The sequence below is a fragment of the Rhinatrema bivittatum genome, chromosome 2 (assembly GCF_901001135.1).
Source record: "Rhinatrema bivittatum chromosome 2, aRhiBiv1.1, whole genome shotgun sequence".
Lineage (NCBI taxonomy): Eukaryota > Metazoa > Chordata > Amphibia > Gymnophiona > Rhinatrematidae > Rhinatrema > Rhinatrema bivittatum.
Window position 1 is genome coordinate 103534241 of NC_042616.1, and position 576716 is coordinate 104110956.

Sequence of the window (576716 nt, forward strand, 5' to 3'; positions counted from 1 at the left end):
AAGGCCCTGGAAGTGAAGCTGGAAATTGAATGTGCGCATCGCCTGGGCCTCAGGAAAGACACCGATAGGAACCCGAGACTGGTGATCGCCCGTTTCCTGAATTGGGCGCAAAGGTCGGCTGTGCTCACTGCTTACAGGAAAAGCAGAGACCTAAGGTACCATGAACAAAAAATTGTGATCTTTCAAGATTTCTCAGCAGTGGTTGTAGCTAAGAGGCAGCTCTTCTCACCTACGTGTAACGATCTGTATAATAAAAACATATGCTTCACTCTCCAGTTCCCAGCCATTTTGAAGATCTGGAAAGATGGCAGGGTGCATTCGTTTGATACACCAGATAAAGTGGCTGGTTGGCTTGAAAACTCCACTGGACTTAAATGATCCCCATAAGAGGTCAGCTGGACATGGTTTACATATGTTGGAGGGATCTCTAATATTGCCAGTTAAGACAGCGACCCTCATCATGACGATGGTCACTCTTGAGTTATGGAGGCACCCCGCGTGCCTACAGAGGGTGCAGACAGATGTTATGTTATACTTATGAGTGTTTGCTTATTTAAGTATAAGTTTCATTTAAAGCAATGTTGTGGTGCTGTTATCAGGGACGTGGGTTAGCACCCAAGCATGGCACTTTTTATGCCTCCAAACCTTGCACCTAGGTAGGTGTGTCACACCGTTACTTACCTTGACAAGGAAGCCGCAATTCCAGACAGGCCTAGAGAATCTGGTATAAATTCTGGAAACCAGAGGTATAGTCTACTCAGGTATTTTCAGTATCTCCAACAAGTATTTCCTCCACATATCCTTGGGAGTTATCAGAGGATCTTTGGGAAAATTTATGAACCTAAGGTTCTTATTTTTACTCTGATTCTCAAGCTGCTCTATCTTGTTGGATAGTAACTGATTTTCTTTTATAACACTGAAAAATATTAGAAACAGCCTTGATTTCTTTCTTCAAGGAAGAACAAGTTTCCTTGTTTTCCTTAACAACATACTCCACTTTTTTCAATCTGGAGTCCATACTTTTAATCATACCCGTAACCGGTTTTAACTGTTGAAATACATTTTCATTATGAGTTTGAATCGCTTCCCATATGGATTCTAGTGAAATTACTTCAGGCCTCACCAGGTCTTTTCTGGTCAGAACAGACAGCTCACCATCTTCCCCCATTAACTGTGGCAAAACCACGCTGTTGATAGCTTCCCTGGGTTCGGCAGGAGCTCTTCGGGACTCCAACATAGCACCTATAGGGCTCAAGTCCTCCAAGTCCATGTTGCTCTTCACTGCCTTTTCACCCTCTGATAATTCATGAGGGTAGTTTGGGTAGTGGACCTCTGCCGGGTTATCCGGGGTCCTTCGATCCTCTGGGTACAGAGATGTTAGTGAATCCTGTAAGGCAGCAGGTACTACTTTCTCCTGCTCACCAGATGGCGAGCTGACTCCTAAGGCTGAAACTTCCTGGACAACATGAGCGTCCATCGGACCTCCGACTTGTAAGGTACGAGAAGCGGTCAAAAACTCACGCTCCCGTGCCCTGTTTCCTCCCAGGGCACGGGAGGAAATGATAACAGGAAATTAGGATACAACGGAGCCCTGCTCGCCAGCGTCTTCACAGAGCCACCATCTTGGACCAAGATTTAGACCTTTCTTATGGACAGATTTTTAAAAATATCTTTAAGTTCCATGCACAAGAGTCACTCTTGGTCTACCTCCAGGATCCCATTGTAGCTGACAAAACTGGATCCACTAACACAGTCCTGTGTTATCAGGACCCTCAGGCGTCACGTCAATTTTCTTTCAAAAATTTGTCATGCTCCACAAGATTAGAAGAATTAAACAGCAGCAACTGGAGCTTGTTTACAATTAAGTTAGCAAGCTCGAGCAATGAGCCTGGAAGTGTGTTTCCCATCCCAATAATCACGATCCTCTTCGTGCTGCATTAACATTTTCCAAGCCTGTGCTTGATTTTCATTTACTTTATTATCCTGCACTGTTTTAGAGAATGATATAAACCTCTTCCTACCACACCTCTACCCCGACTTCTACCGCCATCCTATATGTAATTTCTATAGTCCCTACTGCTGCTACAACCTTTTTCTTACTCCTTTTGGTAAGCCATAATACATCTGAATCTGATGTACCTTTTCTCTCACTTCTATCATCGTAACTGGCCACACAGTCTCTTAAGGCAGAAAAGCTGTAAGCCACTTCATCTAAATTCTCAGCAGGAATGTCTCCTCCACCAATCTTAACTAGACGAGTATTTCCTGTCATAATTTTCAAAAGACCCCACTTGGTGATAAAATTATTTTTGTCTTCCTCTGATCCCTGAACTAGAGTTGCTGCTTTAACTTTAAGTTCTTTCTGACCCAATGAATGTCCCAATTGTATTATTAATTGTAATGTGTGCCCAAGGGTTGCAACCACTCTATTATATCCTGTATAGAATCATCTGCACATACCAACATCAAACATACTTCCTTGATATCCAAATTTTCCCTAAAAAGAATTCCCATAAATTTAACTAACCAATTTGACCTTGTGCGTCAGGTCAGGATGCGTCATCTGGATCCCAGCTCCAGATAACACCATTCCATTTGTCTGAAAAATCAAAATCACATTTGCCATCCTCATAAGAAATTGCAGCAATATGAGCTTTCTGCATATGAAGTACCAGAGTCAATTTCTTAAGACGAGATTCATAATGTTCATGATCTACAGGGTTACGACTCTGCTCTAAAGATAACTTCTTTACAAGTCCCTGTAATACAGAATTTTTTCCTGTTCCACTGACTTCTAAATTTAAAATCTGAGCTTGTGCTTCTCTATACACTATTTTTAAATGCTCCACTTGTGTTTGAGAAGAATGTGCAAGTAATTTCCAGTTTTCCTGTTTATTTCTTGTCTCCTGTGCTAAAGATGTCACCTGCTGCTTTAATGTTGCATTTTCTTTAAATAATTTGCTAGCAGTTGTCCATAATAACTACAAACAGCTAGAAATCTGTTTCTGGCCATTAGTAACTGGATGTCCCGAGGTAATCAGCTGGGGTACATTCCAAGGCTTGGTTCTCAGACTGAACTTTTAACGGTAGTTCTGCTCTGCAGGACTCACCGTCCCAACCAGGTCTTCCTGTTTCAGGCACGGCGGCTAGCTGTATGGCCTCATAAATAGTCTTGCTTTTATCGTGCCAGCTGTAGCAGTCCCTTGTGGGCTCAGATCCAAGGAATAGCAGTCCTCAAACAACACCAGCATTAGTAAAGAACTGTTTTACTGGTTATACCTTCCTGTCCTTACTTTATGAGGAACCGGGTCTTCTCTTGCGTTTATACCCTGAGTCCATTCCTCCTCCGGTGTAGAGGCCAGAGTCCCTCAGGGACAACTCCCAAGACTGCCAAGTGGCAGCTTTCTCTCCCATCCTGCTTGGGTCACATTCCGCTTTCCCACTCATACCTACAACAAAAACTAAATTATAAGTTTGATCAGTTCGTAGGGAGAAACAAACAAAATAAGCTTTGCTCTAGCACTTTCACAAGCCTGCTAGGCAGTAGCACAACACGCCCCCTTCTCTCTACTGTTGTGCTGCAGGCAACAGCCTTGCCAGTTCTCCACACAAACAAGCAAGCAACAGAATAATCAAAGTAGCCTCACTTACTCTACTTCCATTTCTGTTTTGGTTTTAGCCTCTTGGTAACTCACCTCCACGTCTTCTCCACCCATCATAAAGTTGACTTCTGATTTAAACTCCTCGGCTTCCTCCTGCATCTCCTCCTCCCTCGTCATGGGTTCAGGTGTGTGTGTTCTCTCCCTCAGGGTCATACCTCCTGGAAATGTAGTCTCCCCCTGGTCTCTCTGTAGCCTTTGCTGCATGGATTTGCCCTGGCTCTCTCTGGGGAAATCCAGTCCAGGTTTTCCTCCCTGGGTAAATAGTGGGCCTTATCACACCGAATATAGATTGCAATATCCTTCAAAACTTTGTTTCCAAATCAAAGACAGAATTTATATCCTCAGTACAGGAATCAGTCCAAGGAAATGGACCAGAATTCTGTATTAACTGATGCAGGAGGAAAGGGTTATCAACTCCTGGTTATAAACTCTTCACTTTTCTGTTCCTATTTCTTGCTGTTCTTACGCTTAAACATGGTTAGTTAACAACAGCAATATTAACTCAAATAGACCAGACTAATATACAACCTATCAGAGAAAACTTTAATACTCTGCTCATTTATTCATATCTCCCTGAAAACTTTTAATGTAGAGGAATTAATTTATAATAATTCAGAGAATCAATGTAATATGTCATTTTATTGATGTTTTAAAATTGCTTGCTATATTCTCTTTGGATGCTAGATGGCACTCATCTCATGTCAAACATATTACATAGTCTAGTGATGGCGAACTTCAGTCCCCGAATGCCACAAACAGGCCAGGTTTTCAGGATATCCACAATGAATATGCATGATAGATTTGCAAAGAGTGGAGGTAGTGCATGCAAATCTCTCATGCATATTCATTGTAAATATCCTGAAAACCTGGACTGTTTGTGGCACTCGAGGATTGAAGTTCACTATCCCTGCATTAGTCAAATACTTTGCAATAAATGAAAATCATTGCAATTATGAAAATCAGGTTTTCTTTTCTCTACAATATTTAATTAATATTCCTTTTAAGAATAAACTTCAAATAATATTTATATAGTGCCTTATAATATTATCTCAGGATCTTTAAGGGAAATAAAGAATAATGTAGAGTATAATTCCCAGATCTATATGTACTCAATCCTGCATCGATACTTACAATATGAGCTCTCCTAGCTGGTCAGGCTGTATAGTGGGGAGATCTGTTCTAGAAACAGCAATGGAATGCAGAATTCTTCTGGGCTTCTTCTGTGTCTCCAACCTGATGCTATATTTGCTCTCTCTTTTATAGGCTCTCAAAAGCTTACAAATGCAATCAAGAACAAGTGTCTCTTTCTGATTAGATATATGTTGCAGTCCTTTCCTTATAAAAGAACTTCACTCACACAGGGCATAAAGGAACTCAAAAACCAACAGGATTACAGTGGGCTCTGATAGAATTAGACCTGTGATGCAGACACACGCTGTATCAAGTGACACAAGTACAAAATGCCTTCTCTGTATTAGATAATGAAGAAGCTCTTGCGAAAGAGATTGAATTAGGGGCGAAGGCTCCGAGAGAGGGTTGTCTGAATACTCGGAAGACGAGTCTGTGGAGTCATCACCCCAAGGCTCGTAAGGACCCGCCCTCCTCACGGGCCAGGATGCCGAGGGAGAGGGCCATCGACCATGGGCTCCGAGGGGCGCCGATGGATCTCCCGGTATCAATGGGGTCATCGACCGTGGCAATCTGAAAGGGCCCAGCAAGCAGTTCGGGGAACTGTGGGTGAGGGTGCCCTGTCCAGGTGGCCTCATCCTCCTCTGAGAACTTGGGGATCAGGATCACTCCGGTGGAGGGCATCAGTGGCTGGCAGGGCATTGAAGGCCCCTCAGGCACCAGCTGCATCGGTAGGGCGCCAAGAAGGATGTCCAGACACTCCAGCAAGGGTGCCAACATCAATGGCGGAGGCTCATCACTGGTATGGGGGCTGGTGGCACTAGTATCTCAACACCTTACAGTGCTTTGAGCACCACTGACTGCACCCATATGTGAGGACTACATCCAGCTGTCCTGGGATAATAAATATTTCTTGGACTCTGACCTGGCTGATAAATGGTTGCAGGGCATTTATGAAAACTCATGGTACTGAGACCAGCCTGAAAGGTTAGGTCCTGTATTGGGAAAGAGTTGCATTAAATCAAGAAATGGAGGTGAGATCACGTGATGCGCTGAGGGGAAAGGATGTAAATTCCCCTCGCAGGTCCCGCTCTGTGTATCCAGCCCCATCTAACTTGGACCAGTGTTGCCAACCTCGCTTATTTCCCGTGAGATTGGGCTTTTTTTTTCTAGTCATTCGCGGTTTTATTTCAATTCACGGGTTGCTTGTAAATGGGCGTTTTTTCCTGCCAATCACGTTTTTTTGGGCTTGGTGGGCGGAACTTGTGCTCTGATGTTGCAGTGATTGGATGCTGCTGCTGCCGGTGAGGCCTGTCCATATCAGGCGCACCCTAACCTAGTGCAGCAGTAAGCTAACCGGAGCTGCATTCACAGGAGTAGGTGGACAGATCCAGCATGGCATTGCAACAAGCATTGTGGGTGACCAAGAAGCTTCTGTGCAGCTGTGATTCTGTGCAGCTGAAGACCTTAATCATGAAATCGCTCCATGGTGAGACCGCACCTTGAATATTGTGTACAATTCTGGTCGCCGCATCTCAAAAAAGATATAATTGCAATGGAGAAGGTACAGAGAAGGGCTACCAAAATGATAAAGGGAATGGAACAGCTCCCCTATGAGGAAAGACTAAAGAGGTTAGGACTTTTCAGCTTGGAGAAGAGACGGCTGAGGGGGGATACGATAGAGGTGTTTAAAATCATGAGAGGTCTAGAACGGGTAGATGTGAATCGGTTTTTTACTCTTTTGGATAATAGAAAGACTAGGGGGCACTCCATGAAGTTAGAATGTGGCACATTTAAAACTAATCGGAGAAAGTTCTTTTTAACTCAACTCACAATTAAACTCTGGAATTTGTTGCCAGAGGATGTGGTTAGTGCAGTTGTTATAGCTGTGTTTAAAAAAGGATTGGATAAGTTCTTGGATGAGAAGTCCATTACCTGCTATTAAGTTGACTTATATAATAACCACCGCTATTACTAGCAACGGTAACATGGAATAGACTTAGTTTTTCGGTACTTGCCAGGTTCTTATGACCTGGATTGGCCACTGTTGGAAACAGGATGCTGGGCTTGATGGACCCTTGGTATGACCAAGTATGGCATGTTCTTATGTTCTTATATGTAGTACTCAGCTGACTACAACCACGTATCAGGAGAGGAATGAGTATTTTGAGAGGGGGGAATGAGTGTGGAGGGATTGAAGACGTGTTTGTAGGGAGTGGGGAAGGGGAAATGTTGAGATTACTACCTGATAATCTCCTTTTCCTTAGTGTAGACAGATGGACTCAGAACAAATGGGATAGTATCCGCGTGCTAGCAGTTGGAGACGGATCTGACGTCAGCACGGGGGTGTATATATCCCCACAGGAAGCGTAGCTATTCATTAATCTTCCTTGCAAAAGCGGTTATAGATGTGTGTACTGACGCTCAGTGAAAAAAGTGAAACAGGATTCCCCTGACCAATTGATAGTAGCTGGAGACCGCCAGCATTCCCAACCGGAAGGCGTGGACACCTGGTAGAGTGTACGCTCTTATGGAAACAGATGACATGGCTTACCTTGAATCGGTGATACCCATGTACGCAGGCAGCTGGGCGGGATGCTGAGTCCATCTGTCTACACTAAGGAAAAGGAGATTATCAGGTAGTAATCTCAACATTTCCTGGCGTGTAGCCAGATGGACTCAGAACAAATGGGATTTACAAAAGCTTTACTCCCAGCCTGGGCGGGAGGCTGCCTGAGGCCCATGTAGTACCGCCCTCGCAAATGCTGAGTCCTCCCTGGCCTGGACATACAGACGGTAGAACCTGGAGAAGGTATGGAGGGAGGACCAGGTCGCCGCCTTACAGATGTCCGCAGGCGATAGCATCCTGGATTCTGCCCAAGATGCTGCTTGTGCTCTGGTAGAATGAGCCTTGACCTGTAGGGGCGGAGACTTCCCAGCCTCTAAGTACGCTGCTCTGACAACTTCTTTAATCCAGCGGGCGATGGTGGGCCGCGAGGCCGCTTCACCTTGCTTCTTCCCGCTGTGCAGGACGAACAGATGGTCCGTGTTTCGTAGGTCTTGTGTAAGTTCCAAATATCTGGGCAGCAATCTGCCAATGTCGAGATGGCGTAATAAACGCCCTTCTTCAGATTTCTTCAGACCCGCCGTGGTAGGCAAGGATATGGTTTGATTAAGATGAAACTGTGAAACCACCTTAGGTAGAAAGGAGGGAACCGTACGAAGATGGATAGCCTCCGAAGTGATTCTGAGAAAGGGATCACGGCAGGACAATGCTTGTAGCTCTGAGATGCGGCGGGCTGAACATACAGCCAGCAAGAACACCATCTTCAAGGTTAGAGAACGAAGAGACAGGCCCCGAAGGGGCCTGAAGGTGGATCCTGCGAGGAAATCCAAAATAAGGTTGAGGTTCCACAAAGGCACAGGCCACTTCAGTGGCGGACGAATATGCTTGACGCCTTGCAGGAAGCGAGAAACATCTGGGTGCTTGGCGATGGTCTTGCCCTCCCTCCTGGGACCATAGCAAGACAGCGCAGCCACCTGCACCTTGATGGAGCTGAGGGACAGACCCTTCTGAAGTCCTTCCTGCAGGAAATCCAACACAATAGGGATTGTGGGTGCATGTGGATTGGTTCCGTGAGTGCCGCACCATGCTTCAAATATTCTCCAGATCCGGATGTATGTGAGGGATGTGGAAAACTTGCGAGCTCGGATGAGGGTATCAATCACGGGCTCCGAGTAACCCCTCTTCTTCAATCTAGCCCTCTCAAGGGCCATACCGTAAGAGAGAATTGAGCCGGATCCTCGTGAAGAATGGGACCTTGACATAGGTGGTCCCGGAGAGGAGGCAGGAGAGGAGGCAGGGGAAGAGGCTCCCCTGCCAGCAGTCTTCTCATGTCTGTCATGTCATGTCATAAATCTATCTACAAAACATCACACCTTGACCTCAGGATACCTTTGCAACTACACTCATCCTCCCGTCCACTGAGATCTGCACATAAAGGTTCGCTAAAAATACCTCCATTCAAAATATCTTCCAACAAAAGAGCCTTCTCCACAGCAGGTCCTAACCAATGGAACTCTCTCCCCGCAGACCTTAGGCTCGAACAATGCCCCATCACATTCAAAAAAAGACTCAAAACCTGGCTTTTCACACAAGCCTACACCTGAAATGATCTTTTATATCACTTTTCCTTCCTGGTTAATGATCTCATTATCCCACATTGCTTAATAATCCTTGAATTAATCTGAATTTCCCTCCTGCCAATCTTCAACCACTTGTTACATGATTAACCTAATTTGTAGAAATTCTGCTAGTTAAAATTGTATATATTGTATATTGTATAAGTTATTATTTATTCAATTCAATGTTGTCCAAGTTCCATAGTTTCCCTGTTCTCTGTAAGACATTCGTGTTAAGTCATTTCTAAGTTCCATGTAAACCGAAGTGATTGGTAACATTGTTACCAGAACGTCGGTAGAGAAAAAAATGTTAAATAAATAAATAAATAAATGTCCGCGTACCAGGGTCTTCTTGGCCAGTCTGGCGCCACTAGAAGAACTAGGCCCCGGTGTCTCTGAATCTTGCGGATGACAGCGCCCAGCAGAGGCCACGGAGGAAAGGCGTACAGTAGTCCCTGGAGGCCATGGCTGAACCAGGGCATCGATTCCGTGTGAGAACGGGTTGCGCTTGCGGCTGAAGTATCTGGGTACTTGAGCGTTGGACTTGTCCGCCAGTAAATCCATGTCCTGAATCCCCCAATGATCCACAATCATCTGGAAGGCCGTGGGGGAGAGCTGCCACTCTCCCGGATTTAGGCTTTCTCTGCTGAGGAAGTCTGCTGCGGTATTGTCCTTCCCGGCAATGTGGACGGCGGAGATGTCCTGAAGATTCACCTCTGCCCAAGTCATCAGAGGGGCGATCTCCAGAGATACCTGTCGGCTTCTGGTTCCGACCCTGACGGTTGATGTATGCCACCGTGATGGCGTTGTCGGACATCACTCTGACTGCCCTGTTCTTCAGTCTGTGAGCAAAGCGAAGGCATGCCAATCGGACTGCCCGGGCCTCTAGACGGTTGATGTTCCACACTGACTCTTCTTTGTTCCACCACCCTTGTGCGGTGAGTTCTTCGCAGTGCGCTCCCCAGCCGCTCAGGCTGGCATCTGTGGTGAGCAAGATCCACGTGGGTGAGGACATCTTCGACCCCCTTGCTCATGTGGTTGGACTGCAACCACCACCGCAACTGGGTCCGCACTCTGGCTGGTAGAGGTAGGTGCGTGGAGTAGTTCCGTAGACGGGGACTCCAGCGAGAGAGCAGGGCAAGTTGTAGAGGTCTCATATGGGCCCTCGCCCAAGGTACCACTTCCAGGGTGGATGCCATGAGACCAAGAACCTGCAGATAATCCCAGGCTGTGGGCAGACTGGCTCCCATCAGATACTGGATACGCTGCTGAAGTTTCAACTTTCTCTTGGTTGTGAGACTGACCGTGTCTGCCCGGGTGTCGAACTGTACTCCCAGGTATTCCAGTGACTGGGAAGGCTGTAGGCAGCTCTTGCTGAGGTTGATTACCCAGCCCAAGCTTTCCAGAAGGGCTATCACTCTGTCGGTTGTCCGAAGGCTCTCCTCTCGTGATTTCGCCCTGATCAGCCAGTCATCTAGGTAGGGATGGACCAGTATTCCTTCCCGCCTGAGTGCCGCCGCTACCACTACTACCACCTTGGTGAATGTCCGTGGTGATGTTGCCAATCCGAAGGGCAGAGCCCGAAACTGGAAGTGGCGGCCTAGAACCTTGAAGCGTAGGTAGCGCTGATGATCCGGATGGATCGGGACATGCAGGTATGCCTCTGACAGGTCTAATGCCGTGAGGAATTCTCCTGGCTGTACTGCGGCCTTGACGGAGCGTAGAGTTTCCATGCGAAACCTCGGTACCCATAAGTATTGATTGACTGACTTGAGGTCCAGGACAGGCCGAAAGGTACCCCCTTTCTTGGGTACCATGAAATAAATGGAATAATGTCCAGAATTCACCTCCCAGGCAAGTACTGGGATGATGGCTTTCAAGGACAGGAGCCTCGCCAGGGTAGCTTCCAATGCTGCCTTCTTGTGTATGGGACATGCAGATTCCACAAACTTGTCCGGAGGGAGATGATGAAAGTCCAGATAATATCCCTCCCGGATAACGGCGAGGACCCACTGGTCCGATGTAATCTCGACCCATTTGGGGTAGAAGAGGGTTAACCTGCCCCCTATGGCTCCGTCCCCCAGATGAATCGGCGGATTCTCATTGGGAGGTGCGGCCAGGACCCGAGCCCGGGCCCGCTCCCCTCTTGCGCTGCTTGGTCCGAAAGGACTGATTCCTGGCCGGAGGACGTGGTGCCTGGTAGCGACCCCTGTAAGGAACAAAACGCTGGGAACTCCTGCCCCTGGAGGGCCTTGGAAAGGCGCGCTGGCCCCTTCTGAACCAATCTTCCGGCAATCTGGGCACTGGAGAGGCACCCCATGCACTGGCCAGTTTATCAAGGTCGCTGCCAAATAGAAAAGAGCCCTTAAAGGGCAATCTGGTGAGGCGTGTCTTAGAAGGCGCATCAGCTGACCATTTCCGGATCCAGAGCTGCCTCCTGGCAGCTACGGAGGATGAAATCCCTTTAGCTGTTGTCCGGACCAGGTCAGATGCCGCATCTGTAAAGAACGAAAGAGCGGATTCCATGTCCGCCGCTGGAGCGTTGTTTCTAACCTGTGACAAACAGGCACACGTCACCACCGTGCAGCAGGTGGCGATCCGCAAAGATAAAGCTGCCACCTCAAAGGCCTGTCTCAGAATGGCGTCCAGTCGCCGGTCATGAGGCTCCCTGAGGGCCGTCCCCCCTTCAACTGGAATGTTAGTGCGCTTGACCACAGCGCTAATCAAGACGTCCACCTGAGGGCACGCCAGCAGATCCTGGATAGCCGGTGCCAATGGGTACAAGCTCTTCAGGGCCCGACTCCCTTTGAAGGCAGCTGCTGGTGCCGCCCATTCTAAATCGATCAGTTGTTGTGCCGCTTGTAAGAATGGAAAATGGCGGGCTGTAGGACGAAGACCTTCCAGCAGAGGGTATCGAAGCGCTAGGACCTGTAATATCCAATTCCGCCAAGCACTGAGACACCAGGTTGGAGAGATCCTCTTTAGGGAAGAACCGCCTCATGGTTCTATATGGCTCAGTCCCTGGGGAAGGTCCCCCTTGTCCGGGAGTTCGGACTCGTCCTGTGAGACCTCCTTGGTCTGACTGATCCGGACTGTCCAGCGGCGGGAAGTCCTGCTCGCGATAAGGGCGTGAGGGTCCAGGAACCGGATCCGCGGGAGCCGCCACCGCAGCAGCAGTTGCCGCAGCCGCCGCAGCCACCGCAGGAACAGCAGGAACCGCAGGGCCTGGACGAGAAGCCGTTTGCATCTGTACGAAGGCATGAATCCCTTTAAAGAGATCCACCCAGGAAATGGAAGCAGCCTCTAATCGCTGGGGTACAAGCTCCCCCGGGATTCCTGATAGGTCGAGACTGCCCCCTACCTCCGTGGTAGCCCCTGGGGAACTGTCCACAAATCATGGCTGAGACCGGTCCTGGCCTGAGGGCCGCACGGCCTCCTGACATTGGGCACATAGAGAGTCTGGCCCATCACTGTGCGTGGCCCTAAGGTGGCATGCAGAGCAGAGGCCAAGGGCTGCTATGCCGGAAGCAGGCGGCGCCGTCGCTGAAGACTCTGCAGTGTTCTGATCCATTGAACAATATGCGCTGAATGCGACAGGCGCTCAATAAAAGGATGCGGCAGCAACCGGCGCTTAATACAACAGGCGCCCAACAATAATTTTATTTATTTATTTATTAAAGGCTTTTATATACCGACTTTCTTGATACAAATCAAATCAACTCGGTTTACAATGAACTAAGCATAAAAATATAATTAACCAATCAACAAGAGATACGGAGCATACAGTTACATTATAACAAGGATGCCTTAACTTGGAGCAAGAAATAAAGAAGGGGTGAACAGAAGAGTAAATAAATAAAATAAATACTATATACAGAAGAGGGGGCAAGGAGCCAACCTCTTTAATAGATACCATGCAAGAGAAATATGGAAAATTTGTTTACATAGGTGAGTGGTGGACAATTCTAGATCAGGCAGTGGGGTTTGTAGTGGGGAAGGCTTGGCTGAACAGCCATGTCTTTAGTTTCTTTTTAAAAGTTGTTAGACAGGTCTCCAGTCTAGCAAGAGGCGCTTAATGCAACAGGCGCTCAATAATAATATGCGGTAGCAAGAGGCACGTAATACAACAGGCGCTCAATAATTTTTTAATTTATTTTATTTATTTTATTTAGGAACTTTTAATATACCGATGTTCGTGAAGCACATCACACCGGTTTACAAATAACTCGGAAAGGAGGAATTACAATGAACGAGGAGAGGGGAAGAGGGGCAGATAAAAGAAAAAGGGGAAGAGGGGGCGGGAAAATAGGAGAGAGGTAGAAAAGATAGGGCAGAAGACGAGAAAAGAAAGGCAACCATGGTAACTTACAAAATATTATATACAAAGGTAATATATACAAAGGTATTATATACAAAGGTAAATTGAAAAACTTATAATAATAATAATAACTTTACATCACATCAGTTTAAAGACATCTTAGTGCAGGCAGAGGGGGGGTGGTGGAGGGGGAGAATACTAGGGATAGAGGCAGAAGGACTAAGTTTGATTGGCTTCAGGGTAGGCCTGTCTAAAGAGCCATGTCTTGATTCCTTTTTTGAAGGCGTGCAGGGATGGTTCAAGACGTAGGTGGGTGGGGAGTGAATTCCAGAGGTTAGGTCCCGCAATAGTGAAGGCTCTTTCTCTGATCGTGGTAAGGCGAGCAGTTTTGAGGGGAGGAGTATGTAGGGTGCCTGCAAGTACTGATCTCACAGGGCGCTCAGAGACATGGAAGTGTGGCATAGTCTTAAGCCACGCGGAGTTGTTTTTGTGAAGCGCATTGTGGAGGATGGTAAGGGTTTTATATTGGCAGCGGAAAGGGATGGGTAGCCAATGCAGATCCTTTAGTATAGGGGTGATATGTTCTCTTTTACGAGTATTAGTGATGATTCGTGCCATAGTATTCTGAAGGGTTTGTAGGGGTTTGATGGTAGAGAATGGGAGGCCTATGTGAGCAGTGAGTTACCGTAGTCTAATTTCGAAAGGATGGTTTATATAACATGCGGCAGCAATAGGCGCTTAATACAACAGGCGCTCAATAATAATATGCGGCAGCAATAGGCGCTTAATACAGCAGGCGCACAGCAACAATGTGTGGCAGCAATAGGTGCTGAATACAACCGGCGCTCAATGTGTGCACAGCAATAGGCGGCCAAGAAACCAGCTCAATGGTATGCAATAGGCACTCAGCAATAAGCGGTCAGCAAAATACGCTCAATTGGCATTCAATAGGCTTTCAGCAATAAGCGGTTAGCCATATACTCTCAAATTGCATTCAATAGGCTCTCAGCAATATGCGGCTAGCGATATATGCTCAGTGGCATTCAATAGGCACTCAGCACTTCACCGAAACAAAGCCATATACGCCCAAGGAGGAAGAAAGCCGCGCCTATTATGGGCGCGGAGTACCTGAGCAAGGCCCCACAATGGCATTCTCCACAGTGTGCCACGCCGCCGATCCTCTGCGCTTCGGAGACCCGTAGGAAGAGATGTACTCCTTACCAGCTTCGGCGCTTCCCGGCTGGAACACAGGCGGTCTCCGGCTGCGGGGGAAGGGACCACCTCACCGCCGCAATTGAGGATATGCACCCGCTACCTCGTCCATGCCGGGACCGAGGGCCTCGTATGCCTCACCCGAACCTCGCCCGGGGGCTGCGTCACTGCCGCGCTTCGGCAGGACCAAGGACTTCCACCGCCGGGGGAGCACGGCAATCACCCCGGGAGCTCAACTGGGGGAGGAACCCTTGGGTATCTACCGCAGGAGCGCGGGGCTCTAAAGTCGAATAGACAGGAAAAACAAAGTAGAATCTAGAATGATAAGAAAAGAGAAAAATTAAAGTAGTCTTGGAAAGCACGCTCAACTAGCGTGTAGGCACTCCAAACTGCTTTGGAGACAGAAATTACTGAATAGCTACGCTTCCTGTGGGGATATATACACCCCCGTGCTGACGTCAGATCCGTCTCCAACTGCTAGCACGTGGATACTATCCCATTTGTTCTGAGTCCATCTGGCTACACGCCAGGAAATGAGTGTTTAGGGGCCAGAGATGTGCTTGGAGGGGGTGGGGAGGGGGGGGAATCAGTGTGTGGGGGGTCAGGGATGTGCTCGGACGGGGTGGGGAATCAGTGTGAGGGGGGTCAGGGATGTGTTCGGAGAGGTGGGGGGGAATCAGTGTGTGGGGGGCCAAGGATTTGCTCAGAGGGCGTAGGGAGGCCAGGGATGTGCTCGGAGAGGGTGAGGAGGGGGGAATCTGTGTGGGAGGCCAGGAATGTGCTCGGAGAGGGTAAGCTGTGTTTGTGTGGGGGGGGGGGGGGGGGCCAGGGATGTGCTCAGAAGGGGTGGAGAATCAGAGTGTGGGGGGCCAGGGATGTCCTTGGAGAGGGTGGGGAGGGGGGAATCAATGTGTGGGGCTGGTGTTTTTTTTAATTTCATCTAATTTTTTTTTCTCATTTCTTCTTCCTGCAGCAGATCACCTTTGTAAGAAAGGCTGTCCATACCTACTGTTTCCATCATTGGCTGCTACGCTGCTAAATGGATTTGATCTACTATAGCTAAAGTAAGGAACTAAAAGATACTATTAAGCGTGGGAAGAGGAATGTGAACTAAAAGCATGAATTCAATCTGTTGTCAGCAATGAGAGTAAGGCTATGTGCAAATTTTTTAAGTGTGACATTTGTGCACATCATGCAGACCTTCTGCAACATGCTAAAACAGAGAAACATGTAAAAAGTTAAGCTCCTTTGTCATCTATGCGACTCAGACATTGGTGTTTCAATTTCACGTGTTTTGGCCTTTTTTGGACTTGTTTTTTTGGAAAAAAATGCTTGTTCTTTCATGAAAACCTGGCAACCCTGACTTGGACATTCATTTCTTTGGCCAGTATTGGGTGCCTCAGCGAACGTGAGGGTAATATTCTGTTTACTTTTGGGGTGAGCATGGCAGTGCGGCAAGCTAAGAAAGACAGGGAGCGCGACCGGGCCCATCCAACAGAGCCAGCGTTGGAAGAAGATGACAGCCTCCTGGAAGTGGCATTGGCGCCGGCAGCGCATGAAATTAAAATGGCCGCGGTGGACGCACTTACCTCCGAGTTGCAGAAGATATCTGCACAACTGTTTGAGCTTGTCGGGACCTTGGCTGGGTACGAGAAGCGTGTCGGGGAGGTAGAACAGCGTGTGTCAGATGTGCATGATGGCCTTGCAATGGCCCGCGCTGAAATTGATCAGCTGAAAGCAGCAATGCAAAAACAAGAGTGGCTTGAGGATATAGAAAATCGCTCCCGCCGGTCAAACCTGCGATTCCTTGGTTTTCCGGAGGACCTGGGGGAGTGGGACCTTGCCAAATTCCTTGAGGCTTGGCTGACCAGGGGAGCTAGATCTTTCATTAAGGCATGGCTCCCTCCGCGTGGAGCAGGCACACCGGCTGGGGCCCAGCAGAGCACAGGCTGAAAAACCCAGAGTGGTTATAGCCAAAGTACTTAACTTTTCCCACAACGCTGAAATTCTTCGCGCTGTCCGTTCAGGGAAATAGTCTACAACAAAAATTTTTTTGTTTTTCAGGATTTCTTCGCCGGACTGGCAGCCCAGCGGCGCGCTCTCACACCCTTCTGTGGCAAGCTTTTCAACTAGGGAATGCGGGCTGTCTTAGTGTACCCAGCTAAGGCGAGGGTACAGACCCCCCGGGGGCGTGCACTGGTTTACGGACTCTGAAAGTTTGCAGCACTTTGTGTTGGAACAGGAAAACAACTTATCTTGCACGGATGAATCATCTAGGGCATCGCCATAGAGGGCTGGGAGGTTTTTTTTTATATCCTAACCTCTGTGTGTCTATTTGTGGGTGCCTTTGTTTGGATGCAGTTAGCTGTGTGGGAGCCCAATCTACAGCTGAACTGAAGGCCTGACAGCAGACTCTAGCCATCTTTAGATCACCCAGCTAGGCAAGGCAAAGTATTTCTTTTGGTGCTTTGATAAATTCATTTTTCTTGCAAATGTCTGCTAAAAATAGTCAATATATGTTCTATGATCCACCATAATTGCATTTCTTTCTAGATTCCAGTAAGCCAGATTCCTTACAGGACGACGGTGCTACTTCTGGCAGGAGGTAGTAAAGGGTCAGTTGGTAGAGCCGATTAGTTATTTTTATCTAAATTCAAATTCACAGTCTGTTAAATCACCCATGAGTATTTTTATTCAGTCAGACTCAAGTGGGGGAACGAGTCGTATGTGCTGGAAAGTGGAATATTACATAGTATTACATTGGCAACAAATGTACATCCATGTTATTAATGGAATGTACAACAGTTACAGTCTCCATACATAACTATTTATTTATTTAGCACTTTTATATACCGACTTTCCAATAACAGAGTTACTGATCAATTCGGTTTACATTCTAAACAGAAACATTGACAAGTTAATGTCTTACAATGAACAGGTATCAGGATCTTGGATACATATATATGGGGTTAATAACATAACGTAAATGCTACGAAGCCAAATGTAGGCTAAAGAAATAGGTGATAGGTATAAGCCAAATGTAGGCTAAAGAAATAGATGATAGGTATAAGGTTGGGTATTTGATTTTTAGTCTGCCAAGGATTCACAGATGACCTGAGAGTTCTTTGTGGGGTAATAGAGAGTGCTAGAGATGATTTGAATAGTTCTCTAGGGGGTTACCAAAGAAGGGATCCTTGGCAGGGAAAGTTCCGCAGACTGATGATTATGAGAAAGCTTGGTTGAATAACCAGGTCTTAAGTCTTTTTTTAAATGTAGTGGGGCATTGCACTGATCTGAGGTCTGACGGGAGAGCGTTCCAGAGTTTGGGACCGGCTGTAGAGAAGGCTCTTTTGCTTAATGCTGACTTTATCTGTGGAATCTGAAGGTTGTTTCTGTAGGCTTGTCTCACTGGTCTGGTAGAGGTGTGGAGTGTGAGAGGGATTTTGAGCTCGAGTGGGGCAATGTTATGTAGTGCCTTGTGGATTGATGAGAGCACTTTGAAGAGTATTCTGAATTTGACGGGAAGCCAGTGTAGGCTTTTTAAAATGGGTGAGATGTGTTCTCTTTTGTTAGTCTTGGTTAGGATCCTTGCTGAAGCATTTTGCAACATCTGAAGAGGTTTTATGGCGTTTGCAGGGAGGCCCAGTAGGAGTGAATTGCAGTAATCTATTTTAGTAAGAATGATTGCCTGTAGAACTAATCGGAAATCTTGAAAATGGAGGAGAGGTCTCAGTCTTTTTAAGACTTGTAATTTGAAGAATCCATCCTTTACGATGTTCTTGATGAAAGATCTGTAGTTCATTTGGTTATCTAGTATAACTCCTAGATTTCTGACTTGAGGTGACAAAATTAATGGAGAAGACAGGTTTTTATATATTTATATTTACTACTATAGTGCTAAATTTTGGCCATTTTGCCACCCCTCTTGCAAAGCCATACCCCCATCCCTCTCCCTCCCCCTGAGTGCGCCCTCATTATGCAGAAACCTTACCTAACCCACTAGCCACATTCTACTTACTCCACATGGATAGGATGCACGCTGACTGTAATCCTGCTGCAGGCCCCTCCAGGCCCTCCCGCATCTGGCACAAGTTGCGCTGCTGGCCAAGGATGGGGAAGACAAGGGCCTCAGCATTATCCACCATCATGAAAGTCAGACAGACGATGTCCCTGATGGTGAAATTTGGCTGCCGGGCAGGTGCTGGCATGGAAATTCTGCCCTCACATTAAGTGCATGTGTTTACATATATGCATGTATTGTACCAGGATCGTGCCGATTTCTGCAAACGTGCATGTGCACAAACCTTACAAGGGCTTCTGTAAAAATACATGTAAGTGGGCGCATTTTAAAGTTAACCGCATATAAGTCTACACTGGCTTAGGGAGAAAAAGAACAGAAAGCTGAGGGTGAACAGATGGCAGCTAGGTGCTAGGTAGAGGTCTAAGTTCTAGTAATCAATTTTACTGTAACCACTTTGTGCTGTTGAGAAAAGATAATCAAGTCTAAAATAAATAAAAATAATCTAAATTACAATGTTCCTCAGGGCAATATGCAACAATTAACATGACTCATCATGTGAGACTCCATGCAAATACTACTTTCAGAAATTCACAACTATAAATAACCATTCTATTTGACCACTGGAGAAAGTAAGTGAAGAAGAAGAAAAAAAAAAAAAAAAAGTATGATCCCCAGAAAAAAAACCCTGCTAATGCTATTCACTTACAGCTTGATTTTCAAAGCAACTTACTCATGTAAAATCCTGTTTTGTGTGTGTAAGTGGCACTTTGAAAATGAATTAGGGGATTGTGCATGTAAAGATACATGTAAAATAATCGTATCCATACTAGTAAGAGGCATTGTGGGGTTGAGGGGAGCTAGTTGGGATAGTGAAACATTTGCACACACACACACACACACACTTTCAATTTTCAAAAGTATGTGCACAAATATACATACTTGGGAGCAGGCATAACTTTCTGTATGTATATATATATATATATATATATATATAGCAAAAAATTCCCCCAGGGGAAAAGAAGTACTGATACACTAAATGAATATGTAATATTGAAAGAATTAAAAAAATATTCTTGACAGCTATTACATAAAATGAATGAGCATTGTTGTGATGCAAAAACAAACATATACAATGGACATCGATTACATGAACAACCCTGACTAAACTAACTAAAGAATATGCTGAATTGAGTATAAGATGCAAACATATCACTTGCACAAAAACAATTGCACATAACATGCATCCTTTAAAGATAAGATACTAAAGTATCTTGGTAGAAGAAAAGAAGGGCTAGCTGCCATTGCGGCTCCTTATACTGGATTTCTGCACCTATGGTTAACTATTTTAGTTCCAGCTGTGCAGGTTATACTTGAAACTCTGTGAAAGGTATATTTGATACACTGGCCAACATACAGTGTTCTCTCTTCTTGTTACTTGGAGGCATCCATTTCAAATTTTAGCCTCGGGTGCAGGATTCCGGTATAATCAGCCGCAACGGCAGTTAGCCCTTCTTTTCTTGGGCAGCTTAACCAGCTCTTTCAGCCTGATTAGGGTTTAATTTGACCCCACTGTATTACACCAGTGTTTTCCGAAGTTCATCTTTGGAACACCATTGGGTCTTCCGGTTTATTCTCCTGGTAATTGGTTAGTTAGTGAGTACTGTCTGTGGGGTTATCCACCTTTCACAGACAGTATCTACTTAGCAGTCTGTATTCTCCTGATACTGCCTTGACCTTAAATTATCCTGATTCATACAATGTGATTATCCTTCTTCGAGGATTCCCCCAGAGGAAGCCAGTCTCGGTGAAACATGGCTTTATTGAGGATTCAACTACTATACCCTGGAAGTTTGATGATTATTATTGAAAGGAGACTTACGTGCTTTAACTTGATAACGGTGAGCACATCGAGTTTATTGGGGAGAAATTTTGTCTATACATTTCAATTGTATCAATTTTGTGATATTTCTTTGTACCATATTGATTTGTCTCACTTGTACCAAGCCTGTGATCCTTTTGTATCTTATTCTCAATTCAGCATATTTTTTTAGTCAGGGAGTGTGTGTTTTTGCATCACAACAAAGCTCATTCATTTTATGTAATAGCTGTCAAAGAATATTTTTTAATTCTTGCAATACTACATATTAATTTGGTACATCAGAGCTTATTTTCGAAGAGGATTTTATGTACATAAATCTACTTTGAAATTTTGGAATAAAGTCTGCAGGACTTTAGCCATAAACAGGCTGGGATGAAATTACCTTCAGGGTAGTTTTATAACTGTGCTTCATAGGGTAAAGTCTATACATATCTTGTATATGCCGACTTTATCCCAAAGTTTCAAAGTTGGCTTCCGCACATAACTCTGCTTTGAAAATCTGTGTATGTCCTAGTACACACACAAATTCATTTGCACAAAGTTACACTTTCCCTATTGAGGGCATATCTTGAGTGGGTATACTTAAGTGCATACTTTTTAAAACAGAAAATATGCATGTAATTTTGAACTCTGTTCCCCCTCCCCCCCTGAATGCCCTCCAATTGGGTTATGCACATACTTTAATGCACACAGAGCACTGGACATTTTTTTATAATAGCTATTTTTAAGCATAAAACTGTTTTATGCATATAAATGGCTTTGGAAACCAGGCCACAACTGAGCAGCTCTAAACCTCTCTCATGCAAATGAAAAAGAAAATTATTCTTTACCTGCTAATTTTCCTGTAGTACCAAGAATCAGTCCAGACGGTGGGTTATGTCCCCCGTCCAGCAGATGGAGTCAGACAAGAACTTCTGAGGGAGGTGCGACATAAGCCCACATCCCTGGTCTCATTCCTCAGTAACTAGACTAACAAAGCCATAGAGAGAGAGAAGAGACGGAGGGATCAATACTACTTAATTCCGAACCAACTAGAACCAACTAGTGCCCCAACTGCAACTTGCGAACAGAACTGTAAGAAAATATCTCCCCAGAGAAATAGGGAGTCCAGAAAGTGAATCAGAGATAAAAGTCTAGCAGTGGATCCCCTGATAAATCCCAATAATATAGAGGGAGCGCATCTGGACTGATCCTTGGTACTACAGGAACGAAAATTAGCAGGTAAGGAATAATTTTCTTTTCCCTGTACGTACCAGGATCAGTCCAGACTGTGGGATGTACCAAAGCTTCCCTACTGAGGGTGAGCCGTAAATAGCCCTGCTCGAATGACCCTGTCACCAAAGGATCCAAAGGTCAGTGACCGGACATCTAAACGATAGTGTTGAGCAAATGTATGGAGTGACTTCCAAGTGGCCGCTCTGCAGATTTCCTGTGAAGAGACCGAAAGGCTCTCCGCCCAAGACGTGGCTTGAGATCGAAGCGAGTGAGCCTTGACCCCCATCGGTGGTTTCTTCCCTGCGCCAATATATGCTGCCGCAACCGCTTCCTTCAGCCAGCGGGCGATTGCCAGCTTAGAAGCCCTACATCCTTTCTTAGGTCTTGACCAAAGGACGAACAGATGGTCCGAGAGACGGAACTCATTGGTGACCGCCAATAACACATCAGACAGCGCTCAACATCAAGCTTGCGGAGGTCTCGAGAGTCAGCCGATGAAAAGGAAGGCAATTCCACCATCTGATTAAGGTGAAAAGTCAAAACCACCTTGGGTAGAAACGAAGGTACCGTGCGCAAAGTGACTCCCGAGTCAGTGAATCTTAGGTACGGTTCCCTGCAGGATAAGGCCTGCAGCTTGGAAATACGTCGCACCGAACTAATGGCTACCAGAAAGATTGTCTTGAGGGAGAGGTCCTTGAGGGTAGCGGTATGTAGAGGCTCGAAAGGAGGACTGCAGTGAATACGGAGCACCAGGTTGAAGCTCCAAGAGGGACAAGGAGTCTGTAGCGGTGGCTTCAAATGCTTCACCCCCTTAAGGAACTGGACAACAACCGGATGAGAAGAGAGCAGAATCTCCCTCCCCACGGCGAAGCAAGGCTCCCAAGGCAGCAACTTGGACTTGCAGAGAGTTGTAAGCTAAACCCTTTTCCAAGCCTGCCTGTAAGAATGAGAGGATCTGGGCGACCGAGGCGTGAGCCACCTGCATGGTATGCGTCGTGCACCATGCTTCGAAAACCTTCCACACCCGGACATAGGTGACTGAAGTGGACGTCTTGCACGCTCGAAGCAAGGTCGAGATCACGGCCTCCGGATAACCACGGCGTCTCAACTTGCGCCTCTCAAAAGCCAAGCCGCAAGAAAAGTGAGGTAATATAACAAGTGAGGTAATCAAATTTGCAGATGATACAAAATTGTTCAGAGTAGTTAAATCACAAGCAGATTGTGATAAATTGCAGGAAGACCTTGTGAGGCTGGAAAATTGGGCATCAAAATGGCAGATGAAATTTAATGTGGACAAGTGCAAGGTGATGCATACATGGAAAAATAACCCATGCTATAGTTACACAATGTTAGGTTCCATATAAGGTGCTACTATCCAAGAAAGAGATTTAGGCGTCATAGTGGATAACACATTGAAATCGGTTCAGTGTGCTGCGGCAGTCAAAAAAGCAAACAGAATGTTGCGAATTATTAGAAAGGGAATGGTGAATAAAACGGAAAATGTCATAATGCCTCTGTATCGCTCCATGGTGAGACCGCACCTTGAATACTGTGTACAATTCTAGTCTCCGCATCTCAAAAAAGATATAATTGCAATGGAGAAGGTACAGAGAAGGGCGACCAAAATGATAAAGGGAATGGGACAGCTCCCCTATGAGGAAAGACTAAAGAGGTTAGGACTTTTCAGCTTGGAGAAGAGATGGGTGAGGGGAGATACGATAGAGGTGTTTAAAATCATGAGAGATCTAGAACGGGTAGATGTGAATTGTTTTTTTACTCTTTCGGATAATAGAAAGACTAGGGGGCACTCCATGAAGTAAGCATGTGGCACATTTAAAACTAATCGGAGAAAGTTCTTTTTCACTCAATGTACAATTAAACTCTGGAATTTGTTGCCAGGAGATGTGGTTAGTGCAGTTAGTATAGCTGTGTTTAAAAAAGGATTGGAGAAGTTCTTGGAGAAGTTCATTACCTGCTATTAATTAAGTTGACTTAGATAATAACCACTGCTATTACTAGAAATGGTTACATGGAATAGACTTAGTTTTTGGGTACTTGCCAGGTTCTTATGGCCTGGATTGGCCACTGTTGGAAACAGGATGCTGGGCTTGATGGACCCTTGGTCTGACCCAGTATGGCATGTTCTTCTTATGTTCTTAAGACAGAAGCGAGCTGCCTTGTTGAAAAATATTGGTCCTTGCCGGAGGAGGTGTGGGAGATGACCGAGGCGTATGGGTCCGTCCTCCGCCAGGTTGAGTATGTCTGCGAACCATGACCATCGAGGCCACTCCAGCGCCATCAGAATTATGGTGCCCTGGTGGCCCTCTATTCTTCGAAGCACCTTGCCCACAAGGGGCCACGGAGGAAACACAGAGGAGAAGCTGCCGGGGCCATGGCAGTACCAGTGCATCGACCCCCTCTGCGCCGCGCTCTCTTCTGCTGCTGAAGAAGGGAGGGGCCTTCGCTTTGTGGGCTGTGACCATGAGATCCATATGAGTCATCCCCCAATGCTGTACTATCAGGTGCACTGCGTCCTCCGAGAGCTCCCATTCTCTGGGGTCGAGATGTTGCCAGCTTAGGAAATCCACCTGAACGTTGTCCACCCCTGCAATGTGTGAGGCCACTAATTGGAGTAGAAGGAGTTCTGCCCATTGCATCAGTTTGTCCGCTTCCCGTGAGACATGACGGCTTCGCGTGCCTCCTTGACGATTTATGTACGCCACGGTGGTTGCGTTGTCCGAGAGTATCCTGACCATCCGATGGTGAACTAGGGGAAGGAAGTCCTTCAATGCTAATCGGACCGCTCTGTTCTCCAGACGGTTGATCGGCCATCGCACTTGAGCTTTCGTCCACAGTCCCTGCAGGGACCTCGATTGACATACCGCTCCCCAGCCCGAGAGGCTGGCGGCGTGGTGACTACTATGCAGTCCGGAACGTCCAGGGATACTCCCTGGGCCAAGTGGCGGGGGTCCAGCCACCAGAGGAAGCTTTCTTCGGCGGTCCGTGGGATTGGGAGTATTGCCTGAAAGTCCCGCAACACCGGCTTCCAGCGGGAAAGTAGAGCCCTCTGCAGACGACGCATGTGCGCAACAGCCCAGGGTACCAGATTGATAGTGCATGCCATGGATCCCAGGACCTGTAGATAATCCCAAGCTGTGGGTCAAGAGAGCGCAGAGAAATGTATCTGGACTCGCAATGCTTGAGCCTGCTCCGGCCTTAGAAACAAGTTGCCTTCCTTCGTGTCGAACCTTGCTCCCAGGAAGTCCAACGACTGCGATGGAATGAGATTGCTCTTGGCATAGTTGATGATCCACCCGAGGGATTGGAGTAGTTGTACCACTCTGTCAACCACCCGATAACCCTGGCTCAAGGATTTCGCTCGGATGAGCTAGATGTCTAGGTAGGGGTGTACTAGAATTCCCTCCCAATGAAGGGCAGCCGCCACCACCACCATGACTTTTTTAAAAACGCATGGGGCCGTTGCCAACCAAAGGGGAGGGCCTGGAATTGAAAATGTTGCCCTAATATCTTGAAACAGAGGAATCGATGTGCCTTGTAGATTGGAATGTGTAGAGACGCCTCTGTGAGGTCCAAAGAGGCCAGAAACTCTCCTCGGTGGGCTGCTGCCAGTACCAAGCGGAGGGTCTCCATCCTGAAACATGGCACCTTGAGGGATTTGTTTACAGACTTGAGATCCAGGATGGGGTGGAAGGTGCCCTCCTTTTTGGGCACCACGAAATAGATGGAATAGTGGCCCGGGCCCACTTCTGAGGTGGGCACTGGCACGATTGCCCCAGCGTGAAGAGCTGGTTCAAAGTTTGTCGAACAACGATCTGCTTGTGAAGAGGTCCACAGGGAGAGAAGAGAAACCTGTCTTTTGGGGACCGTACAAGATGGGCTGGCATCATTGGGGGGCTTTGAGGATGCGCCATGGCCCAGTCCTTCCTTGTTAGGCCTGCGCCCTCGAAAGGGCCGGTTCCAAGAATACGAATGGGAGGACGGAGTCCGGGGGGTCTGTTGCCTCATATTACGAAACCGGCGTTGCATGCAAAACAGACTTCTGGAGGAACTAAAGGATCTTGTGGAACACGGCCGTTCTTCCAGGAGTCTATGCACTGCATGCTCTCCGAGTGACTTGATGATCTGATCCAGATCTTCCCCAAAAAGGAGCTTTCCCTTGAAAGGGAGCGATCCCAGACGAGTCTTTGAGGAGGAATCTGCCGACCAGTTCCGGAGCCAAAGTAGATGACGGGCCGAGACTGCGGCCACCATCGCCCGGGCGAGGACCCGTAGTAGATCATATAAGGCGTCCGCTCCGTAGGCAATCACGGCCTCCAATCTGTCCGCCTGGTGAGCCTCCTCTCAGATCCTGAGAAGTGAGAAGCTGTTGTACCCAGCGAAGACCTGCCCTTTGTGCCAGCAAGCTGCAGATGGCCGCCCGCACCCCCAGCGCTGACACTTCAAATACTTTCTTGAGGTACACCTCTAACTTCCTGTCTTGGAGGTCCCTCAGCGCCGGGCCCCCCGTGACCGGGATGGTGGTACGTTTGGTGACCGCAGACACCGCGGAACTTTAAGCAGATCAAGAAACTCCTCCGGGAGAGGATATAGCTTTTCCATTGCTCTGCTAACCTTTAGCAGAGAGAGCGGTTTTAAGTGGTGTACCGCAAGGATCGGTGTTGGGACCAGTCCTGTTCAATATCTTTGTGAGCGACATTGCGGACGGGATAGAAGGTAAGGTTTGTCTTTTTGCAGATGACACTAAGATCTGCAACAAGGTGAACACGCCGGAAGGAGTGGAGAGAATGAGACGGGATTTAAGGAAACTGGAAGAGTGGTTGAAGATATGGCAGCTGAGATTCAATGCCAAGAAGTGCAAAGTCATGCAAAGTCATGCATATGGGGAGTGGAAATCCGAATGAACTGTATTCGATATTGGGGGGGGGGGGGGGGGGGGGGGGGGGGGGGGAAGGCTGATGTGCACGGAGCAGGAGAGAGACCTTGGGGTGATAGTGTCTAATGATATGAAGTCTGCGAAACAATGCGACAAGGCGATAGCAAAAGCCAGAAGAATGCTGGGCTGCATAGAGAGGAATATCGAGTAAGAAAAGGGAAGTGATTATCCTTGGTGAGGCCTGGAGACCGTATCTACAAAGAGACAAAGACAAGATGGAAGCGGTACAGAGAAGGGCGACCAGGAAGGTGGAGGGTCTTCATCGGATGACATACGAGGAGAGATTGAAGAATCTAAATATGTACTCCCTGGAGGAAAGGAGGAGCAGGGGTGATATGATTCAGACTTTCAGATACTTGAAAAACTTTAATGACCTAAAGACAACGACAAACCTTTTCCATCAGAAAAAAATCAGCAGAACCAGAGGTCACGAGCTGAGGCTCCAGGGAGGAACTAAGAACCAATGTCAGGAAGTATTTCTTCACGGAAAGGGTGGTGGATGCCTGGAATGCCCTTCTGGAGGAAATGGTGAAGTCTAAAACAGTGAAGGACTTCAGAGGGGCATGGGATAAACACTGCGGATCCATCAAGTCTAGAGGGGCGTGAATAAAGAGGAGGCAGCAAAACTGCACGGAGCGGCAGTAGCCACAGAGGCATTCACAGAGCGGGATGCCAGTGGTTTGTGTTCCACCTTCACGGAGCGGAAGGATGGAGGGCTGCCATCTCCAAAAAAAAAAAACCAAACACAAAAAAAACCCAGGGGTGGGTAAGAGTATGGGGCAGTGGTGTGGCCTGCTTGTTGCAGAGTTGCTACCCCTAATTGAGCTGGATGTTCACTTGGATGCAGATACAGCGCTGCTCTCTACATTGGTGGTGGAGTGGAGGGGAATTAGGGCTGGAGGGTACTGGAAGCCAATAGTAACAGGTGGGAGAGAGAAAAAGGAAAAAAAAAAAAAAGGATAAAGTGCGTAGCTTGCTGGGCAGACTGGATGGGCCATTTGGTCTTCTTCTGCCATCATTTCTATGTTTAGGGTGGCTTCGGGCGAATCCCATTCCCTAGAAAGCAACTGTAGGAACGTGGAATGGATAGGAAAAGCCCTGGCCGATGGCTGGAGTCCCACCAGCACAGGGTCGGGCCCTGGTGGCTCTGGGTGGGGGGGGGGCATCAATATCCAGCTCCTGCAGGATATGCGGGATCAGGTTGTCCAGCTCATCCCGTTGAAAAATGCGGAGGACCCAATGGTCGTCCCCTTCCATCTGGGCCACCAATAAAGGGTCATCCCCGGCCGGATCTGGGACCGGTCCCCCCTGTGCCAGAGGGTACCCTCTGGGTGGTCCAGGGGGATCCCGGGATGAACACGTCGTCCCCCCTGCCAGATGGCTGCTATCCTGGGGAGGAGCCCCCCCTCCCGGGAGAGTATCTGCTTGTGCCAGCTTGGGAGGTGGGAGTCCCGGGATAAGATCCAGGGGCTGTGACATCCTCTACAGAAATGCATTATGCATCAGGATAACAAATTCCGGGGAGAAGGCTGGGGGGGGGGGGGGGGGGGGGGGGGAGCGGGGAAAGCAAGAGTGGTGCCTCCCCCGACTGAGACCGTGGCTCCGACGCATGTACTGGGGCCAAAACAGGTGGCAGTGCCGGAAACGGGGTCTCTGCGTCTTCGTCCAAGGTCCCGGCGTCATTCATTTCCTGGAGCAAAATGGCTGCCGTTCCCACGCGCAGTGGGAATGGGGCCTGCCGCTGCCGATCATCGCGGTCCTGACCACGAGCTCCGGAGGCGTCCCCCTGCTGTGAGCTGCCCTCCACGCCAGGGAAGCAGCTCATACAAAGTCCCTCCCATGAGAACCGGCCCCTGAGCCAGCCACACGCGGCGCAGGCCAACGCTCTCGGCATGCCGCATCGGAGGGGGAGGGGTGATGAAGCGCGGGAAGTGGAGCTCTTCGGGGCTGTAAAGTATGGCCCAAGCCAAGGACCGCCCCGAAACACCCCACCGCCCTGGGAAACTCCAAAAGCCACCGAGGAATGGGACCTCCCAGCGGACGGCGGCCCCGAGAAATGTACGTCGCAGGGCTGTGGGTCGGTAAGCGGCTGAGGGGGGGGGGGGGGGAGAAGAGGTTAGAACTTCGAACTTGTACCCCCGCCAATCTGGCGCAATCAGAAGACAAACCTGGGAAGAAAAGTTAACATTCACTTACCCACCAACAGCACTAGAAAACTAGACAGTCAGGAGGTAGAAAAACAGAAAGCCCAGGCCTGTCAGCAAGTGCCCTGGGGAGAGCCAGCAGCAGAGACTCTCCCAATTCACAAAAGCATCTTTTTTTTTTTTTTTTTTAAACTTGAGAACTTGATCCCTCAAATGAAAAAGAATAGAAGCCTAGCTGAGCAAAAAGAACACACTAAGCCCATGTACTGGGGAACTTATGTTCCCCTGTTCCTATCTGCTGGAGTCAGAAAGATACTGAGGAATGAGACCAGGGATGTGGGCTTATTTTTATTTATTTATTTGCTTTTATATACCGACATTCGTTGGAGTACATCACATCGGTTCACATTAAAACAGTTGGAATAGTATGGCAGGGGAGTCGTACTACTTTTACATTGTAACATTAACCTTAATGGGGAACATTTAAACGTATATAGTATTAAACCTTGGTGGGTGAACATTAAACAAATATAACGATAAATGTTAAGGGCTGGTTATTGATATTTCAGTTTTAGAACTGGGCTAGGGTGCCTCATTAACCAATGCAGTATATACAATATGTACAATAGGGTATCATAGATACAATATATACAGAATGGCATGTACCAGATTTAACTGGAAGTTTAAGGTGTCTTAATAATGATGCATGGGGATATTTGGGGGGGGGAGGAGGAGGGTCAGGGAGTATGACGTGGAGCAAGTAGGGAGCAGAGGGGTTGGGGGGGGGGGGAATTAGTTTGTGTGTTGGTAGGCTTTATGGAATAGCCATGTTTTCAATTGCTTTTGAACGATTGGGTGGAGGGTTCCAGTCTGAGTTGGGAGGGTAGCTTGTTCCAGAGGGTGGGGCCAGCTACTGAGAAGGTACCTTGTCTGGTGGAGGAAAGGTGCGCTAGTTTTGTGTGGGGGATGGCAAGCAGGCCAGTGTTTTGGGATTGCAGGTTTTTCTGGCAGTTGTGCGGTTGGGGAGGGTCTTTGGACCAATTGATTTTTCAGTTGTTGATGAGTTTTGTGCAGTAGGGTGAGGATTTTGTATTATGACCTGTGTGTTATAGGGAGCCAGTGGAGTTCTTTTAGAATAGGGGTGATGTGCGATGAACGGTTGGTATTAGAGAGATCTGGCTGCTGCGTTTTGCAGCAGCTGGAGAAGTTTAGTGGTTGAGGCAGGAAGTCCGAGAAGGAGGGAATTACAGTAGTCCAACTTGGAGAGTATGAGGGATTGTAGTACTGTGCGGTAATCATGGTGGAATAGTAGTGGTTTGAGTTTTTTGAGGACTTGGAGCTTATAAAAGCCCTCTGATTGTTAGGTTGATGTGTTTTTTCATGTTGAGTTCTGAGTCGAGGGTGATGCCAAGATCTCTAACCTCATAGGTGAGAAGGGGGTTTGGTTGACTGGGGGTGATGTCTTTGCTGGTTTTTGTTGAGGGTTTGTTTGAGATGTGTAGGATTTCTGTTTTTTTGTGGTAGAGGGTGAGCGATAACTGCGTGAGGAGGTTCTTTATTTGGATGGAGAGGGAATCCCAAAGTGCGATGGTGTTTGGTATGCTTTCTTTGATGGGGAGAAGAATCTGGGCGTCATCTGCGTATTGTAAAATGAGAGTTCCAGGATGGAGAGGAATTTACAGAGGGGGAGCATATATATATTGAATAGGGTGGATGAGAGGGATGATCCTTGGGGACTCCGTGGGGGAGTGGGAATTGGTCTGATTCGCAGTTGTTGAGCCGAACTTTGTAGGATCTGTTTGATAGGTAGGATTGAAACCATTTGAGGGTGTTTTCGCTTAGGCCAGTCTCCATCAGTCATGTAATTAGTATGTCATGGTTTATGGTATCAAATGCGGCAGAGATGTCCAGTAGGATGAGAAGGTAAGAATGACCAGCGTCGATGCCTCTTAGGGCTGTGTCTGTGAGCAATAAGAGGAGAGTCTCAGTGCTGAGGGATTTTCTGAAGCCATGTTGGTTGGGTTTCAGGATGTTTTGGTTTTCTAAGTCTTCAGAGAGTTGGAGATTTACATGCTTCTCAATGATCTTGGATATGAATGAGAGATTTGAGATGGGTCTATAGTTGGAGAGATCAGTGGGGTTGAGATGTGGTTTTTTGAGGATGGGTTTGATTATGGCACATTTCAGGGCTTCTGGGAAGGTGCCTTGTTCAAGTGAGGTATTTATTATATCTGCGATGGATTTGGCGATAATATCAGGAATGAGTTTGAGTCTTGACTGGGATGGGGTGTGAGGCTGGGTTAATTTTCTGAATGATTTTCTTTACTTCAGTTGAGGCGATAAGCTCGAAGTTGGACCAGGTGGGCGATGTTTCGTTGGGTGGGGTCTGTGTTTCTTCTTTTGTGTGGAAGTTGGGAGTTATAAGTTTGCTGATTTTATCTGAGAAAAAACGAGCAAGTTCTTCGCAGGTCTTTGCGTTGCTGTCTGAGGTTGGTGCAAGGTGGTTGGGTTGCGTCAGTTTGGCGACGATGTCAAAAAGGGCTCTGGGGTTGTGTTGGTGTTGATGAATTTTCCTTCCGTAGAATTCTGGCTTGGCTTTGTCGGTGTCAGTTCTGTAGATGTGGAGGAGTGTTCTGTATATGTAGCACCTCCCTCAGAAGTTCTTGACTGACTCCATCTGCTGGACAGGGGACATAACCCACCATCTGGACTGATCCTGGTACATACAGGGAAATGTTATTACCCCTCTACATGCTGCTTATTAGGAAGCATCATCAAAGCCACAGCAAAGCCTGCATCATTCAGGCCTGAGGATTGCCCTTCTGCAGCTAAAATGGTAAAGGTGACCAACTGGTCTACTGTTTGAGAGAAAAATGGATTACCCCCAGCCACTTTAAATTCTGAATCCTGATGAATGATGGAAAAAGCAGAGTTGCTTACTTGTAACAGGTGTTCTCCCAGGACAGCAGGATGTTAGCCCTGACAGATGCGTGACATCACCAGATGGAGCCCGGCAAGGAAAAATGGTACACTAGGCATTCCCAGCATGCCACTACCCCTGCAGCCACGCGGGGCCCCCCCTTCAGTCTTGTATCAAAGTGAAAAAAGATGAGTGAAAAATAAAATAAACCGCAGACAAACCTAACTCCGTGGGGTGGCAGGTGGGTTTCCTGAGGACTAACATCCTGGTAGAACACCTGTTACAGGTAAGCAACTCTGTTTTCTCCCAGGTCAAGCAGGATGGTAGTCCTCACAGATGGGTGAATACCAAGCTGCAGGTTGCCCCCGGAACGTATAGGGCCAAAAGACACCAATAACGTGCAACAGGCACAAAAGGGGTGCTGTTGGCAATGACAGGAGGCAACATGAATCTCACATTGGGCCCTAGGCAGGGAGAGTTGGGTTCTCACACTTGGAACAGGTTACGAAGGACAGACTGGCCGAAGGTGCTGTCCTGTCGACCATCCTTGTCCAGACAGAAGTGGGCTGCGAATGTGTGGCGAGAACTCCATGTCACGACCTTGCAGATCTCAGCAATACGGACCGCACGGAACTGGGCCACCGATGTTGCCATGGCTCTCACTGAGTGCGCCTTTACTCGGCCTCCGAGTGGAAGGCCTGATTGCTCATAGCAGTCCGCCAACCAACTGGACAGGGTCTGCTTGCCCACCGCAACCCCAAATCTATTTTTGTCAAAGGAGACAAAGAGTTGTGTGGATTACCTGTGGGTTGCAGTGCCTCCAGGTAAAATGTGAGAGCACGTTTTCAGTCCAAGGTGTGCAGAGCCCGCTGACTTTGGTGGGAGTGTGGCCTCAGAAAGAAGGTGGGTAGCACAATAGACTGATTCAGATGGAAGTCAGTTACCACCTTAGGCAGGAACTTAGGGTGAGTGCGTAACACCACCCTGTTGTGGAAGAACCTGGTATAAGGCAGATAGGTCACCAGGGTCGGTACCTCACTGACCCTGCGGGTGGAAGTAATCACCACCAGGAAGATAACCTTCCAGGTGATGTGTTTTAAGCTTGCAGGAGCGCATAGACTCAAACGGAGACTGCATGAGCCACGCTAACACCACAACAGGAGGACGCAGTGAGGGCTTCAAATGGTAGCAAGCCTCGCATGAAGCGCCCTACTAATGGCTGCACCAAGATTGGAGTGTCACCCACCCCTCGGTGGTAGGCGCTGATGGCACTCAGATGAACTCAGATTGAAGTAATCTGCAATCCTGACAGAGAAGCCATAGATAGTCCAGGAGCCATGGTGTGGGACAGGTGAAAGGGTCAAGACCTTGCTCCGCATACCAGACAGAGAACCTCCTTCATTTCAATAGGTAGGACTTCTGTGTGGAAGGCTTCCAATAAGCTACCAGGACCTGCGACACGTTCTCCAAAAGGTTGAGGGACTGCAAAACTAGCCTTTCAGCATCCAGGCAGTGACAAAAGGTTCGGGTGGCGCAGCCTGCCACGATCCTGCGTGATGTCGGCCAGGTGCCCAGATGTATGGGCTCCTGGACCGACAAATAGCGCAGGATCAGGAACCAGACCTGTCGTGGCCTGCTGGAGCTTCACGAGGGTCTTGACTATGAGCAGAAGCGGAGGATATGAGTACAGGAGACCTGCGCTTCACGATTGGGTGAAGGCATCCAAGACTGGTGCTCTATCCTCCCTGCACAGGGAGTAGAAGCGACTCACCTTGTGGTTCTGAGGGGAGGCGAAGAGATCCATATCCAGTAGACCCCCACCTGCGGAAGATCTCGACTGCCATGGAGAGATTGAGGGAACACTCAAAGTGGATGGAAAGTCCGACTCAGGCGGTTCGCCATCACATTCTCCTTCCCTACCAGGTATACTGCTCGTAGAAGCATGTCCCTGGACAGGGCCCAGGCCCAGATCTGCACGACCTCCTGGCAGAGCAGATAGGAGCCTGTGCCCCTCTGCTTGTTGACATACCACATGGCCACTTGACCGTCCGTTTGTATCAGGACAACCTTGTGGGACAGGCGGTCCTGAAAAGCATACAGGGCATACCTCATCACCCGTAGCTCTAAGAAATTTATTTGGCACCTCGCCTCGGGCACTGTCTACACATCCTGATTGTGTGGAGGCCTTCCACACAAGCATCCCAGCCTATGTTGGAGGCATCAGTGGTAAGGATCACCTGAGCAGGAGGGGCCTGAAAGGGAGGGCCCCTCCCCATGTTGTCTTCTTGCTCCCACCTCACGAGGGAGTCTTTGAGTGGCCTGGTTATCCGAACCAGCATGGAGAGCTCCTCAGAGGACTGATGCCACTGGGAGCGCAAAGTCCACTGTGCCACCCTCATGGCGGTGGGGGTGACGTACACTGATGCCATGTGGCTCAGCAGCCACAAAAGCAGGCGAGCAGAGGCCATTTGCCGGTGGCGAATAGACCAAGATAGCCCCACCAGCGTCATCGCATGATTGCTGGGGAGGAATGCCCTGGCCACCATGGTGTCCAGGTACACCCCAATAAAGTTGAGCTGCTGGGACGGTGACAACTGGGATTTTGGATAATTGATGAGAAAACCCAGTGAGTGGAGCACCTAGACTGTCAAGTGTAGGGCCGGAAGGACTCCCTCCCTCAAGGTACTCCTGACGAGCCAGTCTTCCAAGTATGGGAACACATGCATCTCCTTTCAGCGCAGATGTACTCCCACCACTGCCAGGGGTGAGGAGATGAGGCAGAAGGGCAGAACCCTGTAATGGAAGTGCTGCTGGCACACCAAGATGCACAGGAATTTCCGATGAGGCAGAAATATAGCGATGTGCACGTAGGAGTCCTTCAAATTGACAGCAGAACCAACTCACCTGATAAAGAAGGGGAATCAAGGTGCCTAATGAGACCATTTTGAACCGCTCTTGCCTCAGGAACATGTTTAAGGCTCAGAGGTCGAAGTTGGGCCAGAGGCCACCTGTTCTCTTTGGAATGAGAAAGTACCTGGAGTAGAACCCCCCCCCCCCCCTACTGGGCCCGGGGAACTGGATCTACGGTCTTGGCCTGTATCAGGGCCGAGAGTTCCAACTCGAGGGACGTTGCCTGTTTCATGAGACCCCCACCCTGGTGAGGGAAGGGAGTCTGGTGGATCGCTGAGAAAATTCAGGCGGTAGCCCCGTTTCACAATGGCTAACACCAGGCAGTCGGTTGTGATGGGAGCCCAGCAATCTGCAAAGACATAGCCAGCCCCCAACCAGTGGCTCAGGATCTCTGGACACAGGAATCAGGCTGCTGCTCTCTCTGCATCAGTCAAAACCCCGCCGCAAGGCCGGGTTGAGGCGCAGGCTGGACCCGAGGCACCCGCTACTTGAGTTTTCGGCCCTTAGGGTAGCCCGAGATGCCCTAGCCTGAGGGGCCGGATGATAGTATCTCCGCTGCCTATAGAAAGGCTTCCTTGAGTCCTGATGCAGCCCCCAATGGATAGCCGAAGAAGGGTCCAAGGTGCTGGCAGATAGCTGTTGCAGGGTTTCGTGGTGGTCCTTTAGTTGGGTCACTGTTTCCCAGCCTGGTCTCCTAACAGGTTTTCACCTGTGAAAGGTAGGTCAGCCAGTTTCTCCTGGACTTCGGGGCGGAGGTCTTAAGCCACACCCAGCGCCTAGCACTAATACTGGCCACCAACACCCTTGCCGCCATCTCAAAGACATCAGAGGCCACCTAGAAGCCCTTTTGCCCTATGGATTCCAACCCTTCTGGAGCTGATGTGGGAGACCTTCAACAAGCTCCTGGATCTGCTTCCAGAGGTTGCGGTTCTACTGATTCATGTACAATTGATACGCTGATATATGGGCAATAAGCATTGCCCCCTGGAAGACTCTGCGGCCAGGGCATCTAGGGCTCTATGGTCTTTTCCCAGAAGGGAGCAGAAGAGTGAGTGCAGGATTGCTTAACCTTTTTGAGAGCAGACTCCACTACGACAGACTGGTGCAGGAGCTGGCTCTTTTGGAATCCTGGGGCTTGCTGAATTAATAAATGACATCCGCCTTCCGGGTGACCGGGGTGATGGAGCCTGGGTGCTCCCATAGCTGGTGGAGGAGCTCAGGGGGACCTCATGCCCTGGGACCAACCACCACCTCCTTCGGAACATCAAGGAATTGAAGGATTTCCAACATTTTATGTTGGGAATCCTCTTCAGTAAGCAACTGAAAAGATATAGCCTCCACCATCGCCCGAACAAAGCTGGCAAAGGAGAAATCCTCCAGGGGCAAACGGCGCTTCTCATTCGGAGGTGAAGGCTTGGACGGGAGGTCACCCGAGGCCTCCCAAGAAAACTCAAAGGAATCATCGCCCCAAGTGTTATAAGGAGCCTCCTCCTCACTAGCGACCCCACGGGGTTGTAGAGGGAGGCTAATCCCTGGGCCTCGCGGCACCAGTGGTCTGTCGGGAAGCCTCAGTGCTGGAGACCACACATGCATCGAACCTCGGCGGACCCGGTGGCTTGGAGCATCCGAAAGCCCGAGAATGGGCTCAAGGAGAAACGGCACTGCCCTCGGTGGCAAGTGCGGAGCTGCATCCTCCTCCTCCGAGGATCCCGGAATTGGGATGGCATCGGAGGAGGGAACTGGTGGCAGATGGGGCCCCAAAGGACCACTGGGCACCAGCTGTGTCTGCAGGACTCCAAGCAGGATATCCAGTCGCTCCAGCAGGGGCACCAGCATCAAGGATGCTGGTTCTGGCATCAGCATGGGCACCGGTGGTTGCTCAAAGCCCCAGAGGGCACGGAGCACCACCTGCTGCACCACTCGGTCCTCCTGAAATTCTGGCATAGTGAGCACCAATGAGGGAGAAGGAGAACGGGGTGTAACCAGAGCCTCCACGGGGGTCCACAGAGGCTCAGTACCCAGCACCGGAATTGGTGGGGAACGCCCTGGGCTCCTGGGTCTGGAGGAGGACAGGCCTCCTCGTTGTGAGGCCACTTTGGAAGGGGTTCGGCAGAAGCCGGTGTCCCTCCAGTATCGGTGCTGGCACCGTGCGGTGACAACCATCGGTGCCCGTGTCTCCCTCTGTGCTCGGCCAAGGTAGACGACCCTGAGGACTTGGACTGATGCGATATGGGCAAGGGGCGATCCCCTGCACCCTTTTCTTCGTGGTGGGACATTGAAGGCGATGGCCCGGGTTCACCACCATCCCAATAACTGGAGTCAATGGAGCTGACTGTAAAGGACAGAACAGGTGCTCCATCTTATCCAGACGGAAGCGCCAGCCTTGAGTGTCATCTGGACACAACTGGGGCACCGATTAAATCGTGGGAAGGCCCCAGGCAGAGGACGCAAACGTCATGCAGGTCCATAATGGACATAGTCCATGGACATTGGGGGCACTTCCGGAAACTGATCATCATCGAAAAAAGCCAGCAGGCGGTCGGTGGCCACCAAAGGGAAGACACTTAGGAACTGACTGCAACAATGTGAAAAAATGATTTACCAATATCTGAGGAACCGACTCATGGAGGGGGAACCCCGGAGCAGGGAAGAACTGGTGAAAAATAACACTTTCTTCCTTTTAAGAAAGAAACTGAAGAGCTCCAAAGCCCTCAAGACAACCGCACCGTGGAAAAAAGGAGACTGAAGGGGTACCCCACGTGGCTGCGGGGATAGTGGCATGCTGGACATGCTCAATGTGCCAAAGTTTCTAGAAATTTTGACAAAAGTTTTCCATGCCGGGCTCCATCTGATGATGTCTCCCATCTGTGAGGACTACCATCCTGCTTGTCCTGGGAGAAAAATAAAATCCAATGACGTAATTCCAGGGTACAAAAATATTGTATTTTTAAAAAATTGTAACACTTTACATAAATGACAAACTATCAAAAACAGTTTAAAAAACATCAATTAAATCAGTCTATATCCAAGGAAGGAGAAATTATAGCTGTTTAAGATAACAACCTTAAACTTCAAGCTTCCTTTATACATTGTTGTGCATTATACATATTTAAGTACCTCAAAAAGGGCACTTTCAAGCAACAAAAAAGGTTTTCTTCTTTTGAGTACATCATATATATATATATACAAAATAAATGAACATTTTCAAATCTTCACATCCAAACATTATTGACTTTTTGTTGTCCATTCTTACATTGAAGATTTAGAAAAGAAATACCGTATCAATTTGAATTTTACATGCATTATTTCACTAAAGCAGAAGTAAATGTTTTAAGAAAATAAATTTTGTCTAAATCACATGTACATTATGAATCTCTTGAATGTTCCAGCTTTATATCCACCAGTTCCAAGTCGGTAAAGAACGTTGTTTGGTCATGGTCCCAGAAGGCCATCCAGAATCTTAGCAGATGACTCATAAAGAGCTCTGAAATCCAAGACAAATAATTTAGCACAAAAGTACTCTTTTCCCATAATTCAGTAGTAATCTAAGAGCCAAATAATCTCTAACCTAATGCAAGCATTAGTACTGTTTAATCTATGCAATTTTAATAAAAAATGTAATTGTATAAAAACCCAAATAACCACAGGTAGATCCCATAGATACATTTATTTTTCTAGATCACTCACTAATGTGGAATAAGTCTGCTGATCATTAACCTGCATGAAATAAAAATGACACAAGGCAGGTGATGAAGTAAACTCTGTCCTGAAAGTTCGTACCTCAATAAACTGGTTAGTCTATAAGGTGTCCCTTGCCTTGCGTCATTTTTGCTACACCAGATTAACATGGCTGTCCCTCTGAACTGCTTGAAATTGTTTCTTTTTCCACTGGATTATCAGAATTCATTCTGTTTTTATTTCCAATATTAATCACAACAGATTAAAGGCTGTAGAATAAAGTACTGATACGATCTGTTCTTTTAGGTAGAAATGAAAGATGAGTGATATTTGGTCATTTTAACACTGGATTCAATTCTGTTTTCAGATACAATGTACATTCATTCAAATGGCACTATCTTGCAACCATAGGAAAAAAAAAGGTTTAAAAATCTGGAGAAATTATTCCCCTCAAGTTTGGGTGGAGAAATTTGTTTCCTTCTGTAAACTATTTATAACGTTGGCATTTATATAAAGAAAGCATACATTCATGTGGTGCATTCCCACTTTAATATCTTATACTTTTGCTATAAATAAATAGTACAATGGGACTTGAATTTTTGATATATGACAATACATATTTTTTTGCCTGGAGGTTTTATGAGTGAAGACAGTAGTACCTTCAATCATCCCCCAACAATATACAGTCATAGTGCTTATGAAATACATACAATTAAAAGAAACTTGTCATAAATCTATTTTTGGAGTTAACTGACAGTCAATGTGGTCAGTATCTGCCAATCATATTGCACCACTTGATTTCAAAATATTATCTTTATTACTGAATTTTAATGATCTAACCCTGTAAAGGCAGCCACACCAAGGAAGAACAGAAACTTCATATCATTCATATGTATATAATATGCTTTGGGAACAGGTAAACAATAAAAAAGCTTCAGGTCAGCCCCATGGCAAGGCTGTGGTATTGTCACACAGATCTTCAATTACATAAGGAGGAGATTTTTTTTTTTAAACCTCAAAACAGTCTGGAGAGGGCAGGAGGGAAAATTAAGACTTACCTGATAATTTTCTTTCCTTTACTTCTGCTACACCAGTCAAGAACCTGTGGGTTTAGTCCCCTCATCCAACAAATGGAGGCAGAGTTTTTTTTTTTTTTTATTTTTTTTATAACAGCACCTGTATGTATGTCATGCATGGAAGCAGATACAGCCAGTGTACTACTGTCAAAGCTAAATTGAAATTATAGCAACTAGCAGATGCAAAATGTAATAACTGAAATTTAAAATTTTGACCTAACAAAAAACACAAAAATGTAATGGAGAAATTACCTGATAATTTCATTTTCCTTAGTGTAGACGGATGGACTCAGGACCAATGGGTATAGTGTACTCCTGATAGCAGTTGGAGACGGATCAGATTTCAATCTGACGTCAGCTCTAGCACATATACCTCTGCAGGAAGTGCAGCTCTTCAGCATTTTCCTCGAAAAGCATTGTGGATATATGTATGACTGAATAATTTGAATAACTTGATTAACTTTATAACTTGGATAACATGATTAACTTTATAACTTTGTTAACTTAATTAATTTGAATCTGTTGAATTGGTTATAGCTGGAGACCACCAGTGCCCTCAACAAAGAAACATCGACACCCAGTAGGATGGGTTTCCTAGCTGAAGGAAAGCATGGCTTACCCGTGAATCACTCGCTCTCGGGGATATTACCAGAGAATTCCATGAGTAACGGCAGCCGTGGGTGGGATGCTGAGTCCATCTGTCTACACTAAGGAAAACGAAATTATCAGGTAAGTAATTTCTCCATTTCCTAGCGTGTAGCAAATGGACTCAGGACCAATGGGATGTATAAAAACTATTCCCGAATAGGGTGGGAGGCTGCCCGTGAACCACTTAGTACTACCCTTGCAAATGCTGTGTCCTCCCGAGCCAGAACATCCAGGCGGTAAAACCTGGAGAAGGTGTGCATGGAGGACCATGTCACCGCCCTGCAGATCTCGGCGGGTGTCAGCATCTTGGTTTCCGCCCAGGACCCTGCCTGGGCTCTAGAAGAATGGGCCTTGACTTGTAAAGGCGGTGGCTTGCCTGCTTCTACGTAGGCCGCCTTGATGACATCTTTGATCCAGCGGGCTATGGTTGCTAGCGAGGCTGCTTCCCCTTGCTTTTTCCCGCTGTGAAGGACGAATAGAAAGGTCTGTTTTTCGAACGGATTCCGACCTTTCCAGGTATCAGACTAGGAGTCTGCCGATGTTGAGATGGCGTAGACTTCGAGCCTCTTCCGAATTCTTATGCTCATCTGGCGATGGTAGCGAGATGGTTTGGTTGAGATGGAAGTGAGACACCATTTTGGGGAGGAATGACGGAACTGTGCGTAACTGGATGGTTCCCAGGGTGAGTCTGAGGAACGGCTCCCGGCAGAACAGTGCTTGTAGCTAGGATATACGACGGGCCGAACAGACTGCCAGCAGGAAGGCTGACTTCAATGTTAAGAGTTGGAGAGACAGGCCGCGGAGAGGTCTGAAGGAGGTTCCTGCTAAGAAATCTAGGACCAGGTTGAGGTTCCAGTCACCGGCCACTTTAGGGGTGGTCGGATTTGCTTGACTCCTTTCAGAAAGTGGGAGACATCAGGGTGAGAGGCTATGCTGCCGCTCTCGCTCTTGGTTCTGTAGTATGACAATGCGGCCACCTGTACCTTGATGGAGTTGAGAGACAATCCCTTCTGTAGGCCGTTCTGCAGGAATTCCAAAATCGCAGGAATTTTGACTGAGCGTGGTATGATGTCGCGGTCCTCGCACCAGGCTTCGAATACTCTCCAAATCCTTATGTATGTTAGGAATGTGGAGAACTTGCGCGCTCAGAGTAGGGTGTCAATTACTGCCCCAGAGTATCTGCTCTTCCTCAGGCGAGTCCTCTCAATGGCCAGACCGTAAGAGAGAATCAAGCTGGATCCTCGTGGAGGATCGGTCCCTGTTGGAGCAGGTCTCTTTGTGGAGGAAGCAGAAGGGGTCTCCCTGTTAGAAGTTTTCGCATGTCTGCGTACCATGGTCTTCTTGGCCAGTCTGGGGCCACTAGAAGTACTGGTCCCCTGTGGCGTTCTATGTTGTGGATGATTGCGCCCAATAGGGGCCACGGCAGGAAGGCGTATAACAGAGTCTCCTGTGGCCAGGTCTGTACCAGGGTATCGATTCCCTGGGACTGGGGTTCCCGCCTACGACTGAAGAAACTGAGCACTTGGGCGTTGGACCAGTTTGCCAAGAGGTCTATGGTTGGTGTTCCAACGGTTTACTATAATTTGGAATGCTGTGGTTGACAGCCTTCATTCTCCTGGGTCTAGACTTTCTCTGCTGAGGTAATCCGCAGCGACGTTGTCTTTCCCGGCGAGGTGGACGGCCGAGGTCTCTTGAAGATTCGCTTCCGCCCATGACATTAGGAGGTCTATTTCCAGAGACACCTGTTGGCTTCTGGTTCCTCCCTGATGGTTGATGTAGGCCACTGTTGTGGCGTTGTCCGACATTACTCTGATCGCTTTGTCTTGGAGTCTGTGACCGAATCGTAGGCAGGCTAGTCTGACTGCCCGGGCTTCTAGGCGATTGATGTCCCATCCCGACTCTTCTTCGTTCCATTGCCCTTGGGCGGTTAGCTCCTGGCAGTGTGCTCCCCGTCCTCATAGGCTGGCATCCGTGGTCAGCAGGATCCAGTTTGGTGAGGATAGTCTCGTTCTCTGGCTCAGATGGCCTTCTTGTAGCCCGAACTCTGTTCGAGAGCTGAAGATGTACGGTGTAGTTCTGGGACAGTGTATTCCATCGTGAAAGTAGTGAGCGTTGTAGGGATCTCATGTGAGCTCATGCCCATGGCACTACTTCCAGTGTGGATGCCATGAGGCAGAGGACTTGGAGGTAGTCCCATGCTGTGGGGCGAAGTTCGCTCAACAGGGTTCGTAACTGGGTCATCAGTTTTGATCTCCTTGTCGGTGTCAGGATGACCTTGTCTTGTTTGGTGTCGAACCGGACTCCCAAGTATTCTAGAGACTGGGAGGGCTGCAGGCAGCTCTTGTTTGTGTTGACCACCACCCGAGGCTCTCCAGTCGAGTTTTGACTCTATTGGTTGCCTGGTGGCTTTCCTCTGGGGATTTTGGCCTGATCAGCCAATCGTCTAGATAAGGGTGCACGCGGATTCCTTCCTTTCTCAGAGTTGCTACCACCACCACTATGATCTTGGTGAACATCCAGGGAGTAGTGGCTAACCTGAATGGTAGTGCCCGGAACTGGTAGTGATGGTCCGGAATAGAGAAGCGTAGAAAACGCTGATGCTCTTGATGGATCGGAATGTGTAGGTAGGCTTCCGACAGATCCAGGGATGTAAGGAACTCTCCCGGTTGTATCGCCCTTAATACCGAGCGTAGGGTTTCCATGCGAAAGAGAGGAATCTTCAGCTGATGGTTGACAGCCTTAAGGTCCTGGATGGGTCTGAACATTCCTTCTTTCTTGGGGACGATAAAATAGATGGAATAATGTCCAGTATTTATTTGTGGAGGCACCAGTGTTATAGACCCTAAGGCTAGCAATCTGGTCAGTGTAGCTTCCACTGCCATCCTCTTGGAAGGGTCGTGGCAAGGGATTCCACAAACTTGTCGGGAGGGAGGTGGTGGAAATCCAGGTAATATCCCTCTCGAATGATGGATAGAACCCACTTGTCCGAAGTTATCTCAACCTATCTTTGGTAGAATAGGGCAAGTCTGCCCCCTATGGCTTCTTCCTTTGGACAGGTCAGCTAATTTTCATTGTGGGGTGCGGCTGGAGCCTGGGCCCAAGTGGCTCCCCTTTTGCTGTGCTTGTTCCGAAAGGACTGGCTTCAGCCTGTGGGGCAGGCCACTTGATATGTGCTTCTGTAAGGGTTGAAGCGCTGTGATCCTCTGCCCCTGGAGGTTCGTGGGAAGGATCGCTGGTTTCACTTATTCCTGTCCTCCAGTAGACGTGGCAGTGGGGACATGCCCCATTTGTTGCCCAGTTTCTCTAGTTTGCTCCCGAACAGGAGTGTTCCCTTGAAGGGCATCCTTGTGAGACTCATTTTGGAGGATGCGTCGGCCAACCAGCTTCGGAGCCAGAGTTGTCTTCTGGCTGCCACGGCTGATGACACTCCTCTAGCTGCGGTGCGCACCAGATCTGAAGCGGCATCCATGAGGAATGATACTGCTGGTTCCAGGGCTTCCACAGGAGTGTTGTTCCTGGTCTTTGATAAGCAGGCGCGTGTCACCACGGCACAGCAGGCCGCGATCTGTAGAGACATAGCGGAGATGTCAAAAGACTGTTTGAGGATGGATTCCAGACGTCTGTCTTGAGCAGCCTTGAGTGCTGCTCCTCCCTCAACTGGGATAGTAGTGCGCTTCGAGACCGCGCAGACCATGGCATCCACTTTCAGACATACCAGGAGATCTTTGGCAGCTGGGTCCAGAGGGTACATGGCTGAACGTATTCTCCGGGGCATCCCATGTCAATTAGCTTGTAATAGTGGGAAATGACGGGAGGTCTGACGGAGTCCCTCTAGTAGGGGATTCGTCTTAGGTTCCCCCGAGGCACTTGTGCCCTGGATAGCGAGCTCTTTCAAGCTGTGTGTGACCAGGTCTGGAAGCTTGTCCTTGGTGAAGAAGCACCTCATGGTTCGGTGGGGCACTGTCCCCGGGAGTTCCCCTTCCTCCAGGGGTTCTGAATCCTCATACGAGTTGTCCGTGTCCCCGAAGGTGGGGCTTCTGGGTGGTGGGATCACTTCCCTGGGCAAAGAGGGTCCCAGGACATTGAGGTCCTCTGGTGGATCATGTGGCTGTATTATAGGAGGCCCCAGTTGCATGTGGACGAAGGTATGCAGACCCATGAAGAATTCCACCCAGGTGATAGATGCTGGGTCTAGACTAAGGGGCGCCATGTCCCTGGGGAACCCCGTTTGAGGGGGGGGGGGTTCCATTGTGCAATGCTAGGTCCGGCGTATTGTTCAAAAGGCTGGAACCCAGTACTGGCTGGGGAAGGCCATGAGTTGGATCCCCTAGGGCCTCTTCGCACTGTATACACAGGGCCGTGGCCTCCTCATGCTGTGCAGCTCTAATGTGGCATGCTGGGCAAAGGCCCTGAGCCTTGAGTTTCTTTTCCGGTGGTGCCTCGGGAATTCTCAACTAGGGGAGGGACCCAATGGGTGTCGCCGAAGGAGAGCGAGGCTCGTCTGTAGAGGTAAGATTTCTTATTTTGGTTTTCTTTGGTAAAATTACTCTAACGCTGTGCAAGTGTGCAGAGTCCCTAACTTCTATGGAGACTGAAAATACTGAAGAGCTGCACTTTCTGCAGGGGTATATGTACTAGGGCTGACGTCAGATTGAAATCTGATCCTCTCCAACTGCTATCAGGAGTACACTATACCCATTGGTCCTGAGTCCATCTGCTACACGCTAGGAAATATCTATATTTTGAGATATATCATCAACTTACACTATGAGGAGCACTTTAACTAAGAAATCTAGTCTTACAAATCCTTGGAGTAATGAAAATTCTTCTCAAACCATTTCCTTTTATTAATCTTTTTCTTTTCTTTTTATAATTTATAAAATTTAGTCAATCAGATCTCACTCTCATAGAGACAGTCGATTTGCACATCCCAGGGTGGGCTTCTTGACTGGTGTAGCAGAACTAAAGGAAAGGAAATTATCAGGTAAGTCTTAATTTCTCCTTCCTTGTCCTTCTGCTCCACCAGTCAAGAACCTGTGGGATGTATCAAAGCCTCATTACATCGGATGGGTGGATTGCAAACTCACTCTTAAGACAGCTGTCCCAAAATTAGCATCTTATCTCACAAGAACACCCAACTTTTAATGCTTGGCAAATGGTCCTTGAGTTGTCCAAGTTGCCTCTTTATCCATATCAACTGGATTTAGTGCAGGTTTTTCCACTCATGATGAAGACTATGCTCTTGTCGAATGGGTCTTGATGCTTTCTGGCAACTGCAGCCCTGTAGAAAATATGCAGACACGATGGCTTTCTTAATCCATCTTGAGATGTTCGCCTTTGAGAAGGTCTCCCCCTTATGTGTGCCACTTAACATTATCTATCAATTAAGAAATTCACTTGTCATCTTTAAATATTCTCTTACACCTTTCCTGATATCTAAGAATTTTAAAGACTGTAGGCCCCTGCAATCCTTCTCATCAAAAGATGCGTTTTAATGTTTTTATTGTTTTATGTCTGTAATACAGTACTCAGCATCTATCTTGTTATGGAGATTGCAGAATATAAAACATGACATATATATCTATATAAATAAAAATGTAAATGTCAGTTTGTTCAAAATCTTAAATCTCCGAAAGTTCTTCACCGATTGCTTTGAAATTTTGACACAACGCTGCATTCGAATATGCGCATGTTTTTATATACCTATATTATATAGATGTCACACCTGTGACAGGTAAAAACATGTTTTGGAAAAACAGCACCATCTGTTGGACGTTAAAGCAACACACGCTATCTACAATATAAATGGGCTCTGACTGACGGACCGCAAATGCGCAGTAGAGAGCGGCTATACCGTGCATGTGCGGACCATAGAACTCTGTGCTACGTGCTGGGTGTCACAGAGGGGAGGAGGAAAGGGCAGACAAGTCGCTGCTCCGAGAAACGGCTCAGCCCGTTCCTCCGCCGCTGGGGAAGGGAGTAGGGACTGCCGGACAGTTACAACACAGGAGGAGGAAACGGTAGAAGAGTCACCGAGCCAGTCCGTCCACCGCCGGGGAAGGGGGGGGGGGGGGGGGGGGGGGGGGGGGGGGGGAGTTGGGACGGCCGGAGCAGAGAAATGCAGTAGAAAGCAGCTGTGAAGAGATCACAAGCAACTGCAGCCTGCAGCAGCCAAAGCACAAAGAGCTGAACAGAGAACAGCTTGCCCTCCTCCCCCGCAGATAAGGAGAAGCCAAGTAAATATCCCGCAACTGCGGGGGGGGGGGGGGGGGGGGAGGTGGAAGGCAGTGCTGTTAAGCCGCCCATGGGTCTCAGCCACCATGGGAAGAGTTTACATGGGCATCGCTCCACCCCCACACCCAGCAAAGCACCGTCACGAAAGTGAAAGCCAGAGCCCTGCTCCCTCCTCCCTCTCAAGCCCCCGATCGGATTTCTTAAAGGCACAGGTCTCCCAGAAAGAGCAAAGTAAGCTAGGCAAAGTGTCCCAAATCTCTTGCAGTGCCTGCCGCCTGCCCTTTGCGAGGGGGGGACGGGACAGAGTGTTTTCCTCACTCTCCCAGACACAACAGGCGTGGGAACTTTGCAAGCTCTTGCGAGTGCAGAGCAAAGACAGGTGGAGAGGGAACAAAAATATCGCCTGTTTTAACTATGTGAGAGAGAAGTGTGTTAATGTGCGCTGAAGGCAAGTGTGAGTTCCAGAGAGAGAGGGAGACTACATGAGGGATTGTGTATGTGTGTGTGAGGGATTGGGCGTGCATGTGTGAGGTACAGAGGGAGAGTGTATGTGCAAGAGAGAGAGAGAGGAAGCCTATGTAGGGGGCGATATGAGAGAGTCTCTACCCCCCCCCCCAGCTCTCCACTTATAGGTTAGAGTGGAAGGGGTTGAGTGTAATGGGAGAGCAAAGGAGTTGGGGCCTGTAAGGATAGAGTGAAGGGAGTCTGAGCCTGACCCTCCACCACCGGGGAAGGGAGTTGGGATGGCAGGACCATTACGCCTCGCGAGATCCCCCTCGGCCACCGCTGCAGCTCCTACCACCGCCGCCGCCTCTGGCCCTTCATGGTGCTGGGGGGGAGGGGGGAGCAGAGCAAAGACGTAGGAGGAGAGGGGACAAAAATCTCGCCCGTTTTAACGGGCTTAACGGCTTGTACTAAATATTTTACTATTCCATTTCAATGTTTCCGATTGCATTGTTAAATTGAATTTTCATAGATTTCGCCTTATTTTCATTTTTAATTATTTTGTGTGACATTGCGTTGGAATTGAGCTGTGTCGTTTACCATACCGTTCATTTACTAAGTATAGTTTTTTTTTTTTTCTTTTTTCATTCTTTTTCATTTCTAGAATTATGCGGTTTACATCTAGACACGGATTGCTTCTCACATGGACAATTATATGTTGCGTGTTCTAGAGTCGGTAAACCAATCTCTATCTCTGCACAGACAATGGAACAACAAAAAATATTGGGGTAGATTTTCAAAAAACGCGAATAGGCGTACTTTTGCTGGCGCATCAGGCACAAGCAAAAGTACGCTGGATTTTAGTAGATACGCGCGGAGCCGCGCGTATCCACTAAAATCCTGGATCGGCGCGCGCAAGGCTATGAATTCTGTATAGCCGCCGCGCGCCGAGCCGCGCTGCCTACCCCCGTTCCCTCCAAGGCCGCTCCGAAATCGGAGCGGCCTTGGAGGGAATCCTCTAACGCCCTCCCCTCATCTTCCCCTCCCTTCCTCTATCTAACCCACCCGCCCGGCCCTGTCTACACCCCCCCCTTACCTTTGCCGGGGGATTTACGCCTCCCGGAGGGAGACATAAATCCCCGCGCGCCAGCGGGCCTCCTGCGCGCCGGGCCGCGACCTGGGGGCGGGTACGGAGGGCGCGGCCACGCCCCCGGACCGCCCCGGGCCGTAGCCATGCCCCCGTACCCGCCCCCCAAAACGCTGCCGACACGCCCCCGAAACGCCGCGACGACCGGGCCCGCCCCCGACACGCCCCCCTCGGAGAACTCCGGGACTTACGCGAGTCCCGGGGCTCTGCGCGCACCGGTAGGCCTATGTAAAATAGGCTCACCGGCGCGCAGGGCCCTGCTCGCCTAAATCCGCCCGGTTTTGGGCGGATTTAGGCGAGCAGGGCTCTGAAAATCCGCCCCATTGTATACCCACAAGCATTTTGAAATTAAACTATTAGAAACGTGCGCTCTCTCTTTTCTTTCTTTTTCATTTAACCAGACTGAGCCACAGCAATGCGTGGCCGGGTACAGCTAATTATATATATATATATATATATATATATATATATATATAATATATAATTATAATATTATATGCTGATTTAAACAGAACACTGAAATTACCTTATGTAATAGGTCTCAGCATTACAGAATTCTTATTAAACCTTAAAAAGGGAGCCTTGCACGTCAAAGATTGCCACCTCCAAAATGCATCTTGCTGAAATAATTAACAATAAAAATGCAGTTTTCTATGTCAAGTTCTTCCAAGTTGCTTATTCTAATGGCTCATCAGAAGGGCTTGTTAATGCACTTACTACCAAATTTGAATTCCATAACAGTATCAGAGACCACAAAGTAAGATTAAGTCGTTTAACTCCTTGTCAAAAAGCGTGACACATCCTTATGAGACAATATAGATGTCCCATTAAGCTTTCCTCTTAATGCAAAAAAAATCACTGCAACTTGTACCTTTAAAGAACTCAAGGTCAAGACCTGTAAGAATATCAGAATATCTGTTATTTGTAACACTATAGCAAACAGTTAATCTGTCTACATTATATTACAAAAACCTGCCATATCCCCACATTAATTCTCTGTGGATAAAACTGAACCTTGTTCTAATAACCGGTGGTTTGTATCCCTTCTTAGCTATTCTCACCCGCTCAATAGCCATGCCATAAGTGAGAACGAAGATGGTTTCCCATTATTACTGATCCCTGGTGAAGGAGACCCCCTATGCCTTGAAAACGCAATCGTTAATCCACAAATCAGACTGCTTAGATCAGCATACCATGGTCTTCACGGCCATTCAGATGCCACTAGGACCTCATACAGCTACTCCTTCCTGAGCTTCCTTATTACATGGTCTATTAACGGCCAAGGTGGGAAGAAAACAAAGCAACATTTCTCTTGGTCACTCCTGTATCAGTGCATTGTCTTTTCCTTGGCTGAAGAACCTTCTTGCCTTTGGGTTCTTGTGGGTTGCTGTTAGAACCATCTATGGTTCACTCCATTTTTATATTTTCTGCTTGCATGCCAAATTTATTTATTTATTTTATTTATTTAAGGTTTTTTTATACCGGCATTCATGAAAAAATTCACATCATGTCGATTTACATAAAAAACAGGGGTGCGATGAATACAACAACAAACATAAACGTGATGAAGAGATGCAGTTACAATTAACAAGGGCTGTTGAACTGGGGTGGAGGAATTAAAGAGAGATAGAAGAGGTTAATTATATACAAATATACAATATGTACATACAAATGGCCTTGCCTTTGTATTTTGGCTCAAAAAATATATTTGTCCATTCTCTTGACCTGCAATGTGTAATGCTGAAAGCTATACCAGATTTTTCTCCTACCATACAAATAGTAGCTCCATTTACTTTGAAACTCTTTAGCTCTGGGTGCCCTTTTGTTTATTTATGTATGTTACTGAAGTTTTAAAGCTGCATAGTATACTTACTGCTCCTCAACTAATCATTGAGTGAAAATGGAATAATGATAGCTTTATGACCTTTGACTCTGATTTTTGTACCCTATACTCTATCACTGCTCAACCTTGAGCAAAACGATTCTGGCAAAAGGCACCCCAATCTTTTAAAACGGGCATCTGTTGTCTAGAAACTCTAGTGATATTCCCCTCTGTAACATTCAGGGAGTTTGTACACCAACAAAAACCTTACATTTATTTTTAGGTGATTTTTCTTTTTTAAGTATGCATGCAAATACCTCTTTGGCAACTCCCTCTTTGCCTGTTGGAAGTTTGGCTGCCGCGGCGTCATCTTGCCGTTCCCCTCCGGCGTCCCTGGACCGGCTGGACGCTGCACGCCATGTTTCCCAGCAGCCCAAGGGCGCGCGCGCAGCGCGGCCCCGACTCAAGTACCTGCAGTGGCGCGAACCTCAGGGGCGTCCCCCTGAGGTGACGTCATCCTTACCGGATATTTAAGGTCTCAGAAATCGCTAACGAATTGAGTTAGCAAGGGTTTTCCTCCAGGTATTGGCAGATGGGATTCGCTCTCTGCATACCTTGCTACTCTGCCTCTGCGGACTTACCAGGGGTACCCGCTCATCGGGGGCCTCGCTTTCCAGATTGCAGTCTGGAATCGGTACTTGCTCCTCGAGGGCCCTCGTTCCCGGACTTGCTACTGAATATCACTTCTGCCAGGAAGCCATTGCTGCCTACAACACCAGTGAGTTACCATCGCTCTCTCAGAGCCTTCCCTGGAACCAGGTACTCACTCCGAGGGCCTACTTCATTCCAGCTCCTGGGCTGCTTCTAAGAGACTATTGTGTGAGTGTTACCATCAAGGTTCTGTTCCTGAACTCTGCATACTCTGCCTACTCACTATATTCAGTTTCTCTACAGCTCAGTTATTCAGGATCGCTGTTCCAGTATTTGAGGGACTACAGCCCAGTCGGGCACTTCCAGCTCACTACTACCACCTCTGGTGGTTCCATATACTGTTTAATAAAAGAACTAGTGTGTGTCTGTCACCATACTCTGAGCCTGACCAGTGGTCCTCTCGGGATCTTCCCCCGGGGGCATGGTCATCTCCCACCAGCCCAAGGATCCACCCACAACTACCACGAACATTAACAGGATCCCAGCACTTGCAGATGATGCCACACAGTGGGTGTTTGTCTGAGAAGAAGCGCCTGTATGTGGCTCTGCAACCTGGCTACCCGGTCAGATGCCAGAAAGACTCTGCCTTGCAAGGTATCGAAACGGGCTCCCAAATAGGTCAAGCACTTGGGTGGGTTCCAGGTGACTCTTCTGAAGATTGATGACTCATCAGAGCGATCTCAAGGTGAACACCACCATGCAAACCGATCTTTCGCAGTCCTCCCTGGTCTTGGCACGAATCAGCCAGTCGTCCAGGTATAGATGAACCAGGATCCCCTGCTTGCGAAGGAAGGCTGCTACCACCACCATGACTTTGGTGAAAGTTCGAGGAGCCGTTGCCAGACCAAATGGAAGGGCCTGAAACTGGAAGTGTTGTCTCAAGACTTTGAAGCGTAGAAACCTCTGATGACATAGCCGTATCGGAATATGCAGATAAGCCTCCATAAGATCCAGGGACGCAAGGAACTTCCCCGTCCGAACAGCAGCCAGTACCGTCCGCAGTGTTTCCATGCGAAAACGAGAGATTCGGAGACAACGGTTCACCTTCTGTAGGTCTAGGATGGGACGAAACGTGCCCTCCTTTTTGGGAACCACAAAGTAAACAGAGTAACAGCCCTGACCCTCTTCTGTCTCCGGAACCGGGACAATGGCCTGTAGCTGGATCAGGCGCTGCAGGGTCTCCTGTACCGCTTCCTGCTTGCGGCCACGCGGGACTACACGAACACCTCCTGCATGGGACGTGAAAACTCTAGAGCGTAGCCTTCTCCAGGACCCAACGGTCTGAGGTGATCCTTGCCCATTCCGTGTAAAAACTGGACAATCTGCTCCCGACAGCTTCGACGACGGAATGGGGACTTGTGGCTTCATTGGGAGGGTGTACTACCTCCTGACCCGAGGTGTCCAGAATCCCGGCCGGGACGACGATCCCCTCTAAAGGACTGTTGCCAACCTGAGGACTGCTTAGACGTGGAAGGCGAGGAATACCTGTCGGAATGAAATCGGCGTGAATCCCGAAAACGTGGCCATGAAGGAAACACCTTTCTGGTGGGCCTTTCATCTTCCGGCAACTTATGCCCCTTAGATTCTCCGAGTAGCTTTACCAACTGCTCCATTTCCTCACTGAACAGGAGCTTACCCTTAAATGGGAGGTTACACAGCTAAGATTTTGAAGACAAATCCGCTGACCAATTGTGCAGCCACAGCAGTCGGCGTGCAGCCACTACAGAAACCATGCTGCGCGCTGAAGTTCGCACTAGGTTGTAAAGCGCATCTGCTACATATGCAATGCCCGCCTCCAAACGAGTGCCCTCCAAGGCGGCACCACTGCCAGCTCCTGTAGTGGTGTTAGAGGCCTGAACCCAGCACAAACATGCCCTCTGCATGAGGCTGGCGCAGATCGTGGCCCGAAGACTCAATGCAGCCACTTCAAAGACTCATTTCAACTGGATTTCCAGCTTACGGTCCTGCATATCTTTTAAAGCGGCAGCACCCGCTACTGGAATAGTGGTCTTCTTTGTCACAGCCGAAACCGCCGCATCCACCTTCGGAATTTTCAGAAGATCCAAGACATCTGTTAAGAGGATAGAGCTTGGCCATAGCTCTGCCAACCTTGAGCCCCGCGTCCAGTGCGTCCCACTCGCGGGTCACCAGCTTGCGAACCTTTTTAGGCAGTGGAAAGGACGAAGTGGGCCCCCGTATTCCGTCAAGATCCGGATTAACCCCCAACACTGTCTGATTCCTCCTGAGAGATCTTAAGCCCCAGAACGTCCAACACCTGGGGAATAAGGGGTCGAGGTTCCTCCCACTTAAAAAGGCAGACACGCTGGGATCATCCCCTTCTGTGAGTGGCAAATCATCATCATCTGCAGCATCTTGATCAAGGTCCCCAAGATAAGGAACCAAATCCGGAACCTGAGCCGAACCCGGAACTCCGGAGGGTGGGGGAGGGGTCTGTGGCCCCTGGGGACCATCACTTCCCCCGCGGGCCTGATGTTCCTCGAGTCGACCCTTCTTGAACGGCAGTTCGGAAAGACCCACTGACTGAATGTGCCTCCTGAAGCCCACCTGCTTTCTGGCCAGGAAAGCCTGGTGCATTAACAAGACAAACTCCAGCGAAAACCCCTCCGGGTCTCCATCTGCCGGAATGGGATCCTGAGGAGCCGGTTCACCCAGTCACCCAACGCTGTCCTCCGCCACAAGGGCTAAGACTGGAGGGGATCCCTCCTCCCTTGAGCCTTGGCATGAAGACCTCCTGTCCCAGGAGAAGGGCTCAGGGCCTAATGAACTCTCCATCCCTAGGAAGAATAAGGGAGGGAAAAAACAAAACTAAATTCTGCTTTCGCGCCCACACGCCTGACAGAGCGCGGAGAGAAAGCGAGGGCTCCTTGAAAAAAACCGCACAGCTACACAGCCCAGGAGCTGAGGGGAGGAACGGAAAAAATAGAAAAAAAATAGAAAAAATGCCGACAGGCCCGTTGCAATGGGTTGCGCTGCAGAGCGCGGTGAGCCGTGCCACAAACTGGCTGGCAAAGAAAACACTTACCCCGTCCTTTCAGAGCAACCCGGAGCCCTGGGAGTAGAGGGAAAGGGGGCCGAAAGGCTGCCAAACACCCCGGAGTGCCTGCAAGGCTGGCTGTCCCAACCTGACTCCTTACCTCAGCTCGAAACCACAGAGAAAGTCTTACTTAGTTTTACTTTATTTATTTATTTATTTTTAACTTTACTGAGTCCTGTAGAGCAGAGAGGGTCGAAGGAGCAGCTTTGGGGGAGCAGCCAGGGAGGTGAGTAACCAGGAGAGTTGGGATAAGGGTATTAAAAGTTTACACAATATAATGATTTTGAGTAACAGTATATCATTTCCTAAGAATTTCTCCAGAATATGATATTACTCCAATGAAAGGACTTCATGTACAAGTGGTCGGATGTGTTTCATTTCAAGACCTATTGTAATTTGGAGGGTTGACCATATGCTATTTGTTTCCCCTGTTATTACTATTGATATTGTTCATGTTATCACTCAGTACTGTGGGGTTTAAACGTATTTTCTGTCGTTGTTGATCAGGAGAAATGTATTGCAAGCTAAATGTATTAACCTGATATGTTAATATCACTTAATTCCTAATAAAAAGATATAAAACAAAAAAACAAAACATTTTTGTTTTGAAATGTAAATATTCTCTTTTTTAATTTCCTCCCCCTTTCTGGTCCTAGTTATTATTCCCTGTTTTTTGTAACTTTCTCACGTCCTAATTATTGTTTTAATATTTTTTAAGTTTCACACTATATTTAATGTTGAATTGGGAAATGTTTATCACTATGTTACTCCCTGCCTCCACACACATGTTAATTGTAAACCGGGTTGATGTGATTCTTATCATGAAACTCGGTATAATAAAAATAATAAATAAATAAATAAAATTTGTTATAGATTTTCTGGCACCCTTTGTAAACTGTAATACGGTTTTAACCTATCCTCAGGAAATCTCTATGGTTTTGATTCATCTTGACTCAAGACTAGGCTTTCACACATCTCACCAAATTCTCTCTCTTTGCAAGGCATTTGCAGAGATGTAATTTGAAGTAAAAACCAGCAGCCTAACGCATGTCTTAGAAGTCTTCTAGCTGTTAATGCACTAGTGATCTTTAAGAACTAATTCATTACCTTGACAAAATACTAGGCAGCTGTGGAATCAAGTAGTGGAGACCATCAAAAAGCTGCAGATTTCTGCTTAATAGACCTCTTTTCACCCTACTAGTGCAGATGCCATCCGCACAGATAGTTGATGGAAAGAAAAAAAGAAAGTGAAGCATAATTCCTTATGTGCAGTGTCTCCTTTCACAAGGATAGATGATTTCCTGCTCAGTGGTGAGAATCTGGCAGCAACCTGTGTCTTTGACACAGATGTTACTTTACCTGTAGGCAAGGTCCATTCTGAGAGTAGTTTAATCTTTAGTTCTGCATAGAGTGGAATGGCTATGGATGCCTTCTGGGTCCCTCTCAGAACTGAATGTCAGTTGGCAGAATTTTTCATACCTAAATTTCAACTTAGTGAAACAGATAGATTATTGAAATCTCCTATTTCTCAGAACTAATTTTTTTTTTTTTTTTTTAAGACTGAAAGGCTTTGTTTAGGAATCGCATGAATCTGGGGGAGAAAACCCCACAACAGCAGGACTGCTGGCAATAGTCACTTTGTCCCAGCACTTGGAGAGTTAAACAGCAGAGTGCTTGTTGTTAATCATATGCAGCTGTGCAGAGCTTGTAACTGCTTAAAAGCACTCAAGATGGCAGCATTCCAAATACAATGCTGTTAGCTGCTCTCTCTGGGACTATCTATACTCTGAGTTTAAAATATACTTGTGCACTAGGTTCAGGCCAGTAGGCCCTCAGTTTGTAAGCTTGCTTTGTTTGACTTACTCTGTAGATCACAAGCTGAACATTATGTGCTGTCAGACACTGCTGCCTTTTAATGGTCACAGACATATGTACGGGCACATGGCAATCCTCAGAAAATATCTCCTAGCCTTAGAAAATCATTCCCAATACAAACTGAAAGTATCTTTTCCCTTTCTTTTTTTATTTTATTTTTTTAAATCATAGCCTGTATGACTTACCATACCTTAGCCAGCTGAAAGCTCTGGTTCTTTTTCTGCCTTTAAAAAGGTTAAAGGCAGTTTAAATAACAACAGAGATTGTTACCGTCTCTTGTCAACTGTCTTATTGCTCAACCTATTACCATATTCAAGGGATGGGAGCTGGGATGGAAGCCCTTAAGTTAGTAGGCTCGCTTTCAGTCTTGACAAGGTGGTGAGCTTTCAAATTGTCAACGGCACTCTTCGCTGCAAGGCTTATCAATTGCAAGAGCTTGGTCTTCACAAGCATTTCAGCTCTGAGGGTAAGCAGATGACGCCCTTTTTTGAAAAGGGCCTACTCAAACTCCCAGAGAAAACAAACCTCATCAGATGAGTAGCGAGCTGCTCTGCTGTCCTGACTTGCATCACTGCAGAGAACAATCCTCAGGAGCTTGGACCATTAAGATAAATTTGACTCAAAACAAGTTTAAGGACTATATCACAACCATGAAATAAGAACATAAAAATTCTCTCAAGTTACAAAACCGGGTCAAGGCTTGTCCACAACCATCCATCCAATAGCTGGAGGCAGAGAACACTGGCTGTATCTGATTCCATGCATAACATACATACAGGTGATGTCATCAAAAAAGAAGAAAAACTCCAATTGCTGGAAGAGGGAACTAAACCCTCAGGTTCTTAACTGGTGGAGAAGGACAAGGAATTAACAGTAATATGATAAGAGGGAAGCATCATTAGATAATTCCCAATGCACAATGAAATTCACAGAATTGATACATTCTTGGAATTTCAGATTTTGAATTGTTCAATATATGCTCAGCTCATTTCCCATACCATTTCACAGTAGTTCTTAGTGTTTTTTTAAATCTGATTTTTATATTCCACTTTTCGGCACTTCAAAGCAGATTAGATTCAGGTACTGTAGGTAAGTGAAGACTAGAGCCAGTAATGTGGCTCTGGTTTAAAAAGTTTGTCCACCCTGTGTTAACTGATCTGTGTACTGGGAGGGAGCAGGAACTGGAAATTAGCTAGAGGTAGGTAGGGAGCTATATCAGCAAAGACAACAGAACAATGAAAAGGCAATGAAGAGAAGATAGAGAGAGAAAGCAAGAAGAATTAACTAATTTAACAATGATCTACCTGTTAGGGAAGACCTATTAGGGAATCCTAATTTAAAGTAGATTGAAATACTTTTATATATGGAAACATAGTATCATAGCAAATGATGGCAGATAAAGACCAAAAAGGCCCATCTAGTTTGCCCAGCAGCGATTTTATGCTCATCTACCCAAAGTAGATCATATTCCCACATGGAACCCAACCCACAATCCCATTGTGTCCACTTTAGAGTTACAGTTGCTGCCTTCCAGGAAGCACTATCCAGCCATATCACTGTTGTCTTGGATTTCAACTGTTGTTCAGTGGCAGTTGCCCAGTTCTTCATTACAATTCACTTGCCACTAGGGATCATCTGTTTTTACCCAATTAAAAATTTTTTTTTTTAAAGTCTGTCACTGTGCTAGTCATTACCCCCTCTTCTAGGAGGACATTCCAGGCATCCATCATCCTCCCTGTGAAAACATAATACCTGACATTGTTCCTGAATTTACCCCCCTGGAGCTTCAGATTGTGATTCCTAGTTCTACAACATCTTTTCCATTGAAAAATGTTGTTTCCTGTGCATTAATATCTTTTAGGTATTTATATATCTGTCATATCAACCTTGTCGCACCTCTCTTCTAGGGTATACATATAAAAGTTCCTTCATTCTCATAGGACTTTTGGTACAAAACCTCAACCTTTTTAGTTGCCCTACTCTAGACCATCTGTAGCGTCTCTATTTTCTTTCTGAAATACGGCCTCCAGAACTGAAGACAATACTCCATATGAGGCCTCACCAATGATTGGCTTCATAGACAAATAGGTTATATGGCTGCTCTCCCTTTCACTATGCAGAATGTGGCAACAGAGTGGTTATCTGACTGAATCTCCCCAAAGCAAACACACCCATTTCCAGGGGAAGCTCAGGATTAAATTTGCAGACTGAGAAGGTTCTGCTGCTTAGTTTCTAAAAGTTTGTGGCATAAAACGTTGCAGTGCAAAAAGCTACAAATTTAAAAAACAATGTCAATTTTATTTTACATTATATAATAGTCTTCTAACCCTGCTTGATCCTGTGTAACTTTTTTCCTGTGGGCAGAGAAAAGGGATTGCAGATATCAATGCAGGACAGGAGGAAAGTTGACAGAGGAGACCATGCTGAGGATGGATTAGGGAGGAGGTGGTGATAAGATAGCACCAGGTATGAAAGAAGAGAAAGGGAAGTAGATTCTGGCATAGGGGAAGAAGGTGATGAAAAGAGAGGAAGGTAGGTTCTGAGATCTGGAGGGTAGAATGGAGAGAGAAGGAAATTCCCTTATCCTTCTCTTTCTTCCTCCCCCTATCTCTGACTCTCTCTCTCTCCCCTCAACTCCTCAAACCATGTACTTTCTTACCCATCCCTGGCATTGATCCCTTTTCACCACATGCCCCTTCAGCCGATCCCCTTCTTTTATCTCCTTCCCAGCACATCTTCATTCTTTCAACACTCATATTTAAACATCTGACTATTAGTCTTTATAATCAGATGTTTAAATACAATCCTGTCTCTTTCCTATCCCCACCAGTTCCAATCACCCTTCCCTCTTTTCCTCCTATGATGCCCATCCCTCCTTCAAGGCCATCAGGAAAAGGAAAGTAGAACAGATTCAAACTGTGTCCTCTTGCTCTTCTGCCTGAAGCTGCTGTCATATTTTGAACTATGGAGACACTGTAATGCCATGCAATTCACAGGGCCTTTCAGGTACTTAAGTTATTGTATCCTCTTCTATCAGACTTCTATAAACTAATCATATGTTGCAATCCATTAAAGGCCAAAAAGATTCTCACCTTCACATAATCCAAGATTTAAAAACAAAGGCAAAACAAATAACAAAAAAAACTATGCAATATAGTTTTGCATGTTTTCTCCAGTCCCCTTCTTGCATACCTTTCAAAGCAGTCACTATCTTCCATAGTAATTTCACCAAAGTTCTTCAACTTTCTGTTAATAGCTGAAGCAATATCCTTGACACAGGAAACCTTGTGTTTTCCTGATAGAAAAATCAATTTATCATTATACTGGAAAGTAAAATATTAACATTTTGCATCTTTATAATATTTACTTCAAGCTTATCCAGTATGTTTTTTTTAACAACTAATAGGAAGACTACAGAAACCATATTTGCATTTTACAGAGTATTTGTGCATTATGCTATCATAGCCTAATTTTGCTGAAAATATCCACAAAAATGTACAGGTATCTCACACTGCAATCAAAAGAAAAAGAAAAAACAAAACGAAAAATATTTCCGCCTGCTCCACAGAAAACCACAAAACTAACCTTTATTGACTACAGCAATAATATGCAGGCTTGCTGAAAGGCTAACGATGCCTTCAATATCTTCAGAAACTATGGAATCCATGAGTTCATGGAAAAAAGACCTGAAATATAATTTGAAAATATATATTAAACAAACTGCATTGGGAACACTAAGCTTTAAAAGTTGACATTGGACTTCTTATAAAGAGAAAATATTGTTCAGCTAAAACTTATAAATATGCAGGACTCTAGTAGAAACACAGGTATTGTCAGGTGGTCTAGAATATTAAGAGATTGCATAATAAACATTTCATGAATAGATAAGGCAGAGTTGCTTACCTGTAACAGGTATTCTCCAAGGACAGCAGGATGTTGGTCCTCACACATGGGTGACATCATCAGATGGAGCCCAGCATGGAAAACTTTGACAGACACACTGAGCATGCCCAGCATGCCCCTATCCACGCAACCACATGGGGGCCCTCTTCAGTCTTATATCCTAGAATTCACGAAAAATAAAACAAACCTAAAGAAACCCAACTCCGCGGGCTGGCGGGCAGGTTTCATGAGGATTAACATCCTGCTGTCCTTGGAGAACACTTGATACAAGTAAGCAACTCTGCTTTCTCCAAGGACAAGCAGGATGGTGGTCTTCACACATGGCTGCTCCCAAACATAAGATGCGCAGCATTTAACAGGTGCAGAAATGCACAACAACTAGCATTGCTATAATACTGGGAGAAAGCCTGCACCCGAACCAGGGCTCAAGGTAGGAAGAGTTGGGTTTTATGGCTGAAAAAGATTACGGAGTACCAACTGACCAAAATGACTATCATGTCGCCCTTCTTTATCCAAACAGTAATGGGAGGCAAAGGTGGAGAGAACTCCAGGATGCCGCCCTGCAAATCTCGTGTACGGGTAACCGCAGGCAAGTGAGCTACCGAAGCAGACATGGCTTGAACTGAATGAGCTTTGACATGGCTCTCAAGTTGTAGTCCTGCTTCAGTATAGCAGAAAGAAATACAGTCTGCTAGCCAGTTGGATAAGATGTGACCTTGAAGGTTCTGGGAGGCCTGGCACCACTGAACATGCAATGTTCATTGCACTCTGTGCATGTGCAGTTGAGCAAAGGGCGTGACGTAGACCTTTGCTGCCATATGCCCCAAAAGATGCAGGATCTGGTGCACTGAGACATGATGGCAGCGAGAGATTATCCCCGCCAGGGAAACGGTTCAGCGCTCATTCCTGGGGCAAGAAAGCCTCTCTGTATCAAACCTGGCCCCAATGAAGTCCAACTGCAGCGAAGGAAGAAGTTTGGATTTCAGGTAGTGCAATGCTCCCTGTCTGGAGTCGATAAGCCAATTGTCGAGGTAGGGGAGGACATGTACTTGTTGTCTCCTGAGGTAAGCCCTCACCACCGCCAGGCATTTTGTAAAGATGTGGGGTGCCGATGTGAGACCGAAAGGCAGCACCCAATACTGTTAGTGCTCCCCGACTACCAGAAAGCGGCAGTACTTTTGATCACCGGGAGAAATGGGAATATGGGCATATGCATCTTTGATCCCCCTCCTCAGGACTGGAGAATGGCTCTGCTCCTTCGATCTCAGAGTTCCCAACAAGACCATTTTGAATTTTTCTCTGACAAGAAAGTGGTTCAACGCCCTTAGATCTGGCAAAGGCCACCGGTTTTCTTGGGAATCAGGAAATACCTGGAATAGAATCTGTCGTCCTGCTGTCTTGGCGGCACTGGTTTGACCACTCGAGCCATTAAGAGGGCAGAGAGCTCTAGCCAAAGTATTTGCTGGTTCTCTGTAGATCTCCTCCAGGGGCATGGAGGATATCATGGAGGAGACCATTGGAAACACAATCTGTATCCCTACCGAACGATGGATAGGACCCATTGGTCCGAGGTGACAAACTCACCAGTCGACAAAAAGCTACAGGTGCCGCCACCCCCCCCCCCCCCCTCACTGGAGGGTCGGTACCCTGAGGTAGGGATTGCTGGCTCAAACTCCCTCACCTCCAGTCAAAACCCTGTGACAGGGTTCTGTTGTGGGGCGGGGGGGGGGGGGGGGGTACTTAAAAGGTACGTGGTTGTCTTGCACTTGCCCTGGCTGGTGCCCGTTGTTGTCTCACTCTGGACGCCGGCAGATAATACTTCTATGGCAGATAAAACAGGAGTCTTGTGTACTGCTAGGGTGGCTTTTTGCCTGAGGACTGAGGGTTTGAGGAGCTGGCCAATAACAGCTGCACTACTGCCTCTTTGATTTTGTCTCCAAAGAGATTCTCCCCAGTACAGCGTAGGTCTGCCAGACGATCCTGTACTTCAGGTTGGAGGTTGGATGTGCGAAGCCAGGCTATATACCGAGCCCCAATACCAGCCGCCGCAACTCTTGTTGCTGTTTCAAACACATTGTACAAAGAGCGGATTTCGTATTTGTCACATTCAAGGCCCTGTTGAATTACCTCCTGGAAATTATCCTGAAACTGTTGTGGGAGGTATTCCATCATATCCTGGACTTGTTTCCAAAGGCTTCTGGAGCATTGGCTCACATAGAGCTGATAGCAGGCGATTTCGGCTGCCAGCAGGAGCCCTGGAAGACCCTCCTTCCTAGAGCATCCGGGGCTCTGGGCTCACAGAAGGAGCCAAAGCATGAGTATGCAACCTCTTTGCTTTTTTTTTTTTTTTAAGGCAAAAATCCTGGCCACAAGGTTACCCCATATCCTTGTGGGCCAGGATATAGGATATCCTGGCCCACAAGGATATCCCATATCCTGTGTTCACCAATACATTCAGACCAATGTATTGGTCTGAATGTACTGTGTTCACCACAATGTGGTGTTCACCAATACATTCAGACCAATCTGGTTTTATCAAGAATCGACTTATTGCCAATAACACACACCTCTTTTTTTCATATTCAAGAGCAAGCCCTCTTAGCTAACATCCCAATAGTGGTTCTCTCCTTAGATGCGGAAAAAGCCTTCAACTGGGTGGAGTGGATTTTTTATTTGATACGCTTCGCTGGTTCAGCTTTGGCCCTAATTTTTTGTCATGGATACAATTTTTATATCAATCCCTGTCGGCTTTTTTATATATTAATAATTGTGCCACCAACTCCTTCCTTTTGTATAGAGGTACACGACAAGACTGCCTCCTTTCCCCTTTGATGTTTAACCTGGCTTTGGAACTGCTACTGCTAGCTATAAGGCAAGAGTAATATCGAAAGAGTTCTCATTGGGGAAAAAAAATCTTACAAACTATCCACTTATGCAGATGATGATCTCCTCTTTCTGGCGAACCCACAGTCTTCGCTTTCTAATTTACTTGCCTTAATATCTACATATTCTGTTATTTTGGATTACAAAATTAACTGGCATAAAACTGAGATGCTCCCCCTAAACACTTTGGGAGCTCTGACAGATTTTTCCATGTATCCCATACAAAAAGTGACCCAAGGCCTTAAATATTTAGGTATACGTTTCTATACTGATATTCTAATCATGATTACTCAATGTGAGTCGTCACTATTGCAGATGCTGGTACTTGTACCTCGTGTGAATTATGTGCTCTCTATGATCCCCATTTTTTTCTCCAGTGATTTTTACCATCAAGAAGAAAGAATTCTATCACGATTCCTCTGGCACAATAAGGTGCCCCATATTGCATTATCCAAATTAAAAACATAAGAAGAATGGTGGAGTCAATTTCCCAGATTTATGTTACAACAAGGTTATCATTTATTTGCACATTGGTTTACCCCTCCAGATTGTCCCCTTTCGTTGTCCATTGAAAAGCTACTCCTTTTCTCACCCAAAAGTTTCCCAGGGATGTCATTTATTCCTCTCCATTCTTATTCCATTTTACGGTCCTTACACCAAGCTTTTTTGGAATTTGAACAATGTTGCCCCTCCAAAGCCTCCCAATAGAGCCTCTCCCGATTTGCCCTCCTGTGGCATAATCCTTTAATCTTAGTGGGAGGCATTCGCTTAATTGGTGGGTTTGGCAGCGTAATGGGATTTGGTTCCTTTCGTCTGTAACACAGAGGTGTAACACAGAGGTCCCCACATTACAGGAGAAATTTTCTTTGCCTGCATCTCAGTTTTATGCCTGGTACAACTTCGAAGTGCATTGCATGCTGCTTCTTTACCTCTTATGGCTACTGATGAATCACCCTTTCTGTCCACAATTTATCAGGACTATGGCTCTCGGCCATTTTGCCTCTAGATTCTATACATTTCTGAAATCTTCTTCCTTTTCGCAGCCCTTGAGGGTTGCCTGAGCTTACCAATTTGTCAGGACGTGTGAATTGGGAATGTTTTTGGAATGTTTCTGTTCACATATCACTATTTTCCAGCTTGACCCAAACCTCTTTTTTTGTGTCACAGAGCAGTGTGGACCCCCTGGAAACTTTACCGTGCTGGTCTACTCAACTCACATGCTTGTTGGTTCTGCTCTTCTATTAATGCTACTTTGTCACACGTTATTTTTTTGTCCCAATGTGCTCACTTTTTGGCAACATATTTGGGTAACGATTTCGGCAATATTAGGACTTTCCCACCCTATAACCTATGGTATTGTTGTACTGCGTGGAACAACTCCGTCTCTTGGCCTCCCTCCCCCACACCGTAAGCTACTTGATTTTTTTTTTTTTACTAACATTTTTGATGGAACTTTATGTGTTTGTATAGTAAATATGAAAAGGTGATGGCGGTTAAGCATAATAGACTGTCTACATGGGCGCAGGTGTGAAAGCCCCTTGAGACATATATTGAATCATTGTAACATTCATTTATGTTTACTGATGGCAGTCAGTTTCTTCCTCTCTCCCCCTCTTTTTTTTCTTTCTTCTATCTTTTTCTTAAATGCCATTATTTCTGCATCTTGATAATGTGTATATACATTTAAGTGACAATCTTTAATAAAAGATTTAAACAGTAGCGTCTATTGAACTGCAAACTAACCTCCATTGAGCCTTGTACACCACTTCTTAAAAAAAAAAAAAAAGCAGACAAATGATGTTGCAAACCGCACGGATTCTGACATGCTCATCTAAGGTCAATTTTACAAGGAGTAAAAAGAAATGCAATCTATACTAGCTAAGTAGAAATAGAATACCATGTTGATGAGTGACTAAAGGCGCAAAAGGCTCTTTATAAGAGAGGAGTGGCCAACTGGCGTCTCACAAGACACATGCCGCTCCTGATGCTGAAAATGCAGCTCTTTCCATAACCCCAGTATTGATAGATGAAGCTGCAGTGGAGTGATTAGGCTGTTGGGCAGAAGGAAGAAGGGGTGGTGTCACTGAATATGTGGGCCAATGGGAGGAGGAGTAGGTGTGTCAGAAGCCTATGCAACCGAAGTGAAGCAGATAGTGCAGCATGAACTCTGCCTCCCCACTGGTGTGGTAGGATGGCAATTATCTTGATTCTGAGCAGCTCCACTCATGGCCATTGGATATCTGCCTCTTCTCCTGTCACCATCACAAACTCTCCCTCTCCCGCCATCAGCTTCCTGGTTTACACTTTACAGCTCAACAAACCTCACAAGCCATCACAGCTCCCCTACCCCAAACAACCTCCTCCCAAAACCAAAAACAGAGGCTGCAGCCATGAAAGCCGCTTCTGACTCTAGGTCCCTTAAAGGGGCAGCATCCTGTACTCTGGCCACTAATGTAAAAAAAAATAAATATAAATAAATATATATATATATATATATATATATACATATATATATACATATATATACACACACACACACACACACACACACACACACACACACACACACACACACTTTTTAACCCTGGTTACACAGTTAATACAGTGGCCTCTAGCAAGCTGAGGACAAGGGATGGCAGATTCAAATTGACAGGGGGTGACAGCTGAAGATAACTTCACTGGATTGCTGGGCTTGGGCCAGCATAGACTGGCCAGTTAAGGTAGTGGGAGATGAGGGTAGGGATTGAGAAAGAGAGAGAGAGACAGAAAGGTGGGGTTCAGAGATACAATTTCAGCAAGGATGACTGGATTCTCCCCCTCTCCCCAACTGGTGGGGATAGGGAGGTAAGCATCAGGAGAACAAAAAATTTGTCTCAGGCTTGGGCTGTGGTCGCTGCTGAGCCTTAGGCTGTTGTTTTCCTTCTGCTGACCTCTAGAGGGGCGCTGCTGAGGATGAGAGGACAGGGCCCATTGCTTTTGGAAAGAGCAGAAGGGCCTCCTCTGATGAAACTGCCATTTATACAAGAAGCACTAAAGCCTGGACATAGTGGGATGGTCTCTCGTTACTGCAGATAGCAACTGCAGAGTAGACTCATGCTTCTTGATCAACCCCACAGTCTCTCCCCTGTGCAAAGGGCACCCGCTAGGCAATCATGAACATCTTCTCTGAGCCTGCTCACCTGGAGCTTAAGCTTTTTGGATGCATTAGTGAGGGTACTACAACTTGATAAGTTGGTGAGCTGCAATCCTTGCACTGAGCATCAATCGATCTTCTTCCTGGAAGAATCCAAATCCCACTTGGTCTTTCAAAGGAGGCATACTATAATACTCTCTACAGAATCTTGCATGTTTCTTGCCCAATTTCACTACTGTAAAGTGCAAAAACTGTACTATTCCAAATATTGAAGAAGCTTAGACTGTGTACTTTAAGTGAATCTTGCACGCCACTGGTAGGCTAGATATGGTGGTCTGCCATATCCTCATCTGGAGGTCCTTTAAAAGACTGTAGACAGAGATAGAAGGGGTTCTGTGAAGGCTGGATAAATTGCAACACTCTGTCCTAGGGTCCTCTTCCTTCCTAAGGTCAATGGATAATGTATTCGACATCTACTCCAGGAAGGCACTAAGGTCCTCAGGAGGCAAGGTATGCCTCAGTAAGGCCAGGGAGGGGTCAGAAAGCATTCTCACTGACCCTTTGTCTGACCACTGCAGTTCACTCATTCATGACTTGGACAAAGAGGAAGGTGATTTGAGGAAGGTATCTGATGGCCTGATGGAGAAAGATTTGCCTAAACTATGACCAAACTAATTCTACCCCTTACACCTCCAAATTCCTGGGGGAGATGATGTCCTGAGGGAGGGGAACTAACCAGATCAAGTGGAATTACTCTAGATGAGCACCAAGGGATGCTTGGACATCTTTAAGACTCCCCTGAACATCACTGTGTAGTAAAAATTCCTTCATCTTGGACAAGAAGGGTTCTATTCTCCCTCTCCGATCCTCAGGAAGTAAGAAGGTAAAAAAAACCTCACCATTTCAAACAGTTGGGCTGACATCTGCTGCAGGGTCCTCTGCACTGGAGTAGGCGGGGAAGTCTCCTTTGACACCCAGATGGGTTCATCCTCACTGGGCATGGCCGTAGATGGTGGTACCAAAAAGGAGCTCGGTGGAGTGAGCATTTGTGCATGGGACACAGTTGGTACCAATGACCACCGCACCAGTTGTACTCCACTGGTTGATTGCACCATCAGCACCTGTACAAATTCCCTCTATGCCAAGGCTCTTCTTTCCAATGGCTGCTTACTTTTCAGCACCAAGGAAACTGACTGTGCCTTGGCTAGCACTGGTAATTTTCGCACTGATGTACCTAAAGAACCCCTGGGCTATACCCAAACTGGAACATCTTTAAGACAAACTGCCTGATACCATAGAGGCTCTCTGCTTTAGAAAACATGATACCACCTGCACCAATGAGCTCACTGAAGAGAAGGACAATGCCCATCATAGCATCAAGTCTGGGCCTGCTCCTGTGGAGCCTTGTGCTGTGTAAGCATTGTTCACGGCACCTCCTCCTACGTCTTAGGCTTCCATGCCAAGCTCAAGTATTCATCTGTTGCAGATACAGAAGCCAGCACCAACAGGAGGAGCCTTCTCAGCAGATTTATGGGAAGAGGGAGAGGCCAACTCCCAACACAATTTCCAGTGCTTCGTATGGTACCAAGTCTCCGAAGAGGCTTTACTCCAGGAGGCAGAGTGGCTATACTATCCACCTTCATGCCAAGTTTTCAAGGCCTAAACCAATGCCATCTTCCATAGATTTCCATCTTGCAGGGACTTCCTGCTGCAACTAGGACGATTAGAAACATCATGATCCGGGCCCATGCAGTGGCAGCAGATGGCATGGCCATCGGATTTTATAACATGCGTGCATGTTATAAAATCAGCGCGCACACATGGACACATGCACATTTGAAAATTTACCCCATATTTTGCAGCTGCGAAGTACATGGGGCCTTTGTACAAGGAATAACTGCAGGATTATAAACCCTCTCTAAATATAAAAACACTGAGCAGCAATTGTTAAAAATACACGTATAATAAACTAAAATTGTAAGTATTCCTAATTTTTTTAAAAGCAGACAGATTCAAATTTCCTGCTGTAAGGTCTGGTGTACTAAAGAGTTTTCCCCAATGCGTGTCTATAGGAAAAATGCTTAATACATAGGGCTCCATAAACAGACTAATTACAGAACAACCCACAATAAATGAACAAAAATACTTTGACAATAGCCTGTAAAAGTATTCTCTTTATTGCATGCTTTTTCATATCTTGCCATGGTAAAGATTCCACAATGATCATAAGACATTTACACAGCTATAATGTGAAAACTCAAGAAGAGACTTACTTAACTACATTCGCTGACTTAACTATTATGGTCATTAAACATTTTGAAAGTGGTGGCAGATGCGACAAACTCTCTGGTGGGGCAAGGTCTTCGATATTTGAAGTCTAAAATAAAAGGACAACATTAAATTAAAAAAAAAATAGATGCAGCAGCTCACAAGAAATATCCACAGACATTAGAAATATGCTATTATTGCTGTTATTCCATCAAAAGAATAGTGAAGTTGCTTTTCCTGTATCAGGTGTTCTCTGGGGACAGAAGTACAAACAGCCACACAGATGGGCTATCATTCGATGACACTGAGTTAGTCCTATTCTCTCCTAGCCCAGACATTTTTTTTGTGTGTTCCTCCTGGGCATATGTGGGAATTCCCGCTTTAGTGTTGCCACATGACACTCCATCCTCTAGCATTCTTCAATTTCCTGAGAAAGAGTGTGGGATTGTATGGCTGTTTATTCTACAATCCACAGACAAAGCAAAGTTACTTACCTTTAACAGTTGTTCTCTGTGGACAGCAGAACAAAACAGCCACATAGGTGGGACTCCCCAGGTAAGAGATGCATGATTGACTTTCCTTTTTTTTTTTTTTTTTTTTTTAAATGCAGACTATTGCTATATGGTAGGAAGTTGGTCATTTACTTCAGAACAGTACTGAGCACACATTGACCAAATGTGCTAGCTGCGTAAATCTCTTGGTCTAAACAATGTTGAGTAAAAGTACAACTTGATACCCATATTACTGCCTTGCAAATGTACAGCACAGAAATGGAATTCAAATGAGCTAATGTTATGGCGGTTCCTTTCAGCTGATGAGTCTTTATGTGCTGTAAAGTTTGAGAATTAGCCCTTAGATACACAGCAAGAAAGCCATCTTGAATTAGTTTGTTTAAATACTGGTTTGTCTTTTTTTTTTACTTCAGTGGTGACCAGTCATAGTAGGCACTCCCGGCTAATAAATCTTCAATTGCTCTAAAGATAATCATCAGTCACTTAATCAGAGCTGCTTTGCTTGTGATTAGTACAACATTTTTTTTTGTTTTTCCATGCAATTAAAATAGATAACTTATCTGTTCTTATGGAGATGTGCTGGAGGCAGCAGCTATTAAGAGGTAGTTTTTAAAAATAAATCTACCTCTTAAAATACTCACGTCCATGCGCGCACATGGATGTGAGTATTTTATAACATGCGCGCGTGGCTGCACGCATGTTATAAAATACGAGCAGCGCAATCACATGCGCGGCAGATTTTATAATCCGGAAGTGTATGTGCAGGCGGCGCACGCAAAGGGGGGAGAAATAATACAACTTCCACATGGTGATGCATTCCGCCCATATCCAGTTCCCTTCCAGTCTGCTCCAATTAACCTAACCTTCCCTACCCTTCCCCACCCTCTTGAAACAAACCTTTTTTGTTTTTTGGTCCTTGTTTCTAAACCTACTTCAGCTTCCGAGTCTTTGGGACAGAACTCAATAGCGCTGTTCTGCCCCGTCCACCCCTTTGAAGAGGCCTGGCTCGGGTACGTAATGGGAGTTACGCGCATGGCTGTAACCCCCAGATTTTACACACGTGAAGGATTAAAAATCAGGCCGAAAATGTCCTAAAATAACCCTGATGGATCCTTGTCTGAACATGGGAGTCGACATGCATTTCCCATCCTTAAGAACATAAGAAATGCCATACTGGGTGAGTCCACGGGTCCATCAAGCCCAGTATCCTGTTTCCAACAGTGGCCAATCCAAGTCACAAGTACCTGGCAAGTACCCAAAAAACAAATCTCAAGCTACTATTGCTTATTAATTAATAGCAGTTTATGGATTTTTCCCCTAGGAACTTATCCAAACCTTTTTTAAACCCAGTTATACCAACTGCTGTAACCACATCATCTGGTAATGAATGCCAGAGCTTAACTATGTGCTGAGTGAAAAAGAATTTTCTTCGATGCGTTTTAAATGAGCTACTTGCTAACTTCATGGAGTGCCCCCTAGTCCTATTATCTGAGAGAGTAAATAACCAATATACATTAACTTTTTCAAGTCCTTTCATAATTTTGTAGACCTCTATCATATCCCCCTCAGTCATCTCTTCTCCAAACTAAACAGCCCTAACTTCTTTAGCCTTACCTCATAGGGCAGCTGTTCCATGCCACTTATTTTGGTCACCCTTCCCTGAACTTTCTCCAATGCAACTATATCTTTTTTGAGATGCAGCAACCAGAATCGCACGCAGTATTCAAGATGCAGTGTCACCATGGAGAGATACAAAGGTATGACGACATCCATTGTTTTATTTGCCATTCCCTTTTTAATAATTCCTAACATTCTGTTTGCTTTTTTGATCGTCACAGCACATTGAACCGATGATTTCAATGTTAATATTTTTTGGACATGTAAATGATGTATGTTCTCTCCTTGCATCAGATTTTTTGTTTTTGTCCATTACCTGATTGAGTGTAAGAAGTCTTCATTGTTGGTATTTTGTAGTTCAGAGGCTGGACATGTTGATTCTGGTGATTCTCTAGGTGCCACTGTGCCTGCCTCATTTTCAGCCGTGCTAGTGGTGTAATGTATACTGTTGAAGCCATATGCCTTGATACTTTCATGTATTTTTGAGCTGTAATCCATCTGCTTTTTGAATAAAGATCATATTTTGGTTGCCCATATAGGGTAGTTCGGCCTTCCTTTTGATCATGTCCAGCTTCGCTCCTATGAATTCTGGTTGCTGATTTGCAATCAGTTTGTATTTCCCAAAATTTACTAGAAAAACAAGGTTATGCATGATGTTCATGATATATATATATATATATATATATATAATTTTTTTTAATTGAGTTTTTGTAAGATGTACTTGATATTAGCCAGTTGTCTAGGGATGGAAAATCTAGAAGAATTTGTTTCCTTAGATGAGCAGCTACTACTGCTAGACATTTGGTAAAAAGTCTCAGAGCTGCCGCTAGACCAAAGGTCAACATTTTGAATTGGTAATACTGATCCTGGAGAGTGATCTTTAATATTTTTCTGTGCTTCTTGTTGATTTTGATATGACCATAAATGTCTGAGATCTAATGAGGTCAACCAATCTTGCTGTTGAAGTAGTGGGAGGACTATACTTAATGATATTATATGAAACTTTCTTCAGAAAGCTATTTAAATCTCTGACATCTAAAATTGATCTTAGATCACCTGTTCTCCTTGGAATTAGAAAATATTTGGAATAAAATCCCTTTCCCTTTTGAGCTCTTGGCACTGGTTATACTGCCTTAGACTTCAAGAGGGATTTTAGCTGTTGGATTAGAACCTTTAGTTCTAGAATGGAGAGATTTTGGTGAGGGGGTGTTTTTGAGATGGTAATTATTTGAAGTTTAGATAATATCCTTATTGAATGATCTTCAAAACCCATTTGTTGGTAGTGATTAGATCACATTGTTTCTTGAAGTATTTGAGTCTTTCCCCCACTTGTATTTTTGGAAATGGGTTTTGATTTGGATTTGGTTGTGGGTCAGAAACCAGACGATAGCCTCTGCTGAGGCTGTTGAACCTGACTTTGTTGCTATCAGCTACAAGCTCTTTGTATGAGCTGAGTTTTTTGCACCTGCTGTTGCGGTTGTGGGAGCTGTTGAAGTAGTATAGGGCATTGTCTGTAGTATGGCTAGAGAATATATCTTCTGTGTGAGAAATAGTAAGGTCTTCTGTAATCCAGACAATATCTTCTGTTGAAGGAACCATCTATTTGAGTTGAAACAGTGGCTGGAGAGCAGTATTCTGATTTTTTTTAAATGGATTCAGTTTCATTAATCTTTTCCTGAACAAGCAGTAACCATCATATGGGGCTGTCCGCTAACTTGTCATGGATTCCTTCTTTAACTGCTGAAACACAGAGCCATGCTAGTCTCCTTTGACAACGGCTGCTGATACTCTAGACCAGTGCTTCTCAGTACTCATACACATCCAATCAGTCAGGTTTTCAGGATATCCACAATGAATATGCATGAGAAAGATCTGCATACAATGGATGCAGTACATGCAAATCTTGGCTAAGTGTGTCTTGAGGACTGGGTTGAGGACCACTGCTCTAGATGAAGTATGAAAAGAATCACGTCATATGCTTTGCACAATCTTCTTGTTTGCCATGGTGTTGTTAAATTGTTTGAGTACTTGTTCTGGCCATTTGCTTGTGAGTTCTTTAAGCATCTGTAGGTCATTGAAAAGATACTGGATCATTTGCAATTGGTGTGCTTCAATCCTAGCATGCAATGTTGCATCTTGGAAAACTCTTTTTTCTATATTGCCCAATACTCATGAGTCCTTACCAGAAGGAATATTCAAATAAGTCTTCAGCTTTTAAAAAAAATTGCAGTGTTGACTAGACTACTATTCATGAGGTAACTGGACTTTAATATGACCTGGCCATTTTTGTAGACTGTTTAATGTCCACTTTTTTTTGCCACCAGTGTTATGGAATAAGGAGTCTTCCAAATTTGAGTCTGTACCTCTGTAAGTGAATAGTGCATAGAAATAGCCTTATATTGTTTAAGTGGCTGTATGCACTGGAAAAATCCTGGTAACTATGATAATGCCTTTCGCTTCTTCCCATAGGTTGAAGGAAGGCTTCTGACCTTTTCAATGAAAGCCAGATAGGAGTTATCTTCTGATCCTATGAATGCTATATTGGGTTCTGGAGATGGTTCATATGGAGTGTCTGGTGAATGGTTTGACATATAGTCTAAAGAATCATACGAGTTTTGTGAATCCTTAGAATTTGAAGGAATGTATATTGGTGAACCTGGTTTTATTCTCCTTTCTGAAGATTCTTCTTTGCTTGTTTCAAATGGTCTATCTTCAGTATCTACAAGTTTCAGTATCTGAAAGTTTGAATTTTAATTGTCCTCTCAAATGATACAAGATAGACTACTGGAATTTTAGTTCTTTATTAGATACTGCTTAGCAAAATCTGTATATAGTTTTTGAACAAAGATATACCATTCTGGTAATGCTGGCAAGATAAACTTGGTTCCTTTCTGCTGATGGAAGGAGCTTCTCAGGCTACAAAATGGGAGGAGACAATTGACCATTTGTAGAAGCAGATTTCCCTGATGGTTTGGATGTTTTGAGCTTTCTTTCCTTAGTGCACTGATGTCCAGGAACCATTTTTCTCTTCAGCGCTGATATTCTTGCAGCCTCCATTTTCAGCACCCGTGTTGGTTTTGTGCTGACTTCTGGCATTGAAGATCCTGCACCAGATGTCAGTTCTGACAATCCTGTGCCAGATGTTAGCATCAAGTAAGACCCTTTGCCGAACACTGGCACCAAAGTTGGTACCTTTTGTGTGTACAACGCCATTGATTCTTCCATCATCATGATGTGCTTCAGTGCTGTCAATTTTTCTGCTTTTTCTTTATGTGCTGCTGATCTGCCTCTTGATCTTTTTTGCAAACAATGTGTCTTTCAATGGGGACTGAGACCTCATTTTATGACCATTTTAGAGCTTGTAAACTCGTACTTCAACTTCAAGTCTCTGTGCACTAACACACACAGAGACATTCTATCACAGGAGTCGCAATTGGCACTATCATGATTGGGACCTAAACATCAGAGGCATAAGCTGTGCTGGTCAGCTGAAGCCATCTTCTGCTACTACTTGTGGGATTTAAAAGAGCTTTTCTCCTTTTTATCTGACGAAGATCTGGACAAAGCCATGTCTGTTGTTCTCCTTTCCTTTGAAGAATTTTTTCAAAGTAGTTTTCTAAATTTAAGTAATTCCTTGTGAGAAAAATGCAACTGATGCCAAGGATAGAATTTACGACTGTTCGTGAAACAGACAAAAATAGACTGTGTTGCTGGATTGAGAACTCCCACACATGCCCAGAAGGAACACAAAAACTTTCTGGTCTAGAAGAGACTAGGACTAACTCAGCACCATCCAATGACATCAACTATCTGCGTGGTTTGTTTTGCTTGTCCATGGAGAAAGCAGAATTGCCTACCTTTAACAGGTATTCTTTGAGGATAGCAGGATGTCAGTCCTCACACAGGATGACATCATTGGTTGGAGCCTGGCACATAAAATTTACAATATGTCAAATTTTCTAGAACTTTGACTGAGTCTCATTGAGCATGCATTATACGAATCATCCTCAGGGGTGGGGGGGGGGGTGCTTCAGTCTAACAGAATTTAGGGATAAAATAAAATAAGGAGAAGAAACCCACGTAGTGGAAAACCCAACTCCATGGGCTTGCAAGTGGGCCATCGACGCTGCTATGACTGACAGAGTGAGCCTTGACATGGCCCCAAGATGCGGTTCCACATGGGCATAACAGATTATGCAGCTAGCCAATAAGAAAGTGTGTTTGATAACTGCGATGCCCAACTTATTCGTATCAAAAGAAATAAAAAGTTGAGTGTACTGTCTATGGGTTTCTGTCTGCTTCAGATAGAAGGCTAAGACTCTTTTGCAGTCCAAACGGTGTAGGGCTTGTTTCCCTGGGGCCTGTGAAAGAATGTTGGCAGGATGATAGACTAGTTAAGATGGAAGTCAGACATCATCCTAGGCAGGAATGTAGGGTACGTATGCAAGACCACCCTATCATGGAAAAACAGTGTAAGTTGGATAAATCAATAAGGCCTGGAGCTCACTGACCCTGCATGCCGAAGTGACTGCCACCAAAAATATGACCTTCCAGGTCAGGTTCTTAAGGTCACTGGAACACAGCATAAGAACATAAGAAATTGCCATGCTGGGTCAAACCAAGGGTCCATCAAGCCCAGCATCCTGTTTCCAACAGAGGCAAAACCAGGCCACAAGAACCTGGCAATTACTCAAACACTAAGACTATCCCATGCTACTGATGCAACTGTAGAAAATTTACACCAGAACACTTAAAATTCTAAACTTGCTGGATTCATTCTAAGACGCCAATACCTGTCTAACTTTTCACAACCCCTTCCCTCCGAACTGCGTCCCCAGCAGAAGCAGCCCAGGGCGTACTTCCACCAAGGGCACCGCCGGACAGGATTTTATCTTTCCCGCCTTCGAGTTCCTCAGTCACCTTACTGCCCACTCAGCTTTTGAGCCGGGTTGCTCCCTGTAGCGACATCCCGGCTCCCTAGTTCCTCAGGTCCGCTGTCCTATGCTATCACTCACACTCCACAGGTGAACTGGAAACCCTGGCTCCGGGGCGGCCCCTGGCAGGTTGGACGTGCAGCGCTACTCCAGCTCCCGCGCCGACACAGGGCAGCAGTGAAGCCCCAAAACGGAGCCCACACAGCCACCTGCTGCTAGAGCCCTATACACGTGCGACGAAACCACGGCCGGGCACCAGAAAGCACGCAGGGCTGGAAGCCTCAAGGACCCTACTCTGACGTGGCCTGCCTGGCCGCACAAGCTCCCTCCCTCCTTCTCATCTCTCACCTGGTCGATGTTTTCGTCGCTCCCGCTGTCCTCTGTGTCAGAGTCAATAACAACGCGGCCTTTACCGCTTTTTCACCATGTTGCCCGGCCACCTCCCGCACGAAGAGAAGCCCGGGCCCTGAGCGGCACAAACTGCCCCTGAGCGGTTTAAAGGGAGCTTTCATCAGCTCAGCAATCACCACTTTGAGGTCCCAAGACACAGCAAGAGACCTTCAGGGAGGCTTCAACTGAAGCAGGCTCCGTATGAAACATACCACTATAGGTTGTACAGAGATGGGTGTACCATCTACAACACAGTGTTATGCACCAATTGCACTTAAATAGACTCTAATGGAGTCTTCAAGCCAGCCTCTGGTAGGTGTAGAAGATAATCAAGCAGTTTTTGTGGGGAGCAGGAAAATGGATCTACACTTCAGTGCACAGGACTTTCTAGTGGAAAGCTTTCTGGAAGCCACCAAGACCCACGACATCTTCTGAGAGATCGAGTTGTTGCAATATTAATCTCTCAACATCCAGGATGTGAGCGACAAGGCCTGGAGGTTGGGAACTCGCAACCTGCCTCGATCCGGTGTGATGAGATCTGAAGAAGTCCCAGGTCTGACTGGTTTCCTGATGGTTATCTCCAAGACTTGGGGTAGTTGATGACAAACCCTAGCGTTTCCAACTCCCAGATCGTCAAGCGCATGTCCCTGTCTGCCCCCGCCTGAGAGATGCTCTTCACTAGCCAATCATCCAGATACGGGAAAATGTGAACTCCCAGTCTTCGAAGATGCACCACCACCACAGCCAGATTTTTCATAAAGATACGTGGGGCTGACGCGAGCCCAAACGGCAGCATGTGATACTGGAAGTGCTGTTTTCCCCACCATGAATCAGAGATACCTTCTGGTGACTTGGGAAGAGCTCAATGTGTGTACATGCATCTTTTACATTCGGGGAGCATAGCCAGTCCCCTTTTTGTAAGAAGGTGATCAAGGTGCCCAGGGAAAACATTGAACTTTTCTTTTTTGATGAATTTGTTCAAGACCCTTTGGTCTAAGATGGGACAGAGTCCTCATGTTTTCTTTGGTATCAGAAATACCGGGAGTAAAACCCCCACCCTCTTTGCCCTGGTGGAATGGATTCAACCGCTCTGGCTGTTAAGAGGGGGGAGAGCTTTGTTAAAAGTACCTCCTGATGTGCTACCAGGTCCCAAAAAGGGCTTGGGGGGCAATCTGGCAGGGCATCCAATATGTTCAATTGGTACCCTTGGCGGACGATAGACAGAACCCACTAGCCTGAGGTTATACTGGGCCACTAGTTCGCGAAGAACTACAGCCTTCTCCCAATTGGCAGCTCCATCGCAGTGGGTACGGGCGATGGAGCTGCCAATTGGATCCAGTCAAAACCCTGTTCCTGGAGTTGACTGAGGCATCGGGTGGGGCTTTGGAGCTCTTTACTGCCTGGGACGGTCATGTGAGCCCTAGTATTGACGACAGGAGAGAGAAGGCAGAAGGAGGACTTCTTCGTCCTTGACCTTGCCTACTCCTGGATGAGGACGGGCTTGGAGTGCTGGTGGAGAGCTGCTGAAGGATTGCATCGAGATCCCGGATTTTGGCCACCACGTCCTTTACCTCATCTCCAAAGAGATTCTCTCCAGTGCATGATACGTCAGCAAGTCTCTCCTACACCTCTGGTCTAAGATCTGAGGCCTGCAACCATGCAAATCAACAAGTACCAATTCCCACTGCAGAGACCCTCAATGCAGTTTCATAAACATTGTAGGTTGAGCGGACCTCGTGTTTTCTGCACTCCAGGATCTTATGCACCAGTGACAGGAGCGTGTCTTGTTGCTGCTGGGGAAGTTGCTCAGCAACATCCTGTACCTGCTTCCAGATGTCCTGCATATACTGACTCATATAGAGCTGGTAGGCAGCTATGCGGGCAATAAGCATAACTCCCTGGAACACTTCTTCCCAAGAGCATCCATTGCTCTGTGATCCTTCCCCGGGGACACTGAGGAATGGGTCTGAGAACACTTGGCCTTCCTGAGACCGGATTAGACTATCACCAATTGATGGGGCTGATGATGCTTGTCGAATTCAAGAGCTTCTGGATGAGATAAACCACATGCACATTCCAGTTCAGAGGCACTGCGAGGGGGTGTTCCATCATCTTCAACAGTAACTCCATAAGGATTGCATGTACTGGGACTGCCATGATCTCCTTGGTAGTCTCCACAAATTGGAGGATATCTAGCCTTTTCTGCCTAGTACCCTCTTCAGTCATTAACTGAAAGGGGATGGCTTCTGCCATCAATTGGACAAACCTTGCGAAGGAAAGGTCCTCCAGCAAGGACATCCTTCGCTTCTCTGCAGAAGATGGATCTGAAGGGAGACCATTAGAAGCATCATCAGAGATCCCTGATGAGTCATCCCCCAGGCACCTTCATCCCGTGTCATCTACCAGGGATGGGGCCTTGGGCACTCAGCCTTTGTTCAGTGATGTAGGCAGCAATGGGGTATGGGGGGAGCTTCTGAGGAGCTAGCAATGATGACTAGATCGACAGGAGCTGGTGGTGGTGCCCCACAGGGCATCAATGCCATCCTGGGAACAGACACTGACTGGATCAGTAACACACCGAAGAGTGCATGCAGGGATTCCAACAGCAGCTCGAGAAGCAACTGTGCCGGCATGACACCAATGACACACATTGCTTCTCGAAGGCCAGCTGCACACACCTCTCCAGTTCCTCCTCGAACATCACCAATACTAACACAGGTTGGGATGGAGGAGGTGTAACCAGATCCTCTTCAGAATGAGGAGGATCAGTGGCTGGCATCAAGACAGATGGAGTCTGTGGCGCACTCCTGGCATCTAGGAAGGACATGGCTCTCCTTGCCACAGAGTCGCTTCAGGGGCATCAAAACAGAAGCTAGTTCATCCCCATGCCTGGAACCATGCATCAGTGGGGACAGATGCCGATGCTTCTTTGGCTTCCCTTGATGCTCAGCACGGTCCTTCCCCGTGCCAAAGTACCAGACATTCTGTACCTGGAGGAGCCCGATGATAGCTGGTCTCCAGGGTCCCTTTCAGTCAGCGACCTCAAGTGAACTGACGGCCTGCTGATGTCAATGGCTCAGTGTCCATGGGTGCAGCTCTAAGGTCCCTCAGTGTCAATGCCTTTGATGCAGATAGATCAGTCTTCTCATGCTTGAAGAGGCACTCCATCTTGTCAAGCCAAATCTTGCATCCTTTCGGAGTTATCCTGGCACACTTGCTGCAACCTGGTTGTTGTGCGATACCCCAAGACAGAGAACACACCTATCATGGGGGTCTGTGATACACATGGCCCTCGTGCACAAGGGCATTGCTTTATTTATGCATTTATTTATTTAGATTTCGCTTTTCACACTTTTTTCCAGCGCTTCAAAGTGGATTACATTCAGGTACTGTAGATATTTCCCTATCCCCAGAGGGCTTACAATCTAAGTTTGTACCTGAGGCAATGGAGGGTAATGTGACTTGCCCAAGGTCACAAGGAGCAACAACAGGACGCATGCTTAAATCTCGAAGTAGACATGTCATCATGAAGGGACGCAAGATAGAAATAGATGGCGGTGGCTGTCAGGCACCGAACGTACTGCTGCCCTGGAGGTATCGACTATGAAAATAAACTTATCGAGAGATGTTGAAAACTATCTAGGAAGCTAAAAGGAGAAGCAGGGGGATCCTGTGTCAACTGTACAAGGCAGAGAAGTTGAATAATTGCAAAAAAAGATGTTTTCAAAAAACAGGCCAAAGTAGGCAAAAAAGTCAGAAAAGGTAAGGCTCTCACCCTACTGAAGGGAACCCTGTGTGAACATGTGGTATAATGCATGCTGAGCATGCTCAGTAAGGCTCAGTCAAAGTTCTAGAAACTTTGACATACGTTTTCTGTGATGTCACCTATGGGCGAGGACTGCTATCCTGCTTGTCCTCAGAGAATTCATGAAATGAAACACAAGATTAGATGGCAAAACTTTCTTGAAAGAAATAAGATGTTTTATCAGACTTTTATTTACTTGTTATTTTTATTATAAAATAGCATGAAGGTACCATTGTCAAATATGAGTTACAAAGTTTTTCTGATATCTTTTCTTTCATAGTGGAATAAGGCTGACCCACCATGACTCTTCAGCCAATGTATTCCTAACACATAGAGATGTTTCAAATTGACAATAAAATGTGCACAAATCCATATGATATGCACACAGCAATATTCCTGAGGATGAAATATAGGGAAAAAAAGATAAATGTTCACAATACTTCAACCAGCCAAATTATGCCCAAAAAGCCAAAACTGTATTGATTTGAAAAAGTGAAAAATTCAGATAACACAGTGTTTAATATTAGATTCTAATGGTGACTGCCCTTGGCATCAGATATCACTAAATAAATGATCTTATCACATTAGACATCTTTTCTTTTGGCTTCAGATATCATTCGGCACAAGCAATTATCTCAAACCACCACCCACTATTATCATTTATAGTATCAGGCACAGACCCCAGTTTCCTGCAACCACTAAAGCTTAAATTCTGCAAAACGTTGCAAATGCTGTATCCTCTCGAGCCTGAACATCCAAGCAGTAAAACCTGGAGAAGGGTGTGGATGGAGGACCATGTCGCCCCCCAACAGATCTCGGCAGGTGACAGCATCTTGGTTTGCGCCCAGAACACTGCCTGGGCTCTAGTGGAATGGGCCTTGACTTGTAAAGGCGGTGGCTTGCTGCTTCTATGTAGGCCGCCTACGCAGAATCGTGGCTGACAGAGCAGAGGGGAGCATCAGCTGTCAACCATTTTGAACTGCAGGCAGTGCAGCGTTTCACTTCCTCACTCATGGTAAGTTGTCTTAGCCTTTCCTTCTTTAAATATCTCTAGAGTGTTTCCTCCTAGAGAATATATTTGCTCTCAGCAAACAATTTACCATATCAATAGGGAAAAAAACTGCTTAAATGGCTCAAACATTTCTCTACCTTAAAAGAAGGAAACCTGGCCAGTCAGAAATTTGAAGCTCAATGAGCTAAGCTGTCATACCAGCTCTAAAAATGGTCTTAAAATAATAAAAAAAACCACCCTCTAACTTCCTTCCAAATATATATCTTCAAAGGGGTGCCTTCACAACAGTTTCATCTACCTGCTGGAAACAGAGAACACTAATCATATCGGTTCTCTTAGGAACATATATGGGAGTGATGTCATTTAAAGCATTTTAGAACTCTGTTTCCAGTAGCTGGATGAGAGGATAAAACCCATCCAATACAAATTTAAAGTCAGGCACAAGTGATACATGTAAAAGTACACATGAATCAAAAAAGAAAACATACCTTCAATAATGAGTGGCTCATTTCAACCACGACTGCAGCCAGCATTGTAGAAAGCACTCCGCGGTGAAGGTCTGTGTACACCGGACTCCAACACTGCACTGTGTGTACAAACTCTCCAAGTGGCAACTGGATAGAATGCAGTAACTAACAAAAACCAAAGGATTGCTTTACTGTAGTATATTTTTTTAATTCCAGTTTATTTGTGAAATTCAAAGCATTAGATTCTCTGGATTAGATACACAGAACATGATGCAGATAAAGACCATAGTACTGACCTAGCCTGCCCATTTTCCCTTCCTGCTACAATACTGCAGAGTCTATCCAACCTCCAGGTTTGTCTTCACTTTGAAGTAAGTGAACATCTTCTGCGTTTATTCATGCTTTCCTGAATTTTAATACAGTTTTTGCCCTTGCCATCTTGCCTAGGAGACTGTTCCATATATCTAACACCTGTTCTATGAAGAAATATTTCTTTATCTAGCTTCTCAGTCTACCCTGCTGGAGCTTCATATTATGACCCCTTATGCTAAAACTTTTTTTCACTGAAAACAATGCTTGTTCTTACAGAGGGTTTTGAAAATTCACTTGCCCACAGTAAGTGGATTTTGACAGCTACCAAGCAGCGTTGGACTACTATGCCAGGCCCAGGAGGCAGAGAGCAGAAGGCAGAATCTTTAGCCCCTGAAAGGAGGGATCAATTGTTCCAGACCATGTAGGGCCTGGGAGGCAGGAGCAATTTTATAGGGCCTTCAGATGGGGCTAGAGCCACAGAACCATGGGGCTTTCCACTAGCAGCTGCTACAAGAGCAACAGGACCACAAAACCAGCTAGTGAGAGCAGGACCATGGGGAGAAGAGAGGTGAGAAAACTGCATGGGATGGGAATTTTCAAATTCCTGTTCTTATGCATTATATATACTTTGAAGATATAGGAAAATTGACTCTTTCCTGCTCATTTTCATTCCTGTCGTACCTCAGATCAGTCTAGAGTCCTGTGTTTTGCCTCTGTGCTAGCAGATGGAGACAGAGAAAGTTTCAATGACACAATACATAACCCAGTGTGCCAACTCCTAACTACATAGAGTACATATTGCAACACTTAATCAAACAAAGAACAATTACTCCACCCCATTACATCACCATCTCTCTCACAACCACCGGAACTATCACAGCCAACAACACCCAACCAAACTCTTGCCAGCTCTCATATCATCACACCTTCTCCCACCAGCGCCTGATCATAAGGGCCCCATATCCTTCACTTCAAGCATTCTTCCCCACAACTCCTGCACCCTGAATTCGTCCAACCTCTCCAACACCCCAGCATTCGACCAGGCACTCCAGCATTCGACCAGGCACTCCTGCACCCAGCATTCGTCCAGACACTCCAGCATTCAACCAGGCACCCCAGCATTCGACCAGGCACCCCAGCATCCAGCATTCGACCAGGCACTCCAGCATTCAACCAGGCACTCCAGCATTCAACCAGGTACTCCTGCACCCAGCATTCGTCCAGACACTCCAGCACTCGACCAGGCACCCCAGCACCCAGCATTCGACCAGGCACCCCAGCACCCAGCATTCGACCAGGCACCCCTGCACCCAGCATTCGTCCAGACACTCCAGCATTCGACCAGGCACCCCAGCATTCGACCAGGCACCCCAGCATCCAGCATTCGACCAGGCACTCCAGCATTCGACCAGGCACCCCAGCATTCGACCAGGCACCCCAGCATTCGACCAGGTACTCCTGCACCCAGCATTCGACCAGGCACCCCAGCGTCTAGGCACTCCAGCATCCAGCATGAGACCAGCCACTCCAGCATCCAGCATTTTAGAAGGCTGAGCCCTCCCTTCGGGCCTAACTCCATGGTTGCTTGATGTGACCTCAGTGTAAGACCCATACCGAGAAGTCCTCCCGCTTCAGGACACCACTAGCCTAGAACTCCCCCCTGTCTACTGGATACTTCCTACGGGCTACACACCCACCCCTTTTCCCATCATGCACCCCCTAACCATCCCCATCATCCACAACCAAAGGTGGAGAGCACCTAAGCTCCCCACCACACCACTCCACCACAACCGCCAACAGAGACTCAGGCCCATCATGCTGACACCCATCACCCAATGCCTTGGCCTGGCTCTGTTTTCAATCACGCTGTTTAATGCGCAATCCATATCCAAGAAAACACACATACTCAATGACTTCCTATCCGACTCTAAACCAGACAACTGTGCCATCACAGAAACCTGGTTAAAACCAACTGACACAACCCTAATCAACCAGCTTCCTATCCAGACCTACGACATACTGTCCATACCCAGACGCAAAAAAAGAGGAGGAGGCCTCCTCTTAGCAACAAAAAAATCGCTAGGTCTGACATTGCAGACATCCAATACTATAGCAAATATGGAATTCGCTTTATTCAACTCTAAACATCTGACTATCGCGCTAATCTACGCTCCACCCGGTCTTTTGGAATCCGACCCTTCCCCAATCATAGAACCAACAGCAAAACACTTAAATTCAGGAAAACCGGCCATCTTGATGGGAGACTTCAACCTCCACGTGGATGTCCAACCTCATTCCTCCAACTGCAAAACTCTTCTCTCCTCCCTCAACCATATGGGTTTCAGACAAATTGTGACAGAACCCACCCACAAAGCTGGTCATACTTTAGACCTGATCTTTATAAACGAAGGTCTTTCATCCCACTCCACCCCAACCTGCCTTGCGGTTCCTTGGACGGACCACCTAGTCATTTCCTCAACGTTAAAGATCCTTGAGCCTCTTCCCCAAACAACTCAAACAATCACCATCTCAGTCAGGAAACAGTGCTCAGGAGATCACCTAAGCAAACACCTAGCCAAAGAACTAATGAATCTGGACCTCACTGACGCCAATTCAGCAACCTCATCATGGAGCAACATCACCAACAAGGTTGCAGATCAAGTGTGTCCCATGACAACAAAGTCTATCAACCCGGACAAAGACAACAGGAAACCTTGGTTCACCACAGAGCTGAAGACTCGTAAACACGAGCTTAGAAGCAAGGAAAACCAATGGCGTAAAAGCCCATCTACAACAACCCTCCTCAACTACAAATCATGCCTCAACACCTACAGAAACGAAATCAACAAAACAAAAAGAGAATTCTTCTCCAAAAAGATACACCACTTCTCATTTGACTCAAGAGCCCTCTTCTCCTATGTCTCAGCCCTCACTAAACCTCCTGGACCAAACATCCCAGATGAACAAGCTCTTAAAAAAGCCAGTGAACTTGCCGACTTTTTCGACAACAAAATCACCGCACTCATAGCCCCCCTCAAAGGGCCTACGCCGCACACAAGCCATGCAAGCAACCACAGCCCGCAATCAGCTACAGCAACCGCCCGTCAAACCAACACATACACAGCAGCGCTTGAAATTCTTGAACCCACGTCCACCCTAGAAATAGCGAACATCCTTAGGAAGATAAAACCGTCCTCTCACCCCTTAGACCATATACCATCAAACCTGCTGAGTTCAATCCCTGACATCATTGCCAAGCCAGTTGCAGATATCATTAACTGCTCCCTTGCCCAAGGCCAAGTTCCGGACCAACTCAAGTTAGCATTGCTCAAACCTCTCCTCAAAAAATCCAACCTTCCCACCACAGACCCGGCTAACTACAGACCTATAGCTAACCTCCCCATGCTAGCTAAAATCATGGAGAAAATTGTCAACAGACAACTTTCTGAATTCCTTGACGACAACAATATCCTCACCACTAACCAATATGGATTCCGGAAGAAAAAGAGCACCGAATCCTTATTATCCACACTAACGGACACCATTATCTTCAATCTCGAAAAAGGCCAACCTTGTCTCCTCGCGCTTCTGGATCTTTCCTCAGCGTTCGACACCGTGAACCACTCTAGCCTACTACAACGTCTTACAGACATCGGCATCACAGGAACAGCTTTCAATTGGTTTAAGTCCTTCCTAGAGAACAGAACATACAAAGTTAAGATAAACAACAAGGAATCTCACCCCATCCAAGCCAAGATGGGAGTACCACAAGGATCATCACTCTCCCCCACCCTCTTCAACATTTACCTTCTCCCACTCTGTCATCTACTTACTAACCTCAAGCTCACCCATTTCTTATACGCGGATGATATACAAATTCTCATCCCTATCACGGAGACCATACACAAAACCATGGACTACTGGAAAAAATGTCTCTCATCCATCAACGATCTTCTAACCAGCCTCAACCTGGTTCTAAACACCAACAAAACGGAAATACTCATAATAGCACCGGATCAACCTGCCCCGCCAACATCCAGCAACTCTCCAGACACCTCAGGATATGCCACCGCACCTCAAGTCAGAGATCTGGGAGTACTACTAGACAACAGACTCAGCCTCAATAAATTCATAAATAACACTACAAAAGAATGCTTCTTTAAATTACAAGTGCTAAAGAAACTAAAGCCTCTTCTACTCTATAGGGATTTCCGCACAGTACTCCAAGCCATCATTCTCCCTAAACTAGATTACTGCAATTCACTCCTGCAGGGCCTTCCAGCATACACCACCAAACCACTCCAGATGGTACTGAATGCCACTGCAAGGATACTTACAAACGCCAAAAAAAGGGACCATATCACCCCGATCCTCCAGCATCTCCATTGGCTGCCCATCAAATATAGGATTCAGTTCAAAACCTGCATGATGATTCATAAGGCCCTACATCACATCTCTCCACTCAACTTAACCTTCCAGCTTCAACTACACTCCTCTAAAAAACCAACCAGAAGGGCATACCAGAACAGAATGATCACCCAACCTGCAAAATCTACCCTGAGGAAACGTGCTCTATCTACAGCGGGCCCGTCTCTCTGGAACTCCCTACCACCGGACCTCCGCATTGAGCCGTGCCATACTACTTTTAAAGTGAAACTCAAGACTTGGCTCTTCCGTCAAGCTTTCCCAGAGAGCTAAAAGCAAGAAGAACAACCATCCTTGCCTTACAGCAATAATCTAATGTTTATATTACTTCAGTTATATGTTTCCAAGTTGTGTTCTAAGTTGATCTTAGTTGTTTTTCCCAATAGATTGTACTTTATTATATATTATCCGTTTATTAATTCGATATGTTCCATGTAAACCGCCTCCCCGGCGATAGTTATTTCTGTTAAATGTGAACCGGAGTGATATGTATTGTATACAGGAACTTCCGGTATATAAAAACCAAAAATAAATAAATAAATAAATAAACTGCAGTCCCTCGGTATTGGCCTGTACCCAAGCCAAGATGACAACAATCGTAAACTTCTAAGCAAACTCCCTCCGCTCCAACAAGCTGGAAGAAGGTGAAGATGCCCAAAAAGACAATGGAAAACTCATTTCCCCAAATTTAACATGTGATCAGCACTGAAAACCTCCACTATATGTAAAGCAACAGTACGAGCCGCGGATTCTCCCTCTCCCCAGTAAATGGGCGGGTCTTTGGAGTGATCTGTGATACTACAGGAATGAAAGTTAGCAGGTAAGAACCAATATTCCTTTCCCTGTACGTATCCAGATCAGTCCAGACTTGTGGGATGTACTTAAGCTCCCCTTAAGTCGGGTGGGACCTGGAGAGTTCCGCTCGTAGAATATTCTCACCGAAGTACATGAACGCCAGAGCCCCGGCATCCAAACGGTAATACCTAGCAAAAGTGTGCAACGACTTCCCAGTGGCCGCCCAGCAAATTTCATGCGGAGACACCTATTGTGACTCCGCCTAGGTGGTCGCCTGAGAATGCATTGAGTGTGCCCCTAAAACCCCCGGCAGCAGGCACCCTTTAGAAATATAAGTCAACTCAATTGCTTCCTTCATCCACTGCACAATTATTGCTTGTGTGTCTTTGGACCCCTCCACAGTACAAAGAGATGATCCAATTTACAAAGGTGATGTGATCTACTGAAATCATAAGTGATCTTTAGATACCTTAATAATGCATGCCTCCCCCATCTAAGAGCCTAAGCTCCCCTGCATGAGGTGGAGAGGAATCCAAATCCAGAAAAGCTGGAAGCTCCACTGTCTAAGATGAGATGCCAAGACCACAAAGGCACCATGAATAAAGATACCCCTGAATCTGATATCTATAGGCAGGGATCTCAGCCCAACAGTGCCTGGAATTCCAAAATTCTCCTGGCTGAACAAATAGCCACCAAGAAAACCACTTTAAGAATCAAGTCCTTAACTGTAGCTCTCTTTAGAGGTTCAAACCAAGTTCTTTTTATTGGTTCAAATTGAGCCTCACACAATCCTTTAAGCATTAGATTCAGATTCCAAGATGGACAAATGTGCCACACTTGAGGATGTAAGTTCTTGGCTCTGCGAAGGAATCATAACATCTGGAAGTGCAGACAGAGGATACTCTTGCACCTTACCCTGAAGACAACCCAATATTGCTACCTAGACTCTCAGAGTAAAAGGTCACTCCTTGACCAGAACCTTTCTGTAGAAAAGCCAAAATATGCAGCACCATAATCTGAACAGGTTTGGCTGCATTCTGACAACAGCAGACCAGGATATGAAGGTCCTCCAAATTCGCACATATGCCAAGGATGTAAAAGGTCGCCTACCTTGCCTATCCTCTCCATCTCAGTTGTCTCCTCTCAAAAACAAAGCAGCGAGACAGAAGTGAGCCACTTGACTCGAATATATTGGGCCCTGGTGGAAAATAATCGACCAATGTCCGAACCTCAGGGGCCCGTCTATGGCCATGTTGATTAGAACTGGGAAGCATGGCAATGTGGCCACTCTGGAACTATCAGGATCATGTTGCCCAGATGTTTCTCTTTCCGCCATAATCCCTTGTCCACCAGTAGCCATGGAGGGAAGACAAAGAAGAATCCCTTGAGTCCATGGCAGCACCAGAACTGTGTTCTGTTCAGTAGCTGTAAAACCACAATGCCTTGGTGTTCTCTTTGGTTGGGATACCCCTATCTTCCACGAATGAGACATATCGCTGCCTCCGACAGACTCAGTGCTAGCATTGAGAAGAGAGGAGCACCTTGCTGGTGGCGGAAAGGAATCAGTAAGGTTTGGTTGGGAAATTTTTTTTTTTTTTTAAGTATTGGGGAGAAGTAAAATATTGGGGTATATTATTTAGTGTGTTTGTGCTTTCAATAGTCAGTAAGGCAGCTAATAAACAGAAGTTAGTGTGTTTGTATTACTAGCAACAGTAACATGGAATAGACTTAGTTTTTGGGTACTTGCCAGGTTCTTATGGCCTGGATTGGCCACTGTTGGAAACAGGATGCTGGGCTTGATGGACCCTTGGTCTGACCCAGTATGGCATGTTCTTACATGATAGAGGTGTTTAAAATCATGAGAGGTCTAGAACAGGTAAATGTGAATCGGTTATTTACTCTTTCGGATTATAGAAGGACTAGGGGGCACTCCATGAAGTTAGCATGTGACATTTAAAACTAATCAGAGAAAGTTCTTTTTCACTCAACTCACAATTAAACTCTGGAGTTTGTTACCAGGGGATGTGGTTAGTACAGTTAGTGTAGCTGGGTTTAAAAAAGGATTGGATAAGTTCTTGGAGGAGAAGTCCATTACCTGCTATTATGTTGTCTTTGAAAATAGCCACTGCTATTACTAGCAACAGTAGCATGGGATTGACTTAGTTTTTGGGTACTTGCCAGGTTCTTATGGCCTGGATTGGCCACGGACACAGGATGCTGGGCTTGATGGACGCTTGGTCTGACCCAGTATGGCATGTTATGTTCTTATGATAAAATCTGCCTGAACGCTGTTCATGCCAACGATGTGAGATCTTACCAGCCACTTCAAGTGCTGCTTTGCCTAGAGAATCAATTCATGGGCCTCTCTAGCCACTACCTAAAAGAAAATTATTCCTTTCATGCTAATTTTCATTCCTGTAGTACCACGGATCAGTCCAGACAGTGGGTTATGTCCCCCTTCCAGAAAGTAGAGTCAGAGCAAAACTCAAAGGCTGGCCTCTTATAAGCTGGAGCGTCCTCTCTGTCCCTTCAGTATTAAGAATATCAAAACAAGAGAAAATGTTTGGATGGATCAAGGAATCTGTATAAAATACTCAACTTATGAACCGCAACAAATTTTGGAACGGGACGGAGGATAAGGCCTAAAGGGGCTTTGTTGATATTGCGGCCTTCTATAAGAGGGGTAGTATCCCCTGTAATATGAGAAGGGAGTTGGAGTGGTCAGAGATTGAACTGCAAGTTTTTGTTCTTTTAATTGAGCAACTGTGTATCTGAAGTGATCTCCGAACAAATTATCAGGTAGACATGGAAGATTGGCCAGTTTTTCTTGTACATCTTCTCGTATGGCACTTGATCTAAGCCATGCCATTCGTCTTGCAGCAATAGCGTTAGCTGTAGACTTTGACGAAGTCTCAAAGCCTTCATACACTGTGTGTATGAGGTGGCGCAGTCCCGCCTCCAATTTATGGAATTCCTCCGGCAGCTGTTTATCAGGCGCTGTGTCTTGGAGCTTTGGCTTTAGAGTTTGCAGACATTCAAACAGATACTGTATAATAGCAAACTGATGCTGCAGTATTTTGGCATTTAGCATGCCTGCCTGAAAGGACTTTTTCCCAAAATTGCCCAGATATTTGTTGTCATGACCTGGAGGTGTATTAGAATGAAGTCGTGATTTGTGCGCTTTCTGCATTGCGGATTCCACCACCACTGAAGCATGCGGTAGTTGTAGATGAGAATAGTAGGATGATTTGCGCATTCTGTATTTTAGCTCAGATTTCCTGGAGGTAGTCGGTCCTGTGAGAGGTGTTCCCAGGCTCTCTTCATGAGGGTATCAAGTACCTCATGGGAAAGTAAAGCTACTGACTCCGATGGTGTTTCAAAAACTTTTAGGTCATCCACCCTAGGGTCCGGTAGCTTCCTTGTTTCTATGTTAAGGGTTTCCCCCACTTTTTCTAGGAACTTTGAGTACGTTAAGTCCTCAGGTGGTGAAATAGACTCTGGCTGGTCCTCTGGCAGGTCAGATGGGTATCCCGTAGAACCAGGAGAGGATGTTATTGGTGAGGTATCTGGAGGTGGTGGAGACGGAGGAGTTGGTTCAGTACCCGGAGCAGGGCTATCTGAGGGCGACTGAGGTCTCTCAAATTGTGGAAGGCCAGCAGGTTGTTCTGAATCTGCCATGGAAGATAAACAATTTTGCCAAAATCATAGAAATTTAGGACATTGCTTGAGACGCTAGCACCTGTTGCGTAGGTCTAGCTGGAGATGTGTCCACAGGGGCTGGTAGAGGCTGTTCAGCCGGACCATGTGTATCTTCTAAAGACCTGTGAGGTCTTTTCGGCAATGATCCTTCTTGTTCTGAATGAAGAGAAGGTGAAGAGGGGCATGGTGGAGAATATCCTGTGTCATCATCCACTATCAGCAGTGGAGAAGGTTCCCTTCTTTTATGTCCTGGGACATGTTTCTTGGGTGGTTTTGGAGCCTTATGAGTCGATGGAGTCTAGTCTGTATGCTTTTTGTGATGAGTTGGCAGCAAAATGCGTCGAAGTACAATGGCTATGCTTCCAGCCCAAAACCTGGCTTGCTTTAGCTGAGCTGGGTGCATTGATGCGCCGGTGTTGATGCTTCGATGTGCTGGAGTGTTGAGGCTGCGCTGATGCACGCACTTGATGCGGTCAATGCACTTGGTAGCTTCGACGTCCTGGGAGCGTCGCCGGCTCCAGATGATAACTTTTTTGCCGGCGCAATCGACACAGTATGGCCCAGCGATGCTGCTCGCGGCCGCGCCAACTCCTTCGGCGGACACTGCGGCCCCAGGGAGGATTTTGACAACTCCTCGGAGGGAGCATAAGCTCCTATCGTCTGTTTTCTTAATTCTTCTATTTTTGCTCTCCTTTGACGTTGTGCTCTGGGGGACATCTGTCTGCAGCCAGCACAAGTACTTTGGTCATGCTGGGGCCCCAGACATATGTAACATGAAACATGTCTATCCGTGACAGACATGATTTTACCACAGTCACAGAATCTGAAGCCTGGATGAGGCATTTTGAAGAGAATTTGATCAAATTCTTTGAGAAGTAGTTAAGCCTAACTACTGAGAAGGGATTAGACTTTCAGAAAATCTTTTTACAAATCAAACTGTTCTCTAAGAAAAAAGGAGACTGAGAGCTCCGCATGCTGTGGAAAAAAAACGGACTGAGGAGACTCTGCAGAGGGGAGGGGGAGATGCCAAGCAGGCACACAGTGCAGCAAGACTTAGAATACTTTGAGAGCTCCGTCACCTATAGGACGTCCCAGACAGCATGGCTAATTCAGCTGCTTATCTACATGAAAAAAAGGAGATGAAGAATATGAAAGATAAAGAGGTCATGAATATAGGCAAGTTTGTTGGAAATAGAGTGGGCATTCCACAAGAGCACAGAAAAGGGAGAGAGAGAAGGGGAATAGTAATAAGATTGGAGGGGGTAACTGTTTGATATACACTGATGGGGTGAAAGTTGCCTTGGAGGGCCACTATTGGAATTGATAATAGCAAGAGCAGGCGAATATGAAGGAAAGAGGTAGAGGTGTGACAACAGTGAGACGGATGAGATGCTGTCAGAGAGAGTGGGGATGGCTGGATGGAAACAGTGGACAGAGCAGATGACAGACTGGCAGGTGAGATAACAAATGCAGAAAATGGAAAAGATGAATTTGGTATTAGTAGTGGTTTACAGCAGGAAATTAGATTGGGGAGGATTAGCATCAGGAAGAGAAAATGTAGTGGAGCCACAAGAAATAAAGAGAGGCCTGCATCCTCGCTAGTATCTGGCCGGCTGCTTGTAGAATGTGGAGCAAAAGCAGCTCAGGCCAGAGGTAGGTTGTAATGACTTCAGGAGTTGACCACCAAGGCAGCTGGGAGAAGTATGTAGATGGCTATAACCTTCCTAGAGGGTTTTATGATTTAAACTATTTTTTTTAAGTTACCATCTGTTCACCCCGTCAGTTCATTTTTGATATAAGCAACTGCAGCTGAAGAGAAAACAGCAGGCAGCTCAGGAAAGACAAGTGGACTGTGAAAAAGCAGAGTCGCTTACCTGTAACAGGTGTTCTCACAGGACAGCAGGATATTAGTCCTCACACATGGGTGACATCATTAGGATGGAGCCCAATCACGGAACACTTTTGTCAAAGTTTCTATAACTTTGACTGGCACCTACTGGGCATGCCCAGCATGGCATCAACCCTACATCCAGCAGGGGTCCCCCTTCAGTCTCGTGTATAGCAAAAAGTACGTGCGAAAAATAAAATAAATCTCAAGTGAACCCAACTCCGCGGGGTGGCGGGCAGGTTTCGTGAGGACTAACATCCTGCTGTCCTGTGAGAACACCTGTTACAGGTAAGCAACTCTGCTTTCTCACAGCACAAGCAGGATGGTAGTTCTCACACATGGGTGAGTAGCGAGCTGAGGATGCCCGAGCAATGCACCAAGTGCACTAAAGACGTGCAACAGGCACAACAACAGGGGTGAATTTGGGTAGGAGAGCATCCTGAAAACCCTGAACGGGTCGCTGGTAGGATGTTGGGTAGTTAAGCTAAGAATAGTTGCGTAGAACAGAATGGCCAAAAATGGAATCTTGCCTGCCAGCCTTATCTAAGCAATAATGGGCTGCGAAGGTATGGAGAGAGCTCCAGGTCATAGCTTTACAAATATCAATAAGTGGCACCGAACGAAGGTGTGCCACTGAGGTTACCACGGCCCTAACAGAGTGTGCTTTCACACGGTTTTGTAGCAGAATGCCTGCTTGCTGGTAGCAAAAGGAGATACAGTCCGCCAACCAGGAGGAAAGGGTCTGTTTTCCCATTGGATTTCCCAATTTGATGTTATTGCAAGAAACAAACAATTGAGTGGACTTCCTGTGGGCTGACGTGAGCTCTAGATAAAAGGCTAGGGCACGTTTGCAGTCCAGGGAATGAAGAGCCTGTTCTCCTGGGTTTGAAAGGGGCCTCAGAAAGAAAGTAGGTAAGATGATGGATTGATTAAGATGAAATTCTGACACTACCTTTGGTAAAAACTTAGGGTGTGTACGGAGGACCACTCTGTCATGCAGAATTTTGGTGTAAGGCGGGTAGCAGACTAATGCCTGTAACTCACTAACTCTGCGAGCGGATGTGATAGTGAGAAGAAAAATCACTTTCCAAGTGAGATAGCGGAGATTGCAAGAGTGGAGAGACTCAAACGGAGGTTTCATGAACCGTCCTAAGACCACGTTAAGGTCCCAAGCAGGGGCCGGAGGGCGCAATGGAGGTTTCAGGTGGAACAAACCTCTCTTGAAGCATGTGACTAAAGGGTTGTGTCGAAATAGAGATATCTCCCATGCCGTGGAAAGCGGCTACTGCACTGACATGCACCCTTATAGAGGACTTTTTCAGGCCTGACTCGGACAGGTGCCAGAGATAGTCCAGAAACTTTGTGGTGGAACAAGTGAAGGGGTCTATGGACATGGACGTGCACCAGACTGTAAACCTTTTCCACTTAGAATGATAAGACCGCTTCGTGGAAGGCTTTCGTGAAGCTACCAGGACTCAGGATACAGACTGAAAGCTTAAGGGGTTGAAGTATTAACCTTTCAACATCCAGGCTGTCAACGACAGGGCCTGGAGATTGGGATGGCGTAGGCACCCGTTGTTCTGAGTTATCAGAAGCTGATCCTTCCCTCGAAGGATGCGCCGGCGAACTGATAGGTCCCGGAGGATTGGGAACCAGACTTGGCGTGGCAGGTGAGAGGCTATTAGAATCATTAAACTCTTGTCCCTTTGTAACTTCACGAGAGTCTTCGATATGAGTGGAAGTAGAGGGTACGCGTAGAGGAGACCACTGGACCATGAGAGGACAAAGGCTTCCCTCGGCTGTGAGTGGCGACTGCGAGTGAGCGAGCAGAAGCTTTCTACTTTGCGGTTGTGAATGGACGCAAATAGATCTATTTGTGGATAACCCCAAAGTTGGAAGATTGTGTCCACTACCATGGGGTTGAGATACCATTTGTGCGGATGAAAGGTCCGGCTCAACCTGTCCTCCAGAACATTGTCCACGCCCGCCAAGTAGGTTGCTCTGAGGTACATGGAGTGGGAAAGAGCCCACGCCCATATCTGTGCAGCTTCCTGACACAGAAGGTAGGAGCCCGTTCCTTCTTGCTTGTTAATGTACCACATCGCTACCTGGTTGTTTGAATCAGGATGGTTTTGTTTGAGAGGCAATCCTGAAAGACTGAGGGCATATCGGATCGCTCAAAGTTCCAGGAAATTTATCTGATGTCTGGCTTCCTCTGGAGACCAGGGACCCTGAGCCTGTAGGTCGTCGACATGAGCACCCCAACCTAGATTGGAGGCGTCCGTTGTTATGGTAAGCCTGAGTCCAGTGGGACTTCAGAGTCCACTGCATGACTCTTATGGCAAGGCGTGTCATTGGAGTGACATGCACAGAGGATGCCATGTGACTCAATAAAATGAGGAAATGACGAGCTGTCGAGGAATGTCAACTCTGGAGACATTGTGCGAGGGATATGAGAGTACGAGCTCGATCCTGAGGGAGGAATGCTTTTGCCTGCATGGTGTTCAGGTCGGCTCCTATGAAGGATAGGGTTTGAGACAGAACTAAGCTGGACTTGGGGTAGTTGATCAGAAACCAGAGAAACAGCAATGTATGGATAGTTAGACGTAAGGAGGCTAGTGCATCCCTTTGAGTTGGAGCCCTTATCAGCCAATCGTCGAGATAAGGGTAGACATGGATGCCTTGACATCTCAGGTAGGCCGCGACCACTACGAGGCACTTGGTAAAGACTCGAGGTGTGGATGCTAGGCCATACGGCAGTACCCGGTACTGAAAGTGCCGGGGCCGACCAGGAATCGAAGGAATTTGTGGTGAGACGGAGTGATCGAGATGTGTGTATACGCGTCCTGAAGATCTAGAGAGCAAAGCCAATCTCCTCTTTGTAGAAGAGGAAGAATAGAGCCCAAGGTTACCATCCAGAACTTTTCCTTCTGCAGATATTTGTTTAAGGCACGCAGGTCCAGTACTGGAAGAATGACCCCCTGACTTTTTTGGGATGAGGAAATACCTGAATAGAACCCCTTCTGGGAGAGGGGCACTGGTACTACTGCCCGGGATTTCAGGAGGGTTGAAACTTCCTCCTCCAGAAGAGAGGCATGGTCAGATGATCCCCACGTCGGCCGAGGTGGGGAGTCTGCTGGTACAGACAGGAAGTTGAGATGGTAACCTTGGGTCAGAACAGCAAGTACCCACTGATCTGAAGTGATCGTGTGTCATATGTTGGTGAAGTGGCACAACCAACCGCCGACGGGTACGGACGGTAGAGGAGGTTGGCTTATGCTCTCCAGCGAGGAGTCAAAATCCAGCAGCTGGGCCCGGTGGAGGGGCTGGCTGAGTCTTCTGAGGCCGGGATTGTTTGGCCTGACCTTTCTGGTAAGGTCTGGAGGGGCGACAGAGTAGCAGGAGGATAATATTCCGTGGCTTGAAGGATGGCCGCTTAAGAGTCTCTTCAGAATGTCCTTTTAGAAGTGGATGGGAAATCAGATGGCACGAACGAAAGCTGGCGTAACATCTCGTGGTGGTCTTTGAGCTGTGCTACAGTCTCCTGGATTTTGTCCCCGAAGAGATTGTCTCCAGTGCAGGGCAGGTCAGCCAATCGCCTTGTACCTCTGGTCTTAAGTCAGAGGACTTCAGCCAGGCCCACCTTTGTGCACTAATTCCCGCTGCGGACACCCTAGAGGCAGTGTCAAAGATATCATGGGCAGCGCAGACCTCGTGCTTGCCAGCATCTAGACCTTTCTAAGCCAAGGCATTCAGATGATCCTGAAGCTGGCCGGGTCATGTATAACTGGTAGGAAGCAATACGAGAAATAAGTATTGATCCATAGAAAACACAACGGCCAAATGCATCGAGGGACCTCTGTTCTTTCCCTAGAGGAATGGAAGAATGAGGTTTAAAACATCATGCTTTTTTCTGGTCTGACTCCAGAACCACAGAATGGCGATCCAGCTCTGGTTTTTGGAAACCAGGGGTTGTCTGTACCAGGTAGGTGGCATCTGTTTTAAGATTTACCGGTGGTACAGAGCCTGGATGCTCCCAATTTCTCTTCAGCAAGTCCAAGAGAACTTCATGAACAGGTATGGACATGATCTCCTTGGGTGCATCTACGAATTCGAGCACTTCCAGCATTTTATGTCTGGAGTCCTCTTCTGTCTGAAGTTGGGATGGTATGGCTTCAGACATTTCCTTTATAAAATTAATAAAGGACAGGTTCTATGGAGGAGAACATCTTCTCTCCTCAGGTGGAGACTGCTCTGAAGGTAGATCATCAGTATCCTAGGAAGAATCACTGGTCCAAGGATTGTAAGGTTGATCACCGGCTCAGATAGGATCTCCAGAGGGGAGTAATGGTGCTATTCCTGAAGAATCAGGCCTAGGAACAGATGGCATCGGAGGTGGCACTAACAGCATCGATGGTGACATCGATTGAGGATGATGCAATATTGATGGCAGAATAGGCAAGATCCCAGACAGTACGGGGATAGGTTCCGGCATCAGTGTTTCCTCGTCTTCCGATGACAAAGGTATCTGCGTGGAAGGCGGTGGACAAACCGGTATCTGTTCCATCGGTGGAAGGGCATCGATCAGCACATCCAGTCTGCCAAGTAGTGGCGCGAGCACCGTGGGTATCGGATCGGTGACTGGGGCTGGCATTGGTGTCGGCGCCGATGGAGGTTGGAAGCCCTGCAGTGCCTTCCGTTGGCCTCTTGGATCATCCGATCCAATTCCTCATGGAAGCCTGGGGCATGCAACCCCAGCTCCGGAGTAGGAAGCAATACTGGCGTAGCCGGAGGGTCCACCGGTGAAAGTGGAGTCGCGGCTCCCGGCACCAATGAAGGTGGGGGAACGCCTCGGTGACCCAGTCGCAGAGGAAAATGGGGCCTTCTCTGCACGGGATTTCTTTGTTGGTGGCTCTGTCGGCGCCGATGCAGAGGGCTTGCCTAGATCAGCGGTTTGAGCCTTCCGATGACGGTGTCGATGCTTTTCACGATATTTTCTTTGGTCCTTCTCCGGAGCCGATGAGGAAGAAGTCATCACCTTCGGAGCAGTAGATGCCGGTTGGGCAGAACCGGTGTCCAGCTGCTGGCGAGAGGTCGATGGCACCGGCTCAGACGATGTCGAAGCGGTCGATGGAATCTGAGGCTTTGCCTAAAAAAGAAATGGAGAAATTACTTACCTGATAATTTCGTTTTCCTTAGTGTAGACAGATGGACTCAGGACCAATGGGTATAGTGTACTCCTGATAGCAGTTGGAGACGGATCAGATTTCAATCTGACTTCAGCCCTAGTACATATACCCCTGCAGGAAATACAGCTCTTCAGTATTCTCCTCGAAAAGCATTGTGGATATATGTATGACTGAATAATTTGAATAACTTGATTAAACTTTATAACTTGGATAACTTGGATAACTTGATTAATTTGAACTGGTTGAATTGGCTACAGCTGGAGACCATCCGTGCCCTCAACCGAGAAACGTCGAAACCCAGTAGGGTGGGTGTACTAAATGAAAGAAAGTAGGGCTTACCCGTGAATCACTCGCTCATGGGGATGTCACCCGAGAATTCCATGAGTAACGGCAGCCGTGGGTGGGATGCTGAGTCCATCTGTCTACACTAAGGAAAACGAAATTATCAGGTAAGTAATTTCTCCATTTCCTAGCGTTTAGCAGATGGACTCAGGACCAATGGGATGTATAAAAGCTACTCCCAAACAAGGTGGGAGGCTGACCGTGACCCACTTAGTACTGCCCTTACAAATGCTGTGTCCTCCCGAGCCAGAACATCCAGGCTGTAAAACCTGGAGAAGGTGTGGATGGAGGACCATGTCGCCGCCCTGCAGATCTCGGCGGGTGACAGCATCTTGGTTTCCGCCCAGGACACTACCTGAGCTCTAGTCGAATGGGCCTTGACTTGTAAAGGTGGTGGTTTGCCTGCTTCTACGTAGGCTGCCTTGTTGACTTCTTTGATCCAGAGGGCTATGGTTGCTCGCGAGGCCGCTTCCCCTTGCTTCTTCCCGCTGTGAAGGACGAATAGATGGTCCATCTTTCATACGGGTTCTGACCTTTCCAGGTATCGGACTAGGAGTCTGCCGATGTTGAGATGGCGTAGACTTCAAGCCTCTTCTGAATTCTTATGCTCATCTGGCGATGGTAGTGAGATGGAAGTGAGACACCATTTTGGGGAGGAACAACAGAACTGAGCATAACTGGATGGTTCCCGGGGTGAGTCTGAGGAACGGCTCCCAGCAGGACAGTGCTTGTAGCTCGGATATACGACGGACTGAACAGACTGCCAGCAGGAAGGTCGTCTTCAATGTTAATAGTCGGAGAGACAGGCCGCGGAGAGGTCTGAAGGAGGTTCCTGCTAGGAAATCTAGGACCAGGTTGAGGTTCCAAAGAGTCACCGGCCACTTTAGGGGTGGTCGGATGTGCTTGACTCCTTTTAGGAAGCGGGAGACATCCGGGTGAGAGGCTATGCTGCCGCTCTCGGTTCCGTAGCATGACAATGGGCCACCTGTACCTTGATGGAGTTGAGGGACAATCCCTTCTGTAGGCCGATCTGTAGGAATTCCCAAATCGCAGGAATTTTGACTGAACATGGTATGATGTCATGGTCCTCGCACCAGGTTTCGAACACTCTCCAAATCCTTATGTATGTTAGGGATGTGGAGAACTTGCGTGCTTGGAGTAGGGTGTCAATTACTGCCCCCGAGTATCCTCTCCTCCTTAGGCGAGTCCTCTCAATGGCCAGACCATAAGAGAATCGAGCTGGATCCTCGTGGAGGATCGGTCCCTGTTGGAGCAGGTCTGTGTGTGGAGGTAGCGGCAGGGGGTTCCCTGCCAGCAGTCTTCGCATGTCTGCGTACCACGGTCTTCTTCGCCAGTCCAGGGCCACTAGAAGTACTGGTCTCCTGTGGTGGTCTATCTTGTGGATGATCGCGCCCAATAGGGACCATGGCAGGAAGACGTATAACAGTCTCCTATGGCCAGGTCTGTACCTGGATATAGATTCCCTGGGACTGAGGTTCCCGTCTGCGGCTGAAGAAACTGGGTACCTGGGCGTTGGACCGGTTTGCCAGGAGGTGCATGGTTGGTGTTCCCCAACGGTTTACTATCAATTGGAATGCTGTGGTTGAAAGCATCCATTCTCCTGGATCTAGACTTTCTCTGCTGAGGTAGTCCACCGCGACATTGTCTTTCCCGGAAATGTGAACGGCCGAGATCTCTTGAAGATTCACTTCCGCCCATGGCATTTATTTCTAGAGACACCTGTTGGCTTCTGGTTCCTCCCTGCCGGTTGATGTAGGCCACTGTTGTGGCACTGTCTGACATTACTGTGACCACTTTGCCTCGGAGTCTGTGACCGAACCTTAGGCAGGCTAGTCTGACTGCCCAGGCTTCTAGGCGATTGATATTCCATCCAGACTCTTCTTTGTTCCACTGCCCTTGGGCGGTTAGCTCCTGGCAGTGTGCTCCCCCATCCTTGTAGGCTGGCATCTGTGGTGAGTAGGATCCAGGTTGGGGAGGATAGTCTCGTTCCCTGGCTCAGATGGCCTTCTTGTAGCCACCATCGTAGTTGGGCTCGAACTCTGTCCGGGAGCTGAAGCCATACGGTGTAATTCTGGGACAGTGGATTCCATTGTGATAGTAGTGAGCGTTGTAGGGGTCTCATGTGAGCTCGTGCCCATGGGACTACTTCCAGTGTGGATGCCATGAGGCCGAGAACTTGTAGGTAATCCCATGCTGTGAGGAGAAGTTCGCTCAACAGGGTCATCAGTTTTGATCTTCTTATCGGTGTCAGGATGACCTTGTCTTGTTTGGTGTCGAACCGGACTCCCAAGTATTCTAGAGATTGGGAAGGCTGCAGGCAGCTCTTTTTTGTGTTGCCCACCCACCCAAGGCTCTCCAGTACAGTTTTGACTCTGTTGGTTGCCTGGTGGCTTTCCTCTGGGGATTTCGCTCTGATCAGGCAATCGTCTAGATAAGGGTGCACGCAGATTCCTTCCTCAGTGTTGCTGCCACCACCACTATGATCTTGGTGAACATCCGGGGTGCAGTGGCTAACCCGAAAGGTAATGCCCGAAACTGGTAGTGACGGCCCAGGATCGAGAAGCGTAGAAAACGCAGATGCCCTTGATGGATCGGAATGTGTAGGTAGGCTTCCAACAGATCCAGGGAGGTATCGCCCTTAGTACGAGCATAGGGTTTCCATGCAGAAGCGAGGAATCTTCAGGTGACGGTTGACCGCCTTGAGGTCCAGGATAGGTCTGAACGTTCCTTCCTTCTTGGGAACGATAAAATAGATGAAATAATGGCCAGCATTTATTTGTTGTGGAGACACCAGTGTTATAGCCGCTAAGGCAAGTAATCTGGTCAGTGTAGCTTCCACTACCATTCTCATGGAAGGGTCGTGGCAGGGAGATTCCACAAACTTGTCCGGAGGGAGGTGGTGGAAATCCAAGTAATATCCCTCTTGGATAGGACCCACTTGTCCGAAGTTATCTCGACCCATCTTTGGTAGAATAGAGCCAGTATGCCCCCTATGGCTTCTTCCTTTGGATGAGTCAGCTGATTTTCATTGTGGGGTGTGGTTGGGGCCTGGGCCCGAGCTGGCTTCCCTTTTATTGTGCTTGTTCCGAAAGGACTGGCTCCAGCCTGTGGGGCGGGCCACTTGATATGAGCTTCTATATGGGTTGAGGCACTGTGATCCTCTGCCCCTGGAGGTCTGGGGGAAGGATCGCTGGTTTCTCTTATTCCTGTCCTCTGGTAGCCGCGGCAGTGGGGACTCGCCCATTTGTTGGCTAGTTTCTCTAGTTCGCTTCCGAACAGGAGTGTTCCCTTGAAAGGCATCCCTGTGAGTCTCGTTTTGGAAGATGCATTGGCTGACTAGTTTCGGAGCCAGATTTGTCTTCTGGCTGCCATGCTAGATGAGACTCCTCTAGCTGCTGTGCGTACCAGATCCGAAGCGGCATCCATGAGGAATGATACAGCTGGTTCCAGGGCTTCCCCAGGAGTGTTGTTCCTGGTCTGTGCTAAGCAGGCGCGTGTCACCACGGCCCAGCAGGCCGCGATCTGTAAAGACAGAGCGGAGATGTCAAAGGACTGTTTGAGGATAGATTCCAGACAACTGTCTTGAGCATCCTTGAGTGCTGCTCTTCCCTCCACCGGGATAGTAGTGCGCTTCGAGATTGGATGCCATGGTCTGCGCACTTTCGGACATGCCAGGAGACCTTTGGCGGCTGGGTCCAGAGGGTACATGGCTGCCAGAGCCCAGCCCCCTTTGAACGTGGTTTCTGGGGCATCCCATTCCAGGTCAATTAGTTGCTGGACGGCTTGTAATGGTGGGAAATGGCGAGAGGTCTGACAGAGTCCCTCCAAAAGTGGGTTCGTCTTAGGTTCCCCCAAGACACGTGCCTGGGATGGCAAGCTCTTAAGCTGTGTGTGACCGGGTCTGGAAGCTCGTCCTTGGTGAAGAAGTGTCTTATGGTTCGATGGGGTTCTGTCCCCGGAGAGAGTTTCCCTTCCTCCAGGGGTTCTGACTCCTCATCTGAGATGTCTGTGTCCCCGAAGGTGGGGCTTCTGGGCAGTGGGATCACTTCCCTGGGCATAGAGGGTCCTGGCATGTTGAGGTCCTCTGGTGGAGCCTGAGGTCGTATTAACGGAGCCCCCGGTTGCATGTGGACGAAGGTATGCAGACCTTTGAAGAATTCCACCCAGGAGATAGATGCTGGGTCTAGACTAGGGGGTGCCATGTCCCTGGGGGAGCCCCGTTTGAGGGGGTGTGTGTACCGCTGTGTAATGCTAGGTCCAGCGTACTGCTCGAGAGGCTGGGGTCCGGTACCGCCTGGGGAGGGCCATGAATTGGAGCTCCTAGGGCCTCTTCGCACTGTATACCCAGGGCCGTGGCGTTTTCATGCTGTGCAGCTCTAATATGGCATGGGGCAAAGGCCCTGAGCTTTGAGTCAATTTTCCAGTGGTGCCATGGCTTGTGCGCCTACCATACAGTTGTGCGCTCCGGTTTGCAAAGTTGCGCGCTTAGGTTTGGTGTGCGCGTGCCAGAAGATGTGCGCAGTGTTGTGCGCACAGGTCGAAATTATGTGCCAGGCACAGTACGCGCATGGCTAAGCGCGTCGCTTGTGCGCCCGGTACTTGTGTGTGCGACGTTGTGCGCACAAGGTATTTGTGCGCACAAATCAAAACGGCGGACAGGGCAGCGAACAGAGCCAAAATGGTGACGGCGACCACGCGGACAATATGGCGACCACCTCGGAGGGTCTCCATGTGGAAGGGCCCTCGGATCTGACCAGGGTCTAGCCCTGCTAGGGCCAATCAATCCGATGGCACTGGTCCGGGCTGGCGACCTGTGCATCTCCTCGAGCTTCGGAAACCGGAGACTTTTAAATAGATTTCTACCTTACCTTGTCTCGGCGCTTCCTGGTTTTGTTCCGGGCAGTCTCCGGCTGCGGGGGGAGAGGGAAAATACCTTCACCGCCGCGCTCGAGGTTGCACCCTCTGCCTCTCAGCCTCACCCAATGTCAGGAGCTAGGTCCCCACTGAGTGTCGGCTGCCGGACCGAGGCTTACCTCAGAGGGATCGCGGAAATCACCTCGGGAATTCTCAACTGGGGGAGGGTCCCAACACGTGTCACCGCAAGAGAACGGGGCTCGCTGTAGAGGTAAGATTTTCTTCTGTAAAATTACTCTAACGTTGTGCTAGCGTGCATAGAGTCCCTAACTGCTATGGAGACGGAAAATACTGAAGAGCTGCACCTTCCTGCAAGGGTATATGTACTAGGGCTGACAGTCAGATTGAAATCTGATCCGTCTCCAACTGCTATCAGGAGTATACTATACCCATTGGTCCTGAGTCCATCTGCTACACGCTAGGAAACTTCATTTTCTCTGAGCAGGCCTTACGGCCCTTCGGTGTCATTTGGGCACATTTGGTGCAAGTTAGGATGTCATGGTCGAACCCCAAACATAACACACAAAACCTATGCGGGTCTTTGATGGACATTGTCAGAGGATAGTCTGAGCACCGACGAAAACCAGACTCCATGGCTTCGACAAAAATTTAGCTGTGGTGCGGTCGATGGCCAGTAGGCCCTGAAGGGAAAACTCAACGGGAATTGACTGCAAACGAGGGTAAAGCCTTCCCTTTCAACTGCGGAGTACGGAATCGATAGGGGGACCCTGATGGGGTAGAATTTTTTGAAAATTTGGAAAAAGTTCCGTGAGGAAAATTCCGGTCACAAATCTCTAGAGATCTCCTTAACCTGCGTGTTCTGCAGAAAAAAAAAAGAGACTGAAGGGGTCCCCTGCTGGATGCAGGGTTGGTGCCATGCTGGGCATGCCCAGCAGGTGCCAGTCAAAGTTATAGAAACTTTGACAAAAGTGTTCCGTGATTGGGCTCCATACTAATGATGTCACCCATTTGTGAGGACTACCATCCTGCTTGTCCTGTGAGAATATATAAATATATTACCTTTGGACAAATCGCATTTTCACGTGTGTTAATGCTTTTTCGCAATAAGTGCCATAACAGATGGCGGGATGCAAATTTTTAAAAGGGGAGGGATTGGGACAGAGTCAGGGGCGGGATTTCCGAAAAAGTGGGCTGGCTTCACACTTTGCGAAGCCATAACGGACAATAGTGCAGTTTTAACACCAAAAATAACTACACCTTTTTCAATTGTGTTAAGCTGTGTGATATTGTGCGTTATGCCCATAATACAATTCGTGATGGTGTTTCGCAAATGCCGTTTTGGCATTTTTAGGCTGGGGGAGGGACAGAGATATGAGAGAGAGACAGACAGACACACACACACACACACACACTCTGGAGTGGCATCATAGTAAGCAGCTATTTATACTACAATAGGAGGTCCACCTAGTAACTCGAGGTGAGGTTTAGGTAGTAATGTAGGGGTTAGGGGCCACCTTTGACATGCAGAGTGAATTGTACGAACAGAACAGTACACTCTTGTGAAGATTTGATGTCCTTCAGAGTGAGGAAACTCACACAAAGATGAGATTTGTACAATGTTCTCTCAACCTAGCTTATTCAGGTAGAGAGCCCATCAAACTAAGGTGAGAGAACATTGCACAAATCTCATCTTTGTGTGAGTTTCCTCACTCCGAAGGACATCAAATCTTCACAAGAGTGTACTGTTCTGTTCGTACATCTTACTCTGCATGTAAAAGTGGCCCCTGACCTCTACACTACTACGTAAACCTCTCCTTGAGTTACTAGGTGGGCCTTCTATAGAGATATAAATAGCTTACTACTACAAGGGCCTTGTAGATTCTCTCTCTCAACCCCCTCCCCCACCAAGTGGTGAAATGAGCACTTTGAGCTAAGAAAATACAATTATCGCAATGTGTGAAAAGTTAATGCACTTTGCGGTAATACCTATTCGAAGTGCTGATGTAGCACACATGTCGATAATTAGGAATTAACATAAAACACACCCCTTTTTCTACTGCATGCGATATTTAAAGCAATTTCATAAATCCAGCTCTTAGATTGTAAACCCTCAGGGGACAAAGTAAAACTTACTGTATCTGAATGCAACTTGCTTTGAGCTACCAGTAAAAATAGAGCTAAATCTAAAATAAATAGGTTAGCAAATATCTTTCTTCAAAGTATTTTATTAATTTAATTTCAAGCATTTATATGCTACCTTCACCAAAAAAATAATCCTTCAAAGCAGACTACAAATCAAAATACTGCCAACAGAAAAGAACCAACAGTGAAATACAATATACGTAATTATTACTAAAGTACAATTAAACTAAATCCTATCATTGTTATTTTAGATTTAGTTTAAACAGTCTTCAGCTTTTCCCATTATATTCCTATAAAAGTATTCTGAAGCAGAATAAAAATGTTCACTTTAAAGATTGAGGGTATAGTCTAAATTCTCTCTTGCATGGTACATGTACAGCAACAAGCATCAGAAAAACTTCAAAAATGGATTGTAGCATCACTGTGGGTAAAGTAATGTTTACTGATCTATAATTATTTTTCCTAATTCAGCATTATAACCTTGCAGCAGAAGAAACAAATACCTGCAGGGCTTGTTCCCGATCTTTTCTTAACCTGCGTGCCACGTTTTCTAAAATTTTCTGGAACACCTTCTGGACAACAGCAAAATTTGTTGCACTCTCTGCATTTGCACTATGAATGCTCTGAGCCAAATAAATCTCCGTTATCTCTTTCAGAATGGAAAGGAGCATTGGTATAGAAAACCATCCTCTCTCTAGAAAAATCCATAAAATACAGAGACAAAATTAGATTTATCCATATTATTTCCAATGCACCTATATTTATAAAAATGCAATAAAAGTTAATGCAAGTTCAAAATTAAAATAAGCAGATTGTAAAAAACTATTAATCCAAATAATTTCAAAAGTAACTATTTATAATTATTTACTGAGTGCACTGTTCTGTTTAATCTGTTAATATTTTAATTTAATTGAATTCTATTGCTCATAGCCTGCCTTACCAGGCCTATGCTCAAAGCAGATATTCATAGTAACATAGTAAATGACAATAGAAAGACCAAGTGGTCCATCTAATCTGCCCAGCAACATAAGAGTAATAACTACCGCTCCAAGCAGGTTACCATAAAATACTGCTACATGCAGGTTACCATTTTTCTTCATTTATATCCTTTAGGCATTAGGGATCCTCTGTGTTTATCCCACACACTTTTTGGCATTGACACAGCATAATAAACACACATCATGTCCACAAACATAAAACAAACCATAACCACAAATGCAAAATCATCAGAAAAAAATCTTAACACACAATAATACTGCATATAGACCTGGCAAGGGCAATGCTCATAACGGTTTACCCATGTTAATAGCGGTATACCCAGGTAAATTGGCTTATCTGAAACTGCCATTCTTTACTCAGTTAAAATTACATGTGGACTCCCATAGCATGCATACTTTTAGCCAACTTAAGAGGCATTCCTGTGGGCATTCAGTTCAGGGAGGAAAGCAGATTATGTGCAGTGTCTTGTAAAAGTCTTCACACCCTTATATAATTTTCACATTCTGTAGTGTAAAAAATACAAGTCATAATGCATTAAAGTATACGTTTGTTTCTCTGATGTAAACATACTCTACACTTATCATGAAAGAACAATTATAGTAATAGTCCAAACATAATTAACTTTGCACTGTGGAATGGTGTGGTGTTTGCCCATTTTTTTGGCAGAAGGGCTCAAGCTCTTTGAAGTTATCTGTGGATCATCTGTGGACTTCAGTCTTCATGTTTTGCCATATATTTTCTATTGGATTCAGGCCTGGGTTTTGACAGGACCACTCAAGGACATTCACTTTCTTCTTGCTGAGCCACTCCATTGTTGCCTTTACTTTATGCTAAGGATCATTATCCTGCAAAAAGATGAATCTTCTCCCCACTCCCAGGTCTGTGGTAGACTGGAACAGGTTTTCCTCCAGAATCTGGCTATACTTTGCACCATCCATTTTTCCATCAATCTTCACAGGCTTCCCTGTCCCCACTTCTGCGAAGTATCCCTACAACATAATGCTGCCTCCACCAGGCTTTACTGTAGGAATGGTGTTAGCAGGACCATGTGCTATATTTGTTTTATGCCACACATATCACTTATTTATTTTATTTATTTAAAAGTTTTTATATACCGGGACACGTGAAGCACATCACCTCGGTTTACAGATAACAAAAACTTAGCAATCGCTTTACAGATCAACAGATTAACTGAAAAAACAGACAACAATGCAACCAATTATAACATCAACTCTTATGAATACAGTCTAGTATATCTAAGGGAGTAAACAGGTCTGATGCAATAGCAATTCACTTAGTTATGATTCTTGATGAATGTACGTTCAATTCCATAGAGAATGAATTAGGATAAGGAAGGGGCGTGGTGGGAAGGGGGAGACCAAGAGGTAATGGAGGGGATAGGAGTGTATAGGAATTGAACCCAGACAGTTAGTTGTAAGCTTTTCTGAATAACCATGTTTTTAAGTTTTGTTTAAATTTTTTGTGGAATGCTTCTTGGCGTAGGTCAGAGGGCATGCTGTTCCAAATAGTTGATCCTGCTATGATGAACGAACGTGCTTTTGTAGATGCAAGTTTGGTCGTTTTCGGTGAGGGGATCGGTAGTCTGGCTAGATGCTGTGGTCTAGTTGGTCGGAAAGAATCTTTAAAGTGTAGATGTTCCAGGAACCAATTCATATTGTTGTTGTGGATGGCTTTATGTATTAGCGTGATAGCTTTGTATATAATCCTGGATGTAACAGGAAGCCAATGTAGAGCTTGAAGTGCAGGCGTAATGTGTTCGTGGCGGCGTGTGTCAGTAATGATGTGGGCTGCAGCATTTTGCAACATTTGCAATGGTTGTAGCGTTGTTTTAGGTAGGCCTAATAGCAGAGTGTTGCAGTAGTCAATCTTTGATAGTATGGTTGCCTGAAGAACTGTGCGGAAGTCATATGGGTGTAAGAGCGGCTTGATACGTTTTAGGTTGTGGAGCTTGAAAAATCCGTTTTTGACCGTGTCCAGTATGAATTTTTTGAATGTGAGATTGCTGTCAATGATTATTCCCAGGCTGCGTACTTGTTGTGCTATGGGTGGGCTGGTTTGTGTCAGAACCATTTTGCTCATGGTGGTGTTTTTTGAGGGTGAGATGATGAGTAATTCTGTTTTGTTGGTGTTGATAGCCAAGTAATTGTCCGTGAGTGTTTTTTTAATTTCTGATAGCGCTGTATTCCAGGTGATCAGGGCATTATTGAGCGAACTAGTGATGGGAATGATGATCTCTACATCATCTGCGTAAATGAAGTGTTGAAGGCCTAGTTTTGAGAGCAGCTGGCAGAGTGGTGTGAGATAAATATTGAACAGGGTTGATGAAAGCGAGGATCCTTGGGGTACCCCTTGTGCAAGATTTCTTGGCTTGGATTCACATAAACCACTTTTAACACTGTAGGTCCTGTTACTCAAGTATGATTGGAACCATAGTAGCACCGTGCCGGAGATTCCAATTTCTGTGAGGCGAGTAATGAGTGTGTTGTGATTTACCGTATCGAATGCGGCTGATATGTCTAGGAGGGCAAGGATGTATGAGTGACCGGAGTCAAGGGCTTTCAGAAGCAGCTCTGATAGTGATATCAGAAGTGTCTCTGTGCTGTGGAGCTTTCTGAATCCATATTGCGAAGGGAAAAGAACTTGATGCTCATCTAGATATTCAGCGAGTTGTTTATTAATGATTCTTTCCATAATTTTTGCAATGAAGGGAAGGTTTGAGACTGGACGATAGTTTGCTGGGTCAGATGGATCCAAGTTTGATTTTTTAATTGTAGGTGTGATTATTGCATGTTTAAGTTGAGAGGGTACATTTCCTGTTGTAATGGATTTGTTGATAATTCTTGCAATGGGTTTAGCTATTGTGGATCGAATGGAGAGTAGAGTTTTTGTGGGCATTTTATCAGTGGGGTGAAGCGCTGGCCTCATTTTCTTTAGTATTGTTTCTACTTCAATGCTCGTTATCTCAAAGTTGGTAAGTTTTATTTCAAGATTTTTTTGAGAGACTGGATTCAAAGGGTTGGTATGTGTAGATGCCACAGTGAGTTGGAGACTGTTTTTGTGGGTGTTATAATTAGAAATTGAGTTAGTCGCCGCTGGCATGGCCGCTATTAAGGATGATGTAGAGTTAGGCATGGAAGGAACTAATGCAGTTGAGTTAGGCACGGTAGGAGTCTTGAATCGTGTTAAGATGGTTTGAATTTTGTTGTTGAAGTAAGCGGCTATTTCCTCGCATTTTGATTCATCATTGTTGTTTGAGCTTGTGTGGGCTGGAGTAGTCACGAGGCTTTTGACATATTGGAATAGTGTGCGTGGGTTGAATTGGTATTGTTGAATTCTTTCTGCATAGAAGTCCTTTTTTGTTCTGTCTGTGGTTTGCCTGTATTTGTGTAGTAGGGATTTGAATTTTTGTAAAGTTGTCGGGTTAGCACTTAGCACTGAGACCAAAAAGTTCAACTTTGGTCTCCTCAGACCACAAAATCTTCTCCCACATCATGCAGTGCTCTCTAAGTGTTTCTTTGCAAACATAATGCGGAACATAACATGACTTTTCTTCAGTAGTGACTTCCTTCTTTCTATTCTCCCACACAGGCCATGTTTTGTGATGTAATCTTGAACAGTCAACATTTTTTCCCAGACTCAGCCAGAGACTTCTGTAGTTCTTTTCAATTAATTTTAGGACTCACAGTGACCTTATGCAGCTGTTTCCTTAACCCACAGCAAGGACTGTCTGATCACAGTAGTGTCTTGTTGTGCCAGACTTTTTTCACATTACAATGATGGACCTGACCATGCTACAGGCAATATTAAAACATTTACATTTTCTTATAGCCTTCCCTCAGTATGTATCTTTGAATAACATTATCCTGAATCATCTTTTGGCAGTTCCTTGTTGAGTATGTTTGGTCGTTTGCTTCAAACTAATTTCATACAACAGAAAATGTTTGATTCTTCATGCAGGAGTATTCAAATCAACTCACTACTATGACTGGACACAGGTGGAATCAATTTAACTTATGGGCCTTAAGGCAATTTATTTGAACCAGAGCTAACTTACATTTGTTAGGACAAAGAGTGTGACTTATGCAATCAAGTCTTTTAGGTTTTATATTCTTTCAGAATATTTATATCATTGTTCTTTCATGACGATAGTGTAGAATATGCTGTGTAGAGCAGTGAAAAACTCCAGATGGTATACACCCCCGAGTTCTGAAAGAACTCAAAAATGAAATTTCAGATCTATTAGTAAAAATTTATAACCTATCATTAAAATCATCCATTGTACCTGAAGACTGGAGGTTGACTAATGTAACCCCAATATTTAAAAAGGGCTCCAGGGGCGATCCAGGAAACTGCAGACCAGTTAGCTGACTTCAGTGCCAGGAAAAATAGTGGAAAGTGTTCTAAAGATCAAAATTACAGAACATATAAAAAGACATGGTTTTAATGGAACAAAGTCAGCATGGCTTTACCCAAGGCAAGTTTTGCCTCACAAATCTGCTTCTTTAAAGGGGTTAAAAAACATGCAGATAAAGGTGAACCGGTAGATGTAGTGTATTTGGATTTTCATAAGGCATTGACAAAATTCCTCATGAGAGGCTTCGAGGAAAAGTAAAAAGTCATGGGATAGGTGGCGATGTCCTTTCGTGGATTACAAACTGGTTAAAAGACAGGAAACAGTAGGATTAAATGCACTATTTTCTCAGTGGAGGGGGGTGGGCAGTGGAGTGCCTCAGGGATCTGTACTGGGACCAATGTTTTTCAATATATTTATAAATGATCTGGAAAGGAATACGACGAGAGAGGTAATCAAATTTGCAGATGATACAAAATTAAGAGTAGTTAAGAACATGCCATACTGGGTCAGACCAAGGCTCCATCAAGCCCAGCATCCTGTTTCCAACAGTGGCCAGTCCAGGCCATAAGAACCTGGCAAGTACCCAAAAACTAAGTCTATCCATGTTACTGTTGCTAGTAATAGCAGTGGCTATTTTCTAAGTCAACTTAATAGCAGGTAATGGACTTCTCCAAGAACTTATCCAATCCTTTTTTAAACACAGCTACACTAAATGCACTAACCACATCCTCTGGCAACAAATTCCAGAGTTTAATTGTGCATTGAGTGAAAAAGATTAGTTTTAAATGTGCCACATGCTAACTTCATGGAGTGCCCCCTAGTCTTTCAATTATCCGAAACAGTAAATAACCGATTCACATTTACAAGTTCTAGACCTCTCATGATTTTAAAACCCCTCTATCATATTTCTATCAGCCATCTCTTCTCCAAGCTGAAAAGTCCTAACCTCTTTATTCTTTCCTCATAGGAGAGCTGTTCCATTCCCTTTATCATTTTGGTCGGTAATTTTGATTCCTGAGATGGTGAGTTCTCAATAAATCCACCATATTAAAATGGGGACTTTTTAGTTATCCCTTCTAGGGGCAGCATGTCCCCATGCTGTTTCCGGTTTTCTGTTCGGTTTACTAAGGGAAGGACCCTTGACCTCTAAGGATGAGGCTTGGAATTTTGATTACCGGCGCAGACTCGCTCCCTGAGTGGCTGGTGCTGGGCAAAGGGGGCTTGCCGAAGCGCAGCAAGCCCCCTTTTCCAAGCACCGGCCAATCGAGCGGCGCACCATCACTCCGACGCCACCGCATCACTCCCCCCCTCACCGGACGCTGTTGATTTAGTATCCCAAAGTTCTGATCATAAGTCAGTTTAACATTTGCTAAAATTATATAGAAAATTATTTTTTCCCTTAAAAATATGTATAAAAAAGGGGGTGTCTTATACGCCACTGCGTCCTATACGCCGGCAAATACGGTACTTAGTTTTTGGGAACTTGCCAGGTTCTTATGGCCTGGATTGGCCACTGTTGGAAACAGGATGCTGGGCTTGATGGACCCTTGGTCTGACCCAGGATGGCATGTTCTTATATTCCTACTTTAATGCATTCTGATATGTATTTTTAGAGAGCAGAATAAGAAAAATATACAAGGTTGTGAAGAGTTTTACAAGGCACTGTACATTCCATTTTCCAATCTAAAGAATGCATGCTATTTTATTTCTCCTTGGCTGCCTGCATGTGAAAAATATACACATATTTAAAGAGAAACAATCTAGGTAGATTCATGTTGAAAACTGGCTATAAGGTATGTGATATGCCAAATTGAATGTCGGTATAGAAAAACAAATAAATAAATAGGGTATGTGCGGTAATAGTGTGCACAGAACTATACAACGAGGCAGCTGCCAAAATGCTTAAGTTTCTATGAGACTGCATAGGGGGAGCTGAATCTCTCTCAGATCTTTTGTTTAGGTTGAATCACAACCTACTTAACAAGAGTTAACCGCTTTACTATACTAAGTGCTACAAAAAGATTTTAGATTTCTAATGAACTTTTAAATCAGCCTTTCAGGCAGGTTCCATGTCTCTTCTTTTTCAGAGCTGCAGGGCTCAGACATGTCCCAGGTACAATGTGCTGAAGCACAAGAGAGCTTGGACACTAATGCAAAGGTAACTCAATGGCAATTGAGAAACTGAAAGTACAGCTTTCATACAGTCTGTAACAGGAGGTACAGCTTTATGTGTAGATTTTTTTTTTTGTATTTAAAGCTTTTATTGTGAAGTTTGCAAAATATAAAAACAACATTCAAACAGAAAAAAAACCAACATTTTTTAAGTGTGCAATCTATTCATCCCACCCCCCTCCCACCACCAATCAGGCTTTGGTCATGCAAAGCTTGACATGATCAAAATCAAACATCTTTATCTATGCATGGAACGCACGGTAACAAAGCATTATGAGAAAGCTAAAACAGCATTGTTGAGGATATGGACAGAGTACAAAGAGTGAAATAGTCATGCAGGTCGGCTGGTGTCATGGTCACAACAGAAGAGAACAGTTCAAAGAGTCCTAAAGTCCTGGTATATGACATGACACTAAGAAGAAACAAGAATATCAAAGGGACTTAGTGTATCACAGATTAAAGGGTACCAGAAATTTGATACCAAGAATTAAAAGGAGCCCAAAGGGCCCGGTAAGTGGGCAGACATTTTTGGCAAAGGGCTGTGGTGTTCCAATGCTTGTAGGTTGCGTAAACGTCGTATGATTATTTCTATTGATGGTAGTTGATGGCTCCTCCAGTTGCATGCTAGTGCTATCCGGGCTACTATGTATACTTGCTGGCAGAATCATTGAGAGTGTGTGGGTATACCCTCTATAGGTTTCCCCAGGAGTGTGTTGGTCGGATCAACAGGGACATCCCGTCCCAGGATGTGGGAAAGCCAGTCCGCCACCTTTTTCCAATAGGGGGTGATTATTGGGCAGCTCCACCATATGTGTAATTAAGTACCCACTTGTCTACACTGTCGCCAGCAAACATTCGACGAATTGGCATACATTTTATGCACTAGTGCAGGAACATAGTGCCACCGATAAAGAATTTTTAAGCAGTGTTCTTGTAAGTGAGCTGAAAGAGAGCTTTACAGTCCAGCATAAATATATCATCCCACTCTTGTGGTTGCCATGTGATATTCAACTCACTTTCCCAGGTAATCAAGCACTGGAGCATGGTTGATTGTGGTCCCTGGAGAAGTTGATATAGCTTGGAGACCGCCCCTTTTACAACTCGAGTATGTGCACAGTATGTCTCAAACATGGTTTTGTTAGTAGCTAAGTGAGAGGAAGATAGTGTTGCCCTGAGGAAATGAGCCAATTGAGCGTACTCTATATTATTTATTGTAATTTCTTGTTCTTTAATCCCCAGTTACTTGATCCAAGTTTATCCTCCTGTTCGATGTAATTGCACTCTGTCGTGCCTGTTTAATGTTATAATGTAAACCAAATTGATATGTAACATTTGCTACATGAATTTCGGTATATAAAAAAGTTAAATAAATAAATAAATACATACTCTAAAAAAGGAAGAGAGGTTGCATGATACTGCTCGGATAGGGTTGCCAGGGGTAGGACAGACCTCTGGTGTATCAACATACCCATAGTTGTAATACCCAGATTCTTCCAAGCTGAGAAAGCGTTCTTGGAAAGGCCCACTGGGAAGTGGAGATTGTGAAATAGGGCGGATGTATTTCCCACTAGTTTCATCTTCCACCGCGACCACACCCGGAGGGTGGTATGAAGTGTGTGTGTGTGGGGGGGGGGGGCGGTATATTAAAGTATAGGTCTCCAAGTGTTCCGAGGTTGCCAGAAGATTGCTGCGAGTGGCATATCTCCTAGAATCTGCTGTTTGATAAGCTGCCAGGGGGTTGGATGTGTCCTCCAGTTATGGATGTGAAGAATTGCCTTTAGTTGAGCAGCGGCATAGTACCATTCAAAGTTAGGGACACATCCTCCCACTTTCTCTGGGACAATAGAGAACAGCTCACGCTATCCTGGTCAGTCTCTTTTTCCAGATAAACGTGAAGACTTTCCTCTATGTCGTCTTCAAAATACTGGAGGAAAGATGTATAGGGAGAGTAATGAATAAGTATAATAAGTGAGGAAGGATGTTCATCTTAATTATGGCGATGCGCCCTAGCCAAGAATGGGAGTCCCTGTACCAGTGAAGTAGGTCATCGATAGCCTTGGTAATGGTATATAATTCAGATGATACAGCTGGTCCACCTCGGCATTGAGAGAAACTCCTAAATACTTCAAGGGTTTATTCGTCCACCGAAATGGTAGCTGAGGTTGCAGTAGGTGTGCGTCTGTTGCAGAGACTTTAAGCTTAAGGATTTCTGATTTCTCAAGGTTCACTTTGAAACCAGAGACAGAGCTGAAGCGCTGGATAGCCACCATCACTGCAGAGAGGGAAGTTTGGGGCTAAGTGTAAAGAGTACATCATCAGCAAAGGGTCATTTTGTATTGTAGCTCACCCAGGTGGACCCCCTGAATATTTGCGTCCTTCCTAATGGTAGATGTAAACGGTTCAAGAAAAAGAGCGAAGAGCAAGGGGGAAAGTGGGCATCCCTGATGGGTGCCCCGTGCTATTGTGAAGCTAGCTCCATATCCTCCGTTAACCTTTACTTGGGCGGAGGGTTGATGGTACAATTGCTGCAACCACTGCAAAATATATTCCCCGAACCCCATTTTGGCTAGGGTTCATAACAGGAATGGCCAATGCACCATGTCAAATGCCTTCTCCGCGTCGACAGCTAGACGCACGCTCAGGATGGCTTCCTTTCAAATCCACCATATATAAGATCTATGGTGCGGCATACGTTATCCTAGGCAGATCAACCAGGTATGAACCCCACTTGATCATGATGCAACAATCCCGGGAGTAGTGTGTTGAGGCGGTCCGCCAAAATATGCGCCAATAACTTGAGATCAAGATTAATTAAGGAGATGGGGCGATATGACCCGCATAAGGTAGGGTCTTTTCCAGGTTTAGTGATGACTGAAATACCTGCTGTGTTGGAGTGAGGCCCCAGCATCCCACCCCCTCTCAGAGCATTAAATGCTTCTACTAACCAGGGTGCTAAAGTAGTGGAGAAAGTCTTATAATATTTACTAGATAAGCCATCTAGTTCAGGTGCTTTGCCAGACTTGAGGGTTTTGTTTGTTGTACTTCCAGCAAAGTGATGGGGCTATCCAGCAGCTGTTGTGGGGGAGAGGGTGGTGGGGGTCAGTGAGGGAAGTGATGTAGAGTTTAGGTATTGATCAATATCTGTTAATGAGATATCAGTGCGGGCGCTATACAAGGCGGCATAGAATTGGGTGAAACATTGAGTAATGTCCTCAGTGCTAGTTACCAGAACTCCCTGATCGTTTTTAATCTTGGCTATGCTGTTACGGAGCAGCGTGCGTTTGAGACGCCTTGTTTCCTCCCTCGAAGTAGATTTGTTTAGTGATGTTCATGGCGTTGGCTAATTGGTCATTGTCTAGAGCTTGGAGAGACTGGCGAGCTATTGATAGCTGCTTAAATACAGAGGGCGTTGAATATAACATAAGCTGTCAAGTTAAGGTTTTGATATTTTGTAAAAGCTGAGACCTTTTTTGCCCTCTGCTCTTTTTACAATAGGAGGCTCTGAAAATGAGCTCTTCCTGCACAAATGCCTTAGAGCATTCCCAAATCATCGTGGGGGTAGATTCTGATGGATTCTGGTTTTGAAAATAATCCAACAGTAAGCGTTCGACCGATTTGACGTATATGTCATCCTCCAGCAGGCTCTCGTTTAGCCACCAATATTGAGTACCTCTGGACATATCAGGAATATTTAAGTCCAGTCATATTGGGGCGTGGTCGGACCAAGTTATTGGTTCTATCTCCACTCTCTTGATGTTATTTTGTATACTTTTATCTACCAGGAGATAGTCGATACGAGTGTAGATAGAGTGAGGATGTGAGTAGAAGGTATATTGGCGAGAGTGTGGGTACCGTTGGCACCAGACATCGATAATACTCCAGTTATCCATAAGATGAATAAGTGACCATCGGGCTACACCCATGTTTGGTGTCCCTAAACGAGAGGAGTCAATACTGGGTTTAAGCATCCAGTTAAAATCACCACCAACGATCAAGTGATGATCTGCTTGCTGAGCTAAACGGTCCTCCAGTTGTTGCAGGAAGGGCACCTATGCAGTATTGGGAGCATAGACATTGACTAAGGTAAAGACCACGGTCCCTATCCGAATAGTGAGTATCAGAATGCGACCCTCCGGGTCCGCATATTTATGTAGCATTTCATGTACTACGGTAGATGAAATTAGGATAGCCACTTCCATGTATTTAGCCCACACAGAGCCAGAAGTAAAGTATTGCGATGGGTAATTAGAGTGCTTAAGCAATTTTTCATACCTTGTTTTCAGGTGAGTCTCTTGCAACATAGCTATGTCTATGTGGAGATTGTTTAATTCTTGATAGAGAAGTTGGCGGTTTCTATATGTTTGTAGTCCTTTTACATTCAAAGATAAGAATTTAACCATTTTTCAGTAGATACATCTCAGAAATGTAATAGAGAAAAGCAGTCCCATAATCCTAAAAAAAAATGCTATATAATATACAGTATGAATAAAGAATATACATACCCTTTTATGTTGGTTTTTCCCCAGAATAAACCAATAGTCTGCCCAACCTTTCCGGCAGATCATCCCCATAGGGACATAGGCAAGCGTGAAGAGCCGATATGCAGTCACAACGTGGCCCCCCCATGAACCCCCCATCCCAGTTTCTCATATGTAACAGGATATAACAGACTAACATTAATTGTGAATTTCCATAAGAAAGAAAAAATATCAAGAGGAATTCAGGACTAAGTATAAGTGGAGAAAACATCTCTGCCTGTCCAGTAATTCCAGTGAACAGCAACTTTCAAGGTAATCAGCAAAAATGTTACCCAAGGTATAATAATGAGTTGCAGGAGATTTCCTCCCGGAAAAGTTATTCAACCCTGGTCGTTTAAGGACGATCCGCGCTCCTCAGATTGGTAATGCAGGCTTAGTCAACCATTGGCCACTTTTTGCCAGTGAGGGAAATTGTCTCTCTATGGCAGGGCTGCGTTTTTTTTTTATCGGTGGAATAAAGGTGACCGGCAGGCCCGCAGACTTAAAGGCCTCTGCTGCCTCTGAGAATCTTTAGATAGGTGGTACCTTGCACGGAAAAGGAAAAGCCAAAAGGAAAGGTCCACCGATAACGGACCTGGGCCTCCCGGTAATGCCCATGTAGCTTCCCAGAGCTCAAAATGCTTCAAGGTGATTGGTGCCAGGTCCTGGTAGATTGTGATGGTGTGGCCTTCCCACGTCCGCGTGGAGTGCTGCCTAGAGGCTTCGTATTTTTGCGTTTTCTGAGGAAAGTCTCGAAGGCAGAGAATTATGTCGCAGGCTTTATTATCCGCCTGGGGGCCCAGTGCCGTGTGAACTCGCTCAATAGTAATTATAGGGGGGGTTCTTTCGATGCAGTAGTCGGCTGTTCAGAGGAGGCTCCAGCGAGGAAAAAAAACTAATTTGCCTGGCAACCTCGGCGGGGTCTTTATATGAATCAGTCTCAGGAATGCCTCTTATTCTTAAATAATTCCTCCGAGAGCAGTTTTCGATATCCTCCAGTTTTTCAAGGATTGCCTGGTTTTTGTTCTGTAGTAATTGACATTGTGTGTTACATGACGCCATGTTGGCTGCTTGGCCCTCAGCACGCTGATCCAGTTCGTCCACTCTGTTTCCTAAGGTTGCCATTTCTTCCTTTAGGTCGGCCATGGATGCAAGTAGCTCACTTTTGTGTTGACGAAGGTCGGCGCAGAGTTCCATGAACCAGCCTTGGATCTCGTCTCGGCTGGGGATGTCTTGAATATTTAGAGTCGGTCCCAGCTCCGAGGACTCATCACCACCGCATGCGTCATCAGGTACTCCCGCAGCCCGTACCTCATCTGCCTGTGACTGCTCCGGCAGCTGCTTCTGAAAGCCTTAATGTTTTAAGTCCGCTGTTTTTTTCTTGGTTGCCATAGTAAACAGTTCACAATACAGTTGCTGGAGAAATATTAGTCCTGTTTTTCAATTGTGAATTAGGACGGGATAGAGAGGGCTCGAGGTTGGGAGCTCGAAGCTCACATGTCCATCCACAACGCGCGCTCAACAGCGCCCCCTATGTTTAGATATTTTAATAATTTTTGTTATAGGTTACAGAGAGGATGAAAAAATAAAGATTTATGTAGCAAACTGGTATCAAACACTGTGAGCAGTCCATATGCTTAAAGGCAAAGACACCAAAGATTCAATCTTAAGACACCTGAATAGTGGTGAAGTGTCTGCCTTTAAGCAGTTTGCTACATATATCTTTAATTTTTGATCCTTATATCTGTAATGTGCCTGTGACATTGTTGGTTCAAGAGGTACCTTTCTTGCAGAGTAAGGGTTACTAAAAATCAAGGAAGCAATAGTCTTTGCATTTTTATAAACAGAGGATAATGATCACTTTTTGTAATTAAAATTAGAATTTTAATCAAAGAAATTTCATTCTACAGATATGGCAACACTTCTTCAATAAGATACATAAAGTTATTTAATACCTGTGTTTGTTATTGCAAATGTAAGGTCTAGAAGTAGAGTCTGAAAACTCGAATCTCCAAGGCCGACCATTAGAACATCCTTACACACCATTAGATATGCCTGGAGAAGAAAACCAAACACACACGTGATGCATTTAATCATGGCTTCAGTAGTTTAAAAAAAAAAATAAGGTGAAATTACTACTTATCTGATATTTTATTTTCCTCTAAGACAGGCAAGCCAGTCCACAAAAGTGGGTTATGCACTCCTACCAGCAGATGGAGTTCAACTGACTCGCTAATGTCACACTCATGTAACCTTGCACTGACATCAGCCTGCCAGTATACTTGCAAAAGCCAACTGTGGACAACTAATTAACACTAAAACAGTAAGTCCAGGAGCTGAAGGAGGGAGAGGGGAGGATCGCTGGAGCTCTACAGGCGGCGGTAATAACACAATTAAGAACTGTGACCAGCTGGGCTTATTGCATGACATCACTGCCTGAGCCGGGGCTTCAAAACCCCACGAGAAGCGGCGCATAGACGCCGCTGGCACACGTGGCTTAGACCGGCTTTGATTGCTTGAAGAATTTTGTTTGGGTATATGGGGCGTAAAAGGAAGGCTAAGGCCTATACCTCATCTCCAGTTACTCCTAGGCTTGGGCCGATGGATGCCCATCTGAATAGACAATACGCCGAGATAGGACTGTAATAGAGACTCTTTTGAAGTCTCCTTAAGTCCTGGCACAGGATCCATGCCTTCACAACCCCCAGGAGCAGCAACCGTGGATAAACCCACAGGAAGTGAGACTGCCAATGTAAGTAGCGAGGAAGTACTACCCAAAGAGATAGATTCTAAATCTCTACAATCTTTGTCTTCCCTCCAACAGGAAGTTGATAATGGTATTCTATCTCCATTTCAAGTAAGCATCCAGGCAGCAGCCGTGGATGCATCCAAAGTAACTTTGGGGGATTTGTGGAGGATGTTATTAAAACTTGATTCTAATGTTACTCAAATGAACTCTTCCCTTTCAATGATGGCTAATAGTAATAAAGTGACGATTACTGAACAAGGAAAAAAAATTGATAGATATAGAAACAAAGGTGAATAATTTAACAACTAATGTTCAAATATACAGAGTGTTGAAACAATGTGAATCTCTGATAATGTGATCTTGCACAATGAAATAGAGAATTTAGAAAACTTGATGCGAATTAAGAACTTGCGTTTTGTTAATTTTCCTTATACAAGGTTATTGTCTTCTTCGAGATGTTTATAAAATACCTCAAGGAAAATTTGGCTTATAAAGAGGATGAGATCCCCTCTATTTCTAAAATCTATTATTTTCCTATAAAATTAGTTGACAACCCTAGGGGACTAGATGATTTACAGTCCCCAGGAGTATCAACATTTTTGGAGGACACTTTAGACATAATAAATAAAAGGACAACCTTGTTTGTCTCTTTTGGATTAGAAAAGGATAAAGAGTTCATATTTGACAAATCCTTAAAAAATCGTGATATGTTATTTTGTGGACAAAAAGTATATGCTTTCCCAGATGTATCTAAGGCTACGCAAGGTCGTAGAAAACAGTTTCTTATGTTGAAGGCCAAAGCGTTGGAATTAGGGGCAACTTTTTATTTAAAGTTTCCCTGCCAATGTTTTGTCAATTATCAAGAGAAAAAGTTTATCTTTACTTTACCTACACATATGGAGAATTTTTTTGAGGGATAAAGAATTAGAAAAGATGAATCAGGTTCAAATAACGGAAGTGGGTTAGAAATTTGAAATAGAATCCTCTTCATTCTCAGCATATTTGCTTTCTTTTTGAGTAATTATTGTCTAGAATGGCTCCCTTTATGGGATAAAATGTGCTAATTTAAAATAATTATGTATGTAAGCTTATTATGAATGTATTATGCTTATGCACAATTTTATTTACTTTAAGTTTGAAAAAATATTTATCACTTGATGTGTGACTGAGAATTAATAAAGTATAAATCATTTAAAAAAAACAAAAAAAACCAGTAAGTCCAAACTTAAAAACACTACCTTCCCCAACCATTCACTTTTTTTTTTCTTCCAGTGAGCAAAGCACTGGACTCAGATAAGAAGGAAATGCAGCAGCCATAATAAACAAAGATACACTTTTCCAGGTCCCTCGATGACCTGAATTTCTGCATCTGCCTTTGAATTCTGTCACCAATATCCCTGAGAAGGACAAACAGAAACACAGTACAGTTCAGTAATGTACAGGCAGCCCAGGGCGGGATTGTGGGCTAGCCTGCTTGTCCTAGATGAAAGGAAATTATCAAATAAGTAGTAATTTCACATTCCTCTTCATCCAGGCACCCCAGTCCACACAAGTGGATGTAGCAAAGCTACTTCCTCGTAGAGTGGAAGGATGCCTGCGCTCCCTTCAACACCATTTCAGCAAAAGACACATCTTCCCGAACCCTAACATCATACAATAATGCTTGGAGAAGGTATATAATGAAGACCACGTCGCTGCTCAGCAAATCTCCGGAGATAGCAACACTCTGTCCAAAATACTGCTTGTGCTGTCATCTAACAAGGCATAATTAGCCTAGGTAATGCCATATCCACATCCACCTAAGCCGCTGTGATCACATTCTTAATCCAATGTGCCACTGTGGTATGAGAAGTCGTTTCTCCCTTCTTCACTATTTCATGAAGTACAAAGAGTCGATCTCTTCTCTGCAGAGTCTCAGTAACCTTAAGATAATGCAACATGTCTCCACACATCCAAGGGATGCCACATCCAAAATTCATCACATCCACCACACCAACCGACAACAGCAAAAATATGAACTGATTGAAAAGAAAGTCAGATACCAACTTGGACATGAAGAAAAGTACAGTCCTAACCTGCATTCTGGTGTAAGCACCAGAAAAGGGAAGCTACCAAAGAGGAAGACATATAGGGCCTGCCAAAAAGGTCTGGTCCCAAAGTGTACAGGTATCCGCACTGGCGGTCAAATATGTTCCACACCCTTAAAAAATCTATACATTTCCAGATGTGATGAAAAAAAGGTCTCCCTTGAACATGACCCCCTATACCAGGCCAAAGCTGCCACTTGTACCTTCAGTGTACTTAATGCAAGCTCATTATTCAAACCTTTCTACCAAAATAAAAGAAATCACCGCTGTGATTGGAATAAACTGCCGGTCAGGAGATCCATTCACAAAGATCCTCCAGACATGCATGTACGCCAAGGATGTAGAAAATCTTTATTTTTTCCTCTTGCAACATAGCACTCACTACTGTCATGTAATGACCCTGCTTCAACAGTCTAGATCTCTCAGGGGTCACCCGTACGTCAAAACCAATTTGGACTTTCATGGAGAACCAGCCCTCATCACAGAAAATCCCTGCGCAACAGTAGCCGCCACAGGCTGTCGGCGACCAGGCGCTGAAGATCCACATATCAAGGCACCTTGACCAGTCTGGGGCCACCAGAAAAGCTAAGCCCAGGTGATGGTCTGTTGCTGGTAGTAATCTGCCAATCAGAGGCCACGGAGAAAACACAGAGCATTTGGTCCTGTGGCCCACTTTGACCAAGAACAAAGTTTGAGTGCCTAAGTTTAATAGTTAAAGTAAGATACCTTCACTTTTTTCCATCAGATTCAAAAAAAGGACCGATCAGATGGGAAAGAATGAGATAAAATGCCTCATTTGCCAGTCCCATTCCACCTGGATCAAGAACATTATGGAAGTGACAATCCACCAGAACATTGTTGAGTCTCGCTATATGACATGCCGGACTACCCACAGCAGGAACACATCCACTTCCAGAGAAACAGATTGATTTGTGGCTCCCCCTTGACGAGGCGTTGTCTGATATGACCCTCTCAGGTCTCCTATTCAACTGGTCTGCAAACATCAGCAATACTAACTGAAACTCAAGCCTCAAATTGATTGATAGACCACTGCCCCTGCAACACCAGTTCCTGGCAATAAGATCCTCAACCTTGAAAACGTGCACCTGTGGTGCCCACTCTTTAATCAGGAATCTTCAGATCTGTTCCCACGCTGAGATGTTCCCTCTATATCCACTAGAGTAACCCCTTCACCTTTGATGGGTACATCAGCTGTATCTTATATTGCTGAGATTGGGGGCTTCACCATGACACCAAAATCCTCTGAAGCAGTCGTATGCAAATTCTAGCCCATGTAACTAACTCCAAGGTAGCCGCCATAAAACCTAGTGTCTGCAAGTAAGCCACACAGTTGGCCAATCTGCAAATCACAGGACTCATGCCTGTGCACAATGTTTTCTGATATGCTGCTCCAGAAGGAATACCTTGTCCTGAAATGTGATGAACTGGGCGCTTAAGTAGTCTAGCATCTGAGAAGGCTGTAAGATGCTCTTGACCAGAATGACAACCTATCAAGTTGCTAGCAACTGAACCACTTTGCGAGACCCAGTGTGGCTCCCCGCTGCTGACTTAGCTCTAATTAATCAGCCATCCAGATAAGGATGAACTAGGATGCCCTCCTTGCAAAATGCAACTGCTAACACCGCCATTCCCTTGGATAAAAAGATCCTGTTGCTGTAGCCAAGCCAAATGTTAAAGGCCTGAAATTGGTAACGGTGGTCAAGTACTGCGCAGCATAGAAATTGCTGAGGCTCCTTCTGAATGGCGATGAGAAGATATACTTCCAGCAGATCCAGGGAAGTGAGAAACGCTCCCTTTTTTACTGCCATGATCACCAAATGCAAGGTTTCCATTCTGAAGTGGGTAACTTGCAGAAACCCAGTGACCCATTTGAGATCCAGACTGAGGCGGAAGGACCCTTTCCTTTGTTTTTTTGGTTGGGGGGGGGGGGGGGGGGGGGAATCACAAAATAAATGGCAAATCTACTCATACCTTCCTGTTACATGCAGAAACCAGAAAGGTGTCAGTAATTGATCAGATAAATTCCTGATCACAGAGTCCTCTCAAAGCTTCATTGGGAAGAACGAGAAGTCCCGCATCTAGAGTTCCCATCCTTTTCTTGGAAAGAAAGGACTGGGAATTTACCGAGTGTGAGAACTCTGACTCCCCAACACTCCATTCAAGCACAACACCAAGAGTCACGAAAAACAACCCCTAGAAAAAGAATCATGAAACTGGCTTCTTGTCTTCCAGCAAACAAGGGAGCATGGAAACAATTCCCCACTCCTGGATCCAAGGGATAAATGCCGGCTAGGGATAGCCCTCATTAGGAATTATATCCTGGATAACAGCACTCGAGGGGAAAGAGGAGAGAAATTATCTACTAGGTTTTCCCTCGGGGAAACTGTAAAACCAGCACCTGTGGAATCAGAACACCAGACTTTCCATTCTGTCCATTAAGGCCAGCCTCCTGACAGATTTGTCCTCCTGGGCCATACCAAAACTTCGTCAAGGCTAGTTGCCTCACTCCCATAGTAACCTGTGTCAGAAGCACCTGATTGGGTTCCTTGCTGAAAATGTGGGGAGCCTGCATGTCTCTATGGACCTGATAGATCACAGAGTCTTCACACAAGCATTTTATTGCCCAAACATGACATCTCGGATGAAGTGATCCCCCTGCTAACCAGAAGGAAGTGGAAGGGGTAAATCCTCTATTCTATGGTAGAGGCCTGATACAGAGATACCAACATTAATGAACGAGTCCTTTAGCCCAAGGCAAAAGCTCAGAATTGTCTTGTATCTGTCTTCCCTCTTCTTTCCCCCCCCCAAGAAGATTTTACCCCTTCTAAGAGGGAGAGGAAAACACCCTATTTGAGTACCAGGAATAAAGCTGGTTCCCCCAAAAGCAAAGTCATTATCGCTGTGGGAACACGGACATTACCTGGGAACTTGTCTCGAAGACTAAATACTAGTATAGCTAGAAATACACTAGCTCTCCATAGACGGGAATCAATGGAGAGGAACTCTATCCTGGACCATCCCCACTTCCAGCTCTCCCCTCTTATCCATGCAGTCTTCAAAATGGCTGCCACTGTTCCTGCAGTTAACATACCATCTGCGGGAGAATACCTCAGGCGGCCACCATCTCTGAACACCTAAATGCCACTCTCATGGGGCACGGCCTACCCTTCTAGAGGCGGTGACTCAAAATGGCTGACCATCCTCTCCTGGCTCTGGCTGCCTGGATCACCAAATTCAAACCCTTCCCTTCAGGATTTCACCATTGCCAGCGCTGCATCTCGACTCTGCTACAAGCCAGAATTGGAGGGAGCCTGAGAATAGGACCAACTCAGCACCAAAGCATTGTGGTCACAAAGTGGCTACCACCTGCACCTCAGAGCACACATCTTCTACAGGAACTAACAAGGCGGTCAAATGCATTTACCTGCACAGTCATTCTGCCCCTCGGCCATAAAGAGAAAAAACCCCTTCCTTTCCACAGTATGGAGCCTCCCTGCCGAAGCTGATATTCGTGCCAGCACCTCTTGCAACATTCATGCTGTCAGCCCCATATAAATTAAGAACCATCCTTCTCCCCATGAGGCTGTCTTGCCATCCCACTGTCCCAAAGACACGCCCTTTTGCGGTTGGAGCCCTGGGAAACAGAACCACTGCCACATGAAGCTCTGGCCACTCTCATAGCATGTGCTATATATATAAGGAAGAAAACAGAGGCATTAAATTACTCACGGACCAGGGATCAGAGCCTGCTTTACACTTCAAGAGCCACCTTTCATTCTTGTGGAATTCACTCGACTGAGGGAGAAGGGCCCAAACCTTCACTGAAGGAGCCTGAGCAGAGGCCAATAATCTGATGGGTCATGCTCAACTGTGAAAGGGAAAATCATCCTTTCACTGCAGGAGCCACCTCCAGGCCTCTCATCCTGATAATCCGGCCTAGCACAAAATGCATGTCCACCATCTGCTGGAAACAGAGAATACTGGCAGGCTGTCAGTGCAGGGCTATAGGAGTGTGAAATCTTCATCTCCATCTGTTGTTAAGCGTATATAACCCATTTGTATGGACTGACCTGCCTGGATAAAGACAAATACAATTTTTACATAATACTTTATTATTTAAATATAAGGTTAAGTAAAAACCATTCAAAATCTACTACAGTACAAGAGAAACTAAATAGATCAACTCTGATAAAATCCTTCCGCTATTGCTTCCAAGTTAGTATGAGCAAAGTAAAAATATGATAATAAGTCTATTTTTGAATCTACCATTTTCCTTCTCCCACTCCCCTCCTTTTACTGTACAATTAACGTTGGTATATGTTTGGGGTTTTTTTTTCTCTTTGAGATTGTATCTGTCTATATAGTGCTTACTGTAATTCATTGTAGAATAACTTAAATGCTAAAAAACAGTACACAAAAATATGTACTCGCCTGTGGAAAATAAGGAATGGAAAAAAGATTTTAATGTTTTATTTTAGAAAACAGATAAAACACAGTTGCTTACCTGTAACAGGTGTTCTCCTAGGACAGCAGGATGTTAGTTCTCACATGTGAGTGACATCATCAGATGGAGCCCGGAACAGAAAATGTTTGTCAAAGTTTCTAGAAGCTTCGACTTGCACAGTGAGCATGCCCAGCATGCCACATCTGCACGTCCACGTGAGGTCCCCTTCAGTCCCATAACAGAGAAAAATCAGAGCAAAAAAAAAGAAAACAACAAACTGGAAGAACCACCCATATTCGCGGTGAGGTGGGCAGGATTCCTGAGGACTACCATCCTGCCGTCCTAAGAAAACACGTTACAGATAAGCACCTGCGGTTTCTCCTAGGACAAGCAGGATGGTAGACCTCTCATATGGGTGAATACCAAGCTCCAGGCTGTCTCCTTTAACAGATGTGACCAACTGGTGCTGAACAAAGTGCCAACGGGCACAACAACTGCGGCTCTGTTAGTCAGTAGGGGACTACCTGGCTTCAACCAGGGGTACACTAAGCAGGAAGAGTTGGGGTCAGGTCTGTAAACGATTACGCAGGACAGACTGACCAAATACACTGTCCTGTCGCCCCTCTTTGTCTAAGCAATAGTGAGCCGCAAACATGTGAAAAGAACTCCATGTTGCAGCACGGCAAATTTCGATAACGAGGATTGCACAGATTGAGCTTTGATGTGGCCTGCCAATTGAAGGCTCGCTTATGCATAGCAGAAGGCGATACAATCTGCCACCAGTTGGATAAAGTCTGTATACCCACTGCCATTCCCAGCCTATTGGTGTTGAAAGACACAAAGAGCTGAGTGGACTGTCTGTGTGATCTAAATAGAAAGCCAAGGTCCTCTTGAGGCAAATTATGAAGAGCCTGTTCCCCTGGGTGGAAATAGGGCCTGGGTAGGTGGGTAAAAAGATGGACTGACCGATGTGAAAATCAGTCACCACCATAGGGAGGAACTTCGGGTGCATACGCAAGACCACACGATCATGAAAAAACCTCGTGTATGGCGGATACATAACCAAGGCCTGAAACTCACTGACACCATGAGCCGAAGTAACCACCACTAGGAACATTACTTTCCAGGTGAGGAACTTCGAATAGCAGGAACGCAAACACTCAAAGGGAGGACACATGAGCCGCGCAGGATAATGTTGAGGTCCCAGGATGCAACAGGAGGCAGTCCCCTCATAAACGAACCTACTAAAGGCTGCACAGATTATGGGTGTGCCAGCAACACCTCAGTGGTACGCACTAACAGCGCTAAGATGGACCCTGACTGAGCTGGTATGAAGCCCGACTCGGAAAGGTGCCACAAGTAGTCCAACAGCTTGGGAAGGGGGGATGTGAATGGATCCAAGTCATGCCCCGCACATCAGGTGGAGAATCTTCTCCATTTCAAACTATGACTTTCTGGTGGAAGGCTTTCTAGAAGCCACCAGCACCTCGGAGACACTGTCCGGAAGGTCCAGGGGCTGGAGAATTAGGTGCTCAACATCCATGCCGTCAGGGCCAATACCCTGAGGTTCAGATGGTGCAGGGTTCCAAGTTATCAGATCAGGTGCAGTCCCCAGCCGAAAGGGGTCCCTGGTCGACAATTCATAAAGAAGAGGGAGCCAGACCTGTCTGGGCCAATAAGGTGCAACGAGAATCTTGGTCCCTCTGTCCTGCTGAAGCTTCAGAAGGGTCTTCAAGAGGAGCGGGAGAGGAGGGTATGTATATAGAAGACCTCTTCCCCAGTGGAGGGAGAAGGTGTCACAGGCCAGATGTCTTCCCCACGGCGAGAGGGAGCAGAAATTGCCCACCTTGTGATTGTACCGAGAGGCAAAGATGTCGACATTCGGGGTACCCCACATGTGAAAAAGTCTGGCTACTACTTCCAGATTCAGGGATCATTCGTGTAGCTGAAAGGAGCGGTTCAGCTGGTCCGCCAGCATGTTCAAAGTCCCAGGTAGGTACTTCGTTCATAGCGACATCCCCTGAGAGAGGGCCCAGGGCCACACCTGTACCACCTCATGACAGAGGAGAAACAAACCTGTGCCTCCCTGTTTGTTGACATACCACATTGCAACCTGGTTGTCTGTCCTGATCAGGACGTCTTTGTGGGACAACCTGTCCCTGAACGCCCAGAGGGCGTAGCGGATTGCTCAAAGCTCCAAAAAATATATTTGGCAGTGGGTTTCATGAGTGGTCCAGAGACCCTGTGTGTGGAGACCATCCGCATGGGCTCCCCAGCCCTGAGGAGTGGCATCGGTGGTGAGGACCACTTGAGGCAGGGCAGCCTGGAAGGGAATTCCCCGCTCCAGGTTGCAGAGGTTTTCCCACTAGGATAGGGATGCCCTCCGAGACTCCGTGACAGAGAGAATTCTCGAGGTCCTGGGAGGCCTGTCGTTATTTCGTCCACAAGTCCATTGTGCCCTGAGAGAGGCTGCCACGTAGCTCAACAAATGGAGCAGAAGGCGGGCAGTCACATGCTGGCTGCTGCGCACAAAGGCTGCCAATGGGGCTAGGACAAGAGCCCGATCACGAGGCCAAAATGCTTTTGCTTGCACTGTATCCAGCCTGGCTCCTATAAAGTCCAGATGAGGAGATGGGCAAAGATGAGACTTTGGATAGTTTAATATGAACCCCCAAGGATTGCAGAATCTGTACTGTCAGGGCTAGGGCACTCAGCGCCCCTGTGCAGGAATCGCTCTTGATCAACCAGTCTAGATATGGGAAGACATGGACCGCACGACGTCTGAGGTATGCAGCCAGACATTTGGTGAAGATGCGAGGGGCCGAGGCTAACCCAAAAGGCAGTACTTTGTACTGGTAGTGAGCCTTCCCCACCACAAAGCGAAGGTATTTTCTGTGGCCAGGGAAGAAGGCTATGTGAGCATAAGCCTCTGGATCGAGGGAGCAGAGCCAATCTCCTCTTTAGAGAAGGGGTATCAGCGTGCCCAGAGAGACCATCTTCAATTTTTCTCTTAAGAGAAATTTGTTCAATGCCCTGAGGTTGAGAATGGGACACAAGCCTCCGTTCCTCTTTGGAATTAGGAAATACCTCGAATAGAACCCTTGGCCCTGCTGAGGGCGAGGAATCGGCTTACCGATTTTTAACTCAAAAATATCTATTAGCAATACTGGAAAAATCTGCTTTGATTTTCGACCACCATTTAATATTGAAGAAACTCAATTAAATTTAGAAAGGCAACTTCCAGATATTGACACCCCGAATACGTTAATGGCAACACAGTCTTGGTTTACAATTGTGACGAAAATAGCAAACGACATAAACCCAGTAAAAACTAAATACATCAAAACTAATAAAAAAAAAAAAAAATCTAACCCCTGGTACAACAACAATATTAAAGAAACTAGACAAAAACTGAAGAAAAAGAACATGGAGAAAGAACAAATGTATTATAACTAACTAATTACAGCATTTATCTTGCATATTACAAAAACTTGATAAATAAAACAAAAAAGGAATATTACAGTAACAAGATTAAAAAATTCTCAGGAAATCCAAAACCACTATTCGACTTAGTAAATAAACTGAATCTACACATAACTTGGAAAGTAATGAAAAACTTAGTCAGGATTTGGCATTTTTTCTTTAAAAATAAAATTGATACACTAATTACAACTTTGGACAAAACCCCCATGCAAGACATTAACATGAACATAAAAGAAATCCCAATTTGGTCAGAGTTTAAAGAAATATCAATTTGTGAAGCAACAAAGCTTATTTAGAAATTGAATCCGGCCCAACACCCTTCTGATGCTATCCCGGTAGCAACGTTAAAACAAATTGCGCAAGCAACTGCACCAACAATTACCATTATAAATATGTCCTTGAATGAAGACTTTTTGCCAACAGAATTAAAACAGGCAATAGTTAAAACTATATTAAAAAAGAAAAATTTAGATAGCAATGTCTTGAGTAACTATAGACCAATTTCAAACCCACCTTTTATAGCCAAATTAATTGAAAAAGTTGTGTTTCAAAAGCTAAACACACACTTAGATCATAATGACATACTATACCCTGCACAGTATGGGTTCAGAAAGATTTTTAGCACAGAAACACTTCTTTCATTACAAGATACTGTTCTGAGAGGATTTGATACTGGTAATAAATATCTATTGCTGCTTGAACTCTCAGCAGCATTCAAAACCGTTAAATATATATAAAAACTCTAAATATAATATCCTCACACACAGACTTATAGAAATTGGTTTAAGTGGTAGGACCCTACAATGGTTAACTTCATTCTTAAGTAACAGAACATATCAAGTCAATATTAATAATGTATCATCTGATACTATTAATCTCAATACTGGAGTCCCACAGGGCTCAGCGTTATTAGCGACACTGTTTAACATATATATGATTCCTCTTTGCCACCTTCTCTCAGGACTAGGCCTAACTTATTATCTCTACCCAGACGACATTCAGATTGTAATACCTATCACACATACTCTTGAAAAAACATTTCAACTGACAGTAATGTATCTTAATATCATAAAACAACTTTTAAACACAAATGAAACTCAGTATTAATATTGATAAAACAGAAATTATTTTGCTGGAAAGGAAAACATCTACAAACATTACCAAGCATCATTTTCAATACGAAAATATTCAAATTAATCTGGGAACAAAAATTAGAGATCTTGGCATCATTTAGATCCAGAATTAAACTTTTAAAAACATATCGCGATTAAAATGAAAGAAGGCTACTATAAACTCTTAATGCTGAGAAGATTAAAACCATTATTAAACCTAATAGAATTCAGAACCATGTTACAGGCTCTTATCTTCACATCCACCGATTACTACAATGCACTACTTCTTGGATTACCCTATTCGACAATTTGTCCACTACAAATTTTGCAAAATTCTGCTGCAAGGATGTTAACTGGTTCACATAAACAAGAGCACATTACCCCAATATTAAAGAATTTACACTGGCTACCTATAGAACAACGAGTCCAATATAAAACCTTAAGTATTTTGCACAAAGCGATTCATGGAGAAAAAGTTGAATGGTTGAATGCATATATATGGCTCCACACACCACAAAGAAATTTAAGATCATCGAATAAAGGTCTATCCATCCCTTCATTGTCCTCAGCAAAACTGACCTCCGTAAGAGACATAGCTCTATCATTAGCAGGGCCCAAAATTTGGAATAAACTCCCAACAGAACTAAGGCTAGAAACCAACATGACAGTTTAAAAAGATGCTTAAAACATGGCTTTTTAAACAGGCATTCAAAGACGGCGAAGGCTGAGTATAACTAATTTACATCAGTTTCCACTGGAACCCCACAAATATGAGTTGTCCTACAAATCCGATTTTATGTTTATGTGATTTTATTTTGTTTTTTCATGTTTTATAATTATAAGATTGTAATGATTTAAGTTTTAACATTTTTATGTCTAATTTTAATGTTATTTTATTTGAATGTAGCACGATATTAGTTAGTTGTGTTTACTGTAAACCGATATGATGGCTTGCTCCAAATACCAGTATAAAAAAAAAATAAAATAAAATAAATACCGCTCCTGCTGAGAGAAGGACAGAGTTCTGTCCGAAGTATGACCTGCTGTGTGACGAACCCCACGATGGACATTGGGGAAGTCTCTGGGAGCCGTCTGAAGTTGTGTCGGTACCCCTGATGGACTATGATAAGGACCCATCAGTCCGAAGTGATGTCCTCCCAGTGATGGGCGAAGCAGATGAGCCTGGCTCCTACTGGAGGATCCGATGGCAGGCATATACTCGGTTGACTCATGCTGCCTTGCCACCAATCAAAATCTCGTAGTCAGGGCTTTCTGTGGGGCTCTGGTTGAAGCTTGGGTGCTCGCTGATGAGAGAAGCCCCTGGAGCTAGTGTGCAGCGTGCAAGCTCAAGAGACTGGAGGATAATATTTCATCTGCCTGTAAAAGGACTTCTTGGAACTTGACCTGGAAGATTTCCTGGCAGACGGGGCGTCTGAAGCGCTAGCGGAGAGCTGTTAGAGGGTTTTGTGGTGGTCCTTCAATTGCGTCACCGCATCCCGGACCTTCTCCCAAAAGAGGTGGTCACCTGTGCAGGAGAGGTCAGCCAGCTTCTCCTGCACCTCCGGACAGAGGTCAGAAGCCCTGAGCCAGGCCATACTATGGGCGTCAATGCCCATGGCGGCTACTCGGGCCGCAGTCTCAAACACATCGTAGGTGGACCTCACCTTATGTTTTCCAGCCTCTAAACCTTGCAGGACAATAGCCAAGAGCGACTCCTGCTGCTGCTGCAGCAGGCTCCCTGTGAGATCCTGGACTCGTTTCAACAGGTTCCGGTTGTACTGGGTCATATACAACTAGTAGGTGGTAATATGGGTGATGAGCATAGTACCCTGAAAGACCTTTCTGCCCAGAGCATCGAGCTCCCTATGTTCTCGTCCAGGAGGGGCAGAGGCAGGGGTATAGGTGGCACCTGGCTTTTTTTTTTAAGGGCGGATTCCACTACCACAGACTGGTGGGGGAGGTGCCGCCTCTCGAATCCCATGGCCTGCTGTACCAAATAGATGGCATCTGCCTTCCTATTGAGGGGAGATATGGAGATCGGGTGCTCCCACATCCGAAGGAGAAGGTCCTAAAAGATATCATGGATGGGAACTGCCACAATTTCCTTAGGAGCGTCGACAAACTGGAGCACTTCCAGCATCTTATGCCAGCAATCCTCATCTGTAAGTAGTTAGAAGGGAATAATCTCGGCCATGGCCCTGACGAATCCCCCAAAAGAGATCCTCTGGGGGAGACTGATGCCTTTCCTCTGATGGGGAAGGCTGAGAGGGGGTTGTCTGAGTATTCGGATGAAGACTCTGAGGAGTCATTCCCCCAAGGGACATATGGGCCCTTCCTCCTCGCTAAGGCCATCGCGGCACATTCCAGCCCTGGGTTCTGATGGCTTCGAAGGCACTGAGGGAATCGATGGTTCCCCTGGCATCAATGGGACCGAAGGCCGTGGGAGGCCGGAGGGTCCAAATAAAGGCTCGGGGGAACTGAGGCCTCAGGAACGCGGCACCGACAGAGTCCTCCTCCTCCTCGGATCCAATGATAGGGATCGCTCTGCAGGGGGGTATTGGTAGCCGCCGGGTAACCAAAGGTCCCTTGGGCACCAATTGCATCGGTAGGGCGCCTAACAGGATTGTCCAGACGCTCGAACAGAGGTGCAACAATAGATAGCGGAGGCACCAGCATGGGAACCGGTGGTGCGGGCAGTTCGATGCTCCGTAGAGCTCTGCAGTGCTACTCGTACTGAACGTCTGATGAGGCGAGGACTGAAGGAGGGGGACGAGGCCAAGGAGGCACTGACCGTGAAGGGGGATTTGACGGTGGAATGGGGACAAATTCAATTTTCAAGCACAAAATGCAAAAATGAAGCAGAGCTCCACAAACCACGAGGCAACTGCACTGCGGAAAAAGAGACTGAAGGGGGACCTCGCATGGACAATGGCATGCTGGGCATACTTAGTGTGCAAGTCAAAGCTTCTAGAAACTTTGACAAAAGTTTTCTGTGCCAGGCTCCATCTGATGATGTCACCCACATATGAGGACTACCATCCTGCTTGTCCTAGGAGAAAATATACATTCTCCCCTGAAAGTCTCATGGTTTCTGGCAGTTGGTTTGAACTTTGCAGCATGGGGTATTCTCTATCATATTTGCAATAGAGGATTATAATCCAGACACTACAAGACTTTAAAAAAAGATATACTTTTGGTGTACTTTTTTCTAAGAAAAAAAATGTTTATTCATCCCTAGATTCTTATTTATTTAGAAATCCATATGCAAAAGCGAATGGCCTACCTGGCTATATTTAGCCAGATAAGATTGTGGCATGGGAGGAGCAGAGCTAGCTGCTTAATTTAACCAGCTAACTGATATTCATAGTTAGCTAGTTGCCTTCTGCAGCTAACTCTGTTGGGCCATAGGGCTGTTCTAAAGTTAGCCAGTTATGGCTAATTAGCACAGCCGCATAGAGGCTGAATATGGATATATTATTTGAATTTTAGCCTGCTTAATTTGTATCAACCACCTAAGCGGGGGTAAAACAATTAAATGCAGTCTACAACAATAAAACATTTTTAAATAAAATATAAAAATAAATATTTAAAAATTGACTTCTCAAGTAAATGATTTAGTTTTGCTGTGCAGCAGCTAATAAACTAGATTGAATAGAAAAGTCTCAACTATCCCATCAAACTGCAACTAATCCTGTATTTAACATCTTGTGGTACGTTTTTCACAATGTGGACCAATACAATAGAAAGCTCAATCACAAGTGCATTTTATGAACTTCCTGTAATGATAGAATAGACAAGGAACCTGCTTGAGCAGAATGGAAAGATCTTACTGGGATTATAAAGTTGAAGACTAGCACAAAGACAGGCTGTTTCTTCATTATGCAAAAATTTTAAAAACAATTTAAAAATGAATACAAACTTGATAGGAAGCAAGTGTCACCGTTTTAAAATGGGAGGGCACATATTTCCTATATGCTGTACCAGTAATAATGCTTGCAGCAGCTTGTTGCATAGCAATAAACAATGAATATACCTGTTTGGAATCTCAGACTACTGCAGTAGCCCAGGCAAGATAAAACAAAACTCTGGACCAACACAATGGTCTGGTCCCCATTCAAAAAAGATCTAGCTTGCTTGACCAAACACTAATACATCAAAGACATGCTTAAACTGTGGGACCATAATAAAATCAACTATCTAAAATAACCCCAAGGTCCCCTAACCTGATCTCTGACTGAGATCTGAATGTCTTTCCCAACAACCAAGTCAAGTTGTGTGATTTCCAACAGCTAATCAACAAAGCTTTGCATTTTGAGGCATTTAATTGTAATTTGTTTTCAGACAGCCAATGATGAAACAATGACATACATTATACTACTTGCCTTAGAATCTCTGTACGATCATAACTTAATGGAAAATACAATTGTAAATCATCTTCATAGAATAAATGAACTCCTAAAGCCCATAACAATTCACTTAGTGGAAATAAATACTAATTAAAGTAAAAAGGTGAAATAAGAGCCCTGAGGAGCCCTATAAAATTCAGCACAAGAATAGTCACCCATGAGCACCCACTGAATCCTATCAGTTAAAATAAAAAATTCATACCCTCTTCTTTTTGTCTTTCACAGGAAAATCAGACCATACCTCCCTTATGCTTTTTGAAAATGAACTCTGGAATCTGTATTCTATGATGTATGGCATATTATACTTTTACAGTACTCTAAAATATTCATATTTTCAAGAGATTCCTTGACATATTAGCATATAAAAGCACTGGTTCAAATGCCCTTTTCAGGATACGATAAAGTATTTACATACAATTACAAAATTCTTTATTTAATAGTACAAACAATAATATCTAGAAATACTGTATCACTGTCAGAAAAACAGACAGGTTCATACCAAGATAATTTTTAAATCTTAATGTTTTAAATCAGCGGTTCTCAACCTGTGGGTTGCGACCCCGGCGGGGGTCGAACGACCAAAACACCGGGGTCACCTAAAGCCATCGGAAAATACATATTTCTGATGGCTTTAGCCGCTGAGAAGTCGCGCTACCGTCTGCAGCAGCGCTATTCAGCTGGAACGCACGCCGTTATGGATGCGCGTTCCAAACTGAATGCCTGCGCGCATGCACAGACGTGATTGCATCATCCGTCCGGGGCCTAAGGGGCGGGGGAAGCAGGGGGAACACTCCACAGTCCATAGCAGCGCATTACATATATATTGCCTTTTTTATTTATTTTTTATTTGTTTAAAAGTTGAAACTAGTTAGTTGGTTCGCTCATTCTTATTAGATCAAGTTCTGATTTGTTCCATGTAAACTGCCACACGGCAGTAGTTATTACCGTTTAACTGTGAACCGGAGTGATATGTATTGTATACAGGAACTCCCGGTATATAAAATCCATAAATAAATAAATAAATAAATAAATAAATAAATTACATGTGTCCGGCGCTTGCTGACGTCATCAGTGGGCGGACGCAGCAAGCGCCGGAGGACAGAAGCCTAGGAGGCGGAGAGGCAAGAGGCAGAGAGCCTGCGAGACAGCCTGCTGGTGTAAAAAAGGTTAATAATGTAAAAACAGTACACACACCATACACACAATACTGTGTAAGTGTAAGGTGCTTTGTGTGTAATCATTACACAGTACACAAAGCAGCTTACACTTACACAAAGCACCATACATTTAAAAATGTGAACTACATCGGTCTTATACTATGAGACCACTATAAGATGTAGTTCACACTGTTCCCCAATGTATAATTATGTTTGATTTGTAGCAATGAGAATACATAATGCATATCAGGTATTTATATTCCGAATCATAACTGTAGCAAAATTACAGTTTTGAAGTAGCCACCAAAATTATTTTTTGGTTTGGGGTCACCGCAACAAGAGGAACTGTATTGCGGGGTCACGGCATTAGAAAGGTTGAGAACCACTGTTTTAAATGAAGATGTTACCTCAGTTACTAGCTGTGAAACTTCAAACTGCTCCTCTGAAAATGCTTCTTCATTTCCATTGGTCTGGAGAAATGGGAGAAACTGATTTTCTAACCATGTGCCAGTATCCTCCAAAACTGACAGGTAAACCCTTCCTTCTGAGCAAAACTGATTAAAAAACAATAAAGATTTAAACATTAAAGCAAGATAATTACTGAACTGTAACAGTCAATTGCCATGGATTTATACTGTAAGCTGTTGTGTGCTACTCCAAAGAGATTCTCAAACTTATGATTCTGGAGCCCAGACCTCCACTTTTAACTAATGGCAACCATTCACCACAAGAATCAGTTTTTGGGGACTGTTTTGGCACTGTCATGAAGAGTTCTCTCACACTTTGCTGTTCCATTTTAGTTATAAGAAAATTATTACTTACCTGCTAATTTTCGTTCCTGTAGTACCATGGATCAGTCCAGACAGTGGGTTATGTCCCCAATCCAGCAGATGGAGTCAGCACAAGCTTTGAGGGGGCGTATCCATATATACTACTACCCCCTCTGCAGGAGTTCAGTATCGAGTATATCAAAGCCAGAGTAGAAACCCCCGAAGGATCAAGTTTGTGGAAACAGATAATGAAAACAATTGTAACCGCAACAAGTAACTGCAAACATCCTACCAACTTGTAGGGAGCTGTGAAAAACAGCGAAAAGAAACGACTGTGAAGACACAGAACACTGCAAGCAAGAAGTAGCGCAGAGCTGAGCAGGATCAAGAACCCAAACGCGGTGGGCGTCTGGACTGATCCATGGTACTATAGGAACGAAAATTAGCAGGTAAGTAATAATTTTCTTTTCCCTGTACGTACCTGGATCAGTCCAGACAGTGGGATGTACCCAAGCTTCCCTAAATCGGGTGGGGTCCTGCGAGGCCTGCTCGGAGAACCTGCTCGCCAAAGTGTCCAGAGACTGAAGAGGCGAGGTGCCGCCTGAGAACGTGTAGAATGCGCTACGATTCCGGGTGGGGGAGTCCGACCCGCCCCAATGTAGGAAGCAGCAATGCCGGCCTTCAGCCATCTGGCAATGGTAGTCTTCGAGGCCTGAGACCCCTTCTTAGGACCGGCCCAGAGTACGAAGAGATGGTCAGAGGTCCGGAACTCATTTGTAGCCTCCAGATAGAGGCGCAGAGTGCGCTTGACATTCAAGAGACGGAGAGACTTCGGCTCTGAGGAAGAGAAGGATGGCAACTCCACCGTCTGGTTCACATGGAATGCAGAAACCACCTTCGGAAGGAAGGAGGGAACGGTGCGAAGCGAAACTCCAGAGTCGGAGAAACGGAGATAGGGCTCTCTATACGACAGAGCCTGCAGCTCCGAGATGCGTCGAGCGGAACAGATGGTCACAAGAAATACAGTCTTGAGAGTGAGATCCTTTATCGTTGCGCTGCGCAGCGGCTGAAACGGTGGTCCCGACAGGGAGCGAAGCACAAGGTTAAGACTCCAGGAGGGACAAGGGTTCCGTAACGGAGGACGCATATGCTTGACACCCTTGAGAAAACGAGCAATGTCAGGATACTGTAGAAGAGAGCCCCCATCGCTCAACAGCGAACCAAGGGCGGCCACCTGAACCCGTAGTGAATTATAGGTGAGCCCTTTTTCCACCCCCGCCTGTAGAAACTGAAGGATCTGAGGTACAGAAGCCTTAGCGGGTCTCGTGGCCTGGCTGGTACACCACAGCTCGAACACCTTCCAGACTCGAACATAGGCCGCCGATGTCGATGTCTTTCGTGCCCGCAATAGCGTGGATACTACCGCCTCCGGGTAGCCCCGACGCCGGAGGCGGCGCCTCTCAAAAGCCAGGCCGCAAGACAGAAGAGTTCTGCCTGCTCGAAAAATACCGGGCCCTGATGTAGGAGCTGGGGGAGGTGCCCCAGCCTGATTGGCCCGTCGATCACCAGCTGTAGCAGGTCCGCAAACCTGGGTCGCCTGGGCCATTCTGGGGCGATGAAAACCACGGTCCCCTGATGGCTTTCTATTCTGCGGAGCATCCTGCCCACCAGGGGCCATGGTGGAAAAGCGTAGAGCAGAAGATGTGGCGGTCACGGGAGGACCAGGGCATCCACTCCCTCCGCGCTGCGCTCTCTCCGGCGACTGAAGAAGCGTGGAGCCTTGGCGTTGAGAGCGGACGCCATCAGATCCAAGTGGAGGGCCCCCCACCGATGGACGAGAAGTTGCATCGCTTTGTCGGAGAGAGACCACTCTCCGGGGTCCAGCAGTTGACAACTGAGGAAGTCCGCCTGGACGTTGTCCACACCGGCGATGTGCGAGGCCGCTAGCCGGACGAGATGACGCTCCGCCCATTGCATCAGCAGCGCCGCCTCGAGCGCGGGCTGCGCGTGCCTCCTTGTCGGTTGATGTAGGCCACGGTGGTAGCGTTGTCCGATAGGATTCTGACTTCCCGGTTCCGAAGAAGCGGGAGGAAATGTCGCAGAGCTAGCCGGACCGCTCTGGTTTCCAGACGGTTGATTGACCACTTCGCCTCCACCGTGGACCACGTCCCCTGCGTGGCGCTTCGATCGCAGACTGCACCCCAGCCTGCTAGACTGGCATCGGTGGTCACCACCACCCAATTTGGCAGATCGAAGGACACGCCACGGGCCAGGTTCGGCGGATCCAACCACCAGCCCAGACTGTCCCTGGCATTCTGCGGGAGTGGGAGAATCATCTGGTAGTCCTGCGATACTGGTTTCCAACGGGAGAGGAGCGCCCACTGTAAGGTCCTGAGGTGCGCGAAAGCCCAAGGTACAAGGTCGATGGTGGACCCCATCACTCCCAGGAGTTGCAGGTAGTCCCAGGAGGTGGGCTCTGGTAACGCAGAGAACCGTCGTGTGTGATACCGCAAGGATTGAGCTTTGTTCTGGCGCAGAAAAACTTTGCCCAGTAGGGTGTCGAAGGTCGCCCCCCAAAAAAACCCAAGCGTTGCGAGGGCATGAGGGAGCTCTTGGAGAAGTTCACTACCCATCCCAGGGAATGTAGAAACCGTACTACTCGAGTCACCGCTGAGCGTCCATGATCGAATGACTTCGCCCGGAGGAGCCAATCGTCCAGATAAGGATGAACCAGGATGCCCTCCTTCCGGAGAGCTGCCGCCACGACTACCATGATCTTGGTGAAGGTGCGCGGCGCCGTCGCCAATCCGAACGGGAGAGCCGTGAACTGAAAATGCTGGTCCAGAATTTTGAAACGAAGGAAACGGTGGTGGTCCGGGCGGATGGGAATGTGCAGGTAGGCCTCTGTTAAGTCCAGGGAGGCGAGGAACTCCCCCCGATGCACCACCGCAATCACTGACCGGAGCGTTTCCATGCGGAACCGAACGACTCGAAGGGATTTGTTGACTTCCTTGAGGTCTAGGATAGGCCGGAAGGAACCGTCCTTCTTTGGTACGACGAAATAGATGGAATAGTGGCCCGAGCCCACCTCTCCGAAGGGCACAAGCGCAATACCGCCTATCTCCCGGAGTCTGTCCAGAGTCAGCTGCACTGCTCCTCTCTTGAGGTCCAAGCCACAGGGGGAAAAGATGAACCTTCCCTGCGGGGGGCGGACAAATTCCAATGCGTAGCCGTGTTTTATGGTATCCAGGACCCACTGGTCCGAGGTGATCCGTGCCCACTCCGCGTAGAAATACGTTAGTCGGTCCCCAATCTTGGGGACAGGGGAGTGGGCGAGACTGGCATCATTGTGAAGACTTGGTATAGGGGTTCCCGGTTCCAGGAGTAGTGCGTGCGGGCAGATGCCCGCGAAAGGAGCGTGACCAGGGCTGAGACCTGGGGGCGGATGACCGGGAGCCCGCCTGTCTGTATCCCCTGTAGCGCCGTTGCGCTCTGGCTCTGGTCTGAGAAGAAGAAAATGCTCTGGATGGTCGAAACCTATCCTCCGGCAGCCGATGAACAGCGTTCTCCCCCAGGGACTTGATGATCTGGTCCAAATCCTCCCCGAAGAGGAACTTGCCCCTGAAGGGAAGAGAGCCCAGACTCGACTTAGAGGACGTATCAGCCGCCGAATTGCGTAGCCACAGTAGTCGTCGTGCTGCCACTACCGAAACCATGGATCTTGCGAGGACCCGAAAAATGTCGTACGAGGCGTCCGCCCCATACGTCACTGCGGCTTCTAGCCGATCTGCCTGGGCAGCCTCATTGGACGGCAGGTTCTGAGACGTGAGGAGTTGTTGCACCCAAAGGAGACTAGCCCGCTGGGCAAGCGAACTGCACATCACCGCCCGCATACCCAGAGCGGAGACCTCGAAAACCCGCTTAAGGAAAACTTCCAACTTACGATCCTGTGTGTCCGCAACGCCGCACCTCCCGTCACTGGGATAGTCGTCCTCTTCGTGACCGCCGACACTGCGGAGTCCACCTTTGGGACCTTGATGAGGTCCAGAAAATCTTCGGGGAGCGGGTACGGCTTTTCCATAGCCCGGCTGCTCTTCAGGGAGGCCTCCGGGGTGTCCCATTCCCTGGTGAGAAGTTGTAAAAACGAGTCATGAATGGGAAAAGCCCGAGCCCTCAGCCGGAGTGCCGCCAGGACAGGATCTCCCTTCCTTGAAGAAGTGACGACAGCGGGAGCTACTGGGGCAGGTGGGTCTGGTGGCGGGTCCAAATCTAATTCTTGGATGATCTGCGGGATGAGGTCGTCCAGCTCTTCCCTCTGGAAGAGGCGTAGGGTACGCGGATCATCCCCCTCCTGCGTGCCGTCCCCTTGTCCCCCGTCCGAGAGGTCAAGTCCATGTCCCGCTGGGTCTGGCACCGCCCCCACTGCCGCGGGCGTGGATCGGACCCGGGTAGGAAGGCGGGAGGCCCCCACTCCCGGAGGGTCGGGGGGGGCCGGCGTCGAGGGTGACATCCGAGGGATCTTAGGAGGGAGGGGTCCCACAGGTGCTTCCAGCCCCTGCAGATAAGCGGTATGCATGAGCAGGATAAACTCCGGAGAGAACCCCGGCCTGCTCGGGTGCGCTTCGGGGGCGGCGTGGTTCCTGCTCCCTGGCTCTGGGTGCTTGGTTCCTACACCAAAATCGGGGGAACACCCCCGCTGGTAGAGTCCTCCAGGGATCCGTTCCCCCTCGTGGCCTGCGCCTCAGGGCGCTAAGAATGTAAAATGGCCGCCGTTCCCGCCAAAAATGGCGGAGTGGCCGGCCCGCGCCGCCCGGGCAAAAAAGAGAAATCAGTCAGGGACTGTAAGGTACCTTCCCCCCGGGGAGGCATCGTGCACAGATGCCCTCCCGGGAAATCCGGGACCCCGGGTCTCCGCAGGCCGCACAGCGGGACGGCCGCGGCATCGGGATCGCTGTAGGAGAAAAGAAAAAGCCACGGGGGGGCCACGCGCACAAAAGCGCCGCTGCGGGGGGGCCTGGTCGGCCCGCACTGCCCGCTGTCCGAAAATAGAGGAGGGTGCCGCGGGGGGGGCCTTCCCGGCCACACGACCCGCCCCAGACATCTTTCCCTAAATGGCTCAGCAGCCCATGAGGAGCTGTAAAATGGCCGCGGGTGAGGGAGTAAAGAGCGAAGAGGCCGGCTCCACCGGCTTTCGCGGGCACCGGGGGCTGAGCTGTGAAGGAAAAAACTACAAAGGAAAAAAACAAACTTACCCCTGGCTGCAACGAGAAATAAACAGCAAGGCCGCAGAGAAGAGACAAGGAAGATAAGCCACTCCCCAGAAGTTGAAAGAACTCTGCCTTTTTTTTTTTTTTAAACTTAATACAAACTTGATACAAACTTGATCCACAGAAAAAGACAACAACAAGCCATAATCAAGCTAGAAAGTGAAGAAAAAGGAAAAGGAGGGGAAGCCTGATTCCCCTACTCGCATCTGCTGGAGTCAGAAGATACTGAACTCCTGCAGAGGGGGTAGTAGTATATATGGATACGCCCCCTCAAAGCTTGTGCTGACTCCATCTGCTGGATTGGGGACATAACCCACTGTCTGGACTGATCCAGGTACGTACAGGGAACACTAAATTTATTGACAGTAATTTTCAAAGACTTATGTGGGGATTGGGTTCATAAAGTTGCATTTACTTGCAGTAAATGTGAACAGGCGAAAATGGGGTGGTTTAGGGGCGTACTGAGGGAGGGGTCAGAAGTATGCATATAAGTAGCTGTTTTAAGCAGTATCGGGTAAATTTTCAGAACCTGGCGTGCGCAAATACTGGGAGAGACGCGCTTGGCTGGGCCGTGCACAGAGCATTTTTTTTTTAAATGGTCCAGCCACGCTTGTGTCTCCCGGTAAGCAAGGAAGTGCTGGGCTCTTTGAAAGGGGCCAGCAAGGGGCGAGGTCTAGACAGCAGCCATTAGGCCCTGTCCCAGGGAAGCGCACGACAGCAGCCGACTGGCACACGGAACTTACTTCACCAGCGAAAATGAAGTAAGTTTTAAAACAAAAACAATTCTAATAGTTTACAGGGAGGTTAAGGGTCGGGGAGGAGAAGGGAAAAGGGAGTAAGAGTAGATAGGGGGATAGGAAACTGGGAATGGCCCGATCATGTCATGCATTTTGTTTTTTTTAAACCACCCGCCCACATATGTGCACAGGCATCGTATTTGATAACATGTGCGCCACGACACACAAATTATAAAATCAGTGCATCTTTTAAAATCTGCCCCTATATGCACATAGATGCGCATAGATGTGAATCGGTTATTTACTCTTTCAGAGAGTAGAAAGACTAGGGGGCACTCCATGAAGTTAGCATGGGGCACATTTAAAACTAATCGGAGAAAGTTCTTTTTTACTCAACGCACAATTAAACTCTGGAATTTGTTGCCAGAGAATGTGGTTCGTGCAGTTAGTATAGCTGTGTTTAATAAAGGATTGGATAAGTTCTTGGAGGAGAAGTCCATTACCTGCTATTAAGTTCACTTAGAGAATAGCCACTGCCATTAGCAATGGTTACATGGAATAGACTTAGTTTTTGGGTACTTGCCAGGTTCTTATGGCCTGGTTTGGCCACTGTTGGAAACAGGATGCTGGGCTTGATGGACCCTTGGTCTGACCCAGTATGGCATTTTCTTATGTTCTTATGTTCTTACCAAACTTGTCCAAATACTTTTACGTCTTCTAATTGATTAATGTAACTGAAATTTGACTTGTCTTATCTGCAGTTTTTAGATGAGATGTCTGTGTGAACTGGTGGGAGAGCTCAGGGTGAAGTGTCGGGGGTCTGGGTGAACTCAAGAAAGTATTGACAAATTGGCAATTCCAAGCATGCATGCAAGAAATTATTTTCAAAAGCAGAGTATATGCATTCTTTTAAAAATATGCCTGCTCACACAATTAATTCAGGGATATTATATGTGAATTGTTACAATTATTATGCATGTGAAGTATAAGCATGTATTTTTATTTATTTTTTTTTTTTTAAAATGGTTAGAGAAATTTGTGTATTCCTGCATTACAAATATATGCATGTACTTTTAAGGCAGAAATATATTTTATTTTATAAACTGTGAGGATCCTACACCACACAGTTTATAAAATACTAGCATAAATCTCTGCACGCCCATTTATACACAGATGGTATACTATGGGCTAGTTTTGAAAGTTATGCTGATTAAACGTTTGTAATCTTATTTTTTTTTCCTTTTCTTCTGGGATGAAGATTCTTACCTCTTAGTCTACTAACAATCCTGATTTAAGCTGGCTCTGTTTCAGCAACACCATAATTTAGGTACTCTTCTGTGGAAGTTGCTTTTCTAAGGACCTGTTTAGTAATCTTCACTGGAACCGTAACTTTTAAATTGGTGCGGGAGCGCACTAATGCATGCATTGGTTGGCCCATGCCCAGGGACACAGCTATTTTATAACATATACGCCTATATGCGGGCATTGTTATGAAATAGCTTGACCGTGCACAAACATGTGCGCAATTTTAAATGGATGTGTGCCTATGCTGCATCTACTGCGAAAGTGGGGGGATTTTAAAAGACACGTGCGCCAAAGCCATTGCCAGATTTCCCGGTTCGCCAGGTAAGGAATAGGACTTCCAAACCCTCCTAGTTTAATATCCTCCGTTCTCCCGTGACAACTCCAAACTTTAAAAACCCACTGATCTGTCTATTTATCTTTATTTTATAACTTGCCTGTCATCCATAGCAGAAGTAAAGTTACGCAGCAGGGGACCCAGCACGCACCTATGTGTGTAAGTATTTATGCACTAATATCAAGGTAAAGTCCAGGAATATCCATGTTCTGCCCAGACCACACCCCATTACTTTTCATTTGTGTGTGTAGCGGCAAGTATGCACATATCCCGGCGGCTTTCAAAATCCGCTTGGCATGCGCCGGCCCAAATTGTGCACATATCTCCTGGTTTTGGCGAGCAATAGGCATTTAAAATTCACCTTTAAGTTGATACTTAAGGCAATCCTATTCTCATGCATGGGAATATAGAAGCGTCGAAAGTACAATTACATACATGTAATTGTTTATGAAATGTAGCATTATCATGGATTCACAAAACCTATCCACCTTCCCTTTTCCCAATTATAAAGAATCAGGGCCCAGCACTTGCACACCTGCTTTATACCTGAAAATACAAAAGCAAAAATCCAATTTGCCCTCAATGAATCACCCAGATGGAAGAGAAAAGGCAAAATGCTCAATTCCCTCCATCTAGGTCACGTAAGATTATAAAACTGAAGGCAGCTTAGGAGAAAACAGCTACCCACCTGCAAAAGGAAACTGCCCTTCTATATAAAAAAAAAAAAAAGCCAGTTCATGAGAAAGCAGAGTTGCTTACCTGTAACAGGTGTTCTCTAAGGATAGCAGGATGTTAGTCCTCACACATGGGTGACATCAGATGGAGCCCGGCACAGAAAACGTTTGTCAGAATTTCTAGAAACTTTGACACTGAGCATGCCCAGAATGCCACTATCCACGCAGGGTCCCTCTTCAGTCTTATAACAAAGAATTCATGAAAAATAAAATAAACCAAAAGAAACCCATCTCTGCAGGGTGGTGGGTGGGTTTCGTGAAGACTAACATCCTGCTGACTTTGGAGAACACCTGTTACAGGTAAGCAACTCTGCTTTCTCCAAGGACAAGCAGGATGGTAGTCCTCACACATGGGTGAACATGTAGCTACAGGCTGCTCCCAACATATGTAGCATTTAACAGGTGCAAAAGTGACAAACAGAGCTGCTGGAACATGGGAAGCAAGCCTGAACCCACAGAAAGGGTCCAAGGTAGTAAAACTTGGGTTTTCATGGCCGAAATAGATGATGGAGACCTGACTGACAAAATGACTGTCACGTACGTCCATCCTTGTCCAGACAATATTGAGAGGCGAACATGTGGAGTGAACTCCAAGTCGCCACTCTGCAGATCTTGTTTATGGGTACCACATGCAAGAGAGCCACCGAAACTGACATGGCTCTAACTGAATAAGCCTTTAAGTGGCTCTCAAGCTGTAGTCCTGCTTGTGCATAGCAGAAAGAAATACAGTCGGCTAGCCAACAGGATAAGATCTGTTTGGACACTGCGACTCCCAACCTGTTCCTGTCAAAGGAGACAGAGTTGAGTGGATTGGTGGTGAGCTGCTGTTCGTTCCAGGTAAAAAGTCAGGGCTCTTTTGCAATCCAGAGTGTGCAGAGCACACCACCCTGGTGAGAGTGCGGTCTTGGGAAAAAAAGGTGGGCAGGACAATGGATTGATTAAGATGGAATTCCAAGATAACCTTTGGAAGGAACTTCGGATGTGTACGCAAAATCACCTTATGACAAAATCTGTATAAGGGGGATATGACAACAAAGCCTGAAGCTCACTGACCCTGCACGCTGAGGTGACCGCCACCAAGAAGATGACCTTCCAGGATAGGTACTTCAGATTGCAAGATCTCATGGGCTCAAACAGTGTCCTCATGAGATGGGCCAAGACCACACTGAGGTTCCAGGAGACCGCTAGGGGTTGTGTCGGAGGCTTAAGCTGCAATAAGCCCCGCATGAAACACCCTACAAGTGGATGGGTGGAAATGGAGGACCCATCTATCCACTGATGATATGCCCCAATGGCACTGAGATGGACCCTTACCAAAGTGGTCTTCAAGCCAGCCTCGGAGAGGTGCAATAGGCAGTCCAAAAGATTTGGTATGGAACATGAATACGGGTTCAAACCATATCAAGAACCTCTTCCATTTGAGATTGAAAGACCTCCTCGAACAAGGTTTCCTGGACTCTAACAGAACCTAAAACACGCCGACTTAATGAGTCTGCCAGGATGTTGTCCGTCCCTGGGAGATACATGGCTTGGAGAAAGATGCCTCTTGTGAGGACCCAGGACCACATCTGCAATGCCTCTCTAGGCAGAGAAGGTATGATCCCATCCCCCCTTGCTTGTTCAAATACCACATCGCCACTTGATTGTCTGAACTAGCACTACTTTGTTGGTTAAGTGCTCCCGGAATGCCCATAGGGCATAACGGACCATTCGCAGCTCCAGGAAGTTTATCTGAAAATGCTACTCCTGCATGGACCAATGGCCTTGGGTACTGAGGTCTACAATGTGGGCTCCCCCAACCCGTGTGAGACACATCTGTGTGAGGACAATCTGGGGCTGAGGTATCCAGAAATGAATCCCAGTCTCCAAGTTGGGAGATCGCTGAAGTGGAGTGGTGATTATGCAAGCCTGAAGAGCCTGGGTGGCTTGGAGCCACTGTGTGCGCAACGTCCACTGCGCCCTGCGCATGTGTAGCCGCACAAATGGTGCGAGATGAACCGTTGCTGCCATGAGCCCCAAAAAGGCACAGAAACTGTTGCGCAAAAATAGGGCAGGAGGAAATTACCCTTGCCAGGGAAGCGAGGGTTATTGCCCGGTCCCAGGGCAGGAAGGCCTTCCTCTGGACAGTATCAAACTTGGCCCCGATGAAGTCCAACTGTAGGGACGGCTGGAGATGAGATTTTTGGTAATTGATTAGAAATCCCAGGTCCTCCAGAACACGTATGGTGGCATATAGGGAACGCAGCGCTCCCTGTCTTGAGTCACTCTTGATGAGCCAATCATCGAGGTAGGGGAAGACGTGTACCCCTTGCCTTCTGAGGTAAGTCCCCACAACCGCCAGGCATTTTGTGAAGACATGAGGCACCAACCCCAGTCTGAAAGGCAGCACCTGATACTGATAGTGCTCCCCTTCTACCATGAATCGAAGATTCCTCCGATCTGCGGGAGAAATGGGAATATGGGCATGTGTGTCTGAGATCAAGGGAGCAGAGCCAGTCCCCAGCTCTGAGGAGAGGGATCAGAGTTCCCAACGAGACCATCTCGATTTTTTCTCTGACAAGAAAACAGTTTAATGCCCTCAGATCTAGAATGGGGCGAAGTCCTCCTGTTTTCTGGGGAATCAGGAAATACCTGGAATAGAACCTGTCACTCTGCTGGCCTGGCGGTATTGGTTCAACTGCTCAAGCAATTAAGAGAGCTCTACTCAAAGTAGTTGCTGGTTCTCTGAACATCTCCACCGAGGACATGGAGGAGAATGAGGAGTCTGTTGGAAAAGCAACCTGTACCCCTGCTGCATGATGGAGAGGACCCATTGGTCTGAGGTGACTGAAATCCACTGGTTGGCAAAGAGCTGTGTCCAGGGATAGGGTGTGCTGGCTCAAACCCCCTCGGCAAGGTTCTGAGGTGGAGCAGGGGCCGTTCAAGAGGCATGTGGCTGCTGTGCCCTTGGTCTAGCTGGTGCCCGCTGGGGTCTTGTTCGGGACACTGGTGGATAATACTTTTGTGGCCGGTAGAAAGGATGCCTTGTGAATTGCCTGGGAAGCTTCTTACCTGAGGGCTGGGTGTCCGAGGTGCTGGCTGACAACTGCTGAAGGGTTTTGTGATAATCCTTCAGCTGTGGTATTGCTTCCTTAATCTTGTCCCTGAAGAGGTTATCCTCTGTACAGGAGAGGCCCGCCAGATGATCCTGAACTTCGGGACAGAGGTTGGAAACATGAAGCCAAGCCATGCAATGAGCCCCAATGCCAGCCACCGCAGCCCTCACTGCAGTTTCAAACACATCATACGTGCAGCGGACTCCGTGTTTGTCACACTCCAGGCCCTGTTGAACTACCTTCTAGAAATCGTCCTGAAACTATTGCAGAAGGTGTTCCACCAAATTTTGGATCTGTTTCCAGAGGTTCCTGGAGTATTGGCCCATAATAAAGCTAGTAGCAGGCAATCCTGGCTGCCAACATTGAGCCCTGGAATATCTGCCATCCAAGAGCATCTAGAGCCCTGTGCTCATGACCCGGGAGAGCCGAAGCACGAGTCCGGAGCCTCTCTGCCTTCTTCAAGGCCAATTCCACCACTACCGACTGGTGTGGGAGTTGTTGGCATTGAAACCCATCATGGTGGGCTGGACGAGATAGACAGCGTCAATCTTCCGGTTCACTGGTGGGATGGATATGGGATGTTTCCAGAGCCAGACAAAAAGCTCCTTAAAAATGTTGTGTACTGCCACAGTCACCATTTCTTTGGGAGTATCATAAATTGCAGGATCTCTAAAGATTTTATGCCTAGAATCTTAATCTAAAAAAAGCTAGAAAGGCACTAACTCCACCATGGCTTTTACAAATCCAGCAAACATCAGATCCTCTGCTGGGGACTTATGCCTCTCCTCTGGTGGAGAGGGTTGGGAAGGCAAGTCCTCAGATTCATCTGTGGAGGAAACTGATGCCTCTTTCTCCCAGGGATCGTAGGAGGCATCCTGCTCACTTTGGAAACCCGGAGACACTTGAGGTGGAGCCCCCACTGGAGTCTGAAGCCGAGACCCCGAAGTCCTTGGAAACATCGATGGGACCAAAGTAGGCACCGGTAGAATCCGGGGGCGCGTCGGCATCGATAGATCCATAGGCGTCAGGAGCGCTGGGGGAAATAGAGTGCACCAGCCCCAAAGGCCCCAGGAGGGCTAGCATTGGTCAAGGCATTGTGTGCAGCCTGGGCGCCGCCAACCCCGATGGACCTTCCTCGTCAGAGTAATCACTCTCCGGAATTGGAACCAGTGGAGACAGCAGCAATGCACCCTTTGATGGAGAAGGAACTCAAGGCATTGGGGCTGGCTGCATCGATAAGACACCGAGCAGCAGGTCCAACCACTCAAACAGAGGCGCAATCACTAATGGAGTTGGCTCCTGCAGCGATCCCAGTGGAACTGGAGGCTCGATGCCCTGCCGACCGCTGGCCGCACACGCCTCTCTAAATCTTCCTCAAAGGCTGCCGAGGACAGGACAGCTTGAGAAGGAAGAGACAGCAGAATCGGATTGCCCTCGGAAACATGGGGGGGGAGGTACTGAATCCTTCACTGGTAATGGTGGGGATCCGCGAGGTTCCTCGGGTTGTCCAGAAGGTACATCATCCTCCAGACAGGACCACTTAGGAGGAAGCACTGACGACGCTGGTGCCTTACTGTGGTCAGACGTCTTCGAGGATGAAGACCGATGCTGGTGCTTCTTGGATATTTCTCGTGCTCACCCCAGTCCTTACCCAGAGATGAGGGAGATGGGAGAGGAACCAGATTTGGACCATGAGGATATGGACCTCGCTTGGTCCCCCACTCCTACTTCTGGACTGGGAATTAGTAGCGAAGGAGACACTGAGGGGCGTTGTCGCTGAGACTACCTTATGTGGAGTCGAAGTCCCAGCGGCCGATGTCAATGGTTCTGATTTCTTAGCGCCGAACAGCTTCTCCATTTTGTCCAGGCGTGCTCAATACATGGGGGTCATTTAGGCACAAAGATCACAGCCACGGACATCATGCAATGCTCCCAGGCACAGGACACAGGCCTCATGGGGGTATATGATGGACATGATCCGGGGGCCCTGGGGACAACGGCTGAAGCTGGATGACGCCATGGAAAAAAGAACCCGGTGCACGATCAATGCCCAGCAGCCACCGGGACACAACACCATCGATAATAGACTGCAAACTACCAAGGAAATTTACCAATACTGAGGAAGACCGACCTAAAAAACATGTGGAGGGACCTGTAGGGGCTCATGAAAGAAGAGAAAAAGAAAAGTTGTTTTCCGCAGCAAAGAAGCGTGAGCTCCACAGGCACAAGGCTTCAGCTTTGCAGAAAAAGAGACTGAAGAGGGATCCCTCATGGAAGCGTGGATAGTGGCATGCTGGGCATGCTCAGTGTGTCAGTCAAAGTTTCTAGAAACTTTGACAAAAAAGTTTTCCATGCCGGGCTCCAGCTGATGATGTCACCCATGTGTAAGGACTATCAGCCTGCTTGTCCTAGGAGAAAACTATTTCCTTAAGTAATATGCCAGTAAAGACTACAGAACAACTCTAGGGAAAGGCAACATCTCTTACAGGAAAATGCCTAGACCACAGCACTGCTTAAACAGAACAGACTTAGATAAGCATATCAAGATGTAAGAATTATCATCCTGGAAGAAAAAGAAAAACAGTTTAAAAAAATGGAAGGGAGCAGGGAATAAAATCAAACTCCAAGGAAAAGGAGGAATCTGATTCTTGTCTTTGATATTACTATAATTCAGAATGCTGAGGGAACCTCAGTCAATGAAACAAGTCAGGGGATAGAGGGAAAGTGCTAGAACTGATTTACTGGACTTGAGAAAAGACAATATATACTTTTTTCTTTTAAGTTATCTTTACTTATCTGGAGATTCAAACCAAACACAGGAAGTATAGTAATATAAAATGCAAATATATATATCAAAATAAATACAAATATGTATACCAAATATAGACTCTGTATACTCTTGTGATATAATTAAGTCTACAAGTACCAGTCTGTGATGTGTTTCTTCAAGTGTTTATTACTTCATAAATATTTAAAGTATAGTATAAAAATTATAATCAGTAATTTTAAAGAAAGCCAAAAGTTGTATTTAAACTTCAAAAGAACCAATAATATATAGCAAAACTCATGCTATAATACCATATAACAGATATAAATAATGCTCAAGTCAGGATTCAGATGGGATCATTTCAGTTTTTTTGAGGCCAATATTCCGCTGAATATAAATGCTTAAAGTTATCCGGCTACATGTAACAGATAACTTTTAAACCTAACCGGCTATGTCTGAATATAGCCGATGAGGTTCTAAAGTTATCCGGTCTCATGTGGCCAGATAACATGTTACTTAACTGGATATCTTTAAAGATATCTGACAAAAATTGGAAACTATTAAAGACAGCAGGCCATACCCTCCCCTTGGGCTATTCCCCACAAAATATCTTTAAAGGCTCTGTTGGGCCATGCCTCTCTCACACCCTCACTCCTAAAAATATTAACAAGACCCTCCCCTGTCCCAGTATATCATCAATTTTCAAATCTAGCAGCCCCCTCCCTTCCTTCCCACCCACCCACAAGGGTATACTATTATTTCACAGCTCCCCACCCCTTCCCCAACCCTCCTGATACCATAAATTACATTGCTAGGAGCAAGGGACCCTTCGCCCTGCTCACGGCGCCACTCTGAAACAGACAGCACTGATAGCGTAAACTTATGTTAAGCTTAGGTTTCCAGAGAAATCTGTTTTAGAGCAGCAGAGGCCCTGGGTCCCTAACTCCTGGCAATCTAATTTAAGGTATCGGAAGGGGAGGTGTCTTAATATTTTTAGGCGTGAGGGGGTAAGGAGGGCACAGCCCAACAGGGCCTTTAAAGATATTTTCTGGGGATAGGGCCTGAGGAAGGGGGATGGCCTGCTATCTTTATATAATAGTTTTCAATTTTTGACAGTTCTACTTATCTGGATATCTTTAAAGAGATCTGGTTAAGTAGCACGTTATCTGGCCACACGAGCCTGGATAACTTTAGACTTGCTTCTGAGCAGGTCTAAATTATCTGGCTAACCTAGCTAGATATACCCGATATTTGGCTATGTTAGCCAGGTAATTCCCCGGAAAGCCCCTGAAACGTCCTTTCTTTTATCAGGCTAAATTCTAGCCAGGTAACTAGATATGGGCTAAATATAGCTAGGTAAGCCATTTAGACAGCTAACTATTACATTATCTGTCTAAATGGTTTTTGAATATGGACCTCAGTTTTCCCCTGATTTCTTATTCACTAGAATAAAGGTCTGGTAGCAAAGCTTATTCATGGGAAGAATAAGGTTGTTTAGTTAAAATTTCTTAAAACAAGTAGCTTCTACTTTTCAAGTTTACTACCTTTTGTTGAAAATGAATACTTAGCCGGCAGTAAAGACTGAAAGCTCTAAGCGCGGTTGCTTTATCAATGTTGTAAGGTCTTGAATCTGTTGCTTTCATAAATGATCCCAGTGCCATCTGTAAATTAAAATCATTAAATAAATGTAAATATTTTGATAAAAAGAGAAGCTTTTTTCAAAACCCCAGGTCACATTTCAAAAGCTGTTTTTGGTTTTCAATCTGATTTTACTGAATAAATGTTACCAGATTCTGTCCTAGTTTTAAAATTACCAGGCTGATATTACTCTGTAGGATTAGTTTTACATTTACAAAATAAACCAAAAATGATACACAACTTAATTAACTCACTATAAATCAAATGAAATGGAAACATTTTACTCCCCCTCTTTTTAATATGCTTTATGCTAGTGGTATACATAGTGCCGGATTTTAAAAAGGTTACAAGCATAAATCCAGAGGATTTACGTGCGTAACGGTCTTGCGCGCGCTGGGCCTATTTTAAAAAGGCCCGGCGATGCGCGTGTAAGTCCCGGGGCTTTAATAAAGGGGCGGTCCGGGGGCAGGGACAGAGGCCTGCAACACAGCGGCCATTGCTGCTGTGTCAAAGGATCGCGTGCCGGCAACTTGCTGGCGCGCGCAAAACATAAAATAAAAATTTTGGAGGGGGTTAGAGTAGGTCTGGGGGGGGGTTAGAGTAGGAGGGGGTTAGAGTAGGTCTAGGGGGAGGAAAGATTAGGGGAAGGGGTGGGAAGGTCAGGTTAGTGGGAAGTGAATGGGGGAAGGCAGCGTGCACATTTTATAAAATCGGGTATACATGGGGGGCGCTGTTCACAAGACGGGATGGCTGTCTGTGCTTGAGGCTCCTGCCTCGCTTTCCCCCCGACCAACATTGAAGAACACTAATCTTACCATAGCATCGGAGCGAGCAAACACTGCTGTAAAAATAAAGACAAAAGGAGCACTGTGAGCCGCGAGACAGATGAGCTACAGGCGACTGAAGTCGCCCCCTTTGATTCCCCTCTTGACCGCCATTGTCGCCACGAACAAAAAAAAAAAAAAACTAAACAAATAAGACATTATCAGTGTAATAAATGTTCTGTCTGTGATAAGTCTTTTAGCGGTCAGACTTTACCGCTCTTTAAAGGGGGCACATTTAAATTAAAAGCATATGCTGATTGCTCAGCAATAGGTATTATCTATGGCATTTGGTGTCCCTGTCCGCTCCTTTATATTAGAAAAACAAAACAAATATACATCCTCTTTTCTTCATTCCCCCTGCCATTGAAGCAGAGAGCCTCGCAGGATATGCATTGAAAGTGAAGTATCAGGCTTTTTAGGTTTGGGGTAGTAACCGCTGCAACAAGCAAGCTACTCCACGCTTATTCGAGAATGCAAATCCTTTTTCCCACATTTCCTCTTGCCTTTGAAGCATAGAGCAATGTTGGAGTCGCATTAACCGTGTGTATGTTTATTGAATAAGAGTATTAACCACCAGGTAGTAGCCGTCATTCCCGCAAGCCACCCCCCATGCCTCTTCTCTTCATTCACATCCTCTAGAACAGTGGTTCTCAACCTTTTTCCCATCGTGACACACCGGTCAGGCCACGCTCACGTGTGACACACTGCTCATTAAAATTCACGGTGGAAATAAAAAGTAAAGGTCCAGTAATTATTTTTATTGTTTAAAATGACACAAGGAAAAGATACATATTCTGTCTGAACAGAAATTGCATAAATAGTAAACATCCCACACCAAAACAGCACCAATTTCCAGCACTAAACAGTAACCACCTTACCTAAGAAAAGGCAAAACTGAAATATTACACCAGGCTTTAAGACACCAATACATCTCCTATTAGGAAAACGGACCAAGTCCGGCTGCTATAGAGCCCTACACAGAAACTACATGCCAGCAGAAAACCTCACCTGAGTCACATGTGCTGACCCTCACCTAACAAACAATAAAGAGACCAAAACGCATAACTAGAAGCATGCAGAAAAAACTGAATTGGAAACTGCAACAAGCCAGAGTCTCTGTATGCAGTGTAATAAAGGAAAAAAGAAACATCACCCATCCTTATAAAACAAATCAAGACATATAAAATCAGTAACAGTAAAACCATACTAACAAAAAGAACAGATTATTTCGGAACAGCTGATGAGTGGAATATCCAATAATTAAAAACTCATAAAAAATTTCTAGATTCCAATAAAATATTTCATAGCAGACACAAAGACCCAGTAATGAAAAATAAGGATACAAAAATGTTTTTGCTCTGCATACCTGGAAACGTTTGATATCCAGGTGTCCTGAGATTGTTTTGAATTAGCAGGAGGAGGGGTGGTTTGCTTGGAACTTTCTCCTCTCTCTCAGTCACATACCAGCGCTCTCTCTCACACTGGCTCTCAATTACACATCTATACACACATGCTCTCAGTCACTCACATATACACATGCTTTTTCTCACTTATATAGGCTCTTAATTACACATTTACACACATGCTGTCTATCTTTTCACACTTACACACAGGCTTTCAATCACACACATACATGCGGTCTTTTTCTCTCACACAGACTCTCATTCACATGCTTACAAACATGCTCTCTCTCTCATTTACACACAGGCTCTCAAACACATACTCACGTGCTCCCTCACCTAAACCAGCTCTCTATCCCACACAGACACACATGCTCTCTCCCTTAATTATACACACAGGCTCTTAATCATACATACACATGATCTCAATCATACACACATACTCTTTCACATAAACAGGTTTTCAATCACAAACTTACATATACAGGTTCCCAATCGTAAACTTACATTCATGCTCTCTCTCACAAGCAGGCTCTCAATCACAGACATACTCTCTTTCACATATACAGGCTCTCAATCACACACACATACATGCTATCTCACTCACACACACAGGATCTCAAACACACATGCTTGCTTGCTCATTCTCTCCCTCCCCGGAACTAGCGGCAGCAGCAGCCTCCTCCCAACCCTAACCTCCATTTTCAGCCCTCGTGGAGGAGGCGTCCCATCGGCCGTGGGGGTTGAGGCTCTTCTTCATTTTCCTCCGAGCCGCGCAGCACATTCTTCAGACCGCGCCTCTCTTCTGTTCTTCGGTCCGATTCTGACCACACTAGCATGGTCTCTTCTTACCACGCACCACCCGCTGCTCACCACTTCCTCTTCCGGGCCGCGGTGGGAAGAAGAGACCATGCCGATGCCACTGACTCCAGCTGTCCTGCCGCGTTCCGCCCAGGCTGTCAGCATTTTAAGCCCGGGCGGAAGAGGATCGGGGAGCAGCTGGGCCAGCGGGGGACCAGGAAGTGTGGTGACACACCTGCGTGTTCTTGGCAACCCACCGGTATGTCGTGACACACTGGTTGAGAACCACTGCTCTAGACTTTATGGATCCTTCACAGTTTTGATCTTCACCACTTCCTTCACCACGTTCCTGGCATCCACCACTCTTTCCTTGAAGAAATACTTCCTGAAATTGGTTCTGTGTCTTCCTCCCTGGAGTTTTAAATCGTGACCCCTGGTTCTGATGATTTTTTTCCAACGGAAAAGGTTTGTCGTTGACTTTGGATCATTAAAACCTTTCAAGTATCTGAAAATCTGTATCATATCACCCCTGCTCCTCCTCTCCTCCAGGGTATACATATTTAGATTTTTCAATCTCTCCTCATAAGCCATTTGATGAAGACCTTCCACCTTTTTGGTTGCCTTTATCTGGACCGCTTCCATCCTCTCTGTCCCTTCGGAGATACGGTCTCCAGTACTCCAGGTGAGGCTTCACCAAGGACCTGTACAAGGGGATAACCCACTTTCCTTTTCTTACTCGATATTCCTCTCTATGCAGCCCAGCATTCTTCTGGCTTTAGCTATCGCCTTGTCACATTGTTTCGCCGTCTTCAGATCATTAGACACTATCACCCCAAGGTCTCTCTCCTGCTCCGTGCACATCAGCCCTTCACCCCCCATCGAATACATTTCTTTCGGATTTCCACACCCCATATATGCATGACTCTGCACTTCTTGGCATTGAATCTCAGTCGCCATATCTTCGACCAGTCTTCTAGCTTCCTTAAATCCTGTCATTCTCTCCACTCCTTCCGGCGTAATGGATAGCTTTAACACAAAGAATCCATAAAACCATAGAGTGTGTTGATTATGAAGCCCTAGCACTTTAATAGGGTTCATTTAAAATAAGCCTGAAGTGCTATATGATGGTCACCTTATAATTTAACAATAAGGTTTGGTTATGCCCTTACAGTAATAGCAAGATTTCAATATTCTGGACATTTGTGAGTTTGCTAAGCATAATTGCCCTATCTTCCCCCCCAATTGTCAAACTCTGAGGGAGATCATTCCCCCTCTCCACATATTTTCAAATGTCCTATGTGGACCTGATCTTCAAAGATTTGGGAACCCAATATACTGTTAGTTTAGTCCTTCCTAAATATAAGATTAAACTATATCTTCCAGGGTCCAGTAGAAATTTATTTTTTATGTCTGTATGTCATCTTTTATTACCAGGGGGTCCATATTCTCTCGTAGTGAGTGAAAATGTAGAAGGGTGTATTCTGTTCTATTCATGGAGGGTTTTCTTTGGAATTCTTGTCCAGCTCTGTATGGATTTGTGTGATCTTAGCAGTAAAAATTCTGCTAATTCCAGTATGTTTCAGTTGCCAGGAAAGGAGGTGGCAAGGGCAGTGAATCCCAAGAGCTTATCTACTGGCCAGAAAAGTTCCCTTGACAAGTTTTTCGCCTGGTCAATTGTTTATGGAAGCCAGCAAGGCCTATTTCTTATAATGGCCTCACAGTCATTTGCATTCATTTCTATCAGACTGTGATGTTAACGTCTGCCATTTATATTCTAGTCTTCTGTCATTTTGCTTTAACCTTCATCCTACCAACATATTTTACATCACAATCTTACCAACTGGGGTCCAAATGGACCCCCATGCAGTTTTGTTGATTGATCTTGAAAATCATTGTGATTGAACATGCCTTTTTATTTATTTCAATATGGAAAACCGGATTCAGTGTCACTATGTTCCGATTGCTCTGACATGTGATCAACCTCATCAAAGTTGTCTATATCTTCAGAGTCATTGTTACTCTCGAAAATTGCTTTCAGAACATCTACAGTAGAATACTGAACATATTTCTGCCTAGAAGACAGTCTTGTAGACATTTTTACTGACTGAAAATGCAAAAAAAATCATCCAAAATGCAAAGAATCAGTAGTTATACATTTTTAAACTTGCTTAATTGAAAGTCACAAATTCTGGGGTCTTTTTGGACACCAAATAATAAATAGCTGCTGTAGGAAGAATAAAGTAGAATAGTTTGGAATAACATTTGAGTCAAACTTACTGCAGGCTAAGTGACAAATTCCTAAAATGGCGGTTTATAGCAGAAGCTCATTAGTGCGTGGGGTCCAAATGGACTCCATTTGGTAGAATGAAGGTTAATATCAACTCCATATGGTACATGAATGTTACAAAGTCCCTTATCATGTGAGCGACATAAAAGCATAGCCACCAAGCAAATATGCTACATGCTATACCACAACATCCAGTTGATGTCTCGCCTGACATTTGCATTTGATTTAGGAAAGGATAGCAATTCTCTTATAAGCACATAACATCTCTTAATTATAATGTGAGATTTCAAAGGGGAAAATCTAGCAAAATTGCCAGCCACCCTGGGAGAATCGCTCAAAAATCTGATTCAGTCATTAGATTGATACCATCACCTCATATCCTCCTCCTAACAGGGTACCTTTCACTCTTACTACTGCTATTACATTTTTCTTGCTCTAAACTTATTTTTTAGTTAACTCCGTAGGTGCTAAATTTACAGTATAAATATAACCTGTCTTACATTCAAGCATGAACTACATTTCTGCCTTTTTCACATCCTATGAATGATGCAAGTTCTCAGCCTGCAGTCAGTTATACAGAGACCTGAAGAACCAACTAGATACAAACATCAAAGCAATATTTAAATCCATACAAACCTTTGCTAATTTATTCATTAGTTCCATGACAAAAGGGGCATGTGCCTTTACTATAACAATTTACTCAAATTCAACACTTCTGTACAGAATATTATTACCTTCACTGTTCCAAGTGCTTTTAAAAGCTGGTTCAACCTTCTCTGTGGAACAGACAGCAAGCAATCGCGATTCATGGTGTGGGTCAGTATGTACTCTGTATACTGGATTGCTAATTCTGGATTTGCTTCCCTTGTGTCTAGGATATGCACTTGACGCATGGACTTTTTTTTAATCTAGAAAACAAAAAGTCAACTACACTCTGAAACAAGTGAAAATATACTATGGTTTACAGTACACTTAGGGCCAGATGTACTATTAATTTTTCCCCAAACACAAAGGAAAAAATCCTTTAGTACATCTAGCCCTTATAGTATAAATAATTTCTAAACTGTTCTATAAAGCTGTGAAACATATAACAGAAGATATAGTCTATTAACCCTGCATTACGGTCATATAACATCTGACCAGCTCTTAAATCTTTCTTGCAATACAGTAGGAAAAATGCATTCAAAAGGTGCAATAGGCATTCCCATTGGGTTTGATAAGGCAGGATATACAGTAAGCCCAAAGACAGAAACAGAAAAAAAGTTACTCATAGGGCCTTATTCAAAAAAGCACATTTAAGTAGCACATTTAAGACTAATCGGAGAAAATTATTTTTCACTCAACGTACAATAAAGCTCTGGAATTTGTTGCCAGAGGTTATGGTTAGTGCAGTTAGTGTAGCTGGGTTCAAAAAAGGTTTGGATAAGTTCTTGGAGAAGTCCATTAACTGCTATTAATCAAGTTTACTTAGGGAATAGCCACTGCTATTAATTGCATCAGTAGCATGGGATCTTCTTTGCTAATGCCAAACTCAAGATTTCATCCATGTCATACCTTTTTTTGCGGCAGCCCTTCAGTAAGCCAGTCTGTTATCAGCTCCAGTATATGTCCCACTTGTCCCCAGCGACACAAGCAGTCTATCAATGTAGAGTATTTGTTTTCATAATCGCTTTTCCCAAGATTCCTCAACTTAGAGAGCACACCACAGCTGAAAACAAGAAGTTCCACTCAAATCAGATTTGGTTCTTTATTTTATGGAAACCAAATTACTTTTCTTCAATTGTATTTTGCAGTAATTAAACAAATAGGATAGCATATGATCTGTCTTTGATGTTCATTGTGTATTTTGCAGTTTTAATTCCCATTTGAAGATTAAAATGAAAATTTGGGCTTTAGAGATCAGCCTATGGACAAAAAGCTAAGAAAGAAGCTAGAATAGCAGAAAGTAGAGAAGCAGTAGGCAGAGGTGCAAAGTAAATGAGAAGAAAGCAAAAAAGTGTACGGACAGGCAGAAGACAAAACTGAAACAGCTCAGCAGAATGAAAAGAATCATTCAGGAGAAGAAAATGAAAAATTGCTTAGAAGAGCATGAAAGAAAGTTCAAGAAGGACAATGAAGAGTCAGAAAACAGAAGAGAGGCTGCTTGCAAAGGTGGGGCAGGAGTCAAGTGGAAGAAATCTAAAGGAAAATGAGTTCTTACCTGTTAATTTTCGTTCCTGGAGTACCACGGATCAGTCCAGACCGTGAGTTGAGCCTCCTTTCCAGCAGGTGGAGACAGACTAAAACTGAAAAGGGTATCCTATATGAGGACAGAGCCTATCCTGTAACCCCCTTCAGTATATATCAGCCACAAAGGAGTGCAAAGAAATGAATGAAGGTCCAATTTCAATCTTCATCAAAGGAATTTATTTAAATGTTCAAAATCGCCACTCCAACTTTCAAAAACATGCACAATGTTACTCGTTCAGGGTCCCCCGACACGGACCCCGTGTTTCGCCCGTAGGCTGCGTCGGGAGGGACAATCTGGGATTGCAATGAAAGCTAAAAGGGGAAAGGGAACAATAGTACATAAATGTGTAAGTAAGGACCAAAATAAGGGTACAAAGTGTATCTATTGGTGCCGGGACACATACCTTCAATACGGCTGTGGAATTCAAACAGCTCAAACAGCGAGGAGGGCGGGCGGCCCGACTAAACACAGCGTTTAAAAGGAAAAATTTTTTTGGCGCGGTTTGAACCGCCAATCAGAACACGAAATAGCTTGACCAATCACAACGCGTGATAACTTGATAGCTGTTGCCAATCAAAATAGAACGCCACTACATTAACCCAAGAGAACAGAGATGGAATAAAATTGTTAAACAAAAAATAAAAAGCAAACTACAACACAAATTATAAAAAGCAAATTATACAAAATAATAATATTAAATTACAAAAAATATTGCCATTCAATCTCATTATTTAAACCTGCAGGATGCAGGCTGTTCAATGTGAAAATCCACTTCTGTTCTCTTCGGGTGAGCATTTCAGAGAAGTTTCCGCCCCGACTTGGTGGATGAAGCATATCGATCACAAGAAATCTTAGATCGTTCTCAGTATGTCCAGCTGTTTGCCAATGGGGAACTACGGGGGCGGTCTCACGACCAGTGCGTATATTAGATCGATGTTCGATGATGCGTGTACGTATCTGTCTTGTGGTTTTTCCTACATACAGTTTCGGACAGGGACAAAAAATCACATAAATTACACCTCGTGACTGGCAAGTTGTAGAAAATCTTAAAGGAAATTTTCTGTGTGTGGAGGGATGTTCAAAAGTAGTAGCGGAAACGGTAAAGGGGCATACTGAACATTGGCCACAGGCTTGATGACCAAGGTGGTTGCCTGAGTCATGGGTGGAAACGGGTTGAAAATGAGAATGAACAAGCATATTCCTCAAATTTTTTCCGCGGCAAAAAGAAAAACGTAAAGGATGGTTGAAAATCTCATGTAAAGAAAGCATAGACCAATGACGCTTAAGAATAGAGGTGATAGTGTACACATGAGTAGAAAAAGGCAAAATACAATTGATGCACAAATCTTCCGTTGGGGATTGTGAAAGAAAAAGCAGATCACGGTTAACATATAATGCTCTCTTAAAGGCTTTCCGGAGAACCCGGTGAGGGTACCCCCTCTCCTCAAACCGGAGCATCTGCTTAGCTTGTGTAATGAAATCATTTTTTGATGAGCAGAGGCGTCGAAGCCGGAGTAGCTGCCCGGCTGGGATGTTCATTTTTAAGGGGGTGGGATGATGGCTGTCAAAACGTAACAATGTATTACGGTCAGTGCTTTTACGATAGATAGATGTGCTGAATGCACCTTCCTTAAATTGTATTTGTAAATCAAGAAAAGAAATGGTCGTAGAGTTAATACAATGGTTAAATTTTAAATGGGGATTGCTTTGATTCAGCCAGTCCAAAAAGTAATAGAATTGCATGTCTGTACCTGTCCAAATCAGGAAGATGTCATCTATGTAACGGTACCATGCTTTAATGAATTGAAAATGTGAAGAGGTATAAACAAATTCTTCCTCAAACCTACTGACATATAGACATGCCAGACTGGGGGCCATAGTGGCCCCCATGGCTGTCCCTTTAACCTGCTGATATAAAATGTCCTGGAATTGAAAAAAATTTTTTGTAAGAGCCAAGCGTGCTATAGAAATCAAAAATTGGGTGGAGATGCGGTGTGGAGGGCGAGAGTTCAAAATATCTTCCACTAATAGCAATGCCTCATTCTGGGGAATATTGGAATATAAAGACACTATATCCAAGCTTACCAAATAACATGTGTCTGAAAATGGAGGTAAATTCTCAATGATCGTGATAAAATGATTAGAGTCGCGGACATAGGAACGGCTCTGGGAAACTTGGGGTTTCAAAAAGATGTCTATAAATTGTGATAAAGGTTCCAAAATAGATCCTATGCCCGCGACTATGGGCCGTCCTGGAGGGTTCACAAGGGACTTATGGATTTTTGGAAGAATATAAAAAGTGGGGGTAATGGGATAATCTGTTTGCAAAAAATGGGCTTCACGAGAAGTAAGCTGATGTGAATCTAAAGCGTCCTGGACAATATTTTTGATCGAATCTCTTAATTCCTGAGTGGGATCAACAGTTAGTGGGATGTAAAAATTGGTGTCAGATAACTGACGAAGAATTTCATCCTTGTAATCGATAGTATTCAACACCACTATTCCCCCACCCTTATCAGCTGGTTTCACAATAATATTGGGGTCCAAGGACAGAGATGTAATTGCTAGTTTTTCATTTTTGGACATATTGAAATGCCTCACCTTCGGTTTGAGTGGCAATTTTTGAATATCATTCTGTACCAATTTTTCAAATGTAGTTAATACAGGGTCAATTGGTCCCGGAGGAAGCCACCTCGACTTTCTTTTCAGAATTGACATATCACCTGCTGATGGGGAATTAGCAAAAAATTGTTTAATGCGTAACATACGAAAAAATCGGAACAGAAAGACTTGTAAATCAAATGCATTAAATGGAATAGTAGGAACAAACGACAATCCTTTCTCCAAAACAGATAGTTCATGTTGAGATAATACATGACTTGATAAATTAAACACTGATACTGGAGATGATGATGTTACAGCCAGGGGTCCGGAATTGGTTGTTGCCGTGTGTTGCGGGTGATACGAGAGTTCTGAGAGGTTTGTGCTCGACCCCGGTATCTGGGGTTCCGGGATGGTTTCCCGGATGGCTGGGGATCTAAAAAGGCCTGTGCAATTGTTGAAACTGGCTGAGGTTGTAGCTGTTGCTGCAAGGGTTGAGAGAAAAAAGATGAAGCTGCAGATTGATGTGGCAGCATGGCTGGAGGAAACATAGAGGCTACATCTTCTCGATGTGATGGAACAGCTGCATCGTCGCCCGAAGAGTCGTCGGAAGATGAATTTGCAAACGTCACTTTTCTCCGTGGTGTGTTGGTCCATGAGTAGACGTATCCCTTCGAATAATCAGTTTCGTCGCGTTGAAACTTTTTGAATTTTGCTACTTTCAGTTCGTTTCTAAATTTTTCCAAATTCTTGTTGAACTCAGTTAGCTGGTGCTCAAAAGCGTCTACTGGTGTTGAGTTCTTTATACTGTCAAGTTGCTCGTTCAGTTCTTCGCGTAAGGATATTAACAAAGGTTTAGTAGTCTCAATAATGAGTACCATCAGGTCGAACGAGCACTTATTCAAAATCTGTGTCCATCGCGTTAAGAAATCTTTATTTTCAGTGTGGAGTCGCGGTGCTTTTTGAACTCGCAGTCCTCTTGGAATGCGTTTGACTCTACAGTATTCAACAAGTGTCAGGCCGTGCAACTCGGCACGGGTTAACCGCTTCTGTAGATTTATTACGTCGGTCCAGGAGACACTGGGAGCCGGTGCGGCAACTTCCGAGAAAAACGGAGTGTCAGTCAGAACGGCCTGAAAGGCCTCTTCGGAATAGCTGAATGTATGGTCGTCAGCTGAAGTACCCATTCATACGAGCCCCAGCTATCAAGTTATCACGCGTTGTGATTGGTCAAGCTATTTCGTGTTCTGATTGGCGGTTCAAACCGCGCCAAAAAAATTTTTCCTTTTAAACGCTGTGTTTAGTCGGGCCGCCCGCCCTCCTCGCTGTTTGAGCTGTTTGAATTCCACAGCCGTATTGAAGGTATGTGTCCCGGCACCAATAGATACACTTTGTACCCTTATTTTGGTCCTTACTTACACATTTATGTACTATTGTTCCCTTTCCCCTTTTAGCTTTCATTGCAATCCCAGATTGTCCCTCCCGACGCAGCCTACGGGCGAAACACGGGGTCCGTGTCGGGGGACCCTGAACGAGTAACATTGTGCATGTTTTTGAAAGTTGGAGTGGCGATTTTGAACATTTAAATAAATTCCTTTGATGAAGATTGAAATTGGACCTTCATTCATTTCTTTGCACTCCTTTGTGGCTGATATATTGATTGTGGAGTGCAACCAGCTCCTTCTCCTATATTTGGATACCCCCTTCAGTATAACCATTGTCAAAGCAGAAAACAACAAAAACAGAACAGGATCAAGCAAGTAACCAGAAAGCTCAATGGAGCAACTGTAGCACAATGTACGAAACATGGTATGACTAACTGCTCGTGCATAGACTTGGTACTTGAACCACCAAGGTTTCCGGCGTAATTGCTCAGTATTCTTGCAAGTAATGAAGTATCAAAATCTGCGATTCTGCAATAACAAGCTTCGAGAGGACAGAAAAGAAAGACAAACAGGGAAGGGCGTCTGGACTGATCCGTGGTACTACAGGAACGAAAATTAACAGGTAAGAACTAATTTTCCTTTCCCTGTACGTACCCGGATCAGTCCAGACTGTGGGATGTACCAAAGCTTCCCTAAATCGGGTGGGACCAAGACAGTCCTGCTCAAAGCCCTTGCCGCCCAAAAGAGCCAAAAACCAGAGCCTGCACATCCAGACGGTAGTGTCGAGCAAACGTATGAAGGGACATCCAAGTGGCAGCCCTGCAAATTTCTTGCAGGGAGACCGATTGACTCTCCGCCCAGGAAGTAGCTTGAGAACGTAGCGAATGAATCTTTAGGCCCTCCAGAACCACCCGACCTTGGCAAAGATAGGCCAAGGAAAGGGCCTCCTTCAACCACCGTGCAATAGTGGTCTTAGAAGCCAGTTTTCCCCGATTGGGACCACTCCAGAGGACAAAAAGATGGTCCGAGACCCGAAAGTCATTGGTGACCTGGAGATACCCGAGTAGACCTCGTTTGACATCCAATTTATGAAGATTGCCACCGGCGGTATCCGCAATCTCCTCTGGAGAGAACGCTGGGAGCTCTACCGACTGATTGACATGGAAGGTAGAGACAACCTTCGGCAAGAAAGAAGGCACAGTCTTGAGGCATACCCCGAAATCGGAGAAGCGCAAAAAAAGTTCCCAACAGGACAATGCTTGAATCTCGGAAACTCGCCAAGCAGAGGAGATAGAAACAAGAAAAAACTGCCTTGAGTGTGAGATCCTTTGCCGTAGCCCGACAGAGAGGTTTGAACGGGGTAGCACAGAGGGTCCGGAAAACCAGGTTAAGACTCCACGATGGGCAAGTATTGCTAGCGGGCGGACGAAGGTGTTTGACTCCCTTCAGGAACCGAACCACATCCGGGTGGCCCGCTAGGGGATGACCCTCGACCCGTCCCAGGAGAGAGCCGAGAGCGGAAACTTGCATGGGCAGAGAACTGAAGGGAAGACCCTTGGAAAGACCCTTTTGCAGAAAAGAAAGAACCGAGATCAGCGCGGAGCGTGCTGAGACACCGGACTCCTCACAAATAGTCTCAAAGACCTTCCAAACGCGCACATAAGCTAGAGAAGTCGATTGCTTCCGGGCTCGCAGCAAGGTGGAGATAACCTCCTCCCTATAGCCCTTATGCCTCAGGCGTCTCCGTTCAAAAGCCAGGCCGCTAGACAAAAGCGATCGGCCTGGTCGAAAAATACGGACCCCTGCCGAAGTAGACAAAGAAAATGGCCTAGCCGAAGAGGTCCATCCGTTGCCAGGTTGACAAGATCCGCAAACCATGGTCTGCGAGGCCATTCAGATGCTACCAGAACCATGGGCCCTCGGTGGAGTTCTATTCTCCTGAGAACTTTTCCCATCAGGGGTCACGGCGGGGAACACGTACAGAAGGAAGTCCGTGGGCCAGGGGAGAGCCAAAGCATCCATGTCCTCCGAGCCGTGCTCCCTCCAGCGGCTGAAGAACCGATTTGCCTTGGCATTGCGCAAGGTTGCCATGAGGTCCAGGTGGGGGGACCCAACCTGTCGACGATCAGATCCATGGCTTCTTCTGAGAGTTCCCACTCTCCCGGATCGAGTGCTTGAATACTGAGAAAGTCGGCCTGAACATTCTCCTTGCTCGCGATGTGGGAGGCTGCCAGGCACTCCAGATGTCGTTCCACCCAGACAAAGAGCCGGCTTGAGAATCCATAATCTGGATGCCTGTAGGGAATAGCAATATCCAATTGGACAATGTTCGCTTGGTGCTGGAGTCATTTTTTGTTACTTTTTGCTGAGGATGTATATAGCGGATAGGCTGTATGAATTCAGAGTTTTCACCCAGACACAAACTAATTTGAAGGCCACAGGACAACCTCTGAGTGAACTCCTGTTTACTATCCTGCACTGTGAAATGTTTATTTAGTTATACACAGTCTATGATGAGAACACTAGCAATTAACTTATATTAAAGCCTGAGAGAAAGAATGAAGGCCTCACAACTGTCTCTGAAATCTGAAAAAAACTCAGAGGGAGGGAACTCAGCTTTGTAGTGTATAAGGAGAGAGAGCAAGAAAGAGGGGAGAGAGCGAACCCTGGACATGATGGCACAGCTGATCCTTTGGAAATGTAAGCTTTTTATGTCTATATATCAATTGTTATTATCTACCATTACTTCTTCTATACGATCTGATTTTATTTGTTTTATCCTCCTATTGCTCAAATAAACTTACTTTCTTACCTGGAACTCTGACATTCTGAATCCAAGTTTGTGTGTGGCTCTCTGTGAAGAGGATAAGCTCCTGGGTTCAACCCCCAGGTATAATCCCAGTAATTGTGTGTGTTTATATGAGATTAGCCCCCCCCAGGTCAGGACACAATATGCACGGTCTGAACCCATAACACTTGGCCACTGCTACGCTTAGTTGGTTAGGATTAAAAGAGACAAAGAGCTGTGAAACCTGATGATGTGGCAAAGACTTCCTTTTGTAATAAGCTAATGTTATCTTACAGTCCAGGTGTGGAGGGCTTTTTCACCTTCATGTGCATGTGGCCTCAGGAAGAACGTAGGAAGTATGATGTCTTATTTAATATAGAAAGCTGAAACTACTTTCGGTAGGAACTTTGTGGGTGTTGGGGACACTATTGTAGAAGAATTGCATGTAAGGTGAGTAATGAATTAGAGCTTGAAGTTCACTGACTATTCTGACTGATGTTACTGCTACTAGAAAGGTATGTCCCATGTTAGGAATTTGAGAAAAGCAGATTCCAATGGTTTAAACAGTGGTTTCATGAGTTAGGAGCATATTTAAATCCCATGGAATAGATGGTTTTGTGACTGGAGGTTTTACCTGCCATAAGACTTTCATGAACTTGGCACTAATGGATGAGTGGAGATAGACTTACTTTTGATTCGAGTACTTTTGATCCGATGTACTCTCACTGATGAAGTGCTGAGTCCCAAGGCAGACAAAACAACCTTTGGGTTTGCATGAGAATGGATACAAGGAATTTTACTGACAGCATGCGGAAAAACTTTTCTATTTAAAATCACAGGGTTTCCTAATTGATGGTTTTCTTGCAGATATTACTCCTGGGGAAATTCTGTGCAAAAAATTTAAAATTCTGAACACAAAAACTTAAAATTCTGCATACTTTATATTGGTCAAAATAACACAATATACATGACAGTTTAAGTAATTACATTTTAAATTAATTCAGAAAAAAGTTACTTCTTAAAAATGCAGAATTTTAAATATTTTCAGCAGAATTTCAGTAGAAACTATAGATTAAATAGCTTGCTGGCTATTGATTACTATAAGAGATCATTTCATGTGGTTTAAAGACTCTGCTGAGGTGATCTGGTAAAGTGTTGGAGTTTTCCAGAAGGTAGGTCACTTGCAACATGGCATGTTTGGTTACCCCATTCCCATATCTCCTAGGCAGAATCCATGACCCAGTCCTCCTTGTTGGTTTACATAGAAAATGGCGACCTGGTTGTCAGTCTGAATAAAGATGGTCTTTCCCTTGAGAACTAGTATTTCATATCTGACTGCTCTCAATTCTAAGAGATTGATTTGGAATTCTCTTTCTTGGAATGACCAAGTCACATGAGTCTGGAAAGGGCTGGTGAGGGCTCCCCACCCTTTTGTGGAGGCATCTGTTACCAATGTTACTTGGTATGAGGGGAACCATAATGGAGACCTGCCTTTTGAAGGATGAGAAGGTCTAGCTAACATCCTCTTCCATTTCTATTAAAAAAAACAAACCCTTTTGTAGTCAGAGGCTCAGCAAGCTGGTCCCATTGAGATCAAAGACCCCACTATAAATGTTGTACATGCAAGCAAGTTACAGGAACCGCACAGATCGCAGCTGCCATGTGGTCGAGAACAACCATTAATGTCTCTTGCAATTGAATGATGAGCATGCATCAGTCTGAATATTAGTGGCTTGAGAGTAATCACTTAGTCTAAGGAAAGGCATGCTCTGTCCTGAAGAACTTGATTCTCTGAGTGAGAATTAGAGTTGAGTTCTTGAAATTCATTAGTAATCTTAGGTACTGCAGAAGCTGTATCGATGTTTACAACAAGGCTAGCACAGCTTCCTGGGAATTTGCTGTTACCAGCAGGTTTTCCAGGTAAGGAAACACTTGCATGTCCTGTTGCTTCTACAACTAGGCACTTTGTGAAGATCCTCTGTGCTGATGATAGGCCAAAGAAGAGCACTTTGTATTGGAAGTGGGAAGAATCCACTAATGTAAACCGGTGTGATATCTCAATTGAGATCGAATGTCGGTATATAAAAACAATAAATAATAATAATAATAATAATAATAATAAAAAGCACAGGTAACACTAGTTGGAGGGATGGTTAGGAATATGAGCATATGCATCCTTTAAATCAAGAATGCACATCTATTATAGAAACATAGAAATGACGGCAGAAGAAGACCAAACGGCCCATCCAGTCTGCCCAGCAAGCCATGCACTCTTTTTTTTTTCTCATACTTGTTACACCTGGCTTTTAGTACCCCTTAGTTCCATTTCCCCTCCACCCCACCACCAATGTAGAGAGCAGTGCCGGAACCGCATCCAAGTGAATATCTAGCTTAATTAGGGGTAGTAACCGCAGCAATAAGCAGGCTACACCCATGCCTTTGTCCACTCAGACTATGTAATTCAGACCTTGTTGGTTGTTTTCCATATACAGATCCTCTTTTCCACATTCCCCCTGCCATTGAAGCAGAGAGCTATGCGTTGAAAGTGAAGTATTAGACTTTCTCCCCTGCCACTGAAGCAGAGAGCTATGCTGGATATGTATTGAAAGTAAAGTATCGGCTTATTTGGTTTTGGGGAAGTAACTGCCGTAACAAGCAAGCTACACCTCGCTTTTTTGTGAATGCAAATCCTTTTTTTTTCTTCCACATTTCCTCTTGCTGTTGAAGCCTAGAGCAATGATGGAGTCTCATTAACCGTGTGTATGTACATTGAACAAGGGTATTATCTCCAGGTAATAGCCCTCATTCTCGCGAGCCACATTAACAATCAACAAATATTGAACAAGCCTAATAATTGGCAATACCTATAGCCTATGTCCTCACCGGTAATTTTACATACTCTTACCCACCCCTCTGCTTTTTTTTTTTTTTGATATGGCAGCCCTCCATCCTTCCGCTCCATGAAGGTGGTATACCATTGGCATCCCGCTCCGTGAATGCCACTCCAGCCTTCCGCTCTGTGAAGGTGGAACACCGACCACTGGCTTCCCGCTCCGTGAATGTCTCTGTGGCTACTGCCGTTCCGTGCAGTGTTCTGCCGCCTCCTCCCACCCCTGGCCTTGCGGGCCCCGGTTATTGATCCCTGCGTCCGCTACTTTTTGTGGCTGTGACAACTCCCCTCCCCCCACAACAAGTCCTTTAATTTGGGCTTCAAGGGCTGCTGCTTCTCCCTTTTATTGCAACAGGTCTAAGGCGATCTCTAGCTCAGCCTTTCTGCGCACTTCGGCGGCGGCTGTGGCAGCAGCGGCTTCCTGTTGTTCTTCTATTCTGAGCCCTTCTATCTTGAGGGCTGCTGCTTGTTCGGCATACTGTATGCGAGCCACCCCCTCTTCATTCACGTCCTCTAGACTTGATGGATCCACAGTGTTTATCCCACACCCTTCTTTAGGAGTGGCTTTTCCCTCCAGGCATCATTGGGTTGAGTGAGCCAGATCCGGATTGAAGTCTGAACGGTGAGGGAATATGGGAAGCCAAGAAAAGCTTAAGCAGTATCCAAACTCCACAATTCTAAAAATTTAGAGGTTTTTCGTGACCTTGCGCCACTCCTCTGGCAGCATCCCCATCTCTACTCCCATCCTCTTCCTAGCTTGTTCCTCTTTCTCCCCACCCCCCAACCTTGCCGAAAATCTCCTTTTCCCCTCGCTTCTCCACACTGCAACATCATTCATCCTTACTGGTGATGGTTCCAGGCTTTTCCTTTATCCTTCAGCAGCATGCTTATTGAGACTCCCACAATCTGCAGGTCTGCATTTCTGCTTTTGTGCAGGGATAGGAAGCTTGCCATGAAGTGCTCCTGGTGGACAGAGCTTGCTTCAAATGCATTTGTAGCACCAGATAGCAGGTACTTTGGTTGCCTGGGGGGTGAGGAGGAAACATGGCATGGGCAGCACAGGAGGGCGAGCGCTTTCATTGGTGGGGATGGGACTTGAAACACAGCAAGCACTTTGGCCAACACTGGCTTCCAGCTGTGTCTGGAGGCCTTGAAGCATATATGCAGCCCTGGAACAGCTTTTTAAATCAGCCTAAAATTAGAGTGAATATCAGTTTATATAGATTGTCACCTTTTGAAAAATTTGGGAATTTATGGGTAAAAATAGGTTTAAACTGAAAACCAAGGATTCTAACTATGGTATACTGGGGAGTACAAAATTATGCATAAAATTCAACAGAATAATTCAAAAGTAAATAAATCCAGCAATTCTTTGGTGTATTTTAGTGACACTGGCATTTTATATTCTAGTGAAAGAAAAATACATTTTTTCTAAATGTCTATTAAATCACAAATCTGAGGGAAACCCCATTCTATTTTTTGGTGTGTGTATGCTTAAGATGCTTAATGAATCCATTTATACAATTTTCCACTTTTTCATAACCAGTTAAAACCCTTATTTTCATTTATACTATGCACATCTTTGTGCAGTTTGAAGCTATATTTTTCTGTCCCTGTAAATATAAAATACTTCTTTACAAATACATTCAACACGTCTATGTTGATCTGTGACATGCAATCTTTAGTGCTGCAAGAGATTTAAGTGTTTATAGAAGAACTGCTGTAGTAGTGGCATAAACACACCAAATGGTTATTAATCTGACTGCAAGATTCATGCAAATTTCTTTTTGGCTTTATACCCACTAGCTTTTAACTGTCAAAACACAGAAATAAAACACTAAATATTGAAAATGGTACCTGGGCAGACCCAAAGACTCCGCAGCAATGCTAAGCAGGCATACCAGGGTTTGATTTCCAACAGCTTCCGTTACTTGGGCTAGCAGAGGTTTAGGGATACTATGACAACAGAATTTATAGCTCCCGGGATGGGAGTGAACTCAGCCATTATGTAATATCTACTCTGGTTATGAGCACACATGTGCAGAGGTTCCAGGGATAAGAAAAGAGGACTTGCTATGATGGCTGGGCAAGATGGGTGCACAAAATGAGTTGAAAGCCTCTAGTTTTCTGCACAGATAGACTCAAGGCACTGTAGTCTATGCAAGATCTGACAAAACAGAAGGAAAATTTCAGGCCAAAAAATAAAGAAAAGAATACCTGAATGTAGGAACAGCAGATGCTGGCATGAACGATGCCAGGATTATTAATGGAACAATGCAGCGATCATCCTACAATAAAAGAAAAAGTACAAAATGTTTCTTCTCACTTTGACAGAGTTAACCAACTAAGAGTCGAAGAAAAAATGTTAGTTTTGAGAAATAAATTATAATACACATTTGATGTTGTGAAACAAGCAAGCAAGCAAGCTAAAAAACAGAATTTTATATTAGCTCAGTAGTCTTGCAGTCCAGAGAAAGAAGAGAAAGGTACTACAGGTTTCTCTTCTGGAGTTCTTGAAATTGAAAAATAAAGTGATAAAACTGAGGAATACTTCATGAAAACAATCAAGCAACTATCAATACTATATATTTCTTAAGAATTTCCATTTAAATGAGAAATTTTTCAAAAAAAAAAACAAAAACATTAAGAAATGTATTAGGATTTCTTTTTCAAGCAATGCAAATAGTTTAATTCTGAATTGCCTCATTTTTTTCCAGTGGAGCGCACTGTTAGCCCGGGTTTGGCCACGCGTTTGACGCACTAGCTTTATCCCTTATACAGTAAGGGGCAATAGCGCGTCAAAAACACACGGCCAACCCCCCCCCGAAACTAATAGCGCCTGCAAAATGCAAATGCATGTTGATGGCCCTATTAGTTATTCCCGTGCGATCCAGAAAGCAAAATGTGCAGCGAAGCCGCACATTTTACTTTCAAAAATTAACGCCTGCCCAAAGGCTGGCATTAATTTCTGCCGGCGCTGGCATTAATTTCTGCCGGCGCCAGGGAAGTGTACAGAAAAGCAGAAAAAACTGCTTTTCTGTACACTCTCCGACTTAATATCATAGTGATATTAAGTCGGAGGCCCCAAAAGTAAAAAAAAAAAAAAAAAAGTTAAAATTTAAAAAAAAAAAAATTTAAAATCTGCCCACGGGTCGGAAGAAAGACGCTCATTTATGTCGCATCCGTTTTTCGAACCCGTAGCTGTCAGCGGGTTCGAGAACAGATGCTGGAAAAATTGAGCGTCGGCTGTCAAACCCGCTGACAGCCGCCGCTCCTGTCAAAAAGGAGGCGCTAGTGTTCCTAGCGCCTCCTTTTACTGTGGGCCCTAATATGTATAGGCCACCCCCTCCTGAATCACGCGCCCAGGAGAGTGGCCTGTGCGCAAGCTGGGAAAGCGGCCGCTCACCGGCTCTCCCGCATGTTTTTCCGTATCAGCCTGTTAGAAGTTAAAATCCTACTCTTTGCTAATTGTTCAGGAAGAACATAACAACCTGTCTATCTGAATTTGAGCAATTTTGTCAGTCACTTGATTTCTGAAAGCCTTAAGTGTTCATTCAGTACTGCCTTTACATGTAAAGATTATTCCTGAATTAACCAGAGGACTCCCCAAGTGTGAAGCTGCTTTAAATTGGCTCCCCAGCCAAGGTTGGATACATCAGTAATTTGAAGCATTTAGAGAGATAATTTGGAAGAGTAATTCCATTGTCAGATTGGAATGGGTAAGCCACCAAGACAGGGAACCCTGAAAACATTGTGTAGTTTAATCAATTACACCGACTCTGCCTCATATAGCGGTGTCAAATAAAACGGGAATTTCCAGTAGAACAGCTTAAGGCAGGACAAAGGTCAGCGAAGCATATAAGCAAAATAAGTTTAAATTGCATATAACCAGCTATAACTAGAACTGGTTTACCCCCTTTCGGATCATTATATTGCATCAGTAAGGCTTTATAAGGTATTTATTAATATGCATTCATCTAATAATCAGAAGAAAGAGTATAGAACAGAGACACTATTGGTTAATTTTCAGCATGAAACTTTATAAGGAAAATGAGGAGAAATGCTGTTTCTCATAAAAGAACTATTTCCTTATTCTATTAGAATCTCCAGCTCATTTTTTCTGTGTGGTCCTCAATGTGCATAGAAACATAGAAAGTGATGGCAGAAAAGCACCCTGCGGCTCATCCAGTTTGCCCAACAAGCTCACAGTTATCAATTTCCCATACCTATCAGTTACTCAGACCACCAAGGTCAGGGCTTCCTGTTGGTTACTGTTTGAAACCATTTTCCCTCCCACCCAGCTGTTGATTCAGAGAGCAATGTGCAATGTTGGAGTTGCATCAGAAGTGTAGTATCAGGCTTTTGGCTAAGGTAGTAAACGCTGTATCAAGCAAGTTACCACCACCAAGCAATTTACCCCCATGCTCATGTGTTTTCCCAGACCGTATAGTTCAATGTCTTTGTTGGTTGCTGTCTGAATCCAATTCCTCCTTTCTCCCTGCCATTGAAGTAGCATGAGCAATGATGGCATTGCATCACATTTTGAAGTCTATTTGCCAAGGCTAGTATCCACCACACCAGCAAAATAGCCCCATGCCTTACTTCATTCCCCTACCCCTTGCCTTTAGGGATCCACAGTGTTTATCCCATGCCCTTTTGAGATCTTGAACCATTTTTGTCTTCACCACCTCCTCTGGCAGGGCATTCCAGGCATCCACCTCCCTCTCCCTGAAGAAATATTTCCTGACATTGCTTCTGAGTCGTCCTCCCCGGAGTTTCATTTAATGACCCCTAGTTCTATTGGTTTCATCATTAAAACTTTTCAGGTATCTGAAGGTCTGTATCAAATCTCCTCCGCTCCTCCTCTCCTCCAGGGTATACATATTTAAGTCTTTCCACCTCTCCTCATAAGTCATTTGATGAAGACCTCTCGCCATTTTGGTCGCCCTTCTCTGGACCGCCTCCAACCTGTCTCTGTCTCTTTCAAGATACGGTCTCCAGAACTGAACACAGTACTGCAGGTGAGGCCTCATCAAGGACCTGTAGAAGGGGATTATCACTTCCATTTTTTTTTACACTAGATATTCCTAACTCTATGCAGTCCAGCGTCACGTTCGATCACGTGTGAGTATGGTAGTCCTGAATAAGAGCAACGGAATGGAGTGCTGTAAAAAGTAGGTAATTTTTAGGTTATCGCTAATAGCGATGCTTATTTATATGCCTTTTCCTTTCTTATATATAGAGTCTTCTTTAAAGTTGAGTATGTGAGGCGAGTTCTCTGACCCTGTGGTGCAGCGCAGCAGGCGAGCACTTCTGTTTTCAGCCTTTCAGTTTTTTGGCGTGTCAGGGAAAGAAGTTCACTTCACTGGTTATAAATGAATTAAGTAAGTTTATTTGTATTCTGAAATGTTTTAGGCAGGACACTCAGTGGTGGTGTGTTAGTTATATCTCAATTTTGACAGTTGTAATGCGTCTGCCTTTTCATTATATCTGTTTACAGACGCGGGCCATTGAAAATACTTGTGTGCTCTTTTGACCGGTGTGTATTTAAAACAAGTTCTCTGTTTATGCTACAAAAGTAGCAGATTAAAATGTGAGATATTTTGTATCCATATGAGGTAGGTTTCTATGTCTCATCTTTTGTTATAAGGATTGATACTATTTGGTTTCAATCGTGTAACTTGAAATTGTAACTTTAACATTTTAGTGAATGGACATGGAAGTTCAAACAGCTTTGATAACATTCAGTCTTTGAGGAAGCCTTCCTGTAAGGCGAAATGGACATGGAAGTTGAACAGCTTTGATAATATCTAGTCCCTGAGGAAGCCTTTTTATAAGGTGAAACGAAGATATTTATTGATTTATTTATCTTTATATACCAATATTCGATCGAGATATCACATCGGGTTACATATAACTGAGTGAATAGGGCATGTTCTGCCTTATTTTACATTGTAACGAGGTAACTTGTCTAAGATCTATGGAGATGAGTATGAATGGTAACATTTATAGTATATAAAGGTAATAGCATTTGAAATAATTATAATATATTAGTTATAAATAGGATATGACATTGTAAAGAGGTAATTTGTAGATTATAACATTTTTACATTGTAACGAGGTAACATTACATTTTACATATTATATTGTAACGTGGTAACTTGTATTGGGGCTGGAGAGAAACATTTCTGTTATGATAGCATTGCTTGGGAGGGAGGAGTGGCTGGGGACTTAGGTAGAAGTTTCTGGAGGCTAGCTGTGGAGGCTTCTGAGGGTAGGAAAGGGGGCAGGGGTGGAGGGGGAAGAAAATGAAAGGGAGACTCAGAGGCACTAATTTGGGAACGCTTTTCGAGGGGAACACTATAGTTAAAACCTTTTCGGGATCTTCAGCCAGTAGAAGTGCTATTCAATGCAATCAAAGAAGATGGCAAGGACTATGAAGTTGATATTAGCATCCATCTGGGAAACAACGACCTTGCTAGAAACAGCATCCAAGTAGTACAGAGAGACTTCCAGTCTCTGGCAAAGCAGATTAGTCACATGACAAAGACTATTGCCTATTCAGAAGTCTTACCTGTTCATGGAAAGGGAAACGAGAAGCTAAGCAATATACATAAATTCAATACATGGCTCAAGACTTGGTGCAAAGAACAAAGTTTTGGATATATTGGAGGCTGGGGTAATTTATGGAATAGAAAAGGTATCTATGTCAAAGATGGCTTCCATCTGTCTATCACACAACAGAGAGATAACACATTCACAATGTGTATAACATTTATTAAGCAAGATAATACACTTACCTATATAGACACTCTAAAAACTAAGCTAACACACACATACAACCATTCATGCCCTTATTTTTTTTTTAAAAAACAACAAATTGCACTTGAATTAGCAATGTACATAAAATACAATACTTGACAAATCATTTATTTCCAAAATTAAATTGCAAATTCCCAATACTAAAAAGTGGGTCCAGATCGTAAATTTCTTCACATAGATCTATCCATTTTCTGATAAATTCAGAAAATGGATCCTAAGTCCGGGTGTTTAACTGCTTCTCTACATGGGTCCGTTTAACTACCTCTCAACATGGGTCCCCTCAGCATAAGTCACCTTAGCGCCTCCTTCCTAGTGCGACCCCCTAATTTACATATTGCATGGCGCCCCCCCTTGTGGGTGCCATGCGTGCGTTAAAGCGGGCGCTGAATAGTCAGCGCCCGCTTTCCGCGAAAATTATTGCATCGGTCCCCTTGTTAGTTTCTGATATTTTCTTTTTTGCAGCTAATTCAGCTTTAAGGTGAGCCAATTCCTCTTTCATGGAAGAGAATTCTGAACAAATGGGGCAAACCCTAAGTTTCCAGATAGTTTGCCTCAAAATAAAGGCTCAACAATTTTGATCAATTAATTTGATGAAGAACCTAAGGAATTGCTAAATTATCTTGTTTCTAATTCTTTATCTAGGTGGACTATATTAAAAGAACAAGCCTAGGGGTGGGTGGGTAGTAGGGTAGCGTGGGAGGGAAATTAAACAGTGGACACTTTGGTTTCAAATTACTTTCAAAAGCACCCCCCAATTTGAGTAGAACCAGTATTCTGAGTTCCTCAATTCAATAACAGACTTGGAAATTAGAATAACTATCTTATCTGCTGCTGAGCTCTTGTAAAATGCCTCTGGTCAGTCTTGCATCCTGGACAACATGTGCTTAGGAATCCTGTCACCAAACAGGTAGCTGTAGTTCACCCCTCCCCCAATTTATTTTATTTCTATACTTTGTCTTTTTCTTTTCTTACTTTGGTAAAATTTTAACTAAGTTAGTATAGTTAATTTTAAATAATTAGATAAGTTTATTAGAGGTAGGGTTTATAAGAAACAATTGTAATTTCTCTTTTTCTCCTTTTTCTTTTCATTCTTTCTCCTATTATTATTTTTTATTTTATTTAATTAATTTATTTTAATTTAATTTACTATCTTATCTTTTTGTTTAAATTTTTTGTAAACTGTTTTGGTGAGCATTCTCGCTTTTAAAAGACGGTATAGAAATGTTTTTAAATAAATAAAATAAAATAGATGCTACCAGTTTTTCAGGACACCCCAGTGAATCATAGATTATAAAAAATTAAAGCAAATGTCTATTCACCCGGCCAGCAAACACTAAATTCAAACAGTAATCCATAGAAAGGACAGCAAGGAAAGAACAGTATCTAAATAAAGCAAAATTGCTTACCTTGTAATAGGTGTTATCCCAGGACAGCAGGATGTAGTCCTCACATATGGGTGACATCAGTAATGGAGCCCTATACGGAAAAATTTCTATCAAAGTTTCTATGAAACTTTTGACTGGCACCAGAGTGCCTACTGAGTATGCCCAGCATGCCATGATATTCCCTGCCACAGGGGTCTCCCTTCAGTCTGTTTTGTAGCAATTAGCGTTAGCCAAAAATAAAATAATAAAACGTATTGGACCCAACTCCGCGGGGAGGCGGTTGGGTTTCGTGAGGACTACATCCTATTGTCCTGGGATGACACCTATTACAAGGTAAGCAATTTTGCTTTATCCCAGGACAAGCAGGATGCTAGTCCTCACATATGGGTGATTAGCAAGCTAGAGGCTGAGTCATTTTAAGGTGAAGCAACAGTGAAGTATCGTTGTTGAAATGAATCAGCCGAAATCACAGCAGGTTGGATGTAGAAGGAGTTGGGGTTATACTGGAAACAAGTTCTTTAAGACAGATTGTCCATAGGCTGAATCTTGTCTTCCTTCTTTGTCCAAACAATAGTGAGCTGCAAAGGTGTGAAGAGAACTCCATGTTGCTGCTTTACAAATGTCCACAATAGGTACAGAGCGAAGGTGTGCTACTGAGGTTGACATCGCTCTGACTGAATGTTCCTTTACACGCCCTTGGAGAGTAAGGCCTGCTTTCTCATAACAAAACTGTATGCAGTCTGCTAGCCAGTTTGACCAAGTATGTTTACCCACTGCTTTACCAGGCTTGTTTGGATCATAAGATACAAATAGTTGACTAGATTTCCTTTGGACTGTGGTGCAGTTTAAATAGAAGGACAGCGCACGTTTTCAGTCCAAAGTATGTAAGGTTCTTTCTCCTTGATGAGAGTGAGGCCTTGGAAAAAATGTTGGTAAAACTTTTGGAAGGAATTTTGAATGAGTACGGAGGACCACTCTGTCATGTAGGAACTTTGTAAAAGGTTCATATGTGACAAGAGCTTGTAGTTCACTGACTATTCTAGCTGATGTAATGGCTATGAGGAATACAGTTTTCCATTTAAGATATTTAAGGTCGCAGTTATCTATGGGTTCGAATGGAGAACGCATGAGCCTGGCTAATACTACGTTCAGGTCCCAATGTATGCTTGGGGAATGAACTGGAGGTTTTAGGTGAGTTAAACCTTTCATGAATTTACTAACGAGAGGATGTGTAGAGATAGGTGCATCTCCCAGCTTGTTGTGGTAAGCAGAGATAGCACTTAGATGTACTCTTACAGAAGATGTGCCACCGCTACTGCCAGACACTTTGTGAACACTCGAGGTGCTGAGGCTAGGCCGAATGGTAGCACTCGGTATTGAAAATGTTGACCTTTGACCAGGAATCGCAAGTACTGGCGATGTGGAGGAAAGATAGGAATGTGAGCGTATGCGTCTTGAAGATCCAGAGAGCAGAGCCAATCTCCTCTTTGAAGAAGAGGTAGCACGGTGCCTAACTATACCATCCTGAATTTTTCTTTTTTGAGAAATTTGTTGAGATTTCTGAGATCGAGGATGGGACGAAGGCCTCCGGTTTTCTTTGGAATGAGGAAATAGCGGGAGTAGAATCCTCTGCCCTGCTGAGGGCCGGGGACTGGTTCTATGGCCCTGGCTCTCAGAAGGGTGGATAATTCTGCTTAAGAACATAAGAACATAAGAAATTGCCATGCTGGGTCAGACCAAGGGTCCATCAAGCCCAGCATCCTGTTTCCAACAGAGGCCAAAACCAGGCCACAAGAACCTGGCAATTACCCAAACACTAAGAAGATCCCATGCTACTGATGCAATTAATAGCAGTGGCTATTCCCTAAGTAAAATTGATTAATAGCCATTAATGGACTTCTCCTCCAAGAACTTATCCAAACCTTTTTTGAACCCAGCTACACTAACTGCACTAACCACATCTTCTGGCAACAAATTCCAGAGCTTTATTGTGCGTTGAGTGCTTGTAGAATTTTGGAATGTTGATTCACTGTCCAAGATGAGAGTGGTGGATTTTCTTTTGGTACAGTGAGAAAATCTAATCGGTAACCGTGAGCTGTTGTGGAAAGAACCCATTGGTCTGTGGTTATGGAGGTCCAGGTGTGATGGAAATAGGTTACCCGACCTCCTACGGGTAGGTGTGGAAGTGGGTTGGTGGGGTGGCTGCTGCTCTCTGATTTCTTTCAAAAACCTGATGTTGAGGCAGTTTGAGGAGGTGGTTGGCCTTTGCCTAGCTTGTGGACGTTGAGCTGGGCGAGGTGGTCTTGTCCGGTTTGATGGGGGGATAGTATCAGTGCTGGCGGTAGTAAGGGCGCCTTATATCTCTTCTAGGAGGTCTTCTGACCGGGGGTTGAGTCTCCTGAGGCAGTAAAGAGAGTTGCGTAAGCGTCTCGGTATGATCCTTAATAGTCGCGACTGCTTCTTTGACTTTGTCACCAAAGAGGTTATCCCCCAAACAGGGAAGGTCTGCTAGCCTTTCCTGTACTTCAGGCCGGAGATCAGATGCCCTAAGCCAGGCCCATCTACGTGCTGTTATACCAGAAGCGGAGAGTCATGCTGCAGTTTCAAAACTGTCGTAGGTGGCTCTTACTTCATGTTTGCCTGCTTCTAGGCCTTTATGCACTAGTTGATGGAATGGTTCCTGATATTGATCAGGAAGGGTAAGTACCAGATCCTGAACTTGCTTCCAAAGATTTCTTTGGTATTGGTTCATAAAAAGTTGGTACGATGCAATACGAGAAAGCAACATAGAACCTTGAAAGACCTTGCGGCCTAAGTTGTCCATGAATCTGTTGTCTTTCCCCGGTGGTGTAGAGGCATGAGACTTTAATCTTTTGGCCTTCTTCTGGGCCGATTCTACGACCACTGACTGGTGAGTTAACTGGGCTTTTTGAAATCCAGGAATTGGGTGGACTAAATAAGTGGCATCCAACCTCTTATTGACCGCTGCCAGTGAAACTGGGTGTTCCCATATTCTGTACAGGAGTTCTTGTAAAACTTCATGTACCGGCACAGCCAAAATCTCTTTGGGAGGGTCTACAAACTGTAGGACCTCCAGTGTCTTTTGCCTGGTGTCCACTTCTGCATGTACCTGGAAGGGGATGGTGTCTGCCATGTCCTTCACAAAATTTGAGAAAGATAAATCTTCAGGTGGAGACTTCCTACGGTCCTCAGGAGGAGATGGTTCAGACAGTATGTCTTCTTCTGAGGAGTACTCCGTCTCTTTGTCTGTGCCCGTGTCTTTTGGTGACCTTGTTATAACTGGCACCTTCGGTGGCAGTGTGGGCATCGATGGAAGTAATAGAGAACGAGGCTGATGAGGCCTGGGAACTCCTGAAGGTCCTGGAATCGGTTCTTCTTGGATGTCTCTGGGTTTGTTTGAGATAGCATTGAGTAGGGCATCCAGTTTAGACATCAACGGTTGAAGAACCGTGAAATTCGCATGTGGCACCGATGGAGTCACCGGTGGTACCGGTGAAGGCATCGGGCGAGGCATCGCAGGCATCGGATGCGGAATCGATGGCTGTAGCAGCGTCGATGGCGATGGATCAGAAGGCATCGGAGCTGGTGTCGGAGACATCGGTGTCGATGGCTGGCATGGTACCGCATCGAGGAGCGCTTGTTGCACCGCTTGACGGATATACACGTCAAGTTCCGCCCGCATAGCTGATGGAATCAGAGCAGCTATGGGGGGAGGCGGCGATGGCGATACCTCCTCAGAGCCCTGAGGAGGTATGGTGCCCGGCACAGATATCGGTGGGGATCTTGGAACCTCCGGACTCGTCCGAGCTTTCTTAGCGGAGGATGCCGCATCCTTCGATGGCTCAGCAGGCACTGGTTCGATGGCGTGCTGTCGTTGATGCTTCTCATGTTTTTCGCTGCCGGAGGTGGACGCCTTCGACGATGGCAAGGGGGAGGGAGTAGAAGCGTCTCCTGCCTCACCTGGACGTCGTCGTTTCAGCACAACTTGCCTTATCGATCCTGCCGGCGATGACTGGGTAGACGTCGATGCCGATGGAAGCAATTGAATCTTGAAGAGATGCTCCATCTTCTCCATCCGGAGCCGACGTCCCTTCGATGTCATTTCGGCACATAAAGGACAAGACTTCACATCGTGTTTTTCGCAGAGGCAAAGAACACATTCTTGGTGCGGGTCCGTAATGGACATGTTTCTCGCACAATTCGGGCATTTTTTAAAACCAGAGGCCATTTTTGCCGGACAGCCGTCGACGGCAATGTGAGGAACCGACGAAAACTCGGGGAAAAACTGAAACCGCGATGGAACGGAAGGGAGACCCTTGCGGTGGAAGTTTTTTCCGAACTTTTGAAAAGTTTTGTAGATGGTGAAAATCACCTCAGGACTCCAGATTAACCGCGAGGCTAATGGCTCCGCGGAAAAAAGAAGACTGGAGGGAGACCCCTGTGGCAGGGAATATCATGGCATGCTCAGTAGGCACTCTGGTGCCAGTCAAAAGTTTCATAGAAACTTTGATAGAAGTTTTTCCGTATAGGGCTCCATTACTGATGTCACACATATGTGAGGACTAGCATCCTGCTTGTCCTGGGATAAAAGCTTATTTATATATATTAATAAAGAAAGAGGAACTTCTTTGGGTGTTGGCTGCCATTTTTTCAGTCTAATGCAGGAGTTATAAAAGAAGAATGAAAGGATGGATCGGTAAAAATGGACTTTTATTGGAACTTGCCCGACTCTGGCCGAGTTTCGCTCTGCCGAGCTGCCTCAGGGGCTTGTTGAGCCAGAAACTTGGCTCTATATACTTGTGCTGATTTCCTAGGATGAAGGAATATGAGTGAACACACCGAATCCGGGCTTGTCACTTGTAATTCATCAATCACTTGTGTGAACAGTATTGAAGCAATTCTTTGTTGAACTTGCACCGGTCACATACTGCTCTGACAAACACTGCCTGGCAGTGTTTGTCAGAGCAGTATGTGACCGGTGCAAGTTCAACAAAGAATTGCTTCAATACTGTTCACACAAGTGATTGATGAATTACAAGTGACAAGCCCGGATTCGGTGTGTTCACTCATATTCCTTCATCCTAGGAAATCAGCACAAGTATATAGAGCCAAGTTTCTGGCTCAACAAGCCCCTGAGGCAGCTCGGCAGAGCGAAACTCGGCCAGAGTCTGGCAAGTTCCAATAAAAGTCCATTTTTACCGATCCATCCTTTCATTCTTCTGTTGTTCGTCACATTGGATCGGTTACCGGTTTGCTTCCTTGGAGTTATAAAAGAACCACAGAAATCTCAAAAATAGATTTTCCACAGAGGCATGTTAAAGGAGTCAAATGCATCATAGAGGCCATCAAGCCCAACATTTTCAACATGGACCAAACTGATGACCATTGACCCCACATTATCTGTCCCAGCAGCGAAATCCAATTGAGGTGATGGTTTTCTAGTCCTTTGCTCTAATCACTACATAATTCTGTGGTCCTTTGTGCAAATCTTTACCTTAAATACTTTCAAGTACTCAGGAAGCACTGAAGCAAACTTGCTTATGGTGTAGATTTTGGCTTCCTCATTCTGATCCAGAGCTTTGCGAATGCTTCTCCAGAGAATTACTATAATCTCCAATAAACCTGCCATACAGCCCGAATCATTTGTTGATAATACATGATTCAGCACCTGAAATGAAAAAACTGTATGTTAACTAAATATGAGATTCAGCATTACAGTAAGCAAATTCATGTGCATTACATTAAAATAAACCCATCACCATTTACTGTATGTGCGCTGCATCTTCTATTTTTGTGTTTATCTCTACTTATTTTCAAAGCAATAGAACAACATTTTAAACACCTGAAAACATACAGAAAATGATTTAATTAGCACAAGTTTGGCCACTTGCCAAGGCTTCAAATCTTATTTTAAAGAAATACTCCCATAAATAACCTCAAACATTACTAAGGACCAAGAGCTGCAAACTTGGGGCTTTGTAACTGTAGGGCTCTTAGACCTCTCTTTAACTAAATAAAGATGGCAGAACACCACACATCACACTTTTGCTAAACTTTGGTTTAGCCTTAGATTCTGGAAACAGAGCAGGAGGGAAATCGTATCTACTGGTGGGGCTAAGAAATTTCAGTTATGGGACAATGACTTCTCTTATTGGGAGTTTGAGAATAAGCAAAGGAGGCTCTATCCAGATGCATAAATGGAGAAATTACTTACCTGATAGTTTTGTTTTCCTTAGTGTAGACAGATGGACTTAGGACCAGTAGGTTATGCTTCCCTGCAGTGACCCCCAGCCTGCCAGTATTCTCTTCAAAAGCAACTGGAGACAGACTAGCAAAAACTTGATTAAAAACAGGCAACCATAACTGTACTCAATCAACAAGAAACACTGAACTCAAGTAAGAACATAGGTACCCCAATCTAGGGACTGGATGAACACTTACCAGTAATCCCTTGGGACCCGAAGCCCCACAGGTGGACTACTGACACAATCATTCAGCAGCCAAGGGCAGGAAGCTGAGTCCATCTGTCCACACTAAGGAAAACGAAATTATAGGTAAGTAATTTCTCCATTTCCTAGCGTGTAGACAGATGGACGCAGGACCAGTGGGATGTACCAAAGCTACACCTGAACAGGGTGGGAGGCTGCCCACGGTCCAGTCAACGCCACATGTACAAAGGCTGCATCCTCCCAGGTCTGCACATCCAGACAATAAAATCTGGAAAAAGTGTGTAAAAAGGACCATTTTCCATTTCCATTTATTAAAACTTATTAAACGCCTAACACAAAAAGGTCTAGGCGATTTACAACATACATACATAATATCATTAAAATAAATGACAAACATATCGACAGAGACAACAGACTAACCTCTACCCATGACACTGTCTGAGCCCTAGTGGAATGAGCTCTAACCTGAGTAGGCAACAGTTTTCCAGCATCCACATACGCGGTCATGATCACCTCCTTAATCAAGCGAGCTACTGTTGCCCACGAAGCTGGTTCGCCCTGCTTCTTTCCACCATGGAGAACAAACAGGTGATCCGTCATCCGGAAAGGTTCAGAACCACCAGATACCTCATGACAAGACTCTTCATATCCAAGGGACACATGAGGTGTTACTCCTCTGCATCCCTGACCTTATCCAAGGACAGAAAAAAAATGGACTGATTCAAATGAAACTCAGAGACCATCTTAAGACAAGAAGATGGAACAGTATGCAGCTGTAACGCCCCTGCAGTCACCTAAAGGAACGGCTCCCGGCAAGACAAGGCCTGCAGTTCAGAAATTCGATGTACAGAGCATATAGCCACCAGGAACACGGTCTTCAAGGTCAATAACTGCAAGGAAAGGCTACGCCATGGTTGGAATGTAGGGCCCGCCAAAAAATCCAGCACCAATTTAAGACTCTACAAGGGAACCTGTAACCTCAAGGGAGGCCGAAGATGCTTTCACTCCCTTCAAAAAATGGGCCATATCAAGATGAGATAAGGAAACACCATTCACCGGGTCTCTGAAACAGGCAAGAGCCGCAATCTGTACCTTCAAAGAATTAAGGGACAATCCTTTATTCAATCCATCCTGCAAAAAATCCAAAATGAGCAGGATCTTATCTGAATGAAAAAGAATGGTGTGCCCCTCGCACCAGGCCTCAAAAAAACTCTCCAAACCTGCACATTGTCTAAGGAAGTGGAGAACTTCTGAACGCAGAGTAAGGGGGCAATCACCACAGAAGAATATCCACGCTTCAACAGGTGAGGCCTCTCAAGGGCCAAACCATAAGACAGAACCAAGTCAGATCCCTGTGAGAACCAGTCTCTGCAGCAACAGATCCATTTGCGGCAGAAGATGAAGGGGGCGGGTGGGTGGGGGGGGGTGTCTCCACCAGAAGTCTTCACAGATCTGCTTACCATGGATGCCTGGGTCAGTCCGGTGCCACCAGGAGTAATAGCCCCCTGTGGCCTTCAATCTTGCTAATTATGTTGCCCAGCAAGGACCACGAAGGAAAGGCATAAAGCAACTCGTCTTTTGGCCATCCTTGTACAAGAGCATCTATGCCCAAGGAACACTGATCTCTGTTAAGGTTACTGTTAATATTAAATTTGTGGACTCTTGTTTTGACTTAGGATCTTATATAGTCAATAGGTGGATCTAAACTAACAGTCTCTCAGTATGACAGACCTTGGAGCTGAGAAGTCCAATTCCACAGTGAAGATATTCAAAACATTTACTCAAAAACAAGGCAAATCCAGAAATATTCAAACAAGAACTCCAGGAACAGAGAAAAAATACTTGGCTACTAATTCATTATATAACATTCAAAGCAAGGCAACATACTAGATAAAAATGCTAAGACAAAGCTGAAGAGATGCGTTCACGGTTGCTGGTGGTTGCCAAGGCAACCTGAACGCTTCTCTACTGTACAGTTATACAGGAAATTTGCGACATACCTCTGCAGTTGAGATTGGAATCAGCTCGAGCCTCAACTGCTTCCACGAGGCCCCTCACATGCCGCCAAGAACGAGACCCCCACATCCCTGCACGAATCTCCTCATCGCTCCTGCACAGTGTCAGCACTACACACCCGTGCATGCTGTAATGCGTGATGACCTCTCAACCTAACACGCGCACGTGCAACCTGATGTCAGGCATGCATGAGCGCGCACTCACGACGAAAATGCCCAAACATCGCACGGGCCCAACCAAGTCCCACCGGAACCCCCCAGCTGACTCGCAAGCCAGCAAAACCGGCGAGATCACTGCACCCGTGACAACCCCACATAAGTTAATTTTATAACATCTTCCCTGCGACTGAAGAAGCGAGGAACCTTTGCATTGCGAGAAGTCACCAACAGGTCTAGGAACAAAAGGCCCCAGTGATCCACTATTAGCTGAAATGCCTCGGCTGACACCACACAATCTCCTGGGTCCAGACTCTCCCTGCTGAGAAACTCTGCTCTTAATTTGTCTTCTCCTGCAATGTGAGAGGCCGAGATCATCTGTAGATGTCCTTCCACTCATTCCATAAGGTGGTCAATTTCCTGCGACACTTGCTGGCTTTTGGTTCCTTCCTAGCGATTGATGAAGGCCACTGTCATCGCTTCGTCCAACATCACGCAGACCGCTTGACTTGCAGCCTGTGGCGGAACTTCAAGCATGCCAACCAGACCACCTGGGTTTCCAGGCGATTGATGTTCCAGAGAGATTTTTTGGCATTCCAACATCCTTGGACCATCAGCTTCTGAGCTCCCCAAACCCTGGAGACTCGCATCTGTCATGAGTACCAACCAGTTCGGAGAGGACAAAAATTCCCTCTCTCAGATAAGCCTCCTGCAACCACCACTGGAGGTGAGAGTAGATTTCCATTGGCAAGTGGAGCCAAACCGAATAGTCCTGAGACTGCGGGTTCCAACAAGACAGCAGTGAGCGCTGAAGAAGACACATATGCACACTCGCCCACGGCACCACCTCCAGGGTTGCCCCCAAACAAAGCACCTGCAGATAGCACCACACTGTCGGGCGTATAGTGTTCACCAACTGAAGCACCTAGGACATCAATTTCTGAATCTGAACGTCCAGCAGGAAAACATTGTCCTGCCTTGTGTCGATCCGAACACCCAGATACTCCAGTGACTGAGATGGCTGAAGACTGCTCTTGGCCAGGAGCACCACCCAACCAAGCTCCTGCAACAAGGAGATAACCTTGGTTACCAAGCAGCTCTCTTCCTGAGACTTGGCTCGAAACAGCCAGTCGTCCAAGTATGGGTGCACCAGGATCCCATCTCTTCTCAATGCCGCAGAAACCACCACCATACCCTTGGAAAATATTCTGGGGGCGGTGGCTAGACCAAAAGTCAGCACCCGAAACTGATAATGGTGCCCCCAACACCGCAAAACACAGAAAACACTGATGTTCCAAAACGGATGGGTATATGAAGGTAGGCCTTGGAAAGATCTAAGGAGGTAAAAATTCCATGCGAAAATGAGTCACACTCAAATGACGGTCGACACTTATGAGATCCAGGATGGGACAAAAGGAACTCTCCTTCTTGGGCACAACAAAATAAAGGAAACATCACCTCACACTTTGAGACGTAGGCACAGGAACCACAGCCCTCAGCCTGAGGAGCCTTAGAAGCATAGACTCCACTGCCTGCTTCTTCTGCAGGGAGTGGCAAGGAGACCACATGAACAAGTCCTGAGGAATACTGCAAAATTCCAGTGCATATCCCTCTCGTGTCACCTCCAGGACCCACTGAACCAATGTGATCTTGACCCACCTCTGATAAGAGAGAGAGATGCCCTCCTATCTCTTGTTCCTGAAGATGGGTGGGCAAACTTTAATTGGGAAGCTTGGGACGATCCGCCACCCAAGCCCGATCCTCTTGGGCTGTCTAGGACAAAAGGACTGAGACCTACTGAAAGGCCGAGTCCTCTGAAAGGTTGGCCCTCTGTAGGGACGAAACTGCTTGGAACCCCGGAGATAACCCCTCACAGCAAAGGAGTGCTGCAATTGCTTCTTAAGCCTCTGGCAACCGGGGAACTGGAGATTTATTGCACTTACTTGCCAGCTTCTCCAACTTGCTCCCAAGCAGCAAGCCTTTAAAAGGCATTTTCATAAGAGTAGCTTTGGAGGCATGTCAACTGACCAATTTCGTAACCGTAGTTGACACTTGGCCGCTATCACTGAAATCACTCCTCTGGCCGAGATATGAATAAATCATAGCCCGCAGCAGGTTCCATAACTGCTCTGGAATTCACCCCAGAATCATCAACTTCCTGAGAGAGAAGCAAACAAGAACATGCCACAAGAGCACAACAGGAATCTATCTGTAAAGACATCATTGCTTCAAAGGCTTCTTTAAGGATAGACTCAGTCTATCATGCACATCCTTCAAGGCCGCTCCTCCATCCGCAGGGATAGTCATCCACTTAGAGACAGCACAGACCAGCGCATCCAATTTGGGAAGACAAACACTCTCTCACAGCTGGATCCAGGAAGTACAGGCCTTCTAATGTCCAACTCTCTTTGAATTTTGCCTCCAGGGCATCCCATTCAAGATCAATCAATTCCTGAATGGTGTCCATAACAGGGAAAAAACAAGAGGCTTTACACAAGGAAACCAAAATAGGATTCCTTCTTCGGCTCAGACATGGAATCTGTACCTGGGACACCCAGCATCTTCAAGGTCTGGGAAATCAGGGCCGACAGTTCATCACTATGAAAGAACAGGTACGGTTCAGTCCCTAAGGAATTTCCCCATCTTCCAGGAATCAGGATCTGCCTCATCCATACCATCCAGGTTCCTGTCAGGAATACCCGCAGCGAACCAAGGCATGCCCCGGCACTGAACCATAGGACTGGAAGATGTAGGGGCCGCCGGCAGAGGGTCCGATCTGACAGGATTCGACAAAGCGGAGGACTGTGCCTGAAGAAAGGCTTATAAACCCTGAAAAAACTCCACCTTAGAAACACAGCCGAATCCAGGCCAAACCCAGAAGAAACTGGAGCGAGGCCCACTGAACTGCCATCTCCTGCGGAGGAGTCCGTCAAGGGAGTACCAAGGTCTGGCGTACCTTCAGACAAATCCATAATCAGACCATCATCAGGATGGAAGGATCCAGGCTTAGTAAAATCAAAGGAAGACAACTTTCCCTGAGCGTCCAAACAGCACTGACAGATGTTAGAAGACAGGTCAGGCAGAGAAGCCCGAATATGACAGGCAACACAGGGAGAAAGGCGCTTAGGTTTCTTGTTCACCGGCGCCACAAGTGGCAGTGAATGTGTGTCCAAACGGCTCATGCTGAAAACTTTATGCACACAGAAATTAGGCACCTCAAAAATAAGCACTGCAAAAACACACACACAACTTGAGCACCAAAGCTTAAATGTATTACCACGCTAAAAACCTGTGCATGCAAAAGGCGAGTCTAAAACTGAGCCCACAACACATGCCTGAGCAAACACACTGCACACATAGATGTCTGTAGAGGGCAGTAAAGCAAGCACAGAAGTGTGCGAAAACGCCACTGTTGCCTACCACACAGTGAGCAAGCAAAAGCATCACTGCAGAGCCTAGACAACCGGGGCCACTTAACCCACCAAGCTGCCTACTTTCCCTAACCCCAACAGGAGCGGGAATGAACGTCAGAACGAGCATGGAGAACGGAGGAAGTCCTAAAAACCCCTCTGTCTTTTTCTGAAGGTAAAAATAACTTTTTTTTTTTTTTTTTTTAAATCTTATCTGAGCTCAGCTCTTACTAGCTGAGTACAGAGACAATCTCTGGCTGCGAGGGGAGAGGGCATCTGCCATCACCGTCGCACTCATCCTGCACCCGCTGCCTTTAAGCTGTATAATCAGCTAAGTCCATGCCGGGCAACCCAGCTACCAGACCAAGGCGCACATCTGAGGGATCACAGAAATCACCTCAGGAATTCTCAACTGGGGGAGGGACCATCTGATTTCACCGCAGGAGAGCAGGGCTTTTCGTTCTCAATTTAAAATTCTCCTTCCAAATCTGAAACAAGCCCCATAGGGAGATGCACATCCACCATTTGCTGGAGACAGAGAATACTGGCAAGCTGAGGTCAGTGCAGGAGTATCAATACTGTGTCGTCAGCTTGCTCTGCTCCATCTGCTGGTAGGGGAGCATAACCCACTAATCCTATCTGTCTACATGCTAGTAAATGTAAATTAAAAATTCTGCTGTTAGCAATAGATGAGGTGGTCTGAAAAAAATAATGGAATAACTTTTTGAATTTGTGTGAACTTGTATCCGCTGGAAGGCATTATAGACTAAATAGTTCTGAAATGATTATATTGATTTCTAATCAATACAATGTCACATAATATGGGTGTAGCAAATATACAAGTTATCATCAAGTATGGAAAAACTTATGAGGCCACATGTAAATCTGTAATCTATCTATTCCAATACATAACATGTAAGAGAAGAAATCTCTCTCTCTCTCTGCATCTGCTATATCATCTTTTGATTTACTATTTGCTGTAACTGACATGGTTCTGGACAGTAAATACCATGCCAGTTATTTTGAGAAAAGAGATCCCTTATGAAAGAGCCACACAGACAAAAGTAGCCTAATGGTTACAGCAGCATGCTGAGAACAAGGGAAGCCAGGATTCAAATCCTACCTTGGGTAAGTCACTTCACCCTCCAAAGCCTCAGGTACAAACTTAGATGGCAAGTACATTAATGCCATGAAAAATACCTACTGTGCCCAAATATAACTCGCCCAGAGCTATCAATGAAAAGTTGCATGTTAAATCTAAGTTAATAAATAAAAATTTCTTTATAGTTACCTACTGATCATTTGTGCATTTTCCATAAACATTCAAAATTCAATCACTTTCTTACAAACGCCTACATTGGCTCACTTCATGAATAAAAAGAGGCCTAGGTCAGGAAGTGCTCTATTCTTTACAGATTATACTGGGGCATTGGATATCAAACGGGGAGGGAAGTTTGCAAAGGATGTGAATATGAAGCAGTAGGTGTGGGGAAGGTTGAAGTGTGAAACCTTAAAGTGTGAAGTGATGCTCAAAATTTCAAACGTATGCCAATTCAACCATTTTTTCTATGTGCTACTATGTGGCCAGTACATGCACATGTACTTTTCTATATACAGGACAAGACATCCAAGATGACTATTATATTGATGTTTAAATGATACAATTTTATTAGAGGGTACTGTCCTATATAGCCAGAGAATAATGTAATATGCTACATACACTTGTATTCTCTTTTTCATTCTCTTCATTTTCTGATTCTTGATCCTTCCCAGCAACTGACCTTTGGATGCAGGCATTTAAACAACGTCGGATAGTCAGCATCAACTTGGCTGTAAATATACACAAAGATTTATTTAAAGTATATTTAGCTAACCTCACAAATACATGCCCATGAGTGAAATGAAACCAGCAGCTGGCAATGCTAAAATGCTTTTTAAAGGGGAACTAGGAAGCAGAGGAAGATGAGGAAGATGGACAGAAAGCAAATTTGATTATCTGTAAACAGGGTTCTCCATATAAAGTAGGATGAATTAGCCATTACGTGTGAGTAACATCACCCGATAGCAAAGACATGGCTCCAGCTCTCGGAGTTCAGTAAAGACTTTACTGAAATTGCATGGCAGTACCTGCACATGCTGCCTTAGTCTGTTCCAGAGCTTAAGCTTTAGCAAGGTAGTCAACTCTCGAGAGAAGCAGGCAGATATTAAGTGTGGCTAGTTGATCCTGTTATTTATGGAGAACACTGTTTTCAGGTAAGCAAATTTGCTTTCTGCATCAATATGCATGTATGAATTAGTCATAACATATGGGGAGTCCCAAAATGAGAGTTGCAGTGTGAATCAACTACCAAAACAAGCAATTTGATCCAATCGGCAAAGAGTGGACTACTAGGTGAAAAGGCTGCAAAATACCTGCAATACCTGAATGCAATCCACTTTGAATTATCATGAAAGTCAGAATAGAAAATGTAAAAACAAAGCTGCTTGTCTAATGTTACTGTCCCTTCAAGACATGTTGCTGAGACAGTAGTGGGATGTGAAGGTGTGAACTGATGTCCAAGTAGCAACTTTGTAAATATCTTCAACAGAAGTTGCCCTTAGATCAGTGGTTCTCAACCTTTCTAATGCCGTGACCCCGCAATACAGTTCCTCATGTTGCGGTGACCCCTCGCCCCGCCCTCGCCCCGTGAGGGTGGGGTGAGGGCGGGGCTTTGGTCATATGGGGGCGGGGTTATGGATGGGGTTGGATTTTAGTGCACACTTATCATTTAATTATGACATTATAATGTGAATGTAACTCAACTCACCATAGGTTCTCACATGCATGGCACACTGACCCATGATCGTCACGGGGCTAGATGTAAAAGTACAGTTTGTATCCACAGGAACCCCCCTGACCCACAATAATGGATGTAAAGCAGAATTATGACATTCCCCATACAACTCACCCTACAAAAAAGATATTCTGGTTCTAGTGACATCTCAGTAACAGCAACTCAAACTCCTTCTATTTCCAGGCTCAATAGCCCTACTTATGAAAAGACAGCAGTTTACCACCAATGCATGTCCTCTGAGAAAACACAACAAATAAGACCGATACAAACGCTTACATGCTAGCAAAATATCTCATCTCGGTAACAGACACAGAACCGACCTAACATACTCCCAGGATCTGTAGTAATGCACATAAACTAATCCGCACACAGTTACACCTGTATTATGGAATACACTCAAACAGGAGCAACCCTATCTATGAAAAGGCAACACTACAAATATTAAATCAGGTCCTAAAAACCAATACACCTCTTATTAGGAAAACAGAACTAGCAAGCAGCTATAGATCCCCACACAGAAATAATTGTAAAACTATACTATACTAATAAGCAGAATAAATGTTTCAAAACAGCTATGAACATCCAACAATTAAAAACGCATAAAAACTATTAAACATTCTCCAAACACCAATAAAATATTTCAAAAAAGCAGACATCACACAATTAAAATGGCAGTCAAGAAAAATAAACTTAAAAAGCCACCTTTACTTACCCCCTCCAGCAGCTCTCCTACTCCCCTTCCCTGCAGGCCGTGGCACTCACCAGAAGCAGCAGTAGAAGCTAAGCTCTATACTTATGGTCCTCTTCCTTAGTGCCCATGTCTCTCACACACACACACCATACCAGTCATGCCCCCATGACCAGTTTCTGTCTCTCACACACCAATCATCTCCCAAACAGTCTTTGGCACACACACACCAGTCACCTTCCTGAACAGTTTCTCTCATGCCATACACACACACACACACAGGCTTCCCACTCCCGTGTTCTACTTACATATACGGGCTTCTCACTCTCATAATCACTTTCTCACACACACACACACACCAGTCACCTTCCTGAACAGTTTCTCTCATGCCATACACACACACACACACAGGCTTCCCACTCCCGTGTTCTACTTACATATATGGGCTTCTCACTCTCATAATCACTTTCTCTGTCTCGCTCTCTCTCTCTCTCTCTCTCTCACACACACACACTCACTCACTCACCAGTCTCTCACTCCCATGCTTGTTCTCTCCACATGCACAGGCTTCTCATTCCCATAATCACTTTCTCTCTGTTACACACACACCAGTCTCTCTCATTTCCATGCTCACTCTCCACGTGCACAGGCTTCTCATTCCCGGAATCACATTCTCTCACATTCACACACACACACCAGTCTTTTTCTCTCACACACACCATCACCTTACCAAGCAGTCTCTCTCTCTCATGCATGCACACTCACCCTGGTTTCTCACTCCCATGCTTTCTTTCACCCCCACAACACCAGGCTTCTTACGCCCATGCTTTCTCACATACCCAGACTTCTCCTTTCCATGCTTTTTCTCTCTCTCACACACACACATCAGTCACCTCCCTGACTGTCTCACACTCTCACACACACATCAGTCACCTCCCTGACTAATGTCTCACACTCTCACACACACATCAGTCATCTCCCTGAGCAATCACTTTCATTGTCTCTCACATACACACACACACATCAGCTCTCTGACCAGTCAATCACACACAGGCTGGCTGGCTGCTTCTCTCTCTTTCTCTCACTCACTTCCTCTTCCCCCCCGAGCACAAATGGGAGCTGCAGCAGCCTCGCTGGCCAAGAAAGAAGAATCCCATCGGCCGCGGGAGGCTCGTGCTGCTCTCTCCTTTCTCCATTACCGGCTGCTTCAACTGCTCGGGGGCCGATGCTGCAGCCGCCGCTGCTACTTTTTCGCGCGGCTCTCTCTCCTTCCCGCGCACCACGATTCACTTCCTGTTCCGGGTCACGGGAGGGGGCAGGCGCAGGAAGAAGAAAAGGCCCAGCCGCGGGTGCAGAGCTTCTTCTAGCGCCGCTGCCGTTCCCGCTGGGCTTGAACGTGCTGACAGCCCGGCGGCAACGGCAGCGGGAGAGACCGGGAGCGCGCGACCCCTGCGTTTTGGGCGTTCGACCCCCGCCGGGGTCGCGACCCATAGGTTGAGAACCGCTGCCTTAGATAAACAATGAAGTTGCCAAGGCTTTCATTTGATGAGCCTTGACAATCTGTATTCTGCAAGGCAGCTACTGCTTAACAGCATGCGATATAGTCCACTAGCCAATTTGAGCTCTTTTAGCAACTGCCTGTCCCAATCTATTAGGATCAAAAGATACAAATATCTGAGAAGTTTGATGAGGTTGACTCCTAAAGAAATAGAGCTCTCTTGAAGTCCAAGGAGTGAAGAGGCCTTGCTCCTCTGTGTACATATAATCTCAAAAAGAAGGTAACGTTGCTTACCTGTGACAGGTGTTATCCATGAACTGTAGAACAAATCAGCTACACAAATGGGTAATGTTATGCAATGGAGTCAACATTGCAAAAAAAGTCTTTCATAGCTCAGAAAGACCGAGAAGTCTTTCTGGACATATGCAGAAGTTCCTACACCGCTGCCTGTGTGTGAACCACCACAGTCATTTCACAAACTGAGCTTCAGCTTATGTGGCTGATTTTTTCTACTATCCACAGAAAACACCTTTTACAGGTAAGCAACTTTGCTTTCTCCATAGACAAGCAGGAACAATCAACCACATAACTGGGGATTCTCAAGCTAAGAGTTGTGTAAAAAGAATTTAATTTAGTAGAGGTGGAGCAACCTGGTAAAAAAAGGACAGAGAAAAGTTGAAACCCTTATTAAAATTAGTTCTTTAGAACTGCTTGGCCAAAGCTACTATCATTATGGGAATCCTGATCCAAACTGTAATGATTAGTAAAAGTATGTATAAATGTTCACTTATGGCAGGCTTATATATAGCTCTGAGAATATCCTGCATGTAAGCCTGCCATAAGTGGGCTATAGAAGTCACAGCGGCTTTTTCTTCATGAGCATTAACCTTTTGCAGAAGTTAGGCTCTTGCTTTAATGAAGCAAAACAAAATACATTGAGACAGCAAGAGTGAGAGCATCTATTTCTTGACTGGACTACCCCGTTTATTTACATCATATGAGAGAAATAACTCGTAAGACTTTCTAAAAACCTTTGTCCTGTCCAGGTAGAATATCATAACTTTTCTGCAGTCTAAAGTGTAAAGACATTGTTCAGCATATGTAGAATAAGGTTTAGGAAAGAAAATTGGCAGATTAATAATTTAGTTTAAATGGACTTGAGAGACTGCCTTTATGTAAGAATTTTGGGCAAGTCCTCAAAGCAATTTTAATTTGAAAAATTAATGTTGAGAGAGAAATACACTAGTAGAGTAAGTGAACTTTAACCTCTGTGTGCTGATGTGATGACTATGAAAAACAGAAGCTTCCAAGCGAGAAATTTAATATCCATAGTCACTAAGGACTCAAATAGCGGTTTCATTAGCTGGGAAAGAACCACATTAAGTCTCATTGAGATAAAGGGATCTTGATTATACAAACCTTTGAAAAACTTGCATACTATGGGATGATATATAGGAAGCCCCTCTGAATGCTGATGGTATGCAGCAATTGTAGTCAAATGAATTCTGATGGAGTTTGATTTCAAACCAGAGTTTGAAAGATGTAGGAGATACTAATGCGGAAGTTGAGCAAGTTAAAGGATCCTTATTGGCAAAGGTAGACCAATCAAAGAATCATTTCAATTTGAAATTATGAGCGAGTGGCAAGTTTTTTCTAATGAAAACGGCATGTCCATTACTATTTTGCTCTCAATATGCAGACTGTGAGAGCTACAGATCGAAATTTTGGGTGAAAGACAGCCTTCAAACTTTGGAGCTTCAGGAAGACTGATAAATAGACAGATGAAGCCTCCACCAATCTTAGAAGCCAAGGAAACTATCTGTCAAAGTCAGACAGGAGCTATGAGAATAATTTTACCAATATCCTTTTGTATCTTGAGTAGTCTTTGAGATGTGGGGAATTGGAGGAAAAATATACACTAGAGTTTTGTTCCAATGAATCAAGAATGTGTCTGGTGCAAAAGTGTTAGATGCTGGTCTCTTGGAACAATAAAGAGGCAATTTGTGGTTCCAGGGAGATGCAAAGAGGTCTATGAGCAGAATTTCCCAAAGCTGAACCAGGGGTTGTAGCGTCCATTCATGAAGCTGCAGGTATCAACAGAGTCTGCTAAAACATTGTCCTTTCCTGTAGGATAAATAGCAGAAAAAATAATATTCAACGAGACTGACCAATTCCATATCCTGACAGCTTCTTTGCAGTGTCTCACTGAACTTGGTCCCCCCTTGTTTATGTAAAACATTGCCACTTCATTGTACGTTTGAATCTGAATTGACCAATTCTTTATCAAGTTCTCAAACACTAGGAGAGCATTGTAGATTGTTCGTAATAATAGAAAACAGATGTGGAGATAGGGAATCTATTCAAGAGATCAGAGAACAAATGTTGTGTAGATGAGTTTCCCACTTATGAGGAGAAGCATCTATTGGGACATACAGAAACAGAAGGATGAAATGACTGGTCGCAACGAAGAATGGATAGTTGTATCACCATTGTAGGGAGAAAACCAGACTGCTGGAGATCGGAATTCTTCTGGACAATGTTGATTCCTAGAAATTTTGAGGTGCCATTGCACTTACCTGTTTAAATGCACTAGTGGTGTGGTATGAATGGCAGTTGCCATATGACTTAGCATTCACAAGAAGGATCTTGCTGTTAATGACAGACAACTTGAAACTATTTGCACTAGTTTTATTGATTTGTGCATTCTTTGAAGTAGGAGAAACGTTTTTGCTTCATCGGTATTTAATTGTACTATGAACTGTAGGTGATAAGTAGGGTTGGGCTGTGATTTCTCCCAATTCACCAAGAATCCTAGCTAGTGTAATGCCTTAAGAACTAAAATCATGTCCCTCTTCAATTGTGCTCAAGATGTGATAGATACTAGCCAATCATGTAAATAAGGAAAAATCAAGACATTGTTTCTTCTGAGATGAGCAGCAACAACTACTAAACATTTTGTGAAAACCCTGGGCACTTCCACTAGACCAAATGATAGAATTCGGTATTGATAATGATGATGTCCCAGAGCAAATAAAATATATTTCCTGGGAGATTTGTGAATAGGAATATGGAGACAAGCATCCTTGAGATCTAGGGTTATTAACCAAGAATAAGGCAGAAGGGAGGCTAGAGCAGGGAGCCCAGACGAGCTCGATGCCGAAGCACAGAGGGAAATGCTAGGCAGGGTTATAAAGGAAGTCTGGAATATAGAGTAGACAAGGAGGGCGGACTGGGCCAGCCAGGAGAGCATGCTCGTGGGGGACCTCTGGTGGTGAGGCAGCTGCGTAGCAGCCATAGTCAATACACTACCCCCCTCTTTAAGGCCTCCTCTTCCTCCTGGTTCCCAACTCTGCAGGGGACACTGCGTGATGGCAAATCCAAACTCCTCCTGAGATGGTGTGACAAATACAACCCCTTCCTGGGATGGCAGAACAGTCCTAAACCCTTTCAGGGGCAACGCGGCAGTCCCAGACTCCTCCTGGGGCGGCGCGGCAGGCTCAAATGGCAGGGTAACAAAGTCTGTTGTGGTGTGAAAGGAGGATAAAGATTGAACTGCTGAGGACTTGGTACCTAGAGACAGACTCTTGAGCTCCAGATTATGGTTCCGTGGTTTTGAGGTGTGGACTTGTAGCTTAGTGAAAGCACAAGCAGCTCTGCATCATCTTGGAACATAGGTCGTTAATCATGACCGACCTGCAGCTGTGGGAAGCAAAGCTCTGCTAGGGTTAATTAGTTCTCTTGATTTTAGAGAATCCTGTCTGAGGCCCTAGCATAGAAATCACAGGAGTCATCTTGACAAGGTGAGTTCTAAGGTTTTCTGGGAGATAGCTTGTTTTTTTGTGAGAGGTTTTCTAAAATGATGTGCTGGAATTCTCTATCCACAAACTGCCAAAAGTAATAACCTTATTAGTTGGGCCACAAGCAAAACGCACAAGAAAGAACTGGCTGTTCTTTCTTGTGAAACAGCTGGTCCGATAGCTGTGCAACGGGGGCAAAGTTTGCCTGGTGGTAATAGGTTTAGGATACATGAGCATTTCCACCATCCTGGTCTAGGAGTATAACAATTTAAACATTCCTGGTAGACAAACATTCTTTTTGTGACAGTAGCTGCATGCCCAGTGTTCCTGATCTGCGAGCTGACAGGCTAGACAGTTCTGGTAAGTTAGAAAATTCAGGGTTTGACAAGAAGTACAGGTAAAAAACCGTGGGGACTCACCGGATGGATACAAGGTCCTTTCTCTCTCTCTCTGGAGGTGGTTGGCTTCGGTATGCTGTTATGAATGGGCACTGGTTAGGTGTAGTGAACTCCACCTGCAGGAGTGACTTATGGTGGAGAAAAGCAGGAGTTGCTGTAGAGCCTTTGATATTGGCTGGTGCAGGCAGGAATGTGTGGATATCGTCTGGAACTTTGTGAAACAGTGCTATCCAGAGGATTCCTGTGGTGGTGGGAGCTGGCTGGAGAGTGTCTTATACAGGCTGGAGGAATCTAATACAAGGTGCGTGGAGGTAAGGGTGAGCTTGGTACACAGGAACAGCATGGAGGTATGTGTGAAAGTGAATGCAGGTAAAGGTGATCAGAATACCGGAACTGGGTGCTGGTAAGGATGGACACAGGATAGCGTGCAGGTAAGGGTGATACTATGAGTGACAGGACTAATGGAACCCGGGGAAACAAGACTGACAATGACTAGGACAGACTAACCAAACATTACTAACACTGAACATAAAACACACAAGCCCGAAGGCAGCAAGGCAGAAGCCCGAAGGCAACAGAGCAAGGCAGGAGCCCGAAGGCAACAGAGCATGGCAGAAGGGAGGCTAGAGCAGGGAGCCCAGACGAGCTCGATGCTGAAGCACCGAGGGAAATGCTAGGCAGGGTTATAAAGGAAGTCTGGAATATAGAGTAGACAAGGAGGGCGGACTGGGCCAGCCAGGAGAGCATGCTCGTGGGGGACCTCTGGTGGTGAGGCGGCTGCATAGCAGCCATAGTCGTAACACTCAATGATCTTCTGTGTTACAGGGAGGCTTCCTCTCCCAATTCACTAGAAATTAACATCTGTGTGATAGTACCAGATGTTGATGGCCCTCTGTCAGATGCTCTTAGAGTCTCCAGCAGAAGCTGAATCTCAGTCTGTAAGGACAACAGTGTTGTTGATGCTGGTGCACCAATGCCTACTGTCATTGAGTTCAATGCCTCTTGGATTCTTCTGTCCAAGTCCTCCTGAAAAACTGATGCTAATACTGCAGGGATAGCAGGAGAGGTCACATCTTTCTGGATCAGTTAAGGAAAGTCAGAGGCAGCATCTAGATCCTTATAGTCTGGTGTGATTCTTGAGAGTGATGCAAGATGAGCTATCCTCTCTACAGGAATGCTAAGGGGGGGCAGGACTTATGGCAGCAGCCAGAATTTACCCACTCTCAACATAGATAAAGACCAATGCCAATGATTCTTAGCTTTTGCTCAATTCATTTCATCTGAACTCCTTGATGTTGGAACCAAAGAACTAGAACTCTTCTTCAGGTGGGAGGAGCTAGATGATGGCCTATCTCCTTTGCTCCTATGAATGCTCAGTGCTTGCTTGATATCTATGTTCTACTGGCAATTGGTGCTCCCAGGTCCATCAATGCTGATAGGCCAGACATAACTCTCCCAAAAAGATTTTCAGCAGCTCCCAGTAAATTGGCATCCTCTAGGGTTCATCTTTCCACCTACAGAACACTATCATGTTCTGCCGTAAGGAAAAACACACATCTATCATGGGGCTCCATGACAGTCATGATGGGTTCGAACCAGCAGCACTTATTAAAGCATTTGGTCTTTTTTACCTTCTGGGACATCAGCTTAGAAAAAAAATAGTGAGGAAAAATCAAAGTGCATGATTTTGCCAAAATCCCCAACTGATACCACGACAGTACATGAGGACAGATGAAAAATTAATAAAGAACTTGAAAACTGGGAAAACCTACCTAGTGAAACTAAGAGGGGTCCTACATGGAAAATACTGAAAATTCTAACAAATTTAAATCAATCTCTTAGAGAGAACTGCAACCGTAGTGTTCTGTGGAAAAACAAGAAGTGAGAGGGGCTCCGTGAGAGAAGTCATGCCACATACGTACAATCTAGCATGTCAAAAGCTTATAGAAGCTTTTGTAGAATCTTCCCACATTGGTCTCCAAAAGATATCACCCACATGTGAGAACTTTGCATCTGTTTCTCTTCAGAAAAAAGCTGGAATCTTTCCAGGATAGAGTTAGATAACTTATCCAGCTAACGCCAATATTTAGAGTTATACAAATAACTTATCCGGCTAGGTCTGGTCGTGATGAAAACAGTTCTAAAGTTAGTCAAATAAATGTATCCTCCTAACTATAACTTTATCTGGCTATATTCAGCGAACAGCCTAATTGTCTGTGTTCTGCTGAATACCTGTGACACTTTATCCAGCTAATTTTAGCTTTAAAAAAAACCTGCTTGCCACATTGCAGAATACTGACCTCATTGTCTTCTACATAGATAGTCTGACCTCCACCTCCAGTAATTTTCTGGGGAGGAAACTACTGTACTTAGAAGTTTAGAGCAGAGGAAAGTTTATAATGGCAGGGTCAAAAGACTCAACATCTACATAGTATGCCAATGGAAAACCTTAGCTTCAAGTATATGATGTTTTATATCATCTTAAATTTTTCTATTTATAACTGATATTTGCATATTTTCCTTTTCTAGTCCAGTGTACAAAGAGTCTATGTAAGAAACATTTTCCAAAGCAACTGTTCACATGAATTTACAAAAGCAAATATTAAAAGTATAGCTGCTTACAAACTATTTTATTTACACAAATTTATATTCCGCACATTCCTACAACTGATTCAAAGTGGATTTCAAATTAACATTCATAAAATACAAGTTACAAACTATACATTAAACAAAGTAAAGATTTAAGGGGGGTGGTTGGGGGATTCTCATGTTATGTTTCAGTTGTTGTACCAGTTTTTATAGTTGACTGTGCAGAGCACACCAGTGTCAGCTATGCTGTTATTTTGGTTGAAAATGAAAATGTAATAAAGAGTTTGAAACAAAGTAAAAATTTAAGATCAAACAAAAGCTTCATTAAAATAATATGTTTTCACCTTTTTCCTGAACACCTTAATGTCTGCCTTCCCACACAAATTCAGAGGTTACCCATTCCATGGTACTGGCCCCATGTAACAAAAGACTCTAGCGCATGTAGTCTCCATCCTATAATTGCATAGTGAAGGCACAACCAATAAATGGGTACCTGCAGAATGCAATGTGCGAATTGGGTGATATAATTGTAATGAATTATATAATGCACAATGGCGCTTTCCATAGAATTTGGGAATGATAACCAACAATTTCAATTGAGAGCGCTGTTGTACAAAGCAGCCAATACAACATTTGTAAAGCAAGAGAAATATGCTTGAAACATCTCATTCCATAAATAAGCCTAGCAGCCACATTTTGAATTAATTGCAGCACTCTCAGGTAGGACTGTGAATGGCCCACCAACAGAGTATTGCAAAAATCAAATTGGCTAAATAGCATTGACTGCAATACTGATCTAAAAAGCTCAAATGATAAATTTTTGAATGAACAAAGTAACTTCAGCTTGTAAAAGGTGGTCTTCACTACATAATGCAAGTGAGGGTTAGGCAAAGTCTATAGTACAAAGCTACATTGATGATGCCTAGTATGATGGTCACTTTTCATGAACAATAACATTGTCGTATAATCAGCGTCACAGAAAGTTTGAGATTTTGGATTGAGGTTGGTATCACTGTAAGATATTGTTTCACCTACCTATCCACTTTAAAGTTTGTTGGCACTCTAGTTGTACTATAGTCCTCATACATACCGGTGTTGTGCCTGATGACACCTAGTTAGGTGTCTCTTGGTCCCCTTTTTGTGTTGGAGAGCAGCCAGTAGCTAGGGATTCATCATGTGTGATGACTACCGTCCTGTTTGTCCTCAAAGCAGAGTTACTTATTTATTTATTTAAGGTTTTTATATACCGGCAATCATGAGCACATATCTTGCTGGTTTACATGAAACGGGAGTGCATTAAATACATCAACTAGAACTGTGGTGATCGAAGGAGCAGTTACAAATAACAAGGGTAGCAGAACTTGGATAAGAAGGAAGAGATAGGAAAGAATAAACCTCTAACAGGTGTTCTCAGAGGACAGCAGGATGTTAGTCCTCACAAAACCTGCCCTCCACACTGCAGAGTTTGGTTTCTCTTATTTTTTATTGTAATTTTATGTTATGAGACTGAAGAGGGACCCTGCATGGACACGAGCTATAGGATACTCTGAGCAGTGTGCCTAGTCAAAGTACTAGAAACTTTGACATACATTTTCTTTATAAGGCTCCATCTGATGATGTTACCCATGTAACCTGCTGTCTTTGGAGAACACCTGTTATAGGTAAGCAACTCTGTTTTACAGGTTTATCACTAGCAGAATGACTTTTCTGGGGGTGTCTAAATGGCCTTTTGATACTGAAAGCGTTTGTTTCTCTTAAATCGGTATTCAAGTAATATCGGGAAATTTGTACTTCACATTTGGTGGCAACCATTTTTTCACCTTTTTACCCCCTGGGGAATATTACATATGACAGAGCGGAAATTGCTGGTTTTATTAAAAATTCATCCATTATTGATGGCAGACAAAGGTGTGGAAATTTCTATGCCACTGGTAGAGAGTTTCCTAGTAAATGTTATTTTTACCTTTGGTGGGTAATTTTGAATTTTCACCTGGGATGCAATATAGGATTTTTCATAAATGGCAAGAACCAGGACTCACTAGACATCTCTTTTGCTCAACTTCAGATTCTGTGTATTCTTTTGAACAGCTATGGGAAATTTTCCCTCCCTCTAATAAACATTTTTATGCACATCTGCAAACTAGACATTATGTGCTGGAACTACAACTGCAAGATCCTCTTAGGGCTGATTCGTAAGCAAATTTAATTCTAGTAATTGGTGCTAGATGTAATAAGTTAGCCTTTTGGTATAAATCAAAGTTTGAAAAATCTTAATACTGATATTTTACAAAAATTAGCATCTAAGTAGTCTCAAGATCTGGGCAAAAAACAGTGTCTGAAAAGTTGGTAGTGTTATTTAAGCAACTAGGGATGCTACATCTAGAGGTTAGATATCAAGAAATGAAGTTCAAAATTGCACACAGAAGTTACTATAACTAGGATGTTTAAAACTGGCCTGAAGGATTCCACAGATTGTATAAAATGTCATATTACAAATGGGACCTTTATTCAGTTTTTTTGCTTTGTTTTAGATTATATAACTATTGGGATGCTGAGTTGGAGACTAATTTCTATAAAGCAGAGTTGCTTACCTATAACAGGTGTTCTCCTAGACAGCAGGATGCTAGTCCTCCCACATGGGTGACATCATAAGATACAGCCCGGCACAGAAAACTTGTCAAAGTTTCCAGAACTTTGACTAGGCACACTGAGCATGCCCAGCATGCCACTATCTATGCATCCACACGGAGCCCCCCTTCGGTCTCATAACACAGAATTACGAAAAAATAAAATAAGCATAGTAGAAACCCAACTCCGCGGGGTGGCTGATGGGTTTCCTGAGGACTAACATCCTGCTGTCCTAGGAGAACACCTGTTACAGGTAAGCAACTCTTTCTCCTAGGACAAGCAGGATGGTAGTCCTCACACATGGGTGAACAACAAGCTGTAGGCTGCTCCCAAATTGATATAAACCCACAGCCACTGAACCTAGTGCTAATGGGCGCAACAACTGCAGTGGTGTGGAAAACCTAGGTAGAAGCCTGCCCCAAAAGAAGTGGGATTTAAGTAAGAAGAACTGGGTTGACTCTTATTGAAAGAGGTTCCACAGGACAGCTTGACCAAAGTTGCTGTCACTACAGCTATCTCTAACCAAATAGTAATGGGCCATGAACGAGTGGAGGGAACTCCATGTCGCAGCCTTGCAAATGTTGGTTAAAGGAACCACATGCAGATGGCCTACCGAAGCCACCATGGCACGGATGAAATGAGCCTTGATGTGGTCTTGTGAAGGCCCGCCTGTACACAGCAGAAGAAAATACAATCCGCCAGCCAGTTGGATAAATTGTGCTTGGTCACTGCAACTCCCAATCTATTCTTATTGAAGGAGACAAAGAGTTGCATGGACTGTTTGTGGCCTGCTGTTCTCTCTCTAGATAGAAAGCCAAGGCTCTTTTGCTGTTCAGGCTATGTAGAGCCCGCTCACTGTGAAGAGAATGCAGCCTGGGAAAAAAAGGTAGGCAGGACAATTGTCTGGTTGAGATGAAAATCAGTCACTACCCTGGGCAGGAACTTAAGGTGGGTGCGAAGCACCACCCTGTCATGGAAAAACTGTATAAGATGGATATGTTACCAACACCTGAAGCTTACTAACTCTGCATGCCAAAGTAATTGCAATCAGGAAAATAACCTTCCATGTCAGGTACTTCAACTCACAGGAATACAGTGGCTTGAAGGATCTCTCATGAAACAAACCAGAACCACGTTAAGATCCCAGGACACCACAGGAGGCTGCGGGGGGGGGGGGGGGGGGGGGGGTATCAGCTGAAGCAAACCCGAATGAACCGGCTCACCACAGGATGCATGGAAATCAGCAAATTAGCCACCTCGTGGTGGTAGGCCCCAATAGCACTGAGGTGCACCCTGACCAAGTTGGTTTTCAAGACCAGCATCAGAAAGGGATAGCAAGTAGTCCAACAACTTGGGAGTAGGACAAGTGAATGGATCCAAGCCATGTCTCTCACACCAAATGGAGAACCTCCTCCACTTTAAAGTGTATGACTTCCTGGTGGATGGCTTTCGAGAAGCTACCAGGACCCAAGCCATGTCCTCTGAGAGGTCAAGGGACCTTAGGACTAACCTGTCAACATCCAGGCCATTGGAGACAGGGCCCAGAGGTTGGGATGGTGCAAGCCTGCCTTGATCCTGTGTGATCAGTTCGGGAGACGTCCCCAGACTTAGTTCCCTGATGGTTCCCAATCCCTGAAGGATTGGGAACCAAGCCTGTCTTGGCCACCAGGGGGCCACGAGAATCATGGTTCCCCCCCATCCTGCAGGAGCTTCAGGAGAGTTTTCAACACCAGCGGAAGCAGAGGATATGCATACAGAAGGCCCTTGCCCCAATGGCAAGCATAGGCATTTGAGGGCTGGTCTCTTGGTTCCCCAGTAAAAGGAGCAGAAGTTGCCCACTTTGATGTTGCAGGGGAGGCGAAGCGATCTATGTCCAGTTTCCCCCAGAGGCGGAAAAGGTGAGCTGCCACCAGCTAGTCCAGGGACCACTCGTGGGGGTGGAGCGCTTGGCTCAGGCAATCCACCACCACATTCTCCAACCCTGCTAAGTACACTGCCCAAAGCAGAATTCCCTGGGACTGGGACCAGGACCAAATTTGGACATCTTTCTGGCAGAGGAGGAGTGATCCGGTGATGTACAATATCGCTACCTGGTTGTCAATCTGGACTAGGATTGGACAGGCGATCCCGGAGCGCCCACAGCGCATATGTGAACGCCCGAAGTTCCACAAAGTTGATCTGGTACAAAGCCTCCTGCCCGAGCAGCAACCTTGTGTGCGGAGGCCTTCCACATGTGCCCCCCAGCCCAGGGTGGAAGCATCTGCAGTGAGCATAACCTGGCACAGAGGAGGCTAAAAGGGAATCTCCTACTCCAGGTTGAGGAGAATTTCCCACCAGGACAGGGAAACCTGGAGGGAAGGTCCTGGAAGGCCTGGCACCACTGTAACCATGGAGTCCACTGGGCTCTCCACATGTGCAAGCAGGCCAAGGGGGTAGCACAGAGGCAGCCATGTGCCCCAACAACCAAAGCATAAGGCAGGCCGGCACCAGTTGGCTGCAGCGGACCCACCTCCACAGAGATACTAGAGCAAGCGCTCATTCATGAGGAAGGGAAGCCCGGCCTTGGGTCGTATCCAGGCGGGGCCCGATGAAGTCCAACTGGGTCGACGTAACAAGGTGGGACTTTGGATAGTTGATAATAAACCAGAGGGATTCCGGCAGCCATATGGTCAAGTTGAGGGAATGAAGAGCCCCTTCACGTGTGGCCGCCTTGACCAGCCAGTAGTCCAAGTAGGGGGAAAATGTGTACCCCTAGACGACGAAGGTGTGTCCCAACAACTGTCAGCACTTGATGAAGACACACAGGACTGAAGCCAGGCCGAATGGCAATACCTTGTACTGGAAGTAACTGTTGCCCACCAGAAACCATAGGTACCTCCTGCGACTGTGGAAGATTCCTATGTGGGCATAGGTGTCCTTTAGGTCAAGGGAGAAAGCCAGTCCCTTCTTTGTGGGAGGGGAATCAGGGTGCCCAGTGAGACCATCTGGAACTTCTCTCTTCATAGATATTTGTTCGGCCCTCAGGTTTAAGATGGTGCATAACCTCCTGTTTTCTATGGAATCAGGAAATATTTGTAGTAGAAACCCCGTCCTTGTTAATCTTAATGAACGGGTTCTACCGGTCCCGCCATTAACAGGGTGGAGAGCTCTGTCCAAAGAACCTCCTGATGTGGGGTCTGGCCACTCCAACCAGCAGATGGAGACAGCGACAACTGATTTGCTGATGTCACCAACATATAGTCTTGCTGCTATATCAACCTGCCAGTATCTCTAGAAAAACAAACTGTGAACAACGGATTATACCTTACACAAGACTCTTTAACAGTCAATGACTCGATACCTTCACTTAACCTGGGAAGCACTGAGACCAGGTAAAATAATTACCACTGAATACATAGGGTAGTTCTCACCACTCCTTCAACCGATCCATAACAAGGGTCCTTGAAAGGAAGGATGAATTGAAATCAAACCATAAGTAGGCAGCCCAGGATGGGTTGTGGATTGGCCTGCCTTCCATAGAGGAAAGGAAATCAGGTAAGAAGTAATTTCTCCTTCCTCTGCACTCAGGCAGGCCAATCCACACCAGAGAGATGTATTTATTTATTTATTTGAAGCTTTTATATACCGAGGTTTAGCGCATGCCTTCACCCCAGTTTACATTGAAACGAAACAATGATACATAGAACAAGTAGTGAAACAAAAGTATATGCATATAACAGGTCATGGAGCAGGTTGTAACAGGAAATAACTAAAATAGTTTAAGCCAAAAAACGAAAATGAATATAGAAACGAAAAACGAGGAAGGTATATACAAACTCATGCTCCAAATACAAGAAAGTATGAGTGGGAAATGAAGGAAAGAAGGGGGGAATGGGTGGGAGGTAGGGGTCGGGGGGATAGAGGGGGAGGCAGTGGGAGGAGGAAGGGGTAAATATCTGCGGAAAAGAGAAGAGGGGAGAAGGAGGTGTAGGCTTAAGGCATCACAATTGTGATTTGCTTAAATCATCATTGAAAGTCTGGCTGAAGATCCAGGTTTTCAGTTCTTTTTTGAATGATTTATTATCGATGATATTGGTGAGGTAGCCTGGTAGGGCATTCCAGAGTTTTGGCCCAGCTATGGAGAGAGCTCTATTTCTGGTGATCGTAAGCTTTGCCATGGGATATGTGGGTATTTCGAGAAGTCGTTTGTCAGAAGTTCTGGTGTTCCGTTGAGGTTTGTGGGGGTGGAACATTTTACTGACTGCGGAGTTATCTGTATTGTGTACTGCGTCGTGGATGATCGTCAGGGTTTTGTATTCTATTCTCTGAATGATTGGTAGCCAGTGTAGACTTTTTAATACTGGGGTGATGTGATCCGATTTTTTATTTCCGGTCAGTACTCTAGCAGCGGCATTTTGCAGTAACTGTAGTGGTTTTATGGTGGATTTGGGAAGACCTAGTAACATTGAGTTGCAATAGTCTAGGCCGCTGAAGATCAGGGATTGTAGTACTGTTCGGAATTCCTGATGGTGGAGGAGCGGTTTTAGGTGTTTTAGTACATGAAGTTTATAGAAACCTTCCTTGGTTTTGGTTGCTATGTTTGTTTTTAGGTTAAGATCTTTGTCGATCCATACGCCGAGGTCCTTTGTTAAGCTTTTTAGAGGTATGGAGATGTTGTTGATTAGAAGAGAGTTGAGGGAGGTGGTTTGGTCTGAGACGTTTCTTCCAATGAGGATACATTCAGTTTTATTCATGTTTAGGCATAATTTTAACTTGTTGAGCATGTTACTAATTGTGGTTAGGTGTTTGGCAGCAGTGCGGAGAGCGTCTTCTATTGAGTTGGTGATAGGGATGATGAACTGAATGTCATCGGCGTACAGAAAGAAAGTTATTCCAAGACTGGAGATGAGGTGGCAGAGAGGGATTAGGTAGATGTTAAAGAGGGTGGCCGAAAGGGCAGATGTACCAGCTACTCCCGAAATAGGTGGGAGGTTGCCCGCGCTCCCATTAACACTGCCCTCGTGAAGGCTGCAGCCTCTTGCATTTTAACATCCAAGCAGTAACGCTTGGAGAAAATTTGTAAGAAGGAGCAGCATGTTGCTGTCCGATAATTCTCGGCATGAGATCACAGTTGACTCTTTACCACCTAGACCACATGACTTGCCTAGGCAATGGTACCTCTGCACCTACCTATAATTCCATGGGCCATTGCAAACCACGACACACTTCTCCATCTCTCTCCATCATGAAGACCAAGCAGTCGAGCAGTCTTGTCTGTAGTAGGCGACCCTCAGGTACTCCAACAATGTTTCATATCTATAGCACATAACTGCCTATTCCTAATCCATTCTGCCCCTGACCAGCACCAGCAGAGAAATAATTCAAATGCCACTTCTGGAAAACAGTCCTAGTCTGCACTGCCCGCCAAATATATAGCAACCAGAAAAATCCCCATCAAGGTAAAACCATTCAGCCGCCGAAAGATGGAGCCTGCCCAAAAATCTCAACACCAGGCCAAAAGCCTAAGGTGGCATCAGCAGCACCAAGATGGATGTAGATGTTGAACTCTCTTCAGAGGAAGAGAAACATCTGTAGGAGAGAACAAGGTCTGCCATCAATACAACCTCCATAACATGCCAATACTGCAAACAGCAGTTGCCTGGAATTTTAGGGCCAAACATAAGAAATTGCCATGCTGGGTCAGACCAAGGGTCCATCAAACCCAGCATCCTATTTCCAACAGAGACAAACCAGGCCACAAGAACCTGGCAATTACCCAAACTAAGAAGATCCCATGCTACTGATGCAATTATAGCAGTGGTTATTCCCTAACTAAACTTGATTAATAGCCGTTAATGGACTTCTCCTCCAAGAACTTATCCAAATCTATTTTGAACCCAGCTAACACTAACTGCACTAACCACATCCTCTGGCAACAAATTCCAGAGCATTATTGTGCGTTGAGTGAAAAAAATTTCTCCGATTAGTCTTAAATGTGTTACTTGCTAACTTCATGGAATGCCCCCTTGTCCTTCTATTATTCGAAAGTGTAAATAACTAATTCACATCTACTCGTTCAAGACCTTTCATGATCTTAAAGACCTCTATCATATCCCCCCTCAGCTGTCTCTTCTCCAAGCTGAAAAGCCTTAACCTCTTCAGCCTTTCCTCATAGGGGAACCGTTCCATCCCCTTTATCATTTTGGTTACCCTTCTCTGTACCGTCTCCATCGCAAATATACCTTTTTTGAGATGCGGTAACCAGAATTGTACACAGTATTCAAGGTGTGGTCTCACCATGGAGCGATATAGAGGCATTATGACATTTTCTGTTTTATTAACCATTCCCTTCCTAATAGTTCCTAACATTCTGATTGTTTTTTTGACTGCTGCAGCACACTGAGCTGACAATTTTAAAATATTATCCACTATGATGCCTAGATCTTTTTCCTGGGTGGTAGCTCCTAATATGGAACCTAACATCGTGTAACTACAGCAAGGGTTATTTTTCCCTATATGCAACACCTTGCACTTGTCCACATTAAATTTAATCTGCCATTTGGATGCCCAATCTTCCAGTCTTGCAAGGTCCTCCTGTAATGTATCACAATCCGCTTGTGATTTAACTACTCTGAATAATTTTGTATCGTCCGCAAATTTGATAACCTCACTCATATTCCTTTCCAGATCATTTATATATATATATTGAAAAGCACCGGTCCAAGTACAAATCCTTGAGGCACTCCACTGTTTACTCTTTTCCACTGAGAAAATTGTTCATTTAATCCTACTCTGTTTCCTGTCTTTTAACCAGTTTGTAATCCACGAAAGGACATAGCCTCCTATCCCATGGCTTTTTAGTTTTCTTAGAAGCCTCTCATGAGGGACTTTGTCAAATGCCTTTTGAAAATCCAAATACACTACATCTATCGGTTCACCTTTATCCACATATTTATTAACCCCTTCAAAACAATGAAGCAGATTTGTTAGGCAAAACTTTCCTTGGGTAAATCCATGTTGACTGTGTTCCATTAAACCATGTCTTTCTATATATGCTCTACTATTTTGATCTTGAGAACAGTTTCCACTATTTTTCCCGGCACTGAAGTCAGGCTCACTGGTCTATAGTTACCCGAATCGCCCCTGGAGCCTTTTTTAAATATTGGTGTTACATTGGCCACCCTCCAGTCTTCAGGTACAATGGATGATTTTAATGATAGGTTACAAATTAATTCTAATAGATCAGAAATTTCATTTTTTAGTTCCTTCAGTACCCTAGGATGCATTCCATCCAGTCCAGGTGATTTGCTACTCTTTAGTTTGTCAATCAGGATCTGTGGAGGCTCAGTTCCTGGCACCAATATCAGTGGGGAACACCTCGGAGTCCCGGGTCCTGAGGGAACACCTCGGAGTCCCGGGTCCAGAGGAGGATGGGGGTCCTCTCCCCAGGCCCTCTTCGCAGGTGGCTCGGTGGAATTCGTTGCAGCTGCGGTGTCAGCACCGAGTGGAAAAGCACGTTTGTGCCGGTGGCGGTGTTTCCCACGGTGCTCGGTCCGGTGCTTCTCCGGCACCGAGGACGATGATGCAGATGTCTTAGAATGGGTGGATGTCTGTGACGGACAGTCACCCGCTCCATGGTCTTCCTGGTGGAGCGACTTCGAGGTAGATGGGCCTCCTCGGCTCTACGCACTCTGTACCGGTGTCAATGGAGCAGAGTGTTTTGAGGCAAACAAATGCTCCATTTTTTCCAGTCGAGTGCGCCAGCCTTTGGGGGTCATTTGTGCGCAACCGGGGCAGCGACTGACGTCATGGGAAGGCCCGAGGCATAAAACATATACATTGCGTCCGTTATGGACATAGCCCTTGGACACTCGGGGCACTTTCTAAACCCGGCGCCATGTTGAAAAAAGTGGCGCACAGTCGGTGGCCGGACACAGAGATGTATGCCACCGGGAACAGACCGCAAAACGTGGGAAAAACACTTACCGAGCGTCAGAGGAGACGGAGCACGATGGGGGACCCTGGTGAGGGTGAAATAACGAAGATGGACTTCAAATATTTCCATGAGGAAAAAAGTGTGAGAAACTCTCACAGAGCTCCTAAACCACGAGGCAAATGCTGCGCGGAAAAAAAAAAAAAAAAAAGAGACCAAAGGAGGACCCCATGTGGCCATAAGGTTAGTGGCATGCTCAGTGTGTCAAAGTTCTAGAAACTTTGACAAAAGTATTCCATGACAGGGCTCCATCTAATGATGTCACCCATCTGTGAGGACTACCATCCTGCTTGTCCTGGGAGCAAGATGTGTTTCACTTTGTACCATTAGAGGTTACATCTGCTTCTGTTCACTTAGATTCATTGAAACATACAATTTGACCAGAGGTTCCTAACTTTTGCACACAACTGTGTATGAGGCATAGGCAATATTTCATGACACAGACAAGGTCAGCAGGTAGTATTAAGTTAAATTAGCTCCCTAAAAATGCATATAACTAGAATTCTCAAATGTAACTTACAATTTCTCATCTAGCACACTTTACCTATGTTGGTAGGGGCAGTATGCTCGTATGCATACAGGAAAAACTTTCTTGCTGCTATTGGATTCATCTGGATTAATGTAACACAGCGCTCACACCATACTTCTTCTGGTTGATTAACAGGAAAGAAAGAATTAAACAGAAGGTTCACTATACGCCTGGTCACAGGCCGTGAATCAATTTCAAGCCGAGTCAAAAGATGCTCCATGGGACAAATTTTCCAGAACTATGAAATGAAGGAGAAAAAAAAAAAAAAAGAGAAGAGTAACTACTTTAGCTCTAAATATATTTATATTATAACTTATTACATTTGCATTGTCTACATCAGGGGTCCCCAAACTTTTCAAGCAAAGACCCACAAGACATTTCAAATCACCAAGAGGACCAGTGTTGAGAGAATCCCCTTGGAGTCTGCTTAGTTGGGGAGGGAAGAGAATCTCTCAAACCCTTTGATAATTTGATTTGAAATGGGTAGAGGCAGGGGGAGAAGGCAGAGTTCCTGGGGCTGTGGCAGATAGTACCAAGAATATTTCTATATTTGGTAGAAGCTGGCAACCCGTCTCAGCCCAGCAACTCTGCCTTCCCCTTTCTCTGCACCCTGAATGGGTGTATGGTACTTTCTCTTTCTTTTCCCCACTCTTATACGCACCCCTTTCATCCCCTTCATGCTTTCATCTCTCATTCATTATCCTCCCCTCTTTTCCTGTGTCTCTCAACCCCTCCACTCACTCCCCTGATCCTCTCAACCCCTCCCCCTCCTTTGCTCAGGTTCTCTTGATCTTCCCCTGGTCTTCTTTAGCTGGCGGGGCCTGGTCTCCCCACCAGTGGCTCCATTTATTGCCACCTGTCTCACCATCTCCTGTTGATCGAGGCCTGAGAGAACCCTGCCAGCCTGCCAGATGTGGCTGCAGGAAAGAAATGCATGATGGGCTGGAAGAAGGAGCTCCATGGGCTAGGTTCAGCCTGTGGCCCATATCATTGCAAAAAAGTAAATGAAGACAACCTGATTTTAACAACTTGAAAAATAAAAGATTTACTATAGAACTAGCAGCATGAACATAGAATAATTTATTACCAGTAAAGTTGAAACAACACAAATCAGCTGTAGGCAAAGAAAATTCTAGCATGGATTCTTTTATATTTTTCAAATTTTTAAGTAATTTACGAAACCATGTTATTGATTAATACAGAACTCGAGTTTCATGAGCATATGGTACATTCTTAAAGTAGGGCAATCCAAGCTGTGCCCCATGATCAAGTAAAACAAAAAAAAAATGGTTTTGGCAAATTTGGAAAACCGGAATATAAAAAGAAATGACTTACATGTAATGTTTTTGTTTGAGGACAGCATTTCAGTGGAGGACGTGTCACATCACTCTCTTGTACATCACAACATACAGAGCTTTTTGTAAAACGTTTTGTGCATGCACAGTAGATGGACTAAGCAACCACTTGTTTTAGCTCAATTGACATCAGCTCCTTGTATAGTCAAGGTAAAGGAAAAACAGATCCAAGTGTGGAGGTGGGAGGACTGCATCTATCCATTAAGATGTTAACCTCAGCGAATATCTATCTTTCTCGGAGCATTTCTTGAAAAAAAGCATAAATTCACTGGACTCCTTGAAACAGCTTGAATGTTGTTACATATTTAATGTATGAATTATGTGTGTAACGCTTGTCAATCCACAATATACCTTGTTTATTTGCATCTTTTGTGGACTTCTTATGGCCTCTATGCCTCCAAATGTCTTCGGAAGAAGTACTCTGTGCACTTCCACCTGAAGCCCCATTATTCTCTGAATCTTCTAATTCTACTGTTGAGACCTTGTGGGCACAACCATTATTTTACAAAAATGATCTACCTGAGCAGAATCGAATGCTGCAACCTTAATAGAATATTGTTGCATCAGGAGGATTCTTCGAGGGCTCTGAATTTTGAAAGAACTGTGGCTACATGCAGATAAAACCCAATCGGTACAAAAATGGAATCAGATTTTAAATAAATGTTCCTTCAATCTAATGATTCTAATTGTGAAGACCACCAAACAAGTAGCATCTTCTTTTCAAGATCAGATCACTCTTGACATTGACACTAAATGTAACAAACTTTAACCTGATTTATTCGCCACCCAATTAGCTGAATTTAAACAAAACCTGGACAAGTTCCGAGCCAATTTGAAACTGAGAAAATACAAGAAATTTCAGCAGGACACAGTAAATTATTCAAATGATTTCATATAACTATAGACCAACTCATGCCCTGCCAACAAGAGTCACATTTGATTACTCATCCTCTAATGCTCAATAGGCAAAGAACCATGCACACCTTCTTCATCTTCCTCCTTACTTCATCCTCAATTCCTTTTTTAGACTTCAATCAAATGGACTTGATTTGCTCACAGGGGGCCAAGAGTCGCTCACATCAATAGATTCCAGAAGGCCATCCACGAGAAAGGAGTCCGCCGCATACATAGAGAACCATCCGATCTCATCAACAACGGCACCCCACCAACTCATGGGAATAATTTCAAAACTTAACTGTCTAATGTTCAATTTGTTTAATCATCCTCTAACCCAGTGGTTCTCAACAGGTGTGTCGGAACACACTGGTGTGTCGCAAGGCAGGCTGTCTTCTTAGTAGTCCAGGTGGGAGTTGGTTGACGTCTCTTACATTGGGGCCTGATGGGAGGCTACTCTCACTTCCTTCTCTTCTTTCACCCAGATCAGAGCGAGACATTGCCAGGTCCTGCTCTTCTGGACCCCGATGAAACACAAACTTTATCTTCCCCTGCTGATTCTGGGAGTGATGTTGCTGCTGATCTCTTCACCCTGTGAAGGTTGGAGATGCTGGGAAGATGAAGATGGAACAGAGAGGGCGTGTGGGGGCTGCTGAGCAGGAAGTGGTGGGAAACAGGGGGGTTGGGGTGGTTGGGCAGGGAGGGATAAGGAGTCAAGCAAGGGAGCACAGAGAAGAGGATGTGGGGTAGGGGGTTGGGAATGCTAGGCAGGGATGTAAACGTGAGCTGATGATTGAAAGGGAGTAATTGGGAGTAGTGAAGGATGATGGAGACATGCAGGGAGAGTGACAAGGGTGCAAGAGGCATAATATGTCAGTTTGGGGAATGTGCATTTCTTCTATCTTTATACTCAGTGTAGGAAGAAATGTATTACTGTTTCTAGTTCTCCAGTTTTGCACTGCATGCAGAATGTCTTTTTAAGGTTTCCATTCCAGGTCTTGCCTGTATGCATGAGTGAGGTAAGGTATTTTACTACTATGTAAGGATTTGTATCAGTCTTATTTGTGTTTTCTCATTCTCAGCAGGACATGCTCTGGTGCTGCACTGCTGCCTTTTCATAGGTAGGGATATTGCTGTCTGAGTTCTAAGTATTGCTGTGGTATGGCAGGTTTGCTACCCATGTGCTGAATGGGATTTTTTTCAGGTTTTGTATCTTACAATGTGCCAGAATCAGAATATATATGTTTTATATGGCGAGCTGTATGGGGAAATCTCCTCTGCATCCAATATTTGGGGCCTGAGGGGGGGGTGGGGGGTTTCCTGTGGATGCGGAGTATATGTTTACATTTAGCCCCATGATGGTTCAGTGTTCAGTGTGCCAAGCATGTAATCATTATGTGTCAGGTGTGTCCCAACAGAAAAAAGGCTGAGAACCACTGCTGTAACCAGTAAAGAAGTTCAAGTTTTACAAAGTGGCCTCTCCTATGTGCCCTCAGTGATTTATGATCCTTTTAATATACGGGTAAATTTACATAGGTTTTTCAGGCTTTTAAAGATTATGTTTTTTTTCTGCGCATGCTTCCACTCTTGATACATCAGTCTTTACTCAGCAGACTCATTAGAGACCCCCAGATCCCATGGATGATAGCATTTGAACATTTGATCTTTCATGACCTAGTGCAATTTGAGGCTACCCCAAACTGGTTTTTTTTCTAATTTGACAGTACTAGTATGGTCTACTCTTACAGCTTTATCTTTAGACAATGTCATGCGGGCCGATACAGCAAGGAGCGGTAGGAAGAGCTGTGTTAGTGCCGGGCGCATCCGCGTTTGCCGCACGCACAGTCCGGCTCACCTACCGCTCGATACTGTATTAAAATCGAATGCAAATTCAAGCCGCGTCCAACGCGCGTCCATGAAGCGCAATCCATTTTACTGTATAGGCGCTTTATACAGCGCCTGTACAGTATCCTGGGTGCGCTGGTACCTGTCATTTCAAATGTCATTTCAAATGACATTTGAAATGACAGGCACCAGGAAGTGGATCCCAACTTTAACCAAAGAAAACCTAAAAACCTAAAATCCACTCCTCCCGAAGCGACTCGACATGTAAAATATGTGAATAAGTGTAACCAACTTACTTTTTGTTTCTTTTTCAGCCCTTTCAGCCTTCTCTGCCGTCCTCCGGAGGGGGCAGCCGGCGGCGAAAGTGGCTTCCAGCGGCCCCCGCCAGCGAAGACGGACAAACGCATGCCCGTAGTGCACGGGCGTTCAAGCCAGTGAAAGCACATGGACGGGCGTGCGTGACGTATGCCATGACGTCATGCACGCGCGTTCATGTGCTTTCATTGGCTCGAGCGCCCGCCAATTTGGGCACTCTAGCCAGCGAAGCGCATGACGTCATGGCGCACGTTTAGCAGGCTAAACGCTCTAGCCAGCGAAGCGCATGAAGTCACGGCCGCGCGTTTAGCAGGTTAAAACGCGCGGCTAAACTGCTGGTTAAAAAGGCGATAGTAGGGGTGCACGTTACTGAATGGGGGGGAATAGCTAATCCGATTCTTTACATCTCATATACATGCCGCGGGCGGAAAGGGGTACCTATTGATTTAAAGAAGCGGTAAGGATGGGGTAAAAGGGATAGTGAATCGCGGGTTGGGCTAACGCGGCCAAATTGTGAGTAGAAAGCGGGTTAGAAGCAGGGTAACCGCGGCCGCACTAGATAAAGGGGGAAGCATAGTGGTGCAAAACAGAACAGACTATGTTGCTGAAAATCTCCTGTTTTCAATGACACACCCTGTTTTGACTTCAAACAGAGGCAGGAACTTACGTGATGTTCTCATTTCATCAGAATTACATCCCCCTTGAATATATCCTTCAATTTCCCAAAATGGGCATTTCCCTTGTGGGACCTGCTCCGCCTGCCCCCATTCTCTGACCATCTGCTTTTACACACCCATATACAGATAGAAAGCAGAGTTGCTTACCTGCAACAGGTGTTATCCCAGGACAGCAGGATGTAGAGCTCACATATGGGTGACATCACTGGATAGAGCCCTATCACGGGAAACTTTCTGTCAAAGTTTCTAGAAATGTTTGACTGGCACACTGAGCATGCCCAGCATGCCATGATCCCTGAAGCCACGGGGGTCTCCCTTCAGTCTCGTTTGAAGAAATAAGTGCGAGCGAAAAAAATAAAATAAAAATGGTAGCGGACCCAACTCCATGGGGTGGCGGGTGGGTTTCGTGAAGACTACATCCTGCAGTCCTGGGATAACACCTGTTACAGGTAAGAAACTCTACTTTATCCCAGGACAAGCAGGATGGTAGTCCTCACATATGGGTGATTAGCAAGATAGAGGTTGACTCATATTTTAACAGGTCAAATCAACTTTTTGGTATTGGTGGCAGCTGAAGGTTTTTAAGGGCTTCGATGACCACCTGCTTGACGAATGTAGTCATCTCTTCCCTAGATACTGGGGTAGTATCCTCAGTCACAGGGGAAGGCACAATAGGCGCTACTGGCTTATCCATATTAGAATATGGTGGCACCGATCCCGGTGGGGAGCGCCTCGGTTCCTCGGGTACAGAGGGGCATGGAGACTCATTACCCGGGCCCGCTTCGCTATCAGATCGATGGCCATCGATGCCGATGCGGTACTGGTTCCCTCTGGTATGGTGTCCATCCAATGTTGATGACGCTTTTTCTCTCGATGCTTGGTTCTTTCTTTAGTTGGACCTGAAGAAGCCACCAATGCCGCAGAAGGAGTTGGTGATGGACGGTCATCAGATCTCTTTTTCCCCTCGATGAACTTTTTCGAAGGAAGAGGGCGATAACATTGGTGAGGATTGAGTTGACGTCGATGGAGGAAAGGCGTACAGAAGACCTGTCGCCCACAGAATGAGGAAGGCATCTTGAGCGATCCTGAATTGGCTTGGCCTTATCGAGCAGAATTTGGGAACTTGAGCATTGATCATCATTGCAAAGAGATCTATTGAAGGTGTCCCCCACTGCATGAATATGTCTTGGGCTATTTCTGTATTGAGTACCCATTCGTGAGGATGAAAGATGCGGCTTAGCTTGTCCACTCTTGTGTTTGCAACTGCCAATAGGTAAGTTGCCTGGAGATGTATGCAATTTCAGTGAGCATGTTCGAAGATTGTTACGGTCTCCTTGCAAAGGGACCACGAACCGGACCCTCCTTGTTTGTTGATGTAAAACATTGCGACTTGGTTGTCCGTGTAGATCATGACCCTGCGTCCTTTCAGGTGGTCTTGGAACACTCGTAATGCATTGCGAATCGCTCTGAGTTCCAATAAATTTATTTGCAGGTTCTGTTCCGAGATTGTCCATAAACCAAGTGTTTCGTAAATCTCGAGGTGTGCATCCTAGCCCTTGCGAGACATCTGTGGTTAAGACTGCATTGTGAGAAGGGGAACTGAACAATGTTCCCTTGGATAGGGTGGAGTCTAGGAGCCACCATGTTATGTCTTCTCATTTCGGCGGTCAATGATAACTTCTGTGTCAATGGTTGCGAGTGCTGTTTCCATTGTCGTTTCAAGCCCCATTGCAGGCGTCTCATATGTAGCCTGGTGTTGGGAACCATGAAATTTGCCGCTGCCATGTGGCCGAGGACTACTAAAACCTGTCTCGCTGAAGGCCTCCGAGTATGGTTCAAGGTAGGTAGGTATGCCCTGTTGCATGTAGTGTCCAGGCAGGCTCCTATGAACTGTAACTGTTGTGTTGATTGTAGGTGTGATTTCTGAAAATTGATCACCAATCCTAATTCTTGCAAGCATTGTGTCACTCGATGGAGCTGCTCCAGTAAGATGTTTGGAGTTGGGGCGATTATGAGCCAATCGTCCAGATATGGGAAAATGGTTATACCTTGTTGTCTGAGATGAGCCACCACCACTACCATGCATTTGGTGAACACCCTGGGTGCAGCCGATAGTCCGAAGGGGAGAACTTTGTACTGGTAGTGTTGATGCCTGTAGCGAAAGCATAGGTAACACCACGAGGATGGATGGATTGGAATGTGTGTGTAAGCATCCTTCAGGTCGATGGAACACATCCAATCGTTGGTTTGAATCAGAGGAAGGATTGATTTCAACGATACCATTTTGAATTTCTCTTTGGTGAGAAATTTGTTCAATTCCCTTAGGTCTAGGATGGGGCGAAGGCCCCCCGACTTCTTAGGTATGAGGAAGTATGGGGAATAAAATCCTACTGATTGGGTCCCTGGGTAAATTTGTTGAATTGCTTGTTGTTTGCGAAGCAAAGCAATTTCCTCCCCCAGTTGTGGTTGGAAGTTGTGAATCTTGAAAGTAGAAAGATGAGGTAATATGGGTTGTGTGACAAATTGGAGTTGGTAGCCGTGACGTACTATCTCCAAAACCCATTGATCGGATGTTATTCTCTCCCAGGCTGTCAGGCAGGAATGAATCCTGCCGGGTTGTGCTTGATGTTGTGGTGGTGGTGGCTGGGTAACTAAAAAGATGAAGTCGCTTTCACTGCAGTAGCCGGTTGTTGTGCCTGCTGTCTCTGATTGCGTGGTTTACCTCTACGTTGGTTTGAGGTATTCTGTTGTGGAGCAGGACGCTGGTACACAGGGTAAGTCTGTGTATGAAAGGACTGGTAAGATCTTTCATACAAACAGCTTTCATACAAACAGATCTTTCATACAAACAGCTATCAGATTATCTTGAGGAGCATAACATTCTCTCCCCCACGCAACACTGATTTCGTAAAACACGCAGTACTGAAACCCTGCTCATATCACTAGCAGACACTATACTATTAAACTTGGAAAAAGGACAAACATATCTTCTCGCTCTCCTCGATCTGTCCGCAGCCTTTGACACCGTGAACCATAACATCCTTCTGGAACAACTAACTAACATAGGCGTCAAAGGCCCTGCCCATGATTGGTTCAGATCCTTCCTATCCAATAGATACTACAAAGTCAGGATCAACAATAAAGAATCTCCCCCTATTCGCTCTAACCAAGGTGTCCCTCAAGGATCTTCCCTTTCTCCAACACTCTTCAACATATACCTTATACCACTCTGCCACCTATTCACAAGACTAAAACTTTCCCACTACCTCTACGCGGACGATGTCCAAATCCTCATCCCGATCAAAAACTCTCTTCAAAAAACATTAAACCACTGGACCACCTACCTCCAAGAAATTAACCAACTACTTGCCACACTCAACCTGGTCCTAAATAGTGACAAAACCGAGATTCTTATCATCTCAAAGGAAATCCTCAACAAACCCCCAACATCACCATCCCCAGCTCATTCGGTCAACTCAACGATCAAATCATCTCCTTTCGTCAGAGATCTAGGCGTGATCCTAGATAATCAGTTTAACCTAAAGAACTTCGTGAACACCACAGCGAAAGATTGTTTCTTCAAATTACAAGTTCTCAGAAATTTGAAACCTCTTCTTCACCTCCAAGATTTTAGACTGGTATTGCAATCCATCATCCTCTCAAAACTGGACTATTGCAACTCCCTCCTGCTCGAACTCCCAGCTAACACCATAAAACCTCTTCAAATGGTTCACAACTCAGCCGCCAGGATCCTCACCAACACCAAAAAAAGAGATCATATCACCCCCGTTCTTCAGCACCTCTGGCTTCCCGTCAAGTTCAGGATCCTCTTCAAAGTCCTCATGATTATCCATAAAGCTAAACATAACCTCACATCTATCGACACCACCATTCAATTCACACCTCATCCAGACCCATTAGAAGCGCCTATAAAGACACCCTGTTTGCCCCACAAGCAAAATCAGCCCTAAGAAAGAGGGCCCTCTCGACAGCAGGACACCATCAATGGAACACATTGCCACCAGACCTCAGGCAAGAACAGTGTCCATCTTCCTTCAAAAAAAAGACTTAAAACATGGCTATTCAGCCTAGCCTTCCCGGACTCCTAATGCTATTCTTCCCATAATCCAGATTCCAGCCTTTATAGTCTCTTATTTCTTGCAACCTCCGACTGTTTATTCCCCCTCTCTTTCCACCGTAATTGGCTCACACTTTGTTTCCCACCCACCTTTCCAAAGTTTTCCACCGATACATATTTACGAGAAGTTAATTGATACGATAGGATATGTTCTGCTTACTATATATTAAGTTAAATTTCTTTTCATATTTTTATACCTTTTGTTATTTGTTATATGTTATTTGTTATATGTAATGCTCCTAAGTGAATTTTGTTGTTATCATGTAAACCGGTGTGATCTGTATTCGTACAGGTACTTCGGTATAGAAAAATTATAAATAAATAAATAAATAAATCTGTAGGGTCTCCTGGCATAGGATTGTCTACGAGTAGATCCGATATAACGACGTGAGATCAAATAGTTAGGATGTGATGTTAATGATTGTACTGCTAGAGCTTCTTCCTTCAGTTTACCCACTGTGTCCTGAAATCGTTCTCTGAACAGGTTATCTCCTGTACATGGGAAGTTCGTTAGTTTCTCGTGCAAATCTTCACGTATGGAACTTGATCATAACCATGCTAGTCTGCGGGCTGCAATGGCTGTTGCTGATGCCCTAGACGATGTTTCATATGCTTCATAGATTGACCTCAAAAGGTGACGAGAACAATCTTCCATGTCATGAAGAGGAAAGGTATCTGATCCGCAGTCGAGGACAGCATATCTTTTATAGCTTGTATGCACTCATACAGGTATTGTACCATGTAGAATTGATGGTGCATAATTCGGGCAATCAACATTGAGTTATGGTAAATTTTCCTGCCAAACTCATTCAAATATTTGTTGTCTTTGCCTGGCAGGTATGAGGAATTGACTGTTTTCTTAAATCTTTGCATCGCTGACTCTACTACAATTGAAGCATGAGGTAATTGTGGTACAGAGTACGGTGATGTTTTCCTCATACGGAATTTTATGTCCGTTTTCCTGGAAACTGCTGCGATTGCGTAAGGTGTTTCCCAGGATTTCTGTAAGACTGAATGCAGGAGCTCTTGTGGTGGAAGAGATGTTGGTTCCCCTGGAGTCTCAAAACTTTTTAGGAGACCAAGGGTTTCTGACCTAGGGTCTGTCTCTTTTTGGATCTCTAAATGCAGTATTGTACCCAATTTTTCTAGAAATTTTGGGTATGTAAGGTCTTCTGGAGGGGAATACGGCTCCTGGGGTTGTTCCTGCGGATCAGATGGGAATCCCATAGATGATGATGGGGATGTATACGGTGAAGGACAATCAAATGATGTATTCTGTTTTTAACTTGGTGAAGCTGGTCGGTTTGCTATGGGAGATGTCGGAGGCTCCACCGACTGTTCTCTATTAGTCTGTGTCTTATGTTCCGGAGAACTGTCAGCAGCAATATTAGTCATTTTGAATGATGACTGAAGAGTTTCATAAAAACCTGCCAAGGATTGGGACAATTGATAGAATGCCTCTTTTGTACGAGGGGGCATTATTGTACAATCATCTGGTTCTTGTGACTCACATGCTTTAGGGTGCATTGGTGTGTTCTGAGGTAAAGTAAAGTAGTGTATACTTTATGGTCCTTCTGTTTTGTGTCGCATATGATGTCCCTCGAATCCTCTGAAGCTATAGAAGCGGTAGAGGAAGCAACTTGTATTACCTCTCTGCGAGAGAAGGTATTTGAAGTTGGTATATGAGATGATTTAGAAGTCGAAAGGTTTACTTCCCATGTTGCACTCCTCTTTGCCGACTTTTTGTGGTGGGAGTGTCGTGAGTGCTTATGATAATAGTGTGACGACGAGTCTGTATGAGTTCTCCGTGAAGACTGTGATCATTTTCTACGTTTTATTGTAAACTCTGTCGAATCATCTCTCGAGTAAAGGGAAGTACCCGAATGAGGTGAGGGTATTGAAGAAGAGGCTGAAGAAGACCTGTGTGAGGGCCACATCTTTGTTTCAACTCATTTTGTAATATATAAGATGGGTGCTCATGTATGTTATGCGCGGATTTGGATTTATACGCGGATCTAGACTTGTGTGCATATCTTTCCATTTCCATATGCGCAATAGTGATCGGCGCCGATGTCCCCGGCGCCATGCACATAGAGATGGTTGGCGCCGGGGCCTAGACAGGAAGAGCTGGGTTTAAACCTGGAACAGGTTGCGAAGGATAGATTAGCCGAAAGTAGTGTCCTGTCGACCATCCTTGTCCAAGCAGTAGTGGGCAGCAAACGTGTAGGGAGCTGCATGTCTCTGCTCGGCAAATGCTGACGACGGAAACCACCCATAGGTGGGCTACTGTTGTCACCATAGCCCTCCCAGATTGGGTTTTGATTAAGCCTCCAAGCTGAAGGGCCGCTTGTGCACAGCAGAAGGAGATGCAGTCCGCTAGCCAGGTAGACAGAGTCTGTTTGCCCACCACAACTCCGAGCCTATTGTTGTCGAAAGAAACAAGGAGTTGAGTGGATTGCCTGTAACCTGCTGTGCATTCCAAATAGAAGGCCAAAGCCCTCTTGCAATCCAAGGTATAAGAACATAAGAAAATGCCATAATGGGTCAGACCAAGGGTCCATCAAGCCCAGCATCCTGTTTCCAACAGTGGCCAATCCAGGCCATAAGAATCTGGCAAGTACCCAAAAACTAAGTCTATTCCATGTTACCATTGCTAATGGCAGTGGCTATTCTCTAAGTGAATTTAATAGCAGGTAATGGACTTCTCCTCCAAGAACTTATCCAATCCTTTCTTAAACACAGCTATACTAACTGCACTAACCACATCCTCTGGCAACAAATTCCAGAGTTTAATTGTGCGTTGAGTAAAAAAGAACTTTCTCCGATTAGTTTTTAGTTTAAATTTGTTTATTAACAGCAAACCCATGATATAAACAAAGACAACAATACAGCATATAATACTGTGACAATCCTCATGCATCTATCATACGGCTATAACTAGTGGAGTTCTAATTCGATATCATTGATGGTATCGTCCATATATCTATTTGAGCACTGTAAAGTCTGCCTTCTCCACTTATGACTTGTTAAGCAACAAAATCCGGAAACTTCATGTGCCAGCTCTACATCTGAATGGTATACATCAATAATCTGAATAGTAGGGTACTAACATAGAACTATACAACGCGTAATAATCATGCATCTCGAAGGTTTCTCATCCTGGACAACTCCCAGAACACTAGAAAGAACATACATGTGGAATAAAATGTTAACAATTGGCTATGGAACGTAGGCCGTATATGGTTATGCTATTATATGATTTTCTTTTTTGTTTACTAGCCCTCCGACTAGTCTGATAGTGTTTATCCAACCCCCCCCCCCCTTTTTTTTTTCCCGCCCTCGTACATTGTAACATGAATACTATTAATAAAGTTCCTAATCCCCCTTCTTACCCTCCCCCCCCCAAAAAAAAAAAAAAAGAAAACTTTGACACAAACAAACCGCCATACATATCAAGAAGTTTGGAGATCACATAGTCACAGAACTGTACACTTTACAGAAAGAAAAGGCTTCATTAACTGGCATGGTTAGGTATTCAACATTTTCAAAAACATTTTGACAACATGCTATGAAAAACAACCGTAGTATGCCCCTATCAAATACTCCCCTCAGTCCTGGGCCGGCAACCTACGTAAGTGCCGAAACCTTATGTATGGACTTCCTCCTTCAGTGAAGGAAGAAATGCAACAGCTTCCTTAGGTAATGAAGTCACATAGTCTTGCCATACACTAAGAGTTCTGTCTCGGTGTTTAGCAGATTTCTGACGTGCAGATAAGTATTCGTAATGTAACGTCTGTTGTATTTTTTGTTTCCACACCGTCTTGTACTGTGGAACTGGAGTTATCCACTGGTTCAGTAATGTATCCAACGCTGTAAGTATCAGTTTATGCAAATATAGAAGTTGGGATTTACTTAAGTGTCCATCTAGATATGACACAAGACCAAAGAGCCAGATCCTCGGATCCAGTGGTATTGTAAATCCCCAAAGCTTATGTAACAGGTTTTGTAGATGCTTCCAGAAGTCCTGCACTATTTCACATGCCCAGAAGTTATGATAATAGTCCGGTGTTTTAGCTCCGCATCTAGAGCATTCACGGTGAGGCGTTAGGCCCATATGAAATGCTACCAGTTGAGAGTAATATGCCTGATGATAAAATTTGTATTGTTTGTCTCTTAAAATCACGTTCTCACATATGCTAGGTATACGTTGAAAACAACCTTTAATATCGTCCATATTAATAGGTGTCGGCAATACTGTATTCCACTTTTGTAAGACATTGGTAAATACTGGCGTTAAAAGCAGTTGCAGTAGAGCTAAATAATACTGTGAACATGTGTAGCGTTTTCCCAGAGGACCTTTAAGAAATGTAAGAAGATGGTGAGATTGCGTAAAGCTTGCGTTGTTCTGTAGCCGACCATGGATAAAGTGCCGCAATTGCAAGTAGCCATAAAAGTCCGTATGAGGAATCTGGAAAAGCTGTTGGAGTTCCTGGAAGCTATGAACATATGCTGTTCCTGCCTCAAAATGTAACAATTGAAAAATATTGGTTAGGCCTAATCTTGCCCACCTAGTGAACAAAAAATTAATCATTCCCGGGGGAAATACAGGGTTACCCGTTATAGGTTGACAGACTGTACTCTCTGGACATACTTGGTGAAGTTTACAGATAAGATTCCACATTGAGCGAAGAGGGCGAAGAAGAATGCTGTTAGCGCAGTAGGGTGGGAGTGATTTAGAGGTGCCTTGCAATACCGCCCCCGGTGAAAAAGGATGCAACCAGTGCTGAATAAAGTCCATAGGCGAGCATAGATCAGTGACCAGAATCCAGTCTCTGAGATGCCGAAGTAAACTGGCATAATTATATAGTTTCAAATTAGGGCAATTTAAACCCCCAGCACTTTTTGGCCGCATCAAAACTTTCAGAGGGATCCTTGCCCGTTTGCCAGACCATAAATATCTGTTAAATGCTCTGTCAATCTCTGCAACATCTCGTGCTCTGAGCCAGATGGGTAACATACTAAATAAATAAAGCCATTTTGAAATTTCCATCATCTTCAGAAGTAATATTTTCCCCGATAAGGAAAGTGGCAAAGTATGCCAGGTTTGTAGTTTCTGTACCAGTTTCTTCTTTAGAGGTGTTACATTTAGAGAGTACACATCCTTCGGATTTGCTGGTATATATATGCCTAGGTATTTGAGCGCCCTAGAGACCCATTTTAAAGGAAATTGACCTGGCCAAGATGATTGTAAAGTTCCACAAACATCCAATGCTTCGGACTTGTCTACGTTAATCTTGAGCCCTGCAAAGCGACCAAAAGCTCGTTGAACAGTTAGTACATGTGGGAGAGCTTGAATTGGATTTGTTAAATAAACGAGCATGTCATCCGCAAAAGCGGCTATTACAAAACTGTCTTCACCTATCTGCTGTCCTTTCAATTCACGTGCTTGAGCCAATTTGCGGAGCAGGGGATCCAGAGAGAGAATGTACAGGATTGGAGACAAGGGACAGCCCTGTCTAACTCCTCGTTGGATAGGGACCTCAGTAGACAAGGAGTCATTTGCCACAATGTAGGATCTTGGATGGCTATAGAGAATGGAAATAGCTTTGATCATCAGCTCCGGGAATCCAAATCGCTTCATTACAGAAAACATATAGTCCCAAGATACACGATCAAACGCTTTCTCCGAGTCGAAGCCCACAGCCATCGCCTGCTGCTGTAAGCGGTGAGATGTTTCCAAGGCTGTTATCAGTCGAAAAACATGGGCTCCGGCATTTCTGCCTCCCACAAAGCCAGCTTGAAATGGAGAAATCAACGACGGTAGTACTGCTCCCATTCGGATGGCTAATATTCTTGCATACATCTTCAAGTCTGTATTCAGCAATGAAATTGGTCGATACGACGCTGCCTGTTGAATATCTTTTCCCGGTTTGGGCAATACTGTAATGTATGCGTCGTTAAAGGTAGGTGGAAAGCCAACTCCCAGCCATGCATTATTAAAGAATACAGCTAGTTTATCAACCAAATCATCACCCAGAATCTTGTAATACTCCACTGGGAATCCATCCGGGCCTGGTGACTTATTACATTTGCCTGTTTTTATCGCCCCGGCAATTTCCCCCACCGAGATAGGTCGTGCCAACATTTCTTTTTGGGGATCAGTAATTCGTGGTAGGCTAATATCTGAGAAGAAAGCCTGCTCGTCCTGTTGGTCTCCTTCTCTGTCCTCCTTATAGAGGGATTCATAGAATTGTCGAAGCGTTTCAAGAATAGCCTCTGTGTTGGTTACATAAGCACCAGTATTAGTTTTCAAACCAGTAATGTATGATTTTCTCCGTTTGATAGCCACCAGTCTGGACAACAGTTTACTCGATTTGTTGCCATATCTATAAAAATAATGGTCTGAAGCCTGGAGAGCTTTCTGTGCTCGCAGATGCAACTGCGCATTAAGCGAGTGGACACAAGCCCAGTATGCAGTTTTATTGGCGGTAGAAGGACAGTTTGCTAGTTGTTGTTTTGCCTGCTGCAATTGAGTTTCCAGCATTAATATAGTATTATTAAGTTGCTTACTTTTCTTAATAGTATAGGCAATTATTTCTCCCCTCATGACAACTTTTCCAGTTTCCCAGAATAAAGAAGGGTCATTCAGGTGTTGTTGGTTATTCTCTTGAAATTCTGCCCATTTAGAGCGTAAATACGTATGGAATTCCACATCTTTCATCAAGTGACCTGGGAGCCGCCACGTTTTTTTCCCAGATTGCACCGAAGAACCCCACAAATCTATCCATATTGGCGCGTGGTCCGCCACGACTATGGCTCCTATTTCCGCCGTTGCCACTTGAGAGAATAAACGATCCGGTAAGAGTATATAGTCTATACGGGAGAGGGTACCGTGAGCTCGAGAAACATGCGTATATTCTCTCGTGGTTGGATTCAATATTCGCCAAGGGTCAACAAGGCCCAGATGCTTACTCAGGTGTACCACTCCTGAGGTGGTAGGGGAACGGAATCCCTGAGGTATGTGAGATTTATCCAAGTGTACATCAATCATACTGTTCATATCCCCAGCCACTAGCAGGTCTCCCTGGATGTTAGCGAGTATTAAGGAGATCAATTGAGAGTAAAATAGTCCGTCAGGTACATTTGGGGCATAAATGTTGCACAGAGTTATTTGTTTGCCCGCCAAAGTGCCTTGTATGAGAATAAATCGTCCATTCGGGTCCTTAACCTCTTTCGTTACTAATAAAGGAGTGTTTTTATTAACTAAGATGGCCACCCCACCCTTCCTGCCCGCTGCCTGAGAGTAGTAGCAATCCGAAACCCATTCTCTACGCAACTTTGCACTCTCCACCTCCGATAGGTGTGTTTCCTGTAGGCATACGATGTTAGCTTTTAAGCGCTGTAAGTGTTGGAAAATTTTTTTACGTTTTATTGGGGTTCCTAAGCCATCAACGTTCCATGAAATTAGCCTGTATTTACCCATGCTCCAACCATTTTAGTTCCATGTCGACTGAAGCTTCCTGAGTTACAAAATAGAGCGCTGCTGGCCCCCAGCCTAGCCTGCAGCCCCCCCCTTTCGCAATTCTCCCAATAACATATAAATCAAACTTCTTGATATAGTCCATGTTCATATAGTGTCTTCCCTTCCCAGTCCCCCCAGCCCCGTATCCCATCCCCTTCCCTTTCCCAAATAGTAAACCTATTCCCTAGGTGCGTCACACAGACAAAGATCCCTCCGTCTGCTGCGCTAGAGATCACGTTTTAGAGTGTTCCCACTCCCCAGCCAACTTGAAATCCTATAAGGCAATATACATTTGAAACTCATAGTCCACCTCCTCCTTACTAATTTAAAGAGATGTTACGGCAGCTTGATAATAATGGCACTGAACTGAAGCGCCATCTACAAAAAAAAAGTACAGCTGCTAGACAAATTTCATGCCTTGTCGCCTCGAGCCTCCAAGTATTTTTGCGCTGCTTCTGGGGTCTCAAAGGTGTACCCTTTACCGCCATCCCAAATTTTCAGGGTTGCCGGGAATTGGACTGCAAACTTAATTTGCTTATCCACCAGTTTAGCACAAACCGGCGAAAAAGCCCTACGCTGTTGTGAGACCCTCGCCGAGAAATCTTGGGTAATTCTTATCTTAGTACCCTGATAAAGAATTTCTTTAGTCTTTCTCGATGCTACCCACAGTTTTTGACGATGCGCATAATTCAAAATTTTTGCGATGGCTATGCGAGGTCTCGGATCCGTCTCTTTCCTCACTCCTACTCTATGGGCTCGTTCTATGATAACCTGATTTTTCAGTTCCGGCGCCCCCACTGCTTCTGGCAACCATTCTTCCAAAAAGGTTTCCAGCCCCGATCGATCCACGGTTTCAGGGAGACCAAGGAAACGTAAATTTGATCTCCTTGCCCTGTTTTCTAAGTCCTCAAGTTTATTTTGGACATCTTTCAACATCTTTTCTTGTGTATCGACTTTCCCGGTGTAAGCCGTCACATCATCTTCTAACAGCGATACGCGCCCCTCCACGTGGTCGAGCCGAGGGCCTAAGTCCGTGATCGCTTCTCTCACCTCATTCAGCTTCTCAGAAATACTGGCTAATTTTTCATCTAACGCCGTCGCTATGATTTCTTTGATAGCCGCTGCTGTAATTGTGCCCGTAGAAGGAGAGTCGCCGTCATTTGCTGCCGTCGCCGCCATTTAGGTTCCGGCACGGACTTAGCTTTCTCTTTGTCTTTTTCGGGTGGTTTTTTGAGGCCATTATCCCCGGTGAGCGATTCATATAAGTAACTATCGACATGTGCTGGAGTTAGAAAAGCTGCCGGGATCTGCCTGAGCCCTCAGAAATTAATTCCGCCGTTGTTTGTTGGCTGTGGAGCCGGGAGCCGAAGCAAAGCACGTCCGCCTCAGCTCATCCCCCCACGTGATCTCACTCCGATTAGTTTTAAATGTGCCCCATGCTAACTTCATGGAGTTCCCCCTAGTCTTTCTACTATCCGAAAGAGTAAATAACTGATTCACATCTACCCGTTCTAGATCTCTCATGATTTTAAACATCTCTATCATATCCCCCCCTCAGTCGTCTCTTCTCCAAGCTGAAAAGTCCTAACCTCTTTAGCCTTTCCTTATAGGGGAGCTGTTCCATTCCCCTTATCATTTTGGTAGCCCTTCTCTGTACTTTCTCCATCGCAATTATATCTTTTTTGAGATGCGGCGACCAGAATTGCACTCAGTATTCAAGATGCGGTCTTCACCATGGAGCCATACAGAGACATTATGACATTTTCTGTTTTTATTCACCATTCCCTGTCTAATAATTCCCAACATTCTGTTTGCTTTTTTGACTGCCGCAGCACACTGAACCGACGATTTCAATGTGTTATCCACTATGACACCTAGATCTCTTTCTTGGGTTGTAGCAACTAATATGGAACCCAACATTGTGTAATTATAGCATGGGTTATTTTTCCCTATATGCATCACCTTGCACTTATCCACATTAAATTTCATGTGCCATTTGGATGCCCAATTTTCCAGTCTCACAAGGTCTTCCTGCAATTTATCACAATCTGCTTGTGATTTAACTAATCTGAACAATTTTGTGTCATCTGCAAATTTGATTATCTCACTTGTCGTATTTCTTTCCAGATCATTTATAAATATATTGAAAAGTAAGGGTCCCAATACAGATCCCTGAGGCACTCCACTGTCCACTCCCTTCCACTGAGAAAATTGCCCATTTAATCCTACTCTCTGTTTCCTGTCTTTTAGCCAGTTTGCAATCCATGAAAGGACATCGTCACTTATCCCATGACTTTTTACTTTTCCTAGAAGCCTCTCATGAGGAACTTTGTCAAACGCCTTCTGAAAATCCAAGTATACTATATCTACTGGTTCACCTTTATCCACATGTTTAGTAACTCCTTCAAAAAAGTGAAGCAGATTTGTGAGGCAAGACTTGCCCTGGGTAAAGCCATGCTGACTTTGTTCCATTAAACCATGTCTTTCTATATGTTCTGTGATTTTGATGTTTAGAACACTTTCCACTATTTTTCCTGGCACTAAAGTCAGGCTAACCGGTCTGTAGTTTCCCGGATCGCCCCTGGAGCCCTTTTTAAATATTGGGGTTACATTTGCTATCCTCCAGTCTTCAGGTACAATGGATGATTTTAATGATAGGTTACAGATTTTTACTAATAGGTCTGAAATTTCATTTTTTTAGTTCCTTCAGAACTCTGGGGTGTATACCATCCGGTCCAGGTGATTTACTACTCTTCAGTTTGTCAATTAGGCCTACCACATCTTCTAGGTTCACCGTGATTTGATACAGTCCATCTGAATCATTACCCATAAAAACCTTCTCCATTACGGGTACCTCCCAACATCCTCTTCAGTAAACACAAAGCAAAGAAATCATTAATCTTTCCGCGAAGGCTTATCTTCTCTAAGTGCCCCTTTAACCCCTCGATCATCTAACGGTTCCGACTTCCCTCACAGGCTTTCTGCTTCGGATATATTTTATAAAGTTTTTACTGTGAGTTTTTGCCTCTACAAGCCAACTTCTTTTCAAATTCTCTCTTAGCCTGTCTTATCAATGTCTTACATTTACTTGCCAGCGTTTATGCTTTATCCTATTTCTTCTGTTGGATCCTTCTTCCAATTTTTGAATGAAGATCTTTTGGCTAAAATAGCTTCTTTCACCTCCATACACTTGCACCCCGATACAGTACGCTCCATCGGAGCGCACTGTACTATATCGGCCTGCAAGTGAGGAACGTCAGGCCGCAGGAGCTAAGTGCTCAAAGGGAGGACACATGAACCGGGCCATGACAATATTGAGATCCCTGGACACAACAGAAAGCCAGAGGGGGCTTTAACTGAAGCAGACCCCTCATAAAGTGACTTACTATGGGTTGTACTGATATAGGTATACCAGCAATACCGCGATAGAATGCACTAACCACACTTAGATGAACCCTGCCTGAAGTGTTTTTAAGCCCAGACTCAAAGGTGCCACAAGTAGTCCAAGAACCTAGGGAGGGGGGTGTAGAAGATGTAAGCTTTTTCTTCTTTGGCATGGCAAACCACAATCTGAATCTGCTTGCATCAATACTTGCTTATCTGCATTGAAACAGACACTGAGCCTGTTTGTGTCTGCATTCCTCAAGCTTTTGCCTTGTACATACAGACCTTGCTCTTAGCACAAAAAATAGAATGCTTTCTCTCACAAAGATAGTACATGAGTTAATCATAATAATCCGTAGTAGCTATGTCTCGAGATTATTGTTGTTATCAAGGATGTGATTGTATACACAAATAATATGTAACGCAGGACAATAAAAGGGCCTGCCTGAAGTGACTTCGGGATGGCTTCCTGGCTTCATTAGAATCCATGTCTGACGTCTCTTGCTTCCCGTGCATCTCGCATTACAACAGGGGGGCATGTGAATAGATCTAAGCCATGCTCCTCACACCAGGCAGAGAACCTTTTCCATTTCAACCTATAAGATTTCCTGGTGGAAAGCTTGTCTGGAAACCAGCCAGCACCTGGGAAACATTTTCCAAGAGGTCCAGGGGCTGAAGGACTAGGCACTAACACATCCAAGCTGTCAATGTCAACACCAGGACGGTCAGATGGGAGCGGGCACCCTGATTCTGTGTTTATCAGATCAGGCGTGGTCCCCAATTTGATGGGATCCCTGATTGACAGTCCCAAAGGAGAAGGAACCAGGCTTGCCTGATCAGTAGGGCGCTACGAGGATCGTGGTCCCTCGGTCCTGCTAATAAAGCTTCAGCAGAGTCTCAGGAGGAGCGGAAAAGGAGGGGGGGGTCGCTATACAGGAGACCCCTGCCCCAATGAAGAGTGAAGGGCGTCAGAGGTTGGGCGGCCATCCCATGCGAAAAGGGAGCAAAAATTGCACACCTTGTAATTGTACGGGAGCGAAGAGGGTCCATATCCAGGGGTCCCCCAAAGGTGGAAAATCTGGGCCACCACATCCGGGTTCAGAGACCACTCATGCAGCTGAAAAGAGTGGCTTAGTGCGGTCCATGCCAGCATGTTCAGCATCCCAAGTAGGCTATCACGCTCGAGGAGTCATTCCATGCGACAGAAGCCCAGGACCAGATCTGTTACCACCTCTTAAAAGAGGAGGAATGACCCTGTGCCCCTTGCTTGTTGATATAATCACATTGTGAACCTGATTGTCCATCTGAATCAGGATTGCTTTGTGGTACAACCAGTCTCGGAATGCCTAGAGGGTTATAACGAATCACATGAAGCTCTAAGAAGTTTATTTGGCAGAGAGCTTCCCTGAGACTGTCCAGTGGCCTTGAATGTGGAGGCCATCCACATGGGCTCCCCAACCCTGAGGAGAGGCATCGGTGGCAAGGACCACTTGAGGCGGAGGTAGCCTGGAAAGGAATCCCCCACTGTAGATTGGAGAGAGATTTTCCCACCAGGACAAAGAGATCCTCAGAGTTTGTGTGATGGAGATACGAGCCTCAAGGTCCTGAGATGCTTGCTGACCAATTGCAATCGCAATGTCCATTGCGCAGGCAAAGGCGGACTAATGGGGTAACATGGACTGAGGCAGCCATGTGGCCCAACAAGCGAGAAGGCGGCAGGCACTTACATCCTGACTGCTTGCACAAGGTCCCGATTGTGGGGCAAGAACGCTTTCGCCTAGCCATGTCCAGCCTGGCTCCTATGAAGTCATGCTGGGGAGACTGGCAGAGACTGGGATTAGAAGTTGATGACAAAACCCCAGAGATTGCAGCACCTGCATCAGAGCCAAAGCTTCCAGTGCCCTGCCAGGAGTCACTTTTCACCAACTAGTCATCCAGGTATGGGAAGAATGCACCGCACGGCGCCTGAAATGTGCTAGCACCACGGCCAAGCACTTGGTTGAAGACGCGAGGGACTGAGGCCAAAACCAAAAGGCAGCACCCTGTATGCTAGTGAGCCTTGCCTACCACAAAGCGAAGATACTTTCTGTGTTTTGGGGAAGATGGCAATGTTGGCATTAGGTGTCCTTGAGATCAAGGGAGGGAAAGCCAGTCTACTCTTTTGAGGAGGGGGGATCAGACGTGCCCAGAGAAACCATCCTGAAATTTTCTCTTCTGAGGAATTTGTCAACGCCCTGAGGTGTTGAGAATGGAGCACAAGCCCCCAGACCTCTTTGGTATGAGGTTAGTAGATACCACCTGGTGAACCATGGTAAGGACCCAATTGGTCCGACGTGATGGTCGATAAGTGGTTAGCGAAGTAAAGAAGTCTGCTTCCCACTGGAGGATCTAGTTGTCAGGGGATGAACTCGATGACCCCATGCTCCCTCACCAACAGTCAAAGCCCGTAGCTAGGTCCTGCTTGGGTCTAGGTGCTCGCTGTTGACTGAAGCAGGCCCTGGAGCTAGCAATGGGCGTACAAGTCCAAAAGGCTGGGGGTAATATTTCCGCTGCCGATAAAAGGAATTCCTGGGAGTTTGGTCTGGAAGATTTCCCAGCAGAGGATGGAGGATGTGAAGCCACTAGCAGAGAGTTGAAAGACTTTCATGGTGATCCTTCAACTGGTTACCGCATCTTGGACCTTGCCCCCAACAGGTTTTTACCTGTACAAGGGAGGTCAGCCAACTTCTCTTGCACCTCTAGGCAGAGGTCGGAACACGAGCCAGGCCATCCTAGAGGCCACCCTGGCTGCTGTTTCAAAAACATTGTAGATGGATCGCACTTCATGTTTTCCCGGCCTCGAGACCTTGCTGTACAATGGTGGTGACCGATTCCTGGTGCAGTTTGTGGCGGCCATTCTGCTAGATCCTGGACCCTTGTTTCCACAGGTTTCAGTTTATACTGAGACTATACAACTGGTAGGAAGCGATATGGGCGAATGAGCGGCATAGAGTCCTGAAAAATCTTCCTCCTCAAAGCATCCAGCTCCCAGTGTTCCGGCCTCAGAGGATAGAGGCATGGGTTGCAGGGAGCGCTTGGCTTTTTTGAGCGCGGACTCCACAACCATAGACTGGGAGGGAGATGATACCTCTTCAAAACCTAAGGCCTGTTGCACTAGGTAGGTAGCATCCCCCTTCCTAGTCACTGGAGAAATGGATATTCAGGTGCTCCAACATCTGAAGGAGAAGATCCTTAAAGATGTTCATGAATGGGAACAGCCACTGTCTCCTTAGCAGCATCATCAAATTGGAGGACCTCCAACATTTTATGTTGTGCATCCTCCTCCGTGAGAAGCTGGAAGGGAATAGCAACAGCCATGACCCTAACAAATCCTGAAAAGGAGAGGTCCTCCAGAGAAGACAAGACGCCTTTCCTCTGGTGGCCAAGGCTACCAACAGGGGGTCATCAGAGATCTCAGAAGACGACTGAGGAATCATCCCTCCCATGAATCATAAAGGCCTTTTTCCTCGCTGAGGCCATTGTGGGACCTGCCGGGGTGAGGCCTTTGAAATCCCTGGTCCTTGGCTCCTAGGGTCTCGAAGGCCCCAGCAGCAACGGGGGTACCAGAGGCCGTGGGAGGCTGGAGGGTCCGGGCAAGGGTTTGGAGAACAGAGGCTGTCGGGACCACAGTGCCGGACCATCTTCCTCCTGAGAGGACCTAATGATAGGAATTGCTCCCGGGGGGAGGGATCTGTGGCTGCTGAGGACACGAGGGTCCCCTCGGGCATCGGCTTGCGTTAGGAACGTGCTAAGTAGCACATCCAAATGCTAGAGCAGGAGCACCAAGATAGACGGCAACAGGATCCAAGCAACCGGTATGGGGGCGGCTCCATGCTCCAAAGAGCTTGGAGCACCGCACTCTGTACCCTGTGGTCCAACTCCTCCTGAAAGATCCGATGAGAAATGGGACAGAGAGGGATGATGAGGCATCACTGGTGCTTCCTCAGGTCTCCGAGAGGGCACAGTTCCCAGCACAGATATTGGGAGCGGAACACCTGGGACTCCCGGATCTATCAGAGGATGGGGTCTCCGGTGCCACAGGTTGCTTCGGTGGCGGTATGGCAGCCACCAGTATTGCCACAGAACTGGAGGCCGTAGCGCCGACGGCAACCGGAGTCTACGCTTGCGGGATCTCCCATGGTGCTCGGCCCCGGTCTTTCCCCAGTGCACAAGGCGGCGGAGGATCCAGACATCGGGAAAGTGGTGAGACCTGGAGGAAGGTCACCGTCCTCCTCGGCCTTTAGATAGATACCGCCAGGGTTGGGGAGTGTATCAAGCGGTCCCTCGACCCCCGGGCATCAAGGACTCCGACATGGGCGTGGATGGAGCAGATTTTTTGGAACCAAAAAGTTTCTCCATTTTGTGGAGCCGAGCACGACAGCACTCGGAGGTCATCTGATCACACAGCTGACACCCTTGAACGTCATGTGATGCCCCCAGGCAGGGAATGCAAACCTTATATGGATCCATGATGGACATGGTCCGAGGGCACTGGGGGCACCAATGGAAGCCAGACACCATGAAAAATAGCTGGCATACGGTCAATGACCGGCGGGCACCAGAGGAGTGGAACACCCTGGGAATCAACCGCAAAGAAGGGAGGAAAATTTTTACCTAGCGCGCCAAGGAGAAACACAGACTGGCGAAGAGGAAACCAATGATGGAACGGGAAAAAATTGCTAAGTTAGAGAATGAAAAAAAAGTTGAAGCAGAGTTCCAAAAACCGTACAGCAATTACACCGCGGAAAAAGAAAGCCTGAAGGGGGACCTCGCATGGACGCATAGATAGCGGCATGCTGAGCATGCTCAGTGTGCCAGTCAAAGCTTCTAGAAACTTTGACAGAGTTTTCCGTGCCAGGCTCCATCTGATGATGTCCACCCATCTGAAAGGACTACCATCCTGCTTGTCCTAGGAGAACTATCCTTAACTTTTCTTAATTTCAAGAGAATTGTGTCTCTCAGGTCCAGGAGGATTTTGAACACCATGATCACTTTGGAAGCAAGAAAGAATGAAAGTAAATCTGCATAGGTATAATCACAGTTGTTTCTCTCCCCAGCCTCTCCTCTTCTGATGCAACTCCTCTCTTCTCTATCCTGCCAATGGAGCTCCTGTCCAGTCTATCATTTGGAAAGGTGATCTACAAATCTACCTATCCACCCCTTGATTTAGGTTCTCACTGCTACCTCAAAGTTATTCAAACTAGACCTAGTAAGATGCAATTCATACTCCTGACTTTTGCCCATTAACGGAGTAGGACTCTTCCAATTTATACTGTGGAACATACTGGGCAAAATCTGCATGTCATTCTACAACTGATGCGCATTGTACGTCATATAAACCTAAAACATGCAATGAGCACAGAATTTTGATAAACTCCCAAGAAAATACAATCTCAAACTCCTCGCAGACACATAAGTCTTTATACTCTCCCGTCTAGAAGACTGGATCAGCTCAGATACTGGTGGTAAAATCCTAGTGCTGTCTATTCCCACTGACTAGGGGTTTACCACTTGAAGTTCACTGCCAACTTTCTTCAACTCCTTCCTTGAGTTTTCAGGGCATTTGCTTCAACTCAGCTGGTATTTCTTTCAACTTGTAGGCATATTCTTGTGCAAAGAGCTTAAGATGTTGAGGACCTCTTCAGCAAGACCTGGTCACCAGCACCATGATCAGCTCCACGGACCCTGTATCAAGTCTTAGAGGCCAGTTTCGAAGAGCTGGACAAACTCCCAGCAAGGAAGACTTCAAAACCCAAACTTTTCTGGGTGCATCTTAGCTCAGATCTCACAGCCAGAGTCATTATGTTCTTGGTTCCAGACATTTGTAGCAAACTTTGTGATGAACAGTAATAGATATATTTTTGTTGCACTTGGGACAGAACTTGAAGCTACTGGCCTGCTTCTCAGACATGGGAAAAAGTCAACATGAAATCAAATTATGAAATTTTCCAGGAGTGAATAAAGTTGACCCAAAGAAGAAAGACTTTAGGCCAAGGAGCCTGCCAGCGTGGTAGTGCTGAGAAGGCAAAAAAGTTAAGGGGAAACTTTGAGGTAGATTTTGCCAAGTCAAAAAGAAGAATTCTTCAGAACAAAAAATCTGTCAGGCAGCAGGAAAATCATGTCTGTTATGCATGATGTACAACGAGGAACAGACGTGAGCCACTGGGTTGCTAAAATGCACGAACTGCCACATCTGAACAGAGAAGCTTCATGTCTAATCAGCTTCAATGCATGGTCACTCACGTGTCTTCAAAGAAGGAGTAGAACTTTGACTGATAAAATGGGATTCAGTAGTGTCATCAAGGAAGGAATGAACAAATTTTAATAAAGAAAGAAAAAGAAATAGATGGGGTACAATGGTGTCTCCATTGGGTGAGACGGAAGGGATGGCAGTCTCATCAGAAGGTGGATGAGACAAGGAAAGTGCAGGGCTCAATGAAGTGTGCAAAGCATAGGGGCATAAACTAGAGGCACTGGAGATTATAGGGCCCAGTATGAGTGGCAAATAAGGAAAGGGGATAGTGAGGACAAGAAATGGCACACAGATCACCTCCCAAACTCTACTACCAGCTTCCTATGTCCATCTGCTGCTGGCTCTGCCAGCATGCATGGAAGTGTACATGTTCAGTGCTAAGTGACAGGCAGCTTGTAATAAAGATTAAAGGCCATGGCTTCTGAACTCTAAAAATGGCCCTGAGACACAATTCAGCAACTTCTGACTTCCCTTTTGAATGGTTGATTTTTCATATAATGCTAGTAAAGCATTTATCTTAGATTTTCAGAGGGGTGATCCATAAGGTTCAATATTGTCCTTTAAAAGTAAGCCTGGTAACTTTTCTCCTTCAGTTCTTAACCATTCTCTTATCAGAGACCATATGCACTATATAGACTCGCTTGTGGCTATTCTTCTTCAGTAACTTACAGCAGCTAAAAGAATCACCCTAAAGTCACTTTGCTACCTTATCTATATAAATACAAATGTAAACGTTCGTTGTTCAAAATCTTAAATCTCCGAAAGTTCTTCACCGATTGCTTTGAAATTTTGACACAACATTGCATTCGAATACGCACGTGTTTTTATATACCTATATTATATAGATGTCACACCTGTGACAGGTAAAAACATGCTTTTTTGGAAAAACAGTGCCATCTGTTGGACGTAAAAGCAACACACACTATCTACAATATAAATAGGCTCTGACCGACGGACCACAAATGCACAGTAGAGAGCAGCTCTACCGCGCATATGCGGACCATACAGCTCTGTGCTACGTGCTGGGTGTCACAGAGAGGAGGAGGAAAGGGCAGGTGAGTCGCCGCTCCGAGAAACGGGCTCAGCCCGTTCCTCCGCCGCTGGGGAAGGGGGGAGGGAGTAGGAATTGCCGGACAATTACACAAAGGAGGAGGAAAGGGTAGAAGAGTCGCTGAGCCAGTCCATCCACCGCCGGGGAAGCGGGGGAGGGAGTTGGGATGGCCGGAGCAGAGCAAATGCAATAAAAAGCAGCTGTGAAGAGATCACAAGCAGCTGCAGCAGTCAAAGTGCAAAGAGCTGAACAGAGAACAGCTCACCCTCCTCCCCCGCCCCCTGAGTCCCGCAGATAAGGAGAAGCCAAGTAAATATTCCAACAACTGTGGGGGGAGGGGGAAGGCAGTGCTGTCAAGCCGCCCATGGGTCTCAGCCACCACGGGAAGAGTTTACATGGGCATCGCTCCACCCCCACTCCCAGCAAACCACTGTCATGAAAGTGAAAGCCAGAGCCCTGCTCCCTCCTCCCTCTTAAGCCCCCGATCGCATTTCTTAAAGGCACAGGTCTCCCAGAAAGAGCAAAGTAAGCTAGGCAATGTGTCCCAAATCTGTTGCAGTGCCTGCCGCCTGTCCTTTGCGAAGGGGGGGGAGATGGAGTGTTTTCCTCACTCTCCCAGACACAACAGGCATGAGAACTTTGCAAGCTCTTGCGAGTGCAGAGCAAAGACTTTGGTGGAGAGGGGACAAAAATATCGCCTGTTTTAACTGTGTGAGAGAGGTGTGTTAATGTGCGCTGAAGACGAGTGTGAGTGCCAGAGAGAGCGTGAAACTATGTGAGGGATTGTGTATGTGTGTGAGAGGGATTGGGCATGCGTATATGAGGGACAGAGGGAGAGTGTATGTGCAAGAGAGAGAGAGAGCGAGAGGGAGGAAGTCTATGTAGGGGGCTGTATGAGAGAGAGAGTCTCTACCCCCCACCCCCCACTTATAGGTTAGAGTGGAAGGGGTTGAGTGTAGAGGGGAATGGGAGAGCAAATTTGTTGGGGCCTGTAAGGATAGAGTGAAATGGGTCTGAGCGTGTCCCTCCGCCACCGGGGAAGGGGGGAGGGAGTTGGGATGGCAGGACCATTACGCCTTGCGAGATCCCCCTCAGCCACCGCTGCCACCTCTGGCCCTTCATGGTGCTGGGGGGGGGGGGGGGGGGGGGGGGAGTGGAGCAAAGACGTAGGAGGAGAGGGGACAAAAATCTCACCCGTTTTAACGGGCTTAACGGCTTGTACTAAATATTTTACGACTCCATTTCAATGTTTCCGATTGCATTGTTAAATTGAATTTTCATAGATTTCGATTTATTTTCATTTTGATTTAATTATTTCGTGTGACATTATGTTGGAATTGAGCTGTGTCGTTTACCATACCATTCATTTACTGAGTATAGTTTATTTTTTTTCTTTTTTCATTTCTAGAATTATGCGGTTTACATCTAGACATGGATTGCTTCTCACATGGACAATTTTATGTTATGTGTTCTAGAGTCGGCAAACCAGATAATCTCTATATCTGCACAGACAATGGAACAACAAAAAATATTGTATACCCACAAGCACTGTGAAATTAAACATATTAGAAACGTGCGCTCTCTCTTTTCCATTTAACCAGACTGATCCACAGCAACGCGTGGCCGGGTACAGCTAGTATACATATATGGAGCAGAAGACTGTACAAGGCAAAGTCACTGCATATATCTTAGCAGCACTATAAAAATGGTAAATAAATTTATATTAGACAAAGAGGTCTCCGAGATCGAAATTTTAGCCACCATTAAAGCTTTAAAATTAGGGAAATCAACGGGATTGGACGGGTATACGGGGCGCTTTTATAAGGTTTTTGCGCAACAGCTGGCGCCCATCTTGGCCAATTATTATAAGGGGTTGCGGCATGAGGGGGTTCTTTCCTCGGCAGCCAACACTGCGGGGATTACGGTGTTAATTAAGCCTGGGCGCGATCCCACACTTTGTAGTTCCTACCGCCCAATTTCTTTAATTAATTTGGACCTCAAAATATTGGCCAAAATCCTGGCCATTAGACTGAACGGGTTTATTGCAGAATTGATTCATCCCAATCAGGCGGGATTTATCCCAGGGAGGCAAGCAAGTGACAATATCCAAAAGATCATGGATGTTATATGGTGGGCGAAAAAGAAGGGCCATGCGGCACTGGCGTTATCTATTGACGCAGAGAAAGCTTTTGATAGGGTCCACTGGCCCTATCTTTTTTCTGTCTTGCGGAAAATGAACTTTGGGGAACCTTTTCTGCGGTGGATAGAGCAATTTTATACGCAGCCCAGTGCCCGTATTAAAGTTAATGGCGGCTATACGGATTCTTTCCCGGTAAGGAGAGGGACGCGAAAGGGTTGTCCGTTGTCCCCCCTCTTATTCGCCATCTTTCTTGAACCACTGGCTATTAAGATACGGGGTGCCGCTAATATTAAAGGGGTTGATGTGGGTCAGCTTTCGACCAAAATGTCTCTTTATGCTGACGATATTCTGTTTACTGTTACTGATCCGGTGTCGTCACTACCTCCTCTGATTGCTGAGATGGAATCCTTTGGACGGGTATCCGGTTTTCGGATGAATTGGGACAAATCCGAGATTCTGAATATTAATGTTGAGCCTTCATTAGCGACTAAGCTCCGCAGACAGTACAAATTCAAGTGGGCACAACAAAAAATAAAATACTTGGGCATATACCTAAGTGTAGATACGAATATGTTTCAATTAAATTATGAAGCCTTATGGGCTCGAATATCTCTAGATCTGGAGGAGTGGAACAGATATCGGATTTCATGGTTGGGGCGCATTGCGGCAGTCAAGATGATGGCGCTACCTCGGCTGCTGTATTTATTCCAATCTCTGCCTATTCCAGTGCCGAAACAGGCTCTCCTTAAATGGCAAAATCGGATCTTGAAATATATATGGGGAGGTAGGAGACCGAGGGTTGCCAGGTCAACCATATATCGGTTTCGGGGACAAGGAGGATTGGGAGTTCCACATTTGGAACGATATTATTTAGCGGCTAAGTTTAAACTGATTGTAGATTGGCATAGAACACGAGAAATAAAACCTTGGATACAATTTAGTCAGCAACTCTTAGCTGACATTCCCCCTTACTAGCTTTATATGGCAGCCCTCCTCATCATGGCAGCTCTGTCCGGGAGAGGTGTTACCGCCATCCATGAGACTTCTTTTGCAGGTTTGGGCAGCCAATCGACACTTACTAGTGGGTACCACGGCTTATCACCAGAGAACTTACTTATATGCGAATTGTAAGTTTCCGGCCGGATTTACCAATCCCGCCTTTAGGGAGTGGAGACAGAAGGGAATAGTTACTTGGAGTTCCTTATGGGGTGGAAGGGCTCTCTTACCTTTCTCAGAGCTACAGACTAAATTTGGCTTATCCCGGGAAGCTATTTATTTATTTATTTATTTCACATTTTTCTATACCGAGCTTCATGGTTGAATACCATATCAGATCGGTTTACATCGAACGAGGGATAGAAACTTGTAACCAAAAAACAGAACAATAAGTTATAATCAGAAAGAGAGCAAGAAAGTTACATTGAACAAGGACTATAAACTTGGAGGCTTTACAGCTTGGAAGTAAATAGAGTAAAAAAAAGGCCCGAGCAGGGCCGTAACTTAAAACACAAAAGTCATAATGAAAGCTATCTTTCCATACCTACAATTGCGTCACTTTGCGCTAACTCACATGCTACCGGCTGTGTTTCTCCAAGGTAAAACAGCTTTTGAAGAACTAGGTGACAAGCGGATCAAGCTCCGCACTTGCTGTCTCAGATTTATTCCTTATTGGGTACTCAATCGTTCAATAAAACAAAACAAATGCTGGCTTGGGAAACTGATCTCCAATGCTCGCTTACGCAAAAGGAATGGGAGGGGATTTTTGGAAGATTAGGTAAGGGGTTGATAGCGGCCTCCATGAGGGAAAATGCTGTTAAGTTATTGTATCGATGGCACTATTGCCCGGTGCAATTACATAAGATGAAATGTTTAGCTTCTGATCTATGCTGGAGAGGATGCCATCAGCATGGTGACTACTTGCACATGTGGTGGACTTGTCCGAGGATTGTCGATTATTGGCGAGCAGTGAAGAAATGGCTCGGACAGCTTTTCTCGGTGCCGATACGACTTACTCCGGGCCAAGTGCTCCTGGGGCAGGAGGTGTTGACATTGGGTGGCCATGACAATCGCTTGCTCTCCTTCATTTTGACTGCAGCTAGATTACATCTTGCACAATTATGGAGGGCAGAGCACCTTCCCACACTTCGGGGGGTACAAGATAAATTAAAAAATATATATACCTTAGCCGAAATTACGGCGTTGCTACACAAAACATATGGGATATTCCTACAAACCTGGCGTAAATATAGGCAGTGGCAAATAGCTACCTAGCATATCATAGTACAGGTGGGTCTATGGGCATCTGTTCAACAGAGAAATTTATGGGCCTCGGCGACAGAATAGTGTTGGGGTAAGGGGGATTTCAAATGGGGGGGGGGAGGGGGGGACTGGATCAGTAATGAGACGTATAGATGTATAGCTGATGTTATAAGTTTTATTGATTGTTTACTTACACATACACATTACAAACGTTTGATTTGTATGTATGATTACATCTACTGTTGTCATTTCAAAGACCTGTTTTGTGTCGATATCATATGTACAATAAAAATTTAAATAAAAAAATAAAAAAATAAAAATGGTAAATAGCAAGTCATGAGCTGGTGAATAACCCTTCTTAACATTTGTAACTTTTGAATTAGGAATAATCTCTGTAGCTGTATAATGAGCAATATGTAGGTTAAGGAGCCTTTTTTCCTCCAGCAAATAGAACAGTGCTATATATTTGGTGCTTCTTTACTGAGCAAGAACTAAACAAGTTAATTCATTCATTCAATTACCTTTCTTGGTGCAGCTAATCAATTTTAGTTGAAGTAATTAACTAAATTTGTCATAGTTCTAAAATTGAAATTTCTAAAAGCTAAATGAAAAGAGTTGCAGCCCTACTTCACCATTCAAAACAAAATCCTGTGGTGTTTCTTACAACTAGACTGTACAACAGAATATGGAGATTTTCAGAGCCTTTCAAATATTTATATTCCTCTCCAACGATGAGGTGTGCACCTTTTAACATAGCATAAACAACTCAAAATTTTGGCACGTCTAATCAAAGGCAAGAGCTGGATGTACAGAAACAAAAGTTGTCCAAATGAAACGTGAGAAAAACACTTTCCAAAGAATAATTAGAAATCTTACATAAAAAGTTCTGTCATGTTAGGGCAATTCTTAGTACTGTAAAGATGTTAAAAAGGCTGGTCCAAGAAAAATGCTGTTATGGAGCCTCATTATGCATAAAGATAATGACTACTAACTGCATTTACAAATGATAGCACTGAAATGAAATTAACGGCCGGATTTTAAAAGGCCTTGCACACGCTGCACGAATTTTCAAAGAGGCTCGGCCACGAGCGTAAACCCTGGTACACGCACAAGTGCTGGGCCTCTTCAAAGGGGCAGGCCAGGACAATGCCACTGAATGCTGTCCCGAAGACTCGCGCACTGGCAGCCAGCCGGAGCGCGCAACTTACTTCAGCTCAGGTCCTGAAGTAAGTAGTAAAACAAAAAAAACAAACAAACAAAAAAAAGATATATAGGTAGGGTTTAGAGGGTGGGGAGGAGAGGGCAAGAGAGAGGGAGTTTATAAAATCGGTGCATCCATGTATGCGCACCGGGAACATGTGCACATGGACACACTCGTGTTATAAAATCTACCCTTAACTGAATATTGTCAGTTCACTACTACTACATAAAATTATACACACTCAAAAACATGACAGGGGTCTGCATGAGGAAACAAATAACTGCCCATTTACTTTTGCAACTGGTATTTTCCCTGGAACATTATGCAATCACAACTGGATTATCTACTAGAACTCCTAAAATTATCAAAGTAAATCTTTGTTAAACAATAGGATTGGTTGAGAACACAGTTTCGCAAATTAAAATTGCAACAAGATTGCTACTTGCAGCTTCCATTTTCTTCATCATGAAGCCGATGTATATCATTCAGACTAAATTGCCTTGCTCAATTTACATCTACAACAACTTCCTAGCAAGCTCTATTTATCCTACCTTAGCAGCTCGGACAGCTTTTAGTTTCAGCAGCATATCGACAAAAGCCACACGCACTTTCTCTGAATTGTCATGGAGACTGCATTTTACCAATGGCAGGAGCTGTTCCAGTAATGGGTGGCTTAGTCTGTTGTCTAAAAGTATGGGTAGACACTACAAAAGAAAAACAACAAAAGAAAAAAAAAAAGATGCATGCATGAAACATATTGCTTTGAAGAAAAAAAAAAGTACATTTCATGTGCCTGATTTTAGAGATTTTTTTTCAAAAGTCAAAAATCAGTGTAAAAAAATAGCCTTGATAAATCAAGCTCAATAGGTTGGAATTACTATACAAAAACAGATTTAACATAATTAATGCATGAAGAAAAGTCTTCTGCACAATCTTATATCTTTGGCATGCTAATCTTTAAAGTGGAATACAATCTTTAAAAGAATCCTTTTATCACACTGTAATAAACCAGTTATTTTCCTTAAATAAATTCTTATTTATCTTGTATATTTGACATTTTTATTTTAAAAAAACAACAAAAAAGAAAGCAAATGTTGCTTACCTGATGTAACAGGTGTTCTCACAGGACAGCAGGATGTTAGTCCTCACATATGGATGACACCACAGGATGGAGCCCAATCACGGAACACTTTTGTCAAAGTTTTTAGAACTTTGACTGGCCCCTACTGGGCATGCCCAGCAAGGCACCAACCCTGCGGCCAGCAGGGGTTCCCCTTCAGCCTTGTTTAAAAAGCTACAGGAAGTGCCGAAAAATAAAATAAACGTAACGAACCCAACACCGCGGGGTGGCGGGTGGGTTTCATGAGGACTAACAACCTGCTGTCCTGTGAGAACACCTGTTACAGGTAAGCAACATTTGCTTTCTCACAGGACAAGCAGGATGGTAGTCCTCACATTTGGGTGAGTACCAAGCTGAGGATGTCCGAGTATGCACCAAATGTACCCAAAGACGTGCAACAGGCACAACAACTGGGGTAGAAATTGGTAGAGGGCATCCTGAACCCTAACGGGCAGGCGGAAGGGTGTTGGTACGTCAAGTTGTGAATAGGTTATGCAGGATAGATTGGCTGAAGATGGAATCTTGTCTTCCGGCCTTGTCCAAGCAATAGTGGGCTGTAAAGGTATGGAGAGAACTCCAGGTGGCAGCCCTACAAATGTCAGGAAGTGGCACCGATAGTAGGTGTGCTACTGAAGATGCCATGGCTCTCACAGAGTGTGCTTTAACACGGTCTTGAAGTGGAATGCCTGCTTGCTGATAAATTTGTATATCAGAACTGGATAGGATTATAGAAGCCTTACTTCAACTACAGCTTCAACTAGGCTAGACTTCTTTCTTTTTTAAATTGAGCTTTCTTCATAGCAAAGCAGTGGCTAAATACAGGCAAAAGTAATTGCTGCTCTCACAGAGTACACTGTGATGGAGGCTAAAGGAATCTCAAAGAAAAACCTCTTCTGTGATAGACTTGCAGTAAAAGCAAGTTTTCTTACTGCAAATGGTGTTTTCTGTAGATAGCAGGAAACATGAGCCATGACACGTGGTAGTGCACCCCCCCCCCTGGCAGCACTGGACAGAAACCGTCTCTCCAAGTTATTAGAGCTTTTGCTCCTCTGAACATGTGCAGGGGGTCCCACAAACAGTCATCAGTGTAGCTCCTCAGTTCATTCCAAAGTAGTATGAAGAAGAGAGAGCCTGCTGTCCAGAGAGGACCACAGGCATCTCATATCTAATTCATCCTGCTCTACGGAAAACACCATTTACAGTAAGCAAACTTACTTTCTTCTGTCAATAAGCAAGGCTGAATTAGCCATGATTTGTGGGGAGTCCTATAGCAGAAGGTTGCTCATAGAATTCATTCCCTCACCTTTTCCTTTTTTTTTTGCAAACCGGACCTCACCATGAATTCAGACTATTTGACCTGAGTGTGCCATAGCACGGCATATCCCCACTGCACCATCTTGAGCAGTTAGGGAGTCCAGACAGTAGTGGGCAATTAAGCTTTGCACAGACGACCAGGTGGCAGCCTTGCAAATATCTTCAATAGGCATCCCTCTATGCACTATGGATGCAGCAGTCACTTGTACTTAATACGCCCTAACTGGGCTGGTGAGGTCTAAGGCAGTCGCTGGCATAGCATTGCTAAATGCAAACAGTTATTCAATTCGACAGAGTCCTTTTTAAAAAGGCCAAGCCAAGTCTGTTAGGATCATAGGAAATGAACAGCTGAGATGTCTTTCTGTACACGTTTGCGTACAGCGCTTGTAGTATGCCAAGGCTCATTTGCAATCAAGCGTATACCGAAGTTTCTCATCCTTATGCGAATAAGGCTTAGGGTAGAAGGTAGAAAGAGTGATGGGCTGATTCAAGTGATAAGTGGATATCACCTTTGGCAGAAACTTTGGATGGATTCGCAATACAATCTTACTGTGGTAGAACAGAAGGTATGACAGAAGGTGAACCAGTGCTTGAAGTTCACTTACTCGACATGCTGAAGTCACTGCCATGAGAAATAGCACTTTCCATGTCACGTGTTTAAGAGAGGCCGATTCCAGGGACTCGAATGGGGACGTGATAAGAGCTGCAAGCACAACATTAATGTCCCAGGGCACTGGAGACTTCATGACCGGACAATCTTACCAGTCTCTTCGCAAACTTTGATATCAAAGGGTGAATAGAGATGGGATGACTATCATCCCACAATGGTGCTCAGATAGAACTCTAACCAAAGTCGCCAGACCAGATTGAGATTGGTGAAGCAAGTAGTCTAGCAATACCATTGGTTCAGAGGTAAAGGAATCCACCCTTCATGAAAAACACCATCGTGCGCAACAGTCCCAATATGAAGGAGTAACTACGTCGAGATAAAAGCTTAAGTGCTGAGAGAAGCACCTCTTTAACTGGTTTCAAAAGGACAAAATGACTCAGGACTGCACACTCAATCTCCATGCTGTTAGACAAAGATTACAGCACTGGGTGTAGGAGATGTACCTCCTTCTGTGTCAAGAGAGTGGGGCTGTTTCCGAGTGTGATAAGAGGTTTGACAGAGAAAACCACGGCTGTTTAGGCCAGTATCATCTGGGCTTGATCTCGGATGATTTTTTGAATGGTGCAGGCAATAAGTGGAGCGGTGGAAAAGCACACATGATGCCGTCTCCCCAAGGCAGCAGGAAGGCATCAAGGGCTTGTCTCCGAAGACTGAATATCACTGAACAGAACCAATCCAGTTTCCTGTTGGTGTCTGTATTTATTTATTTATGTAGCCAATAGGTCTATCCAAGGTGTTTCCCTACAGTGGAAGAAATGGTCAATCACAGTCGATCTAGTAACCACTCATGTGGGCAGAATATTCTGAGTCTGTCCGCTTCCGTATTGCGTATCCCTGGGACATACATCGCTTGTAGAAAAACTTGATGTATCATTGCCTAGTGCCAGATGTGTAGGGTCTCTTGGCGCTCTAAGATCCTATGCCTCCTTGTTTGTTTACTTAAAACATTGATTGCCATTTTCACTGAGCACATGACTGAGCACATGACTGAAGGCCCTGAGGGGGTGGTGAATGGCTCGAAGTTCCAGTAGGTTTATTTGGAGCTCTCTCTCTGGTACCAACTAGAAATCCTGTATCTTTAAGGGTCCAGTGTGAGCTACCCACCCTGTCGTGGAGGCCTCAGTGGTCAGGATAATTTGATGAAGGATGTGGTGCAGGGGAGTACCCGACTCGTAGTGGCTTAGCTGGAGCCACCAATGAAACTCCTGAGCCATTTCTACAGGCACTTATTTTGGTGTGGAGGGGTTGGAGACAATGGTTCCATTGTATTCTTGGTCCCCGTAATAGTAGTCACATGTGCAAGCGGGTGAATAGTACTATGTGAATGGCTGCGGAGAGGTGTCCCTACAATCTTAGAACCAGCCAGGCTGTAGTGCAGCAAGTGTTTAGCAGAGAGGCAGCCAATCTCCAAAGACTGACCACTCTGGCCGGAGGTAGGAAAGCTCTGGTTAAAGAGGTGTCTATGAGGGCTCCTATGAATTGAAGCCTCTGTGCTGGAACCAGGACCGACCTCTCAAAGTTGACTAGGAATCCTAGTGACTGAAAGAGACCAAAAGTAGAAGAAATGTGATTGCGGAGGGCCTCCTGAGACAGGGCCACTATAAGCTAATCGTCCAGATAGGGAAACACCTGGATCCCCTGACGTCTGAGGTGTGCTGCCACCATTGCTAAACACGTCGTGAAGACTCTTACAGCAGACAAGAGGCCAAATGGCATCACTTTCTATTGGTAATGATTGTCTTCCATCTTGAAGCAGAGGAAGTGCCAATAAGATGGGTAGATGGGAATACAAGCATAATGTCTTTCAGATCCAAGGAGCATATTCAATTGCAGTGTTGAAGAAAAGGGAAGATGGTTCCCAGGGAAAGCATTCTGAATTTCTCCTGCCAGATATGTTTGTTGAGGTTGTGAAGATCCAAAATGGGGCATAGCCCCCCTTCTTATTTATTTGTTTTTATATACAGACATTCAAAAAATCTCATCGTTTACAGATCATAGTAAAAAATAAATACGAAAAATAAAATAACAATAAAATTAAATTAAAAGAAAACAATAAAATGCCTAATACTGATATGTCATCGATTATACCCTATATCATATCATTAAATAAAATGTTAAAATACAATAAAATACATAAAAATTAAATAAAACAACAAATTAACAGAATTGTATAATCAAGGTTACTGATAAGGCATATTATTGGATAGTTAAGTGAAAGCTTGTTGGAATAGCTATGTCTTGATACCCGTTTTGAATATTTTGGCATTGGGTTCTAGTCTGAGTTCCTGTGGCAGCGAGCTCCATAATGTTGGACCTGCAATTAATAGGGCTCTTGATCTGACAGAGTTGAGATGTGCTGACTTTGGTGATGGGATGGGCAATGTTCCTTTGCTGGCTAATCTTGTAGCTCTTTGGGGTGTATGGAAATGCAGTGCTGCTTGGGGATGAGGAAGTACTGTGAACAGAATCCCATGGGGACTTGCAATATTGGAACCTCCTGGATTGCAACTTGTTGCAGGAGTTTCTGAACATAGAGACCCAGGAGAGGTGTCTGGCTTGGGTCAGCTGGAGGGATAACATGGTGTGTAGCTGGCAGGGTCAAGTTGAAAACTAGACATTAGCTTTGCTCTACTATGCTCATCACCTATTGGTCGCTTGTGACTTGCTTTCACGCTGGAAGGAAGAAGTAGATCTTCACTCCTACTTGAGACGTTAGAGCTGTTGGCAGAAAGGTCAAAAACTGGGCACTGGATTTGTAGGCTGTTGCTGTTGTGGCTGCCTTTGCTGTCGGCGTTCCCTAGGACGCATGAGGAGTTGGACCTTGTGAAGTTTGCCTGGTCTGTGGTAAACGAGGAAGTCAATATTGCTGATATAGCCTGTATGGCTTTCTGGAGTAATAAGGCCTCTTGTAGGAGAGGTATGACCATCTGGCTGCAGTCTGAGAATCTCCAGAGGTTGAGAGGGATTTGACAGCAACATTTTGTTCTTTAATTTGGGATACTGTCTCGCTGAGTTTCTCCCCAAAGAGGAAATCCTTTAAGTAGAGAAGATTGGCCAGCATTTCATGATCATCATCGTGGATGGTGCTGGCTCGCAGCCAGGCTGTGCGTCAAACACCAATGGAGGCCGCTGACGCGTGTAAAGAAGTGTTGAAGACCTTATATAAGGAAAGCAGCAAGTGCTGTATGGCTTCCTCTAGGTCAAGCAAGAGTGTGGGAGTTATCGGTTCACCTGATTCCTCTGATGAAGGGCTTGAGGTTCTGGATGTATTTGTATATTTACTTGACCATGTAGAATTGGTATTGAGTTACCCAGGTCATGTAAGCATGGATCCCTGGAAAACTTTCTTGCCACATTGGTCTAGCAATCAGTTATCCTTCCCCAGAGGTGTGTTGGAGTGAAGCCAGGCCTTTTTTGCTCACTTTATAACAAACTTGACAACCACCGAATTGTGTGGAAGCTAGATGATCCCATACCCAGGGGTTTTCTTCATGCAGAATTTAAGATTGATCTTCCGGACCACTATGGGCCCTGAGAAGGGCTTCTCCCTCATCTTTAACAGCACTGTGGCAAGCACCTTATGTGTGGGCAGCGCCATTGGCTTTGAAGAAATATCCAAGAATTTCAGGATACCCAGTACCTCCAATCTTGGGTCTGGATCCTTCTGAACTCTACCTTCAATGCAGTTCCCATCTTCTCCAAAGCGGGAGCAGGTGAGATCCTCTGATGGAGAAGTGTGATCAGGCGGATCCAGGGCTGGGTCCGAAGGGATGACTGTGGAGCTGCTCGGGGACTCCCCAGGTGAAAATGGAACAGATCAAGCAGGCTAAGGTGATCTTTGTGGGCTTCATAGAGAGAGAAAGTGAGGCAAGGTAAGATTTTGGCCCCCGGGTGGCAAGAAGAAGATCCGAGCACTGGGCGGGTGACCTCGGATGAGCTCCAGGCTTGACCCGTTCTGGAGAAGCTGGCATAATTGGACAGGCTGGAGGCAACATCGAAGGCTCCGGTAATGGAAACAAGGAGGAAAAGAATGTATTTCCATAATCTGGTCCATAGCCTGTTGTGAGCACTGCCCCAGCGTTAATGGAGGGGCATCCTTCTCAGAGACTAGAATGGGCTCTCCCTTGAGACCAAAGCAGCAATATAGAATACAAGGGTCCACAGTTTGCAGACGGAGATCCTGCGATAGAAACTGTGGCACCAGCAGAGCCTGGTGATTGGCAGTAGATCCAGAGAATTTCTCTGCTTCCTCATCTGGGTGAACTGGTAGTACAGAGTAGTGGAGATCTCCATGTCATGATCCTCGTGACGTCCCAGAACATGGCAATGAAGGAAAAGGATCGTGGTCATTGTCCGAACTTGTAGAGTGGCCAACTCACTATTCATGACTAGAGAGCTTCGGTCATGGAAAGAGTCAAAAGCTATGAAGTTTGCTTGGGACGCACCATAAATTTAGATGAGTACATCGCTTGTTTTGCATTGGCTGCTTTGAGGAATGCAACAAGTGCATCGATTTCAATACAGCACGTGGCCACACTTCAATGTGCGCCAGTTTCTTAAGTCCTTGGCGCTTCATGCATCGGGTACATCAATGCTTCATGCCTCAGAAGCTGCCAGTGCCTGGTGACAACACAATTTGTGTTGTGGGCACCTTCGGACAATGTTGCATCGATGGTTTTGCCTTTTAACTTGGCACAGATGCCATATGCATCACATGTGAGGTCTTCCTATACTTTGACCATGTATCCTCGACTCTGCCTCCAACACATCTTGATGCAGAGTTGAGGATACATGGTTCCCACAGTCTTGCTCTTGATCCCAAGTGTCACTACTGTTGGATGATCTACTTTGGTCACACCCTGATGTCAAGGGAGTTCGTACTGGACCTGAAGTCGCAAAGATTCAATCTTAGCTGCCCTGGTCCTTTGCACCCTCAGGGATATCAGTCTGCAGGAGCCGTGAGTAGCCTGAATCTGGTTGGGACCCAGGCACAAGTAACAGCAGTCATGGCCATCCATCAACATTATTTGATTGCAAGAGCAGGCCTTAAAGCCACTGTCAGCTCTCTTTGCCATCTTTCTTTTCTTTATCTTTTCCCTGATCCCAGTCAGAAGTAGCACTGAAAAGTGCTGTTTTGGGGCTAGTAAAAAAAAAAAAAAAAAAGGGTAGGAATGGAATGACGCCCGAGGAATTTGAGAGACAACAAAACACCGTCTGTGCAGACCACGGACAAAAAGACTAAGGTGCTATTCTGATGACGACTGTGCATGAGAACTCCCATGCATGCTCAGTAAAGGGAGCGCACTATCACAGATCATGGCTAATTCAGTCCTGCTTAACAATCAAAAAAACATGTACTGGCTACCGAACCTTTGCTGTGAGGGAAGGAGCTGCAATGGTGGGAGATCACTTTAAATAGGACAATGGCCCAAGAGCTTAGCCTCTTCAGTTTTATTTTTTAAAAGACATTTTAAATTAACACCTAACAATAACTAAAAAATTCTGCTTCACCATCAGAAGGTCTTCTCATCAGCTAGAGAATATAGGAATATAAAGGTTCTGCACATAGTATAAGTAGTTGTAGTGATAGCATATTAAAAAAAAAAAAAAGCAGTATTCTGCATCCATCAGCTGGAAGTAGGACAAACCCCAACATTCTAGACTAGTGTAGCAGAAAGACAAGGAAATAGGGTTTGCTGTGGACAGAAGGATGATGCAGCCATAATACATGGGCAACATCATGTATTGGAACTGCCATGCACCCAGCTCCCAGAGGTCAGTAAAGTTTTGCTGAGCATGTACAGGAGATCCCGCATACAGATGCTGCCTCATGAGCCCTACATTCTTTTCTAGAGCTTAATTTTTAGTAAAGTAGTCAACTTTCCAGAAGGTGGGTGGCACCATTTTCCATATTTCAGCTGGAGACTTAATCATCTCGCTAAGCCTGGATCTGTGACAGATCTGAGAACTGGCACCACAGTGGGAGAGGGAGAGAAGCCTTCCCAGACTTGTGGGAAAGAAGGTAAGAAGAATCCTGCCTCAACTTCTTACACAGAGCTCTGCTGCTCTCTCTCATGCCATGACTTCAGGATCTTACTCAAAGGCACTTTCTGCATTAGTCTCCATTTTCCAGGCACAGTACTGTTGTGCTCTCAGGGACATCCTACCACAACTGTAACAATTGAAGGTATCATGATCCAACCATAAGCAGTGATAGTAAACAGAATGTGTATCTGCAATGGACATCAGACGCCCATAAATACAGACCTTAAAACCGCTGACTGCAGCCTTCTTAGCTTTGGGCTTTTCCATTCTTTTTTTTGTTTTTTGTTCTAGAACTGAAAAGTTCTGATCAGGGGCTTGATTTTGCAACAAGGCAAAATCAAGCCAAAGAATCATCCAAAATAAAACCTTAAGAGAGAATGGGAATACATTTGAGTGGTAGCTCAGCAAAGATGGACAAGACAGTACGCGCAAGCAGGAACTCCCACACATGGCTCAGTAAAAAACTTTTACTAAGCTCTGAGAGCTGGGTCTATGTCAGCAGCATCAGATATCATGACCAACACGTACGTTATGGTTGATTTATGCCTGCTTGTCAACGGAAGCATGAGGTCTAAGTATTAATCTTGAATGGTAAAAATTCAGAATTGCAGCCTTGGTGCATCATTTATATTGATATCCCCTTTCTTAAGTATCTCCCTGTCTTAAGTATCAAGGAGTTCAATATGTGTTTTTAGATCTTATTCAATAGGAGAATTTTCTATAAATTAAAGTTGTTCCAGCTGATGTAAGGAATACTGACCTATAATTTTGGAGGTCCTATAGTAGTATATATGAATTTAATCTTTCTTGAAATTTGAATTCATAGAATTTCTCCACAATTATATAGTCTTTTTCTTCGAAATGTTTTTTTCTGAATTTTTCTCAGTTTTCCTGTATCAGGGATTAATATATAAATATGAACATTCAGGGGGAAAAAAGGAACTAGTTCTGACAGCTAACAGAACACCTCATATTGGCTGACTGCCTGTCAGACTTGTGGTTCTTTCATTCTAAGATCTAGCTGTAGAAGTTATATAACAAGTCTAACCATAGGCAGAAAAGCTGCTTTGGAATTTTCTGCACTGCCTTGAGGGATATACTGTTCAGGAATCAAAGGATACACATAATCATAATGACAGAAACATGTATTTCTTTTTTTTTCTTTTAGTAGCTCTATTACAAGATATGACTGTCCCTGCTTAGCAAAGGTTACCAACTGCTCTGCTTTCTGTAGATCAGTTTCTTCTAAGAGAGGGAGTGCCTTTCAGCTTTTTTCTCTGACTCCATCTGCTGGAAGGGAGACACAACCCAGCATTCTGGACTGATCCTGGTAAGTACAAGGAACCTTGATTTCTTTAGCAACTTTTAAGCTCAGCAGTTTCCTCTCTCTCCTTTGGGCTTCTAGCTGAATTGGAACCAGGACAGGAATCCTGGCACATTGAGCCTTCATTTGCAACTACCCTAGAATTTTCCCCGTTTTATATCTTCTCCCAAATCACTTTGCCCAGTCACGTGCAGCAACAGTCTTTGACTGGAGGCCATGCTCCAAGACTCTTTTAGTGACACTGCAGTCATGGGCCCTAAATCTAGCTCGTAGTTCTTGCCATAGTGTGATGATTGGGACTTCCCAGCTGTGATTACTGCCTCCAGATCATCCCATCCCACCTTTGGCTTAGGGAAGGGAAGACCTAATTGAGAATCAAATCCAGGTCTTCTGTATGGCACAGCACTGCCACTTGGCCCCCAGGCTGACCCCATAGCTACCTTTTTGAATGCATTATCTATGCTTTCTGATAATACCTGGACCTTATTGTTTGAGTTCATGCTATAAAGAAAACATAGCAAAAAATTTAAGCCACTACATTTTCAAATTTAAATGGTATTACCTTAAAAACCGAACATCGCACATCAGCTGAGCTGACATCAGAAGACAGATCCATAAGTATCTTTTTCACAAGCTCTGTAAGGATGGCAGGAGGAATCATTTCCCAGTATTTAGCAGTTATTTTACAAACACCAAGTACACCTGTAGATCGTACTAATGGATGTGAATCTTCTAAAAGGCTCTACAAATAAGGAAAAAAAGTTTAAAATCCCATTATGCTTAAATATTCTGACAATAGGTCTCTGTAGTAAATAATGCCAGTAGGAAACAATTTAGTGGCAATGACAACAAAAGCACAATGTACACAGAAATATGTGCTATCTCGTGTTCAATGCCAAAGATAAAGCAGAGTTGGTTACCTGTAACAGGTATTCTCCGAGGACAGCTGGATATTAGTCCTCACACATGGGGTGACATCATCGAATGGAGCCTGGCACAGAAAACTTGTGTCAAAGTTTCTAGAACTCTTACTGAGCCTCATTGAGCATGCTCAGCATGGATTATACCACACGTCCATGATGGACATTCTTATAAATATAGAATTCAAGGATAAAATAAAAAAGGAGAAGAAACCCATTCAGTGGAAACCCAACTCTGGGAATGGCAGGTGGGTTTCGTAAGGACTAATATCCTGCTGTCTTTAGAGAAAACCTGTCACAGGTAAGCAACTCTTCTTTCTCTGAGGACAAGCAGGATAATAGTCCTCACACATTGGGTCAAGCTCTAGCTACAGGCTGCCTTCCAATGAAAAAGGGGACCAAAACACCCAAACTAGGTGCCAACAGGCACAACAGGGCGCAGACAGACTGAACACAAATAATGGCCCCTAGGCGGGAACAGAGTTGGTTCTATACCTCAAGTAAGTTCCGAAGGACAGATAGGCCAAACCTACTGTCTCATTGGCCATCTCTATGCAAACAATGTGATGTGAATGTATGGAAAGAACTCCATATCACAGCTCTGCAGCTCTTCCCCAAGGCAACTACTCACAAGTTGGTCACCAACACTACCATGGATCGAACCGAATAAGCCTTGACATGGCCTCCAAGATGCAATCCTGCCTGGGCATAACAAGAGATGCAGTCTGCTAGCCAATTAGAAAGTGTCTGTTTTGCAATGGTGATGCCCAACTTATTCCTATCAAAAGAAACACAAAAAAAAGTTAGTTGAACTGTCTAAGGGCTTCTGTCTGCTTCAGATAGAAGGTTAAGGCTCTTTTGTAGTCCAAACTGTGCAGGGCTTGTTCACCTTTGTGTGAATGGAGCTTGGGAAATAATGTTGGCCGGATGATGGTATGGTTAAGATGGCATTCAGACACCACTTTAGGCAGGAACTTAGGGTGTGTATGCAGGACCACCCTGTCATGAAAACTTAGTATAAGGTAGATAAGTCACTAAGGCCTGGAGCTCACTGATCCTGCATGCTGAAGTGACATCAACAAAAATATGTCCTTCCAGGTCAGGTACTTCAGGTCACAGGAGCGCAGCAGCTCAAAGGGATCTTTCATCAGCTGAGCTACCACCACACTGAGGTCCCAAGACACAGTGGGAGGCCTTAGGAGAGGCTTTGAATGAAACAGGCTCCACATAAAACATAGAACTATAGCCTGTACAGAGATGGGGATACCATCTACACCATGGTAATATGCGCCAATTGCACTTAAGTGAACTCTAACAAAGTTGATCTTCAAGCCAGATTCTGAAAGGTGTAGAAAGTATTCAAGTAATTTTTATGTGGAGCAGGAGAAAGGATCTAGGTCCTTATGCTCACACCACATGGAAAGTTTTCTCCACTTCAGTCCATAGGACTTTGTAGTGAAAGGTTTTCTAGAAGTCACCAGGACCCAAGGCACATCTTCCGAGAGATTGAGCAGTTGCAATATTAAGCTCTCAACATCCAGGCTGTGAGCAATAGGGCTTAGAGGTTGGGATGTCTCAACCTGCTGCGACCCTGTGTGATGAGATTTGGGAAAGACCTCAGACTCATCGGTTTCCAGATGGACAAATCCTGCAGAAGTGGAAACCAGACCTGTCTCTGCCAATAAGTGGTTATGAGAATCATAGCCCCTTTGTCCTTGCAAAGCTTCAAGACAGTCTTCTCTACCAGTGAAGCTGGAGGTTACAGGTACAGAAGACCCTCACCCCAATGCCGGGCAAGGGCATCTGAGGCAGATTTGCCACATGTCCTGTAGAGGGAACAGAACTGAGGAAACTTCCTGTTCCAAGGCTCTGCAAAGAGATCCACATCCAAGCTTCCCCAGAGATTGAAGATCCAACTCACGATTCCTTGGTCCAAAGACCATTTGTGGGATCTGAAGGCACAACTCAGTCTGTATGCTATGACATTCTCTGTCCCAGCCAGGTACATAGCCCTGAGACCATCTTGAGCAGGGGTGGGCAAGTCCGGTCCTCGAGGGCTGCAAACCAGTTGGGTTTTCAGGATACCCCTAATGAATATGCATGAAATCGATTTGCATACAACTGAGGCAGTGTGTATGCAGGTCTGTCTCATGCATATTCATTAAGGATATCCTGAAAACCCGACTGGTTTGCGGCCCTTGAGGACCGGAATTGCCCACCCCTGATCTTGAGGGATAGAGTCCATGACCACATCTGGACTGCTTCCTGGCACAAGAGATGTGATCTCGTACCTCCCTGCTTGTTGACATACCACATTGTGACTTAGCTGTCGGTTTGGATCAGGACAACTTTGTTGGACAGCCGATCTTCTCTGAAAGCATATAGCACAGACCTGATCACCCAGAGCTCTAGGAAATTCAATAGAGATGCTCCTAGGTGGAGCAACACCTTGAGTGATGAATCCATCTATATGACCTCCCCAGCCCAGGGTAGACTTATCCATGGCGAGGACAATTTGGATAGGAGGACTTTGAAAGGAGATCCCCCACTCTAGATAAGAAATTACCCGCCACCAGGACAAAGAGTCCTGGAGAGACAAGGTGATTCGGATGTGATCCTGGAGGTTCTGCGTGGCCTGATGCCACTGTGACCTCAAGGTCCATTGGGCCTTTCACATATATAAACGTACTAAGGGAGTGACAAACTGTCAATCATATGGCCCAGCATCCTCAACATATGCCAAGATGACACCAGCTGGCTCTGTTGAATTTCTGCCACAATGGTCATCAGGATGATGGCCTTTTGTCGAGACAGGAAGGCCTTGGATTCAGCCGTGTCTAGCAGGGCTCCAATAAAGTTCAATTGAGGTGACAGGCTACGATGGGACTTGGGGTAGTTAATGACGAACCCTAGTGTTGCCACACCCAGATAGTCGAGTGCATGGACCCAGCAGCCCCTACCCTAGAGGCACTTTTAACCAGCCAAACATCTAGATAAGGGAAAACATGAATTCAGAGTCTGCAAAGGTGAATCGCCACCATGGCCAGGCATTTCGTAAAGACATGTGGGGCTGACACGAGCCCAGACAGCAGCACACAATACTGGAAATGTCATTTTCCCACTACAAATCAGATACTTCCAGTGACTTAGGAAGATCTTGATGAAAGTGTATGCGTCCTTCAAATTGAGGGAACATAGCCAGGCCCCTTTTTGCAAGAAGGGGGATCAAGGTGCCCAAAGAAACCATCTTGAACTTTTCTTTCTTGATGAATTTGTTCAAAGCCCTTAGGTCTAGGACAGGATGGAGTCTTCATGTTTTCTTTGCAATCAGGAAGTACCAGGAGTAAAATCCCCACCCTCTGGTGGAACAGGTTCAATCACTCTGGCCGTTAAAGAGGAGAGCACATCCTGATGTGCTACCGGCCCCCCAAAATGGGCTCTGGGGACAATTTGGCAGGGCATCCAATAGGTTCAATTAGTACCCTTGGCAGACGATAGACAGAACCAACTGGTCTGAATTACACTGGGCCAATGGTTCACAAAGTACCACAGTCTGCCCGCTACTGGCAGCTCCATTGCTTCGGATATGGAAGGCTGGGCTACACTCTAAGATTCAATCTAAACCCTATCCCTGAGGGGGAGGAACAAGATGGCTGCCTGAGCGGACGTCTCTTTCTGCTGCTCCGTTTGCAGATCTCCCTTTATCTTACCTTAACAGCATTATGCCTCATAAAAGGAAGGGGAAAGTTCGGGTTTTCCCACCCAAACCCTGCATTCCCTCGGACCAGCATTCCATCTTTGAATATGTCATCGCTACTCTGGATTTGAGGTCTTCAAGCCTCGGTGGCGTGGTGGGGAGAGGAGCTTCATTCTCACCTGGGGAGGTGTCCTTGAGCCCTCTGGACCCACGACCACTGCTGCTGGCTTCTCCTCTGGGCATCACCGACACTGCTGAGGCACCGGGTGATGACCTCACTGAGCAGTTTCAGTCGGATGGAGTTGCTGGCGTTCGCTCAGATCGGGTCCCGATTTCCTTCACTGCCTTACAGCCAGAGGCTCCCGTGGAGAGATGAGCAATTGGTGGAATCAGCTCCCCATTCCATCAGAGGGGAGCAGTTGTGTGGTTGGAACTGGAATTGAAGTGTCTCGGCCCCCTTTGAAGATTAAAAAACCGGTGGTCACTCGAGTCCCTTTGGGACTTAATTGCAGGTTGTCTCTCACATTCAATGAACAGTCCTGGCGCTTAGAGACGGACTCTCAAAGGCTGGACTTAGTTGCAAGAGACCATCAGCAGATACTCCAGGAACATTCTTCTTTCATTCAGGTTTTGAGTAATGATATTAAAAGCTTGCAGGATTCTAATGCTATAATTATTTGGGAGCATATGTCTTCCTTGAGAAGGCTGGAATCCATGGAAAATTTTCTGAGGCATTTGACTCTGTGATTGCTGAACTTTCCCAAGGCTCTCGGCGAGTTACCATTGGTTACATTTAATAGATACATGCATGAAGTCCTAAAAATTTCTTCTGATACTGTTCCCACTGTAAAGAAGATTTTGTTTCTTCCTCAGAGACAGAGCCTACTCAGTTTTGTCCTCCTAATAAAGTGGTGGATTTTTCTAATTTATCTGAATATTTAGAAAATTCTAATGTGAAAGTGATAGATCTACTTTGCTTGTATCCTTTTCTGAGCAGGATCTGAGTCTTGTTATGAAATTTTACTTTAAGAGTTTAAGTGTTTCCTTTCTTGGAGGCATGGTCCGAATTTATCCAGACTTAGCCAGAGTTACTCAATTACATCGCAAAGCTTTCCTGGCAATGCGTCCTGAAGTTATTGCTTTAGGAGCACATTTCTTGTTAAGATATCCTTGTAAATGCATAATTAAGCTACATGATAATACATATTTTATTTAGTTCAGAACAGATGCGGGAGTTCCTGAATGCCAGAGCAACAAGTCCTGTCATTAATATATAGACCAAGTACATAGGTTATATTAAAATGTGTATGGGGTAACAAGCAGCATTTCTGTATACGTTCTTATTGTTCTCCTTTCTTTTCTCCTGTTCCTATGAAAAAAAAAAGATTGATTTGTTTTCTTTTTTGTTATTAATTGTACCAGAAATTTCTTGAATATTGTCTCAACTTCTATTGCAAAGTTTCTTTGTTATTATTCGTAAAGATTAATAAATAAAAAGTTTAAAAAAAATCCTTGGAGCTTACTGGGGCGCCAACTGGGGTTCTGGGGCTCTTTGCTGCCTGGGTCAACTGCGAGAACTCTGGTGATGTTGATGGGAGCAAGAGAGCGGAAGATAGTACCTCTTCGGGTGGAAGGACTTACTTGGCCCCGATATCGCCAGCCTCCTTGATAAGAAAGGGTCCAGAGTGTTGGTGGAGAGCTGTTGAAGGGTCGCATGGTGGTCCCGGATTTAGGACACCGCATCCTTGATCTTATCTCCAAACTGATTCTCTCCAGTGCACGACTCGTCAGCGAGTCACTCCCATACCTCTAGTCTGAGATCTGAGGCCTGTAGCCATGCAAGTCTGTGGGTTCCGATTCCTGCTGCAGAGAACCTCGATGCCATTTTGAAAACACCTTAGGTCGAACAGACCTCATGTTTTCCACACCCCAGGCCCTTATGCACCAGCAACAGGAGTGTCTTTTGCTGCTGCTGAGGCAGTTGCTCGACAACATCCTGCACCTACTTCCAGATGTCCCACGTAAACTGACTCATGTAGAGCTGGTAGGCAGCTATGTAAGCAATAAGCATAGCCTGATGGAACAGCTTCCTCCCAAGAGCATCCATCACTATGATCTTTCGCCAAGGGCGCCAAGGAACGGGTCAGAGACCACTTGGCCTTCTTGAAAGCAGATTCAACTACCACCACTTGGTGGGGCAGCTGAAGCTTGTCAAACCCAAGAGCCTTCTGGATGAGAAACTGCTTCTGCCTTCTTGTTCATGGGAGGCACTGTGAGGGGTTGTTCCCACATCCTCAACAGTAACTCCAAAAGGATCTTGTGTACTGGGACTATCACGATCTCCTTAGAAGGCTCCACAAACTGGAGGATATCAAGCATTTTGTGCCTGGTATCTGAGGCCTGTAGCCATGCAAGTCTATGGGCTTCCGCCATCAACCTGACAAGCCCTGAGGAGAGGTCTTCCAGCAGGGAATTCCTTCACTCCTCCAGAGAAGGATCTGAGGGGAGACCATTAGAAGCATTGTTGGAGACATCTAAGTAGTCATCTCCCCAGAGGTCATAGGTACCATCATCCCCCACTTATTGACTGGGGACAGGACCCTGGGCACTCTGCCTTCATCCAGCACTGCAGGCACTGATGGAATTGGATCTGGAGCCGTAGGCCCCGGTGCCTTTGCCAATCTGGGGGGGAACATCCTCCTATGAGGACCCGGCAATGACTGGATCAGCAGAGGGAGACAGCAGTGCCCACCGGCTGTGTCAGTAACAAGTCAATGAGCACATGCAGGGGATTCGAGCAGTGGCTTGAGAAGCGATGGTGCTAGTTCCGGTGCTGCAACCCCGGTGCCCCACATCACCTTCTCGGCGTCAGCTGCACATGCCTCTCCAGCTCTTCTTGGAACATCACCGATGACAATATTAGCTGGAATGCAGAAGGTGTGATCAGATCCTCTTTGGAACAGAAAGGAGGATTGGTGGCTGGCATCGGGACACGATTGAGTCCATGGCGCACCCCCAGCATCGAATGAGGACTAGCTATGATTGCCGCGGAGTTGCTTTGGGGGCATCACAGCAAAAGCTGGAGCATCCCCGTGCCCAGCAACATGCATTGATGGGTACCAATACTTCTTTGGGTTCCCTCAATGCTCAGCATTGTCCTTTCCAGTGCAGAGATCCTCGGCCTGGAGAAGCCTGTTGATGGCTGGGTTCCAGCATCCCTTCAAGTATCGGCATCAATAGAACAGAGAGCCCTGACGATATCTATGGTTCGGTGTGGCTCTGAGGTCCCTCAATGCCGATGGCCAGTCTTCTCCAGCCTGAAGAGGCACTCCAACTTATCGAGCCAGATTTTACATCCCTTCAATGTCATCTGGGCACACCTGTTGCAACCTCAAGTCATCTTGCAATGCCCCAAGGCAGAGGATACATCTATCATGGGTTTCTATGATAGACATGGCCCTTATGCAATAGAGGCATTGCTTAAATCCCAAGGTGGGCATGGTATGAAATAAAAGGGACACAACATCAAAATCAATGTAAAGGCTGCCGATGGCTGTCTGGCACGAAACGCATCGCCACCCCGGGAGTATTGCCACAAAAATATACTTACCAATAACCACTGAAAATCTTATTTAGGAAGCTAAAGGAAGAATTGGAGGGGACCCCGCAATGACTGCACAAGGCGGTGAAGAAAATATCACGAAAAGAAGTTTTCTAAAAACAGGCCAGAAGGTCCAAAGTATAGAATAAAGAAAGGATCTCAACCGACCACGAAACAACAGGCTCTGCGGAAAAAAAGAGACTGAAGGGGACCCCACGTGGATGTGTGGTATAATGCATACTGAGCATGCTCAATTAGGCTCAGTTAAAGTTCTAAAAACTTTGAAATAAGTTTTCCATGCCGGGCTCCATCCAATGATATCACTCCACGTGTGAGGACTATCGTCCTGCTTGTCCTCTGAAAATTAATGTGCTTCATTTATGTTGGTGAAATGATTAATGAGTACTGTTAGACCATTTGAGGATCCCTTCAAACCTATGTGGTGCCTGTTTGTTAAATAAAAAAAGCTTTTAAAAAAAAAAAAAAAAAAGTATAATCATATTTATTGGAAACAAAGATTACTTTTGCCCAGTCAGCAATCCAATCTAGCAGGCATTATCTGGAGTTAACCCTAGGATGTTTTGAGGCACTAGCAAACCAGTGTTGGCTGGGAACTAGCACTCTTATGCATTTAATAAAACATAAAATAAACTCACTCATATTTTCTGAAGCTAAATGAAATGGCATCTACAAAGATGTAATAATTTTCTGTAGTAAACTGCAAATCTACTGCAGTTTAGTACAGTCAATTATAATTCTTTTGATCAAGAGGGTTTTTGTGTGCAACCTTGTGCAGTTAAGTCATCCATCACTGAAAAGGTTATTCTGTCTCTCTCTTCTTTGGCACATGGTACCTTCTTATTTTTCCATTGTCTCAAGCATATAAACTACTTGAAAATGGAAAAAGGGGTGACCAGGTATGGAAGAAGAAGCAATCTTGCATTATTGTTCTTCTTGTGCAAAAGGCATACCCCTTCCATTTTCCGGAGGTTAAACAACTGGAGAAAATAAAAAAAGGTATCCAGCCTAAACAGTACTACTAGGAAAAAAGCAATATTTTTCCTTTGACAGCAATAAACAATTACCAAAATTACACTAAAATCTTTCCTGTTCTACTGTTGCCAACCTGTTTTCTTTTCACCAGGGCATAACAGTCAGGTGCTCTCTCACTCCTCTCTTCATTGTCACTGTCTCTTCTTGCTTCCATTCCCACCATTTACAGCTTATTTTCAGACCTTCCCTCCTTTCCTTGTCAATTTCATATTGTTAACATTTTTTTTTCTCTCTCCTCAGTCATTCATATCTCTTTCCCTCTTCAATCTTTCCAGCTGCTACCTTCCTAAACTCCTAGGACAGGCATTTTCAACCTTTGCTTTATTTTCATTTTGTCTCTCTCATTTACTCTAGCTTTCTATCCATCTACTATCTTAACATGTCACTTCATTTTTCTCTTCTTCCTAATGACAAACTCTAAACTTGGGAGTGTAACAAAATCTAAACTTGGAGGGGGCAGTAGTGCTCTGATTTTGCTCCTCTTCCTCTGCATCATCCCTGCATAACTGCATTTGTCTAGGTCTGTAGAAATAAATAGTACTCTTATAATAGCCAAAAATCCACAACAAACAAACAAACAATGATTTGGCTCAGTAAAGAACTCTATATGTGTTCTCTAGCAACCGTCATACATGGCCACAGTAAGCTGGGTGGCTTATATATGCAAGCTCGTAAAGCTACTGGGCTTGAATAATCATAGGTTGCAGAGAAATAAGAAAATTATTACTTACCTGCTAATTTTCGTTCCTGTAGTACCATGGATCAGTCCAGACCGTGGGTTATGTCCCCAATCCAGCAGATGGAGTCAGCCAAAGCTTTGAGGGGGCGTCACCATAAGTACTACTACCCCCTCTGCAGGAGTTCAGTATCGAGAATATCAAAGCCCGAGTAAACAGAAACCCCCGAATTGGATCAAGTTGAAAACAAGACGGCAACCAAAAGCCGCTGAATCTAAATAGAGAAACTGGGACCACCCCACCAACGGCTGGAAGGTCATTAGTAAAGCGTGTCAACCCCCAAGAGAACGGTGACAAACAGTGAAAAACTGGGAACACTGGAAAAACAGCAGTAAAGACACTACCATACCAAGAATATGGACATCTGAGCAGAAGTAGAACCCAAATACAGCTGAGCAGGCTTAGGACCCAAATGCGGTGGGCGTCTGGACTGATCCATGGTACTACAGGAACGAAAATTAGCAGGTAAGTAATAATTTTCTTTTCCCTGTACGTACCTGGATCAGTCCAGACCGTGGGATGTACCCAAGCGTCCCTAAACCGGGTGGGGTCCTGCGAGGCCCACTCGTAGAACCTGTTCGCCAAAGTGTCCATGGACGGACGAGGCGAGGTGTAGTCGATAGTGTCTTGAGAATGTGTGCAACGACTTCCATGTAGCTGCTCTACAAATTTCTTGTGAAGATACCGAACGGGTCTCCGCCCAGGAGGCCGCCTGGGAGCGTGTAGAATGCGCTACAATGCCGAGCGGGGGAGTCCTCCCCGCCCCAATGTAGGAAGCGGCAATGCCGGCCTTCAGCCATCTGGCAATGGTCGTCTTCGAGGCCTGGGATCCCTTCCGGGGACCGGACCAAAGGACGAAGAGATGGTCAGAAGTCCGGAAATCATTCGTAGCCACCAGGTAGAGACGCAGAGTGCGCTGGACGTCAAGGAGACGGAGAGACCGCGGCTCAGACGAAGAGAAAGATGGAAGTTCCACCGTCTGATTCATATGGAATGCGGACACCACCTTCGGAAGGAAGGAGGGCACAGTGCGAAGCGAAACTCCCGAATCGGAGAATCGGAGATAAGGCTCTCTACACGACAGAGCCTGCAGCTCCGAAATGCGCCGAGCGGAACAGATGGCCACCAGAAACACAGTCTTGAGAGTGAGATCCTTGATCGTCGCATTCCGCAGTGGTTCAAACGGAGGGCCCGACATGGAACGGAGTACAAGGTTGAGACTCCAGGAGGGACAAGGGTCCCGCAAAGGAGGCCGCAAATGCTTGACCCCTTTGAGAAAACGGGCGATGTCCGGGTGTTGCAGCAGAGATCCTCCATTACGTAGGAGTGAGCCAAGAGCGGCCACTTGAACCCGAAGTGAGTTGTAAGCGAGCCCCTTCTCGACCCCCGCTTGTAGAAACTGTAGGATCTGAGGGACAGACGCCTCCGTGGGTCTCGTGTTCAGGCCGGTACACCACAGCTCAAAGACCTTCCAGACTCTTACGTAGGCCACAGACGTCGAAGTCTTCCGAGAACGCAGCAGCGTTGACACTACCGCCTCCGGGTAGCCCCGTCGCCGAAGGCGGCGCCTCTCAAAAGCCAGGCCGCAAGACAGAAGAGTTCTGCCTGGTCGAAAAATACCGGTCCCTGGTGGAGGAGGCGGGGAAGATGTCCCAGCCGGATGGGTCCGTCGATTACTAGTTGGAGGAGGTCCGCAAACCAAGGTCGTCTTGGCCACTCTGGCGCGACGAAGATCACAGTCCCCTGATGAGCCTCTATCCGGCGGAGTAGTCTTCCCACCAGCGGCCACGGTGGGAACGCGTATAGGAGCAGGTTGGCCGGCCACGGGAGCACAAGTGCATCTACGCCCTCCGCCCCCCGCTCTCTCCGGCGACTGAAGAAACGAGGAGCCTTGGTGTTTTGGGCGGACGCCATGAGATCCAGGTGGGGGGCTCCCCACTGCCGGACGAGCAACTGCATCGCCTCGCCGGAGAGGGACCACTCTCCGGGATCCAGAAGCTGGCGACCGAGGAAATCCGCCTGGACGTTGTCCACGCCCGCGATGTGCGAGGCCGCCAGACGGCACAGATGTCGTTCCGCCCACTGCATCAGCATCGCCGCCTCGAGCGCGACCTGCGGACTGCGAGTGCCGCCCTGTCGATTGATATAGGCCACCGTAGTCGCGTTGTCTGATAAGATTCGGACCTCCCGGTTCTGAAGGAGTGGCAGGAAATGGAGGAGCGCTAGCCTGACCGCTCTGGTCTCCAGACGATTGATGGACCACTTCGACTCCTCCGCTGACCACGTCCCCTGCGTGGCACTGCGGTCGCAGACTGCTCCCCAGCCTACGAGACTGGCGTCGGTGGTTACCACTACCCAATTTGGTAGGTCGAGTGACACGCCACGAGCCAGATTCTCCGGATCCATCCACCAAGCCAGGCTGCTCCTGGCAAACTGAGGCAGCGGGAGGATCACCTGGTAGTCCTGCGAAAGTGGTTTCCAACGGGATAGAAGTGCTCTTTGTAGAGGCCGGAGGTGCGCAAATGCCCAAGGTACCATGTCGATGGTGGAACCCATCACCCCCAGGAGCTGCAGATAGTCCCAGGAGGTGGGAGCTGGTAATGCAGAAAACCGCTGTATGTGCTCCCGCAGGGCGTGCGCCTTGTCCTGACTGAGAAAAACCGCGCCCAGACGGGTGTCGAAGGTCGTCCCCAAGAAATCCAAGCGCTGCGAGGGCACGAGGGAGCTCTTGGAGAAATTCACCACCCATCCCAGGGACTGCAGGAACTCTATTACTCTGGCCACTGCAACCTGTCCATGCCGAAAAGACTTCGCCCGGATGAGCCAATCGTCCAGATAAGGATGAACTAGGATACCCTCCTTCCGAAGGGCAGCCGCCACGACTACCATGATCTTGGTGAAGGTGCGCGGGGCCGTTGCCAACCCGAACGGGAGCGCCACAAACTGGAAATGCTGATCCAGAATCTTGAACCGTAGAAGACGATGATGCTCTCGGCGAATGGGAATGTGAAGGTAGGCCTCCGTCAGATCCAACGAGGCCAGGAACTCCCCTCGATGCACCGCCGCGATCACCGAACGCAGCGTCTCCATGCGGAACCGGACCACCCGGAGGGATCTGTTGACTTCCTTCAAGTCCAGTATGGGGCGGAAGGAACCGTCCTTCTTTGGTACCACGAAGTAGATGGAATAATGTCCCGAGCCCACCTCTCCGGAGGGTACGGGCACAGTGGCGCCTATTTCCCACAGTCTGTCCAGCGTCAGCTGCACCGCCCTTCGCTTGAGGGCCGAGCCGCAGGGGGAGAAGATGAACCGTCCCTTCGGAGCGCGGACAAACTCCAATGCGTAGCCGTGTCCGATAGTGTCCAGGACCCACTGATCCGAGGTGATCCGTGCCCACTCCTCGTAGAAGAACGCCAGCCGCCCCCCAATGCTGGGAACAGCGGAGTGGGCGAGCTGAACATCATTGAGAGGACTTGGGAGAAGGTTGTCCCGCCGTGGAAGCGGGACGCGCGGGGCGGCACCCGCGAAAGGAGCGCGACCAGGGCTGTGACCTGGGGGCAGAAGGCCTGGACGCCGCTGGTCTGTAAGTCCTGTAGCGTCTTTGCGCCCTGGCTCTGGTCCGAGAGGACGAAAAAGCCCTGGTGGAGCGATACCTGTCTTCCGGCAGGCGATGGACCGCGTTTTCCCCCAGAGACTTGATGATCTGGTCCAGATCCTCCCCGAACAGGAACTTACCCCTGAATGGCAGGGAACCCAGACTCGACTTGGAAGACGTGTCCGCCGCCCAGTTGCGGAGCCATAGGAGCCGACGTGCCGCCACCACCGAGGCCATGGAACAGGCGAGGATCCTAAAAAGATCATAGGAGGCGTCAGCCCCGTACGCCACCACAGCTTCCAGCTTATCCGCCTGGGCGGCCTCCCCGGCCGGCAACACCTGAGAGGTGAGTAGTTGCACCCAGAGAAGACTGGCCCGCTGGGCAAGCGAGCTGCACATTGCCGCCCGCAGCCCCACCGCGGAGACCTCAAAGACCCGCTTGAGGAAGACTTCCAGCTTGCGATCCTGCGTATCCCTTAACGCCGCTCCACCCGTCACCGGTATGGTCGTCCTCTTCGTGACCGCCGACACCGCAGAGTCCACCCTGGGTACCTTGATAAGATCCAGGAAATCTTCCGGCAGCGGATACAGCCTCTCCATGGCGCGGCTGCCCTTTAGGGAAGCTTCCGGGGCATCCCATTCCCTGGTGAGAAGCTGCAGGAACGACTCGTGAATGGGAAAAGCCCGAGCCCTCAGGCGAAGGGCTGCCAGCACCGGATCCCCCTTCTTTGCGGACGTGACGACAGCGGGCGCCACGGGAGCTGGCGGGTCCGGCGGGGGATCGAGGTCCAACCCCTGGATGATTTGCGGTATTAAGTCATCCAGCTCCTCCCACTGGAAAAGCCGCAGTGTGCGTGGATCCTCTCCCTCGGAAGTGGAGTCCCCCTGTCCCGAGGCTGCAGGATCCGACCCAGGAGAGACTGGGTCTGACCCAGGTCCCCCCGAGCCCACAGGGAGCCGAGCGTGGGAGGAGAGCTGTGAGGCCCCCACGCCCGCCGGAGCGGGGGGGGCCAGATAGAGGGACGAAGGCCGTGGTAGCTTGGGTGGAGGCGGTTCCGCGGGAGCAGCAAGGTCCTGCAGATAAGCAAGGTGCATCAAGCGGATGAACTCCGGGGAAAACCCCGGCCTACTCGGGGGGACCTCTGCGGGTGGGGGCCCTGGGGGACCCTGCCCCTGCGGGTCTGCTTCCGGCTCCGTCTCCGGTAGCAAGTTCGGGGGAGAGCCCTCTGAGGCATCCCCGTCCCCCAGCGCTGTCTGAGATCCTTCAGGGCGCAGCGCATGCAAGATGGCCGCCGTTCCCGCCAGGAATGGGGGAGGGGCCGGCCCACGCCGCCCGGGCAAGGCTGCCAGAGGAGAGAAATGAGAGAGGGACCGAGACGTGCCTTCCCCCCTGGGGAGGCACCGAGAACAGATGCCCTCCCTCGAAATGCGCGATCCTGGCTCACCGCAGGCCGAGCAACGCGACGGCCGCGGCATCGAAAGCGCGGGCAAAGAACAGCCCCGGCAGACCAAACACACCCGGGTGCCTCGGGGGGGCCGCGAAACGGAGCGCCGCCGCGGGGGGGCCCGGATGGCCTGCACTACCCGCCGAGAGAAAAAGCGGCGCCGCGGGGGGGCCTTCCTGGCCGCACAACCCGCTGAAGGCAATCTCCCTGCTCCCCGCTGCAGCCCACGAGGAGCCGTCAAATTGGCCGCGGGAGAGGGAGAAAACGCTGGGAAACTGGTCCCACCGGTAGCCGCGTCCAACCTAGCTGAAAAGTAAATTTACAGCAATAAAAAAATACAACTTACCCCGGTTAACCACCAGACTAGCGCCGGGAAAGGAGAAAGAGAGACAGAGGGCCAGCACAACAAGGAAGCCACGCCTCTCCAATTAAGCAATTAACTTTTTTTTTTTTTTTTTTTTTATAAGAAGCACAACTTGATCCAAAAACACTAAAGCGAACAAAACAGAAAAGAAGAGCCCAAACAAGGGAAGCAAAAAAGGTTACAGGTAATCGGGAGCAAGCCCAGATTCCCCTACTCGCATCTGCTGGAGTCAGAAGATACTGAACTCCTGCAGAGGGGGTAGTAGTACTTATGGTGACGCCCCCTCAAAGCTTTGGCTGACTCCATCTGCTGGATTGGGGACATAACCCACGGTCTGGACTGATCCAGGTACGTACATGGAATGAAGAGTGCTGACACTGTGTGCAGCAGCCCTTCAGGATTACATGCATCTATTTGCAATACGTGGAACCAGATAAGTGCTCACATAGTAGTTGCTTCGCACACAGTGTCAGCACTCTTCAATTTCTCTGCAACCTATGATTATTCAAGCCCAGTAGCTTTATGAGCTTGCATATATAAGCCACCCAGCTTACTGTGGCCATGTATGACGGTTGCTAGAGAACACATATAGAGTTCTTTACTGAGCCAAATCATTGTTTGTTTGTTTGTCTAGGTCTGTGCATGGTGCAGGATGCCTTGTTACTGATGCTGTTCTTTAGGATGCTACTTGCATCAGTCTTACAGCTGCAAGTTTCACAGCAAAAAGATGTCTTAAAATCTGCCATCAGCAACAGAAAGCTCTACAGGCACAAGGACATACAGGTACCATATTTGGCATTCATCCAAATGTGCCATTTACAAAGATAATTACACATGCACAGCACAGTCAATGTCTGAATCCATGTTTGGCCCTACTTTCTATGGCTTCGGGCTAGTCTTAAATCCATGGCTTTCATAGATCAACCAAATAAGTTAATAAATTTGGCAGCCTGTAAAACGTACAAATAGGTCATCAAACTGTTTTTGAATTTCATTGTCCATTTCCTCGCTGTTAACATGAGGGTTTCTTATGGGAAATGCTTCTACAAACAGCAGGGCAGCATTTGATCGAACCTCTGAATTTCTGGCCTGTTAAAAAGGACAAGAAAAAAAAGCAGTTAGGAAATCACGGTATTCATCAATTTACTACACTAGAGAGTAGAGCAGGAGTACCATGTTAAGATTGACCAAATTAAAATCAGAATCTAAACTTATTTACATTCAACTTTATAAATAAAATCTATTAAGAACTGTAAACCGGAATGATTTGTATCTAATGCAGGAATTTCGGTATAGAAAAATTAAAAATAAATAAATAATCCAAAAAAGAATTACCTTTAAGCCTCTCCAAAGGATAGGCTGATATAACCTACACAGCATTTCTTCCACTCCTTGGCGCAGTTTCTGCTGATGAAAATAACTTAGCAACTGTGAAAAAAAAAGAACAGTATTATGTAGCAGTGAATAGATAGGTCAGCTGAGTTGAGATCTTTCATTTTAATATCACATTGTATTTTCTTAAAAACAGACTAAATCAAAAGATCATTTCCAAACATACTAAACATTTTTTTTTTAATTTTTCAACTTTTTCACGTCCCAAGATGGATTACAATCAAACTAAAACAAAATATACAACACATATGCCAGGGGTGGCGAACTACGGTCCTCAAGAGTCACTAACAGGCCTGGTTATTAGGTATCCAAATAAAGGATAATGTTCAAAAGCACTCATGTAAATGGGCTTATTGAAAATACCCTGGTGATTGTACATGCAGAAAAGATTTCACATACACTTCAAAGAGGTGTTTGTCAGGGTGGAATTGGAGGTGGGTAAACCATTCATGCATACTTTAAAAAAAAAAAAAAATTCATAGTATGTGCATACATGTATGTGTTCATTTACACCTGCTGCCTAACAGGCACCAATATGCATGTACCCTCTAATTTTCAAAGCGGATTTATGCACTTAAGTTCAATATGGAATTTAGAGCTGAAGTCCACATGTTTTCTACACATGGAATTCAGCCTTACATGGGAAATTATAAAATTACCCTCATAAAGCAGAGTTGCTTACCTGTAACAGGTGTTCTCCTAGGACAACAGTATGTTAGCTCTCACACACGGGTGACATCGGATGGAGCCCGGAATGGAAAACTTATGTCACAGTTTCTGAAACTTTGACTAGGCACACTGAGCATGCCCAACATGCCACTATCCACACGACCACACTGAGTCCCACTTCAGTCTTATAACATAGAATTATAAAAAATTGAAATGAGAAACTCTGCAGGGTGGTAGGCGGGTTTCATGAGGACTAACATCCTGCTGTCCTGGAACACCCGTTGCAGATAAGCAACTCTGCTTTCTCCTAGGACAAGCAGGATGGAAATCCTCACACATGGGTAAAACCCTAGCTACAGGCTGGCCCCCCAATGAAAAAGGGGACCAACAAAAACACCCAAACTATGTACCGATTTTGTTGGTAATAGTGCAGGGACAGCCTAAACACAAATAACGGTCCCTAGTCGGGAACAGAGTTGGGCTTTACACCTTAGACAAGTTCTGAAGGAAAGATTGACCAAACCTGCTGCCAAGTCGGCTATCCCTATGCAAACAATGAGATGTGAATGTGTGAAGGGAAATCCACGTTCCAGCTCTGCAGATCTTCTCCATGGCAACTTCTCACAAGTGGGTCATTGAAACGGCCAAGGCTTGAACAGAATGAGCCTTGACATGGCCTCCAAGATGCAGTCCTGCCTGGGCAAAACAAGCGATGCGGTCTGCTGTCCAATTAGAAAGTGCCTGTTAAGAATAAGTTTGGCATCACCATTGCCAATCAAAATAAACAAAAAAGTTGGATGGACTGTCTATAAGGCTTCTCTCCACTTCAGACAGAAGGCTAAGACTCTTTTGGAGTCCAAACTGTGCCTTGGTGCGAATGGGGCCTGGGAAAGAATGTCGGCAGGACAATGGACTGACTAAGATGGAATTCTGACACCACCTTAGGCAGTAACTTACGGCGTGTATGCAGGGTCACCCTGTTAAGAAAAAATTTAGCTTAAGGTAGATAAGTCACTAAGGCCTGGAGCTCGTTGATCCTGCATGCTAAAGTAACTGCCACCAAAAATATGCCTTTCCAGGTCAGGTACTTCAGGTCACAGCAGTGCAGCAGCTCAATGGGATCTTTTATCAGCTAAGCTAACACCACACTGAGGTCCCAAGATACAGCAGGAGGCCTTAGGAGAGCTTTTAACTGAAGCAGGCCACGCTTAAAACATACAACTATAAGCTGTACAGAGATGGGCGTACTGTCTACATCATAGTGATGTGTGCCAATTGCACTTAAATTAACTCTAATAGAGTTAGATTCTGATAGGTGTAGAAGGTATTAAAGACATTTTTATGTGGAGCAGAAGAAAGGATCCAAAGTCTTCTGCATAGACCACACAAAAAACCTCCATAGAATATTCTAGTAGAGGGCTTCCTAGAAGCCACCAGGACCCGAGACACATCTTCCGAGAGATGGTGCAGTTGCAGAATTAACCTCTCAACATCCAGGCTGTGAGCGATAGAGCCTAGAGGTTGGAATGCCGCAACCTGCCTTGGTGTGATACGCTCTGGGGAAGTCCGAAAAACCAATTGGTTTCCGAATGGACAACTCCCAAAGGAGTGGAAACCAAACCTCTCTCAGCCAATAAGTGCCCAGGGAAACCATCTTGAACTTTTCTCTTTTAAGAAACTTGTTTAAAGCCATCAGGTCTAAAATGGTATGGCGTCCTGTTCTCTTTGGATTCAGGACGTACCGTGAGTAGAATCCTCTCTCTCTTTGCCTTTGTGGGACAGGTTCGACCACGCTGGCCAAGAGAGTGGAGAGCTCCCTCGTCAGTACCTCCTGATGCACTACTGGCCCCCAAAAGAGGTACGGAAGGCAATTTGGCGTGACACCCAATAGGTTTAATTGGTACCCTTGACGAACAATGGACAGAACCCACTGGTCTGAAGTTATACTGGGCCACTGATCTGTGAAGAATCGCAGCCTGCCCAGGACCGGGGGATCCAGTATCTCTGGTACAGGTGGCTGGCATATGCTCCCTACAATCCAGTCCAAACCCCATCACGGGATTTGAATGAGGTGCCAGCCTTGGGCTTGTGAGCTCTCTGCTGCCTGGGACAGCCGCGAGAGCTCCCCCACTGCAAACAGGAGCGAGGGGCAAGAGGATAGTACTTCCTCTGGCGGTAGAAAGACTTCCTTTGCCCCTGTCTCACTGACCTCCTAGCTCAGGAGAACGGGTCAGAAGTGCTGACAGATTTGTTGGAGGGTTTCATAGTGGTTTCACAAATGGGCTACCGCATCTCTCACCCTATCACCGAAGAGATTCTCTCCCATATATGGCAAGTCAGTGAGCCTTTCCTGTATCTCCAGTCAGAGATCAGAGGACCGCAGCCATACCATTCTGCGGGCGCAGATTCTTGCTGCAGACACTCTCGATGCCATTTCAAAAACATCATAGGTTATACGAACCTCATGTTTTCTGCACTCCAGGCCCTTATGCACCAGCGACATGAGGGTGTCCTGCTGCTGTTGAGGAAACTGCTCAGCCACCTTTTGCATCTGCTTCCAGAGGTTCCGTAAGAATTTGCTCATATACAGCTGGTAGGAGGCGATGTGGGCAATGAGCATGGCTCCCTGGAATACTTTCCTCCCAAAAGGGTCCATTGCCCTTTGATCCTTTCTCAGGAGCTGATAGTCTGCCTAAACAACCCCTCCCCTGCTAAAGTTGAGCCCTTGGGTTCTGAGGGCCAGAAGGACTTGCCTTCTGCAAAACATCAGGGCATGAGATGGGAGCTGAGTTCAGGCGCAAGATGGACGAGGCAGGGCAGGCTGGATGCTGGGGGCTGTGACACCGAGCTCACTACTGACTGAAAGCTAGAAACAGGTGCCAGCTGGGACTGAATACAGATCACAGGATGGACCAAGGACAAAGGCAAGGCCTCAGGCAAAAGGACAAGGGCAAAGCCTGGGAAACAGACAATGGTAAGACTAGAATAAACAAGGACAGGAATAAACTAGACAGGTAACAGGGAACAAGAAAACCAAACAGGCCCAACATGAGACTGGATGAGCGCATCCTAGAAGGCCCAGAGGCCATAAGGTAAGACAGAAAAGCCCAGGAGGGCACAGAGCATGACAGGGAAGCCTGAGTGCAAAGCCAGAAGGCCTGGAAGGGCCCAGAGGAAGGCAAGAGGCCAAGAGAGACCACAAGACAAGGCAGGAGTCCTGGATGGGCTAAAGACAAGGCAGAAAGTCCAGAGGCCATAAGGATAGGCACAGTAGAATAGTACTGGACAAGCTGTATTAAGAAGGGCTGAGGCTTGGGCGTTGTGTGATCAGGCAGAGCTAGGAGAAAGACTCGCTGAGGACCCCTGGTGGAAAGAAGGTTGCGCAGCAGGCGGAATCTTGGCACCAGGAGACTGCATAGCAAGCAAAACTAACATAAGGAGAGTATCAGACCAGGGCTTTTAACTTGCTTACTCTTCTTGTTGACATGATAACCACTAGAAATATTTTCCAAGTCAGAAACTTCAATGGTACAGAGTAAAGTGGTTCAAATGGATGCTTCAACTGTGGAAGGATCTACATTGAGACCACATGGAACTGAAGGTTTGGCCACCCAGGTTTTTATATGCCATAATCCTTATATGAACCTTAAAACCACTGGGTGAATGGAAATCAGCTTCCTGACTATGTAAGGGTGATAAGTTGCAATGGCACTTAGGGGTACTTTCAATAAGGCTGTACATAATCCTGAGGAGGATAGAGAAAAGAGGAATTAAAGCAGATCCCTAGGGTGGCTATTCGACAGATCCACAGATGATGCATGGCATCAGTTAAAGAACTGCTTCCATATAAATGCATGTGACTTCCAGCTTGATTATTTCCTTGCAAAAATCACTACATCTTCCACCTCCTTAGGCAGAACCTACAGAGAAATCACAAAGTACTCAATCTCCATGCAGTCAGGTTGAGATAAAAGTTTGGGTGATACAAATGACCCTCTTCTTGGGTTAGCAAATATAACAATTCCCAGAAGAAACAACAAACAAACTGAATGCCAAATCAAGATAAGGGAACCACATTTTTCTGGGACAGGCTAGTGCAATAAGAACCATTTCCACATGATCCTGAATCACTTTCTGAACTGTTCTATCAAAGGAAGAGATGGAAAAGCATATAGAAGATTTATATCCCACCTTCTTTCTTCCTCGGTAATTTCCTCATCCCTGCTCTTTCCTACTCAAAGAATCAAAAGAGTAAATGTGCCCAAGAAAGCAGGTGTTTATTTTACGTCCTAAAGTCAGACCACAGTAAGCATATCTACAGCCACAACCAGAAACTAATAAAATGACTAATAGGGTTTTACATAGTGGCCACCTCTTATTCTATCTATAAAATTTTGACATTTCACCTTTTCCCTAAAGATAAGCACAAGATGGATTACATAGAAAGAAAAAAAAAATCATTGCGCGCATACGTAATACATATATACAGATACGAAGTAGATTGCGAGTGAGGTACGTTGGTCATAAATAATGCACACATACAGACAAGCAAGAAAGTTAAATGCACATATATAGATAAGCAGCAAGTTAAGCATCAGTAGTTGTGAGAGATATTAAGAACAAGTTGGGTCAAAATTGCCACGGTAGTGGACAAACCTTGGGAACTCATGGTCACAAAGAGTTTGGGTAGGCTGATGACAGAGGAAAGTCTGTGCTGTGGAGTCTAGAGGAAGGCCTGGCTAAAAAGCAAGCTCTGATATTTTTTTGCAGAAGGTGAGGTAACAAGTTTCCAGTCATAGCACTAGAGGTAACTTATTCTATATTTTAGGGGAAAGCAGTTGAATGCACAAAGCCTCATGCAGGTTAGTAGTCTAGCTGAAGCCAATGAAGGATAAACACAAAAGGGAGGATGGAAGCTCCTTCATGGAAGTGTAGGAGAACAGCAGTTGGGCAAGATATTCAGGGGTCAACTGATTCAAGTATTTCAGGAGAAAGCAAAGCGTTTTATATTTTACCCTACTCAATCAGAAGCCGATGTAGCTCTTGCTAAACTGACATCACATGTTCGGTAGATTTGGCCCCTACCACAAAATCTAGCTGCCATGCTCTGCAAAAGTTGGAAACTTCTGCCTCACCCTTGTCTCATTCTCTTTGGATATTGCTCTCCTAAAGGTCTAATCCATGTTAATTTTTTGAACCACTTAGTGCAATTATATCAATTAAGCGATCTATAAGAATGTTAAAATAAATCAATAATCCCCTTCCACCACTTAAACATTGCTTGGACTAATAATAATCACTCCTCAGGGCCCCCACATGCCTCCTTGTGATCAGCCATTTCTTTGATTGTCTTTCCACATTCTCTTCCGCCTGCATGTATTCCCTCTCCAGTACCCACTTGCATTTCTCCTCAGATTATAATGCAACTCAAAGAAATTCACCTTTCGCACTTTAGTATGCACAGGAGAATTCCTGGGAAGATGAACTCCATGGTGCATGAAGTCCTGTATGCAAATATATTCAATAGTCTAAAAGAAAAAAAATAGGTTGGGATCATTTATAAAAATAGATATAAACAAGTGCATTCAGGACATAATGACAGCCATACATCACTGATTCTGAGACTAGTTTCAAATCCTTCACAGTGAACTCTAGTTAGGCAAAAGCATTTGAATTTGGAATCACTGACCCAGTGCTCAGCAGTCTTAAGGGACAGTAATAAAAAGAAATGCTCCAGTGCTCACCTTTGTCCCTTTCTTAGCATCCTCACTGTTTGTCAGTCTGAACAGCAGTGCTGCAGCCTACCTGCAAGCTTGCCACTATTTTCATCTTACGAAAAGATCTTGAAATGATCATATGTAAGGGAGGTGGTGAATTGAAAAATGTGTCTAAAAAGAGGTCCAAAAAGGATTTGCTCTTGGTCATTAGCTTGTGTTGTAAACACTGGCATCAGCACTGGCCACAAAGATGAAGATTAAAAGGAGAAGTTTGAGCTTTGAGGCCAAGAGTCATCAAAAGGGCACTTTTCAAGAAATTTTACTGTCAGCACAGAATAAGATAAGAAACAAAAAAATATCTAGCTATTCAGTCTGAAGCATATGCTAATGCTGTGCCAGCTCCATTCATTCTTACTTATAGTTCCTTTTCAAATAAGCTCATCTAGGCCTAAAAAGTCCTGGCTCAAGCAGAGCCCACTCATAACATCTTTGATACTGGAAAAACAATCTGCTTCTTTTTACTCTAAATTTCAGTTTACTATCTAATATGAAAAATAAAATGTATGGCACAGGAAAGAACTAAACAAAGTATTTACCATAATACATATTTATTACAAACATTTAGGACATAAATTACTACCGAGGTACTCAAAGTGAGCTGCTGCATCAAATATACACAGAAGAGAGGAATGCCCAATATCATATTTATTTAATTTGAAACTTTAGAACTACAATAAAAGAAATAATCCTACAGTTTAAAAAAAAAAAAATTTGTACACTCATTTGAAAACTATTACATTATCTGCAGCTAAAAAAGTTACATCTCCATGATATAGTTTTGTATTACAGAAGCTACTGTAAAATCCTTAATACAGTGAATGTGCTATTTCTTTAGCCCTACAAATTTATCAGTGCTCCAATTGCTAAAGGCTGTTTACAAGAGCCATAAACAGAGCAAATACCTCCAAAATACTCCCAGAAGCCTTCTTCCAAGCCCGGAAATAGATTTCTGCAATGTTTACCATCAAGGACCTGTTGGTGCAAATTAGAAAATAAGATATCAGCACTTGAATATACTCTATTTAGAAACATGGTTTTCAAAAGCATTCAGAAACTAGAATGAAGCTTTTATTGTTTTTGACACAATTTTTTTTCAGCTGGGGAATGTGGGGTATGTTAACCATAAGCATTCCTCATCCCTATGTCATAGAATCAAGGAGCTCCAATATTTGATAGAAATTAATGATTTTCAAAATCACATATTTAAAGAGTGTTTCTAGTTTTAAAGATAAAAGATTCTGAAATTTTTAGTTTAAAGCATAAAGGAAGTGGGGAAGAGATTAAAAAAAAACTAGCTTCTAGGATTTGTAATGCAAGAATTTTATCAATTTCCTTTCAAGACTGATGGATACTGGTACTCAGGGAGAATAATAAAGAGGAAAACACATGGTTTTCTCCTTCAAATCCTTCTCTTTACTTTCTTTCCTAGTCTAAGCACTTCTCCAACAGCAAGACTACCAGGCACAAAATATCACATACAAGAGTTTCTATATTGTGGCTGTTCCTACAGGAGTCTATGAAGATGACAACAGTGCCCCAAGGTCACAGAAAAAAAAAAAAAAAAAAAGTTATTGGCAGACAGCGCTCCTTCCTGCTGCCAGGTCTCCTGGCCCTGAAAGGCCTCAGTACCAGAGCAGGAGACAGCCAGTTAATATTGCAGCTCAGATTTAAGAATGGCATCATGGGGACAATGAGATAGCTACCCTTCCTGTCTCCGCAATCACCCTTCCCTCCTTCTGGCTCTGCAGTACAAGCTTCTGCACTAAACAGGATGCAAGTCAAAGCCTTAGAATGAGACGTGTTCTTTGCCAGCAATCTCCATAATATCCCTTACATACGGCAGTTGTACTTGACTGCCTGTGATGTTAGGAAGGTGACAAGTCAAACAGGGTGCGGATATGAAATCTTAGTTTTCTTCATATTTGGGATATTCTAGTCAACTTGCACTCTATTTTTTTTTAATAAAGAGCCAAATAATTCACTACAGTGGATTGGCCACTGTCTGAAAAAGGATGCTGGGCTTGAAGAACCTTTGGTCTGACTCAGCACAACAACTCTTATGTTCTTGAGGCAGCAGAGACTACCATGGACTGTAATTAAGTAATTCATTCTAAAACAAGCCAATCATTGGTAAATAATACCTTGCTTCCCATTTATGTTCTCTATCTTCCAAACCTTGTGTGACACCACAAAAAGCATGGGCCCATTTAGGTTAGTTTTTTGTCACCTGTTTCTGCTGCAAATCAACTGTTGTAATCCATAGGAAAAAATACAGGCACCTACCATCTTAAAATGTTTGTCATCTGATTTTCTGTTAATTTATGTAACATTTAGATCTTTTTTACTCTTACATTCTCCCAAGCACCTGCTCTGTTGAAGCCCACCTTTGTTCTCTGTTGTGGTTCATAAAAGGTACGACTCAAAACTAATGCAGCTGCCTTGAATATCTTCCATAGAAACTTGCCTTCTTCACACAGGAGGTAAAGAATGCTCTAGTGGAATATATCGGGAGGAGAATAGGACCCTTTTGTATACGTCAGTAATACACAAAAAAATCCTTCTAGAAGTGGATATAGTCAAGGCTGGTTATTTATCTTACAAATCCCATACGATAAAACAATTGCTCTGACGTTTTGAAAACTGTCCAAGATGAAACTTCAAAGCCCTTTGAAGATTCAAACAATGCTGAACACTAATAAGCAGGAGATCTGGATTTGGCTCCTCAACTGCTGGGGATACATTTGGAATTCTTTTTTTCCAAAGTAATGAAGCTATAACTACTTTGGCCACGAAAGCTCCTGCTACTGCAGTCTTTTCCAAAAAAGAATCTACTAGAGAGTATAGAAGGACACCAAGAGGAGAATTTTAAGGAGGAAATCATGTGGCTCTCTAACTGTAGCTGCTCAAGTGTACTTTTGATCTTCTCTTTGCAAAATATTATATATAGGAACAAAGCCAATTGGGAGATAATGTGAAATTAGATGTTACCTGGTCATTTCCTTTTCTAGAGTCCTACTAGACCAGTCTTTATCAATGGGATATGTCCAGTCCACAGCTGCGGAGACAGAGGACACACTTACATTCTTATGACATCACTTCTGGGTGCAAGGGAGGTGTGTCCTGAGATGGACACCAGTACCCTACAGTGAGTCGAGCAAAAAAAACTGAACAAAGGATTAGCACTGGATTGCTTAATAACTGGAAATCAAATTCCCCATACATTTTTTTCCTAATGCAACAGAAATAGGGGTGGGAAGAAACTCCCCGGTACATCTGATTGTTCCTAGTTTCTGTATTCTTCTCTGCTTTTTATTTTATTTTTGAGGCAAAAGGGGGTACTCAAACGATAACCTCTTCCAGATACATAAGGGAGAAGAGTAGACACACAAAACAAGGTGGAACAAAGGAGGAAAAGTAGTAAAATATATATTGCCTACCTTAGCAAGAATTTAAGCTACATTGGCTGCCGCTGTCTTCCTGGGTGGGCTCTGAATTGGTCTAGCAGGATCAAGGAAAGGGAATTATCAGGTAAGACCTAATTTCATATTCCTTCTCTTCTTGCTAGACCAGTCTTTACCAATGGGAGGTACAAAAACCATACCTATGATGAGAGGAAGGAAGACAGAGACTCCCACATCAAAGGCCAAGTCTGCCTTGGCTCTTACATCCAATCTATAGAATCTTGTGAAGAAGTGCAAGAATGACCAGGTGGCCACTCTACAAATCTCATCAGGAGGCACTGCCAATGTCTGTCTCCATCATGCTGCCTGTGCCCTGGTGGAATGTGCCTGAAGCATAGCTAGCACCCATGAGCCCTTAAGCAGATAAGCCAATGCAATCACCTCCTTGATCTGGTTAATAAGGCCTTGAAGGCCACTTCGCTCTTCCTTGGACCTCCATGCAACACAAATAGCCTATCAGTCTTCCTAAAGGGGTTGGTGACTTTCATATAATCTTAATAATGCATGTCTCACATTATTTAGGAGGTGCAGCTTCCTGTCTCCCTGAGAATCTCCCTGGTCTAGAAAGGTTGGGAGAGACATTGATTGATTTACGTGGAAGGGAGACACTACTTTTGGTAAAAAGAAGGGCACCAGACAAAGCATAATGGAATGCATGGAAAAAATCTGATATGGATATCTACAGGACAGTGCCTGTAGTTCTGAAATATGTTGGGCCAAGAGAAAGGTCCTTCAAAGATGCTCTCTTTAGAGGCTCAAAGGGAGACCCTGCTGGGGTGCTAAGGAGTAAATTCAGGTGCAAGTTGCCTGAATGAAGGACAGACTCGCTTAATCCCTCAGATAGCATAGAATTGGATATGTAGAAATTGTTTATCATTCAATGTCCCCCTATAACAGGAACTAGCAGACATCTGCACCTTCAGAAATTCAAAGGCTAGATCCTTGTCTAATCCACTCTGAGTGAAATACAAAATAGATGCTATGCCCGCTCTTCAGAGAGAGACTTTATGGATCCTTGCAGAATCTCTTGAATAAGCGCCAAACCAGCACTTATGCCAAGGAGGCAGATACCTTCCATGCCTTCATGATATGACTAGAGGAAAGTAGCCCTTCTTCTGAAAACTTGCCCTTTCAAGGGCCAAACCATAAGAGAACAGAGAGAGATCCTCCATTATCACTGACCTTGATGAAACAGACCTCTCTCCTTAGGGAGATGCAAGGGAGAACTGGAAAGGAGTCTTAGCAGGTTCGGGTACCAGGGTTGTCTTGGCCAATCTGGTGCCACTAATATCACCATCATTGGATGGATCTCTATCCTTCCTAGAATCCTGGCTATCAGAGGCCACAGGGAGAAGAAATACAGGAGCCCATCCTTTGGCCAGGGCTTGATAAGGACATTTATCCCACTGGATCCTATCTCCTTTCACCTACTGAAAAAAGTTCCTTCGTTGTGTTTGATCTGCTCTAACATACCAGGTAAACCCAAGATCTGGGAGAACATCTTGCGTCCATGACTACTGGACATTGAGACTACTGGTGTCTGCCTCGGGATATACCTCTCATACCCAGAAGCAACATAATAGGAGTGAAAAGAATGTAGGTGTGTCATCAATCTTCAGAAGTTGGTAAAGACTGGTCTAGTAGGAAGAGAAGGAAGAGTTCTTTTCTGAATCAAATACTATAGGCCAAGTCTAGGAAGCAGTTAACAAGATTGTGTCCAATATTTCTATTCATATATGATAAAAGCACAAGCAAACATCACATCTGTAAGAACTAGCAAAGATCAGAGGAGCAAGAAACAGAGAGAGAAGCACTGTAACTATTAACATGTAATACATACTGTGGAAAGCACTGCAGTTGATTTTTAATGGTCCCATGGATCATTTTAATGAAGCTAGAATTCCAGCTGAACAGAAAACTCAGAAATCTTTTTCCCTGTCATTAAAAGAGAAACAAAAGTAACAATGAAAACAAAAAAATTCACTTATAATGCATAAAAAAGCAAGTTCTTACTGTAAATGGTGCTTTCTGTAGATAGCAGGATGATTTAGCCATGCTATCTAGCTGACGTCATGGGGTGGAGCTGTCTCTAAGCTTGAAGAGTTTTCCGTCTGCGCAGCTCTTCCCGCGCCTATTGAGCAATTCTTCTCAGCTGATTATTAAGCAGATGTAGGAACGTATCAGATGGCCGTCCAGGGAGGTGGGAGGGGATACATGGCTAAATCATCCTGCTATCTATGGAAAACACCGTTTACAGTAAGCAAACTTGCTTCTTTCCGTCGATAAACAGGCTTATTTAGCCATGCTGTCTGGGAGACCCAAGCTAAAGGTTGCTTGTATTTAAGGATTTTTATATACCGCGGCACGTTAGAAAACATCACCTCGGTTTACAATGAACAATAATTCAGCAACAAGCTTTACAATCCAAACAATTTAGAATGGAACACAACGGATATAAATTAAAACCAGTAAATAATTAACATCAAATAATACATTGGGGGCGCACTTAGCAGGTGGAGGATATATAACGATACAAATATATATAATTTGGGAATATATAACAGGAGATGTAAATTACTTGGGAGTCTGAAATTATATAACAGATCCAAGGATCAAAATAGTCTTTACAAAAGTAAGAGTAGTGCAAACATATAGATCAAAGAATGTGTTAGTTTAGCATCTTTAGCCATAACTAGCAACCTGTTTGTGGACAGCCATTACTGTTGTCGGACGTGATGTAACACTGCTAACCCCAATGCACTGTCAGCTGCTGACTGTTGATTGAAACAGTAATGGGATGAGAAAGTGTGAATTGACGACCAGGTTGCTGCTTTACAAATTTCTTGAATTGGTACATCATGCAAGTATGCTAATGAAGTCATTATAGCTCTGACATGATGTGCTTTAATTGGATTATGGAGCACCACTGAATGTGATGAGTAACAATTTGATGCATTGATTTATCCAATTTGATAGTGTCCTTCTCGTTACTGCTTTTCCAGGGTCCTTTCAGTTAAATGAGATGAAAAGTTGAGATGTATGTCTAATTGCTTGAGATCTTCTTTTGAAATACTCATGGGCTCTCTTGCAGTCCAATGGGTGAATTTCCATGAGGTTTAGAAAAGAAGATGGTTAATGATATTGACTGATTTAAATGGAAGGCTGAAACCACCTTAGGTAAAAAGGTCAGGTGTATACGCAATAAGACCTTAGCATTGTGGAATTTCAGGTACGGATAATTGATCACTAGGGCTTGAAGTTCACTTACTTGCCTAGCCAATGTGACTGCAACGAGGAAGAGTATTTTCCAAGTGAGGTGTTTCAAGATGCGGACTCCATGTGTTCAAAGGGAGCCCCCTTAGGCTTTCCAGGACAGTGATTATGTCCCACAGTTCAGGAGGTTTCTGTACTGGCAGGTGAATGCGTAGTAAACCCCACATAAATAATGAAATCAGAGGATGTGAAGAAATTGAGGAACTTCCTTCTGTGGTGTGATAAGCTGCTATAGCACTTAGGTGAACCCGTATGAATGTGATTGTTAAACCTGAGGTAGCAAGTGAGTGTAGGTACACTAGGAAACTCTTTGGGAAGCAAGTGAAAGGAAGGGTCAATTCTCCACTGGCAGCACCAATTGGAATATCTTTTCCAACTGAAAGCATAATTCTTCCTGGTGCATGGTTTATTTTTTTATCTGCTATTAACATGTCAGGGATATGGGGTGGTAGCTGGAAATGTCCTGGGACTTCCCGCTCAGTCTCCATGCTGTTAGTTGGAGGGAGGAGTGCATCAGGTGAATGAGAGTTCCATTCTCCTGCCTCAGTAATTGCATGCTGTTTCCCAGAAACTCTGGTGGCTGACTGGAGAGATGTACTAAATAAGAATCCCACGGCTGCCTTGGCCACACTGGAGCAATAAAAAAGTGTCATGTCTGCCTTGTCCAATATGCATTTCTGTATCATGATTGATATTAGTGGAATTGGGGGACAGGCGTACAAATAGGCCTGTTGACCAGGGAATGCATCTTGGGATATTCTTCTTTTGCTAGGAAGAACTGAACAAAATGTGTCTGTTTTCATGTTATGTTCCGATGTGAAAATATCTAAGCATGGGGTTCCCCAGCAACTGAAAATAATCTTCTGCTATCACTTGGTTTAGGGACCACTCATGCGGGTGGAAGATTCTGCTGAGTTTGTCTGCTTTTGTATTTGCCAGTCCCGGCAGATAAGATGCCTGAAGGATTGTTCCCTTCTCTTCTGCCCATTCACAGATCTGTACTGCCTGCTTGCAGAGAATCCTGGAACCTGACCCTCCTTCTTTGTATATGTAGAACATGGTCATTTGGTTGGCCATGTGGATCATTACAGACTTCCCATGAAGTGTTAGTTGGAACATATGCATCACATTCTTTATTGCTCTCAATTCCCATAGGTTTATCTGGAACTGGCATTCTGCTGGGGACCACAAGCCTTGCGTCTTCAGATGAAGAAGATGGACTCCCCAACCCATTGTTGAAGCATCCATCGTGACTATCAATTGATGAAGAGGATTTCCTTAATGGCACTCCTCTCGTCAACACTGAAGGCTTCAGCCACCACAAGATGTCTTTTCATTAAGGTCGTTATGTGAATCCTCTGAAATGGGTTGTTTGTGCTGACTTCATTGAGTCTTTAAGCCCCACTGTAATTGCTTCATATGAAGACGGGGACAAGGGACCACATGTATCACTGCTGCCTCAGGAGGTGAGGAAGACCGAGGTGGTTCTTCCAAAGGGTCTGAAGGGATATCCATCAAGCTTCCTGGCGAGGATGGCAGTGACTATTCAGGGTGGTTGGTCGGCTTCGTGAAAAAACGAGGACTCTCTGAATCTTGTAGACTGAGCTCCATGCTTATAAGTGACAGAGGGTGTTCCAAATGAGGGGAACAGTTCCACTTGGATAGATTTGGAGAATGAGGAGGAATAGATACTTGCTGAGGAGGCAGGTTGGCAAAGAAGGATTTTTTTTTTCTAATTTTGCAATTTTTAAAGATACATTTCAAGAAAACATACTTGAAGTTGCAATCGTGAAAAAAAATAATATTCATAGGAAAATAATACAATTATGTGAAATTTTGAAATTCTCACAAATCCCAGTCCTCTATATACTGAGGTTCCAATACACATCTTTAGGTATCTTCCCTTTCCAAGAGATACTAAGGTAACCAGCAAAGGAGGCTATTACTATTTGAATGACCAACTCAGACTAATGCGTCCTAACTAGCATAGGAGAGAAGGAAACAGAAGTAATTTTATTACTTATAAAGGAGGCCAATTGCGAGGGTTGAAAGAAAATATAGGACACATTCAGGTATTTAATTATACATTTACATGGGAGCTTTAAAATAAATAAAGCCCCCATTTCTAACACTTTAGGCCTTAGTAGTAAAAACTGCTGTCTCCTCTTCTACGTCTGTCGTGCTAAATCAGAGTAAGCATACACTTTCAAATTAAGAAAGAGTTCTGTTCTATGGCGGAAAAATAGCCTCAAAATCCAAATCTCTGAGTTAAGAAGAAATGAGACAATAAAAGTAGATTGTTTTACCAAATTCTTCTGGGAAGTTTCCAATACTGCTGATAAATCTAACGAAGACTTTTCAACTGGAGAGAGAGTTTGCAGCCCATCTTTATCTATTTTACCCTTCCGGAAAGATGGGATGTAATATACTTTGGATATTAATGGAAATGTTTGTTCAAGAAGTTTCAGGATCTCAGACAAAATATTTTTGCCACATTTCTTTTGGTGCCACAAGTGGATCTTTAGGAAAATTAATAAAGCATAGATTTCTCCCTCTCACTTGATTTTCCATATATTCTAGCCTTGCTGCAAGCTATTTATTCTCTTTGATAGCATTATGTTGCAAATCAACATTTGTATCAAAATCTTTCCTCAAAGACTCAAAATGCTTTTTATTTGATAAAATCTCAGTTTTCAATACTCTCATTCGACCATCTAGGTCAGCCATATAACTGAAATCTGGTTTATCTGATTGGAAATGTTAATATTCAAAGCTTGTATCACATCCCATATGACTTCCAAAGTAAATTCAGCTGGTCTTACCAGCTCTGATGTACTGGCCTCAGGTAGCGGATCTCTCTCCACTCCCCCATATCCAGCAGCGGCACCATCCTCAAAGCTCCCTGCAATCGGCATAAGGGCTAAACATGATATTTCCAACGTCCTTTCAGGGGTTCCAGGGTTCCCCGCCTCCGTTGTCGATGTTCCAGCCCGTGCCAATTCCAATGCTCGGTTCTCCGCCAGTTTAACAGGAGGAAGTCATTCCTCGGGGGATGAGATCGAAAGTTCGGGGAGGAGGCTGGGTACTGTCTCTTCCCAGCCCTCCTACAGTGAACTTAGCCCCAAAATCGAGCCTCCTCGATGAACATGAGCGTCCATCGGCCAAGAGTTGTATTGGAAGAGAGGACAGGGAGTTGTTCTTGCTCGCTAGCCCTTCTCTTCCTACCCGAATGAGGCATAACTGGACATAAGAAAAAAGCCCATGGAGCAGCTTCAGGCACAATCTTGCTAGGTCGGCCATCTTGGAACCAAGAAGGATTTTTAAGATGGAGGTGATTTGGGACATAGTCTCTCTGCAGATGTACTTGGTGCTTGGGTACATCCCTTAATATGTGGTACAACTTGCTCTGTCTCACACATGGATTGAGAGGCAGATCCTGAAGATGGTTAAGGCTTGGAGTTTTTCTTTTTTGGCAGGGGAAGTTCTGCTTTAAGAATATTTGCCTCTGGTACCCCAGGGTCTGGGCACTGGAGGCTCTTTCTGTGGGAGATTAAGTCTATCCCGCAGAGGTCTCTGCCTAAATGAGCTAAATCTGGGGAGGAGACCACTTCGACAGGAGAGTCTTCCTCCATTTCTTGATCAGATATTTGCAGCAAAAGCCTATGTGATGGTGGTCTAATCACTACTCCAAGGAGATAGTAATGGTGAGTGTTCTGGTCGAAGAATAAATTTGGAAAGCGCTTCAGTGTTTATTGGGCCATCGTGTTCAGGAGCCTTATTCCAAAAGAGAGGAAACTCATTTGCGTAGACTTTTCTGATGTTTTAATATGTGTTGTTTCCGACTCACTGCCATGTCTTGAAAGGACTAGTGATTTTGTGCATGTTGATTCTCACAATGCTCTCTGTTGTGATTTGTCTGACATTTTCCATTGCGTTGATTTCTCCAATGTTTTTCCTTGCGATTTGTTAAAAGCTTTCACATGTGCGCTTTCTCCGACGCTTTTCCTTGCATCAATTTCTCTGACGCTTTTCTTTGCATTGAGTTTGACGACTTCACTTGCATTGACTTTTCAGACGCCTTGAGTTGCACCACCTTTGTATGAATAGACACTTTTATGCGTCTATTCTTTAGACATAGTGTGCGTTGACGATGTTTTAATGACCTGTTTCTGTTTTCCCTCAGATCCCACTGATGAGGCTTGCCTTACCAGGTCTGTGTGGTGAGTTTTTGGGCCTGGAGAGGAGTGCGTGGATCTTCCTTCCACTGGAGAAGGAGCATAGGATCCTGTTGTCTCCTCTTGTTTCTAAATTTTAGTGGCTCTTTGGCGTTGGGCCCTGGGAGAGACATTCTTCTACAGTCTCTGCAGGCTGCTTGGTCGTGTTTGGGACCAAGGCACAGGTAACAGTAATTGTGGCTATTGATCACAGACATGATTTTTCTGCACTTCCAGTATTTAAAGCCAGGGGCTTTCGGCATCATAGTGCTTAGAAGTGCTTTTTTTTTTTTTTTTTTTTTTTTTTTTTAAGAGGAGAAAAAAATTTGGTGAGAGACCTACTCCAACTGAGAAGATTTGCTTGATAGGCGTGGCAAGAGCTGCGCAGCCGCACAGACGGAAAACTCTTCAAGCTTAGAGACAGCTCCACCCCCAAGATGCCATCACCCAGACAGCATGGCTAAATAAGCCTGTTTATCAACAGAAAAGTGAGAGTACAAGTTAACTATAAGGAATGAATCTGTACTCCTTTTAGCCACTGCGCCAAAAGGAAAAGAATCGATAAACCAGATATTATTTAGGAGCAGAAGCATGGTGTAAATATTCACTGTATTAATTTATGTGATTTTATATTCCACTTTTTGGCACTTTAAAGCAGATTACATTCAGGTATTGTCGTTTTTTCTCTGTCCCCAGATGGCTCACAATCCGAGTTTGTACCCAAGGTCACAATAGATAGTGATAACTCAAAAGCTTCTCCAAAGAATATGGAAAAATTGGTCTAGTTTGGAATAAAACTTTCCAAAAAATAGAGATATTCTCTTCCCTCTTTTGCTCTTTGAAGCAGAGAAGCTCAGAGAATTCATCATTAAATTATTAGGAATAAAAAGGGGATGACCTGAATTTTTTGTTAACAAACTGACACCTAAAGAAAGGAACCTCAGACCATAAAGAGCCTTTGATTTACATTTCACAACATATAAGACAGAATTATAGGTATTTCACTATAACAGCATGAACTGTTTGACATTGAAACAGAGCTATAACATTTGTGGAAATTTATAGCATATCTTCAAAAGATTTCAGATAAAAAGCAGAGTACAGTTACCTCTTCTTTTTTGATATGGATAACACTCATAAAGCACTGAAGCAGCAAGTCTTTTAAGTCACTGCTTTCGTCACTACAATAATCAAATGTTAGAAGGGCCTGATGGAAACACCACAGACGGTTTATATCTGAACCCTTAAAAAGAAAAAAGAAAGACAACTGTAAAATATGTTAACAGGAAACAGTTGAACAATAATAGTTTCGTCTGCTTTTAGGATTAATTGGGTTAACTTTTGCCCTTGATCTCTTATGTGCCGTCACAATTTCTCCCAACATAATGCTTAAGAGCATGGATTATTCTAGCACAAAGACAAAAATTCAGGTGGCTGTTAAAAACCCACTACAGTCCTGTTTCAATAAACTCTGCTCCCCATAGACAGAACGAAAACAAAAAAAAAAAAAGTGTTAGTGAATCAGATCCAGTTTTATTTTCCATGTATGTTTTAGTCAATTGTTTGCTATGGCAAGGTAAGAAAACTATTTCCTGGTATAGTATACATCAATGTCTGATTCATATCCCCCTCCCCCCATCCAGCCCAATCACATGGTTTAATTATACAGACTGTTTCAAAAATTAGGTTAGGAGAAATCCATTTCATAATAAGAAGCAATTAGTGAGTAATATCAACAAGTGAGGAAGGAGAAAATTTCTTACCTGCTAATTTCGTTTCCAAAAGTCCTGCTACACCAGTCCAGCCATGAACATAAGAACATAAGATACACATACTGGGTCAGACCAAGATCCATCAAGCCCAGTATCCTGTCTCCAACAGTGGCCAATCCAAGTCATAAATACCTGGCAAGTACCCAAACATTAAATAAATCCCAAGCTACTAATGCCGGCAACAAGCAGTGGCTATTCCCTATTGATTAATAGCAGTTTATGGACTTCTCCTACAGGAACTTATCCAAAACTTTTTTAAACCCAGCTACACTAACTGCCTTAACCACGTCCTCTGGCAATGAATTCCACAGCTTAATTCTGCGCTGAGTGAAAAATAATTCTCTCATATTTGTTTTAAATGTGTTACTTGCAAACGTCAGAGAGTTTTCTGGTCCTTGCATTATCCAAAAGAGTAAAGAACCGATTCACATGTACCTGTTCTAGTCCTCTCATGACTTTATAGACCTCCATCATATCCCCCCTCAGCTGTCTTCTCCCCCCTCAGCTGTCTTCTCCAAGCTGAACAGCCCTAACCTCTTTAGCCTTTCCCCATAGGGGAGCCATTTGATGCCCTTTATCATTTTGGTTGCCCTTCTCCAGTGCAACTATATCTTTTTTGAGATGCGGTAACCAGAATTGTACACAGTACTCAAGGTATGGTCTCGCCATAGAGCAATATAGAGACATTATGACATTCTCCTTTTCATTCACCATCCCTTCCTAATAATTCCTAACATTGTTTGCTTTTTTGACCACCGCAGCACACTGAACCGACGATTTCAATGTATTATCCACTAGGACACCCAGATCTTTTTCCTGGGTGGTAACTCCTAATATGGAACCTAACACTGTCTAACTACAGCATGGGTTATTTTTCCCTATATGCATCATCTTGCACTTGTCCACATTATATTTCATCTGCAATATGGATGCCCAACCCAGTCTCGCAAAGGCTTTCTTCAATTTATCACAATCCGCTTGTGACTTAACTATTCTGAATAATTTAGTATCATCAGCAAATCTGATCACCTTACTCGTCGTGCCCTTTTCCAGATCATTTATAAATATATTGAAAAGCACTCGAAGTACAGATCCCTGAGGTACTCTATTGTTTATTTTTTCCAGTGTGAAAACAGATCATTTAATCCTACTCTCGTTCCTGTCTTTTAACCAGTTTGTAATCCACGAAAGGACATCTCTTCCTACCCCATGACTTTTTAGTTTTCTTAGAAGCCTCTCAAGAGGGACTTTGTCAAACGCCTTCTGAAAATCCAAACACACCACATCTACCAGTTTGGGGTTTTTGTTTAAAGTTTTACAAAAAGTAGGCTTGGGGGAGAATTTCCGAACTTGGCCGAGAGTTATGTATGCTTCCCCTAAGGCCTGTATTCTAGTATTTTTGAGCTGGGTAGGGGCACAAGACAGATGCCCACTCTCACCTCTACTTTTTACTCTGTTTATGGAGCCCCTGGCGTCCATGATACTAACTGAGGACATTAAGGGTATTTGTGTTGCGGCCCCCAAATTAAAATTTGCGGATGATATCCTGTTTTCTGTTGCCCATCCACAATTGTCATTACCCATATTAGTGCTGGAGCTTGAGATTTGGTGCCATTTCGGGCTTCAAAGTAAATATGTCCAAATCAGAGACCCTAAATGTTTCTCTATCTGATGAACAGGCGCTCAGATTACAGGCGTATTTTCCCTTTAAATGGGCATCCCACAATATTCGACATTTGGGAATTCAGCTGGGACCTGACTGGTCACAGCTATTTAGATTAAATTATGTCCCATTAATGACACGGATTTCTAGAGACCTGGATATTTGGACCTCATATCCATGTCCTGGCTAGGACGAGTGGCAGTCATTAAGATGAATGTGCTCCCCAGGTGGCTCTACCTTTTTCAAACTCTCAATAGAGGTTCCAGTTAAATTTTTGAGATTGCTACACACAAAAGTCTTACATTATATTTGGTGGAAACGCCCTCCTAGGGTGGCTAGAAGGGTATTATTTGAGCCTAAGCGCTTGGGGGGTTTGGCAGTCCCTAATTGTTTGCAATATTATATTGCGGTCCAAATGAGAGCTGAAGATGATTGGACGCCCCGAGATTATAAGAAACAATGGACAAGCATTGAGCAAGCAGAAATCAAGGATGAGACCCTTTACGTTAGGCTATGGGGTCTACCTCCACATGGAGGTTATAATAGAGTTCTAAATCCTTTTCTGGGTTAATGTTAAAATTATGGAAAAGATGGAGATCTGCCCTGACGGGACATGAATCTTTGGCCCGCTGGACCTATATAAAGAGGGGCACACTATGACCAACCTGGGAAATATATTTAGCAGATGGTCCCCAAAGAGGTATCTGGTGTTGTGGGCAACTAATCGATAATTTCAATATTCTTGCTTTTTCTGATATACAATTACAATACAACCTACCTGACTGAATATTTTCATTATATTCAATTGCAACACTGCCTTATTGATGGGTCTTTATGTCATCAGGTGACTAGAGAGCTGACTGAGTTTGAAGAGATTGTGTGCACACTGTAACTAAAGGTCTTATATCTAAGATCTGTCTGGCTAGGGACGGCCAGAGAGCTTCCTGCCCCACATCAGAGGAAGTGGAAGCTGGACTGGGGGCATATGTGGACCAAGCATTAGTGGATCTGTTCTTATATGAATATTTCTAAAAGTTCTTCTTCAGCTAACATTATTTAAACCAATTATAATCCTGTATATAGATGGTATCTATCACCAGCTAAACTAAGTAAGATTTATCCAACTCAAGATAATAACTGCTGGAGACATGGTGGTCATGTCCCAAGATTGTTCCTTTTTGGAGGTGGATAGAAGATATACTCTCTCAAGTAACCAAGTTAAACATTCCTTTTCTCTCAGCTTATCCACAATCCTGGCCACCTGCCTATAAGATATTAATAAATTATATACTATGTGTGGCTAGGCAGGAAGTTGCAGCCCACTGGCGGAAAGAACATCCTCCTGCTGAAACCACATTTCTGAAACGAATCTGGGCAGTACACTATTGGCTTTATTTAACTGCTATACAAAGAGATGCTGTACCTTTCCAAGCTCAAATCTGGGAACCTTTTTTAAGATGGTATCAAAAACTATAGTGTCCCCAAGTCTTAAAGAAAGAGAAGTGACTTTAGGATCTCTTTACAATAATGCTAAATAATATTCAACTTTACAGTGTTGCTGCACTGTTTATTAAAAACAAGGAGATGAAGTAATAGCTGACCTGAGGGAGTATGGAAATAGGGGACTGTTATCCTATAGCCTATAGACTGAGATGGGTTTGGGAGGGGTTGGTAATTTGGGGGTGGAAAAATCTCTATGATTGATATTATGTTGATGTTTGTATGAATCTGTGTTATATATGATGGAGATGTTTCTCTTATGTTTATAGGTATCTTTTTCAATGTCAATGAGAATAAAATTTAAATATTAAAAAAAAATACAAGAAACCACAAAATTATGAGAAACCACAAAACGATTTTGCAAGACTGGTCATCTAAATGGTAGGTGAAATTTAAAGCAGACAACTGCAAAGTAAGGAATTTAAGAAAACAAAGCCAAATGTAATGTGGCATGGAATGGACCCTTGGGCCAGTGTGAGGAGAGAGTACGCAGGCTGCAGGCCAATGGCAGAGTGAGAGTGGCAGGTCAAGGCAGGCAATAGGTGAAGGCAAATTATTACCACTTCAACTTCATATTAAACCACTTCAACTCCTACAAAACGCAGCAGCCAGATCACTCACCAGAATCAAAAGATCTGAGCACATCACCCCAATTCTCAAAGAGCTGCACTGATTGCCGATCCCTTACAGAATACAATAAAAAACCTTATCCCTCATCCACAAAGCACTATACAGGAATAAAATGGAATGGATGAATGTCACCCTACACTTCCAAATACCACAAAAGAATCTACGTTCCACAAACACCGGTCTTCTCACTACCCCCTCCTCAAAACTAGCTCACCACAACTCAACCAGAGAACGTGCACTTTCCATAGCCGGAAACCCCCCCCCCCCAATGGAACACCCTCCCGACAGACCTAAGACTCGAACCAACATCACAAACTTTCAAATAGAAACTGAAAACATGGCTCTTCCAAAAAGCCTTCACGACATCCTGAAGACAACCAGCACTCAACCCATTCACCCCCTTCCCCCCCCCCCCTCATTTCCTCCCTCTTCCCTCCCACACCCCCTTACCCACCACCCTACTCTCCAATCGCTCTTCACCTTGAAATACCCAATCCCCATCCCCCCTACCCATCCCATACCTTTCCCACACTGAAACAGTTGTCAACTCAAAACTATCTACCCCCCCAGGAACGTCTCACAGAATCAAGCCATTTTTAATCTGAAAATACATTTAACGCAGAATGTTAAGTTTCTATGTACCTAAATGCTCATAAGAGAAACCCTCCCCCCTAAAGTTATTCTGTTTTGTATTTATTTATTTATTTGTGTTTTTCTTAACTGACCATCAGAGATATCATGTCGGTTTACATGTAACAAAGGTAAACAACAAAGCAGGAAGAGAGCAGTTACAAAAAGCCAGGTTAACAGAGAACTGGGAAGTGCAGAGACAGTTGCATGGGGAAGCGAAAGCTTAAGGCTAGAAACAAAGAAAACTTATGTACATCATAAAGATTCCCAACATTATGAAGAGACGGGAGAGCCAATGACTCATATCTAGCACAACGTGTGGACATGTTAGCAGGGCTATACAATTACGCGGAGAGCCACACCCGAGGTGTGGACAAGTGTTATCTACGGGCAAACTTATCATGGTTACTCTGGTGGGGTAGGGAAAAGTTTGACAGCAGGGATTAGAATGGGGGAAGTCGCGTATTTAAGGGTAGGCTTGTTTAAAGAGCCACGTTTTGAGTTTTGATTTAAACTTATGTGCACATTGCTCTAGTCTAAGTCTCATATTATTCCCCCCTGTTATGTTCTTCCAGCTTCCACACCCTGTTACAATGTAACCAACAAGTTGGTCCATGTAAACAGATGTGATAACATGTGTTGAATGTCGGTATATAAAAACAAATAAATAAATATTCCGAGTCCATGCAAGGGTCATGGCAGGCAGCAGGCAAGGCAAGGTCAGTGTCTGATATGACGTCAAAGCTGACAACAGGAAAGGTATAGTTAAAGTCCAGGCAAGTGGCATGGTAGGCAGTAGGCAAGATGAAGTCAATGTCCGGTCCGAGGTCAGCAACTGAAGAGCAAAGCCAAGGAGACGAAAACCAGGGAGACACATGAGAAAGGAAGGCAGGACTGGACGGGAAAACTGGTACACGACAAAGCAGTAATAAAGCAGGAGGAATAGAAAATAGCAATATAGGAACAAAACAAGAACATAAAGCAACTACCACTGCAGGCAGGAGCATGGCAGGAGACCCGATGCTGAGGCTTTGGGTTGCTATGCTGAGCTTCATTTTAAACTAGAGCAGAGATGACATGATCAGTCAGCGCCCCCAGGAGGAACTGGCTGCCTGGCCTAGAAAAAGACTTCAGGAAGCACAGGTGGTTCTAACCAGGCACTAGGATGCAGCACGCTACGAGATGCTATGCTAGGAGTGTCTGAAGGTAAGGGGTGTTACAACAAAATATAGGTATATAATGCTGGGTTCCAATTTAGGAGTCTTCATGAGGGAGAGGATCTTAGAGCCATGGTGGATAATACGTTAAAATCCTCAATTCAGTGTGCAATGGTGGTCAAAAAGCCAATAGAATGTTATGAATTACTTGGAAATGAATGGAGATTAGAGTTGAAAATATCATAATACTTCTGAATAGATCCATCTCAAAACGATAAAGCACAACTAGAAAGGTAGAGAGAACGGAAACAAAAACAATAATGGGAATGGAACAGCTTCTTTATGAAGAGATACTAAACAGATTAGGGCTCTTCAAATTTAAGAAGAGGCGACAGAGGAGATATGAGGTGCAATATGTACAGCGGAGATCCCCGAGGGAGTGGCAAGAATTATAGAGCTGAACAGTCTAGATAGCCCATATGGCCTATTTGAGAGGATAAATAACCATAGAAACGCAACTAAGGGATACACCACGAAACAGATTTAAAAAACTGGAGAAAGTATTTTTTCACTCAATGCACAATTAAGCTACAGTTGGATGTGGTCAAGACATCTAACATAGCTGACTTTAAAAGGCATTTGAACAAGTTTCTGGAGAAAAAAAATCAAACATTCATCCAGGTAGATTTGGAAAAGCTCTCTTATCCTTGGGAGTCAGCAATAGAGTGGATCTACTCTTTGGGGTCTGCTAAATTGGGTCCCAGATTGGCCACTAACAGAGACAGGATGCTGGCCTCAAAGGGCCTATTGTTTAATTCAGCATGGCATATTTTATGCTCAATGTGTTCCAAAATGTCTCATCATATTTTCAAAAGGATGACTGGCAAGTTTCATACTTAATGGCACTTTTCAAATGAATGAGACCCACATACAAAAACTCATTGTGAAGTATTTAAAAAACTCCCCCACCTCAAATTTTCTCCAGATCTAGCCCCTCTCCAAGTTGTCTTGTAATTAATGGAATATTTTCTAAATTACATACACAAGCACTGAAGCATAAAACCTCTCTCAAACTGCATCAGTAAAACAGCAGCAATCCCTGAGCTGCATTCCCTAGTGTCTAAAACTGTTTTATACAATAATTAACCCAAGGGCTTTCCAAGCTGTACTTACAATCAATTAAGATAGGTTTATAAAGTAAGATATGTGATCATGAATGGAAGGATGAAAATTCTACATTCTTGTTGGCAAAATCTGCTAAAGCAAAAAAGAAAAGTAGAAAGTATAAATACATAACTATTCCCACAAAAAATAAAACTGGCTCTACAAAGAGCCTGTGTGCCCTGTTCTTCTCCTCCTCCTACATACTCTTAAAAAAAATACAACACATTTCTCCTTATCTTCTATGGAGGATCAGGTTCAAATTTGGTTTCTCCTGCTCCACACCTCAGACAATAAGCTGGCAACTTGAAGGGAGAACAGACTTAACAGAGCAAGCCATTTTCAGTGAGGGTAAAAAAATGTATTTTATATTTTTATATTCCGCTTTTCAGCACTTCAAAAAATGCAATTTTATTTAGAAAAAGCCTATACCACCTAAAAATCAAACAGCACATACAAAAGGTAGAATCCAAATATTTACATTTTCAAGTTGAATTTTAGATGTTTAAAGGTAGACATCAACTAATAACAGAAAAGAATCAGCTGTTAAATTGAATATAATAATGAAGCCCCAGTCTTCTATTAGAACCTAGCTATTTTTTCTTCTTACTCCTATTTTAAGGAAACACAAAAATCTGATAACTAATCATGAACCCAAACAGCCCAATCAATCCTCTACAAATATGTAGATCAAGACTCGCATTTTTGGTCTGTGTTCTAAAAACTGGCCCAATAGCCATATTCAAAGACTATTTAATTCTGTATTAGAAGTTTAAATTACTGCCTTAAAAAATTATTTTCATACCGTGCTTTTCTCCTTGAGGCTCTCTCTTACAAGCAAGATAAAAGCACATTTCACCAGCTCTTCTTTCCCTTCCAATCCTTTCTCCCACCAAGCTTCACATAAACGTTGGATGGCAAGTTGAAGGACTGCTTCACTTTTAGGCAATAGCTGTAAGATACCTAAACAGAAAAACAGAGCAGGTATTTAGCACTTCTACGGACAAACTAAGAAGAATGGAAATCTTAGCAATATTTCTATCCTAGTAACACCCAGCCAGCAGGTTTGCTTACGTGCAAACAGGGTTCTCTGTAGATAGCAGGATGAATCAGTCTTAACACATGGATAACATCATCCATAATATTCACTTTGTAAACCGTTATGATGGCTCTACCGAATAACGGTATTTATTTATTATTTATTTATTTGTGGTTTCTTATATACCGATAGCCGTTCGCACATCGTATCGGTTTACATACAACTAATAACTTGTGGGCATGGCCCTTACAAAGAACAATAACAGAATGTGGAAGCAAATCTACACATGATATATGTAATTAATTACTCTATGCACCAATATACAAGGGATAAATTAATTGCTCTATGCAACAATATACAAAGGATATATGGGTATATACTAATAGGGGGTATGGAGGGGTTCTTAGACAAACTCATAAAACTCATCAAATAAATAAATAAATAAATCCAATAGTCCTGATATGGACCCAGCTCTCACTAAAAGTCTTACTAAACATGTGCAAGAGTTCTCACATGCACATGCTACCTACCTGGTGAGCCTCTCAGTCTTTTCCAGAGCTTAAGCTTTAGTGAGGTAGTTGACTCTCCAGGAAGGCGGGCAGACATTAAGTATTGTTAACTCATCCTGCTGGCTACCGATAATCCTGCATATAGGCAATCAAACTTGCTTTCTCCATTTGCAAACAGGCATGAATTGGCCATTTTGCATAAGGAGTCCCAAGCTGAGAGCTGAACTGTGAAATTACTAAAACAACCCAGACAACACCAGTGGCTGTGCAGAACAGTTTGTCCAAAATTAATATCTCTTTGGGACATGATATCTAGAGAGAAGTGAGAGGTAAAGGTATGAACTGATGATCAAGAAGCAGTTTTCTATATGTCGTCTAAGGAAGTGACCCTGAGACAAACCACTGAAGTCACTATGGCTTTCACTTGAGGCTTGACAATCTGTAATCTTTAAGCCAGCCAGAACGAAACAGTGCATGATACATTCCACCTGCCAATTAGATAGTATTTGTTTGTCAACTGCCCTTCCCAATCTATTGGAATCAAAAGACACAAACAGCTGAGAAGCTCGACAGTGAGGATGAGTCCTCTTTATGTAATACCTCAGGGCTCTCTTGCAAAGCAAGGAGTTCAGAGGACATTTTGCTTTGTGAGCATGTGGTTTTGGAAAGAAAATTGGCAGCACAATAGCTTGCTTAATGTGGAATACAAATACCACTTTTGGAAAGAACTTAGGATGAGTGCGTAGAACCCTGCTGGGGAAAAATGCCAGGTGTGGTGAATATGAAACCGGAATCTGCAATTTGCTTATTCTTCAAGATAAAGTGACGGTTACAAGAAACAGGTGAGAAAGTTCAAGTTTATGGACTCAAGAGAATTTGAGAGGTTTCATGAATTGAGTTAGGACTACATTATGATCCCAAGGTACTGGAGGTTTATTGACCAGAACCTTAAAATGCCATATTCCTTTCATGAATTTTGATACTAACGAGTGGAAAGAGATTGGAGCCCCAGAATGCATGTTCAGAAAGTCTCATGCATGCCCAGTAAGAATTTTACTGAGCTCTAAGAGCTAGGTTTGTGTTGCAATGTCAGATGGCATCATCCATGCGTTATGGCTGATTCATGCCTGCTTGTCGATAGCGTACATGCAGTCCCTTTAGCTTCAGAGATTTTGGCTTAAAAAAAAACAAAAACACACACAAAGCACTGTTTAAATTCAAATATAACAATCAGCTTGCCAATTCCCTTTGATCCACCCAGTCACCAGATTGGTATACCTGAATTTAAATAGTGCTCCATGTTTTTATTTTACAAAAAAAAAAAAAAAGCTAAAAAGGCCGAATGACAATCTCCTCAATATAGATAGTGATTGAGTATTACCCCTGAAGCAGCGGATGCAAAACATAGATCCATGTGAGGATTCTTTAATACTAAGCTAAGGGGTAGATTTTAAAAGAAGCGCGATCAGCCTACTTTTGCTTGCGCATCAGACTCAAGCAAAAGTACGCTGGATTTTAGTAGATACGCGCGGAGCCGCGCGTATCCACTAAAATCCTGGATCGGCGCGCGCAAGGCTATCGATTTTGTATAGCCTGCGCGCGCCGAGCCGCGCTGCCTCCCCCCGTTCCCTCCAAGGCCGCTCCGAAATCGGAGCGGCCTCGGAGGGAACTTTCCTTTGCCCTCCCCTCACCTTACCCTCCCTTCCCCTACCTAACCCACCCACCCGGCCCTGTCTACACTCCCCCCTTACCTTTGTCGGGGGATTTACGCCTCCCGGAGGGAGACGTAAATCCCCGCGCGCCAGCGGGCCTGCTGCGCGCCGGGCCGCGACCTGGGGGCGGGTACGGAGGGCGCGGCCACGCCCCCGGGCCGTAGCCACGCCCCGTACCCGCCCCCAAAACGCTGCCGACACGCCCCCGGAACGCCGCGACGACCGGGCCCGCCCCCCGACACGCCCCCGACACGCCCCCCTCCGAGAACCCCGGGACTTACGCGAGTCCCGGGGCTCTGCGCGCGCCGGGAGGCCTATGTAAAATAGGCTTCCCGGCGCGCAGGGCCCTGCTCGCCTAAATCCGCCCGGTTTTGGGCGGATTTAGCCGAGCAGGGCTCTAAAAATCTACCCCTAAGTGTATTGGGACTGTATAGTGTAGAGACAATACTGCTTTTTAATTTGCAAACAAAACAAAAAAAAAACACTATAAAAACAACAAATGATCATCATGGACTGATAATAAAATGATCAAGTACACATTTTGTGGTTTGGTTGTGTATAACGATAATCCTTATTTATTAAGGCATTATATTTCTGTGAATGTATATAGAAATTTTCAGAGGTGAAATTAGTAGATTTTTGTATTTTTCTTCCCTGTGCATTTTTTGACTAGTTGCTTTACAGATCATCAGGGTCAGACTAAGCCCTTTCTGGTTTTGTACCCATTAAATTCAAAACAGAGAAAATCAAGTTTGCTTTCCATAAACAGTGTTTCTGTAGATAGCAGGACAAATTAGTCATGATCTCTGGGTAACATCATCCGACAGCACTGAATAGAGCTGTCTCTCCAAGCTAGTAGAGCTCTGAGTATGTGCAGGAGTTCCCATGTGGGCGTTGCCCCAAAGTCTCCTCACTCTGTTTCCAAAGCTAGTAGGATAGAACAGTCTGCGCTATCCATGGAGGAGGGGCAGGCATCTCATGCCTAATTCATCCTGCTAGCTATGGAAACATTTACGGTAAACAAACATGCTTTTTTCTGTCAATAAGCAGGGCTGAATTAGCTTTGATCTATGGGGAGTTTCAATCTGAGGGTTGTAGTGCAATGCATCTGATATAACAACCCAGACTCCACTGTGGAGAGCAGACTTTAGAAACTGTATGACATAGTAATATAGGGCATGATGGCAGATAAAGACCAAAATGGTCCATCTAATCTGCCCAGCAAGTTTTCTTTAAAAAATATATATATATTATTAAAAAAATATAAATTTAAAAAAATTTTTTTTATATATTTTGTTTTTTTAAATATATATAAAATTTAATTAATTTTTTAATTTATTAATTTGTTTTTTGGGTAGGAGCAACTGCTGCTCCATGCAAGCTATCCCCAAGCCTTCTGTTAAGGGAAGTAGCAACTGCCACTCCGTGCAGAAATGTGAATTTTAGGTGTAATAGTAAAGTTACCCCATTTCTTCATTTCCATTCTCTAGTCAGCAGGGAACTTCTGTGTTTGTCCCATGCACTTATGAATTCCATTACTATTCTCGTCTTCACCACCTCTTCCAAGAGGGCATTCCATGCATCCACCACACTCTCCATGAAGAAATATTTCCAGACATTGTTTTTGAGTTTTCCCCTTGGAGTTTCACATCATGATCTCTAGTTTTGTAGCCTCCTTTCATCAGAAAAGATTTGATATTTGCAATAATTTATTTCTTTCAGATATTTGAAGATCTGTATCATATCCCCCCTCTCTCTTCTCTCCTCCAGGGTTTACATATTAAGGTCCTCCAGTCTCAGTAAAGACTCCACACCATTTTGGTCACCTTTCTCTGGACTGCTTCCATTCTGTCTTTATCCTTTTTGAGATAAGGTCACCAGAACTGAACACAGAATTCCAGATGAGGCCTCACCAAGGATTTGTACAGTGGCATTATCAACTCCTTTTTCCTGCTGGTTAGGATTCTTTGAAAAAACAGTCAATCATCCCTCTGGCCTTAGCCACCACTTTCTCACACTGTTTCGCCATGTTCAGATCTGATACTATCACCCCAAGGTCTCTCTCCCAGTTCATGCACATAAATCTTCCCCCCTCCCCCGCACATATACAACTCCTTTGGATTTGATTGCCACAAATGCACGACTCTGCATTTCTTGGCACTGAATCCCAACTGCCAAACCTTCGACCATTTCTCCAATTTTTCTACTCTTTCAGGCGTGTCCACTCTGTTGCAAATCTTAGTGGCATCTGTTAAGAGACAACTTTTACCTTCTAATTCCTCTGCAATATTGCTCACAATCAGTCCCAAAACCTATCACTGAGGAATTCCACTTATCACTCTTCTTTCTTCGGAATAGGTTCCATTTACCAGTACTCGCTGATGTCCAGTCAGCCAATTTGTAATCCATTTCACCACCTTGAGACCCGGTCCCAGGCTTCTCATTTTATTTATGAGCCTCCCACGGGAGGGGAGTCCAGAGGTCACCGCAAGCGATCCAGGGATTGAATTCCTCAGCCCCAGCTTCCAGAGGCCCCGCATCTTTTGCAGTAGAAGAGGACCGGAAGGCTCATCTGCATACTGCTCCCAGCATCCGCCGGGAGAGGAGTCCAGGGGTCACCGCAAGCGATCCAGGGATTGATTTTTAAAGTTACAGCGTTCTCAAACCATTCCCACATGCTTAGAGTTATGACTACCAGGGAGTCCAGAATAGTTTTACAAAGCTAGGGATTGCCAGCTCTTGAATACTCCTACTCACAGTGCCAACAAGGGATTTAGCGTAGTCTGGATTTTAGAAAACCCTGTGCTTTTAGAGTAAAAGTAAAATCAAGCTTTGAATTTTGTGCAGGACCAAAGGTTTCTGTCTCTCTACAACCCCTTCCCCCCCACCCCTGCAATTTGGAATTATTCTATATAATGACATCCATTTCTTGTGGGATACAGCTAAAGGGGTACTAATGATAACGCGAGTACCGTATTTTTCGCTCCATAAGACGCACTTTTTTTCCCCCAAAGGTGGGGGGAAAATGTATGTGCGTCTTATGGAGCGAATATAAAAAAAAAACCAAACAAAAATCTAACAAACACCCCCCCCCCCCCCCCGACTCCCCCAAGACCTGCCGACTTAATTTCCTACAACCCCCCCCCCCCCAAGACCTGAAATTAATTTCCTGCAACCCCCCACCCTCCTGACCCCCCCAAGACCTGCCAAACGTCCCTGGTGGTCCAGCGGGGGTCCGGGAATGATCTCCTGGGCGCGGGCCATCGGCTGCCAGTAAACAAAATGGCGCCGACGGCCCTATGCCCTCACTATGTCACTGAAACCGACCGCTGCTATTGGTCGGTCTCCGTGACATAGTGAGGGCATAGGGCCGTCGGCGCCATTTTGTTTACTGGCAGCCGACGGCCCTATGCCCTCACTATGTCACCGAGACCGATCGCTGCTATTGGTCGGTATCAGTGACATAGTGAGGGCATAGGGCCGTCAGCTGCCAGTAAACAAAATGGCGCCGACGGCCCTATGCCCTCACTATGTCACTGAGACCGACCAATAGCAGCGGTCGGTCTCAGTGACATAGTGAGGGCATAGGGCCGTCGGCGCCATTTTGTTTACTGGCAGCCGACGGCTCACGCCCAGGAGATCGTTCCCGGACCGCTCCTGGACCCCCGCTGGACCACCAGGGACGTTTGGCAGGTCTTGGGGGGTCAGGAGGGTGGGGGGTTGCAGGAAATTAATTCGGCAGGTCTTGGGGGGGGTCAGGAGGGTGGGGGGTTGCAGGAAATTAATTCGGCAGGTCTTGGGGGGGTCAGGGGGGTGGAGGTTGTTAATTTAAAGGGTTGGGATGGGGGGGGGGGGTTTTGGGGGTTCCCACAGAAAGAAAAATTTTCTGATCTGGGGAGTGGACCGAAATGGCCCTCCCCAGACCCGAAAACAAAATGGGGAGAAAAAAAAAACCTATGCACTCCCATAATTTGCTCCATAAGACGCCCAGACGCAGAGCCGGTTTAGCACAATTTTTTTTTTTTTTTAAATTTTCCCCCTCTGAATCCTAGGTGCGTCTTATGGTCAGGTGCGTCTTATGGAGCGAAAAATACGGTAACTTAAAATATACATGCTAACAAACTCACCAGCTCAACAATCTTCCAGAATTTTTTTTATTTTCTAGTGAATTTAGTGTTTTGTTAAGGTGCCAGAGTAATAACACAGAAAATTAATGCCCTCCATTTTATCCACAGGACAGGTATAGCACAGATTGTGTCAATTCATGTTCCCCATAGCGCTTTGCCAATGTCTCTCAACCCTATTTCAAAATACACCTCTATAGATGAGAAGATAATTAAGGCTCTAGCCCTGTGCAATCTTTTTCCCCTCTGATGAAACTGCCAACAGTAGGGCCAATACAGACCAAATTGTGGTGGTGTCTTTCAGTGATGTGAACAGGACAAAGAAACCCAGCTGATTTCACACAGGCCACTAAATAGCTCGCATATGATAAAGACTTGATTACTATCAACCTGAGCCAGAATGGACAGAGGACTTAGGTAAAAGTTCCTATACTCCTTTACCAATTGCCTTTGATCCATGCAGTCCCTGTTTTAGTAATGCACAAATATATCTTCCAGTTCAATATTAAATTTGACATTTTTAATCAACCTTAACAGTTGATATTCTTCCTACATATGTTGCACCAATGATGCAGTTAGTTCACTCCACTTTCCCAATCAGTATGACAAATTCTAAAATATTGTACTAACACCATTTACCCCATAAAATCTCGTGTGACATTTTCTGTTAGCTGTGAAAACAGTAATTTGCTGCAACTACATTCATGAGCTTGTGGTTTATTTCTTAATTCATATCACCCACCATTTAATATGACAGCACTTTCCTGGAGAGCTTCATAACTCACATTTTCATCTACTACAGGTATGGAAGCAGTGACCACAGTTGTTACTCCATCGATAATGGCTACGACTTGTCTCTGGATGTAGGAAAAAAACAATATGCAATAAATCCAAATATTCTGGCTATAAAACATAAAAGCTATAAAATGTATTTCCTTTTTACTCTGACCTCTGCAATCTATGATTTCTTTTACAATAGTTTATTGCCAAGAGCAAACATTTAAAAAACCTGGTGTATTTTTGGAAAGCAAGAAATGCCCAAGAAAAATATAAATTAAGCACGACATATTCAGTGAAAAAGCTACATACAATAAATAAGCAAGAGTGCTCACCTGTAAGCAGGGTTCTCTGTAGGCAGTAAGACAATTAGCCATAACACATGGGTGATGTCATGCAATGACACAGACACTGACACAGCTCTCAGAGCTCAATAAAGACTATACTAAGTATGCATGGGAGAAACCCGCAGCCTTGTGACTACTCAGGTTGTTCCATAGCTTAAGCTTTAGTAAGGCAGTCAATTCTCCAGGGAGGCAGGCAGGCATTAAGAATGGCTAATTCATCCTATCTGTGGAGAACCCTGTTAACAAGTGAGCAAATGCTTTCACCATCGAAAAACCAGCATAAATTAGCTGTAATCTGTGGGGAGTCCCAAGCTGAGGGTTATATAGCAGAGCAAATAGTTAAAGATAACTCCACCCCCACCTAGTAGAAAATGGACTACTGGGTGAACAGGCTGCGCAGAACTGCTTGTCAAAAAGGTTATTGTCTCCACAGGACATGATATCCAGACAGCAAGACACGAAGGTGTGAACAGATTAACAAATAGCTTTGCAAATGTTTTCAATAGAAGTGGCCCTGAGATGAACCACTGAAGCTGTTATTGCTCTTACTTAATGAGCCATGATGGTCTGCAATCTGTAAATCAGGCACATTACAACAGTACATGAAAGAGTCCATTAGCCCTTCCCAATCTATTGGGACCAAAGGACACGAACAGTTGAGAAGCCTGATGGTGAGATTGAGTCTTCTTTAGTTAATACACTAGGACTCTCTCTAGTCCAAAGAGTGTAGAGCCTCTCCCCTTTGTGTGCATGTGGTCTGAGAGCTGTGTCAGTGTCATTGCATGACATCACCCATGTGTTATGGCTAATTGTCTTACTGCCTACAGAGAACCCTGCTTACAGGTGAGCACTCTTGCTTTATTTATTGTATGTAGCTTTTTCACTGAATATGTCGTGCTTAATTTATATTTTTCTGAGACTGTGGGTAAGAGTATGGGGCAAGAGGGTGGCTTGCTTGTTGCAGCGGTTGCTACCCCCAATTGAGCTGGATGTCACTTGGATGCAGATTCAAAGCTGCTCTCTAAATTGGGTGGAGGGGAATTAGGGCTGGAGGGTACTGGAAGCCAATAGTAACAGGTGGGAGAGAGAAAAAGGGAAAAAAAATGGATAAAGTGCGTAGCTTGCTGGGCAGACTGGATGGGCCATTTGGTCTTCTTCTGCCATCATTTCTGTTTCTATGTTTCTATGATAACATAAAAACATGCCATACTGGTCAGACCAAGAGTCCATCAAGCCCAGCATCCTGTCTCCAGCAGTGGCCAATCCAGGCCATATGAACCTGGCAAGTACCCAAAAACTAAGTTTATCCCATGTTACTGCTGCTAGTAATAGTGGCTATTTTCTAAGTCAACTTAATTAATAGCAAGTAATGGACTTCTTCTCCAAGAATTTATCCAATCCTTTTTCAAACCCAACTACACTAACTGCACTAACCACATCCCCTGGCAACAAATTCCAGAGTTTAATTGAGCATGGAGTGAAAAAGAACTTTCTCCGATTAGTTTTAAATGTGCCACATGCTAACTTCATGGAGTGTCCCCTACTCCTTCTATTATCCAAAAGAGTAAATAACCAATTCACATTTACTTGCCCTGGAAAAGCTGGTCAAAAATCCAAGAGACTGGAGGAACTGGATGATGCACTCAAGTGACTCCAGAACTCCTGGTGGGACACAGAAGGCCTGACACAAGCCAATTATCTAGGTAAAGAAAAACACAGATACCCACCAACAAATATGTGCCACCTCTAGGAACTTTGTAAATACTCACGGGACTTCAGATAGGCCAAAAAGGAACACTCTGTACTTCCTTCACCACAAACCTGAGGAACTTCCTGTGTGCAAGGTGAATATGGATATGTGCATATGCATGCTTGAGATCCCAGGCGCACAGCCAATATCCCAGTTGAATAAAGTGCACAATTGTCTGACGCGAGTTCATCTTGAACTTCTCCCATACCAACAGTTTGTTCAGACCTCAAATTCAGAATCACATTCAATCCTCCTTTTTGGGTTTAAGGAAAAAACTGGAATAGAAATTTCAGCCATACTCCTGGAAAGGAACCAGCTTGATTGATCTCTTAAGGAAGGACACTTTTTCCACATGAAGCTGTGCCGACTGAAATTGGAGAAATTAACTTACTTGATAATTTCATTTTCCTTAGTGTAGACCAGTGGGTCTCAACCCTGTCCTGGGGACCCCCCCAGCTAGTCGGGTTTTCAAGATATCCACAATGAATATGCATGAGACAAAATTTGCATGTACTGTCTCCATAACATGCAAATTTTCTCTCATGCATATTCATTGTGGATATCTTGAAAACCCGACTAGCTGGGGGGGTCCCCAGAACAGGGTTGAGAACCACTGGTGTAGACAGATGGACTCAGGACCAATGGGTATAGTGTGCTCCTAATAGCAGTTGGAGATGGAGACAGATTTCAGTCTGACGTCAGCCCTAGTACATATACCCCTGCAGGAAGCTCTGCTCTTCAGTATTCTCCTCGAAAAGCAATTGTGGATATATGTGTGTCTGAATAACTTGAATAACTTGGTTAACGTGATTAACCTGAACTGGTTGATGTGGTTATCCCTGGAGACAGCCAGTGCACTCAACCAAGAAACACAGACACCCGGTAGGTATGGGTGTCTTAGAGGGAAGCTTGGCTTACCCGTGTTTGTCTTGCTCTTGGGGATTGTCACCAGAGGTTTCCATGTTTGTCGGCAGGATGCCGAGTCCATCTGTCTCCACTAAGGAAAACGAAATTATCAGGTAAGTAATTTCTCCATTTCTTAGCATGTAGCAGATGGACACAGGACCAATGAGATGTACAAAAGCTACTCCCGAACCGGATGGGAGGCTGCCCATGGCCCACTTAGTACTGCCCTTGCAAATGCGGTGTCCTCCTGAGCCTGAACATCCAGGCGGTAGAACCTGGAGAAGGTGTGAATGGAGGACCATGTCACTGCCCGATAGATCTTGGCGGGTGACAGCATTTTGGTTTCCGCCCATGACACTGCCTGGGCTATACTCCACCTCTTGACTTATAGAGGTGGAGGCTTGCTTCCCTCTACGTAGGCCGCCTTGATAAACTTCTTTGATCCAGCGGGCTATGGTTGCCCGTGAGGCCGCTTCCCCCTTGTTTCTTCCCGCTTTGAAGGGCAACTAGGTGGTCCGTCTTTCGTACGGATTCCGACCTTTCCAGGTATCAGACTAGGAGTCTGCAGACGTTAAGATGGCGAAGGCGGCGAGATTCTTCAGAGTCCTTATATTCTTCTGGCGATGGCAGCGAGATGGTTTGGTTTAGATGGAAGTGAGAAACCACTTTTGTGAGAAAGGAGGGGATCGTGGGTAGCTGACTGGATCCCGGTGTGAATCTGAGGAATGATTCTCGACAGGACAGTGCTTCAAGCTCGGAGATGCGGACGGGCCGAACAGACTGCCACTAGGAATGCAGTCTTCAATGTTAGTAGTCTGAGGGACAGGCCGCGGGTGGGTCTGAAGGAGGTTCCTGCTAGGAAGTCTAGGACTAGATTGAGATTCCATAAAGGTACCGGCCACTTCAGGGGTGGTCGGATCTGTTTGACCCCTTTCAGGAAGCGGGAGACGTCCGGGTGAAAGGCTAGGCTGCCGCCCTCCACCTTGGCTCTGTAGCAGGCCAATGCGGCCACCTGCACCTTTATGGAGTTGAGAGACAACCCCTTCTGTAAGCCGTTCTGCAGGAATTCCAGAATCGTGGGCATTTTGGCTGTTCGCGGGAGGATGTCGCTGTCTTCACACCAGGCTTCGAATATTCTCCATATTCGTATGTAGGTTAGAGATGTGGAAACTTGTGTGCTCGGAGCAGTGTGTCAATCACCACCCCCGAGTATCCGTTCTTCTTCAGGCGTGTCCTCTCAATGGCCAGACCGTAAGAGAGAATGAAGTTGGGTCTTCGTGGAGGATTGGGCCTTGTTGGAACAGATCCCGGTGTGGAGGTAGAGGGAGAGGACTCACTGTCAGTAGTCTTAGCATGTCTGCGTACCACGGCCTTCTTGGCCGGGGCCACTAGAAGTACTGGCCCCCTGTGGTGTTCCAGCTTGCTGATGAACCCGCCCAGTAGCGGCCGTAGAGAAGGCGTATAGCAGGATTTACTGTGGCCAGGCCTGGACGAGGGCATTGATCCCTTGGAATTGTGGTTCCCGTCTGCGACTGAAGAAGTTGGGAACTTGGGCGTTGGACCGGGTTGCCAGGAGGTCCATGGCTGGTGTTCCCCAGCGGTTTACTATCAACTGGAAGGCTGTGGCAGACAACCTCCATTCTCCTGGGTCTAGACTTTCTCTGCTGAGGTAATCCACAGTGACGTTGTCTTTTCCCGCGATGTGGGCGGCTGAGATCTCTTGTAGGTTTGATTCAGCTCACGCCATTAGGGGGTCTATTTCCAGGGACACCTATTGGCTTCTGGTTCCTCCATGGCAGTTGATGTAGGCAACTGTTGTGGCATTGTCCGACATGACTGACCGATTCGCTCCGGAGTCTGTGATTGAAGCGTAGGCAGGCTAGCCTGACTACCCGTGCTTCCAGTCGGTTGATGTTCCATCCAGACTCTTCCTTGTCCCATTGCCCCTGGGCGGTCAGTTCTTGGCAGTGGGCTCCCCACCCTCGTAGGCTCACATCCATGGCGAGCAGGATCCAGGTCGGTGGGGATAATCTTACTCCCTTGCTCAGATGGTCTTCTTGTAGCCACCATTGTAGCTGGGTTCGAACTTCCTCCGGGAGCTGGAGGCGAACGGAGTAGCTCTGGGACATCGGATTCCATCGTGACAGAAGGGAAGGCTATGGGGGGGGGGGGGGCATGTGAGTTCTTGCCATTGGAACCACTTCCAGTGTGGATGTCATGAGATTGAGGACTTGGAGGTAGTCCCACACCTTGGGGTGAAGACTGCTTAACAGTCTTAACTGCTTAACAGGTTTCGAAATTGAAACATCAGTTTTGTTCTTGTAGGAATCAGAATGACCTTGTCTGGGGTTGAACCAGACTCCCAAGTATTCCAGAGATTGGGAGGGCTGCAGACAGCTGTTTGTGTTGACCACCCACCCGAAGTTCTCCAGTAGAGTTTTGACTCTGGTGGTCACCTGATGACTTTCCTCTGGCGATTTTGCCCTGATCAGCCAATCATCCAGATATGGGTGTACGAAGATTCCTTCTTTCCTCAATGTCGTCACCACTACAACCATGATTTTGGTGAACGTTCGGGGTGCTGTGGCTAGCCCTAAGGGTAGTGCCCGGAACTGGTAGTGGTGGTCCAGGATCACGAAACGTAAAAAGCCCTGATGCTCGTGGTGGACCAAGACGTGCAGGTAGGCCTCAGACAGATCCAGGGATGTGAGAAATTCTCCCGGCTGTATTGCCTTTATGACAGAGTGTACGGTTTCCATGCAGAAGCAAGGTACCCTCAGGTGGCGGTTGACGGACTTGAGGTCCAGGATGGGCCGGAATGTACCCTCTTTCTTGGGAACGATAAAATAGATGGAATAGTGCCCAGTATTTTGTTGATGCATGGGCACCGGCGTTATGGCCTTTAAGTCGAGCAATTTGGTTAGTGTGGTTTCCACTGCCATCCTCTTGGAAGGGTTGTGGCAGGGAGATTTTACAAATTTGTCCAGAGGAATGTTGTGGAAGTCCAGATAAAATCCCTCTTAAATGATGGTTAGGACCCACTTGTCCGAAGTTATCTCGACCCATCTTTGGTAGAATAGAGCCAGTCTGCCCCCCTAGGGGATACGCCAAACTCATGGTGCTTAGAAGACAAATCACTGCTAACAACTGCCAACTTTCGATCAGTACTGCAAGCATTGATTTTTGCAAGCACTGATTACTGTAACACCCTCCTACTAGGTCTACTATACACTTCGCTAAGACCACTACAAATATTACAAAACACAGCTGCTAGAATCTTGACTGGCAAAAGAGATCACATCACAGAAACGCTGGCAGAGTTACACTGGCTACCCATTGAACAAAGAATTCAGTACAAAACACTATGCACCATACATAAATTAATACATAATGAAAAAGCAGATTGGCTGAACACAGCCCTTCGCGTACATGTCCCGAACAGAAACCTGAGATCTGCCAACAAAGCACTTCCTTGTATTCCATCAATCAAAACAGCAAGTAAGAGAAAGAGCACTATCATTGGCAGGACCCATACTATGGAACGCCATGCCCTTGGAGTTAAGATTACAAAGTAACAACAAAACCTTTAGAAAAAATTTAAAAACCTGGCTCTTTAAACAAGCTTATCAAAAAGAGAAAGGAGAATAATATTTGATATTTTAGTTTAAGTTTCATAGAAACATAGAAATGACGGCAGAAGACCAATCGGCCCATCCAGTCTGCCCAGCAAGCTTCACACTTTTTTTCTCATACTTATCTGTTTCTGTTTCTCTTAGCTCTTAGTAACCTTAGATTCTATTTCACTTTCACCCCCACCATTAATGTAGAGAGCAGTGATGGAGCTGCATCCAAGTGAAATATCAAGCTTGATTAGTTGGGTAAGTGGCAGCATAGCTCTCTGCCGTTGAAGCAGAGAGTAAAATATGCTGGATATGCGTGAAGTATTAGTTTTTCTTCTCCCCTGCCATTGAAGCAGAGAGCTATGCTGGATATGCATTGAAAGTGAATTATGCCTTGAAGGTCACATTAACTATCAACAAATATTGAATAAGCCTAATAATTGGTAATACCTATAAGCCCATTAACCCACCCCTGTTTTTGGGTTTTTTTTTAATTTGGAGATGGCAGCCCTCCATCCTTCCACTCCGTGAAGGTGGAACACCAACAACTGGCCACTGGCATCCCGCTCCGTGAATGCCTCTGTGGCTACTGCCGCTCTGTGCAGTGTTTTGCTGCCTCTTTATACGCGTCCTCTAGACCTGATGGATCCACAGTGTTTATCCCACACCCCTTTGAAGTCCTTCACAGTTTTGGACTTCACCACTTCCTCCGGAAGGGCATTCCAGGCATCCACCACTCTCTCCGTGAAGAAATACTTCCTGACATTGGTTCTTAGTCTTCTTCCTTGCAGCTTCAGCTCGTGACCTCTGGTTCTGCTGATTTTTTTCTGACGGAAAAGGTTTGTCGTTGTCTTTGGATCGTTAAAGTTTTTCAAGTATCTGAAAATCTGAATCATATCACCCCTGCTCCTCCTTTTCTCCAGGGTGTACATATTTAGATTCTTCAATCTCTCCTCGTATGACATCCGATGAAGACCCTCCACCTTTCAGGTCGCCCTTCTCTGTACCGCTTCAATCTTGTCTCTGTCTCTTTGTAGATACGGTCTCCAGAACTGAACACAGTACTCCAGGTGAGGCCTCACCAAGAACCTGTACTCGATATTCCTCTCTCTATGCAGCCCAGCATTCTTCTGGCTTTTGCTATCGCCTTGTCGCATTGTTTCACAGACTTCATATCATTAGACACTATAACCCCAAGGTCTCTCTCCTGCTCCGTGCACATCAGCCTCCCCCCCCCCCCCCCCCTCCATCGAATACAGTTCATTCGGATTTCCACTCCCCATATGCATGACTTTGCACTTCTTGGCATTGAATCTCAGCTGCCATATCTTAGACCACTCTTCCAGTTTCCTTAAATCCCGTCTCATTCTCTCCACTCCTTCTGGCGTGTCCACTCTGTTGCAGATCTTAGTGTCATCCGCAAAAAGACAAACCTTACCTTCTATCCCGTCCGCAATGTCGCTCACAAAGATATTGAACAGGACTGGTCCCAACACCGATCCTTGCGGTACACCACTTAAAACCGCTCTCTCTTCAGAGAAAGTTCCATTTACCATCACACATTGTCTTCTGTCCGTCAACCAGTTTGCAATCCAGGTCACCACCTCAGCACTCACTCCTAAGCTTCTCGTTTTATTCACCAGTCTCCTGTGCGGAACCATATCAAAAGCTTTGCTGAAATCCAAGTAGATGACATTGAGCGCTCTTCCTCGATCTAATTCCTTGGTTACCCAGTCAAAAAAGTCAATCAAATTTGTCTGACAGGATCTTCCCCTGGTGAATCCATGCTGCCTCTGGTCCATCAATTCTCCGGACTGTAGATAGTTCACTATTCTCTCTCAACAGTGACTCCATTACTTTTCCCACCACCGAAGTGAGGCTAACCGGTCTGTAGTTACCAGCCTCCTCTCTGTTCCCACTCTTGTGAAGCGGGACCACCACCGCTCTTCTCCAATCACTCGGCACCACTCCCATTTCTAGGGATCTATTGAACAGGTCACACAGCGGACCCGCCAGCACATCTCTGAGCTCCCTCAGTATCCTTGGATGAATCCCATCAGGCCCCATAGCTTTGTCCACTTTCAGATTCTTTAGCTCTTCCCATACATTTTCTACTGTAAAAGGATTTTCATCTATTCCACTTCCCTCCAGTTTCTTGTTGTGTAGAGATGGTCCTTCTCCAGGGGCTTCTTTAGTGAACACAGAGCTGAAGTATTAGTTTAATATTTCTGCCATTTCTTCATCTCTCTCCACACATTGATCATTTCCACCTTTCAATTTCACTATACCACTTTGGACTTCTCTTTTTGCTGATGTATCTGAAAAATGTTTTGTCACCATTTTTTATCTCCTTGGCAATCCTCTCTTCCGCTTGACTTTTTGCCAACTTGATTAATTTCTTTGTCTCCCTCAGTTGAATCAAATATTCTTCTTTGTGCTCCTCCCTTTGGGATCTTTTATATTTCTTGAATGCCGTTCTTTTAGCTTTAATTTTGTCAGCCACCTCCTTTGAGAACCAGATAGGTTTCAATTTTCTTTTGCTTTTCTTTACATTTCTAACATATAGAGTAGTTGCCTTGGTGATTGCTCCTTTTAGATTGGTCCACTGCTGATCCACATCTCTCTCGTTCTCCCATCCTTTTAGTTCTTCCTCTAGGTACTTCCCCATTTCCTCAAAGTCCGTGTTTTTGAACTGTAAAACTCGGGTCTTTGTGGTTCTTTTCCATATTCTTTTAGTGATATTAAACCATACCGTTTGATGATCACTGGTGCTGAGGTGGGCGCCCACCTGGACATCAGAGACATTATCTCCATTAGAGAGCACTAAGTCGAGTATAGTTCCTTCTCTCGTGGGTTCCAATACCATTTGTTTGAACAAAGTTACTTGCATGGCATCCACTATTGCTCTACTATTTTTAGATTCTGCAGATGGGATTTTCCAGTCTACATCTGGCATATTAAAGTCACCAACGATCACCACTTCTCCCTTCTTACCTATCTTGTGGATGTCTTCAACCAGATCTCTGTCCAGCTCTTCCTTTTGGTTTGGAGGCCTGTAAACCACTCCAATATAAATGGACGCTCAGTCATCTTTTTTTAGGTCGACCCATAGTGCTTCTTCCTTGCCCCAACTTCCTTGCAGCTCAGATGCTTGGATATTGTTTCTGACATAAAAGAGCCACACCTCCCCCTTTTCTATCCACTCTGTCCTTCCTTAACAAGTTATAGCCTGGTATTGCTGTATCCCAAACATGAGATTCTGTGAACCATGTCTCTGTGATAGCAACAATGTCCAATTCTGCCTCCGTCATTAGGGCCTGCAGATCTGGGATTTTATTTCCCAAACTATGAGCATTTGTGGTCATAGCTTTCCAGGTACTCTCCAAGGTTATTGCTTTTCCTGGACTCCTTATGAGACTTTAGTTGAGATTTGTTATTCACTTCACTCTTTCCTTTTGCAGTTGTGCCACTGATGACAGAGTTATCCATCTCAATTAGCTTTTTCTTTTGGTTATGGATCTTGAAATTCTGCATGCATTGGATTTTTTCTCCCTTTTCTGGTAACACTTCAATGTTTTTCTCAAGAACTTCTTCAGTTTTTAATATAGAGAAGGCTTTTTGTTCTTTTTGCATTTGGTACAGTGTGTGTCTCCTCATCACAGGTCTAATTCTACCAGAGCCCACTGTAATCCTGGTTTTTAATGAATTCCTTAATGACCTGTTTGAGTTGGGGGGTATACTTGTTGGCTGCCCATCTGTCAAGAATGGGTGACTGTGGGTCACATGTGTTATCCTACCTGAGTCTAATGAATCTTTTTCTTGACTCCTGGTTTTTCTGTGGTATTGGGGAATTATTTTCTGAGTAATGCAATGTGGGTGTAATTCTTGTAATTGAAGCTAATTGAGCTTTAACCTCAGTCAGCTCCTTTTTCAAGGAAGAGAGTTGTGCACAAATTGGGCAAGCTATAAGTTTCCAGATGCTTTCCCTGAGATTAAAGGCTCCACAGCAGTTACATTGGATAGTCCTCATTTTGGTAAATGTTTTGATTGTTAACAGTAAAGGAAATACCAATTTACTAATTTATCTTGCTGCTAATGTTAAGTTAGGCAGTCTTTATTAGAAAACAAACCCCAGGGGTGGGAGGGAGTCAAACAGTTTAACCTGGGTAAAGCAGGGCACTTCCTGGAACTTTAATAGTCCTTTATCTATTAAATGATCCCTCAGCACTTATGTGCCAATATTAAACAGATTATTAAAGACAGCTCTACAATAAGAGAAATGCAGGTATACTGAATCTTAAAGCAAACAAATTAGCAAAGAACCAGACCAATAATATACTCCAGCCTATGCACTGGCCACAATGGCTCTCCTGCTTCTCTAAGTTTACCTCCCCCAAGGTCTGAGACACACCCAATCCAGTTGGATCAGGTCTCTTCTAGAAGTTTGTCTGTCCTTTTTTGTCAATTTTTTTAAAACAGTCTTTATGCCCCAATATTAAGATTTAAACAGATTATTTGTGCCAGCTAACTGCAAAAGATCAATAGATTTAAAGCTGGAGTGTTTTGTTTTTTTTTCTTAACTCTATAGCAGAGCAACCAAACAGCAAATTAATTTACTAGAATAATATCTTACTATAAAGAAATGAAAACACAGACAGGAATTATTCACAGAAGCCTTCTACAAAACTTGTAAGTAATAAGCAAGAATACTTAGCCACAATGCAAATTCAGTTCCACAAAGAGAAATCAGCTCCAGCCTGTGCACTGGCAACAATGGCTCTCCTGCTTCTTTAAGTTTACCTCCCCCAAGGTCTGAGACACACCCAATTCAGTTGGATCAGGTCTCTTCTAGAAGTTTGTCTGTCCTTTTTTGTCAATTTTTTTAAAACAGTATTTATGCCCCAATATTAAGATTTAAACAGATTATTTGTACTTTCCACTATTTTTCCTGGCACTGAAGTCAGGCTAACCGGTCTGTAGTTTCCCGGATCACCCCTGGAGCACTTTTAAAATATTGGGGTTACATTAGCTATCCTCCAGTCTGCAGGTACAATGGATGATTTTATTGATAGGTTACAAACTTTTACTAATAGGTCTGAAATTTCATTTTTTAGTTCTTTCAGAACTCTATGGTGTATACCATCCGGTCCAGGTGATTTACTACTCTTCAGTTTGTCAATCAGGTTTACCACATCTTCTAGGTTCACCGTGATTTGATTCAGTCCATCTGAATCATTGCCCATGAAAACCTTCCCTGATACGGGTATCTCCCCAACATCCTCTTCAGTAAACACCGAAGCAAAGAAATAATTTAATCTTTCCACGATGGCCTTATCTTCTCTAAGTGCCCCTTTAACCCCTCGATCATCTAACAGTCCAACTGACTCCCTCACAGGCTTTCTGCTTCGGATATATTTTAAAAAGTTTTTACTGTGAGTTTTTGCCTCTACGGCCCACTTCTTTTCAAATTCTCTCTTAGCCTGTCTTATCAATGTCTTACATTAAACTTGCCAACGTTTATGCTTTATCCTATTTTCTTCTGTTGGATCCTTCTTCCAATTTTTGAATGAAGATCTTTTGGCTAAAATAGCTTCTTTCACCTCCCCTTTTAACCATGCCGGTAATCGTTTTGCCTTCTTTCCTCCTTTCAATCAGCTGTTGAATGGCTTGAAGCAAAGGGAAATGGCAGGAGGCCTGACGGAGTCCCTCGAGGAGAGGTTAGTCTTCGGTTCCCCTGTGGCACTCGTGCCTGGGATAGCGAGCCACAAGGTCTATAGTTCGTCTTTAGCGAAGAACCGCCTCATGGTTCGGTAAGGTTCCGTTCCTGGATGGATTTCCCCTTCCTCCAAGGAGTCTTGATCCTCGCCCAAAGTGTCCGTGTCCCCAATGTTAGGGCTTTAAGGCGGGAGGGGCACTTCTCTGGGTTTAGAGGGTCCCGGGATGTTAGGGTCCTCTAGGGGAGGCTGTGGTTGTTTCATTGGGGCGCTGGTTACATGTGGACAACGGTATGTAGGCCTCTGAAGAATTCTACCCAGGACAAAGATGCTGGGTCTAAATTGAGAGGCACTGCGCCCCCGGGAGCCCCGTTTGAGGGAGGCTTCCGCTGGGAGTAGCCAGATCCGGTGTACTGTCAGTGGATCCAGATCCCAGTGCCGGCTGGAGAGGACCTTGGCCTGGTTCACCCAGAGCCTCCTCGCACTGTAGACACAGGGCCGTGCTGCGCAGCTCTGATGTGGCATGCTGGGCAAAGGCCCTGAGTTTCTTGTCCGGTGGTGCCATGGTTTGTGTGCGTAGGATTGCAGAAAACTCCGGTTTGTGCGTTCAAGTGTACGACGGGAGGCTTAGATATGCGCTCCGGTTGCGCCCAAGTTGTGCGTGTAGGTCGGATGCACGCTCAATAAGATGCGCGTGCCGCTGTGCACACGGGGTTTACTTATGCGCTCAGCACAGATGAGCGTGTGGCTGCACGCCCTGCGCCCTTGTGCACGGCACTTATGTGCGCGCCGTGTGCGCACAAGTGATTTTGTGCGTAAGGCTCGCCTCTATGCACACGGATCGAATCGGCGGACAGGGCGGCGATCAAATGAAAATGGCGATGGCGACCATGTGAGCAATATGGGGACCACCTCGGAGGGTCTCCACGTGGGAGGCTCCTCGTGTTGGACCGGGGTCTAGCCCGAATAGGGCTGATCAACCCGGTAGCACCGACACTGCCTGGCGATCTGTGTGGCTATTCGAGCGTCGGAGACCGGAAACTTTTAGGAAGTTTTCTACCTTAGCTTGTCTTGGAGTTTTCCAGTCTCGTTCCGGGCGGTCTCCAGCTGCGGGGGGGGGGGGGATACCTTCACCGCCGCGCTCGAAGTTGCACCCGCTGCCTCTCAGCTGCACCCGTTGCCGGGGGGGTAAGTCCATGCCACAAACCGGCTGCCAGACCGAGGCCTACCTCTGAGGGATCGCAGAAATCACCTCAGGAATTCTCAAATGGGGGAGGGACCTGTAGATATCACCGCAGGAGAGCAGGGCTCGTCTGTAGAGGTAAGATTTCTTCGGTTAGAATACTCTAACGCTGTGCAAGCATTGAAAGAGTCCCGAACTGCTATGGAGACGGAGGAATACCGAAGAGTAGAGCTTCCTGCAGGGGTGTATGTACTAGGGCTGACGTCAGATTGAAATCTGACTCCGTCTCCAACTGCTATCAGGAGCACACGCTAGGAAAATGTTTGACCTTCAATTCAGACCAACATCACTGGGGTGGTAGAATGTGAGAAATATTCAAATGATAACCACATTCCACAATTCTTAGGATGCCACCAGTTCCTGGTGATCTTTTGCCATTTCGGAAGGAAGAACTGGACCCCTCCCCACCCCCAATCGGGAGGGGAGGAGAAGTGGATGTCGTTTTCATCAAAACCTGGTTCCTAGTTTTGCTACGTCAGCTGCAAAGCCTTTGCTTGGTGCCTTCCCTATGACACCCTCTAGCAGGAATTTGCTGCAGGTGCAGAGTAGGTAGAGCCTAGTGACACTGCAAAGAACAGAAGGGGGGACCTCAAAGAATGGTCACTTAAAAAAGAAGTCACTCCCATCATAGGAGGCTGATCTCCTCCTCCAAACGACAATGACTGTATCGAGGCTTGATGCTCCTCGATTTGAGCCACTGTTTCCTTGAATATATCTTCAGATTGTCTCTGATACAGGACAGTTCCACAAGGCAGTCACACAGATCTTCATACTCTCTCAACCAAGAACCCGTGGACACAGTATTAAATGCTTTGTAGTCAGATCAGGTATTTCTCACATTCTTCCACAGCTCAAAATATAGCCCTGCTCAGAGTCTAGTGATCACATCAAGGACTTCAGCTTTCTTACACATTCATTAAGCTATCGAACTATGTACAGCTCATGCGCCATGATCCAGGCACTTAACACAGAATTCTGGAATACTTTCTTCCCAAACGTATCCAAGAGCTTTGGGTTTTTCCCCCAAGGGTATACTGGAATATTCCAGAGTTCATTTACTTTACTTAAGTGCTGACATCACAACCATGGAGTGGTACGGAAGTTGTTCTACTCCAAAACCATGGGCAGCCTGCACCCTGAACATCAAGAAGTTTATGGGCTACCAGAAGGCACAAGCTGTCCCGGGAGCAGGCTACACATAGCTGCAGGACCAGTCCACAGATGTGTACTACCGAATGGAGACAGAGAAATACAGAAAAGCTGAAGGCAGCACCAGACCCCTATAGAGAGAATGAAGTTAGTTTTGGGTTTTTTTTCTTTATCTCCATCTGCTGGCAGGGTAACATAACCCACTTGTTTGGACTGGTCTGGTCAATCAAAAAAAAAAAAACACACCCAACTTTTTTTTTTCTAAAAACAGCTACTCAGCCTGATGGGACTCCCCAGCTAAGCATGTGACTGTGAACTGCTTGCCCCTTTCACTCTTAGGCTTTACTACATTCTATTTTCATTTCATTCCGTTCCATATGATAGAAATAAAAGCAAACAAAATACAAGTTTAGAAAATTAAAACCAGAATGCAGTAAAGATCAATAATGAAAAGAGAAAGGAAAATGAGAGGCAAGAAGATTTGATTGTTACCACACTGAGCTGATGACAAGATAGGTCATGAAATGAAAAAGTACATACATTAAATAAATAAAAGACGACAAATGGAGAACCTAACAAATCTCTGTGAAAATGCTTATTTCTGAAAATAATTGTAGCATGTTCAACTTAAATGTGATTTATAGGAACCTGATTGGGTGAAACAGAAGCTTCTGTTCAATGCAGCACAATATTGCTCAAATGCACCTTGAAATCGGCCCTATTACAAGTGCACATGTACAGAAAGTCTTGTTTGATAACAGAGTTCTCTGCCCAATGGACATGCAGAAAATGTTTTGCTCTTTTTTTTTTGCACTTCTGTCTCTATCCTTCCCTTTTCACTACCATCTATATTTTAATTCATAGTGTCCATTGACTTATCTATCACTCTTTTCACCTTTCTTTCCCCTCTGATGTTTCTGTGTACAGTAATCTGTGTGACAAATTTGGGCAGCACTATGGAATGGATTGGAATTAAACTATTTGCATTTCAGAAAAAGAGTAAAAGCGTGGCCGTTTGCATTATAATTGGTGAGCTGGGTACTTCTTTATAGAAGTGTCTGGGATTATGTTGTTACTATTGGTCATACTCAACTATGTTGACTGTTCTGCTGGGATTTTGTCCTATTATATTTTATTTTTAGTTGTTGTTTTTTTTTATGTTTAATGATGTACACTGCTTTGACCAGGTCTGGTACCTATTTAGCGGTTTATAAGAATCCATAAATAGTCAGCAACCATTAAAGCAAAGCAGTTCTCACTTCTAATACTGTAAAGCTGTATCTGTCTCTCAGTATAGAGAAGACGATCCAACCTAAGGATGACAGATTTACATATAACTTACAAACACCTACTAGGCAAAGCAGTATTCTTTCAAGGCACTGCTCTGAATGACAGATACACCTTTTTAATCCCTGGATATAAGCCTAGAGAGATTGTAGCACCTGGCAGCTATGGTTGGGGGAACGAGATTTAATAAGCAGCCCAAAAGTTCATAGATATTGTTGCCTCTCTTGGAAAACCAGAAGCCCAAGAATTTCAAATTTCAAAAGCCCGAGAAAAAAAAAAAAAGTCAAAAATTAAAGCCAAAAATAGTTTTTGTATATTTCTTTCAATAGAAAGGGTGGTGGTAACTATTTAAAGAACAATCCTGGTTTACCTATTTAAAAGAGAATAAAAAGTTTACCAGAGCTGAAGGACTGTCTTCTTCCATCTGTTCACTATTATCTTCCACCCTGTGCCATTTTTCCACAGGATTCGCCAACAAGGTGTCTATTAATAATTTCTTTAATCTTTCCCATAATTCTTCTTTCTGTTTCCGTGGTAATTCCTGCAGCAATTCATTCAGATCAAAAGGGTTGGAACCATCTTTCTGCAAGATGATCAAAAAGCAAATTAGAAAGAAAAACCTCAGTGTAGGACACTGGGAAGAAAGCACCATAGAAGAAAACTTTTTTATTTATTGTTTATTGAGAGAATCACAGACAACTTATAGATAAAACATTGAACAATAAAATGACTAAACAGCCAACAAATGGCCCAACATCTGATCATTGAACAGTAAGCATATAGTTTAACTGATCAGAAGGAAAGTTAAAAATCCACCTCTTTCACAAACTTTGCCCTCCCCTTCCCCCCCCCTTTTTTTTCTTTTTTATTCATCCCCTTGTTTTTCCCACCGCCCCCTGAATCCCATCGCAAAATATCAGTCACGGATATGCGCTCCAAAAATTGCCCACCTGTGGGCCCCCAAAGCTTTCCCAGACCAATGGTAAGTATCTCTGAAAAACGCTATTACCTCATTAATCCCCCCTATTCCCCATAGATAAAGATATCATAAAGTCAAAATATGTCAAAATAAAAAAAATAAAAAATAAAAATGGGGCCTGTTTGGGTGCCAATGAGCTCCAGCTAGTCTTCCTGAACCTATACAGTCTCTCCCTTAGTTCCGCTGAACCCGGTCGAGGTACCGGCTTAAGGGAGACCATATTCTATTAAACTTAGCTACTGAGTCACACCGGAGTGCTGTGAACTTTTCCATATAGCCTATATGTCTCAATTTAACGTACAGCTGAGATAAACCTGGTGGGTCTACGGCCTTCCAATGTGCTGCAACCAACAGCCGAGCGGCAATCGCAATAATAATAAACATTTGATGTGGTTCGTCTTCTAGGGCTGGATAAGGAATCCCCAGAAGCCAGTAATTGGTCTGCAATAGTACTTTGACTCCCAAGACTGAGACTATCATGTATTGACACTGTGCCCAAAATTGTTGGATCTAGGGACACTGCCATCACATGTGCCAAAATGTACCTCAGTGTGAGCATTGCCACGAACAAAGGGGAGACTGGCCAGGTATCCTGCGTGCCACACGTGCCGGAGGGTAGTGCCACCGGTACAATAACTTATAACGATTTTCCATCATAGACGCAGACAGCGTACTGTCCCAACATCTGAAAGCAGGAAAACGTATTCTAATTGTTTTGTGAGACCCCCATATAGCAATATCTAAACCACTACTTATACAATCTCTTTCAATCCAGAGAATCTATGAAATATTTCCTAGAGTTGAGGAAAATATGTCTGTGAGCACAAACTGACTTTTTCCATCTTCGTATGTGCGTCATTTGCAGGATAAATATATTTCCAATTTATGCCTATAAATTCATTTTTAAAATGATTTGACAGCTGTTTAATACCAGCATGTTCTGAGATAAAAGCACTACTGAAAAGTCATGCATTCATTATTGCTTCCTGGTTTATATACACAAAATTCCAAAATTATTTTTAAAATAAAAATTGTAGTCTTCAATTGTTTAACTGTCGCTGTCAAGGCATTTCGTAACCTACTATATTTTAAGAGTGGAACAATGGGCTACATCAAAGAACACAGTCAATGGGAAAAGAATAGTGGGAAAGTATGGGGACGAGATAAAATTAATAAAGGCATTAGATAAACAGTGAAATTACTATTTACTTGATAATTTCCTTTCCTTTAGAACAGTCAGACCAGTCCATATATCTAGGTTATGCACATCTACCAGCAGATGGAGACAGATCAACAGGCTCGCTGATGTCACTTCTTATAAACTTCCACATTGACAGTCTGCCAGTATTTTCTGCAAAAACGAACTGTAGACAACTTTTAAACTAGAAACAACTTTAAATATATAATTTTTTGATTTGTGAGTTTCCAGAAGACCAAGGGATCAAAGAAACCAGAGGGAAGACAGAAAATAAGAACAGGGCAAGAGATGAAACCCATACTTACCCAAAAGAGGATAATTTGTTTGTAAGTCTGCCAATTGCTTCCCCTATCTAGCCCAGAAAAAAACTCCTGGAACAGAACAAGGCAAGAAAAGTAGCATTGAGAGGGAGCATGGACTGGAAAGGAAAGGCAATTATTAAGTAATAATTTCACCTCTCTCTCTCTCAAGCCAATCCATACAACTGGGATGTAGCAAAGCTATTTGAGCCCCTCACAATATAGCCAAGAGAAAAGAGAGGCTTCCTTCCTAACTTGGACATCCAAACAGAAGAGTCTGGAAAAGATATGCAATAACTACCAGATTGCCACCTTACAAATTTCTAATGGAGACACCGGCTGTAGCTCTGCCTATGAATTAGCCCACTCCCTCGGGGACTGAGCCCAAACCTGCTTCAGTAAGGGCACTTCAGCTTCTATATACGCTGCTGTGATTACTTCCTTAATCCAGCACGTCATCATAGCCCTAGATACTGCTTCACTTTTCTGTACACCATTGCACAGCACAAAGAAATGATCAAACCTTCAAAACTCAATCAGTAACCTTGAGATACTTCAAAAGATGCCACTGTATATCCAAAGGATGCAGACCTTCATACTCCTCTACATCCCTTTGCTTATCCAGCAACAGGACACAGACAGATTCATGTGAAAAATCAAAAATCACCTTTGAAAGAAAGGAGGGTACCATGTGATGCTGGACCCTATCCTGAATAAATCATTAGAAAAGGCTCCCTACAAGAAAAAGCCTGCAACTTCAATACCCTGCACTCCGAACAAACTGCCACAAGGAACACCAAATAAAATGTGAGCAAGTGCAGAGAAACACTCTTGTATGAAGCAAATCGAGAGCCTGCTAAACAAGACAGAGTCAGATCCCAAAGAGGAACTGGAATCTGGAGCAACAGCCAAATGTGCTTAACACCTAGCAAGAAATGAGACATATCAGGGTGACAGGGTAGAAGCCAACCCTGAATTTACATTATATCATGAAAGTGCCAACATCTGCACCTTCAAAATATTGAGGGCCAAATCCTAAGAAAGGCCCTTCTTCAGGAAATCCAAATCCTGTAAAACAAAGGCACAACCGAGCATGCACTGATACCTGGAACATTAATCCTCGCAAACCACCCACACAAGCCAAGGAAATGGAATATTTCCTGGCCTTCAAAAGCATGAAGACTAAGGCCGGCAAATAACCTCTCTTAACCAAACACACCATATCTAGGGCCAGATCGTAAGACAGAAATTGACTCAAGTCCTCATGAGACACAGGACCCTGGCAGAGCAAGTTTCCGAGAGACGTAAAGAGAAGAGCAACGTTGCATAACAGGAGAGAGAGATCCACATACTACAGCTGACGATGCCAATCGGTTACCAGAAAAACCAGGCCCGCAATCTTCTGAACCGCTCTGCCTATCATGGGCAACGGGGAAACACATAAGGCTTCTGCTCTCGACCATTTCTGCACTAAGGCTTCAATTCCTGTCACCCTGATATGTCTCATTTCTTGCGAGGTGTTAAGCACATTTGGCTGCCGCTCCAGATTCCAGTTCCTCTTTGGGATCTGAATCTGTCTTGTTTGGCAGGCTCTCGATCAGAAGCAGCATGGATTCTCCAAGGAAAGGTCCTGTCAGACAAATCTAATTGATTTCTTTGATTGGGTGACTAGAGAACTGGATCAGGGAAGACTGCTCGAAGTAATTTACTTGGATTTTAATAAATCCTTTGATACGGTCCCACATAGAAGACTCATCAACAAAATGAGTGAACTCCAAGATGATGGCGTGCATTACAAACTGGTTGATGGATAGAAGACAACGGGTGATGGTAAATGGAACCTACTCTGAAGAGAAAATGGTGTTAAGTGGAGTACCACAAGGATCGGTGTTGGGACCAATTCTGTTCAACATCTTTGTGAGCGACATTGCAGAAGGGATAGAAGGTAAAGTTAGTATCATCTGCAAATAGACAAAGATCTGCAACAGAGTGGACACACCAGAAGGAGTAGAGAGAATGAGACGAGATTTAAGGAAGCTGGAAGAGTGGTCGAAGATATGGCAGCTGGGATTCAATGCCAAGAAGTGCAGAGTTATGCATCTGGGATGTGGTAATCCGAAAGAACTGTATGTGCTGGGGGTGAAGGGCTGATGTGCACTAAGCAGGAGAGAGACTTTGGGGTGATGGTGTCTAACGACCTGAAGTAGACAAAGCAACGTGACACGGTGATAGCTAAAGCCAGAAGAATGCTAGGCTGCATAGAGGAATATCTAGTAAGAAAAGGGAAGTGATAATCCCCTTGTACAAGTCCTTGGGGAGGCCTCACCTGAAGTACTGTGTTCAGTTCTGAAGACTGTATCTCAAAGGGGACAGGATGGAGGCGGTCCAGAGAAGTGCAACCAAAATGGTGGTTGGTCTCCATCGAATGACTTGAGGAGAGGTTGAAGAACCTGAATATGTATACCCTGGAGGAGAGGAGGAGCAGGGGTAATAGCATACAGACCTTCAGATACTTGAAAGGTCTTAATGATCCATGGTCAGCATACATTTTCCATTGGAAACAGTTTAGTAGAACTAGGGGGGGGTCACGATTTGAAACCCCAGGAAGACGTAGAACCAATGTCAGGAAATATTTCTTCACGGAGAGGGTGGTGGATTCCTGGAATGCCCTTCCGGAGGAAGTGGTGAAGACTAAAACAGTGAAGGATTTCAAAGGGGCATGGGATAAACACTGTGAATCCCTAAAGGCAAGAGGATGGGGGAATGAATGAAAAGGCTTGGGGGTAACCTGCACAGAGTGGCAGTTAATACCCTTATCAAGAAACATGGAGTAATCTGCACAGAGCAGCATTTGCTGCCTTGGGAAGCTTGCTGGGCAGACTGGATGGACCATTTTGGTCTTTTTCTGCCATCATTAATGTTACATTATCGCTTATCACCATCAACTCCATAAATGGCAGACCCTATCTGGTGACAATGAGGTCAAAAGCCTTGTCAGAGAGACACCACTCTCCCAGATCCAGGACATGACGACAGATAACCGGCTCGTACTTTGTCCTCTGGCGCTATATGAGACACCAACAAGGCTTGAAGATGCTTTTCCACCCAAGGAAGATATATATCCATCTCCAAGGAGACCTATGGACTTCAGGTTCCCCCTTTACAGTTGATGTACACTATTACTATGGCATTATCAGATATCACTTTCACCGCCTTTGAGTATTCAAGGCATGAACTCAAAGAGTACCAGCTGAATCCCCCAAGCCTCCAGTCAAACCAGCTCACCTCTATGGAGGACCATCGATACTGTGCCATGGTTTCCTCAGTCAGCTCTCCACATGGACAGATCTGCATCTGTGGTTATCACTGTCTAGTCAGGTGGTATTAATTCCACCACCCCTGATCAAAAGTTCACCGATCCTCCACCAGTGAAGGCTCTGCGTGACCAACACTGGAAGAGTAGTTTCACATAGTAGTTCTGATACTATGGATTCCTTCAAGGCTTTCTGTAAAGGGCACATGTGCGCTCTTGCCCATGGAACTAAGTCTGAGATTGCCGCCATTGAACCCATGGTCTGAAGGTAAAGTCATATCAATGGAGCCCGAGCTGTCCTTCCAAATTCAGAATCCGCTGTTCTGGAAGATACTTTCATACATGCACTGGATGGGTGCGAGTGCCAAAATGCACCAGGTTCTGAGACAACTGCAAATTGCTCTTGGCCAGATTGATGACCCAATCTAGCTTCTGCAAAAACTGGATCACCCTCTGGAAGACCACTTGCCTCTCTTCAAAGGACTTTGTGTGGATCAACTAATCAATCAAGAATGGGTGGACTCTGATTCCTTCCTTCATAAGGCCACCGCCTCCATTAGCATTATCTTGGAGAAAATTCATGGAGCAGTAGCCAAACCGATGGGAAGCACCAGAAACTGAAAATGACGACAACACCACAAAGCAAAGATTCCACCAGTGCTCTTCATGGTTGGGAATGGGAAGATACACTTCCATTAAATCCAAAGAGGTGAGGAACTTCCCTTTCTGCACCGCCATGATCACTGATCACACAGTTTCCATTTTAAAGTGAATGACTTTCAAGAAATAGTCTACCCACATCAGTCTTTAAAGAGTGAACATCGTGGCTTTCTTCTTGGTAGACTGACAAGGGGAAACCATAAAAGCATCTGAAATTGGATGCTCGAACTCCAGGGCTTAACCATGTTGCACAATTTCAAGGACTCATCAATCCATTGTCAGTTGGGCCCACCTGTGAAACAGATAAGGTGTCCACCTCTCTCTGGCATCTGTGAATGGGCCAACAAGACCTCATTGTGATGATCTGGAAGATGCAGATCTGCAGAACCACCCTTACTATTCTTCTTGGAAAGAAAGGACTGGTACTGGGAAAACAAAATACACCTCTGGCCCTAAAACACCCATGTCTGTTGAAAAATCTTGGAGTCCTGTGATCAGCCCTGGAAGGCAAACAGATGGGAAAAAGATCTGCCCTTGTCCTCTGGCAGCCTGGGAAACTGAGTATTCCAGAATGTAGCCATCTTCTCTAACTCCTCTTCAAACAACAGCCACATCTTAAATGGCAGCTTAGTCAAATTGGACTTAGAAATATTGTCTGCTGACCAATGGCACAACCATAGTCGCAGACAGGCCACTATTATAGAGACCGCTCCTCTAGCAGCTGATTAGACCAAATCATAATCAGAGTCTACCAAAAAGGCAGAGCCCGCTCCAGGGAAGGAGAATCATCCCCCAACGTGGCTTACACTTCCCAAGCAAGGCAGAAACCAGAACACGCCACAATACAATAGCAGGCAGACTGAAGATTCATAGCTATTTTCTCAAAGGCCTGTTTAAGCATAGCTTCTATCTTCCTATCTTGCACATCCTTAATCACAGCACCTCCTCCCAAAGAGATGGCGGATTTTTTAGATATTAAACAGACCAAGGTGTCTACTCTGGGAAAACGGAGTTGATCCTTCACTTGAGGGTCCAGAGATTCAAACTGGCCAGAGTCTAGCCTCCTTACAAATTATCCTCCAGAAACTCCATTCCAAATCCATCAAGTCCTGCACCTCTTCAGAGAGGGAAGAAACATGAGACTTTCCGGAGACTGACCATTGAGTCCCCACCCCCGGGTCACCTTAGTCCTGCGTCCTCATCTATCTGCAATGTGCACATGAATTGTGAAATCAGGGCAGGTAACCTGTCCCTCTGAAAAAGCCGCAGCATGGTCCTAAGGGCTTCTCTTTCAGGAGGAATTTCCCGTTCCTCCAAAGCCTCCGGGACATCACCCGAGGGGGAAGGGGGGTGAGGGTAGAACCAAAAGCCATCCAGGGAATCCTGACAGGAAGGGATCCTCTCTCATTCCTTCAGTATCCAGTTCTTGATGAGCCCATTTCACCCCTCAAGAAGGCATTGGAGTCCAAGGAGCAGGAGCCTCACAAATCTTAGAGGTCTCAAAAAAAAAAAAAAAAAAATCTATCCAAGAAATGGAGAAGACATCTGCTCCCAGGCAGATGATCCATGCAAGACTGGGTGAAAGGAGTCACCCAGTTGTCAGGTGACAAAGGAAAAGGCCTATCCCCCTGCCCAGGGCCCCTCTCTCCAAACAGGCCATAGCAGTTACCCGTATGGAAGGGTGGAAGCTGATGCTGCTGACCCAGAGCCCCCAGCAGGCACAAATTCACTACTCACTACTCTTCAGGATGTAGAGCACTCTTCACCCAGACGCTGAGCACTTCCTGCCTGCATCAGCTGAAGACTGCAGGCAGAAAACAGCAGTGACTTCCTCCTGCACTGAGCAACAGGCACCATCTTAGGATGACCATGCAACTGTGAAAAAGCAACACAGCCATCATTAAATTCGCCCCAAAGTTCCCGAAACACCTTCTTTCCCCGAACACTGGCCCTGTAAATAATCACTCACCCGAGAGGCCTCCCCTTATGCTGTTTTGTGACACTGGCTGCCTATCCTAGAGTGCTTTTTTAAATTATTGTTCTATTAGAAACTGACATCCAAACAAAAAAAAACAAAAAAAAAACTTAGCCTTTCTTCTTTCAAGATTAGAAGGCACAAAAAGGGGGAGAGGGGGGATTAGCATGAAGGAAAGAAGAAGAACACAGAGCAAATCAGACCTTGCCCTCCTGGATGTCCTTCTCCAGACACCCTGTTCACTAGGGGGATAGGATTCTAAATTATCTGGGACTCCAAGCGCTTTAAACAGCAGCAGGGATTTGCTGAGCTGTAACCTTGCAAGCCCAATACCTAACTTCATGCATAATCCACAGAAAACAGTAATGGCGGTACACCATCTGCTGGAGATAGAGAATACTGGCAGTCTGGTGTCAGCATGGAGGTTATATAAGTGACATCAACGAGCCTGTTGATCACTGTCTCCATCTACTGATAGGTGTGCATAACCCAGTTGTACTGACTGGACAAAAGAGGAAACAGGAATTTCCCTTCCACCAGTTGCTTTTTTTTTTTTTTTTTTTTAATTATTATTAGCAGTTCCTATAATGGTCAGGACCAATAGATATTGGTTAGCAGGGAGTATAATAGACCAGCAGCATAACAAGGAAGCAACATCACTTCCTAGGTACGACCCGCCTCTTCTTTCTTCTCCCACTAATAGTTTGAAGTTGCCCTACTAACGAAGATGGCAGTGGCAGTACGGCTCTGCCCTTGAAGCCAGAAATAGCCTCTCTCACTCCTGTCACTGCAGCTTGATACAGCCGCAGCCACAGCTTAACAAACCCAACGTGATCAGGAATTAGCCTGTAACACACTGCAGACTGCGGGGTGCTGCACAGTGGTCAGCATCCCATACCTTAAGGTCCCGAGTCCAGCATGGTCCCCAGCATCCTGATCCTCTGATGTATCCTGCAATTCTGTCTAAGGTCCTAACCTATTCAGTAGTTTTATAGGCAGAGTGCACGGAATTTCCTGTGGGCATGCCCTGATGACATCATTACTCTCCCATAAAAAGAAGCTCATTCCTTGGAGCTGATGCCTGAGCAACAAGTATGGATCCATGCGTTCCTGTACTTTTGCTGCCTTTCTCCTGCTCAGCTTGATTCCTGACTCTGCCTTGTTTGCTGCCTACCTTGACTATTGTTTGCCTTTGTATGAACTCTGCCTATCCCAACCTGTTGCCTGTCTCTGACTGAACTCCATCTGCCCTGACCTTGCACAAACTCTGCCTGCCTCAACCTTGCCCATTTTACCATACTTCAGTCTCCTGATTCTATTCTGGTGACTTGGTCCTGACCATCAGCAGCTAAGAGTTCATCCCCCTAGTCTGTGACATAGCCATTTACCTAGTAAGCACCACTCACCACGACATTTAGTCCTCCTCATATTGCTGATTTATTACTAGGGTTTGACAAAAAAAAAAACCACCTACTTGTCTGTTTGTCAGTAACAAGTGGATTTGAAGCATAGTGCAAGTTTCTTCCTATGCTGGAGTCATCTGCAGTCTACCAGTAAATGATGCAGGAAGAAGAGCTGCACAACCCCATCCACTTAAATACCACCTCTCTCATGGTTTTTCAGACATCCCTCTCTCCTTTACACTTTCCTTTCCTCCATGGCCTGTCACCCTCTCCCATCCTTCCTGTAGCAATGAGAGTCTATCCCAGTGAATTCCAGACAATTTTTCAGGTACAATGTGCTAGGGACTTGCAGTTACTGTTACCTATTCTATTCAAATTTATGTCAAGCTCTTCCAAGAGCTTTAAGGACTCAAAATGGTTTACAATACAATAAAACAAAAATACATGATGTACAAGCATAAATAAATCATAATAAAGTACATTTATTGGAGAGAGAAAAAAAAAAAACCTATCATACCATCTTCACCTCAATCAACTACTTTCTCTCTCAGAAGGGTTAAGCAAATATCAATTCCCCACTTCCTTCAACCTCATAAATTAGTATCCCAGAATTAATAAAACTGAGTCAGCAAAAACACTGCACTTAAATACAAATTTATCGCCACCACCACCAATACAATATAAAAACTCTACCTTGAGAAAGGTTACAAAAAAAGCCACCCATCCACCCTTGGCTGTGGCCCGCCACACATAGCAAACCTTTTATGAATGGCTTGGTAGAAGGCAGTACCAGACAGGCTTACGGGTCCCACAGCTGAAAACTGCTGATGGCTAGGGGTTCCAGTAAGGCATGGCAAATGGTTCTCTCCCCTTCACCTCAGCATGTGCATAGGGGAATTTTCAACCAGTAGAAGTGTCTGGAGACCCCGTGGATCAGTTCCAGATACTCTGGTAGAGAGAGTGGAGTTGACAGGCCACAGGAAGAGCAACGTTGCTTATCTGTAACAGGAGTTTGCCATAGACAGCAGGATTAATTAACCATTATGCATGGTGACATCCAAAGGTGCAGACACAAACCCAGCTCTAAGAACTCAGAAGTCTTTAACATATGTAGAAATTACCACATATAGCCTCTGTCGCATGAGTTCCTCAGTCTCTTCCAGAGCTTAAGCTTAGTAGTTCACTCTCCAAGGAGGTGGGCAATACATATAAGGCTAATTTAGCCTGTCTACAGAGAACCTTTGATTTAATACTGCTTGTCAACTGAGAAAGCAGACATAACTAGAGGGGAATCCCAAGCTGAGGGCTGCCTTGAAGAGCAAGAAAGCAGACTTTACTCAAAGAGTGGATTACTGGGTAAACAACCTGTGCAGAACTGCTTGACCAAAGGTACTGTCTCCCTGGAATATATTAGTGAGATGTAAAGGAGTTAAGAGAAGAATCAAGTAACAGCTTTACAGATGTCATAAATAGAACTGGCCCACAGGTGAGCCTCTTAGGTCACCATGGCTTGTTCCTGATGAGCCTTGACAGAGTCAGTTAGCTATAGCGGACTGTATAGTAATGCACTATACAGTCTGCTAGTCAATCAGAAAGAGTTCTTTTCACTACCACCCTTCTTGATCTACTGGGTCTTAAGGATACAAATAGCTGAGAACCTTTACAGCGAGGTTGAGTCCTCTGTAAGTAATACATTAGGACTCTTTTTCAGTTCAAGAAATGAAGACCCCATTCTCCTTTGAATGCACATGGTTTTGGAAAGGACAGACAGCACAATGGTCTGACTGATGATGTCAAATGCAGATATCAATTTCAGAAGAAACTCAGTGTGAGTGATTAGAGCAACTCTATTGTGGAAAAACTGCATGCTGAGATGTCAGCCACGAGGACCACCACCTTCCAGGTGAGAAACTTCAAGTCCACCGACTCAAGAGGTCTCATATGTTGAGCTTAGGACCATATTAAAGGTCCAAGATATGGTTTATTGACTGGAGGAGTGGTATGCTATAGTCCTTTCATAAACTTTGACACCAAAGGGTAGAGAAAAATAGGTGTTTCTTCTACTCACGAATGTTAAAATGCAATGGGTCTGATGCACCTTGATAGACGAAGTGCAAAGGCCCGATGACAAAAGGAAGTAGTAATGGAGAAAGTCTCTTGCACCACAATTGATAGACTGCACATAACCTCTTCTGCTTGATACCGTAAGGCCTCCTAGTGGGAAAGTTTACTAGATAATATCAAAATGACCTGCATCTCTTTGGGAAGGGGTAAGAAGGATACTTCTGTGCAATCATCACGCCGTGAGGGTCATCAATGGAAGATTTGCATGGCAGAATTTTCTGCCCTCTTGGGTCATAAGGGTTAGAGTTATCTCTAGCTAGATCGGCTGAAAATCAACAGATGGAGATGAGAATAAACATTCCTGAAAGTCAAGCCAGGGCTACGAGAACAATCTTTGCCCTTTCTTTAGGGCCTTCTGGGTAATCCTGGCTATGAATGGATGTGATTAGAGTAGACCAATTCTCTAGTCAAGTGAGAAAGCATCAGGCACAGACCTGCAGCTGCTTGGTCTCATAGAACAAAACTGACTGACCTCCTGTTTGCCCTCCAAAGCAAATAGGTTAATTGTCAGGGTTCCCACTGGTAAAACAGGCTGTCTCTGCCTGGCCTAGGGATCACTTGTGAGCCTGCAGGATTCTGCTGAACCAATCCACCAGGGTATTCTGAATCTCCAGGAGATAGGTTACACAAGCCCATGACTAGACCCTTAGGGCCTCCTCATGGAGGGTGTAGATCTTGTACCTCCTTGAATGTTTATATAAAACATAGCCACCTGAATGTCTGGATCAAGATTCTCTTGTCTAAGAATAGATGGGAGAGAGCTCTTAAGCTTTAAGCTCAAATTATTTGAATTAAAAAAAAAGAGAGAAACAAAAGCTTGTCTGCTTGCAAAATAGATGGGGAGGCTGGGAACTTCTAAATTGGAGTGCCTGGTATTATGCTGTTATCACTGACTGTATTTGATTATATTGATTATTTTGTTGGGATTTAGTTTAATTTTACTGTATTTTTATTTTAGTTTTACTGCGATACATTGCTCTCACCAGACCTGGTACCTGATTTAGCAGTCTATAAGAATCCAGAAATAAATGAAAAATTATTTATTTAATGCATGGCCCATGGTTTCAGAAGGTTGACCTCTAGATGATTTTTCACTTTTGACCAAATTCCCTGGATCCAGGAAGTACCAGTGTGCACAGCCAACCTCTGGAGAAAGCACTGGTAGACAGCATCATTTGATATGCTGAGATTTTCAATGGAAGTCCTAGGGCAAGAATTTCCGGGTCCATTCACCACTGTAGAAATGTCCGCATCTTGCAGACATAGAAAGCTGATGAGATAGCAGTTGGAGTAATTGATCCCACTGATCAATGAAGGCATGCCAGATGAACTATGTAAACCACCACTGTTATATGACCCAAGAGACAAGGATCAACCTTGCTGACATATGATTCTGTTGCAAAAGGGACCTTGCGAGGTCCCTTAAACTCTCGGCCCTCTCAACTGGTGTGAGCCAATCTGGTCTCCTATGAACTGGATGGGATAAAGTTGCACTTTGTACAATGTCTGGTTAATCTCAGCAACTGAAGAAGCTGCTGAAGAGCTCCAGAACACATACCAGACAGGAGCCCACCACTAGCCAATCACTCAGGTATTGGGGGGGGGGGGGGGGGGGGGGGGAAGAGGGGAGGGAAAACCCCCGTTTCCAGAGCTGCACCACTATGACCATCAGGAACTTCATGAACGCTCTTGGGGCAGCCGAAAGGTTGAACAAGGGCACCTTGTATTGCCTCCATAAACCTGAGGAATGGGTAGGGTGAAGTAGGATGTGAGCATAAGTGACCATCACGTATAGAGCACGTGACCAGTCCTTCAACTTTATGAACAGTAGAATTGCCTAAAACAAATTAATTTTGAATCTCTTTTGAACTTGATCAAGTTCCACAGATTCAGAATGGGCCTTAGCCCACCCGACTTCTAGGGAATTAAGAAGAACTCTCTGCCACATTCTCAAAGAAGGACAACAACATCTATGGTCTTCTGCTGTAGAAGAGATGTTATCTCCAGTTATAGCTTAGTCAATATAGTGGGTTGGATCGGGATGTCCGCCAGTTGGAGGAGGGCACAAGAATAGCAAGATATAGATATACTCCACAATTCTCAGGACCCATTTGTCTTTTGTGCTACGCTCCTATTCTGACAAGGAGCGTAGCACAAGAGACACTAGAAATGGTGAGGAAGCGGGTATCAGAGGCAAAGTTATCCCAGGCTTGAACAGCAGCTGTTACATCTTAAGCTGTCACTTTTCCCTCTGTTGACCTCTAGAGAGAAGCTGCTGAGGACGAAGAGGTGGGACTCATTGCTTCTGGAAAAAGTAGAATGGCCTCCTCTGACAATAAAGTCTCTTGTATGAGAAGTATGAATGCCCGGATGAGGCAGACTGGAATCAGTGTCTTTGGTGACAGGGAACCAGAGTAGACTAATGCTCCTTGATCAGCACAATCATCTCCTGTCCCAGTGCATGGGACATCTGTCAGGCCAGTGCCACACAAGCCTCCTGGCTCCAGGATGTGATGGCATCCGCTTAACGACGGTATAGAAAAGATTTTAAATAAATAAAAACAGACACTACAAAAGTTCTAGCCACAGAGTCAAAGGCTTCATATGTGGAATGGATGAACTTTTTACAGCATTTCTCTGCATCTGCCAAGGTCTACTAGAATTCAACCTGACAAGGATCTCCCTAGTCTGGCAGAGGCTGGTGGGCCTCAATTTTTGTGCCCAGAATTTACCCTGAAATGCTTTCTTTCCAAAAGAATCCATGACTTTCTAGTCCTTCCTAGTGTTGCAAGTTTCATAAAATTCCTCCTCCTGACACTTAGATAGGCTTGACCTTGCTGGGACTCAGAGGCAGAGGGCACTGAAGAGCTCAGTATGAAGTGGGCATTTGGGCCTGGGACACATTTGGTGCAGACACACTTTGTGCCAGTTGCACTGTTGCACTCTGCTGGCTAAAGTCAGACAGAATTACTGGAGTTGACAAGGATTCCCTCCATGCCAAGGCTCTACTTTCTATCATCAATGGATGCGTGTCTTGGCACGGAGGTGCTCCATGCCAAGTAAACTAGTTGTAGTACGCTCCGCATCAATGCAACTGAAGGCACCTTAGACAGCACCAAAACAAGAACTACCTACCCAGTGCCACAGAGGCTTTCTGCACTGTAAAGGACAATGCCATCTGCACCAAAGAATTCCTCATTAAGAAGGCACCCTTTGTGTTGAATCAGGGCCCACTTCAGTAAAGCCCTGTGCCAAGAGTGTTGTTTCAGCACGGAGGGAGGCAGCCCCCCCAAGGAGATTCCTCATATCACTTAGGTGCTTTTTCTTGGAATCTCCTGCTGCACCTTAGGTTTTCATGCCAAGCTCACATCCTCACCTGTGGCAGATCCATGAGACAGCATAACAGGGGCGGGGAAGCATTCTCAGACATGTGGAAAGAAGGAGAGACTGACTTCCAGCATGATCTCAGGTGTTTCTTGTGGCACCAGGAATCTGAAGAGACCTCCCTCTAAAAGGAAGAGTGACCAAGCTACCTACTATCACATCGAAGCTTCTGGGCTTTACACAATGCTGCCTTCTGCAGTAAATTGCCCATAGGAACATTCTGCCACAGCAAAGACAGTTTGAGACATCAAGATCCGGTCCCAGATAGAGGAAGCAGATGGTACAAATGTCCATGACAGACATGTTGTACCCATGCACACATTTTGAAAAAAAAAAAAAAAGTGTCTTGTTTTGAGTTTTAAGAAGGAAGAAATTAAAAATCCTGAGGTGAAGCCGAGAAAGCATCTAAAAAAAAATGCAATTTTCAAAGGATAGCAAATAGCTCCAAAAATATAGAGAGAGCGGGAGGAAGAGGGGGAGAGAGAGAGAGAGAGAGAGAGAGAGAGAAAGGGAATCGATCCATGCAGTAGCTCAGATGAAGACAGACTTGGGGGGCTCATGAGGTAGTAGCTGCATGCAAGAACATCCACACATATTCAGAAATTCTGAACTCGTGTCAGCGCTATTGGATGACCTTGCCCACAGGTTATAGTTGATTTAATCCTGCATGTCAATGGAGAACTGGAATATAAATCAAAGAAAATATTACAGAGAGCAGGGGGAGGGTGCAGTTAAGGAAAAAAGGTTCGTGGGGGAAGGGAAAGAGGCTGCCAGCTAGGAGAGAAAATCTGTTGAATGCTTTCTTCTGACTGATAAGCCTAAGAAATTTTTCAAGCTATCTCCAATAACCAATACCTGTCAGCGTTGAGGGAGTGTAACAGAATAAATGGGTTTCAGGAACAAGAATCTGCTACAAAAATAGGTAAAAAGGACTAAATTTCAGAGAAATACTAGGTATAACATGAATATCCAGTAGTACCAAACTGACATAACTATAAGTGATAGTTTAATATACTGCATTACAGAAGATTAAACTATTTCCAATTCTCAAATGCTAAATGTTATGATATTCCTGTTACCAAGCACATATGATGAATGTAAAAGGGTTAGCGGAGAGCTTACCACTGCCTATCTTGTTTAATTCTAGTTGGCTCTCTGAGGTTATTTCATACTGTGGACTGGATTCTAGCTCTTTGTTTTTATTATGATTAACTATTGTTTTTGCTGTTTCTGTATTTTTTTATGCTTGATGATTATTTTGCATCTTTGTTATTGTGTGATAATTGATTGTTACTGGCCATGGGACTCAACCAAAACTGATGCTGTCCAGCTAGCTGCTCTTTTTTCCATGTTGGGTCTGCATGATGTGATTTTTTTTCACACTTTTTTACATTTTATTTTGTTCAATTGTACCTCATTTTGGGCATAACTGTGAGAAGGCGAGTAATGAAATATTTAATATATAAATTAAAATGATAACTATGAGTCATGTAAGCATTACTAAATATGGTACTTACATGAAGCTGAATAAAATGTAAGAAGTTTTCCACAGATTCTTCCACAGTAGCTTGCAGAAATGCTTCACGTTTTGACATCATGTACTATTTCTTCCTGTAGCAGCCAGACAAGGGAAATAAATCAAAGACTTGAAAAGAATAGTGTCACACACTTTGATATTTTTTATGCAAGGCAGCTTTTCAATTTGAACTGTGTCATCATTTATTGATTTTAGTTAATTAACTCACACATTCTGTCAACTTCAAGTGAACTTGTTTCTATTTCAAATTTTACACACTGGTACACATAACAGACAAGTTGTATAGAACATATCCTGACTATGTAACCAACTCCCTGCTCCTCAGAGTCAATAGCTTATTTTATGGTGCCCTCCTCAAGGCAACTCAGAATGAATGGAAAAACTATTACAAAGTGTTTCCAAAATATAGCATTGCCAGTCAATCAAGCAAAGAGATATAATTATAAACTATGGTAACAGGCATTGGGAAAGAAGACGTGGAAGTGGAAGAGAAATCAGAACAGTAGTGTTGTGGCTATATTAGTCGGCTTAAATGCATAGCAAATCTTATTATAAAAGCGATATCTTTTTAATTGGACTATCAATACATTGCTTGACTAGCTTTCAGGAACTGAAACTTCCTCTCTCAGGTCAGAAGTGAGGAAGGGAATGTTAGCTCCCAAAAGCTAATCAAAAAATGTTAGTGCAATAAAAAAGACATCACCTTATAATTTTTTTGTTTCTTGTCTTTTAATCTCTAAACAATTTAAACCTAACACACTATCAGGAAGTGCTCTAAAAATAAGACAATAGCTTATTCCAGAGGGTGGGTGCCAGAAGGGAGAAGTTGCCTCTCTCATGCCCAGGGACTGTGACTAGAGAGCATCAGGTGTCAAATAGCGATGAACAAGAGCTGGGTAGCAGTGACCAGTTACATTTAACTTCTGACAGTCAACATAAATCAAACCAGAAGTTCCACCCAGAAGAAAAGGAGCCTACTTTCTGGGATGCATATACATCCATGCTTCATGGATGTGTGTGAATCCGAAACTGCCTCCCCCAGCCAAACCCAGATCAGAGTCCTCATGACCCCCCTGACATCTCCTGAAAAGTTGGTATAGATCAGACACAAAATGCAGAAGTTATTATGGGGACACAGCAATCTCATAATTTTTCCCTTCCTTTGGAAAGTAGGCTAACACAGCAATAGTGTTACATAAGAACAAGAGGGAAGACCATGAAATATATGTGCTGCTGAATTCTTTAGCTGAAGAGAGTGAAGTATGAAGTCAGGAAATCCAGTGATCTGCTTATTAAATCAAGAGAAGACCACCCCATTTAAAAATAAATAAAGGTGACACGTGAAAGAGTGGTCTTCTCAAACATATGTGGCTAGACTCAAGGATAAACAAAGATGGATGCACTAAGGGGTAAAAAAAAAACCTTTGGCAGAGCTGAAGAGAGAGATGGACTTAAAGGAAAGAAACGTAGGAGGGAGAGAAGGTACTCATACATCACCTGAAAAAGTACAGAACTTACATTTAGGTGGGATTCAGCATTAAGAAATGAGCAAGTATTCAGGACAACTGCAGCAAGAAAAAGTTAAAAGCCGAGCAGAGATAAAGAAAGAAAAAAAAATGAATGTCATCCATAAAAGAATAGTAAGGAAGAAATGAAAGCACCCAAAGAGTAAATAGAGACTAAGAAAAGTAAGCTTAAGGATCAAACCCCCATGGGATTCTTCTGTTTCCTCATAAAATAGAAACTGTTCCAGATAAAACAGAACTTTGAGACAATCAAAAGACTGGATACAAACACAAGGTCCAGGATAAGATTTAAAAGTCAATGTATAAATCCATTCAAGCATGTGGTACACAAGAATCTCTCATCCCCTTCTTGACTAGCATTCTGATTTCAAATGAATCAAGTGAAATGAATGGTATTCTAGAATCCACATACAGTCTTGTCAATATTTTCTGGACATTTAAATAACAAGAAATGGACTGCATGATCAACTGCTTTGGTGGTAGTGATGGGGAGGAGGGGGGAGGAGAGTGACCCAATGGTTAGAGGAATGGCCTTCATATGGCTTTGGGCAAGCCACTTCATTTCCTTTTACTTCACTTGCCCAACTGGAGTTTTAGCCCTTCTGGGGAGGAACTTATCAAATCTTTATGGGACTTGTACAATACCCTGGGTTTATGGGCACTACATAAATACTTACCACTATGGCAGGTATGTTAGTCACAAATTACTTTGGAATTTGTTCCCTTAGAGCAAGAGAAGGAAAAGCTGAAAGAAACAAACTAACCACAAGGATGCAGACTGAATGAAGTGACCGCATTATATTCAAAGCAATAAATGAGTTCTTTGGAGGGGCCCCTGGGAGACAGTGGGACAGGAGTCCAAGCAGTTGTAATTATTTGGAAAGAAGCCTTCTGGGAGTGGTAGTTCTCAGGCAGCTTGAGGAGGTAACCCAGAGATAACTGGGTCACCTGAGGCAAATTGAGGAAGCTTCAGCTACAGTAAAAAGTCAAACTATTTGTAAAAAGCAAGACCCAAAAGCTTGCAGAGCAGCCAGCACTCTGATTTGGAAGCAAGCCGACTACTTTGTAAGAATCCATGTTTGTTGGGGGGAAGGACAGATCGCGTTTTGATGGCTGTTAACCAAGAGGATAAGAACTCTATTTAGCCCAGCAAACAGGGCTGCCACTAGCAAGCTGTAAACCGTGTTTCACTTTTGATTATTGTGCTTTATGTGCCTGCCCATTAAAAGAGAAACCAGCAAGAAGTTGGAAAATATAAAAATAAATAGATATTCCTGAGAACTGGTTGTGTGGCATAATCTTCACCCTGAGGCATCAGCTGAGGCGTGTGACCTCTTTACATCAAATTGTATTTAAAGAAAAATTTAATTTGTAGTCTGGGAAATATTTTAGGTGTATCAACAAGCTGCAATACTCCTCCTATATTCCATTACAATTTTTATGCTTTTCAATTTACAGAATGTTGGAAAGAATTATATAGAAAGGGACCAATGCCTGTCCACCTATATGTACAATAACTCTCCAAAAAAAAAAAAGGGACAGAAATTCACCAAACTTTGTATGCCAGAAGAAAATGTGACTACCTCAATTCAATTTGAAAACTAGAAACATCAGATTAGTATTTTCAAAGAACCCAGATTTCTAGGGGGAGACAGTTTATGCTACTGGATGCTGATCAGTGCTTTATTCCTTCTAGAACTTTGGCACCAAGCTTTAAGTTAGATACAGAAAGATGTGGGGGAGAAATAACTGAAGTAGTTGGCAAAAGATGGCACCAAAAGGCACCAAACAAAGCCACCTGCCCCGCACCTTCAAAATCACACTCATAAACCACCCCCTACACTGTACTACTACCACAAATCTATCCCCTCGCCTACAGTTACATCCCCAACATATACACACACTTCCACATAGCACTATCCCCACCTAAGGAGAGGAGAGGAGAAGAGACATCTGGTGCATCGGCGCTGATGGGGTTGCCAATTCTAGCCCGCCCCCCAAGTTATGCAGCTAGAATTTAGCCACGGCTTCAAATAAATGCAATTTTGTCATTTAGACCGATAACTTTTCAGTTATCCATCTAAATGGCTTCTGAATATCGGCCTCTAGGTGTTTGATATGTCTGCTATTTTGAAATATTTGATTGGATGTTTAAAGTTTAAAGGTGTTTTTTTATCCTTATTCTTCTTAATTATTAGGTATTCTGTGTGTCATCTATTTTGAAATATACTTTCCTCACTGTTATTCCTTGACTTTATTTAATGAGAAATGGTTAAGTTTGGAGTGGACAATTCCCTTGAAGCAAGACCTTTGGGTTCGAAATGCGATCCCGTCGGGATTTTGAATTGGAACATTGTCTTTTATGAGAAGTATTATTTCACTTGGAAAATATATGGAGGAGGTGACTGTTTTTATTTATTTATTTATTTTTTGTTTTTATATACCGGAAGTTCCTGTATACAATACATATCACTCCGGTTCACATTTAACAGAGATAACTATCGCCGGTGAGGCGGTTTACATGGAACATATCGAATAAAAACAGATAATCTATAGTAAAGTACAAACTATTATGAAACAACTAGGATCAACTTAGAACACAACTTGGAACATATAACTGATGCAATATAAATATTACATTATTGCTGTAAGAAGCTTTTAGCTCTGGGAAAGCTTGACGGAAGAGCCAAGTCTTGAGTTTCGCTTTAAAAGTAGTATGGCACTGCTCAAGGCGGAGGTCCGGTGGTAGGGAGTTCCAGAGAGATGGGCCCGCTGTGGATAGAGCACGTTTCCTCAGGGTAGATTTTGCAGGTTGTGTGATCATTCTGTTCTGGTATGCCCTTCTGGTTGGTTTTTTAGAAGAGTGTAGTTGAAGCTGGAAGGTTAAGTTGAGTTGATGTTATGTAGTACCTTATGAATCATCATGCAAGTTTTGAACTGAATCCTGTATTTGATGGGCAGCCAATGGAGATGCTGGAGGATCGGGGTGATATGGTCCCTTTTTTTGGCGTTGGTAAGGATCCTTGCAGTGGCATTCAGTACCATCTGGAGTGGTTTGGTAGTGTATGCTGGAAGGCCCTGCAGGAGTGAATTACAGTAATCTAATTTAGGGAGAATGATGGCTTGGAGTACTGTGCGGAAATCCCTATAGAGTAGAAGGGGCTTTAGTTTCTTTAGCACTTGTAATTTAAAGAAGCATTCTTTTGTAGTGTTATTTATGAATTTATTGAGGCTGAGTCTGTTGTCTAGTAGTACTCCTAGATCTCTGACTTGAGGTGCGGTGGCATATCCTGAGGTGTCTGGAGAGTTGTGGATGTTGGCGGGGCAGCTTGATCCGGTGCTATTATAAGTATTTCCGTTTTGTTGGTGTTTAGAACCAGGTTGAGGCTGGTTAGAAGATCGTTGATGGATGAGAGGCATTTTTTTCCAGTAGGCCATGGTTTTGTGTATAGTCTCCGTAATAGGGATGAGTATTTGTATGTCATCCGCGTATAAGAAGTGAGTGAGCTTGAGGTTAGTAAGTAGCTGACAGAGTGGGAGAAGGTAAATGTTGAAGAGGGTGGGGGAGAGCGATGATCCTTGTGGTACCCCCATCTTGGCTTGGATGGGGTGAGATTCCTTGTTGTTTATCTTAACTTTGTATGTTCTGTTCTCTAGGAATGACTTAAACCAGTTAAAAGCTGCTCCTGTGATGCCGATGTCTGTTAGTCGTTGTAGTAGGCTAGAGTGTTTCACGGTGTTGAACGCTGAGGAGAGATCCAGAAGCGCGAGGAGACAAGGTTGGCCTTTTTCAAGATTGAAGATAATGGTGTCCGTTAGTGTGGCTAATAAAGATTTTTGCACCGATACCGCTGACTTTTTTGGATTTTCCCATGAGAGATGTATTATTAACACTTACGTTCGTCGAGGCTTGGCAATATCTATTACAAGTGACTTTTATAAAAATAAATAAAGTAAATTCCAAAAAATATTGGAGTTATAAATAATGTGACCTATGACCAATTGAGAGTTTGACAGACAAACCCTTTGTGTAAGGGTCCTACAAATCAAATTATAAAAGTCTAAGTGATTTGATTTGAGTATGTGTCTAATTGAAATGATATAAAAGTAATAACCAATGAAACCAATTGTATTTTTGTATGAGCTTAGGGTTCACCCAGAGGATTCAGCTTTCAGGTTGTTCAGGACAGATGAGTAGAGGCCTTTTATCTCCAGAGTCCCTCAGTCCCTAAGGCTTTCAGAAAACCACTGTTTCCAACAGTGGCGAATCCAGGATACAAGTATCTGGTAGATACCAAAACATTAAATAGATCCCGTGCTATTAATGCCAGTAATAAGAGGTGGCTATTCCCTAACTCAACCTAACAATAGCAATTTATGGACTTCTCCTCCAGGAACTTGCCCAAATCTTTTTTTAAACCCAGCTAAGCTAACTGCCTTAACCACATTATCTGGCAATGAATTCCAGAGCATAACTGTGCATTGAGTGAAAAAGAATTTTCTCAGATTTGTTTTAAATATGCTACTTGCTAACTTCATGGAGTGCCCCCTAGTCCTATTATCTGAAAGAGTAAACAACTGATTAACATTTACCCATTCTATTCCTCTCATGATTTTGTAGACCTTCATCATATCCCCTCTCAGCTTTCTCTTCTCCAAGCTGAATAGCCTAACTTCTTTAGCCTTTTCTCATAGGGGAGCCGTTCCATCCTCTATCATTTTGGTCGCTGTTCTCTGTACCTTCTCCAATGCATCTATATCTTTTTTTTTTTTTTGAGATGTGGTGACCAGAAATGAACACAGTATTCAAGGTGAGATCTCACCACAGAGCGATACAGATGCATTATGACTTTCTCTGTTTTATTCACCATTCCTTCCTAATAATCCAAACATTCTGTTTGTTTTTTAACCATCAATGTATTTCCACTATGATGCCTAGATCTTTTTCCTAGATGGTAACTCCTAACATGAAATGTAACATTGTGTAACTACAGCATGGGTTTTTTTCCCTATATGCATCATCTTGCACTTGTCCACGTTAAATTTCATCTGCCATTTGTATGCCCAATCTTCCAGTCTCGCAAGATCCTTTTGCAATTTATCACTATCCACTTGTGATTTTACTCTGAATAATTCTGCGTTACTTGCATCTGATAGACCTTTTGGGTGTCTCACCATTAAGACCTGGGTGAACCTTTAATTCATCTACTGGTAATGCTGATTGGTTATGGGGGCAAGTTACTATTCAAATGCAGCCCCACCCTTTGAGGGATATTCAGTTGTGGTCAGGAAAGGCAAGCCTTTCCTGACCACAACTGACTCTCCTAACTTTCTCACCAGACAGACTACATCAATTTGTAAATTTCCTGTCAACACCATGTAAATAATTCCTCTCATTGTTACTGCCTAAATTATTGCTTCTACTCTTCTTCTTCTCCTAGTTCCAATTTCCCTTGTTTTATTGTAACTTACTTTTCTGCCTCTCTACACCTGTTTATCGTTCAAAGTTATCACTCCCCTTGTTTTATGTAAACCAGCATGATGTGATTTTATCATGAATGCCGGTATAAAAAAGCCTTAAATAAATAAAATATGGCATGAGCATCCACCTGTAGAGTATATAGCAACTCTCTACAGAGAGCTCGGGAGGCAGTCCCTTTAGGTTTGCTGAAAGGTGGTGGTAAGGAGTTTAGCTTAAGTTGTTTTTTCACGCCCAGACAGAGATGCCAAGCAAACCTTGATTGGTGGCCCTGACCAGGGTCGGAAGGGGTTTCCTTATCCAGTCCACTCCCTGGCTAGTTAGTATTTTCCCTCTGGGTATATTTTTCAGGTTTAAGATTTTAAGTGGTAGGAGCCTTGTGAGAGCCTGTACACCACCTGGGCTCAGGGAACAGAGTGTTTGGAGGCAGGTTAGGGAAGACCTGCCCTCCAAACCCTCCATGAGACCCAGGGTGACAGTGATCTGCTGCAAAGAGGAACTCTGGTGTTAAGTTTCTGTTTAAAGGGGAAAAGAATGAGTTCAAGATCCAGACGAAGTTTTGGCTGCCCTTCCTTCCTGTTTAGAAGCAAAGAGTTGCTTGCTTCAAGGGCCTAACTCCCATCAGGGATCCATATAAAAGAAATAAAGAGACTGTAAGAACCAAAGAGATCCAGAAGATCTGCTAACCATGAGTAAGGGAAATCACAAATCACTGCGTACATCCATCCGGTTTTCACCACCCTGGGCAGAGAGAGTTATTCTCTGTGCCATAGACTTTTTACCAAGTTTACCAGATCGGAAGGGTTTTTTTTTATCAAGCTTAAGAGACCCTTCCCACCTGAGAACTCCATTTAACCAAGCCCTGGTTAAATGAATGTGGATGTTTCCCTGGTCCTGGTACGTGAGCCCTGCACAGACAGAGGGAAAGAGACTGTAAGAGAAGAAAGCAAGAGAGTTTTGTAGTGCTGTAGTTTGGGTTATTGTGCCATTCACCATCAGTACTTGAACATTAAAGACTAATTTTGGACACTAACTCAGTGACTCCAGATTATTTCTTTGGCACTCACTGTACCCACCACAAGGATAAGTACCCTATCTCAAGGGAACACAAAGGAAAGAGAAATATGTAAAAAGGACACCCCCTGATGCATTGGCCCCTGAAATAAATCATTCCCCCACCTATAAAGGATCCAGTCCTAGAAGTAAGATTCTGAGAGTGCTAGCAGTGAGTGGGTCCAGCTCCAAAGAGAAACAAATTATTTTGTGGCCCCCATCCACCAGTGCATGATAGGTACATCGGAGTGGGATTCCATGCAAATCTGATCACTTCACTCACCTTCCTCCTCTTGCCAGATCATTTATAAATATATTAAAAAGCACTGGTCCAAGGACAGATCCCTGAGGCACTCCACTGTTAACCTCTCTCCACTAAGAAAACTGACCATTTAATTCTACTCTGCTCCCTGTATTTTAACCAGTGTGAATCCTCAAAAGTACATTGCCTCTTATCTATCTTTTTAATTTTCTTAGAAGCCTCTCATGAAGGACTTTGTCAAACACCTTCTAAAAATCCAAATACATTACATCTACTGGCTCATCTTTACTCACATTTATTAACCCCTTCAAAACTATGTGGCAGATTTGTGAGGCAAGACTTCCCTTGGGTAAATCCATTCTGGCTGAGTCCCATTAACCATGTCTTTCGGTATGTTCTGTGATTTTGTTCTTTAGAATAGTTTCCATGATTTTTCCCGGCTCTGAAGTCAGTCTCACTGTTCTATAGTTTCCCAAAATATCCCTGGAGTGCTTTCTAAATATTGGAGTTCCATTGGCCACCTTCCAGTCTTCAGGTACAATGGACAATTTTATGTAACAAATTACTAATAACAGATCTGAAATGTCATTTTTGCATCCTTTCAGAATCTTGGGTGTATTCTATCTGGTCCATGTAATTTGCTACTCTTCAATTTGTCAATCTGACCTACTATATCTTCCAGGTTCACTATGATTTGGCTCAGTTCATCTGAATCATCATCCTTGAAAACCATCTCTGGAACAGGTATCTTTCCTACATTTTCATTTGTAAACACCAAAGCAAAGAATTCATTTAGCTTTCCGCGATAGCTTATTTTCTCTAAAACAATCCAGCCGACTCCCTCACAGGCCTCCTGCTTCAGATATATTTTAAAATGTTTCATGAGTGTTTGCCTCTACAGCAAGCTTCTTTTCAAATTCTCTCTTAACCTGTCTTATCAATGTTTTACATTTAACTTGCCAATGCTCCATGATGAGACCGCACCTTGAATACTGGATTATTCCTTCACACAACCAATTCTTCCCCCTCTCTCGAATTTGCTGACTTCAAATCTCCTCACCTGCAATTAGGCCTCATTTACGCTCCTCCAGGCCGTCTCGACTCAGACCCTTCTCCTTTAATAGAATGTATTGCTAGACACATCAACACTGACACGCCAGCCATACTGCTTGGAGATTTCAATCTGCACGTGGATGCTAATCCCCGTTCCTCCAACTGTGACATTTTCATCAACACTCTCAACCTCATGGGCTTTCAACAGCTAATAAACGAACCCACCCACAAAGCAGGTCACACATTAGACCTAATCTTTATCAATCAAGGTCTCACCCTTTCTTCTTCCATAGTCTGCTTGCCAATCCCATGGTCTGATCACAAATTAATCCATACCTCTTTAGCCATCCAAAGCCCTAAAACCTCACAGAAAACATCGGTTCATTTCAGAAAATTATGCAACCAGGAAACCCTCATCACAAATCTGAGGAACTAAAACACATTAACATAACCGACGTGGACTCAGCCATCGCATCCTGGACCACTATAACAAATAAAGTTGCAGATCTGACATGCCCTCTTGTCTCCAAAACCATCAACGCTAATAAAGAAAAGAAAAAGCCATGGCTCACCCCAGACCTCAGACACTTAAAGCGGGAACTTAGAAACAAAGAACACATCTGGCGAAAAAACCCTACGACTGCGAACATCTCAGCCTTCAAAACCAGCATGCACAGAATGGGGGGGGAGGGAGGGAGGGGGGGTGTACTTTAGAGGGATAAAATTTGGTACGCCTATAGCGCTCCTAAGCTGCCGGTTGTGATCCACATTGTTCTTAACGAGTGCTTCTATTTGTGGAACTGTTCTGATGTGCTAGATTGTGTTTTGACTGTTATGCTGTTCCAATATGGATGCCAATAAAAATTGTTTATATATAAAAAAAAAAACCAGCATGCACCAATACAGGATCTCCATTCTCCAGACAAAAGAGATTTCTACTCTTGAAAAAATCCACCACTTCATTTATGACCCAAAAGCCCTTTTCTCCCTGGTCTCATCCCTCACAAAACCGCCCACAACCGTCATTCCAGATGAAAAAGACGCAAACAAAGCCGAGGAACTTGCTATCTTCTTCAAAGAAAAAATATCCAACCTCCTGACCCCTCTTCGGGATCATAAAATCCTTCCCCCCCCCCCTCCCCCCAACACCTTCTCTCAACAGCAACTCCATCACATGCCTCAAGCCTGGAAGCCTTCGAACCAGCATCCTCGCTAGAGATTGAAAACATACTAAAGAAACTTAAATCTGCTTCCCACCCTCTTGATTCAATTCCTGCGAATCTTCTCATAGCAAGCACCAAAGTTATTGCTAAGCCAATCGCTCAAATCATCAATGCTTCTCTTATTTAGGGCCTAGTGCCAACCACACTCAAACTCGCCATCCTGAAACCTCTTCTAAAAAAGCCAAATCTATCTCCAGAAAACCTAGCTAACTTTCGACCAATAGCCCTTTCATAGCGAAAATCCTTGAAAGAATTGTAAATCATCAACTCAGCGAATTCTTAGACAACAACATTCTCGCCAAAACGCAATTTGGCTTCCGTAAACCCCGAAGCACTGAATCCCTCTTAATTTCTCTGACCGACAACATCCTTTCCAATCTAGAAAAACAAAACAGTACCTTCGTATCCTCCTAGATCTATCAGTGGCATTTGACACTGTAAACCATGAGATCCTCCTAAACCAACTAGCAGAGATTGGAATCAAAAACACCACTCTCAGCTGGTTTAAATCCTTCCTACAAGATAGGTTTTATAAAGTCAAGATCAACTACAATGAGTCCCAGCCTATCAGCTCAACTCTAGGCGTCCCTCAAGGATCCTCCTTATCTCTGACCTTATTCAACATTTACTTGCTCCCTCTCTGTAACCCAAGTTGAATCTAACCCACTACCTATATGCAGACGATGTCCAAATTCTCATTCCAATAACCAAATCACTGCAAGAAACCCTTCAGTTTTGGAATTCATGCTTCATTTCCATATCCAACCTCCTTGCGGATCTCTGCCTAATTCTCAATGCCAACAAAACGGAATTCATCCTCATCACACAAGATGGCAACTACCAGCTCTCTAACTCTCATCCAGTGGCAACCCCCTCTCTAGCTCCTCTGGTGAGAAACTTAGGAGTTATCATGGACAACCAACTGAATCTCAAAAGCTTTATTAACAACACCGTGAAAGAATGCTTCTTCAAACTCCAAGTCTTGAAAAGACTTAGACCCTTACTCCATCCCCATGATTTCAGATCAGTTTTGCAAGCAATCATATTCTCAAAAATTGATTACTGCAATTCTCTTCTACTTGGTCTCCCAGCTATCTCCCTAAAACCTCTACAAATGCTACAAAATGCCACCGCTAGATTCTTAACTAAAGCTAAAAAAAGGGACCACATCACCCCAATTTTAAAGAATCTCCATTGGCTTCCTATAAAATATAGAATCCTCTACAAAGCTCTTGCAACCATCCACAAATCTATCTACAAAACTGAACACCTCGATCTCAGGATCCCATTGCAGCTACACTCATCCCGTCCAATGAGATCTGCACAAAAAGGCTCGCTAAAAGCCCCTTCATTCAAAATATCCTCAAACAAAAGAGCCTTCTCCACAGCGGGCTCTAACCTATGGAATTCTCTCCCTTCAGACCTTAGGCTCGAACAATGCCCAATTAACTTCAAAAAAAGACTCAAGTCCTGGCTTTTCACCCAAGCCTACACCTGAGTTGGACTTCACTAACACTCTCCCACCTACTCAATAATCCCAGAAACAAATACAATTTCCTCTTGCCAACGATTGACCACTTGTTACATGACTTATCCTAAATCGCTACCATGTTAGATTTCAGTAATTTAAAATGTTATTTTCTCATAATGTGTTATGTAATATTAATTTTAACTATTTCCAAGTTTTCGTTTACTTGTTCTCTGTAAGACACACGTGTTATGTCATCCCAAAGTTATATGTAAACCGAAGTGATTAGTAACATTGTTATCAGAACCTCGGTATATAAAAATGTTAAATAAATAAACAAACAAACAAACAAACACTGTCTACAGTTCTGTTCGCCGCATCTCAAAAAGGATATAGTTGCAATGGAGAAGGTACAGAGAAGGGCGACTAAAATGATTAAGCGAATGGAACAGCTCCCCTATGAGGAAAGGCTGAAGAGGTTAGGGCTGTTCAGCTTGGAGAAGAGACGGCTGAGGGGGGGATATGATAAAGGCCTTTAAGATCATGAGAGGTCTTGAACGAGTAGATGTGACTCGGTTATTTACACTTTCAGATAATAGAAGGACTAGGGGGCATTCCATGAAGTTAGCAAGTAGCACATTTAAAACTAATTGGAGAAAATTATTTTTCACTCAATGCACAATAAAGCTCTGGAATTTGTTGCCAGAGGATGTGGTTAGTGCAATTAGTTTAGCTGGGTTCAAAAAAGGTTTGGATAAGTTCTTGGAGGAGAAGTCCATTAACGGCTATTAATCAAATTTACTTAGGGAATAGCCACTGCTATTAATTGCATCAGTAGCATGGGATCTTCTTAGTGTTTGGGTAATTGCCAGGTTCTTGTAGCCTGGTTTGGCCTCTGTTGAAAACAGGATGTTGGGCTTGATGGACCCTTGGCCTGACCCAGCATGGCAATTTATGTTCTAATGCTTATTCTAATTTTCTTCACATGGCTCCTTCTTCCAATTTTTTTTTTCACGTTCTTATCTATTTATATAATACACTAACAAACGTGCCACAGAAATACATAAATATCCTCATAAGGGACAAAAAAAAAAGCAACAAAAAACAGACCACAAAGTTTAGAGCAAGTATTGACAGACGTAAGTAGAGCCAAGCCCAGAAAGGGAGTAATAAAGAAGAAAAGAAAAGAAACTTCAAAAGGAAATATGTATCTTCCAGTAAGAACAGAGTGTTATTTCAATATATTACAAGACAGGAGAGAGCCAATTCCATCAATACCCTCTACCCATGATCAAGAGCTCTAAAATTAATAAAGGATCTAAGCTGAATAGGATCCAGGAAAACAAGTTTCTCCAAGGAAAAACTAACAATGCATTTACATGGAAAACGTAGGAAAAAAAAAAAACAAGCCACAAGATCAATATCCTCTTGTCGCATATCAAGAAAGGCTTTCCTACATGCCTGAGTAGCCCTTGAAAAATCAGGAAAAATTTGGAGTTTGCCACCCATGAAGAAAATATTATAGCAGAAAAATACAATCAGAGGATCAAATCCCAATCAAAATTTGAAGAAAAAGTCACAATAAGCGTGGATGACATATCCTCCCTAGTAGTCTCAAGGATGGTAGAAATGCCCAAAAGAGTCACTTCCAGAATTCAATATAGCTTAGGCAGCCCCTATACCTGCCAACCTTTTAGATGGAAAAAGGTAATAAGCCTTATGGATCGGAGGAAGAGTAGATAAAGTCCAAGAACATCTTTCATATAAGACTTGAAAAGTTCTTAAGGGGACACCATTGAGACCACAGGAAAATTAAATATTCTGAGATCAGACGATCTTGCAAAGTTCTAAAATGACTTCATCCTACGATGCATTGCAGAATTATCTTGAATTAAGGTATTATGAACAAAACCTTCTCAAGATCAGTTTCCAATGCTGAAATTTTCTCCATATGATAGTCCTGGGAGAATTCTGCGCTACTGCGAAGTGCAGAATTCCCCCCCTGTGCAGAATTGCCAAAGATGAAATGCCCCCATGTGCCGCGAACGGAGTGTGCTCTGCTCGTGACAAAGATGAAGGTCCCAGTGAGAGGGAATGTGTGCGTGTGAGAGGGGTGAGAGAGAGAGAACATGGGATGTGAAAGCGCGGGAGGATGCTTGAGTGTGGGTGCCAGAGAGAGGGAGCCTATACGAGATTGTGAAGGAGTGTATGTGTGGGTGAGAGATTGGGAGCTCGTGTGTATGAAAAAGGAATCGTGTGTATGTGAGGGTGCTAGCCTGTGTGAAGGGGTGCATGAGAGAGAGACATAGCTAGCCTGTGTGAGGATGTATGTGTGAGAGAGAATGGAAGCTTGTATGGGTGTGTATGCAAGAGAGAGGGACCCTGTATAAGGGGATGTGTGTGTGCGAGAGAGTGAGGGAGCCTGTATGAGGGTTTGTGTATGTGTATTAGAGAGAGGGAGCATGTGTGTGAGAGAGAGAGAGGGACAGAGGGAGTCTGAGAACAGGGTCAAACTCTGGGACTGGCGAAAGAGAGGAAGGGGTTGATCCTAGAGGTGGAAGGGAGAGATACTGGCAGGTGGAGGAGTTGGGGCCTGAGTGGGCAAAGTGGCCAGGGGAGTAGGGAGAGCGAGTGGAAGGAACACTCTTACAATGAATTTCTAGGGAAATTCTGCATCTCTAAGTAATAACTTTTTTCTGTATTAATTTAAAATGTAATGACTTAAAGACTCATGTAAATTGTGTTATTTTGACCAATATAACATTTGCAGAATTTTAAGTTTGTGTGTGCAGAATTCCCTCTGGAGTAATATTAACAGAACAGTCTCCAGAGATTGAATTCTAGTCACAAAAGTATTCACGGTGGCATTCAAAGAAATTAAGGGCTCCCGCACAGAGGAGAGCACGGTCCAAATATTCTCCAGAGTTATATAAGAAGAGGCAGGAAAGGGAAGGCTCAAAGTGGATAATGCAGCAGGGTCACCTTGAAGGAAAATTGCCGAGGTTCCAGTACCAGGTCCCGCGGCTACAACAGGGGTTTCAGCAGAGAACTGAAATACCCCAGAGTCTGATTGAAGCTGCAAAACTCCAGCACCACAACCCTGCTCTTCAGTGCCTTGGTAAATGCAACAGACAACCCTCAGTCAGCCTCCATCGACGGTCAGTGGCATCTCCTGCAAGCATCAGGGAAGGCAGAGTCCTGTCATCAGAGCTCAGCGAGAGCAGCTCTTCAGGCCATCGCACCACACCGCTCCCCCGGAAGCAGCGGCATAGAAGATCAATCCCACAGGTGTAAACACAAGGAGTAACTCTGGAATCGTCGACTGACACGAAACAGAACTTGACAGAGAAGCAGGGGGATCCCCTCGAAGCTTACCGCGTCTTTTCACCATAATTTGAGGAAAAAAAGGTAAAGAAAATGAAAGTCACTGGAGTGCTCTCACTCAGCGTCCTCACCCGACACCATCTTGGGTGGGCCTCTTCCTTCCAATTTTTGAAGAAAGTTTTTTGTCTAAAATAGCCTCTTTCACTTCACCTTTTAACCAAGCTGGTAGTCATTTGGCCTTCCTTCCATCTTTCTTAAATGTGTGGAGTACATCTGGACTGCACTTCTAAGATGGTATTCTTAAAACAATGTCCATACCTGTTGTACATGCTTAACATTTCAGATATTTCTAATTTTATCAGTCTCCCTTTTGAAAATTTACTGTTAGATCTGTAGATCTATTGTCCCTCTACCAGTCATTAAATCAAATTTGATTATGTTATGATCACTATTGCCAAGCAGTCCTACCACCGTTACCTCGCTCACCAAATCCCACTAAGAATTAGATCTAAAATAGATTCCTCTTGTTGGTTCCTGAACCAATTGCTCCATGAAGCAGTCATGGAGAAAGGTACATGTGAGAGGGCAAAAGCACTGGGCAGAGGCATAGGTCAACAGCTGAAGTTAGTGGTGCACCAGAAAAATGATGTGCTGCTAGGTGCCTTAAACACAGTCCACCCTTCTACATTATCTTATGAGCACTACTTTCTTTGATGCAAAAAGCCTATCAATTTTATGCTCAAAGCAACCTAATCCTTAGAAGGAAAATTAGCTAAAGTCCATCCCTTAAAATAATCACCTAATCTACTAAACAGCAATTACAATAAAATATGTAAATAAAAAACATATTTTCTGCAAGAACATTCAAACTCATTTTCTGCATGCAAATGAGATAAAGAGCAAATTTCTGTTTAAAATAGAAATGAGGAAAAGAGGACCATAATGCCATAAAAGCCATAAATTTTCACAGCAAGAATTCAAGTTTCACAAGAAATGGACCTTTAAAATACAAACCTTTACCAAATCTATATAAATAAAAATGTAAATGTTCATTTGTTCAAAATCTTATATCTCCGAAAGTTCTTCACCAATTGCTTTCAAATTTTGACACAACGTTGCATTTGATTTTGCGCGTGTTTTTATATACCTATATTATATAGATGTCACACCTGTGACAGGTAAAAACATGCTTTTTGGGAAAAACAGCGCCATCTGTTGGACGAAAAGCATCACACGCTATCTCTGACAGACGGACCGCAAATGCACAGTAGAGAGCAGCTCTACCGCGCATGTGCGGACCATAGAGCTCTTTGCTATTTACTGGGTGGCACAGACGAGAGGAGAAAAGGGCAGATGAATCGCCGCTCCGAGAAACGGCTCAGCCCGTTCCGCCGCTGGGGAAGGGGGGAGGGAGTAGGGACTGCCGGACAGTTACACACAGGAGGAGGAAAGGGTCAAAGAGTCGCCGAGCCAGTCCGTCCACCGCCGGGGAAGGGGGGGAGGGAGTTGGGACGGCCGGAGCAGAGCTAATGCGCATTGTGAAATAAACCAGACTGAGCCAGGGCAACGCGTGGCTGGGTACAGCTAGTACAAAATAAATATGTGCCAACAAAAACTATACTGGAAACTGTATTATGCTATGCAACAATAAAAGAACAAAATAATTCCTCACAAATCAAGCAAAGAATCAAGAAATATAAAACATAATATTAAATCCATGCAAAACCGAACATCCAATAATTTTAAAAAACTTGCATAAAATGTTTTAATATTTCCCAAAAAACAATTAAATATTTCAAAACAATAGAAAAAGAAAATTATTACTTACCTGCTAATTTTCATTCCTGTAGTACCATGGATCAGTCCAGACCGTGGGTTATGTCCCCAATCCAGCAGATGGAGTCAGCCCAAAGCTTTGAGGGGGCGTCACCATAAGTACTACTACCCGCTCTGCAGGAGTTCAGTATCGAGTATATCAAAGCCCGAGTAAACAGAAACCCCCTGATTGGATCAAGTTGAAACAAGACGGCAACAATAAGCCGCTGAATTGAAATAGAGAAACTGGAACCTTCCCACCAACGGGTGGGGGCCACGAACATAGCGTGTCAACCTCCATTAACAGTGAAAACTGGAAACACGTGAAAAACCACAACAGGAAGATACTGTAACATGAGGAACAGCTGAGGAGAATCAGCCCCAAAGACAGCTGAGCAGGAGTAGAACCCAAATGCGGTGGGCGTCTGGACTGATCCATGGTACTACAGGAACGAAAATTAGCAGGTAAGTAATAATTTTCTTTTCCCTGTACGTACCTGGATCAGTCCAGACCGTGGGATGTACCCAAGCTTCCCTAAACCGGGTGGGGTCCTGCGAGGCCCGCTCGTAGAACTTGTTCGCCAAAGTGTCCATGGACGGACGAGGCGAGATGTAGTCTATAGTGTCTCGAGAACGTGTGCAACGATTTCCAGGTGGCCGCTCTACAGATTTCTTGCGAAGACACCGAGCGACTCTCCGCCCAGGAGGCCGCCTGAGAACGTGTGGAATGTGCTACAATGCCGGGCGGGGGAGCCCGCCCCATCCCAATGTAGGAAGCGGCAATGCCGGCCTTCAGCCATCTGGCAATGGTCGTCTTCGAGGCCTGAGATCCCTTCCGGGGACCGGACCAAAGGACGAAGAGATGGTCAGAAGTCCGGAAATCATTCGTAGCCTCCAGGTAAAGACGCAGAGTGCGTTTGACGTCAAGAAGACGTAGAGACCGCGGCTCCGACGAAGGGAAAGATGGAAGTTCCACCGTCTGATTCACATGGAACGCGGACACCACCTTCGGAAGGAAGGAGGGCACAGTACGAAGCGAGACTCCCGAATCGGAGAACCGGAGATAAGGTTCTCTGCACGACAGAGCCTGTAGCTCCGAAATACGCCGAGCGGAGCAGATGGCCACCAGGAACACAGCCTTGAGAGTGAGATCCTTGATCGTCGCATTCCGCAGAGGTTCAAACGGAGGTCCCGACATGGAACGTAGTACCAGATTGAGACTCCAAGAGGGACAAGGGTCCCGCAATGGGGGCCGTAAGTGCTTGACCCCCTTGAGAAAACGGACGATGTCCGGGTGCTGTAACAGAGATCCTCTGTCACGCAGGAGGGAGCCAAGAGCGGCCACTTGAACCCGAAGGGAGTTGAAAGCGAGTCCCTTGTCCACCCCTGCTTGTAGGAACTGGAGGATCTGGGGGACAGACGCCTCCGTGGGTCTGGTGTTCCGGCCGGTACACCACAGCTCGAACACCTTCCAGACTCGAACATAGGCCACCGACGTCGAAGTCTTCCGAGAATGCAGCAGCGTAGACACTATCGCCTCCGGGTAGCCCCGGAGGCGGCGCCTCTCAAAAGCCAGGCCGCAAGACAGAAGAGTTCTGCCTGGTCGAAAAATACCGGTCCCTGGTGGAGGAGGCGGGGAAGATGTCCCAGACGTATGGGCCCGTCGATTACCAGTTGGAGGAGGTTCGCAAACCAAGGCCGTCTTGGCCACTCTGGCGCGACGAAGATTACCGTCCCCTGATGAACCTCTATCCGGCGGATTAGTCTTCCCACCAGCGGCCACGGGGGGAACGCGTATAGGAGCAGATCGGCCGGCCACGGGAGCGCGAGAGCATCGACGCCCTCCGCCCCCCGCTCTCTCCGGCGACTGAAGAACCGAGGAGCCTTGGTGTTTTGGGCGGACGCCATGAGATCGAGGCGAGGAGATCCCCACCGCCGGACAAGCAACTGCATGGCCTCGTCGGAGAGGGACCACTCTCCGGGATCCAGAAACTGGCGGCTGAGGAAATCCGCCTGGACATTGTCTACTCCCGCGATGTGCGAGGCCGCCAGACGGCCCAGATGCCGTTCCGCCCACTGCATTAGCATCACTGCCTCGAGCGCGACCTGCGGACTGCGAGTGCCGCCCTGTCGGTTGATGTAGGCCACCGTTGTCGCATTGTCGGATAAGATTCTGACGTCCCGATTCCGAAGAAGAGGCAGGAAGTGGATGAGCGCCAGCCTGACCGCTCTGGTTTCCAGACGATTGATGGACCACTTCGACTCCTCCGCGGACCACGTCCCCTGCGTGGTGCTGCGGTCGCAGACTGCTCCCCAGCCTACGAGACTGGCGTCGGTGGTTACCACTACCCAATTTGGTAGATCGAGGGACACGCCGCGCGCCAGATGCTCCGGGACCATCCACCAGGACAAGCTGTTCCTGGCAAGCTGGGGCAGCGGGAGAATCACCTGGTAGTCCTGCGAAAGAGGTTTCCAACGGGAGAGGAGCACTCGTTGCAGAGGTCGGAGGTGCGCAAATGCCCAAGGGACCATGTCGATGGTGGAACCCATGACTCCCAGGAGCTGCAGATAGTCCCAGGAGGTGGGAGCTGGTAAGGCAGAAAACCGCTGTATGTGCTCCCGCAGGGCTTGCGCCTTGTCCTGGCGTAGGAAAACCGCGCCCAGACGGGTGTCGAAGGTCGCCCCCAAGAAGTCCAAGCGCTGCGAGGGCACGAGGGAGCTCTTGGAGAAGTTGACCACCCATCCCAGGGACTGCAGAAACTCTATCACCCTGGCCACCGCAGCCTGTCCATGCCGAAAAGACTTCGCTCTGATGAGCCAATCGTCCAGATAGGGGTGGACTAGAATACCCTCCTTCCGAAGGGCAGCCGCCACGACAACCATTATCTTGGTGAAGGTGCGCGGGGCCGTTGCCAATCCAAACGGAAGCGCCACAAACTGGAAATGCTGGTCCAGGATCTTGAAACGTAGCAGCCGATGATGCTCCCGCCGGATGGGGATGTGCAGGTAGGCCTCCGTCAGGTCCAAGGAGGCCAGAAACTCCCCTCGGTGTACCGCCGCGATCACCGAGCGCAGCGTTTCCATGCGGAACCGGACCACCCGAAGGGATTTGTTGACTTCCTTCAAGTCCAGAATGGGGCGGAAGGAACCGTCCTTCTTCGGTACCACGAAGTAGATGGAATAATGGCCCGAGCCCACCTCTCTGGAGGGTACGGGCACAATGGCGCCTATCTCCCACAATCTGTCCAGCGTCAACTGCACCGCCCTTCGCTTGACGGCCGAGCCGCAGGGAGAGAAAATGAACCATCCCTTTGGAGCGCGGGCAAACTCCAACGCGTAGCCGTGTCCTATGGTGTCCAGGACCCACTGGTCCGAGGTGATCCGCGCCCACTCCTCGTAGAAGAACGCCAGCCGCCCCCCAATCCTGGGGACGGCGGAGTGGGCGAGCTGAACATCATTGAGAGGACTTGAGAGAAGGTTGTCCCGCCGTGGGAGCGGAACGCGCGGGGCGGCGCCCACGAAAGGAGCGTGTCCAGGGCTGAGACCTGGAGGCAGAGGGCCTAGTCGCCGCCGGCCTGTAATTCCTGTAGCGCCTTTGTGCCCTGGCTCTGGTCCGGGAGGACGAGAATGCCCTGGTGGATCGATATCTGTCCTCCGGCAGGCGATGGACCGCGTTTTCCCCCAGAGATTTGATGATCTGGTCCAGATTCTCCCCGAACAGGAACTTACCCCTGAATGGCAGGGAACCCAGACTCGATTTGGAGGACGTGTCCGCCGCCCAGTTGCGTAGCCAGAGGAGTCGACGAGCCGCCACCACCAAGGCCATGGAGCGGGCGAGGATCCTAAAAAGATCATAGGAGGCGTCAGCCCCGTATGCCACCGCAGCTTCCAGCCTATCCGTCTGGGCGGCCTCCTCGGGTGGCAACACCTGCGAAGTGAGCAGTAGCTGCACCCAGAGGAGACTGGCCCACTGGGCAAGCGAGCTGCACATCGCCGCCCGCAGCCCCACTGCGGAAACCTCGAAGACCCGCTTGAGGAAGACTTCCAACTTGCGATCCTGCGTATCTCTTAGCGCCGCTCCACCCGTGACAGGTATGGTCGTCCACTTCGTGACCGCCGACACCGCGGAGTCCACCCTGGGTACCTTGATGAGATCCAGGAAATCTTCCGGCAGCGGGTACAGCCTCTCCATGGCGCGGCTGCCCTTCAGAGCCGCTTCCGGGGCATCCCATTCCCTGGTGAGAAGCTGCAGGAACGACTCGGACGAAGGGCTGCCAGTACGGGATCCCCCTTCTTGGAGGAAGTGACGACAGCGGGCGCAACGGGAGCTGGCGGGTCCGGAGGAGGATCGAGGTCCAATCCCTGAATGATTTGCGGAATTAGGTCATCCAGCTCTTCCCGCTGGAAGAGGCGCAGCGTGCGTGGATCCTCTCCCTCAGAAGTAGAGTCCCCTTGTCCCGAAGCTGCAGGATCCGCCCCAGGGGAAATTGGGGCCGACCCAGTCCCCCCCGAGGCCACAGGGAGCCGGGCGTGTACGGGGAGCTGTGGGGCCCCCACGCCCGCCGGAGCGGGGGGGGCCGAGGAGAGGGACGAAGGTCGCGGTAGCTTGGGTGGTGGAGGCCCCGCGGGAGCAGCCAGCTCCTGCAGGTACACTGTGTGCATCAGGCGGATAAACTCCGGGGAAAACCCCGGCCTACGCGGGGGGACCTCCGCGGGTGGGGGCCCCGGGGGACCCTGCCCCTGCGGGTCTTCCTCCGGATCCGTCTCCGGTAGTAAATTCGGGGGGGAGCCCTCTGAGGCTTCCCCATCCCCCAGCGCTGCCTGAGCTCCTTCAGGGCGCAGCGCATGTAAAATGGCCGCCGTTCCCGCCAGGAATGGGGGAGGAGCCGGCCCACGCCGCCCGGGCAAGGCTGCCATAGGGAGAGAATGAGTGAGGGTCCGAGATGTGCCTTCCCCCCCGGGGAGGCACCTAGCGCAGATCCCCTCCCTCGACACGCGCGATCCAGGCTCGCCGCAGGCCGAGCAACGCGCTGGCCGCGGCATCGAGATCGCGATGAAAAAAACAGTTCCCGGCAGCTAAAAACACCCAGGGCCTCGGGGGGGCCGCGAGACGAAGCGCCGCTGCGGGGGGGCCCGGATGGCCTGCACTACCCGCCGACGAGAAAAACGGAGCCGCGGGGGGGCCTTCCTGGCCGCACAACCCGCCGACCACTATCTCCCTGCTCCCCGCTGCAGCCCACGTGGAGCCGCAAAATGGCCGCGGGAGAGGGAGAAGACGCTGGTAGGCCGGTCCCACCGGCAACCGCGTCCACCTAACTAGAAAATAAAACAACAGCAGCAACAGAAAGCAACTTACCCCGGGGAGGCCACTAGCGCCGGGAAAGGAGAGAGAGAGAAACAGAGAAGCACAACAGGGAAGCCACGCCTCTCCAATTAAGTAATTAACTTTGTCTTTTTTTTTTTTTTAAATGAAAGACAACTTGATCCAAGCAACTAGTGCTAACAAAAGACAGAGAATAAAGCCCCAAAACAAGGGAAACACAAAAAGGTTATAGGTGATCGGGAGCAAGCCCAGATTCCCCTACTCGCATCTGCTGGAGTCAGAAGATACTGAACTCCTGCAGAGGGGGTAGTAGTACTTATGGTGACGCCCCCTCAAAGCTTTGGGCTGACTCCATCTGCTGGATTGGGGACATAACCCACGGTCTGGACTGATCCAGGTACGTACAGGGAACATCAAATTACACCCAATAATTAAAACTAATAAGGATTAAAAAAAAAAAAAATCTACTGCTTTCCATTCCTGGGACCTTTTGATTTCCCCTCACCTTGAGATCATCATAGACTGGGGAGGTAAGACCACACAAACTATCTCCTCTCTGATTCATACACACATACAAACATTCATTAGTTCAAACATGCCCTCTCTCATATACATGCCAATGTTTTCACACATATAGGCTCTTTCCCATGCATATGCCTATGAGAGCCTGTCTGTGACATACCAGGCCCTAGAACAGTAAAACACCACCTACTGGGCAAACATAAGAAGCCAGACTGCTACAAATCCCTACAGAGAAACTACACACAAGTCAAAATACTGCATCTCTGTCACTCATGCGCATCACAGACAAACCCTTACCAATTACTGAATAAGGGACTACAAATTAGAAACAGAAACATACAGACAAAACAAATGGAAAGCCAGAGAAACCAGACTCTGTGGAATATTGAAGAAAAAGCAAAATACAAATATATAATAAAGGTACATTCCCAAAGATGGCATATTCCAATTACTGAAAGGCAAAATTATTTTTTACCTTTCTGTCTGATTTTATTTTTCCAATTGGTTGGTCCCAGTCTTTTCCCCCTTGTCTATTTTTCTTACTCCTTTTTCAGGGTCTCTCTTATTTTGATTCATCTCTGCACTCCTGTCTTCTATCCTTTCTCCATACATACACACAGACTCTCTCACATACGCGCACTCTCACAGGTTTTCACTCTCTTATGCTCTCTCTCACATGCAGGTTCCCATTCCCACACATATGCAAGCTCTCACTCTTATATGCTCTCTTCCACACACAAGCTCTTACACTCACATGCTCCCAATCCCACAAAACACACACATAAGCTCTCACTGTTATATGTTGTCTCATAAACAGGCTCTCACACACAAATACAAGGTCTCTCACTTGCAGGCTCCCATTCCCATATATATGTACACAAAAAGGCTCTCAATCTCACATGCAAGCTGCCACTTTCTCACGCACACAGGCTCTCATTCTCACATGCTGTCTCATATGTAGGCTGCCATCCCCCCCCCCCCCCCCCCCATTCTGTCTCACAAAGCTTCATACTGCCACACAAACATAGGCTCTCACATGCAAGCTCCTACTCCCATACATACAGACACATTCTCAAATGCAGGCTGCCACTCTCACACATCCATACACTCCCATGTGCGCTCTCTCTCTCTCTCATATACACACACACACTCAGGCAGATTCCCATTCACATCCCCCCCCCCCCCAAAGCAGGCCCCCATTCACACACACCCAGGCAGGCCACCATTAACTCACATATACAAAGATAATACACAGGTAGGCTCCCTATTGGGTCCAGGAGGCCACTGGCAGCCTCGATCCCACTTGTGGCCGAGAAGAGAAACAGGCCCAGGAGGCCACAGGCGGCTGAGTAGAGGAAGGAGCCTATTCTCCCACTGCTCTTCCTGTGCCTGCCCTGCGCTATTCAAAACTAGTATATGCTGATCTTGCAATGCGCGAAATCAACAGAAAGCACAAGCTGGCCATACATGGTTTGAATGCCAGAAGGCCAGCACACTTAGAGGGGAGAAAGGGCTTCTTCCTCGTCTCTACTGCCAGCAGCCTCCCAGATATCTTCTTTCTTCAGCCGCCGACGAGATGGGTCCACCGGTGGCCTCATGGGCTTCTCCTCTTTGCCACCGGTGAGATGGGATCTGCCGGCAACCTCACAGGCCTCTGTCATCATTTTTCCTGATGTGCACCCAGTTGGTAATACACAGCATACCCCATTCTAAAGTTGCTGGTGCCTGTGCACTACGGATGCTACACCCATGGGTGGGGAGGGGGGTTACAGGTGTGAACACCAGGGAAGTGTGGGGTGAGAACTAAGGATGTGGCCTTTGCAGCGGCTTAGTTTGATAGAGGATAGAGTTTTGAATGAGAGCACGGAGGGTGGAAAAAGAAAATGTGGAGTTAGATCAATAGTTGTGGGGTGGAGGAAGCGTGTGGGCCACTGTGGAGTGAAAGCACTGGTGGGGGGGGGGGGGGGGGGAACAAAAGGAAATCTTGCATTAAGGTCCAATTAATCATTGATTGAATGCCGAGCTCCATCTCGTTATTAATGCGTTCTTTAACTGTAGCAATGAAACACAAACTAAGAACACCATTGAAGACAACTACAGCATAGATACGATGCCAATCAACACGGGCAACAGCACAATACAAGGCAAAACCCCCAGGTAATTGTAGACAAAATTTTAGCTCTCCTATAAGAGGTGACATAATAAAAAACCACGACTTAGTGTCTGGTCCATCAAGGTCTTTTCTCATAGAGAATAAGGAACTCTTAAAGGCATACAAAGGATATGACACTCCATAAGAAAACAATCAGCTCCTGATCACTTTATTCCCTGCCAAAGTCAAGAATGACTTAGACATTAGAGAGCTACAAACCTCTATCAGCAAATCCAGTTGAATCATAGATGATAGAAATGAGAATCCTAATGTCACCATCACCCGCCACAGAGGAGGTCAGGGCGCGGGAAAATATTATGCTGCCCTATGCCGCCATTGCTTCCTTGCCCTTATAAATGACAACAGATGCCCATGTGGGAGCGCACGTACCCTCTTGTCTTCACCTTCACCCGTTCCACCTTCCACTGCCCACTCCCGACACCGATTCAGAAGAGTCCGCGCGCCGCAATTCAAATCCCCCACAACCGCCAGACCGCGTCTCTTCCGGAAGGAGCGTCATGACGTTCGAGGAAGCCCACAGTCCCCGCCCCTCCATTGGCAGGCTGTGTGCAGCTGGGAAGGGATCTTTGTGTCGCGTTGTTGGTGGGGGGGCGGGGGGTGTGTTTACGTCTCATAGAGTTCAAGGTCGCCTCACATTGGAGGAGGGGATGTTGAATTGGAACCCACGAGTTTCTCTCGTTGTAGTTCGTGCCCCAGGCAAGTGGTGAGGGCATAATAGATGCTGGTGAAGTTGCCACAGTGTAAATGCTCATGGGTTGGTTTTCGTTTTGTCAACAAAAACGTACAAAGGGTCAATTAAACGTGCGTGCATTATCCTGAGTTGCTAGTTGTCTGTACATAGGAACTGGTAATCCATCGCTTGTCAGTTTTCTATCCTTTCTCTTTAATGCAATGAAAAAGTGGGAGCTGAACGATACCATTCATACTTTGGTGAAATAATATTCCAAGAATTTTGGACAAACTATTGTAGGGAAAGCAGGATGATAAATCCGCCGATTGTTTTTTAGAAACACTCCCTGTTTAGGCTTTGTCCCTCTCAAATGTATTGTCCTCTATTGAGATTCATTAAAGCTTTGACTCTTCCAGGTCTGGGATGCCTGCAGTAGTTATATTCCCTGGCAAGCCAGCTGGATGGGAACCTAAGCAAATGTCATAGGACAGCACTAGGTCATCAGACCAATTCTGAACCTCTGGTTTTCTCAATGAAGTTAAAAGTACATAAACGAGAGAAAATTTCAAAAAATGATTACATGCATAAAAGAGTAGCAATTAAATATTTGGCAGTAATGAAAATCATATATATACTAAATTGATAACTTCATCTTAACCATAAATTGTGTGTGTAAGTACAATCCCATAGTAACATGGGCATAAATTTTGTGTTGTATGTCCTATTACATGGTGGATGTTGACAGAAAACAACCAGTCAGCCCATCCAGTCTATTTACACTACAAGCATACCCAACTGTCATCCATAGTGTTATGTTTTGGTATGGATGTGAACCCTGGGCCAGAGTGAGAGGTGTCACCGCCCACAGGGAGCAGCCTTGTGGGCCTCACCGCCAGTAGGCGTGGTCTCAGTAGCTAGGACACAGCTGTAGTATAGACTTTATTATGGAAGAAAGCGTGGGGAATGCAGTAAAGGTGCCGTTCTTGAGCAGAACCCGTGGCGTGGGTACTGCAATCAAAGTACAGTTCTTAGCTGAGGGGTAAACCCAGGAAGGTACCTCAGAGACAATCCAGTAGTGGTCCGCAGCGCGGGGTATGCCAGACAGTCTTCCCAATAGAGTAGTAAATATCTCTGGTGTGCAGATCCGGTAGTGGCCTGCAGCGCGGGGTTCGCCGAGGATGACTGTACGAGGCAGATGGTGTAGAGGAGGTCTGAGGTCCTGGATCCCGGAAGTACTTGAAGAAGAAATAGCAATTCTCCTGCAGCGCAGGGTAGGTGTAGCGAATCCTACTGGTGAGAATGCACTGGTGGCCTGAGGCTCGGGATACACTGCAGAGAGAGAATCCCAGCAAGGCTTGGCAGACATGAAGCAAGATGAACTCACAAGGCTTAGTTCCAGAGGGACAAGGCAGGAAGGCCCTCCAAGAAGCAGATAGCCTAGGAACGCAGAAGAGCCCCCGAGGAGCGGGTACTCAGAGTGTTCCCCACTGAGACAGGAACAGGAAATCCAAGGAGAAGTGGATTCAGCAATGAGGAGAACTCTTTGCTAACTCGTCTGAGTGTAGGGCCAGTCAGCTTAAATACAGCGAGGCGGTGATGTCATGCCCCCGAGGTTCCCGCCCTGACATGTATTAAAGATGGCCCATGCATGCACATGTGCTAGGTGACATTCCCATGCGAAAAACCCATAAAGCACTTTGATAAATGACCCCCTTAGATTGTAAACCCTCTGGGGATAGGGAAATACCTACAGTACCTGAATGTAATCCGCTTTGAAGTACTGAAAATAGTGTGAAAAGCAGAATATAAAAATCTAAAATTTATTATGAAAGGGCCATTACTCTTCCCTCACAACCTCGGTTTATACTTAATACCACTAGATCACAACTCTCTCCTTATTTGAAAATGCATGTCCTTATATCATCACCCACTTGAAAAGTGTGGCATTGGATTACTTCAAAGATGGGTCTCAAGCCTATGGTGTCTCTCCTTCCCTACCTATCATTGGATAGTAAGGTTTTTTCCATTTGGGTATGGGAAGGGGGTTTTCTTACTGACTCACATTCGTGCTGCTGAGGGGCACTTGTTGGACTGTTACTCCTTATGATGTAAATTCACAGATCTTAATATTACAACATTTAGTTATTTACAACACTATGTAAGATTCTTAGATGCAAATGCCCTTGCAGCTAAGGGTAAGGAGGTGTTCCAAGACTGATTTGATATAGAGGATCCATCTAGACATTTGGTATCATTTTTTCAGAAATTTTTGAAACTCTCATTTGGAATCATTTTTCAGATACTTGAAAAGTTTTAATGATCCAAAGTCAACGACAAACCTTTTCTGTTTGAAAATAATCAGCAGATCCAGGGGTCACGATTTAAAACTCCAGGGAGGAAGACTCAGAACCAGTTTCAGGAAGTATTTCATCACGGAGAGGGTGGTGGATGCCTGGAATGCCCTTCCGGAGGAAGTGGTGACGATCCACATGGGATAAACACTGTGGATCCAAAAAGTCTTGAGCATGTGAATGAAGAGAAGAGGCATGGGGGTAGCTTGCGGGAATGACAGCTAATACCTGGTGATTAATACCCTTATTCAACAAACATACACACTGTTAATTCAACTCTAACATTGCTCTATGCTTCAACGGCAAGAGGAAATGTGGGAAAAAGGATTTGAAGTCACAAATAAGCATGGGAGTAGCTTGCTTGTTGCGACGGTTAATACCCCAAACTTAATAAGCCTGATACTTCACTTTCAATGCATATCCAGCATAGCTCTCTGCTTCAATGACAGGGGAGAATGAAGAAAAGAGGATTTACATTCAGACAACTACCAAGGACTGAATTGCATAGTCTGGGTAAACAAATAAGCGTGTGAGTAGCTTGCTTGTTGCGGCGGTTACTACCCCAAACCAATTAAGCCTGATACTTCACTTTAATACATATACAGCGCAGCTCACTCTTCAATGGCAGGGGGGATGAAGAAAAGAGGATTTCAGGCAACAACAAACGAGGACTAAATTGCACAGGCTACTTAAATAAGCATGGGAGTAGCTTGCTTATTACGGCGGTTACTACCCTTAACCAATTAGGCTTGATACTTCACTTTGATGCAGCTCCAGCACTGCTCTCTACATCAATGGCGGGGGTGGAAGGAAATTGGAACCAAAAAGTTACCAATAAGCGCCCTGACCTCAGCGGTCAGAGTAACAGTATGAGAAAAATAAGTGTGAAAGTTTGCTGGGCAGACTGGATGGGCCATTTGGTCTTCTTCTGCCGTCATTTCTATTTGTTTCTATCATTTCCTAAGAACCTATATGGTCTAAATGGAACCAAGACTTGCTCACCTCTCTCCCTTTGACTGATTTTCAGGCTAATTTTCGACGTATCCCTGGTCTCACGCAAAATGCACAATTACGTGAGATGCACATGAAAGTGTTGTCTAGAGCATATGTTTCTCAAAAGCAAGCTTTTCTTATGGGGATAACTGACTTTGATCTATGTAATAAATGTATGGTCAAAGAGGGAACTTTGAGGCACTCATTCTGGTTCTAATGTAATGTTCAGGTCTTTTGGACACAGGTTTTTATCTACATGGAAAACATTTTGTCATTACAATTGCCTTTTTCTGTACAACTTGCTGTTTTTGGACTTTTCCCTCTGGCTAGAGCTTACACTGAAGAACAACAGCTGTGGATTTCAAAGGATTTGTTGGTCACCCACACCACCATCTTGCATTATTGACTTTTGGAGAAATGCTATGCACCATTTGTTAACCATGGAATTAATGCACCTTGCCATGTTAGCCCTTAATTTGATACTACAGTTCCTTGTTTTATGTAAAGCTTGTTCGCAGTTTTTTGTTTCATGTAAACCGATGAGATGTTCACAACGACTGTCAGTATATAAAAATATTTAAATAAATAAATGCTGGGAAGACATAGCCATCCTATCAAGAAGTGGAAAAGTTTATCTATTTGGCTCCCTTATTTGGATTCATTACCTCTCCAGGCTAGGAATTTACTATTGAATACTTATTGATGGACCTTGGTTGAATAAAGGACTCTCATCTGTGGTTGGTGGGAAGGATGGGGACAGGGTTTTTTTGTCCAGTGTTCTAAGTGTTCCAGTTTTTCTTTGTATGATATGCTCCTGTTGGGATCAGAGTCCAAAACAACAAGTTGCAACTTTGATTCTTTATAATGGGCTAGTGGATTCTTGTTGATGTTATTCTCATTTTGCTGATATTAATAAAATTAAAGATTTAAACATAAAAAGCACATTGACTGGAAAACATGCATTCAGCACAAATCAAATGCACATTTTAACTCGAAAAGGAGGGGTGGGATGTCTCTTGAAATATGTATCGCTCGAAGTGAGAGTATTTATCCAGCTAAGAGGCAGTGGTTAACTGCCGCCACTCAGCAGAATAAATACAAAATTATCCAGCTATCTGACGGTGGTTAGAATGGACATATCTGGCTAAGTGATGGTGATTAGCTGCCACCATTTAGCTGGATGTCAGAATTTATCCAGTTACCTGGCCAGAGCAGGAAAAAGTTTTATTTTCACCTGCCCCTTGGTGTTAACTGCCAGCACAGCAATGCTGGAAAACTTTTCTCCACCTCTGACTAGGATTAAAGTTTCCAGCATTAAAAAAAACCCCTGGATTGGGACCAGTGAACCTCTCTGGATCGGTCAATAATGCTTAATGCCCTTATTTGCATGGGATTTCCATGCAAAGGCTCTAAAGCAGCACTTCCATTTTTTAACACACATTTCAGGGAGTGAAAGCTCATTGGGGAAATTAGCTGGGGGAGTAGGAGATAGAATAGGAAGGGGGCGTGAGAGTGTGTGTGTGTGGAGGGGGGGGGAGGGGGGAGAATAGTCTACTGGTTAGAGCTTCTGATTTTCAGGGATTTCAATTTGGCTGTCTACAGCACCCAAGAGGATCTGAAAACAGCACTAATTTCTTTGAGCTGCTGTTATTTGTAGCAACAGCTATGGACATCACTGTGTTACAGCAAGTAACAAGAGTTGAAAGAATTCAGCACTGCCTTCAGCTTGGAGGTGTCCTTGGTTTGCTAAAGTAAAATTGCTGAAAATCAGATACCCTTTTTCTGATGTACTATTAATACTCTTGGGAGAATTCCACACCACATCTCAAAAAGGGTCCATTTTTCAGTAAAAAGTTTGGTTTTAATTTTAAATTAATTGCTACTGAAAGATAGTGATTATATTGCATTATTTTGATAAACATAATATGCAGAATTTTAAAATGGGTACAGATTTTCCCAGAAGTACAATTTAACCCTTTTGTGTACATTGTACTTTTGAAAGTTTTTATGGAGGTTTATGATTTAGAGAGAACATCTACAGAGAAGTCCACCCAAAATGAATATAATATGCATTTGCCCATTCTTCAGTTCTAACAGAGGCAATAGAAAAGCTAACTATGGCAGCATCACAAAAGAACCAAATTCAATGCATGGGAGTAAATTAATGAAACATTTCCTAGATTTATGGCAATTCTTTTCATGTTACAAATTTTAATTAGCACAAATGTTTTATTCATTGCAAGTTGGCAATGAAAAGGTTTTTGACAGTTTCAGCAGCAGATTCTATGGTGATCTTAGCCATGTCAGAGGCAGTTAGCACAGATGGTGCCTCTGTGGCAACCATTCTAACAGCTTTTGACATATCCAATAGTTTGAAATGGAGTCTCCAAATCAGCAGCCTACGTGGAAAACTGCAAAACAAGAAACTTCATTCTGATAGATTACATCTGTTAGGTTTTGAGAAAAAGAGAGCCCCGTAATGTAATATAGAAAGCTAAGGTCACCTTCACACATCTGGTTTAAAAAAAAAAAGGGTGGATCTGAACTCTGGAAAAGGGATGAACTGAGCCCATGTGTCTATGTCCTCTAACACCGCTAACATTAACCTTATTGAGAGTGCGCTATAGAAGTGTCCATCATGAAAAGGTGCAAGAAAAAGAGAGAGAAATCCTGGCAATTGATAAGGGACTATTTACAGTATGTCAGAATTATCACTTAAAATTAAAAAAAAAGATTCCTAAACTACATTAAAGACAATCAAAATCTAAGGATATTTTTTAACACTATATATTGAAAACATAATTTTGGTCATGCTACATATAAAACAAAGCATAAGAGGTTCCATGTAACTGCTAAGCTATCACCCTTTGGTAGTTAAGCTAAAGTGTAGAACAATTACGCTGTAACATGAACAACAAAATCATTTAGTGGGCAATTATCAGACATATTTCACATAGGTAAATCTGGGTTTACCTGCGTAAAACAATGTGGTCTGGTTTTTACCCTCCCACCATGCAGGTAAAGTATGTGCATGTTAACAGCAAGCATTCTTTTACCAGTCAATAATAGAAGGTGGCAGTTAGATCGGGGAAAGGAAATTATGCACAGAGATTGCATAATCAAATCTGCGTATGTAATTTCTGGCACATGCTTTGTGCCTGAGACACAATGTACATGGGTACAAAGTGCACTGGCAAGGAGTTTCCCTTACAATCTGAGGGATACATTTTAAAAAACAGCATGCGCAAGGGGGTGCACATTTGTGCAATTGCGCGCGCCGAGCCCTGCGTGCGCTGACCGTTCCCTCCGCCTTCCCCCACCTTCTCCTCCCTTCCCCTATCTAACCCCCCCCCCCCCCCCCAGCCCTACCTAAATCCCCCTACAAACCTTTATCCGCGAAGTTACGCCTGCCGGCTGTCTGCTGCCACGGCAGGCCCCAACACAGGCCGCTGTGTCGGGGCACTCGGCCACGCCCCCAGACCGCCCCCAGACCCCCCTCCAAGCCAACACCATGCCCCCGAACGCCCCTTTTTGAAAGCCCCGGGACTTATGCGCATCCCGGGGCTTTCGCATGCCACCGGGCCTATGCAAAATAGGCTCGGCGCGCAAGGGTTTTTTTTAAGGGTTACGCGCATAACTTAGGCTTGTAACCCTTTTAAAATTCGGCCCTGAGTGTGTAGCCCCTCAGGTAGGCACATCATTGCCTTCCAGAGGAATAATTTGTACCTTGTTCAAGTTTACAAAAATATTGTTGCAAGAAATCTTTGGTTTCCCCTTAATGAAGGAGAGTATCATTAATCTGGAAAGGTTCAATAGGAAACAAGAGAGAGGATTGAGTTTTGCTCCCCTGGATAGGAACATGCAGATGGCGTGTCCTAGCTATTTATTATCCCAACGCACCTGCTATTCTTGTGGATTTTTTGTTAGACTTTCAAGCAGTCAGAGCTTGCTGCTTCCTGTTGTATAATTTTTCCTACTTTATGGGAAAAGAGTAGAGAATTTTCCTATTTAGGAGTCAGCCTCTGTTGACTCATCTGTTCCAGTCTTTAGTGATTGCTTTGGACTCTTTTAAGCCAATTTTTGAGAATTCCCTGAGAGAGCCTTGGCACCCCTTCACAGTGAATTGGGGCATCTGCTGTGTAAGGTTAGATCATGTGTAAAGGAAGATCCTGGCAGTCTTTTGTCTCTCCTCCAGAGGATTTAAGCTGTCTAGTGACCCAATGCAGAGAAATAATATTTTTGCATTAATAAGGGGAAAAGCTGACAGTCGCTCAGCAGTGCATGGTTCGGAGAGAGGTATTTCCAAAGAATACTAATGAAACAGGAGAGTTAGGGCATCCCAACAGAGAGGTTCTAATAAAAGTAAAAGTAGAACATGTGCCTATAAGTAAAGAATCACCTGAGCTAAAGGATTTCAAATTATCCCTATCAACTTAAAAGCAGGTTGTTAATACAACAAAAAACACACTTTCAAATGTCTGTATGCCAAAGCCAGAAGTCTAAGAAGTAAGATGGGAGAGACAGGGGTTGATTTTAAAACCTGCGCGCTCATATGGACGTGGCTATTTTATAGCGCGCATGTTATAAAATACAATTCTGACACACACAAGGTGGGTATTTTACAAAAATATGCACGGCGATGCAAGTAGGCCTTTCCCAGTCTGCTCCAATTAAGGATGCCATTAATTCTGTCCCTGGGAGGTTGAATCCAGTTGTACAAAATGACCCTTTTTCCTAAATGGCTTTATACCTTAAGTATTCTCCTGTTACTTCTTCCTAAGCCAAGACATTTGTCGACTGCATGGGGAGCTCCAAAAGTATATGTGGAGAGGGAAGAAACCTAGGATCCCCTTCACACACTTAATGGCCCCTAGTAAACAAGGAGGGATGGGTCTGCCAGATATTCGCCTTTATAATTAGCATGTAACCTATCATTAAAAGCATCCATTGTACCTGAAGACTGGAGGGTGGCCAATTAATCCCGATATTTAAAAAAAGGGCTCCAGGAGTGATCCGAGAATCTATAGACTGATGAGCCTGACTTCAGTGCTGGGAAATATAGTGGAAACTATTCTAAAGAACAAAATCACACAACATATAGAAAGACATGATTTAATGGAACAAAGACTTCCTTTGGGATTTACCCAAGGGAAGTCTTGCCTCACAAATCTGTTGCATTGTTTTGAAGGAGATAATAAACATGTGGATAAAGATGAACCAGTAGATGTAGTGTATTTGGATTTTCAGAAGGTGTTTGACAAAGTCCCTCATGAGAGGCTTCTAAGAAAACTAAAAAGTAATGGAATAGGAGGTGTTGCCCTTTTGTGGATTGCAAGTTGGTTAAAAGACAGGAAACGGAGAGTAGGATTAAATGGTCAATTTTCTCAGTGAAAAAAAGTAAACAGCGGAGTGGCTCAGAGATCTGTACTTGGACCAGTGCTTTTCAATATATAAATAAATGATCTGGAAAGGAATACGAGGTTATTAAATTTGCAGATGATACAAAATTATTCAGAGTAGTTAAATCGCACACAGATTGTGATAAATTGCAGGAGGACCTTGCAAGACTGGAAGTCCAAATGGCAGATTAAATTTAATGTGAACAAGTGCAAGGTGATGCACATAGGGAAAAATAATCCATGCTGTAGTTACATGATGTTAAGTTTCATGTTAGGTGTTGCCACTCAGGAAAAAGATCTAGGCATCATAGTGAATAATATATTAAAATCATCGGCTCAGTATGCTGTGGCAGTCAAAAAAGCAAACAAAATGTAAGGAATTATTAGGAAGGAACGGTGAAAAAAATTGACTGTCATAATGCCTCTGTATCACTCCATGGTTAGACTGAACCATGGAGCGAGTACTGTGTGAAATTCAGGTCATCGCATCTCAAAAAGATATAGTTGCACTGAAGAAGGTACAGAGAAGGGTGACTAAAATAATAAAATGGATGGAATGGCTCCCCTATGAGGAAAAACTAAAGAGGTTAGGGCTGTTCAGCTTGGAGAAGAGAAGGCTGAGGGGGGATATGATAGAGGTCTTAAAATCAAGAAAGGACTAGAATGGGTATATGTGAATCAGTTATTTACTCTTTCAGATAACAGGAGGACTAGGGGGCACTCCATGAAGTTAGCAAGTAAATCATTTAAAACAAATTGTAGAACATTCTTTTTCACACAATGCACAATTAAGCTCTGGACTTTGTTGCCAGAAGATGTGGTTAGTGCAGTTAGTGTAGCTGGGTTTAATAAAGGTTTGGATAAGTTCTTTCAGGAGAAGTCCATAAATTGCTATTAATCAAGTTGACATAGGGAATAGTCACTGCTATTACTGGCATTAGTAGCATGGGATCTATTTAATATTTGGGTATTTGTCAGGTACTTGTAAGCGTGGATTGGCCACTGTTGGAACCAGGATGCTGGACTTTATGGACCCTCGGACTGACCCAGTACAGTAACATGTTTTTATGGCCTATCCCCTCTGTTTGAAGCCAAGGAAGTTTTTTTGTACCCTTTCTGCTTATTGCTTAATTTTTCCCCTTTTTGGTTTTAACTAATATTTTTCCACTTGGAACTGATAACCCAGAGTGCCTGGGAATCAGTATACTAAACCTTTGGAAGAGGGAATCGTTTTATCCAGAAAGATACAGTATGTTACAATTTCCATGTAAAGCAAAGAATCCTACTAGTAAAGTGCACTATCAGGAGAAACAAAGAAGATACATCATAAAGATAACAAGAACTTTGTTGCTATTGATGGAAGTTTACATAAGGGGTGAGAAGTGCCCACCAGGCACTGCCTAAGGAGTTAACAGAGTCAAGAAAGACAGTGAAGTGCCCTTCTGGTGCTGTCTGAGGATTTATAGGATGTCTAAAGGATTTCTTGGAAGTTATTAAATCTGGTACTAAGTTCTGATTGAATATTGGAACTGTATACTTTGATCACTTTCAGTGGGAAGATTTAAGAAATACATTAGGAGGTAAAGAAGGATTGAATTAATTTCAGCCTACATCCTGGTGAGAAAGCTCAGTATGTGGGAGAAGAAATTTAATTGTAAATAAGGAGCGCTTCTAAAATGATTGAGACATTTCTAGATGACATGAAGTCACAAGTTTATTCTATCTACTGTCTAATCAATTGAATAAGAGAAACGTGAATATATTCAATCATCTGATCAAACTATCAGTAAAGAAGTTGGAAACAACCAATCTTCTCGTGTGTGTTTATCGAATGCAAAGACAGTGTATATTGGCAATGAAGTAAAGGAGACAGTATAAGAGCTATTGTTCATCCCCACACTCAGGAGCCTGAACCTCAGAGACTAAAGCTATCTGTGGGAGGAAATGAGTTTCATAGAGTCATTGGAGTGGTTGTGCAAAAAGTGTCCATCTCTGTTTTTCTTTCTGGGTCACAGTTAAAGGATGTGTCCTGCCCAGGGGTTACACTGAGTACATGACATTTTCCTCTTATTTTAAACCATAAAAAAGCAAACAGTGAAAGCGAATGAAGATATAGCTGCTAGCAGTGTAAAAACAATGTTTGCCACAATGATTTATTGAAGCTATTAACTATTGTGTTTTGTTGTTCTTGTGGTAACGTCAATAAATGGCTTCCATGTTCTGGAAAATGTAATTATTGTCGCAATATCAGTCTCTTTTTGTTTGAAACATTTTAACTGTTCAATCAAACAAAGGAAGGGACTTCTTTGTTCACCTCAAAAGAATTGTTTTTATGCTGTGAGGAAGGATATAGAAAATCTTTTTATTTTTTAGGTAGACTTTTCCAAATCACTCAGAGCTTAGGTTCAATTTCTTTCAATGACCTTTTTTTTTTTATTATTATTATTAGTATTTTTTCATTAACATAAGAATTCCAAGCTGGCAAACAAGACTTGTACAGCTCTCAAACTACTAAATGAGTTGGCAGAGATCAGAATACCAACCAGAGAGTGGAAAATAAAGAGAAATTAAAAAAAAATAAAGCTTTAACAGGCAACCTATCATATCGGTGAACTGTAATACAGATTATTCAGTGTCAGGACAAAGTACGTGTTAAAGAATTTTGTTCAGTAGCACATAAAAGAGGGGCTAAATTAAGTCAAAGGAAAGCAAGACCTCTTTGAACTCTGTTTCTAAAATTCACACTTTAGTGCCCTGCCAGTGCAGCTGTTATAAATGGCACTGGAAAGCTGAGGCCTGCACCCCTGTTAATTTCTTTCATACAAGAAAAGGGCATCAGTCTGGGCCTGGCCAGTGCCACTTTCAAAGGCAGAAATGATGCCGGCCTCAGTCTGCTGGTATCATTTGCAATAGCAGCACCGGTAGGGAAGGAGCGACCAGAGATCGCTCCTGCCCCATAAAGACTTAAGATGAGAACATAGGGTAAGAGGATGCAAGGGAGAGGAAGGGGGGAAATCAGGGAAAGACCCAGGAGAGATCTTGCAAGACGGTCGGCGCATCATCCGGGGGCGGTGCCGTGGGCGTGGTTTCGGCCCAGGGGCGTGGCCACGGCCTCCGGACCTGCCCCCGGACCAGAACATGGCGTACGGCAGCCGGCCTGGCACGCAAAGTTACACCTGCTTCGAGCAGGCGTAACTTGTGCGACAAAAGTAGGGGGGGGAAGGTGGGGGGAGGTGGAAGGAAAGTTCCCTCCGAGGCCGCTCCGATTTTGAAGCGGCCTCGGAGGGAACGGGCAGCGCGCGCAAGTTGCACAAATGTGCACCCCCTTGCACGCGCCGACCCCGGATTTTATAAGATACGCGCGCACGCTATGTTTTAAAATGTACCCCTTTATGTTTGAGTGCTATCAGAATAGCAAGGTGAGCTGCATTTGTTGTTCTGTATTTGCTTTCACTGTAAATAAAAGTGCATGTTAAGGAAACAGCCAAGAGTCTGCATCCATTGTTTTCTTCACCTGTTACCCAAGTTGTTATCACCCATGTTACTACACCTGGATTGGCCACTGTTGGAAACAGGATACTGGGTTTGTTGGATCTTTGTTCTGACCCAGAATAGCAAACCTTTTGTTCACTAGGATCTGTATAAGCTGGAACTATCATGCTTATAAAATCTGGCTGGAAGGGAAATGAAGCTGCAGTTCAGCACCATAAGACTTTCTTATATAACTTATTAACTTTTATTTTTTCCCTTATCTCATCCCCTGTTACAAATCAAACCCACCAACATCATCCTGTGGTATATACAGTAGGACAAGATTTGGCTCCTCCAGTAGCTCTTCCAAAATTGTCTTGCCTTGCCCACCAGCTATCACCATTACAGATGTTGCTGGTTTTGCACCTGAGCCAATCTAACCTCCAAAAGCTGGAATTCCAGGCAGGAACTAATATTAGATCTTCCATTTGACTCAGTCCACCTATTTCACATTCTATTCTTACATTAATGCTGATTTTGAGTGTTCTTGTTGCCCTAAAGCTTTGAGTCCAGAGAAATTATACAACATAGATAATTTCAGCTCTAATCAAAGGCAGCAGTCAAAAAATTAAAATCTCAATTCTTTAATCCAAATCCAAGTGATATACACTGATTCATGTTCAGATTACAACATCTTTTAATGGCACAGTGCTTGTCTACTCATCATTGAAAAAAAGCACATTTTAAATAGTTTTTTTTAATAACATAAAATATAAATGTAGGTGAATACTGCAAACAAAGCATTTTTTTTATACATGAATTAAAGATACCATTACAATTTAATATTTTAAGGCACAGGATAAATAAACTACATGTGAAAGTTAATCATAATTGACAAACAGAACTCAACTAGATGACTGTTCATTTTTGCCCACATAGAAAACCCCTTTCTCCCCATTGAAGAGATCAGGTGTAGATGTTGCCATAAGACATTTTAACAACAAAAGTAACTCAATTGCATCATTCCATTCTCATGTTTGTGCTAATACCATCCATTGTATGTCTCCAGATTTGGCTTTTGCTTCAGGCTAATGACGGAGATGTGATTATTCAGTATTTGGCAGACTGTTTTCTTGTAAAAGGGTGACCATCTTCTCCCATTTACTAAATACTTTACCTTCTGACGTCACAACTTCTGCATGTCTAAACTACAGGATCTACAGTTTGTCTGTTAAATGGACTACTGAATATATTAGTAAACTGCAGCACCATTTGGCCTGGAGATGGACCACAATATTTGAATTAGTGATTTGCTGAGTTATGTACTCTCTCAATATTTAGCACAAAGTTTTATTCCTTTTTTTGAGGAGACTATAAAGAACAAAAATAATTTATCATGCATATTTGCCTATTTATATATACATTTTGCGATCCATGAGATACAGCCAGGCCATGCAGAGGAAGAACAGATGAACTGGAAAAAGATGATCGACAATGCAGGCAGATTTGTGACATGCGGGGAACAAGTATTGTGGTGATCCAGGAAGGACCTGGAAAAGAGAAAGCTCAAACAGTGGAGCATAGGTAAGAACATTGGGAGAATGGCATTAGAGACTTAACAAGCTGATGAATATTCAGTGATACTGATGTTCTTTAGGGTCTCAACTTGATCTGTAAGTACTAGTGCAGGTGCAATGTGTCAGTAATCAACTGAGGGAAGAGCCAAGGCTGGGAGTTCTTCTTGTACTGGGGTCAGGTGAGGCTCACCATATCAAAGTTTGTCAGTACATGTTTTAAACAGTATGATAAGTAGAAATTATCTGAAAATATACATTTTATTGTTACTATTATCACAGTTATCAGCACGTTCTTATATCCCTCCTATTTTAAGAATGTTAACAGTACAAAAGTAAAAATATTTTTTTCTATTGCAGATATCAAATTGAAAAATTGAATCACATGTGCAAGTGTGTATACATAAATTTATAAACACTTAAAAGTACACTAAGGAAAGTATTCCTGTACATGAATAATATGCTTTAATATTTTGTGTAGACATATACACACACAAATATATATGATATATGTTTTATTTTGGAGTGTTGTGAGTGAGAATGAATGCTTTTTATCACTCTAGAAATACCTATTGTACATATCTTAACAACTAGAAATCCTGCAGTGTGTAATTTCAATTATGAGTTACTTTAGAAATTATATTTTAGTGGACTAACAAGAAAACAATACACAGAAGTTATTTTACATTAGCTTTCAGTTATCTTACAAGTCCCATCTGCAGTTTGTCTTTGGAGCACTGACAGAAAGTAGATTTTGCAAGTACCCATTACAAAAAATACTCAATTTAGGTATCTTCAAAGAAATATACTTAATTTGCTATGGCAAAAATATAATTATAAGCAAAGAGATCTTAGAATTTATTTTAGAAAATGCTATTAACTGTGCATTCAAAAATAATTATATGAGTGTATCTGTTATTTTCACTAAAGTTACTGATACTAGTATGATTTCTTAAATCTCTTTATCAGCCCATAAGATTTACAAGCTTGCAGGAATTTAGTCCGAGGGAGCTGGAACTGCACAGGATCCTGCCACAAGCCTTTAAATGGAGATTTCTCCGGATTCACTGGCTCACACCAATCACTCAGCTGTGCAATGAAATACATCAATTGTTTATGAACATAAGCAGTTTCAAACACACATACCAAGGTATAAAGTTGTCTTGCTACAGTAAAATAAAATACTTCAGTATAGCATTATATTACCTCAGACCTGCTAAAAAGCAGTGAACATCCCTAAATGAAAAAATATTTAGCATATAAGGAATGTTTTATTCTTTTCTTCTCAGCAAGTTGGTATTCAAAATTAGATGCTGAGTAAAAAATTTCTCTGAGGGACATAAATTTTGAAGGAGAGCTGTTTTGACAAGTAGGACTCCTTCCACCCCAAACTGTTTATGGGTATAGATATGAAGAATAGTCAAAACAAGGAAAAACTGCATCTAAACTATGAGAACATAAACCCTTTTCTTCATTTTTTTGTAAACAGTGTGGCATGATTCCTCAGTCTATAAAACAAAGCAAGTGCAAATAATATTGTACGGCTTCTACTTGAATGGCAGTTTTGGCAGTCAGTTGAGGACTCTGCTCAGCTTCCTTTATAGTTTGCATAACTTAAAATGCCATTAAAACCAAAGATTGGTCAAAAAACTCAGTCAATTGCTATTCAGGAAATTCCCCATGAGTGGGATTTCTGAATTCTTCTACCCTCATTGCCTGTAATCTGATTCACAAAAAACTGTGAAGAAATAGCAAAGCTCCAGAAACACAAAACACTCACCCACTTCTCCCCTTCAAAAGAAAACCAAAAAGCAGTCAGAGTTCATTAGCAGCTAAATCCTGAAGGCAGCAAACATACCCCCACTAACAGTTTAGTAAATACAACACAGTTTATTGCTTTCTCATTAATTCTTATTCTAAGAATATTTGACTCATTCTCTTAGAATGCTGCTTCCTAATTGGTTATGGGATTCGTCTTTTCCTGTAAGTTACAGAAGACAAACAGGAGTTACTATGGCAAAACCTTCTAAAACACTCTTCCAGGAGAGGGTCATTTTCAAACAGCCCATATTGGTTGAACTCTGTGAGTACTTACTTCATACCCGCAGACGTTACCCTGAATTTTCAAAGCTGATTTATGAGCACAAATCTGCTTTGAAAAATATGCGGATGTGCACGGAACCCGTGCCGACAATGTACGCACAAAGTTACACCTGTGCACAACGTCCTGGGTAATTTTTTTAAAAAGTCATTTGTGCGCATAAAACTGAGTTGAATACACGTAAAAATCCTTTGGAAAATTACCCCCTCAAAACAATTCTTATAATAGCTTCCTGGTTGGGCATTTTTAAACATTTATATTCTGACAATTGCAACTCTGAAGCACTTTACATTCAGATACTCTTATTCTATTTATTTATTTATTTCAGAGGGCTCACAATCCAAGTTTGTATCTGAAGCACTAGAGGATGAAAAGTGGCTTGCCCAAGGTCACAAGGAGTAGGAGTGGGATTTGAACCCTGGCTTATTCACAGCCTGCTGTTCTAACCCTTAGGCTACACTCTTCCACTTAGTTTAAGTTACTTTTCTAGTGTTTGCAGAATTGCTCCAGATCCCATCTTCCCCCACCCAAGCTGTTCATTTTTCCAGATAATGATATCCCACCCTCCACTGATTATGATTGCTTAAAGGAGGACTACCATGGATATCAGAATGTTAGTATAAATAAACTTCAATTACTTAACTGCAAGAGGCTGAGATTTTGGAATCATTTTTTAAAAAGTGGTTATTTTTCAAAAGTACCATGACAGTGGGAATTTGGTTTTTAATGTTACTGGAGGCATGAAATTCCTGTAGTGACATCACCCCAGTCCAAAATATAGGGCTGCATTTCTGCAGTGACAACAGCAGGAATTATTCATGGATTCATTGATTCAAATATGATTTCCTACCTTAGCATTATCAATCTTAAGGCAACATAGAATCCATAAAATCCATTAAAAAAAAACCCCAGTAAATTAGTAGTCTGTCCCCTTAATTCTTAATCCCAATTTGCACTAATACTAAAATAGCAGCCCAATTGCTGCAGTTCTACCTGAATTAATTACATTCTTAAAAAAAATATTTTTAAAAAGGAGACACAGTTCTTAAAACATATGCCATTTCCAAAATCACAGCCTTTTCTAGGGAATGATTATAGGGGGTTCACTTACAATAACAGGTGGTACATCTTTAAGCACTCTTCCTTCAGACTGAAAAGTTTTTACCATCCTTAAAAATGCTTTAAAAAAAATTGCAAATATACATGTGCTTAAATAATCTAAAGTGTTCATCCTAAAGAGGTATCTCAACCTAGGTGGTAATTCAATATATCACTACACTGATGTGCTACCCCAAGGTATACAGTATCAAATATAACCAGAGTGTGCCTTACATCCTGAAAAGGAAAAAACACCTTTGACATTAAAGGTTCAATTTTAAAGTATCATGCATAAGATTGTTGGCAAACAATGTATAAGTTTTACCACATTTTCTTGAAAATTTATGCCCATAATTTTTGAATGTGAATATGTCCAAATCTCTCTCCCCTCAACCCTGGAATGCCTCCACTCAATCCAGGTAAACTTACACAAATGTACGACACACGTGGATAAGTTTACCCGCATACTGGGAGAGCAATGTTATAAAAGGCTATTTCTGCTTGTCCACACAATTTTACCTGCAAAAGTCCCTTTGAAAATTAACCTGTAAATGTTATTTTCCTTGCAAACACATGAACTTTTTATTTTCATGGTTGCCTTCTAATAAGGGTGACCATATTGAAAGGGCCAGACTGAGCCAAGTTCTGGCTTTGCCTTATTACATGCATGGAAATGTCATTTTGACTGTCCTACGAAAAAGAGGACTACATCTGCATGTTTGTAGTGGGGTAAGCCCAGGACTACCACCACATTTTACTTTTGACATGGCAATATATGGTCACCATGCCTGAACCAGGAAGTCTCTGCAAGTGTGCTCATAGCTCTGCAGGGAAACAAAACATGGTGCACACTCAGCTTATCTCATGCCAAAAATACATTCATTTCCATTCTAAGTGATTTTTTCCTTTGCAGGATACAGACTGCTATATGTTAGTACTATATACTTGCAAGTAACATTCAATTAGCTAGCTTTTGAGTCTGCCAGGTTGACATGGTCGTTTAAAGAAGATGGGATTTCACCATCTAAATTTTCCTATAGAATGAGAGAAGTTAAGTGCTCATATATTACCAGAAAACATAAATAATAATTAAAATCGGTCTATTGAAATGCATGTTTGATTCAGAAAACATGCCACTCTTTGGTACTAATACACTAACACTTTCACAAGCGTTAACACAAAATAAAAGTGCTAAGCAAGTGCAATCTAGTTTGCATGCATATTAGTTTGCAAGAGTTTTAACGTATAAGCCATGCTAATGAGATGAAAAACTGCTCATTATTTGTTAGTTCAGCTAAAAAAGTACACACACATGAACTGCTTCAAAGATTCATTAGTCTGTATAATCTTCCTTTCATTAACATCGTCTGTTAATATGCATAGTAAACACTAATGTCCAAATTTTAAAAGGCCCATGTGTGTACAAATCGGGGGTTACACGCGCATTTTAGAACGGGCCCAGCCATGGGCATAACCCCCAATAAAGTCAAGTCAATGAAAAATCCAACTAAAGACAGCAACTTCACTAGTATATATTTCAATACATTTCATAGGTAATTACTCACGGATGTTAAAAATTGGAGGGAAAAAAAGACCTCAGCACCTCTAAGTCGCCATTAGCGGTTCGGACCGCAGCAGAAAACCATTTGGATGTTGAACATTGTGATTGAGAAGTAATTGCCTTGACCCAGCCACACGGCGAAACGTTAGCTGACGTCTGTTTGGTTCAATGAATGGATACAGTACACATCCGGCTTACTACCAGCATTATTTAAAGTCAGATAAGTTTCAATTGTTATCGGGTCCGGAATGTGGATAAGCATTATATTTAAAGAGAAAAGCACAGCTTGAGTTTAAACTAGAAATTTTTAAGAAAATACAAAATGAATATATAAACATTCTTATTTTCAAAACTAATAAAATGAATTTGGAGGTTTTTTTTTTTTAAGACCCGTGATTGTAAATTACCTCTCAAAATGCTGTATGTTCTGCTAGAACAAACATGAGGTGCTGAGATCTTTTTTTTCTTCCAATTTTTAACATCCGTGAGTAATTACATATGAAATTTGTTGAAACATAACCCCTAATACACACACAAGTGCCGGGCCTGCTGAAAGGGGCAGGATCTGGACAGGGAGAAGCGGGGTGGGAGGCAGGCCGGGACAGCGCCATTAAGACACTGTCCCGGGGAAGCGTGCGCCAGCAGGCGCGTGGCGATTACTTCTCCTCCTTTATTGGAGCGGCCTGGGAAGGAACTGGGGAAGCCCTACTTGCATTGCTGCACGTATTATTCTAAAATTCCCCCCCTCTTGCACGGAACAGGCCCCCCCGCCCGCACATGCACGCGCGGACATGAGAATCCGGCGCACATGTGCGTGCAGGAAACATTTTATAACATGCGCGTGCTGAAGTACACGTCCATGTGCACGTGCCAGGAACCGCGCGCACGACTTTTAAAATAGACCCCCTAAGTTTATATGTGTCACCAACTGATAGAGTACTTTGGCATATCAGCGTCTGTCTCTCTTCTTATACTTCCTTCTCCTTAGTTCTCAAATCATTTCCATGGACATCATTCTTTTGTAGGACTTTCTAAAAGATGTTTTCATAGTTAGACATGTAGAAATATAGTAATATTTTGTCCATTTTAGTTTTAGCCTTTTTCCACCAAAAGCCCTTGTCTTATCTTCCAATAGTGCCTGTAAATATGTCTGTGTTTCAATAAACAGTTATAGGTCATATAAAAACATTTTGCTTGCCCAGTTAAAAAGAAAGAGAGGCTTTTATAGTACTTGTCCTTAGAATTAAACATGCATGTGGATTAAAAAATAGCAATTAATTATATTGTTTTCTTTTACTTTCAAATGCTTTTAAAAGAATAAAAAAATAGCACATATTTACATGGTATACATGGGTGATATACAAAATGAGGCAGGAGTAGAGCATAACAGCTCTCCATTCATATAGGACACTTGCCACGCAGGTCAATTTCATTATAACACCCTATTGCACATTACAACAAAAAATGAAATATTTATAGCAAATTAGGTTCTAATAAGGAGATTTGCTATAATCTGCATTAAAAGAGGATTTTAAATATAAAACTGTCGGGGCTTGTCAAATAACTAAACAAATGGAACTATAAAAATAATATTGGTACATCGGCGAGAATAATGCAGTCACAAATTGTACAAGCTGGAGAGCTCCTGGTCTGCCTCTAGGTTGCAGCCTGCGGCCTTGTACCGTCTTCTGTTAAGTCATACCTACAAGAAGAAAAGAGGATTTCCTATTCAGTAAGCCAGAGCTGCAGTGCACAAGGAAATCACAGGAGCTCCACCTGGAAACTGCTACTCACCACTGGGTCCAGCCTTTGGCAACTTCTTCAGATGTCAGCTGTACCAACAACTGGAACATAAAAAAAGGAAGCCAACTGAATAGTAACCCAATATGCTACTCAACCAATATGCAGCACCTCAGAACAGCCAAAGGATTCGTTCTTGGCTTTTCCCTAATCGGTATATGCTTCTGATGCTAAATTTGGTATTCGCATTTACTTTTTTAAAAAAATTAATCTCAACATTAATCCAAAATACAAGCATATTTACACTGCAAAAGATTTTCACAAGTTTCCCAGCATAACAGATCACTACAAACTTTTTTCATCGTTTCTTATAGAAACTGCCCCTCCACCCCCACCCAATTCCAATTCACTCTTCAATCATTAAGGAAGAAGGAACAGATAACGCTTTTACAACTGAGCAGGGAGCTTCAAAATTCAATTCGCAATAAATTTATTTATTTATTTGCAGTTTTTATATACCGACAATTGTTTAGTAACCTCACATCGTTCACAATTAACAGAAACATTGCAGCTGTGCCAACTAGAACGAACATGTGCAACAGTGCTTTACAATAAACAATAAACTTTACAATAAACTTGTTAACGAACATATACAATAGTGCTTTACAATAAACTTGTTAAGCAGTGGGGGGGAGGGGAGAGAACAGTGGAACAATGAAAGGGAAAAATAAATAGTGGTACAAAGCAAATTGTTATCTCACTGAATTTATAAGTCTATAAATAAATAGAATGAAATTATCTACTAGATAAGGAAGCCCTGACCGACGTGCCGCAAATGCGCAGTAGAGAGCAACTCTACCACTCATGCGCGGGCCAGTTAAATGTAAGACATTGATAAGACAGGCTAAGAGAGAATTTGAAAAGAAGTTGGCTGTAGAGGCAAAAACTCACAGTAAAAACCTTTTTAAATATATCCGAAGCAGAAAGCCTGTGAGGGAGTCAGTTGGACCGTTAGATGATCGAGGGGTTAAAGGGGCACTTAGAGAAGATAAGGCCATCGCGGAAAGATTAAATGATTTCTTTGCTTCGGTGTTTACTGAAGAGGATGTTGGGGAGGTACCCGTAATGGAGAAGGTTTTCATGGGTAATGATTCAGATGGACTGAATCAAATCACGGTGAACCTAGAAGATGTGGTAGGCCTGATTGACAAACTGAAGAGTAGTAAATCACCTGGACCGGATGGTATACACCCCAGAGTTCTGAAGGAACTAAAAAATGAAATTTCAGACCTATTAGTAAAAATTTGTAACTTATCATTAAAATCATCAATTGTACCTGAAGACTGGAGGATAGCAAATGTAACCCCAATATTTAAAAAGGGCTCCAGGGGCGATCCGGGAAACTACAGACCGGTTAGCCTGAATTCAGTGCCAGGAAAAATAGTGGAAAGTGTTCTAAACATCAAAATCACAGAACATATAGAAAGACATGGTTTAATGGAACAAAGTCAGCATGGCTTTACCCAGGGCAAGTCTTGCCTCACAAATCTGCTTCACTTTTTTGAAGGAGTTAGTAAACATGTGGATAAAGGTGAACCGGTACATATAGTATACTTGGATTTTCAGAAGGCGTTTGACAAAGTTCCTCATGAGAGGCTTCTAGGAAAAGTAAAAAGTCATGGGATAGGTGGCGATGTCCTTTCGTGGATTGCAAACTGGCTAAAAGACAGGAAACAGAGAGTAGGATTAAATGGGCAATTTTTTCAGTGGAAAGAGTGGACAGTGGCGTGCCTCAGGGATCTGTATTGGGACCCTTACTTTTCAATATATTTATAAATGATCTGGAAAGAAATACGACGAGTGAGATAATCAAATTTGCAGATGACACAAAATTGTTCAGAGTAGTTAAATCACAAGCAGATTGTGATAAATTGCAGGAAGACCTTGTGAAACTGGAAAATTGGGCATCCAAATGGCACATGAAATTTAATGTGGATAAGTGCAAGGTGATGCATATAGGGAAAAATAACCCATGCTATAGTTACACAATGTTAGGTTCCATATTAGGTGCTACAACCCAAGAAAGAGATCTAGGTGTCACAGTGGATAACACATTGAAATTGTCGGTACAGTGTGCTGCGGCAGTCAAAAAAGCAAACAGAATGTTGGGAATTATTAGAAAGGGAATGGTGAATAAAACGGAAAATGTCATAATGCCTCTGTATCGCTCCATGGTGAGACCGCACCTTGAATACTGTGTACAATTCTGGTCGCCACATCTCAAAAAAGATATAATTGCGATGGAGAAGGTACAGAGAAGGGCTACCAAAATGATAAGGGGAATGGAACAACTCCCCTATGAGAAAAGACTAAAGAGGTTAGGACTTTTCAGCTTGGAGAAGAGACGACTGAGGGGGGATATGATAGAGGTGTTTAAAATCATGAGAGGTCTAGAACAGGTAGATGTGAATCGGTTATTTACTCTTTCGGATAGTAGAAAGACTAGGGGGCACTCCATGAAGTTAGCATGGGGCACATTTAAAACTAATTGGAGAAAGTTATTTTTTTACTCAACGCACAATTAAACTCTGGAATTTGTTGCCAGAGGATGTGGTTAGTGCAGTTAATATAGCTGTGTTTAAAAAAGGATTGGATAAGTTCTTGGAGGAGAAGTCCATTACCTGCTGGTTAAGTTCACTTAGAGAATAGCCACTGCCATTAACAATGGTTACATGGAATAGACTTAGTTTTTGGGTACTTGCCAGGTTCTTATGGCCTGGATTGGCCACTGTTGGAAACAGGATGCTGGGCTTGATGGACCCTTGGTCTGACCCAGTATGGCATTTTCTTATGTTCAATCATTAAGGAAGATGGAACAGATAACGCTTCTACAACTGAGCAGGGAGCTTCAAAATTCAATTCGCAATAAATTTATTTATTTATTTGCAGTTTTTATATACCGACATTTGTTTAGTAACCTCACATCGGTTCACAATTAACAGAAACATTGCAGCTGTGCCAACTAGAATGAACATGTGCAACAGTGCTTTACAATAAACAATAAACTTTACAATAAACTTGTTAACGAACATATGCAATAGTGCTTTACAATAAACTTGTAAGCGGGGGGGGGGGGGAGGGGAGAGAACAGTGGAACAATGAAAGGGAAAAATAAATAGTGGTACAAAGCAAATTGTTATCTCACTGAATTTATAAGTCTATAAATAAATAGAATGAAATTATCTACTAGATAAGGGAGCCCTGACTGACGTGCCGCAAATGCGCAGTAGAGAGCAACTCTACCGTGCATGCGCGGGCGAGCACGTCGGTCAGAGCGCAGCGTGCCCAAAAAAAAATGGCGCTGGGTCCAGGAGCAGGAGCGGCAGTGGCGAGGAGCAGGAACGGGAGGAGCAGTACCTGCGGCGGCGGTGACAAGCAGGAGCAGGAGCGGCGGCGGCGACGACGCGCGCGAGGGAGGGACACCACACGGGGATTGAAAGAGGGGGAGTGAGTGAGGGGAGGGAGGAGAGAGTGAGTGGAACTGAGGGGAGGGGAGGAGAGAGTGGGGGGAGGGGGAGGGGAGGAGGCAGGAGAGAGTGAGGGGAGGAGGGAGGAGAGGGTGAGGGGAGGAGGGCGGAGAGGGTGAGCGGAGGAGGGAGGAGTGAGGGGGAGGAGAGGGTGAGCGGAGGAGAGGGGAGGGGGGAGGAGAGAGTGAGGGGGAGGGAGGAGAGGGTGAGCGGAGGAGAGGGAAGGGGGAGGGGAGGGTGAGCGGAGGAGAGGGAAGGGGGAGGAGAGGGTGAGCGGAGGAGAGGGAAGGGGGAGGAGAGAGTGAGGGGGAGGGAGGAGAGGGTGAGCGGAGGAGAGGGGAGGGGGGAGGAGAGAGTGAGGGGGGAGGGAGGACAGGGTGAGCAGAGGGGGGAAGGTGAGAGGGAGGTGAGGGGAGGGAGACTAGAGGGGGGAGGTGAGAGGGAGGGGGGGTAGAATGAGGGGGAGCGTATGGGAAGGAAATGGACCGAAAAAATGTTTTTAAATGTTGCCCGTTGTTACGGGCTTAACGGCTAGTAAGTCTATAAATAAATAGAATGAATTTTATAAAACACAATTGGAAAAGAGAAAAGCTGGGTATGAGAGAAAGAAATGGGATAGAAGTCTTATATACAATTGATATACAATCGATATGAATAATTGCCAACAAAAAGTTAGGTGTGGTGAGAAAGAAAAAGGGGATGTACATTTAAGTAAATTAGTGGGCAAGGCTGTAGAAGTAATGGAGAGAGGAGAGCGTAAGGGTTAAGTATAAGCCTGTAGGAAAAGCCATGTTTTCAGCTTTTGCTTAAATTTTATTGGGCATGTTTCTTGCCGTAACTCAACTCAGACCAAATTGTTCCAACAGTTTGGTCTGGCTATGGTTATCGCACGCTTCCTAGTTGACTCAAGAGTGGTGGTTTTATGTGTGGGGGTGTGTAGGGTGGCTGCATGTTGTGTTCTAGGGGTTCTGGAGTGTTTGTGGAAGTAAAGTTCATTGTGTAGGGTCTTGTGTATTAGAGAGAAGGTTTTGAACATGATTCTCTGCGCAATGGGGAGCCAGTGCAGATCTCTGAGTATGGGAGTAATATGTTCCGATTTGCTGGTGTTGGTGAGAATGCGTGCTGCTGCATTCTGAAGCATTTGTAGTGGTAGAATGGTAGTTTTGGGTAGGCCTAGGAGAAGGGCCTTACAATAATCAACTTTCGAAAAAATGAGGGATTGCAGTACAGTACGGAAATCATGTTGGTAGAGTAATGGTCTTAATTTTTTTTTAGAGTGTGTAGTTTGAAGAACCCATCTTTAATAATGTTGTTGATATGTTTTTTTAAATTAAGGTGGTTGTCTAATGTGACTCCAAGGTTTTTAACAGTGTTAGGGATGTCAGGAGAAGTGAGTGATGTGTGAGTGGCAGCAATTGTGTTTTTGTGATTCTGTGGGGAAATGACCATAAGTTCTGTTTTATCGGGGTTAATGGCCAGATTGATGCTAGTAAGGAGATACTAATGGCGGTGAGGGCAGTATCCCATGTTTTAAGGGCATCATTAAGGGAGTCAGTGATGGGGATAACAATTTGTACGTCATCCGCATAGATGAAGTACAAAAGGCCAAGTTCTGTCAGTAGGTGACAAAGATGGAGGATATAAATATTAAAGAGAGTAGAGGAGAGGGCAGATCCTTGTGGTACTCCGTGATTTATATTGTATGGTTGCGATTCATGGTTTTCAAAATTGACTTTATATTGCCGTCCTTGTAGGAAAGCTTCAAACCATTGCAGTGGGGTGTTAGCTCTGCCAATTTCCTTGAGCCGTGTAATGAGAATGTTGTGATTAATAGTATCGAAGGCCGCGGAAATGTCAAGCATGGCTAGTAGGAAGGATTGACCTTTGTCGAACCCAGTAAGTATGAGAAGATCATAAAGCATACACATGAGCAGTATCATGAACATCTAAATCTATTTTGCATTTCCACAGGTTGTGATCCAAAAACATCAGTTTCAATTTAGGTGACCTCAAAGACATGGTTTTATGTTCCAATATAAGGAGCTTGAACGCTCAGCTTTCTACATGTTCAGATCCGGCCTTTTCTTTTCAACCATTTTTGTATAATTTATGAAATTTACTAATGAAAGCATCTTCTCCTGTCTACCGCAACTCCCTTGCCTGTAATAAATACCATATTGTGTCAAATACTTTGTGGGAATTTATTTTTACAGGATTTTTTGTAAACAGTGAAACAAAGATACATTGTCTTGTGCATATTTTAAACATTTAGCTGAGTTGGATACCTTTGTCTTACATGCTCTCCAAGGTTAGATTATTTTTTTACGTGAAATCCTAAAATATTGTTCTCGAAATATCACATTTTCCTCCGTACAACTGTATCATTAAAGGTATACTTGTACAAGCATCTTCATCTACATTTATTTTAAGATCCATTTTCCAAACGTCAGCCATAACTTTATATATTCTATAAATCTGGTTGGAAAATAGAAACTTATAAAGAGTAAAGAACTATATCCAGCTTTATTAATCTTGGAAATGTTTTTGAGATATGCTTAGTCATGTTCTCCTTAAAATAATTTTGTAATTTCTAACCTCAAAATAAGCTAAAGGATCTCTTTTGTGAAAATTTAACTTCAACAAACAATATTCAGATGTATATATGTTTGTATTATTTGTTATTAATAAAATAATTAGTTACTCGAATTACGACTGGTCAAGCCCATTATACCCTGGCAGCCGCAATAACCTATCACAGGAATGGAGGCAGCATCCCCCCAATATTGAAAAAAAAAAAAAAAAAGCACACAATAAACCACACATCCACAACATAATAATGCAATAATGATGGCTGCAGCTTTATTATAGCAGCAAAACAACAATAAAATTAAAACCTAAGTACACGAGCCACAATGAAGATCATATCGGATCAGAAGGTAGACAAATTGGATGTAGTGCGTTGGTTCTGAACTACAGAATCACCACTAACAAGCAAAACCCTGCCCTTCCGAGAGGCATCTCACTTGGGCATTACCGGTCAACCTGTCATGCACAAGCAAGGCGACTGCTCTGACAGACAGGGACATCCGGACTGATGCCACACTGTGTAACCCTTTTTCCAAGGAGTCAGCTGATTCCAAAGGGCACACAAAAGTATTTGTTTCTGGGGATGTCTCCACTAGTTCTCTCTCTCCTTCTGCTTGTCCCCAAGGTGTGGGTCCTTTTCTATGAGAGTGAAGGCAGGCCTTCTTGGTCCAGATGGTGGTGTGAATCCTTCCCATTGGTGTGTGTTCCTTCCTGTCACTCTCTCTGTTTCTGTGATGCATGGACAGACAGGCCGGACACAAGTTTGGGTGCCCAAAATTAATTTATTGATTTCTTCAGAAGTAACTTATGACTGAAAACTGATTTTAACTGTGCGATGTTACAGCTGGCTTCCTTATTATGGGCTCTTCAAGTGAATTTGATTACCACTTCTTTGTGGGTAGGCATTCTAAATCTTAGGTTCCTATTGGTTAGGCCTACCATTCCTGTACTATGTACAGTAAGCAGCCCCAGGGCCCACGTATAAGCAGAGGGACTGCCTGAGTCCCAGAAAAACTCTACCTTTGTCCATAAAGACCAGCCTGCATCACCCAAGCCCCTTAGGTTGGAGATCCAGATGGGGTCTCCCGATCTTGCTCCTTACTCCTGAACTCCTGATGGATGGACTTCTCTGAAGGAAAGGTCGGATGCAGCAGGAAACTGGCTATCCCAGCCCAGCTTCCCAGTGAGGAGGAGGGGATCAAAAACCTCCTCACAACAAAAGATGGAAATACTGAAAAGCCTAAACCTTCCCCTGGAGTGAGACCATCACTGCAGCTCGCTCTTTTACTGGGAAAGGGGCTAGCATGTCTTCAGATCCCTGGCTACCAGGGAGTAGCCATCGCCAGGAAGGACCTAGATTTCACTTCCTGTCCAAACATTCTCAAAGCAGTAGTAATCTTAAGCAAGTCTCTCTCTCTCTCTCTCTCAAAAATGGAAGGCAGATCCTTACAGGCTGGAACAGTGCCCTGTAAGAAATCTCCTCTAACCCAAGTGAGACGAATAAGGCCTCACTAAGAGAGGACAAACAAAAAAAAAGTTCTTCACTCCTCAAACTCCAAACCAAAAGATCTCACCTAACCTACTCCTAGTCCTCACTTCAATGCAGGGATCCCATCACCTCAGACATCCTCAGGGGGAGGCGATGATAGGAGTTATACAGCAGAGAGGGAGATACCATCTTATCACAGGGATCTAGGGCCATCTGGTGGAGACCCATGGGGTCTCTACACCTGCTGTCACCTGACCTTGACAACAGACACTTCCAATAGTCAATAAGACCATAATTTGATCATTCAATTCACTACCCCTGGGCAAAAACTCCCTATAGGCTTGGATTCTTAAGAATACAGATGAACAAATTACAAGGAATTGATATAACTAGACATTGTTAACAGACAACTGAGAAACACTCACGAACAAAAAAGTGTGAAGGTTAGTGGGATTTAGCAACAGTTATGGCATAGGAAACAGGCTGCAAAAGGGACGGATCCCCAGGCTGCTTGTTCCTATTATCCTTCGCATGTTGCCTGATCCAGCCCCTTCCCACCTCTAAATTAAAAATTTCCTATTGGGCAGTTTCAGTTCCTCTCACAGCTGATCCCCAAGACTCCCTTCTCTGCTCTTCCTTGATCCCAGCCTAACACTCTCTGGCCTTGCTATCACCGGATTGTCATCGCTCTGGAGACATCAAGTCGCGTGGGACACATAAAACATGGCCGTGTCGTTTGTCACCCCTGCACAACTCCGGTCACCCTGAGTTACACCGTCCCTCCCTCCTGCTCTGGATGAGCAGATGCCATGATACCTACAGCGTCAACACACTCTGCCTAGCACCGCATCCTAAATTAAATATATTCCCCCTGTGGGGGATATCAGAAGACCTCCCATGATAAAATCATCAGGGTCCTTGCATATCTACACATATATTGCTGACTTAATAATTCTAGAGGCCACTATTGTTTAGTGGTCAAGTTATCTGGTTAAAGTTAGCTGGATAACTTGACCTGTATATTCAGTGGAAGAAATGTCCCACTGAACATATTAGCCTAATGCTATCCAGCTATATATAACCGGATAAATAAAAAACAAAAAACAAAAAACCCCTAACCGGCTATGTTTGAATATAGCCAATTAGGTTTTAAGTTATCCAGCCTTGTGTGGCCGGATAACTTGCTACTTAAACAGATATCTTTAAAAGATATCCAATCCAGTTAAGTAGTGCTGACACACAAGCTAAAAAAAAATGTTAAGGGGACTTTGGCCCAATTCTTACCCCCCTACCTCAAATTTCATGCACCACTTCCTGAAATATATAAAATCGCTGCAGTCGGCAGATCGCTGCCCCCACCCCAACCCATTCCTGTTTTAAAACAGGTATGGATTCAGCTATGTCCCCCCCTCCCAGGCCCTCCCACTTACCTGCAATATCAATAGGCTGGTCCAAATACCCCATCTTACTGGACCCCCTCATCCCACCCCCCAATATTAAAATAACCTACCCCTCCCGGGAACAAGGTCTCAGCTCACCCACTCCTGGCGATCCAGCGCTGTGTCTGCCTGAAGCAGAGCTGGAGATGTAAATTACCTGCAGGTTATGCTTCCAGCGCTAGAACAGGAAGCTGTGTTTCAGACAGTACCTCGGTGGCTAAAATTTGAGCCAACTGATTCATATACAATACTTTAATATCTTAGTAAATAGGTCCTGCAAAGCCTTACATTTGAAGTACATAATCCAGTAATTTCCAAGAAACTACTGAACACCTTCTCCGCATCAAATCCAATTAACACCGAGTCTAGAATATAGAAACATAGAAATGACGGCAGAAGAAGACCAAACGGCCCATCCAGTCTGCCCAGCAAGCTTCACACATTTTTTTTCTCATACTTATCTGTTTCTCTTAGCTCTTTGGTTCTATTTCCCTTCCACCCCCACCATTAATGTAGAGAGCAGTGATGGAGCTGCATCCAAGTGAAATATCAAGCTTGATTAGTTAGGGGTAGTAGGGGTAGTAACCGCCGCAATAAGCAAGCTACACCCATGCTTATTTGTTTACCCAGAATATGTTATTCAGCCCTTATTGGTTGTTTTTCTTCTCTCCTGCCATTGAAGCAGAGAGCTATGCTGGATATGCGTGAAATATCAGTTTTTCTTCTCCCCTGCCATTGAAGCAGAGAGCTATGCTGGATATGCGTGAAGTATCAGTTTTTCTTCTCCCCTGCCGTTGAAGCAGAGAGCTGTGCTGGATATGGGTGAAGTATCAGTTTTTCTTCTCCCCTGCCGTTGAAGCTGAGAGCTATGCTGGATATGCGTGCACAATCAGTTTTTCTTCTCCCCTGCCGTTGAAGCTGAGAGCTATGCTGGATATGCGTGAAGTATCAGTTTTTCTTCTCCCCTGCCGTTGAAGCAGAGAGCTATGCTGGATATGCATTGAAAGTGAAGTATCAGGCTTATTTGGTTTGGAGTAGTAACCGCCGTAACAAGCCAGCTACTCCCCACTTTGTGAGTGCAAATCCTTTTTTCCACATTTCCTCTTGCTGTTGAAGCTTAGAGCGATGTTGGAGTCACAGTAACCATGTGTATGTTTATTGAATAAGGGTATTATCTCCAGGCAGTAGCCGTCATTCTGGCGAGCCACCCACTCTTCATTGACGGCCTCTTGACTTTATGGATCCACTGTGTTTATCCCACGCCTCTTTGAAGTCCTTCACAGTTCTGGTCTTCACCACTTCCTCCGGAAGGGCATTCCAGGCATCTACCACCCTCTCCGTGAAGAAATACTTCCTGACATTGGTTCTGAATCTTCCTCCCTGGAGCTTCAAATCGTGACCCCTGGTTCTGCTGATTTTTTTCCTACGGAAAAGGTTTGTCGTTGTCTTTGGATCATTAAAACCTTTCAAGTATCTGAAAGTCTGTATCATATCACCTCTGCTCCTCCTTTCCTCCAGGGTGTACATATTTAGATTCTTCAATCTCTCCTCATAAGTCATTTGATGAAGACCTTCCACCTTTTCTTACTCGATATTCCTCTCTCTATGCAGCCCAGCATTCTTCTGGCTTTAGCTATCGCCTTGTCACATTGTTTCGCCGACTTCAGATCATTAGACACCATCACCCCAAGGTCTCTCTCCTGCTCCGTGCACATCAACCTTTCTCCCCGTAGTGTTCTCAATATAGCCTTAATGACATGTGAGATACAGTGGGAGAAGGGAGAGGATGGTGGGTGGAGATGCTGAGCTCTTAGCTTTTTATACAACCGAGATATGATTTGTGAATTACTATTTGTAGATGCAAGATTTAGATCAAAAGTTATATCATTGTGAATAAAAAAAAGTCTTACCTGCAAGTATTTTTTTATTGCCATTATGTAACTGTAAGTATGCCCATCCCCGACACACATTCTCTCTCACCGGCATGCCACAGGACCCACGCCGTTCACGGTGAAGATGAAGGCCGCGGAACACAGGGTCCATCCATTTTCGTCTTGAGCAGAAAATAGCAGCGGAGACCCCGGCATGCTGCGAACGGAGCGCATCCCGCGGCACATGCTCTGTTCGCGGCGAAGATGAAGGCCCGGGCACGCCGATCGCGGCACACGGGGGCCTTCCCTTTTTGCCACGAACGGCGTGCCGGGCCTTCATCCTCGCCGCGAATGGAGCCTGTGCAGCGGGATGCGCTCCATTCGCAGCATGCCGGGGTCTCCGCTGCTATATTCTGCCTGTCCCACGATAGCCGCTGTCCTTCGTACCTGTTGTAGCCGGTGTTGTCACTTGGCTGCTGTACGGCGTGTTTGAGCCTCCAAGGCGGCCAGGGAAGCGCCTGCGCCATCTATCGGCGGGCTGGGGAACATGCGTGAGCACTGACGGACACACTACCAAGCCCGATATATTATAGTGCCATCTATCGGCGGGCTGCGGAACATGCGCGAGCACTGACGGACACACTACAAAGCCCGATATATTATAGCGCCATCTATCGGCGGGCTGGGGAACATGCGTGAGCACTGACAGACACACTACAAAGCCCGATATATTATAGCGCCATCTATCGACGGGCTGCGGAACATGCGCGAGCACTGACGGACACACTACCAAGCCCGATATATTATGGATGTTAATATATATGCAAACATTTTTATATCCTGATTTAACAACGAAATAGGCCTATAAGAACAGGAGTCTTGGATCTCTACCTGTTTTTGCTATCACAGTAATAATCACTTTCCCTCATTTCTTCAGAGTTTCCAATATCTGGTCCCTTATTATTTTGTAAAAGTTTGTAATTAGATGTCCGGTTCCAGTGATTTGAAGTTATTAATTTCTTGGATGACTTTAAAACAATCTCCTGTACTGTAATTGGAGCATTAAGCTTTTCCAGGATGTAGTTGCAATAATTTTGGGACATTTAAATTAGCCATAAAACTCTCTCAGATTTGCATATTATCTTTTTCTACTTCATATAACCCCTGATAAAACTGTTTAAAAATATTGCATATTGCTGGCGTAGAGGCATGGAAATTTCCGTTTGTCCTTTAGAGCTCTTATAAATCATTTCCTAGCCTGAACCTTAACTAAATTGGCCAACATTTTACCTGCCTTGATGCTACAGAAAAATATTTTTTGTTTCAAAAATTGTAAAGAAACACTTGCTCTTTGATGCAATAAATCATTCGAAAGTTTCTGAGTGGCATACATTTTTTCTCTCACTTCCACTCTGTTCATATTATTCATTTATTTTTGTATATATCAAGTAACTTCTTCCATTCAATGTCATCTTTGTTTACAGCGTGCTTCTTGGTGGACACAACTAATAATTTCTCCCTGTAATACAGCTTTGTCCATCTCCCAAAAAAGTGTAGGGATTGCCTTATACTGTACATTATTTAAATTGTCTTTAAATTTCACATACTGAAGTAACCAAACAGGCATCTTCTAATTTACAGACCTCAACCGAGTCAGGTGTAACTGCCTCCTCTTGCCTAACCATAATTACCCCCCTCCCCGGTAACCTCCCATCCCTGTCCCAAATTTCTTCTTGGAGGTGAAGAAAACAAAAGCTAGACCGATGCCTTGGAAATAATTTTATTGAACAATATTGAAAGTGCCCGACTCTGGCCGAAGTTTCGTCCTATGGCTGCATCAAGGGCTCTTTCGTGTTTTCAACATATAGAGACAAGGCTCGATGTAAATACTCAGCTAGTATTTACTGGTATGGTATTTCATAAAGGTTTACGTATATCCTTGAGAATGGATGTTATATGATTTCATATATTGCCCAATTGTAGGAATCTTTCTGTGTCCAAAAACGGGGTTCTATGAGTAGGTATTTGTTTAAAGCAGAACTTCTCAAGATATCCTTAAGAAGCAGGACATCATTCGGCCGCAGCAAAGGTCAACTGCATACAAATTAATTACTAAACATTTACTAGGAGTAGCCTAGTGCTTAGAGCTGCGGGCTACGAACCCGGAGACCAGGGTTCAAGTCACTTTTACCCTCCATTGCCTCAGGTACAAACTTAGATTGTAAGCTCTCTGGGGATAGGAAAATACCTACAGTACCTGAATGTAATCTGCTTTGAAATGCTGAAAAAAAAAATGTGAAAAGCGGAATATAAAAATCTAAAATAAAAACATTAATTACTAATATATTCTCAATCCACAGGGGTGATCACACCCATTTATCAACTGCTCCAAGGAATCATGCTACAATGCGGTTCTATAATGAGGCAGGGTGAGGCGGCCGTTTCAGGTGGCAAACTTTGGAAGCGGCAAAAACTGCCCCCCCCCCCAAACTTCTCCAGCGGTTGCCTCACCCTGCCGCCAAAACAAAGAATTGGCACAGAATTTCCCCCCCCCCCCCCCCCCCCCGCGGAGCCGTGGTCTCCTTCATGGTTGCCATTTTCTGTGCTGAAAATGGCAACCATGGAGGAGACCCCCGCTCGCGGCCTACATCAAGGCCCCGGTGTGCCCTGTGATAAAGGAAGATGTCCCGGAGTGCGGCGCGGCAAAGATCAAGGTCCCGGCGTGCCTTGCGGCGAAAATCAAGGCCTTGGCATGCCACGTGGTGAAAATCAAGCCCCAGTGAGAGTAAGTGTGTGGGTGTGTGTGAGAGAGATTGCGAACCTGGGGGTGTGAGAGAGAACATGTGTGAGGGTGCTTGGGGGGGGGGGAGGTGAGGAGAGAATGTGCAAGGGTTCTTGAGTGTGGGTGCCAGAGAGAGCGAGCTTATGGGGAAGGGGGTGGGGGTGTGATGCCATCTTTGCCTCAGGCGGCAGATTGCCTTGTTGGTGGACGCAGGGTCGTCAAAGCCTTGATCCTTAGGTAATCCTGCAATTCAATACTGATTACTAACGCAGTTCTCTGTGGGGAAATGAAGTCCTACTCTATAAAAGAGCAGGTGTCACTCATTAAGCATGCCAACACAATTTGGGTGATACACAGGCCAATTCCGGCCGTCAAAGCCAAAGACTTGACAGGCAACTCATGTTGCTGTCACCCACTGATGCAATGTAGGAGCAGAAATACCATGCTACTTGGTATTCCCTAGCCAGCTAGCTTTCAAGAACTGCTGCACATGCCGTACACCCTGGTTTGTGGTCAACCCCTGCCACCAGCCCATGGTAGTGACACCTCACTTTCCAGGGATACCCCACCAACCTAGTGGGCTATATCTTACAACCACGAATGATGCCTAGAGTTCCAACATCCCTTGATGCTCTTTGATGCTCTTGTTCAACGACTTGGCAAGCCATGATAATGCTAAAAACATACTGCATATTGCTCTGGAGATAGCACAACCGCTCTAAGCCACAGGAGGAAATGGCAGATTGGCACCACCATATGTGATTACCTCCATTTTGGAATATGTTGAGCACTGCCATGTGCCTGTCAAGGCCCCATCCCGAAACATGCCAGAGTATAAAGGTGCAAGAGCTGCAGGACAGGACCACATAGAAATCATTTTGCTTAGCCATGCAGCCTAGGGCCACATTGAACTGCAGTATGCCCGCATAGGAATATGGTGTTCCTGAATTACATCACCTTGATTTACATTTGTAAGAAATGCGATTCATCAGATCTAATACATAATAATTACTTGACCCACAAGGAATCCTCTCTCAGTCATAAATAAATAGCACATACTGAAATAATTCCAAAACTGCAAGCCTATGAGGACTTTGAAGGGAAGGGACGAGGCAGGCCCCACTGTAAACAGCACAAGTTCTGAAATGAGGATGTATAACCGCTGTGAGATGCAAAAATAGACCTCTCATAAGGAAAAGCACTGGGTCTATAGTCTATGTGGGAGCACGCCCACCTCGAGTGTGGGGCTATCCAAACCGCAGGAGACAAGTTTATTACCCATGTCTTAATGTCTGGACTGAATGGTGCCAGATCTGAGGTATTTTGATATGGCATCATACCGTGCATTGCTTCTCTGAGAACTCAAAGGCTTGCCCATCCACCCAAGGTACCAAAGCAGGAGCCCAGATTAACTATATCTGAAATTGACCTATACAGTTGGGCAGGAAGTAGGGATCTTGTTGCAGGGTATTAACATAAGAACATAAGATTTGCCCTACTTGATTTGCCCCAAAAAACGTCACGCCCAGTATCCTATTTCAAAGAGTGGCTAAACCAGGTCATGAGTACCTGACAGATCCCAAAAGGGGGGAGGGGGGGGGGAACGGGACATGTGAATTTTTCTTTCCATGGCAAAAGGAAAACTTTGAAGAATTGGCTGCCTCTCCTGTCTTCCAAATTCTTAAAACAAATGGACCCTCTAACAATCAATGCAGGAGAAGGGGGGGGGGGGGGGGAGGGGGGTGTCAGTGGTGCAGGCAACCGGCTCAGTTAGTTACCTTGACTGGTGCAGATGTCTGCCTGTGCTTCTCTTGACCGACACCAGGAGTTAGCTGCATCTAGAACCTGTCTCTAGTTAGCTGGCAATAAGGACTCAAACAAATGTAGACTCAGGCGTGACGTGCTTTGGTGCGTCGAGTGGGGTCTAGCTGTGTCCTGCAAGCAGCCCAATAATTGCCACACACCCAGTTCATGCTGTTGCTAGAATAAAGGAGCGCCTATATCTTTCAGAGATACTGTCGGTGGCTCTTGTCACTGTGAGATAATGAGAGCAAAGCCAAGGTGCTGGCCTGGATCTGAGGGTTTTTTTATTTTTATATATAATGAAGGCAAGTGAGCATGCAAGCTGAAATGGGCTCTGCTACATCTGATTGCAGCCAGTCCTGGCCATACTATTCTTCGACAAACTTGTCTATACAAAGAGGAGATATTCACCACTTTTTCTACAGAATTCATCATCAGAAATGGAGATTTTCAAATCGATCCTTGCAGGGATGGCATTCAAACCCAAGAGTACCACGCCCTCCCTAGCTCACCACATCACATGGCCATTAGTATTATTTATTTTTATTATATGTTTACCTATATATTTTTCCCAGCAGGATTGTTCCAAATAAGATGATATCTTGTTCTCACAATGAGGCAGACAGGGTTACTGGCATAAGGTGTACATCTTTCAAAGTCATTGCAAGGACTTCAGGTTACACAGCTCACTTATCTTATCTTATTCTTCCTTATTCAATTAGAGATTCATATATTCATGCTGTCTACATACAGTCTACATACATATACTCATGTGGACTTACATATCTCCATGTTATTTATTTGATTTATTAACCGCATGTTTATTAACGGTTTAATAGTATTTACTATTTGCTTACTTCTATTAATTTGTTTCAAAGTAAAAACTTGTTACTTCGTTTGTTTCAATGTAAAAACTTGTTTACGTCTTTTGCTCAATGTAAAACTTCGTTGTTTAATCCTGTTCTATGTAATCCGCTAAATGTAGCGATTGTTACTGTTCTATGTAAACCGGGGTGATATGTATATTATACAGGAACCTCCGGTATATAAATTATTTAAATAAAAATAAATAAACTTAATATAGCCAGTAAAATGAAACACTCAATTCATTTCAAAACTTGACTCTCTGTACAGGCTTAAAAATTACATGTAACTTATTATTTAAATATTTGCATTCATAAATTTAATTTCTTAATTTTTGTTTGTATTTTGTTGGATTTGTTTAACTAAGATTAAATATAAAGTCTAGGAATGGTGTCTTCTTGGGGGAGATGGAAAATCTATACAATACTAATACACCACCAAACCACTCCAGATGGTACTGAATGCCACCGCAAGGATCCTTACCAATGCCAAAAAAAGGGACCATATCACCCCGATCCTCCAGCATCTCCATTGGCTTCCCATCAAATACAGGATTCAGTTCAAAACCTGCATGATGATTCACAAGGCCATACATAACATCTCCCCACTTAACTTAACCTTCCAGCTTCAACTACACTTTTCTAAAAAACCAACCAGATGGGCATACCAGAACAGAATGATCACCCATCCTGCAAAATCTACCCTGAGGAAACGCGCTCTATCCACAGCGGGCCCGTCTCTCTGGAACTCACTACCACCGGACCTCCGCCTTGAGCCGTGCCATACTACTTTTAAAGTGAAACTCAAGACTTGGCTCTTCCGTCAAGCTTTCCCAGAGAGCTAAAAGCAAGAAGAACAACAACCACCCTTGTCTTACAGCAATAATGTAATGTCTATATTGCTTATATTGCTTCAGTTACATGTTCCAAGTTGTGTTCTAAGTTGTTCTTAGTTATTACATATTAGATTGTACTTTATTATAGATTATCTGTTCATTATATTCGATATGTTCCATGTAAACCGCCTCCCCGGCGATAGTTATCTCTGTTAAATGTGAACTGGAGTGATATGTATTGTATACAGGAACTTCCGGTATATAAAAACCAAAAATAAATAAATACATAAATAAATACTGCGAGGGTGGGGGGACTTAATTCCCTGTTACTCAACCCTGGGGTGAGTAAACCATTTGGATTCTAGTCAAACTAGCAAGATTAACTATCTTATAAAAAAAAATCTTTGTTTCTCAGTGCTGGTAAATACATAGGATTAATTATTCCAAACTAAATGAATAGATGCTAGGCATGAGCCTCAATCCTTATAGACACTTTCGTTGGTGAAAGCCCATACTTTGAGCAGCAGGAATACCAAAATCATAGTCTATCCCCCCTCAGGATCAGAATAAACAAAAAGAGAATTACCCTTTTTTTCTTCATTTCTGGGGGAGAGATCTTTGATCTGTTTTATCTAGATTTCTCTCAGTTCCCCTGCAGCAAATAGCTTTAGAAATGTTAACTCACAAGATCCCAGCATATTGAGGAAATAAATACAGTAAAGGCAGTTCAGACATGAATTGATGGAAGGAGATTTTATACAAACTGTGAGGGCAATAATTAAACCCAGTTGAGAGCTTGCAGGCTTAGGGAAAGTTTGATCTCCAAGTTGGAAAATAGTGTAACAAGGCCATGCAAAGAGACACCGCAATGCTAGGATGCTTAGGGAAAATCATTACCAGCAAGGAAAAAAGAAAGAAAAAAAAAAGAGAGAGAGATAATGTACAAATCATTGCTGAGACTTCATCTGAGCACTTTATCCACTTCTTGAAGCCATTTCACCAAAAGCATTTAGAATTCTATGCAAGAAAGCTTAACTAAGTCTAGCATGAACATACGTAAGAATATAATAAATGCCATGCTGGTTCTGACCAATGGGCTGTCTTTGACAGTAGCCACTTAGAACTACCCAGCAATCCATTCCCCGCTGCTCACTCCCAGGAGTGGTGGCGGTCCCCATGTCTCTTGGCTACTGTTAATGAACTTGCCCTTCCAGAAACGTGTCCAAAGCTATTTTAAACTCATCTATACTATTAGACTTGACAAAAATCCTTCAGCAACAAATTCCAAAGCTTAACTGGGCACTGGCTGAAAAAAAAATCTTTCTTAAATTTGTTTTAAGTCTGCTACCAGTTTGTATTAACGTGCATGAATGAAACTGTCTGAAAAGACATTAGCACAAACATGCTAAAACCAGTGTCTTCATGCATGTAAATGAGGATTTAATATGTATACAGTAAATAGTGCGGCATGTTCTCCTTCACACACACTATTTACTATGGATTTGTTAACGACAAATATTTAAGACTTGCCTTGGACCAGGTCTTGCAGTTTGTTACAGTGCATGCTACCTCTCAAACTCCCCTGGGCTAACTGTGCTGTGGGGAGAAAATCCTCCCTGTTAATTGGAACCTTCAATTTGGACATCGGGGAGTTTGGAGAAGCGAGTGTGGTGGATGCTACACTTTTTTTGTTTGTTAATGCTCATGCTAATACCATGGCTGTCCTATTGAGGGGTAGTTTTAACGTGTCCTTGGTAGAATTTATTGCATAGCATGTTAAGTTCCACTTTAACATGCACATTCAAACCTTACCAAGTTGGCTCCGCGGCAATGCTAGATATTGCCATGTGAAGGGACCTAGTCTCGATTCCTGGCTCAGGTTTTCTGTGCCTCAGGTTGGTCGGGCCTGGGGATGCTGTGGAGGAAGGGCTCAGAGCACCTAGGGGAGGGCAAGGGAGTCACAGTCATTGTGCAACACCTAGTGGCTGAATTTAGGGCCCATGATTGCAAGGTTCAAAATAAAAATCATAAAAATGTTACCAACTTGCAGGCTAATACTTTTTTTTTTTTTTTTTAACCACCAGGTTTATTGCAGAAGCCCGACAGACAGAGGAGAGTCTGCATAATAAGCCCTATGAAATGAGACTTAAGAACCTGAACCTGTCTACCCTGGAGAAGAGGCATTGGAGGGAGCCTACGACAGAACCTGAAAAACATTGGCAATTAAGAAAAAGACTTCCTGGTGGCTGCTTCCTGCTGGAGCTGTGCTGCATGAAACAGCACAAGAGTAAAGGGAAAAGACAGAAGGAAGAGAGCAGGAGTGAGAGAAAGGAGACTGCACATAGGGGTAGGGAGAGCAGGAGTCTGCACCTGGCACTACTGTAGGCCACAAAGGTTATTACTCAGTTCAGCAGAAGAAAGTATGGCACAAGCAGTGTGGGAAAGACAAGCTATGGCGAGGATGGAGGAGTGGGGAAGATTGGGGTAAACAGAGATCGGGAGGGAGAGCAGGAAGGAGGGAGGAAAAGATCTAGGGCAGAAAGAAAGCAGGAGATTGCTCAGTGTCTTCTGTGAGCATGCCAAAAATTGCTGCTTTTGGGCCAATGTACTTTATTGGCAGATATTTATTAGTACCATAAGAGATACTGGTGAAACAGCAGTGATTTGTGGCACTACAGTGTACCAGAAAAATGTCATTTTAATAATAAAATTCAATATACCAACATTCACAGGAAAAATCACAATGGTTTACAATTAAGACAATAAAACATCAAGTACAATAAAAGCTGAAATTTCCTTCCCTCCCGCCACTAATTGCAGAGTAAGCAAGTCCAGTGAGTGTATTTTTTGGTTAGTGCGAGCGGACCTGTAACTTCATGCCCAGATTTAGAAGATAACCATTAGAGATCTATAAAATACCAAAGCATAAAAGAAGGGGGTTTCAATGACATCATCACTGACACTATTACTATAGTAATATGTAAGGGACAAGAAGTGTATATTACCAGTTAAATACAGTATTTTATTAAAAAATGTTTTAATTACATCTTGGACCAAGGTCTTGCAGCCTTCCGTAGCTTACCAGCATTGATTAATCTTAAAGATCAGGCTGGCTTCCATAATACACTCTCTGTACAAAATTATGTAGACTAATTTGTACTAACCGCTATAAGAAAATATGTACATTGATGGAACAATCATATCCTCTGAGGTGGATTCCACAATATTATGCTATCATATAGCACATGAGTTCTGAACTCTAATCTTCAAGGGCCACAAACAGGTCTGGTTTTCTAGCCTTGTTCTTACACCTCATGTATGTAGATATCTCTGATTAATATTCATTGGGGACATTCTGAAAAGCAGATCGGTTAGTGGCCCACATTGAAAACCCCTGATACGTAACACATCTTCAGACTTACAATGGTAATAAAAAACAAGGTTACAGTACCTTGCCAAGAAGCCCTTTGTCTCTAGATAAGAAGCCGCCACTATTCTTTACTGCTACATCCAGCGTTCTCCTTTGTACATCCGTAAGTGATACACTGAAATCAAAGCTAAATCAGAGAAAGGAAGAAATTAATTTTTCTGTCCCAATAAAAAACTCCAAGTTTTATTATTATTATTATTATAATAGCTATATATCTTGACTAGACTAGGAGCTCTACAAAGAAGGTACTCTCTCTAATGTGTACACGTCTTGTAATGCTACAGAAATAAGCAGTAGAATACAGTGACTGTCAAAAGTCAACACTCCCTTGAATATTTTTCACATTTTGTTGTGACAGTGAGTCAGACGTATGCATTTAAATTAGTTATTTTTCCACTCATCAATACACAATTATCCATGTCTTTCAGGGCCAAAAATGTTTTATTGGGGACAAAGCATGTGTATATAAAAAAACAAAACTAAACTAAAATCCAAGAACTGGATAAAAACTCCACCCCTCTAAGTCAATACTTGGTGGAAGTACCTTTGGCCGCAATTACCGATGCGAGGTTGTTAGGATCAGTCTTTATTAACGTTGCACACCTAGATTTGTCAATATTAGACCATTCTTTTTTTAGAAAATTGTTCAAGCTCTGTCAAATTTCTTGGGGAACATTGATGGATAGCAATCTTCAAGATATGGCACAGATTTTCGATTGGATAGGGGCGCTGATTGGGCCACTCCAGGACATTTACCTGTTTGTTCTTTTGGCACTCCAATGTACTTTTCACTGTGTTTCAGGTCATTGTCATGTTGAAAGGTAAACTTTATGTCCAGTTTTAGCTTGTCTGTAGAGGGCAACAGGTTGACCTTAATAATTTTTCTGTGCTGCTCTGTATTCATTGTCTCTTCTATCCTGACAAGTGCCCCAGGCCTTGCCAATGAGAAACATCCCCATAACCTGATGCTGCCACCACCATGCTTCACATTTGGGATGGTGCTCCCAGGGTGATGCGCTGTGTTAGGTTTTGTGCTAAACGTAATGCTTTGCATTCAGGCCAAAAAATTCTATTTTAGTTTTGTCAGACTACAAAACCTTTTGCAACACGGCTACAATATCCCCCCAAGTGTTCCTTTACATACTTTAAATGAGATTCAAGGTGGGCTTTCTTTAGTAATAACTGAGGGATGAAAGGGGTGCACAGGGAAAACAAAGCCATAGCAGAAAAACTAAATTAATCCTTTGCATCAGTATTTACTGAGGAGGGTATCAGGGAGATTTCTATACTGGAAACATTCTTTGTAGGTAATGATTCAGAGAAACTGAAGCAAATCACAGTGAACAAGGACGATATAAGGGAGCAAATTGACAAATTAAAGACTAACAAATCACTGGATTCATATGGCATACACCCTCAAGTTTTGAAAGAACTAAACAATGGAATTGCAGACTTATTACTAACTTTTCACTCAAATCAGCTATGGTACTTAAGGCAACATAACAGCCATTTTAAAAAATAGGTTCTGGGGTGAGCCAGGAAACTACAGACTGGTTAGTGCTAGGCAAAATGATAGAAGCTATTCCGAAGACCAAAATTACTGGCCATCTGGATAGATACAAATTAATGGGGCAGAAACAACATGGATTTAACATAGGGAAGTCATGTCTTACAAAGTAATTAGATTTTTTTGAAAGGGTTAATAAACATGTGGACAAGGGGTAGTCAATTGATATAGTGTATCGTATCTGAATTTTCAAAATATATTTGACAAAGTCCCTCATGAGAGGCTCATCAGATTAGAGTCATGGGACAGAATAGTAACTGACTAAAGGAAAAGAAATGGCGTGCAGGAACGAATGGCCATTTCTCTCTATAGAGAAAGGTAAATAGTGGAGTGACCCAGCTATCCACTCTGGGAATGGTGCTTTTTAATATATTCATAAATGATCAGAAAAAGGGAGCAAAGAGTGAGATTATCAAATTTGCAGATGACAAAATTATTCAAAGTAGTTAAATCACATAGCTGATTTGCAAGAGGACCTTCGAGACAATGGGACTGGGCGTCTAAAAGACAGATTAAATTTAATATGGACAAGTGCAAAGTGATGCATATAAGGAAGAATAACCCAAAGTATAAGTTCACACTGCTGGGTCTGTATTGGGCATAACCATCTAGGATCTTGGAGTCAGTACTTTGAATCATAGGTTCAGTATGTGGTGGTGGTCAAAAAAGCAAACAGAATGTTAGGTATTATTAGGAAAGGAATAGAAAATAAAATGGAAGACATCATAATACATCTAACAATCCATGGTGCAACTGTGTGAAACTTTGGATTCCCCATCTCAAAAAGGATACTGTGAAACTAGAAAAGGTACAGAGAAGAGCAACCAAAATGATAAAGGGGTGGAACAGCTCCCTTGTGAGGAAAGGCTAAAGAGGTTAGGGCTCTTCAGCCTAGAGAAGAGACAACTGAAAGGGATTTTGATAGAGGTCTATAAAATCATAAATGGGGTTAAATGGGTTAAAAAGAAATGCTTTACCCTTTCCAATAGTACTAAGATTAGGGGATATTCCATGACACTCCAAGTTCCTGGAGGAGAAAGCCCATAAGCCACTATTAGCCATGTAAACTTGTGAAAGCCATTGCTTATCCCTGGTTATGAGATACAAGGATTGGATAGTTTCTTTGGGATCCTGCCAGGTATTTGTGACCTAGATTGACCACTATCAGAGACAGGATGCTAGGCTAAATGGACCTTTGGTCTGACTCACTAAGACATTTCTTATGTTCTTCTTGCCATCAGGTCAGATTTGTGAATTGCTTGATATTGTTGTCACATGCACACTTTGATTGGGTTTGGCATGGAAGTCTTTAGCTATTGGCCTCTTGGTTACCTCCCTGGTCAGTGTCCTCCTTGTGTGGCCATCCAGTTTGGAGGGATGGCATGATCTGGGCAGAGTCTTGGTGGTGCCATACATCTTCCATTCTTACTAATCATCTTGATTATGCTCCAAGGGATATTCCAGAAAGTTGCAGTTCTTTTATACCCATCTCCATATCTGTGCCTTTCCACAACTTTTATCATGGCATTCTTTTGACAGCTCCTTGGTACTTATGGTTGGGGTCCTTTCTTTGAAATGCATTACCCAATACGGAGAACTCACTGGAATTTCTGAATTTTATCTTGTCAACATGTGAATTAGTACAATTCAATATAGATGGAGCCAATTCATTTGCTGTGAGCTTCTGAAGGTGACTGGTTACACCAAAGCTTTAAGAATTTAAGATTGTTACAGAAGTACAAAGGGCATAGACCCTTTTCTAACCAAGTTATTCCAGGTTTTTATTTCTGCTTTATTTTCTACAAAATCTGGAATATATTTTTCATTTGGCAGCTGTGGGGTAGATACTTAGTACCCTTTTAATGCATTTTGCTTCCAAGCAATAAGGCAACAAAAGGTAAACTTTTTGGATGGGAGTGTAGATTTTCTATAACCACTATATGTGATTCAAAAGGGCTATATTCTCTTGTCTCACAGCTGTGGGTAGTTTTATGTACATACAAGCCGTTAAGCCCGTTAAAACGGGCTACATCCCTCTGTCTCTCACCTCCCCCTCATTCTCTCTCCCCTCACTCTTCACCACCCCCTACCTCCCTCCCTCTCACCCACTCAGTCCCTCCCTCCCACTCAGTCTCACTCCCTCCCTTACCCCTCTCTCCCTCCCTCTCACTCAGTCCCTCACTCTCCCTCAGTCCCACTCCCTCCCCCTCCCCCTCAGTCCCACTCCCTCTCCCTCAGTCCCACTCCCTCCCCCCTCCCCCTCAGTCCCACTCCCTCCCCCTCTCCCTCAGTCCCACTCCCTCCCCCTCTCCCTCAGTCCCACTCCCTCTCTCTCCCTCAGTCCCACTCCCTCTCTCTCCCTCAGTCCCACTCCCTCTCTCTCCCTCAGTCCCACTCCCTCTCTCTCCCTCAGTCCCACTCCCTCTCTCTCCCTCTCTTCCCCCCTCTCTCTCTCTCCCCCCTCACTCAGTCCCCCTCTCACTCAGTCCCACTCCCTCCCTCTCACTCAGTCCCAACTCCCTCCCTCTCACTCAGTCCCAACTCCCTCCCTCTCACTCAGTCCCACTCCCTCTCTCTCCTCCCCTCTCACTCAGTCCCTCCCTCTCTCTCTCCTCCCTCGCTGCCGCCGCCGCTGCCACCCGACGCCGCTACCACCGGACGCCGCCGCCGCTGCCACTGGACGCCGCCATTTTTTTTTTTTTTCTGGCTCAGACCGACGTGCTCGCCCGCACATGCGCGGTAGAGCTGGTCTCTACTGCGCATTTGCGGCACGTCGGTCATCCTTCGTTTATTAGGTAGGATAGTCATTGTACTTTCTGGAAACTGATGTACCAGAGTGCACAATAGAGTGGTAGAAAGAGTAAAGAAGGAATTTGGATTTAATGAAACTATGAACAGCAGTCAAGGTGATTTTTCTTTGAAAATGGGAGGAGATGAACTATAGGTTATGATGAATTTACATGGTTTCAATGAGGGAGAAGCAAGGGGTCATTTACAAAAATTCCTATGCTATACAATTTTTGTATACTAGTATGAATGCTTTTCTTCACATCTAGCTACAAAGGATATAGTAAGATATTGCACATTAATGCCAGAAAGCAGTTGCATACTTACACAAAAATACTTTGCCTATTAAGAAAGTTGAGTAATAAATAAAAACTGGATACTGCATTTAGACAGTAAACACCTTATAGCAGCAGCATTTTGGTTTTATTAACATTTCATTTATGTATATTTAAAATATTTATAGTCCACATAGCAAATTTATCATGCTAAGTGGATAATAAAAGGTTAATATATATAAATAAAATTCATAATAGACAAACAATACAAACAATAAATAAAAAAATAAAACATAATACTATAATAAATCATAAAATCATCAGATTCACCCTTTCGGTGGCTAGTGTCTTTTTTTTTTTTTTGTAATTGTTTATTTTCCTTTAAAGCCAACAAAGTACAGAATGATATCAAGAATTGTACAGATATGTGTTATGAACATTGAATACAAGACCACATTCGAATATATCAGAAGAAATCAAGAACATGAGCAGAACAGAGATAAAACCTGAGTATGTCAATACCCTCTGCATAATTACAGCATAATAAAACACTCCTTGATACTATGTCTTGTCTCCTTTGTCTATTTACTTTTCAATTTTCCCCCCTTAAACAGTCCCCAACCACCCTCGCTTCCTCCCCCCTCCCATCCACCGGCCCCACCCTACAGGCCTGCTAAATAGTAGCTACTGTGGTTGCAATATGTGCTTTTTCCAGTATGGATTCCATATCACATGAAATTTCTGTACTCTTTGATTCCGTATGGCAGTGAGATGCCTCATCTGGTATACTCTAGCTACATGATTAAGTATGTTCGAGAGATTAGGCATGTGGACATTCTTCCACAAATATGCTATTTCACAGCGTGTTGCTATCATATATTGGAGCACCAGAGATTTCTGTAAGTCTTCTATTGTGTCATCTATCATGCTTAACAAGCAGAGTTTAGGGGCTGGGGCTATGCGGACACCCAGTACTTCAAATAGGTGCTCTAGTACGTATTCCCATGTTTTCAACACCTTAGGACAGGTCCACCATACATGGAAGAAGGTTCCTTTCTCCCCACACTGCCTCCAGCACATGGGACTGGCCCTACTATTCAATTTGTGTAAGCGTTCGGGTGACATATACCACCTATATAGCAGTTTATAACCATTTTCTTTGATGGTGGCTGCTATCGAACTCCTGCTCATATGCTTGTGGCACATATCCCAGCCTAGTTGTGAAAACTTGTCCCCGAGGTCTACTTCCCATCGGAGCTGGTGGGTCATTTTAATTTTGGGGCCACTATTAATAATCATATACAATCTTGTTGTTGGTCGGTGCAGAGGTTTGGTCTGTGCACACAAGGATTCAAACTTTGTCCTATCGGTAAGGAAAGCCGATGGAGCCCCTTCCGCTTTAAAGTAATGTGCTAATTGTAAATATGTATACCTATTCATTGGGGCCAAAGCGTAATTATGTTGTAAATCTATGTATGGGATTAATTGGGAACCACAAAAGAACTGTCCTATCTGGGTTAGTCCTTTCCCTGCCATCGACTGATAAAAGCCCTATCCATTCCAGGCGGAAAGGCAGGATCGTACAGGAAGGATGTCAAGTGTTGTACCCCCTTGACCCCCACTTCAGCCAAACCTTGAGTACAGCCTGAGAAAAGGGCGTCATTTGTTTGTATGTATCTTTGCCCCACAGTTTGCTGCAGACCCTGCATTCCGGGGGGGGGAGGTTTCACCCACTACGACCTGTGCTATAGTGATCCACGGTTTTACACCCCCCTTCCCGTGCCAGCTGATGACCACCCCCAACATAATAGCTGAATAGTACCAGAGTAAGTTGGGTATATTGAGTCCTCCCCTGCTCCTGTCTCTGTAGAGTACTTGTCGGGAAACCCTGGATGGTTTTCTTTTCCATATAAATCGGAAAATCTTCCTCTGCCATATACGCATTGCACCCTCCGGTACCTCTACTGGCAAGGTTTGAAACATATAGCAGAAGCATGGTAAGACATTCATTTTAATCACCACTATTCTGCCAAACCACGAGATATCTGATCTGTCCCACCTATCCATATCTTGTTGTATTTGTGTGATTAAGGGATCATAGTTTAAATGAAACAGATTATCAAGATTAGTTCCAATCTTGACTCCAAAATATTTTACATAATTTTTAGCCAAACGGAAGGGTAATGAACCTCCCACGGTAGCATACTGCGCTGCTGACATGGAAACATCCAATAGTTCGGACTTGTCAGTATTGATTTTAAAACCTGATAGCCGCCCAAAATTAGTAAGTTCCTCCAGTAGAGTTTTTCCCTGTGCTCATCGGATAACTTTGCCATATCCACTCCCTCCAAATATTGTGATATGTCCCGTGGGGTGCACTGAGTTTCGGTATCATATAGTGTCTGATAAAAGTGTGTGAATCGGCGCCCGATATCTGCCTGAGAGTACACAAAATTTCCCTGAGGATCCCTTACCTTGGTGATCTGAGTTTGAGCATCCCTCTCCTTTAACTTTAGCGTCCTGCCTTGTTACCAAACTCATTGTGCTGTTTTAACCGCTCTAGCTGGTAGGCAATTTTACCAAGCCCTAAATTATGTATAGCCTGTCTCGCTTCCTTCAAGCGGCCTAAGGTATGCTCATCTGGAGAGCGTTTATGCCGTATTTCCAATTGGTTAATTCTTTTCAATAGAACAAGCCACTCTTTACCTCCGTCCTTCTTTACCGCTCGAGAAATAATTAAGCCTTGAATATAGGCCTTTGAACTATCCCATAGTATCCCAGGGGATACCTCCCCATTATCATTATGACTGAGATGGGCCTGAATTTCATCTATCAAGTGGGTCACAAAGGAGCTATCATCTAAAAGGCTATCATTTAAGCGCCAGAATTTAGTTCCCACCTGCGTCCCCCCCAGTATTCAATGTTATCCATATTGGTGCGTGGTCTGATCATGTGTCGTTTCCTAGGTCTGCTTCCTTAATGGAACCCACTAACTGTTTGTCTATTAAAAAGTAATCTAGTCTGGAATATGATTTATGTGGGTGTGAATAGAATGATTAATTACGTGTTGTGGGATTGAGCAGCCGCCAGATATCAGCGAGTCCCCTATCTGCAATAAGATGCTTAAAGGCCTGCCTGTGTGTCCTACTACCACTATTGCCTGGGTAAGAGTCATCTAGATATGGATACCTAGTGAGATTGAAATCCCCCCCAACAATCAGAGGGCCCTCTGACCACTCACTTATAATATTAGATAGTTTTGTCATAAAGACTGCCTGGTCTGTATTGGGAGCATATACATTCAGAAGGGTATAAATTTTATTATGGAGCTTCACCTTCACGAGGAGGTATCTGCCTTCCACATCTCTCAACACCGTGATAACATCTACTACCATGTGTTTGGAGAATAATATTCCCACCTCACAGTACTTATGATGAACGGAAGCCGCCGGCTGAAATGTTTGAGGATACCCCTTAGATACTAATAGCCATTCGTGCCGCTTGGTGAGGTGGGTTTCCTGGCAAAAAACAATGTCTGCGCGTAATGCTGCCGTTTCCCGTGTAAACACCTGCTGCTTAGTTTGCTTGCAACCATTTCACACTGATGGAAATGATCTTTACAATCCCCATGTCCTAATCTTTACCAGTCTGTCTTCTATGATCCGCTTCTGGATTACCCTCCTCCGTACACAAAAGAATTGTCCCATCTCTTCACCTGAACCTCTGAGTATCACTAGAAAAATAGTCATCCTGTGGGGCCCCTTACCCCCCAAATTCCCCACCCCCTTCCCTCCCCACCCTCCCCCATACCCTGTATAAGCCACATTTTCCCATGTGGAAACTTCCCTGGAGAGTTTCGACGTCACCGCCCTCCAATGTGACCCATATTCCCCCCCCCCCCCCTTCCCCAACCTACATTAAATCATATCAGTAACATCAACTTTTGAGGGACGCAGGATCCCTCCCCATCAACTGACTATGTGTCCCTCCCCATCAACTGACTATATTAAAGCAAAACTGCATAAATCAACTGGCTTCATCCTGCTATGGATGAGAATAACCTCGTCGTGTTGTAGACTATACAGTCTGAGGACGAATTAAAGTCCACGAGTTGCCTTCTCTGCCCTCTTATCCAGGATCCTGTGATGTTGTCACTGGCCCTCCCGAGTGCCTCCGTAGACGCCGGTCCCCTTTGTCCACTCTCTTCCAGTGGGGGTCGCTCCATTCTGTGTGTCCTGGTTGGATTATCATTGTTCTCAGGCCTCTTTGGGCCCTCCAGGAGCATGCCTGCTCCCGCAGAATGTCCTCCACTTCGGATACCCGGCGGACCCTCGAGTTGACTCCACTAATTGTAAAAGTGAGGCCAAAAGGGAATAGCCAGCGGTAGCGAATGTTGTGGGATCGCAATGCCTGGATGATGTCATGGAATTCCCTCCTTTTTTTAATGGTGGATATTGCAAGATCCTGAAACACCTCAATCTTGTGATCCTGCCAGGTTAAAGTTCGCTTTTCCTAGCTGCTTGAGCCACCCTCTCTTTTACTGTGAAGCTGTGGAAGCAGGCTATGATGTCCCTAGCCTGATTGCTGCGTGTGCTCCCCACTCATTCTAGTACCACCTCCTTACGGTTTTCCTTGCAGCCAGTAGGATATAGCAGCAGGATGCAAATGTCTCTCACCACTTTGAAACAGTCATATTCCTCAGTTTCTGGTACACCACGGAATCGCAAATTGATGCGACGTGATCTATTTTCTATATCTTCCATATGTATATTTAATTCTTCCTGTGCTTCTTTCAATTTTTCCTGTTCCTCTCTCAGCTTACTGACCTCAGTTTGTTGTTCTTCCAGGCCAGTTTCTGCATCATCCACTCTCCCTCCGAGGTTTTTGATGTCGCTTTCCATGGTCTCTAGTATGTCCCCGATTTCTCTCCTGAACTGGGCCATATCACCTCTCAGTTCTTAAAACCAGCTTTTAAACTCCTGCCTTGTAGGTATGTCAGAGCCCTCCGCGTCCGCAGTTGAAGCTGTATCTGTGGCTGCATTTTTCTCCTGCCTGAGCGCCATTTTGTCTCTGGACCCGATCGTTGCCATCACTGCCGCCAACGCGAACGAAAACCTATTCAAATCCGACTTTTTTTTCAGGGTCATCATGCTGATTTTCCCGGGGCTCTGTCATGAATTTTCTGGGCAGTCCCGAGCACCGAAGCCGCTGATGGAGAGGGATCGCGGGGGTGGAAGGCGCGAGCCACTAGTTCAGGCGGCCATCTTAGCGGGTGTCATCACCGTTCTCCCTGGTGCCTTATTTTTATATTAAGTCTTGGCAGAATGCTTAGTTATCTGTATTTGTTTGTATACTTCTAGTCTGCCTTTCTTGGTCATAGCCCAAGGCAAAGAACCTCAGTCATAAATTATATATACAGAAACATCAAAATATAAGATGCATGATCTTGCTTATGCACAATCATAAACCAGAAAGGACAAAAGTAGGTTTGCACATGTATTATTACTAATTTGGTGTAGATTAGGACACCCCCAAACTTCAGTGCTCAAAGTGGTATCAGATCAAAATTTGTTATGATGTCATGATTTCCTCGGCACAAAAAGATTTGTTACAATCATTTACCTTCCAAGTCCATTTTTTATTTCGTGAAAACAGTCCTTAAAATAAAATGACATAATATTAATTATAGTACTACCAAAAATCTACAGAACAATACAGCAGTGGTGGTGAAAGCAGCCCCAAGCTACCTTGTTAGGTGCCTTAATCCTGCTCTCAATTGGTGAGAGAGTAATTCAGTCTGTGTCTTTGCAATCTTTGACCTCTCTGCTGAAACTGCCAACAAAAGGAACAGTATTTGTGATGCAATGGGAAATTCAGGAGGTTGATATTCAAACACTACTTAGCAGGATAAGTAAAACTTATCCGGATAAGTGGCGGACGCTGAATATCCAGCTACATTCAGTGGTCATCACTTAGCTGGATAAGTTATTTAGATGGACAGTGAGTGGGCGTAACTGGTCGGTGCTATTTATCTGGCTAATTTAGCAGGATAAGTAGTGATAGACCTGCTCCACAGCAAGTCTAAACTTAGCCTGATAAGACGTATCTGGCTAAGCAGCAGCAATATCAGGGATATTCAGCAGCAAAGCCTTGATTGAAGCATCTGTGGTTATTGTTTCTTGAAACTGAGGTTGGTAAAAATAATGACCACCAAGCAGGTTGGAAGAATTTAACTACCATGTTAGAGCATCAGTGAAAGTGGTGGATGTGTGAACCCTCTCAGACAGCAGTTGAAGATGCTGGTTTCATTGAAGTTTTAGATGTCATTGAGTTGGGCTCATTGGAAGATGTTCAAACTGTGTGACATGGACTTTGGCTGCCAAATATTTCAACATTTTCAGAACGAAATGTACCTAGTCATGATAGCATCACGGTTACGGACATCAAAATATTTGTTCTGCTTTGAGAAAGAAAAGCTTTCCTTTGCATTGTGTCCAGAAGAGCTCCTATAAAATTTATGATATGAGATGGCTCTAATATTGGACTCTTGGAAATTGATGCAGAGTCCCAGGGACTGAAGAGTTACCATTGTAGAAAGTGAGGCCTGATAAGGCTCTGTCCAGGTAGGGAAAATACACACAAACTGTTTAGCCTCAGATGAGCAGCAACAACGCAATTTGTAAAAATTCTGGGAGCTGCTGAAAGGGAGGACATGATATGGATACTGCTTGTTGTTTATTGCAAATTGCAGAAATATCTGGCCTCTTTAACCAGATAAATTTTATCTAAGTCATTAACCAGATAAAATGTATCTGGATAAACTAGAGGCATTCTGAGGTGAAATTAACTTAGCCAGATACCTTAGCCAGCTAACACAGAGTTAGCCGGATCAATTACCCAGCAAAGTCTAGACATACCTCAGAAAGGGGTTAAAGTTATAAGGGTATGTGTTATCCAGATAACTTTACCTTAACTGGCAATATTCAAATTGTATAGTCGATTAAGTCACTGAGCTAAGGAAAAAAAAAATCCTAGCAAGCCTGCCAACCCAATACCCTACATCACCAAAAACGAAAAAGTAATGTCGGCCATAGCGCCCAAACCCCTTCCACCTCCCCCAGAACGCCCCAAAAGATATAAAAACATTATGGGTTTACTGGTCTGAGAAGCCTCTTCAGCCATTCCTTCCTCCCCGAAACGAACATAAGATATGAAAATTCGTTTTAATCCAGCCTAACTGTTGGGTGTACCAGAGAACTGTTCCCAGCTTAAAAATGAAAAGTTAGCAAAGCCTCTGCCACATGTCCCACAGCTACCATGGCTTACGCTTACTGCTTTTGGATGTACATGATATAGTTTTGTCTGATCTGAAATCCTGTTGTAATGTCAGTAAAATAAAATGCTGACGCACCTTTGATCAAACACCGGGTTTAAGGTCTTCTTTGAGACGTGTGTTTTTCTTCTCCCCGACCTTCTTTTGTCAGGTAGCAGATACATTCGGACGTAAGGATCAGAGCCGTCCTCTGAAAAGGCGATCAAATTTCTGTGATAAGAGAAGAAAAGATTACAAGTAAGGAAAGGTGAAGAAGCAAGAGAGGCTCGGGCAGAGGCTTCACATTCTGGTGCCTTTAGGCACAAAATACAGTGCCCAAGACGGATGCCATTCGATTGCGTGAGACGATAACGACCTTGTGTGGTTAACCTTCTATTAAAATTGGGCCCCTGAAGCAATCTACGTAAGAAACATTAGCTAATGTCGGGTTTTCCTATTGGGACTGTGACCATTGTTTCTTGGGATTTTTTTTTAAGTTGTTTTCTGACTTGTTATTAAGCTACAGATCTTTTTACTATTTTCACAGGCATATTTAAAAACATAAGCAAAAAAATAATATAAAATAACTTTTAGGGTTGGGTAGATGATAGAGAGGTCCGGTGGTGGTCAAATGCATGACCCCATGTCTGGCTTGCTGACCACCGTTAATACCTCCTTACTTCAGAGGAAATTGTTTTGAGTCCTACATGGGCCACTGGTGTGTTTAATAATTCGAAAGTATATATATATTTTTCTTTTATCTCTATTTGTTTTTTGTAATTCTTTGACGAGATAGTACTTTTGGCTCTTGTCTTTTTGCAAAAGACATCTTCAACATAACTTTCTTATCAAGTAATTCAAGAAAATACACTCAATGTTGCCATAACTGGGTGGCTTTCCTGGAGCTGATGAAGATAGGCATACTGAGCCAAATCAGACGCCTTCATACACAAATAGAAGAGACAAACAGTCACAAAGGGAAGGGATTTGTTTTTCCCCTTGCTACTTGTTGTTGATATGTGAGTGGTAAACACTTCACTTGTTTTTACATTCTTACTGCCCCTGCACAAAGACTTATGATAACAGGTTGCTCCAAGCCCTGGGCTGCCTCTCTCAGCCCATACTCCGTGCTCTGGCAATTGCAGGCTTAACGGTTTGTTTCCCTACAGCCCTTATTAGCGTCTCGAACAGTTGCCAGGATGCATATATTTAGCCAACCCGCCTAACCCCTCAAAAGACAGGGGTTTAATAACTTCAAAAGGCCTCAAAAGCAGATGGTTTTTATAGTACTCCCAAAGAAGAAACAATATATAGAGGAAAGTGCTGCTAGCTACTCCTCTTCTGAGGTCCTGAGCAGTGCAAAAGTTCATAATTTAAAAAAGGCTAAAAATTAACACCTATTAAAGCCATTATATTCAAAAGCTGAGCTTTTTGTTCCATTATGGTGGGCAACTGGTTTACTTTGAAACCTGGGCTTAATTATTGTGCCCTTACTGACTAAAGGTTAGGTGGTCACTGTTGAAAACAGATCACCAAGAAACTGTTTCAAGCCACATGTAAAATTAATAAATACCGAGGTATTCAAAAAGTCCTATAGGATAAGAAAACACTAAGGTCCTTGGATCAATCTCATCCTAGATAAAAACTGATTATAAAGCGAGTATCTCAGTTGAAACTAGCTGTACAGAATTTTCATTCCAACAGATGGAAGGCAAGTGCTTAATGCATTCTGGAGACATTTTCCCCTTGATAAATAAAAAAGTATAAGTGCAATACACAGCAGGGTTTTAAAATACTTATAATTTTTTTTTTTTTAATTGTGCAGCGTGAGAACAAAGGGAGGATACCATCCACAGCACCCAAAAGCTTAAAGTGTGGATCAAGTGGGAGCAGTGCTCCTGTCACCTCCATGAATCTATAAGATGACCTCTAACTAAAAGATCTTTATCACTATAGAGAGCCACCTAATGTGTTCTTATTATCACAATTTCTTCAGAAAGTCACAGATACTCAAGTGTCCATGAGTTTCAGTTTTAAAAAATGGGGTGCAGTACTATCTATATGTTTGTTTGAAACAGTTCTCCTAAGCATTTGCACATATAGAATTACCTTTTCTTAATCTGTTCAAAACATCTTTCCATTCATGATCTGTTATTTTGACCCCAATATCTCTTCCCCTTTTCACTATTCATTCAGTAATATAGTATAACAGTTTTTTTTTATATTTAAACGGTTTTTATTTGGAACCAGAAAGAGAACAATACAAGGTATGAAGCATAATACATGTTGAGCAAAGTGAAAAACAAAATGTGGGTCAAACCTCAATTGACATCAGAACAGAAAAAGCATCAACTGGCTCCATGTTATACCCCAACCATACACCCACCCACCCTCCCATACCCCCCACCCCCCTGACCAATGCAATAGCGGGCAAGCTATAGGGGAGGTAAAACACTATTATGACCTCATAAAAAGGAACATAGGAATGAAAGCAAAGGAAATGTAAGCAAAGGAGATGTGTGGGAGAATGGCACATAGCAAAGGGTATAAAAAGAAACTATAGTAGTAAAAAGAGTTCACCAGAGAACACATCGACAGTACCTCGCCACAAAAAGCCTTCTTGTGACTATAGAAGAGCCCATAAGAACCCAGACATCCTGATACAAGGAAACTAAATGTCCAGAGCCCCCGTACGAGAGACCCCCTCTAACAATACAGGCACACAGGACTCATACCCCTGATTCTCCCATCTGCTCCAACCAGCGAATGTAAGGATCCCATATTTTCCTGAAGTGATGAATACGGTCTTGATGAAGAGCCGTGAGTCTGTACAACTGGTAATAGGAGTAGAGACGATGCTGAATGGTAGCTAAAGCTGGAGCATCCACCCGCTTCCAGTGAAGCGCAATCTCGGATCTCGTGGCAATAAACACTTGTAGTACTAGCCGTTGAGTAGAAAGAGAGACGTCCGGAAGCGGGGCGCCCAGAAGGGCATGCCAAGGGTCAACATGAAGGTGCACATGAAGGAGTTGGGCCACCCAGTTAAGTACCGCTCCCCAGCACTGTCGGATCCTGGGACATGTCCACCATATATGGAAGTACGTGCCTTTATCCGGGCATCCTTGCCAGCAAGTGTCAGGGATGTCAGGGGCAAATTTGTGAAGCGCAACAGGAGTGAGATGCCACCTATAAAGCATTTTGTAGCAGTTTTCCTGTAGCCCTGTGGAGATCGAGCATTTGTGGGCGGAGGTGTAGATCCGTTCCCAATCCTTTTCTTCCAAGGTCTGGTTAAAGTCCGATTCCCACAAAGTCCGGTGGCGCACATGATCCAATTTTCTACCATTGAGAAGGGCGTAAATTTTGGAAATCACTCCCCGGATAGAGGATGCATTTTTGCACAAAGTTTCAAAAAGAGTACCTCTAGTCCGGATAGAGCCCTCCCGCACCCCCTTGCGCAAGAAATGAGACACCTTGGCATATAAGAGAAAATCAATAGGGTCCAAAGCATGATTTTGCCGTAAATAGTCTTGTGTAACCACAGCATCCTGCTTGTAAACATGCCCCAAAGTACGAACACCTGCCTGGAGCCATTGTTGGCGAGCCTTGGAGCAATCCCTAAGAGGCAGGATAAGATTAGAAAATACATGGGTCATCATGGAAAATTGCTCCCTGCCTACCAACAGGGGCCGCCATAGCCGCCAGATGCGCAATGTAGTGCGCAAGGTAAAGGGTTCGTAAACAATCCCCCCCCACGAGGAACGGGGCTGCCAAGGGATAGCAGCAATAGGGAAGGGCCCCAATAAAGCTTGTTCCAATTTAACCCACTGTGGCACATCCTTAGTGCCATGCAGCGCCACTAATGCCCTCAATTGCGCCGCACCGTAGTACCACATCAGGTTCGGAAACTGTAGGCCACCTCTGAGTTTAGGCTGAAATAGCATAACTCTAGCAATCCTAGGGGGACGTCGTCGCCAGATAAAGTAGCCCAACAGCCGTTGCCAATTTTTGAGTAGTTTGGAGGGTAAAAAAAGAGGTATAGTGGTGAAAAAGTACAAAAAACGGGGGAGGACATTCATTTTGACGATTGCCAACCTACCCAACCATGAATGACTAAGCTCCACCCATTTATTCAAGTCGGCCTGGATGGTGTCCGTAAGGGGCTTATAGTTCAGGTCATACAGTGAGTTAGTGCGCACCCCCAACCGTACCCCCAAATACTTAAGTGAGGTAGAGGCCCACTTAAATGGGAATTCCGCCTGCAAAACAGTGGCTTCAGGAGCAGGGAGGGTGAGGTTAAGTATTTCGGACTTGTCAAAATTTATTTTCATGCCAGACAGGGCCGTAAAATGTCCCAGCTCATCCATCACTCCCCGAAGGGACTGGCCGGGATCAGTAAGGGTAAGAAGGATGTCGTCCGCAAAAAGAGAAATTTTAAACTGCGCAGTTCCCTTCACCACCCCTTGCACAGCATCTGAATGTCTAATACTATGCGCCAGGGGTTCCAGAAATAAGGCAAATAAGAGTGGGGACAAAGGGCATCCCTGCCTAGTTCCCCTCTGGATCGCGAACGGGGGACCATACCCACCATTAACCTTAACCCTAGCACGGGGTCGATCATACATTTGGCGAACCCAGGAAAGAAAGGAGTCTCCAAATCCAATTTTATGAAGCACCTGAAAGAGGAACTCCCACCGCACCAGGTCGAACGCCTTTTCGGCATCCAACGCCAAAAGTATCGCCGGTAAGCCTTCATGATGCACTAGATCGATAATATCCACGATACGACGGACATTGTCTGCTGCTAAGCGGCCGGGTATGAAGCCCACTTGATCATTATGAATTAGCTCTGGAAGCACCCCATTCAAGCGGGCGGCTAAAACCCTAGCCAATATCTTCAAATCTAAATTGATCAAAGATATAGGCCTATAAGAACTGCATTGTGTGGGGTCACGGCCCGGCTTGGCTAACACTGTTATCCCGGCCGTATTAGCGTCAAGGGTGAATTTAGAGCCTTCCAATAGCGAATTAAATGCTTGGGTAAGGGGATTGGCTAACGTGGAAGCGAATTTTTTATAATATAACCCCGTAAAGCCATCCATCCCTGGGGCTTTGCCCGATTTTATTTTTTTGATGGCCGCCCCAACCTCGAGCGGAGTGATAGGCTTGTCCAAAAACTGTTGCTGGAGAGGGGACAGGTGGGGCAAATCAAGAGTCTCCAAATAAGTCTGTATGTTTTCTATGGGAGCACCATCAACCAGGGCATATAACTGCGCGTAGAAATCAGTGAAAGCTTGACGGATTTCTTCCGAGGAGGTAACCAGGGTACCACTGTCATTGCTAACTTTGGCAACCACCGTTTGGGCTTGGGCAGCCCTTAATTGACGAGCTAAGTATTTGCCCGCCTTGTTACCCCCCTCAAAATGGTGTTGTTTCAAAACAGTTAAGTGATGGCTAATAGCAGCATCCTCTAGGGACCGTAATTGGCCACGCACGGCCAATATCTTCTGATACAACTTCTCCGAGTGGGATCTGCTATGCCGCTGAGTTAGAGAAGTAAGATCTAAAAGTAGTTGGGTCCTACGGGCCTTTCTCTCCTTATTACAATAGGCCGCCCTGGAAATACAGATGCCCCGTATGACCGCCTTTGAGCATTCCCAGACTGTCAATGGTGACATACCCTCTGTCTGATTTTCAAGAAAAAAGTCCCCTAACTGCTTATCAACAGTAGCAACAAAGGAGGGATCTTTAAGGAGGTTGTCATTAAGCCGCCACGGCCGATGACCCACTCCAGCGTCTCCCATACTGTACAATAACCAAACTGGTGCATGGTCAGACCATGTAATGTGGTCAATGTCGGCCTTCAGAACCCTGTTTTGCATGGTGGTGGAGGTGAAAACATAATCAATGCGTGTATATGTATGATGTGGGCATGAGTAAAACGTGTAAGATCTCGAGTGCGTATGTCTCTCCCTCCATACATCAACTAGACACCAAGCTTCCATAAGGCTCCGCCAGGCTTGTCGGGTGACCGATTGGGTCATCTTGCCAGAACTAGAGTCCTTAACAGGATCCATAACAAAGTTGAAATCACCTCCTACTATCAACTCTCCCTCTGCATGCGTCTGCAAGAGAGTGTGCAGTTGATCTATGAACGGCACCTGATTACTATTGGGAAAATAAACATTTAATAATGTATAAATACGCTTATCTTGTTTGATTTTGAGCAGTAGGTACCTGCCGTTAGGGTCGCTCACAACTGAGAGCAGCTCATGGATACAGGAGGAGGAGAGCAGTATGCCAACTCCAGCATATTTATGTATTGCTGTGCTGGCTGCCCAATGAGAAGTGGGGTACTGCTGGAATTGAAGAAGGCGCTCATGGTGCTTTCTGACGTGAGTCTCTTGAACAAAGACAATCCCTGCGGATTGCCGCTGAAGCTCCCTCTTGAGCAAGAGCCGCTTTCTGGGGGTGTTAAGGCCCTTAACATTAAGGGACAGCAATTTAGTCGCCATAGTTAATCAGAAAGAGAGGCCATACCTCCCCCCCCCCCCAGACGAGTGAACCTAGGGCGCTGGAATCCCTGCTAGCCATATTCCCCATAAAGAAGGTGATATAAGAGTTCCATATTACCTCTTCCCCATTTACCCCCGTTTGGTCAGTCCCCAACCCCTGAAGTCCTACTGTATCCCCAGACTCGCTGCGGGATAATGCTCGCCCGGGAGCACGTGGCTGCCCAATCCGAGACCAGCACATCCGACTTCGACCTCCTCCCCTTCCCCCCCGCAGACTCCGTGAACATCATAGTGAAAGAACATAAATGTAAAACCCCTTATGTATCAAGCTATACAACAGGAAAAATGCATGCAATCCAATAAACATGTAAGAAACATCAGGCAGAGAATGAGTCTTGGTAACCAGGGAAATCTCCCTGAAAAACAATCAGACCATCCTTGCGAGCCCGGCGCTGACCGGCCCAACCCAGCAAAAGTAAAGGTATCTAAGCTCCTTCTGGCCGTCAGCCCTGGCCCTGCACTTGTGTCCTGCTTTCTTCATGCTGACGGCGAAGCCGTTTCCCTCCTTTGCCGGCTCTTTGCCACCGTGGTGCCTGATCCCTGATCGGTGTAGTGGCCTTGGCCGCCGCCTGAATACTGGAGAAAGAAACCGAGAGTTGAGCCTTGGTGAAAGCCTCCCCAGCCTCAGCCACAGACGCGATCCTATGAGAGGTCCCCTGATGGTGGAACACAAGACCAAAGGGAAAAGTCCACCGGTACCGAATGTCCTTGGCCCTCAGGGCCGCAGTGACCTCTCGTAGTTCGTAGCGTTTTTTTAGCGTGGAGGGCGCCAGATCCTGGAAAATAGAGATCTGAAGGTTTTGCCAGGTTATGGATTTCATCTGGCGAGCCCTGGCATATATGCTTTCCTTCACCGGAAAACTAGTCAAGCACAGCACTATGTCTCTAGGGGACTGATCCCTACGTGGTCCCAGGGCACGGTGTGCGCGTTCCAGGCTCACTGGCGGTGAGGCTTCTGCCCCTGTAGGAAGGGCATCGCCGCCATGTTGCAGGAGGAAACTGCACACTTGTATAGCTACCTGTGTAGCATCAGCATATTCAGGAGATTCGGGGATCCCCCTGATTCTGAGATTGTTCCTCCGGCTTCTATTTTCCAGGTCCTCAATTTTGTCCTGTAAAGCTTTTATATCAGTATTTGTTGCATCCTGGCGAGTCGACAGCGTGTTTATCGCGTCCCCATGGCTGTCGATCCTGTTCTCTGCGTCATCGACGCGATTGCCCATGGCTGCCATGTCCTCTCTGAGGTCAGCCACGGAGGCCATAATGTCCGCCTTATATTGTTTCAGATCGCTGCGAAGTTCAGTGAACCAGCGCCTAGCCTCCTCACTCGTAAGAGGGAGGGCTGCGCTTGGCATCTCCGAGGTGAGCAGCGCGGGAACAGCCTCTCCGGTGTCGTCTGGTGCTATCTGCCCCGAGCTCCCGCCCTCGGCGCCATCTTGTTCTTCCTCCACGATCGTTTTGCCATATGAAAACTGGCGAAGATCGGTGGGTTTACGTTTAGTAGCCATAGCTGGAGGCACCGCTGTGTGAGCAGAAGGTAAGGAGGCAATATTCATCCAAAATCGAGCGAAAAATAGCTGGATTTAGGGGTTGTGGAGTCCGCGGGGAGAGGAGCCGAGCCGCTGCACGTCCGCTCACATTGGTGTCAGGCCACGCCCCCTAGTATAACAGTTTGAAAGTAATATTATCTTGTAAAATCCAACAGTGTACTTAAAAATTAGCAAAAGAAAATGTATTTCATCTGGAGACACAGGCCCCCAAGAGTAGCCAAATCTCTATTGTATCAACCAAACTGTCAGGGGGATTGGGGTCTCCCAACATCAAGAAATAGTTTATAGCCTCCCAACTCAAGGCTGTAGTAGACTGACAGAGTTATGGATAGGCTATGGTGGGGTAGATACCTTTCAAGGCTTTAATCTACATCCCCAGGAAATTATGGACAGAATTACCTTCATCCTTGACTTTTACAAGGCTGACTCTGCAGCTATGGGACAGATGGAAAACCTATTGAACACCTATTAGATATAATGACTTCTCTCCTTGAGTCGAAAATGTTTCATCTCTGAGAAGAGGTGGGGCTAGATAGGTTAGAGAATCTTTGGGGGACTTAGAAAATGCTCAGCTTTGCTGATGTTGTAGCAAAATATCAGATAACCCAGAGAGATCTGTTTTCCTATTTACAGCCGGTGCATTGTATGTATTCAGACAAAGTGAGAAGTGACCTCTTAAAAGGGAAGACTTTAGTTGACAGTGCAGATACTATTAAAAGAGTGATATCCAATTTCTGTCAAGCCTAAACTTATAGAAGCATGGGGAGTCTGATCTGGGAGAACCCCTAAAGGAAAACACATAGGACCTATGCTTCCTGACAATAGGGTGTAGCTCTGTTTCTTCGACTTTGGTTGAAAATGGATATAAATTATTGTTTCAATGGTATCTCACCCCAGAACATTTGCAAAAATATTTCTATGTACTTATGGAAATTGCTAGCACCAGTGAGTTAAAAGGGGTACATTATTTCATATCTGGTGGCAGTGTTTGATTATCGAAGATTATTGGGACTGAACTGTAATTGATAAATATTATTATGGTATGTACTATTCTGAAGGATCCTAAAATATTTCTTCTAAGCATCTCGATAACGGATATTCCATCTCTCAAGAAACGTCTGGTTATATATACTGTGATTGCTGCCAGGTCTGCTCTTGCTGCTTGGTGGAAAAATATCTGGGGTTCCCACCTATGGGAGCAGTGTATCGATGACTAAAAACTGTTTCATTACATGGAGAAATTAATGGCTCTGAAGTGCAACAGTCTCCAAATTCCTTGCTATTTGGACACCTTATCACACCTGGCTTAATAGGATTAAGGATAGATAAAGTTATTGTGGACTAATGCACAGATATTACTTCATGGGGGCATTGGGGAGTAGGGCTGGGGTGATGGAGATTGGGAAGGGGAGAGATTTCTATGGTACATTCTGGGCAATATTGAGATTCATTATGATGTCAACATGATGTCTGTGTTATCTGCCTCAATAAAGCTTTAATTAAAAAACACAAAACTTTGAAATTAAATCTTTATTAGGTGCCTCTGTACAGAATAATTGTTCAAACTCTGTGAGCTGTCTATTGCCGAGGATGGTTTGGGATATTTGGTAACTAGTTCCTAGTTAGTTGGGAATATTCTGTATGCCTTGCTTCTCCTGAAATTTGTGTAAATTGATATGTTTACTGGTATAGATATATTGGCCCATCTTAACTACCACCACTTGCCTCTACATCTTAAAATTTCCACCACAAAAATCATATGGCATTGCTGGGTTATTCCAAGGGGTGAGAATGGAGAAGGAAATGTTAAGTTGTATTGACATTACTTATAAAGGTTACTTGATAATAAGGGAAATTGGGATGGAGAGGGTAGATAGGAGAATGGACGGAAATTGACATAGGTTGACTAAGATTTAAAGTTGTTAGAGAGTTGTTGTGGGAGACCGCTTGGAGAACTAGAATAGTGATATCCCTGTAGTTAGTGTTTTCCTTAGACTAGGGAAACACTGGTCATGTTGAGGGAGAGTGAGGGGTAGAGGGGGTGGGGGCTAGGTTGGGATTGGGAGTTCTGTTGGGGAGGGACAGATCATATATGGTTGTCATGTTAAGTAAGGTGTTGATGTAGCATGGGCATATTGACAGGGGAGATATCATCACAAGAAGGAGTCATGAGAAAGCAAGGCAGATACATCAGATGTTTATTTGGGAACATGCAATTGCAGATGTTTTTCACAGTAAAATGAGCAGTGTCAAAAAGATTTCCTGGAACACAGCTGGCCTTAACATATCCATTAAGAGGAAAAATTGATAGTAACTACACACAAATGTTTTGAGGCTAGGGTAGCTATGCCTCAGAAAACCCATCTTGACTAAGCTGAACATGCCAAACTCACTAGGGAAGGGTTGGGCCACTGCTTTGCAGCTTCTGCAATGGGGAAATAGGCAGGGGTAGCCATTCTAATACATACAAATCTGCCATTTTGTACAGGGAAGGTACATAGAGATCTTCAGGGATGATTTGTCATTGTTGACAAACGAATCTATGTAACCTCTATGCTCCTCAAGTTTCTTCATCAGGGTAGTGGATGGTCTTACCTCTAGAACTCATTATCCATTCATTATAAAAGGAGATTTTAAATGTATGGCAGACCAACTCTTGGTCAGATCTTCCACCTGGGATGGTGGTGAATTGAGTAGAATCAAAGTTATCCCTTTCATATATGTAAGCATCTCTCTCTTACTGATGCCTGGAGAGTTTTGCATCCAAAGAGGGATTATACACAGGTTCTGAAGTCCATCTGACTCAGTCTAGAACAGATTACCTTCTGGTTTCTGAGCACCTATTTTCTTGGGTGAGCTCAGCTGAAATTGGTTTAACAATCATTTCAGATCATTTACCAGTGTGAGGTGAAGCTGGCTACTAGGGATTCTGAATCTATTGTAAGGCTGTGGAAATTTCCAGAATATCTAGCCTCTGACCCTAAATTTAAAGTTCCTAATTAGTAAATGGGATGAATTTGCAATGATCAATAGTGCTCATGTTTCAAATCCTTTTCTAAACTGGGAGATAACAAAAGTGGTACTCCGGGGTGAAATTATTGTGTATTCTGCCAGGAAGAGGAAAAACATAAACAGAAGTGTAATTGACCTGCAGAAGAAGCTGCGGAAAGCAAAATGGGAATTAAGAAACACCTCTTCAAACAGCAAGAAAAAGGTCTTTGCAACTGTTCACACCACCTTGATTATACTACAACAAAACTTCCCAAACATCCCTGATATATTACAAGCACAAATTACATAAATATAGGAATAAGGCAGGCAGATCCCTAACATGAATAGTGTGTACCTTTGAAGGACTCAAGTCTATCCTAAACATCAAAGTAGAAGGGTCTACTTTATTTCGGGCTAAAAGAAAATCAGTAGCATTCTGAGAACGTTTTACCTTAATCTATATACCTGAGAGAAGGATGACCAGAATTTTTTAAAGACTTTTTTCGATAATAAAAATTTGCCTAGTATCTTAGAAAGATTTGTAAATTCTTAATGCCCCTTTGGACCTAGAAGAAATCTATGCAATAATTGGAAACTCAAATCACATAAAACTCCAGACCCAGATGGCTTCAGTGCTCATGTAATCTGTTTAAGGAAGTAGTGAAAGTGGGCAAAATCCCAAGGTCCTCCAATAAAGGCTATAACAATTCTCATCTCCCCAAAACACAGAGATGTAAGGAGTCCTGTGTCATATCATCCAATATCGTTGTTACGTCAAGATGTACAAATCTATGCTAAAATACTGGCTAGTCAGAGAAATGTCTTAGCTAAATTCCCCAGAGTAAATGGGCTTTGTTCCTAGTTGACATGCTATGGTTAGTATACAGAAAATTGTAGCTGCAATAGAGTCATCTTATATACAAGATGAGAGACTGCCTAGTCAGTGTAGATGCAGATAAAGCATTTGATCAAATATAATGGGCACATTTAAAATTTACATTGGAAAGATTTGGACAAGGATGATCATTTTAGGATAGTGTTAATGCTTTGCATACAAACCCAATAGCTGCAGTTTTAGCCAAAGAAACTATGTCCAATGAATTCCCCTTGCAGAGAGGGACCCATTCTCATCAATTCTGTTAATTCTTAGTATGAAAACCTTAATAAAAAAGTTGGAGATCTTTCAAGAGGTGAAAGGCATTCCCTTAGGAGCAATAATAACTAAAATTACTTTGTTTACTGATATCATCTTACTTTTTCTCAAGGATCCAGAGAAGTCTCACCAATGTGTCATGCAAATGTTTCAAGACTTCAGCAGGAACTCAGGGTTTAAAATTAGCCTGAACAAGTCAGAAGCTCTAGATTTAAGTGGGGAATTGGGAGGTACCTGGTAGGTGAACTTCCCTATAAAATGGGCTGGGACATATATTGAGTATTTTTACACGTGAAGATCCCATGAGATTTGACAAAGGTTTATACACCAAATATTAGGCCTTTAATAGAAAGTATGGAGAAGTCTCTGGCAAGCTGACAAAATCTTGTGGTATCCTTAACAGGTAGAATAAAATGATTATCCTTCTAAAGTGGATATTATTTACTCCAAATATTTCTGCTAATAAATTCTAGGAAACAATATCAGGATTAATAAAGCCTTTACACGTTTCATTTGGAAAGGGAAAAGGCCTAGGCTGACATTCCATAAATTAATATTAACAATGGAGGATTGGCCTTACATGTTAACGACTGGATGATGGACACTAAATGGTATTCTGTAGTAGATACTAAAAACAATTGGTTCAGCCACTCAACTTAAAATTCATATTACATGCTAAGGTACAAGTTCGCCAAGAGAAAAGCAGGGGGAAATCTTTTGTTTGGTTCAGCGTGCTGGCATGGAAATCTCTAAAAGATGATAAAGGCTCTTTATATTACTTCTTATTTCTGCCTATCAAAGAAAATTTAGAGTTTATCCAGGGTTCTCAATAAGAGGTCTTTAGCAAATCGGAACTTATAGGCCTCAAACATATGGGCAATTTAATAAAAGAAAATGGGCAAACCCAGTATGGCAATTTATGATCTTATGCTCTTATATGGTAGAACTGGATATTGCTATCAGACAGATATATTGTACCTCTCTTGTCTGTTCTTAATAAAAGTTTATTAAACTTTAAAAAAGGATGATTAAGAGGCATTAAAGATTTTATATGCATTCAAATCATTTCTGCTAAATCTCCAGGTGTGACAGCTTCACATTCCATTTTTACTCACCGTTTCATTGTCCTTTCTCCCCCAATCAATTATTTCCTTCACTATAGGAGCCCAGTAATATCAAAATTCTGGTATCAATAGCCCTCCCTCCCCTTTTATTCTGTACCCAGAATATTTTTAACTGCCAAGCTTCTTTCTCCTCCAGATAAAGGCATACACACTCCTAGTATAGTCTCTAAAGAGCTTTTCTAGGAAGATTATTGGTAACATTACAAAAAGAAAAACTCAAGGGAGGATGTTCATTTTAATAACAGGTATTCTGCCTAACCAAGAAGCATGAAAGAAGATCACTTTCATTCTTACCAAGCAGAGGTTTCTAGTTCCCTAACAACTGGGAAAAGCACTGCTAGAGACCTCCAAGGATCTTTACTCCACACATAAGGGACTTTTCTATTCATGTGCACCCTAACTTTTGCAACAGTGTTTATGATCATCATCTCAAATCTGGTATAAATAGCTTTAAAGCCCAACACTTTACTAAAAGTTTCCATCACATCCCCCCAAAGGTTTTAGAGAAGCAGTTGGATTTTGCAAAAATGAGGAATCAGCAGCAAAGAAGGTCAGCTTAGTTTCAGGGTGATTTCTAATTGCAATTGTCAATGGTTCCACTACTAAAACTTAGCAGTTCAGGTGGATTCTGCTCCAGGTGGTAAATGAACCCAAACAGCAGAACTGAGGCGAGTTTTAAAAAGTTCTAATGGGTTGTTTTAGGAAAAGACACAGGTTACATCTAGAACTGCTTTTCTTTGCTTTCAGAGGAAAAAAAAATGGCCCTCACAGTACAGGAACCACACTTTAAACCCTAGAGATTTCACTTTCTCCTACTCCTGGATCAAAGATTTCCCTCCTATCACTAACAAAAAGATTTTCATCCTCTCCTCCGCCCCCAAGAAAAAGACAAAGAAAGAAAATCATCTCACCTGCAGGAATGTACAACCACAATAAGCCTGTTTCTATGAGAGCTGTGACGAATTGTTAACTGAATTTGACCCAATGGGGATTGGCCCAGTGTCGTTCCACTGTGTGGGGGGGAAAAAGACATATGCATTAGCCATCTGCATTTCCACTGCAGTTACAGAAACCTGTTATTCGACCTATGCTGCCTGGAAGCCCACCAAGTATCTCAAAGCCAGGAAGGCCACATATAGCGTTGCTCTTAAAGCCATCACTCTAAGGAAGGAATTTAAGGGAACAAACCAACAGGCCGATACAGTAAGGAGCGGTAGGAAGAGCTGCGTTAGTGCTGGGCACACCCGCGTTTACCGCACGCACAGTCCGACTCACCTACCGCTCAATACTGTATTAAAATCGCATGCAAATGCAAGCCGCGTACAAGAAGCGTCCGTGAAGCGTTAGGCCCGCGTAACCCATTTTACTGTATAGGCGCTTTATACAGCACCTATACAGTATCCTGGGTGCGCTGGTACCTGTCATTTCAAATGTCATTTGAAATGACAGGCACCAGGAAGTGGATCCCAACTTTAACCAAAGAAAACCTAAAAACCTAAAATCCCCTCCTTCCGAAGCGACTCGACATGTAAAATATGTAAAACCTAAAATCTCCTCCTCCCGAAACGACTCGACATGTAAAATATGTGAATAAGTGTAACCAACTTACTTTTTGTTTCTTTTTCAGCCCTTTCAGCCTTCTCTGCCGTCCTCCGGAGGGGGCAGCTGTCGACGAAAGCGGATTCCAGCGGCCCCTACCGGCGAAGACGGATGAACGCACGCCCGTAGTGCACGGGCGCTCAAGCCAATGAAAGCACATGGACGGGCGCGCGTGACGTACGCCGTGACGTCACGCGCGCGCGTTTATGTGCTTTCATTGGCTTGAGCGCCCGTCAATTTGGGCGCTCTAGCCAGCGAAGCGCATGACGTCACGCACGCCCGTCCATGTGCTTTCATTGGCTTGAGCGCCTGTGCACTACAGGCGTGCGTTCGTCTGTCTTCGCCGGCGGGGGCCGCTGGAAGCCGCTTTCGCCGCCCCCGCCGGCTGCCCCCTCCGGAGGACAGCAGAGAAAGCTGAAAGGGCTGAAAAAGAAACAAAAAGTAAGTTGGTTACACTTATTCACATATTTTACATGTCCAGTCGCTTCGGGAGGAGGGGATTTTAGGTTTTCAGGTTTTCTTTTGGGGGAAAGTTTGCCATCTACCCTTACCCCCTGCCTCTAACACAGGGGTAGGGGTAGGCGGTAAATTAGCAGGTTAAACACGCGGCTAAACTGCAGGTTAAAAAGGAGATAGTCGGGACGCGTGTTACTGAATGGGGGGGAATAGCTAATCCGATCGTTTACATCTGATATACATGCCGCGGGTGGAAAGGGGTACCCGTTGATTTAAAGAAGCGGTAAGGATGGGTAAAAAGGGATAGTGAATCACGGGTTGGGCTAACGCGGCCAAACTGTGAGTAGAAAGCGGGTTAGAAGCAGGGTAACCGCGGCCGCACTTTACTGTATCGGCCTGCTAATTATTCCAGCAAGAGTTTTTTGCTTGGTCTTGTGAAACTAATTAACCTCATGGACCAGGTTAATTAGCATTGCCATACATTCATTTTGGAGGACTAGCTGCTGCAGTCATGATTGGAAAAAGTGATAAAACAAACACATAAGGAACACCAAACCTTTTAGAAAATCTACCTTCTCTCAATAACTTCTTTGCCAAAGAAAAGTGCAAGGAAACGAGGGGACAAGTCAGAGGAAAAAAAAAAAGCAGGAAATGGGTCGTGTTACCATGTTTTGAAACATTTCACTCTGTTTATTTTGATTTATACCCTCTGCTGATTTACAGGCCGATACAGTACATTGTGCTCCGACGGAACGCACTGTTAGCCTGCTCTTGGACGCGCGTTTTCCCTTACCCCTTATTCAGTAAGGGGAGGAAAACGCGCGTCCAACCCGCGGTACCTAATAGCGCCCTAAGAGGGCCATCATGTTGATGGCCCTATTAGGTATGCGCGCGGGATACAGTAAGTAAAATGTGCAGCCTAGCCGCACATTTTACTTTCAGAAATTAGGTAGGCGCTAATTTCTTCCGGCACCGGGAAAGTGCTCAGAAAAGCAGTAAAAACTTCTTTTCTGTGCACCCTCCGACTTAATATCATGGCGATATTAAGTCGGAGGTCCCGCTAATTTTCGTTCCTGTAGTACCATGGATCAGTCCAGACGGTGGGTTATGCCCCCCGTCCAGCAGATGGAGTCAGAACAAAAGCTCGGGGGGGAGGGCCTATATAACCTCACCTCCCTTGCCTCAATCCTCAGTAACTAGACTAGCAAAGCCAAGAAGAGAAGAGACGGAGGGATCAAGGAACTAAACGTTCTTAATGTAACATTAGAAAAATTCATAACTGCAGAAAACAAAACCCCCAAAGGGAACTTGCAAACAGAACTGTGAGACAAAACAGACCCTGGATCCCCAGGGAGCTCATAGGAGAATCAGAAATCACAGTTGAGTAGAGGCGAACCCCAAACAAACAGGGAGGGCGTCTGGACTGATCCATGGTACTACAGGAACGAAAATTAGCAGGTAAGGAATAATTTTCTTTTCCCTGTACGTACCAGGATCAGTCTAGACGGTGGGTTGTACCAAAGCTTCCCTACTATGGGTGGGCCGTAGACAGCCCTGCTCGAATGACTCTATCCCCGAAGGACCCAAAAACTGGAGCCCGCACATCCAGACGGTAGTGTCTCGAAAAGGTATGGAGTGACTTCCATATGGCCGCCCTGCAGATTTCCTGTGAGGAAACAGACGTACTCTCCACCCAGGACGTAGCTTGAGAACGAAGGGTGTGTGCCTTAACTCCCAGCGGCGGGTGCCGTCTGGCACCGAGATATGCGGAGGCGATTGCCCCCTTCAGCCAACGGGCGATAGTGGCCTTGGAGGCCATACGACCCTTCTTAGGTCCGACCAGAGGACAAACAAATGATCCAAAAGCCGAAAATCATTAGTGACCGTCAAATATTGCATCAGACATCGCTTGACATCTAGCTTGCGAAGATCTCTGGAGTCCAATGAGGAAAAGGAAGGCAATTCAACCGACTGGTTGAGGTGAAAGGCCGAGACTACCTTAGGTAGGAAAGAGGGTACTGTGCGCAAGGAAACCCCCTTCTCAGTGAAGCGGAGGTATGGCTCACGGCAGGACAATGCTTGAAGTTCGGAAATGCGACGCGCCGAGCTGATCGCTACCAGAAAAATAGTCTTGAAGATGAGATCCTTGAGGGTGGCAGTTCGAAGAGGCTCGAATGGTGGGCCACTGAGAACGCGGAGTACCAGGTTGAGACTCCAAGAAGGACAAGGTGGCCTAGATGGTGGCTTCAAGTGCTTTACCCCCTTGAGGAAACACAGAATATCCGGATGGGATGAGAGTAATAAGTCTTTCCCACTGTGAAGGAAGGCTCCCAAAGCCGCCACCTGGACCCTGATGGAGTTATATGCGAGGCCCAAATCCAGACCATCCTGCAGGAACGAGAGAATCTGTGCCGACGAGGCGTGCGACGGATAAATGGTATGTGAACTGCACCATGTCTCAAAGACCTTCCACACCCTCACGTAAGTAAAGGAGGTGGACGTTTTACGTGCCCGCAAAAGAGTCGAAATCACCGGCTCCGGATAGCCACGAAGCCTTAGCTTACTCCTCTCAAAAGCCAAGCCGCAAGACTGAAGCGATCTGCCTCCTCGAAAAATATGGGACCTTGACGAAGATGACACGGGAGATGACTGAGACGTACCGGCCCCTCCTCTGCCAGGTTGAGAAGGTCCGTGAACCACGGCCGGTGGGGCCACTCTGGCACCACCAGAATTACCGGGCCCTGATGGCTCTCTATCCGCCGAATCACCTTCCCCACCAGAGGCCATACAACAGGATCTGCCTGGGCCACGGGAGAACCAGGGCATCGACCCCTTCCGTGCCATGCTCTCTTCTGCGGCTGAAGAAGCGAGGCGCCTTTGTATTGTCCGCAGTGGCCATGAGATCCATGTGGGGAATCCCCCAATGTCGTACAATCAGACGCATTGCTTCCTCCGAGAGCTCCCACTTTCCGGGGTCTAGGTGCTGATGGCTGAGGAAGTCTGCCTGTACACTGTCCACGCCTGCAATGTGGGAGGCTGCCAGGCGGAGTAAATGGAGTTCTGCTCACTGCATCAGCTTGTCTGCCTCCCACGAGACGATTGATGTACGACACCGTGGTCGCGTTGTCAGAGAGGATACTGACCGCCCGATGACGAACCAGGGGAAGGAAGCCCTTCAAAGCTAAGCGAACCGCTCTGGTCTCCAAGTGGTTGATGGGCCACTGTGGTGACTACCACCCAGTCCGGAACCTCCAGGGACACCCCCTGGGCCATGTGTTGAGGATTCAGCTACCAGCGGAGGCTGAGGCGGGCTGGTGTCGGGATCGGGAGTACCGCCTGGACATCCCGCGATACTGGCTTCCACCGGGACAGCAATGCCTTCTGGAGGGGACGCAGGTGCGCAAAGGCCCACGGGACCAGGTCGATAGTGAAAGCCATGGTTCCCAGAACCTGTAGATAATCTCACGCTGTGGGGGTCGGGAGCGCCGTGAAGTGAAGGATCTGCACGTGCAGCGCTTGCGCCCGCTCTGGCCGCAAGAACACCTTGCCCTCCTTTGTGTCAAAGCGCGCGCCCAGAAAGTTCAAAGACTGGGATGGAGTAAGGTTGCTCTTGCCATAGTTGATAATCTAACCCAGAGACCGAAGCAGTTGTACCACCTGGTCCACGGCCTGAAGACCCTGGGTCAGAGATTTCGTCCGAATGAGCCAGTCGTCCAGGTAAGGGTGCACCAGGATCCCTTCCCGGCGTAGTGCCGCCGCCGCCACTACTACCATGATCTTCATAATGACGCGTGGAGCCGTTGCCAAGCCAAAGGGAAGGGCGCGGAATTGAAAATGTTGCCCCAGGATCTTGAAGCGAAGATAGCGTTGACAATCCCGATGGATCGGGATATGAAGGTACGCCTCCGTGAGATCCAGAGAAGCGAGGAATTCCCCTTGATGGACCGCAGCCAGCAGCGAGCGGAGGGTTTCCATGCAAAAACGCGGGACCCAGAGGGACCTGTTGATGGTCTTGAGATCCAGGATGGGCTGGAAAGTGCCTTCCTCTTTGGGCACCACGAAATAGATGGAATAATGTCTTCAACCCAGCTCGGAGGCGGAAACCAGCACTATTGCCCCCCAATGAGAGTAGGCGATCGAGAGTCTGACGAATGGCCCTTCGCTTGAGAAGAGACCCGCATGGGGAGAACAGAAACCTGTCCCTGGGCGCGTGGACAAAATCCAATACGTAGCCGTGTTTTAGAATATCCAGGACCCACTGATCCGACCTGAATCGGAGCCACTCTCCGTAGAAGAGAGCAATCCTTCCCCCTACCCGAGGAGTCGGCTCGTGGGTCGGCCTGGGATCATTGAGTTGATTTAGAGGAGGTGCCCGGACCCTGGCCCTCCTTGCTGGGCCTGCGCCCTCGAAAGGACCGGTTCCAGGTATGCGAATGAGATGGCGGAGCCCAGAGTGTCTGCTGCTGCCTTGTAGTCCGAGACCGGCGCTGATTCTGGTACCAGTTCCTGGTGGAACTGAATGATCTTGTGGGGATGGGGGGGGGAGAGGAATCAGACAGGCGCGGTGAAAAACTCGGCGTTCGACGGGCCAATGCGCGCGCTTGCAGATCACCCCCCCCCCCCACTGACCCGAGGGAGCCGCCGGGGAATCGGACCTCCCAGTGGCTGGTGGCCCCGGGGACTGGCACGTCGCGGGGTCGCGGGTCAGCAGCGGCGAGGAGGAGGGGGGGGGAGAGGTTAGCCCCACTAACGTGCACCCCAGCGATCCGGCGTGGCCCTCAGCAACGGTGAGTACAGCTAGAAGAAAATAAGCTGAAAACAAACACACACCCCAATACCTGAAGGCAAAGGAGAAGGAAAGAGGGAAAGAAGGCAGGAGAAGGGAGCAGACCTGTCAGCAAGCCCTTCCTGCCCTAGCAAAACAATCCACTTTGTTGTTTCTTTTTTTTTTTTTTCACTTGATCCCTCAGAGAACAGACCCAAGAGGCCTAGAAAACCTAAGCTCCTGTGCTGGGGACTGCCAGTCCCCTGCTCACATCTGCTGGAGTCAGAAGATACTGAGGATTGAGGCAAGGGAGGTGAGGTTATATAGGACCTCCCCCCGAGTTTTTGTTCTGACTCCATCTGCTGGACGGAGGACATAACCCACAGTCTGGACTGATCCTGGTACGTACAGGGAAGAAAAAGTTAAAAAAAAAAAATTTTTAATTCAGCCCACAGCTGTCGGGTTGAAAACCGGACGCTCAAATTTGCCAGCGGTTTCCGAACCCGTGGCTGTCAGCGGGCTCGAGAACCGACGCCGGCAAAATTGAGCATCGGCCGTCAAACCTGCTGACAGCCGTCGCTCCGGGTCAAAAAGAGGCGCTAGGGACGTGCTAGTGTCCCTAGCGCCTCCTTTTGCCCGTTTTTACCGCTGGGCCTAATTTAAATACAGAATCATGCAAACCGGTGAGTGGGCATTTGCCCGCTCTCCTGCGGACTTTACTGTATCGGCCTGTTAGTGAATCAGCTAAACAAGCCACAATGGCCTTTACTACCATTATGATGAAAGAAAACCGTTCTTCATCTGTGCTTTCAGAAGTAAATTAATGTAAGCCACAGGTTCACGAGACCACTATAAGGATCTTGCTGGCCTATTACAGTTTTGTTTTGGTCAGTGTTCAGAGCCAAAATATTTTCGCCAAATTGATACTACTGGAATGTAAGGGAAGAAAATGCCCAGAATTTGAAGCCGGGGCACAGCACTAGCTAAGGAGAGTCCTAGAAAAACACTTCTGCAGGCAGCCCCATAATTTAGAATAGCCACCCATGTTCAAGTCTTATGAATTTCCTATAAGAAAAAGGAGGGAAGGGGTAAAATAACTTTGGCAGAGTTTGAAAGTTGGCAGATAAACATTCTTTATGCACAAGGAACTAGTCCAGCACAAACAGTGGCAGTGCAGCCTTCCCCGCAATGCCTGTCCCCATGTACCTCAACCTGATTCTGCAGAGCATCTCAGGGATGCGAGAGTAGGTAGTTCAGCTTTCATGCAAATGTAACGATTTCAAACAAGTCTTCCCCTGCTCCTTCAAAACAGTAATGATTACCGTTCACTCGAGGCTTACTTTCTCCGTGCCACAGCATGGAGATGTCCAACTCCCTTCCCCTGACCCTCAGATTCTCCCTTCCTCAGCATAGAAACCTTAGCAGTTTTTTTTTTCTTTCCTCCCACTAATTCTGCAAAATCAACTGTTTACCTCTCACTGACTGCTGTTTTATATTTATCAAAAATGTTTTTCCAGTGACTGAAACCAGCAGCCAACTACCAGTGCATAATACGCATTATATTTTAACAACGAGATGCTGTTTCTCACAAACTTGCAGAGCTTTTATAAACAGTAACCAGCAGCTATGAGAGACCATACTTTTGGAGCTGCCGCAGTCTCTGCCGAAGCTCCTGAGTGGCCATGGGAAGTGATACATCAGAAGCGATGCTTGGGGTGGGCTCTTTCACCGAGAGGTGGGTGGGAGAATGGCTGAAGGCAGAGCCTGCCAGGCTGGAGGAGCTCTTGTTGAGATCAGAGAGATGCTTAGGACTGGCATTTGGAGGACTGCTTTGCTCGATCTCCTTGTCTGTTTTATGAATCTCAGTGGATGGGGCAGGTTGCGGAGGTCTGCTGGCCTCACTGGTGGCAGAGCCAGGGCCCTGGGGCGGAGAGACAGGCTGCTGAGCTTTGTGAACAGAAGACCTCTTGACTTGGGAAGAGAAACGTGCAACTGGAGACCTCGCTGGTTTTTCACTAGAAAGTACCTAGAGAGAAATAAATTTAAAAAAAAAAAAAAAAGGCAACACAAAATCAAAATGTTAAAAGAGCAGTGAAAACATTCAGAGTTTATCAGCAGCATCTTTTGCAGCTCTTCCAGTTTTTCAACCTGTGAAAATTCTGCACCGACTCCTATTGAAAGAGATCCTACTTTAAATGAATAAAGTACATTATAATACAGAGTTTGAGTTTCCATGGCTTGAAGCTATGGATCATAAAGTTTGGTTACAGGTAAAATCAATGGCAAACAAAAAAGGGCAGCGCACCTGGGAGGAAAAGGTAAGATGGTATCACAGGCTGCAGTGTCCTGTGTCACAAGATCTTGGACAGGAATCACTGCAGGCTGCAGGATGACCAGGAACGCGGGGCACACCACTAAGGGCTCGGGGGGGGGGGGGGGGGGGGGGGGGAGATTTTCAAGACCATTGATGTGCATAAAACATGGGAGTGCGTATCTAAACAGCTTGTTCTAAAATTGTCCAGGATTTGTGAGCATAGAATATGATTTTGCGCATGCCTTTATGTGCACAAAGAGAGAGACTTTCTGGGGTAGAGCTTGGATTTACATGTATATGTTGGATTTTAAAAAGCTCTGCGTGTATATTTCACAAGCTCAAGTTACACCCTGCAAAGGAGCAGGTGTAACTGTGTGCAGCAGAGTCTGCGCATGTCATTTTGCATAATATCTGAGGCAAACTCGCATATAGATGTTCACCTTGAAAACTGGTGGAACTTATGCATGCGGTTGCTGCACGAATTACTTGCAATATTATAAAATTACCCTCTGAAATTATTATATTATATTTTGCAACTAATCCTTTTTGGGGTGTAGCCTATGGGAATTTGGAAAAACAATAACGAATCTTTCTGGCTTTTATATTACAAATTTGCATGCTGCATGTATAGTTGAATATTCCAAGACACTTGGCTCACAGCATTTATGCTAATGCTGCAGAATAGAAATGGAGGCCAGGCTCTGGGGAATTCTTCTGCGCCAGCCTGTGGAGATTTACTTTTGTGCAGGATTTTAGCACAAATTTCACAGAATAGACTCTAAGGGGCATATTTTAATCCTGCAGCCGAGCAGCATATTAGGTGTTTCAATCATAGTGGGGGACTAAACTAAGCTCATTTCCAGTTGGACTTATGTGGCTAGATTTGTAGCTGAAAATGAGGGTAAATTGAGCCACCCAAAATCTGAGCAGCTGCACAGCGCCCAAGTTGGACACGGCACAGAAAATCAGCATCAGGTGCCTAACCTCCTTTCCCCAAGCAAACCTCAAACCTAGGGGAGGGGTTCACTCATTTTGGGGCACTTAACTACAGCTGTTGTGGAGGGAGGGGAGGGGAATTCCCTGGCCTCCTAATTGCCTAGTTAGGAGGACTGTTCCCTCTGAAAACTAAACCCCTCGCCATATGATTGGGGTGAGTGCATAGCTCACTTGTGCAGAAAGCTGGGGGCTCTCAAGCTGTGCCAATCTCGGTCCAGTGTAGTGTTTCATTTTGAAAACTAAAAAAAACGGAGACGAGAGAGACCATAAAATACCCTGAGTGCAATCTTCATCTTTACTGTGCTGTTTGGCCCCGAGTTCGTAAGCTGGAAGCGCTGATTCAGAGTCAGTTCTTCACTGGCCAGCAGCTGACTGAGAGGAAGGCTGAGATGGCCCATAGAGGTCTGCTGAGAATCATTCTTCACCTGCAGAGACCAAGGACATTTCAACTTCAGGAGATGATGAAGAGAGGAAAGAAAAAAAAATGTTACAAGTGCACCTATAGTGCTTTGAAGTGGCTGAGGAATATAGGGGCTTCCTCATGCTCTGCCTGTTCAGGGCCATAGTTATGGTTTAGAGCAGATGACTTCTCTCTTCTGTAGAACAATAACTGGTTGGTAAAATGAAAATGTCAAAACTGCTCATATTTGTTTACGGCCAGTATGCAGGAGAAAAAAATATGCAAACTGAATCAAGAGAATTAGCCATCATCTTATGCCAGTTGATTCGGAGTCTCTGATGCTTCAGTTTGCATCTACATCCCTCTTGCTCTCTCTGCACACTTATACACACAAATGTATATAGCTATATCTTTTTAAATACCTATTGACTCTTCCTCCCTTTCCCCCGATCTAGTGCAGACATCCCAGCACCAGGCCTGTGCCAGAGAGATGCGGGGCATGGCAGGCTCGAGAACCTGGTCTAACATGTGCTTCAGCCAGCCTGCAGGTGCTGCTATTATGCAAAGGTTCTCTCCTCCAGGGGCTGGGAATGCTGCCTCTGTATTGTTCCTGGCAATCATACCACTTACAACAGATAGAAAATGACTGTGCTATTATAAGCCAGCTAATGACAGGTTCTGCCACACTGGAACCTTGGCTTAGATTGACAAAGGGCTCTGGTCCCAGTTGCCACTCCGTTTGAAGACATTGCTTGGTTCTGGGGGGTTTTTTTCTCCCTCTGATTTAGCAGAATTTCTTCTGCTATTTTTGGGCTTTCAGGGCTGGGATCTGGTGCTCTGAGCCTTCATTCACAACTACCCAGGGATTATTTCCCTAATTTTATTTTCTGACCCCCCCACACACACTCCCTCCCTAACATACTGAGTCTGCTCATTGAAGAGTCGTTCCTGGGCCAAGAGCCATCTGTTGGGGCTCCTTCCAGAACCATGAAATCACAGGCCTGGGTCTAGCCACCTCCTCCCCGGGGTGTGCGAACACAGACTCTGCAGCAACCTCAGCCCCAGTCAGCCCAGAGAGTAGAAGGCCCGACTCAGGGATGTATTGCAGACACACAGCACTGCCACTGAGCTGACCAGCTCAGGTCTGTTTTTATACCAATTACAATTCTGCTTATGTTCGTGAAAACAGGCACTGTTGTGACACAGTTTAACACCTTGCCGGGCTGGGTACTTAACTGCACAGTCTTTAAAAATACATCCAAATTAAATGTCACTATAATTTTCTTATTCCTAAAAGAGGTAATGAACATGTCTGCTGCTGAGAGCACTAGATAACCAATTACAGCAGCACTGCACATTTTCCTGTCTTCTTTCTGTAGGGTTAGGATCTCTATTTAAAAAAAATAAATAAATAAAATTCTGGATATCTGCAATGACTGGCAGATACAGAACAGGACCATAACAGGAGGTAGGGAATAAAGAAAGAACATGCTCATGCTTTCTTTCATGCTGCTGAGTGTCACTAGCACTGTAGCAGCAGAACTATATGATGGCCCCACGATTCGTCATCTGACTTAGCGCTATGGAGTCATATTAAACCTGGAGCTGGTCTAACAGAGACCCTCCATATTTCTCCACAAAACCTTTCCAAGTCAGTTTAGGTTTGTCCACAGGGTGGCAGTGCTGCTACATGAAATGACAGCGAGGTACTGGCAAGCACTACAAATGACAGCGAGGTACTGGCAAGCACTACAAATGAAGAACAGCAGAAAAACAAATACCTCCAGCTCTAATGTCTGTCTTTTGGGATTGTGAATGTAGAAAGTGAAGTTCTCTTCCCATATAGGTTCGATGGTCTTATATTTAATCTGCACAAAGAAAACATAAAATTCATTCCGTTTCTGTTTAAGCTGCAGGTGCTGAATTGATTTTCAGTTGAACACATCAGTGGCTGCTCCGTAAAATAACATCTTAGAAGCACAGCCTGAGAAAGCTAAAGACCATTCAGTCTGAAGCAGGTACCACTCAAAGATAGGCCCCTTTATATATAAAGTAGGGTCTTTAGCTTTCCAAACTAACCTGAGGAATCAGCAGACTGATCATCATTCAAGGTCACCTTGCCTTAGACAGTAAGCTCCTAGTTACGCAGGGCTGTAAACATGTGATCATATAAAGCATCAAGTATACTGACAAGGCTAATTATTATAATGCTTTGGACTCTGTGTCTTCCTTTTCACCCCCTAGGATTGCGCAGAGAAATATATGGTGACATGTCCCCAGTGCTGCCCAGGAGAAGTCACAGACTGCGGCGCCATTGCCAATCGGCCTAACGTTCCTGTAGCTCTGGTTAGGCTGCAGAGAGCTCCGGGATCTGCCGTGGCTGGCTTTGAACTGCTCAGGGCTCTGTGGCGACTCTTAATAACATTTATAATAGCCATAGCTGTAAAGGGCAATCATTTACAACGGTTATAATGAATAGTTTATTATTATTATTTTTTTTTTTATAATGTACACATTAGGGCTTTTATGGGCACACAGCATGCACTTTAAGGATGAGGACAATAAAGGTCATGAAGAGAGCTTTTCATGACTTGACAAATTGATAGAACAGACACAGACTTCTCAAGCAGCATTCTGACTAAACTCTAAATTTTACCACCAACATACTACTGGCACAGCACCCCTGCCCACTCTCACCTAGCAGTCTCTCTCTGACAAAACTCGGGTGGATGCATGCGTCTGTCATGCACCTTTATAGTCTGGCCCCTCTGCGATAAGCTTTTCCTGAGAAAGATGATGGTGCAGGGAAGAGGGTTTTATGCTTGTAAGGAACTGAGGAACATTCTGGGGAAAGGGGAAGCCTATTCTAATGGGATGGGCTCTACCTTAACCAGAGTGGAAGCGGGCTGCTGGTGCTAATGTTTAAAAAGGAGATAGAGCAGCTCTTAAACTAGAACTTAAGGGAAAGCTGACAGCAGCGCATGGCTCGGAGGGAGATATCTTCAAATGATACTAGTAACCAAGTAAGTTAGAATGTCCCGATAGACCTGTAGTTGTAAATGCTGAAAAATCCCAACTGTACTTATATACAGAGCACACAGATAAAAATGACCCAAAATTGCCTGGATCATCTGATAATTAACAGGTTGTGGGTACATATAAAAACAGAAATACAAATAAAACTGATTTAATATGTCCAGTATGCAAATGCCAGAAGTCTGACAAGTAAGAGTGGGGGATTGGAACGTATGGTGCTAAACCTGAGGCTTCGTTCCTGTTTCATTGCCCCTGTAAAATGTTTGGTTTCCTTTGCTCAGGTTAATTAGGTCTCTTTTGATCCTGCACAACTGTGATCCTTTTTAGATAAGGAGAAACTTAGTAGTGGTTTTGCTGGAGGTGATGGGAAAGGCTGAGAGCTTATTATGTTGCCCTTTGCTTTCACTAATGCCTTTTCTTTTTCTGTTCTCCTTCAATTTATTTTACTCCTCCCTTCCTTGTGATTTTTGTGGGCCTCAGGGTGGAGATTTCTTGACTTTTTCTCATCATTGTGTTCTCTTTATAAGATTTGCTTCTAGATATCTTGACTATTTCTTGCATCAGGTTTGGTCTTGTGAAATATTTTGAAAGTAAATAAATATAAAGTAAAAACAAATGGTAGCGGATTGTGAAGAACCGCAGAAGGGCCTTGCGAGACTAGGCGGCTGGGCTTCTAAATGGCAGGAACAATTGAATGCTGTCAAGTGCAAATTAATGCACGTAGGGAAAAATAATCCCAACTACAGGTACATGATGCTGGGTTCACCACCCAGGAAAAGGCCCTTGGAGTCCTTATAGACAGCACCTTGAAATCTTCAACTCTGCGTATGGCGGCGGTCAAAAAGGCAAATAGAAATGTTAGGAGTTATTTGGAAAGGAACAGAGAACAAACCAGAAAATATCATGATGCCCTTGTATGGATCCCATAATGAGACCGCACCTGCAATACTGTGATCAGTTCTGATCGCTCAATGTCAAGACAGACATAGTGGAACACGGAAAAGGTACAGAGAAGGGCAATAAAAAAAGATAAAGGAGATGGAAAAGCTCCCTTATGGAGAAAGGCTAAACAGATTAGGGCTCTTTAGTTTGGAAAAGAGATGCCTGATTGAGATTTGTAAAATCATCAGTGGGGTGGAACAGATAAATAGGGAACAGTTATTTACCTTTTCAAACAACACTAGGATTGGGGGACACTCCATGAAGCTAGCAACTGGCAGATTTAAAACAAATTGTAGGAAGTATTTTTTCTTTTGGTGCACAATCACGCTACGGATTCTGTTATTTATTTATTTTATTTATTTTAAAAGGTATTTATTTTTCGCACCCTCCAAAGTTCAGGGCGGGTTAACAGGCAAAAAACATACATAATTCAATCTTAAATATCTAACAAAAAACAAAAATAAATTCAAAAATTCAAAAGACTTAAAATGACTTAACATAAAAGATCAAGACAAGTAAAAATTAAGCAATGTATACGTCATGAAGCGCATAATTCTGGGAAGGCTTGTATAAAGAGGTACTGGAGATATGGAGAGGAGCTATGCTGCAGCATTCTGTAGAAGTTGAAATGGACGGGAGGTAGATTGAGGTAAACCTAGATATAAAGAGTTGCAATAAGCCAAGCCAGTAAGGATCAAAGAAATGAGTAGAATCGAGTAGAGATTTAATGTGTTTGAGAAGTCGAAGTTTGTAAAAGGCCGATTTAAGTAGGGATTTAATATGTGTGGTTAGATCTAACTTTGGGTCTAGTATAATTCCGAGATTACGGACCTGTTTAGCGATATTGATAGTTGTGTTATCTATAAGAATACATTTTGGAAAGTTGTCAAATTGTGGGTTTCCTAAAATAATTTCGGTTTTTGATATATTTAACCTGAGTTTGTTATGCAATAGCCATTTTTTAACAGTAGATAAGGAAAGTTCGAGAAATTTCAGTGTAGTTAGTGTTCCAGTTGTGCTTGGTTGGGAAACAGAATTGAATATCATCAGCGTAAATATGGTATGTAACTCCTAGAGTAGATAGTATTTGACAGATGGGTGTGAGAGATATATCGAATAATGCCGCTGATAGGCCAGATCCTTGTGGGACACCTGTATTTAGAGGAAAAGGAAGAGAACTTGCTTGGTTTATGAAAACTTGTTGATATCTGTTTTTTTTAAGTATGATTGAAACCAGAGGATGTGGTCAAGGCAACTAACATAGTGGGGGGTTCAAAAGAGGGCTGGACAAGTTCCTGAAGGAAAAGTCCATAAACTTATTAGCCAGTTAGACTTGGGAAAGTCAGCACTTATCCCTTGGAGTGAGATACAAGAAATAGATCAACTATTGGGAATCTTCGAGGTGCTTGTGACCCCCGACTGGCCATTATCGAAGACAAAATGCTGGGCTTGATGGACCTTGATCTGACTCAGCTTGGCACTTATGTTCTTATTTTAGTCTGCAATAGGTGTTGGACACCTGGACAGACTTTTAGAAGAGCCAAAACAGTGGCAGAATTCAAGCATGCATGGGATAAACAGAAAAGGACCTTAGTGGCAGAGGTTAAGAGAAAACCATAGACTGAATAAGACCTGTGGCAGCACAGTAGGACGGCACAAATGGGCAGATGGGAAGAACCAAGTGTCTTTTTCTGCCAACATCTTCAGTGTTTCAATGAAACTTCATTTTGTATATAAATATAAGGGCAGCAGAGAACTGATTTTCCAATAAATACTCTGACAATTATCTGAAATATTTTGGAACTGGTTCATAAAACTTGTGCCATCAAGGCCATAAATATCTCATTGGAAATGGTCAGAGTGCCCCATAGATCCGATCGGCACACCCTACAATAGGGGCTTACCTTGCTTTCTTGCACCACACGTCCTACTGACAGTTGGATGAATGGATTCGGGCTGTTGCCTACTTTTTTCCCCGACTGCTGAAAATCAAAGAAACAAGCAATCGTATTGTTAGTGATATCTTTAAATAACGTGCAGTCTTGCTGCTTCAGAGAAATGCACCAACTGAAAGGATCTTTTATGGGTATCTGCGTTCCTCTATTACCAGGTCACTGCCCCATTCTTTCTGAATTCAAGAAAGCATGGGATAAATACAGGGGATCTCTAAGGAAGGATTGAGAATTATAATGCTGAATTAATTGGATGGATGGGCAGACTGGTTGGGCCATAGGGTCTTTTTCTGTCATCATGTTTCTATGTGGTTACAAAAAGCGATAAGTCACAACAGGCTGAGGATTTTCAGGCCCAGCATGGATATATTACCAAATATTCACCAGCACTAGTTTCAGGGCTTGCATTTGCCCTAGACATTCTTCCTTACTTCATCTTACAGACTGGGCAGAGACATCTAACCCTTACCCTCCCAATAGAAGCAGCAACTCCTAGGATGGCAAGTCATGAAAGTCCATTATGTTTAGGTTGCCCTAAAGACCTCAGCTACAAGCATCTGGATGTGCGATTAATATGCAAGGGTTAATAGTTGTCATTGTAAGAAAACACAGGCTGGGAAAGTAAACTATGTATACTGCACAATTAAAAAGGAAGCCCAACAGTATTTTACTGAGGCAGAAAAAGAATGTAAGACAAATCATAACACAATATTTTTTTTTTCCCCCCAGAGGTACCCGCCTGCTTCTTCGAGCTTCCAGCTCAATCAGAACTGGTCTCTATTGGGATTCGGCACTATGAGCCTTCCTTCGCAACTATCTAAGGTCTTCAATCCTCCCCTTTCTTCTAGCCCAGCCATTGCAGCAACAGTAATTGGGCAGGATCCACAGACCACAGCACCTTCTGAAACCTGGTTATTTGTGTACTCCAGGACTAGCCATTAGGTTTCACCATTGTATGATGGCACAGGCTGCCTCTCACTCCACCATCCTCAGCACCTCGCAGAAACCAGTCTTGGTAATCGCATCCACACTGTCACAGAGTCCCTGGGTTGATCCTTGCCACAAATTCTCTATCTTTATTTTTCCTCTCTCATTGGATTTTTCTATATTTGGTCAGTGGAAAGAAAGGGAACTGTGAAGAACCGAATAAAAAACCCATATTGTAAATATATTGTGGTTCCTGCAAAACTGCTGGGTCTCTTATCTTTCAAGGGAAAAGGAGCCTAGTTAGATCTAAGACACATTTTAATTCAGAAACAGGATCAAGAATTAAACCATGCCTGTATTGCTATATTTTATCAAAGTTTTTGTTCTCTCAGATGGGAATTTACAACCGCATATCACCCGTGTCTCAGATGTACTGCACAAGCATGTAACATAGATAGGCATAATGCAGGTGCAGGTCCACGTCAGTCTTCACCGAGGAACCGGTGAATGAGATCTGAAGGGTAACCAGCCCATGTAGGCAGGAATGTGACCCAGGCTATCATCTCTGCAGTTTCAGAAGTACTTGATATTAGCCACATTCAGTATCATCACAGCTGATAAAATGCAAAGATATGACTTTTATTAGGTGAAACCCAGTGGTAATATTTAAGGTCACAATACTTCTTCACCATGGTGAAATTAGGATCATACCTTTAAATCAGTCTTCTTATTAAGACTTCTGCACAAAGCAGCCCAGCCTCCTGGGCTTTGGTGCATTTGACTGGCCATGATGTTACAGCCACGCCTTTAGATGTACTGCTGAGGTAAAGTTAGATCTGTCAAATCAGGGTCTCTCTCTTTTGGCTGGGATACCTTATATTACTCATTACAACCTACAAAGACTCCAGGTGCCTCCACGACCAATATGGCTACTAGAACCCTACAATATAAAGCAGCAATCAAGTTTCACTTCATTTAACAACTGTCTAGTTATGTTATTATTATTATTTAGTGCTTTTTTATACCGGCATTCATGATACAATCATATCATGTCGGTTTACAAGGAACCGGGGTACAAAAACCTTAAACATTAACATGTTATGAGCAAGCTTATTAGCTATAAATTAGGGCAGTCTCAAAACTCATTTTAGAAGCAACAAATATTTTGGCCATCTCTCAGTACTATTTGGAGCTTCAACATTTTAGCTTAAATCACTTCAGCCTACAATATCAGTCCTCCAATTAACAAGAGTTTGCAAGGCTCGAAACCTAGCAAAACTTCCTCTGACAATACTTTCAAGTGACTTTAATCAATCACAACACCTCATGCCATTAAAGTACTTGACACCAGGAATCAAGATGTACATGTAAAAGATTCATACTTGACCAAAGATGGATAAAAAAAACTGTGGGCATCAAGAAGGTTAAGGAACCTTAGAGGGGGAAACAGATTACTTTACCTTTATAGCTTTCTGAACAGCAGCCTTCTTCATGCCATCATGGTTAAACTCTAACAGGTTATTCTTTTAGGAGTCAGGAGAGAATGAACACACAAAGGGTTAATAACTCATGCAATTATGCAGTTCTGGTTAATCATTGATGAAATGAAAGGGACACGAAAGCAGACAAGACTGCAAAGAAGAACAAGGACAAGAGGAAGCGACTGCTAGCAACATTTCTGCTCACCCTCCACACATACAATACAATGCACCAGCCCCTCAAATACTCGGATCTACAGCAAAGACCTCGGCTAACTTTCTTCAGTGCAGTCCATTTGAGTTACAAATGTAGGCCTGAGCCAGGCTATCTTTGAGGTGAATGGGCTTCCATTCAGTACTCAGTCTGTCCTCGTATTTCTCTCTAAACACTTTGAATGCAGGACCTTTCGTTGTGGGGGGTACGGACGGGGGGGAGAGGCAGAAACGCCCAAGGCGTTATGTATATTCTAGTTTTCTAAGTGCCAATAACAGTCTGTACTCCAGGATGGTGCTCCAATATAAACTTTACTGAATCCACTTGGTAAACGGTAACTATTTAGCACTATGTACGTTTTCTTCTTGTCTCATTCATTTTACAGAATACATTTGTTTGTGGTCCCTTGAATTCTTCCTTGGAGTTTCCTCTGTTCTTTCCTGGGCCTTAAGCGCTGTCCCTGGGTTCTGTGAATAGGTTTTTCCTAATCTTCTAAGGATACCTTTTTCACACTTAGGATTCACTACCTGATCTTACGTTTTCTTCCTCTCTCCTCTCTGTAACGGCTTGGCAGCTCTTGTGTCTCCGCTGGGCAAGCACCAGATTGGTAGGTCGTCTCCTTCAATTCTCCACCCTAGTATGGTACTGGATGGGTATTCATGTCTTCATCCAAGATATGCTGAGTGGGAGATCCCGAAAAACCTCAAAGAAACCTCCAGTCACAAAAATAAAACTCCTTTCTTCCACAAATAAAATATTACCATGGTTTGTCTCACAATAGGTACGGCCTAAGAGGAACAAAGCTTTAGACCAGCTTTAAGATGGCTTCTACCATCTCTCTTGAAAAGGAAGAGTGGAACAAAACTTCCCTCCAAAAAACAAAAAGAAAGAAAAAAATCCTTCCACAGGAAGTGAAACTGGGAGCAAAACTCTCACCCAAGGCCTATCCTCCTTATCAAAGCTTTGGTCCTGCAGATTATTTGCAGAGGAACAAAGGTAAAAGCTTCCTGCTCTCTCAATCTCCAACTAAAAAGTCTACTTTAACAACTAGGGTTCACTCACCAATATAGAATCTGGACCGGACTACTGCAGCAAAGATGATACATTCCTGTAATCTCTACTCCTTAGTATGACCCTGCGGCTAGGCCACCCTCCTTAGTAGGGATCCCAATATGGCCCTCCACACATTTATTGAAATAACATTTCAAGGTAAGATGGAATCCGTTTCAAACTCATTTGCTGGAATCTTAAATGGAGGTGCTGCGATGTGCATTTTTAATCTAACTAAAATAAAATGGAAACCTGTCAGCCAACAGTTCTTAAAATTCCACACCCACCATTCTCTTTGGGAATATATTCTGTTGGGCTTTGTGTTGTGATTTAATTTAATCTTCATTAATGTGCTTTAAGTTAAAATAAAAGGGTAAACCCGTCCTACCCCTCCAACCCCCTATAAAAACTGCACTACCAAGTAAAAATAGTAAACACTTCAAAAATGTTTTCTTTTTTTGGCACTTAAACTGACCCAGTTTTTAAAAATCGATGCTGGTTTTCAACTTTTGTTGCTTCTGATTGTCTGTTACCTAATAACATGTGCATATGGTCACAGTAGGAGGCCCCAAGAGTTTCAGTTCTGCTTCACGGCCCTGGACAGCTTGACCCCAGTGAGCTGGACACCACACTCTCACAAAATATGTAGTCAGCAGCTGTGACCAGAGGAGGCGGAGAGGGCACAGGAAGATGAACAGAGGGCAGAAGAGGGAGGTGCTCCCTCTCTCCAACACACACTTGCAGGGTTCGGACCTATATTACAAGTCACCGCAGCTACTGTTGCTGCCCTGGCAGTTTTCACTTCTGTGCTCTTTCATACAGAGCACGGGAAATTTTCACGTAACCGCAGTACGCAGACGGTTTTAATGTTTGTGCTCCTTGCAAATTTTCACAGGGGAAAGAACCCATGTGGATTTCACTTTTGAAAATTAGCATGTGTACAGTGCATGTTTTACAAATGTCCGTGTAGTTGGAACCTATCGGATGGTGGAGTTAGGGGAAACAAAATAGCAGGTGCACCTTTGAAAATTGAAGGTACATGAAACAGGTTTCCCCCTCCTGACATTAACACACACATACCACCTCTGAATTAAACTCAAAATGGGCTGAGTGAGTACACAAGGAAGAGTAAATCGTCCTACTTTTAATGCACCCTCCATATTCAAACGGAGCAAAGAAAAAGGAAAATGTATGCCATAAAAGTTTTCACTTCTTGTCTGCTCTCTGTCACATATTGCAGGCCTGTCAAGTTTTTGAGATCAAAACAAAAAAGCTATGAAATATTTTTCAAATATGATCATGTTTTAATAGAAAACGTTCCTATATTTCTGCAAGTTGGAGGCCCTGGTGAACTGAGAGTACAGATTATTTAAGATTGTTCTATGATTTTTACTCTGGACAGATATGATGATTCTCTATCAAATTTGGCAATTTTTTAAACAGAGCATGTCATATTGCCTCTGTATCGCTCACTGGTTAGACCGCACCTTGAATACTGTGTGCAATTCTGGTTGCCGCATCTCAAAAAAGATATAGCTGCACTGGAGAAGGTACAGAGAAGGGCGACCAAAATGATAAAGGGGATGGAACAGCTCCCCTGTGAGGAAAGGCTAAAGAGGTTAGGGCTATTCATCTTGGAGAAGAGATGGCTGAAGGGGGATATGATAGAGGTCTACAAAATCATGAAAGGATTTGAACAGGTAAATGTGAATCGGTTATTTATTCTTTTGGATAATATAAGGACTAGGGAGCACTCCATGAGGTTAGCAAGTAGCACATTTAAAACAAATCAGAGAATTTCTTTTTCACTCAACCCACAATTAAGCTCTGGAATTTGTTGCCAGAGAATGTAGTCAAAGCAGTTAGTAACTAGGTTTAAAAAATGTTTGAATAAGTTCCTGGAGGAGAAGCTCAAACTGCTTAATCAATAGGGAATAGCCCACCTCTTGTTGCCAGCATTAGTAACATGGGATCTATTTAATGTTTGGGTACTTACCAGGTACTTGTGACTTGGATTGGCCTCTGTTGGAAACAGGATACTGGGCTTGATGGACCCTTGGTCTGACCCAGTATGGCATATCTTATGTTCTTATGTAAATATTGTCAGCTTGACCAACTTCTGCCAAACACTAAATAGCCAACCCCCCTCTTCGGATAATAGAAAGACTAGGGGGCACTCCATGAAGTTAGCATGTGGCACATTTAAAACTAATCAGAGAAAATTCTTTTCACTCAGCGCACAATTAAACTCTGGAATTTGTTGCCAGAGGATGTGGTTAGTGCAGTTAGTGTAGCTGTGTTTAAAAAAGGATTGGATAAGTTCTTGGAGGAGAAGTCCATTACCTGCTATTAATTAAGTTGAGTTAGATAATAACCACTGCTATTACTAGCAACGGTAACATGGAATAGACTTAGTTTTGGGGTACTTACCAGGTTCTTATGATCTGGATTGGCCACTGTTGGAAACAGGATGCTGGGCTTGATGGACCCTTGGTCTGACCCAGTATGGCACGTTCTTATGTTCCCCCAAAGATGTCACACTAAGCAGTACATTTGAAAGCAATTCATGGGGAATTAGTCCTATTAATTCCACTACCATAAGTACTGAGACGTCGATATTCAAAGGCTTTGTCTGGGTAACTTTTGGAACTCCCCAGCCAAAAATTGTGACTTCTAAATTTCTTCCCACGTCCTGGGTAAATTTTGTCTGCACAAAGTTCTGCTGGTGAATTATGTTCAGCATTATCCAGCTAAAATCACCCAGGTAAGTGTGGTCACAAAAACTGGACAAGAAAAGAAATATGACCATATTACACCAATATTGATCTCACTGCATTGGCTTCCAACCAAACATCGTGTACATTACAAAATACTGACTTTAATACACAAGATACTGACTAACCAAAATACTGTTTGGCTTGCAGCATTGCTACATTTTTATGTCCCTCAAAGAATGCTTAGATCACCTAATAAGGGATTACCAGAGGTCCCCTGGGTACATCGCGCGCATCTTGGTGAGGATAGGGAGAGAGCGCTCTCTCTAGTGCCAGCCAAAACCTCTAGAATTGCTTGCCAGAAGCTTTAAGAATTGCAACTGATGGAAAAGCTTTTAAAAAAAGACATAATAGCTTGGCTTTTCACAGCAGCATTCAATATTAAATAATTTAAATACACATTGTAATTAATGCAGGGATTTTATTTGTATGATACCTGATTGCTTTTTGTGTGTGTATTACATGCTAAGTATGTTTTTATCATTGTGAACCTCTTTAATCTCTCCAGTAAAGATAGTATATAAATATTTGAAAATAAATCAATAAATCAATCTTTCCTAAAGTTACACGGGTATTTTTAATCCAGTATATTCAGTGGAAAGCTTATCTGGCTAACTTTAACGGAAGATCTGAGTAAAGTTATCCAGACGTATTTCCTGCTCACCGGCCCGCTAAATATGACCTCCAAGTCAATTTAAAAACCATAGATTGAAATTACAGAAGGACTCCAGTATTTTATATTTACTGTATGTCAAAAAATATAACTGCTTACACATTACAATGTCCACAAAGCAGACAACCATTGTCAAAATTACATTTTATTTTAAATTCCTGCTGAAGATTTTATTATTCAAATTAGTCTCTTACTGCTGCATTTACTTGTGAGTAGTTAAACTACCTCAAAACATGCCCTGGAAGTCACTATGAGGTAGTGCCCCTAGTGTTCCCCTAATTACCTGGGCAGAAACAGTTTAGAAACCTGGTCCACCTTAAATGCCAATAAGAGAGTATGCTCTGTAGGCGGGATCCTGCAAGGTAGGAGGGGCTCAGAGGGTATAACCAGAGACAGGGGAATAAGAGCTGGGATCTAGGTGGGGATAACCAGACCAAGCACAGGTTTCCGGGAGGAAGGCATCTCCTGTAATATAATACTGCCCAAACACTGAGCTGAGCTGAAACGAAGCAGTACAAACAGAGAAGAGTACACTCTCCTAAGGTAAAGGTAGTCTACTGTTGTGTATATGACTAATACTGTGAATAAAGATTATGTTTTAAGAAAGGTTGGTGTTAAGCTGAATTTCTGCCTCCAGGCCTGTGGGAATCACCGCTCATTCCCACATATGGTGTCATGTATGCGATTTTTTTCTACAGCTCTGCACAGAAAAACCCCAGTCTCCAAGAAAGTATCTGTTTGGAGTACAGAAAGAATTGTAAAGAGGACCTGTGGTTCTAAAACAAAGTACAGAGCGCAGGGGTGCACAGAGCACCGTGGCTTTTGAAAGGATGTAGCTCAGAAGCTGCACTGAAGAAAAAAAAAAACCCCAAAGTTTAAAAGTTTCAGGAAGATAGGAAACTGTGAGTGGGCCTAGTTGCAGGGACAGCCAGGAAGTGGTAGGTTTGTACTGGTTAATGCGAGAAGGCCAGCTAGAGGTAGATAGGAAATTAAAAGTGATTTAGATATTGCTGGTTATATAGCTTTTTTTTATTTTAATTTTTTACTTTTTTGGTAAACCAGCAAACACTGGTGCAGCAGGGCTATGCTGAACAGGGTTTGGCCCTGGTAAAGCTGCCAGAGTGACCACTCTGTGAATGAATGGAAATAGGTTGGGGCCCTCTTCCAGCAAGCAAGCCACTTTGCAGGGAAGGTGTGCAGCCATGAGAAAACCTGGAGTGGAGCAGCCAGGGTACTGAAGCACCAGAATACAGTTGTCTGAGAGCTTGACTGAAGGAAGCTGGCAAGCACTGATCCAGAATCTCCAGGAGGGAGATAGTAAGTTACAAGAGAGCCTTGCAAGGGAGTCAGTGGGCCTGGACTGACCAACAATGGAACCAGGAAGCACACTGTGCCGTGGTCAACTTCTATTTGGAGTGGAGCCTCATGGCTTTATCAAGAAGTGGCAACACAGGGTGCCCAGAAGTGACCACTATAGAATGGCCAGCAGGCTGTAACACTGATTGCCTACAGGATGGTGCTACAGGTTGCCCTGTGGAAGGACCCTGTAGAGTGCCCAAACACTTCCAGGAGTCCAGAGACTGCTCTTGTGAGAAGCCCTGAGAAGGGGGCAGTGAAGAACCCTGAGAGAGGGGCCACAGGGAACGCTGGAGAAGGCAACACAGACTGCCCAGGAAGAGGCAGTACTGGGAAGTTGGAAGATGGCGCTACAGGAAGTCCTGAGGAAGACCCGTGTAGGTTGCCCAAACACTACCAGGAGTCCAGAGAACTCCCATGAGAAGCCCAAAGAGGGCATGGAAAGGCAAGTGAAAGATGCCATGGAAAGCCAAGAGGGTGGTGCTATGGAGACATCAGCGAGTGAGGCTGCGGAGGAGACAGCAATCTGAATGGATAAGTGGACATAGTATACAGAGGTAGAAAATTACAGAGAGCCCAGAGGGAGGCGCTGCAGAGTATACAGATGAGGAAATTGAGGAGAGCCCAGGGGGAGGTGCTGCAGAACACACAGAAAAGGAAACAGCGGAGAGCCCAGAAGGCAGAAGAGTCCACAGAGAGCCGAGAATAGTGCTATGGAGATTCCAGCAATTGAAGATACAGAGATACCAGATACCAGGAAGCGGGCGCAGCTGGTTATAGAAGAACTGGCACTGGTGATTCCCCAGACAGTCCATAAAGCTCCATTGGGGTGGAATTTTAACCTGGAGCCAGCAAAGGACTTAGTTAAAGGACTGGGGATATGCACAGCACAAACGGCACATTGGGTGGTGGTCGTGATGCTGTCGAGGATAACACTAAGAGATGGGAGTGAGCATGTCACTAGGTCTCCATTCTCAAGCATAGTTGGTGAGAAGCCAGAGAAAGGGGAATGGGTGGTCTTGGACTCTCCTGGGTGGGATCCAGGAGGAAGTAGGGACGCTTGGCTCGATGTGTTCAAGCTGAGGGGAGGGGTATGTGAGGCAGTGCCCCCCTATTTACCCTGTGCAGGACCAGGCTAGATGCCTGGTCCACCTTAAAATGCCTTAAGGAGAGTATGCTTTATGGGCATGATCCTGCAGGGCAGGTGGGGCTAAGAAAGCATAACCAGAGACTGGGGAATAGGAGCTGGGATCTAGGTGGGGATAAACAGACCAGGCCCAGGTCTCCGAGAGGAAGGCAGCTCTTGTAATGGAATACTGTCCAAATAATGAGCTGAGACGAAGCAGTACAAACTGAGAATGGAGCGAGTACACTGTCTGAAGATAAAGGCAGTCTACTGTTGTGTATATGACTGATGCTGTGAATAAAGATTATGTTTTTAGAAAGGCTGGAGTCAGGCTGAATTTTTACCTCCAGGCCTGTGGGAATCATCACTTGTTCCCACAGTCACTTTTAAAGACATTTAATTAAAGGGTTTTATTCTTTATAAATGAATACCTAAACTAGGGCTTCATACTGGTTGTGGATTTGGAAACCCTGAATGGAACACCATACATATCAGAATTTGTAACATAGGGGTGGATATACATGTGTGGCATTTCATGCTTTCAAGCACAAATTCTCTTTATTTTAAGCAGATTTTTTTAGTTCAAAACTTTATTATTTACTAGTGGTACCCGGCCACGCGTTGGAGTGGCAGAGTCAGGTTCTTTACTCTCTCTCCCCCTTCCCCTTGCTCATTTAGCTCAGTTACTCATCCTCCTCCCCCTTGGTCACCCACCCCAACTCTCTCCCCTCACACTCACCTCTCCCCTCATTCTCCCTCCCCTTACACCTCCCCCCTCATTCTCCCTCCCCTCACTGTCACCTCCCCCGCCTACTACCTACCCTTCAGATCAGAAAACCTTTGTCTTTCTATTTCTGTGGGAACCCCCCCACCCCAAAAAAAACAAACCCCAATCCCAACCCTTTAAATCAAATAGTAACCCCCCCACCCTCCTGCCCCCTCCCAAGACCTGGGAAATTAAAATTGTTGGTGCTACATGTGGTCTGTCCCTGGGTGTCTGTGCGCGTTATGTAGCCAAATAGGGGAGTGCCTAAGCAAATTTGCACTTCCAAATTTGTTTTGTGGTCTGGGGAGGGCTATTTTGGTGCGTTCCCGAGATCGTGCAAGTTTAGTGTATGTATTTGTGTGTGAACCTCCCCCTTCCCCCAAAAAACAACCCTATGAGAAAAGTTCTCTTAAACTAACCACCCCACACTCTCCTGCCCCCCCCCAGCCCCGTGAAAAACAGTAGCCCACCCCCCTGCCCCCCCAGAGTTGCTGAATGAATGAAACCTGCCCCCCTCGTGACTCCTCCCCAAGATGTTCGCAATAAATTCATTACCACCCCCCACCCTCCAGACCCCCCCCCCCCGAGACCTGATAAAAATGTCAGTCGGTGGAGCAGGCGTTCAGGAGCAGTCCGGGAGCGATGTATTGGCGTTAGTCCGTCGGCTGCGAGCACTGAAACGGGTTCCGACGGCCCTTTGCCCTTACTATGTCAGTGGGGTGGAGCAATGGCAGCGGTAGGTCCTCTGACATAGTAAGGGCAAAGGTCCGCAGGCTGCCAGTCCTGAAAATGGCGCCGAGGGGCCCTCGCCTTTACTATGTCACATGGGCTACTGCCGCCATTGGTGTCCCCGAGTGGCATAGTAAGGGAAAGGGCCGTCGGTGCCATGTTGATTGCTGGCAGCCGACGGCCGTAGTGCAGGAGATGTGTCCCGGACCGGTCCTGGCCCCCCGCTGGAGCCTCCCGGACTTCTGACAGGTTTTGTGTGTGTTGTGAGGGCCTGGGAAGTAAATAAATTTGGCATGTGTGTGGGGGGTGTGAAAAGGGTGGTTTTGTGTGTGTTGGGAGGCTGTGGAAAGGAAATCAATTTGGCATGTGTGTGGGGGGTGTGAGGAGGGTGGTGGGTGTATTTTATCTGTAAAGAAAATAGTTATCTTCCGGCGAAAAAAGTGCGTGAATGTGTTAAAATGGAAGTGAAACGTGGACCTGGACTGGCGAAATGATTAGTGTAGCGTGTGTTAGTGTAAGGTGTAACAGATGGCGCTTACTTCCAGCAGATGTCACTGTTTTCTCAAAAAAAAATTTAAACCTATTTTACCTGTCACAGGTGTGACATATCTGTAATTTAAGTACAGAAGAACCTTCCTGTATGCGAAATGAAGGTTGTGTCCAAATTTGAAAGCAATCGGTTTAGTGGTTTCTGAGATTAGCGATTTTGTCCAAACTATTTAACATTTTTATTTATATAGATAATAAAGAAACATCATCATGAGATAAAAAATACAAATGAAAATAATAAAAAAGGACAGCAGAAGTAACACAAGTCAAACTTCACATTATAGCAGATTCATAATGAGTCATAGGAGTCCACATCTTTAAAAGGTACAATAATTGTCCATCAAGCTCATCTGCAGCAATTCCAAATTTATGTTGACATCTAACAAATTTATGTTGACATCTAACATAGAATTATCTTTCCAACGTGTCAGGATCAAATGCAAGGCTATAGAAATTAAAAAAAAAAATCTAAAAGTTTACTCCTCCCCCCCCCCCCGTAGAGAATGTGTGTCAATGCCAAGGATTTCCAAACCACAATTTTATATGTACGAGCACACTTCAAATGAAAGATGGCACATATTTCTGCTGATCGCGAAGCCCAAAACCCCTTTATATTTCCACAAAAAAATAAAAGATGGGCAAAAATTCCTGTTCATTTTTGACATGACTAACCATAAGTTGGTTCCCAATTGAGAGAGCTTACCCACTTTTACAGGAGTCCAGATCGCTCTCTGTGCAATAAAGTATAATGATTAGGTAATGGCTGCAGAAAGAGAAATCCTCAATGACTTGCCCCAAAATAAAGTCCAATGTGCATCTCCTAGTACTTCTGTAAATCCGCTTTCCCATACCCTCTCTGTGCCCACACAATGCCTGCGAACACCAGTTCGAATCAGTTTATAAAAAGTTGCTGCCTGTTTAGCAGAGTCCCCAACAGTTTCACAGATCTGACCCAGCTTCAAGTCTTCCAAGAGGTCTGGTAAAAGAACACTTCTAGATAGAGTATCTCAGTTGCAATCATCAATAATATGGATTACCAGGAAGGCCATATTCTTCCTGAAGGCTTCTAAAGAAGTCAATCTAACCCCAATCATCAACTGACCAATAGACCAAATCCCACACCCTTGGCAAGAAACTTATTAACATAGTAATGATGGCAGAATAGGACCAAATGGTCCATCCAGACTGCCCAGCAAGCTTCATATGGTAGTATTTGCTGCACTGTGCAGGTTACCCCCATATTTCTCTTAAGGGTAGCAACTGCTGCTTCGGGCTGTTATCCCCAAGCCTTATGGTAACCCATAAAAAATGTACTGCTAACAACATTTTTACTGGTTGATGAACCTTCTTGAAAATTCAGACAGTGCCACTTGATGTGCCTTGCCTATAGACTTGACCATAGAAGCAGTCCTGTGCTTTTTCCCTTTTGTATGCATATCAGTACCCTAGACCAGAAAAGTCAGGGTCCATGTTGGTTGTCATCTGAATCCAATTCCTCTTCCACCCGCACCCTGCTATTAAAACGGAGAGCAATGTTGCAGTTGCATCGAAAGCATGAAGACATATTGGTTAAGCGAAGTAATCCCATGCCTTCTGTTAAAGGTAGTAAACTGCTGCTCCATGCAGGTTACCCCCATGCTTATCAGTTCCCTGGACCGTAAAAGTCCGGGCACTCATTGGTTGTTGTTTATATCCAATTCCCCTTTCCCCCCTGCGGCTGAAGCGGACAGCAATGTTACAGTAGCATCAAAAACATCAAGACTTATTGGTTAAGGGTAGTCCACTCAGTTGCAGATCTTAGTATCATCCACGAATAGACAAACTTTACCTTCTATCCCCTTCTGCAATTTTGCTCACAAAGATACTGAACAGAAAGATACCGATTCCTGTGGCACTCCACTTAACACGGTTATCTCTTCAGAGCAGGTTCCATTTACCATTATACGCTGTCTCTTATCAGTCAACCAGTTTGTAATTCACGCCACCACTTTGGCACTCACTCCCGTTTCTCATTTTATTCACAAACCACCTATGAGTGACCTTATAAAAAGCTTTGTGAAATCCAAGTAGATCACATCTAATGTTCGTCCTTGATCTAATTCTCTAGTCAACCAATCAAAAAAATCAATCAGATTTGTCTGACAGGACCTTTCCCTGGTGAATCCATCCTGCCTCTTGTCCAGCAACCTACCTAATTGCAGATATTTCACTATCCTTTCCTTCGGCAGTACCTCCATTAATTTCCCCACCACCAAGTTTTAGGCTAACTGGCCTGTAGTTTCTAGCCTCCTTTCTACCACCACTCTTGTGAAGGTGGGACTACCACCACTCTTCTCCATTCCCACAGCACCACTCCCAATTTAATTCTTTATGATTTACTTTAAATACAAAATTAAACTAAACACCATTTTTTGTTTTTAAATTATTCTAAGATATACTCAATTTCCTACTAAACATACCAAAAGCATCAATTGTGGCCTGTAGGACTGAATAACCCTTTAGTTTACAGAGCCGAGACATTCCCAGTAGCAGGGCCAAAAGGAATGGAGCCACTATCTCCCTTTCTAAGGAGAGCCATATAGGCTCCTCCCTTCTATCTGCTAATGTTAGCCACAAACTACCCTGACGCATTAGAAATGCAATGTTTATTTCCCCAACTCCTTAGATAACTAACTTCCAAAGAGCAATACTGGTTGGTTTTTGTTTCCATAAAAACCGGGTCAAAATCCTATCAATCTCCTTATATACTGACAGAGGTAAAGGAAAAGGAAGCATACTTAATATATAATTCAATTTAAGAGCAATAATCATTTTAATGGTGACTAAATGACCCCATCACAATAAAAATAAAGGAGACCAGTTCAGGGTAATTACAGATTCTAAATAAGAAACATTCCTGTCCACTGTAGTAGTAACTTCTCAATCAAACCAAATACATAAATACTTAAGCCCAGACCCAGCCAATTTAAATGGATATTCCTTGATATCAGATGGTGCAGTAAACTTTGTTAAAGGAAGTGCCTCTTGATTTCATCCAATTAACCTTATACCCTGAAATTAAAGAGAAATTAACAACAGTCAAGAGGCATGAAATGGCAGGAACTGTCAAGAAGTTCAATAAAATCATCAGCATATGTGGCCAATTTGCATTCAAATTGTTTAAACTGAATCCCCACCAGCCCCGGATGCTGCTGTATAGAAACAGCTAAAGGCTCCAGGACAAGATAAAACAAGTGTGGTGACAGGGGACAGCCCTGATGAGTTCCTCTATGTAAAAAGAAAGGATCAGAAAGCAAATTAACAACAAAAATTTTAGCGCTAGGGGGCCGTATAACTTTGGCCCCAAAACCAAACATATTTATGACCTCAAAAAGTTCTCTCCACTCTATTCTATCAAACACCTTTTCAACGTCTAAAGGAAGAGCAACCATATGTTCTGGATGCTGAACAGTTTGGAATTAACAGAAGCTAAGCTATTCAACAGAAATCCATTCTGATCACTATATGTAACAGAGATTAAAACCTTCCTCAATCTGGTAGCAAGAATTTTGGCATATATTTTACAGTCAACATTAAAGAAACTGGCTGATAATTTTGAACATATTAGGTCCTTTCCAGGCTTTTCTGAAACAAGTTTGGCCTTTATGAAAGAGCCTCCCACCTGCAAGGTATCTAAAAAACAATGAAAAAGAACTTCAAGACTTGGTGCCAGAACAGATTAAAAAGTGTGATAAAATTCAACTGGGAATCCATCTGGGCTGGGGCCTTTTTAGGAGACCAAGCTTGAATAGACAATTATTTCTTTGACAAAAATATCCCCCTCCAGAAAATCCCTATCAACATTTGAAACAGTGGGATAATTTAAGTTTTGTAAAAAGGCTGATAGGCATTCAGAATTCAACTTCCAAAATATATAATGTAGAATATTAATATAAATTTTTAAATTGTAATATTCTCTGATCCTAATATATAAGCACTCCCTGTGACAGTAGATAAGGCCCTGACCCTATTCCTAGACTTTCTATTATTTAAGTACCATGCCAGCAAGGGTCCAAACTTGTTGGTATTAGTATAGTACTTGGCCTTTTGAGTTGCCAGCAGCATTCCAGCTTGTTGGTTCATAAGAAAATTATATTTATATTTCAATTTATGTAAGGGCAACAACAAGGAGTTATCCTGCAGTAGTATTATGTTGAGACTCCCAACTATTTGATCTCCCTATCCAAGGTCTCCAATTCTTAATGCCTTTCTTTATTTTTTCCTGCAAAATAGGTAATAGAAGTCCCCTGCAGCACAACTTTAAAGGCATCCTACCAAACAATCGGGGAAACTTTATCAAGACAATTAAATCAAACATAGTCCTCACTCTGCTCTGTAATAAACTTAATAAAATCTTCATCAGCAAGCAATCCACTATTAAGCCTGCACTGCGGACAGGGTCGGAGAAGCCCCACAATCCACAGTCAAACTAATTGAAGCATGGTCAGATATAACAATACATTGAACCAAAGAATTCACCATCTCTAGTAATAAAATACTTGAAATTAAAATATAATCAATTCTAGAGTATGATTGGTGAGATAAGCAGTAAAATGCATACTATTTATCCATAGGGCATTGCATTCTCCAGGGATCAGAAAGACCAAGGCCATCAATAAGAGAACATAAAACCACTCTAGACTTTGAATGATCAAAATGGGCCATGAATTGTCTATCCATAATCAGATTCAATGGTAAATTAAAATCACCCCCAATTATGAAAGGAATATAATATCCAGCCCCAAAGAATCAGTCAAAGCTCGAAAGAAATTTGGATTATCACAAGTAGAGGCATATATATTCATGAATAAAAAGGACCTACCAAACACCTCATCCACAAGTTTTACCCACCTTCCCTCAGGGTCTAATGATTGAGAGAGGACTTACAAATCTAAAGATTTTTTACCAAATATGGCCAACCCATTTTTCATCCCAAAGAAATGGAAAAGGCAAGTATTTAGTATCCAAAACCAATGTATTTGACTCTTAAATTTAGTTTCTTGCAAAAAAAAATTAAATCTAGCTTAAATTGCTGAAGGTGAATCATTACATTTTTCTTTTTAATTGAATTATTAAGCCCCTTGACATTCATAAGATATTTTCAATGTCAGCTCCATATTATACAATGTGAGATGAAGACAAAAGCATAAATAGTATTTTTACATAGGTAGAGTTGGCAGTCTGACATGTGCAAAAACAAAAATCCTGGAAACTCCAACTCCAATCAATAGCTGTCTGAATAGAACCACCCAAACATTAGTGTAGCAAAACCCAGAAATGCAACCAGAGAAAACAAATATGCTCTTCCCAAACAATAGACAAGAGACCAGAGACACACTCTCCACTCCTGTCGATAAAGAGCATATTCTATAGACTACCAAAATAACATTAAACCAAACTTCAATATTCACCCTATCCCCTCCTCTCCAAGTCCCCTGCGTAGCATTTAACAAAACAACCAAGCCAAACACACTATTCAACATTTAGCAGTTATCCTGTACCAACCAAACTACCCATCTATCGGCTCGATACTGTAAGGCCGCGGTAGAAACAGTGCGGCAGTGTCAGGCGCACCCTTCCTCCCCGCACGCACAGTTCTCTTGACCTAGCGCCTGATACTCTCTTCTAATTGCATGCAAATGCATGCCGCGGCTGTGAAGCGTTAGGGAAGGGTTATGCCCGCGCAACCCATTTTACTGTATAGGCGCTTAATACAGCGCCTATACAGTAACCTGGGTGCGCATTCATCCAGGTGGAGGAGCCGGCGGCTTTCGCCGCCGGCTCCTCCGCCTGGATGAATGCGCGTCTGTGCGACCCGGCCTAGATTTAACACGCGACCACCCGCCCCCCGGCTCCCGCCGCCGGCCGCCTGGACCAACGCGGCCCTCCGACAGGTATTTAAAAATTTTTATTTTTTTTCTGACAGGTTTTGTGTGTCCCACAGCATTACATTTTCTCGATCATCTCTGTATCGCTTTTTTTTTTTATTGTGTTTTATTGTTTTTGAGTATCTTAAGCGGTGTCAATGGATTTGTTACTAGACTCACAGTCCTAACACCTACTAGGGGGAGGCGGTAAACTAACACGTTAAGGCCGCAGCAAAACAGCGGGTTACTAAGGAGATAATATCAGCGCCCGTTACAGTATCGGAGGGGAATAGCTAATTCCTTCATTATACAGCTAATTCGTTCATTTACACATCATATACATGCTGCGTGCGGAAAGGGTTATGTGTCTATTTTACGTCTATTTTACGAAGCGCTAAGGACGCGTGAAACTGGAGACTGTATCGCTGGATCGCCTTACTCGTCTGTATTGTGCGCTCCCAGCACGTTACAGACGGGGAATCTTTAACCGCACGTTACTGTATCGACCTGTATGTGATTTGCTATCCAACACAATCAGTGCCTGCCTTACAACTGCTAATATCAGATCAAATTCTCAAGCAACACTAGGTATATCTAACACCCTCCCCACCTTTATTATTGTTCATTTTGTTTCTTTGTAGAAGTTCTGCTTGGGTCTTACAAACATCCTAATAAATACGCCATCTAACAAATCCCATCCAAGCGTATACATCCAACCATAGCAGCCATTTCTGTTTCCCATATGAACATCCAATAAAATCACCCACACCTAAACACTCAAACAAACCAGCCAAACTAAAAACTCGCAATACTAACATATCTGCCATTTGGTCAACAGTTACTTACTCTCACAAAGAGCACATCCAACTGCCCAGTCTCAGTCCAACTTCACAATATACAGTAACAGCCTGTGTATGCAAATGCCACCAAGAACTAAACATTCAACCAAATATGCAGCAGACAAAAGCAATCAAACCTGCTGCACCTACAAGAACAGTAATAAACCAAACATTTCAGTCTGTGCAGCTAAGCAAATGCAGGCTGTTCACTTGCCCATTATGTATTTTCAGTACGCCGCAGAAAGATTCAGCAATATGACTGCTAAAAAGACGCCACATTTAACCTCTATGGCCTGACCAGAAAGTTTGTCCAAAAAAGATTAGAACAATGCCATATCTTCAAAGTTCCTTGTTGTATTATGATCTGTAACATGCATTAGTAAGCGATAGAATAGTCCATACCTTGCATCCAAGCTATGTAATTGGCTCCACAGTGCAAGAAATTGCTTTTACCAAAGGATCATAGATATAGTCAAGTCAGGGTGCAAGCAGCTTATTGTTAAAGTACTCAATTTCTAGGGTTAACACGTTACATCCATAATGCCTCTGTTACTCCATATCTATGTACAAAGTACAGAGATCATTTTACCTTGTATACTGACCCATCCTACTGAATGATAAAAGGACAGAAATTGCACATGATCAAAACTTGTATCAGAATCAGGAAGACTATGAAAGTAAAATCATATGGAAATCTGGGATTTCAGAAAATTGGGAATATATGATTCTTCATCATAAAACTCTAACAAGGTTGGAATAGCATGCAGATTTTCTTTTAACCTTTGTTACATCCTAATTTTAGAACAATCACCAGGAAGCTTAAAATAACTATAAAAAATATGGGCCGGATTTTCAAGGGTTTACACGCGCCGGGCCTATTTTCAAAAGCCCCGGGACGCGTGTATGTCCCAGGGCTTTACTAAAGGGGCGGGAAGGGGGCAGGGCAATCCGGGGCGGGGTCAGAGGCTCCTGGCACAGCGGCCATTTGCTGCCGTGCGGGGGATCGCGCAGAGCTGAAGTAAGTTCTGAAACAAGAAAAAAAAAAAAAAGGTAGGGGGGGGGGAGGGCGGGGGAGGTAGAGGTAGTGGAAGGGAACGGGGGAAGGCAGTGCGGCTCAGTGCGCGCAAGGTGCACCATTGTGCATCCATTTGCGCGTGCCAACCCCTGATCTTATAACTTGCGTGCACAAGTTATAAAATCGGGCATACATGTGTGCGCGCCGGGTAGTGCGTGCACATGTACGCCCACGCGCTGCTTTGAAAATCTACCCCATATGTATATATGTTCAGCCTTTGTAAAAATATTTCAAATGTTCAACACAGGACTGGGTTCTTTTCTGTGATCCTATCACCTTATCATAAGATGTTATCCAGGAAATTGATTACAAAATGGTCATTACAATCTACTTCACAATAGTTTCCTGGAAAAATGAACTGATTTAAATTCTTCCTGAAATATTTCTATTTTTTTTCGTGGACATTTTAGATCTGAGTTAAATGGTTGCACACACACACACACACAAAACCTAAACAACATGCTGCTACTGCCCCTTAAGCATGCAGCACAGGGCTGGCTGGATGGCTTAGCTGCAGTGCTAGAAATATGAATTTGAATCTCCTGTCCAGTAGGGCCACGAGGTTCAGGCATCTCATGGAAGAAATGTACTCCAGCTCTGGGAGGAAAGGAACATAGCTATCACTCTGCTGGAAGAAGACAGGCACTGAGGGGGCAGTCACAGAGGAGATTTACTCCTCAGCTTTCAGTCGGTGAGGGGTGAAGGAAAAAAAAAAGACTTTTTTCTTCATTTCCTTCTGTTTCTAGATTGCTTCACCTGCATTTTCTCAAGGCGATTTACAGTTTGTTCCCAAAAATACTCAACCTCTAACTCGAAATTACAATATACATATAGGATCAATATAAAAACAAACACTTCATATTATATGTTCTATCTTGCTGTGTTGTACTTTAATCCCATTCCAACTTACTGATAATTGGAAGTCAAATCACAAGATATTGGGCTGCTCTTAGAATCTTTTATACCTGCAGCAAAATACTAAAAGTCTTCTGTGGCTCAAAAATGACTCTCTCAGGTATTACAAAGGAAATACCATTTTAGTCTGCCAAAACCAGAGTTTGTTTAAAAAAAAAAAAAAAAATGGAAAAGAAGTAAAATAGATGGGTAGAGATGCTCCCTTTACTATCAAAGACTACATTTCAAGATATTTGTTAGCTACCATTTCTACCTGCCTGCTTCGGGGGTTTTACTTTAACAAAAGTTAAAAGACTTTTGTTAGCCCAAAGCGAAGCTCAAAACCCCCTTAAATTTCCACAGAAAAACAAGAGATGAGAAAACGTTCATGACATAAAAATAATAGCACAGCTCTGTACAAATTCTTGAAAGCTGATAGGAATATTACAGGGTGAAGTAATGCCAGTTCATGAATACCAGACATGGGTCAGGGTGTCAGGTTAATAAGATGGAAGCCAAAAAATTTAGCACCCAGCCTGCCTCTTCTTGGAATACTGCCTAAGACATACAAAGAGCAGCCTCCACAAAATATACCTAAGCCACCTCTCCTTGCTAAAACATATCCCCTAAAAATAAGCACTTGCACAGGCAACAGTCACACAGTCACACAATACAACATAGAAGATTAACAAAGCAAAATATTAATAAGCAAGAGATGCAAGAAAGGATGAAGAGGCAGGACCACCACCATTTTAATTTTTGGTTGAAACCCGCTTCCTAAGAGGATTGCCCGGGCTGGCTGAGGTAAGCAACCCATGAGGCTAAACTGTTCATTTCTGCTTGGGCGCCAGATGCCAGTGCAGCAGAAACTATCCTCCTCTCCAGCACTGTTTCTGCCTAAGCTGTGAGAAGGGACAGGGAATGCCCGCTGCTCATTCATTTCTGGCACCAAGTTCCTACGTTACAGAGAGCGCCATTATGCTGGTCCAGCCTGGTGCATTAAACACCAGGTCAGAGCACCTCCTTCAGGGCACCTCCCCTTCTCCCCCTTGGGCCTAAGCACATGAACTCTGAGATGCTTCCAGCCCAGAAAACAGAAGGCTACGGACCCAGGTCTCTCTGCATGCAGAGTTACAAATGAGGCACCAGTTCAGCCCAGTTACTAATCGCTTTCCAACTTACTGGCAAATTTCTGGCTGAATCCAAATAGATGATCAGCAGTGCTGACGAAAGGCCCTCATTCACTTGGTCTTTATCAGCCTTAATGCTTGCTAACACCTACAACAAAGGGGAAAAAATAAAGCATTGATCACATATTGCAATCTTAATTCCTCTGCCTAGAGTTTGTATATTTTCCAAAGAATGTACAATATAAGAGATATTTCTTCTTCTTGTTCAGCATTCATAGGTGAATTTCCTACTCTGCTATCTTGTGTCTCATGGCATCAACAGTCACTCCTATGACCTCCAAGGTATCCCCCGACCCTAAAGACGACCCATTACAAGACCCCATAGCATCACCACTTCAAGTTCTGCCTTAGAAACACATACTCATTGCTCTATTTTCAACCTTCAAACATTTTGTTTCATAAAATGAAATGAATAAATGAAATTAATGCACCTCTGCCTGGTGCATGTACCCAAGAAGATCTACTTTACGGCTTCTGAAGGAGATTTAATCAGGATTTTGTGAAATCTCCTCCATGTGATGATACTGTTGATTTCTGGAAGGTCTCCACTTCAAAGCATTCTTGGGTATGATTGAAAAATACTTGATGGGATTTTGTGCTTTTACAGATTGATAGATATAGTTTGATCCTTTTTTTTTTTTTTCAGCCACCATTTCTTCAGCCCCGTTTTATTTTTATAACAGCAAAATGAGGGTTTAAAGGGATTCAGGGCCCACGTAATGCCTAGAACTTCTTTGCTGTCTTTAATCTGAATAGATACAGCTGCATTTTGTGTGCAATGGCATCATCTCAAACAAAATACAGCAGAACTAAAAAAGGAACAAATAAAGACCAACCGAAACGATCAAGAGAATGGAATGGCACAGGTTAGAGCTCCTCTGCTTGGAAAAAAAGACGACCGAGAGGGGATATGCTAGAGATTTATAAAATTCTGAGTGGGATGGAACAAGTTAATAAGGAATAGGTATTTACATGCAATGAAACAAACTAGTGCCAGATTTTAACAAATCAGAGAATTTTTTTCAGTTAAAAGACAATGAAGCTGTGGAATTTGCTGCTGGAAGATGTGGTCAAGGATAATAGTACAGCTGGGTTTAAAAAATTTGCAAAAATTTCTTAGAGGCAGGTCTAATAATTATTAGCAGCTTAAACTTGGGGATCATTAAATCTTACTTTTGGGAATGAGCAACTGGGAAAAGATGTCTCCCCATTAGCATATGCCAGGTACTTCCAAGTGACCTAGATCAGCCACTGTCAGAGGTTTTCTGACCCAGCACAGCACTTCTTATGATCTTTATGTGCCTTTCTTTAGCACAATAAACAAGTCTGTATGTAAAGTGATGTTTGGTAATTAATTTGCACAAGAGTTGGACATTTTTTCACCTTTTATATAACTTACAGGAAAGCAGCAGCATATAATAGAACAAGCTATTTTATTTAAAATATTTGTCCCCATTATCAAAAAATATCTAAGTGGCTTACATAATAAAACACTCATAATAAATCATGATGCAGACCAGTCAAACAAATAAAATATGAAAGCATCAAGCATAAAACATAAATCACTGCAAAAACAAAGACCATCTTCTGAACTGCAAATGTATATGAAAAACCCATCTTCTAATGCTCACAAGCTTGCCTCAGGCTAGCTTCTGAAATGCCTGCACAAACATGAAGGCTTTTATAGATTACCGAAAAGTAACAATCAAATTCTCAGCTTTCATTTTATCAGGTAATGAATTCCATAATATTTGCCCTGTTCAACATAAAGCAGTTGTAAACTGCTACTAAATAAAGCAGGTTCCAAAAGTTATGGAATTCCTATCACAGGGAGTTATCTTAGCTGATTATGTAATAGTCCTATAGTACTCTACTGCAGAAAACAATCCCCATCTTTTTTAGCACACACATAGAAAATAAATACTTACAAAATACTTTTTTTTTCCTTCTTCCTCTCTCACGGTGGTCTCTGCCACCCCCTTTCCCTAAACAGCTTGCCCCAGGGGTTCTATGGAACCTTTGCCAACCCTTCTCCATGGTGTATTCTCAGGGCCACTCTGCCAACAGGGACAGCCACACCAGCATCACCCATCTTCCAACCATCCCCGGGACCTGCATGTGCTTCCTCTGCAGCATGCTCAGGCCTCACCAGCCCTTATGAATGACAAAGCTGGACCTAGATGTCCTGCACCCTACCAAGCAATGTTACTTCCTGAGCCACAAGGATGGCCCGTGAGATATGTTATACAAAGAAATATTATCCAGTACATCTCCATATCCTGGGGACAATGCTGTGCATGCCCATGCAGGAGACTCGGGCTCTGGATTCCTGGCAGCTGAGAACACTGGGAGGTTTTGCACTCAGACCCCTGGGAGAGGGAGGATTATCGAATGCAGTAGGGAAATCCATTGAAGCATCCAACTTTGTGGAAAACTTTCCTTTTGTAACTCTTTTAGCATTGGAAACAGTACCACAACTCAGGAAAGGTGTGGGGAAAGGGATTGGAGGGTGACTCAAAAAAACAATTCTATATATAGTACCTCATCAAGATTGTTTGCATTTGGCACTGGGGACAGCCATTCCAATTTCAAGTGCAATTTTCCTGTAGAAGCATCATCTAATGGAAACCACTAAAAACAAACAAACAAAAAAATATGTTAATGGTAAAGACTGAAGAATTCATCACATAAACTCCATCAGCATCTATGTTGCCAATACTGTTTATTGTATTATGATACCAAGGTTCCAAGTTCAGGACATGACTTGCATTCCTTGGCACGTGGACCTCTAAAAGCTGGCTATGTAACTATAGACTTTTTTTTTTTTTTTACTGCAAACACAATCTGAGAGAATCAAATACCTATACACATACATTTCCTTTCAGCTACCTGTAAGAGTAGCATTAGCAGATGGTAAGGTACAGGTCTGAGGCTTCTGAAAAAAATTGCTTTATGTCTGCTTATACTGAGACGGGACAAAAGGGAAGAATGAAGGGAATTAATGTCAAACTAATGATATTCCCTTTGGCACCAATTCAGAGAAGAGTTAATGATCATTTTAAGGTGATAATTTGGATGTTATCTTCATTCATATCAATGAACTTGGGTTTCTGAAATACCAGACAAAATAAGATACTGAAATTAGAAAAACCACATCCCTCAAATAATCCCTCAATAGCATTTGCAGGATATTTTGCCATGTACAAACCTCCAATATGTTCTATCCCCCAAGGTTACAAGATGATACCATGCTAAGCTTGACACAAAATGTTTACCTTCATCAAAATTAAAACCACAAAGTGAAATAAAAGTACAACATAGCAAGATAGCCCAAAAAGTGATACTGAAGCCACATCTTCCTGACACCCCCCCCCTGTCTACCCTTTATCCACCTGTCCCCTGTCCAACAGCAGCCCCTTCACCTGCCAATTGTCTCTCTCCACCCTTCTACACTTCTCAGGCCATGAACTGAAGAATTTTCTGCTCTGGCAGCATCATGAATCAAAATCAGCATGGGGCCTCTTAGCCCATACATGCTTACAGTGTTATCCAGAAAACCCATGCAAAAGGCGAGGCCACCGTAGGGTCCATGAGTACGTGCCGGATCAGAGGCCCCATGGTGATTTTGTCTCTTCTTGTTGCTGTTATTCAAATTGATGTCGCTGCCACTGAAAGACGCAGATGACAGCCCAGTCAGATGCCCCATTTGTGCACCCCCCCAAACTCAGTCCTGACATGGTCAAGCTGTTAACAAAGGATTCAACATACATTATAATGGTGTAGAGTGTGACCATGTGCTCCAGTTAAGTGGAGTTGCTTATATGTAACAGGTGCTCTCCAAGGACAACAGGTTGTTAGTCCTCACACATGGGAGACATCATCAGATGAAGCCTGGCACTAACCACACGTCCATGCAGGGTCCTTTTTCAGTCTTATAACAGAGTTCATGAAAAATAAAACAACAAAACGAGAGAAACCCAACTCTGCAGGGTGGCGGATGGGTTTCATGAGGACATTCTCCAAGGACAGCAGGATGTTAGTCCTCACACGAGTGATTATGTAGTTCCAGGTCACGCCCAACATGTGCAGCGTAGAACAGGTGCCAACGTGCACAACCATTTTGAACTTTTCTCTGACCAGAAACTAGTTCAACGCCCTCAGGTCAAGAATGGGTCGAAGGCCACCAGTTTTCTTGGAAATCAGGAAATACCTGGAGTAGAATCCATCGCCCCACTGGCTTGGCGGGAACTGGTTCAACTGCCTGAGCCAGTAAGAGGGTGGAAAGCTCTACTCAAAGTATCTGCAGGTTCCCTACTGCACTCCACTGTGCACACGGAGGAGAATGGGATGGAATTTGTTGGAAATGCAATCTGTACCCCTGGTGCACGATGAATACGACCCAGAGGTCCGATGTAATCGAAGTCCATTGGTTTGCAAATAACTGTGGTCGACCCCACACTGGGGAGTTGACACCATAGGGCAGGAGTGGCTGGCTCACGCTCCCTGGCCACCACTCAAAATTCCACAATGAGGTTCTGCAGTGGGGCTGGGGTCGGATGGGGCGTGCGAGGTAGCTGCGCCCTCGGTCTTGCCAGAGGCCATTGAGGTCTCGCCCTAGAGACCAGCGTGTAGTATTTGCACAGCTGGTAGAACGGCTACCTTGGATACTGCCTGGGGGGCTTCTTGGGAGGCTGGGTGTCAGAAGTACTGGCTGACAACTGTTGAAGGTTCTCAAGATAGTCCTTCAGTTGTGCCACTGCCTTTTTAATCTTGTCGCCGAACAGGTTTTCACCCATGCATGGCAAATCTGCCAGGAGGTCCTGGATCTCTGGGTGCAGATCAGGGCGCGCAGCCAAGCCATTGGGCGATACCCAGTGCCCGCTGCGGCAATTATCATGGCCGTCTCAAACACGTCGTATGCAAAGGTGCTCCCCCAACTTCTGGGCCTGTTTCCAGAGGTTCCTCGATTATTGACCCATATAAAGCTGGTAACAAGCAATCCTGGCCACTAACATAGCGCCTTGAAACACCCAGCGTCCGAAAGAATCCAGAGCCCTATGCTCACAGCCCAAGGGGCTGAGGCATGAATGCGAAGCCTCTTCACCTTCTTTTAAGGTCAATTCCACCACCACCACCGATTGGTGGGAGAGCTGTCGGCGCTCGAACCCGGTGGTAGGCTGGACCAGATAAACTGCAAAAAAGCAAAAACAAGCGCGAGCTCCACGACCGCGAGGCAAAAGCTCCGTGGACTGAAGAGGGACCCCACGTGTTTTACGTTTGGGCAATTGCCCGGTGTGGTGAACACCACCTGCAGGGATGACTCAAAATAGGGAGAACAGGAATCTCAGTAAAGTCTCTGATAATGGCTGGAGAGGACTCTCTAGTGCTGGCTGTGTGGAGTTTGTAGAACTGGATGCTGGCTGGAGTGGAGTCTCTAGTGCTGGGAGCTGGTTTGAAGGAGTCAGGTGCTGGCTTGAAGTCGTCTCTGGTGTCAGGTGCTGGCTGGAGTGGAGTCTCTGGTACCGGATGCTGTCTGGAATGAGTCTCTGGAACAAGGTACGTGGGGGTAAGGGTGAGCTTGGGAAACACTGGAGCAGCATGGGGGTACGCGTGGATGTGAGTGCCGGTAAGCGTGGTCTGAACATTGGAACTGGGTGCAGGTATGGGTGGAATCTGGACAGCATGCAGGTAAGTGTGAGACTGTATGTATATGTGAACTGGCCTGAGGGAACCAAGACAGCAGGACAGACTGACTGGTCTAGACAAAACCAAGACAAGACTTACACTGAACAGAAAACAGAAACGCCCGAAGGCAGCAAGGCAAGGAGCCAGGACACAGAGCCCGAAGGCAGCAAGGCAAAGAGCCAGGACACAGAGCCCGAAGGCAGAACAGAAGGCCCGAAGGCACACAGAGGGAAATGGGAGGCTAGAGCAGGGAGCCCAAAGGAACTCGATGCTGAAGCCCTGAGGCATTGGCTAGGCAAGTCCAGGTCATGTAGCAGATATGTAGGCCAGACTGGGCCAGCCAAGAGAGCGTGCTCGTGAGGGACCTCTGGTGGTGAGGAGGCTGCATAGCAGCCATAGTCGTAACACTGAGTATGCATGGTTAGTGGCGTGCTGAGCATGCTCAGTGTGCCAGTCAAAGTTTCTAGAAACTTTGACAAAAGTTTTCTGTGCCAGGATCCATCTGACAATGTCACCCATGTGTGAGGACTGCCATCCTGCTTGTCCTTTGAGAAAGCTGGTTACACAACCAAAGATATGATTATTTCAGCATTTTTATGGCACATACACCAGTATGCTTTACATACAAATGGAAGGGGACCCTGCCGCAGAGAGTTTAAAATGTAAATGGGGTGCCTGAAGCAAAGGGAAATAAAAAATGACTTGCCCAAAATTACAAGTGTTAGCAGCAAAATCAGGATTTCATCTGGGGCTTTCCTGGTTCCTTATTCATTATGCAAAGCACTAGTCAACTCCTTCCCCACATATCCTGAAAACCAGGCCTGCCAGAGATTTTAGCAAGGACAGCATCTGGAAAATGCTGCCTCATAAAGGCTAACTACACATTTAAGCAATCTACTGAATCCTGCTGCTTTGAAAGCACAGAAAAACCGTAAAACACTAGGGAGGAAAGTGAGTAAAGATATAAAACACCATAACCATCTGTGATGACATGGCAGCAGCAGGGAGAGACTCACCTCATCTACTAAGCGTTCCTTCTCAACCTCAGTCAGATCTATCATGAGGCTAGAAAAGAAACATAGATCAGAAGATGCCATCACATCTACACGTCAACAAGGAAAAATATGCAAAGGTTTGACTTTACGTGCAATCTCTATTTTTCTTTTTTACCTCCGGGGAAGTAGAAAAAAAATATAATATTTAGGAAAAAAAAAAGATTTTCTGAAGGGCTCTGTGACCTGAAGGACGACAAAATTTCATGTATATTTGCACAATTGTTACTGTGAAGCAATAAAAAATATCTTAAGATGCACAGAATCCTGAGTTCTGGTGCTAGTAAACCAAGAAAACGGAGATCACATGAATTACAGTGTGTCCAGACGAAATTGCTTCCTTGCAGTTTTATAATTGTAATACTGTACGAATCAGAGACTACCTGGCAGGAGCTGACAACGATAAGTGAAACACAATGGATGAGAAAAGTGCTTCAGTTTTAAAACTGATTTCTTACTGTAAACTGCTCCCCCACCTCCATTAGAACTTTTTAAATTCACAATTGCTTCCCTCAGCCTGGTAAGTTCTGCTCATACTCGGCTATCATTTATCACAGTTAAATGTATTGCTCTGGCACAACTATTCCACACTTGTAAATATACGGTCATCGGAAATTCCTTCAATCTTGGGCCCTGAGGACTCCAAGTCACGGAGAAGTTAATCAGATATGTTCTACCATAGGACCATGCAAAGCCACTGTGAGAGTACTGGAAAGTACCAGAAGATTGACTGTGGCCATCAACGTTCCCTCAAATCTTTGAAAGATTGTGGGCGCAAAAATGTTCATTTTGTGCAACTTTTTCAAAAACAAGTTCAAATTTGGGCACTAAGAGCCAGCATAATGCAAATACACATACATGCACACAGTTTAGAGAAAACAACAATGGCAATTCCTGCGAAGAGAGATGGGAGTCATGGAGGTAAGTGGCAAGTGATTGCAAGTTACAGATGACAGACTCATGTATTTATTTATTTTTTTTTTTTTTACAAAGTTCTCAAAATTTGAGGAGAATTTGCATAACAAGGATGTGCCAAGTTCTCTCAGCACTTTTTTTTTTTTTTTTTTTGAGAGATGCACATTTCGGCATCCTTCGGGCCTCATTTATTTACATCTGAAGGGTTAAAGATCACATAAGCTAACTGCATTTACCTTCCCAAAAAGTCATCTTTGTCCGTGTCCTCATCATATAGACGAATCTCCACATCTCGATAGTCATACACTAAAGCCTAAAAGAACAAATGCAGGAGTTTTAGCACAGAGAAAAGCACCCAAAATATAAGTGTCTAAGTGTTGTATGCTGCCTATAGCTTTCCCATTAGTGATAAAACCCACTGAAAAAATATCATTATCTTCATATTAATTATGCAATGTAATAGTCTGCCAATCACATTATCAAACAAAAAAAAAACTATTGATGAGAAAACACTGTCTTAGTATTTCACTTCTTACCTTAACCAAAGGTGTAAATAGCTTGTTTGTTTGTTTTTTTCCTGAGAAGCAGAGTTTATTTTTAAAGTTAGTTTAGGGCCAGCCTGATGGCACAGGAGATTCAGATTCAACTCTCTCATCTGGATCCCTGATCCTCAGGTTGGCCGAAGTAGTGCAGGCAGTATCTGCAGACCCCAGGGAGGGATGCTATCGAGGGGAGGGGGGAGCAGGCTATCCAACACTGGCCCCCAAAGGGATAGTGGTCCATGCTTCCCAGATGGATAACCATCACTATGAAAACCAGGCAGGGAGGGGAGGGGGGCATTAATCAGTGGAAAAACCTCAGTGGCCTGCATACAACGGCTCACAGCATCTAAGGAGGATGCTGAAGCCAGATGCCCACCATGAGCTGCTGGGCAAAGAAGAGAATTATTTAAACAGTCACTGTTTCTAAGCTTAAGTATCAGCGTGCTTCACAGCCATCTTCCTGCATGCTCTCTGTCACTACCCCTTACAGTGATACCAGAGCATGGTTTCTTCTGCAGTCGGGAGTGCTGCACTATTTAGCAGGAAGTACAGCTCACACTAATACCTCCAGCCGCTGCTCCTGCAGTACTCTTACCTCGTCTCTGCTCCCTTATCCTGCGCACCTGCAGCCTCCACTTTTCTAATCCTCCACCATGCATGACACTCTGGTCACTGCGCTCCTCTTGTCGTTTTCCTCAACACCACCAGCCACAGGGCCCCTAGTTCCCCCCCCCCACCAGCTGTCACTGCTCCTCTACTCCCCCCCCAACCACCTCGCGTCCCTCCAATCATACTCCCCCCCAACCACCTCGCGTCCCTCCAATCATACTCCCCCCCCCAACCACCTCGCGTCCCTCCAATCATACTCCCCCCCAACCACCTCGCGTCCCTCCAATCATACTCCCCCCCAACCACCTCGCGTCCCTCCAATCATACTCCCCCCAACCACCTCGCGTCCCTCCAATCATACTCCCCCCCAAACACCTTGCGTCCCTCCAATCATACTCCCCCCCCCAACCACCTCGCGTCCCTCCAATCATACTCCCCCCCCAACCACCTCACGTCCCTCCAATCATACTCCCCCCCAACCACCTCACGTCCCTCCAATCATACTCCCCCCCACCCTAATCACCTCGCGTCCCTCCAATCATACTCCCCCCCCCCCTAACCACCTCGCGTCCCTCCAATCATGCTGCTGCCATCATTCCTACGGCTGACTCCCCTGTACCTCCTTACATGCTGTTGAGCCTTTCCCTCCGAGCCAGGTCCTGCCTTTCCCATGTCACTAGAACTGCTCTGAGCCAGACCCTGCTGCCTGCCACAAATTTTCTGTCTCTGACAATGGCTCCAACTGGCATCTACTGCCTGTCTCTCGATGACTCTGACCCCCTTTTCTTGAAGGAAGCTTTCCTGATGCAGCCAAAATTGCTACAGAAATTCTCTTACAAAATCTTGACTCACTGTTAAACAAAGCTGTGTAACCATGAGTCCTGCACAGTAATTTTGGTGTAAAATATTATGTGCTCTGAGCAGGGGATATCTATCTATCTATATCTATATAAAAGAGAAAGAGAGAGAGAGAGAGAACACCCACACACAGACATGCATACTCTATTTTCACTCCAGTAATTTCTTCTGCTGCTCGGGCTTCCAGCTCTATTGTTTGGCTATGGCACCATAAGCCTTTTCTCTCACCCACTTGGGGTTTTTCCTCTATTAATATCCCTTTTCCAACTCAAGCCCAGACACTGCAGTGACAATCTCCTCTAAGGCCACAAACCAGGCCCCCCAGACGGAATGCTGTAGGCATGAGATGCAAGTCTGGCCACTAGGTGTCACCCTTGCATAATGGTTGGGAGTCCCTGCACCCAGAAGGCTGTGAACACTGCCTCCGCAGAATCCCCAACCCTGGCTGGCCCTGGGGAGCAGAAGCCTTGTCTGGGAATCAAACCCAGGTCTTTTACACACCAGTGTGCAGCGAGTGGTGTCACTAAGCCAGCCTGAAAAGTATTTATTTTGTTTTGACAAAAATGACATTAAACCACTTTTACTCATCTGAGGTGCTTATCTAGATAAACAAGAAGAAGAGAGTCTGGGTAGGCAATGGTTCTGCACATACTTTTCTACCTTATTAATGTTCCACATAAATAACTCCATGAACAAATGAAAAGTTAACAATGAATAGACAAGAGTACTTATCCATCTTTACTTGCCAACATAATGAGCAACATCACAACCAGATGTTCGAGAGAAAGAGAGTACAGCTATTAATTTTGTCAACAAAGTAACATGAAAGTAGTTGATTCAAGTTGTTCTGTTGAATGATGGCTAGATATATGATCACTCCTTTGTCATATAAACAGCCCGACACAGGCCCTTAATTAGACCTGTGTGTTAGTAATGGGGAGCTAGAGATGGCGGAACAAGCAGAATGCAGCACAGGAGCTCCCAAACTTGGCACCAGTATCAGTTCAGGTCTCTTCCAAAGCTTCTTGGAACAAGTAAACAGAGCTGCCACTTCTACCTGTATACAGCTGTACACAGTATAATACGAGAACAAATGAGCCCTACATCAGCAGGCTTTCTGAAAATGACCTTCTTCAGAGTAATGCTGTATTGCTCAATGTGGGCATGGCTGCATCGATGAACCAGAGAGTCACTGACATACCTGCTGGATGTTAAAATGATTTTTTTGCTTCTCAGGCACCAATGTGTTGCTCTGCTTCTGTTCTGCGCTGATGTCCGGTGGCATAGATCTAATGATATCACTGTGAAGTTTGCCATGAATGTGCCAGAGTGCCAAGCTACTTGTTGGATTCCTAAATGTCTCTCTCTGTATGTGTGTGTACATGTGACAATGCAAGGCTACAACTTTTAAGGTGATAATACATCCCTTAGAGCATCACCACAAAGATTAACTGTAACCGTCATTATGGTGACTACGTTAGCTTTGTGCAGTCAGCTTCATGCTGGCACCTTCCTAAGCAGGTCAGAGCACCATGAGATTTTAACCATTTTTCACACTGCACGTGCAGAGCCAGAGACCTTAAAGATACATTTCTAAAATCATTCATCCCCCACCTAACAAAATAAGAAACACTTCTGTGCTAAATCCTAACGGTGAACAACATTTGGTTTGCAATTCAAAAAAAGGTGGGGTTTTTTTGTAGCTAGATGAGTTCAAATACAGCATTTTTAGATTTCGGTTTTTTCTTTTGCTCTCATCTATTTTGAAAACTTCCAAATAGATGAACTGCGGTTGGTTTGCTAGGATTCAGTAAAATTAAGAAAAAAAAAAAAAAAGATTATTCAGTGAAGTTACAAAGGAAGGAAAATCATGATTCAATACAGAAGTGCCAATCTAGTGAGAAATTTGGTAAAGCTCGTTTTCTATGTTGCAATAATGCTATATGCTTTTTAGATTATTTTGCTGTTAGTTTTACAGTTAGGTATACTCTTTGCTTAGTCCTTCAAGCTTGCAAGTCCGTTCAGAGCCTTTAGCAATCCCACTCACTGATATTTTTGATGGGGGAGGTGAGCCTGAGGAGCCATTGGTTTTTTGATTTGGAGCTAGCTGGGATTCCCTCTCCTTTCTAATCCCTTTCTGCGGTCAGTCTAGCCCAGACATCGCAGGGGCTGTCTCCTAGCTGAAGGGAAGAAACATGGTTCCTTCTGAAACTTGGCATAAGTACGATTTTAAGTCAGCTAGTAGGTGTCACTGTTAAGCGATGGCTAGGCTCCCCTTCTTCCGCACAAGGGCTGCAAGCACAGATTCTAGAGCAGCGGTTCTCAACCGGTGTGTCCCAAAGCACACCCAGGTGTGTCGCTACACTTCCCGGTCCTCCGCTGGCCCAGAGCTCCCCCTACCCCAGCGAAATAGGAATTCATCCTCTGCCAGGGCTTAAAATGCTGATAGCTCGGGCGGAATGCAGCAGGAGAGCTGGAGTCAGCGGCACCAGCATGGTCTCTTCTTCCCGCCCCCCGTGGTCCGAAAGAGGAAGTGGAATGCAGTGGCCGCACACGCGGGAAGAAGAGACCATGCTAGTGCTGGCAGTGTGGCCCGAAGAAGAAAGTTTTTGGGTACTTGTAAGGTTCTTATGGTCTGGATTGGTCACTGTTGGAAACAGGAATCTGGGCTTGATGGACCCTTGGTCTGACCCAGTTTGGCAATTTCTTATGTTCTTAAGGTGCGGCCTTAAGAATGAGCAGCACGGCACAGAGCACAAGAGGAGCAACATCAGCCCCCGTGGCCGATGGGAGTCCTTTCTCGAGGCCGCGAGGACTGGAAGTGAAGGAGTGCTGCTGTCACTAGCTCGAGAGGGGGGAAGAGAGAAAGTGAGCAAGCATATGTGTTTGAGATCGTGTGTGTGTGTGTGTGTGTGTGAGAGAGAGAGAGACAGCATGTATGTAAGTGAGTGACTGAGAGCCTGTATGTGTGTGTGATTGAAAACCTGTTTATGTAAAAGAGAGTGTGTGTGATTGAGATCTTTTGTGTGTGAGAGAGATAGCATGAATGTAAGTGTATGACTGAGAACCTGTATGTGTGAGAGAGATCATGTTTATGCACGATGTGTGTTTGTGTGTGACTGAGAGCCTTTGTAGTTGAGAGAGTATGTGAATGAGAGCCTGTGTGTAAGTGAAAAAGCATGTTTGTAAGTGTGTGATTGAAAGCCTCTGTATGTGTGAAAAGACTGCATGTGTGTAAATGTGTGATGAAGAGCGTATAAGTGAGAGAGAAAAAGCATGTGTAATGTGCGTGATTGAGAGCCAGTGTGAGAGAGAGAGCTTGTGTGTGACAGAGAGAGGAGAAAGTTGCAAGCAAACCATCCCTCCTCCTGCTAACTCAAAACAATCTCAGGGCACCTGGATATCAAACGTTCCCAAGTATACAGAGCAAAGCATTTTTTTTATCATTATTATTTTTCATTATTGGGTCTTTGTGCCTGCAATTTGGAAATATTTTATTGGTCTCTAGAAATTTTTGGTATGAATTTTTAATTATTGGATATTTCATTCATCCGCTGGTTTTACTGCTATTGATTTTATATTTCTTGATTTCTTTTATGACACTGGTGATGTTTCTCTTTTTCCTTTGTTACACTGCACACAGAATCTCTGGCTTGTTGTGGTTTGCAGTTCAGTTTTCATTGGCATGTTTCTATTTATACTTTATGGTCTCTTTATTCTTTGTTAGGTGAGGATCTGAATGTGAATGTGACTGAGGTGAGGTATCCTGCTGGCGTGTAGTTTCTGTGTAGGACTCTACAGCAGCCTGGCTTGGTCTGTTTTCCTAATAGGAGGCGTATTGGAGTTTTATGGTGCTGTTTTGGTATGGGATGTTTATGCAATTTCTGTTCAGACAGATTAAATCTTTCCCTTGTGCCATTCTTAACAATAAAAATAATATCAGGCCTTTATTTTTTTTTTATTTCCGCCATGAATTGTAATGAGCAGTGTCACAGATGTGAGCGTGGTCTGTCAGGTGTGTCACGATGGGAAAAAGGTTGAGAACCGATGTTCTAGCCATTGCCAGACTGCCAAGCAGGAGCCAGGTCAGGGACGTGAACCCAAGTCATATGTCTAGCAGCAGGACCATCAGACTGGCAATACTACTTTTAGATCAGCTTGCTCCAAAATCCTCAGTTGTCTTTCTGACTGATCCAAGTTACCTTCTGAGCAGCATAGGGTTCCACTAGAAAGGTGGATCCTGTTATGGGACAGAAAGCAGTGAGCTAGTAGAACGGGTTATCATAGAGCTACTTGTGACCATTTCTTTTTTCTGGAGGTGGGAGAATACCGATGATTGCTAAAAGCCACAGGGAGCTCAGCAAAAACACAATAAAGCTTCCTCCTGCTGCTCTTAGCTGCAAGTTATTTGTCAGCAGTCTACAGGGTACACAGCCGCTGTAAGACTGACAAGGCTGAATTTACTGGCATCTAAAGGGAGCTCTCCAAATTTTATCTTTACGGTTAAATGTTATTTAGTATAATCATAGCCCAAAAGATTCGGCGGCTTATCACAAACTGTCCCCTTGCTCACAAAGTGCAAATCAATGTCAAACTGTTTTTTTTTTTTCAGTTTTTAAACAGAAGCAGAGAAAATGATGGCAGATAAGAATTGTAAGGTTCACTTAGTCCACTCGGCTTATTTACTTCTTTCCTCTGTGCTTATTCCAATGCCTTCTGTTACTGCTTTTGCCTCCATCACTTCCCTTGAGAGGTGCCCTTTCTGTGAAGAAGTGTTTTCTACAAATAGAGGGCAGTAGATGCCTCCCCAGTTGACGTGGTATAGAATTTATTTTAAAAAATGTATTATCCGCACACCTTACACAAAACGTTCGTGGCGGAGTACAATAAAAAAACATACATAATCAAATAAAAATAGAACAAACATGGCGTCAAACAAACAGTAATAACAGAGAGCTGCTTGCAAGGATTTCTTAGGAAGGTGTACCTCATAGCCTACGTAAATAGAAAGGACTTAAGGATCTTTTTAAAGGGTTTAATACAAGGTGTGGAGCAAAGGTTGTATGGGAGAGAATTCCAGAAGAGGGGTCCGCAACCGAGAAAGCTCAGTCACGGGTGAACCCCAGAATTGAGCTTTAAATTCTGAAAACAGCTTAGAATTGGCATCAGTGTTTTGTATGGTTTGAAAGCTCACAATATGCGATTTCCACAGACATCAACAATGCACAAAGAAACTCTTGTAAAGTTTGGAAATACTGTGGCTGACCACAAAATTACGCTGCAAGGTCATGTCTGCTCAGGTGCTTGTGTAAGTGCGGAGTACATATTAAAATATAAAATGTGTTTTACCTCATAAACCTCATTCCATTTTGGACTGAGGTTTTCTTTAATGACTTTGCTTTGGAAGACTTGGTTGCCCACTTGAATAATTCCATAAGGGTCAGACTTTCCTTTAATAAGGCCTTTCATATAAGTATCTTTCCACATCAGGTCCTGAGCTTCAATGAAGTGTATCCTGAGAACACCCTAAAAAGAACAAAGCAAAGTTTAATTAATGTAACATACATTGCCACTGTGAAATAGTGTTATGCTTGGTAGCCAAACAAACAACAACCTTGTCTAGCTGCAATGACCAATCCATAAGCTGTGATATAGGACTGCTCAATTACGTGACGTTAAGAGGACTCTTCAGCTAATTTCTTAATTACTTTTCATCAATTGCTTGCACTGGATATGTTTCTGCTGTAAATGAGCCTGGAACTTTGACCAAACTCCTGCTGAGCAACAGAGCTGGTTAGCGTGGTCACTCTCCTCCCACTTACCTAGTCATCATCGGGGTGGGCATGGGGGGCTTTTAAGACCACGGGATCACAGACGGGCCCTGCTGGTGAAGGGCTTTGGGCAAAGGGCCATGCCTCTTTGCTTGTAATATTGTTTGCTGTTTTTGTTTTTTTGGGGGAGATGAAACATGAACCTCTCTCTGTAATTACCAGGACAGGTATATATGGTCAATCCTCTAACTTGTAGATGAGATGCAATCACAGGGCTGAGGTCTTAACATACCCTTGTGCTCTGCTGTTAACTTGTACATTGGGCTTCCTCCCAAGTTTTCTATCCTGTCTATGATCTGTATTAATATTTCATCTTTGAAAAAGAAGTTGGATGTTGTTTCTGCATTATTATTGGATGGCCAATTAGATATTTTGCTTATTACAGAAACATGTCTCTCCTGCACATTTTTTAATTTGTTTGTGCCTGGATAGTTATTTGTTTTTTCAGCATATAAGGATGGGTGGGTGGGTGGGGGGGGGGGTTGTTCTTAAGATTTATAAGCATTCTTAACCTGAAACAAATGTCTGTTTATTTGGGAAATGGTTGTGAGAATTAAGCTGTAAAGTTGCACGGCTGGACTATAAACTTATTATTCTGCCCTCCTGAAATACATTTTTTTTTCACTTTGCTTTTTTTTTGCAAATTGATAAGATTATGATTATTGGTGATCTAAATATTCACCTAGATAGTAGACCAAAAGGAGTTTTTTCAGGATTTTCAAGTCTTTTTGTCTGCTTTTCATTTATCTCAGTTACTTACTACTGCCACTCATAGGGCAGATCAGATACTGCTCCCTGAGCGTTTTATTGAGCAGGGTAACATTAAGTAATATCTGTTGCAACCTGTTGCTTGTCTGACATTTATCTTTAAACTTTTAACTTCTTTTTCTGGATAATTCTATGGAACGTGTATGTAATATAATTACTAAATTATCTCAAGGACCTAGTGAGCTAATTCCATTTATCAAAGAATGGAATGAGAGCGCAGATTTTATAGGTGATGTTTCAGTAGATAACTTGGCAGAGGCTTTTGTTCAAAAGCTCCCTTCCATTACTCAAAAGGTTGATTCTCTTAGGCATAAACACCATAACTCGTCTAATGTTTGAGTTTTGTATTGAAGAAATGGGAGATGTGTCGTGCCGAGTGGAAATGGTACAAGAAACTCTTGTAAATAAGTTGGCCTATGATAGCATCCAGTGTGAATATAAGACCTTATTTGAAGTTACTAGGAAAGCCTTTTTTTTTTTTTTTTTTTAATTTCTCCACAACATGCAAATTTTCTCTCATGCATATTCATTGTGGATATCCTGAAAACCTGACTGGCTGGTGGGCCCCCAGAACAGGGTTGGGGACCACTGCTTTAAAGGACTGGCTGATTGACATTTTTGCCAGTGAGGTGTCACGTGATGGAGTCCCTTTAATTGAGGATGCTGTGAATGAGACTGCGGGTCCGCCATTTTTTTGAACAGAGGCAGCGCGCTGCGAACATTTTTCGAATTTAGAGAAAACGAGATGGATTAACATAAAACAGCTGAGAAGAGCAGTGGTGATGCGGTTCCCCTGACGAAGAAGAGATTCGAAACTTGGCCTTGTTGGGTAAAACACGCTCATGCCGATTCGATTTCTCAGTGTCTCAGTTTGAAGCTAAGTATGGCTCGTTTACAATGAGTTGATGAACGGGTTTCATTCATATTTATGGTGAACTTTTCACAATATTTTACAAGTGATAAACAATCTTCTTAGTAACAAAAATTGAAATGAAAAAATTATATAACAGGGTGGAAGGTGGTGTTCATGATTAAAAAACATCAAAGATTACCTGGATGGTATCTTGAACGTACTTTATGAAATATCACTCTCCTCTCTAAAAAAATGTTTTTTTCTATTGTGAGAAGTGAGTTTATAATTTAAATGACATGGTGATTACTGGTGTGCAGTATATTAATTACACAAAAAAGTTAAAAATAAAACAATAAAATCAATTAATTTGATGCTTTCTCGGCATTTACGATTCTCTGGCAAGCAACTGCTTGCCGTACCTCCCATGAAAGAGGCCCACCTGAGTGAGATGAGACACCATGCCTTCTCTGCAGTAGGTGCAATTCTATAGAATGCCTTTCTAGAATCTATTTGGTTCCTGGATAACCTTGTGGTTTTTTGTAAGCAGTTAAAAACTCTGTTCCTAATTAGATTTAAGGTGGTTGAGTGCATTTTGTTGTATCTTGGATATGAATAATTATAGTAGAATGATTAGTCTCGAAAAAAAAGGGGCAGAAGGGTGATAATGTGCAACCTGCCGCATTGAGATGATGCCGCACACTATCACCCCCATAGTGTCACAGCAAAAGGTGGTGTTATTTCCAGCACTACTGCTGGCGATAATGTGTAAAACATTATCGCCCGCAACGGTACCAGAATAACATTTTTTTTTTATTACCCAGCCTCTTCCCCTCATTTAAATGTTAACGTCATGTTGCAGTGGTTATCGCATTTTAAAGAATGACCCCTTTAGTTTGTGTGTGTGTTTTATGAATTTTATTGTGTGCCTCTTAGTACAGCTAGTCTGCTATAAGTGGAAAACAAAATATTTTAAATAAAAATAAATATTTTTACTATTTCTGCTTATTCTTTTTCTCCCTGTTTACATGTGTTTCTAAATTTTCAGGTCTTTCCTCTCTAACTTATGATCCCTCTTGTTATTCACCATCATCAATATCTTTTTATTTTCATATTTTGTTAATTTGTATGAGTATTATACAAAATTGAAAGTTTGAGTACACAGCAAATTTATTAGTAAAGCCTATTGTTTATCTATAGCAAAATCCATACCATATTTCTGGATTTTTTTTTTTAACTGTAATATTACTTTTTTCTTTTTAAAAGATGAAATTGCTATCAGATAACCTCTGTTAGTGGCTTACAGGCTTCCCATACTATTCCTGGTGAAGTCACTGAGTTTTTATTAGTTAATATCAAATCCTGATTTTCTCTTTTGATAATTTCTCTCTTCTTCTCTTATAAGACTTATATTAAACCTCCATTTTTCAGTTCTATTCATATTTTGTGACTTTGGAGCTCTGTACCAGCATATGGTCTGAAATTTCTACATTTCCAATGAAGCACCACAACCTATCTTGGGGCCGATGCAATATTTATGCAGAGGAAGCAGGCGCTAAACAGTCAGCGCCCGCTTTCCGAAATCTCTCCCAGGCGCCCCTCCTGGGGGTGCCATGTGATATTTAAATTAGGGATCGCGTTATCAAGGAGGCACTAGGGTCACTTGCGCACCCCTAGCGCCTCCTTGATAATGGGAGCCCAAGAGTGTTGGCCGACCGCCGGTTAGGAAAACAGACGCCAAATTTATTGGTGTCTGTTTTCCTAAACGCCGCACAGCCAGGGGTTCAGGAAACGGATGCTTGTCAATTGAGCGTCCGGTTTCCTGCACCTGACTGCTGGTGCTTTCTTTCTTTTTTTTTTTAAGTTTATTAAAGATTTTTTCTCCTACTTAATATCACAATGATATTAAATAGGAGGCAGTATAGAAAAGCAGTTTTTTTCTATTTTCTGTACTAGTTTAAGGAGTACTCAGCAATTAACACCTGCTCAGGGCAGGCATTAATTTCTGATCACAAAAAAGTGCGTCCTAGATGCATATTGTTTCTTGCATTGGGAGTGAATAGCTAATAGGCTCATTCTCATGCATTTGTATATGATGAGCGCTATTAGTTTCACTCCACATTGGATGAACGAGGTAGAGGCATAAGGGGATTAGTTAGCGCCTATACAACCTGCATCCAACTGTGAGTTATTCAGTGCTCTCGGCTAAGCGCACTGTATTGCATCGGCCCCTTAATGTTTATTAAGTTTTAAAATCCAAAAGGATTAGCGATCTGAGAAATCACCTGCATTCATGTCTGACGTCTTCCTGCTCCGCTAACATGTCTGGAGTGAAAACAATACTTTGGACAATATATTTGTCATACAGAGAAGATGTTTTGGTGGTGCTTTGTGAGAAATGTAATCATCAGACTGAAGATAAATAAAGACAGGATGTGAACTGAAAGGAGGGCAATGGCTCCTCTGAAATATAGATTTAAATAGGTAGTACAACAGGCCTGGCTTACCATGAGGGCAGAACAGATGAGTGCCTATGGTAGCAGAATACATGGCACCATCAAAACGCTTCCTACTCCATATCAGCACTGCCACTTTCTCATGGCAATATTTACAGAAGTGCCTCAAACACACCAATCCATCCAAGAAAACCCTTGTGTGAAAGTGTCAGTGTAACCAGTCTGTGATGCAACAAATATTTAGATTTGCAGCTTTACGGATCCTCACTAGCTTGCTCTGTATGTTGTGATGACCAACCCAAAACGCCATCTGTTCCAATTAACAAGTCACAGAATTTCACTCAGTAAAAGGTGCAATTACCATTAAATCAGGAATTGAATTCAACACTCACAGGTTGTATCCGAGTTTATTTATATTTAGAAAATTAGGGAGTGTTAACTGCGGTTGTGGTAGAAATCTATGTAGCAGTCTATTTTTTTGGGGGGGGGGGGGGTGTCTTTCCCATTCACACATCTCCATTGTCAATCTCCCCTCCCCAGGCAGCCTGCCTGGGTGGCTGCTGGAACCCTCTCTTGTTCTCTCCTCCTCTAAGGTACCTCAGCCTCAGCAGGGGCTATTATGGCAGTGACTGCTCTCCTCCGTCCCTCCCCAAACCCAAGTGTACCACCTCAATCAGCTTTGACAAATAAAGAAATTTCAGCTTAGATCCCCTGGAGCTGCAGCACGGAGGCCTGATCTACAGGGATGGTCCCTTTGTGTAGCATTTTAATGCAATTTGAACTTAAACTGATATTTATTTAATTAGAATTTTGCAGACATGACATTTTAATGAGACCAATTAGAGTTTATAGAAAGCAGCAACAGCAGTGATTACTGTAGTGTTGATCAAGGGATACTGTCAGTTACCAAATATTATTCTCGCCAATTCCTGCTAGAAATAATATATAATTATAATGCGAGTCTTACCCACTAAATCCTAAGGTGAGCCACTGAAGCTAGTGAGAAATTAACATGCAGCATCACAGAGCACACATTCCCTGCTGTTTAGCATATTGAACTGAGGGAGCAGAGGGGAGCAGGAGGAAGAGTGGGGCCAGAGGAAGACATGATAGGATCATGTGAAAACAAAGGAGGCACAGAATAGAATCCCAGGCACAGAGACGACCTGGATCATTTTTCAGGCGTGGTAGTCAGTCTCCATGTTTGCTATAGTCAGTGGGCACTTGCTATCTTCAAATGAACCCTTGCTAGTGTCTCCAGGAGTGCTGGGACCAATAGGGAAACAGTATCTCTTGAACTGATTTGTTAATGGGGAGCTGTGCCCGGATGAGTTTCTAAGCTGAGGCGCAGGTAATGTTTTCTTACTATGTTGCAAGCAAGTCTTTTCACAACCACTGTCATTTCTTATGAACTAAATGTGACCCATACTTCATTGTCGTAAGGTCACTCAGCAGCATTTTTCAAATACTCTACAGATGACAACAGGATTGTGACTTAATCCACAACAATAAGAGTAGAAAAAAAATTGATCATAACTTGATGTTGACATCGCACTGCCTGGAGTGCAGATTGCATCAGGTTCTGTTTGGTGGAGCTGAAAAACACTTTCCTCATAAAAGCAGTTAAACACGGTTTCATTTGACGATCTTCAGCCCTGATGAAAGCCGTGTGGTAGAATTGAAACAGTCCTAAGTTCATGGAAAAATATATTTGTGTGTTTTGTTAACTAATTGCTTCATGCTGGCATGCCTAATAATTTTGCAGTTTTGCTGTGTTTAACAAATGAAGACTCACCACTGTTTCTTTGGGCAGTCTTTCTACGTTTTTCAGGTTTTCTTTTGTGTATTTTATATTATGTGAGAGACATGGGAATGAAATCTCTAACTATAGCAAACTGCTGATAACTGTTGATAATCCATGGTTAGTCTACATATGCAGCCCATTGTGCTTGCTTTTTTTTTTTTTTTTAATTACCAACTACCAGAGTGTTGTGAATTTGATGACAGAAATAAAGATTTTACCTTCATACTATATTTTTAATTTACTGTACTTACCATATATTAGTTTTCAACAACTACTACTCCAACATTTCTGGATCACTAATCAAGGTGGTGGAGTAGATTACAAACTGGTTGACTGACAGGAGAGAGCATGTAATGGTAAATGGAGCCTACTCTGAAGAGAAAACAGTGTTAAGTGGAATACCACAAGGATTGCTATTGGGACTGGCTCTGTTCAATATCTTTCTGAGTGACATTGCAGAAGGGGATAGAAGGTAAAATTTGTCTATTTGTGGATGATACTAAGATCTGCAACAGAGTGGACCCGCCTAAAGGAGCAGAGAGAATGCAAAGTGATTCAAGGGAGCTTGAAGAGTGATCGAAGATTTGGCAACTGGGAGTCCATGCCAAGAAGTGCAGAGTCATTATCTGGGATGTGGTAATCCAAAAGAATTTTATGTGATGGGGAGTAAAAGACTGACGTGCAGGACCAAGAAAGGGATCTTGGGGTGATAGTGTCTGGCGATCTGAAGGCAGGAAAGGAATGTGACAAGGTGATAGCTAAAGCCAGAAGAATGCTGGGCTGCATAGAGAGAGGTAATACCAGTAAGAAAAAGGAGGTGATAATGCCTTTGTACAGGGCCTTGGTGAGTACTGTGTTCAGTTCTAGAGCCCATATCTCAACAAGAACAGAGACAGGGTGTAGGTGGTTCAGAGAAGGGCGACCAAAATGGTGTGGGGCCAGTATCAGAAGACTTATGAGGAGAGGCTGAAGAGTGTAAATATGTATACCCTGGAAGAGAGGAGGTGCAGGGGAGATAAAATAGAGACCTTCAGATACCTGAAAGGTTTTCATGACGCATGAACTTCAAAACCTTTCCCATTGAAAAGAAATCAGTAGAATTAGAGATCACAAACAAACTCTGGGGGGGGAGGGGGGGGAACAATGCAGAACGAAACCCAGAAAATATTTCTTCAGAGAGAGAGTGGTGGATGCCTTGAATGCCCTTCCAGAGGAGGTGGTAAAGACGAAAACAGTTAAAGAATTCAAAGTGGCTTGGGATAAACACTGTGGATCCCTAAAGGCTAGAAGCTGGAAATGAAGAAAAGGGTACATGGGGGTAACTTGCTGATGCGGCGGTTACTACCCCTTAACCAATAAGCCTTGATGCTTTTGATGCAACTGCAACATTGCTTTCCACTTCAACGGCAGAGGGAAAAGGGGAGTTAGATTCAGACAACTAACGAGGGCCCTGACTTTTATGATCTGGGGAACTGATAAGCATGTGGGGGTAACCTGCACAGAGCAGCAATTAATAACCTTAACAGAAGGCAACGGGATTACTACACTTAACCAATAAGCCTCGATGATTCTGGCACAACTACAACATCACTCTCTGCTTTGAAGGTAGTGGGGGCAGGGGTAGGGGTTGGAAGAGGAATTGGATTCAGATGACCACTAACACGGGCTCGGACTGTTATGGTCTGGGGTAATGACAAGCAGACATAAGTGAAAAAGCACAAGACTATTTCCAAGGCCAGGAAGGCTCATCGAATAATTGCTTGGAGCGGCATTTGCTACCCTTAAGACAAACATGGGGATAACCTTCACGGAGTGGCAAATACTACCATAAGTAGCTTGCTGGGCAGAGTGCTGTCATTACTATGTTACTAAGAGTAGGGTGGGAGGAAACCTCAAAGGCCAATTAGCGAGAAGAGAAGGGAGGAGATCCTCTCTAGCAGCAGTTGGAAGCACAACCAAACAAGCCCCAGAGAAGGTATGTTGGGAGAGTATGAATGAACTGTTTGTGGAGGATGATATGCTGCCACAGCCTGAATGGCAGAACAGTCCTTGCTAGAAATGGTAGCTAAGAGGAAAAGATAAGGCTGACTAAAATTGTGCTTTGAACTTTACTATAATTGCTGCAGTGGGGGGAAGGGAGCTGCCCCGGAACCTGTCGAGCAGCTGACGAGAGAAAAGTTGTGCTTGAAGCCATGGCTATAATTGCAACCAAGAAGAGGGATATTACCACATGTCTAGGACAACTAACTGAAGCAAGAGGAGTGTGTTGTGTGAAATATGGAGGGAAAAGACTGTGACCTGGGACTATCACGGGGTTGGCACGAGTAGAGTTTGGCTAAGCTACCAAGAGAAGGCATTTTGAACTCAAGGAAGTGGTTTGAGTTTTCTTGTTCCTGCAGAGCTAACTTGTACTATGAAGCCAAAGCAGTGGTGTGATTTCCACTCATAATTCTGAGTGGTGATACTCCTCCATTACTACACTCATTAACCTTTTTTAGCTGATGTGATTATTTAAGAGATAGAAAAAGGGATCTGATTTTTATAATGTCATACTGATAAACATAGAACAAGTGATCTCTTTTAAAAAAAAATAGAAAATGGTCTTACCTTTGGTATAGGAAATCTTAACTGTGAAAGTTCCACATCGCTGACAAGAGAGACAGTGACTCGGTTTGGAAGTACCAGGTAGTTAGCTATTATATCCAATATTATAGTGTCTGATAAACCACTGTTGAAAAAAAAAAAGATTTTATCAATTGCATAGCTTTCCTTAACCGTATTACTTTGCTCTCTGCTCCTCTGGCTCTTATATTGAGAGTTCATACTAATTTGAGGGGGTGAGAACAAACACTGACTCACAATTCAGCATTAACAACATTTCCAGTGTGCAGAGCAAATTGATGCAATGGTGAAAGGAGTTCTCATATGAAATTTGTGTAGAACAGAAATCAAATTAATATCTTGTTCAATGAAAGAGCTGAATGGTAGATGAAGTTAAATATAAAGGCTTACAATGAAATCTTGAAATGATTTTTCTGTGCATTTGTGAGTTAATTCTAGCCAACTGGTAACTCTTTTCTTCCCTAGTCGCTTTATGTGAGATAATAACTATTAAGTGGCCCTACACCACTGTAACCCAGGAGATCTTTACATCCATTCCATCTTGATCACTGAAAGAGAGGAACTCCAGCCAATTTAAAATCCTGGTACACTGCAGACCTTTGAAGGAGGAGAGATTTAGCCACCGTCTCCTGGCTGTTTCCATGCATCTCATCCATTTTTAACATCATAAAAACTGGGGCATGTTCAGCTAAACCTACAGTTCTAATCTCACATTTTTTTCCACCCTATACATTTTAGTACTAGGAAACCACCACATATTAAATCTTAAATAGGAATTATGAAGGGTTCAGAAAAAATGTATAATCCCAGGTCCCTTTATCTATCTATCCCATGCATCCACTAAACCAAGCTCTTCCATGTTATTCCTCAAAAATTGTCAGTCCCTATTTCCCCCAGGCCCGATCTAACTGGTGATCATGGACAGCACTCAAGTCTTCACCTATCAATAAAACTTCCTTTGCTTTAGTACTTATCTCTATTACTGACTCTATCTCCAACACCATCAACTTCTGGAACAATTGTCTACAGTCCATAAACTCCCTCCTCACTAGCCTCAACTTAGTTCTCAATACTTCAAAACGGAACTTATGCTGTTCACCCTGGAGGACAACTTTCAGGCTGCCAACAATCTAATCACACCGCTAAGGATCTCCCCCACACACGTAAGATACCTAGGCGTTACCATCGACAATAGGCTGAATCTCAAACAATTTGTCAAAAAGACAACAAAAGAATGCTTTCACAAGCTATACATTAAAAAAGCTGAAACCTCGCCTCCATTTTCAGGACTTTAGAACAGTCCTCCAAACAGTTCTATTTTCAAAAATTGATTATTGCAACTCTCTGCTAATTGGCCTCCCAGCTATCACCACCAAACCACTACAAATGTTGCAGAACTCGGCAGCCAGGATTCTAACCAACTCTAGTAGAGGAGAACACATCACACCTATTTTAAAAAACCTACACTGGCTCCCTATTAAATCTAGAATCATATTCAAAGTACTAACCATAACCCACAAAACCATTCATTCCCAAACTTCGCTAGATCTAAGCGACCCACTTCGTCCTCACGCATCACTGAGACCTATCAGAACCAGCTACCTAGGCACCTTATATGCACCTCCAGCCAAGTCACTGCTCAAGAAACGAGCATTCTCGACTGCCAGCCCCTATCACTGGAATGCCCTCCCCACGGATCTTCGTCTAGAAACTTGTAGTCGAACGTTCAAAAAGAAGCTCAAAACTTGGCTTTTCACAAAAGCCTTCACTTAAAGATCTCTCCCTAAGGGATTGATTCACGCATTTCGTACTCCACGCCAGATATCTGATGCCATAACCATAAATTCTCCTGTTAGTGGGACTTTAATATACACCCATGCCTAATAAGTCTGTCGTAAACCCGAGTTTGATTGTTATTTGCTATTTGTTTTTTGTAATAATTTTAAGTCATTCTCAGCTTTTATCTATAAGTTCTTACAAAGTTAACCCTGTTATTTGTAACCTCTTGTTCGATGTAATTTCCAACTTTGGTTCTATGTAAACTGACGTGATATGTACCAGTACATGAACATCGGTATATAAAAGCCTTTAAATAAAATAAATAAATAATTCTTGAAAGAATGGCCTGGTGTGGTCGTTGGCACCATATGGTTAATCAAAGTAATCCATATCCAAGAAAGGCTGCCCTAAACCTGCAAGGAACTACCTTCCAGATCCCCCATTTTACAGGTACAAGTACAATGAACATTTTGTCTATCAAAATTGTCGCATCTTGCTTCTAAACAAAGCCAAGAATCACACCACAATCCATCCCATCTTCAGTTCTGCATGTTCTTATTGATAAATGAGTTTCTTGTAGGAAAACTATCCCTACAAGAAACTATCCCTTCTTTTCAAAGCTAATAGCACTTTTCTTGATGGGGCAGTTCAGACGCTTGACATTCCAGAACTAAAAATTACTCAATTACATTTTTACAATTTATAAATCTGTCAGGGTTTTCAGAAGCCAAAGAATGATTACTAAAGTAATGTAGAGCATCGATCATGTGCTTATCAGACAGGCAAAATTCAAATTTGCTGTTATTGAAACCCACTAAGCAATTCCATCTCCTCGGATGGACTGAGACATTCAGTCCTATTTAGTAATTCTTTTATGAGTTGACTATGTCTTTTACAATTCTACTTTCTTCTCCTATCAAACCCTCCCCCCCTTAAGTGCCAGTTTGCAAATACTGCCATTCCAGCTCTCACACACAACATCTCTACAGTCTTCTCAGGCCAGATCTGGGGGGGGGGGGGGGGAAGAGGGGGGATTCTTCTGAGATTATTTCTGAGTTCTGTACAATCATCTTTATATTAAAAATTCTTCTAATGTACCAGAGGCGTTTGCAATTCCCTTTAATTAATCCCCATCCTCTCGGAAAATGAGTTCCTCTCCAAACTCATTTGTTTTACCACCAACCAAAATAAAGATTTGCTATTGACTGAAGGAGGTATGGGATTTCAGTCAGATTACATATATCTGAGAATTAGCTAGCTCAGCACACCCATTTCTTAGAGTTTGTCTTTTGTTCTTAACCTGATGCCTAGCCCATGCTTTCTCCCATACAGCCTCTCTCACTCACTCGGCTTAACAGCCTGCAGGGTCGATGGCAGTACAGGCCTCTTGGGTGGGTCAGAGTGCAAGGAGGTTCCCTGCTTGAGCGCCATCTTTATGGACATCTTCCAGAGAATTCAGAACCTCCATTGAGTGGAAGTTTTCATCTTCGCTGGATGTACCCAATGATCCTGGAGACCCAAGTTATGTAAATGTTATGTAAAGGTTTCCATGTGTCACTGAAAGCTTCTACTGCTGGGTATCATAGCTATAGTTCACTTCTATTAGGAGTAAGGAAACGTTTTTGTACTGGGGCCACATTACAGGTTCTTGTCTGCACCAGGAGCCAAGAGGAGGGGATGGGAGATGTCCCTCTTTGGGGTCCTCGAGCATAGGGGGGGGGGGGAGCTCCTACTTCAGGGTGAGGCACTGACGCTTCAAACTACAGCAACAAGTGCTGCACCTTTCTCATGCCTGGGATTTATTATTATTATTTTCAAAGTATTCATTACCCACTTCCTCCAAAGTTTGAGGTAGAGTACATAAAAACACAAAAATAATACATTAATAGGACTTTCATCTAGACAATACAGATGTGCTCCTGGTGTCTCCTCTCTCCTTCACCTTAAAACCCAGGGTGTGCTCCAGTGCATAGCTTGCTCTGAACTGGCTTGGTGACCTTCTGGCAGCTCCTGAGCCAGGACACTTCCTCATCTTCCTCGGCCACAGAGGACCCACCCTCTCAGCGCTATACGTAGGGTGGAGCCACACCAAAGAACCACCTCCATTGAGAAATTATCTCCTCAGCAGCTGGTCATATGCCTGCTCTGCCAGTGAGCATAGTGCCATGTGTGCTCACTACCAGCTACCTTGTCATCAACAAGTGAGCATTGGTAGTGCATTGGCAGGCCAGAAAGACTGGAGTTCCAGTACAAGGCAGGTGGGCCACATTAGACAAGATGTTGGGCCAGTTCTAGCCCACTGGTCATATTTTGCTCACCCCTCACTTACTGCCTTAAATTATGAGGGGCCTCTAAATGTAACAAAAAAAAAAAGATTTAATTTCAAGTTGTACTTTTTTTTTTTTTGGCAATGTTATGGGGCTTCTTAAATTTGCCATAGATTGGGGCCTCAGCATATCTTAATCTGGCCTTGGGCTTCACTGACATTTTCTGTACTACGAGTAGGTGTGAGTGTGGTTTTAAATCAATCCAGTTAGGGAAAAGGATGGGGGATGGGGGGGGGGGGGGAAGAATGTAGTATCAGCAGGCAATACTCATCAAAAAGCCTCTAACACCCTTATGCTCATCAGCATTCCTCTCCCCCAGCCCTATATTATTTTAGTAGTACTTAACTGTACTGGAAAGATATGGCCTCTAGACTACTAAACATAGAACTCAAAGTGTGTGTGGGTGTGTGTGTGGGGGGTGTGGGGGGGGTGTGGGGGGGGGGTGTGGGGGGTGTGTGGGCGTGTGTGTGTGTGTGTGTGTGTGCGCGCACACATACAGGGGGATTCAAACTGATAACTCATGTAAGGGCAATATTTCCTCTTTTCTCCTGTCCTGGGGGACCCCTCAACCAGTCGAGTTTTTAGGACATCTGCAAAGAATAGGCATGAGAGAGAGAATTGCATTCACTGCCTCCATTGTATGCAAATCTCTCTCATGCATATTCATTGCAGATATCTTGAAACCTGACTGGCTAAGTGGTTTGGGAACCACTGCGGACTAAGGCATACTGTTAGCTTTCCCTGTTGCTTTATGAAATTTACTGCCAACCTTCATGTCCTCTGGCATGATTACTCCTAGATAGCGTTCCTCTTTACCAATTGTTTGATAAGTGGTTAATGGGTTTTTTTCACCCCCAGATACACAGTTTTACGGTTTACAAACCCACTGCCATTCTTCCAGCTGCCTTTTAGGCTTTCTATCCCTCTTAGTGTGTCTACTCTGTTTCAGAGTTTTATATCATCTGTAAACGAGCATATTTTTTTCTTTCAAGTCCCTCTGCAAAGAGAGAGACTAGTAAAGAAATTGAAAAGAACTGGTCCTAGCATAATGCCCTGAGGTCGTAAGAACATGCCATACTGGGTCAGACCAAGGGTCCATCAAGCCCAGCATCCTGTTTCCAACAGAGGCCAATCCAGGCCATAAGAACCTGGCAAGTACCCAAAAACACCTTACAGTAATTAGATAAAAGACCCTGTAAGTCTGAGCCTGAGGCAATGGAGGGTAAAGTGACAGCAGGATATGAACCCTGGTCTCCTGGTTTATAGTCCACTGCTCTAACCACTAGGCTACTCCTTCATCTACTCCCTCTGGCCACATGACCTTCATCAGGATGGGCTCCATTGACCACCACTATCTGAGCTCTTTGCTCAATCAGTTCCTTATTGAATGAACAGCTTTCTGTCCTACTCATATACTGGCCAGCTTGCTGATGTACAACAGTGTCAAAAGCCTTTACTAAAGGCCAGACAGGCAACATTAGCAACAACGTCTGCATGTGCTCACTCTTATAATGGGAAAATTACACCATGAACCGTGATAGGTTTTGACATACATCATCAAAATATTTGGGTAGTTTAAGAAAGATTCAACAAAATGAACTTGTGTCGTCCTTCAACTAAGGTGTGTAGCTACAGGGATTATAGGTTAAACCTGCACCCTAAGTTTTCAAACATCACACAGTCTCAATCCTAACCATAAACTCAATGAGCAAAACACAAATGAATTACTGTCTTGTTTAACATATAGTTTATTTGCTGTTTGGATTTCGAGGCCATGTTTCCAAATGGCCACCAGATGGAAGCAATGAATCCAAAATACAGATCAAATCTTAGAAGAATATGCAATTTATTTCAACTTTTCTAACTAACTTAAACACCCACAACTATGATTCATAATAATTTTTTTTAAAACCTATTGAAAGAGTAGTATATCTTTAATGGAATTTACAATATTATATAGTGATGAAATAGATGCTAGCCCTTGGGTTCTCAGTTTAAGATAATTGCTTCCGGGATTTCAACTGCATCTGCTCTCAGTGAGCTAGGGCAGGCGATACAATATATTTACACCTCTCAAAAGACTGGATGTCTATCAGGCCGATACAGTAAAAATCACGGGAGAGCTCGCCCGCTCTCCCGGCACGTGCACAGGCCACACTCCTGTGCATGCGATACAGTAAATAAAATTATTCAAATTAGGGCCAGAGGTAAAAAGAGGCGCTAGGGACACTAGCGCGTTCCTAGCGCCTTTTTTGACAGGAGCGGCAGCTATCAGCGAGTTTGACAGCCGACGCTCAATTTTGCCGGCATCGGTTCTCAAAACCCGCTGACAGCCATGGATTCGGAAACCAGAAACTGGCAAAATTGAGTGTCCGGTTTTCAACCCACGAGCCACAGGCTGATTTAAAATTTTTTTTTTTTTTTTAATTTTAAATTATTTTTTTAACTTTTGGGACCTCCGATTTAATATAGCCATGATATTAAGTCGGAGGGTGTACGGAAAAACAGTTTTTACTGCTTTTCTGTACACTTTCCTGGTGGCGAGAGAAATTAACGTCTACCTTTGGGTAGGCGCTAATTTCTGAAAGTAAAATGTTTAAGAATAATGTTTAAGAAAGTAAAATAGTTTAAGAATCAGTAACAGCAAATGAATAAAAGTTTTCCTTTTGTTACCTCTGCCATACATCTAGGTTTGATCTCTATACTGGGATGTCAAAGTACCTTCTCCCTTTCCTTTGCATACAGCTGATTGCCCTGCCAGCCGTCTAGCATTAAAAGCATATCTCTGACAACTAACTCAGACTGAAGTCGGTCCATAGTGACCTACCTAATTAACAAACACCCTGTGCATGCTGTATTTTATTTTTAAATATTTTATTGGTTTGTTAATTGTAATGTGGGCAGATAATCAGATAATTGCTGTAGTTTGTTTTTTTTTATTATGGTAACAAATCTTAGAATTTGTTATAAGAAGTGTGTAATGAAAATTTTAAAATAAATTCTCCTGAAACTATCATGAAATATATAAAGAATACAGATTTTTTTTTTAAACAAGAAACGAAGGTTGTGGGGCCAAACACAGTAACAGAATTCAAGAAAGCATGGGAGAGGCAGAGAGGATCCTTGGCAGAAGTGGAGAGGGTGAAGCTGGGGAATAAATATGCATCTGAACTTCTGCAGGAGGTACGGAATGTGAACAGACAAGCTGAGCCTTCTCATCTTTAAAAACTGTCACATTCTCCATTTTTTTTTAAAAAGGGATTTTCTCATTTTGTACATTCAGTTTCAAATATTTTTTGATTCAGCACTCAGTTGTGACACAGCCCATGGACATGTATTGCTACGAGCGCAGTTGTCGCTTTCAGCCAAACAATGCATGGAGCAAACATACAAATATTCTATATAAAGCAAATTTTCATTTTGCCAATAATGGCAAGACTTACAGTAATGGTACAGCACAATAGCAAGTATGCAGTAACACATGACTGCAAAGCTCAACCCAGCTGGAGGAGTAACCACAAATAATGACCACACCCTGACTCAGGTGTTTATGTATTCTGCTAGAACCAGAATGGCAACATTCTCTTTATTTTCATGCGGAGGTGTGCCCAAGAGAAGCACAGACTCTGCTGCCTTCTAAAAAAAAAAGTCACAGTGTGTCTTACAACAAAGATTAGCAGATTAGAAAAACCCGGGGTAATCACCCTAAGCACAAATGTGAATACTTAGGATTCCATATTATTCCAGATTTCCCAGGGGCTGCCTAAAATCCATGGCGTCCTCCTGACTTGAATTTATCAGGAAACGAGGAAGAGGTAAAACAGGCAGCTGTGCCAGTTATGGTGAAAACTGAGGCCTCTAGAATAGATGATCAAGAGTCAGGCAAGAGCCATGGTTTTCTTATTCACAATTTTTTTTTTTTTTTTAAGTAAAGAACCTGTTTAGAAACAAATTCTAATCTTAACAATGGTTCATGATAAATAACTGTGCATATGAAAACTGGCAGCTGAAACAGACAAGGAGCACTATCAGGTAGATACTGTTTTATTCGAGTTTTTTTTGTCCCTACACAGCAGCAGGGGTGGTCCCAATCAATCAATCTTTAGAAGGGTTGGATGCTGAGCTACCATGGCACAGTGTCTCTGATAGACCGTGCTATTGCTTATCAAGCACCATTAACATATTACTATGCAGGCCGTAGGGGTTAAAGAAAAAGATACAAGTCATAAGTACATGAAATGTAAATAATAAAAGTCTAAATGGTACAGGTTTACCTAAGCAAATCTCCTTTAAAAACCACTGCATCACCTTTTCTGGTGGAGCTTATAAAAGATGTCAAATGCAAGCTGTACACCTGGGATAATATAGCGGCAGAAACACTCAGGTGCCACATGCATGATGATGAAATGGCTTTGGAACCCAATAATGTGATGCATGGGCATGTGAAATAACATTTAACAAAGGAAGGAGAGGATGCTCCAACCTCTCATGTTATTCCATTCCTTACAGTCAGTCAGAGTGGCACCACGCATTTTCTCAGGGGGCGGAAAAGTTATCCAATCCAGATCGGCATGTTTGACTTGTGCAATCATGGATCCCCGCACTAATGGAACTGTAAGTTTGACAGCAGAAGAGGAAAAAACATGGTAGGAAAACATGAGGAAAAAAACAGAACTGCTAAACAAATACCATACGTCTATTCAGCGTTCACTGAAGAAAGGAGTGGAAAAGGACTGTTCTTGGACGTCAAGGGTACTTATGGAAGCGGGGTAGATACCACACCATTTATAGAGGGGAGCGAGTGGATGGAATTAGAAAACTGAAGGGGAACAAAGCCAAAGGGCTCCGTTGATATCCTGGGACGCATTCCATCTGGCCCCTTTGGCTTTGCCCACTTTCAGTTTTCTGAAATGTCAACGTCACGACAAAAGATTTCACTGGAAAAACGACTGATATAACAATCAGTGGAAAAGTCATTTTTCCACCGATTTCCGAGTAGACAGAATGAAAAGGATCTAAAAAAGCTTGAGAAGTGGTTAAATGCTTGGCAGTTGAGATTCAGTGCCAAAAAGTGTACAATCGTGCATTTGAGGTGCAGAAAACCGAGGGAGTGGTACTTAGTTGGAGGTGAAAAGCTGACCAGGAGACCGACCTAAGGATTCAGATCTTCAGACCTTGTCATTTTACACACCTAAGAGTTATCCTCGCCTAATGATCTAAAGTACGGTAAGCAAAATAATAAGATAAGGCAGAGACAAAGCCAGGAGGACGTGGAAGTGTATAGGGAGTGTTTTAATTAGCAGAAAGAGGAGGTAATATTCAGTTCTGGAGATCGTATCTCAAAAAAAGACAGAGAGGCTAGACGTGGGTTCAGAGAAAGGCAACCAAAATGGTGTGGGGACTGCACCGAAAGCCATATGAGGTGAGAATGAAGGAGCTAAATATACTTATACCCTGCAGAAGAGGAGAGATTGTATCATATCCTCACCCCCACCCCCAAACATTTAAATACCTGAAAGGTGTTAATGCTACACGAGGGACAAATCTCTTTCAAATGGAGGGAAGTTGTAGAACTGGAGGTCATGATGTGAAGTTCCAAGGGGGAAGACTCAGGAACAAGGGCAAAAAATATTTTTTTCACACAGAGGGTGGGGGTGGATGCCTGGAATGCCCTTCTGGAAGAGGTGGTGGAGACAAAAATAGTAATGGAACAAAAAAAAAATGTGTAGGGTAAGCACAGAGGATCCACAGTGACAAGAGGATGGAAATGCAGTATTTTGAAATAACCTGTACAGAGCTACAGTTATAACTCAAAACAGTGACAAGAGGGGGTAAGTCCCTTCTCAATTATAGAGAACAGTTCTGGATTTTTAAATTAAATTCAGTGCACCCTAACGGCTTGAACCTCGCTATTGAATGGTACACACTAACCTAATAAGCATGACGTCATTGAGTGATCATGACGAAACTTTTGCATAAATTAGAACAGGTTTCCGGTGCCTGTACAGGAAATGAAACAGAAATGCCATCACTGATACCTTGAATTTTGAATCTCTGAAGAACTACAAATACAGTAAGTGCTTGCCTACGCTTTCTTAAGACTGAAAGTTAGCCCCGTTATTCCTTGATGGACTGTGATGTAGTTTTGAAATTGGTTGAGATAACATTGATTTTATATCGCAGACGCTGAAGAATAGCCCTTGACAAAGAACGAGGAGTGTTTGAAACATGGAACCATGTCGGGAGTACTGATGGCTTCAGTGACTTTATTAAGTTAAGTGACACGAAATTCACTAAGCAAAGCAAAGAAAAATACCAAAAAATTAACAAATGACCGATGATTAAATATAAGGCTATCTATCTTTACAAACTTGTACATGAGAAGAAGCCTATTATGACAGGTCATTATTAACCTAAGCGTCTGTCTTATACATTGTTGTACTGGTGAAGGTTTGATTAACGACAGTCTTTAAGTAATTACATTTTAAATTATTACAGAAAAATATTACTTAAAGATGCAGAATTTTAAATATTTTGAGCAGAATTTCCCTAGAAATTCACTGTAAGAGTGTCCCTTCCACTCGCTTTCCCTACTCCCCTGGCCACTTTGCCCTCTCAGGCCCCAACTCCTCCACCTGCCAATAACTCTCCCCTCCATCTCTAGGCTCAACCCCTTCCACTCTATTGCCACTCCCAGAGTTTGACCCCGTTCTCAGTACTACCCCTCACCAAGGCTCCCTCTGTCCCTCCCTCTCTCACACACATGCTCCCTCTCTCTATTACACATACATACACCCTCATACAGGCTCCCTCACTCTCTCGCATACACACATCCCCCTTATACAGGGTCCCTCTCTCTTGCATAAACACCCATACAAGCTTCCATTCTCTCTCACACATACATCCTCACACAGGCTACCTATGTCTCTCTCTCATGAACTCTTTCATACAGGCTCTGTCTCACACATACACAATCCCTTCACACAGGCTTGCACCCTCACATACACAGGATCCCTTTTTCATACACACGAGCTCCCAATCTCTCACACACATACACACTCCTTCACAATCTCCTCATATAGGCTCCCTCTCTGGCACCCACACTCAAGCACCCCCCACCATAATCTCTCTCTCACATCCTCCCCTGCTCTTGCTCTCTCTCTCACACCCCTCCCATCTCCTCCCCTCTCTCATCCTGCCTTTCCCTCTCTCACACCACTCTCCTCTCCCCTCCTCACACACACACACACCTCTCTACACATTCACTCTCACCAGGGCCAATTATCTTCGCTGCAAGTGGAGCGGGTTCCAAGGTACGCAAGGGCCTTCATCTTTGGCGCGAATGGAGCACTCCGCAGCATGCTGGGGTCTCCTCTGTCATTTTCTGCGCAGAATTTGGCAATTCTGCGCAGGGGGGAATTCTGAGCAAATTTTGCACTCCGCGGTGGTGCAGAATTCCCCCAGGACTAAATAAGACTCTTTAGCCTGCAATTTGCATGAGATGCACTGTTTGCCGCTATTTATAGCGTGGGTTTTTTTGGCACTAAGGTCCTTATTACATACTCGAGCAATTTTAGTGCCGAAAAACACCTGGTAAGCTCAGCATGGCTTATTACATAGGCCCCCTTATCCTTTCCCACAAGTTAAGTAGCAGGATTTCCTAAATAAAAGGGACAGGATCCATAGACTTGTACTGTGCCAAAGTCCACACACACCAAATAAGATAATTTAAACTGCTTTATACTGGGATTAATTAGAAGAAAGAGAGATAATTAAAGACTTCAATAAGAGAGCAAAGAATTATTTCTGCTGCCTTATCTTGCTTTTTGTAATACGAGGTGTTTCACCAAGCTTCCTAACTGAATATATTAGTAGCAAAAAACCATACTAAGTTTAAATTTGAATTTATTAAAACTTAATATCTATGCACATCACAATAAGCTCAAGATAAAGTACAAATCAAAAAATGCAGAAAATCAATAAATAATACAAACACAGCCTGCCTACAGTTCATGTTTACCAACTCACTCCCTAAGAGGACAAATCACAGTTAAATGCCAACTTAAATAGATATATTTTTAGGGCCTTTTTAAAGGATTTACTGCATTTGATCGTCCTAATCTGCTCAGGTAGCGAGTTCAAAGTAATAGCCCTGCAATTGAAAAGTTTCTCTCTCTCAATGTCCAAATGCACAAACTTTACAGATGGAACTTTGAGCAAATTCTTCTTTGCTAATCTTAGCAATCAGGAAGGTTTATGTACCCACAAAACTGTGCTGATCCAGTAATCAGAGTCCCCATATATTATTTTATGTATTAAAACAGTTAATTTGAATTGAGATCTCCATTTTATAGGTAACTAGTGTAATGTTAACAAAGACGTTAAATGTTCACGCATTAGCAATCCAGTCAAAACACATGCTGCGGCATTCTGCGCGAACTGCAATGGACACAGTATGTTAGCCAGGAACCCAGTATACTATGTACTAGAGTAATCTAATTCAAACAATATCAAGGCCTGGAGAAGTGTGGAAATCTTGCGGCTTGAGTAGTGGCTGCAATTTCCTGATCATGTGCAGTTTAAAAAAAAAGAAGATTTAAGAATTATGAGGTAGCAATGAGAAATTTGGGTCAATAATTACCCCCAAGCTAGGCACCTGCTGAGTAACGGGAATGCTGAGATTATTAAATTGAAATGAGGAAGGAAAATCACACAGTTGGAGTTTACTAAGAACCATCATTTCAGATTTTGAAATATTCAACAATAATTTATTATAGAACAACCAATAGATGGCATAATGTAAGCATAAAGACACCAACTTAAAAGTTTCAGACCAAGAGGAAGAATATGAAACAAAAAATTGTATATCGTCGGCATAAACTCTGTATTGAAAAGGTGGAGAAGGTACAGAGAAGGGCTACCAAAATGATAAGGGGAATGGAACAACTCCCCTATGAGGAAAGACTAAAGAGGTTAAGACTTTTCAGCTTGGAGAAGAGACGACTGAGGGGGGATATGATAGAGGTGTTTAAAATCATGAGAGGTCTAGAACGGGTAGATGTGAATCGGTTATTTACTCTTTCGGATAGTAGAAAGACTAGGGGACACTCCATGAAGTTAGCATGGGGCACATTTAAAACTAATCGGAGAAAGTTCTTTTTTACTCAACGTACAATTAAACTCTGGAATTTGTTGCCAGAGAATGTGGTTCGTGCAGTTAGTATAGCTGTGTTTAAAAAAGGATTGGATAAGTTCTTGGAGGAGAAGTCCATTACCTGCTATTAAGTTCACTTAGAGAATAGCCACTGCCATTAGCAATGGTTACATGGAATAGACTTAGTTTTTGGGTACTTGCCAGGTTCTTATGGCCTGGATTGGCCACTGTTGGAAACAGGATGCTGGGCTTGATGGACCCTTGGTCTGACCCAGTATGGCATTTTCTTATGTTCTTATGTTCTTACAGATAGGAGTGAGGTAAATGTTAAAAAGGATCACCAAAAGGGCAGTCACAAAATTCCAGGTTGAATTGACATTCCCAAATTTAACCTGCTGAGTTCTATCAGACAAAAATGAAGAAAAGCAACTGAGAACAATACCAGATGGTTCTAATGATTTCAAACATGCCAGAATTTTGTGATCAAGGATATCAAAAGCAGTGGCGATATCTAAAAGAACTAACATACTCAACGGTGCTATGGAAATCCCTGCTAATAGTATCAAAACGCAACAAAAGGAGAGTTTCAGCACTATGTAGCTTTCTGAAGCCAAACTGGAAATAATGAATGACTGTACATTTTTTAACAAAATCTGTTAACTGAGCAAACAACAGTTTCAATTACCTTAGCGAAACAGGAGAGCAAGGATATCGGCCTGTATAATTAGCCAAGACAAGGTGGTCAGCATTTCATTTTTTAGAAGAGGGTGGACAGTGGCCTAAGTGAATTAGGAAAGGTGCCAGATGACAAGGAAAAATATACTATCTCAGAAATAGATTGTCGATATCTTCTCTCAGAACTTTTAATAAAGCAGTGGCGCAACAGTTCGGGGACAGGAAGATAAATTCATCGTGGGTAATATATGGATAATCTCCTCTTCAGAAGTCATTTCAAAAGAGTCCCAGACAGACTCAGACTGGATATCTGCTACAGTAGAAGTTATGTGGAATGGGAAGTAAAACTATTACAAATCTTCAAAATTGCATATTTATTTATTTATTAGCACAAAAGGCTGCAAATTCATCACAATGGGCAGGGGTGATATCACCAAATGTCCCTGAATTAACAGGCCTCAGAATTAGTGATTTCATACATGGAACAGTTGCGTTATTTTCCATGGCCCGAATTCTCTGAGAATAATATTGCCTCTTAGTGCTATTAATCCAGACAATATGCTGCAAGCTTTTGATAGTAAGCTACTTTCATAGAAATAGATGGAGACTTTCGCCATTGGTGCTCACAGCGTCATAGCTGTTGCTTCATTAATCTCAGTGCAGCCATAAAACAAGCAGCAGATTTTCAGCGCTTCATCTGAAAAGCTTTCCTAGGTGCAATCTTATCCTGAATATCCAATATAATGAAATTCCATAAATCAACAGCTGAATCTATGTTACCTTTTGTTAGCGTGGGTAAATGAGGATTTTAAAAAGGCTTAAACAATTCAGTGTCAATATAACCACATTTGGTGACATGATGACTAATGTCACTTGTTAAATATTGTTGTGATCTAATTAACAAGCAAGTCCAATACATAGTGATCCAACTATGGCACCTTTTGATGGACAAAAAGTAGTTGGAATTCAAAAAGACAAAATCAAGTGTGTGGCCATGTTTATGTGTAGGGCAATTAAATCGTTCCCCCCTCATGCGAGTCATTGTTAAGCTGAAAAGATTCTGCTACTGATGGTAAAGGATTTTTTCTAAACATTAAATAAGTTGTGGTAGCACTGAAATACAAAAAAACTCACATTGCAAATGTCTTCTTTACCTAACTATTGCTTCATATCCATTATTGTTAGACTTTCTTGTGGGTGATTATATAAAGGATTTTGGTCAACATGAATGTTGAAGTCGCTGAGCCGAAGTTATGGGCAATATTTGTGTTTAATGTCCCATTCACGTTTATCAAAGGAGAAACATCCTGTGATAGGCAACCGGAGGACAATAAATCGAGCATAAGTTTGCAACAACAGAATTAATTAGCATCGCTTCAAAAGGTGGCATGAGGTCTATGTTAACTCTTAATGATGACATTCATCATGCCTCCACCATGTCTATTTGGATGTGGCTGTGAATAAAAACAACACATAACCTGAAAGAAAAATCTGATTCAGCAACCGAATCAGATTCTGACAATCAGGTTTCAGTAAGACAGACAATCTGGAAATTTAGTGCACAATAAATCATAAATAACTGGTTTCTTTCTTTTAACAGATTGTACATTCAGAAGTAACAATGACAACGTTGATGCAGTAATTAATATATTAGCCAATTTAATTCTCACAGCAACCAGAAATAATGTTCTAGCGTGAACTGATTTACTGCGGCAACTAGCTAGGTCTCCATAGCACTCCTGCCCTATGACGACCAGGATAAGGTGTTCACTCTGGAAAGATAAAGAATGACCGGCTGTTTTAAAGCACTCAGCTCATATGAAGGGGTGCACAAAGGGGCGTGCTCCTTTGTCTGTGCAATAAAGGTGCATGGTGCCTGCGGCATTGCTGCAGTCTCCTTAAGGTCCCATAATGATGATATCAGGGGTTGGCGCTGAGCTATGCCAGTGGCAGGATGGAGAGAGCCGGGAGCTGGAACGCAGATGGGGCCCAAATGACTCCTGGGCCAGTTGCCAGATGTCTCAGCGAGGGAGCAGACAAGTAGGCAGGCAGAGTCCTCAATGGCATTGCCATGGTCTTAAGGCCCTGTGATGACAATGTCAGGGGGCGGGATCTAATTATGCTAGCTGCAGGATGGAGAGAACTGGGAACTGGAATTCAAATGGTGCTTGAATGACTCCTGGGCCAGTTGCCAGATGTCTTAGTGAGTGAGCAGACAAGTAGGCAGGCAGACTGTAAGTTGGTCATTCATGGTGCTGGATAATGCTATTGAAAAAAGGAATTATTTTTACTATACTATTTCTTCATTTTGCCTCTGCATAGTTTAGAACCACTGGCAGACCATTTTTAAAAAAGTCAACTGCACTTCTTTAGAAAGAAAACTATAGAGTTTATCGAAGAATGTATCACAAAATGCTTTATGGTCATACACATAAACATAACAGAGTAAAGTACAATTCATGACAGTGCAAGCTAATTATTCTCAAGCAAAGGGAGAAGTGTTAATTCTTAAAGGGTTCTTTACTCTAAATGGATTCTCTTTTTTTGCTTGAAAAGGAAGAAATCAGGTGGGCTCCAGGGTAGCTACAACTAGATACTATCTTTTTTTTTTTTTTAAGACAAAAAAACAATTTATTTTAAGAGCTGCACTTTCCGTTCTTCCAGTTGACACCTCCGCTTACATTTCGGCAGGTGGTGATGATACACGCAACAAGGCTGGGTGATTTTCTGTAGAGAAAATTATCCAATAAAACCATAGGCCAGCTATATCCTGTATGCTACTTCCTCTTGCCAAAATGGCCATATACCACTGCCAGCAGCAGAAAGCAGCACAGCTGGATCTCATTCTAGCCTGGTCACTTTCCCTTGAACTTTTTTTTTTTTTTTTTTTTTTTTTTTAAGGGAATGAATTTTTCACTTAGAAGAGAGAGATTCTTTAAAATGGAATTTGAAGAGAGAATAGGTCACTCGAGAGAAGTTTCAACATTAAAGATGCATCAGTAACTCTGTCTAGACAGAGAGAAGTTTTGACCTACAGAACCGAGGAAGCTAATGGATAAAAATAAGGCAGATTAGTTTTTGAAATCAAGACTGTGAAGGACTATGATACAAGGACAGCCATGTTGAAATGAATGAAAGAGAGAAGGTGCCAGCAGAGTTCTGTAAGGATTGGCCCCACGTTTTTGAATAGGGAAAAAGACAAACAGCATGTGGGACATAATAATGTTGCATCTGAATTTCTAATAATGGAAAGGCAGGCTAAACATCCAAATGATTATTTTTATTTAGACTTGGGGGAGCTCATAGAAAGGGAAATTGAAGTAATGTAAATTGAAGACAAACAAAAGCATGAATAAGGATCTCAGCGTATGCAAAATCTATAGAAAGCAAATTTGCGACGTATTCTCCATCTGTAAAAGATGATCTTACTCTTGGCATAGAACTAAGAGTCAAGCATGAAGTCAGAGTTAAGAAGGGAGACGAAAGATACAGAAGTGCCTTTGATAAAGGCAATCAGGAGAAAAATGTCAGGCGGCTTTGAAAAGCAGACATGAAATTGACGTTGAACTTGTTAAAAACAAGTGGATAGTTTTAGTGTCATGAAGGGCATGAAATCAAGAGAGACCCAAACTGTAATTTTGGGAAATGTAACTGAACTTATTTATGAAGAAGGAAATAATGTACTGCTATAGTGACAGAGAAGGAATCGCCATAGGAAAAAAAAAGGAGGTACGGCCAGAAAGGTTAACAATAAAATTTTAAAAAGGAGAATCCAGAGACAACCCCCCCCCCCCGGCTGGTCTGAGCCAAATCATGAACTGTGTCACAAGCAGCATTAAGACTGGGAAGAACGAGAAGGGCGCTGGAACTATGATCAGCAGAAAACATCATTAACTACTCACACATAAGCAGCTTTCATGCTGTGCTGCACAAAAGCCAGACAAAATGGATACATTATTATTATTAATGGACAGATGATGAGAAAGATCAACTTCTACTGAGAAAAGCAAAGCTGTAAAAAATAATCTGGATGATATATTTTTTTTCTACTGAGGTTGATATAGTTTTCAAGTGGCGACAAAAAGACCCAGCTAAGAAGAAATGATTACTGGGCCAGTCCAGTGGCTCAGTGCAGGTGCCTTGCAGTATCGTGTAGAAGAACCCGGTTCGATTCCCAGGCCTGGCTCTTGCTCTCTGAGCAGGCCAGGACTGGTGATGCTGCAGAGGCAGAGTTCACAGCTCCTGGGAGAGAGAAAGAGGAGAGAGTTGCAGCTTTTGCGCAACACTACCACCTACTGACCACACTCAGGACACGCACGTACCAGGTGCCAGAGGAAGCCACAGTCTATGGCTCTGACCAAGAACCATCTCTGCAATACCTGGGCTAAGTGGAGTATTATTAAATAGGGGGAAAATCCCTCAATAATTGTGAATGTAGATTGATAATGCCATAGCTCAGGAGAGGTTGGTTCTAATTGAGCGAAAGCCCAATGGAACAGAAAAAAACCCATGGAGCCAAAGGGAAAAAAGGAAAAGAAATGATATGGAAGAGAAACTGAAAGAGGGAAAGCATAGTAAGATAAGAGGTAACAGTAAAAGGAATTAGATACGTTCAGAAAATAGTTTCTTCAAGGGAACAACTGTTGGTGGTGAAGGAGGGAAAGATGATTCAATGACAAGAACGGCTACAGAAGAATAAGATTCTCAGGCTCATCAGTGTTTTTCAAAGAAAGATGAACAATTGCACTTAAGAGAGCATCTGGATGGGAAAGTGACTACGAATGGCTAAAATGTGATAAGTGACTATTTAAACCAAAAAATTACTCTCTTTTCTGTTGAATATTTTTGTAGAACCAACAACTTAAAATCCCTCTCACTTCGTTCTCAAACACTGCCTAGCACATGCATTGCTATGCTTAGCAAATAAATAATACATTATTAATATATTAAACCACCTTATTCCTCATGCACATCTATTTTGTATTGGCATATAAGTATGAATCAAATAAGAGGAGAGATAAAAGCACCGGCAATGCAATGGTCTCCTTGTTACTTGGTAACCAGGACAAATGTGGTCTTAGACTGACTGCCCTTTTACCTAACCTTCCAAAAAGGATCAATAGTTGTAAATATAACAAGGGTAGGGATGCCCCTTGGTGCATTACGTAGTAAAGAAAAATGATAGTGAACCAGCATTAAAAAACTCCTCAACTACAATGTCTACCCAAACATGCCAACCATGCACACAATACATGGAAGAGACCTTATCGTGCCATTTCAAGAGATTCATTTGATGGCATTCTATCTTGAAAAACCATGTGATTTGACTGTGATAATACATAAGAGAGCACTGCTAGATTTCCTGAGCTCTTTTATAAGCAGAAAATAACACTACTACACCATGTTTATGAAAGCCCAATTAATAAAGCAACCATGAAACATTTCAGCAAAACAGTTCATCAATACATCAAAATATGATATCAACACTTCCCTTTACACTCTCTAACAATGTTAGTAAAATTTGGAAATAATTTCTGGAATAGAGAGATGGGAATTTCTGTCCTGACTGATTGAATATGGCTCCTCTGCATCAAAGGTTTCTGAATGAATATATGAGGAATTTTTATTTTAATTAATTGTTTTACTTTTAATTTAATTTACTACTTATTTTTAACGTTTACTTGGAAAATTGTAACACCATTTTCTTTTTGAGAGAGATTGGGGGGAGGGTGAAGAGAAAAAGAATGAAGAGGTCACAGTTATGAAAAATAGATCAGGACAACTTTGGAGGTCATATTACTTCACAGGACAAAGAATAATTCATATATACTAATAAGAACATTGGAGCCCCAACCAAGGCAACACAATCAACTTCTGGGACATGTTCATTCACTGGTATACCAGGAAACAATTGACAGCAAATTCAAAGTATGTCAAGTAACTTCTTTATAGGTATATTCAAGTCTGCTAAATAGTTTATTGTAAGGTATTATTTTCTAATCAATGCACTGACACATGTAGCTATTCCTTTGAGTTCTCATAAAACCACCTAACAAATTAACAAATTGGGTAGTATGTCCCACAAACTAATGACTAATACACTTTAAAATCTTCCATAAATGGCCATAAGAAAATATATATATTCAAGTGTATGACCACTCAGTGTCTTCATACCTAATATAGCTCTGGAATACAATAGTTACCATGACTTGAGTGCACTAAAATCTGAAAGGATGAAGGGGCAGGTGTGGCTAAGGAGCTGGCACACAGCGGGGCCGGTGTGATAAGCCATGCTGACTTTACCACGGGTTTTAACTCAAATTTTAGTGTGGGTATTTCGGCACTAACCTAACCCTGGTATGTAATACGGGTTCAAGCGCCGGAAAGATCCGTGCTATAAAACCTGCGGCAAGGTTAGCAAGTCTCATGCTATTCCCCGCCATACAAGGAGGCGAGCCAGTGGGGAGACTCCCTAGTGAGTCTCCTATTACCATGGGAAATTTAACACCTGCTCAGAGGCAGGTGCTAAACTTCCCGCAGCACAAAACCCCACTCCCATGAGTCCTCCCTCATCTCCCAAACAGGCTGATCCTGCCCCAGCTTAAAAAAAAATTAAACTTAGCCAGAGCATGAGCCGAACTCCCCTACCCAAGCATGCTAAAGTCCTCATCTTAAAAAAAAAATAAAAAAAAAAGGTAGAGTCAAGTCTGGATATGTCAGTCCAGTCCGGTGGGCCCTCCTAGCCCCCTCATCTTAAACAAATGAATCATCGGGAGCCAAACTCTCCCATCCTCCTGAACACAGTTATACCCATCGGAGCCCTCCAAATTCCTCTGTCCCAGGAACACTCCCCCCCCCCCCCCCGAAGGCCCTTTCTCCTCTATCCAGCTGTTTTCTCAATGACAGTCATAGTCCCTCCACTGTGAAATGTCAGTGAAAGGATCAATCCCCTTTCAGAATTAGGAAAAGGACAGCCTTCTGAATTTCACTGACAGCTGACAATGAAGGATAAATCAGAAACTTAATATTGATTTATTCATTCTTCACTGTCTGGTCCTTTCACTGACAATGGAGAACCAATCGGCAATCTCCTTTCTTCAGAAGACTGTTTTTTCACATTTCTGAAAGGTGATTGGTCCTTTCACTGACATTTCACAGTGGAGGGACCAATTGGCTGTCAGTTGAGAGAACAGCCCACGGAGGAGGTAGGGCCTTCTGGGGTGGGGATATATGGGATTTAGAGGGCTCCGATGGGTAGAAGGGGTTCGGATCAGGCTAGGTGGGCCCATTGAACCGGATCAACACGATCAGACTTGACTCAATGCTTTTTTTTTTTTTTTTTAAAGGGAAGGGTTTGGCATGTTTTGGTTTTTGTTTGTTTTTTTTTGGGGGGGGGGGGGGGTTCGGCTCTGGCCCCAGGTAACTTTTTTTTTTTTTTTTTTTAAAGGTGGGGGCAAGCTTGTTTGGGAGGAAGGAAGACCTTCCTTTTTTGCATGGGTTTTATGCTTATGACATCTAAAATGTTCATGGAGTAAAAAAAAAAACCCAAAATGCTGTTTAGCATACACTTTTACATGTGGTCTATTAACAGGTTATTAGCTTACTGCTTCCTGGAGGAACTACTCATATTAGCATACTAGAAAAATAAAACCAGTGTTTAAAACAGAGTTAGCTTTTAGTGCAGGTTTTCTTGCATTGCCCCAGTATGTCTTGTGAATGTTTTCTGACTTGGGATTAAAATGAATGCGAACATCTTTTTCTTAATTTATTAAAAAAGGCATACCATGAGGACATTTCAAAAACTTTACATTCTTTTGAGCATTGGAAGTAAAATATTCCTAGGGAGTTGGGGAAAGAACTCTAGCTTACCATGCAACTTAAACTAAAGGATGATTTACTTACTCGTTGCTACAAATACCCAAACTCCCAGCCACTACAAACGAATTCAAGTGGATCCAAGTTAGGTAAACTCTGTATTTCTTTTTTTATCATTTAAGTAAACCTAGCTAGGTAAATCTTAAGTAATACAAAACCTGCTGCACTCACACACTACAGCCATTTTATAGCATTTGATTTAATGCTTACTTCAGTCCAGGAATATCAAGCAGATTGGTCAGTCCTGTCCAGTTAATCTCCAGAAGCTGCAAAAGGGAAAGAGAACAAGTAAAAGATTTGTAGAGGTGAGTACATTAAAAAAAACAAACCCACAGAGAACAAAGCTAAAAAGGCAAGACGTTTTACATTCTGCTGATGGGAAATACCAGGAAAAACATTTTTAATACAAATCTAATAAATTTGTGCAAATAAGAAAGGAACAGTCCATAAGGTAACTGCTGAATCCTCAATACAAAGATCCATGATGGTACTATACACCAGGAGACCATTCTTGTTCCCACTGCAAGAAAATTAGAGTTAAGTCTGTTAGCCGGAAAGCTCCACTAAGGCTAATCTGTTGTTTCTCCTCCTTCCAAAAGGGGATGAAAGTAATGCCCCCAAAAACTAATGGCCAATAGCTTGTACGATTTTCAGGCAGCTCGCTGCGATAGATATAATTGGAAAATACAATCACAAAGATTCTGATAACACAATGGTGACAAAACAGAAGGGCAACAAAAGAGGAGAATATGGAACCAGAGATCAGTTGGGCTGAATACAATCACCATGGTCAGCTGAAAGAAAAATCTAATTCTCAGTAAAGCATTGACTATAAAAAAAAAAAAAAGCTTTACATAGCATTCAATAAATTACCTTGAAATTTACAGAGTAAACCCTGGACTAACTTGAGTGCATCAAGTTCAACAGGAAAAGGTGGCAGAATGCACTCCATCAGAATTATGAAGATGGACAATTTGTCATTCCTAACATCAAGATCCAGTTCGCTAGATTTCTGAAAGATTCCCTATTACCACTCTTGTTTTGTCTGGCACCTATACTCTTCTTAATTTCTTGGGCTATGAATTAAGTCTTAATCCTAGAGACATTAATGATACACAGGTAACACTGCACCTATTTGTAGATGACTTGAAGTTTTAAAGCTTCTGTGATTGTCATTCAGTGGGACAACTCTGAAGAGTGAGGAATTTCTCAGATGATATCAGCAAGACTTAGTCTGCACTTTTGTAAGGTGACCTTCCTTAAAGGAAAATTAATCATAACTGAAACTCTCTCTTTGACTATAAAATGGAATACACAGGAATGTGAGCAGGAATGTGTATAGAAGAAGGTGCAACATTCCAGCACAAATCACAGAGAGAAAAGATCAAAGAGTACTACAGGATACTGAAAGTGATACTGAAAAGTGCTTTACAACAAGGCATTAGATACAAGCCATCAATCAACATGCAATCCTGGCACTCTCATACAGCTTTGGAATCATAGACTGGCCCCAGAAAAATCTAGACCAATTAGACATAAGTACAAGAAAACTCCACCATGCTCACTAGAAGAACCAGTGTATGCTGAGGCTCTATATCCCAAGAGCTGAGAGAGATATGAGCCTTACAGAAATATGCAACTCATATGTAGCAACCAATACAGGTTGCCAGGCATACTTAAAATCAACAGAACCAAATACCCCAAAATTGATGAAATATGAACATAAACCGCCAATGTCTGTCTCCATCCTTAAACCTGGACAAGCATTCCAGAAAACTCAGAAGGAATGAGTGCGAATCCACCAGATCATATGGAGAAAGCAGCAGCAGAATTTGCAAACAAGAAAAAATAATCTGCAAAAGCATATATATGGCAGGAAATACAAACATCTACTTCAGATGTAGGTCAAATCTTGAACTGGAATGGTTAATGAGAAGTGAAAGACCTAAAGATGAGAGAGAGCTGCAGCACGGTGGACTATAGACAAGATGGTTCACAGCCAACATAAAATAAAGGTAAAAAACAGTCAAATTCAGATTCTGTAGAACAGAAATGGAAATGGTGTGACATGCAGATGTCAAAAGACCTGCATATAGAGAAGCACAATAAAATAGCAAGGCTCATCCATGAAAAACTATATAACATCGCTGAACCAGAAAAACATTAGGATCTTATATTAGGATCAGAATTATGGAACTCTATTCCTATTGAAATACACCAAACATCTGATTATATGAAATTGAAAGCCTGTTTTCAAATGCTTTTATTTACTGATTTTGTTTGTTTATTATTTGTTATGCTTGTATTTATTTTATGTATGTTTATTGTAATCCGCAGTAGAGTTTATGAATTGGTGACTATAAATTGCTGAATTAAATAATAAATAAATTGTGACCCTGACAGAATTGCAGAGATTAAAGACATTGTTATCACCTGGGACATTCCCATTCTAATCAATAAAAAGTTTGATGCCAGAAAACTGACCATAATAGTAAAAAAAAAAAAAAAAAAAAATACAAGAATGACTTTGCTAACAGAATAGTTAGTAGATTCAAATAACTTTATTGGCATGACAATTTTACGTGTTGCCAGAATAATATACAAAAAAATAAATGTGCTAGAAGAGAGGAAAAAATTACAAAATGGAAATAAATCAAGTAAAAGTACAGGTTATAGAAAGTAGAGCATCAAGGACAGTTTTGGTGCTGATTTGTGTTGTCCCTGGTCTGATTTCATTTCTGGCGTGACAGCAAGATACCACATATTTTGCTATTATTGCTGCTGTTTCTCCTCTGCTCTCTAGGATTTAAAGAGTTTTTCTTGCTCATTCTTTTATGGGAAATCTTCAACTTTCTCTGTCAGTGTTGGGAAATGTGCAAAATACAAAATATCAGTAATGCACAATAAAGGAGGAATGCATTTCTGTTTCTTTTTCTCCAGTATTGCATTGCATAAAGAGTGTCTTCTTAGGGTTTCCAGTTGAAATTTTGTCTGCATATTTCTATTTCTGATCTGATTTCTGTATTTGGTGAAAGTCTGCTCATGTTTTGCATTTGTGACCAAGATGAGATGTTCTGTTAGCATGCGTTTCTGCAAAGTAAACAGTCCAGCTTGTTCTGTTTACTAATCTGCTTCTCCCAATAGGTATACTGGTGTTCTAGGGCACGTTGCAATATTTGCATTACCGTCTTTTTGTACGCCAGGTTTTAGTATCAAGCAACTATTCTGCAAAGCTTATAGAGAAAGGGAAGATTCTCAAGAACCAAACAATGCAATCAGAGACACAAGAAAATGTGGCAGAAAGAAAAAGAAATAGTCCCATTTGTATTGGATGCCATCAGCTTGATTATAAAGAAATTCTATGTGCAGCTTGATGTTGTCGTCTATACATTGCACCTTATGAGCTCAGAAGGAATAGCTCTTTGGCATGCTTCAAGAAAACCACTAGCAAAAACTTTGAGAGACTGAGAACATATCCAAGATATCATGCCTAAGGAGTGAGATCCATTCCTGTCATGGTATGCGCAAAACACATCTAATTGGAAACATTACCCCAAAAGAAGAGCAATAACCAAGATAAGTCTTGCAGCCAGAAAGCTCCACTAAGGCTAATCAAATGTTTCTAGACTAGGTATGGGTTCATGGAAAAAGAATGTGGTGCTCACCACATATCTTCCCATTCATCCTCTATTTTCTACTATATTTATTTTTCCATGCAGGTCAAATATTGAAGCAAATGTGCCTAAGAGAAGAGGATGCAGCTCTTTTCATATAGCAGAGTTGCTTACTTGTAACAGGTGTTCTCCTAGTAGGATGTTAGTCCTCATAGATGGCTGACATCATCAGAAGGATCCCTGCACTGAAAATGTTTGTCAAAGTTTCCAGAACTTTGGCTGGCACACTAATCCTGCCCAGCATGCCACTATCCGCGTGGGGTCCCCCCTTCAGTCTCGTAACATAGAATTCACGAACGAAAAAATAAAATAACAAAACGCAGGAAAACCCCAACTTCGCAGGGTGGCGGGTGGGTTTCCCGAGGACTACATCCTGCTCTCCTAGGAGAACACCTGTTACAGGTAAGCAACTCTGCTTTCTCTAGGACAAGCAGGATGATAGTCCTCACAGATGGGTGAATACCAAGCTACAGTCTGCTTTCGACAACAACCATGACCAACAGGCACCAAACCAGGTGTCAATGGGCACAAAAAAGCAAATGTTGCTTACCTGTAACAGGTGTTCTCACAGGACTGCAGGATGTTAGTCCTCACATATGGGTGACATCACAGGATGGAGCCCAATCATGGAAAACTTCTGTCAAAGTTTCCAGAACTTTGACTGGCCCCTACTGGGCATGCCCAGCATGGCACTAACCCTGCAGCCAGCAGGGGTCCCCCTTCAGCCTTATGTAAAAGCTACAGGCAGTGCCGAAAAATAAAACAAAACGTTACAAACCCAACACTGTGGGGCGGCGGGCAGGTTTCGTGAGGACTAACACCCTGCTGTCCTGTGAGAACACCTGTTACAGGTAAGCAACATTTGCTTTCTCACAGGACAAGCAGGATGGTAGTCCTCACATATGGGTGAGTACAGAGCTGAGGATGTCCGAATATGCACCAAAAGTACCCAAAGGCGTGCAACAGGCACAACAACTGAGGTGGAATTTGGTAGAGGGCATCCAGAACCCCACTGAGCAGGCGGAAGGGTGTTGGTATGTCACGTTGTAAATAAGTTACGAAGGACAGACTGGCCGAAGATGGAATCTTGTCTTCCGGCTTTGTCCAAGCAATAGTGGGCTGCAAAGGTATGGAGAGAACTCCAGGTGGCAGCTCTGCAAATGTCAGGAAGCGGCACCGATCTCAGGTGTGCTACTGAAGTCGCCATGGCCCTCACAGAGTGTGCTTTAACACAGTCTTGAAATGGAATGCCCGCTTGCTGATAGCAAAAGGATATGCAGTCCACCAACCAGGGGGAGAGAGTCTGCTTACCCCCACAGGTTGACCTAATTTGTTAGGATGGAAAGAGGCGAACAATTGAGTGCTCTTCCTGTGGGCAGCTGTATGGTCTAGATAGAAGGCTAGAGCCTGTTTACACTCAAGGGTATGCAGAGCCTGCTCTCCTGGATTGGAATAGGGCCTAGGAAAAAAAGGTAGGTAGTATGATGGATTGATTGAGGTGAAAATCTGAAACTACCTTGGGTAAGAATTTAGGGTGAGTGCAGAGTACTGCCCGGTCCTGCAGAAGTTTAGTGTAAGGCGGATAGGTAACTAGGGCCTGTAATTCACTAACTCTGCGAGCTGAAGTGATTGCCAAAAGGAAAATCATTTTCCATGTGAGATATCGAAGTTCACAAGAGTGAAGAGGCTCGAATGGTGGTTTCATGAGCTGACCCAAAACCAGATTAAGGTCACAAGAAGGGGCCGGAGGACACAGTGGAGGCTTGAGGTGAAGCAAGCCCTTCAAAAAACGTGTTACAAGGGGTTATATACTGATATTGGAACATCACCGAAACCATTATGGAACCGGCTACCGCACTGACATGCATTCTGATGGAAGAAGTCTTTAGACCTGATTCTGATAAATGCCAGAGATAGTCCAAAAACTTCGTGATTGGACAGGAAAAGGGGTCAAGGGACTGAGAAGAGCACCATGACGTGAACCTTTTCCATTTGTAAGAGTAAGCTTTTCTCGTGGAAGGCTTCCGTGAAGCAATCAAGACACGGTAAACTGGTTCAGAAAGGTTAAGTGGCTGAAGGATTAACCTTTCAACATCCATGCCATCAGGGACAAAAAGCGTGAAGATTGGGATGGCGAAGGCACCCATCGTTTTGAGTGATCAGAAGTGGGTCCATCCCTAAGGGAATGCGCCTGCGAATGGAGAGGTCCTGCATTATTGGAAACCACACTTGGCATGGCCAGTGAGTTGCTATCAGGATCATGGTTCCCTTGTCCTGACGTAACTTTACGAGAGTCTTCGAGAGGAGAGGACGTGTAGGGAATGCATAGAGCAGACCGGTTGTCCACGAGAGGGAGAACGCGTCTCTGGGCTGAGAGTGTTTGCTGCGAACGAGAGAGCAGAAGTTCTCTACTTTGCAGTTTTGAGGAGACGCAAAGAGGTCTATCTGAGGATATCCCCATTGTTGGAAGATGGAGTTCGCCACCGAGGGGTTGAGAGACCACTCGTGCGGGTGAAAGATGCCACTCAGCTTGTCTGCCAACACATTGTCCACCCCCGGCAACCAGGTGGACCTGAGGTACATCGAATGGGAGAGAGCCTCTGCCCATATCTGTGCAGCTTCCTGACACAGAAGGAAGGAGCCTGTGCCTCCCTGTTTGTTGATGTACCACATGGCCACCTGGTTGTCCGTCTGAATCAGGATAACTTGATTTGAGAGGCGATCCTGAAATACCCTGAGAGCATATCTTATTGCCCAAAGCTCCAGGAAATTTATTTGGCTTCCTCTGGAGACCAAGAGCCTTGTGTCTGCAGATTGGCCACATGGGCTCCCCAGCCGAGGTTGGAAGCATCGGTGGTGAGAGTAATTTGAGGGTCTGGAGCCTGAAAGGGCAAGCCTTAGAGGAGATTGGTCTGATGCCTCCACCAGGCAAGAGACTGATGGAGTGAGACGGTTACGTGGACAATGGTCGACAGGAGCTGAATGCTTTGAGTCCATTGCGATCGTAGAGTCCACTGCATGACTCTCATGGCCAATCGTGCCATTGGTGTGACTTGCACTGAGGACGCCATGTGTCCCAGAAGGATGAGAAAATGACGAGCAGTCACGGATTGCTGAGACTGCAGCTGGTGTGCAAGAGACACGAGAGTGAGAGCTCGCTGTCGAGACAGAAAAGCCTTTGCCTGGAAGGTGTCCAAGTCTGCCCCAATGAACGACAAGGTTTGAGATGGGACTAAGCAGGATTTGTCACAGTTGATGAGAAATCCTAATGAAGTTAGAGTGTGTAAGGTTAGACTGAGGGACAACAGAGCAGCTTGCTGAGTGGGAGCCCTGATTAACCAGTCATCTAGATAGGGGTATACGTGAACACCTTGGGTCCTGAGGAATGCTGCAACTACTACGAGGCATTTTGTGAAGACTCGTGGCGCAGATGCTAGGCCGAATGGAAGCGCTCAGAATTGATAGTGCTTGGGGCCTACTAGAAACCTCAGGTATTTGCAATGAGATGGAGTTATCGCAATATGAGTGTATGCATCCTGGAGGTCCAGAGAGAAGAGCCAGTCTCCTCTTTGTAGAAGAGGAGGAAGTGAGCCTAAGGTTACCATCTTGAATTTCTCTCGCTGGAGGTACTTGTTGAGGGCCCGTAGGTCCAGGATAGGACGAACGCCTCCCGATTTTTGGGGGATTAGAAGTACTGGGAATAGAACCCTAGGCCGTGCTGAGAGTAGGGTACGGGCTCTATTGCCTTGGACTGGAGAAGGAGGGAGACCTCTTGATTCAGAAGGCTGGAGTGATCGGATGTTATCCACATCGGTAGAGGTGCGGAGTCTGGTGGCACGGAGAGAAAGCTCAGATGGTAACCCTGAGCAATTATCGCCAGTACCCCATTGGTCTGAGGTCACTGAGTGCCATATAAATAAATAAATATGTTGGGGAAGTGGCACAATCGACCTCCCACTGGTATGTGAAGCAGTGGAATCTGGCTGCTGCTCTCTAGGTGGAAGTCAAAAACCTGAAGCAGGCCCTGGTTGAGGAGCTGCTTGTGGCTTTTGTTTACGTGTTTGACGAGACTGTGCTATTTGAAAAGGTCTCGTGGCACGGGATCTGGTTGGTGGCAGATAGGAATTCTTCGGGCGGAAGAATGACTTTTTAGAGTCCTTTCTGAAGGGCTGTTTAGAAGAATAGTCAGAAGGCATCAGAGAGAGCTGTCTTAGGGTCTCATAATGGTCCTTAAGTTCTGCCACCGTTCGCTGAATCTGTTCGCCAAACAGATTGTCCCCCACACAAGTCAGGTCAGATAGCCTTTCTTGTACTTCAGGGCGAAGGTCGGAAGACTTGAGCCAGGCCCATCTTCTTGCCGAAATAGCGGCTGCAGATACTCTAGTGGCAGTGTCAAAGATATCATAGGATGATCTGATCTCATGCTTGCCTGCCTCAAAACCCTTGTTTACTAGGGTTTGAAGCTGATCTTGGAATTGTTGAGGTACGGTATCTGAGAAATCTTGTATCTGTTTAAAAATGACCCTATTATATTGGGTCATATAGAGATGATAGGCAGCAATCCGGAAGGTGAGCATTGAGCCTTGGAATACCCGGCGGCCAATGGCATCTAAAAACTTCTGATCCTTGCCCGGGGGAAAAGAGGTATGAGGCTTTGATCTCTTTGCTCTTTTTTGTGCAGATTCAACAACTACAGATTGGTGATCCAATTGAGTTTTCTGAAATCCTGGAGCTGACTGCACCAAATAGCTAGTGTCAGCTTTTCTGTGCACTGGTGCCAGGATGTTCCCAGTTCTTCTTCTGGAGGTCCAGAAAAACCTGGTGGATAGGGATGGAGGATATTTCCTTGGGAGCATCCAGGAATTGGAGCAACTCCATCATCTGATGTCTGTCATCCTGTTCAGTCTGTAATTGGAAGGGAACCAATTCAGACATTTCCTTCACAAAATTTATAAAGGAGAGGTCCTCTGGAGGAGAACACTTCCTACTTTCAGTGGGTGAAAGTGGTGAAGGTAAATCATTGGTGTCTGGCGAGGAATCATCAGTCCAGGTATCATAAAGATCAGCACTTGTCCCTCTAGGAACTAGAGGGGGACGGGGTGGTGGGATACCTGAAGGTCCTGGTCTAGGCTCCGAAGGAATCAGACGAATTATTGGAGGCACCGATGAAGGCATCGATGGATGGCTCAGTAGCGCCGACAGACTTATCGGCATCCATGTTTGGATCGGTGGCGAGGGACGTATCGGCATCGATGGCTGAGGCAGGACTCCGGATGGAGGGATGCGGAACGGTGTTTCTTCTCCCGATGACAGAGCAAGTGGAGAGGGCACCGGAGCCATTGGTGACCCAGGGTCCATCGGTGGAAAAGCAGCAATGAGCACTTCCATCCTGGATAGCAGCGGTTCCAACGCTGCTGGAATCGGGTTGGTGCTCAGTTCCACAATCGGTACCGGTGTTTGTGCCAGAGGAACCTGGAGCCGTTGCATCGCCTTGTTGATGGCCTCCTAAACCATCCGCTCCAGCTCTTCTCAGAGACCTGGAGCAAGCAGCCCCGGCTCTGGAACAGAAGCAGCCCCGGCTCTGGAACAGAAGAAGGAGGCAGAGGCATAGCCTTTAAAGGCATATGTTACAAACTGTGACATTTGGCCAGCTGCGGGATGGCCCTGTAACCGGCTGTACTCACCCCTGACGCCGCCAGCTTGCCTCCTCCTTGGGTCCTCTTAGGCAACATGTGCTGGATAAGAACCCTGCAGCAGCGCTGGCAGGTGATGTCTACGTGGGCCTCTTCCAGCCAGTGCCTCAGCATCAGGTCCTCCTGCTCCTGCAGTGTATGTTGCTTCGCTGTCTCTGTGCTTGCTTTTTCTCCTTGTTTGCCTCCCTGTTGTTGCCCTGCCATGTCTGGGTTCCCTGGTCTCGTCTGTCCATTCATCTCTGCCTGATTTTTGGATTTGACCTTGGCCTTGGATCCTGACTACGCTTTTGGACTTCTGCTTGTCCTGACCACAGCTTGGACTCTGACACTACCAAATCTAATATGGAGGCTAGGCTAGTCCTGGGATGATCTAGGCGAAACTCAGTGTTTCCATTATTGGCAAAATTACATTGGTTGCCTGTTAAATTGAGGTGCAAATTTAAAATCTTGGTCCTCACATTTAAGATCCTCCGAGGAAAAGGACCCTCTCATTTGCACAATAAGATTTCCTGGAAATGCCCACTGAGAGTTACTCACTCCCAATATGGCTCACAGTTGTAACTTTCATCGGTAAAAGGTTTCTGTTATGTAAGATTTCAAAACCAGACCTTTTCCATGTCTGTTCCAAAATTATGGAACAGTCTTCCATTGGAGGTCAGAGAAGAATTGGACCCGATGAAATTTCAGTGCAAAGTAAAATCTTAGCAGATGAAGACAGAGCTTCCGAATTAACTCTCTGGGAAAGCTACTTAGGATTAAGGGGTTGGTGATGGCGTACAATCCTAAAATCAGATAGATATACATAGGATGCCAGTTTTAAATATGGAACTGTTGTAATGGGACGGAGGTGGGTTCCTTTTAGGGCTGTTATTCAGCTGGCTATTAAAATGTTATGTTTGCTTTAACATTCTTATTTTAATGTTTTGTATAATTTTTGTTGCCATATGTGTACATCACTTTGGAAATTTTGTTATAAAATTGGGAAGTGATTAATAAATTGTATAAATAAATAAATAAAATAAATTATGCTAGCTGTTGGTGATTACTTTAAGCAGTAGTGGCTTTTCTGTTGAATTAAGTTTTCTACCTCCACTGAGTATTTTTTTTTTCCTGTTTGGAGTATTCATCTCTACCTTTTGTGTCTGCATGTGCATGCAACAGTGCTTGTCAGGCAGACCATATTGTGTTTATACATTGCACCTTCCAATGTTCTGGGCATCATCTGATGGCCACAGACAGACAGGACAGTGTGACCAACAAGACCCTTTTTATATAGACAGATATAAGAACATGCCATACTGGGTCAGACCGAGGGTCCATCAAGCCCAGCATCCTGTTTCCAACAGTGGCCAGTCCAGGCCATAAGAACATGGCAAGTACCCAAAAACTAAGTCTATTCCATGTTACTGTTGCTAGTAAAAGCAGTGGCTATTTTCTAAGTCAACTTAATTAATAGCAGGTAATGGACTTCTCCAAGAACTTATCCAATCCTTTTTTAAACCCAGCTACACTAACTGCACTAACCACATCCTCTGGCAACAAATTCCAAGTTTAATTGTGCATTGAATGAAAAAACTGGTTAGTTTTAAGTGTGCCACCTGCTAACTTCATGGAGTGCCCCCTAGTCCTTCTATTATCCGAAAGAGTAAATAACTGATTCACAGTTACCCATTCTGGACCTCTCATGATTTTACACACTTCTATCATATCCCCCCCTCAGCTGACTCTTCCAAGCTGAACAGTCTTAACCACTTCTTTCCTCATAGGGGAGCTGTTCCATCCCCTTTATCATTTTGGTCGCCCATCTTTGTACCTTCTCCATCGCAACTATATTTTTTTTGAGATGCGGTGACCAGAATTGTACACAGTATTAAAGATGCAGTCTCACCATGGAGCAATACAGAGGCATTATGATATTGTCCGTTTTATTCACTATTCCCTTTCTAATAATTCCCAACATTCTGTTTGCTTTTTTGACTGCCGCAGCACACGGAACAGATGATTTCAATGTGTTATCCACTATGACGCCTAGATCTCTTTCTTGGGTGGTAGCTCCTAATATGGAACCTAACATTGTTGAACTATAGCATGGGTTATTTTTCCCTATATGCAACACCTTGCACTTATCCACATTAAATTTCATCTGCCATTTGGATACCCAATTTTCCACACTCACAAGGTCTTCCCCTGCAATTTATCACAATCTGCTTGTGATTTAACTACTCTGAATAATTTTGTATCATTGGCAAATTTGATTACCTCACTCGTTGTATTCCTTTCCAGATCATTTATAAATATATTGAAAAGTAAGGGTCCCAATACAGATCCCTGAGGCACTCCACTGCCCACTCCCTTCCACTGAGAAAAGTGTCCATTTAATCCTACTCTCTGTTTCCTGTCTTTTAGCCAGTTTGTAATCCACGAAAAGACATTGCCACCTATCCTATGACTTTTTACTTTTCCTAGAAGCCTCTCATGAGGAACTTTGTCAAATGCCTTCTGAAAATCCAAATACACTACATCTACCGGTTCACCTTTATGTACATGTTTATTAGCCCCGCTACAAGTTTATTACCGATATTCAAAATGGAACTTGGCTGGATAAGTACAACTTATCAGGCTAAATGGAGCTGCTGAATATTTGGTTAGGATCAGCAGTTGCCACTTAGCCGGAAAAGTCAGTTTTCTGACTAAGTATTTAGCCGCCTAAGCCAGAGGCAAGAAATGGCATAACGAGGAGGAATAGAGTTAGCCAGATAAGTTATTCAACTAACTCCGATATTCAGAGTTAGCTGGTTAATTTATCTGGCTAACTCTGGTTGGGTCATAGGGTTGCCCTAAAGTTAGCTAACTAGCAGATATCCAGCTACCTAGCAGAGCTGGACTTCTCAGATTGCAACACTAACTAAACAATTAATACATATAATGCTGAAGAAAGTAAAAATTTACATTTGGCCATCTTATCTCATTTACTATCATTCCCCAAATCAGTGCTATCTGCTGAAATGACCACAAACAGTGACTGTATGTAACTTTCATCTGTTATATATTTGAATCTGTTTATGAACTAGCAAGCCTGCTCTGAATGCCCTTACTGGGTGAAAGTACACTTCATGCAGAACTTTAAACTGCATTTCCTACAAAGATACATTATCTCTGAGGTATTTAATCTCTCAGAATCTATTTTGAAAGAATTTTGGCTTCAACTGTGACCAATAAATGGATTTTTTTCATAGCGAGCGTAGGAAATTATCACTCTCACATAATCAGAAAGAATGGCAACATTTGGAGCCAAATAACTGGACTGAGCTTTTATTGGAGTGGTGGCGCTCAGACAGTGGGTTTCACCTAAATCAGACAATCTTTCCTCTCTTGTTTTGGGGAGGTGAAACAGGTGTCTACTAACAGTTATTTATGTGAAATGCAGATTAAGTTTCTACTCAGAGCGTTCATCTCCCAAGTAATGGCTTTCAAAGCTAAGTTTACCCCTGCGGAGTTATGTCTAAAGCGCTCTTTGGACCAGGTTCCCTTCATGCATGTTTTTTGGTTTTGTACGGTAATTTTTCATTTTGGCAGAGGATTCTTACTTATATTAATGCCTTGTTAGATGGTAACATTCTGCCACTCCCAGAACTCATACTATTCCATGTAGGCTTAACCAACTGTGTCCGGAAAGAGAGCGGGAGGCTGTTAAGAAACTTTTTGTACAGGGTAAATGCTCTATCCTGTTGGTTTGGAGAGAAGTGAACCCACCGTCTTTTTGGCAATGGCCGAATGCCATTCATAATATGATGGTTATGGAATCTTTAGCTGCTCGTTCGTCCTTTCCTGCCAGGACCAAGTTTCTGAAAGTCTGGGATTTGTATCTGTACAGCCTTCGGAGCAGAACTAGAAGTCTCGTTCTGAATGTTTTGTAGGGGAATTGTATGTATATTGACTTTTTGTTCTATTTTGCCTATTTTTCCCATGAGACAAGGAGGAAAAGGTAGGGGGAACAGTGGGAAGCACCTGTACTGTGTGGCAGGGGTCGGATGTACAAGAGTACGACATCTGACCTATTAAATTCTGTATACCGTTTTTGTTTTTCGCCAAGTATGGGTAGTGGGGAAAATTGTTAAAAAAACAAACAATGTTTTGTATTTTTGTACTGTTTGTTTTTTTGATGCAATTGCAATAAAAATGGTTTAAACAAAACTATCATAAAGCAGAGGCTGAGAAAGAGGGAAGCAGAGTGTTTTCCTTCCACTGAGTTCAGAATAGAAAATGTGTTCTTCCACTGGGTGCCAAGGGAAAAAGTTGGAAACCTGCATGGAGCAGCAGTTCCAAACCTAACAACAGTGATATGATTGCATCGGTAAGTTGGCTTGGGTTTTTTTTTTTTTTTTTTTAATTGTTGTTAATTTGATATACTGCTCTTCATTAAAATATTGGTTTGTGAGACATGAGGCTGAAGATAGCAGGGCCTGAAGTGATCTATTATATATTTCTCATACCCCTCTCTCCAATGTGTCCGCATAACCATGGGGCTGGCCAATTGTGGCCCAGCATGTTCAAATGTTGGAGCAGCTATTGGAACCATACAGCAGGTTGGGAAAGGGGAACCTCGAAGTCAGCCATGGGCCAACTTGCTTGAGCCTGTCCCTGCAGTAGCACTGGCAAATAATAAAAGGTTAAATTGATTCTATGGGAAGACTTTATTGACCTTACCGTGCACTCATTTAGTTCTTGGTGGTATGGCTTCACCTAGAGACTTCTCTCACAGACAGCTCTGCAGGCTGACTCCAGGATTTTACTAAGTGTGATCCGGCTGCAAGGGAGTGTTGCATAAATCTTAGCAAGTCTTGAGAATTAGTCACAAGCAGGGAAGTGCAGGGCTTTTAATGGCAGCAACACTAATGCTTAATGTACGGAGGGGTCAAAATAGCCAAAACTTAAATATTTTTCTTGCAGACTTAGAAATAAGAATGTTTTTGTCATTTTCTCCTATCATCCTTCCAGGCAACATGACTCTCTTGCACCTGCAGAGAGTGATGGAAGCATCTGACTGGCTTCACATCGGTGTACGGGAGCGTGAGCCACAGGGTGCATTGCAGAGAACTCCTTTGGCTCACCTTGTTTCCAAAACCCAAATCAGAAAGTGGACATGAAAGGTAGCAGAAAAAGTAAGAAACAGCTTGAAATGGTGGCTCTGGTGCCTAGTTCTACTCACTATCTTAACCGTCTGGCAAGGGAAGAGAACTGCAGTGGAAAATGAAAAGAAAATTAAAGAAAAAAAAAGCTCCAACCTATTTATCTTCTTCAGAGTATACAACATGGCATAACTGCAGGTGACAAAATATGGTTTAGACAATCTTGCCATGAGGCTGTTGTTATAAATAACACTATTCCACTGCAACACAACCGGCTTTAACTAAAGCAGTTCAATTGTTTGGAAGAGAGAGGGGTGTCCTGGGTACAAGATTGCTGGCAATTCCTGCCCTATTATCAATGTCAAAAACAACCAAAAAATAAAACCCCTTTCATTTTTTTGCACTTAGTCTGCCAGCTGCTGACTGACAGTAAGATTCAATAGCAGGGTAGGACATGAAGTGAGCAATCCTCCCACAGACTCCCACTTAAAGGACCTAAGGGGCAGGGGGTAAAGAAATAATAAGAAAACAATTTCATTCCAAAACAATGTCTGGAAAGTGTGGGGGTGGGGGGAAAGGACAAGGAGCTGGTCTGGCAGTTTCTTCCTGCTCCAATGCACTTACAGCTCAATTGGAGCTGATCTCTGTTGGGCTATGGCACCGTGACCTTTCATTTGCAATCCCCTGGGGGTTTCTTTTTTGCTTTATTTTATATCACCTCCCCCTCAGAAGATATCACAGTATAGACTATTCCTGTGCAAGTGTAAGCCCCACATACATGCCATAAAGGCGAGGCCTGCGTCACATCGCTAGCACTCCAGTTTAAGTACAGGATTACACTCTCCAGCACAGTGGCTCTGAAAGACAGAGCGCTATGTCACATGGAGAAAACCGAAAAGTAATTCAGCAGGGACTCCCTCACCCTCTGCACCAGGGAGTCTCGGCCACGGCAAGTGACCAGATTTCAAAAAGTGCAACTCAGTCAATAATTTAAGTCAAGCACGATAGATTTGACTGAATTGGCAGATTGTAAATCTATAGATACTCTAATATGCCTTAGGAATGTGCATTCATTGTTTTTGTTAGGCCATTTGCTTCATTCGCTTTGGCCCGTGTGCACGTATCTTCCGATCAGAATGTACGCATACAAAATTGATGGTATGTGCGCATCTGGTCCAACAAATGCACATCTCTAATATGCCTATTTCTGCCGTGTTTATATTTTTATATTTATTTTTGATTGTTTAACGTAGGAAGTACGAAGGCCACTACTATTAATGCAAAAGGCAAAGATCAAACAAATTCTTGAAAAAAGTCAGTATTACCACTTATTTTGTTAAAAGTTTGTGTCATGACATGGTGGGTAAGGGTTGGACCTGATTACTCAGGAATAGCTGATGATACTTGCATTGATCTGGAGAAAAGTACTAATCACAATTCTGTATCCAATCACTTTTTTCTTAGAGTTACTAACACTCATTCCAGCTTGGCTTCCAGTACCACAGATTTACTACTGATAATGCATTACAAAGATTAGGGAAATTGGCTCTGGGTTACATGCAAATTTGAATTCTTACAATCTTATGAATTTAGCAGATTGTTGTGATAGATTATAAAACCAGCTCTAGTCTGCTCTAACACAGTTTAATGCATTTCATGACTAGCATCCCAGAATTAAGATTTTGCCTTAAAATTGGTGATATTTTGGTAATCCAATGCAGCAGGCTGCTCAGATCTCAACACTTCAAATTCATACTGCTCTCACCCCAGTGGGTTGTTTGTTTTGTTTTTTTTTGCATCATCCCTAAAAATGTCTCTCCTCTTTGCCCTTCCTCAGCAGGTTTTGCCTTCTTTCTATTTCTGTTTTTTGACTTGGCTTGCTTTGCCTCTCTTTCCCTTTCCTGACAGACAGCCCATATCACCTCTCCAGGCAAAAGCTTTCCTGCTTCCCTCTCTTTCCTGTGCACAATAATCCTCTCTCACTGATTGGTTGCCTGTCTGGGACAAATGATATTTTGCTAACTCTGAGTGGTGGTCCAACAACAGCCTGAGTTCTTCTCATGATTTAAAGTGAGAACCCTGCAGGATGCTGGCACCACCTGGTCCAAAGTTAGCAAATAGACATATGCTTTAAAAAAAAAAAAAAAAAAAAATGACAAGCCACCAAAGGAGGAAAAGGAAGGCGAGAGAAGTCAAAGGGAGGGGAAATTCTGCAATGTCATACAATATTGCAATAGAATGTTTATCAATATGATGCCTTTACAGAATTCTGAAGAGGATCAATATTTTGGCACAGCAGCTTCCTGATTTATTAACAATTATAGTGAAGAACAAGGATGCAAATTACAATATATGTAAGGTCAATATAATTTCTCGTGCTTGGGGTCTATGAGAAAATTGCTGTGCACTTTTGATCCCTCGAACTGGTACGTATGTCTGCAATATATATTCTAGCATACAATCATAGGAACAAAAGATGTCAGGGAAGGTTGGACTGGAAAATGCATTAAATATGGAGTTTTATAAAGCAGGATCTATACATTTGATTTTATTACCATTTTATGTGGATGCATAGCATCTAAGGCAAAAATAAAATAGACCACAATGGACCCTGTCTGTCCAAGCTACATTTAAAACTTTTCAGTTATAGATGGACCAATCAAGGACGTCATTTTCTTTTTACCCTACTTTTAGTAGATCACGACAAATCTGAATGCAGATCAAAATCCACAGAAAGTCATTTCCCCCTCCTCCTCCCCCACCTCTTTGAGTCATAAAACTGACAATCCAAGAACCAACTCATGACTATCAGAAAAGTATCACCAGGAAAAGTTTGGCTGTAATGCACAGGCAACATTGTAAATAATCTTCAGAGGGAGAATCATGTTAGTCTGGTAAAGCAAAAATGATAAACAAGTGGCAATTAAGAACATAAGAAAATGCCATAATGTGCCAGACCAAGGGTCCATCAAGCCCTGTGTCCAACAGAGGCCAATCCAGGTCACAAGTACCTGGCAAGTACCCAAATATTAAATGAGTAGATCCCAAATTACTAATCCTTAATGATTAATAGTTTATGGACTTCTGCTCTAGGAACTTACCCAAATCTTTTTTAAACCTGGCTACACTAACTGCCATACCCACATCCTCTGGCAATGAATTCCAGAGTTTAATTATGCACTGAGTGAAAAAGAATCTTCTCCGGTTTCTTTTAGATGAGCTACTTGCTAACTTCATGGAGTGCCCCCTAGTCCTTATAGTATCCGAAAGAGTAAAGCAGAGATGCTTACCTGTAACAGGTGTTCTCCTAGGACAGCAGGATGCTAGTCCTAACACGTGGGTGACATCATTGAATGGAGCCCGGCACAGAAAACTTATGTCAAAGTTCCTGGAACACCGACTGTGCATACTGAGCATGCCCAGCATGGATTATACCACATGACCATGCGGGGTTCCCTTTTCAGTCTTGTAACATAGAATTATGACAAAAATTAAAATGAAAAATAGGAGAAACCCAACTCCACAGGGTGGAAGGTGGGTTTCAGGAAAAAAAAAAAAGGGGTGAGGGGCAAAAGTATGCAGCCAATTGCATCGTGACGGTGCATTTTTGCCCACCGTGATTGCGGCCGGGCAGCACACTTTCGTCCCCATAGTGCCACGGGAAAAGGAGTTATTTCCCACGGTATTGCCGGCGATAATGTGGAAAACATCATTGCCTGCAGCGCTCCCGAGCCATATACCCATCCAAACCCTGTCCACACTCCTCCCCTTCCCTTGATTTAAATTGTACCGCCACGATGCAGCCGGCATCGCATGCGTTAGGGCCTTATCTCGTGCAATAAGGCCCTAATGCACGCAATAACGGCACATCGCAGTTTAAAGAATGACCCTGTTAGACTGTGAGCCCTCTGGGGACAGAAAAATAACTACAGTACCTGAAAGTATTCCGCTTCGAAGTGCTGAAAAGTGGAATATAAATAAATAAATACAATAAATTCATGTGTCCAAAATGCAGAACTCTGGGCTTTTTGTATTGAAATTTAGCTGTTAAGCAGTTTTTCAAGCTTTCTTAAATCACTTCTGATTCCATCTACTCCCTCATGACTATGATGTTTCAGATTTTTACTTCAAAGTCATTTTTCCTCTTAATCCTTCTGCAATATTGCTCAAAGATATTGATCAGGACTGACTCCAGGAGTGATCCTTGAGGTATTCCACTCATTACTTTCTTCAGAGTGATTGCTATTTTAACATTATGACCTAGCTTCCATTTCTCAAACAGTTTCTAACCAAGTTAACCACCTGGGAGGCACATCCAAGCTGCTCAGTTTATGAGTCTCCTATGTAGGACAGAACCAGAATCTTTGCTAAAATCCATGTACATCATATCCAATGCCTGCCCCTAATGCAATTCTTTAGTCACCCAATCAAAGAAATTAATCAGATCTGGCTGATACAATACCTCTCTCCCCTTGGATCCTGCTTCACTAGCTTTTACTTCTTTGGAGTTTCCATTAATTTCTCCATCCCCGAAGTCATATTTAACAGACCTATAACCAACCTCGTTTCTCTTACCACGATTATTAAAAAAATAAAATAAAATCTGACCTTCACTAGACCCATGGAACCACACCCATCTCCAAAGATCTACTGAACAGGTCCCGTCAGTGAACTTGTCAGAACTGGACTCCACTAATATCCTAGGTTGTATCCCATCTGGTCCTTTGTCTTTGTCCACTTTCAGTTTTTCTAAATCACACAAACACTCTCTTCCATAAATGGCATTGTCACATCTCATTATTACAGTATGCTTTCCAAATAAGCATAAACAAAAGTCTACATTAGGACAAAGCAGATTTAGTCAAGTAACTACAAAGGTTCTACTGCAGGGGAAATTTCTGCAGGCCAGACTGTACAGTCCAATTTGAAATTCTGTCCTGAAGCTTAACTTAGCAAGCCTTTTCTTATATAAAATACATGGGATTTTTAATTTCCAGCAACTAGACAGGACAACATGGTACTACTTGCCGCCATACCAGAATTGTTTTAATACTGGCTTAGTAAGAAGAATTACCAGCACCATTTCCTAAGTGCTTAATGTTTCTTGGAGACACTGGCCAGACCTCACCATGTTTAAGTTCTGAAATTTCACTGAATCAAAGCCAATGCAGTCTGGCTGCAGGCAAAATAGGGGTTAAAAAAAAGGTTGTGAGCTTAAAATTTCCATACTAAAATTTGGACTAAAAAGCTAATAAGTAAGAAAGGCAGGGGGAAGCAAACATTTAAATGTTGTGGGTGCTAGTAAACACTGAATACCAATAGCCAGTAACAGAAACATCTTTTTAGTCTTTTATTATAAGATATCTTATAGTAGGCGCAGTGCTTATAAAACAATGCAGAGTAATCCTTCAGTTCAGCTCTTCTGAACTGTTTCACTTAGTTAAATATGTCACTGCCTATCTAACTTACATACCAATGAGTTTGTTAGTTTTTTTGCATATCATTTTCCTAATTGGTTGGCATTATTTTATCTCATATATGCTAATAAGACTAGATTCTTGTAAGTCATATGATTTCTTGTAAATTGAGCCCAGACGACAGAAACTAAATAAATACAATGCTGACCTTTAACATACTTTTTAGCATTTCAGCATCCTTGGCTATTCTTACAAGTCTAATCAGTGCAATCTCATTGTGCTATATTTATCTTTATTTCTTCACTGCCACCAAACTAATCTGATTTCATAGAAAACCTCCTCAAAGCACTCTTACATATAGAACTTGAAAATAGATTAGAAATGTCTATACAAGCCTGTCATCAATTTATGGTAACCACACAATCCTCTCTTTGTTTAATGCAATATTTAAATACATGCTATTTCTCTGCAGGAATTCTAACATGACACTGAAAATTTCTGTTCTGAGTTGGTCTCACCAAAACACTGCCAACTTCTGAAAGCAGATTAATTCCTACCTACAACTCAGTACAATAAAGGAAGGCAAGCAATCTTTAGAAAGGAAATGAGGTAACAAATCCTAAATACCGGTCTGCAGAGGACTACCTAAAACATTATATTACATCTATTTCATTGAGAATCACAACGATGAAACATTCTGCCAATGATTCCATTTCCTTTTGGCAGCTTTTCCTTGTCTATTAGATAAAAGCAGTCAAATTGTGAATCTAAGCTTACATAAATAATATCTAGCTCATACAATACCAAAACAAAGCCTCAAATTTGCATCAAACTGACATCTTCAGGATGGAGGGGGCTTTGTAATAGAAAAAAAAAATAGAATCCTATTGATCAGACAATTGATATAATTTTCAGGTAATTTTTTTTTTCTATCAGATCTCACTACATGCAACTTCTTAAATATGCAGCATTCTTAGCAGAACCATGTCAATTCTTGTTATGATATTATGCTCCTGGGGAAGACCATGTACAGGAATCATGTGACTTCCAAGATCAGGGCCAGCACTTTTAAAGAAGGTCAGCTACTTCCATATCGAAGTAGCAGACCGCATGCGGAATGAGGGGCAAGCACCACCACGTCTGCTCAGGCCGCTCCATAGAGAGTTTGCGTAGATCCCGGGAGGGCCCCTGAAAGTGGCTGCCGGCCGGCTTGTGTTTGAGTTCCTGGCTTGGCTCCCCTCCCATTCATGATACTTGACAAGAAGAGATCCATATTCAAGTTGTACAAGCAACCGATGTTTTAAGAGAGGACCAGGAAGAATCTTTGGCATTATAAAAGTGCTTCTGGGAGATTGTTCCAAAGGGTATAGCCTGCGATGCTGGAAATACGAGAGTGACTCAGCTAAACAAATGGAATTATTGGCACCCAGTCTGTATGATAGTTTCCAAATGGGAGAGAGAAACATTTTATCATTATTTCCCAGGCGACTGGACTGCACACCTCTGGAAAGAGCGATGGGACTTTGAAGAATGCAGACTCAAGGACTTTATGGCAAACTCTTCTATAAAAACACCCAACTAACTTCAGATTCTCCACTGATCTGGGCCCAGCTGCTTCCGAGCCAGCAAGTTTCAAATAGACATGGGTACCAGCTCCTAGTCACAAGACTGCTGCTAACCATCCTACAGGAGGATTTTATTTTCACTCATCCTGGCAGTCTGTCCATGTTCACAGTCCTGAACCTTTTCTTTGAAAAATGTGACTGGAATGTTTGTCATATAGGGCGTGAGTGGGTGGGTGTGTGTGAAGGTATGTCGGTGTGAGGGTATGAGAGTGTGTGAGTGTGTGAATGTAGCTAGATAGATAGGTATAATGCCATTAGTTGGGTTTGTTGAAGACAGTAAGGTGATCTGCCCATTAACAGAGTGTCTCTAGGAAAGCAATCTTTGAAGTCATGTGTGTCAGGAACTCTACTGAACCATGCCACACTGCTCTCACCATCAGACCACACATGAAATGAGGAGGCAAAGCATGAAAGTGGGATAAGAAGTAATTGACACTGTATTAACATTTAATGTGCAGCTAAAACACAGGAATGCATTTGTTAGCAGGCTTAGATAATCTAAGTATCCAAATGCCTTTTATTGGAACGTGGCTTCCATATCTTTTTTTTTTTAAATGCTTTTCCATTGTATTAGTTTCTTACATCTTTTTATTTATTTATTAATATGATTTATCTATTCTAGTACTACTATGTATGTTTTATTGTGAGCCGCCCTGGATAGGGGCAGCATATAAATAAAGCTAACATAAAAAACATAACTATTTTGCTGCCTCCTAAGGATTCAACATATCCCTATAACTAACTAAAGTTTCAAATATTATATTACATTTACGTTACATTTTCAATTTATGTAATGCCCTCCTCCAAAAAAAGATCACAGAGCATCTTACAACATAAATATAAAAATTAGACTGATGAGATAGTAAATTAAATTAATTCCCAGAAAAATGTAAACATTATGTCACTGTTTCAATCACACGACATATAATATACAATTAAAGACCTTTTTATATGAACCTTCATGTGTGTCCTCTCTAATGCACTGTTTATGTCTTATGAAGATTAAGGGATTACAGTATTGTAATGCACGAATACAATAAAATGCAATATATATTGAGAACAGGATAAGTTTAGCTTTCATGAGTGAAGGAGAAGAGGTGGATGTTGAAAAGGGATCCAAAGAAAGAGAGAGGGCTGGGAAGACAAACATATTTTACAGATCATTTGGAAGAGTGATTATAATAATAAAGATATGTCATTAGCTATGTTCAGATTATGTGCTGATACAGAGAGAAAACTATAATCAGAATAATCAGAAGAGCAGAAGAAAATGGAGAATAACAGACACAAGAAGCAGGAAGGATTAAATCCATGGAGAATTGTGGAAACAAGGCACATACTTTTGAAGCAGAGTTCAAGAGATAAGGCATCAGTGGCATTCTATGCATATTGAAGTTAGGTGGCCTCACTTTTTGGAAAGGCTAAGAAGCAAGCAGTAACATTCTGGATATACTGAAGATGAAATCTGAGGCTTGACGCAAGGGGAGACAAGTGTTGCGGTGTGTAAAACATTAAATAAATACAAGCACAAATTCCCATCAAAAGCAGAAGAAAAACTGGCAGACAGCAATTATAGGGATGTGATGACCTTTATTTCAAAATAGCTGAATAGACTAACTTAGCAACTGCATTATTTTACACACTAATGTGAAAAACATTTACAAAGATAAGATATGAAGGAGTGTTCTGGATGAAGGCTGACAACAACATTACAAACAGGGTGGATAAACTGAAGTCAGAGTCAAGATGGGAGACACAAGATACCAAATTGCAGATGAAAATGGATTGCATGGGCCACTTGGACTGAGCAGAGCAGGGGATTCTGGAGAGGCGGTATTCACAGTACAGGGGGAGATGGGGTTCCAGCCATTTCACCTCACTGATACCTAATGGTCAGACTCAGAATGCACATGTACCTGGTTCTGAAGCGAGCAGTGGTCTGTGACCTCTGGCTGAAGGGCTGTCACCGAATTGCTTGGGTTAGACAGGGGGTTTTAAGAACTTTTTTTTTTTTAAATGGGGAAAACCTCTGAATATATGTAAAAAAAATGTATGGTGCTATAACTCCATTAAGTGCCAGATCTGATTAGGCTGAAAACACAAAAGAGCACAAAGAAGCTGCTGGTCCAGGTTGGAAAGGTGTACTCTGACGTACACAACATTTCCAGAGAAGCTCTTTACAATGCACACAAATTTCCAAAATGCGTTTGTGACGTGGTGAGGTTGTGCCGGTGTATGGGAGCGTGAGATGTGTGTTTGTGCATGGGTGTGCAAGAGTTGTGGATGGTTCTTTGTGCAAAAGGAAGGCTTTGGGTGTTTGAGCCAAGAGGGAAGGTTGGTTTTGTGTGTGTGAGTGAGAGAGCTATTTATGTATATGTGTTTGCAAGTACGAAATAGAGGATGTCTTTGTGTGTGGATGGGTCAGAAAAGGAGTGTGTTTGTGCGAGAAGGAAACAGCGTGTGTTTGAGAAAAGGAGTATTCCATGGAACACATATGCACAATTTTCCTGGCAATGGAATGTTATACATGTAAGATGAAAAAAAGACATGGATAGAAAACAGCACCATTTGCACCTCTGCTCTCATGACTACCTTCCCTACTTGTTGCTCTTCTGAATATTTTTCTCTGCTGTCCTTCTACTGTGATCCCTTGCTCTTTCTGAATAGTAACCTTTTTGCCCTTAACTGGTCAGTCATCCTTCACTGAAATTCATACTAATCATATTTTAGATCTATCTGAAGGGAGGCTTGTGAGATCATACCAATGTCTGTGTGTTCCCCTTCCTTCCCCTTATAAGTAGGTAATGGCTTCAGGTAGGAGGTCTAAAACTTTGGGAGCGCAGGGGGTCTTAGGTTGGGATGTGACCTTTGTAGTTTAGATGGTTAAGATGTAATTACTGAGGACAGCATTTCAAAGAAACGCACATGTAGGAGATTCAGTGGGAAGTTTTTAGAGACAGAGAACAGAGGCTCTTGCGAATCTGTTCATGTCTTCTTGTTTTTTTGGGTTTTTTAAATATATTTTCATAACAAAGATTTGCTACCCTTACAAGAACTCCTTTTACTTTTACCCACTGTTTTTCTATATCATACACATCCATATCCCCTGCTTCTTAATTCTCTCTCTTCTTTTGGTCTAGTTCCCAGGTCTCCTTTTTGTTTGCTGCAATCGTAATGGGGTAGGCCCTTTGGACCACCATCGGATTGGCACACCCTGATGTGCGAGCAGATCTGGCTCCAACAGGTGCCAGCTGACACAAGATGGCAGTTCGCAGAACCACAGGAGGCAAGGTAATAGTCAGGCAAAGGTCGAGGCAGGCAGAGTCCGTTCATAGAGAAGAAATACCAGGTCAAGGTCAGGGACGGGTGGGCAAGCAGAGCGAGGTCAGAACAGTCTGGGTCAAAACAAAGCAGGGATGTGAGGAAGAGAGTATTCCGATATTGGAAAGTGAACTGGGCTTCCTTAAATACTTTAAACAGTGCTTATGACATCGAAATGCACCACATGATTTCTGGTCTTCAAATCCTATAAAGCTCAGTACTTCCCTGGGTGTGCCCCTAGTTGGCTACAGGATGCAGGGCAGAGCCAGGATGTCAGGAGCCATGTTGGAAGGCCGCGGGAGAGTGCAAGACACCACACTGGAGCCGGGATAGAAAGGTCCTGAGGGCTGGCCACAGTGCAAGTTGCTGGGGTCGGGAACACGTTACTGCGATATATTTCAATTTTATATTTCTGTATTTTTTTAGGAATACAAAGCTTGCACCTTTTATTACACCCACATCCTGTTTAGAAGCAAAATTTCATTCACCCAGTTCACACTTTAAAGTTTACAGGTATCATTATGATGGCTGCATAGTCTTAAGGATGGGGGGGGGGGGGGGAGGAGGAGACAGAAGTGCTATTTGGTAAAGGACAAAATCATAAAAATGAAAAAAGCAAAGAACTTGGACTGTAAACTGAACTCTGACATGAGGTAAGGCAGGGAACGGGTAATAGGAGGGAAGACTAACATACTTTTTACAAGCTTCCCTTTAATCAAGCTGATAAGAGGAGCTAACAGATTGGCAGCTGAAGTCATGCCTTTCACTCAGTTTTTCCACAATTAAGAGCAGTTTAAATTATTTTAGGTCATAAAGTTAGAGAGATTTTATATTCATACACATGGTGCTTTCTCCTCTGAAGCCAAGGCAGGATGCATTTTATTTTAGACTGCTCCTCTTTTAGCCAGTATTCATTTTGATACTGCAGACAATCCTGCCACAAAAGGCTGCAAAAACATCTGCATGGTACATAGAAACATAGAAACATAGAAACATAGAAATGACGGCAGAAGAAGACCAAATGGCCCATCCAGTCTGCCCAGCAAGCTTCCTCATTTCTTCTCCCATACTTATCTGTTTCTCTTAGCTCTTGGTTCTAATTCCCTTCCACCCCCGCCATTAATGTAGAGAGCGGTGGAGGAGCTGCATCCAAGTGAAATATCTAGCTTGATTAGTTAGAGGTAGTAGGAGTAGTAACCGCCGCAATAAGCAAGCTACACCCATGCTTATTTGTTTTTACCCAGATTATGTTATACAGCCCTTATTGGTTGTTTATCTTCTCCCCTGCTGTTGAAGCAGAGAGCTATGCTGGATATGCATCGAAAGTGAAGTATCAGGCACATTTGGTTTGGGGTAGTAACCGCCGTGACAAGCCAGCTACTCCCCGCTTTGTGAGTGTGAATCCTTTTTTCTTCTCCCCTGCCGTTGAAGTTATGCTGGATATGCGTGAAGTATCAGTTTTTCTTTTCCCCTGCCGTTGAAGCAGAGAGCTATGCTGGAAATTCGTGATGTATCAGTCTTTCTCCGATGCCGTTGAAGTAGAGAGCCATGCTGGATATGCGTCGAGAGTGAAGTATCAGGTACATTTGGTTTGGGGTAGTAACCGCCGTAACAAGCCAGCTACTCCCCGCTTTGTGAGTGCGAACCCTTTTTTCTTCTCCCCTGCCGTTTAAGCAGAGAGCTCTGCTGGATGTGTGAAGTAACAGATTTTCTTTTCCCCTGCTGTTGAAGCAGAGAACTATGCTGGATATGCATTGAAAGTGAAGTATAAGAATGGAGTGATCAAGCTAGTTGAAAGGCATCAGGAATAGAGGAAGGTGGAGGTAGTAATCTGGATATTTGGTTTGGGGTAGTAACCGCCGTAACAAGCCAGCTACTCCCGTCATTGTGAGTGCAAATCCTTTTTTCCACATTTCCTCATGCTGTTGAATCTTAGAGTGATGTTGGAGTCACAGTAACCATGTGTATGTTTATTGACTAAGGGTATTGTCTCCAGGCAGTAGCCATCATTCTGGCGAGTCACCCACTCTTCATTGGCGGCCTCTTGACTTTATGGATCCACAGTGTTTATCCCACGCCCCTTTGAAGTCCTTCACAGTTCTGGTCTTCACCACTTCCTCCGGAAGGGCATTCCAGGCATCCACCACCCTCTCCGTGAAGAAATACTTCCTGACATTGGTTCTGAATCTTCCTCCCTGGAGCTTCAAATCGTGACCCCTGGTTCTGCTGATTTTTTTCTTATGGTAAAGGTTTGTCGTTGCCTTTGGATCATTAAAACCTTTCAAGTATCTGAAAGTCTGTATCATATCACCTCTGCTCCTCCTTTCCTCCAGGGTGTACATATTTAGATTCTTCAATCTCTCCTCGTACGTCATGCGATGAAGATCCTCCACCTTCCTGGTCGCCCTTCTCTGTACCGCTTCCATCTTGTCTTTGTCTTTTTGTAGATACGGTCTCCAGAACTGAACACAGTACTCCAGGTGAGGCCTCACCAAGGACCTGTACAAGGGAATAATCACTTCCCTTTTCTTACTCGATATTCCTCTCTCTATGCAGCCCAGCATTCTTCTGGCTTTTGCTATCGCCTTGTCGCATTGTTTCGCAGACTTCATATCATTAGACACTATCACCCCAAGGTCCCTCTCCTGCTCCGTGCACGTCAGCCTTTCCCCCCCCATCGAATACAGTTCATTCGGATTTCCGCTCCCCATATGCATGACTTTGCACTTCTTGGCATTGAATCTCAGCTGCCATATCTTCGACCACTCTTCCAGTTTCCTTAGATCCCGTCTCATTCTCTCCACTCCTTCCGGCGTGTCCACTCTGTTGCAGATCTTAGTGTCATCCGCAAAAAGACAAACCTTACCTTCTATCCCGTCCGCAATGTCGCTCACAAAGATATTGAACAGGACCGGTCCCAACACCGATCCTTGCGGTACACCGCTTAAAACTGCTCTCTCTTCAGAGAAGGTTCCGTTTACCATCACACATTGTCTTCTGTCCGTCAACCAATTTGCAATCCAGGTCACCACCTTGTCACTCACTCCCAAGCTTCTCGTTTTATTCACCAGTCTCCTGTGCGGAACCGTATCAAAAGCTTTGCTGAAATCCAAGTATATGACATCGAGCGCTCTTCCTTGGTCCAATTCCTTGGTTACCCAGTCAAAAAAGTCAATCAGATTTGTCTGACAGGATCTTCCCCTGGTGAATCCATGTTGCCTCTGGTCCATCAATTCTCCGGACTGTAGATAGTTCACTATTCTCTCTTTCAGCAGAGACTCCATTACTTTTCCCACCACTGAAGTGAGGCTAACCGGCCTGTAGTTGCCAGCCTCCTCCCTGTTCCCACTCTTGTGAAGCGGGACCACCACCGCTCTTCTCCAGTCTCTCGGCACCACTCCCGTTTCTAGGGATCTATTGAACAGGTCACACAGCGGACCCGCCAGAACATCTCTGAGCTCCCTCAATATCCTTGGATGAATCCCATCAGGCCCCATGGCTTTGTCCACTTTCAGGTTCTTTAGCTCTTCCCACACATTTTCTACTGTAAAAGGATTTTCATCTATTCCACTTCCCTCCAGTTTCTTGTTGTGTAGAGATGGTCCTTCTCCAGGGTCTTCTTTAGTGAACACAGAGCTGAAGTATTCGTTTAATATTTCTGCCATTTCTTCGTCTGTCTCCACACATTGATCATTACCACCTTTCAATTTCACTATACCACTTTGGACCTTTCTCTTTTCGCTGATGTATCTGAAAAATGTTTTGTCACCATTTTTTATCTCCTTGGCAATCCTCTCTTCTGCTTGATTTTTTGCCAACTTGATTGTTTTCTTCGTCTCCCTCAGTTGATACAAATATTCTTCTTTGTGCTCCTCCCTTTGGGATCCTTTATATTTCTTGAATGCTGTTCTTTTAGCTTTAATTTTGTCAGCCACCTCCTTTGAGAACCAGATAGGTTTCAATTTTCTTTTGCTTTTCTTTATGTTTCTAACATATAGAGCAGTTGCCTTGGTGATTGCTCCTTTTAGATTGGTCCACTGCTGATCCACATCTCTCTCGTTCTCCCATCCTTCAAGTTCTTCCTCCAGGTACTTTCCCATTTCCTCAAAGTCTGTGTTTTTGAACTGTAAAACTCGGGTCTTTGTGGTTCTTTTCCCTATTCTATTAGTGATATTAAACCATACCGTTCGATGATCACTGCTGCTGAGGTGGGCGCCCACCTGGACATCTGAGACATTATCTGCATTATTGAGCAATAAGTCGAGTATAGCACCTTCTCTCGTGGGTTCCAACACCATTTGTTTGAACAAAGATACTTGCATGGCATCCATTATTGCTCTACTATTTTTAGTTTCTGCAGAGGGGATTTTCCAGTCTACATCTGGCATATTAAAGTCACCCACGATCACCACTTCTCCCTTCTTACCTATCTTATGGATGTCTTCAATCAGATCTCTGTCCAGCTCTTCCTTTTGGTTTGGAGGCCTGTAAACCACTCCAATATAAATGGACACTCCGTCATCTTTTTTTAGGTCGACCCATAGAGCTTCTTCTTTACCCCAACTTCCTTGTAGCTCAGATGCTTGGATGTTGTTTCTGACATAAAGAGCCACACCTCCCCCTTTTCTATCCTCTTTGTCCTTCCTTAACAAGTTATAGCCTGGTATTGTTGTATCCCATTCATGAGATTCTGTGAACCATGTTTCTGTGATAGCAACAATCTACAATCTACTGTCTGGAATTTCTCCAAAGCAATTAGCAGAATGCAAAGGTGATACATCAAAGTCTGTTAATACTTTGCCACTGAACCAAAGAACTGCTCTTAGACGGCACAGAAAATGAAAGAATAGTAGTAAATCAGCTGCGTTTACTACAAGCAATTGGAAGAAACAATTTGCTGTCTCATCACCTCCAAAGACCTGACTAAGCAGAGTTCACAGACAATCAGTCAACGTTATATAGCACAAAGAAACTAGAAGAATACTGTATCTGAGACTGCGAGGCCAGTTTGGTCTCTGGTCTCCAGCCCCGGGCTTTCTCCGCTCTGTATTTGCCACTCGACAGGTAAATGAACATATTTACATTTAAATTGTATGTTTTGTTTGTTGATCACTGAAGGTACAACAGTAGAACACGTGCAGCATATCAATTACATCAGAGGTCATCTGGTCATCCCCCCCCCAGCTGGATTTTGAGGACATCCCTAATGAATATGTAAGAGAAATATCTGCATTAATAGGAGATGGTGCATGCAAATAAATCTCATGTATATTCATTAGAAAATGTGACTGGCTGGGGGCCCCCACCCCAAGGACTAGTTTGAGCATCCCTGAATTACATCATAGCTAAGCAAAACACAAACAGAAACACAAAAACAGCAGCAGATACAGATTCACATGAAACTCACAGGGTAAGGAGAAATATATCAATGATTAAACAAATCTATACCACACCTAAAACACAGGACACAGACCTAAATCCTAAATTCTATGAACACTGCACCCAAGCTCTAGTGAAAAAAATCAAACTTAAAAATAAAGGATACATGACTTATGTCTATTAAAAAGAAAAAATAAATTATACAACAGGGGGAATCATACTGTAGCAGGAAATGGCTATTGTGTTGAGATGAGGCAAGCATTTCAGTGCATGGTTTCATTTCACAGGTTAAGACCCATCTAATATGCCCATTATCCTTTCCTGTTGCCAAAGCACAGAACCTCCTTGATTTCTTGTGCAACCCCCACGTTGGTGTTAAGGCTGAATTGGTGCAGGAGACACACTCAGCCTCGGGGCTCAGTCCCAGTTTCTCTAGCTCCAGACCTTTCAACCCCAGGGCATGAATTCTTTCAATGGGGGGAGGGGCTCAGCCTCCTGGATCCCAAGGCAGGCAGGAGGAACGAGGACCCACTTTCAGTCTCTTCACTCTCCCAGACGTACTCGCTGTCCACTGGCTCACAGGGATGGTACCTTCCTTCAGGGGAAAAACAGGTAAGACACCGGAAGTGGTGCTCAAATAACATCCATAATATATCAGGCTTGGTAGTGTGTCCGTCAGTGCTCACGCATGTTCCCAGCCCGCCGATAGATGGCGCTATAATATATCAGGCTTGGTAGTGTGTCCGTCAGTGCTCACGCATGTTCCCAGCCCGCCGATAGATGGCGCTATAATATATCAGGCTTGGTAGTGCATCCGTCAGTGCTCGCGCATGTTCCCAGCCCGCCGATAGATGGTGCTATAATATATCAGGCTTGGTAGTGCATCCGTCAGTGCTCGCGCATGTTCCCAGCCCGCCGATAGATGGCACTATAATATATCAGGCTTGGTAGTGCATCCGTCAGTGCTCGCGCATGTTCCCAGCCCGCCGATAGATGGTGCTATAATATATGAGGCTTGGTAGTGTGTCCGTCAGTGCTCACGCATGTTCCCCAGCCCGCCGATAGATGGTGCTATAATATATCAGGCTTGGTAGTGTGTCCGTCAGTGCTCACGCATGTTCCCCAGCCCGCCGATAGATGGCACTATAATATATCAGGCTTGGTAGTGTGTCCGTCAGTGCTCACGCATGTTCCCAGCCCGCCGATAGATGGCGCTATAATATATCAGGCTTGGTAGTGTGTCCGTCAGTGCTCACGCATATTCCCCAGCCCGCCGATAGATGGTGCTATAATATATCAGGCTTGGTAGTGTGTCTGTCAGTGCTCGCGCATGTTCCCAGCCCGCCGATAGATGGCGCTATAATATATCAGGCTTGGTAGTGCATCCGTCAGTGCTCGCGCATGTTCCCAGCCCGCCGATAGATGGTGCTATAATATATCAGGCTTGGTAGTGTGTCTGTCAGTGCTCGCGCATGTTCCCAGCCCGCCGATAGATGGTGCTATAATATATCAGGCTTGGTAGTGTGTCCGTCAGTGCTCACGCATGTTCCCAGCCCGATAGATGGCGCTATAATATATCAGGCTTGGTAGTGTGTCCGTCAGTGCTCACGCATGTTCCCAGCCCGCCGATAGATGGTGCTATAATATATCGGGCTTGGTAGTGTGTCTGTCAGTGCTCGCGCATGTTCCCAGCCCGCCGATAGATGGCGCTATAATATATCAGGCTTGGTAGTGTGTCTGTCAGTGCTCGCGCATGTTCCCAGCCCGCCGATAGATGGCGCTATAATATATCAGGCTTGGTAGTGTGTCCGTCAGTGCTCGCGCATGTTCCGCAGCCCGCCGATAGATGGCGCTATAATATATCAGGCTTGGTAGTGTGTCCGTCAGTGCTCGCGCATGTTCCGCAGCCCGCCGATAGATGGCGCTATAATATATCAGGCTTGGTAGTGTGTCCGTCAGTGCTCGCGCATGTTCCCCAGCCTGCCGATAGATGGCGCTATAATATATCAGGCTTGGTAGTGTGTCCGTCAGTGCTCGCGCATGTTCCGCAGCCCGCCGATAGATGGTGCTATAATATATCAGGCTTGGTAGTGTGTCCGTCAGTGCTCACGCATGTTCCCAGCCCACCGATAGATGGTGCTATAATATATCAGGCTTGGTAGTGTGTCCGTCAGTGCTCGCGCATGTTCCCCAGCCCGCCGATAGATGGCGCTATAATATATCAGGCTTGGTAGTGTGTCCGTCAGTGCTCACGCATGTTCCCAGCCCGCCGATAGATGGTGCTATAATATATCAGGCTTGGTAGTGTGTCTGTCAGTGCTCGCGCATGTTCCCAGCCCGCCGATAGATGGCGCTATAATATATCAGGCTTGGTAGTGTGTCTGTCAGTGCTCGCGCATGTTCCCAGCCCGCCGATAGATGGCGCTATAATATATCAGGCTTGGTAGTGTGTCTGTCAGTGCTCGCGCATGTTCCCAGCCCGCCGATAGATGGCGCTATAATATATCAGGCTTGGTAGTGTGTCCGTCAGTGCTCGCGCATGTTCCCAGCCCGCCGATAGATGGCACTATAATATATCAGGCTTGGTAGTGTGTCTGTCAGTGCTCACGCATGTTCCCCAGCCTGCCGATAGATGGTGCTATAATATATCAGGCTTGGTAGTGTGTCCGTCAGTGCTCGCGCATGTTCCGCAGCCCGCCGATAGATGGCGCTATAATATATCAGGCTTGGTAGTGTGTCTGTCAGTGCTCGCGCATGTTCCCAGCCCGCCGATAGATGGCGCTATAATATATCAGGCTTGGTAGTGTGTCCGTCAGTGCTCACGCATGTTCCCAGCCCGCCGATAGATGGCGCTATAATATATCAGGCTTGGTAGTGTGTCTGTCAGTGCTCGCGCATGTTCCCCAGCCCGCCGATAGATGGCGCTATAATATATCAGGCTTGGTAGTGTGTCTGTCAGTGCTCACGCATGTTCCCCAGCCCGCCGATAGATGGTGCTATAATATATCAGGCTTGGTAGTGTGTCCGTCAGTGCTCGCGCATGTTCCGCAGCCTGCCGATAGATGGCACTATAATATATCAGGCTTGGTAGTGTGTCCGTCAGTGCTCGCGCATGTTCCGCAGCCTGCCGATAGATGGCGCTATAATATATCAGGCTTGGTAGTGTGTCTGTCAGTGCTCACGCATGTTCCCCAGCCCGCCGATAGATGGTGCTATAATATATGAGGCTTGGTAGTGTGTCCGTCAGTGCTCACGCATATTCCCCAGCCCGCCGATAGATGGCGCTATAATATATCGGGCTTGATAGTGTGTCCGTCAGTGCTCACGCATGTTCCCCAGCCCGCCGATAGATGGTGCTATAATATATGAGGCTTGGTAGTGTGTCCGTCAGTGCTCACGCATATTCCCCAGCCCGCCGATAGATGGCGCTATAATATATCGGGCTTGATAGTGTGTCCGTCAGTGCTCACGCATGTTCCCCAGCCCGCCGATAGATGGTGCTATAATATATGAGGCTTGGTAGTGTGTCCGTCAGTGCTCACGCATATTCCCCAGCCCGCCGATAGATGGCGCTATAATATATCAGGCTTGGTAGTGTGTCCGTCAGTGCTCACGCATGTTCCCCAGCCCGCCGATAGATGGTGCTATAATATATCAGGCTTGGTAGTGTGTCCGTCAGTGCTCGCGCATGTTCCGCAGCCTGCCGATAGATGGCACTATAATATATCAGGCTTGGTAGTGTGTCCGTCAGTGCTCGCGCATGTTCCGCAGCCTGCCGATAGATGGCGCTATAATATATCAGGCTTGGTAGTGTGTCTGTCAGTGCTCACGCATGTTCCCCAGCCCGCCGATAGATGGTGCTATAATATATGAGGCTTGGTAGTGTGTCCGTCAGTGCTCACGCATATTCCCCAGCCCGCCGATAGATGGCGCTATAATATATCAGGCTTGGTAGTGTGTCCGTCAGTGCTCACGCATGTTCCCCAGCCCGCCGATAGATGGTGCTATAATATATGAGGCTTGGTAGTGTGTCCGTCAGTGCTCACGCATATTCCCCAGCCCGCCGATAGATGGCGCTATAATATATCAGGCTTGGTAGTGTGTCTGTCAGTGCTCGTGCATGTTCCCCAGCCCGCCGATAGATGGCGCTATAATATATCAGGCTTGGTAGTGTGTCCGTCAGTGCTCACGCATGTTCCCCAGCCCGCCGATAGATGGCGCTATAATATATCAGGCTTGGTAGTGTGTCCGTCAGTGCTCACGCATGTTCCCCAGCCCGCCGATAGATGGCGCTATAATATATCAGGCTTGGTAGTGTGTCTGTCAGTGCTCGTGCATGTTCCCCAGCCCGCCGATAGATGGTGCAGGCGGCTCCCTGGCCGCCTTGGAGGCTCAAACACGCCAGAGGTACGAAGGACAGCGGCCATCGCGGGACAGGCAGAATATAGCAGAGGAGACTCTGGCATGCTGCGAATGGAGCGTGTCCCGCAGCACACAGCGAGGATGAAGGCCCAGCGCGCCGTTCGCGGTGAAAAGGGAAGGCCCCCGTGTGCTGCGATCGGCACGCCCGGGCCTTCATCGTCACCACGAATGGAGCGTGTGCCACAGGACATGCTCCATTCGCAGCATGCCGGGGTCTCTGCTGCTATTTTCTGCTCAAGGCAAAAATGGAAGGCCCCCGTGTGCCGCGAACAGCGTGCTGGGCCTTCATCTTCGCCACAAATGGTGCACCAGGCCTTCATCTTCGCTGCGAACGGTGCGGGTTCCACAGCATGCCGGTGAGAGAGAATGTGTGTCGGGGCAGGAGGGAATGAGAGAGAGCATGGTTGGTGAGAGGGGGTGGGGAGGGTGTGAGAGAGCATGGGAGGTAAGAGGATGGGTGGGGGGATGCTTGACTGTGGGTTTCAGAGAGAAGGAGCCTATATGAGGGGAGAGGGATGCTGGTGAGAGAGAATGTGTGTGTGAGAGAGGAGAGGGGGTGTGGGGGTGTGAGAGAGACAGCTTGGTTGGTAAGAGGGGGAGTGCGTGGGATGCTTGACTGTGGGTTTCAGAGAGAAGGAGCCTATATGAGGGGAGGGGGTTGCCGGTAAGAGAGAATGTGTGAGAGAGAGGGGAGGGAGTGTGTGGGAGTGCGAGAGACAGCTTGGTTGGTAAGAGGGGGAGTGTTCGGGATGCTTGAGTGTGGGTTTCAGAGAGGGAGCCTATATGAGGGGATGTGTGTGTGTGCGCCAGAGTGAGGGAGCCTGTATGAGGGTGTGTGTATGTGGAAGGGACACTCTTACAGTGAATTTTTAGGGAAATTCTGCTCAAAACAAGAGCCAATAAAAAGGCTCGCCGCCCGGGCGTAGAACAGGTACAGTTGCTAGTTTCCTATAACAAAAATAAACTTCAAATCAAAAAAGAGTGAGGTGCATACAGTTTTGCAAACAGAGTCTGACTCACATGTGACTATGAAGCAATTCAAAAGTGTACTTTAATGCATATTCAAACAGTTCTGGTCAACGGTCCTTATTCAAATAATTCTTCAGACTATTTAGGGACTGATTTATTAATTCTTTCCCTTTTCTTCTCCAGGCCCAGGGGGCCTAGCAAGGGACCTCAGCAAAAACCTCTCTTCACAGCACCAACTCCAATCCAGCTCCAAATTGTGACATTTGGTGGCTCACAGGACTGCCCCTTAAGCCGCTGCACTCACCCCAGCCGCTGCCTGATGCTGCCGGAGGCCTCCTGTGACAGCACAATGCTGCCATTGCTGCCGACCACCACCGACGCTGACATTCCGGCCAGGCCGCTGCCTCCCCTTAGACACGTGCATATGTGTGCGCATAATATAGGTCCTGCAGTGGAATACACCGAGTGGCACCTCCCCGACTGGGCTATTTAACCAGACGCCCCGCAGCATTACCTAGCCTCAGCAGCGGGTCTCCTGTCTAGTAGCAGTGCGTGTTGCTCCTGCATGCTCGGTCGTCCTGCATGCCTGTACTCCAGCCTTGCCTTGCCCAGTGTCTTCTGTGTGTCCTCGTCCATCCTTGGCCTGATCACCTGGACCCTGATCTCTTGCATTGGACCAGACTATACTTGCCTGCCACCTGGACCTGACCTCTTGGAACGTATCCTGTCTATGCTTGGCTGCTGCCTACCCTGAACACTGGCCTGTTCCCAATCTCTCCAGTCTGCTGTCTGTCCCCACCCTGGCATGCCTCTGGACTCTTGCTCACTGCACTGCCCTAGGGACTCACCTAAGTCCTGCTGGCCACCAGTACCCAAGGGCGCAACCTGTGGGAAAGGCAGCTGAGGATAGGCTCGTTTGCCAGCTGTTGGCATAGGCCTTGTAGGTTGGTCTACGAGGCTGCATCAACTATGCCACAGGAACAAAGACTCGCTCTCATGCCGCTCATCACACAAACCCTGCTTTCTGCACATATTCAGCCCCAAATATATAGGGCCAAGCTGACCAATCTCAGCCTTGGGAGAAGAAAACTTTTAGGGATGGTCTAAAAAACTTCAAGTCCTTTAGTGCTGGTCAAAAAGGGAAAACTTATTGATAAGGGATCAGAGAATCCCTTACATTTGCCACTAAGGATTCTCTGTGCCTATCCCTTGCTTTCTTGAATTCTAATATCGTTTTGCTTTGCAACACACACACACAAACACACTCACACACACAAACAAAGTTTATATCCTGCACAAGGAAAAGGAGGGAAAGCAACATCTAGACAACACTATAGAGCAGTGTTTCTCAACCGGTGTGTCGCAACACACCAGTGTGTCACCAAGCACCGGCAGGTGTGTCGCGTGCTCCCGATCTCTCCCGCTGCTCTTCCTTCCCTGCTGCGGCTTCCGCCGGGCTAACAGCACGTTCAAGCCCAATGGGAACGGCAGCAGTGTTAGAGGAAGCTGTGGCACCCGCGGCTGGCCTTTTCTTCTTCCCGTGCCTGCCCCAGAACAGGAAGTGATACGCTGTGCAGTGCGCGGGAAGGAGAACAAGCCGTGCCGCATGGAAAAATAGCGGCGGCAGCAGCAGTCTCGGCCCCCGAAGAGTAGCGTGGCCCGGAGCAATCGAAGCAGCCGGCAATCGGCAAAGGAGACAGCAGTATAAGCCTCCCACGGCCGATGGGATTCTTCTTTCTTGGCCTGCAGGGGCTGGAGGAGGCTGCTGCAGCTACCATTTGTGCTTGGGGGAGGTGGGGGAGGAAGTGAGTGAGAGAAAGAAGACAGCCAGCCTGTGTGTGTGATTGAGAGCATGTATTTGATTGAGAGCATGTGTCTAATTGAGAGCATGTGTTTAAGGGTGTGAGAGAGAGCATGTGTGTGATTGAGAGAAACTGGTCAGAGAGGTGATGTGTGTATATGTGAGAGACAATAAAAGTGACTGGTCAGGGAGATGACTGGAGTGTGTGTGAAAGAGTGAGAGATTGGTCAGGGAGGTGACTGGTATATTGTGTGTGTGTGTGAGAGAGAGAGAAAAAGCATGGAAGTGAGAAATCTGGGTATGTAAGAAAGCATGGGAGTAAGAAGCCTGGTGTTGTGGGGGTGGGGAGTGTGTGTGAAAGAAAGCATAGGAGTGAGAAGCCTGATTATGTGATAGAGAGCATGGGAGTGGGAAGCCTGTGTGTGTGTGCATGCATGAGAGAGAGACTGGTTGGTAAGGTGACTGTGTGTGAGAGAGAGACTGGGGTGTGTGAGAGAGCAAGAAAGTGATTAAGGGAATGAGAAAAGCCTGTGCATATGGAGAGAGTGAGCATGGGAGTGAGAAATCTGGGTGTGTGGGTGTGTGTGAGACACAGTATGGGAGTGAGAAGCCCGTATATGTAAGATAGAATACGGGAGTGGGAAGCCTGTGTATGTATGGCATGAGAGAAACTGTTCAGGAAGGTGACTGGGTTGTGTCAAAGACTGGTTGGGAGATGATTGGTGTGTGAGAGACAGAGAGACTGGTCATGGGGGTGTGACTGGTATGGTGTGTGTGTGAGAGACTGGTCATGGACCCTAAGGAAGAGGACCATGAGTATAGAGCTTACCCACTACTGCTACTTCTGGTGTGTGCTATGGCACACACAAGAAGAGTAGGAAAGCTGCTGGAGGCACACACCAGAGGAGTAGGAGAGCTGTTGGAGGGGGTAAGTAAAGGTGGCTTTTTAAGTTTATCTTTCTTGATTGACTGCCATTTTAATTATTTAATATTATGTGATGTGTCTGCTTTTTTAAATATTTTATTGGTGTTTGGAGAATTTTTAGTAGTTTTTAATTGTTGGATGTTATTCTGTTCATAGCTGTTTTGAAACATGTATTCTGATTATTAGTATAGTTTTACAATTATTTCTGTGTGGGGATCTTTAGCTGCTTGCTAGTTCTGTTTTCCTAATAGGAGGTGTATTGGTGTTTAGGGCCTGATTTCATATTTGTAGTGTTGCCTTTTCATAGATAGGGTTGTTACTGGTTGAGTGCATTCCATAATACAGGTGTAACTGTGTGCGTATTAGTTTATGTACATAACTGCAGATCCTGGGAGTATGTTAGGTCGGTTCTGTGTGTGTTACTGAGCTGAGATATTTTACTAGCATGTAAGTGTTTGAATCAGTCTTGTTTGTTGTGTTTTCTCAAGAGGACACGCATTGGTGGTAAACTGCTGTCTTTTCATAAGTAGGGCTATTGAGCCTGGAAGAAGGAGTTTGAGTTGCTGTTACTGAGATGACACCAGAACATCTTTTTTGTAGAGTGAGTTGTATGGGGAATGTCGTAATTCTGCTTTACATCCATTACTGTGGATCAGGGGGGGGGTTCCCGTGGATGCAAACTGTACTTTTACATCTAGCCCTGTGACGATCATGGATCAGTGTGTCATGCATGTGAGAACCATCTGTCAGGTGTGTCCCGACAGAAAAAAGGTTGAGAACCACTGCTATATAGAATGTTCTATGGCAGCCTCAGGGAAAGATGTAGCACACCCCCAAGGACAGGAGAAGGAAACTTCTCCTGTCCTTGGGGTGTGCTACATCTTGCCATGGCCCTCCAGTCTGCATCTGCGACTATAATTTGCTTCTTTCTACAGATCCTGGAACACTGTTTCCTCAGCTTTGGTCATCTTCCTCCCCTCTTTGCAACAAACACACACACACACACACACTTTATATCCTGCACAAGGAAAAGAAGGGAAAGCAACAGCTAGACAACACTACAGAGAAAGTTCTAAGGCAGCCTCAGGGAAAGATGTAGCACACCCCGAGGAAAAGAAAAGTCTTATTAGAGATGCTAAAAGGTTTCTGGGGGTGGAGGCCTGTAGAGTGGGAGGGCCAGAACAACAAAAAACACAGGTAGTTTAAAAGGGATAGAATTTCAGAAAGAACTGGAAAGAGGGGAGGAAAATGACCAAAGCTGAGGAAACAGTGTTCCAGAGGATCTGTAGAAAGAAGCAAATTATAGTCGCAGATGCAGACTGGAGGGCCATGGCAACAGCGCCTATCTGAGTACCTGAAGATTATTTTTTGTTTTGTTGAGCAGGAATGATCCTGAGACTGTTGAATAAGAAACAGCTAGGCAAGGACATATGAACTATCAGAAGGAAAAGCCATGGGGAAGGGCAATTCCCAAGCCTTCAGCCATGCAAGTGGTCGGAGAGCAGGGCAAGGGCCTAAATCCTGAGACACTATTGGGGAATGATTTAAAAAAAACAAAAAAAACCCCAAACCCAAAGGGGGAACAGGCTATTTTAAAGACAATGCACTGGTGCAGTTAGCAGGAGAGAGACTCGCCAAGGGCGGACTCTGAATAGGGATAGGACTGACAGAAAGTGCCAGAGGAGTGACAGCCACACTCAAAAAGGACTCGCTCTGCTGCTCTTAGACAAGCTAGTACACCATCTGCTCTTCAGACTTAGGGGGGTTCATTTACTAAGGCCTTTTCCCCATTTTGTCTATGGGATAAAAGCTTGGTAAATCAGGCCCTTAGGGTGATATTCTTTATCATATGACTAAGGACTAACAGATTGGTGAAATGAGACATCACATATTAATGCCCTGGGATCTTTCAATTAAGAGTTACTGGAGTTAACTTATTCTATCCCACACTGAAGCAGAAAGCATATTAATTTGCCTAGTTTCAGGGTCATTTTGGTCAGAACTGTACTGGTAAGTGAAAAAAAATCTTGCATGTCATGTTCCCAATACCAATTAGTATCACAGAGGGGAACTCAGTGTCCCACTGGTCACCTTACTTGTGATCAAGGTCTTTTTTCACCATATCAGGATGGATTTCATAGGCTCGGTAGATAAGGGCACAGGAGGGTGCCTGTACATTCTGGTATATGGGCTGTGCTGTTATGCTCAATTTCAGCCAAAACCACTGCATGGGAACTACTAAAGATGTTGGTATATGGGTTTTCCCAGAAGCATCTGACAGGACAGGGTACAAATTTTATATCTCAACTCATTCAAGAAGTAACTTGTTTGGAATAAATCAGATCTCAGCCTACCATCCATTAACAGATGGGCAGACTGTGAGTTTTAACCAAACTCTGAAGGCTATGATCTAAAGGTTTATCACTACAGATACTCATGACCAAGAAAAAGTGATCCCTTTCCTGCATCCTCAGGTTTTGCCACTTTTGAGCACTTGCATGGTAGACAGCCATGCAGCAATGACACAATGGATGACATGAAGGGAGTCTAGGACCACCCTTAATCACTGACATTGCAGTGTAGTTCATCCACATGAGGAATGTCTATAAATAATACATTAGAACATTATAACAAGGAAGTTTGCCTAAGAGTATAAGCCAGAAGAACAGTCTTAGTGCTGCTTCCCGAGTGCCAAAACCAACTGATGGCAAAATGGAAAGGCCCCTATGAGATGAACAGAAGGTTTTCTGTCTCATGAATTATGAAATTTGTCAACCTGACCAGAGTAAAGAAATAAAACTATATCATATGAATTTGTTGAGATTGTGGATTTCCTGTGAGAATTTACTGGTTATGAATGAGAAGAATCTTAGCTTGAGTATAAGTAGTCGACATGGAGTAGCAAGATCCAATAGCCACAAGTGAACAACTGACCCAAGACCAGAAGAAGAGGGTCAAGTCTTAGTCAAACAGTTCCCACAGGTGTTCTCATTGCTAACAGGAAGGACTCACCTGATAAGACACAATTTATATATAATACCTGGCAAAAGAGTGAGACAGAGGCCCTACTGTCTACCAGAGTAAAAAAAAAATCAAGATGGGGAAAACAATTGATAGGGATGAGGAGACATTATCAAGGAGTCAGAGCCAACCTGGTGAGGTTGGTCCCCAAGGCTGAAGATCCAAACAGATTTTGAAATGATTTTTGAAAGGTTAATGAAGTTGAAGTCTATCCAATGTCTTGTCTAGATGAACTCCTGAACCAGTTAGGTAAGGCCAAATACATCACCACACAAGGCAGACATCTATCAGTAGAGTCAATGAAAACAATAGCTTTTGCCACCCCAAACAGCCTGTATCAGTTCTGAGTCCTCCTTTTTGATCTACATGGTGCCACAATATCATTCCACTGCTACCTACTTAGATGACAGATTGAGAAACCTTCTTTGCAAGGGTTGCCGAAATCCTATTTTCAATAAGAATAGCCAGCCTTACTGCTAACCCTTAAACACCTCTTTAACAAAGAGCAAGATGAAATACCTATTATATGTGATGAAAATCTTTTGAAGTGTTTGGGTACCTGACTTTGGGATTTAGGCTTCTAAATGGATTTTATTTACACTTATTAATTATTTCTATGAGCCACTTGAACTGATGTACAATTAAATATAAAAGATACAATCGACAAATTTGAATACATATAAGTTGGCCCTTCTGAAAATGTACTAGGGCTGAGTGCCTATATTTAAGCCTTAGTTTCAACAGGCTCCTAAATTTAGCAGCCTAAAACATGGGTGGCTATGGGGACAGTGTTAAGGTAGGGTAAAAAAAAGTTGGGTGCTTATTTTTTCAGCACTAGGCACCTAACTCAGGGTCCTAAATCTAAGAAAATGGAATATCAGTCCTAAATCTAAATTTAGACCCCCTAAGTTTAGGTAAATTTTCAGCTGAAAACTTAGGTTTCTAAATTCAGCTGAAAATAGGTACCTAACTTAGGAGCTCTGCATTTTCTTTTCTTTTTTTTAATTCTTTATTCATAACTTTTCCAATACATATAAGTATTTAAACACAGGTAACATGTATAAACCACATGAACCCACATTTTTCGACAGCAAGAAATGAGGAAATAAAATTATCCAATGGGTTATACTAAATCTTATTACAACATGGTAATAGGGGGCATTGTCTATGAGGAGTACTAGGAAATATTTAGTAAGAAAAAGCATTGTCCTGACATTACAGAGCTACATATTAATTACTAATTTGGATCCCATATGGTTCAACACTCAAGTAGCATGTGAATCTAAATAAGCTCTCAGTTGTTCAGGGGCAAATCTTTCTTGACAATACATTTGCACAGGTACCTCAAAAGGAAAGTAGCTCCTAAAGAAATAGTCTCCTGTCTCATAATTAGAAACCCTTTTCTTCTCTCCTGGGTAACTTTAGAAATGTCTGGAAACATACAAATTTTAAAGCCATGAAATAAAGAATTTAAGTGTCGAAAATAGCAAGACATTAGCTTACTAACATCCTCCCCTCAGCTATAAGTGAAACTAATAAAGTGGCTTGATCAATTATCTCTACACCTGAGGATTCCAGAAAGGAAGTTAAATTCTGAAAATCTAAGGGAGGTGCTCTAATATCAGTAAACGATTGTCTACAGTAGCAGAAGGCAAGAAATAAACGTTATTAATCAGTGGAAAATCCGATTCAGGCAAAAGAAGTACCTCAGAGAGCTACCTCTTAAAGGTGATTATTGGAAGTTCTCCCACAAGATTGATCAATTTTCCTCGGGTTTAGTTCAAACGGCAATTCCAATTTTCTAACATCTCCAGCCTCCGTGATAATGCTGCTCTATCCTTAATCATTGCCACATTAAAATTTTTGATATGTTAAATTTCAGATTCAACTTTAGCAACTGAAGCCTTAACTGTAGAAAGAGACTTCTCCTGCTCTTGAATTTTAGAGCTCAGAGAAGCTGTTAATGAATCCATCTTATTGTTGCAAGTTCTCACTATTACAGATAACCCAGTAGTTAATTCCCACAGGGCCTCCAATATTACGACCACGGGCCTAGCAGGGGGCACAGGTAGCTCACCCGATGTCAGAGGGGTGCTTGCAGAAGGTGATAGAATATCTAATCCTTCAGGAGTTGCAGAGTCCTCCCTCGTTGATTCTCTTTGGCTTCCTGGCTGTGCCGACGCCAGCAGTCTCACATCGCTGACCTCATCTCTCAGCGACTCCTGCAGGGCGTTTGGAATCGGCTCTCCTCTGGCAGCCGGCAGTCGTGTGTCAGGGGGGCTGAGGGAAACCTCCACCCCAGGCGAAGTCGACTCTCCTCCAGGCGAGATCGCAGCGAGGAATCCCACCCCGAAATTCGCAGCTCCGAGATTCAGAAAGTTAGTAATTACAGCCTGCTCAGTAAGTTGTGTGGGAATAGAGGGAAAAAACCTCATTTTCCCCTTACATTTCGGTGGCATCAGTAAGCACAGTAAGCTCTTTTTTTGAGAAAATTTGAGCAGCTCTGTTCCGTGAATCTGTTCAGGACGCCATCTTGCGCCCTCTAGTAGATGCCTGCATTTTCTTTTAAAGCTCATAATTTTTAAAGTACAGGCCATGGAAAACTGCCCTATGCCAAAAACAAAGAAGCAAGACAGAACATTCCTGGACTTAGCTGGTTACAATAGGAAAGTCATTCAAAATGTTTCAGATATAGCAATTCTGTTGGCAGAAGACTGCTCAACAATGAGAGGCTAATGGGCATTCAAGACTAAGAAATACTTATACAGTACAGTACTATACAGTATAAACTTTGATAAGGAGTTTACATTACAGACAGACATGTAAAGAAGTTGGTCTAAAAGCAGTGTTCTGAAAGGAGATGGATAAGGAGGAACTCCCAAGTCCCGGGAGAAAAGTCTTTCCAAGAGAGGAATTATTCTGACATTGAAAAGGAATATCTGGCAATGAAGTAGGCTACAGAATCACTTTATTACTACCTCTAAAGAAGATCCTTTCCCCTCTCAAGAAGCTTGATGTGATGAAAGAAGTAAAACAAGCATTACTCGCTGGTACCTCACCTTACAGAAATATGATTTAAAAGTCTACTATCACAAAAAAGCCCCTTCATTAAACACCACATATCAGATGAACAATATTCGATGCGTAAAGCTCCTTCATAATACTAGGTTTAAGTTGCACACAATTTCATGTAGCAAAAACATAATATAAATGCACTTGGTCTAATCATCAGAGCCATTTTGAAATATCAAATATTTTTTTGAAATTTTTTATATATGCTTTAAAATACTTTTGAGACCAAAATTTATCTTTGAAAAGTCCCAAACATGTTCACAAAGTCATCTTCACTTAAAGTATTTTCAGTGGTCCCCCTCCCTTTCGGGTTTATATGCCTGAAAATGGATGTGTGGCGCCCATTCTCCCACCCCCTAGCATGGCACCCAGTGCCACTGCTCTGCTTGCCCGCCCCTTGCGACAATCCTGCCTCAGATCTCTATACCCCACATACATGACTCTACATTTTTTGCCTTGTATCTCTACTGCTAATCACTTGACCACTCCTTGAGCTCCCTTACATCATAACTTATTCTCTCAGGGGTAGCCACTCTATTGTAAATCTTAAGTGTCAACTAACTCCTCCATAATATTGCTATGTTCTCTTTTACTGCTGCCCATATTTCTTTCTCTACTCTACAGATCCTAGAGTCTTGGTAGGGTTTGTTCTACATTATTACTCAACTTCCTGAAATCAATGACTCTAGCACTAGTATGATTCTGTTCAGACTAGAGACTAATATTGAACCACACTTTGCAGTGACCACAAAATCCTACATTTTCTCCTACCATTAACATTAGTGAACCAGTCTCCATTCATTAGTATCAGATCCAATGTAGCCTCCTCATTAGTGGGTTCTTCAACTAGCTTCTTGAGGAATTTCCTCTGGAGATCAACCAGGATTTTTCTATTCCTATGCTGCAGAAGATAGCCTTCAATCTACATCTGCTAAACTGAAATCTCCTACAAATAGCTGTTCTTTTTCGTGCTCCATCCTAATGTGTCTCAACACATCGATATCCACCTCTTTTTCCTGTTACTCTGTAGCTTGAAGTCTTCTAATATTTTTCCAGGATAACTCATATTAATTTAATTTCTCCCTGCTCTCCCTCTATTTCATTGGCCACTGTTGTGTCCGTAATGCAAAGCATCACTTCTTCGTCTTTTCTCTATTCTACCTTTTCAGAAGAGGTTTATTTTAGGGGATAGGACTTCAATTTGTTATCATGATATACATTTGCTATAGAAGGGTTTTATTGTTAAAAGTAAAGATCAACCAATGCAACTTTTGTCAGCCACATGCAAATATCATGAGCTAGCGCCGATTAGAATTTTGCTCATGTTCCAGACTGCAAATGAGAGTGAGAGAGAGAGCAGACTCATGGTATTTTAATTTCTTTCAATGTATATATAAAACATACCTGAAGTATTCAGATATCCTTTGAGTCATGAATAGAACCAGTGACAATGATGAAATGAATACAGCATTCCTCTATGCACAGATTCTTAATGCTTATGACCTTCATCAGGAGTGAAAGTATGGTCCAACACTGAAGATATACTTAAGGATTCAAATACATTAAAATATCAACTGCCTCTCCCCTCAGTTTTATTCAGATTGGAAATCACTATATCAAAGGGGAATCAGATATTAATTAAAAAAAAAAAAAGAAAAGCACATCTGTCTTTCAGAAATGTCTTTGGTTATTTGGTTAGAAATATCTTACATCACAGTAATGAAGCACAGAAAGCCAATCTGCATACAGGAGGCAATTTTTCAGTAGCCCCATTGCTGGAATGTATGCGGGTACTTTAACTGCGGACCTTGTAGTCATTTTCCCTTTCTAAACCATCTCTGAGATATGTGGGCATAAAAACAGCTGATTGCCTTCCACCCATTTCATCTGCGGGCAGCACATGATGCACATGTTTGAAAATTCAATTGCATGCATGTTTCCTCCCCAGCCCAAACGACATCCACAGGAAGACCTCTTTAATTTGGCTAAAAGCATGCGTACTGAGGAAGCATGCACGTAGTTACCACTGCTTTTAAAAAAACCATTTTCACCCAGCAGAATCCCTCCGGATACTGTCCCCAGACAAGCAAGCAAAAGTCATTTTTATTCAGCTTGCCAAAATTAAGTATATTTATTTATTTTATTTATTTTAAGTTTTTCTATACCGGCATTCGCGATGAGAATCGCATCATGCCGGTTTACAATTAACAAGAGGTGCAGGAACACAAAATAATAATATTTAAATGATAATAATAAACATTAACAGGTGCTGATAAAACGATTGCAGTTACAGTAAAACAAGGGAATTACCCAACTTGGAACAGAGAAAAAGGGGCTAGGAATTTAACATAGAGAACAAGTATGCCAATTAATGGTGTGAAATAAGGTACGGCTATGGTCTCAGCTAGCTGTTTAACTGTTTCAGACACGCATGGTTCTTAAATGAGAAGGATTCCAGGTACTGCATCATTAATTAAGCAAATATTTTCAAATGTGTTTAATTAATTAAAAAACAGAAAACTGCAAAACTCCATAATCAAAGCAAAAGACGGTAAGACACTGGTGTGCATCACTCCACTGTCTGTACATCCGTGCAAGCCAGTCCTCCAGAAGTAAACAAACTGTGTCCTTTCATTTATCACCCGCTTTGAGTGCTTTGCTTAAACCATCATCATCCTTACCCTAGTCCACACCTAACTAAACATTAGGTTCAAGTTTAGGTCATGCTGCTTGGGTAATGGCTGCACACAGGCATCTTGACTAAGAAAATGGCGGTTCAATAAGAAAACTCCAACAAAAAAATGCCAAATAAGGAGAGAAAAAAAACCACATAAAAACTTGAGCAAGTTCATCTGACAAGAATGTGCAGAATTAATAATTTAGTCGACAGTGCTTTATATAGTTATTAATGCCAGCAACAAGTTCTATGGAGCTGGCAGAATTACTGCCAGTTACTTTATAGTGGAAAAAAAAAGCATAGGCAAAATTCACTGCTGCTTGCCAAATAATTTCTCTTCCCCCAGTCCAAATTAAGACACAGATGCATTTTTACTTCCAAGGAAACAGTATGGAATTTAGGATTAATTCCATACTTCTCTTGCTATGTCCATTCAGAACCCTAGAAATGAATAAAGACTCTGCTAATACATATAATCTCTCTCTCTCTAATTTTTTAAAGAGTGTTTGATGCACGGTTCTGTAACAAAAAGGAACTACATAAGGGCCAGCCCTATGGGCCACTGGTAGTGCTCAACATTGAATTTGAATTCTATGGTCTCACTGTAAACCCAGAAGAATGGGGAAATCTTAGCATTGTTTTATTTAACCAACAACTAAAGACTAGAGGGAGGCAAATGTAACCCCAATATTTAAACAGAACTCCAGAGGGTAACCGGGAAACTATAGAACAGCGAGACTGACTTCAGGCCGTGAAAAATCATGGAAACTATTCTAAAGAACAAAATCACAGTACATATAGAAAGACATGATTTAATGGGACACAGCCAGCATGGATTTACCCAAGGGAAGTCTTGCCTCACAAATCGGCTACATTTTGCTTGAAGGGGTTAATAAACAAGTGGATAAAGATGAACCAGTAGATGTAGTGTATTTGGATTTTCAGAAGGTGTTTGTCAAAGTCCCTCATGAGAGGCTTCTAAGAAAAGTCAAAAGCATAGGATAGAAGGTGATGCCCTTTTGAGGATTGCAAACTGGTTAAAAGACAGGAAATAGAGAGTAGGTTTAAATGGTCAATTTTCTCAGTGAAAAAAGGTAAATAGTGGAGTACCTCAGGGATCTGTACTTGGATCAGCGCTTTTCAATATATTTATAAATGATCCGGAAAGGAATACGATGAGTGAGATGATCAAATTTGCAGATGACATAAAATTATTCAGAGTAGTTAAATCACTTGCAGATTGTGATAAATTGAAGGAGGATCTTGCGAGACTGGAAGATTGGGCATCCAAATGGCTGATGTCATTTAATGTGGACAAGTGCAAGGTGATACATATAGGGAAAAATAACCCTTGCTGTAGTTACACGATGTTAGACTCCATATTAGGAGCTACCATGCAGGAAATAGATATAGGCATCACAGTAGATAATATATTGAAATAGCTCAGTGTACTGCAGCAGTTAAAAAAACAAACAAAATGTCAGGAATTATTAGAATGTCTAGTGAAACCAATTTTAAAAAAAGGAAAATTTGCTGTCTGATGATGTGTGGAATTGTAGGCCTATATCTAATATGCCCAGTTTGGCAAAGTTGGTTGAAAAATGTGTGTTGAGTCAATTGACACCTTTTTTGGTTGATAAGGCTGTATTATATCCAGAGAAATGTGGATTTCGGGTGCATCATGGGACTGAAACATTGACATCTGTAATAGATTCATTGCTGATGGAGTTAAATGTGATTCGGTAATTGTTGTATGGTTGAATTTGGTTTTAGCGTTCGATACAGTCTCACACAAACTTTTAATTAAGAGACTGCATTCTTTTGGAGTGCATGGGCAGGTGTTACAATTGTTTAAGTCTTACCTAGCGGGACACATTTCACGTCCAATGGAATGCTGTCACCTTGGAGCCTAGTGCACTAAAGGTAGGGGTCCCTCAAGGGTCGGTCCTTTTGGCCCCATTATTTAATGTGTTTTTGACCCCAATAGACCAGCTCTTGATGTCCCTAGGAGTGAAATTTAAGTTTTATGCCGATGATATTCAGCTTCTTTTCCCAGTGAATCATACACAGGCCGATACGGTACTGATGCGTAAAAAAAAAGTGCAGCAAAGCTGGGCGCCGCTCGATTCAGTATTCAAATTAGACTCAAATCCAAGCGGCAGCAAAGGAGCGTCAAAAGCACGCCTATGAAGAGGTAGGCGTTCGCAATCCATTTTACTGTATAGAGCGGTATACAGCACCTATACAGTATCCAGGGTGCGCTGGTGCCATACCTGTCATTTCAAATGTCATTCCAGCAGGTAATTGGATGGTTCTTTTCTACAGACCCTGCATGGACACCGGGGCCGCTGCCCTGAGCATCTGGACGTCCTTGATCGGAGGCCACCCCCAATCTTCCACGACCGGGCGCTTAAGGACGTGCAAGGACGTCCGGGCCTCCAAGCATGGACGCCCATGATCAGAGGCTCGGCTGCCTTCCAAATGTCCATGGCCGCTGCCTTGAGCGCCCGGCCGGACGTCCAAGGTCGTGGCTTCCGTTCATGGACGTTCCCGCTTCTTTCTGGGCGTCCATGATTGGAGGGGAGGCCCCGCTGCCTTCCAACTTCCATGGCCGCTGCCTTGAGCGCCCAGCCGGACGTCCAAGGTCGGGGCCTCCAATCATGAATGCCCGGAAAGAGGCGGGAACACTGCCTTCCAACGTCCATGGCTGCTGCCTTGAACGCCCAGCCGGACGTCCAAGGTCGGGGCCTCCGAGCATGGACGTGCAAGGATGTCCGGGCGCCTGTGAAGGTCGGGGCCTCCGAGCATGGACGCCCAGAAACAGACGGGAACGCTGCCTTCCAACGTCCATGGATGTTCCCGCCTCTTTCCGGGGGTCCATGATCGGAGGACCCGCTGCCTTCCATGGGCACTGCCTTGGGCGCCCGGCCGGACGCCCAAGTTCGGGGCTTCCGTTCATGGACGTTCCTGCCTCTTTCCCTGTTGGCCTCTCCAATCTGCCTTGTAGAATTCGCTTGCCGAGCATTTCTTATTCTGCTTCTCAACCGAATGAAAAAGATCGCCAGAGCCAATATATACTTTGTCCATGACGCTGTCCGGTCCGAAGCTGACTGAACACCACACTAACACCAGGGTCAGGGTAGGCGGTAAATATAGAGGTTAAAGACGCGGTAAATAAGCTGGTTAAAAATGCAATAATTTGGGCGCGCGTTACTGTATTGGGGGGAATAGCTAATCCGATCATTAACATATCATATACATGCGGAGGGTGAAAATGGATACGCGTCTTTTTCGGCAAGCGCTAAGGACGCATAAAAGCCGATAGTGAATCGCGTGTCCGTCTTACGCGCTCAAAAGTGCGTCCAAAGCGGGTTAAAAACTGCGCAACTGCGGCCGCGCTTTACTGTATCAGCCCGACAGTGATAGACATAAATGAGCAAATAAGTAGTTTTAAGAAAGCTGAAGAATGGATGACAGCAAATAAGATGATACTGAATATAGCCAAGACTGAAATGCTTTGGGTAGGTCGCACAATTCTAATGGAAGAAGCACCCAAGATTTTGATTGATGGGAAGGTGGTTCCTCTGCAAATGGAATTGAGGAACTTAGGGATTATTTTAGATGCTGAATTATCTTTTAAACCACAGTTAAGAAAAGTGATGAAAACCACTATTTTTAAATTAAGGGTAGTGCAGCATCTGTGTTTTGTTTTGAGGGAAGATGATTTTCAAACAGTGTTACAAAGCCTGGTCCTTAAAACGCTGGACTATTGTAAAATTATTTACAATAGATTGCCAAAAAAAGCATCCAGAATATTACAGATTCAGCTGTGAGACTAATACAGGGGGTCCCAAGGAGAAGTCATATAATGCCAATATTGTCAAAATTACATTGGTTACCATTTGTTCAGAAAGCAAAATTTAAATGCATCATGTTGGTGTTCCAAGCCCGATTACAAACTAGCTCAGCTTCTTGAGGAATTTGATACTTCCATATAAGTCAGACAGAGTGTTGCGATAAAGTGAGCAAGATCTTCTAATCGTTCTTTCAATTAAATTATTTCATTTAATGAGTACCCAGAAGAGGGCATTTTCGATATTAGGGTCTACTGTGTGGAATAAGCTTACAGGGGTTTTGAAGAAAGAAGTTTCAGAAGGGTGTAAGTTGATTCAGGAAGTTTTTGTTGATTAGCTATGGGTTAATGTTGACCTTTCCTTTTACCATGAAACTTAACATGCAGTTTATTGTTTTTATAAGAATGCGTTATTTATGATGATGTTTTAATAGTATTGTGAGAGTTTCCTGAGAGATAGTGGGATTTCAACTTTATAAATAACAAATAATGCTGCTGCGTTGCTCCATGGTGAGACCGCACCTTGAATACTGTGTGCAATTCTGGTTGATGCATCTCAAAAAACATATAGTTGTACTTGGGAAGGTAGAGAGAAGGGCAACCAAAATGATAAAGGTGATAAAAGGCTCCCCTATGAGGAAAGGCTAAAGAGGTTAGGGCTGCTCATCTTGGAGAAGGAAACAGCTGAGGGGGCTGTTTAGAATGGGTAAATGTGAATCGGTTATTTACTCTCTCAGATAATATGATGACTGGGGGCATTCCATGAAGTTAGCAAGTAGCACATTTAAAACAAATGGAGAAAATTATTTTTCACTCAATACACAATTAAGCTCTGGAATTTGTTGCCGGAAGATGTGGCTAGGGCAGTTAGTGTAACTGGGTTTACAAAAGGTTTGAATAAAATCCTGGAAGAGAAGTCCATAAAGAGCTATTAATCAAGTTGACTTAGGGATAAGGCACTGCTGTTACTGGCATTAGTATCAAGGGATGTATTTAATATTTCGATATTTGTCAGGTACTTGTAACCTGGATCGGCCACTTTTGAAAACAGGATGCTGGGCTTGATGGACCCTCAGTCTGATCCAGTATGGCAACTTCTTATTTTCTTAACACATATAACATGTTCAATCGAAGAGCTTTGCCAGCGTTATTCAACCTCCTGTGGCTCTTCCGTGGCCCATGAGGCACTTTTATAATCATAGACTGTTAAAATCTGCATGAAATTATAGGCACCAATACATTTTGAAACCCCCACAGGCAGCTTTGCATGTCCACAGGGACAAAAGCTGCAAGCTAAATTTTCCAAAGTTAACAACCTGCAGAGTTTCCCTTTGAAAGTTCGGGGCTGGTGGGAAAAATGGGTAGACAAGCATCCCCCGGACCTTGCACATGCTTTACCACATATACGAGGTTAGCATGGGAAAGTATGTGCAAGGATTTCAAAATGAAATTATACCTGCCCCTGTCCCTCCCTCCCGGTGTACATGCACTCCCCACCCTGCTCCTTTTCCCTGTGGCCGAAGGTGCGTATGCTGTGAAGCAGAACATGTCCTTTCAGCTGCTGAGGGGAAGGGGGCTTTCAACTCAGGGAATTTCAATGGGTAACCATTTAGCTACTCTGGTTTTCAGGATAGACTCTGGTGCCTGAAGATTCAGCTCCTTTTTACAGAACTTCCTAGAATGGCAGACAGAATATCAATGACCTAAATACAGACTGCAAATATATTTGACAACTAGAGATTTTTATGATCTCTGCCAGGAAAAAAAAAAAAAAAAAAAAAAAAAGGTAAATCGTTGATACTCTGTAAAACTCTTCATAAAAGTATGTCAAGGCCAGATACCGTGCTCTGGGGGAAGTCCTGAATATTCAAAGAGATTGAAATATATTTGTCCAAGGGGGGGGAGGGGGGTTGTTGCAGCTGCGGTAGAATGTACACTATGGAAGACGGAGCATGGTCAGCACTAGCCGCAGCTCGTTCATGGTTTATAACATACATTCAGTAACTTTCTCTCATAGTAAGATGCCAAGCAACATCACGAACAGTACTTGTGTTTATATATAGCATTTCCATCTGAAATGCTGCAAAGACGGGCTGCATAGTAGATAGTCTAATATTTCACCATCACAATCAGGCTCATTTTTGGCTGAATGAAAAAAAAAATCCCAAAATATTTTACTTACAGGTTTCTGAAGAAAGTAAAGCGACAGAGACCCAATCAAAGGTATGTCTCCAATTAACGGGTCTAGGACAACCCTCATGACGCCGCTGAGCTGGAAAACAAAACCATTTCATGTAATATAATTATTACCACCTTAGCACTGTATAGAACTTATTAAGCGCTACTGTGCGACTGCAGTGGCAAATAGCGCACATTAGTATTTATCATTTTAAGTGTTTCAGCATGAAGTGGCTAAGGGGCAGATGTTTCTTTGGGGGAAAATGCTCAGTACATCTTGGTCCTAAATGCTGGTGGAGGTGAATCCCATGTTACTGTTTGGAAGACAATCACCAAGTATATTATATATATTATTAGTATACTTGTAACAACAAAAGGTGTTATTAGGTAAACTTTTACTGTGCTTTTTTCCCCCCACCTTCCTCTGTATTACCACAGAGAGACATTCTGAGGCAACCAGGTTTGGATAAGTTCTTGGGGGAGAAGTCCATTAACTGCTAGTAATCAAGTTTACTTAGGGAATAGCCACTGCTATTAATTGCATCAGTAGCATGGGATGTTCTTGGTGTTTGCTTACTTGCCAGGTTCTTGTGGCCTGGTTTGGCCTCTGTTGGAAACAGGATGCTGGGCTTGATGGACCCTTGGGCTGACCCAGCATGGCAATTTCTTATGTTCTTAGGGGCTAGCAAACTTTTGGAGCTGTTGTCCCCCTTCCATTCATGCAATTGCTTGAGGGCCCCCAAGATGGGTTACTATATACACACACACGCATACAAATGTGAAGGGAACTGGCCAGGCAGTTACACTGCCAATCAGTGGCTGAAAGCCCCCATTTTGTGTTCGTGCAAGCTGAGGAAAGGAGTAAGCTCACATGGGCACAGAGAGGCAGACACCCCATACCCAGAGCAACAGAGATTGAAACAGAAGCCCAGACAGAGATAGAGGCCCCACACCCCATTATGCACAAAGTCAGAAGCCCAACACCACAATGGTAAGGGCTGGAAAATGTTTCTAAAAACTTAAGTGCCAGCCATAATTTTTTAGGGAAACAGAAAAACATCTCACGCCACCCAACATTTTTTTTTTTTTACTGTTTTCCTTTATTTTTTATATTTTTCTTGCAGAGGCAGAGATCCCAGTTTTTGCCTGTTGGGGGAAAGAAGAGGTAAGATAAGGAGGGGAATGGACAACAAGGCCAGAGAGAATGAGGAGATGGAGGGGAGAGAGAATAATCATAAAGTGTAAAAAAAAAAAAGTTAAATAAGTAGATCAAAGCAAGAGAAAATAAAGAACACATGTGTTCTGGCAGCTCCCTCCCTTCTGAGCTTGCAGTGCCACTGTGCCACCAAGACTCAACAGCACAGCCATTTTTTTTTTTTTACTTTCCATATTGTTACCCCCCCTTCAGGACTGTTCAAGCCCACCTGGGAAGGACTTTACCCCCCCAGTTTGCTCACCCCTGGTGTAAGGCAGGGGGCTCTCAGCAAGAGCTGCAAACAGACCTGGTTTTCAGGATATCCACAAAGAATATTAATCAGATGTATTTGGATACATATTGGTCTAGGAAAAAAACCTAATTTTCATAGCTTGGCTTCCTGAAGGCTATTCCTATTTCTGGCTCAAGAAGACCAGATTTGAGAATCCCTGGTCCAAAGGTAGTCTGAAGTTTGGACTCACTGGTCCGCCAGTCTGCTTTCAACACAATCATGTATGGAAGTGTGTAGTTCTTTGAATCCAACTATATCCTATGCCTTTTTTGGATCAACCTTCTCCTCACACATGGCTCAATTGGTGACTTGATTTAAAATAAATAAATAAATAAAATAAAAGACAGAAAACTAAGTGATCCAAGTTTTAATCCAATCTATGGGGAAACCCTGCTTTAAGCCATCAAAATAGCACTCTGCCATCAGACTCGGACTTTAGCTTCTATTACATAGCCAGGCCACTTGCTCATTATAAAGCCCTGACATACGTGTATTAACATTTAGCTGTCACTAGGATAAACATCAGGAAAAGCAAAGACATTAACAACATAAAGCGACAGTATTAGGAAAAAATGCTTTTAAATCATTTAGCTAACATTATAACAAAAATCCCCACTCTTTGGTGGGAATTTGTTTCATTTCTAGGGTGATAGCAGTGCTTAAAGCTTTGAAAGCTTTTATTACTTAGTCACTCCCCCTTTTATTTATCCAGGTAGATCGGACCGTTGCTATGTGGATCTTTATCAGGACCGCAGGCATACATCACAATAATGCACAAACAACTAAAAACACAATTCTGGGAAATAGATTGGTTTTTAAAGAAATGAAGCCATAATAAAAGCTTTCATCCCAAACAAATGGAAAAATATGCAAAATAAAATATATTAAGAAAAAGGCTCTTTTGCCTCAATTTTGATCTTCAATAGGCAAACTGCTTTTCTGAAGCACTCTGCTGCTTTTAAGCTTCTACCGAATAAACGCTACCAGAGAAAAGAATATAGTCAGCTGTATAATGTAAGGCTTTACCTGGATACTCTTCACACCAGCTCTGCAAAAGTATTTCTTGATCTCTAAATCAATTTCACAGTTGCCTACAAAACTAAAACAGAGAAGCATTTATCCATTAGAAACATACGGTAGTTTGCATTGGACTGAATTAATTTGCCACATGGTACGCAGGAGGCACAAAATACAAAATAAAAAAAAAAACCAACAACAAAGGTCAGGGGTCGGCAGGGATTAGTAGAGGATTCTGAGAGAGAACAAATGCTCCCAAAGCCTGCTCAGCCTTGAAAACAGGTGGCTGGAATGGAGCAGCACGAGCTGAGCTCCAATGAGGGGAAAACACTAACTAGGAAATGCTTTGTGAATGTAACGGGAACGTGACCTTCCATGAATAGAACAATGGAATGGAGATACCTGGCAGGGCTGGGAGGCTGGAAGACAGAAAGTTTCTAAAAAAATATAAGTAAATAATGATCTTATATTCCAACTAGTCTACATTTCTATTCATAAGTACTAACTAGGAAACAAATAGTACAGTTATAAACTCAATTTATAAAAAAAAAAAAAGCCATGTGGGCCATTCTTGTTATTTTCCTTTCTAAGGATATAATCAGAGTCGGATTGTGAACCTTGACTGTGTGCAAACTTGGAAGGAACACGCTTAATCCATAAAAAAAGAGGGTGTGGAAGAATTAACACATATAGGTGAAATTTAGAACGTCAAATCGAGGGCTGATCGACTGGAACACTGTCACCCGCCTATTATGAGGTGTCTTCTCTGATGACACGAACAATCAGAGCATAAAGCCATTACAGGTCCTGATTTAGGAGGCTGGATTCCATAGCCTTGCCTTTCTTTGAACTAAACAAAAACAGCCCTTCAGTCTCTGCCCAAGTTCATTCCTGTTATATTATCATAAACCCCAGCTAATCTCAGCCTTTCCTTTCACTTCTTCACATTTAAGGCTCCCCTGCGCTCATCCCATAACTTCTTCAATTCTATTACTGTTTTTGTCCCCATCGCCTGCACTGGAAGTCTGTCCTTTGCATCCACTAGTCTTTTTCTGACATTACTCCTGCGTCTACCCTCTTGGAAACTTATTATACAGTAACTTCTCCTGCTAGAATTTCCTTCCCTCTCAAAAATGTGTGCCTCTTATTCATTATTCAAACCTTGAATGTCTATCTTGCACCCCTCTCCCCATCCTCTGGGGCAGTGGTTTTCAACCATTTTCCCATCATGACACACCTGACAGACCACACTCACATGTATGACACACTGTTCATTACAATTCATGGCGAAAATAAAAAAATAAAGGCCCAGTATTATTTTTATTGTTAAGAATGTTACAAGGAAAGACAAGTACTCTGTCTGAACAGAAATTTATTTATTTATTTATTTATTTAACATTTTTCTATACCGACCTTCATGGTTAAAATACCATATCAGGACGGTTTACATCGAACAGGGGTAAAATAACTAGATAAAGGAAAAAAAACAAAGTTACATTAAAACGAGGACTGTGAACTTGGAAGCTTAGGAAGCTAGAAGAAAAATATAAAGTTAAGTTAAAGGGAGAGAAACAAATTCCGGACTAGAGGTAGTCCAGACTAGAGATAGTCCACATGTTAGAGTCGGTATCCATGCTATCCAGGTATTCAGAGGAGGGGAGGATCCATTAATCATGAGTAGAAATATATTTATTGCATAAATAGTAAATATCCCATACCAAAACACCAATTTCCAGCCCTCAAACAGTAACCACCTTACCTAAGAAAATATTACACCAGGCCTTAAATCACTAATACACCTCCTATTAGGAAAACAGACCAAGTCAGGCTGCTATAGAGCCCTACAGAGAAACTACACATCAGCAGAATACCTCACCTCAGTCACATGTGCAGACCCTCACCTAACAAAGAATAAAGATACTATAAAGCATAACTAGAATAATGCAGACAAAAACTGAACTGGAAACCGCAACAAGCCAGAGAGACTGTATGCAGTGTAACAAAGGAAAAAGAGAATCACCAGTCCTCAAAACAAATCAAGAAATATAAAATCAATAGCAGTAAAACCATACTAACAAAAAGAACAGATTTCAAAATAGCTGATGAATGGGATATTCAATAATTAAACTCTCATATCAAAAATTTCTAGATACCAATAAAATATTTCAAAATAGAAGACACAAAAACCCAATAATGAAAAATAAGGATTAAAAAAATGCTTTGCTCTGCATACCTGGGAATGTTTGACATCCAGTTGCCCTAAGATTGTTTTGAATTAGCAGGAGGGTGGATGGTTTGCTTGCAACTTTCTCCTCTCTGACACACACAAGCTCTCTCTCTCACACTGGCTCTCAATCACACACATACGTACATGTTTTTTTCTCTCTCATTTATATAGGCTCCACACATTTACACACATGCTATCTCTTTTCACACTTACCCACACAGGCCTTTCAATCACATACTCAAATGCTCTCTTACCTACAACAGCTTTCAATCACACACAGACAACACATGCTCTCTCTCTTACTTATACAGATAACGGCACCAAAAACCAGGAGATGGACTCACATGTCTCACTTACTTGCGATCACCCGATTTTATAAACCAGCCAAGTACCAATGCGCGAATCGCTCACATTGGGGGGGAAAAGCTGCGGAATGTGGGCAGGGTATTGGCATTCCAGGGTGGAGCCAAGAGATACGCACGTATAGATGTACGCACATGCCCAGGTCCATTTCAGCACAAGTTTTCTTCTGCTATAGCTGAAGTGTAAGTCAGAATAAAACAATTTCTAGCCACACAAACTGATTGAGGGGTCTGGGGTGCAGGCTAAAGAATCAGGGGGTCTTGAGTATCTAGCTGTAGGCTGGGAAAACGGGTGGATAAGCTGGGGAAACCGGCGATGTCCTAGATGCGCGCACGTCATAAAATGTCCTCATTTGCATGTCTCAAAGCAGATAGCTCCCTGCTGTGCGCGTACACGCTTAAAATAGGGGGCACACGCACGCCCAGCCTATTTTATTATGTGTGTGCGTACCTGCGCACAGGATATAAAATTGCAGTGTATATGGGCGTTTTAAAAAGTTACCGTCCCTATTAATTTATTAAATAATTTCATGCATATTTTAAAAAACAGTTAATTTAGCATAATATAAACATTATAATACATATCACAAAAAAATACGTATCACAAAAAATGTCTCCAAATACATTACATTCACATAAAATACATCACAATCACATGAATAACATCAAGACTACAAAGATACAATACCCAAAATAACAAACTCATGAAAAACAAGTGCACTTTACAAACTTTGCTATCTTCCAGGCACCAGTTGCTTATTTTTAAAAATTGCATCCACTTCCCTCTACTTTCACTACACCCCAAGGGACCACTGTTTCACCCACTATGGGCTTCCTTCAGGGAGCACTACTCAGAGTCAGATAATTCACATTACACATTGTAACACCATGAAAAGAAGTAACTTTAGTCATGAGCAAGGATTTGCTGAGTATGATTACAATCTCTCAAATTTACTGCTAAATGTTTGCCTCAATCCTTCCATGGTGCCAAAAAGAGCTTCCTTCTGGAGTTCATAAGATGTAATACGTAAATGCAACCGATCAAGGAGTGTCTGGAAGTTCATTTAAATCACGCCAGTGGCACCCAATAGTTGGGACTTTTTCTGTATATTTCTGCCATGTTTTCTTGGTCTCTATACACTGTACAGAATAGTCACTTGATGCTGACACTTCTGTTAGCAATGCTGTTCTTGTGTTTTTCACATTTACCACAATATCTGGCTTTCTTGCATCAAGCTTTTTCAGTAGGAATAGGAATATCCAGATGATCACATCATCTTGATTCTCTGCAATTCATTCAGGGTCATGATCCTAGTGTTTTTCAGGTACAGAAGTGTTCTATTGTTTACACAATTTCTATGTTGGCTATAGTCCACTGTCCTGTGCTGCAACTCTCACCTATAGGTTTGTGATGACCTCTCTTTAACCAGTTCTGTGTCAGGTCTTGATCTAATAGTTGTAGGAGTGTCTGTATGTCCTGCTGTATTTGAGCTTTAAGCCTATTGTTTTTCCTTGTTTGCTGGTCCAACTCTTTGATGAGGCTTATCTTTCTTGTTTTGAAAATTCTATTTCTTTCCCTAAGTGTGCTATTAAATTATCACTCATTCCTTCTACTTATCAAACTAATTGTTCAAGTTTTAATGATGGAGACTGATTTTGGCCGTTCCTGTTCAGGCTTTCTCCTGCTTGGTGGATATCAGTATCTCATCCCCCATCATGTACTAAGCCCTTGGATTATGGACACTATAGCAAGTGCCTGCTTGCAGTGTAAATGAAAAGTGATTAATAAGGTGAATTATTTTAACTGAAGAATATATATCACATCATATATGCAAAAAACCAGTGTTCAGTAACATTTTCAGTTTTTGAAGACAAAATCAAATACAGACGTTTCCTGCAGTTTTGTAACTAAATAAGGACCCACATTTTTAAAGAAAGGAAAAGAAATAAAAATATGTAAGAAGTTAAACATTGACATCCTCTGCTTTTAGAAGGCTTTTATGTATATTTGGAAATAAGGTACTCTCAAACAGCAGCATGTACACAAGACCCTTAAGACCAACATTATTAGAAAAAGCCTTCCAGACACTGGTTTAACACAGAGGTACCCACACAAGCATATTTAAACGAAACATATCCAAAATAGAAATTCTTTTAGTTTTTGGCAGCACATAACTCTACTTGAAAAGGTTACAAAACACCGACAATCTCTGCTCACAGCCATTAAAATGGCAGAGAGAAAACGAGCCCCCCCCAACAAAGCAAACTCTGTAAGCATTAAAAAAATGCACACCTGGCGTACACCATGGAGCTCTGCCAGAATCTTCAGAAACAAGCTCAAAAGCCTCGCAAGCAGGTCCCCAGGGTACAGCATCCTCCGGCCCGTCTCCTTGTGTAACTTCACCAGGGATGCTGCCTTTTATTTCTAATTCTACAGAGCACCAGTTTGCACCGCGCATGTGCTTTCAGTTTGGGTCCCTTAGAAATGAGCCAGTATCTGTGCTGTCTGTCGCTGTTTGCACTGCCTCGCTGGCAGCTCTCCTCGGGAAGCTTCTCTTAATCGTTCTGCATGCTTGATTTGTTTTATCATTCTTTCATTTCATTTTTTTTCTTCTTTCTTCAAACTGGATTTGGATTTACCACTTTTTGCTGTAGGCAACAATGCAGTTTACAAAAAAAAAAATTCCCAAAGCAAGACTAGAGGCAATTGATCAATGAAGCTTCCTAAGATTCTCTCCTTTTACTGAACAGAACATGCATCGCGCACCTTAATAATGTATATTTTACTAAAGGCACTTTAATGA

General features: G+C 44.1%; 2 protein-coding genes across 7 annotated transcripts in view; both read right to left on the reverse strand.

Annotated features, from left to right (window-relative positions):
• Positions 1–37472: 37472 nt before the first annotated feature.
• On the reverse strand, positions 37473–365452 carry NCAPG2 (non-SMC condensin II complex subunit G2). 3 transcript variants are annotated; one of them, XM_029588506.1, is made up of 28 exons: positions 365310–365452; positions 339700–339793; positions 323245–323430; positions 306797–306911; positions 299476–299633; positions 291266–291400; positions 284511–284605; positions 280112–280181; positions 278874–278960; positions 272707–272799; positions 272335–272460; positions 256522–256701; positions 246038–246190; positions 212429–212651; positions 191201–191310; positions 182945–183118; positions 171440–171510; positions 158883–159036; positions 158063–158236; positions 151923–152039; positions 135777–135923; positions 117866–117965; positions 104351–104541; positions 80181–80324; positions 67428–67531; positions 58821–58921; positions 58428–58530; positions 37473–38029 (listed from the first exon to the last, which is right to left on the reverse strand). In XM_029588506.1, exons 2-28 carry the CDS (start codon positions 339778–339780, stop codon positions 37978–37980), a joined length of 3444 nt encoding a protein of 1147 aa, XP_029444366.1. In that variant the 5' UTR covers positions 339781–339793; positions 365310–365452; the 3' UTR covers positions 37473–37977. The 3 variants fall into 3 exon arrangements, with proteins under 3 accessions (XP_029444366.1, XP_029444367.1, XP_029444368.1); XM_029588507.1 differs by lacking the exons at positions 339700–339793; positions 365310–365452 and adding an exon at positions 324372–324506; XM_029588508.1 differs by lacking the exons at positions 339700–339793; positions 365310–365452 and having other exon boundaries at positions 306840–306911; positions 323245–323296.
• A 13000-nt stretch (positions 365453–378452) lies between these two features.
• Positions 378453–576716, reverse strand: part of ESYT2 (extended synaptotagmin 2) — a 310854-nt gene continuing 112590 nt past the window's right edge. The window contains exons 5-23 of one of the 4 annotated variants that reach the window (XM_029588510.1): positions 571333–571405; positions 568824–568913; positions 515874–515929; positions 493839–493959; positions 484872–485048; positions 477750–477826; positions 476563–476611; positions 472403–472492; positions 469854–469949; positions 450703–450765; positions 448268–448342; positions 444167–444253; positions 442261–442410; positions 440316–440701; positions 432767–432865; positions 418565–418696; positions 406546–406651; positions 385953–386002; positions 378453–385860 (exon numbers count right to left, since the gene is read on the reverse strand). In XM_029588510.1, the coding sequence (XP_029444370.1) occupies positions 385815–385860; positions 385953–386002; positions 406546–406651; positions 418565–418696; positions 432767–432865; positions 440316–440701; positions 442261–442410; positions 444167–444253; positions 448268–448342; positions 450703–450765; positions 469854–469949; positions 472403–472492; positions 476563–476611; positions 477750–477826; positions 484872–485048; positions 493839–493959; positions 515874–515929; positions 568824–568913; positions 571333–571405 (2023 nt within the window). In that variant the 3' untranslated portion in view covers positions 378453–385814. Of the gene's footprint in view, positions 385861–385952; positions 386003–406545; positions 406652–418564; positions 418697–432766; positions 432866–440315; positions 440702–442260; positions 442411–444166; positions 444254–448267; positions 448346–450702; positions 450766–469853; positions 469950–472402; positions 472493–476562; positions 476612–477749; positions 477827–484871; positions 485049–493838; positions 493960–515873; positions 515930–568823; positions 568914–571332; positions 571406–576716 lie in introns of all 4 variants that reach the window. The other 3 variants (XM_029588509.1, XM_029588514.1, XM_029588511.1) reach the window with 3 other exon arrangements.

Coding starts and splice junctions, on each gene's coding strand:
- NCAPG2 (XM_029588506.1), bottom strand. CDS start 339,780: ATGATGTCAAAACGTGAAGCATTTCTGCAAGCTACTGTGGAAGAATCT. Junction 246,191..256,521: donor TGCGATGTTCGGTTTTTAAG/GTAATACCATTT, acceptor TTTCTTTTGTAG/TGTCTACCCATACTTTTAGA. Junction 158,237..158,882: donor AAGGGCTGCCGCAAAAAAAG/GTATGACATGGA, acceptor TTTGTTTTCTAG/ATTAAAAAAAAGTCCATGCG.